The sequence below is a fragment of the Rhineura floridana genome, chromosome 11 (assembly GCF_030035675.1).
Source record: "Rhineura floridana isolate rRhiFlo1 chromosome 11, rRhiFlo1.hap2, whole genome shotgun sequence".
Lineage (NCBI taxonomy): Eukaryota > Metazoa > Chordata > Lepidosauria > Squamata > Rhineuridae > Rhineura > Rhineura floridana.
In genome coordinates this window covers 693092-1248959 of record NC_084490.1, presented here as the reverse complement: position 1 = coordinate 1248959, position 555868 = coordinate 693092, and the positions used below count along the sequence as shown (strand labels likewise).

At 51.8% G+C, this 555868-nt stretch overlaps 23 protein-coding genes and 1 long non-coding RNA gene across 53 annotated transcripts; 11 read left to right on the top strand and 13 right to left on the bottom strand.

The window, feature by feature from the left end:
* Positions 1–10970: 10970 nt before the first annotated feature.
* On the top strand, positions 10971–28283 carry AGFG2 (ArfGAP with FG repeats 2). Of its 2 annotated transcripts, none has more exons than XM_061590826.1 (12): positions 10971–11119; positions 15681–15774; positions 16077–16192; positions 16417–16537; positions 18319–18442; positions 19244–19369; positions 20557–20659; positions 21702–21766; positions 21856–21942; positions 24337–24477; positions 25623–25708; positions 25968–28283. In XM_061590826.1, exons 1-12 carry the CDS (start codon positions 11055–11057, stop codon positions 26040–26042), a joined length of 1203 nt encoding a protein of 400 aa, XP_061446810.1. In that variant the 5' UTR covers positions 10971–11054; the 3' UTR covers positions 26043–28283. The 2 variants fall into 2 exon arrangements, with proteins under 2 accessions (XP_061446810.1, XP_061446809.1); XM_061590825.1 differs by lacking the exon at positions 10971–11119 and adding an exon at positions 11132–11411.
* Positions 28284–57949: 29666 nt separating this feature from the next.
* On the top strand, positions 57950–74142 carry LOC133366230 (insulin receptor substrate 1-like). Its single transcript, XM_061589093.1, has 4 exons — positions 57950–58327; positions 59803–60952; positions 66099–67862; positions 73376–74142. Exons 2-4 carry the CDS (start codon positions 60613–60615, stop codon positions 73381–73383), a joined length of 2112 nt encoding a protein of 703 aa, XP_061445077.1. The 5' UTR covers positions 57950–58327; positions 59803–60612; the 3' UTR covers positions 73384–74142.
* A 10764-nt stretch (positions 74143–84906) lies between these two features.
* SAP25 (Sin3A associated protein 25) lies at positions 84907–93749 on the bottom strand. Of its 3 annotated transcripts, none has more exons than XM_061589442.1 (7): positions 93670–93749; positions 89269–89419; positions 88248–88357; positions 87775–87902; positions 86884–87019; positions 86279–86379; positions 84907–85942 (listed from the first exon to the last, which is right to left on the bottom strand). In XM_061589442.1, the coding sequence occupies exons 1-7, from the start codon at positions 93737–93739 to the stop codon at positions 85691–85693; spliced, it is 948 nt and encodes a 315-aa protein (XP_061445426.1). In that variant the 5' UTR covers positions 93740–93749; the 3' UTR covers positions 84907–85690. The 3 variants fall into 3 exon arrangements, with proteins under 3 accessions (XP_061445426.1, XP_061445428.1, XP_061445427.1); XM_061589444.1 differs by lacking the exon at positions 93670–93749 and adding an exon at positions 89739–89799; XM_061589443.1 differs by lacking the exon at positions 93670–93749 and adding an exon at positions 89520–89617 and having other exon boundaries at positions 84908–85942.
* A 4351-nt stretch (positions 93750–98100) lies between these two features.
* Positions 98101–153102, bottom strand: CAMTA2 (calmodulin binding transcription activator 2). 2 transcript variants are annotated; one of them, XM_061590823.1, is made up of 22 exons: positions 152847–153102; positions 151683–151795; positions 150091–150194; positions 144381–144448; positions 142022–142157; positions 140295–140366; positions 137641–137794; positions 136472–136612; positions 124874–126051; positions 124337–124463; positions 124042–124176; positions 116812–116954; positions 112541–112722; positions 109659–109737; positions 108860–109163; positions 107138–107496; positions 105393–105580; positions 105050–105290; positions 104499–104570; positions 102834–103060; positions 100748–100822; positions 98101–99348 (listed from the first exon to the last, which is right to left on the bottom strand). In XM_061590823.1, the coding sequence occupies exons 2-22, from the start codon at positions 151708–151710 to the stop codon at positions 99282–99284; spliced, it is 4080 nt and encodes a 1359-aa protein (XP_061446807.1). In that variant the 5' UTR covers positions 151711–151795; positions 152847–153102; the 3' UTR covers positions 98101–99281. The 2 variants fall into 2 exon arrangements, with proteins under 2 accessions (XP_061446807.1, XP_061446808.1); XM_061590824.1 differs by having other exon boundaries at positions 112541–112719.
* A 3525-nt stretch (positions 153103–156627) lies between these two features.
* On the bottom strand, positions 156628–190021 carry INCA1 (inhibitor of CDK, cyclin A1 interacting protein 1). Its single transcript, XM_061590255.1, has 6 exons — positions 189741–190021; positions 169927–170031; positions 169272–169314; positions 160723–160934; positions 158039–158222; positions 156628–156792 (listed from the first exon to the last, which is right to left on the bottom strand). The coding sequence occupies exons 1-6, from the start codon at positions 190019–190021 to the stop codon at positions 156628–156630; spliced, it is 990 nt and encodes a 329-aa protein (XP_061446239.1).
* On the top strand, positions 189625–233559 carry KIF1C (kinesin family member 1C). 2 transcript variants are annotated; one of them, XM_061590846.1, is made up of 22 exons: positions 189625–190058; positions 205139–205282; positions 214078–214154; positions 214461–214640; positions 215484–215549; positions 215634–215812; positions 216382–216493; positions 217642–217719; positions 217893–217958; positions 218581–218659; positions 218957–219035; positions 219914–220059; positions 220649–220821; positions 222245–222324; positions 222954–223029; positions 224904–224983; positions 225132–225226; positions 225745–225828; positions 227905–228085; positions 228493–228565; positions 228957–229589; positions 231040–233559. In XM_061590846.1, exons 2-22 carry the CDS (start codon positions 205177–205179, stop codon positions 231766–231768), a joined length of 3372 nt encoding a protein of 1123 aa, XP_061446830.1. In that variant the 5' UTR covers positions 189625–190058; positions 205139–205176; the 3' UTR covers positions 231769–233559. The 2 variants fall into 2 exon arrangements, with proteins under 2 accessions (XP_061446830.1, XP_061446831.1); XM_061590847.1 differs by lacking the exon at positions 189625–190058 and adding an exon at positions 191862–191883.
* LOC133367103 (uncharacterized) lies at positions 230827–236884 on the bottom strand. The gene is made up of 2 exons (XR_009758514.1): positions 236843–236884; positions 230827–236265 (listed from the first exon to the last, which is right to left on the bottom strand). It is a non-coding gene; the product is annotated as an uncharacterized LOC133367103 (long non-coding RNA).
* Positions 236885–237351: 467 nt separating this feature from the next.
* Positions 237352–245802, top strand: PCOLCE (procollagen C-endopeptidase enhancer). Its single transcript, XM_061589376.1, has 9 exons — positions 237352–237992; positions 238659–238767; positions 239428–239689; positions 242272–242396; positions 242633–242769; positions 244006–244307; positions 244593–244664; positions 244920–245090; positions 245409–245802. Exons 1-9 carry the CDS (start codon positions 237367–237369, stop codon positions 245564–245566), a joined length of 1962 nt encoding a protein of 653 aa, XP_061445360.1. The 5' UTR covers positions 237352–237366; the 3' UTR covers positions 245567–245802.
* Positions 245803–251242: 5440 nt separating this feature from the next.
* LOC133366774 (membrane progesterone receptor epsilon-like) lies at positions 251243–252251 on the top strand. Its single transcript, XM_061590251.1, has 2 exons — positions 251243–251582; positions 251749–252251. Exons 1-2 carry the CDS (start codon positions 251243–251245, stop codon positions 252249–252251), a joined length of 843 nt encoding a protein of 280 aa, XP_061446235.1.
* Positions 252252–257690: 5439 nt separating this feature from the next.
* On the bottom strand, positions 257691–279151 carry FBXO24 (F-box protein 24). Its single transcript, XM_061590852.1, has 11 exons — positions 278384–279151; positions 275943–276067; positions 273188–273286; positions 272882–273040; positions 272336–272574; positions 270181–270448; positions 269091–269249; positions 267794–267915; positions 259159–259290; positions 258632–258802; positions 257691–258150 (listed from the first exon to the last, which is right to left on the bottom strand). The coding sequence occupies exons 2-11, from the start codon at positions 275956–275958 to the stop codon at positions 257821–257823; spliced, it is 1695 nt and encodes a 564-aa protein (XP_061446836.1). The 5' UTR covers positions 275959–276067; positions 278384–279151; the 3' UTR covers positions 257691–257820.
* On the top strand, positions 278710–331586 carry LRCH4 (leucine rich repeats and calponin homology domain containing 4). Of its 4 annotated transcripts, none has more exons than XM_061590851.1 (19): positions 279103–279180; positions 294792–294966; positions 313565–313709; positions 313867–313993; positions 317359–317464; positions 317617–317753; positions 318256–318374; positions 318636–318732; positions 318868–318955; positions 319071–319213; positions 319643–319713; positions 324108–324239; positions 324971–325025; positions 325299–325341; positions 325694–325822; positions 326384–326490; positions 327057–327194; positions 327942–328019; positions 328302–330342. In XM_061590851.1, exons 3-19 carry the CDS (start codon positions 313615–313617, stop codon positions 328542–328544), a joined length of 1908 nt encoding a protein of 635 aa, XP_061446835.1. In that variant the 5' UTR covers positions 279103–279180; positions 294792–294966; positions 313565–313614; the 3' UTR covers positions 328545–330342. The 4 variants fall into 4 exon arrangements, with proteins under 4 accessions (XP_061446833.1, XP_061446832.1, XP_061446835.1 ...); XM_061590850.1 differs by lacking the exon at positions 279103–279180 and adding an exon at positions 290514–290645; XM_061590849.1 differs by lacking the exons at positions 294792–294966; positions 328302–330342 and adding an exon at positions 331444–331586 and having other exon boundaries at positions 278710–279180.
* Positions 331587–332201: 615 nt separating this feature from the next.
* SPAG7 (sperm associated antigen 7) lies at positions 332202–339811 on the top strand. Its single transcript, XM_061590854.1, has 7 exons — positions 332202–332376; positions 335873–335940; positions 336093–336181; positions 336312–336396; positions 336523–336612; positions 337895–338051; positions 338416–339811. The coding sequence occupies exons 1-7, from the start codon at positions 332289–332291 to the stop codon at positions 338535–338537; spliced, it is 699 nt and encodes a 232-aa protein (XP_061446838.1). The 5' UTR covers positions 332202–332288; the 3' UTR covers positions 338538–339811.
* Positions 339812–340621: 810 nt separating this feature from the next.
* On the bottom strand, positions 340622–350955 carry ENO3 (enolase 3). The gene is made up of 12 exons (XM_061590853.1): positions 350861–350955; positions 349838–349924; positions 349633–349728; positions 348942–349000; positions 347700–347769; positions 347466–347599; positions 346003–346225; positions 343695–343892; positions 343261–343462; positions 342812–342920; positions 341136–341194; positions 340622–340950 (listed from the first exon to the last, which is right to left on the bottom strand). The coding sequence occupies exons 2-12, from the start codon at positions 349920–349922 to the stop codon at positions 340881–340883; spliced, it is 1305 nt and encodes a 434-aa protein (XP_061446837.1). The 5' UTR covers positions 349923–349924; positions 350861–350955; the 3' UTR covers positions 340622–340880.
* An 18145-nt stretch (positions 350956–369100) lies between these two features.
* On the top strand, positions 369101–375286 carry PFN1 (profilin 1). Its single transcript, XM_061589623.1, has 3 exons — positions 369101–369568; positions 373819–374011; positions 374848–375286. The coding sequence occupies exons 1-3, from the start codon at positions 369437–369439 to the stop codon at positions 374943–374945; spliced, it is 423 nt and encodes a 140-aa protein (XP_061445607.1). The 5' UTR covers positions 369101–369436; the 3' UTR covers positions 374946–375286.
* A 2127-nt stretch (positions 375287–377413) lies between these two features.
* On the bottom strand, positions 377414–404974 carry RNF167 (ring finger protein 167). 5 transcript variants are annotated; one of them, XM_061588501.1, is made up of 10 exons: positions 404653–404974; positions 389935–390065; positions 388641–388721; positions 388326–388448; positions 387753–387840; positions 387514–387604; positions 386397–386502; positions 385818–385911; positions 379797–379877; positions 377414–379292 (listed from the first exon to the last, which is right to left on the bottom strand). In XM_061588501.1, exons 2-10 carry the CDS (start codon positions 390028–390030, stop codon positions 378949–378951), a joined length of 1104 nt encoding a protein of 367 aa, XP_061444485.1. In that variant the 5' UTR covers positions 390031–390065; positions 404653–404974; the 3' UTR covers positions 377414–378948. The 5 variants fall into 5 exon arrangements, with proteins under 5 accessions (XP_061444485.1, XP_061444487.1, XP_061444490.1 ...); XM_061588503.1 differs by having other exon boundaries at positions 404840–404974; XM_061588506.1 differs by lacking the exon at positions 404653–404974 and adding an exon at positions 396584–396728.
* Positions 404975–410183: 5209 nt separating this feature from the next.
* SLC25A11 (solute carrier family 25 member 11) lies at positions 410184–420409 on the top strand. The gene is made up of 8 exons (XM_061590155.1): positions 410184–410447; positions 412255–412407; positions 413117–413323; positions 415630–415720; positions 416386–416476; positions 417031–417130; positions 417437–417488; positions 420168–420409. Exons 1-8 carry the CDS (start codon positions 410335–410337, stop codon positions 420321–420323), a joined length of 963 nt encoding a protein of 320 aa, XP_061446139.1. The 5' UTR covers positions 410184–410334; the 3' UTR covers positions 420324–420409.
* On the bottom strand, positions 420168–423755 carry LOC133366773 (platelet glycoprotein Ib alpha chain-like). The gene is made up of 2 exons (XM_061590250.1): positions 423731–423755; positions 420168–422820 (listed from the first exon to the last, which is right to left on the bottom strand). Exons 1-2 carry the CDS (start codon positions 423753–423755, stop codon positions 421739–421741), a joined length of 1107 nt encoding a protein of 368 aa, XP_061446234.1. The 3' UTR covers positions 420168–421738.
* A 1237-nt stretch (positions 423756–424992) lies between these two features.
* CHRNE (cholinergic receptor nicotinic epsilon subunit) lies at positions 424993–434603 on the bottom strand. Of its 4 annotated transcripts, none has more exons than XM_061590151.1 (12): positions 434397–434600; positions 434087–434226; positions 433944–433988; positions 433322–433431; positions 433009–433164; positions 430702–430805; positions 430243–430443; positions 428772–428886; positions 428284–428455; positions 426873–427086; positions 425681–425811; positions 424993–425482 (listed from the first exon to the last, which is right to left on the bottom strand). In XM_061590151.1, the coding sequence occupies exons 1-12, from the start codon at positions 434443–434445 to the stop codon at positions 425327–425329; spliced, it is 1593 nt and encodes a 530-aa protein (XP_061446135.1). In that variant the 5' UTR covers positions 434446–434600; the 3' UTR covers positions 424993–425326. The 4 variants fall into 4 exon arrangements, with proteins under 4 accessions (XP_061446135.1, XP_061446136.1, XP_061446137.1 ...); XM_061590152.1 differs by having other exon boundaries at positions 428341–428455; positions 434397–434598; XM_061590153.1 differs by lacking the exon at positions 430243–430443 and having other exon boundaries at positions 434397–434603.
* LOC133366720 (platelet glycoprotein Ib alpha chain-like) lies at positions 434050–441983 on the top strand. 3 transcript variants are annotated; one of them, XM_061590148.1, is made up of 3 exons: positions 434050–436550; positions 437064–437130; positions 438210–441983. In XM_061590148.1, exon 3 carries the CDS (start codon positions 438227–438229, stop codon positions 440273–440275), a length of 2049 nt encoding a protein of 682 aa, XP_061446132.1. In that variant the 5' UTR covers positions 434050–436550; positions 437064–437130; positions 438210–438226; the 3' UTR covers positions 440276–441983. The 3 variants fall into 3 exon arrangements, with proteins under 3 accessions (XP_061446132.1, XP_061446134.1, XP_061446131.1); XM_061590150.1 differs by lacking the exon at positions 437064–437130 and having other exon boundaries at positions 434050–436301; XM_061590147.1 differs by lacking the exon at positions 437064–437130.
* Positions 441984–442842: 859 nt separating this feature from the next.
* MINK1 (misshapen like kinase 1) lies at positions 442843–489295 on the bottom strand. Of its 7 annotated transcripts, XM_061590886.1 has the most exons (34): positions 489040–489295; positions 471173–471238; positions 463985–464041; positions 463627–463752; positions 463278–463388; positions 462990–463080; positions 461917–462047; positions 461317–461371; positions 460770–460848; positions 459843–460018; positions 459648–459717; positions 459124–459334; positions 458843–458959; positions 458344–458430; positions 457955–458152; positions 457555–457743; positions 456695–456964; positions 455372–455475; positions 454611–454772; positions 454272–454384; positions 453511–453599; positions 452742–452765; positions 451873–452045; positions 450958–451075; positions 450022–450165; positions 449338–449449; positions 448561–448719; positions 448280–448423; positions 447779–447913; positions 446978–447078; positions 446415–446564; positions 446063–446222; positions 445080–445219; positions 442843–444391 (listed from the first exon to the last, which is right to left on the bottom strand). In XM_061590886.1, exons 1-34 carry the CDS (start codon positions 489094–489096, stop codon positions 444308–444310), a joined length of 4203 nt encoding a protein of 1400 aa, XP_061446870.1. In that variant the 5' UTR covers positions 489097–489295; the 3' UTR covers positions 442843–444307. The 7 variants fall into 7 exon arrangements, with proteins under 7 accessions (XP_061446870.1, XP_061446873.1, XP_061446872.1 ...); XM_061590889.1 differs by lacking the exon at positions 454611–454772; XM_061590888.1 differs by lacking the exon at positions 458344–458430.
* A 4218-nt stretch (positions 489296–493513) lies between these two features.
* PLD2 (phospholipase D2) lies at positions 493514–528780 on the bottom strand. 3 transcript variants are annotated; one of them, XM_061591142.1, is made up of 25 exons: positions 528271–528780; positions 525952–526154; positions 525703–525830; positions 518008–518150; positions 515124–515220; positions 514402–514467; positions 514140–514198; positions 512790–512882; positions 512549–512701; positions 510614–510763; positions 510440–510523; positions 509605–509683; positions 509343–509453; positions 505399–505578; positions 503733–503862; positions 502933–503051; positions 500546–500677; positions 499997–500101; positions 499161–499249; positions 498454–498567; positions 497878–497927; positions 497329–497463; positions 497062–497215; positions 495824–495935; positions 493514–495226 (listed from the first exon to the last, which is right to left on the bottom strand). In XM_061591142.1, the coding sequence occupies exons 2-25, from the start codon at positions 526043–526045 to the stop codon at positions 495002–495004; spliced, it is 2802 nt and encodes a 933-aa protein (XP_061447126.1). In that variant the 5' UTR covers positions 526046–526154; positions 528271–528780; the 3' UTR covers positions 493514–495001. The 3 variants fall into 3 exon arrangements, with proteins under 3 accessions (XP_061447126.1, XP_061447124.1, XP_061447127.1); XM_061591140.1 differs by having other exon boundaries at positions 525940–526154; positions 528271–528776; XM_061591143.1 differs by having other exon boundaries at positions 500561–500677; positions 525940–526154; positions 528271–528772.
* On the top strand, positions 528452–531915 carry LOC133366771 (cuticle collagen 40-like). The gene is made up of 4 exons (XM_061590249.1): positions 528452–528615; positions 529112–529463; positions 529682–529858; positions 530071–531915. The coding sequence occupies exons 1-4, from the start codon at positions 528452–528454 to the stop codon at positions 530245–530247; spliced, it is 870 nt and encodes a 289-aa protein (XP_061446233.1). The 3' UTR covers positions 530248–531915.
* Positions 531520–536475, bottom strand: PSMB6 (proteasome 20S subunit beta 6). Its single transcript, XM_061591144.1, has 6 exons — positions 536335–536475; positions 534731–534798; positions 534077–534208; positions 532442–532571; positions 531889–532033; positions 531520–531762 (listed from the first exon to the last, which is right to left on the bottom strand). Exons 1-6 carry the CDS (start codon positions 536458–536460, stop codon positions 531635–531637), a joined length of 729 nt encoding a protein of 242 aa, XP_061447128.1. The 5' UTR covers positions 536461–536475; the 3' UTR covers positions 531520–531634.
* Positions 536476–543081: 6606 nt separating this feature from the next.
* On the bottom strand, positions 543082–549677 carry GLTPD2 (glycolipid transfer protein domain containing 2). Of its 5 annotated transcripts, none has more exons than XM_061591066.1 (4): positions 549494–549677; positions 545326–545417; positions 544384–544574; positions 543082–543780 (listed from the first exon to the last, which is right to left on the bottom strand). In XM_061591066.1, the coding sequence occupies exons 1-4, from the start codon at positions 549630–549632 to the stop codon at positions 543258–543260; spliced, it is 945 nt and encodes a 314-aa protein (XP_061447050.1). In that variant the 5' UTR covers positions 549633–549677; the 3' UTR covers positions 543082–543257. The 5 variants fall into 5 exon arrangements, with proteins under 5 accessions (XP_061447050.1, XP_061447053.1, XP_061447054.1 ...); XM_061591069.1 differs by having other exon boundaries at positions 549429–549676; XM_061591070.1 differs by having other exon boundaries at positions 545326–545414; positions 549429–549676.
* Between the last annotated feature and the right edge of the window lie 6191 nt (positions 549678–555868).

Below are 555868 nucleotides of genomic sequence, written 5' to 3'. Positions count from 1 at the left end.
TCACATTTACATTGTATGGTGCTGAAGATGGCATTACTCCTTCCTTCACAAATATCAAAAGGCAGGGCAGAGAAGGCAGTGAGAAATGTGAGTGGGAGATTCCACTCAATGGGAGCTCTTGATGCTGGCACATCCCCCTCCTTGCATCAATGAAATTTCTGGGTCACATCCGCACATGCTGCTTCCCCCAGTCTCACCCCACAGCAGCTACACAGAGGCACTGCCCTCCCTCAGCTGCAGAAGGAACATGTGTGTGCACAATCAAGCCACGTGCTGCATTAATATGTCAGGAACAGTTTAGCCTTCACAAAACACACAGGGATTTCTTTTTTATTGTTTATGCCTGGCATATTTTTAAAATCCTGCCAACCTTCAGTAAATCAGCAGTGAAAAAGAATAAGGAGGGACTGACAGGGCTGGCATAAGGCACTTCATTTCCTGAGCTTGAAATGTTGTCTCTCCCCACCCATCCCTACCACACCAAAGCAAGGTTCATCTAATTTTTTTTTGTAAAAAAAAACCCTTTAGTGGGAAAGAAAATCTTTAGAGGGTGGGCTGCTCCTAGCCCCCCCTCCACCTATGGGTCTGTGGCTGGTTGGCTACACAAGCTTCCCTCTAGAAATCAGTTGCTATTTTTAGGAATCTGCTTGTATATTTGTAAAGGAAGCAAATATAACAAAGACATGCCATAAATGTCTCCAGTCAGGCCAATTTAAAAAAAACACCTGATTTCCTTGGTGCTGCTCATAGAATGTCTGGCTGCTAAGAAGATGGGGAGGTTGTAACAACAGGACCAGGGTTCAAATCCCCACTCTGCTCTGAAGCTCACTAGGCGACGTTAGGCCAGGCACTGTCTCTCAGCCTAATTTACCTCACAGGATTACTGTGATGATAAAATGGAGATGGGGAGAACCATGTATGCCACCTTGAGATCCTCAGAGGAAAGGTGGGATATAAATGCAGTAATAAATAAAATAATTGGCTCAGTTATTGTCTTTTAGGGCAACAGTTTCTTCCTCACCCCCACCTCACTACCATCTGTAAACTCAAGTTTGTCCTCCTTCTTTCCAGACATGACTTCTGCATCCAGGAGTGATTAACTGTATTGTGTTTTGCTCCCCCCAGAAGAGTTACTTTAACAAACAACATTAGTAAAATAGATAATAGACCAAAAAAAATCAATTTTAAAATTAAAACTTCACACACAAAAACAGATGATACAAACTGCTGGCAAGAAAGGCCAGCAAAACAGGGACCATATCAGTGCCCAAACGCCTGAGAGAATTAAAATGTCTTCACCCAGCACCAAAAAGATGTGACAACATTTGCCAAGTGAGCCTCCCTGGGGAGAGTTCTACGACTTGCGGGGGCATGGCGGCTACAGCAGATAAAGAGGTTTTATAGTGTGGCATTGTTGAAGTCAAATTCTCTTTAGGAAAACTGAGAAGATGGCCTTTGCTATGGCTCAGGATCTGCTTCATTAGTGTACTGTAGGGGCTGAGATACAAATTACTAAGACAAACTGGCTAGTTGGCTACAGCGTGGCTACGTGCAGTATAGAATATGTAGAGCTACATTCCCAGTCTGGCCCTAGAAGGCTCAAGATCTCTATAGGACAGAGGAAAAAGCAACAGGCCAAGGAAGCCAGCACATAGAGAGAGCCCTACAGCTGGATCAGGCCAAAGGGAGCCTACCTAGTTCAGAATCCTTTTCTCACAGTGGTCAACCAAATGCCACAAACAGAATGTGCATGCAACAGTACTCTCCCCACTTGTGATTCCCAACAACTGTCGTAAAAGACATGCTGCCTCTGACAATGGAGGTAATGCACAGCTATCATGACTACTAGCAACTGACAGCCTTATTCTCCATTAATTTGCCATATCCTCTTTTAAAGCCGTCCAAGTTGGTGCCTGTGAAGGAACCAGACTTTACTGAAATATAGTTTGTATGGAGTCAGTTTTATAAACTGTTGTGTATTATATGGGAATGCAAACATTGCTTAGAATAATGGAAAAATAGAGTTGGAAGGGGCCTATAAGGCCACTGAGTCCAACCCCTTACCTGATGTAGGAATCCAACTTAAAACATACCCAACAGGTGCCTGTCCAGCTGCCTCTTGAAGGCCTCCAGTGTCGGAGAGCCCACCACCTCCCCAAGTCATTGGTTCCATTGTCGTACTGCTCTTAGCAAGCTTTTCCTGATGTCCAGTCGAAATCTGGCTTCCTGCACCTTGAGCCCATTATTCCGTGTCCTGCACTTTGGGACGATCGAGAAGAGATCCGGGCCCTCCTCTGTGTGACAACCTTTCATGTACTTGAAGAGTGCTGTCATATCTCCCCTCAGTCTACTCTTCTCCAGGCTAAACATGCCCAGTTCTTTCAGTCTCTCCTCATAGGGCTTTGAATAAATAATAAAAAACATTAAAAAAAACTTTAAAAAAGAGTTAAAAACATTATTAAAAAACATATTAAGCAATTCTAACACAGACACAGACTGGGAAAGGTCTCAACCTAAAAGGCTTGTTGAAAGAGGAAAGTCTTCAAAAGGCGCAGAAAAGATAGCAGAGATGGCACCTGCCTAATATTCAAAGGGAGGGAATTCCACAGGGTAGGTACTGCCACACTAAAGGTCCGTTCCCTATATTTTACAGAACGAACCTCCTGATAAGATGGTATCTGCAGGAGGCCCTCACCTGCAGAGCACAGTGATTGACTGGGTACATAAGGGGTAAGACGGTCTTTCAGGTATCCTGGTACCGAGCTGTATAGGGCTTTGTACACCAAGACTAGAACCTTGAACTTGGCCCGGTAGCAAATCCTGTACACCTCTATCATGTCTCCGCTTACTTGTTGTGCCACCCAAGATGGTTGGGGTTTCTGACTACATTAAAATATATGGAATCTTTTCCACAGAAAAGAAGCTGAATTCTTCACAGAAACAAGCTGGACAAGAGAAGTTAAGGAAAGCTTCCTGAGGCCTGGACTGAAAAGCAAACAAAACCCTGCAGAAAACAGGTCTGGGGAAGCACATGATCAGCGTGTGCCAGGGTGGTGGTGTCGGGTTCTGAAGAGGCAGACAGAGTGGCAGGACCCCTCCTTTCCTCCGTGCCACTGCTGTGAATTCCCCAGGAGGTTTAGGGGCTGAAGGATTTATTAACAGCTAACTTGTGAAATGCACTAAACAGTTCCATCGTGGACCCCTACCTCCTTTTGGTTATGAAAACACTGCAAACAGCCTGGTTCTTGCCAACAGGCTGTATTTTTAATGAAGTCAGAAACAAACAAAGAGTCAATTCCAAACTCTCTCTCTCTCTCTCTCTCTCTCTCTCTCTCTCACACACACACACACACACACACACAGAGGGCTGCTAACTGTTCAAAAATCTGAAATATAACCCATTCCATACATAGTTTCCTAAATTCACAAGACTGGCTTTACATTATTACGCTATTTTTGAAGTAATAAAATCAAACTTCATAGCCCAGACCTAAGAGCTGCTCAACCAGGAAGGGTGTCGTTCTTCCGTGTAACAAACCTTGAGCATGCTTAACTCCTGCTGCATAGGGCGAGGCATTTGTTCATTATTTATTTATACTTTCTTACCTCCCCTTCACCATAAGGTTGCAGGGCGGGTTACAACCAGTTAGTGTACAGTTATACCAACAGATTAAATTATTACAATTATAAAACAAATAAAACCACTGCAAATGGAACAGAACAATATAAATTCAGAAAAAGGGGTAGGACCCACGAAACAAAATATCTTAACTATCAAAGGTCAGAGTAAAGAGCCATCTGCTGGGAGCAAATGGGAGACATGGGCATAGGAGCAGAGGAAGCTGCCTTATAGTTAGGCTGTGAGGACTCTAGCTGTCTACAGCTAAGTGTTTCCATTGGCCACACCTAGAGTGGGAACAGGCTGATCTTCCAATCAGTTGTGAAATCTTTTTGAAGCAAATTTAAAAAAAAGACATTCAAGCTGATTCCACTTGGTTTTACAGTAAAAAGGGGTGGGGTTTGACTAGCGTCATATGCCGTTTTCAGAAAAGAGAGGTGGAGGCACACTGGAACAGGCAGAACAGCCAGTGTGTACCCTCAGTCAGCCTACCAGTCCATCTAGCTCAGTATGGTCTACACTGACTGGCAGTGGTTCTCCAGGGTTTCAGGCAGGGAGTCCACCCCAGCCTTACCTAGAAATTCCATCCAGGACTGAACCTGGGAACGTCTGCATGCAAAGTTGATGTTCTGTTGCAACAGCTAAGATCTTCTTAACAGGAAAAATGGTTCTTGGAAGCTTGACTTCTTTAACTCAGATTATATTTATTAATTTACACACTTGGCTTGCAACAACACTAAACTCTGCTTCTACAAACTATGAGGAAAAGGAAGAAAGTAGTAGAGAAAAAAGTGGGAAAACTAGTTGCTTTCACTTCTCATAATATTCAATAAGGGTTACACAAAAGATACCCCCTTTAGGCCTCTCTATGTGTTACACACAAACCATTCCCCTTAAAGAGACAACAAACCGTTTCAACATGCTCTGCTACTGAGCTTCAGCCCTTCCTTTTCAGAGCTGGGCTGAGACACCAGATTTATTGGCTCCTCTTCTCCCTGAACTGTTTCCATTCAACAGGCCCTTGGGTGGGAGGCCTGTACTTGCTTACAGAATGCACCTTCCTCAACCTAAAAGACATGGTACCAGCAGCAACAGGCCATGTTAACAGAGATGAGCATGGGTGATAAATTTGATTCAGTATGCATTTCAAGTTAAATCTCTCAAATTCTCACTTTCTGAAACAATATGAGAACTGAAACACAGCCATCTTTCAAAATTTGCATTTTCCAATTTTGCAATGCAGTTCAACAACCAAATAATGTTTACAAAAATGCACGTTAGGGGAAAGCGTGCATAAAAATGAATATATGGAGAACTGAATTTAGGCTTGGAAAAATGAGAAAATGAAAGAACTGAAATTGACAGATCTTTTCATCCCTAACAGAAATACAGACACAGGGACCAATCCAGATCCCCCATCTTCCCTGGCAACACTGTTAGAGACCTAATAACGTCATCCACAATAAGAGGAGCTCATTCACCTGCTCATCCTCCAAAGTGATTTATGCCATCATCTGTCAGTGATGCTCTTCTGCTTTCTATGTAGGATAAACAGGCCAGTCTCTTCACAAAAGAATAAATAGGCACAACGCTTTGGCTATGGGGCGGTATACAAATGCAATAAATAAATAAATCTGACATCTGAAATGGCAATATCCAAAAATGGCAGGATATAAATGTAATCAATAAAACAAACAAACAAACCTTCCAGGACACTCTATAAATGACCTTAAAAGAGCCATCCTGGAGCAAAGGGACTTCAAAGGGAGAGAGATTGCATCGTGAAACTGCTGAATCTCAAGACATCAAATATTTCAGTGCTGTCACTTGTGGATTGAACTTGAGACAAAGGATTTTTGGCACATTATATGTGATAATTGGCTTACCAATGGCAGGATCAAGAACTGTTTTGTGAACTGCCATTGTTAAGTACGCAATTATCACTGTCTGTGCTTTTCTGCATTTGTTTTTCTTCTGACCTCACTTTTTACAATTTCCTCCCCCTCAAAAAAAACCCATGTGGATATATACCTGTGACTCAGGATAATACTTCATACACCTAATGAAGTAGACTGTAGTCCACAAAAACTTCTGCCATAAGTTTGCTAGCCTTTATGGTATCGTAAGGCCCACTGTTTGTTTTACTGTAAAAAACAGGTAACACAGCTGCTCCTCTAGAAATTACAAAAACTTTAGAACTTTAAGAACTGGTGTTTGAGTTTGCTTGTTTCCTCTTCCTTCCCTATCCCTTTTTCCTCTTGTGTGATGTCTTCTAGATTGAAACTGTTAGGTCCAAACCCAACATGCGAGTCGTCTCTGTCTACCCCAGCTCGCATTCACCCGGGGGTGTGTGTGTGTGTGCGGAGTTGAGTGCAAATAATAACCCACTATCAGAGATCAAGTAAGCACAACACAATTCCTTTGCAAAGGGGAACCCGATACTTACGAGCCAAAGGCAGGTCAGAATGGGAACCCTGTTTATTGATAGGTCAGAGAATATATAGCCTTTCCCCGAGGTTACAATATTGGGGAGCAGCATCATAAATTGTAAAGAAACACTTAATTGCCACTATAACCTAAAGATATGTAAAAGGAGGCAAAGGGGTATAGAGGGAGAACATAAGTAGAAACATCAGAATATCATACAGACTCTGGGTCTGCATATTTCACATGTCCTTGAGATAAGCACTCTGCAACTAGGAACAAAGAGATACACATAGGAGGGGGCCCCAGTTGCAACCGGGCGCCCCTTGAGTGGCGACAGACTTCATATTTCTAGGCTTGCATATCAAAGGCTTACAAATCAAGGTTTTTAGGGCAATGGGAAACTTTAACATTTCTATACGTTATGCTGTGCAACTATAAGCGAGGTAATAAGTTTCAATGGGATACAAGTGTCAAGGATGTGAGGGGAGGGGAGGTTTCCAGCTTAAACCGGCCTTTATTCACTGAGCCACTGGAATGCAAAAGGGTCAGGTCATCAGGAAATAAACCGACATTATTTTATATCATGATCAATTTAATTTTTTTATCCCAACAAAACCATGCAGGCAGGAACTGTTTTGTTTTTAATCTGTACAGTACTAATACATTTTAGACATTTTATAAATTGTTATCATTAACGATAATAAAAAGCAAAGATGGTTCAGGCAACAGACTCTTTAATGTTTTCTCATAAAGACAAAGTGTGTGCACTCCACCCTTTCCCGGAGTTTCTCTATCAGAGAAACATCTATTTTTCTCTCTGGAAAACAGGAAAGAGGAGACTGTCAGCAACTTTCTCATAAGTGCACTGCACTCTGCTTTGAGAGCCAGTGTGGCGTAGTGGTTAGAGTGTTGGACTATGATCTGGGAGACCAGGGTTTGAATCCCCACACAGACATGAAGCTCACTGGGTGACCTTGGGCCAGTCACTGCCTCTCAGCCTCAGAGGAAGGCAATGGTAAACCACCTCTGAATACCGCTTACCATGAAAACCCTGTTCATAGGGTCGCCATGAGTCGGAATCGACTTGAAGGCAGCCCGTTTTCCATTTTTGAAAGGAGAGAGGGGAAAGGCAGGCAGGGGAAGATGCATCCATGTATATAGCGAGAGTAATCCCTTCAGAAGTATCTGCTGTTTGCTTGAATATTGCTCAAGCGCTTGCCCTCCCCCTGAGCAGTTATGGCTGAATGGAATCAAATCCCTTACATTAAAGGGATTTGTTGTTATGTGCCTTCAAGTTGATTTCCACTTATGGTGACCCTATAAATCAGCGACCTCCAGTAGCATCTGTTATAAGCCACCCTGTTCAGATCTTGTTTTTTTTTTTCAATAATTTTTATTCAGATTTTCATAAAACATACAAGACGAAATCATAAAACATTCAAAGACAAAAAACAAAATCAAAAATAGTTAAACAAAAAGAAAAAAAGAAAAAAAAAACAAAAATAAAAAATAAAGAGTAAAATATTGACTTCCCATTTGTCAAAGATCAAATCAGTTATAAGTCTATAATATATAACAATCCTGTCTCTTAAGTCATATTATAAAATCACTTTCCTCCAGTAGTTATCTTACTTAATCATCAAATCTCATAAACATTACTTTATTCTTTCCACAAAAAGTCAAAGAGAGGTTTCAATTCTTTAAGAAATATATCTATCAATTTTTTTTTCCAGATAAGCATATCGATTAATCCATCTCATTACTAATTATGATAATCTTATTGTCATAACCATAGTCAAAATAAACATTTCAATTAATCCATCACATCAGAATCTGTTAGGTTCAGTAATTTCAGTAGCCATTGTTCTATTATCCCTATTAGTTCCATTTTCCATCTTCCATCTTCAGTAGTCTTGTTAAGTCCAGTAATTTCAGTATCCAATCTTCCATTATCAGTATTCCATAATAATCTTGCTGTCAAAGCCATAGTCATATAGTAAGAGTCTGATGGGAATTACCTCTATCCCAAATATTTTCTTGCCATCCATTCTGAATAGGTTGCTGAAATACTGCTGTAAAATCATATCTCTGTTCTTTTTTTCAAAATACACTGGGTCATCTCTTGAAAGTTTTTCCATTGTCACATGGCTGCAGTTAATTCCATAGATTTTCTCTATATTGGGCTCCATCACATCATTCCAGTCCAGAAGATTATCCATGCCATTGATAACTTTATCTCTAGAATCTTCATTAATTTCTTCAGAGATAACATTGAGTTCCAAACAATAGATTTTATTTCTAAAGTCCATAGACTCCAAATCTTGTTCCTGTTCCACGTTTGTTCCAATCTCCGGGATCTCCTCTCTCACAGGGACCCCTGTTCCAGTCTCCAGGGTCTCCTCTCTCACAGGGACCCCTGTTCCAGTCTCCAGGGTCTCCTCTCTCACAAGGACCCCTATGTCTTTAATCTCCTGTGTCTCCAAACAATAGATTTTGTTTCTAAAGTCCATAGACTCCAAATCTTTTTCCTGTTCCACGTTTGTTCCAATCTCCGGGGTCTCCTCTCTCACAGGGACCCCTTCCAGGGTCACCTCTCTCACAGGGACCCCTATATCTTTAATCTCCTGCTTCATTTTACTCAATTCAATTTTCAGCTCCTTACAACCCTGTCGCAGGTTTTGTTTCGTTATCTCAATCTCATCCATTATTTTCTGAAACATAGTTATTTCCAGATTCTCAGCCACTTTCTTAATTGCCATTTTAAAAGAAAAATATAGGAAAACCACTTCTTATTTCAGCAACAATTGGGTTAATACTCCAAACTTGGTGACATCACAGTATAAACAGAGCAGACAGCCTTATCTCTCCATGCTTAAGTAAACAAAATGCAGTTCCCAGGATCGAAACAATTAATGGCGGTCGTCAGGAAACAGATTCGTCAAAATAAAATAGACCAAAAAGAGAGTAGTCTCAGACAATATAATATTCTTCAAAATAAAAATCTGGAATAGAAATCCCTCTTCTGTGTATATCTTTAGAATGCAAATCCAGGACAGCTTTTTGCAACAAAAACAGAGATAAGCTATTAATTAGTGAGTAGCAGAGAGAAGTTATGGCTCCCCAGTGAGATGTCAAAAACCGATCAATCTGGCAAATCTCTTTTAAACAGCAACAATTTAAGTCAAGTAAAAGAAAAATATAGAAAGAAGGGTGCTTGCCTGTTAGTGCGTTCTCTCTTAGAAGATAAGATGAACGTTCGCTTTATCAGATAGAGCTTGTTGTTGAAAATCCGTCCCACCTTCGTCGGCTGGACCTCGTCCCATAAATTAATGAGATCTGGTCGTCCCAACAAAAATAGGCTTTGAGGTTAATCTCTTCGTTTCTCCCTACCCGGGAGAAGTTTAATCAGTCAAAAAAAAAAAAAAAAACTGACTGATATATCTGAATAAGCTTCTTTTGAGGCAGGAGCCCGTCTCAAAAGCAGGCACAGGCTAAGTCACCCTTCCCGGAAGTCCCTGTTCAGATCTTGTAAGTTCACGTCTGTGACTTCCTTTATGGAATCAATCCCTCTTTTGTTTGGCCTTCCTCTTTTTCTACTCCCTTCTGTTTTTCCCAGCATTATTGTCTTTTCTTCTAGTGAATCATGTCTTCTTATTATGTGTCCAAAGTATGATAACCTCAGTTTCATCATTTTAGCTTCTAGTGATACAACCTGGGAGACCAGGGTTCAAATCCCCACACAGCCATGAAGCTCCCTGGGTGACCTTGGGCCAGTCACTGCCTCTCAGCCTCAGAGGGAGGCAATGGTAAACCCCCTCTGAATTCCGCACTTTCGTAGGGTTGCCATAAGTCGGAATCGACTTGAAGGCAGCCAACAACACCACCCAATTATTTGTCTTTTTCGCAGTCCATGGTATCCGCAAAGCTCTCTTCCAACACCACATTTCAAAGGAGTTGATTTTTCTTTTATCCGCCTTTTTCACTGTCCAACTTTCACATTCATACATAGAGATCGGAAATACCATGGTCTGAATGATCCTGACTTTGATGTTTAGTGATACATCTTTGCATTTGAGGACCTTTTCTAGTTCTCTCACAGCTGCCCTCCCAAGTCCTAGCATTCTTCTGATTTCTTGACTATTGTCTCCATTTTGGTTAATGACTGTGCTGAGGTATTGATAATCCTTGACAAGTTCAATGTCCTCCTTGTCAACTGTAAAGTTACATAAATCTTCTGTTGTCATTACTTTAATCTTCTTGACATTCAGCTGTAGTCCTGCTTTTGTGCTTTCCTCTTTAACTTTCATCAGCATTCATTTCAAATCATTACTGGTTTCTGCTAGTAATATGGTATCGTCTGCATATCTTAAATTATTGATATTTCTCCCTCCAGTTTTCACACCTCCTTCATCTTGGTCCAAGTAACAAATTGGCAACCAGTACAAATCCCTGAGCAGAGCCTAGCTTACAGGGTCAGCAGTTCGGCTGCAGCATTCTGCACTATCTGCAGTTTCCAGCCACATGCTCTGCTTGCGGGCTTCCCTTTGGGGCATCTGTGGGAAACAGGACGCTGGGCTCTTCTTATGGTTTTAATTTAATGACAGGAATGGCAGGGCTGGAAACGTTTACCAGAAAACCTAAGTTATAGTAAATGAAGCGTGGTTTAAGAACGAGGCTGTAAATTCTGAGGTAAAACTGCGAAGTCGGTTGGCCTTTTCGGCAGGAAACTTCCTCACCACCCTCTCCACTCCTCACCCTCAGGAGGCACGGCCCCGCCCCGCCGAAAAGGCGGGAGGAATTCGCGCATGCGGCTTGAGAGGTAGACTGCTAATTAATAGGAAAGGACGGGGGAGCGGGCGTTTGGAGCTTGTGCGCGTGCGCACTGACAACGCCTGCTCCAAAGGTTGAAAAAACCCTCACACCAAATATACACACATCCCTTTGCAGGCCGTGCGCTGCCCGCCTAATTCGGAGCACGCGCAAATGAAGCGCCGCCGCGAGTCTCCATATGCGCGTGCGCGAAGCAGTTCACGGGCGGTGGCGAGAGGGGTCGGTGGGCCTAAGCCCAGCCAGGTCAGAACGGAGCATGCGCTGGGCACGGTGGGGCGGTTTCTGGCTCATGCGCAGTGTCGGCGGCGGCAGTGACAGCGAGTGAGGGGCCCAGGAGCACCCGGATGGCGGCGACCGGGTCGAGGAAGCCGAGCTCCCCACGGGACTCGGAGTCGGAAGTCTGGTCCCGCCGCGTGAGGGAGCTTGTCAGCTCCGAGCCCGCCAGCCGCCTCTGCTTCGAGTGCGGCCAGCGCGGTGTCACCTACGTGGACATCACCATAGGCAGCTTCGTCTGCACCGCCTGCTCGGGGGCGCTGTGAGTGGGGGGGGGGAGGAATGGGGGCGGGGCCTGGCTCACGAGGCGCGCGCGCACGCGAGAGGGCGGGGCTCCAAGTTGGTGGGAGGGACGGTTTCCATATGGAACCCCTCCCAGGGGCGGGGCTAAAGGCGGATGCAACAGCCTTCGCCAACCTGGTGCCCTCCAGGTGTTATTGTACTTCATCTGCCGTCAGCTGGTGGGAGTTGTAGTCCAGCGACATCTGGAGGAGTAGGGAGATGCTTGTCAAGTATGTGGTCACTGATACTTGGGGCACCTCAAGACTTGTCCTCCATTCTTTTCAATACCTACGCCAGCCATTGCCAACCTGGTGCCCTCCAGCTGTTTTGGATTACAGGTCCCCAGTGCTGGCTGGGGCTGATGGGAGTTGTAGTCCAAAGCAGCTGGAGAACACCTGGTTGGCAAAGTCTGATCTAAATGAAACTACTGGGTAAAGTCGCCTGTACGTTTGGGCTGTGGTGTCATCAGTATGCAAATGACACACAGTTCTGCCTCTCATTTCTGCTGCCTAACCCCAAAGAGACATTTGAACCCTGGACTGGTGCCTGCCTGGGGGCAGTATTGGAACATAAGAGCCTGCCATATACAGGGCTAAACTGTTGGCCCATCTAGCCCAGGACTGTCTACACTGACTGGCAGCTGCCCTCCAGGGTTTCAGGCGGGGTATAACCAGCCTTACCTGGAGACACCAAGGACTGGGCCTGGGGCCTTCTGCATGCAAGGCCAATGTTCCACCACAGAGCTGTGGCCCTTCCCCATTGGGATGCATGAGGGCTAACAAGCTGGAGCTTAATCTGCATAAGGCAGAAGTACTGTGGGAAGTTTGCTCATAAGAAGAGCTCTGCCACTGGATCCGGCCAGAGGGGGCCCATCCAGGCCAGCCCCCTGTCCTCACAGTGGCAACCGGATGCCCAAAGGGAAGCCCGCAAGCAGGACCTGAGCACAAGAGCAAGTCTCCCCTCCTGGGGTTGCCGGCAACTGGTTTTCAGGGGCATCCTGCCTCTGACAGTTGAGGTAGAACATAGCTGTTGTGGCTTGTAGCCATTGATAAGTTTATTCTCCATGAATTTGTCTAATCCTCTTGTAAAAGTCATCTGAATGAGCTCTGGGTGTAGCTCACAATCCCCTGGAAAGGCCAGGTACACAGTCTAGGATGGCTTGTGGCCTCAGAGTTGTCTTTGAAGCTGTTGGTGATGGCAGGAGTGCTTTCTAGCACAGTCGTTGTTGTTGTTGTTGTTATTATAAGCAACCTAAATCAATATACAGTAACAAACTTAGTTTCATTCAGTAGCTGTGGCCTTAATTTGTGTATCGTTGGTTGTTATATCCTGCTATTCCTCCTACAGGAGCCCAGGACTGCTAATAACAAGCATGAATTAAAACTATTCTAAAACAAAACAACTGAATTTGTGCTAACAATTAAAACAAGTGCAGCAAATAATAAAGCACTGATGGAAATCAGCAACAATTGGAAGAGGCTAATTTCCACTTTGGGATGCAGAAAGGCCTTTGGGGTGGTAAGGGAGGTTTGTTGCAAGACAAAATAATCCATTCCAAACCGGTCTGTGATGCTTTCCATGGTCTTTGGCCTTCAGTAGCCAGTGGAAGGCAGAGGTATCTGTTAGCTAAATAAATAAATAGAGTGTTGTAAGCTCCCTTGTGAGTTGAAAGACAGGTTCAACATCTTTTAACTAAAATAAATAAAATCTCAGTGGGTGGAAGTTGTTGCCCTTGATGGTGGGGCATATGGCTGACATGAGAGCCTGCAAAGTGACTGTGGACATAGTTGACCCCATGAGGGTCTTTGCATGACTGAAAGACTTTAGGCCAGCCTTTGCCAACCTGGTGGCCTCCAGAGGTTTTAGGTTACAGCCAGTGTGGCTGTATCCTGCTAGGGCTAATGGGAGTTGTAGTCCAAAACCTCTGGAGGGCATCTGGTCTGGGAAGGCTAGTCCTCATGGGAGAACTCTGGTTGCACATGGTACAGTTGTAATAGAGGTATACAAGATTATGCATGGTGTGGAGAAAGTGGATAGGGAGACGTTTTCTTCCTCTCCCACAATGTGAAGTCAGGAACATCCAGGGAAGATTTAGCACAGGCAAAAAAAAAACTTCTTTTCACAACTCATAGTTAAACTATGAAAGTCGTTGTCACAAAAGGCAGTGATGGCCACCACCTTGGATGGCTTTAAAGGAAGATTAGACAAATTCATGGAGGGAAAGACTAGCAGTGGCTACTAGCCACAACAGCTATGTTCTGCCTCCACTTTGGGAGGCAGTATGGCTCTGAGTGCCAGGAGGGCAGAGCGCTGCTGTTGCACTGGATCCTGCTTGCAGGCTTGTCATTGGGGCATCTGATTGGCCACTGTGAGAACAAGATGGTGAACTAGATGGGCCCACTTTGGCCTGATCCAGCCACAGGACTCTTCTTAAATCAATTGTGCCAAGAGTTAGAACTCTGACTCCTTCCTCTTCTTCCCCCTCCTCCACTCTGTAATTGTAAATGATTGCTCCCTAATTCAGCTCTCGTCCCAGAGAGAGTAATCTCTGTGTGAGGTTTGTGTTTCTTCCCTGACTGGCATTCTGAATATTTCATTTTCGTCCCTCTTAATAATTAACCCCCACAGGCAGAAAATTCTTGCATCAGCAGTTCAGAGTGGCAAGAGATGGGGAAATGACTGAGCCAGGAGGAACCTAGAGGGCAGAGTCTAGGTGCTACTTGGCTCTCTTACCGGAGGGCACAGATTCCTGGGTTCCAGAGCTCATCAGCTCAGGGCAGGGTGTGGCTGTGTTTTCCCTGGCAGCACAGATAGCTCTCATTATCACTCCTCATCAAGGTGTCTCTCTTGTTAAAGGACACTCTTCATTCACCACATGCTTTTCACAAAGTGTCTCACCAAAGATTCCTGAATGAGTTTAGCAGCCATGGAATAAGAGGAGAGATCCTTTTGCGGATCAGGAACTGACGAGGAAACAGAAAGCAGAGAGCAGGAATACAAGGACAGTTCTCCCAGTGGAGGGCTGTAGCAAATGGAGTCCCCCGAGGATCGGTATGGGGACCTCCTGTGCTTTTTAACTTGTTCATAAATGATCTAGAGTTAGGGGTGAGCAGCGAGAGGGCCAAGTTTGCTGATGATGCTAAATTGTTCAGGGTTGTTAAAACAAAAGGGGATTGTGAAGAGGTCCAAAAGGTGAATGGGCGGTAAAATGGCAAAAGCAATTCAATGTAAAGAAGTGTGAAGTTAGGCATATTGGAGCAAACAAGAATTTCACATATATGCTCACAGGGTCTAAACTGGTGGTGACTGACCAGGAACGAGACCCTGGGGTTGTAGTGGGCAGCTTGATGAAAATGTCGACCCAGTGTGCGGCAGCTGTGAAAAAGGCCAACTCCATGCTAGGTATCATTAGGAAACATATTAGAAAATAAAACTGCCTATATCATAATGTTGTTACATAAATCTATGGTGCCGCTGCATTTGGACTGTTCTGTGTATAGTTCTGGTCACCTCACCTCAAAAAGGATATTGTAGAGCTGGAAAAGGTTCATTAAAGGGCAACCAAAATGATCAAGGGATAGAGTGACTCCCCTATAAGGAAAGGTTGCAGCATTTGGGGCTTTTTAGTTTAGAGGAAAGGAGAGTAAGAGATGAGATGATGGAAGTATATAAGATTATGCATGGCACGGAGAAAGTGAGTAGAGAAAAGGTTTTCTCCCTCTCTCGTAAAACTAGAACTGGTGGACATCCAATGTAGCTGAATGTTGGAAGATTTAGGACAGACAAAAGAAATGCTTCTCACATTGCAGAAATAAACTGTGGACTTTGCTCCCACAGGAGGCAGTGATGGCCACCAACTGGGAGGGCTTAAAAAGAGGATTAGACAAATTCATGGAGGAAAAAGCCTACCAGTGGCTAGTAGCCCTGATGGCTGTGCTCTGCCTCCATAGGCGGATGCAGGATGCTTCCAATTACCAGTTGCTGGTAGCTGCAGGAAGGGAGAGTGTTCTTGTGCCCTGGTCCTGCTTGCGGGCTTCCCTTTGGGGCATCTGGTTGGCCACTGACAACAGGATGCTAGACTAGATGGGCCACTGGCCTGATCCAGCAGGCTTTGCTTATGTTGCTAAATGCAAAATGGAGCCCAGGAGTCCAGGTTTCCTCTCGCTGTCTATCCTTCCTCCTCCCTTGGTGCCCAATCAGTGGCTATAACCAGCAGGTGCTCTTCTCTTTTCTTCCCACCCGCATGCAGCCGTGGCCTGAATCCCCCTCACCGGGTCAAATCTATCTCCATGACAACCTTCACGGAGAGCGAGGTGCAGTTCCTGCAGTCCCGTGGGAATGAGGTGAGCTGGAGGCCAGCTTGGGCCTTGACTCTGGTCTGTGTCAAGGTAGCACCTGCAAGGGACCATCCTTGTTGTTTTCATCCTTCCCCACATATAAGGGGATTCATCTAAGAAAATGCCCAAAGAGCAAGAGACAAGCTTGATATTATGACTGTGGAGTCAGCGGAAGGCCCGAGGGAGGCTTCAGAGGGGGGGTCCTTTGCTTTCCTCCTGTAGCCCCTTCAAGCCCACCCGCTTCCCAAAGCACCTTGGAGTCCTGCATTGCAGCCCCCTCCTCCTCTAATTCTGCCGCCCCATCCCAGGCCTGTCGGAAGATCTGGCTGGGCACCTTTGACTCGCGGACGTCTTCGCTGCCAGATTCCCAGGACCCTCAGAAGGTGAAGGAGTTTCTGCAGGAGAAATACGAGAAGAAGCGATGGTGAGAGGGGAGGGGGTGGAGGTCAGATCCACAGCTTATTACTGTGTGTGGCAAAGGATGCAGCTGAAGTTCTGCAAAGTGGAGCAGGGTGCGTTTGTTTGCCTGTTTTTTCATGTCATAGTCCAAGGTCAAAATGTTGACGTTTGGCAAGAAATTAGGGGATGGGGTTGTTTGGGGGACTGTCCTCGCAGGTAGCTCACTTTCTTCTCTGGCTTCCCCTGCAGGTACCTCTCACCAGAGCAAGCCAAGGGGCTGCCCTCTCTGACTTCCCAGAGTTCCATGACAGAGGTCAAGACGCTGCTGGGAGACTCGGGAGCATTGCCTACGGCGGCCAAGCCTAGCCAGGTTGGAACTAACAGGCCTTCTCCTGACTTGGCTGAGTTGCCAAGAACTTCTTTCTCGTCTCTGGCCAACCCAGACTTGGCCCCATGCCTCTTTCACAAGTAGTCCTGCTCTAGTATCAGAGCCACTGCCAGCTGTTGGGGAGCCGGGGGGGGGATAGCCAAATTCCTTCAGGCTGGCCTCCCGAGCCCACTAACCCTCAAGTCCATGAGGGACTCTTCAACTGTTACAGCAGCCTTGGCGTCCCACCTCTTGGCGGTAGTATGATGATGTCATTCCACCACTTGCCACATGACCTCGCAGACTCCTGCAACAAGAGGTGTGGATGGCCTGCAATGCCACAGCCCATTTACAGCCTGGGGTTCCTTCACTGGGCTTCTAGTTGCTCCTGGTTCTTCCCAGGCCCCCTCAGTAAGGGATCCCAGAGAGTGGTTTCAAACAAACAGCCGAGCTCCTTGTTTGCGTAAATGCTGGCATGTGCAAATGCTTTGATTTGAATTCCTGCATTGCGCAGGGGGTTGGACTTGATGGCCTTATAGGCCCCTTCCAACTCTACTATTCTATGATTCTATGTTTTGTCTAAAGGATTTGTAGTGTCACAGCTCACTTGCTCCAAAGAATGAGAGCAGGAGGTGGTGAGCCGTGATGATCGTTGTTCTTCTGGCACTTCAGAACATTCACGCAAATCATCCCTGCACTACAAAAGTCACCTTGCTGTGGTCTCACTGCTCACTTGAATGCATTGCACCCTTTCTGGCTGTTTGTGCCTGTGCCCTGGGCAGGATGCCCTTTGAGTCTCAGGCTCTAAAGGAAGACAGCTTGCTTCAAAGGGCAATTGTGGTGGATGCCAGGCTCAGAGAGGAGCAGGGAGCAAGATCTCTTATAGGTTAGATTATTGCAGTGCATAATACCTGGGGCTGCCTTTGAAGATGGTTTAGAAACTGCAGCTGGTGCATAGTTCAGTGGCCAGATCGCTGACCAGGGCAAGATAGTCTGAGTGTATAAAACCACCGCATAGCTGCACTGGCTACCGGTTAGTTTCTGAGCTCTATGCAAAGTACCAGTTTTGACTTATAAAGCCTTTTGTGGCCCAGGAAGCAAATACCTCAAGAAACTTCCTAACCGTTAGAGCTATACAACAATGGAAGCAATGACCTAGGGAGGTAGTGGGCTCTCTGACACTGGAGGCCTTCAAGAGGCGGCTGGACAGCCATCTGTCGGGCATGCTTTGATTTGGATCCCTGCATTGCGCAGGGGGTTGGACTTGATGGCCTCATAAGCCCCTTCCAACTCTACTATTCTATGAAACACCTCTCCCCACAAGAACCAACCCATAATCTGAGGCCCTACTCCATGTGTCCACTCTGAGGGAGGTGTGGAGGGTGGCAATACGAGAAGTGGCCTTGTCATGACTGGCTGCCCGCTTGTGGAATGCTCTCCCAAGGGAGGCCTCCTGGTGCCATCACGGTCAACATTGAGGCACCAGGCAAAGATGTTTCTTTTGACCCTGGCTCTTGGCCCTTAGTTTAGAGCGGGTGAAGATACTCCTGCCCTCCTCCGTGCCTGCTTTTGGGGGGGGGGGGTTGCATGAGACCTTTTTCATATTGTTGTTACGTGTTTTTAGGCTCCAGTTTTGTTCTGTGTTTTTTTACATTTGGTTTTAATATTTGTATGTTGTAAGTCACTTTGAGTTACTTTTTGTTTTTAGAAAATGACTAATAAATGTCATTAATAATAATAGGGCAGGAATGTTGGCTTTCAGGTTGACCAGCTTTGTTTTCCAGACCACGGACCAAGGCCCTCAGCCAGCCAAGAAGGGCAGCACAGACCTCCTGGCTGACATTGGGGGGGACCCTTTTGCTGCTCCTCCGCCCGGAACTGCTTTTACAGCCTTCCCCGCTTTTGGGGGTGAGTAATGTCCCTTGGTTTGTGGGAGCCTCCTCATCACACCAAAGACAGGGCAGCTCAAGCAGATGTCTCTGGCTAGAGAGCGTCCAGCTGGCCCTACTTTGCGGCTTTGTGGCTGAGGAGGCTTCAGGTGGGTACCTGCTGGAGGGAGCGGGGCAGAAGAGGGAAGCCCAGGCGGTGGGTGGATTGGTGGGGCTGTCCTATGAAAGCAGGAAAGCAAAAGCATTTGTGGCTTCTTAATTTAGAAGATGGACCACTAAGGCAGCGGTAGTGGTGGGGATGACATAAAGGCTTAAGAAATTTTGATTTGGGGTGAAGGAGATGTGTAGAGGGAATGTTCTCCCTCTCTCACAGCAATTGATATTGATATTCAGGGTCACTTGATGACATTGATGGGCAGGACGTTCAGGACAAGCAAGAGAAGTCACTTCCTCACGCAAAATGGGGAGCCAGCTTTAAAAGGGCATTAGCTGATGGAGGAGACGGAGCAGTCATGTCAGTGACATGGAAACATCTCCTGCAGCAGAGGCAGCAGCGTGCCACTGAATGCCAGTTTGGGGGGGGCATGGAGAGGCACAGGCAACGGGAGGGCCGTGACCTTCATGCTGTGGTTGTGGGCTCCCCAGAGGCATCTGCCTGGCCATTTGCAGGAAGCAGGATGCTGGCTTAGGTGGACCTTTGGTCGGAACCTGCGCGACTTCCCTTGTGCCTGCGTAGAGAGCTATCTGTGCTGGTTGAAGGCGGGACAGCAGGGGAGGTGTTCTGTTGCCCCATTCTCCACCCACCCTGTCTCTCTCTCAGGCCAGATGCCAACCCACATCGCCTTCACTACTTTTGATGCCTTTGGCAGAAGTCCTGCAGGAATGGTGTTTGGGGACACGTCAGCTTCGAGCCACAGCCCTTTCCAGAGCCAGCCCATTGTAGCAGGTAACATGCCCCTCAAGGGCAGTATTTGTATTAAAAACAATAGTATTTTTTTTAAAGATGCTCACTTAATTGGGGCTACCTTTCTAGTGGACTCCTGAAACATTGCAGCCGTGCTTTAAGCAAAAACATTGTTCTCCCTATCTATGATTCAATGGTAGGCTAGGGCAGACACTGGGAACTGGATCTGGCCGGGGGATGGCGCCCAGATCATTATCTCCCCTGCCCGCCTGTCACTCACCTGATATCTCATTGACATGACACCAGGTGAGCCTTTTTGACCTGCACGGGTCTTGCGGAGGGCTGTGCCCAGGGCTTTACAGCTGGTGTCAATCAGCCGAGCCAAGTAGTTACCTGGCCCACACCTCACATTATATACCTGCCCCATGCACGCATGATGTCAGGTGTAGGGCAGTTTGGTGTGGCTTGGCATGAAGATCTCCTGCCTCTCTGTGGATCTGTAAGATCGCATAGATCTTCTGGGGGAATTCTACTTGCCGCACCGCACCCTACAGAAAGTCACAAGCTGGTGACCTGAGAACGGGCACTTTCTGCGGCTGCCCCTGAATTGTTGAGCACAGCAGCCGTCAGTGGCTTCAGGCCTCCTCAGAAGACTTCTGTCTTTCCGCCCAGGCTTCCCCAGACCCATGAAGATCGAGCCCTGTTTGCGCATTTGAATCTTCTGGATTTATTTGCTTTCTTTCATGTTTTCTTTTGCTGTTTTACCGGTTTTAGGTTGTATTTCTGTTTTAATGATATATTGTCTGGAGGTTTTTTTAGACAGTGCACCACTTAGAGATTTCTGAAATATTAAGCAATGTATAAATATCTTTAAATGAATACATGATAAATAAAATGGACAGGTGGAGGAAAAACTCCTGACTGTTAGAGCCATACGACAATGGGACCAATGACCTAGGGAGGTAGTGGGCTCTCCGACACCGGAGGCCTTCAAGAGGCAGCTGGACAGCCATCTGTCGGGAATGCTTTGATTTGGACTCCTGCATTGCGCAGGGGGTTGGAGTTGATGGCCTTATAGGTCCCTTCCAACTCTACTATTCTGTGATTCTATGGGGAGGCCTGGTGGACCTAAGTTAGGCCGAGGGGGATGGGGTGGAGGTTCTCCACCCTGGGCAAAGGCACCCCCATTGTATCCTTTTTACCGTTCTGTCTCCTCTTCTTCCTTGCAGGGAGTAGCCACATGGGCGGATTCCCTGCCTCTCCTGCCAGCCAACCAGGGGCAGGCATTCCAGACAAAGGCGGGGCCTTCAGAGTGGGAGGAGTTCCAGGCAGGTACTGTGTCCCATCCTGTTCTCTTCTGTCCCTTCCATGTGATGGGGGGTGGGGTGGGTGGGGGCTGGAGGAGGCCTTGGATGGCCATTTCCTGTCTGCTGTTATCTGCTTAGGGCAGCTATCCAGTTCTCCCTCACCTATTGCTGCAAGTAATGCAGAGGACCAATTCTAGAATCTGTTCAAAACCAACGGCAGCATGCTGTGAGATAAGGCGGGTGGGGGGATCCGGCTTCATCAAGCAATCAGCTTATTTGTATTCTGCATTGTAAGAAAAATGTGCTTAAAGGCGTTTAAAACAACCTGACAGCAACAGCAAAACTTCAGTATGTCAAGCATGTTGAATAATGATCCGTTTTATACAACAATAATTCATTCAACAAGGAGCCAGCAAGATAACAATACACAAGCAATTTAATCACATTTCAAAATTACTTAATTCATAAACCCCACACAACAATAGATCGTAAGTGAAAGACCAGAAATCATAAATAAACGTAGATACATAGCATCATTATTTTAACTGGAATAACGAATGGCTGATCGTTAGTGGGCTCCAAAACAGTTGCCAGGTCGGGACTAAGGAGGCATTTAATCCAAAATCTTGTTGGAGTCAGCGTTATGCTCTGCAAAACTCTCAGAAGGGGCATCTGACAAACACAGACAGTCTAACTTGAGCCCAACTTTGCACAGAGGGTCATGATGGGAATTGCAGCCTTAGAAATGGACAAACAGCTTGTTTGCGCTGGAATCCTGTGGGGTGTGTGTGTAGGGCTGCATGACATTTGGTGGTCAGGATGACTTCTCCTACCCCAGTTCTCTTTCCTTCAGTAGTGGCTTGGCTGGCTTATTCAAGTCACTGGGTTAGCAGGCACTTCCGTGGCCTGTGGCCTGGATTGAACTGGTGGGGCTGGTAAGTGGGTGGAGACTTCTGCCTTTGGGCCTCCACTCGTCCAGTCTGAGTGAGCACCCCGTCTGTCCGGAGCGTTCCCCCAGCAGCTGCTCTTCTTTATGCTGAACTGGTTGTTCCTTGTCTCTTTGCCAGTGTCTTTGGGACCCTCAGCCAATCGCCTGTTCTGCCCCCGCCCAGCCCAGCCGCGGCCTATGGGGGTGAGTAGCTCCCCTCCTTACCCTCAGGGTAGATTGGTCTAATGTCATTCTGATCCCACCGCTTCCCTCTCTCTTTCTCACACTTCCAGCCTGCACCAACCCCTTTGCTGCATCTGCTGTTGCTCAGCCCACACTGCCTTCCACGAACCCCTTCCAAACCAACGGTGTGGCCCCAGGTGAGCCCTTCTCTGTTTCTTACCAGGCTCCCCTGGGAGAGTGGGTTGAGGGGGAGCTGGGCAGGGGAGGAGTAGGAGCTTGTGCCGGAGCCTCCTCAAGCCCTCCCAGTGCCTTTCTCCTCCCAGCTGCCTGCGTGGCGGCCAGCCCTCCTTAAGAGAGCAGCATGAGACGCTCTTGCTCAAACAGGCCTTTAATGACTGATAAGGAGAGCCCTGCAGCAGCAGTAGCAATATTATTATTACAGTAAGGCCCCGCTTTACGGCGTTCCGCTTTAAGGCATTCCACTGATGCGGCGGCTTTCGTTTTTAATTTAAAAGCTATTTTTTCTCTTTTGCGCCGTTTTGCGCCGTTTTGCGCCGTTTTCGCGCCGTTTTCATGCGACGCGGCCCATTAAAGTCAATGGGGTTCCACTTTACAGCGGGGGTCCGGAACGGAACCCACCGTATAAGCGGGGCCATACTGTATTTTATTTTATTTTATTTATACCCTGCCTTTCAGCCAAAGGCCCTCAAGGCAGCTTACAAAGAAAAATAAACACAGGTATAAAAATACAATGAAAGCAATACAATTTACAAAAATTAAATAACAAATAACATTATCAACAATCAGTCCATCTTTGATAAGGGTTTTGCATGTTTTGGACCAGCTTTGTACAGATTAGAAATTAGGCAGCGGCAGCAGCAGGGTCAGGCCCGAGGGCCCCCCATCTAGTCCAGCACCTTGTTCTCACAGCAGCTGACCAAATGCCCCAAAGGGAAGCCCGCAAGCAGGACTTCATCCACGATTCCCAGGGACTGGTCTTTGGAGGCATCATGCCTCCGGCATTGGGAGCAGAGCAGAGGCGTCGTGGCCAGCAGCCCGTGGAGCCCAGGAAGCTGCCCTGTTCTAAGTCAGACCATTGGTCTGTCTAGCTCAGCATTGTCCACCCTGACTGGCAGCAGCTGTGCAGGGTTTCAGACAAGGGGCATTCCCAGCCCCACCTGGAGATGCTGCCAGGGACCGAACCCGGACCTTCTGCACCCAAGGCAGATGCTCTGCCCCGAGCTGCGGCCTTCCCCAAGCGGCTGCCTTGTCCTCCAGCAGTTGCCAGCTCAGCAAGTTAAGTGCTGCTGAAAGCGTTCGCATCCCTCGCTCCCCTCCTCCCATTTTCTGTCATGTCTGAGGTTTAGAAATCTCAGTTGACCAGCCGTACGTGTCTTAGTGGATTAATCAGTCAATTAAATTTCCCCAAAACCATGCCCCACGTCCACCAGGGGCCTTAAAGTGCCCTCCTGACGGTTCCTTGGCAAAGGAGCCTGCTGGGATTGGCTGCACTGTGGGGCTCTCCATAGCCCAGCTGACTCCTGCCAAAAGCAGGGCTTGCAGTCGGCACCAGTCAGCAATGGCTTCAAGCTGTGCTCGGATCTTCCTTTGCTCTGTGGCTTGAACTCAAGCTGCACGACAAAGGGGAAAGGGGCCACCTGATGTCATGGCGAGGTTGGGTGGTTGGCAAGTGAGTGGCCTCGCTCACCTCCAAAGCAGGGAAGCCAGGATCTGGCCTGCTGGCTGGAAGAGCTTCCCCAGCTCTGGTGTCAAGCAGCAAACATTCCTCCTTTGTTTGTAGAGGATGCCCACTTGTGGGGGAGGAGTTGCCATTGTTCCATCTATCTGCATGTTCTACCCTGAGGGGCAGCAATGGCTCTGCAGGCTTTCAGGCAGGGAGTCTCTCCCAGCCCTCCCTGGAGATGCCTTTGTGGATTGGACCTGGGACCCTCCACATGCAAAGCTGGTGCTCTGCCCCACTGAGCTACAGCCCTGCTCCCTAAGCTATGGTTAAACAGTAAGCTTGATTAAACATTGCAAGCCCGATAGGTGTACAGTTGAGAAATAGCGCAGCGGGATAGCCCAGGTGGCTTCACAGCAAAGCTGTGGATGTTGGGCAGCAACCACTGTGGGCAGCAGGGTCTGGGGGAGGGAGCCCCACGTCAGAGGCTGCCACGGGCTCACAGCCCCATTTATATGCCACTTTCCAGGTGGGCCTCACGGAGAGGCTTACCTAAAGACACTCAGCGATGATAACTATTACACAGTTGTTCAAAAGGAGGAAATTGGGAAAGACTGCCCTTTTCTGAGGGCATGTCTGTTTCTGCTGCTTCTCCCTCCCCTCAGGGCACGGTGGCCCTTCAGAAGCGTATTGGGGCAGTGAGTGGGGGTGGGGAGGTAGTGGGGGGGGGTCCACCTCTCCTCCCTCACACACACATACGGCAACGTAATTGAGAAGACCAACTCTGGGGTCAAATGGGAGCCAGGACTCCTGGGTTGTCTAGAAGGGAGCACAGAGAAGACTCTGGGCTCCTTCCTTCCACTGTCTCTTCTTCCTCCTCCTCCCCCTGCCCCCCGCTTTCTTCTTGCAGGCGCCTTCGTGGTAGGGTCTCCCAGCAGCTTCTCTGCCTCCCCTCGCTCCGGCATCTTTGCACCCGCACTGCAGCAGCAGCAGCAGCAGCAGCTGCCTCTTTTCCAGCCACAAGCGATGCTGGGTCAACAGCAGAATGGTGGTAAGAGGCTTTTCTGTTTGGAGGTATGGTACGCACACTCAGAGAAGCTGTGGGGCTTCACATTGGAAGCCATATCATTCCACAACCTGAATCTCCACTTTCCTTTTTCTAAAAGTAAGGCAAGTTTCTAGCCATCATGGGCTGTCAAGATCAGCTTGATAGGCTGTATATGTGGCCAACATCTCTGAGGCCAGAGGAAGGCTATTGGATTTCCCAACGTAACTCGTTGCCCCCTTTCCCCACAAGTAAGTGTGTCCACACACCATTCTGTTCTCAGTGTGAAGCAGAGCATGCTGAGAAAATAGACTTGACAATCCTGAGTTTACCTCTCCCTCCCTGTTGTTGAGTGCCACAATAGCAGAGGACTCCTCTGGAAAATCAGCATACTCTGACTCCCCAGGAGTGTGCAGAAGCCACCTGAGCTATCAGCCTACAGAATGTGGAGCACAGGGTGTGTCCCAAGGAGAGAGTAGGTCACCGGCCTGTGTGATCTGCAAATAAATTCTTTCTGGCCCTCAAAGACACAATGAATCTAAGCAAAACCTCTTTCCCACCCGTTACTCCAAGACTCATCATTTGTACATAAATGCCAGCTTCCTGGGTTGTGTTTTAGGTCATAGAATCATTGAATAGTAGAGTTGGAAGGGGCCTATAAGGCCATCAACTCCAACCCCCTGCTCAATGCAGGAATGCAAATCAAAGCATTCCCGAGAGATGGCTGTCCAGCTGCCTCTTGAAGGCCTCCAGTGTCGGAGAGCCCACTACCTCTCTCGGTGATTGGTTCCATTGTCGTCTGGCTCTAACAGTTAGGAAGTTTTTCCTGATGTCCAGTCGAAATCTGGCTTCCTGCAACTGGAGCCCATTATTCCGTGTCCTGCACTCTGGGACGATCGAGAAGAGATCCCGGCCCTACTCTATGTGACAACCTTTCAAGTATTTGAAGAGTGCTATCCTATCTCTCCTCAGTCTTCTCTTCTCCAGGCGAAACATGCCCAGTTCTTTCAGTCTCTCCTCACAGGGCTTTATGGCCAGTCCCCTGATCATCCTTGTTGCCCTCCTCTGAACCCGTTCCAGGTCTTCTAAGATTTTACCTCATTACAGTAAAGGTTGCCTCCGCTCTTCTCCCCTCTCCTTGTCTCCTCCAGGGTCCCCCTTCAGTGGATTTCCTGGCACCAAACCCGGGCCAAGGCCCCTCGGGCAGCCAGTTGGCATCTCTACCAACCCTTTTGTGGTAAGGAGGTCTCCCCTCTTCCCTCCCTTCCCCCCCACTCGTGTGATTTCCTTTGCCCACTCCTGAGTGTATGGAAAGGGGAGGGAGCATGCATGTGTGTGTGCGCGTGTGTGTTGCCTTTTGTCCAAGCCTTCAGAGCGTTTGGATATTGTCTTTCAGAGCCTGTTCGTTCAGTTGATCTGTGTGTGTGCGTGCATTGTTGGTCTTGCTCCCCCCTGCTCCACTCACCTGCTGCCTTTCTGTCTGTTGTCTCCTACAGGCCCCACAGATGGCCACAGCACCGGCTGGTCCTTTCACCCTGGCAAAACATCCCCCCACCAACCCTTTCTTATAGCGCTGGCCCTGAACAGATGCCGGAGGAGACCCCAACTTCCCTCCAAGAATGTGTGTGTGTGTGTGTGTAGGAGAGCGTTGTCTCTGCCACTCGGGCACTTTACTCTTCTAGTCCCTGGCTCCGCCTGGACAGGGACAGGCACTTAAGTGCTTTTACTATTGGCCATTATGAGGGGGCCTGGCCCCAAAGCAACGCATGATGGGACTTGTAAGGCAGCTGAGCGGGGCACTTACTGGAAATCAGGCAGTGATACACACTGGGGAGAAAAGTGGGGGGAGGGGGAAAGATAGCCCCAAGCTAGAGAGATGAGGTGGTGTCCCTCTTAGCAGTGGGACTCCATGTCTAGAAGAGATCACTCAGCAATGCATGCTGGGAAAACAGGAAGTCCTTGACACTGAGCCTTCTCTGACCAAGGGGCTTCTTTACAGCAACCCTCTGCTTGCCCCTCAGTCCCTCCAGCCTCCCAACAGCCCTTGCTGTTGGTGGATCTGGATTGTCAAGGGGGAAAGAAGGGAGTTCAGGTTTTTTTCTTTGCATGGATCCGTCTGCCTTCCCCTCCCCTCCCCCAGTGGCACTTGTGGCATTCTCCTTGGCCTTTCCTGGGCTCCCTTGCTGGCCCTTCAACCCAGTGGGCGTGGAGAGGCTTCCAGGCCTTCTTCTCTAGGGCAAAGGTGCCCCAAAGGGGGAAGTAAGAGAGGCTTCCTGCTTTGAATCCTCTTCCCACACTTGTTGTCCTCTTCCTCTCATGATTTTATTGCACTAGGTGGGGAGAGGGATGTGGAGAAGGGTTGGCTCTTGCTTCACGTACTGAGTACGAGCACTAGCCTTCACTTCCCAGTCAGCTGCTCTACACACACGCACACACGCTGCTTGTGAGCAGAGGAGGGCTGGAGCAATAATGATGCCAGGCCACACTGATGGAAGCCAAGCGCCTTGAGTGGCCAGTCCCCAGCTCAGTGTGGCTTCTGGAGCAATGGAGGTGCCAGGTTGACCCACACCACAACAGCCCTCGTCTCTTGAGAGCAAAAGCGTTTCAGAGTGTTTCCTTCTGCTGCCCTTATTCCAGGCATGGGGAGCCTTTGGCCCTCTAGATGTCCCATCAGTCCCTGCATCAGGCCTGACCAATAGCCAGGGGTGATGGGAGCTGTAGTTCAGCAACATCTGGAGAGTCAAAGGTTCCCCACACCTGCCCTACACAGAAAGCAGGAAAAGTAGAGGTTGGCAGGGGCCTTTTTGCACAGGTTTGGCCTAGGCTTCTGGTTCTGTGCTTTCATGCAAAACTCAGAAAGGTTGGGAAACTGGACTTTGCAAAGAGTTCTGCCCCTTGGCCTTGCATTGTGTGGATTCCTTTTGCCTGTCTTGTGGCCCGCTGGGCATTCCTCACAAGCTCTGTAGGGATACTGACTTCTTGAGGGAAGGCCCTTGGGAAAAACCCGGGTGAAGTCTCAGATTCATCCTGACAAGTGCAGATGGTGATCTCTCCACCCCCACCCCTGCTGAGACGGGCTCAGAGTTGTCTCTGTTTGTCTGAGCACTGACCCTCAGCAAATATGCCCCTACTCTGCCTCCCTGTGATGTCCAGATTTTCCAGTCCCACCCTAGGGAACCCCAGAAAGCCCCCTTGAGTTCTTCTACCAGCCTCATCTGGTCAGACAGTGCCTGTTGAGTCCAGCTGCTTTTTATGCTGCCCAATTTTAGAAAGCAAAAGCAAGGCTTGTTTTTCTTTTTGTGTGTGTGTGATTTCAGGAAATCTGACCAAAGCTAAGTCTCAGTAACTGTTTCTATTTGATTGAAAGCAGGAAATCAGAAGTGGGTGGAAATGTTCTTGCTGAATCTTAATGTCTGGGAGCAGAAAATTGTGGCTTTGTTAAACAAAAGGCAGTAGTCCTTATTTTGTTTGTTAATTGTGCTGTAGCTCTTACTACTTTGCACTCCCCTCTCCTCATCCTTCGTCCGAACACTTTTCACCCTATGGCTCTTTCCAAAGGTCATGAGGATCCCCTCGCGGTATTTTACCTGTCCGAGGTGCCCATGTCAGCCGGGGCTTGTTTTTGTAACCCCTAATCTCTCCCCTAAGAAAGAAGGGATTGCTCCTTAAGGAAGACTGGAGTTTATATTTTCAAGATAAATATGGACTACATTTTTAAAGATATATATATCTATATGCTCACAAAATATATAAACAACAAGACGTTGCACTCAAAATGTCTATAAATATATGAAATATCTATTTAAAAACAAGCTTGGTGGTCTTGAGTCTTCTTGGATCGTTTTTTCAAACTACCATCTGTGACTACAAAGCAGGGAAGGGTCCGGTTGCACATCTCTGGTTGCTGCCGCTGCCACAAACAGCTTCTGGATTCATAAACAACCTTGCCTTGGCACCCAAAGAAGCATCACCAGGGCTGCAACTTTATCTTTTAAGATGTCACATCTATAAAGTGAGGTTTAAATCTGGATTCTGTGCAGGGTGGGTGGGGGATGGTGGAAGATGACAGCCATCACAACTAGGAATGAGAGGGGCCAGTATCTTGCCTTTGGGGCTTCAACTTTGTGAGTAGAGTGCAGAATGAGCCGGAGCGGGAGGAGACAGAAGGCAGCCATCTTTGTCCTGATCAGTCAACTTTTTATACTGCCCAATTTTAGAAAGCAAAAGCAAGGCTTGTTTTTCTTATTTTTGTGTGTGGTTTCAGGAACCCTGACCAAATCTAAGTCTCAGTAACTCAGTTTCTATTTGACTGAAAGCAGGAAATCAGAAGTGGGTGGAACAGTGATGTACAGGGACAACAGTGGAGCCCACTCTTCTTTGAATTTCTGAATTCAGCAGTTCAGGACTGGGATCTTAAAACACTGCTGTTACTGCAGCCTTTGCCAACCTGGTGCCCCCTGGTGGTTTGGACTACAGCTCCTATCAGCTTTGCTCCCTCCAGCCACTACCTAATGCTACCCAATTTGACACCAGTTAACTTTTTAATGCTAGTTAAAATTGTTTTAAATTGTTTTTTTAAAAGATGTATTTTAAATTGTATTTGTTTTTAGTTATTGTAAACCGCCCAGAGAGCTTCGGCTATGGGACGGTATACAGGTTTAATAAATAAATAAAGAAATAGTAAGCCACCTAAAGTAATCACCAGCTCCTCTAACTATATACAAACTGCCTCATTTCTTTTTTCCTTTTCTCTGACTAGCAAGGAACCTGTTTCACTTAAGGCTGAAAACAGGTCCAGTCAGCTGCTGGGTTTTATATTTTTGGAAGGGGGTGGTGGAATCAGCCGCTGTACGTTTCTTCATCGCAGCAAACCTCGATGCAACCTGAACTCTGCCTAGCCTAGCTAGGTCTGATGTGAGCACAGCTGTGCTGACTTAGGCTGATGGGAATTGTAGTCCAAAACCTCTTGAGCAGAGGGCACCAACTTGGGGAATGCTCCCATGGCTTGTGCAAACGGTGTTAAAAGTGTCACCTGGGTCTCAGATCCTGAAGGGTTCTAGCTCCAGGCTCTCTGTGCCTAGTTTTCATTTCCCACCCCTCCCTGGTCTCCTGGCTCCCAAGCCCTGATCACACCCTTTGCAGAGAATTGGGGACTCCTCTGTCTTTTGAGTATTCTTTCCTCTTCCTAAGCTGCTCCCTGAAAACCAGAGTCCAGCCAGTCTCATACACACCCTTTTGCTCCCCTGAAATTGGCGTCACTTTCCTAACACGGGAGCCAAGAGGTCACTGTTTTATGTGCCCACCCTCCGCAGAAAAAAACTGTCCCAACATCTAGTTTGCCCCCTATGAAAAGAAGCACATGCCCTTGTTCTCATTCCTTGCCCGCGTCCTCTCGCAGGTGGGCGGCCGCACTTGTAAGAACCTCAGCTGCAGCTGGATCAGAGCAAAGGGAGCTCATCTAGTCCAGCATCTCAGTGGCCGGCCACATGCCCCAAAGGGAACCCCACAAGCAGCAGGATCTGAGGGCATCAGCAGCAGTCTTCCCCACATGTGATTCCTAACGTGATCTTTGCTCCCTCCAACAAGCAGAGGGTCCCAGGTTCAACCCATGACAGCATCTCCAGCTAAAAAGGTCTGGTGGAGGCCCTAGAGAGCTGCTGCCAGCCAGAGCAAGCAACACTGGGCTAGATAATTAAGTCTAGCCTGGTGCAAGGCAGCAGCTCAATTCCAGCATCCCACCCTCCTCCACAGATTCGTTCCTAGAGAGCCCTCAGATCCTCATTTCCAGTGCTCCCCTGCACCCACTTTCAGCAGTTCACATTGGGCAAGGTTCTGAACCTATTTTCAATGTCAGGGGAATGTTTCAATGTTAGCCCTGGAATTAAGAAAAAGGGGGGTGGGTAAAGAAGGGCTTTGAGGCTGTGCAAAGCAAACCTGAGTGATGCCTGCTCACCCTGACCTCACTTTCCTCCAAAGAGTGAGATCAGGAGCTGTTCAAATTAGACACACACCCGCATTCTGAGTCCTGGATCTCAGTCCTTCCCGCTTGCAGGCTCAGGAAAAACACCCGCTTCCTGTGCCTCTCAAGTCAGATATAAGGGACCTCAGGGCCTGATGGCCAGATGTGGCCATTCTGGCCTTTGTGGGTGCTCTCTAGGCCAGCCCTGTCCCCAGGCTCCACCCCTGCTCTGCACCCTCCTTGAGTGCCTTTGCCTGGCTGGGAGTGTCCTTGAAGCGTGATGACCAGGCCGCTTGCTGGGCGGGGTGGGGAGAGGTGTGTGGAGGAACCTCTGACTTCTGCATGGCTGAAATACAACCTACGTGTGCAAAGGTAAGAATGGCATTATTGCTGGCATGTGGCCCCCAGGAGGCTGCTCATGAGGCAATGTGGCCCTCGTGCTGAAAAAGGTTCCCCACCCCCACTGCTCTAAGTGCTACATGGCAGGGTCAGCGTTTTCTTACTTAATCCCACCACTAGATACCGCTTGCAATTCAGAACCACTTTAGGAAGGGGGTGTGCAGCTGTATTGCAGGGGGGGCAGGATGCCCTAGAAGTTCTCCCAGCGGAGGGGTCCTCCTGGATGTTTCTGCTTCTCCTTCTCTGCCAATGGTTGCATTTTCAGCCAGTGCCCAAGTGCAGGGGGGCAGCAGAAAGGACTAGCCCAGCCAGAATCCCCGAGATGTGGCCAGTGAAAGAGCTCCTGGAGGTTGGAGGGAGCGGCCCAGGGGGAGAAAGAGGCAGAAAAACAAAGGGATACATACAGTTGTTTGCAGTAGTTATGGTACTTCTAACCTCAAGTATCCTCCCATAAGCTGGCATGAACACACATGCACACACACACAGAGCTGGGCCGGCCCTGACATTAGGTCAGGTGTGGGGAACCTTTGGCCTTCCAGCTACAACCCCAATCATCCCGGTCCATTGGCCATGCTGGCTAGGGCTGATGGGAGTAGTATTACAGCAACAACTGGAGGGCCAAAGAGGCAGACAGCAGCAGCTGACTCAGGCACCTACTGCTGGGGAGAGACTGCTGCTCTCCGTGCTGTGGAGGGCGCTGTCCTGGCGCCAGGGCTGAAGTAAGATTCAGCTTCCTGTCCCATTGCCTTCTGCCGCACAGCTTGCCCTGCACCCCAGGCAGCAAACTGGCCCTCCATGTGGGCATGTGCACAGTGCCTCATGCTCTCACTCGTGTGACTAAGGATGCTTCGAGGGGACAGCTCAGCTCCCAGCACTCACTTATCCTTGCTGTTCCAGTGTAAACTGCAAGCAAGACTGCAGATAGGCATTCCACAATTTGGGGTGGGGTTGCACTTTGACCCTGCATGCATAAAACGTAAGAGGAGCCCTGCAGCTGCAGCTGGATGAGGCCAAAGGGCCCCCCCCATCTAGTCCAGCATCCTGGTCTCAGTGGCCAACCAAGTGCCCCAATGGGAAGCAGGACATGGATGCAACAGCTGTGTGCTCGCCACTTGTGATTCCCAGCAGCTGCAATTGGCTTCTGACTGGAGGCAGAGCCCAGCCATTGTGGCTAGTAGCCGTTGACAGCTTTATCCTCCATGAATTTGTCTAACCCTCTTTTTAAGCCATTCAAGTTGGTGGCCATCAGTGTCTCCTTTGGGAGCAAATTCCATAGTTTAATTGTGCGCTGCATGAATAAGTCCTTTCTTTTCTCTGTTCTGAATCATGGAATAATAGAATAGTAGAGTTGGAAGGGGCCTATAAGGCCATCAAGTCCAACCCCCTGCTCAATGCAGGAATCTTCCAACATGTAGCTTCATTAGATGTTCACAGAGTTCTAGCATTATGAATGAGGGAGAAAAACTTTTCTCTACCCACTTTCTCCATGCCATGCATAATCTTATACATTTCTGTCTTGTGCCCCTTTACTTGCTCTTTTTCCAAACCAAAAAGCCCTAAATTAAAAAAGGATTAGACAAATTATCTGGAAGATAAGGCCATAAAAGGCTACTAGCCATGATGGCTATGCTCTGCCTCCAGAATCAGAGGAGGTGGTACACTTCCGAATGCCAGTTGCTGGAAGGAGGGGAGAGCTCTGCTCATGCAATCAGGTCCTGCTCGTGGGCGTCCCATAATGCATCTGGTTGGCCCCTGTGAGAACAGGATGTGGTGAACTACAAGGGCCATTGGGAGGGCAGTGATTTCCCAGGGAAGGGAAACAGAAAAATGACGTCACCCCAGGAAAACTGGGTGGATGGGTTGGTGGAGGGCAGTGTTTAGTTAGGAGGCAAGCTCAGCTCCCATCAATGGTCTCGGTGCTGAGAGCTTGTCCTAAATATGCAATTAAACATCAGGCCACAGGGCCGCTGAGCATGTCCAGAGTGCATCACAATTCTCCCCTGATGACACTGAACATTTAATTTGGCAGAGAAGAGGGGGAGGGTCTTTTTTACCTCCCTCTTTTTGAAGGATTCCAGCCCCCCCCCATCTTTGCTTGGGCTTCTTCTCCACCCCGCCCTCTAAGTCAAGGGTTTACCTGGGATAAATGATGGCCAGGAACAGGCATTCCAGAATGCAGAGCCACCTGGTTGTTATGGCGAATCCACTGCCCATTGTTGCCACAGGAGGGGGCTCCACTTGCCTGCCCATGGCCTCCAGGGAGAAGAGGACCCCTACAGCAAGGAACATGGGGGAGGGGAGGAAGAAGAAGAAGAGGATGGAGAAGACAAAGGGGAGGGAGGAGGGGGCAAGGTTCTGGGGTGCCTGCAGTACGCAGGGGACCCCTCAATAAGTCAAAGCACTCCTTGATTCCTCTACAGTGTTAACCAGATCGTGGCACGCAAGCAGACAGACACCCCACCAGTAAATGAGGGAGCCAACACAAAAGGTAAAGGGGCAGCCCCCTCCGGCAACTCAAGCACTACTTTGGGGTCAAAGCCACGCATTGAGGAGGAGCCAGAAGGCCCTTGGGCCAAGGAAGGCTGCCTTTTCATTGCTTCCGAAGCGGGGCTGGTTGGCAGAGCTCCCCCATTCCCTGGGCAGGAAGGGCTGGCATCCAGCTGGGCAGGGGACAAGGCCCCGGGCTCCTCTTAAGGGCTCTGCTTCTGTAGAGCGCAGGTGCAGGTGGTGTGTGGGGGGCAGCGGAGTGGGTCCTGGCTTGCCAAGAAAGAGGCCCCCAGAGCTCAGGATCTCGGGGACCCCAGGGCAGGAGGAGGAGGCGGCGCACCTGAGAAGCCGACGGCACAGTGATCCCGATACCACTGCTGCCCGGTGGCTGCTGCCAGCGTGGCATTGAGGGCCAGGTGCAGGAGCCCCCCCAGCAGAGCGAGGGCCAGCAGGAGGGCCCCTGTCTTCAGGCTGCCCACCTCCCGCTCCACCCCGTGGCCCAGCCAGGCCAGCGTGGCCATGTTCATCAGCAGGTGGCAGAGGCCCAGGTGGTGGAAGGGGGCCAGGAGGAGCCGGCCCCACTGGCCCCGGTCCCACACCCACTTCACGCTCAGGCAGGCCTCTCCGGGGGAGTGGAGGGGGTGCCAGAAGAGGAGGATGTTGACAGCCCCCAGGGCCAAGGTGGCCCAGGGCACCATGGGAGGGGCAGCCTGCCCCCAGGCTTTGGGGCCAAGGGAGCAGGAGGGGGGCCTCTGTGACCTCAAGGCTGTTGCAGGCCATGACCTTTGACCCAGATCCCCCCCCAATCCTGGGCCATCTCCATACTAGACCTTTACAGCACTATGATGCCACTTAAAGCAGACCTGGTTTCCCCCAAGAGTTGTCAGGAAACCCATTCCCCTGTTGGAGGTATAATTCCCAGGGCAGTATAGCAACAGCCAGTCCCTCTCCCAAGGGATTGGAGCTCTGTGAGGGGAATGGGGGCACCCTTGCAAACTACAGTTCCCGGGGCTCTTTGACTGTTTAAGGTGGTACGATATAGCCCTCGGATGGGGGCATCCTGAGTCCTTCACCGCAAGGCTGTCTGCTGCTGGTGGTGGTGCTTTGACCCCACAGGACAAGCAGCTTTTGACCAGGGCAGGCTACGAGTGCCCCCCTTTGTCTACCCTGACTAGCAGCAGTTCTCCAGGCTGATCTCAGGCAGGGAGAGGCATCTTCCCGCTACCTGCAGTCCTTTTTCAGTTGAAGATGCTGAGGGTTGAACCCGGGGCAGGGGGGAGATAGGGCTTCTCCCTGAAAGGCAAAGCAGGGCCTTTGTCCCTGAGTTAGGGACCCTCCTTGGAAAAACCAGCCTTATATTTATTTATTATTTGGCTGCAGGCTCAGTTGCAGCTATTTCAGTTGGAGCCACCAGGTGACAGCACTGACAAGTGACAACACACTTTATTTGCATGTGCTCAATTTGTATCCCATCTTTCTGTGTGACCTGGACCACAGAGGATGGTGCTCAGTCCTTGCTCGTGCTGCCTTACTTCCCCAGTTACACCAGGCCTTTGTGCTTTTTATGCTCCCCCCCCCGACATACACACACGCACACACACACACAAACAGGATGAGGCCGAAGGTCCCTGGTCCCAGAATGTTCTCACAAGCACAGCAGGAAGGTGAGGAGAGCAGCTCACTGTTCACGGAAGCTCCAAGTAGAGTCTCCAGATTCAGAGGCAGGCAGCCTACCTACGATTATGCATGCCATGGAGAAATAAACCTTTTTCTCCTCGGTCACATCCACATTTGAAGCTCATGTCTTCCCCGAAAGAATCCTGGGAACTGTGGTTTGCTAAGGGTGCTGGGAATTGTAGCTCTGGGGGGAACTACAGTTCCCAGGATTCTTGGGGAGACTGTGCTTTAAATGTATGGTGTGGATGTGACTCTTCCTTCATAATATTAGAATCCAATGGGGGCCATCCAACGAAGATGAATTCTGGAAGCCAACAATTTGGATGGCTTTAAAAGCGGATTAGACAGATCCATGGAGGATAAGGCTATCAAAGGCTACTAGCCACAATGGCTATGCTCTGCCCTCCACCGTTGGAGGCAGTTATGCCTCTGAGTTCATTTATTTTATGTACTGCATTTATATACCACCTTTCCTCCAAGGAGCTCAAAGGGGCTCTCCCTGTCTGCATTTCATCCTGTGCTGTTACCCGCATGTCCTGCTTGCAGGCTTCTCTTTGGGGCATCAGCTCAGCCACTCTGGGAAACAGGTTGCTGGACTAGAAGGGCCTTTGAGGATGGATCCAGCAAGGTTCTTACACTTCTATGAAGCCCGTTGCAGTTTCTGGTGAAGTGGGCTCTCTTTCCTGGCGTTCACAGATCTGCCATTCTAGATGGAAGACGTGCAGATGCCAATCCACGGCATGCAGGTGGCTCTGTAACCTCCTTCCGAAGGCTAAAGCTCCATCTAGTGCCCATCCCTTCACATTGCACCTGATGAAGTGGACTCTTGCCTGCAAAGGCTTATGCCAGCCTTCCCCAAGCTGGCGCTCCCTAGATGTTTAACGCCCATCACCTCCAACCAGTACAACTGTGTTTATTTATTTATTGTTTATTTATTTATTACTGGCATTTGTTAGTCACTTTTTTTCAACAGTAGAACTCAAAGCGACTTACAATTCCATCAGCCCCAAAACTGTTTCCATCAGCCCCAAAACTGTACATAATACATTTGTTAGTCTATAAAGTTCCACCACAAGACTCTTTGTCTTAGTTTTTGCTGCAAGAAACCGACATGAGTGGTGGAACGTTTTGTCATTATTTTATTTTTAAAATGTATAGCCTGCTTTTTGAGGAACTTCCTCCACAGAGCAGCTTACAATCTCCATTTAAAAACAACACTCCATCTGATCATGAAATATAAACATACGAAAGATGTATGTATAATTAAACCAGCATAAAAAGTGAAGTATAGAAATATAATTTAATACATAATATATATAATAAAATAGTATAAAACAAAACAATAATCAAGGATATTGCATTTAGCATTTGCCTTTTTTGCAGCCACATTGCACTGTTGGCTTAAATTCAACTTGTGATTAACAACAATTTCAAGATGCATCTCGTTCAGCAATATTACATTTTAGGCTGCATTAACAGAAGTATAGTTTCCAAATCGCGTGAAGTATTAGTTCCCCTCTATTCAGCACTTGTTAGGCCTGATCTTGAGTACTGTGTTCATTTCTGGACACTGCACTTTAAGAAGGATGCAGACAAACTGGAACAGGTTCATGGGAGGGCAACAAGGATGATCAGGGGACTGGAAACCAAGCCCTATGAGGAGAGACTGAAAGAACTGGGCATGTTTAGCCTGGAGAAGAGAAGACTGAGGGGAGATAGGATAGCACTCTTCAAGCACATGAAAGGTTGTCACACACAGGAGGGCCGGGATCTCTTCTCAATCATCCCAGAGTGCAGGACATGGAAGAATGGGCTCAAGTTGCAGGAAGCCAGATTTCAACTGAACATCAGCCAAAACCTCCTAACTGTTAGAGCCATATGACAATGGAACCAATGACCTAGAGAGGTAGTGGGCTCTCCGACACTGGAGGCCTTCAAGAGGCAGCTGGACAGCCATCTGTCAGGGATGCTTTGATTTGGATTCCTGCATGGAGCACAGTCTTGGACTCAGTGGCCCTAGAGGCCCCTTCCAACTCTACTATTCCATGATTTCATGATTAAAACTGCTCTCCAGGCAGGGCAGGGAGAGACTCTTGCCTGAAAATCCTGGCGAGCTGCTGCCAGTCAGTGTAAACAACACTGAATGAGAGGGACCAACGGTCTGACTCACTACCAGGTGGTTCCTTTGTTACTTTGCTCCCAAGATAGACTAATTTGGGAAGACTGGAGAGAAAGAGTTTTCAACAAATGTCGAAAACCTTTGGGAGGAAGAGTGGGGTATAAATGTACTAAATAATTAAACACCAAGGCTGAGGCGTCCTTCCCTTCAAAGGAAAGAGGGCTCCAGAGAATTAGCGCCATGATGCAAAAAGCACATGGTCAAGACTTAGCATGCTTTACCGCAGGAGCAAATTGTCCTCCTCTGTGCAGGCTCCGAGCAATCCATGCTGGATTCAGTTCAGATCATCCATTTAATATATTGAACAGACAGTTTCATCCACACTGGCTCAAACTGAGTCGCTCAAGGGTAGGCTGAGGTGGTGATGACAGCAGTGGAGAGCATACCAAAAGTCCATGCATGTAATTAGCTGATGCATATAGTTATGCACAATTATTTTATTTTATTTCATTTTTGCATTACATGGCAGGTTAGACAATTTCACAGAGGAGATGTCTAGCGCTGCCCATTAGTCTCAGTAGCTATGCAGAATCTCCAGATTCAGAAGCAGTCTAAGCAACCTTAGAGCCTCGACTTAGTGGTCTTACAGGGTTGCCCTTCTAAACAGCCCGGAAGCGCACCATTAACATTTCCCTGCCTTCCACCCACAACCATTCCATGCTTCACAACTGCTTCTGCATTCCGGATACGTTCAAGGGGGGAAAACGTTTGTCTGTACAAAAAGAGATACTATGAGCAGATGTAGTTTCACATTTTAAGTCCACTAACATCACAGAACCACCTAGACTGCAGGAATAAAATGGGTTGTGCTCCTGTTTCCCTGATGCTCAATACATCTGCAGTGCAGTCCTAACCCAAGATCCACAGGGATGAGAGTTTGTCTGTGGCTTTTCTGGCTGAGGCAAGGCTACAATGGCACAAGCCCCTCACCGTGCCTGCACCGGAGATATGGCAGCATATGCCCCTCAGCTGATTTAAGCCGGTGTAACTTACACCAACATAAGTCCCCAAAAAGGGGGTGTGGTGGGGGCAGACACAGGAAGAAGACACTCGCACACCTCTTTTCGCTTGTGACCTGGTGAATTTAGCCAGCAAAAAGGGAAAGGGAAGTCACAGCCCTCCAAATTCCTCTTAAACAGTGTTTGGAATAGGGGTAACTTAAGCTGACTTCCTATAGTTAGGATTGCTCTGCTACTTGGGAATAAGCACCACTTTTCTGTAGAAAACGATATATATATATATATATATATATATATATTACCTATTGCTGGCAAACTCTGAACATCTTACCAGAGCCATCAGCAGGCCTCCTGTTATAGCATTTTGCCAACCTCCTAATTTGCGCAGACTGTTAGCGAGAGCTGTGCTTAAGCCACCTATCACCAATCCTGAGTCTCATCCTTGTCACTCCAAACGCTGTATCACCTGTGTGTTCCTCAGGAAGACAGCCACTTTTACAAGCACTAGGACAGGCAGGACATATTACATCAAACAGAACATCACCTGCAGCTCCTGCAATATAGTTTACATCATTGAGTGCAAAAGACCAGGATGTCATATCCAATACATAGGAAAGACCACAACTGACCTACGCACATGCTTCAGGAACCACAAGTCGGCAATCTTGACAAAAAAAGTGGAGCAACCAGTTGCAAAGCATTTTAACATTGAGGGTCACAGCCTGTTGGACTTTTCCATGACAGCGATAGAGATGCCAGCAGATCCAGCAGCATTGACCAAAAGGGAGAACTTTTGGATTTACTCTCTGGACACATTGGCACCACATGGCGTGAACCTGGAGGACAGTACCAGCACTACTTAGCTTCTGCCAATGAAGCCCCTCTGACCATTCCATCCTCAAAGCTCTATAACTGCCACCTTGGTAACAGCATTTGTATGTTGGCAGCTGGTGAAGGCGGAAGCTGAAACGTTTTGTTAATATAATAAAAACCTCTGTTTAGTTAATCACAATTACGTTTATATATATATTAACAGAATCCTTATAGGGATCCAGAGCAAGCTTGAGTGAAGTTCTGTTTGTTGCTTTCAAAACTGTCATTATATATATATATATATAAGGGAAAATAAGGAAATGAGCATCTGTAAGCAGGTATGTGCTTGATCAACCCCCCTCCCCCATTATAATGCCTTCTTTAAATAAGGAAGGCTGCTGCATAGGCCCCAGTGAGCCCCGGCGTGCCCATCCCAGTCCAGGGGCTGAGAGGACACGCATGCTGCTGCCCCCATACAGTCTGCTGCTCTGTTGCAGGGCCCTGGTCCAGCCTGAGCAGCAACAGCCTGGTGTCCCATCACTGAAGCATGGAGATCTCAGCTGAGAGAGGGCCATGCTGTGCACCTATCCTGCTTGTGCGCTTCCCTGGGAAGAGGCAAGAAGGACCACATGCCCCCCCCTTTGGACTGATGATGGTCCTGGTGCAGGGATCTTTCTACGATTCTGTGTACATCAGTCTAGTCAAGCACCCTTGCTGGGACCCGATTCCCAGCTTGCTCTGCGCACACAGGAGAATCCAAACACGCTCTCCGCACAGATATGGTTCAAACACGGCAAGTCTGCGGATCTAAAGGACTGCCCTGCAAAAAATAAATAAATAAATTTGGTTTTGCGTTCCTTTGGTTCTTTAATTGCGTTGGTTTTCTGCACCTGATGTGTCAAAAGGCAAGGACTGGCTGCTGAGGAGAGCAGATCCCAGAAGTCACACCTGCTTTAAAGCAACACCCTGGTCTGTGTGATCACAACACAGCAATGCCTGGCCGGGGCACGTGGCGGCAGCAGCAGCAGCAGAGACTGTTTGGCCACAAACGCCGGGGGTGCACAGCCAGCAACAGCCTCGGGTTTAGTAAACAGCCTAGTCATGGCACCCCAAACACCCCCCAACGGACTGGGTGGGCTGCAGTCTGCTAGCTAAGCCCACCCAGGAGGAGGCCAGGCTGTGGAGGGTGGGGTGGAGAGAGGAGCTGGGAAGAGAACTGGAAGAGTGGCGGAGGTCACTGTCTACCCGGCAGAGGAAAAAGGATCCTGTGCTTTCGGCCCCGTGGGCGTTTGGCTACAGAGGGTGCTGGCATGCGGATTTCAGTAGGAGAAGCCGATGCCTTGTTTCCTCTGGATTTGCTTTGTCTCTTTGTCTAAACTGATCAATACCCCAATAGAGCAACTTTCCCTAACCTGGTGCCCTCCATTGGCCATGCTGGGGTTGATGAGAGTTGTAGTCCAACAACATCTGGAGAGCTGGGCAGCCATCTGTCGGGAATGCTTTGATTTGGATTCATGCATTGAGCAGGGGGTTGGACTTGATGGCCTTGTAGGCCCCTTCCAACTCTACGATTCTATGATTCTATGAACATCTGGAGGGCACCAGGCTGGAGAAGCCTGCCACAGCGCTAACAGTAGCTTACCTTGCTCAGGGTTATGTGGTGAAACAAACAGGGATGTCCTGACCTAAACGCGTAAGAAGAGCCAGAATGGGTGAGACCAAAGGCCCATCTAGCCCAATGTCCTGTTTCCAACAAGAGCCAGCCAGATGCCTTTGGGAAGCCCATGAGCAGCCCTCTCCGGTTATTACTCTCCAGTGACCGGTATCCAGAGGTAGACTGCCTCGGAACAGGAAGGTTCCATTTCACTGTCATGTCCAACAGCCATTGAGAGCCACCTCTTCCTGCTCCGTCTCCATTAATTTGCCTTTTTAAAGCCATCTAAACCGGAGGCCGTCACTACCTCCTGTGGCTGTGAGTTCCTCTGCTTCATGATGTATCGTGCGGAGAACCTTGTTCTGTCCAGGATCTATTCCTCAACAGTTTTCCTGGGGTTCTAGTGTTGTGAATGTGGGAGAAAAATATCTCACCGTCCACTTTATTTATTTATTTATTATTTGATTTATATGCTGCCCTTCCTCCCAGCAGGAGCCCAGGGTGGCAAACAAAAGCACTACAAGTACTCCAAAACATCATAAAAACAAACTTTAAAATACATTAAAACAAAACATCTTTAAAAAAAATTTTTTAAAGCCTTGAAGACATCTTTTTTTAAAAAAGGTTAAAAACATATATATATATATATATATATATATATAAAGGTTTTAAAACTTATTAAAAAGCAATTCCAACACAGACGCAGACTGGGATAAGGTCTCAACTTAAAAGGCTTGTTGAAAGAGGAAGGTCTTCAATAGGCGCCAAAAATACAACAGAGATGCACCTGCCTAATATCCAAGGGGAGGGAATCCCACAGGGTAGGTCCCACCACACTAAAGGTCCATTTCCTATGTTGTGCAGAACGGACCTCCTGATAAGATGGCATCTGCAGGAGGCCCTCACCTGGAGAGCGCAGTGATCAACTGGGTATATAAGGGGTAAGACGGTCTTTCAGGTGTCCTGGTCCCAAGCTGTATAGGGCTTTGTACACCAAAACTAGAACCTTGAACTTGGCCCGGTAGCAAATGGGCAGCCAGTGCAATTCTTTCAGCAGAGGGGTGACATGTTGGCGATACCCTGCCCCAGTAAGCAATCTTGCCGCCACCTTTTGCACCAGCTGCAGCTTCTGGACCAACCTCAAGGGCAGCCCCACATAGAGCACATTACAGTAATCGAGCCTAGAGGTTACCAGTGCATGGTCAACAGTGGTGAGGCTATCCCAGTCCAGAGATGGCTGCGGCTGTCTTACCAGCCGAAGCTGGTCAAAGGCACTCCTAGCCATGGAGGTCACCTGGGCCCCTAGCGACAAAGATGGATCCAGAAGCACCCCCAGACCACGGACCTGCTCTTTCAGAGGAAGTACGACCCCATCCAAAGCAAGCAACTGACCAATTATCTGAACTCAGGAACCACCAACCCACAGCACCACCATCTTGCTAGGATTCAGACTGTTTATTGGCCCTCATCCAGCCCACCACCAAGTCCAGGCAGTGGTCCAGGGCTTGCACGGCCTCTCCCAATTCAGATGTTACAGAGAAATGGAGCTGGGTATTGTCAGTGTACTGCTGACCCCTTGCCCCACATCTGCTGATGACCACTCCCAAGGGCTTCATATAGGTGTTAAACAGCATGGGGGACAAGATGGTACCCTGTGGCACCCCACAGCACAAATGTCAGGGGGCTGAAATACAATCACCCAATGCTATTATCTGAGAATGACCCTGGAGATAGGATTGGAACCTTTGTAAAACAGTGCCTCCTGTACCCATGTTACCAAGTCGGCCCAGAATATGCAAGGAGATGGTTAATGGTATCAAAAGCTGCAGAGAGATCAAGTAAGAGTAACAGGGTCACACTCCCCCTGTCCTTCTCCTGATAAAGGTCATCCATCAGGGCGACAACAAGCATCATGTTATAATTCTCTTATGCCTCTGTTCCCCTGCAGTCATCATCTAAAGTAAAAAGCCCCAAAAGAAAGCGCTTTTCTGCAGCTGGGGCCAGACCTTAGGAGTTCTAATTTTCCAGCGTTGCTTGTTTAGCGGTTACCGCTCTCCTTTGTAGGTACTTGAATGTACCATAATGAATTTGCATAAAATGTTAATATGTGTGCTGATCTATATGTATGGATGCAAATTCAGGCTGACTTCCAGAGCAGGGAGAGAGCAATGCTGGCCTATTTGCTGCAGGGCTCCCTCTGAGCTGCCATCAGGATTTTCTGGGTATACTGTAGGTGGATCAGGTCCTTTGCCCTACCTGGAATCTGCTGGCAAAAATATGCTTCTAATTATTGATTCTGAATAATTTCTAAACTGCTTATTATTAAAATCACCTCAACAATGGGTTGAGTGGAGAACAATATACATTTTAAAAAAACAGTCAGAACGTAAGAGCCCTGCAACTGGATCAGGCCAATGGGGGCCCATCTAGTCCAGCCTATCCTGTTCTCACAGTGGCCAGCCAGATGCCCCAAGGGGAAGTCGGCAAGCGGGACTGGAGGGCAACAGCAGTGCTCTCCCCTTGCAGTATCCAGCAACTGGCATTCAGGCACATACTGTCTTAGTGGAGGCAGATCATAGCCATCAGGGTTGGTAGCCACTGGTAGCTTTTTCTTCCATGAATTTGTCTAATCTGCTTTTAAATCCATCCAGGTTGGTGGCCATCAGTGTCTCCTTTAGGAGCGAATTCCAGCTTAACTGTACTCTGCGTGAAGAAGGACTTCCTTTTATCTGTCCTGAATCTTCCAACATTCAGCTACATTGGATGTCCAGGAGTTCTCGTGTTATGAGAGAGGGAGAAAATTTGTTCTCTATCCACTTTCTCCACGCCATGCATAATTTTACGCACTTCCATCATCTCACCTCTTACTCACCGCCTTTTCTCTAAACTAAAAAGCCCCAAACACTGCAACAGTTCCTCGCAGATGAGTCACTCCATCCCCTTGATCATTTTGATTGCCCTTTAATGAACCTTTTCCAGCTCTACAATATCCTTTTTGAGGTGAGGCAACCAGAATTGAACACAGTATTCCAAGTGCAGTTGCACCACAATAAAATCATAAAAAGTCTGTAATAATACAGTAACTTTATCTATACATGCATATTAAAACTGGAACAAGCCTTGTTCCAACATCCAACATAACTTCTCTCTCACACACACACACCACATCCATCTCTGTTCTGCCACAAAGCTCATGGAGAAAGGTCACAGTCTCTTACCTCCTGGCCCACCTCACAGGGTGGTTGTGAGGCAAACACACTCAGCGGGTTTTGTGGAGGAATGGCTGAGCACAAACATAATAAAGGAATCTGAGTTTAGGAGGAAAACCAGAGGCTTTATTTTCACTTTGGAAAAAAGGTAATCTGCCAAGCTTTTCATGAGCCCAGGAGCATATGGAAGTGACCTAATGTTCTGGCTTTTGATTTTGCCTTCTCTCACCACTCCCTGCTTTGAATAACTTCTTGCTGGATGAAGAGTTCTGCTGAACTTGAAAGCTTGTCACATTTTTGTGACTTTTTGGCTGGTCCTAATAAAGGTATTATCCAACTACAAAAGTTGGAGCACAAACATGAGGGTATCTGAGCATGTTCAAAGTGTGGTTCATGTGCCTCTGAGTTATCGCAGCTTGTGAAAGACAGTCTGGGATTTATATACATTGTATTTTGATTTTTTTAATCTCAAATGTCTAAGACACCCAGCTGGGGTTCTTTTGCTTTTTTGTTTTGTATTAAAAGGATCTTATACAGGTATAAATAAAAACCTTTTAAAAAAACAGCAGACAGATATCCAGGCCTGAGAGAGGGTCTTCCATGCTCCACTTACACTCCACTTACACTTACAGCTCCGGTCCCTCCCCCGAAAGCCATTTTCATGTCCTGGCAAATCTAGCCTAAGTCTCCTCTCCTTCACTTTAGCCTGCAATTGGATTTAGCAAGTTAAATTTGTACCCTGCCTTTCCACTAAAAGGTGCTCAAGGCAGCTGACAATAATAATGGAAATGGAAATGGACTGCCTTGAAGAGTATTCCGACTTATGGCAACCCTACGAAAGTGCGGAATTCAGAGGTGGTTTGCCATTGCCTCCCTCTGAGGCTGAGAGGCAGTGACTGGCCCAAGGTCACCCAGGGAGCTTCATGGCTGGGTGGGGATTTGAACCCTGGTCTCCCAGGTTGTATCACTAGAAGCTAAAATGATGAAACTGAGGTTATCATACTTTGGACACATAATGAGAAGACATGATTCACTAGAAGAAAAGACAATAATGCTGGGAAAAACAGAAGGGAGTAGAAAAAGAGGAAGGCCAAACAAAAGAGGGATTGATTCCATAAAGGAAGTCACAGACGTGAACTTACAAGATCTGAACAGGGTGGCTTATAACAGATGCTACTGGAGGTCGCTGATTTATAGGGTCACCATAAGTGGAAATCAACTTGAAGGCACATAACAACAAATCCCTTTAATGTAAGGGATTTGATTCCATTCAGCCATAACTGCTCAGGGGGTGGGCAAGCGCTTGAGCAATATTCAAGCAAACAGCAGATACTTCTGAAGGGATTACTCTCGCTATATACATGGATGCATCTTCCCCTTCCTGCCTTTCCCCTCTCTCCTTTCAAAAATGGAAAACGGGCTGCCTTCAAGTCGATTCCGACTCATGGCGACCCTATGAACAGGGTTTTCATGGTAAGCGGTATTCAGAGGTGGTTTACCATTGCCTTCCTCTGAGGCTGAGAGGCAGTGGCTGGCCCAAGGTCACCCAGTGAGCTTCAGGACTGTGTGGGGATTCAAACCCTGGTCTCCCAGGTCGCAGTCCAACACTCTAACCACTACGCCACACTGGCTCTCAATAATGCAAATACAATACAATATATTATACAACACAATATATTAAAATACTGTAAAACAGCAAGAAAATACAATGTAAAATTATATAAAAACAAGCCAGTTTTTTTTAAAAAAACGGTCAAAACAAGAGGGTGAAACCAATCTCACTGCATCTACAATTCATCATATGGGCCAAAGGCCTGTCTGAATTAGGCTGTCTTCAACTGCTGTCAGAAGGCCATCAGAGACAGGCCAGGGGGCTGGCTGAGCCTCCTTTGGGAAGGCGTTCCAGACCTAGGAGCCACCACCAAGAAGGTCTTGCCTTCTCTCGACGTCCTGCCAAATATGCTTAGTGCAACCAGAAGAGCCTTTCTTGAGGATCTCACAAGTCAGTCAGGCCTGGATAGGAGAACTGCTCCTCTTTCAGGTAATCTGGTCCCAAGTCATGCAGAACTTTGTAGGTCATAAGCACCACTCAGAATTGTGGGTCATAAGCACTACTCAGAATTGTGCCCATAAATGGACCAGTAGCCAGAGAAGCTGTTGTAATATGGATGGGGAGTATCATCGGCTGCCTGTAACCAGGCCCAGTCAATATTCTGGCTGCAGCACTCTGAGCCAGCTGAGATTTCTCCAGGCTCTCTCCAAAGGCAGCCCCACACAGAGGGCACAGAGGCCAGATCCAGCGTTCAAAGGAACAAGCACCATTGGCACGCTAGCCTTAGTTGAGCAAAGCCACTCCTGGCCACCACCGAAACTGGCCCATCCCGATTCAGGGATGCATCCAGAGGTCCACCCAAACTGTGGGGCCTGGTTTTCAAGGAGAGCACAACCAAATCCAAGATAGGTTGAAGCCCTGTTCCCTCATCTGGCTTCCGACAGACCAGAATCACTTCTGCCCTCTCTGGACTACGATTCAATTTCTTTGCCGTCATCCAGTTCATTCATGACACTGGACACCTTGGACAGCTCCTTGAAAGTTCGGACTAAAACCCGGAGTGGATTCCACTGCCCCACTGACATGGAGCCACCTCCAGCTGCTGCTGCTCCTTGGATTTAGAGGGTGCCATCAGCATATTAGCGACACCAGGCCCCAAACTCCAGATGGCACCACTCACCCCAGCAATGTACGGCTGGGTGAACCTGGCTTCAAATTCCTACTCAGCTACAAAAGTCAGCAAATGACCGTTGGCCAGTCACTCGCTGCTTTTCAGGCTCGTCTTCCTCACAGGGCTGGTATGAAGATAAAAAGGAGGTCCGCTACAGATCAGCCTATAAATGTATCTTGATGCCTCTGATGAAAGAGACTCTCCACGAAAGCTTAACCCTTAAGGAATCTGTGAGTCTTTAAGGCGCCACTGTGTTGCCTCTTTGTTGCTTTAATATTAATTAGTTGGGAAAGGAGGGTGTCAACATTTCCATTTTCCTCCAGCTCTGCTGTGACATAAAATATCCCAAGCCCATCTCCAAAGCCACTTACACTGACTTATTAAACCCAGAAGAAGCAATGCAAAAGCTAATTAAGGCCCTAATTGTTCAGCGCTTCCTACTCCACTTCTCTCTCTCTGTGTGTGCAAGCTAAGAATAAATGTTGTTAGCTCCAGTTCCAGTAAATGAGCTCATCATGAGTCAAGCTGTGGATATGCGGTGGTGGGATGGTCGAGGCCTATGAACTGGGGGGTTGTGGGGTTCCAGCAAAGGGGAGGGGGCAGAGGCTCAGGCCATCACCGGTGCTCTTAAGGACTGGGGCCTAACCCAACCACTGGATTAGCCTGGCCCCGTTTTCTCAAATCTTTCAAGGACTTGTCCAGAGATCATTATCAGGATGCTGGTGTGGGGGTGGGTAAAAAGTAGGACTGCCCGAGAGATAACTTATCAGGGGCCAAGTGTTTGGTGTAAATAATTTTCTGCCCTTTGTCCGTCCTTCATTAATCTTAATCACCTTCACTGATGATGCCTCCCAGACAGAGCTGACTGCTGCCCCTCCTCCCCACCAAGCACATGATGAGGCTCCCCTCTCCCTCTGCCGGCAAATGTGCCAGTTTTTAGACCCTTGTGCCAGGTCTCAGTTGGCTTTTGGGGTCGGAAGGATGCTGAATCAGGTTGCAGACGGTTCTCTCCAGAGCAAAATTATCTCCCTCTGGAATTTTTCTGTCCGCACACACAACCAACCTTCAGCTCCCCCCCCCGCAAAAAAATCTCCCTCTCAGTCCCAACCATCCATTTCCCTAATTCACCGTCTCAACAGACCACATCATTTAATTTTTTTTAAATTAATTAATGGCAATTTTTAAGCACAACAAACACAACCTATGTCACAGGAGGAGTTCTGCCACTCCAGCCACCATTGTTCTGAATGGTGCTTTTGTTTTGCTTCTGGAAACAGAGAAAGCATCTCTAGATGATGCAGAGGAGAACGGCTTCCCGGTAAAGGGATTTAATGGAAAAAATGGACTGCCTTCGATCCCACTTATGGCTGCCCTACGAATAGGGTGTTCATGGTAAGTGGTATCCAGAGGGGTTTCCCATTGCCTCCTTCTGAGGCTAGTCCTCCCCAGCTGGCTAGGGCCTGCTCAGCTTGCCACAGCTGCACAAGCCAGCACCTTCCTTGTCCGCAACTGCCAGCTGGGGGGCAACTGGGCTGCTGGGGACTCTGCAGCTTGCCCACGGCTGCACAGGTGGCAGGGCACGTAATCAGGAGACACGAGCGGGGATTTGAACTCACAGACTCTGGACTCCCAGCCAGGCTCTCCTCCCCACTGTGCTATACCAGCTGTGGGGGGGGGATGTACAGTGACATAAAAACATTTAAAAGTACTACAAATGAGTCATTGAATTGACTGGCAACTCAAGAGACATTTTAAACAGCTGCAGAGGCCTTCAGCACACAAAAAAAGTCTTCCAGAGATGCCTGAAAGTGAAAAGCAACGTTGCCTGCCGAATCTCTGCTGGAAGAGAGTTGGACCAGCAACAGTAAATGCCTGACATGAGCCCAGCCGGGTCTCTGCAACGCAGGGGACAACCATCAGCACTCCTCTGGATGACCTCAGCGATAGGGTGGGATTTAACAGCCGCTCTTTCCAGGCAATCGCTACGTTCACGGCATCCGGCCCTTTGCCATGTGCTGGGCTGAGATGCTGGGATCAGCCGCTCCTTTCAATCAGTGGGTGCCCACCTACCGCCACTTTTCAGACCAGCCACGGCCAACCTGATGGGCATTGTGGCCCAAAACTCCTACAGGGCACCAGGTTGGCAAAGGCTGATTTCTGTATCTTTGGGAAGAGGTGCGGCGGCTGACACCCGCCCGGGAGGCATGCCCTGTCACCTGAAAGACTTTGCCCCAGATACGTGTCCGGACTTGCACTGGCAATTCAGTGGCAATTCCCTGGCTCCTTCTCTTTCCTGCTGCATCCGAGGCAGCCTCCAGGGCTGACATTATGCTATCCCTTGGGTGCAGGGTCTGTGCTATTGCTGCTGCTCCTGCTGCTATCGCTCCACTCCAGAGAACGCTGCCAGTGTATGGAAACAGATCAATCCAGGCAGAGGTTCAAAAGCATAAGAACATCATTCAGAAGAGCCTTGATGGATCAGAGCACCAGGCCCTCTAGTCCAGCATCCTGTTACCCACAATTCCTTCTTGGACACTGCACATGGAGGGCTTAGAGGAAATAGCCTTTCCTTTACAACTGGTATTCTGAGATACACTGCATCTGAACCTGCAGGCTCCACTCTTTGCTATCATCATCAATACCTGTTGATGGGTCAGTCCACCATGAGTGGGTCTGATCCTTTATCCAAATGGTAGCACATGGCTTCACTCTTTCTCTTGCTGTCTCTGACTCAAGAGTTGCTCTCATAACTTTGTCAGCAATCAAGCAATAACTTTATTAGGACCGAACAATCTGCACAAAAATTGTGAACAAGCATTAAAGTTCTCCAGCACTCTTCATCAGGCTGGATATCGGGCCACTCCCCTAAACTCTGCTTAAGATCCAAACCAATGAAGAATTGAAAGCTTGTTCACAATGTTTGGGCTCTTGCTTGGTCCTAATAAAGGTATTATCGGATCATGGATTTTGATTGGTTGTGTTTTTTCAATAGAACAACACAGCTTCCTTTGTGTACATGTGTCACTAATGTTGTCAGTGAGCTTTCCAAAAGTTTTAAGGCGAGATTGCCCCTCCCCTGTAGTCCTGCCTGGCCAAACAGTCCATTGAGGAGGCCTTGCTGACAGTGCCTCCCGCTTCCTTTGACACACGATGGGGCTGTTATGCAGCAGTAGCATTTGACCTTTGGAACTCTCTTCCTCCTGAAATAAAGCAGGCACTGGCAATCTTGGGTTTCCAGGGTATGCTGCAAGCCTTTATTTTGACTTGGGTCATTCCAGCTGATTTAATTTCTGTACATTCCTAGCAATGTGATCTTGTGAATTCTATTTTATACTTTTAAATAATTTTTTATAATTCTCTTTTTGTACACCTCTTTGGTACATCAATAAAAACATTTTTTTTAAAAATTAAATTGTGGTGTTTATTTCATGGAAACTGAAGCATGCAAAAACAAGGATAATGAATGTTCTGGGCATCCAGGGCAGCGTGCTTCGAAGATAAAATGCCCAGACTTCAGTGGTGGGTGGGTGTGTACAGAGGATATGGTGGTGGCTGTTGTTTGGCCAGCAAAACAAGATGTCTAGGAAGAAAAACAAAATGCAAACATTATCAGGGAACTTTAAACTCTGAACATTATACGATTTGGAGGGTGAGATGCATTGCGCTTCAAATACACAAAACATTTTGCTATCTGCCTGTGAACATAATGCTTTTTCCGGGTACAGCATTTGCAGTCAGTAGTTCCAAAGCTCTTCAGTGGAGGGTGGTCCCAGGCTCACGGGAACAGTCCTATTGGGGGGGGGGGTTACACAGATGTTAAACCCCAATGCATTCCACAGGACTTATGGGGCCGTCCTCCATGGTTCAGCTGTGGCACGGAGAGCGATCTCCTTTCCTGGATGCAGTGGCGTCACTAGGGTTGGTGTCACCCAGTGCAGTAACTCATGGTGTCACCCCCATGGACCTTCTCCCGTACCAGACCATACAGAATCCTTAGTAGTGTTTTTTGTACTAATGTTACTCGTAAATCGTAATTCCCGTATATCACTGAATGTAATGGCAATAGTAGTGACATAAACAACTCGCAAAATTAAAATCACACCTTTAAATTACAATATTATACACACAGCTCAAATTCTTGCTCTTATTACTAATGGGAGTTAATTATCTTGCATATGCCCATAGTAAATTTTCAGATACTTTCAGACCCTCAGCAATTTTCAAGTGGTCTATGTAGAAGAAAGGTTTGGGAACCCCTCGTCTAAGACACCTGCTAATGTCCCTATGCTGCTCCCACCCCTCATTTAGGTGCCTGGGATGCATGCGTGTGGACACACCTCCTTACAATTATGGAAAGTGATTCTTAATAATAAGTCTCCAGACACAACGTGACATAGGTATTTATCAGTTGTTTAGTAGAAAATTCAGAGCTGCAGGGTCCCTTCATGATAGTTACAGCCACGTACACCCTTTTTTGCTCCTGGATTAAGAATGAGATCTTTGTTAATGCATTCTCTCACAACAACAAACATCTCTAGGAGCCAATGAGCATGAAAGTGGAGAGCGTTAGCAACTGAGAAGAGTCTTCTCAGTGGCTGACTCACCTTTCACTCTGATTGGCTCCAATCAACAGAAAAGGCAAGGAAGCATATTAGAAGACTCTTCTCAGTGACTAACACACTCCCTTTTCATGCTGACTGTAGGATGCTTGGAGACATAGGGACCCTGCTCCCAAAAAAGCAGAGGGACTAAGATCCCCTGGGCGACTACCCTCCTGGTGCTTATGGACATGACCGTAATATATTTTGTGACGTGCAAGTTCGATATTATTTATTAAGTGTGTTTAGGATTACACTGATGGCATTCCCAAATATGTACTTTCACACGGACTTTGGTTTTCCATAACACAATGTTTGTCCAAGCCTCCACACTTGGGGGGGCACTACTTGCACACCCCTTCCATAAGCACATCAAAGTTGGATACACACCTGAACCAAGACCCAGACAAAAGGGCACTCAAAACAAAAAGGTAATTACGGTGGCTGAGTAGATCTTGTACAGTGGTTATACTGACTGGGCAGCCACTGTCCTTCACATTTTACAAAATACTTTTTCCTATACAATGATTAAATTTCTGTGTATGAAAAAGTAATATATGAAGTGGTCTCAATAGTGAGAAAAGTAAACAAGTGAATGGTGATCCAAATGTTTTTCATTCTCACGTTATGAAGCTAGCTGCCAGATGATGTATCACCTTCCCTACGCATGCAGCGTAGACTGAAAAAACAGCACCCAAGCCACCATTCAATACGTGCACATGTTCTTTCCAACATGAATCTACAGGTCTCAAAAAGTAATGTGTGACAAAGTCCTCAAACACCTTATAACATGCCTCAAACATGGTCTCTTGTTCTACCAGCATGCCTTCACACCATCACTTTGCCAAAACATAAGGATAGGTAAATTGCTTTTAGGGAGGTTCACAATTATAATTTCCTATTTATTTAATCTAAAAATATTTAAAATACATAAAAACAGCCAGGGGAAGATATTGGAGAAATATAAAATAAATACAAATAAAAAGGGGGGGGGGAGGTGAAGAGACCTTAAATGTGCTACTCACCATCTCTCAGCCTATCCTCCCCTCAGGATGAAAACAATGGAGAACCATGACCACCCCCAGGAAGAAGGGCACACTTAAAATGTAGAGGAAAAAATCATCTACAACCATACCGTGAAATCAAATACTTATTGGGACACAGGATGAAGAAATATTTATATAAACATGACTATCAAATATGTTTATGAATTACACAATCTGTAAATATATTTATAGTGCAATCTGATGCTTGTTTACTCAGAAGCAAGTCCCAATGTATTCAATGTATTCAATTGCAGAGAACTACAGCCTCAAGTGATAAGGAACTTGTTCTTTCAACTTGTTCTTTTAAGTTGAGACCTTATCCAAGTCTGAGTCTGTGTTGGAATTGCTTTTTAATATGTTTTTAAGACTTTTCTTTTTTTAAAAAAAAATGTTTTTTTAAAGCTTTTAAAAAATATTTTCAAAGATGTTTTAATATATTTTAAAGTCTGTTTTTATGATGTTTTAAAGTGCTTTTAGTGCTTTTGTTTGCCGCCCTGGGCTCCTACTGGGAGGAAGGACGGGATATAAATCAAATAATAAATAAATAAACTTCATTCACCCAACCCAAAATTCAGAATCATGCCTCTTTAGGCTGTTTTCCAACTGTTTATTCTTGCTTTATGGTTATTGGATTTTAAATGGCTTTATTTCTTGTTGTGAGCTGTCTTGGTTTCCAACCCTACCTCACAGGGTTGTTGGAAAGACTACACACACACACTGCAGATGTATAAATACATACAGCCCATATAATAGTTTATTGTCAAACCAGTTGGTCATTGCAGAAAAATCAGTATTAGTTTTAAAAAAATCAGTATTCGTTTCCTACAGAATAATAATAATAATAATAATAATAATATTAAATTTATTAGTCGCCCATCTGGCTGGTTGTCCAGCCACTCTGGGCGACGTACAAGATAAAAAACAATACATGAAAACGTTAAAATTTAAAACCATAACAGTAAAAACCTAACCCACCCCAAAAGCCTGCCTGAAGAGCCAGGTCTTCAAGGCCCGGCGGAAGCTCATCATAGAAGGGGCCTGGCGGAGATCATTTGGGAGAGAGTTCCACAGGGTGGGGGCCACTATTGAAAAAGCCCTCTCACTAGTCCTCACCAGTCTAGCTGTTTTAACCGGTGGGATCCAGAGAAGGTCTTCTGAGGCTGATCTTGTTGAGCTGTAATACCTAAGTAAGCCCTGCCTACTTGCTTTAGGACTGGAGGGGGGGGGGAAGGAAAGAGAACACAAACACAATTCTTTTTTACATTCACTCCAAAGTCCCATTGATTTTCAGCACATTCATAACCATGTCTACTCAAAAGTAAATCCTATTGAATTCAATGGGATTTACTCTGGGCATATGGGATTAGCAATGTTTTTACCCCCACAAAAGCAAGTATTGGGAAGGTTTTGAAAACACTGCCCAGGATCTGACTCCTACACACAAGAGGGGAAAAAACTGAAATGTATATACTTACCCAATTTATGAGATTTTCAGATAAACGGGGGGGGGGGAAACCACCATTTTCTGGCCTTGCAATGAGGTTTACTAGACACTGCCACAGGTCAAACAAACACTTCACTGATTGGCTGCAATCCTGAATGGGCGGGGTTAAAGCTACGAAGTGCTATACAGTAGTTTAAAAAAAAGATTTAACGGGGCGGCTGACGTTTTTATGTATACCTCGAGAACCGGACCACCTAGAAACTTAATTTTTTTTTATATTAAAGCTGAGAATCACCCCCCTCTGAAGGTGTCACCTGGTACAGTCTGCATCCCCTGCAACCCCCTAGTGACGCCACTGGGTGGCGGCTGACGTTTTTATGCATATCTCGAGAACCGGACCACCTAGAAACTTTTTTTTTTTAATTAAAGGTGAGAGTCACCCCCCTCTGATGGTGTCACCTGGTGCGGTCCGCACCCCCCGCACCCCCCTAGTGACGCCACTGCCTGGATGCGAGGCCAGTGGGCCCTCTGCCTTGTGCTTCGATGGTGGATTTGCTGCTCCGGGACGCCCCGCGCTCAGCTGCCACTGCTCATACACCCCTCCGCACCTTATCGCCCTTTGCCAGCCCTTGTTAAAATGTAATTCAAGGCGCAACCTGGAATTATCGGAGCATTTCTACCCCCCTAGCAAGCTCTTGTGCCCTCCATGGCGCAGAGTGGTAAGCGGCAGGGGTCGAGGTCCACTCAGCCTTCCATCCATCCGTGGTCGGTAAAATGAGTACCCAGCATATGCTGGGGAGTAAAGAAAAGCTGGGGACGGAATTGGCAATCCCACCCCATATATAGTCTGCCTAGTAAACGTCACAAGACGTCACCCTAAGAGTCGGAAACAACTTGCACTATAAGTGCGGGGGCACCTTTACTTTTACCTTTTAGCAAGCTCTTGGCGGAGGGAGGGAGGGAGGAGCACGCGGGCCGTAGCCAGCGAAAAGGTGGAGGGGCAGATTGTTTTCCTGTAATAAATTAAATTATTTGTAAAATATGTTAGCGGGCCCGGGATGTTTCAGGGGCAGCCACGGGCCTGAAGAACAGGAGTGGAGCAGCAGTGGCAGAGATAAGGTGTGGCGACGCCCAAGGCCTCATGCCAGGCACGTTGGTGGGGAAATGCATTTTGGAAATGTGTGCATTTGCAGGAATTTTTTCTTTAAAAAAAAAATCGGGATCCACTCATCATATCCAACGAATGCCTTACACGCATCTCCAACGATCCTGCCCTGCATGGATGGAGGTCATTATTACAAGGGCCAGACCGCATTTACTACATTCACACGTGTTTTGCACTCCTCGTTTAAGCAGTCCAGAAAAGGAGCTACCACAACCACCACCCCGGTTCTGTAAAAACACTGACATTAACTCCTCCCCCCCTCAGGCGCTAGAAGAGTGAGGGAAGTCCGCGGGGAGGGGCAAAGTGGTCATGAATCCGTGCTAATAAGTCTTGCGCGTGTTTGCCCCCAGGATCACTCGCTTTCCGTCTCTGCGCGTGTTCAGACGACGTGCCGCTAACACGCAGCCGGTCAGCCGAACACGCGATACAGAACCCGCCCGGGGCCAAGAGTCAGGAGGCACCCTCTGATTGGCCGCTGGGTCGCCACATTTCGCGGGGAGAGCCGGAGCCACCCGCTGATTGGCTAACGCCGGCCACGCCCGAGCCGCTGGCAGCCCCCCCGCCGCGCGCCCTGCTGACGCCTCTGGGGAGGAGCGCCGCTGCAGGGATGCGGGGGGGGCACGAGGGGGTCCCTTATCTCGCCGTCGCCGCCGCCTGCTTGGCCCACAGGAGGACTGGCGGCCTCGCAAGGGGAGCCCCGTCTCGAAATCCGGATCCGTCCATTCAGAGCCATTCCCGTCTACACGGGCCCATTGGGAGAAGTGGATTTGGCGCGCAGTTGAGGCGGCGGCGGGTCTGGCTGCGTATTCCGCAGCCGAATACGGAGAAGGAGGAAGTGAGGGAAGTTGGGAGGGAGGGGGAGCCTTTCGTGGAATCCCTTCGTGGAAGAGGCTCGTCAAGTTTTGTGGAGTCAGGATATAGGAAGCAGCTTTATTCCGAGTCCGACCGAGTTGGCCCCTCTAAATTGGCTTTGCCTACCACAGTGCCTGGAAGTGGCCCTCCGGGCTCCGGAGGCAGATAAAATTGCACCTGCAGCTGCCACAGAGAGCCTCCCGAGTCAGGGGCAGCCTACCGCCGAGTACCCCACGCGGAGGGTCAACAGTAGGAGCAGGCTGTTTCCTGCACGACCCCGCCCCAAATATATGCAATAAATACACAGAGGCAAGAATGGCAAATACAGAAAACACTTGAAGGGCAACCGGGGTAGCTCATAAACTTCCGCGGACTGCGGAGCGGCCTGGGGACCGTGAAAGCGTACGTTGCGGTCCCAAACACCTGGAGCCCCCCCCCCGCTTGGGAAGTCTCTAGGGGAGCCCTTGGGCAACTTCCGACTTCCCAGGAATTTCGGGGGGGGGGAGTACTGAAAGGCGGGAGCAGGCTAGTTTCTCACCAGCAGCGGACACGGAGGGCGCCTGCACCTTTGGTTCCTGCAAGCGGCAGGCGCTTGTGTTCTAAGCGGGCGTCTGAAATGGTGGTTCTCCCAGGAGGGGGCAACTGCCCCTCCCCACGACGTCTGTGCTTTGTACCTGATTCTGTGGCGGTGGGGGCACCTGGAAAAAGGCCTCCTGACCAGATCGGAAAATATGCAGGCAGGCTGATAACACATCCACAGCCGGATCAGGCGGGGGTGGGGGTGGCATCATGTAGTCCAGCAGGTCCTGTTCTCACGTGGCAGTGGTGTAGTCGTCCAGGGTCTCAGGGAGTCTTGTAAAAAGGTAAAGGTGTCCCCGCACTTATAGTGCGAGTCGTATCCTACTCTTAGGGTGATGACTTGCGATGTTTACTAGGCTGTCTGCCTAGTATACTACTGTCTGTATACAGTATACGGGGTGGGATCGCCAGTTCCGTCCCCGGCCTTTCTTTACCCCCCAGCATATGCCAGGTACTCATTTTACCGACCACAGATGGATGGAAGGCCGAGTGGACCTCAACCCCTTTTACCGGAGATTCGACTTCCTCCTTCCGTTGGAATCTAACTCCGGCTGTGAGCAGAGCTTCGGCTGCGTTACCTCCGCTTACCACTCTGCGCCAGAGGGTTCTAGGGAGTCTTGTACCCTTTACTTTTTTGGGAGCAGGGGCCCTGCAAGCTTCTTATGTCTCCAGCATCTTATGAGCCAACCAGCATGAAAGGGGAGTGTCTTAGCCACTGAGAAGACTCTTCTAACATGCTTCATCCTGCCCTTTGGAGCCAATCAGAGCGAAAGGCGGTGAGTCAGCCGCTGAGAGGACTCTTTTCAATAGTTAACACTCTCCTCTTTTGTGCTTATTGGCTCCCAAGGTCGTCTGTTGTTGTGGGAGAAGGTATTAACAAGGGTCTCATTCTCAACCCAAGAGCAAAAAAGGAGGGAAGGGCTGGGCTGTGACTATTGTGAGGGGCCCTGCACTTCTGAACTAGCCACTACACTACTGCACAGTGGCCAACCGAATCATGCCTCTAAGAGAAGGCCACATGCATGCCCTGGGCGCAACAGCAGCACCTTCTCCCACCCCCCAGCAATGGCTGTCCAGGAGCAGGCTGCCCCCACACTGCGGAGGGAGAGCATGTGGGGCCCAGCCGGCCTTCCTCGGGGTCTCAACCCAAGCAGCAGGCCTTCAGAATTAACGCCAGCACTTTGCTTGGCTGAGGCGCAGGCTGGAGGCGGGCCCGAGAGGTGCCCACTCTCCCCCCGTTTGAAGTGGCTGCAGATTCCTGAACAGTCTCCAAGGGCAGCCCTGTGCAGGCCACAAGTTGCAGTAATCCAAGCAGGAGGCTCCCAGGGGATGGATCCCCATCGCCAGACTTCCCCTGGTTGCCCACTGTGAGCAGCCAGATGCCAGGCTCGGGGGTTAGGGCTAGCTGGGGCCCTGCGCAGATTCCTGCGCAGAGAAAGACAGCGTTAAATGAATAAACAAACAAACAAAACAAGGAAGTTGGGGGTGCAGGGGGAGGGGAGAGAGAGGAGGGAAGGTGAGGGGGCCATGGGAAACTACAAAGAGGGCATGGTTTTAGCAGGCCCGCTCCCAAGATCCTAGTTTCAAGGGGGCTTGCGCAGGAGATCCTCCCGCTGGATCGGAGCCTGTGTGTGTGCATGCGCGCGCGCCTGCAAACACCGAATCGCGGCGACATTCCTTTGCGCGCCGCCCGCCACCTGTGAGTGGATCCTAAGCAGGTCCGAGAAGAAGGCTCGCCTGAGTCGGGCCGGGCGCTAGGACCGCGGCGGCGGCTGCAGCAGAGCCGTGCATAAATTCGGGGCTGGCGCGAGGCCGCTTGCAGTCGCACGAGGAGGGTAAACAAGGGCGGGAGGGGCGAGTGCGAGTGGGGCGAGTGCGAGTGGGGCGGCTCCTGCCCGGCGCCCTCCCTGGCCCCCCGCTGGCCAGCCCAGCCCAGCCTTGCAGAACGAGCCCCAGGCCCGGCCGCGGCGCGCAGGATCGTTGCGCCGCCGGTGCTTGCCAGTGCGCGGAGCCGCCTGGATCCCTTGCAGCCTCGGGAGAAGGCAGGGCCGCCCGCCTCGGCCGCAGGAGCAAGAGGAGAAGGCTTCGCAGGCAGGTCCAAGGAGAGCGTAAGGTGCGCGCGGCGGGGACTGCAACCCTGGCTCGGGTCTCCCCCCTTCCCCCGTTTGGCCGGAGGCGTGTCGACAGGACGGCGCCAAGTTCCGCTGCCCTCGTTTTCTCCTCCTTTGCAAGCCCTGCGCGATTTCTCTTGCATCTCCAGGGGACCATTGAGTGCCACCCCCCCCGCCTCTCTCTCTCTCCTTTTTTTTCCGTCTAGAAAACTCCCTCTTTTTTTTATTCATTTAAAAACCATTTGCTGTCTTGTCCTTTAAACGGCAGCTTTGCCCTTTTTTCTGCTCTTGCAACATTTGCAAAGGAAAAAAAAGTCTGGTGTGTGTGTGTGCGCGCATCAAACTGGCCACTTCTCCCCCCTTTCACCCAATCAGAATCGCTTTTGCACTCTTTTAAGGAATCTCTTGCTACAGATTTAAAGCAAGCTAGCCTGATTTCTCCAGTTTGCACATGAATTTTTCTTTTTTTAAAAAAAAGCACGCTTGGGTTAATCGAGAGCTATTTGCATGTAATTCCCTGGGATGCATCAATAGTGTTCCGGTTTTTCTAGGTTGGGCTCAGTGCCCCGGCTATGTGGCTGTTTTTATTCTGTGAAAGAAAAATTTAAAAACCACCAGGGGGCAGCTAAATTTTTCTCCTGGGGGGAAGAAGGGTATCCAAAAACTTGAATTCAACTCTGCAGTTTGCAATATCAAGGAGGACAGGAATCCAGATTTGCCAGAAAATGTGGTTGATATTTTGCCTTTAAAGCAGATACTCTGTGCTAAATGTTCATCTTTTATATACAATTTTGAAATGATGCAAGAGTTTCAGAAAAATCTCTGCTTGCCTTTGCTAACCTGAAGAGGTCTCCGGTGTTGGGCTGGTGCCTCCAAACGTCTCCCCCCCCCAAACCAGGTTAATGAAGAAAAAAACTTATTTGCATAATATTTCTTCTGTGGACTTAAGGAAACACCGGACCTAAACCCTCCCTTTCTGTGTCTCTGTTTCTTAATGCCATCCTTAAAAAATGATGTCTGAAAAACCTTTGCAATAAATCAGTCGGGGTTTTTTAAAGGGTGGGATCACAGCACAAACCTTTTTTTTATAGCTCTTAAGTCTACAGAGTGCACACACACACACAGGCATGGAAAAAACTGGCCTGATTTATTTTTCTCTTCCTGCTTTTTTTCTCCTTCTCTTCACATGTGACTTTTATTAAAAATAAAACTGGCAGTAGTTTTGCAAAAAGAGACTCTGTCTTGTGGCAAAGAGCTTCTATTCCAACACAAAAGGGAGGGGCAACTGAGGCTGTTGTTGCAAAGCAGTTCTTACAGTGGGGGTACCAACATGTTTTACACATTCTAGGCTCTTTAAAGAGACTCTTTCTGCATATTCCCTCACCAATTTTTTGTCTTAATTTTTCTTCTTTTGTAACTTTTTCATTTGTGTGAGTTGAAAGAGCCAGGCTGATGCGCTCATTTTTTTTTTCTCTAGAAAGAGGACCTGGCCTAAATCTCTGTCACCTGGAAGGTAGAAAGGAATCCTGTGCCAGCCTGAGAGTGAGGGCACTTGAGACCTTGCACCCCTTCTCTGGATGGCTGAGCTGCTTATCGATATGCTTGCAAGAAAATGAAGAGGATAATTAAAAGGAGTAGAAACAAAAGAGGCAGAATCTGGACAGGAAGTGTTGCTCTCTGAACCTCTCTGTCTCGATGCTTCAGAAGGGCTTTTCGGTGTTACAAAATCCAAACTGTGAGCCATCTTTTCAGGGAAACCCCCAAAGATAGTCTCTCTTGCTGGGTGCATGAGACTGGGTTGTGTGTTTCCTACACACACACACACACACACACACACACGCTCTTGAGAAGAGAACTCCTTCCTGAATCTGCAGACCATGAAGTGAATCTGTGGTGCCCCATTCGTGCCATTGGCTCCTCTGTCTCCTGGGCACCAGTGCAGAGGCCTCTCTTGCACCTGGTGTGCGTCTCTCTCTCTCTCTGCCTTTGTGCACAATATGCAGAAAAGTTTTTGGAGCAGCCTTGGGAGTGGTGCAAGTAGGTGCTAAACGAGCCAAGGTGGTACAGTTGATCACTAATGAGAAACTCCATGCTGCTTGTAAGAATACCTGTGGAGCCACTCTTGTATCCGTCGCTTTAGCAAAAGCCAGCAGTAGTTGTTCCTCCTGAGAAGCACTGTGTGGCGCGAGGGGCTGGACGTATGCACGTGGAGATCTCTGGGCAGCTGGCATGATCAGGGGTTGGGCAGAGGGCTTTGTCTCCTGGGCCGCCCCTTGACTGGCTCACGATGGAGCTCACTGCCTTCTCTGACGTCCACTTGTGCGGCTACCTGCGGAAGCAGAAGTCCCATCGCCGCCGGTACTTTGTGCTGCGCTGTGCGAGCGAGCGAGGGCCGCCTCGCCTCGAGTGCTACGAGAATGAAAAGAAGTTCCGCGCGGGGGGTCTCTGCTCACGCCCCAAAAGAATTTACCTCCTGGCCAGTGTGCTCAACATTAACAAGCGTGCGGATGCCCGCCACAGGTACCTCATTGTCCTCTATGGGCGCGATGGCACCTTTGGGGTGGCAGCGGAAGATGCTGATCAGCAGCAGATGTGGTACGCGGCAATGGTCGAGCTGCACGGCAAGGGTGAGTTGGAAGGGCTTGCAGGGGTGGTGTCCAGGTGGCACCTGGCAGGGGTGGGAGGCAGGCAGACATGATGCTGTTGGAACTGTGGGAGGTGCCTTGCCCCATGTAGCGCAGGGTTGCCTGTGTCAGCCTTGGCTAGCCTGGTGCCCTCCCGATGTTTTGGGCTGCAGCTGTAGACGGCATGGAAGGGCCATAGCTCAGTGGTAGAGGGCCTGCTTTGCATGCAAAAGATGCCAGGTTAGATCCTTGCCATCTCCAGGTAGGGCTACGAGAGAGAGACATACACACCTACCCAAAAGAAAAACCCTGGAGAGCTAGTTTTCTTGCTTTGAAAGCAGGAGCAAGTGGTTGGATGTGCCAGTGCCTGGTGAACCTCAGCAGTCCTCAGTCAACTTCCTGATCCCATTTCACAGATGGGCAAGCCTCTGCCTTCCCCCAGGCTACATAGGTGGGCCATGCAGACTTTGAATACAGATTTCCTGGGTCAAAGGGCAAGGCTGTAGCCAATGGAGCACAGAATAGGAAGTTCACAAAGTTGTTGTCCCGCCCCCACACCCTTCATGTTCCCACCTGGCCTCACAGCTGTTTCTGCAAGTGGGTTCTGCAGTTAGAAACTCCTGTCTGACCTGTCACCCAAACACCTGTTGACCAGCTCTTGATCCGTCAGCCCTCCTCCCCGTTTTCTCCCCTCCTTACCTTGCTCTGCTTCTCACAACCCACCAGCCAGGTAAGGCTGAGCTTCTTGCTTGCCCGGGGCCACCCAGTGAGCTTCATAGCTGAACCCGGGATGGGGAGGGCGACAGCACAGGGGAAGGAGGGTTGATCCCATGCCGGTCTGTGTCTGTACTGGAATTGTTTTATATGTCGTGTTGTTGCTGCCCTGGGCTCCTTTGACAGGAAGGGCAGGATAGAAATTTAATAAATAACAACATTCTTTGCTCAAAACCCTCTAATTTCCCCCCCTCCTCCCCTGAGCGTGGGGTAAGCAGCTATATAGGGTGGAGGGTTGGGAAGATGGATCTTGCATAATTATCGGCAGAGTTTGCAAACTGGCAGGCATCCGTGGCAAATTCCTGCGGTAGGATTTTGGGACCTCTTAACGTTTTGAAACTCTTCTGTCAGCATTTTAAGGCATCTGGATAATTGGTGTCTGGGATTATTTTAGCCTTGTTTTTCCTCCTCTGCTGAATACCTGAAATATGGTTAATAACTCCTGTTCTGCTTAAAATCTTCTGATGTTTTACAAATTTTTTTTGCATTGCAATCAATCAAGTGGTCAGAAGATAGGTTATCAAAAGAAAGAGGAGGTTTTTTTAGAAAATAAATGCAACTGCTTCTGTTCTTGGATCAACAATGTTGCTTAGGAACGTGGAAAGCAGCCTTACAGTGAGCCAGACCCTTCGCCCATCTAGCTCATTAGTGTCAACACTGACTGGCAGCAGCTCTCCAGGATTTCAAGCAGGGAGTCTCTCGCAGCCCTACCTAGAGATGCCATTGGGAGACTGAACCTGGGGCAAAACGGACACTCTGTTTCTGAGCTCTGCCCCTCCTTAAACATGTCAGGTATCTGAGGAAGTTGCCTTAGATATTGCTCGGGCAGGGGTTCTTCAAAGGAGAGGCTATGAAGCACATCAGGCTGGTTCCTTTCCCGGGTTTTATTTGGAGGGAGAGGCAAGATGCTAATAGCAAAGGCAACGTGGAAAGGAACGTGCAGGTGTAGTAAATGTGCATCCCTTTGGCTACGGGAACTCGGCTGCAGTGACGGCCGTGGCACCTACCTCAGTCTTTGCCCACAGAGAGGTTCCAGAGAACAGGGCTCCCTTGGAGCCTGTTGGGCTTGTGTGTCTTCCAGCGGTTGTAGTACATTTGCCAAATCCTGCTCACAGCCCTAATTCCTGCATCGTAGCTGCCTTTGATTTGTTCAGTCATTGCAGCTGCTTGTCTGGGACTCCCTCAAGCTTCCCAGGTAGTGTGGCGGAGGCCGTGGAGGCGGCCGGACCAGGGGAAGAGGCAGCGGCCACGATCTTCACTCCAGGCACCCCTGTGCATTGGCTTATGTGAGGTCTGGACCGGCTCTTTCCTTAATACTTCGCTTTTGAGCAAACGTAGCTCAAGGGCGGCTTGTAATAGCTCTTAGGAAATGCATGTCGTGGTTATAATATTTTTACAAGCAAGCCGTAAACAAGCAGGACTAAAATACATAAGAACACAAAGCTGCTGCACAAATAAAGCCGACATTTGCCTGCCTGCCCTTCCTCTCTTGCTGCAGCTGCTGCGCGCTCTAGTCTCCGTCCGTGCATGTGGCGGCCTCCTTCTGCCCAGGTGGCGGCATAGCTTTGTGGGGGAAGCTGGGGCAGAGACGGAGGGGAAGCTGGCATGTGGGGCTGGCTGAGGACAGACTGCAGTGCGGGCAGTGCAACATTTGCCCCCCTAGGCCGGCCTCCACTGGCTTCCGTGGCCGGCTTGCTGGCAGCAAGGCTCTGGGAGCATCAGGTGCAGCCAATGGCTGGTTTCCCTGAATGATTCTGCCTTGCCGTGAGCCTGCTTTCTCCAGCTTGGTGCCCACCAGCTGCTTTGGCCTACAACTTCCACCAGCCCCCCAGCCTGTTGGCCTCACCCCCTTCCCCTGGCAGGGGTGGCCTGGCTGGCGTGTCAAGGTCTCCTGATGGGAACATTCCCCTCCGTCTGCGCTCATTTGATGAACTTTCTCACCTTCTCACTGTTGCTCTCTCTGAAACGGGGCACAGTTCGTTCACTTGAAATCTGGGCCAAGGAGGCGGCTTCCTGCTAATTAGCGAGGCTCGCTGTGCCCTGCCCAGCGGCAGCTGCTGGCCAGCCAGCCAGGGTGGCTTAGACCTGGGGGGGAGGATCAGACCCTCATTAGGGCTCCCTCAGTGGAGAAGCAAGGCTGGCGACTGTCGGGAAGGTGCAGGCAGGTGCTCCGGAGAGGACCCAGGCGTCCTGGCTCTCGCAGCTTTCCCTTTTCATCACCTTCTCCCTTCCAGGCAAAATCTCAGCCCAGGGCCAGAGCCCCTGCTGCAAAATGCAGCCCCTTGGAAAGGGTCCCGGTAGCTCTGTAAGGAGACCATCTGCCCTGCATGCAGAAGGTCCCAGGTAATTCAGTCCCCAACGGCATCTCCAGGGAGGACGATCCGTGGTCTGAAACCCTGGAGAATTGCTGCCTGTCTGTGCAAACAATACTGAGCTAGATGGATCAATTGGTAGAGCAGCCTCCCCATTCTTCCTCCTCCTCCTGGGAGCCCCCACCTAGCCTAGGCGGGACTGGGGGGGGAGCAAATGTGCTGCTTGGGCTTTTGGTTTTGTGGGCCTTTGGGTCAGGGTGAGACTCTTGCACAACCAGCTGTCCCCTGGCACAGAGGTCTCTGTGTGTGCGCACACATGCGCACATGCACGGGAAGGAGTTGGTGCCGGCCTCCACGGCAAACCTTGGAACTGGATCAGAACAGCCCCAGTGCCAAGCTGCCGTCTGCTGAGTGGCGTGTGTGGCTGAACTTTGCTCCAGATGGGGCTGTGGCCACTTGATAGCAAGCCCAGCCATTCTGACACCTCGTCCCCGTGAGAGTTCCTTCGGGTCCAAACTCCTTCTTGTCTCTCTCCCCCCCAAGCTGTAATTCCCTCTGATGCCCCCCTCCCCAATTCTGTGGCTTGCGGTGTTGTGTTTTCTCGCTGTGTGTGTACACAGCTGGTATGCACTGCCTGGTACTCAATGTTCTTTCGTCTGGGGCTTATTCCCTGCTCCAGGCAGGGGGGAGAGTTGGCTCCTGCCAGGGCTAGGACTCCTGGGTTCTTCTGGCAGATGAGGAGGGGCGAGGTCTAGGTCCAGAGGCTTGAGGGAGGGGAGGGGGTGTGACACCATGGCGAAGGTGAACCCTGAAAGGGAGCCAGGAGTCCTCCCTCCCGCTTTCTCACCTGCTGTGGACACTTCTCCCACACACTCAACTGCACCCCACCACCCCCTGGCTTCTTCCTGGAACTATTTAGTTTAAACATTTGCTCTGTCTCCTGCACCCCAGAGTTCACCTCCGGGGAAATTATCCCGCTTGAGTCTCTGTGGCAACCGGCCGCATCTCTTCTCCCCCAGGTGACGTGGATAGATGCGGATGCGTTGCCAGGGTGCTGAGCTGTTTTTGGGTCTGTTTATTCTTTCCGCTTTCCACCCACCCACTTGCTTCACCTTGTTACCTCCCCTCCCACCTCCACCATTGTCCTCTCTGACTCCCCCCCAATCGGCCCACTGAATAACCAAGGCCTGTCTCATTGTTGCCTCATGCTGCATCCAGGCAAGGCTTCAATGGGATGAGGGGCTCAGAGGCGGCTGCAATGACACACAATGTAAATTGTCAAAACGCATCAAAGAATAAAATAAGAGGCAAAAATCTGGCCTTGGCGGGGTGAGGGGACCTTACCTATCTAACTGCTGGACCACTCCAGAGTCAACTGCAATTCAGCACAGGGTGAAGGTGAAGAATTACTGCTAGACTGCTGCAGCACTCTGCATGTGGGGCTGCCCTCGGTGACTGCCCAGAAGTAGAAAGTTTTAGTTAAGGCTTCTGGTGCAGGTTGGGCTGTAGTGGGGGGGGGGGCATGGATAAAACACTGCTAGTGCTGGATGTGGGTTGCCGTTGCCATAGGCACCCTGCACGTCACTCTCCCCTTTTATTTATTATTACATTTATATACCACCCCATAGCCGAAGCTCTCTGGGCGGTTTACAGCAATTAATTGGCCCCACGGGACTCTTCCCCTGCCCTGTGGGGCACTGTTGACTGATAAGGGTGCTCCTCTGCAAAGTCTCCGAGGATAACTCAGGTGCAAGGATAAGAGGAGCTCACCAGTCACCCTGTTCGCAGTGAACTCTGAGATGCAGCACTTTTGCTTACAATCTAAAATACCAGCACTGGCGACATGGCCAAGGAAGTGGTAGGCAGAGGGATCCCTTCCACTTGGTTGCAGGGCAAGGGTGACGCTGGGCACTTAGAGGTTTTCACCTTTCCTTCCTGAGCACCCTACAAGGTCCCTGGTCCTTCTGACGCCCCATCCAAGGGGGCCACCACCACATTACTAAAGTAGCCCCTGCATTGGTCTATTTCTTCTATAGCAAAGGTTCTGTCTTGTTCCCTCACAGGAAAAGTGTCCTCCGATGGCAACCGAGACACTGTGGTCCCCGGCCCAGCCTTCAAAGAGGTCTGGCAGGTCAGCCTACGCCCCCGAGGTTTGGGACACACCAAAAACCTCGCCGGCGCCTACCTCTTGTGCCTGACAGAGAAGACCATCAACTTTGTGAAGCTGAACTCCGACGTGGCCGCTGTGGTCCTTCAGCTGCTGAACGTCCGCCGCTGCGGCCACTCGGAGAACTACTTCTTCATGGAGGTCGGCCGCTCGGCGGTGACAGGCCCTGGGGAGCTGTGGATGCAAGTGGAGGATCTTGTGGTGGCGCAGAACATGCACGAAACGATCCTGGAGGCCATGAAGGCCTTGAGTGACGAGTTCCGTGTCCGCAGCAAGAGCGAGTCGCTGGCGTCCACACCCATCTCGGTGCCCCCTCGTCGACAGCACCTTAGCAATCCGCCGCCCAGCCAGGGTGCTTTCCCCTGGAGACCCCTCCCAGACGGCACGCCCTCCTTGAAGAGGAGCCCCATAGCCCTGGGGCAGAAAGGGTCGGGCCCCAGAAAGCCAGACTCCTTGAGTGATTACAGTGCCATCTCATCGGATGAAGGCGGGTCCAGCCCAGGGGAGTCGCGTCCCCCAAGCACTCCTGACCCGCTGAGTTACATGCTGGTGGGGGGTGAATTGGACTATATTAGCATGGGCAAGTTGGCGTCTTCAAATGGGCACTGCCTGGCCAAATGGGCATTGGGGGCAGGGACCAACAAGCGGGCATCTCTCCCGCCGATGGCACTGGATAAAGATACGCCCAGCTTGCCCCGGAAAACGCCAGCGCTCACGCCTGTGGCCGTCTCTGCCAGCTACCCAGAGGGGCTAAACCTTCGCAGTACGGATCCTGGCTACGTGGCCATGCTGCCAGGCGTGGCCGTGGGTACTGAGGACCGGGACTATGTCCCCATGACCCCCGGCAGTGTCTCGCCTCCCCAGGAAAGCGGGGGCTACATGCTGATGTCCCCCAGTGGGAGCTGCTCTCCAGATGTGCCCAGCCAGTGGGGGCCCAACAGTGGGGAGGGCAAATCTCTCAACAGCAGTGACTATATGAACATGTCCCCTGTCAGCCGCTCAGCGTCCAGCACCCCGCCAGAGTATAGCCCCCTGCCGGCCATCCCTGGCGGCGCCCCTTTCTACTCCCTGCCACGCTCCTACAAGCATGTCCCCAGGGTGATTCCGTGCCCCTTCAACCCAGGGCGCCTTTCTTGCTCCTCTTCCACCAGCTCAGAAAGTCTGGAGGAGTCGGCTGGCGTCCCTGGCCGCTCGCTTAGCCTGTTCTTTGGCCTGTCCAGAGGCAGGCGGGAGGTGCCCGCTGCACCCAGGAGCCCCGGGGAATACGTCAGCATCGGGTACGGCCCCCGAGCTACCGCCGACTACGTCAGTATGGACGTCCGGGCCCTGCCAGCAGAGTCCAGCAGGGGGGTGGCCATGCCCGACAGCTATGCAGAGATGGCACCAGGTGCCCGTCTGGTGCGAGCGTGCCCTCAAGGGAGGCGGCGCCACTGTTCGGAGACGTTCCCAGAAGTGGAGAGGAGCGGGGCGCTGCCATGTGAGGCGCAAACCGAACCGGGGCTGAACTACATTGACCTCGACCTGGTGAACGAGACAGCCCCTGCCCTGTGCCCCTCTGCTGCCCCCGACCAGGCAGGGCTGCTCCATAGCTATGCCAGCATCGACTTCCACCGCTCTGGGGAGCTCCGTGGATGCAGGGGGGCAGACAGCGAGGGCGCAGGTGAGTGAACGAGAGTTGGATGTGCGTGTTGTGAAGAGTGTGTTTGGATAGAGGGAATATTGGCTGCTGGCAGGCATTTGTTGAGGGTTTGGGGGCATGGAAGTGGGGTGGCCTCAGTCCCCCCCATCTGTGCCATGGGGACAGTGTTAGCCCATGGGTACCGTTCTGCAGTAACCTTACAGAATTGTTGCAAGGGTTGCAACAAGGGGCCCACCTGCACCAGACACTTAAAGCAGCATTGTACCATTTTAAACAGCCATGGCTTCCCCTCCAAGGAATCCTGGGAAATGTAGTTTGTTAAGGGTGCTGGGCATTGTTAGGGGACCTCTATTCCCCTGCCATGGTGGTTTAGCAGTCAGTCCCCCTTCCTCCAGGGAACTCTGGGAATTGTAGCTCTGAGAGGTAGCGGCAACTGGTGGATCCATGTCAGTGGGGCAGCAGAATCCACTCTGTGTTTTAACCTGAACTTTCAAAGGAGCCTTGGATGGAACCGATTCCACTGCCCCATTGACATGGCTGCCACTGCTTTGAGCAGGGAATATGGTTCTCCTAACAACTCTCAGTTAGAACAAATTAAACCAGAATTGTCACTAGAAGCTAAAATGTTGAAACTGAGGTTATCATCCTTTGGATGCATAATGAGAAGACATGATTCACTAGAAAAGACCAAAATGCTGGGAAAAACGGAAGGGAGTCGAAAAAGAGGAAGGCCAAACAAGAGATGGGTTGATTCCATAAAGGAAGCCACAGACCTGAACCTACAAGATCTGAACAGGGTGGTTCATGACAGATGCTGTTGCAGGTCGCTGATTCAGAGGGTCGCCATAAGTCGTGATCGACTCGAAGGCACATAACAACAACAACAAACAACTCTCAGCACCTTTCACAAACTACAGTTCCCAGGACTCTTCGACTATTTCCAACACTGGAAGCCTTCAAGAGGCAGCTGGACAGCCATCTGTCGGGAGTGCTTTGATTTGGATTCCTGCATTGAGCAGGGGGTGGACTTGGTGGCCTTATAGGCCCCTTCCAACTCTACTATGATTCTATTTAAAGTGGTGTGATACTGCTTTAAGCATTGGGTAAAGGTGGTCCTAAGGCAGTGCATGTGAAGAAGCACTTTGAGTGCTCTGAAGTGCCAAGTGAGCATTGGGCACAGTCAGCCTCCTTGTGTTGGGCTGCCATGCAGGCTTAATCGCACCAGTTGTGTGTTGAGCCAAGACTCTGCCGGTGGTGGGGCTGGGACTGTGCCCCAGAGAGAACTCTGCTTCCCCTCTCTGTAAATCTGGGGGGGATTCTCTTCTGTCCCCCCCCCCTCATGCCCACTCTGGGCCTTCTGCAGGGTGCTGCTCCCTCCGTTCCTTCTCTGTTTTGTGCTCACAGATGTGCAGCTGAAGAGATCCACCTTTCCCTTGCTGCTGTCCCACCGAAAAAGATACGGAAGTATTTATTAGGTGCTATTAAAAGACTCTTCCTGGCCTGACATGTTGATATATACGAGGTGTGGGAAGTAGGTCACTGCCAGGCCTGGATCTGGATACTCCTGAATCCGGGGCCCCTTTGATGTGGGGCCTGCAGGTCTCTGTATGAGTCAGGAAGCTGATGCAGGTCAAGTCATCGGCTGCTGCTGGGCCTGCATTCGGCTAGGGAAGCCACTTGGAGCAGGGGCCGTTGCACTGCACAGCATTCTCAAGTCACATAGTTACTTGCCCTGCGTCTGCAGGATACGGTGGGAAAGGACACACACACACCCTGGAGCTTTCAACAGACTATCCGTCCCTGACCTGCTGCCCTCCAGATGTTTTGAACTGCAACAGATGTGCTGGCTGGGGCTGATGGGGTTTGTAGTCCATCTAGAGGGCACCAGGTTGGGGAGGGCTTAGCTAGACCAACCATCTTTCGTCTTTTTCTCAACCTGTTTTGGAGCATGCTTAATCTCATCTGGATCTGTAATACCTTTAAGCATTATTAGCAGGCTTGCTTTGAGGGTCCCCCGAATGTAAGGTGGGTGAATCCAGGCTTCTGAGTAATGCAGATCTCTTCATCAGGAAGCTCCAGAAGGAGGCTTTTGCTTGTGGAAAACCCAGCATCTCATTCTCAGCCCAGTGGGGGTAGCCCTCTTGCTTTTGCTCTGAGTTGAGCGTAGAAAGACCCCTTCCCACATTTCCTTTAAGGCTGATGTCCCTTGGTCTTCCCTCATGTCCTGTCTGCCTCCCAAAGGCCCTGGTGAGGCTCATCTGGTTGCACTGCAGACGGAAAGCACCTCCGGTGCTGTACGCAGGTGCCTCTGTGCAGCTGAACCTCTGGCTGCTCCTCACTTTCTGCCTGGCGCGTGGGGGGTGGCGATATTCTTGGGCAAGGCTGAGTGGAGCCGGGCTGAGAGGTGGACTCAGTGGCCCTCCCAACATCCTTTTTGACTTCTGCATCTGTGTACAAAACGGCAGACTTGGAAGTGTGGGGTGTCCTGATGAATCTCAGCCCTCCTGCTCCTGTTAACCCCCCGTGTCTTCATTTCAGCTCTCTAATTTAGAGAGGCATTTTACAACTGCAAATGCCTCAGTGGCTGCCAGAAGGATTAAATTAAGGCTGTTCTTGCAGGGCCAAGATCGCTTGACACCATGAGGGTCTGCAAGATCCTTCTCTCCAGGGACAGGCAGAAGCATTTGGGGCTTGAAAAAGGGGCAAGTGTTTAAAGTGATGCACGGCACGAGAAAAATGGAGAAAGATTTGATTTCTTCCTCTGATAGTACTAGAATGTAGAGGTCATCTATCAGAACAGGCAAGAGTCCTTTGCACTGTTCATAGCTCATGGAACTCTCTGCCTCAGGATGTACGTGATGGCAGCCACTGGCTTACCTAGACAGCTTTAATGGTGAATTAGACTTTCATGGATTTGCTGGGGAAGGGTTGCAGCTCTTTTGGACTACATCTCCCATCAGCCCCCAGCCAGCACGACAGAGCTGCAATTTCCAGACTTCCCTGGGAAGAAGGATTGATTATTGTTAAACCACTCTGGAAATGGTGTCTTTGTGGCGAGGACAGAGGTCTCCTAATGGCTCTCAGCTCCCCTAACAAACTACAGTTCCCGGGATTATCAGGGGGAAGTGATGGCTTTTTTAAAGAGACGAGATACAGCTTTGAATGCATAGTGCGGCTGGGGGCTGGGTTTGGGGGAAGGAGGGAAGGGAATGGAGGAAGGGCCCCCAGCTTTCCAAATCCTCTCCTGCCCCCTGTTAAAATTCCTCTCTATATTTATCGCGTTTCTCCGACAGCTGAGGCTGCTTTGCAGTCCCTGGAGGGGCCGCCCCCCTCTCCTCTTGCATCCGGGGCATTGCTTTCGGGGGGGGGGGGCTGCCTTTTGCTTCCTCTTCTCGGCCTTCTTTCCCATGGAACATCCACCTCTCTCTCCCCCCATCAGTTCATTCTAGCTTTCCTCTTGCCATTTAAGCCATCTTCTCCCCCAGGTCTCCCCCCCGCCCCCCCTGCATCCTTAAACGTGGTTCCATTTGTGTGGATTTTGATAATGGGGTCTCTGTTTATCTCGCCCCCTTCCTCTTCGGCTGATCTGGGCCATAGGACTGGTGTTTCTTTTAATAATCCTGGGACGTTATTCCCAAACTGTAAATTCATGCCAGGGCGGGCCCTCCTAGGCGCGCGCAGCTCTGCTCCCTTACAACGTTTGGATTTTCCTTTTTATCAGTTACTCCAGAAACGTGGCTGCTTGTTGCGTTTAACTAGAGGCGCAGTTATTGAGACACATCTCTGTTTTGTGGCCTGCCTCGCCCCCTTTGCCTAAGTGGGAGAGGGGTAGAGTTGTGGGGCTGGATCTTGCCCTTGTGGCAATGGCCTTCACACTGGTGTGCCATGAGTGAGGTCTGCAGGGTTCTGCAAAAAAATTGGACAACCATTTTTAAAGTGAGGGTTGGTTGGTTGATTTTTTTGGAGTGGAGGGGCTACATTTCCTGAATGTGCCATTCTTGTGGTGGGGGGCTGGTCTGAGCTAAGAGTCTATTCCAAGAGCCCCACTCCCAATGTGAAGTAGGGATGGAGTCCCCCTGAGCATGTGCAGAGTGTTCTTTTCTCCAGCTGCCTGTGCCTTTGTCCAATTCCTACCCCATCATCAGACTTCTGCGTCCAGTGGAGGGAGCGTCTTGTGGCTGTGTGTATGTGCGCACTGTGGGGACATGTGAAGTCTCTTTCTTTGTCCTGCCTTTGCGGGGGGTGGGAAAGAGTGTCTTGTCCTTTTCCAGACAGATAACTTATAAATTGAATTCTCTCTCTCTCTCTGCCTTTTTTCCCCTGTTTAAAGCCCAGTTTCACATTCCCAGGCATCCATTAAACTCACTGGGTGACCTTGAACTAAGGGCATTGACTCTCACTCTGATCTATCTATTTATCAAACTTATGTCCTGCTGTTCCTCCCAAAGGGGCCCAGGCCGCCAAACAAATGATAAAGCACATAAAAAAATATTTTTTTAAAGCCTACCTCAAAGGGTTGTTGGGAGGCTGAGCAGGGGTGTGACTTCCTTGTTGTCCGTCTTCCAGCTCACAACTCCCCTGCCGAAGGCTTGGGTTTGGCCACAGGTTAGTCACAGGTTTGCTGGAGTCTGGTGTCTTCTTTCCTCAGAAAACACCCCTCACACCCCACCCCCAAAATAATGATTTTTCTTCTTCTGGATTTGGGGATTTTTTAAAAAATGGTGGCTTGCATATGTTTAGCATTCCAGCTGTTCTGGCTGTGTCCTGGGGTGGGGGCGGTGGGTCTCCCAGCAAGCCCTCCACTCCAATGAGTAAGGAGATTTAAGAGTGCAGCAAGAGCCCCGCAGCAGCGGCAGCTGGATTGGGCCAAAGCCCCCCCCATCGCGTCCAGCTTCCTGTTCTGACAGAGGCCAGCCAGGTGCCCCAGTGGGGGAAGCCCACATGTTGGACCTGAGTGCCCACTAGCCGAGATTCAGTGGCCTGCTAGCATAGAGCTGCCTTGGCTAGTAGCCATTGACAGCCTTATCCTCCATCATGGCTGCCAACCTTACATGGCTCTGGAAGACGAGGTTTAGAGCTGGTCCACGAGGAGAATGAAGCTCTGCACTGTCTTTAGGAGCAGAGCTAGGAAGGCTCTGCTTGTCATTTGTTGGGGAGCACCAGTGCAGGGGGGGGGAGTTCTCCTGTGTGCTCGTGCCCCTTTGGGCTTCCCATCAACGGCATCCGGTTGGGCAAGATGGGCCCCTTTGGGTTAGTCCAGCAGCCAGACTCTCCTTCTGGCATTCTATGCCAACCTGGTGCCCTGCAGCTGTTCTGGACGACTGTCCCCGTCAGCCCCAGCCAGCACACCACAGCCTGGCTACACTTGGCCCTGTTTCCTACTGGCCTCCCGTTGAGTGGGGTGGGGGCTTGCCCAGGACCTCCTGACTGAGCACAGACCTTTCTCGGCAGGGCCATCTCCAGCTACAGCTGTTGCTCAGCTGACCCTTCAGGGCCAGAACTGACCCCCCCTTTCCCCCTCTCTTTTATTTCAGATTCCTGATCCTGCCAGAAGGAACCGTCTTGCGGTCACTCAAGCTGGCCTTTGTGCTTGGTTTTGCACCGTAGCAATTTTGCATCCTGTTCTTTCTCCCCCTTGTCTGTCCTTGTGTTGCAGCCTCTTGATGCCAAGTGCCTTGTGGGGGTTTCTGCGCCCTCCCCCAAACAAGGGAAGCCTCTGGAATAGTGCCCTGCCCCACTTCCCACCAAAGATGAGTGTGTGTTTATTTGGGGGGGGGGAGCTCTCTGTGTGGGGCCACCTGCAAGCAGGCATAGCTCCTTGGATATGCAGTCGGATTTCGTTGGGGAAACGAAGAGTGTGTGAATCCCAGAAATAATTTCTTGATTTGGAAGCGCAGGGGGGGACACGAAACGGGGAGAGTGCTTTTTGATGCTTGGGGAGGAGGCGGAGCCTTTCTGCACTCATCTTGGGTTGGTGTCCTTTGTGATCAAGTCCCCATTTCATCAGTCCCATCAAATAAATACGCACACAGGCCGCCTCCCTCCCACGACTCAAGTGCCTGAGTTCACCCTCCTCAAGGCCCAACAAGCCCCCCCCCACTACAGCAGTTTGCAGAAAGAGCCCTAAGTGACTGCTCTAGGAGAAGAGTGCTGTGGGGGTATGTTTTGGGGGACAAGCACCCCTTACTCAAAACTTCTTGCCCACCCTGTAATGCCTAGCAATTCCTCTTCTCTGCTAGCTGTTGGGAACTGGCTCCATTTGCTTTTCTGATATCTGGAAATAAAGATTTTCAGTATGGAAGAGAGACGCTTTGTTATGTGATGAAAAGGGGATGGTTGTATCCTTCAAAGGCAGGCGGATGGGCGGGCGGGCGCTTCTTTCCTGAGGCGGGCATTCCTCTTCTGCCCTTCCCCACTTGAGACAGAGGCCCAGAGCCAGCCTGGATCAGGGTGTGGCCCCTGCCCCCCTCAGGCAGCCAGCAGGGGTTGCTCAAAATGGGAAGGGGCTGGTTGCCTTCATGGCAAATGGCCAGTGGTCCCCACTGCACCCTTCCTGCACCATGATGTTTCCTGAGCTGGGGGAGATCACATTTCAGCCCGAGGGCTGCATCTCTGTCCCGGCACCCTTCCAGTGGAAGGAAGGGGGGGCCTGGGGAACAGCCCCAAGGGCCAGCTGGAGAAGCCTGGACAGCCACATTGGGCTTCTTGGTTCTCCAAACCCTGGTCTAAGCCCTTTTAAAACCATCTAAGAAGAATCCCCACAGCCCTACTCACAGAGGGTCGTCTCATGGGACTTGCTTGACCCTCTTCCTGCTCGCTTTCTCCTAGGTGAGTGATGGGGCTGGCAACAGTTGTGTTTCAGAGGATGCGTTTGCAGCAGTGATTCTCTGTTTGGTTGAACTAGAGTTGGGCTTTGGATATGGAAGTACTATGTACTACAGAATAATGGGCTCAAGTTGCAGGAAGCCAGATTTTGACTGGACATCAGGAAAAACTTCCTAACTGTTAGAGCCATACGACAATGGAACCAATTACCTAGAGAGATAGTGGGCTGTCCGACACTGGAGGCATTCAAGAGGCAGCTGGACAGCCATCTGTCGGGAATGCTTTGATTTGGACTCCTGCATTGCGCAGGGGGTTGGACTTGATGGCCTTATAGGTCCCTTCCAACTCTATGATTCTATGTATGTTTATCTTTTCAGGGACTTGCCATGTTGGGGGGGTTGTTGGTGTGGTGGTTTCACACAAAGCCTCTCTGTGAGACCCCCCTCCTTTATTCATCACTGAAGCAGCTGTGTGACCCTAGAAAACAGCACAAGTGAGACAACTCTCCATGGAATCGTTGGAAGTGAGATTTTTGAGTCATACAGAATTCTATTTCGGGCAAAAACAACACATGCACCACCCAAAATGGGTATATATTTGGCTGCAAACCCAGCAGCTGTGATAAAAAGTAAATTTGCTTTGTAAAGGAGGAAAGAATAACTACATTACTGAGATAAGTTTTTTACCACTGGCTGAGTTTGTTCAGCAAACGTAAGATTTTGAACCCAGCTCCAGCTGCAATCAATTTTAAGTAGCTAGATGAAACACAAAAGTCAGAGAGATGGGCATGGGGGAATTTCAGGGTTAGGGTCAAACTCTGGATGCAGAGGGAGAAAAGCAGCTGAAGTCAGCTGGATCCCTGTGCTGATGGAAGGCCGCAGCTGTGCAGGTTACCTGATCTGTGAGGAGCAAATAAAAGGGACTGCCAGAAATTTGGGAAAGAGGAGACGGGAGCAGAGTGGCTAGTAGCCTGGGGCCTGTGGGAACCTCCCCCTTCAGCTGCCTCTGACTGACAGCTTTTTGTGGTGGGAAATGGGAGAGGGCAGGTGATGGATTGGGACACGCTAGCAGAGCAGGGGCCTTGGGGGGGAGGGGCAATAAACAGGGCGAAGGTGTGACTGGGCTGGATATTCTCAGATGAAGTCTACATCCTTCTCTAAATTGCACAGAATTCTTCAGCAAGCATGGTGATCTGTGTTTCCAGAAAGCTTGTTCCCTGAACCCTAGTCCAAGATAATGCACCTTCAGGGCACAGAGGCCAGCCTTGTGCCCCTCAGAAGTTTGCACCGACAACTCGCATCAGCACAGCCATGCTGGTTGGGAACTGTAGCCCAAAACATCTGGAGGGCATCAGGTTGGCAAAGGCTGGCCTAGGCTTTCTGTGGGCCATGCTGCAACCATGCAACCTGCAATTAAAATACATTAATTTTAAAAATCTTAATAATCTCTTGTTTGGAACACTAAGACCCTCCGTGGCGCAGAGTGGTAAGCAGCGGTAACACAGCCGAAGCGGAAGGAGGAAGTCGAATCTCCGGTAAAAGGGGTCGAGGTCCACTCAGCCTTCCATCCATCCGTGGTCGGTAAAATGAGTACCCGGTATATGCTGGGGGGTAAAGAAAGGCCGGGGACAGAACTGGCAATCCCACCCCATATACTGTATACTGTCTGCCTAGTAAACGTTGTAAGACGTAACCCTAAGAGTCGGAAACAACTCGCACAACAAGCGCGGAGACACCTTTACCTTTTTAGAACACTAGGGAGTGCCTCTGAGCAAGGGTGGAGTATCATTCTGCCCGTTAGGTAGACCAGCTCAGAGGTAGACTTTGCCCCTCACCTCCCCTGCTTAGAAACCAAGTTATTTTTGCCAGGAGGGAGACTTGCTCCTCAGAAATTGCTGTCATAAAGAGGCCCTTGGTATGTGACCACAAAGGTAGGTTTCCATCTTTACACTCTGAGGCAGCCAAGTGGGTCCTGTAACATTTCTAGAGCATTTACGTCTCTGAAATGCAAACAGCAGAGGAGGGCCTTGGGAGCAGATGGTCACGCCCAGCACCACGGAACATGTTCTCAGAGCCTGGTTGCTGTCCTCCAACAGCTACAGCAAAAGGCAGGAGCTGAGTGGCAGAAGCGTGGCAGCGCCTTTGCGGTATGATGCATGAATTCTTGTCCGGGATCCTGGCATTTGTGTGCAGGGTCTGGCATGGTGCATTTTTCCCAGTGAGATACCTCCCTTGGACACTATTAAGCCCCAAAGCCATGAGAGAGGAAAGCTAAAACATATCACAAAAATAGTAAGCTTTTGAGTTCAACAGGGCTCTTTTTCTTACACGATGTAAGCAAAACAAATAGGGCAGCCACTTCACACATCCCCCCTCAAAAAAACAGCATGCGTTTGAAATGTGCATGTACTAATTTGCATGTACAAGATGCACACTTAGAAATAATTACTATAATTGAAATAAAAATGCATCCCTTGCCACACAGGGGGGGGGGACAGTGAGCAGGTGACCTGTGTGCCTGCTCAGTCTGCGGTCCAGATGGGGCAACTTCAAGGCCCTTCTTGCTATCCCTTCTTGGGGGGGGGGTCTATCTCTGAACTGGATGCAGACCAGCAAGCCCTTCAAAGAGGGGACTGGCCTCTCTAAAGATGAGACCCCAGAACCTGCCTTCTGCCAAGTCAGACCATTAGGGTCCATCTGGCTCAGTATTGCCTGCACTGACCCCGCAGGCACTGTTGGGGATTGGACCTTGGACTGCCTGTGCGCAAAGCAGGTGCTCTGCCACTCAGCTGTGACCTTTCCCAGGGGTGTGTCTGACAATTTTTACAAACTGGGAGCTCAAAAGCGAAGCGGTGAAGATGGAATCCCAGAGGGGTTGTTAGGCAGACTTCATCAGATGAGCCCAAGGATCATATAATAGGATTGTAGAGTTGGAAGGGGTCTGTAAGGCCATTCAGTCCAACCCCCTGCTCAATGCGGGAATCCAAATCAAAGCATTCCTGACAGATGGCTGTCCAGCTGCCTCTTGAATGCCTCCAGTGTCGGAGAGCCCACTACCTCTCTAGGTCACTGGTTCCATTGTCGTATGGCTCTAACAGTTAGGAAGTTTTTCCTGATGTCTAGTCAAAATCTGGCTTCCTGCAACTTGAGCCCATTATTCCGTGTTCTACACTCTGGGATGATTGAGAAGAAATCCTGGCCCTCCTCTATGTGACAACCGTTCATGTACTTGAAGAGTGCTATCCTATCTCCCCTCAGTCTTCTCCAGGCTAAACATGCCCAGTTCTTTCAGTCTCTCCTCATAGGGCTTTCTTTCCAGTCCCCTGATCATCCTTGTTGCCCTCCTCTGAACCTGTTCCAGTTTGTCTGCATCCTTCTGAAAGGGGGGTGGGTAGGGGGAGTTGCTTTGCCTTCCAGATACTGAGACTCCTAACAGACAGGATGGCCAACGGTTGGCCAGGCATGATGAGAGCCCAGCAACATCTGGAAGGGCCCAAGTGTCCCTCCCTCCTGAGTTAGGCCTGCCAGGTGCAAAACAGCTCAGGTGGAGCAGAGGGCTGCCCAAACATGACTTTGTGTTTTCCCCTTAATTTGAAATTATCCGGGCCCACTCCAAAGTGTTGGTTAAACAGCACAGGCTGTGCGGCCATGTGCCCCATAAGAATATCACTTCTGTCTGCCCAGCAAACCATTCCTTGGAATAGCCAGTGAGAGACTTCTGGGATGCTTCGGCCCTTGTTCTCCCTCCCCCCCCCCTCCAAATTATCTTTCCAGTTTAGCCTGAGCCACAAAACTCCTCTTGAGTTCAACCACCAGTGAGATGCTGCCCTCTGGTGACTGCTGCTGCTCATGACGTTTGCAGTAGGTTCCATCCAAACCAGAGATTACTGTGAATTTCTGAGGTGAAAGGACATCTCAATCATGCCTGGCCTTGGTCCAGGGCAGCGGCGGGGAGGTCATAACCTTCACCATATGCTTTGTGTTGCCAGTTATTAGGCCAATGCTCAGCCCTGGAAGACATTACTATAGGACAGAGTAGCTCTAGTGCAGAGGTTGGCAACGTGGTGCCCCACAGATGTTGCTGGATCCCCCCAACTCCCGTCATCCTCGACCATTGGCCATGCTGGGTGCTGGGAACTGGAGTCCAGCAACCTCTAGAGGATGCCATATTAGCTACCTTTGCCCTAAGGCATGTGCAGAGTGCCTCTCAGACCTGAACTTACAAGATCTGAACAGGGTGGTTCATGACAGATGATCTTGGAGGTCGCTGATTCAGAGGGTCGCCATGAGTCGTAACTGACTTGAAGGCACATCACACCAACAAAATTGTATAGGAGCTTTCAGGACTGAATCTAATCCCCAGGGCATCTAGGCCACCACAAGTGCCTGGCCCTGTGAGAGAGGTGTGTGTGTGGGGGTCCTTTTCTTTCCCCCCTCCCCCTATTGTATGATGGCCTCCCTTATTGCCCAGCAACCAGCGGGGAGGGAGGGAGGTTCTGGAATCCAGCTCAGAACTGGTGCCTAGACGTTTTGTGTACACTTATGGGACAGATGGTTGTATGGGCCCTGGGGCTTTTGATGAACAGTAGCCTGTGGGGCGCAAGTGGGGCACAGCGGCCCCAGTGGTACCATGGGGGGCTGGACCGCCCCTATGGGATGACCTTGGCCCCCTCCCAGATGCGCCTGGGCTTCATCCACAACGCTCAGACCCTCCTGGGGTATTGCTACTGGGTCATCATCGGGACCTTGGCAGCCATGGCCATCTACACAGCCGTCTTCTTCACAAAACAAGTTCTCAGGGCACAGAAGGTAAGGGGTTTTGGGGGGGAGCAGAGGGCAGCCGCTGGCCGAGGGGAGAAAGACTCATACTGCCATGTCCATCACTTGATTCCTTGTTTGGTACCCAAAGGGGGGGGATCTTACTCTTCCTATGGTTGGGGGTGGGTGGGTATCTGATGCCACTTTAAAATGGGGAAGGGGATTGCGTACAGTGTCAGTGACCCCATCCACCCTGGAAACCTAGCGGGGGGGCATCTGAGGCAGTGTTTTAATTAACACCAAGTGCATTGCCACCATCTTTATTTATTTGACTAAATTTGGATCCTACCATTCCTCCCAAGGAAGCACAAGATGGCAAGCATCGACATGTTAAAAGTCACGCAATTTAAACATCAAGTAAAACCATACTTAAAATGATTAAAAACAAATCCACCCTATTGTGGCTTCTACAGACAAAATGGGATGGAGATCCCTTGGGGTGTCAGGAGTTAAAGTGCTGAGCTTGGACCTGGGAGACTAGGGTTCAGACTTCCACTCGCCCATAAAGCCTGTTGGGGGTGAACTTGGAACAGCTGCTGTCTTTCAGACTACCTACCTCACAGGGCTGTTGTGGAGGGGAGTAGGGTATGCCACTGTTCTCCAACCTTATGTCCCCAGATGTTGTTGGACTACACCTCCCATCAACCCCAGCCAGCTTAGCCAATGGCCAAGGACGATGGGAGTTGTAGTCCAACAACATCTGGGGATCTCAAGGCTGAAGAACAGCGATGTACAGTGAGTTTCTTGGTGGAAAGGCGGGATGTAAGTTGTGGGGCACAGAGACTTCTGCCATTTCATGGGAACTTGGAGTGAGTGGGGCTGTGGAACTCTCCATCTCATTATAGGAGGGCCAGGGTCTCACTCTCCTATTCCTTTCCCCAGAAGCAAAGTAAGACTGAACCATCCCAGCAAGGAGACCCTGAAGAGGTGGCGCTAATGGAGGCACTGCACCTGTTGGATGCCGTGATGGAGAAGACGTGGAGCCACCTGCAGCGGCTGGAGAGGAGGCGGGGAAGCCAGAGGGCAGCCAAGGCTTTCAGCTGAGAGGGATGGGAACCGGACGGGTCATGTTGGAGTAAAGCTCCCTTAGCAGCAGAATGTTCCTCTGTGGCTAGTCCAAGAATTAATTGCAAGGATGGCTTTGTTTCGTTTTGAGTTTTATACCTTTGCAGACTAGAAAGGGCCTAGAGACCACTGTGTCGCTCAAGCCTCCATTTCGCCTCACCCAGCAGCGTCTGCTGGGAAGAGGAAGCTGCCTGCTAGAGTCAGACGCTCTGCCTGAGTGCAATGTCTGCACCGACTGGCAGCAACGGCTCTCCAGGCCTTCCCAACCCTCCCTCTTTAAACCGGGCCCTTCTGCATGCAAAGTTACAGCCGCTCTCTAGGGAGCAAGTATCACATTATAGTGTGGAGAAAGTGGTTGGGGAATGCTTTTCTCCCTCCCTTGTGACGTTAGAGCTCCCCAGTCATCCAACAACCAACTTTGGGAGGCTCAGGTGAGACACAAGCAAACGCATTTGCCCACAAGGCAGAATTTCCTTTATGGAATCACGGACATAAAATGCAGCCATAGCTAGTGGCTTGTTTTGGCTTTAAAAGGGATGTAGCCAAAGACTCTCAGGGGCTCCTGAAGGGTAGGCAGGGAACCCCCATGTTCAGAGACAGTCTGTCACTGAAAACCAGTTGCTGGGGGAGACCAACAAATGGCCCAGGGTACAGAAGGCAGCTGCGGCCTTGTCTTCCCAAGACAGACACCCCTCGGCCTGGTCCAGCACGACTCTTGCTGGACCTCCCCCTATTTGCCTCTTCCTAATTCTGGTCTGGAGCTTCCAAGTGACAGGGAGTTCCACAGGCTGCCTCTTGACTGCCCTCCAAGGCAACAAAAAATGATTTGCAACTCTGCCCTGAAACTGTTAAAACTTTTGAGAGTCAAAGTTCTTTTGATTCCACCCCCCCCTCCAAGGCACCAACAGTAAAGGGTCACTTCACCCCTTCTACCACCTGCATGCACTGGCCACCCTTCTGGAGCTCAGCCCTGCCTGGGGCCTTGCTCCTCACCAGAGCAGCCCTGCTGGGTCAGGCTGAAGAGGTTCCACATGATCTGGCCTGATGGGAAGGGTTGAACCTCAGGCAGCAGAGCGTCTGCTTGGCATTCAGGTTCCATGCCCAGTGGCACTGCCAGGTAGGTTTAGGGAAGCCTTCCTGCTTCAAACTCTGCACGTATGCTGCCAGTCAGTGTTGAGAATACTGGACTACATGGAGCAAGGATCTGATTGGATGAGGCTATAGCTCAGGGGCACAGCATCTGCTTTGGACGCAGACAGTCCCAGATCCAATCCTGGCTAAGAGCATCTCCAGATAGCTGTGGAAATGTCTCCTGCCTAAAATCCTGGACAGCTGCTGCTGGCCACTGTAGAGAATAGTGAGAGGTACTTGGACCCCCATTGGCCTGAACTGATGGAAGGCAGCTTCCTGCACTGATCTGCAGATGCCCCAAAGAGAAGCCTGCAAGCAGGATCAAGCACAACAGCAGGACTCTCTCAGTTGTTGCCGCAATTCCTGGCAACTGGCGTCCAGAGGCCAACAGCCTCCAATGGTGGTGGGAGAACATAGCCGTTGTGGGCTTGTAGCCACTGAGAGCCTTTTCCTCTTGTAAAGCCCTCCAAGTTGGTGGCTGTCACTGCCTCCCGTGGGAGCGAATCCCATCATTTAACAATGCCCTGCCTGAAGAGGGACTTTCCTTTGTCTGTCCTAAATCCTCCAGCATTCAGCTTCGCTGGATGTCCACAAGTTCCAGTTATGCAAGAGCGAGAAACACTTTTCTCTGTCCGCATTCTCCATGCCGTGCATCATTTTATACACTTCTGTCATGACACCTCTTAACTCTCAGTTTCTCTCAATGAAAATACCCCACATGCGGCAGCCTTTCCTGCTGTTGCTCCATCCCCTGGGAAAATCCTGGTTGCCCTTTTCTGAACCTTTTCCAACTCTACAATAGCCTATTAAAGGGAGAGGTGACCAGAAGTGTACACAGCCATTCTAAAACACCCATTCACCCAATTTGAAGCAAATCTTTTGGAGGTCCTTGAAATCTCTTTTTGTTTTAACAACCCTGAACAATTTAGCATCATCAGCAACCTTGGCCACCTCACTGCTCACCCCTAATTCTAGATCATTCATGAACAAGTTAAAAAGCACAGGTCCCAATACCAATCCTCGGGGGACTCTACTTTCTGTTGCAGAGTAGTGAAATTAGAGCGTCTGAGTGAGCTTTGTGTATCTGAATCTTTGTTAAAGATTACAGCTCCCCTGGAATTAGTCAGAGACTTTAAGCTTTAAAATAAGAAATAACTACTTTATTCTGGAAGTACATACTTGATAGGAAAGAGTTCTACATCTAGCTAACTAGCTAAGTTGGAGATGCAAACACTGAGCCTAGTGTTTGCCCTCATGCTGGGAGGAGAGGGAGAGACAAAGGGAAGATGTCTGCTCTCCCTCTCAAGAGAAAGGAGGAGGAAGGAGATGGGAAGATGGGGTCAACATCCTCTGCATATCAGTCTAGCAGGTAGGGAGAGACAGCAGGAGATCAAAGGATAGATATTAGCCTAGCAATCAGGAGGTCTCCTCTCTAGCTACCCTTTTTAACCCGATGCAACCTCAACCCACAAGTTGGAGTTGAACCACATATCCCAACACTTTCTACAGCCCTCCACTGGGAGAACTTCCATTTATTCCTGCTCTCTGCTTCCTGCTACTTAACCAGTTCCTGATCCACAAGAGGGCCTCTCCTCTTACCCCATGACTTGTTTTTATTTATTTATTTTATTTATTTATTGAATTTGTTTACCGTCCCATAGCCAAAGCTCTCTGGGCAGTTTACAACAATTAAAAACATTAAAAACAAATACACAAATTTAAAAACACATTTTTTAAAAAGCAATTTAAAAGACAATTTATGGAGCACTGACAGCTATAAGAAGTTTTGGGGAGGGACTTTGGACAGGTCAAGCATATAAGGGTTACTGCCTCACCCCTTTACCCATACTTGTTGACACTCAAAGAACTCTACAAAAGGCGAGTTCATGTAACGCCTGTGGCAGCCAATTCTTCTTCAGCAAGACTGCTTCTATATGCTTGGTAATTTTATCTTTAATCATGCATTCAGCCACTTCTCCCTAGGAGACTACATTAAGCTAACTAGCATGAACTTTGCTCAATCCCATCTTAGAAGCTGGTGTTACATTAGCCCCTTTCCAGTCCTCAGCCAACAGAAGCCAATGTTAGGGATAAACAACATGCTTTGCTTAAAAGACCAGCAATTTCACATTTCAGTTCTTTAATTGCTCATACCAGCTGGATCTAGTGACTTGCTTATTTTTAATTATACACTGGCCTGGTTCCAACGTCACTTTAACTGCAGTTAAATTAAAACTATGGTTTAAAATGTGGACATGGTGGCAGGCTGGTGCAGGCCACTGAAATGGCTGGCAATTTGCTTCACCCCTCCTGGTCCCCCACTCCTTCCGCCGCCATTACAACAAAATCCGGCTCCGTGTCCCCCAAATAATCCATAAACCATGAGCCAAGAACAACCATAAGTTAACGCTTGGGGTTTGTTTAGACATCACACGAAGCCAGACCATGGCTATGTTCCTGGCAGCACAGCAGGACGCCAGCAGGCTGCACCACATTTAAACCATAGTTTAGCTTGAAAAACGGAAATGGCCTGCCTTCAAGTTGATCCCGACTTACGGCTACCCTCTGAATAGGGATTTCATGGTAAGTGATATTCAGAGGAGGTTTCCCATTGCCTTCCTCTGAGGCTAGTCCTCCCCAGCTGGCTAGGGCCTGCTCAGCTTGCCACAGCTGCACAAGCCAGCCCCTGCCTTGTCCACAACTGCCAGCTGGGGGGCAACTGGGCTCCTTGGGACTCTGCAGCTTGCCCATGGCTGCACAGGTGGCAGGGCACATAACCCCTGAGCCACTCCCTGTGGGATGATCTTTAGCTGGCCCTTGACATCCAGGAGACACGAGCGGGGATTTGAACTCACAGACTCTGGACTCCCAGCCAGGCTCTCCTCCCCACTGTGCTATACCAGCTGTTTAAAATGACATGCAAAGGAGGCCACCAGTATATCTGTTCCTCACAGAGAAGTTGCTCTAGCCATCTAATCATTTGGATCACCCTCTTCTGCCCTTTCTCTGTTAGATAAAAAGGGGTGGGGGAATTTGTGGGTTACCCAATGGCATGCTTCATATGCTCAGAGGCATATGCTCAGAGTTCCTTAGGAATGATCCTCCCCACCCTTGGGGCCGAGTCTATCCTTGAAAACATGTTTCATGGCTGGGAATTCAACCCTTGCCCAGCATAGGAGAATGGATTTCCACCCCGATATCTCAAGAGTTCTCCCTAGTGCTAGCAACGGAGATTAAGATACTTTTAAGCCTCAAACACTTTTAAAAAGTAAGTTTAAAAGCACAACAAACCAGTCAACTGAACTTTATTCCCCACAAGAAAGACACAATCCCAAAGTTATGGGAACAGGGGAAAAAATCACAATAAACGGAAAGAAACATGGACACAGAACAACCCTTCTCTGCTGAAATAACCTCCCACCCGCACCCCGACCAGCAAAAGACACCCCATTTCTAGCAGGGATAACTGGGGCAGTGGAGACAAGAGAACGTGCTCTCTTCTTAAACCAACAGGCCACCACTCACCAAAAAGAACAAGCACCCAGGGACCCTGTTCCCCCCCTCCCCAAAATGGACTCTCCTTGCTTTCCCTTTCGGCAGCCTCTCCCTGCCCCCCCCCAGATGTTTTGGACTACAGCTCACATCAACCCCTGCACCCTACGGCCAAGCTGGCCGGGGCTGATGGGAAGTGTCATCCCAAACATCTGGAGGGCTCCAGGTGGAGAAGGCTGGTTTCGGGGGTTACAAAAAGACATCAGCAAGTGAATTTCTCCTCCGCCTCTCCCTGCCCCTCCCGCCAACCAAGCTGGCTGGGCCATTTTGGCCTCCAGACTAGAGCGTTTCCCAGCAAGCGAGCCCTTCAGCAACCCAGGAGGACATGCAGATGCCCCAACCCACTGTCAAAACCCTCCCATTGAGAGTCAGGTCTCTGTGGCACAGACAAGGAGTCTGGCCTTCACACATGCAAGGCACTGCAGTCCTCGTCCCCTGGAGGAGGGCTCTGCCCGCAGCCTACAGACACAGTTCTGGCAGGGCATCTCTCTCTCCTCCTCCCTCCCCCTTCACTTCACAGGGCAGAGGAGGGGAGGGCTGGCATCCTCCAGGGTCGTGGCTCGTGCCATCGGGCAGCTCCAGGAGAGCACAGACCGCCTCGCACTCCAGATCTGAGAACCACTGGCTCCTGGCACATGCCTTGCGAGGGGGAGAAGCTTCACGGATGGACATGATGGGAGCCGGGGTGTCGAGGGACAAGCGGCGGAAGACCTGGGGTGGAAGGAAGCGGCAAGGCAACAGCAGAGTCACCCTCTGCAACTCTCCGCTCGCTGCAGGGAGAGGCAAATTTGCTCTGCCTTGGGTTGGAGGATGCAAACGACCCAGAGAACCACAGACTTGTGCCCCTGCGCCCCTCCTCACCCCGCACAGCCCAGCCATCAAGGCAACATGCATGTGTCAACCCACTGGAACACCCTGCCACATGAATTTTGTTCCTAAAGGCTCCCCCCACTCCTAATTTAAAACCTTTTTTATACCCACCACTCTTTTTGATCCCTCTCCCAAGTGGGGGTGGCACAGGACTGGGGTGGGTGGGAGACCACCTACTTGCTGGGAGGGGTTTGAGAGCCAGTTGTAAATCCGATGTCCTGGTGGCATCATTGGGTCGATGTAGAAGAAACTGCTCCCGTCAACAAGGGGAAGAGGCTCTTTGAAGAGAGGAGGGAGAGGAGGTTACATTTAGCTCCATAATGTTGGGGCTGATGGGAGTTGTAGTCCAAAATATCTGGAGGGCAACAGGCTGGGGAAGGCTGCTGAAAGTGAAAGAGCTAGCCCAGCAATAATAGCCTCCCCCAGTTATCAGCCATCTCAAGCCCACAACTGGCAGGGGAGGCCTCACTGGTGGTTCTGCCTGTGAAAGGGCCCTTTCAGTGGTGGCACCCTGTTTGTGGAATTCCCTCTGTGACTCCCTCATTATTGACTGGCAGGAGCAATGTTGAAACATTCCTGAAGGACACTGTTCCTTGCAGTCCTGAAATAAAAGCCTGGGATAATGTTTTTCACTGTTTTCAGAGGGGTTTTTCACATGCATGCCATCCTGGGCTCCTTCAGGAGGAAGGGCAGGATATAAATTGAATAAATAAAACAGCAGTAACCACCTCTCCAGTCCAGAGAGAGAATGACCTCCCCACATGCCTCCTTGTGCAGCTTACCTGCTTTGGGCTCAGATCCCAAGGGTGGAGCACAGCCTCCAAGCGAAGGCAGACTGGAGCGGTCGCAAGTGGAGACGGCAGAGTAAAACGACTGGAAGGAAGGATGGGAAAGGGTTCGGGAGCATCCCAAGGTAGCCTACAGGGGAAAAGGTCAAGCAGAGATGAGAGCCCCTCCCAGGAGAAAAGACCCCGGTGCTCATTGGTTAGAGCACCTGCTTTGCACATAGAAGTTCCTAGGTTCAGCTCCCAACAGCATCTCCAGTTAGGGCTGGGAGACTCCTTGCCTGAAATCATGAAGCCATTGCTGCTAGTCAGTGTCTACAATACTAAGCTAGATGGACCAACGGCTTGACTCAAGATAAGGTGGCTTACACACACACACGTTCAACTTCATGGGTTGATGGGAGGTGCCGGGTAAGGCTGATATACAAATCGCAGCTAAGAGGAACAGACGTAAACAGCAGATCTCACAGCCCTGGAGAGGAGATCACCTGTCTCTAGGCAGCAAAAGATCTCACTATCTAACATTTACAAGATTTTGATAGAAAATAGTAAATGTTCAAAGCCAAATTGGAAAAGAGAATCTAGCGATCGATCTTTCATATGAACAAGGGTGTTGTGAGCATAATCAGTTCATGAAAAAATGTATATTGGTTTCCCCCCCAAAAATAATTAAGCATGGAAATTGCAGCAGGTAACATGAGATGGGCAGATTAGCCCCAGTGCATGTCAAAGAGGGTGTTTTAGCATGTGCAGAGTACTTTTCCCCTCTTAGTGAGTTGAGTGCAGCACACCCCCAAAATCTGGGGGTGAGGGAGAAAAAAAAAACACAGAGTGCCATCCTCTCTACTAATTCTCCAGAACAGCACACCACCTCTGTCCCAAACGTACCTGCTGTGTAGGCCAGTTCCTTGTGCATATGGCTTTTATATCGTGCACCCAGCAAGAGGGGGGTTGATCCCTAGGTGGGGTCTCTCTTCCGCAAGGCCTGATGCCCGTTCCATTGCAGCTGGTGGGCCCTATAGATACAAGAAATAAAGCCACAGGCACATACAACGTTGGCGCAAGCTACAGCCAAGACGAAAGAAGCTGAAAGGCAGAGTTTGCCAGCCAGGTGCCCTCCAGATATTTTGTATCACAACTCCCATCAGCCCCAGCCAGACGTGCTGTAGTCCAAAACAACTGGAGAATGCCCAGTTGGTGACGTCTCCACCACGTCTCCTAGACCACACGCACGTGGGATTTAAGGAGTATGACCTCTAAGCCAGAAGCCATTTCTTCCAGCCAAGCTGAGCTCCAAGGACCTCTGTCTCGCAAGAAATCAGATTCCCCCCCCCGTCCCACCCATCTCCTCCTCAACCCACCTGTGGAACTTCGGTCCTGGAAGGGGTACGGGGCAAAAAGCCATCGGCGGCAGCTCTGGGATCCCAGGGAGGCCCACTGCAGTGGAAGGCAAGAAGCCGGATCCTGACCCCTGTGAAAGTTTGGGGGAGAAGATGGCACACTCTGAAGACTGGGTCCTCTTCCTTAAGGGGGGAGGGGGGAGAAGGAGGTGCCCTTGCTAGTCTTCCCAACAACCTCCCAGTCTGTAGCTTAGTGGTGGAGCATCTGCTAAAGGAGCGAGATGGTCTGACTGGGGGTATCTCCCCCCACCTGCCCCTCAGCATATTAATGAACTGATATTTTAATCAGTTTGGTTACAATTACTTTATTCTACTGTTTATTTATTAAATTTATATCCTGCCCTTCCTTCCTAAAGGAGCCCGGGATGACTAACAGCATATGATAAAACAATGCAAAGCATCTTAACAAGGATTTCAATACAGATGCAGACTGGGATAATGATTTTCAGGGTAATTCAACAGGACAGCTGTTCAAAAGAGTTGATACAGATAAAAAATAAGATTAAAAATATGTTACACATTTTTTAAAAAGTAATTTAAAAAGCCCCACTGTGAGCTTTCACAGGAAGCCACACAACATGAGGTTCCGGCCATGCATGCCACCAACCTGCAAGAAACCGGCTCCACCGTGCCCTAGCCCCTCCAGCTGCGCCCACTGAAATTGGAGAGGGTGGGCTGTGTTTGTAGCAGGGAGGTGGAGAGAAACCCCCCTTCAAGCACACAGATTTAAGATCTGTCACTTATTGTTCCATCCCATTAAACAAACCCAGGTTACACCCCTCACCTCACATCCTGAACCCAGCTACCTCCCCCTCGCTAAAGAAAACCAAACCAAACCCTACAAGAAACCCTATTGCTACGCAGCATTTATCCAATGCCTAGGATTGTGCCAGGCCCGCAACTCAGTCTCTGCCCCAGAGAGCTTACAAGCCCCAAACAAGAGGATGTCAGCCCAATTCCACAGGCCAAAACCCTCACTCACCCTGCCCCAAACCCCTGGCCTTCATCACCATCCCCACTGGACTCCTGGCTTCCATCTGAGCTGGAGTCACTCTCCTCCTCCTCTTCTTCTTCTTCCTCCGTGTCCCAGAGCTCATGCCGGGGGTCAGAGTCTTCAAACATTTTTGCAAAACCTGCAAAAAAGACACAGCAAACAGAGAGAAAGGCCTTGGGGCCCACCCCACAGCAGGGAAGACCCCGGCTCTTTCCCTGAACACCCCAAGGGGACCTTACAGTGCCTCCCTTTTTGGAGGAGTGGGGTGGGTGAGGCAGGATCCAAGCCTCACTCCCAGGCTTGCTTGATCTGCTGCTTAGGGCCTCCCAAACTGAGGAGGAGAAGAAGGGAGGGGGTGGGTGAGTAAAGAGAGCACCTTTTATAGGAGCCCCCCACCCCGTCCCGCCCCACCCCGCCCAGCTGGGCTGCAGTTCTGCCGATGGGCCATCAACACCCACTTGTAAAGGAAATCACATTAGGGCCAGCCCTGGGCCCTAATTAGGCTCTCGCTTGGCTTGCTCTGGAAGAAGCTGCTGCGGGCTCGGCTCGTTCTCCTTGGGAAGCCCTTTGCATTTCAGTCCCGCAGAGGAAGAGGGCCATTTAGCACCTAGTTGGCCGCTGAAAACAGGGCCCTGGATGAGATCACGGCCTGATCCAGCTCCTGCTGGGGTTTTCAGGTTCCATGCAAAGGTCCAGAAGGTACACCCACACCCACACCAAAAAGCAGCCTTTGGGGAAGACCATTGTAGCACTCACCTGAAGGCGCCTACAAACAGACCTTCATCTGCTGCAAATATCTTTTATTGGATATCGCATGCTGGCCTTTGCCAGCCTCCTGCCCCTGGACTACAACTCCCATCTTCCCCACCCAGCAGAGCTCTGTCCACATCAGCCCCAGGTTCACACAGCCCTTTTGGCTGAGGCTGACCGGGGGGGGGGGCGTGTGAGGTGTAGTCCAAAACCTCTGGAAGGCACCAGGTTGGCAAAGGCCCAATTGCACGCAAAACAAAGCCAGTAGGAGAGTTTGCAGGGCCAGAGAAGACATTAAAAAATAGTCAGTATTCTCCTTCCCCGCCTCCAAACTTAAATGAACATAGGAATCTGCCTTGTATTGAGCCAGACCGTTGGGGTCCATCTAGCTTAGTACTGTCTACTCTGACTGGCAGCAGCTGTCCAGGCAGGTGATGTTCCCAGCCCCATCAGGGATTTGAGACCTTGTACACGCATAGCAGGTGATTTGCCACTGAGCTACGGCCCTTGACAAATTATTTGGGTTTGTTTCGTTTTTAATTTCCAGCCGGCGAGGCTGAAGGACACCAACAGTAACAGCAACAGATTTCACACAAATTTTAATTACGGTCAGCTACATTTAAATCCTTGTTTTCTTTTCATAATTTTGCACAACTCTGAGGAATGAACTCCTTCCTTGTAGCGATGTTGCACGCGGGAGCTCCAGTTGTTCAACTGAAATACATTTTAATGTGTTCTCGTGTGCAGAAGGCGGCTTTCTTTCAGAACAGAAAAGTCGATTCAGTGATGAGGAGAAAGGGCACAGAACCCTGCAGCGTTGTGTTGAGAAGTTGTGTAATTTCTGCTTCATTCCAGGAAACAGCACCAAGATCATTGTCACAATATATATGTTTTTCCCAACTAGAAAATGACTACATTGCGCAGAGTTCCAGTGGGACATGTACCCCTCTCAAACGTATGCACGGACACATACTCTGACAGAGGTCCTTAAAACGATGCCTGCCGTGGAGGAGGAGGATAGAGAACATATCAGGGGAGTGGAGTGACTCCCCTTCGAGGAACAGATATAGCATTTGGGGCTTTTTGTTGTTATTATGTGCCTTCAAGTCGATTTCGACTTATGGTGACCCTCTGAATCAGTGACCTCCAAGAGCATCTGTCATGAACCACCCTGCTCAGATCTTGTAAGTTCAGGTCTGTGGCTTCCTTTATGGAATCAATCCATCTCTTCTTTGGCCTTCCTCTTTTTCTACTCTATTCTGTTTTCCCCAGCATTATGGTCTTTTCTAGTGAGTCAGGTCTTCTCATTAAGTGTCCAAAGTATGATAATCTCAGTTTCATCATTTTAGCTGCTAGTGACAGTTCTGGTTTAATTTGTCCTAACACCCAATTATTTGTCTTTTTCGCAGTCCATGGGGCTTTTTAGTTTAGAGAAAAGGTGGTGAGTCAGAGGTGACATGATGCAAGTGTATAAAATTATGCATGGCATGGAAAAGTGGACACAGAAAAGCTTTTTGCCCTCTCGTAATGCTAGAATTTGTGGCCATCCAGTTAAGCTGAATGTTGGAAGATTCAAGACAGACAAAAGAAAGGACTCTTTAATGCAGTGCATAGCTAAACTGTGGAATTCGCTCCCACAAGTGGCAGTGATGGCCACCAAACTGAATGGCTTTAAAAGAGGATTAGACAAATTTGTGGAGGACAAGTCCATCAGTGGCTACTAGCCATGTTAGCTGTTCTCTGCCTCCACTGTCAGAGGCAGTTTCTGGGAATGGCAGGTGGGAAGGGTGCTGCTCTTGCACTCAGGCCCTGCTTGCAGGCTTCACTTTGGGGCATCTGGTTGGCCACTGAGAGAGCCGGGTGCTGGAAATGGACCATACATGTATGTGCATGTGCGTGGTGGGGGATTCCCTGGAAATAAAATAGCTTCAGGTGCATTAATATAATATTTTGTTGGGTTTAGGGTTAGATGTGGGCAAGCAAATCAGAAGTGCGCTGCAGTCCTATACGCACCGGAGAGTTAGTCCCATTGAACTCAGTATCTTTTACTTTTGAGTAGACTCAGACAGAATTGCCCTGTTAAAGAACTTTCCCTAGAAATGCTACTGAAAATGTACTAAATACAATAGTCACGAATAAACGGCTATGAAGACACCCTTGCGAGGCTTCTTCTCCTAGTCACCTGAGCTTCTGATACTACCCCCCTCCCCATTGCTTCCTGTGCTATTTCAAAACCCTTTGTATGCAGTTATATTGGAGGGGGCTGTATGTCGAGTGGCAAGGAAGATTGCAGATGCCTTGGCTCATGGACACTTGCATTCCAAAGGGGAAGTGAAGGTGCTGTAGTGGTGCGTGTGCGTGTGTGTGTTTGTCATGGACCCGGAGCAGGGACAGGTGGGTTCAAGCTCCCTGGCTGACCTTGGGCCAACTGCTCTCCCTCAGCCTAACCTACCTCACAGGGTTGTTTTGAAGATAGAATGTTGGGGGAGGAGCTCAACATCCACCGCCTTGAGCTCCCTGGAGGAAAGTCAGGATGAGAAGGTTCAAAGGAAGGTAACGAGGATGATCAGGGGACTGGAAAGAAAGCCCTGTGAGGGAGACACTGAAAGAACTGGGCACGTTTAGCCTGGAGAAAAGAAGACTGAGGGGAGATATGAGAGCACTCTTCAAGTACTTGGAAGGTTGTCACATAGAGGAGGGCCGGGATCTCTTCTCAATAGTCCCAGAGTGCAGGACATGGAATAATGGGCTCAAGTTACAGGAAGCCAGATTTCAACTGAACATCAGAAAAAACACCCTGACTGTTAGAGTGGTACAACAGTGGAACCAATGACCTAAGGAGGTGGTGGGCTCTCCGACACTGGAAGTATTCAAGAGGCAGCTGGACAGCCCTGTCAGGGATGCTTTAAGTTGGATTCCTGGACTTGATGGCCTTATAGGCCCCTTCCAACTCTTCTATGATTCTAATACATAATGTATAAACCTTTTAAGTCGGCCTGTCTACTGGGTATGCATGTCAAAAGCATAAATCCTTTCCCATTAGAAAAAGATGGATGATGACAGGTTAGGATGAGAGGTGTGTGTATCTGTTAACCACAGCCAATATTCTAAAATGCACCACTTTCTGGGCTAATTTAGTCTTGAAAAGCTGAATCCAAGGGATCTCAAGAGGTTTTCAGTGCAGATTTGTAACCCCTTCAAAGTCTGCACGGCTTGGCTTGACCAGAGGGAGGACTAATGAAACTAACATTGGTAATTTGGGGAGGGGGTATGAAAGCACAAGGAAGATGGCTGCCTGCCTAAGGGCAACCACAGGTGCAGCTAAGTGTGGGACCTTGGAGGACTTTTTTTAAATTAAGTAATAAAAATAAATAATTGGATCACAAACATTTTAAAATTACTTTTCCCCTTTGATTAAAAATACACTTAGGTATTTATGCAACTGTTTAGTGGAACAAATATTTAAACATGCAGTAAATATTCAGAGAAACAGGCCGTTTCTACCCGGGGAGCCCTAAAAGCTGCAAAAGCAGAGAGTAAGGGGTGCACTGAGCTCCCCCCCATGCAAAGAGTCCCTGAAATAATAAATCAAGAGAAAAGGGAAAGCTGAAACCCTCCTGACAGATTTCCTTAACTCACACCAAGTCCAGGTTCTGCAGAGGAAAAAGTAGTATCTGCTCGCTCCTTCGCAGGCTGGAACCATCTTCATTAATGAGATCTCATCAGCTCATTAGGAACACAAACATCTCTTGAGGAGGTTCAGCTGGGCCCAAGGGAAATCTTCTCCCAAAACCCACCTTGGCATGCCATACACCTCCAATGGGGTTTAGAATGGACTGGCCTCAGGGGTCAGATGGGAGAAGTCCTGGGTTCTGAGGGTCTTCTATCTCTTCCCCCCCCACTCAAATTCTAAACACTAATTATTTGGCCACTTAACAATATTTGCATCTATCAGTGTCCTTTTCTAGGCTGCATTCATGGATAAGTTGTGTGTGTGCATATTCCCCAATCCCAGCAAAACCAACCATCTTTGACCTGGAGGGACCTTCCGCCCTCTGGGGCCAACAGAAGTAACCAGCATCTTTAAGGCTGCAAAGAGCCCTGTGGTGCCTCAAAGGCAACCAGCATAAGACTGCGTGGCCACTTCATCAAATGCATTTATCGCAAACAAAATGTGTCCCCCACCCACGCACCCAAATTAAAAATTCAAAAATACTTTTTACAAAAGGTCTTTCTTTTTAAATGCTAGGAAATAATTATCTGCAAAGGGCCTTGATCCTGACTATCCACAAAGTCCTATGCCAGTTTGCTGAGAGTTCTGTCCCCTTGAGTTCAAAGGAACTTACTCTGTAGTAAATAGAGATTACAGCCTCAACGGCAGCCCTTGACAGAGACGGATTATAATTGGATTGCTCACCAGGGATGCGGGGGGGGGGGGGGGGGCTAGGGAAGTCTACAATTGTCTCACTATCTTCAAAGGCTGCAATCGTAAACTCTCAAGGGACTAAATCCCACTGAACTCAGTGGGGATTATTATTTCTGAGTAAACATCCTTAGAATCACACCGTGCAAGGATTTAGATGTGACACAAACACCCCTTTTTATTTCTTGCTGAATGCAAAAGGAATAGAGGGATCTGCTTTATTCTGAGCAGGAGAAATGGCCTCTCTAGCTCACTGTGACTGGCTCCCCAGGGTTCAGCCAGGCGTCTTCCAGGCCCTACCTGGAGATGCCCTTGTGGACTGAACCCAGGGCCTTTTGCATGCAGGGAAGATGCTGTGCCAGTGAGCTACAGGCCATAGGACAGCAGCGGAGCCTCTGTTTTATGCGCACAAGGTCCCAGGTCCAATCTCTGGTGCCACCTCCAGGGAAACATTCCTGCCTGAACCTGGAGGGCTGCTGCCACTCAGTGCCAGGGAGCATGGGGACATAAGAAGAGCCCCACTGGGCCACTCCATCGGTTCCAGCATCACCTGCTCTCACAGTGGCCCACCAGATGCCCCAAAGGGAAGAGGCCTGCAAGCAGGACCTGAGTGCAAGAGCAACTCTCCCCTCCTGCAGTTGCTGCAGCTGGTATTCAGAAGCATTCTGCTTTGATCATGGAGCCAAGGCTAGTAGCTACTGATAGCCTTATCCTCCTCCGTGAATCTGTCTAATCCTCTTTTAAGGCCATCCAGGCTGGTGGCTATCACTGCCTCTTATGGGTGCAAATTCCACGTTTCACTATGCGCTGTACGAAGAAGTCCTGTCATAGAATCATAGAATAGTAGAGTTGGAAGGGGCCTACAAGGCCATCGAGTCCAACCCCCTGCTCAATGCAGGAATCCAAATCAAAGCATTCCCGGCAGATGCCCGTCCAGCTGCCTCATGGAGGCCTCCAGTGTCAGAGAGCCCACTACCTCTCTAGGTCATCTTTTGTCTTTTGTCTGTCCTGAATCTTCCAGTATTCCAAGTCATTGTACGTCCACGAGATCTACTATTATGAGCCAGGGAGAAAATCTTTCCTCATCTGCTTCCTCCGTGCCATGCATAATTTCATACAGTAGGGCCCTGCTTTTCGGCGTTCCACTAATACGGCAGCTTTCAATCAGAGTAAGGCCCCACTCATATGGCGCTTGTTCCACTTTTATGGCGTTTTTTGGGCGTTGGGTGCCATTCTAGTGAATGAGTTATGCTTTTCGGCAGGTTTCGCTTTTAGTCGGGGGCCTGGAACGTAACCCACCGTATGAGTGGGGCCCTCCTGTACACTAAACTAGAAAGGCCCAAATGCTGCAGCCGTTCTGCACAGGGGAGGCGCTCCATCCCCTTGATCATTCTGGTTGCCCTTGAATGTACCTTTGGCAGCTCTAGTTTCCTTGTTGAGGTGAGTCAGCTTTGGTCTGCCTCAGGACAAGGCTGCTTCTCCATGTCTCTGTATAATGCCTAAGCGTGTGGGTAACATTCACCGAGTCCCGAGAAGGGCTTTCTTGTTCCAGATGCTTCTGTCATCATGCTCAGGTCCATCTAAGGTCTGTGTTGCCCCTCTACCTAGCGGGATAGCAGGCTCTGCTGCTACCAAAGCACTGAGCCGCCCCACTTACCGCCACCAGACCCTCCTTCCTCAGAAGCTGATCGCTGCATTCTCAGTGCAGCACCAGCACAAGCTGCAGGGATGGGGGGCGGGGAGGAGTTGCTGTGGTCTCCAGAACTTCCATCTCTGTCACCAGGAAACCACTCTGTCTTGGAGCTGGCTTTGAGGGCCTGCACCTGGTGTCGGGTCAAGGAGACAGGAAACTAGGGTAGCTGCTGGTGTACCGTCCACCCTGCTACCTGGCAGCTTCTCTGACTGTGCTGGCTGAGGTAATCTCGGCTGTGGTGTTGGAGGAGCCCAGAACGATAGTGCTGGGTGATTTCAGTGTCCATGCTGAAGCTGCCTCTAGTGTTCCGGCTCGGGACTTCGGGGCCTCCATGACGACCATGGGGCTGTCTCAAATTGTCACTGGCCCAACGCATAGGGCAGGGCACACCCTCACCCTGGTTTTTGCTCCAGATAGAGCATTACGACAATGGAACCAATGACCTAGAGAGGTAGTGGGCTCTCCAACACTGGAGGCCTTCAAGAGGCAGCTGGACAGCCATCTGTTGGGAATGCTTTGATTTGGATTCCTGCATTGAGCAGGGGGGTGGACTCGATGGCCTTATAGGCCCCTTCCAACTCTATGATTCGAGGGCAGGAAGGGCTCACAGTGCACCAGGGTGTGTGTGTGTGCTGCAGGTGTTATAGAATCATAGAATCATAGAGTTGGAAGGGTCCTTGTAGGCCATCAAGTCCAACCCCCTGCTCACAGCAGGAAATCCACAGCTAGAGCATCTCCCGCAGATAGATGTCCAGCCTCTGCTTGAAGACATCCAGCGAAGGGGATCCCACCACCTCCCTAGGCAGTCGGTTCCATTGCCGAACCGCCCTTACTGTCAAGAAGTTCCTTCTAATGTCCAATCTGAATCTACGCTCCTGCAACTTGAAACCATTTGACCTAGTCCTACCCTCTGGGGCAGCAGAGAACAAATCTGTACCCTCCTCTATGTGACAGCCCTTCAGGTACTTAAAGAGTGTAATCATGTCGCCCCTCAGCCTTCTCTTCACCAGACTGAACATGCCAAGTTCCTTCAGCCTTTCCTCATAAGACTTGTTCTCCATACCGGCTATCATCCTCATCGCCCTCTTCTGAACCCGCTCCAACTTGTCTGTATCTTTCTTAAAATGAGGCGCCCACAACTGAACGCAGTATTCCAGATGAGGCCTGACTAATGCAGAATATAGTGGGACTATTACTTCCCTTGACTTGGAAACTATAGCTCTGTTTATGCAGCCCAAAACCACGTTTGCCTTTTTTGCCGCAGCATCACACTGCTGGGTCATGTTCAACTTGCAGTCCACTACAATTCCAAGGTCCTTCTCACACGCACTACTGCTAAGCCCGGTATTTCCTATCCTGTACCCATGCATTTTGTTTTTGTGGCCTAAATGCAGAATCTTGCATTTGTCTTTATTGACCTTTATGACCTCATTCACAGCAAACCTTCGCACACAAACCCAGGTTGAGTAATATAGCATTACTGAATGCCTGTTAAAATACTACTGCTCTGGTGTCATGGTCACCAACCAGCAACCCAGGGGCTAAATCTGTGCCCTAACCCAACTTTGTGGAGACTGGCTGGGGTTACTCAATAATGCTGAAAATCCACTCTGTATATGTTCAGAGACACTGCTTGAAGCCCTGGTGCTGAAAATATCCAGAGCAGAGCACCTGAGCCTTGCAACTCCTTGCCGGCCTCACATCTGCAAGGGCCTTGCCCTGCAACAAACTCTCTTACCCCAGACCGACCCCTCCAAAGGGCTCTCCTCTCGCTCGCTCGCGTAGCCACCATCGGCTGCCCTCCCACTTCAGGAAAGGCAGGAGTTGCTTCTCTTTCCTCCTCGTGGCTCTGCTGAGGCCAAGGTAGCGCTTCTGATTAATTACACTCGTTAATTGTTTGGACACTTGTTTTTTGCTGTTTAATGTAAATTAGTACAAACAAACAAAAACTCATGCAAAAACTGTAGAAATGACAGATGGAGCAATGAGATGGGCAGGTTTAAATACACAAGGAAGTGGGTGTGGCTCTGAAATTAAAATCCATGCATTTTCTCCCTCCCTCCCTCCCCCCCCCTGCACCCTTGTGCAAAGCAAGATGCCTTCACATTTTAAATAGATTTTGAAGTATAACTTTTTTTGTGTCTGTATGTTACAAATATGTACAGGAGGGTAGGCCAAGGGGAAAAGTGGGTTTAAGAGGGCAGCCCAGCTTGGGAGGAGGGCAGCTAGGGAGGGGACCCTCCCCCTCCCCGTGAAATCCACCAGCTCTGAGGTCCTGTGAGGAGCCCAAGAATATATATACACACTTGTGAAAAAAGGGAACTAGGGACGATCCAGGGAAGACATGGGGCTTGGCTGGATTCAAAAGTGCATTGCAGGAGAAGGAGGGGTAAGTAACTTGGGGAGGGGGGCTTCTTCAAAAAGGACCCTCTGCAAGTCTGGGGCACAGGGCCCCTTAAGAGGTGGAGCGAAGGGATCAGGGCCCTCTCTGACGAGCCTGGCGATGGATGGGGTGCGCAGCTCAGTGGCAGAGCAGGCAGGTCCCAGCTGCAATCCTTAACGGCATTTCCAGGCAGGGCTGGCAGAGGCCCCTGCTTGAAGCCCTGGAGAGCCATTGCTGCCGGCCAGCGCAGGCAATACTGAGAGGTCTGACTCAGGAGAAGGTGGCTTCCTTGGCTTAGAGGAGGCTTCAGCCACCACCACCTCCCTGCACACACCCCCAGGACCAGGCCTTCTGCCACCACACAGTTTGCTACTCTGACCCCCTGGAAAGAGCTCTGCCCCCCCCATGGCTTAGGGTGAGAGGGAGGGAGGAGGAAAGGAGGGGCAAAGACTTGGCACGGATGTAAGGCGTGGCGTGGGGGGGCAGAGAGAGGGTGGGCTGGGGAGTGGGGGAGTCCAGCACCACAGGGTGGGGGGCGTCCCTGCTGGGGCCTCAGCGCTGGCATCCGAGCAAGGGCACCCTCCACCCCTCCCCAGGGGGAGGAGAAAGGACTCTGCCCCTCCCTGGACAGTCACTATTGCACAATACTTGAAATGGGGGTGGCAGGCAGCCTGCCCCACCCCGTTCCTTCTTCAAGGGGCCTCGGCTGGGCTTAAGACTCTCCTCCGGAGGCCACTGCCGTCATCCTGGGGTTAGGGGGCCAGGCCTCGCTTCTGGGAGGGGCCCTCCAGCTCCTGCCGCTGCTTCAACTCCTTCATCCTGTGGGGGGGCAGAGGGGGGGACAGACAGACAGACAGAGAGGCCAAGCGTGAGAGGGGAGGGGCTGGAAGGGAGAGCAGCCTCCCCCCCCCACAAGCAGGATCGGCTGTGCCCCGGAGAGGATGCCTCTGGGTGGGAGGCAGCCACCACGGACACGCCCAGCGAGTCCTGAACTTGGCACTGCTTTCAACCACAGCTGGGGGGCGGGGTGGAGAGAGCGGTTCACTCTGCCTTGGGCCATATTTGCAACCATCCCAATGGCTGGACCCCCAAGGAAAAAGCGTAACATGCTGTAGACCAGGCTTCCCTGCCCTGGCGCCCTCCGGCAGACATTCTGGACTATAACTCCCACCTGCCCTGGCCAGCACGGACGTCCAAAGAACCCTGATCTGGGCAGCGGGTCAGGGGGCCTTAAGCGTTCCCTTTACACACACACACCCTGCCACCTGCCTTCCATACCCCCCTCTTCAGTGTCATTCAAATTTGCTCATGCCAAAATCCGACTCCTGTCCCAACCCTTCAGTTAGGAACCTCCACACACACCCACTCTTTAACTCCCAACATCTCATCGTTTGCCCCAATTCAGGCACTGCAAGCAGTCTACAAAGGCAGGGCAGGCTCAGCCGGAGAGGCAGGGGGAACCCCTAGCAAAGCAGGGCCGAAGCTCGGGGGGCAGGGCACCTCCTCCATGCCAGGGGTCTTCAGGTAGCGCTGCTTAAAACCCTGGAGAGCTGCTGCTGCCTGCCTGCCAGCGCAGGGCATATTGAACTAGGTGAATCCCAATGGCCTAGCTCGTTCAAAGGCACCTCCCCTTGTTCCTCGGCTGCTCCCTTCACCTGCATGTACCGGGGCTGCTGCTGGAGAACCTTTGGCCCTCCAGATGTCGCTGCACTACAACTCCCCCATCATCATGCCCGTACACTGGCTATGCTTGTTGGGGCTGATGGGAGTTGTAGTTCAGCAGCACCTGGAGGGCCACAGGGTCACTAGCCTTAGCATATGCCATACAGTAGGGCCCCGCTTTACGGCGCTTCACTAATGCAGTGGTCTCAATTAGATGCAATTAGACTAAAGCCCCACTCAATATGGTGCTTGTTCCGCTTTTAGGGTGGTTTTCGGGCACCACACACCATTCTATTCAATGAGTTCCGCTTTTCAGTGGTTTTTGCTTTTCAGAGGGGGTCCGGAACGTAACCCGCCGTATGAGTGGAGCCCTCCTGTACTCAGATAAAGAATGCAAACATGCACAGCACATGCACGCACACACAAACACACACGCCGGAACCCCCTCTCCCCTCCACCCAAGCCAGCACAGCCCAGTCTAAAGGCTGCTAAGCCAACTTACCCACCCAACCCCAGCTTCAGACTTTTGCCTTCCCTCCCTCTGTTCTTTCCATACCTGTGTCGGCAACGTCGTAGGAACCTCATGATCTTACGGGCTGCCTGATCTTGCTTTTTGGTTAGGAACGTTCCTCTGTTAGGGAAAAAGCAGAGAGAGAGAGAGAGAGAGAGAGGGTTGGTAGGGTGCTGGAGTTTATAGGAGTCTGGATGGCAGGGGGATGGGGAGAAGCAGGAGCCTCTTCCCTTCTCTGCTACAGACTCAGTGGATGCTGGCCAAGTCACTTACAGCCTTAGTTCCTCATTCTGTAAAATGGGAGCAAACGTGACTAGCCTTGGAGGGCCATTTCCCAAAGGGATCCCAGCTCCAAGGTGCCTCTGATTGCCAGCAGCAGGAGAGGGCTATTGCACTCATGTCCTGCTTGCCTCGTTTCAATGCTGCTATTTTTACTATGTGTCAAGAGTTGGGTCACTGTTGTCCGCACACTTGCTCTCGTATTTGCAAGCTGCCTTGAGCAACTCCTTTGCAGAGGGGAGAAAGGGGGGCATCCGCTTCTAAAATAAAAAATGGTGGGCTAGAGGGGGACTTTCCGGGACTGATCCAGCAGCCAGGCTCTTCTGATGCTCCAATGGACAGAACCAGCAAAGGTGAGAGTGCCCAGTCTGAATTTCATCACCCGCTGAAAACATTTCTGTGTTTGCAACAGCTTTTAGAGAATGAATTAGATTCAGCGCTGGTCATTTGTACTCCGTTTTATGATTTTCTAACTTTATAATGTTTTAAAGATTTTATTTTATACCACCACAATTATATTTTTAATGAGCTGGCAGATTAGAAATACTCTTATAAAAGTATAAAAAAATTATACCTCCCTTATCTCTAGGAAAGGACATGGCAGCATGCCCGCCTTCCACAGACGTAGGGGAGGTTGCTTTGTCCTGCCCCCCCGCCCCAAAGGGCAGGGCTCGCCAAGATTAGTCCCTAGAGAGCACTGGGAAAAAGACCGCATGGGGAATCCAGCGGGGTGGTGGTGTGGTGACATCACAGTTTCTGAAATTATTCACCCCCCACACCCCCACTCCTCCTCAGCTGGGACAGATAATATTGCACTCAGTCCTGGCAGGCAGGCAGGCAAGCTGAGAGATGGGAGCGAGCAGGTGGGTGCCACGCAGGCAAGTGCCGGAGGGGGCGATGATGGCCCCTTCCTTCCTCTGCTGCCTCCCCAGTCTGTTGCATTTCTGACTGTGAGCCCCTCAAGGGGGCAGGAGTTATTCCTCGTACTTTGTAAAGTGGGGCCCAGTTTACTTCAGGGGTCACCTTGTCCCATTCTGTCACTTCGATCTGTGGAACTTGCCCTTTCACAAGTGCCACATAACGTCTGTTCTGCATTTCTGAAGAGTCATGCCTTTAGCAGGCAGCACCTGCTCTTTGGAACTCCCTGCCTATCGATTGTCCCAGAGTGCAGGACACGGAATAATGGGCTCAAGTTGCAGGAAGCCAGATTTCGGCTGAACATCAGGAAGAACTTCCTAACTGTTAAGAGTGGTATGACAATGGAACCGATGACCTAGGGAGATGGTGGTCTCCCAACACTGGAGGCCTTCAAGAGGCAGCTGGACAGCCACCTGTCAGGTGTGCTTTAAGCTGGATTTCTGACTTGAGCAGGGGGTTGGACTTGATGGCCTTATAGGCCCCTTCCAATTCTACGGTTCTATGATTCTGTGACATTAGGCAGGCAGCCCTCGTGATATTATCTTAGACACTTGCTGAAACTCCCCTTTTCCACAGGGGGGCTTCCAACCCAGACATAAAGTTTAGTTACCTACATTACTTTTTAAAACGTTTTGGTGATTTTATCGGTTTCAACAATGATGGTTTTTAGGTATATTTGGTTTTAATGTGTTTGTACATTATTTATAAGACAGTGTATGTGACCGTGGGGTTTTTACCTACAGCTGTATGGGTACTTGCTGCTTAGAGAGCTCTTTGATTGAGCTGGTTACATACCTTCTAAAACAAACAAGTGTTTGCACATTGAGGAAACTGGAGAAGTAGCAAGACTAACTATTTTGATCACGAGTGATGAACACCAGGTGTTCTGGGTTGTCCTTCTCCCTGCCCCCCCGCTCCACTCCCCGCTGCCCACCTTTCTGGAGGTCCCAGGCGTCCTGGGACCCACTTGATCTTCTGCTGCATGGCGGCGGAGGCCCTGCGGCCTTGCTTCAGCTTCTCATACTCCTTGTAGCTGCGGTAATATTGCTGGATCAGGACCGCAGCCCTCCGGCTCTGCTGGAACTTCTTCTGCTCATAGTAGCTGCGGAACTTGCTCTGGATCAAGATGGCGGCTTGGGTCATCTTCTTATAGAGCGCATACTGCCCCGAGGGAGGGAAGGAGGAAACTGTTAGGGTCGCTGCAGAGCCCCGTCTCCCACAGACTGCTGTGCCCACAATGCCTGGAAACCACCTGTGGTAGAGTTACACCTCCACCCCTATCTCACCCAAGTAAACACCTTTTCTCCACCCCGGAGACTCTCACAGGTGTGCACTCAGAATTTATCCGACAGGGAGCAACTTTAGGATAACAGCGTGTGCATATGTGAGAGAGAAAGATGGACGTGGAGTTTCCATGAGTCCCACCCTCCCAGAAGCCAGCTTTTGCCAACCTGGTGCCCTCCTGTTGTTTTGGACTACAATTCCCATCAGCCCCAGCCAGCAGAGCTGATGGAAGCTGTAGTCCAAAATATCAGGAGGGCACCAGGCTGGCAAAGGGTGCTGTAGCCTGCAGACAGCATGACCTTTATGGTTAAAGCCATCAAGAGCTCAGTCACAGACACCCCTTGCTCAAACAGCGGGGAGAACTCCGCTTCTCCCCAGATATGGCGGCTGCAGCAAGTCCAGGAAAGGATGGCCGTGTGTTGCAGCTGATCAAATGCCTTCCCTTCCTCACGTTACGGGGAGACAACAGCTGCTCGTCACCCTGATTGCTATACCCCAACACTTCAGCTTGCAACAGTGTCTCTGCCCTCCCAGCCACCCCTCCTTGTCCCAGCTGGTGCAAGTGGAGTCAAGGCCGTGCATAACCCACCCCACCCCAAAGCAGGGCAGTCTGCCCTCTGTGACACACAGGCACACAAACAAATCGCCATCCTCCTCCTGTTTTTACCTTCAGTGCAATCCAGGTTAGCTTGCAAGACAGAGAGACAGAGATGGAAGAGCAGGTTAGGTGCCGGTGGCGGTGGGGGGCGGCTATTTGTGTGGGGAGGTCATCCCAGAGTAAGAATGGGTGGATCTGTTCCTTCAGTTCTGTTTGGTTTCTGATTTTTCCCCCCAGTCTTAAGTTCTGTTCTCCACATCAGTTTGCAGAAATGTCCTCATGAAAATCTCTCAGCAACTTAGTGCAAATTTCTCCTATTTGGGGTGCAATATTGGTGTGCAATATTGCCTAACGTGCACAATTTTGCAAAGCAGTTTTCCCCTCATGTAATGCATAATTTTCATGCCCATTTCACCCTTTCTGGACGCATTTCTTGGCTGGAAAGAGCTACACTGCAAAATGTGGAGAAGTTAAAATTTTGAAGGGCGTCTTATGTTTCGGTTCTCAGATTGTTTTGGGAAGTGAGAATTAGGGTAGGGTCACCTTTACAAGTGAACTTCTTCCCCACACCTATCCCAGGGGTACCTTGTCTGGGGCATTTTGTGGGGAGGGGAGGGGGTGACTGGGAGTGCCTGCACCGTCCAGAGAGAAAAAGCAACGCCCCCCTCGTCCTTTCTTCTGCCCCCCTCCCCCCCCGTTGTCCCAGGCTGGCCTTACCTGCTTATATTTACGGTAACATCGCTGGATGACAGCGGCTGCCATTTCCTGCTGCTCCTTCAGGCGGCGGCCCTGCAGGAAACAGGGGGGCATGGAGAGAGAGAGAGGGAGTGAGAGAACTCAGGTCAGACTCCCAACCCTTTCCCCAAAGCTCTCCAAGCACCACACAGGAAGGCAGCGGCTCCGGCAGTGGCTGGTGCCCACCAGAGGATTTGGACTCCAACTCCCATCAGCTCCCAGCCACAGCTTTACTCCCTGAGGCCTAGAAACTTTCCAGATATGAAAGCCAAGCTGAGATTTGTGGTGTCCTGCGAGAGTCACCACACACTGTCCTACAGAGGTAGAGTCCACGGCACATGGCATTAAGAACATAGTTGCAGAAGGCCATCCAACCCAGTGCTCTGTCTCCGAGAGTGGGGAGCAAGCCGATATGGAGAAGCGAGCTGGCAGCAGCCCACAGAAGGAAGCAGCTGCCCCGTTTTGCCATTTGCCAAGAACTGCAAGATGCACAATGAGGATCAAGACTGGTTTTGTTCCCGAATGAGAAATACCTTGTATTTGCGGAAGGCCGTCTGGATGATTTTGGCAGCCTCGTAGAGTTCACGCTGCTCATGGTCCGACAGCGTCAGCAAGGCAAAGTCACTCTCCATCTTCCCATTGGCAGAGGCATTGAGGAACTCCGCCCAGCTGGCTGCCGTGGGGGGCGGGGAGAGGCGGTCAAAGGACAGTTCGCCCAGTGGGGCAGGCAGGGGGCTGAGGCAGGCGTGACCCGACGGGGAGGAAGTCAAGGACCTGGGAGAAAAGACACCCAAGGGCTGAGCGACTCTTGCACTGGGGGCAGGGCTGCAAGGGGGGAAGCCCCTCCGTGGCCCCCGGCAGAAGGAGAGCCAATACCGTCGTTGGGAGAAGTTGGGCAGCTGGTCAACATTCTCCAGGTAGCTGGCCAGCCAGGACATGGTCTCGTTCAGGCCCAGGTTGCCTGGTCGCTCCCGGAGAGGTGTCTCGGAGGAGCTGAAGTCCTCCTGCTTAATGCGCTCCGGTGTCGCCTCGATGATCTGCTTGGCCAGGGTTATCACATCCACCTGCGAGAGGGAGGAGAGGGAGGAGGCTGGGCATCTGGATGCCAGTCCCGCACCTTTGGGAGACAAGGACTCCTTTATTTGGGGGGGGGGACTCCAACGGGATTGGGAAGGGAAGGTGAGCCCGGAAGGGCACTAGGAACAGAGGAAGCTGCGCAGGCCATTTGTCCGCTGCAGCTGCTCCAACTTGGTGCCCTCCAGCTGGCTTTGGACTACAACTCCCATCAGCCCCAGCCAGCCCAAGGCTGGTCTTCTCTGACTGGCAGCAGCTCTCCCCCATAATCTTGGGCCGTTAGGTGAGGGAGTCCAGGAGGCAGGGCCTTCCCCTGGTGGTGCCAGGGCCTCTGCAAAACCCTCCCCATAAAGGTCTGCCAGGCTCCCCCCTCTTCCTCCTTCTCCTTGAAAGTTTACTCCTGCCTTCAACACTCTTTTGACTTATTTTAACTGCTGCCCGTTTTGTATCTAGATTTTCAGTTGGTTCCCGGCAGCGGTCTTTTTAAAATGGGTTTGATTTTAAAAAACAATGAGTTTCAGTATTTTGAAGCTGCTCTGTGGTTAGAGGAACAGGGCAGATAGGGCTAGTGCTACTCAGAGTAGACCTCCTGATATTATTAGCCACGCCTAACTCAGGTCCATGCATTTCAACGGGTCTACTCTGAGTAGGGCTAGCCCTGGATGCAACCCATAGAATCACAGAATAGTAGAGTTGGACGGGGCCTATAAGGCCACCAAGTCCAACCCCCTGCTCAATGCAGGAATGCAAATCAAATGGAGCAAGCCATCCCCTGCTAACGCAGAGGTAAGGAACCTTTTCCAGCCCAAGGGCCAGATTCCCTCCTGGGTAACCTTCCAGGGGCCACATGCCAGAGGCAAAAGTGGGCACAGCAAGAAATGTAAATTCTTCCTTTGTGCAGCTGGCTACTCTCTAGGCCCACACCTCTCCTCCATCGAGGCCAGCAAGGGGCATTGCGGGAGCTGAAGGATGCATCCCAGCTGGCGCCCAGGGAGGGTGCAAAGTAGGGCCAGTGAGGGGAGTGGCAGAGGAGAGGCCCAAGGGTCAGACGGAGGAGGCTGGAAGAGTGCATTTCTCCCCTTCCCTCCCTCCACAGTGCTAATGGAGACACACAAAAGGAAACCTGGGGCCTTCTCCATGCCTGGCCTGTGCAGAGGTGGCCTTTGTGGAGGGGCCCTGAGTACCCCCACAGCAGGATTCCAGCGGGGTCCCAGGGACAGAGGGGATGGCGAGTGGGCGGCGCGTGCGTGCCGGCGTTCCTGTTCTGCTAGAGGAAAGCGAAGGCAAGGAGGGACCGCAGTCTTTGCAGAAAGGAGAGGAAGGGTGTGGGGGGCGTTCTGGCAACAACAGCTCCTGGGCCCCCTTGGAGGGAAACAGGGAGGTGGCTGAGAGGCAGCAATTGGGATACTGAGGTAGCAAGAACTGCCATCAGCTAGGAGCTGGGCGATGAGGAGTTTGGGGTTCTGTTTGGAGAGGTCCCGTTTCGGGAAAGTGCTTCTGCCCAACTCTGCCCCCGACCGTCTTCCTCCAGCCCTTCTGATCTGTACCTGCAGGACATCCGTAGCCGGCAAGTAGTCCTCGTTCTCGGCATTTTCCCCATAGCCCAGCAACTCTGGCTCCAGGTCTGGCTCAGGGCCTCCTGCTGCATGGCCCCCAGCCCCCACCTCATCATAGTCCATGAAGAAGGGGGCGTGGGGCAGGCCGTGGGGGCTGGGGGTCTCCCGCAGGTACCAGCCGGCAATGCTTCCAGGTGCTGGGGCGTGGCAAACGTCCATGGCGCCCTCAGCTTCTGGGCTGTACGCTGGCGACTCCCGCAGGGCCGACCCGCTGGAGTAGGCCGAGGTGATGGAGATGGAGCCCTCGGACAGCTCAGAAGGTGACGAGACTCCACTTGCGGTGCTCCGCCCTGCAAGGAGAGGAAGAGGGAACAGAGAGTGAGGAAAGGTGGAACGTAGGTCAGACTAAAGCAGCCTTTGCCAACCTGGCGCCCTTCAGATGCTTTGAACTACAACTCACCCCAGCCCCAGCCAGTGCGTCTGATGGGAGTCACAGTCTGGAGGGCACCAGGCTGGTGAAGGCTGGACTAAAGGTAGTACATTTGCACCCAACACATCATTAACCTATGGAACTCATTGCCATAGGATGCTGTGAAGCCACTAGCACAGGCAGCTCGCCCAAAATCTTCTGAGAGTAAAACCCCAGAATTCCCTGCCACTCTGCAGAGGAGGCAATGGGGGGACGGACACTGCGGTGTTTTATCTGCACCTCTGAAATTACTGTCAGCACCCCACCCTCCACCAGCAGCTGCCCTGGCGTTGCGGGCCTGAGTGGGGCATGTTCCTCAGAATCTACATGATAAAACTAGGCGCAAGCGAGAGAATTTAAGGAATTAAATTTCAGACACTCCGATTTGTGGGACAGCTTTTTGCAGCTGTTAGAGTGAGGCACTGTCCTGCTTGGGGAGGGGAGAGAAAGGGAGGCGCTCAGGGTCAGTGCCAACAGGGCGAAGCATTTGGAGTTGTGCAGAGTGAGTTTCCTGTGGGCAAGTGATGGAGCTGCCCCAAAAGAGTCCAGCGGCGGCAGCAGCTGCATCCGGCCAGAGGGGGCCCATCGAGGCCAGCCTCCTGTCCTCACAGTGGCCAGCCAGATGCCCCCAAGGGAAACCCGCAAGCAGAACCTGAGGGCAATAGTCAGCAACTCCCCTTCCTGCGATTCCCGGTAACTGGTAGAATCACAGAATAGTAGAGTTGGAAGGGGCCTATAAGGCCATCAAGTCCAACCCTCTGCTCAATGCAGGAATCCAAATCAAAGCATTCCCAACAGATGGTATTCAAAGGTGTACTGCCTGTGAGAGAGGAGGCCGAGCGTAGCCATCGTGGCAAGTAGCCACTGATAGCCTTGTCCTCCACTGCATTTGTCTGCATCCAGTTTAAAGCCATCCAAAGTTGGTGGCTATCGAAGGCCTCTGTGGGAGCGAGTCCCAGAGTTTAACTATGCGCTGCATGAAGGAGGACTTCCTTGTTTGCCTGTCCTGAATCTCCAAACATTCAGCTTAACTGGATGCCCCCCGCGGGAAGAAAAATTCTCCCTACTTTCTCCTCCCCTTCATCCCCCCCCACACACACAACTGGCCATTTTCCTCTAAATTAAAAAGGCCCAAATTTGGAACTTTTCCTCAGCACACACATAGAGGCTACTGAACGTAAAAGGTCTCTTAAAGAAATGCTGGCGCTTCCCACAGGATGCCTGCACCTGGCCACAGAGCCCACCTGTGTCTGGACTGGCTGACAGCGGAGACGGGATGCGCAGGGCTTCTGCCGGGCGCCGAGGGCCACTGCTGGCCTTGCTGGGGCTCCCTGGAATGTCCAGGACAGGCTCCGCAGCCAGAAGTTCTGCAGGCTGCTCCTCCTGCCATTGCAGCTCCTCCAAGCATGTGGCGAGCTTGACGTGGCCGCGGGAACGAGCCACAGCGAGCGGGAGACGGCCCAGGGAGTCCGGGATGGAAAGGGCGTGGCTGTTCCAACGGTAGAGAAGCTGGGCTGCTTCCAAATGGCCAAGGGCACAGGCCCACATCTAGTCAGAGAGAGGGGCAGGGATAGGAAGGGGGTCAGGATGGATGGGAGGGCAGTTGTGCTGCAAGGGACATCCAGGCTAATTTACGTGGCAGGAAGTGGGGCACAGAACAGAGGATATCCCACAAAGCAGAAACTTTCATTTGTTCTTGTTTTAAAAACAAGTTTCTCTCCCTCTTGGAGGAAAGCCTGTACACATGGGATAAACTGGGTGGTGACCCTTCAAAGAAGCAAGAGTGAGGCCTTTCAACCCCACCGTGCCTCAAAATTCTCATGGACCCAATCTCCCCCCTCCCCCTGCACTTGCCCTTCTCTTCCACAATCTCTACCCCCCACACACTAAGGACTTGAGCGATGGGGAGGAAAACTCCTAACCAAGCTTTAACAGCTAGAACAGATCATGGGGGCGCAGAGCACAATTTTCTGGGGTGTGTGGGGCTCTCCAGGTCACGTGACTTGAGCCCCTGCCCCCCCCAAGTCTCAACATGCAACTCACCAGTGGGGTGCAGGAGAAGTGGTCCACGTTCAGGGGGTCAACTTCCTGCTCCAGGTCCAGGCTCTGAGCACTGAGGTTCCTGAGAGGAGGAAGCAGACCAGCCTCAGCCTCGCCTCCGGCCCCCCTGACCTTGGGGGGGGGCAGAGTCTTGATTGCTCTTTAATGCACACTGAACTCAGGGCAGCAAATGAATTTTTACACACAAACACACACACAATGGACAACCGTGTGGCAGAGACCCTTTCATCCAGCTGGGAAAGCTCATCAACACAGTTGTTTCTGGAAAGCTCAGCTAGTGGGCACCCATTGAATCTGAACAGGGATGCTATTTCACAGAATAGGGGCAGCCGTGCTGGAGGTCCTGCTCTGCGTTGCTGATATTTGAGGGACTTCAAGGAGAAACTCTCCCGCAGAATGCAGTGAGCTGCTGGGTATATAAGGGGTGAGGCATTCTCTCCAGAAACCTGCTCCTGAACTGGATAATGGGGCACCTTAGAAATAATTCATGAGGAAGACTCTTCCAAAAGCCGGGCTGCAGCGGCACTTGCCATTGAGGCCACACTCCAGAGCTTGTGTTGTATTGCTGACGGCACTCAGTTGTGGATTGGGACCAGCTCAGTCCCCGAAATCTGCCTGGGTGCCACTGACTGCTGCCAAATATCAAAGTGATCAGAAACGAGAGCCCAGAGAATTGCCCATCGCCTCTCCCCATGGAGGAGGGGGATACTGGGAAGGTGAGTGGTTGATTCAGGTTAAGCATGAGGAAGACCATTGCGCCTCCTTCGCTGGGAGTTGAGGAGGTCACCTCTTTTACAGGGGTTTTACAGCCCCGTTTCAGGACTATGCATGGCAGAGCAGGACAGACTGTCAGGGAGGTCAGACTAGATGGCCCTGAAGTGACACTTTCAACCCTGGAACTCTAGATTATCCTTGAGGGTTCCTCAATGCTTTCATTTCTAAGATGGAAGTAGGAAGCAGACTTGTGCTAGGCCATCTGTCCACCCAGTTCAGTGATGTCTACTCCACCATTTGCTCAGAGGCATGTTACCAAATTCTTCCAAGCTACACAGCAAGTGGATTGGACTGTGAAACACCAACCCAAATTGTGTTTGCATTTTTACAAATTTGTAAGGCAGTACAATATGTCGGAGAGGAGATCAGGTCTCCTGCTCCCCTGGTGCATTCACTATAGCTGCCGAATTTCCTTGCTTTTTAAAGTTTGACAGAAATTGCTGTTGGCTATAGGTACATTCTTAAACTGCAAGGTTTTTTTTGCCAATTAGTGAAATTCTCTGCTTTTTAACCCGGGAGGTAAGAAATGGGGAAGGAGAGGGCAGGAGGGAGGGGTAGGAGAGAGGAGGAAGGGAGGGCAGGTTTGATCATTTGCATGCTTCTTGCGTTCAATGGGATTTACTTCTGTGGGGAGGAGGAAGGGGAGGGGAGGGGCGGGGAGGGGAGGGGAGGAGATTGGGTGGGTGGGCACTGGGCAGAGGAAAAGCCCCTTTCCTTTCCAAAAGGAAAACACTGTTAACAGTATCACTATTTTTCAGGGTTTCTCCCACCTTTGTATTCTACAGCAGACACCCAAATTTAAACCAAAGCTGTCCCTGGCCATATCCACGCCAGGCATTTAAACCACTGTGGCCATTGGAGCTCTGTCAGGGGGATAGGAGTCTCCCAACAACTCTCAGCACCCTTCATAAACTACACTTCCCAGGATTCTTTGGGGGAAGCCATGACTGTCTAAAGTGAAATAAAGGCCTGGCATGGGTGTGGCCCACTGATTAGCCAAGCCAAGCAGCTGTGAGCCTGGCTTTTAAAACACTGACAGTTGGTTCTTACTGCACATGCCCATGCTTATAATTGACTTCAATGTTAATTTTCTTAAATTAATTAAAAATCAGGCAAGCATTTTTTAAACTTTTAAACTATAGAAGATGATGGTCAGAGTATGGGACAAGGTAAGTAGTAGGATTACAGGTATTCTGTGAACATGGCTGATTTTTAATTAATTTCAACTGATTATGAGACCACTGGCAGAAAAAAGTCCAGCAGGGGTCTAGATTTTTTCTCTCCCTTTTTACACTTTGAACTCTCGATTCTGTCTGACCATTTATTTTGTGTATCGCCATGAGGGCTGTTAAGCAAGCGTTTCTTGAGTCCACGACTATACGTTTTGTTTTGAAATGAGCTGGTGGGAAGCAGCAGAATGGCATGGGGGGTATTTTCAATTTAACACTGCAGAATGCGAAAAATCCATGCTGGCTAGTATAATATGTAACTGTTTTGTGTTATTGTTTTGTAAATTGCTTTGGGATGCCTCATGGGAAGCGATTCATAAATCGTCATCATCATCTGATTGTCAGGGCTTGCCCAGTGTGGTGTGACCGTCACTGAGCCGCCCGCCTGCCAAACTTGGCCTATGGGGGGGGGGAGAGCAGGATCAGGCCTGCCACCAGCTGGATCCATTTCCCTGCCTGTGTCTTAGTCATAAGGGGAAGGGTTAGTTGGGGAAGGGCCCAGTAGCTCAGTGGGCAGAGTTCCCTTGCATGCAGAAGGGTCCAGCTTCAGTCCAGGCCGGCCTGGGAGAGACTCCTGCCTGAAGCCCTGGAGAGCCACTGCCAGTCAGTGTAGACAGTACTGAGCTAGATGGACCAACAGCCTGACTCTGTATAAGGAAACCTCCTCTGTTCCTAATCCAGCACTCTAACCACTGCACCACACTCCCTTTTAACTGGAGGTCCTGTCAGGGATTGAACCTGGAGCCTTCTGCCCTGAAAGCCAAGCTGTGAGCCCTCCCCAAGGGGAAAACAAGGCCAAAGCTGTGTCAAAGGGCAAGGTGCTAGGAAGCAGCACTACCCTCACGGGCCAGGGCAACTCACCGCCACTTGATGAGGGTCTCAATGAGGCGGGTGTACCCTTGCGCTGCAGCCAGGTGGAGGAGGGTCATTCCCCGGAAGCTGACGTGGTGAACGAGGGTCTCTGAGCGGAGCCAGCAGGACTGAGACATCATCTTCTCGCACAGGGCCACGATGCGGTCTTCGAATGAGTCCAAGGTGGCCTGCTTTGGGGAAGGCCAGTGGGTGGGGAGAGGGGCATAAGGAGCCAAAATGGGACAGCCCACCCCTCACACACCCCACAGCAAGCTCGACCCCAGTGTTGTGGAATGCAAGGCCCCTTCCCCAAAACTCTTTCCCCTTCCCCCCTTGCGGCCGCCTCGCCCAGCCTGGAGCCCCCCAGCTGTTTTGGGCGGCAGCTGTGCTGGTGGGGGCTGTTGTCCAAAACAGCTGGGGGGCTACATGTTGGGGAAGGCTTCAAAGGCCCCTCAACAGATGGTTTTGCCCTTGATGGAAGGTCCCCAGCGGCTCTTCAAAGGCATGTCCAGCTACAAAGGCTCTCGGGCGCAAATCCACCATGAAATGTCAGTGAGGCAGCTGGCCCAGTGTCGACCTATGCGGGCCATGTCCCCCCCCCAAAACACACACACACACACACTGCTTGTCTCTCCTGTCCCCTCACCCTGCTCCTGCTCTGCATGGCATGAAACAAACTACCAATGACCGACCCTCAGGAGTGAGGATTGCGGGGGGGGGGATGATGAAGGGCAAGAAGGACCACAAGAGTTAAAAGGGGGTGTTTGTTGGGGGGGGGAGAAGCAGGCCACTGTTCCTTGAGGTTCAGGATCAACACAGTTGAAGGAAAAGGAAAACAATAGGAGAAAAAAGGGCTGGGCTGGCCCAGGGTGCGAGAGCCCCCACATTCTCCCCTAGCAAGAGGCCTGGGTGCCAAGCCTGCTAGGGTGGGGCAACCTGAGAGGCTGGCATGCCAGCGCACTCCGGCAGCAGACACCACAGCGGCAAACCCAGGCTGAGGTCCTTGAAGAATCGCTCCGCTGCGCTCTCTCTGGGTCACGGCAACCTCGCAGGCGGATGGCCCCCAACCCCACTGGAGTCTGGCAACTTAGCCCCCCTCCCTCCAGCACCAGCACCACCAAGACACAAACGGAGGGCAAAAGCCCTTTCTGGGTCTGCCTGGGACAACATTTCAAGAGGCAGCTGGACAGCTCCCTGTTGGGGATGCTTTAATTTGGAGTCCTACATGGAGCACGGGGTTGGATTCGATGGCCTCACATGCCCCTTCCAACTCTGCTATTCTGTGATTCTGTGAACATCTGAGGCTTTTCTGCATTCAACAAGAGAGAGACATCCCACTGAGGATCTTGCAAGGCCCGCTGAACTGGGAGAAGGGGGGGGGAGCAGCCTCTTGCCCAAATTCCTGCTCTAGGCCAAGTCTCCTGGTCTGGGGCACCCGTCTCCTCCTGGAAGGCTTTAAATGTTTGCCACCTGGAGCTCTGTTTCAGAATTAACAGCTTGCAAATCTAGGAACCCAGCCTAACTTGACTGGCTTTGTCAAGAGTGCTTCCAGTTGGGGTGGAGATGAAGGTTTTTAAAGTGTCAGCAGGGGTAATTTGTGGCTGGCAACACCCACCAGGCAAAAGCAGGGCTAAGGGGGGAAACGGTGTCAGCCCTGTGCCAGTCACTGCTGGTCCAAACACCATTCAAGGGGAGGACCAGCACAAGAAGGGCAAGAAATTGTCCTTATGATGTTTTAAAGTGTTTTTAGCGCTTCTGTTTGCCGCCCTGGGCTACTGATGGGAGGAAGGGTGGGATATCAATCAATCAATCAATCAATAAGAAGGTTCACATGGGGGAAAAAATAAAGGACTTCAGGTTGTCTCCTTGAAGAAGCAGCCCACAATTTTAACTCCTCACTCATGGAGACAGAGCATGGGCAGAGTGTGCTCAAATGTCCAAAGAGGGCCTTGTTTGGTGGTGGCTCCCCTGAAGTGGGGCGTCCTCTGTAGGCACCTTCAAGTGGCACAAATGCTTTTGTAGTTTACAGTGGCAGGTAAAGACTCTTTCACTCAGCCTTCCCCAGTCTGGTGCCCTCCAGATGTTTTAGGCTACGACTCCCAGCCATGCTGGCTGGGGGCTGCTGGGAGTTGCAGTCCAAAACATCTGGAGGGCACCAGGTTGGGAACAGCTGCTTTAATTCCATCAGGCTCCTTTAGTGGATTACAAGCGCTGCTTTTTACTGCTGCTTGATATGATCTTTAGATTGATGTGGTTTCAGTTCAACATTTTGTATTTTAGTGAGTTGTGTTTGGTCTTCTGTTCCCCCTCCCCATGCCATCCATTATGCCAGTGGGTCTCAAACTTTTTTGGTTCGCGGCGCACTGTAAAAGATACAAAACATTTCTGGCGCACTTCGTGTACAAAATTAAAAATATATTAATATATTTAGGGCCTAGCCTAGCTATTAATTGATCATGGATGTAATAAATCTCTATACAAATGGGTTTCTTCTCATTTTTAAAATATACTTCCATAATATTCAAGGCACACCTAGTCACCTCTTGTGGCGCACCGTTTGAGAATAACTGCATTATACTCTGAACCTCTCAGAGCACATTTCACAGAGAAGCGGCGCAGGGGAGGCTTTAAATACATAAATCAAGGCCCATGAAGACGACTGCGTAGGAATTGCCTGCGCAAATGTCTCCCCCTCCCTCCCTCTCCTCCCACACTCCCCAATTGCACAGACTCTTGAGGGGCAGGATTGGGCGGCTGTGGGGCGGGTGGGTGGGTGAGGGGAAAGCACCCACTCACCATCAGAATCACTCTGACAAAGGAGGCCAAGTGGTCTCGAGGCAACTTACCCCACACCCACCGCCACTGCCTGGTGATCTCAATGGAAAGAATTCCCGTCTTGTTCTGGCTGGCCGGCTGGCCTCCCTAATCCCACCCCCACCCCATGTGCCGACAAACAGAGGGAGGATGCCTGCTGCCTGCCTGGGCCTTATCTCCCCCTCTGCCAGCCCCAGGCAGCCAAGAATAGCCCTGCCGGCCACACAGGTGCCAATCCCTGTGAAACCCGAGAGCTGACGCCAGAGGAAGGAGCCAAATATATACACGTTGTCCACCAAAGAGAAAGGAAGGTGAGGGCAAGAGAGGCAAAATGCCGTCTCCCAGCCCCCCCCCCTTTGCTGTGGCATACTGAGGGCCTGGCAGCACAGGAGGGCTCACGTGAGATGGAGCCACCCCAAAAACAAACCCCCCTTTTGGAAATTGTTTTTGAGTTCTGCCCAAGATTCAAAGATGGCTTAGATGTAGCTCACAGAATCATAGAGTTGGAAGGGGCCTGTGAGGCCATCGGGTCCAACCTCCTGCTCAATGGAGGAATCCAAATTAAAGCATCCCCTATACATGGCTGTCCAGCTGCCTCTTGAAGGCCTCCAGTGTCGGAGAGCCCACTACCTCTCTAGGTCATTGGTTCCATTGTCGTATGGCTCTAACAGTTAGGAAGTTTTTCCTGATGTTCAGTGGAAATCTGGCTCCCTGCAACTTGAGCCCATTATTCCGTGTCCTGCACTTTGGGATGATCGAGAAGAGATCCTGGCCTTCCTCTGGGTGGCAACCTTTCAAGCACTCTTCAAGTACATGAAAGGTTGTCACATAGAGGAGGGCCGGGATCTCTTCTCGATCGTCCCAGAGTGCAGGACACGGAATAATGGGCTCAAGGTGCAGGAAGCCAGATTTCCACTGAACATCAGGAAAAACTTCCTAACTGTTAGAGCCATACGACGGGACCAATGACCTGGAGAGGTAGTGGGCTCTCCGACACTGGAGGCCTTCAAGAGGCAGCTGGACAGCCATCTGTCGGGAATGCTTTGATTTGGATTCCTGCATTGAGCAGGGGGTTGGACTCGATGGCCTTGTAGGCCCCTTCCAACTCTACTATTCTATGATTCTATGATTCTAAGTACTTGAAGAGTACTGGCTAAACATGCCCAGAGCTCAGGGTAGCTGCACCATTGTGAACAGCAGAGACTCTGCCCCACAGACACAAAACAAGGCATGTGTGGGGTGCAGGGCAGGGGGACAATGACAGGCATGCAAGAGCACCTCCCACACAGAGGGAAAAGGGCAGTTCCTGAGAGGACCTGCTATTACGAGCACAAGTCAGGAGGCTTCCAGGAGACCTTGGCTACCAGAACAAACGGCCAGGTAGCCACCAGGCCCACCACTGCTACCCTGCCCTCACCTTCCCCCCCGATATGCCACTTAAGTCTCTCCCACCCTCCCCATCTCACCTGACTCGGAGGCCTCTCCCCTCCTCCCTGTTGGGCTTGAGCTGTTCCTGCGGTAGCAGTTGCTGCGGAGGCCGCGGTCATCTCCGCCATTCGCTTCTCCATCTGCTCCAGGCGCTCCAGGATAGACATTCTGAACTGATTATCTAGAGAGTTGTTTGGGGTTGCAAAAGAAAGGATGGTGAGACTGGTGGCCCACTTCCCTCCCCCCCAAATATCTCCAGCCCTTAACCATCAGACTCTCTTCCAAGGTGGACTCGTGATTCTGTGGATGATGGGAGGGGGGAGATCAAAGGGGAGGGGAGGTCAAAGGGGTGGGCAGCAGGGAAATATTTTAAGCTAGTCCTCACTCAAGAAGGCTGATTAGCGTCATTTCTCCAGGTTGGGAAATGGCTGCTGTAATCCTGAGGAGATGTCTGTGTGTGTGACGGGAGGTGACCCTGGGCAGCCTCAGCACAGAGCAGGCAGTACTGGGGAGCAGAATAGATAGTCTCTGTGGCTCTCTAACAGTGGAGCACTTGCAGGCTTTGCAAATCAGGATTTAGTGGAACAGACCCAAGGAGAGGACTCTGGGGTGCTGAAGATTTCCAGCCCCGTCGACTCCAAGAGGGACCCACTGTGAGGAGATGTAACAGCCCATCCCTTGCATTAAAACCCCTGTTCTAGTTGTTAGAATATGGAAACAGTCTTGGGGAGTCTTTTTCTCCTGGTCCATCACAAACCCACCAGAAGCATCGGCCAAGTGCCCTGTTGTGCCTGCAGCCCCCAGCACCAGACCGTCAAGAATTGGCTTCACTTTGTCCTCCTTTTCCCCATCCGTTCACATTTTAAAATTCATAATGCTCCACAGTTGTCCCTCCCCTGTGCCCCACCGCTGTAAATACTACGAGGAAGATTATTCCACTATCCAGGGGCAATCAAGGCAACTTGCTCATTCAGAATTCATCCTTATCTGCTTGCGCAAAACCTCTGCAGAGGTGAGGTTATATCCTGTACCTGCTCTTTCACGGAGCAGGCATTCTGATTTGTTGACAGGGAAGTTACATGACAGTGTTCATCCTCAGTTGCTTGTGGGGTGTTGACACGTCTTCCCATTCATCATTTGTTCATCCCATGCTTTTCCAATGCACTTCCCCATTGTTTCCAAAACCACAAGGAGTAGACGTGTTTGTCTGTCTGTTTTCAAGTGGATTGGTTGCACTGGGGAAACTGCCCTTCAATCTGCTTTAAATGCACCAGCCCAAAAGTTCCTGGCTTGTGCTTGACTCCCTCCTGCAAAATACTGACAGCCTGGACACATCCCAGCCCATTCATTTCTCTCTAGACACACACACACACACACACACTCAGTCAGTTCATTCACCATCCCCTTCAGAGGGGCAACTATCCAGGCAGCCACTCCAAAGAGATGGCAGCTATCGGGTGAACGAGAGGGGAAAAAGTCTCAGTCACTCCAGCAAAGGCACCAAGGCCACCAAAAGCAACAGCCACGTCTCTACCCGCCCGCCCCCCACCTCACAACTGGTAGTTTCAGTTTGAAACCAGACACCAACACTTAGGGGAGAGAAGGCACAGCACACTGGGAGGGAGGGAGGGGCTCCCCACTGCAGCACAGAGGGAGGTTCTGTCCTTCCTTCCTCCCCAAGAAGATGCTTTCTCCCAAACTGAGAGCCTATTAATCCAACAGAATCATCCCATCTGGGTTTAAACTGAGGGTCAGCCTAGATGCCCTCATGGTTTACCACATAGCATAAACATCTACAGTTCCCAACATGCACGCATTATCTTCTGCTCCATCACTCCTCCAAACATGAATCCTGCTTGCACACCAGGCACCAACCCCCATGAACCCCTCTAACCAGCCCTCCCCAAGTCCCTCTGGATGCAACGTTTCTCCCATCCAGCCCCTGCCCCATAACCACCATGCCCCCAAAGCCCAGGTACCTGCTTTGTCCATTGCCTGGGGAAAACAGGGGGGCACCCCCCTGGCCCACACACTAAGCACCCAGTGCTCTGTTCCTCGACTCCCAGCGGGAATCAAAAGCCTCTGCCAGGGACCGTGGAGAGAAATCCCAGGTTAGCACCGCCCCCCCGGCACTTGGATATTTGGAGGGGGAGAAAAGATCAGGGCACTGCAACCCTTCCTGGTATGCAATGACAGTGAGGAGTGTGGAGGGTGGGGCTGTCACACACCCCGCCCAGCTGGCAGAAGGCAGGGGTTGAGGTGGTGGGGGGTAAGCAGGCTCTTTCTCCGCCCCCCAGCCAACCTCCTTGTGACTCCCCAACTCCTACAGAGACCAAGCAGGAGCCCGGCTGACTCGGGAAAGGCAGCAGCAGCAAAGTGCGACAAGACTCCAGCTGTCCCCAAAATAGCCACAAGTGTGGGGAGGGTGCCTGGCAATCCCTTCATGAGATCTAAAGCAGTCACGATAGCTAGCGCACACTTGTGTGTGTGGGGAGGGGGCAGACCCACTTGCAAGTTAACTCTTTGTTTAAAGCCGGGGCGGGGGGAACGGATGCCCAGCGCATGGCGATTCCTAGTGCCCTGTCTCAAAGTTAAGGAAGAAAAAGTGTCCAGTCTCCCCTTCTCTTCCCCTGCCCCACATCCGTCCAAGATCATTCCCCCCCCCCCGGGAGCAGAAATCTTACATGGGGTGGTGCTCCCCTGAACTAAAATTTCTTCCTGCAATGGCTTGCTCAGATCAAAAAGCCATATTTGATCAGAAATACATTTCCCCAAGAGCAGCCTGGCAACAGGTGGCTGTGTGTGTGTGTGTGTATGAGAGGGGAGGCTGCTTTTGAACACAGGGCTGGACTGGATGTTCTTTCTGGGTCCCTTCCCAAATCTAACGGCCTTGGAACTCTGGCAACTTGCCTTGTGTTTGGCACAAGCCCTATGCTCTACTTTAACACCCGTTTTAACAATCCAGCTTGTCATGTTGGCCGGAATGAGTTATCTTAAAGTGTGGTTTGCAAAGTTTGCATTTATAAAAGATAATTATTAGTCATTGAGCATGGGGGGGGGTAGTGGAAACTGTGCAAATTCTTAACAAAGCAAACTGGGTCCTTGTTTACTCTTGTCTGAGTTCAGTACAGGACAGCTGCCTTTGGTGGAGGGGTCTAGAGTTCAGGTTGCGCCCCAGGGGTTCTGGCACAACCACCCCGGGGAACAAGAGTGCCTTTTCCTCACAGGGCTCTGCAAATTGTTATCAACCAAGTCGGAAGGTCTCTCCAGACGGGGTCTCATTGTTTGCATGAGCACTCTTCTGCAACATGTAATTGACACAATAACAGGGCATTACTTGTGGATTTATACTGGTCCATCCACACATCCTTCCGCTTTACTAGTTTATTTTATTATTTCATTTATATCCCGCCCTTCCTCCCAGCAGGAGCCCAGGGCAGCAAACAGAAACACTAAGAACCCTTTAAAACATCATAAAAATACCTTCGAATACAAAATGCTAGTTGTTCTGCAATGTCTCCCCAATGTTACCGCATTATTAACATTTTGAGGGACACTCTTGTGCAACAACAGTGAGGGGTGGGAGGAAGAGCTCAAAACATTTTGTCATATAAAAAAACTACAGGATTTCAGCAGGAAGCTGCAGCAGACACCCTGACTGGCAATCCAGCATTACGTCCACCTCGAAACTTTTGCAGGTGGAAACAGTATTGGAAGCGGGACTGCGTGTGACCACCCCAATACCACCACGAAGGAACATCTAAAAGGATGCCTGCAGGGGCCCAGACCAATCCTTTGTCTAAAACAGTATTATTTACCCCAGCCTGGCACCCCTCCAGATATTTTAGACCTCAACTTCCATCAACCCCACCTTGAATATCCACGTGGCCTGAAACATCTGGAGGGCACAAGGTTGGGGAAAGCTGACCTACCTTAGCTGGCATGCCTCCAGGTTTGTCCCAGGCAGCAAAAGGCCTTCCCATCCCCTGGAGGCGATGGGGATTGGACCTTGGGCCTTCTCCATGCAAAGCAGATGTTCCACCGCTGAACAATACCTGTCCCTCCACACACAAAGGATTTGTAAGACAAGCCTGGGCGAACCCAAGTCTGTAATCAGAGTCCAGTAGGGCCCCACTTTGCAGCATTCCGCTAACACAGCGGCTTTCAATTAGAGAGGGGCCCCACACATACGGCGCTTGTTCTGCGGTGCTTGTTCTGCTTTTACGGTGTTTTTTGGGTGTTGGGCACCATTCTATTGAATGAGCTGCTTTTCAGCGGGTTTCGCTTTTAGGTGTGGGTCTGGAACATAACCCGCCGTATGAGTGGGGCCCTACTATATGCAATCTGCAACAATAGGTAACAGAGATAAGGGCGACCATGTCAAACAGAGATTTCTACACTAGGTGAGCTTCTTCAAGGGGGCTGGTTGGGGAGCAACCAGATCCAGACATTTCCACCCCTTAGACCCACAACTCAGTGGGAGAGCATGCAGAAGACCCCAGGATCAGTTCCTGACATCTCCAGGTAGGGCTGGGAAAATGAGAGACTTCTGCTGACCTAAATAGTCCAGTGGTCTGAGATGGCATAAGGCAGCCACCTAGGGCACTCGCTGCAAATTTGCTCATTTTCAGTTCAAGACTGCGGTGGTTGAGCAACCCCTTGTTCGAGAGCACAGGGGCAAAAACACACCTCTGCCTGGGAAGATGTCCAGGCCTGAGTAACAGCACGGCCTGCACTTGTGACAATGCCCTCACTCAGCCACTACAGGCTCACCCAGGTACCTCACCAGTGCAAGCATCTATTGAGCTGGCCCCAAGGTCTGTGACAACGACGGCGTCTCTCTCGGGGTGGTGCTGGAGCCTGCGTCTTTGAGACATGCCAGGCAGCCTTGTGTTTCAGGGATGGAATTTCTTCTTGAGAGGGTAGCAGTAGCGGCAGCGGGCGCTTCTAGAGCAGCTGTTGTTCTACTCGGTCCTCAAGATCAACAGGCAAATGGTGAGCAGGGGGCTCCTCTCCGTAACAATAGAAAAAATGTCCTGCCTTCAAGTCGATTCCGACTTATGGCGACCCTCTGAATAGGGTTTTCATGAGGCTGAGAGGCAGTGACTGGCCCAAGGTCACCCAGTGCGCTTCATGGCTATGTGGGGATTCGAACCCTGGTCTCCCAGGTCAGCTGCTGTGGACCCCAAGCAGGGAGCCCTGGAAGAAGTGTGGGTGCAAGGAGATTTAAGTGGGGTGGGGTGGAGAGGGAGTGGCATGAGCACGGGCATCTGCAGGAATTTTTCTGAGGGGGTTGGAAGTGAAACAGTGAAAAAGGGGTGGGGGGAAGCAGGCTAGTTTGTCACAAAAAATTGAGAAGAATAGGCCTGTACGTTTTGCCTGGTATCTCACGTTCCACAAATGCTAAGAACAGTTGGGGTTTTTTAAAAGAGAAAGATCTGGGGATCTGGAGATTATGGCAATTGCCCCCCTAGTCCCACCCCCCACCCCATGTGGCAGGATCCATGGTCCTCGCTTTTGCAGGGAAACAGCAGGAGATAGACTGGCTTGAACCACAAGCCCACCCTTCCCCAACATGGTGACATCATGAAGTTTCGGACAGCAATTCCTATCAGCCAGCACATCCAGAAGATGCGGAGTCCAACGGGAGTTGGCAGTCGAAAACACCCAGGTCGGGAGAGGCTGCACTAAGTAACACTCCACAGCTACACGCGTCAGTTGACTTTCCCCCCCACTTTGCATTCCACCCAAAATTAATCTCCGGCTATGCTAACACAAAAGCTACCCATGGCTCTGTCTCCAACCAGATCTCTGCCTAGTCAGCATTTCACTTATGGGTCATACCACTGGGCTTTGTGTTTTCAAATTTGAAGGCCAGTTCCTGCTTCTTCTTCCCAGAATCCTACCTAGGTATAGCCCAGCCTGTGCCAGTCTGGTACCCTCCATCAGCCCTCAGCCGGCAAGCATCTGCAAGCACCGAGCAGAGACCAGCACAGTTGGCAATCCCCATCTTCAGCCAGAGCCTCAACGCAGACCTCAATGCTTCAGTGTCCAGCCTAATCTTTGTGCCCCTTCCATCTAAACTAGGGTGCTACGTGCACCATTTTGCTGGATGAAGAGTTCTGCAGGACTCAGAAGCTCATACGTTTTGCTTCGCCGCAGTAAAAGAATTGCACAACTGTGGATCTGGACCATCACACCTGCTTTTGTCGTTGTGCAGGTTGAAAAGCCACCTGCAAAGGGGAAGACGGGGCTCCTGGGCTGTCCTGGAGGGGACCAGCAGGCCCAGAGCCAAGCCTTCTCCCAGGCTGTTATTCTTGGCTTGCCTTGTCCCGTCATGGAAACTCCAGACTCTCCTCCCAGGCCATTCCATTTTCCACTGCACACAAGCCAGCGTGCCAGGAATATCCCCCCCCTCTCCGTAAGGTGACACTCTGGAACTGGCCCCAGGCATGACTTGGACAGCAAGTTTTTTTCCAACAGTAAAGCCACAAACAATCCCCCTAGTTCAGGCACTGCTCCCCCACACACACACATACTGAAGACACCATGCTGTCGAGAATGGAACTCGAGCCTTAGCTGGGCAGCTGAGCTTGGATCAGACGCAGCAGCACTTAGACAATGCAGCAGCAGTGGGGTGTGTGGGTCAAATCAAGGACCCCCTATGGATGTAGGGTCAAATGCAAAGGGCTAGGCACAGAGCAGGTGCATGGCCAACGGCCAAGGGCGCTGTAGCGACATGTGGAGGGCCAAAGGATGCCCGCCCATGCTGCAGAAGCACTGCAAGAAGCACATTGCTTCCCAGAGTTATGGGGAACCTTTGGCCCTCCAGATGCCACTGAACTACAGCTCCCAGCATCCCTGGCGGTTGGGCCATGCTTGCTAAGACTGATGGGAGTTGCAGTTCCTCAACGTCTGGAGGGCCGAAGAGGGCCCTGGGTCCCAGGACACCTGGGTTCTATCCCCAGGAGAGGGGTCAAGCATCCGATCTCCCTGGGAGGGTCTTGACTCCCCAGTCCAACCCATCGGCTACACTGTCCCTCTCTGGGAAGCTGGAGGGAAGGAACCCCAGCCCACTCACCCTGCTCCCCCCTCAGAGGGGCCGGGGATGCTCGATCCAGGCAGAACCTCCTCCACAAAGGCACCAGGGCCCGCTCCACCGGAGGAGGGCCCGCTCCACTGGAGGAGGGCCCGCCAGGCCGCTCTGAGCCCCATCGCCCACTCCATTTGGAAAAATTAAGCCCTGGGTCCCCTCCCAGCCCACTCACCATCCAGGGAGAGCCAATCCATCTGGGTGCTGGGCAATGCCATGAAGTTCCGGGCCCGGTACTCAAACAGAACCGATGTGGAGACCAAGTGTGAGTCATGGGCCACTTGCAAGGGCACCACGCCTGCCTCGTGGGCTGCCAGATGGAAGACGGAGAGCACCGTGAAGCAGAAGGCTAAAAAGGATGCCCCCCCCCCGGAAACAGCCCGGCAGCCACAGATCAGAGGCACCCTCCCCTCATGGGTCCAGGGGGGTCCCTGGACCAATCCGCCCAACCCAAGCACGAGGCCCCCTACCTGGGCAGTAGCATCGCAGCACCCCAGACTGGATGAGCAATGCAGGGACGGACATTTGATCAAAGAGGCAACTGTACGGCTTGGTCTCCTCCATCCAGGGGCCGGTGATGAGCACCTTGACCCCGCCCTGTTCCCACAGGAGGGGGGAGAGAGAGAGAGAGAGAGAGAGAGAGAGAGAGTGGAATGGGTTAATAGAAAAAGGAGACTGTCTCAGGCATCCGAACAAGATGGCCAGCAAAAAAACCCCAAACCCCAAACCCCTCCTTGTCCACTGAACTGAGCCACAAGGTCCTGGGCCCCTCCTGGCTCCTAACTGCAGCCCAGCCATCCCCAACATGGCGCCCTCTAAGTGTTTTGGACTACAGCTCCCGTCAGTCGCACACCATACGGACATGCTGGGTGATGGATCCAAAACAGCTGGAGGGTGTCATGGTGGGGGAGGTCTGCCCTACGCCTTCCCACTCCAACCCACAGCGCTTCTCTCTCCGTTCCCCCCTCCCTCGACTGCTGCCACTTCCCAACTGTCCCTGCACCCACCTCTGGGTAGGACCACTCAGGCGAGAAGTCAGTGATTGACACAAGCGGCTGGGGGGATCCCCCCGTGCCCCCTTCTGCTGCATAGCAGGGCTCCTCCTCCGGCAGAGCCTCCGGCAGAGCCTCCGGCAGGGCTGGCACGGGGCTCTCTGAGCTGGAGCTGGCATCCCCATCTGTGCTGCGTGCGCTGCCAGGCCCCCCGTCATCAGTCATGAGCTCATTAATGAGGTCTGGGAAGTGGCCGTCGAACGAGAGGCCGAAAAGACCACCCGCTGCCCCTGACGCTGCCTGGATCATGGAGTAGAGCTCTTCCTGAAGCTCTGTTGCAGCGATCTCTCCCACCCCTCCAGCTGGGGCCCCACCTTCCCTGGGTGCCCCCTCGGCCTGAGAGCTCCCTTCTCCTGCTGTCTCCATGGGGGTGACCTCTGGGCTGCTCTTGGCCTCCGTCTTTACACCGGAGCACGGCGAGGGGGGCACGGGCACCTGTCCGGCCCCATCGTCCTGGATGAAAAAGCGGTTGCTGGGCATGTACAGAGAGTAAGGCGCTGGGGGAGCGGGGGTCTCTGGGGGCTCAGGCTTGGCTTCGAGCCCTGCCCCACCTCCGTAAGTCTGGCCTTGCTTGGGGCTGTTCAGGAAACAGTCCGGGTCAAAGGTCGCCAGGGCCACTTCATTCGTCTCCATGGTGGATTCCAGGTTTTGAGACAGGACCAGGCCCAGTCCTGGCAGAAGGGCCAAGCCGAGGGGGGTGGCAGGTGCCCCACCACTGTCTCCGGACACCAGGTGCTGGCTAGGAGTCAGCGCCAGTGGCTTTTCAGCACTGCTCAGCCCCGTCATGACCAAAATTGTGCTCCTGGGAAGGCCCACGGAAAGCGTGACCCCCGGCAGCTCCTGCTTGGGGAAGCCGTTGGGCTGGGCCAGGCTGGGAGAGCACACTGTGGGGTCAGGGGAGGCATCAGGCACGCCGGGAGAGGCAGCGGTGGCAGCTTTGGCTAGCTTCTGTTCCTTGCTGTCAGATCCAGACAACTTGGCCAGTTCTGGCTCAGCTTTTGCCTCAGGACCGCCGCTGGAGATGTTCTGGACCTCCGTCAGGGCAGGATATGGGCTAGGGCGGACATCCACCTTTGGGGAGATGATGCGATGCTTCGTGGTGCTGCATTTGTGGGGGATGTGGCCGGGGCTCCCTGCAGTGGGTAGAAAAGAAGAGTGAGCAACAAAGGCGGATGGCCAGGCTGCTCCTCCACGGCCGGAGGCAGCGTGCTTGGGAATGCCCATTGCTGGAGGGCACTGCTGCTGCGCTCAGATCTCGCTTGCGGGCAGCTTCCCTCTGGGGCATCTGGCTGGCCCCTGTGAAAGGCGGATGCGGAGCTAGAGGGGCCTCCTCTGGGCCCATCCTCTTGGTTCTCATGTCCTTACAGTTTGAAGCAACCAAGGTTTGTTTTGCTGGACAGAAATTCTTTTCGGAGCCTCTCTGCACACAACCAGGAGGCGTGGGAACGAGGCGCTGACCCGCTGCCTTTAAGCATCCGAAGGTCAGGAGCTGCCTTAGGCTGAGTCAGTGAGTGGTCCCTCCAACTCAGGGTGGCCCACTCCAGCTTGGCCCAACCTGATGCCCTCCAGATGTTCTGGACTCCAAGCCTGATCGGCCTGATGGGAATGGCAACCCAAAGCATCTGTGGAGCACCAGGTCGGGGAAGACCGATCTGCAACGACTGGCAGCAACTTCCCAGGCTCTCTGCCTTGCCCGGAGAGGCCACCCGGGACTGAATTGGGGACCCTCTGCATGCAAAGACAGGCCTCTGTCCCCTAAGCTGTGGCTCCACAGGGGACACGGAGAGAGTGGGCTGTGACTCGACTGAGCTTTTAAGATTGATTTATATACGTTACTAAATAATATTCAGCACCCCTGGGGTGTCTTCCAAGGAACCCAAAAGAGCCTAGAAGTGCCCCAGAAGAGGTTAAACACGTGGAATGTCAAACCATCTAGAACTGCAAAAGGAAATTTACACCCCAAAAATGAGTAAGGGGGAGGGGGGTTAGGAGTACCTAGCATAACCTGAAACTGTAAAAAAAAAGGTAAAGGTGTCCCCGCACTTGTAGTGCGAGTCGTTTCCAACTCTTAGGGTGATGTCTTGTGATGTTTACTAGGCAGACCGTATACATGGGGTGGGATTGCCAGTTCCTTCCCCGGCCTTTCTTTACCCCCCAGCCTATGCCGGGTACTCATTTTACCGACCACAGATGGATGGAAGGCTGAGTGGACCTCGACCCCTTTTACCGGAGATTCGACTTCCTCCTTCCATTGGAATTGAACTCCGGCTGTGAGCAGAGCTTCGGCTGCGTTACCGCCGCTTACCACTCTGTGTCACTGCAATAAAATTATCATCAATACATAAATTGGTAGGACAGCCAGTTTGGCGTAGTGGTTAGAGTGCTGGACTATGACCTGGAAGACCAGGGTTCGAATCCCCACACAGCCATGAAGCTCCCTGGGTGACCTTGGGCCAGTCACTGCCTCTCAGCCTCAGAGAAAAGCAATGGGAAACCCCCTCTGAACACTGCTACCATGAACACACTATTCGTAGCGTCGCCATAAGTCAGGATCGACTTGAAGGCAATACATTTACGTAAATTGGTAGACTCCCTACGACTTGCTTTTAGCAGAACAAAAGGCCGTGTGGGAAGCAGATGTGGGTACTGCTATGGTATAGACCTAGAGAACTCTTCCAGGTTTCAGAACTGTTAGCATCAACAAAAGCTATTTTAAAAATCTGGAATAAATTATCAGTTAAGATCCCTCCAAGATTTCTCCTTATTTCTTCCATACTAACTAAAGAATTTGTGGGCATGGATTTGTACAGCACCATTAACACTGAGAATTGGGGATTAATGCTTTGGTTCGCCAATGGAAACATAATTTCTTATACGCAGTTGCTTGCTAGATTTAATCAGTTCCAAACACCCTTTCCAATTTTTCCAACTGCGGCATGTTATTGAACAAATAATGCTTAAATATGACAGCATTTGAAAATCTTCTTTACAATTCAGTAACTCAGAAGTCAGTAAACTCTACAAGATACTTTCAGAACTGGGTTCTACTGAATAGTTTCACACTTTCCATAAAAGAAACCCAATGGGACTGGCTTTTTGGAGCGGTGCCAAGACTGCTGATAACTGTAAACCAAAAAGATTTTTTTTAAAGCTGTATAACAGTGGTACCTGACACCATACAAACTGAGTGAAATATTAACATCCACAGCTCCTGTTGGAGATGCAGGAAGCCAAGAGCGGATTACCTCCACAGAAGGGATACAGTCTAATTCATAACCCTAAGATCATTCTATTGAGCATGCTAAAAGCAGAAATACAGACCACAATGGGTGATGAGCTCATTAACTGCAGCAAAAAGTTGCATCGCAAAACTATGGTGAAATAAAAATGCTCCTACCCACTCGACTGATTAAAAAAAGTCTGGGAAACTGCTGTATTAATTAAGGTACTGTATCAAAAAAGAACACTAAATCATTTATAAGCGGACAGGTTCATTGAGAGGTGGGCCCTCTTTATAAATTTCTAGAATAAGAAAATAAAAAGAGACACCTTTCCTTATAATTTGTTTACAGAAATATAATTCAATTGGTCTAACACATTTTATTTCTGCTTTACAGATTTGAATCTCCAGGATAATAGTTATGATCCAGGTTATGGCGTAGTGGTTAGAGCGTTGGACTAGGACCTGGGAGACCAGGGTTCGAATCCCCACACAGCCATGTAGCTTACTGGGTGACATTGGGCCAGTCACTGCCTCTCAGCCTCAGAGGGAGGCAATGGTAAACCCCCTCTGAACACCGCTACCATGAAAACCCTATTCGTAGGGTCGCCATAAGTCGAGATCGACTTGAAGGCAGTCCATGTTGTTAGGTTATCAAGACTTTTTTTAGTTGATCATCGGTTTGGTAATTACGTAACATACAGAACTGAGACAAGAAAGAATAACAAGGAAAAAAGGAAGCGAATAGAGAAGAGGCACAAGAGATAAGAAGGAGGAACTAGAATATATTCATTAAAAGTTACAAAGGTATTCCAATACCAAATAAGAAGGAGAAGAGGAGGAAGAAATCCTAATGCCAATAACAAAATTGGATAAGCGATGATAAAACAAAGTTATCTCTTGCTGTTTTATACAGAGAACTGAAAACTGTTTCTGAGCTTAATTTTAAATAAATAAATAAATAAATGAATGAATGTTATTACGCACCCCTGGGGTGTCTTCCAGGGAACCCAATAAGAACCTAGAAGTGCCCCAGTCTCTGCCCAGCAAGATTAACTGCCTGCAGACACAGTGTGTGTGTGTGTGAATAACAGAAGGGAGGGGGGCAAGTGGAAGGGGGGCAGGAGGGTCCCAAGAATAATCTAGTGCTGGGGACATACAGTTATCTCCCTGACCAAAATGCCCAGGGTGATCTTGAAATGGAAAATTAAATTGAGGAAGCATCTAAAAGAGAAAATGTTGTAGAAATGGGTGACCAACTACCCTAACGCAGACTGGCTACATATGTGTTCCAGTCACGACAAAGAGGTACATTTTCTAGATACCCCAAGTGGCTGTGCCCTAGACCAGTTAGTCATGGACCTGACCAGAGGGACAGTGACCCTGAACTTAATCTTAAGTGGCGCCCAGGGCATGGTGTGAGATGTAAGTGTTGTCGAACCAACTGAAAGCTGTGATCCTAGTGCTATTGTTGTTGATAATAATAATATTAAATTAAACATACATGTAACTGGCCAATTGCCAAGAAAATCCAACATGGTCACATTTGGAAACTTCCCAAAAATGAGGGGATTGGTAAAAAGGAAGTTGAAAAGCAAAGTCAAGAGGGTCAAATCATTCCCAAATGCTTGGGCTTTGTTTAAAAACACAATATTAGAACTGGTATATATACCACAGATCAGGAAAGGTACCACCAGGGCCAAGAAGATGCCAGCACGGTTAATGAGCAGAGTCAAGAAAGCTATTAAAGGCAAGAAGGCATCCTTCAAAAAATGGAAGACTTATCCAAATGAGAATAAAAAGGAACACAAACTCTGGCAAAATAAATGCAAGCAGACAATAAGGGATGCATAAAAAGCATTTGAGGAGCACATAAAGGTCAACAACAAAACATTGTTTAAATGCATTGGGTTGTATTCAACTAACTTGTACTCAGAGAAGAACCACTGAAATTAATAGATAGTCATGACCAAAGTTAGTTGAATACAACATTTAGTAACAGGAGACTGGCTAGAGAAGCTGTTAGACCTTTGGACAACAAAGGAGTCAATGGTGTGCTAAAGGAGGAAAAAGAGATTGCAAAAAGGCTGGATTAATTCTTTGCATTTGTCTTCACAGCAGAAGGTAGAGGCAAGATCCCTATGCCTGAACAGCTAACTTTCATAGGAAAGGAATCTGAGAAACTGAGGCAAACAGTCATGACAACAGCTGAAGTTCTACACATTATGGAGAAATTTAAAACTGACAAATCATCAGGTCCTTATGGCCTAAGAGTTCTTAAAGAACTAAACTTTTATGTGAAATTTCTGATCTTCTAACAAAAACATGCAGCATATTCCTAAGATTGGCCTCTGTACCAGAGGACTGGAAACTGGCCAATATAACATCCATGTTAAAAAGGGATATAAAGTGGGGATCTGGGAAATTACAGGCCAGTTAGCTTCCCATGTCTGTTCTGGGTAAATTGGTGGAAAGCATGATTAATAAAGACAGAATAAGAAAGCACACAACGGCACAAGTCTTGCTGAAGAAGAATCAGCACAGCATCTGCAAAGGTAAATCCCGTCTGATTCACCTTTTAGAGCTCTTTGAGAATGTCAGCAAGCATGTGGAGAGGGGTGTGAGACACTAGGCGTGGCATACTTGGCCTTTCAAAAAGCTTTTGAAAAGTTCCTCACCAAAGATTCCTGAGAAAGCTTCACAGTCATGGGATAAGAGGAGAAGTCCTCTTGTGGATCAGCAACTGCTTAAAGGACATGAAGGAGAGAGTAGGAATGACTGGATCTAAGAAGGGGGGTCCCCCAGTGACTGGAATGGGGACCTGCACTATTTTGCTTGTTTACAAAGGATCTGGAGTTAGCAAGCTGTGAGGTGGCCAACTTTGCCGACGACAACAAATTAGTCAAATGGTAAAAACAGAAAAAGGTCTGCTTAGAGCTAAAAAGGCATCTTTCCAAACTGCAGGCACTGATATGGCAAATGTAATTCAGTGTTAGTGTAAGTGATGCACACTGGGGCAAACCCTCCCACCTCACAAAACCTAACTTCACATACACAGTTGGCAGACAGAACTGATATGCTGGTGGAGGAGGCAGTGATTGGCCAGGAAAAGATTGTGGGTTGAGGTGGATCGCTCAATTAAACTGTTGGCCCAGGGCTTATCCACACGGGAGCATCACTTCGTGCTAAAGATGCTCTTTTTACCTCCGTTTTCTATTTGCACAGTCCACAGTAAGGGCTCAAAGCCAGCTGCAAACACGGTGTTTTCTAGTCACACTGAGGGGAAAGATCAATCACATAGTTTTGTAATGACCACACCCTCTTAATTTAACATTTCCACTCCCTCTGGTTAACTGGCAACTGAGCATGCTCTAATGGGTTTCTTTAAAAAAAACGGAAGTGCGAACATCTGTGTTTTCCTTGGTAGGACACAGGTGAAATACAAACCTTTGTTTGAGCAGTGTTACGCTGTTACGCACAAGTTAGGGGGGGAAAGAAAATAAAGGCACTGTTTGCAGCAACATAAAAATACTAGCAGAACGGGGGAAATTGGCCAGAAGTTGTCTGTCAAAATGAATGAAGAGAGGAGGAGGGAGTGGGCGTGGAGAGGGGAAAGACTGACACACCCACCTAACAGCATCAGAGCAAAGTGTCTGCAAGCACTAGAGATACGGAGTGAAGAAGTCTTTTCCTTCCCTTTTCATATTATCAGAGGATTGGGTTAGTACAGATTTACAGGGGGGAAACTGCGTGATGGTTTCTGTTTGCCAGTTAACATCATGTGAACCATGTGAATTAAAAGGACATGTGAGTCGCACCAGACACACACTAAATCACTGTGTAGATGAGCCCCCAGTGTGTAGCAGCTGTGAAAAAGGCAAGTTCCAGGAAAGGAATCATTACAAAAGGGACTGAGAATAAAACTGCCAGTAGCATAATGCCGTTATACAAATCTATGGTGCAACTGCACTTGGAATACTGTGTACAATTTTGGTCACCTCTCTTTAAAAAGGATATTGTAGACTTCGAAAAGGGTCAGAAAAGGGCAACCAGAATTATCAAGGGGATGGAGCAATTCCCGTATGAGGAAAGGCTGCAGCATTTGGGTTTTTTTTAGTTTAGAAAAAAAGGGAAATGGAGAGATTATTAATTAATTAATTAAACTTGTATCCTGCCCTTCCTTCCAGAAGGAGACCAGGGCAGTAAACAAAGGACAAAACACTAAACACATCTTAAAACATCTCAAAAAACAAAACATCTTATAAAACATTTTAAAAATAAAACATCTTTTAAAAAAAATATTTAAAAACATTTAAAAAAGCAATTTCAACACAGATGCAGACTGGGACAGTGTCTCTACTGAAAGGCTTCTTGAAAGAGGAAGGTCTTCAGTAGGGGCCGAAAAGATAACAGAGATGGCAGATATTAACAGACATTATTATTTAAGAGGAGAGAATTCCACAGGGTAGGTGCTGCCACACTAAAGGTCCGTTTCCTATGTTGTGCAGAATGGGCCTCCTGATAAGATGGTATCTGCAGGAGCCCCTCACCTGCACAGCGCAGTGATCGACTGGGTATACAAGGGATAAGACGGTCTTTCAGGTATCCTGGTCCCAAGCTGCGTAGGGCTTTGTACACCAAATCTAGAACCTTGAACTTGGCCCTGCAGCTAATGGGCAGCCAGTGCAATCCTGTCAGCAGAGGCAGGGCTGGTTCTAAAGGGTGGCCTGGTGGGGCACTGGACTGACGGCCCCTGGAACTACAGGGGGTCCCTCAGCCACCCCTCCGCTCCCCTTCCACGATCCGCGCCCCCCATGCCCCCCACCTACATATTGAAGCCCCTGCCGCCATCTTAGTTGATGGCAGAGATGCGCGCGTGTAGCACTCACGTGTGCCATCAACAAAGATGGCGGCGGAGGCGTCATCCCCTTAGCGAAACCGCGGCCGCCATCTTCGTTAAGGGCAATGGTAAAAGACAGACAGGTAGGTGGGGGGGCGTGGGAGGGCCGCGTGCGTGCGTGCGTGCGTGGCCACTCACTGTGGGAACAGACACTGAAGGGGAGAGGCCTTTGACCTGATTCAGCTACTAGGCCTCTCTGTGTTCTGAGGAACAGCCAAGGTTAGGAAAGACCGGGCAGCACTTGCCTGTTCTGGCACAGGGAATATTAATATGATGTTGGATGAACAATTTATGCATTTTATATTGTTTGCTGTTTCACATTGTTCTGGTTTTGAACGGCCTTTATTTATCTTATTAAGCCCCTCTGAGATTTTTCTCTTTAGTATGAAGCGACAAATGTAAAATGATCATAATAGGTTGGCAGACGGCAGGGAGGCTGGCATCAGAGAAGGCAGAGCCAAGGCAGCAAAAAGGGATGATTTTAAGGCTGCTACCTTGTTGGTCTTGAAATGGATTTTTAAGGATTTGCCCCCTTTTTTCATGGTAAGACATCTTGTGGGACTAGCCCAGACTGAAAATGGAAATAGACTGCCTTCAAGTCAATCCCGACTTATGGCAACCTCATAAACACCCTGTTCATGGTAAGCAGTATTCAGAGGGGGTTTCCCATTGCCTCCCTCTGAGGCTGAGAGGCAGTGACTGGCCCAAGGTCACCCAGTGAGCTTCGTGGCTGTGTGGGGATTCGAACCCTGGCCTCCCAGGGCGTAGTCCAACACCTTCCGCTACACCACACTGGCCCTCAGCCCAAACCGAAAGTGGCATAAATATTGTTATCGATGAACAAATTAAATTAAAACACAAGGAAGGAGTTCAAATAAAAAAAGAAAGCTTTGGGGGCAGCAGGGAACTCGCTACTTTGATAATAAAGTATCCGCATGCCAGGCTAAGTATTGTGCACTGAAGGTAAGCATACAAATGGTGCTTTCCCCACAGAACATATATTGCAATGCAACAGTACTTCAGCCTGTCACCACTGGAGGGCACCCCATCACTCTCACAAGAACAGAGCCCTGCAACTGGATCAGGCCAATGGGGGCCCATAGAGTCCAGCATGCCCTGTTCTCACAGGGCCAGCCAGACGCCCATTATGGGAAGCCCGCAAGCAGGACCTGAGTGCAAGAGCAGCAACTCTCCCCTCCTGGGGTTTCCAGCAACTGGTATTTGAAAGCATGCTGCCTCTGGCTATGGAAGCAAGGCATAGGCATCACGGCTAGTAGCCACTGATAGCCTTAACCTCTGTGAATTTGACTCTAACGTCATTCAAACCCAAACCAAGAAGAAATGGGTTGCAAAGGGTGCGGGCAACTGGTCACCCTCTAAGATGTTTTGGACTGCAGCTAGCCCGGTCCCAGCCAGCATGGCGCATCCTGCTGGGGCTGATGGGAGCTGTAGTCCAAAGCACTTGGTTGGGGAAGGCTGATCTCATCTAGTGGAAGGACTGCCTGTCGTGCGTGTGCGTAGCAGACCTCTCGATGCTACAAAGCACATGCAGACAAGGAGAGGGAAGCCCTCAAAGTGCCCAGCCAGCAACCAGCCGAAAATGAAAGTGGCAATTGTTTATTGCGGTTTATTGGGCTGCAATAAACAATTACCACTTTCATTTCTGGCTGGTTGCTGGCTGGGCACTTTGAGGCTTCCTTCTCTCTGTCTGCGGTGCATTTGGGGTGCCGCCCTCTTCGCTCTCCCACTACAAAGTACATGTCAGTTCTCGATTAAAGACAGAAAGTTTCCGTCACAGATGTGGGGAACCTTTGGCCCTCCAGATGTTGCTTGTCTACTGCAACTCCCATTGTCCTGGGCCATTGGCCATGCTGGCTGGGGCTGATGGGAGTTGTAGTTCAGCAACATCTGGAGGGCTAAATGTCTCCCCCACCCCTGGCCTGGTTTATCAAATCAAATAACTCCATCAATCAGCTCTGGTGTTTTTGCAGAGCTCATTTCATTTCCACAGGCTTTGCAAGAGAACTTTCTGGTGGACAGCAAGGAAAAATGAAACATCTCCTGACTGTGGAGAGCTCCTTTTCTTTTCTTTGCACATTCAACATTCAGACATAGTGAACATGAGGGCTAAAATCTTTTTCATAGACTAAAAAGGTAAATAAAACAGGCAACTGTTTTAAAAAGCAAAAATGTTAGTTGTTTGTGTGATAAGAAGTACTTATAAATCTGCAGAGGCTGGGGCACCCTCTTAAATGAGGTATCCTGCCCCTGCCTGCCTCCCTTCCTTCCCAGACAGGGCGGGGTGGGGGCAGAATGCCTCTTCTAAGGGGGCACCTGCAAGTGACATAAGCTCAGCAGATTTAAAAACAAAGGAAGCCTGCTCTGTTCTCCAAACCGTTGTTTTAATCATGCAGACTGATTTAATAAAAGGCAATCAGTTAAAACTAATTTGATTAATTGACCTAAGATTTCTTTCTTTGACAGCCCAAATGGTAAGCAGGGATGAAGGGACCCAGAATCCCCGAAATAGCTGAGATTTCATTGCCCTTTGATCTGCCAAGTTGTCTGCAGAATTCATGAAAGAGCTGGTTCTCAGTAGTAGCTACCAAGAGCTAGCCTTGATCACAGCCAGAACTGCAGATACCAGAAACCAGGAGGCTGCCAGCAAGCCCTCCACACGTGACCTGGTTAGGTAAAGCCCCTGAAACAGTCTGAATGGTCAAGCGAACAGCAGGCAGCTGATGTGTGGAGGAGGACAGGTCGGGGAGATCTGTGGACTCCCACCGTGGGAGGTTTCTTTATCTCAGATTTTACAAACTGCGCTACATTTAAAAAATACCCAAGCGGAGTACAAGAATGTATTGACGATGGGTATGATAGAAGCTCACCAGAGTGAATCTCCAGCTTATCTCACTTATTATAGAGCAGATGCCAATATCTATTGATGAGTGTCCGTGCATTTGAGAGATAGAGAGAAACCTATACAAATTGTGTGATCATTTAGCTGAACCTTCACCCAGCCAGTGCCCTGCAGAAGTTTTGAACTACAACTCCCATCAGCCTCAGCATCACACGGCCCTGCTGTCTGAGACTGATGGAATTGTACTCCAAAGTATCTGCAGGGCACCTGGCTGCGGAAGACACACACACACACAAATTGGCTATATCACAATGTCCTTTTTTATGCATATTCCTCTAGAACTGATAAGGTACACCAAATAAAGGTGTGAGATGTATTTACTTTTAAGTGACAATAAAAATAAATAAATCTCCCTTTGCTATTTTCCTCAAAATGCTGGGGAAAAGCAAAGTCACCTGAAGAGTCAAATGATCCAAGTTTTATACCAGATCTACCTGGAAGCCAGGACTCCTGGGTCCCCTAACAAGTGACCCCTGAAAGCAGAGGAGGAGCCTGGGGCAGGCGGGGACTGACCCAGGGTGCTGCTGCAGAGGCAGGCATGAGTCCGCGGAGGGGGTTTGGCCTGGTGACTCTCCAAGATCTGCTGCACCAGCTGCTCAATGGAGAACTCTGCTGTGCCGTTCCCATTGCTGCACGTCCACTTTATCCCATGAACTGCAGGAAGAGAGGAAAGGTGGCATGGAAACAAGATTCAGGCCTGTGGAACTGTTGCACCTCACCCCCCCCCAATGCACACCAAAAGGGAGCTTGGCAGCTGTCATCCCGTGAAAGGGCGGCTGTCAAGAAGACTTTCCCCTAACCTGCCACCCTCCAGATCAGCCCCAGCCAGCATAGCCCAATGGCCATGCTGGCTGAGGCTGATGGGAGTTGTAGTTCATACGTGCTGGAGGGCACAGGATGGATGGGGAGGGCTGTTCAAGCCATTCTCTACAAAATGAGAATTCCCAGGGTTCTTTGGGGAGAGGGCTTCCCCCTTAAATCAGCTTCAAAATGTTTCAAGCGCGTAGTGTAGATGTGCCCAGAAGCACAGGAGAGTGTCTTCAGGACAGGGAAATCATGCCCTCTGCTGAACGTGGCCAAGAGGGGACTTCAGAACTGCCCACAGCCAAGTCTAAACGGAATGGCCTTCCCTTTCCCTGTAGCTCGTCTCCAGAAGTTGCCCGCCAGATTCCCCTGGGAAACTCACAGGCAGGGCAAGCCAGCCATCCTGCACTGTTTGTGCCACGTTGCATCTACCTGGAAAAGGTAGGCTGCCTTTGCACATGGGAGTTTCAAGAGGCTTTCAGGGCTCCTCCCTCTGGGTAGACCTACTCTGTGTGAATTCAGTGATCCATCCATCTCATGAACTAACCTAATCTTTTTTAAAAAGCCAATTGTGATAGCAGCCCTCAAAAGGAATTTATGCTAAAAAGAAATGTGGTAGGGAGTTCCACATCTTAATTATAAGATGTTATTTTTTGCGCTATTTTTTACTGGGTTTTTTTTAAGCTGTTTATATTAAATTATTACCTTGAGACATATGTAAAAGATGATGATGATGATAATTAATAATAATAATAATAAATAGAGATGTCTGTTCCTCTGGTCCCCAGGGCACCCTGCAACAAGGCAACCACCCTACACCCCAAACCCACACAATCCCAGGACAGCCTTCACCCCACCCCACCCCACCCCTGCCTTACACATTGGCTTCAGTTGGCCAACCAGCTCTTCCTTTGACCACTTCAGCCACTCCTTGCGGTCGCTGTTGATGGAGCACAAGACAGGGCCGCAGATCTTGCCACAGTCCTCAATCGCCGGGACGTTCAGGTAATGAACCAACACAATATCTGGATTCTAGAGGGAAAGGGAGAAAGGGAAGGTCTTTGGGCTGGCAAAGTGGAATGGGGAAGGTCCCCTTGGGGGCAAAACACTGCTTCTAAGGAGAGAGAGGCACTGGGGCTGAAGCCTCCTGGCCTTGCAACCCTCCCTGTTGTGTAGGCCTGATGCTGCTTGCAGTGTTAGTGTGGGCAGTGGGAAGAGAGACTCCGTAGACACTCACTGACACTTTTAAAATTTCCTCCTCCTCCTTATGGCTCAGGGCTAAACCTTGGCATTCAAAGTGAGTGCAGGGTTAAGCCCTGGCGACTCCCAGGACCAAGAAGAGGGCCTATTGCAAGGGAGCCTGTGATTCAGGACTCCTGGGTTTCTGCGAGAAACAGGGGAGGACGGCCGATTTGGCCCAGCAAGGCTGTATCCCACCCTACGCCATTAGTGTGCACGGGGGAAACCAGATGTTTTTAAATATATGTGTGCCTCACTCAAGTCAGGAAAACCTGAGGTCCCACGTGCAGCAGGGATTTGTTTAGCTGTGTGCATGCACCTTCCCATTATTTTTTTTATTCTTGAAAGACACATTTTGTGATATACCAGATATACTTGATGGGGTTACACTCCCCTTGAAGGAACAGGTTTGTAGCTTGGGAGTTCTTTTCGATCCTTCCCTGTCTCTTGAGGCCCAGGTGGCCTCGGTGGCACGGAATGCTTTTTACCATCTTCGATTGGTAGCCCAGCTACGTCCCTATCTGGACAGTGACGACCTCGCTTCAGTTGTTCATGCTCTGGTAACTTCTAGATTGGACTACTGCAACGTGCTCTACGTGGGGCTGCCCTTGAAGACTGTTCAGAAACTACAGCTAGTCCAGAATGCAGCGGCCAGATTGTTGACGCGAACCAGAAGGTCCGCTCATATAACACCTGTTCTGGCCCGTCTGCACTGGCTTCCTATTTGTTTCCGGGCTAAATTCAAAGTGCTGGTTTTGACCTATAAAGCCCTACACGGCATGGGACCGCAATACCTGGTGGAACGCCTCTCCCAATATGAACCTACCTGTACACTACGCTCAACATCTAAGGCCCTCCTCCGAGTACCATCCCATTGAGAGGCTCGGAGGGTGATGACTAGAACCAGGGCCTTTTCAGTAGTGGCCCCCGAACTGTGGAACAGTCTCCTTGATGAGGTGCGCCTGGCGCCGACGCTACTATCTTTTCGGCGCCAGGTGAAAACCTTTTTACACTCCCAGGCATTTTAAAGTGTATTTTAAACAGCATTTCCGTATTTTGGAAGTTGTTTTGGTTCTTTTGTTGTTTGTTTGTTTTGTCTCTTGATTTATTGTATTTATATATTGTGCTTGTTTTTATCTTTTTGTACACCGCCCAGAGAGCCTCCGGGCTTAGGGTGGTATATAAATTAAATAAAATTAAATTAAATAAAATTAAATTAAATAAACAACAACAACAAAATAATATAATAATAATAAACTACAAGTATCAATAACAACACCACAAAATACCATAAAACAGGCTAAAATCTTGTTGTTTGGTTCGTTATTGTTTGTTTGTTTTTTATTATTATTTATTGTATATTGTGCTTGTTTTTATCTTTTTGTACACCGCCCAGAGAGCCTTCGGGCTTAGGGCGGTATATAAATTAAACTAAATAAAATAAATAATAATTGCACAAAAGTCAATTAAAAAAATGTGTGGGTGTCCTCCAAGCTAGGAAATCTGAGGTCCGCTGTGGGCATGCATGCAGGTATTTGTTTGCCAGTGCTGCACACCTTTTTTATAAAAAAAAATTGTTGAAATTCAAGTTTTTCCATGTACCAGATTTGCACAAAAGAGCAGGCCAGGCCAGGATGTGGAGTGACTTGCATGTGATTTTATACTGGATTTTCTTCCCTTATACGATTATCCATGGACTAGGAAAATTTGAATGTAGCAGGGTGTGTGTGAGCGCTGTCTGTCCCTTGTATGAGGGGGGTGTCATGCGGACACCACAAAAAAACTCAGAGACACAAGCAGCTTCAAATCCACATTAAACTCCAGTTTCCCAAGGAACAAAGTGACTCCATCAACACGCACGCATTTGGGTCATCCAAAGAATATGGATCATTAGTAAGTCTGAAGAGCCCAGCAGCCTGGATATGGACAAAGTCCCAATCTCACCAAGGAGGGGAAATGGGCTCCGGGGAGTGGGGGTTTCCAGGAAATGGCAGCCTTTCGTCCTGTGAAACTGCAGGGCAGTTTACAACGGTGCACCATTGCTTTAGGCTGTTGGTTTTAAATAATAACGGTAGCAGTAATACTTAGTACCAGAGGGTGGGATGTAAACGGAAGGAAGGACAGGCAGGAGATGGCCCTCTACCCCAATCTTTCTGCAGTTCTACTTTCCTCCCAGGTAACCCTGGGACAAGGCGCCTTTTTCTGCTCCCCACCCTCTGAGGAGGACAGGTGGAGAAGAGTCTCCCACAGCTTACCAAGCAGGGCCATTCTTCCCCAGCCCCATGAGACGTACCTGCAGCAGCCAATAGCAGCGCCGGTGGAATGTGGGGACGATGGACGAGTGGACATAGCAGCCATAGAGACACTGGAGGGGAGGGGCACAGAGAGAGAGAAAGACACAGGGTGGGGCTGCTGGGCAGAGCGAGACGCCCTCATGCATCCTCCCCACAGCATGCCCCTTGCCGGGCTTCTTTGAAGCCAAAGAGTTCTACCCCAGTAGTGGGCTGCTCAGTGCTTCGCGACCCCCAAGACCAGCCAGACTTTTCTCTCCCATCCCCTTTTATCAGCAACCCCTATGCCCCCCCAAATGCCCCTCAAGCAGTTGTCGTGACCTGTAGTTTAACCTCTAGGTTCTGGGGAGCCTGTAAGCTAATTAGCCTTACGGGGGGAGTGTCCCTTCCCTGGACAGCCCAACTTGTTCTTCATCACTGTCACTGCTGCCCACTCGCTCGTTCCTCCGGGCCCAATCCACACCAGTGCTCAGAGGGAGAGAGCAAGGTGGCCAAAGGCTGCTTCTCCGGGCTTGGAGTGGGGCGGCGGAGCTGGCAGGAAGGGCCAGGGGGCTCCAGATTCCCACCCTCAGGGGACACAGAGGACATCTTGGACCGGGAGCTGCCCTCACAACCAGCCTCAGACGTCTCTGTCTCCCCGGGAGTTCCAGCCCCTCCCCAGCCTGCCTTCTGCAGCCCCCCCTCAGAAGCCGCAGCTGAGCCTCAGCCTGCACAGCACGGCTGGTGCCAAAGACTCTGAACACTCACAAACGGGGGGGGAAGGGGCTAGCTGCCCTGAGGCCCAGTCTGGGCTCGTGACTTGTGAAGAGTCCCGCCCAGGCCTGCCTTGGCTCCACTTGGCGCCCTCCAGGGTGACAACTGCTTTCCTGGGTTGCCTTTTCGGGCCCTCACCTCTGCTTCGTAGGACTGACCTCCACCTCGTCCTATGGGGATAGGCCATAGCTGAGGGGGCGGAACACCTGCTTGGCGTGCAGAGGTTCCCAGGTCCAATTCCAGCATCTCCAGGTAGGGTTGGCGAAAGACTCCCCGCCTGGAGCCTTGGAGAGCAGTTGCTGCCAACCAGGGCAGACAGCACTCAGGCTGAGGAGCTGGACTGCGATAAGGCCTGCCTGGTTGGCTCATCCGGCTCTGACTTCACCTTGACTGAGGTTGCTCTGCCTGCCCTGCCTCCGCTTACAGGATCCTGAACTGGGCCTAGCAACGGGTGATCTGGAGTCCCTGGAGTCTGGATCTAGCATGTGCCCCCTCCCACACACAGACACTTAAGACTAGATCAGTGTTGCCAAACTTTTTTCTCCACAAAAAAATAAAATGTAAATGTCCTGCCTTCAAGTCGATTCTGACTTAGGGCGACCCTCTGAATAGGGTTTTCATGAGGCTGAGAGGCAGTGACTGGCCCAAGGTCACCCAGTGCGCTTCATGGCTATGTGGGGATTCGAACCCTGGTCTCCCAGGTCGTAGCCCAGCACCTTAACCACTACACCACAATATGAATATTTAATGTGGAACATGCCACAGACAAAGCTCTGAACAAAGCTCTGGTGGTCCATGGGCCACAGTTCGGGAACCCCCAGACTAGATCCTTCTCCCCTGTCTGGGAGAGAACACTCTGGGGTTTGGCACCATCCCCTGCTGGCTTATGGGCCCTGGAAGAGGCCTAGCGGTGCTGGCCCCTGCACAGCATTTCTGCCTCTTGGCGTTTCCCCTTCTGTCAGTCTGCCCCCTGTACCTCCACGCCTTTCACTTTCAGCTTCATGTGGTCCTCACGGGTGGTCTTGCCGTCCTTCCGCTTCTTCCAGCAATAGCCGTCCTTCCGGTACTTCACCTTCTTGCGGTTGTACAGAATGATGGATCCATTCTGGGGTCTGCCAGGCGCCACATGCAGGAGGGCAGGAGGAGGAAATGGGGGAGTGAGCAACAGGGCCAGAGCAGCTCTGCCCACTTTCTTCACTGCATGCATGATTTTATACCCCTCTACGCACTGGGCTCCCTCCCTTCCATGCATTTAGATGAGCACTGAAAGCTAATTTCAGTACAGGTGTGTTGGAAGTGGGGCAAGAGCAACTCCTGTTTTGTTCTTTTATCTATGTTCCAGAAGGGAGAGAGAGTTCGGGTCCTCCAGATGGATAGGCTGGATTACCTTTATCTGTGATGCTCTGACTGACTTCCTTCCGGCTACTAGAATGTTACGCCTTTAGGGAAGCTTACCTGCCCCTCCTCCTTCTGCCCTTTCCACTCCTTTGTTCTCTGGCTGTCCGGGAGAAAGGAGACATCCCTTTGTCTCTGCTGTCTCTCCTAGCCATGGGGCTGACTCCCACACCTGGGTGTTATGCCTCCAACTTAGCTAGTTAGTTAGAACTAGGTTTGCCTTTCTATCTACTATGTATTTCTATAAATAAAGTAGCTTTTCTCATTTTACTAAGTCTCAAGTCTCAGTGATGCTGATGCAGGGTAAAGGCCTGCTTTCTTAGGCAAATGCAAGCACACGCTGGCACACTCGCATTTCAACATCCGCTGTTACTCTCTGCTGCTGTTGTGCTGCTTTAAACAAATTTAGCACACAAACACACAGCAACAAGGGTTATGGGCCCAGCACGTTTATCAATCCTGCCTGCACTTGGGGGTCATTCTTGGAGACCCTGTTTGCATGCACTCCTGTGGATCAAGGAGACTGGTGCTCTCTGCGGTGATTCCACACCTGTGGAACTCTGTTCCTACTGAAGATCATCAGGTCCCTTAGCAAGCCTTGAAGGGGCCTTCCTTTAAAACTATTTTTGCAGAAATTTCCTTGTGCCACAGTTTGGTGAGATGCTGTTTTAGGTACAACCATTTGATCTGAGCTTAGTGCTGTTTCGCTATGTTGGGCTTAATGTTTTGCATGTTATTGTTAGTGCTTTTTGTTGGTATTTTGCTGGTAGTTTTTATGGTAGTTTGCATGTTGGAAGCTGTCTTGAGAGAGTTTGGCCTGCACAGGCTCTCCCTTAAAGCAGCAGTTCTCAATCTTTTTTGGTTCGCGGCGCACTGTAAGACATATAAAAAATTTCTGGTGTACTTCCAGTACAAAATTAAAAATATATTAATATATTTTAAACTATGAATAAAAATAACTTATTCATAATATACTTTCATAATATTCGCGGCACAACTAGCCACCTCTTGCGGCGCACCAGTGTGCTGCAGCGCACCGTTTGAGAACCACTGCCTTAAAGGAGCTGTTTAAGCGAGCTTGAGGAAGGGGCTGCAGCTCACAGCAGAGCACAGGCTTCGCGTGCGAAACATCCCAGGCATCACCAGGCACTGCTGGGGATCAACTTCCGCCGGAACACTTGGAGAATCCCAGCCCAGCAGAGTCAACGGCACTGAGCTGGATGGACCAATGGTCAGACTTGGTTGGTGCAAGGCAGATTCCTTGCTTCTTAAGCTGTTCCCTGAAATATTTAACCAGTTTTTGCTCTGCTACTATTGCTGCTGTATATTTGGGAAAAGGCTATATCTCAGTGGCAGAGCATCTGGTTTGCATGCAGAAAGTCTCGGGTTCAATCCCCAATGGCATCTCTAGGTAAGACTAGGAGAGACCACCGAGTCTGAAAGCCTGAAGAGCCACTGCTGCCAGTAGGCCGTACTGAGCTAGATGGACCCCAATGAGCTGACTCCGTTTAGCAGCTTCCTAAACTCCTACAGCATGCGTTTTTTGTTCTTAATATCTTAAAAGAAGAAAAATGCACAATGTAGGAACACGTACATATTTGTGTTCATTAGTAAGTTGCGCAATAGAAAAGTAGGACAAAACCGATTAAATAAAACGGAGGGAGGGACCAGAGGGCAAATTAGGAAGTTTTGAAGGGGAAAACAAAGACCAAGTACATGGCAGTTATGCCAGAGTCGCTCTGTCCTTGAGACGGAATAAAGACACGTTAATTAAGACAAAAAACAGTAACGAACCACCTTCTGGCATCGGCCCAAGATGGGAGCCCCCGCAGCAAATTATTCTCTTCCTGAAAACATTTCTGTGCCTCCGTTCCCTACCCTGTGTGACTGTCCCCAAAATGTCCCAAATCAGAGGGAGGCCACGACTCCGCCCCCTTTACCTGGTCTTGGGTGAACACGAGAGCCACTCTTCATGTTTCTCAAAGGTGATCAGATAGGAAGCGATCTCCTAAGATGGAAAAAGAGAGTAAGGGGAGGAGGGAAAGCAGCTCAATCAGAAAATTGCCTCCCCCATCACGGTTGTTATGAGACATGGCCAGGATGTGGAGGGCAGAGGGGTGCGTCTGTATATCCACGCAGGATTCCAGAGCGACAGAAACTGCGCTCGACGGGACCAAGAGGACAGCGAGTCAAACACCGACAGGCAGCTGGCCAAAAGTGAGAACCTTTCTCATCCCTCACCCTGCCAAGCCAACCTGGCTATGTCCCAGGCTATAGTCTGAAGGCACATGAGGCCAGCTCCCTGCTGAAGCTAAGCAGGGTCAGGTCTGGTCAGTGCCTGGATGGGAGACCGCCTGGGAACCATGTGTAAGCCGCCTTGGGTTTCTAGCATGAAAAGAAAGGTAAATGTAATAAATAAATAAATAAATTAAATAAACCTTCCCAAACAGATAACCCCACACATAATGCACCTTGCGGGGTACCAAAATCATGGAGCAAATGCAGCCGGGTGTTTTTTTTTTGTCTGTAACAGTGAGCCAAATCACACCTAGAAAGGAAGGAAGGACAAAGTCTTTTAAGTGGAGATATTTACCCTAGTCTGTGGCACCTGAACTGGATTTGAAACTGCTTTTACATATCCAATTGTTTTTACTGTTGATGTTTTCACTGTGAAATCTCCTTGAGATATTTAATGAGACACGGCTCGTAAATTGGACTCATATTATTCTCATCCTCAGAGTTTCTAGAAACTTATATGACCGGGGGGAGGGGGGAAGAGGGCAATTCGTGTGGGCAACACCCATTCACCAGATCTCCTCAAAGCAAAACTTATTTTGTACAGCGCCTGCCTCAGACTGTGCCAGTTGCTGATGCGTCCAAGGGCATTTTAATCAGGGGTCTCCCAGGTCATAGTCCTAGGATAGGCAAAGAATCCTGGGAAGTGTAGTTAGTGAAGGGTGCTGTTAAACCACGCTGGCCACTGGACCTCTGTCAGGGGAATAAGAGTCTCTTCTCAGCACCCTTCACAAGCTACACTTCCCAGGATTCTTTGGGGGAAGCCATGACTGTGGGTGTGGCCCCCTGATTAGGCAAGCAAAGCAGCTGTGAGTCTGGCTTTTAGAATACTGACAGTTGGTTCTTATTGAGCATGCCCAACATTATCATTGAGTTCAAGCCAAAATTTCTTAAATTAATTAAAAATCAGCCAGGCATTTTTTTTAACTTTTAAACTGCAGAAGATGAAGGTCAGAGTATGGGGCAAGGTTAGTAATAGGATTACAGGTACTCTGTGAACATGGCTGATTTTTAATTAATTTCAACAAATTATGAGCACTCTGGGGTTTTTTTCTCTCCTTTTACACTTTGAACTCTCGATTCTCTGTTTTGTGTATCGCCATGAAAATTTAGAGGGTTGTTAAGCAAGTGTTTCTGAGTTCAGGACTATAAGTTTTATAAGGCTTTGTTTTGAAATGAGCTTATGGGAAGCATGAGAATGGCATGGGGGGTATTTTCAATTTAACATTGCGGAATGCTAAAAATCCATGCTGACTATAGTATACCAGCCACTCTCATGGCTGCATAATTTTTAGGACCCACCCTATTTCGTGATTTTATGTTGTTTTTAATTCTTTTTAATGCTGTTTTTTAAAATTGTTGTAACCCACCCTTGGACCTTTGGTAATAATAATAATAATATATAATAATATATAATAATATATAATATAATAATAATTAAAAACAACAACAACAACAACAGTGATTGATCAGGTCTGTGCAAGCTTGTCAGATCAGGAACAGGGACTGAGGATTCTTAGGAGATCAGCTTTGCTCATGGGGTGCCTTTGCCCGACTATAGTTGATCAGCAGGCTTCCTCCACTTTTAAGACAGGTCATGCCTCTGCAACCTCCAGGCTTGATTACTGCAAAGCTGCTTGAGACTGCCTTTGAAGAAGGTTCAACTAGTGCAAAATGCTCCTCCAGGGATCCTGGCGTCTCTTGGGAGGCAGGTGCTCGTCAATCTGGCTGCACTGATGCTTCTGGGCCTAGTTCAAGGAGCTGGTTTTGACTTTTCATACCTTGCATGCCCTGGGACCCGCATGCCCTAAGGACCTCCTCTTCCCTATAGGACCCCAAGTAAGTCCCCCTTGCTGTCTGACCTTTCCATATAAGAGGTTTGGATGGCCATAGGTCAGGCCTTTTAACGCCATAGCCCTCACATTCTAGGTCTTGCTTCCAAAACCATTTAGGAAGGCTCCAACACTGCCTTATTCTCTTTTTCAATTTTAAAAAAATGCATAAAATATTCCTATTTTGTTTTATGAGGTTTTAAATTTCCTGATGCTGCTCTTATTTGTGCACTTGCTATGATTATTTAATTGTGTTGTTTAGCCTTGTATTTCCTTGCAGTGGAAACCACTTTGTCACATTTTTGCCCCTCCCTTCCTCCCAAAGGGAGCCCAGGGCAGCAAGCATGTAATCTGACGTAATAACAGGCTAAAACAATAAAAGCAGAGATAAAAACATCAGCCCCAATCACCCTTCCCCAAAGTTTTAGACAAACAAGTGTGTGTTTTAGTTGTCAGAGCAAAGATGCCAGTGTGGGGGGCAGACAGGGAAGGAGTCCCTTAGTTGGAGGGGCCACCACAGAGAAGGTGGTAGCCTCACCTCCCCACCAAATGAGGGGCACCCATTGGCAGGACCGTGAGCAAGTCTCACCCGCACATGCAGATATTAAAGGCCAGGCTAGCTGCTATTGGGATAGGCCCTCCTGCAAATATTTGAGGCCCAAGCCATTCACAGCTTTAAATGCTAATGTCAGCACCTTGAATTAGGAAAAAAGGTAATAAAATGTGTGACTAAATATTACTACCACTTCAAATGGTCCAGGGTTCAGCCCATCACTGGAAACAGGTCCTGGGGCTAGCCTTGCCTCTAATTTTATTTATTTATTTGAAATATTTCTATCCCGCCCTTCTACTCTATAATAGGGCCCTCAGGGCGGCTTACAAAAATAAAATCAAACATGTACATAATAAAATTGTAAACAATAAAATCACCAAAACAATAAAATAAATTAAAATGCATAAAATATAAAGTGCACCTTGTTCCCCAAGTTTCACAAATAGCTCCTCTGTCACGCAACAGTACCAGAAATGCCCCCCGTACTCCAGCGGCGTGAAAAAAATGAGCTCCCGACACCTGAGGTCAGTGGCAGCTGGTGGGGCAGGAGCCCAAAGTGTAGCAAGTGAAGCCCGAGAGCCAACGAGAGGCAGAGAAAACGGATGCTGGTCCCCCCCATCCTCCTCCCTGCGAGGTTCTTCGGGGGCAACAGAGACTGAGGAGGAAGGGGGAGGGAGAAGACAGCCCGGGCCCCCCTGGACCGGATGCAAGCAAGAAGGGAGGCAGAGGGGGGCTGGCTGAGGGCAGAGCGAGGATGGGGGGCAGTGCCCCAGACACCCTAACGGACCAGCCACCACTGCCTGAGGGGGCACAACCCTCCCCACACCTCCCCAGATGTATAGGTATTTATATGGGTATTGCAGGCTCCTACTGGGTGAAAGGGCGGGATATAAATCAAATAAATGAATAAATATTTGAATATTTTTAAGCTGCATTTCAAAAAAAATATTTTTAAGCTGTATTTCATAAAGGCAGTGTGCACCATAAAAGCATGATAACAGAACGATAAGGACTGGTCAGGTGTTTGTTTGTTTTTAAAAAGTCATGTTCCAAAGGCCTGTCTCCACAGTAGCTTTTAAAAGATGTCTAAAAGAAAGCGGGGGTTATTGGCAAGGAGTTCCACAGGGCAGGGCCTGCCACCTTGAAAACCCAACTGAACCTCGAGGGCAATGTAGGGGAAACGCCAAAAGGCCCCCAGCAGAAGATCTCGGCTATCAAAGCGCAGCGTAAGGGATCAGGCAGTCCTTAAAGTACTTTGGGCCCAAGTTGTTTTGGGCTCTGTGAACTACACAAGCACCTTGAACCTGGCCCAGTAGCAAATTGGCAACAGGGCAGCTCTCTCAGCAAAGGACTAACATGATGCCAGTAACCTGCTCCTGTGAGCAGCCTGCACTTGCAGATGCTTCTGGTCAAAATACAAGGGTAGCCACGCACAAAGCGCCTTAAAGCAATCAAGACCGATTGATCCAGGACTGCATTTGCTTTTGGAACTCCCTGCCCCAGCTATCTGCCAGGCATCCATTTGCATTGTGTTTAGGGGATAGGCGTATGCATACTTATTTTCTCTAGTTTGCAGCAGTATTTGATCCTTACTGCCAAGAGAGGCTTCTTTTTTAAGGTTTGTGATTTTCAGTACATTAAAATTGCTGCCTCAAGAGCCTTGAGCTTAGACCAGCTTTCCTCAACCTGGTGCCTTCCAGCTGTTTTGGACTCCCCGTCATCCTTGATCGCCAGCCATACAGGCTCAGGCTGACAGGGGCTGCAGCCCAAAACACCCGGAGTGGCACCAGGTTGGAAGGGCTGCCTTAGACTGAGAGGCAGGACTGATTACTTTAATTAGACGACAAAAAGAAGAAACTAATTTACATCTCTTATTGATATAGATTACATAGAGTAAGTACATGAGAATACAAATAAATAAATAAAATGTATAAATATGATCATTAAGGTAATTCAACCATTAATGATAAGTGATTATCTAAGGCTATACTTGTGGTCCAGACAAGAAAATGTAATTTTATAGATCATGTTGGGGCTTTTTGTTCTTGTTACGTGCCTCCAAGTCGACTGCGACTTATGGCGACCCTCTGAATCAGTGACCTCCGAGAGCATCTGTTATGAGCCACCCTGTTCAGATCTTGTAAGTTCAGGTCTGTGGCTTCCTTTATGGAATCAACCCATCTCTTGTTTGGTCTTCCTCTTTTTTGACTCCCTTCTGTTTTTCCCAGCATTGTTGTCTTTTCTAGTGAATCAGGTCTTCTCATGATGTTTCCAAAGTAGGATAACCTCAGTTTCATCATTTTAGCTTCTAGTGACAGTTCCGGTTTAATTTGTTCTGACACCCAATTATTTGTGTTTTTTGCAGTCAATGGTTATAGATCATAATGTTAAATAAAGGTTTACCAGATCTTTATTATGCCATTAAAAAAATAAACTCAATTTCTCAATGAAGTTACTGTCTCTTTGTCTGCCTTACCTTACCCTTATTATGCCTGTCAGCTTAACCATGTATGTCACTTCCCAAATTATAGAGGGAAGTGCACCCTCCAGGCCTCTCTATCTAGCATGCAAAACTCTCCCTAGGCCCTTGCGCGCGCCCAGAGGATTTCTGCTTGGCTGGAATATGTGTCCCTGAACTCACAAATGCCTCTTGCTTGCCTGAAAGGAGGATGGAGAAGGGTGTGTAGAAACTAGCTTATTATATAAAAGTAAAATTTGCATCCATTGCTCCACCCGCTCTTACCTCTGGCCTTGCCCACCACTAGCAGGTGGCCCTCAGAAGGCTGCCCAGAAGTGAAGGTGGCCCTTGGCCTGAGAAAGGTTCTCCCTACCCCCATTGCCTAAAGGTATCCAAGAAGCATCACAACAGGATCTCTTTAGTCTTATGGATTCAAATATTCTAATAAATAAGTAAGATGCAGGCACCCCCGTGGGACAGAGCCGCCCCTTCCCACCTTCCGCGTGGCTCACCTCATTGGTGTTCCAGCACAGGCGTTCCTTCGGCAGGGCAGGGCACTTAGGCACACAATCCACCAGCTTCTTCGGCAGGAAAACCTTCAGGTGGTGGTTATTCTCTAGAAGAGGCGAGGCAGGTGGAGAGTGAGACTCGCACTCAGGGGAAGGTAAGTGGGAAGCCAGAGTCTCAGGCTTCTCTGGGAAGGGACTTGGGTGAGAGGAGCAGGGCTGTGGAGTCGGAGTCGGAAGCAATTTTGGGTGGAGTCAGTAGAAATGTACCGACTCCGACTTCAAAATAAAATTAATATTTTAATTTTAATATTAATTTATTAATATCAATAAATTAATATACATTTGCCATTTATGAAGGAGTCAGAGTCGGACAGTAGAAAAATAGAGGCATTGGAGTCAGAGTCGGAGTCAAAGGTTTGACGTACCGACTCTACAGCCTTGGAGAGGAGGTGGAGGCAGAGGAGGAACCCAGGGAGTGAACCTTAGTGGGGTGACATCCTGGAGTTTTGGGGACGTTCATTGATCAAAATGCGCGGTGGAACGAGGTGCTAAGAGTCCCGAGGTGGCAGAATCTGTTGCGCTGCTTCTGAATGTTCCCCTCCATCCCCAAAACTCTCTGCCAAAAAGAAGCCAGTAGAAAACAAAAAGAGCTGGGCTAGGCCTTTTCTCCCTGATATGTTAAGGTCATTCTTCTGCAACCTGGTGCCCTCCAGGGCTGATGGGAGCTGTAGTCCAAAATATCTGGAGGGCACCAAGTTGCAGAAGGCTGTGTTGGAGTTCTGTTTTGTTTGCAGTGGAAGGATTGAAGAGAGATTCTCCATCCCTATGCTGCTCTCTTGCCTCCCTTCTTCAGAATCTATAGGACCAGCCAAGGTGGAGGCCTCTGGCAAGGAATGAAGATTCTTGGGTCCTCTGTTAGTTTTGCTTGCTTTTAAAACCTACAAGTATAATTCTTGACCACGATAGCACTCCAAGCAAATGCCAGTAACAAATTCAAAAGCCGCGCACACACAAAAACCAGACCCTAACCAAAACACTCAACAGCAGCAGCCCATTTAAAATCAAATAAAAAACACTTGGCTGCTCCATCGCTCTGCTGAATTGAAAACACCCTCCTCACCACAATCTAGAAGCACCTTCCTAAATAAAGAAGCCTGTGGTTGGTGACAAAATGACATCAAAGTGAGTGGCAAAGCCAATATTCCATGAGAGAATAGTCAAAAGCATGGGCGCCATCACTGAAAAGGCCCTGCCCTCTCCTCCCTTACATATTGTACTTGCATGGACAAGAGGAGAGCCTCCCCCCTCTGACAGACAGGAACAAACAGGGGCATATGAATGAAGTGCAAAGTTCAGATCTGGGGGGAGGGGGTGCTCCGTGCGCAAGACAGGAATGGACAGGAATCCAGCACTTTAAAGCACAGAGAAGCCAGTGGGGGAGGGGCAGGCAGGACTCCTGGGTCTGTTGGAATGGGAGGAAGGCATTTCCTGTCTATGATGCAGTGCCACTCCTCCCCCGCCCCATATTCTGTGCCCCCATCACAGCAAGAAGAGATAAGAAACCTGTCCGTGAAAACTCTCCCCCCACAACTCACCAGAGACCTCCGTGGCTTCCTTGTTCATCTTTAGAGCTTTGAGTGGTGGTAGCGTTAGAGTTCTCGGCCTGGGGGGCTCCGATCAGGACAGGTGAGGAGGATTGGGATCAGACCTGGAGAGGCAGCCGGCACGTGGGGGGTTTAAGAAACTGGGGGGGAGGCTGTTACCTATACTCAAACCCCTCGATACCCCATCCATTCACCCCCAAACTCCCCATGTGCCCCATGCCTGACCTATAGGCCTTCCACTCCCCTCCCCACTCCACTACCTCACCTCCATTGGCCAACAAGCCTCATATCCGGTGGGGGGTGTTAATTCTCTCTCCCTCACTCACTCATTGCTGCCCTCTCTAAAGAGACCCCCCCCTCAGGGGCCACCAAGCAGCGAGACCCCCCTTTTCTTTGCTGCCCCTCACATCTTCCAGCTCTGGTGGTCTGTGTCAACTGAAGGGGGGCTCCCTTCAACCCCTCACACATATCCCCCCCTCCAGGTGCCCTGCCTGCCCCGCACCCTACAAGAGGGGCCTGTCTCTTCTTCGGCCAGCCCTGGTCCTAGCAGCATCCCCCAGGCAGGCGGGCAGGGGGGCGCAATCATACAACCCCCCAGCCTTTGTGCCCCATCCTCCTCGGCAAAACAGGGGCCATTTCTGGCTCTGTTGCCCCCCCCCCGCAACAGAGGCATACCTACCACACGCAGGGGTCTATCATCACCCCCTATGGCCAACCTCAGCCCCTTCAACGCCCAGCATCAGCTCCTCCCAGCGTCCCAGATCGACCCCAGCCCCACACGCGGCTCACCACCCCCGCGAGTCCCTCGCTGAGCCCACAAGCACCAGATCTCATTTACCCCACACACACACCTGCCCGTTGCCGCCCCCCCTCGTCCCCATCGCCCATCCCAGCGGTCCTTCCGCCACACCTGCCGCGGCGCCCACCCACGCGCCCCATCCCCATCCCTCCCACGACCCGCAGCCTGTAGCCGCGCGCCCGGCCGCAGCCGCTGTGGCTGCCCTGCTCCCGCCAGGGCCCCCCTCACTCCGCCGGGGCCCCGGTCGCCTCCTCCCCGCCAGGCCCCGCTGCCCTCCGGCCGCCGTGCGCGAGGCTGGCCCGGAGCGCGACGCCACCAGGGCGCCCCGCGCGCTCCCCGGCGCCTCCCGGGCGCACCTGCCGGCGGGGATCCCGCTGATCCTGGTCCAGCGCCGCTGCCGCTGCCGGCCGCCATTCTCTAAGCCCCCAGCACCAGCTGCGGCTCGGCCCCTTCCCTTCCTTCCCTAGAGCTGCGCTCCGCCCCGATAGCTGACAGCTCGCCGTGGCCCGGCCCGGCAGCGTCTGAGCTCAGCGCGCAAGAGGAGGAGGAGGAGGCTGCCGCCGCAGGGACAGAGCAGGGCAGGCAGGACCGGCCGGGAGCTGGGCGCCTTGCTCGCGGCACGGGGCTCTGGAAACGGAAGTCTGGGCGGAACCTCCCCCCCCTCCAAAGGCCCGGGACTTAGCTCTTCCCATTCTTCCGAAATTGGGGCTGTTCCTTCTGTTGCGGCGCGTGGCCAGGTTGCAAAGTTCAGGGCTGGGAATCTGCCGGAGAAATTTCCCACGCACCCAGCCCCCCCCTTCTCCCTCCTCGCCGTCCTCCCCACTTTCCGTCCCTGGGTCGCTAAACAAGTATCAGCACAAGCCCCAAACTCCAGTCCAGGCGCGACCTTATTCCCTAAGCATTTTTGGACCCCGACCCAGCTAGGAGCCGGCCCCATTGATTCCACCCGCCAGAGAGGCGTCCTCCTCGCCCCCATAAGAACCAAGACAGCTGCAAACACCCCAACGCAGCTTTCCCGGAAACATTGGCGGGGCCCGGAAGAAGAGGCATAAATACATTTTTCACACCCACAATGCTGTTGTTGCAGTACTAGCTGGAAAGCTCTGCCAAAACCCCAACACACATGGCTTAGGTGCCAAGGTGAGTTAAGGCTGCAACCTGCCTGTTAAAGCATCGTCAGGCCAGGGGGACAAAAGTGATGATCTGCACATGGCTGCCAAAGCAGGCCTTCTTGGTGGCGTGGCTGGAGCTATGCCCAGTGTGCGGTTTTGTGTCTCAGCAAGAGATGAGGAGAGACAGACAGGCACTGCCAAGAGTGCTCCCCACCTCCACTCCATTCATACCAGGATCCCATCCTTGGCACAGGTTTTGGGGGTTCCCACCAATGGGACATAAAGATTCTGGGCCAGTAATAAGAGGCAGGAGCATTTGCCTACCTGCTAGCCATTTTCAGGAGTGTGTGGTGTGGAGTTCCCCACTTCTCCCTCCAGAAGTATCAAAAACACTTTAGGGAGGCGCTGGCACGAAGGGGTTCCAGGCATTGCAAAGCAGGAGGCAACCAGCCTCACAAGGTGGATTTGCAGCGCTCCACATGGCTCATGTAGGAGCCATCAGGGCTTCTCACTGGGCTCCTTTCAGCCCTTGCTGAGCTGCTCCTCAGGCACAGACCTTCCCAGTTTGATCGCTTCCCTCTGCTGCTCACATATCTCTGCCCTGCAGCAGCTGCATTAGCACCCTCTCCTCCTCCGCCTGCCCAGCTGGAAGAGCCAGCCCTTCCTAGCCCAGGTGGAATTGTTGGGAAACCTTTGACAATTGGCATACCACTTTGCACAGTGGTGGGGAAAAATGGGGGGGGGAGAGGAAACCCTTTTCTCTCCCTGTGGGCGCTTCCAGACTTGCCACTGTTTTGGGGTAGGATTCAGTCACATACTGGCAAATTCAGGTTCCACAGCTTGGGAGCTCTTGCACGAGAAACCAACTTCCTCTCAGAAGACCGGACTTTCTGTAATAAGGAAAGTGATGGGAAAACGCACAGAAGTGTGGATAAAACTTGGCTTTGATGCAACATCATCTAGCCTCCCCATGAGCAGAGTCAATGCCCATTAAATAGCTGCCGCCATCTAATTTCCCTGCAAACTGCAACATGCTCAATATACAGGCTGCGTGGAACCAAAGTCTTCATTTCTCCTCCATTATGAAGACTCACTCTTGCTGACCTGAGATTTTTCTGACTCTCTCATGACACTAGGAATTGGAGTCACCTAATTAAGTAGCATGTCCTGGCTGGGGCTGATGGGAGTTGTAGTCCAAGAGACACGTGGAGGGCACTGGGTTGACAAAGGCGTGATTAGATGGTCTGATCTAGCAGGGCTCTTCTCAAGTTCTTACCAGACAAAAGCATGCAAAAGCTTTTTGCCTGTTCTTCCAATCATAGTAAACCAATAGAGAAAAGCCGTTCACAACAAGAACAGTCTGGTCTTACAAAACATTTAATAAAAAGTTTGAACAACTGAAACTCTTAATACTTTTTCTTTCACATTAACATTACTTCAAACATTCTTACATTAATGCAACGGAAGGGATGCAACTGAATCAAGTTTTGGTCTTGTTTTTTTTAACAGCTTAGCTCTGTTTAACTACCCATGTATTCAATGTTTTCAATTAACCATTTTAAAAGTTTGGTAATCCAGACCTACTGGCTGCCATAAAATAGCAGAGGTTTGGGAGGCCGAAATTTTTTTGAGCAAGATATTGTTGCCAGGCCTGTGGATCATAGTTCCCTGGTGAGATTGTATCCTGTGAAAGTACCTGTGAATAGACTCCCACATGGAACAGTTAAAGTTTTAAACATTATATAAAGAGAGTTCCCTGCATTTCAAAAACATTCCAGCCATACATTTAAAAGGCCTTTAGAGCAATATCTTGAAAGCCCTGTGGTGACTGTTTTATAGGTTTTTTTCCCAAGTAAAAAACATTTTCAGTATATACAATTCCCTCCCAAACCACTGCAAATACAAAGTGCCCCCACACTGGGGCTTGGTGGGATAGTTAGGACTCAACATTCCCTTTTATTGTTATTGTCTGGACATGAAGCCATTTAAGTCCTTTATGATGAGCCTCTCAGAATTAATTTGCCCCTACATAGGGAATAATCTACCATCAGGCAGAACAAGTAAAAATTCAAGGAAATGTTTAGTAACTTTGCTCTGAATCATCAAAAGGGAAAACTGGGGCCTCCACTACCACCACCACCCGTTTCATCTCCAGTGAGAATTTGCAACAAAGATCTGGTTAGTCTCAGAACCATTTTATAATTCACCCGAGCAGGAAGTGGAGTGAGAGAAGAAAGGTGCCAGAGGGGCACTTTTGACATTGCCTCTGGAAGATGCAGCAAGCCACTGCTCTTATTCCCACAATTACCTCTCACAGACTGGTCTTGTTGAAGAAAATAATAACCAAGAAGCCTGGATCTTTTTTTGTCATCCATAAGAAAAGGAGAGACACATGCTAAGTTATCTTCTTTAATGGGTACCAGAGACTGGGGGCAAATGGGTTCCTGCTGAAAGGCCAAGCAAATTGAGGCCTTTTAGGGAATGATTGTGGGAAGGAAAGACCCCTCAGACCAGCCCAAGCTAGATATATGTTATTTGCCCTTAATGTGGTCCAGGGTCCCAGAATTGTAATGTATTTTATTACACAGTACACACCTACGTTATATGGGGAGGGAGGGGGGAAGATGCCAAACTAGATACAAGCAGGCCTCCTCTCCACTTCTGCTGCTGCTGCATTGCTATGGAAACACTCCCAAAGTCTCCCATGGATTTTTTTTATTTTCCTTTTTTTGCAGCCTACAGTAGAAGGTTTACCAACAGCATCAAGAGGGAGAAAGATGCTTGTGTGTATGTGTGCCAAGTAAATGAAAAGGCCACAGAATAATTGCAAAAATAAACAGCCAAAGAACAGGAGGACCAGCAATGGATAGGGCTGGTCTCTATTAGTTAATTTTTCCAATTTCTGCACTCATGGATCAACAACAGCAGCTTGCCATCTCCCCCTCACCCATGCAGACTATTAGCACTTTGAGAAAGGTTTTCCTTCACAAGAAGCTGGCTCTGGCTACGTGATACCTCATCAAGGTCATTCCTCCGACTGTAGCTTGAATCCCCAATAGTCTTCCTCAGACCGACAGCCTGCTGCCCTTTGACATCTGTCCCGTGTAGCCATCGTGTAGGAGATCATGGGGCTTTCTGAAGGGATCATCAGCTGTTCTCTCATGGTGGGGTTCCATTCTGGATAGAGGAGCTAGAATGGAAGTTAGAAGTTACCTGGGTGAATTTTCCCCCTGCCCTGCCTCATAATACTACAACTCAGGGTTGTCCAGTGAAGTGGATTGGCTTTAGGATGAGAACAGACAAAATCAAAGAATTTGTTGACACAGAATGCATAGTTGATGTACAGAATTTGAGGGCCAAAGTGCACTGATGGACAAAACCATGCAGCGTAGCAGTTTGTCACAATAGCTACATGCAAACACAAGTTGATGTGTTGAAGAGCAGGAGAGGAGCTGTGGCCTGCATGTCCCACTTGTGGACTTCTTGGGGGCATCCGCTCAGCCACTGGACTAGATGTACCTTTGGTCTGATCCAGAATACGTTATTCTAGAATGTCAGAAAGTAATTGCAAACCAACATCTTCCCCTCCACAAGAACAGCATGTATGGTTTCCACACCAGAACCCACCAGGCAGCCTCGTCTCTTGCTACTACTTTGCAGGGGAAACTCAAATAACTTGCTTTTCCCAACAAGTGTTGACTTCTTGCAGTGATGAGAATGCAGTGGAACTTGGCTGAAAGGGGGAATCAGTGAACATTGAACTCTGCAGCCATCGCTAGTTGGAAGAAGTTAAACTGACTCCCACCACCTGGCAGTGAAGAGTTGTAGGGGGAAATGGCTATCTGGATCCACCCATGGATTCTGCAGCACCTAGCCATCTCTCTCAACCACCATTTAGCTTTGGATATATTTATACTCACATGCCGTTGATGAAACATAGCACCTAAAACATGGCAGAACAAATGATGCCTTCCACTCCAGAGGAAGAAATCTTTCTCTTCTGCCATTAAAGGAAGGAGTGGAATTTCTTTGCTTTTTAACTTTCCTCTAGTATTGCTCAGGCTCTGACTCAGGGAGGGGGAACCTCAAGACCCAGGGGGTGAATGCGGCCCTCCAGGTCTCTCTGGCTGGCCCCTGGGACTTTCCCAACGCTATGCCCCTCCCTGGCCACTGGCTGTGCTCTGTGCTCTGTGCTCTGCTTGGGTGCTTTTGTCTGGCAGGATTGTGTGTCCCTGAACTGTGATAATACATTTTGCTTGTCTGGATGGAGAAATCGAGTTGATTCTGTCCTGCCACAGAGTCCCATCTCCCTCATCCTGTTCCTAATTGCAAACGGCATTGACAGGCAGGCAGCCTTCACACCATGTTGGCTGCACCACAACAGCATGTTTTTGATGGGCATCCTTGATTTTCGTTGCTACATAAATCTAGCTCACCTGTGCATTGTTGGGTTTGTTGAAGGCTGGGTGATTTTCATAGAACTGGGCAGCTGGCTTCAGCATGCTGAAAGGGCTCAGTTGGTCTTTGTGATATGTTGCCTTTGTGAGTGAATCAGCAGTGCCTTCTGCTCCTTCGTGGAGTGGCTGGGGCACACACAAGCCCCATGTAGCCTTTTTCAGCCTTTAAATGGAAAACAGGTATAGCAGTTGCAAAGAGTGGGATTCTGACATCTAAGGCTTTTTCAGAGTGTATATTTATTTTCATGTGCAATCATTCCTTGGTTATTATTATTCAGCGGTTGCATGGGATCCAGACAAGTTTCCTCAAGGGAGTGCTTCTGTTGCAAGAAAACATATTCCCAGCATTTAGAGTGAAATATTTTGTTCCTGGGAAAATGCAATTTTCGTCCCAGCTTAGCACATCCATTGCAATCAGGAATACTGTGTGTGCGCAAGTGCCGCAGGAACTTTTATTTATATAAAATATTTATATACCACACTTCAGTGGAACTTCCACAGTGGTTTACAAATGCAAGATGAAATACATTCATCAAGTATAATAAATAACTGTAGTGATACTTACTGGTCAGAGCCCAGACATAGCTAGGGACAAGCAGCACAATTCCTCTGTCTATATCCACACTGTTCTGAATATTTATGTAAAGTTCTTCGTTTTAAAACTTTAGAAGCGTAGTACTTCCTTACACAAGTGCACCTATATACAGCAGGTCCCAGGCTATGGTCTGAAGGCACATGTGGCCAGCTCCCTGCTGACGCTAAGTAGGGTCAGGTCTGGTCAGTGCCTGGATGGGAGACCGCCTGGGAACCACATGTAAGCCGCCTTGGGTTTCTAGCATGAAAAAAAGGCGGGGTATAAATGTAATATATATATATATATAATTAAACAAAAAGCTGGCAAATATCAGCAAGGCCCACCACCCCCCAGCAGCAATCCATGCAGCCGGTCTTGCATTCAGTTTCTAAGGATGTAAGGATCTCAGGCAGAAGGGCTAAGGAAGATGCTGCCTGAGATGGAGGAGAGCTGCCTGCTGCTAGTCAGAGCACGCAACAGTGGTCAAGGCAGACCAACAGCCCAAAGGTATAAAGCAGCTTCGTACGTCCATATGGCCAATGTTTAGTAAACATTGTCCTTGCTAAAATAATTTCACTTTTTGAACCCTTGTGTTCCCCCTTGCCTAGTTCTGTGATCTTAGATACAAGAATATCTGTATACAAGAGAGCTGAAGTGCTGCTTGCTGTGAGATGTTGTCTAACATCACAGGATGCAGGAATCACTCTTACAAGAGGCTGTGATGGCTACAGTGCCAACGTGGGCTTTAAAAGATTAGACAAATTCACCGTGGGCATTATCTTTGGCTACTAGCCCTGATGGCTATGCTCTGCCTCCACTGTTGGAGACAGTATGCTTCTGAATAACAGTTGCTGGAAACTGTAGGAAGGGAGAACGCTCTTGCACTCAGGTCCTCCTTGCAAGGATCCTTTGGGGCATCTGGTTGGCCGCTGTGAGAACAGGATGCTGGACTAGATGGGCCATTGGCCGGATCCAGCAGGCTCTTCTGATGTTCTTAAAAGAGCAGGAAGAGATTTGGCCTTGATAGCAGCTTCAGTTGGGAGTTCAGCCCTGGCTACCACCAAACAGGTCTTGTGATCATTGCCTAGTTCTGATGATCACTTTGTGTTTATTACGGTAAGGTATGTGTCACAAGTAGCCTACAGTGCATGCCCCAATCACTCACAGCAGACAGACATTTTGTAAGCAAAGCCCGCCATGTACTCTAAAGCAGTCTTCCCCAACCTCCATAAGCTTTGGACTACAACTCCCATCAGCCCCAGCTGTGGTCTTTGCCAAGGTTGATTGTGTGGTGGCCCCATGGGTGTGTTCTCCATTTTTCTGCAGTCCAGACGTAAAGCAAGGACACAACAGAGAAGGTGCTTCCATACTGCTGTTATTTTTGTGTAGGATCCAATCACATTCCTGGAAGTGCCTTCTCTGTTGTGTTCTTGCTTTAAGGTACTGGGCTAAGTTCAAGGTTCTGTTTTTAGGGTACAAAAAAGCCCTATATAGCTTGGAACCAGGATACCTGAGAGATCATCGCACTCTTTATATACCCAGTTGATCACCAATCTGTAGGTGAGAGCCTCCTGCAGAAGCCATCTTATCAGGAGGTCCGTGCTGCACAATATAGGAATCGGGCCTTTAGTGTTGTCGCATCTACTCCTTGGAATTCCCTCCCATTAAATATTAGGCAGGCACCACCTCTGTTGTCTTTTTGCAACCTACTGAAGACTTTCCTCTTCCAACAAGCCATTTAAGTAGAGATCTTTCCCAGACTGCATCTGCATTGGAATTGTTTTTGGATGTTCTAATTGTTCTGTTGTTCATATGTTTGCTGTCCAAGGCTCCTTTGGGAGGAAGGCAGCCTACACATTTAATAAATAAATAAATAAATAAATAGCCAATGTTGCCTAATCTCCCTACAAACAAATCAGAAAGAATGCTTAATAAACGTGTTGTCTCGAAGCGCCCTGAGACCCTAAAAGAACTATACAAATGCAAACATATTCCACTGAGTTGCTACATGATTCCCAGTCCTCCCTTACAAGTAATTGGTGGTAACCAAGTTAATTTCCCAGTAATTACAGGAGGTTTGTTTCCCTACTCATCAATGCTGCTTTGCTTTCTCCTCAGTTCCTCCAGATGATAACAAACTGACAAGCTTCTGACATTTTCAAGTCTTTTCAGCTTTCTACCCTTTTTCTTCCTCCGGCACAGCTCCTTAGGCGATGGAAGTTTCTGCACAGTTGAAACCATCTGCCAGGGGAAAGGATCTCTCTCAGCCTCAGCAGGCTGTTGTACTACGCAGCCAGATGTCTGAGGTAAAGAGGTAAAGAAAAAAAGAATTTGGCACTGATTCTTGAAGTGATACTACTTTTTGTGGTGGTGGTAGTGGAGATGATGATGAAAGTGAGAGCAGAGATAGCCAAAGCTGGATGTATGCCTTTAGTTGCTGATTAATACTTAAGAGGGGGGGAAGGATTTTTACAAAATGTTGTAGCATTTACAATTAATAATTGCTTTATCTAAAGTTGCATTGTTTAGTCAACTAGTGAAATTAATCAGTTTAAAATCATCCCCATCGGGTAAGAAGATGCCTGTAATTGTCCAACGGGTTTGTAAAAAAAAGAGTTAATTATTTTTATTGCAAGTACTTGTAAAAACTTCAGGTGGGTAGGTACACCATCTTAATAGATAAAATTATTTTCTGTGTGTGTGGTGAAGAGGCAAGGGCACTCCTAGTCAAAGAGATACCTGCTGTAAGTGACATATGGCATGAATTATCTAAAAATAAAGTTTGCTTTACTTCTGTTGGAATAAATAATTTTTCTCATATGCACATGTGTGCAATTTAAGTAATTTGATTAATGATCAGTCAACAAATACGCGGCTAATTAATCAACTAACATTTCTTTAATCAAGTGGCAGCCCAACTCTAAAGGCCTTCTACTCAAAATATATACTAAAGGACTTCTGCCAAAGGCATAGTTGAATATGTGAAACTGAGTCTCTCTCTTCATCCCCCTTGATTTCACTAATCTCACATTCATCCCATTTCTGAAGTTCTTCCTGTGCTCACAATATCTTAAAAGAGGCGTTCTCTCCTGCATCCTCCTAGAGCATATGTGATGCTTTGCCCCAGCCTCTAATTTACTTCAGCTTCCTTCACCCCTGCCCCTCATGAAAGACTCCTACTGAGTAAGCTTAGCAGTCACGGGATAAAAGCAAATCATCATAGAATAGCAGAGTTGGAAGGGGCCTATAAGGCCATCAAGTCCAACCCCCTGCTCAATGGAGGATTGTCTTATGCATCAGTAGCTGGTAAAAGAACAGAAAGCAGAAAAGTAAGAATAAATGGACAGTTATTTCAATGGAGGGATGTAAGAAGTGGGGTCCCCGAAGGACTGATATTGGGACCTGCGTTTTTAAACATCTTCATAAATGGTCCAGAGTTTGGAGTGAGCAGTGAGGTAGCCAAGTTTGTTGATGATACCAAATTGTTCAATGTGCTTAAAACAAAAGGGGACTGTGAGGAGCTCTAAATAATCCCTCCAAAGTGGGTGAATGGGCATTACAAGATAAATGGGATTAAATGTAAACAAATGTGAAGTGATGCACATTGGGCAAGCAAAATCTGAACTGGTGGTGACTGACTACAGTCTTCAGGTCATGGTGGATAGCCTGATTAAGATGCTGAGCCAGTGTGTGGCAGCTGTCAAAAGTTGTGAATTCTGTGTTAGGGATAATTAGCAAAGGAACTGAAGACTGCCAGTTATCATGCCATTATACAGTCTTTAATGTGATTGCACTTGGAATACTGTGTTCAGTAATGATAATCTCACCTAAGAAAGGATGTTGTACATATAGCTGGAAAAGGTAGCGAAAAGAGCAAATAAAATTATTAAGGGGTTGAACCAACTTCCCTAGAATGAAAGGTTACAACATTCAGGGATTTTTTAGTTTGGAAAAAGGGCAAGTAAAGAGGGAGACATGTATAAAATTATGCCTGGCATGGATAGAGTGTTTTTCTCCTTTTCTCTCACTAGAACCCCACATGGTCATCCAATGAAACTCAGTGTTGGGAGATTCAGGACAGAGGAAATGAAGGACTTATTCTTATAGCACATAGTTAAAGCTATGGAACATGCTGCCACAAGATATACTAATGGCTGTCAACTTGGACTGCTTAAGAGGGGATTACACAAATTAATGGAGCATACTCCATTAAGCAGTGATTACTAGAAGCCAACATAAATTTATCAAGAACAAATCCTGCCAGACTAATCTTATATCATTTTTTGATCGGGTGACCTCCCTTGTAGACTGTGGGAATGCTATGGACATAATATCTCGACTTCAGCAAAGCTTTTGACAAAGTGCCCCATGATATTCTGATTAGCAAGATAGCTAAATGAGGGCTAGATTGAACAACCATCAGGTGGATCCACAGGTGGCTACAGAATCATACTCAAAGAGTGCTTATCAGTGGTTCCTCCTCAAACTGGAAGGAGGGAATGAGAGGGGTACTGCAGGGCTTGGTCCTGGGTCCAGCGCTCTTCAACATTTTGAATAATGACTTGGATGAGGAGGTGCAGGGAACGTTTATCATATGTGCAGATGATACAAGATTGGGAGGGATAGCTAATATCTTGGAAGACAGAAACAAAATTAAAAGTAATATTGATAGGCTGGAGCACTGGGCTGAAAACAACAGAATGAAATTTAACAGGGATAAGTGCAAAGTTCTACATCTAGGAGAAAGAAACCAAATGCAGAATTATAAGATGGGGGATACTTGGCTCAGCAATACTACATGTGAGAAGGATCGTGGGATTGTTGTTGATCACAAGCTGAATATGAGCCAACAGTGTGATGTGGCTGCAAAAAAGGCAGATGGTATTTTAGACTGAATTAACAGAAGTATAGTTTCCAAATTGTGTGAAATGTTGGCTCCCCTCTATTTGGCACTGGTTAGGCCTCATCTTTACTGTGGCCAGTTCTGGACACTTTAAGAAGGATGCAGACAAACTTAAACGGGTTCAGAGGAGGGTAATGAGGATGTTCAGGGGACTAGGAACAAAGCCCTATGAGGAGAGACTGAAAGAACTGGGCATGTTTAGCCTGGAGAAGAGAAGACTGAGGGGAGATATGATAGCAAAGTGTGCACTTGAAAGGTACCAGAGCAGGAACAGGATCTCTTCTCGATCGTCCCAGAGTGCAGAACACACAGAATAATGGGCTCAAGTTACAGAAAGCCAGATTTCGGCTGAACATCAAGAAAAACCTCCTAACTGTTAGAGTGGTACGACAATGGACTCAATTACCTAGGGAGGTGGTGGGCTCTCCAATACTGGAGGCATTCAAGAGGCAGCTAGACAGCCACCTGTTGGATATGCTTTAATTTGGATTCCTGCATTGAGCAGGGGGTTGGACTCGATGGCCTTATAGGCCCCTTCCAACTCTACTATTCTGTGATTCTATGAATAAGACAAGCAAGACTACCAGTCATGATGGTTGTGTACTACCTCCAGCATCAGAGGAAGTATGCCTTGAAATACTAGTTGCTGGGCAACAGGAGTGGGAGAATGCCACTGCACTCTATGGGGGATTGCTGGAGTTCGCCCCCTTCTTTGCAGTTGCTTGCGTTCCACCACCACCCGCCCCCGCTGCCTCCTGTGCCTTTAAAGAGGCTTTGATCAGCCCCTCTTGATCAGCTCCTGCAGTTGTACACCAACTGGGCCTTTGGGAGACTCTTCTTTCTGGGACATCAGCAATGAACCATGCATACAGCCCAGCAACAGGAAGAGCGGGCTCTCACACACACCAGGAGGCACTGATGAGCCTTGCCAAAGGGAGGAAGGAGGAAATGAGCTTAAACAGCCCACAAGGAGAATGGGAAGGACTGCTGGATGGAGGTGAAACTGGCCTGGCAAAGCCAGTGCCCACAGAGAAACCTCCTGGTGAGGACTTTTCCTAGAGTCTCTTCCAGGAATCTGCAGGCCTCAGGCAACAGATGGGTGGCAGCATGTTGTTGTTCAGTCTTTGGGTATGCAAAGCCTGAGGCAACTCCCGCACAGTCAAACCCAGATGGGGCAACTGGAGGAAGCACCTTTGATCTCTCTGTGAGTAACCCTAGAGATCAGTGTTCCTCCACCCCTGGGAGCAGTAGCTGGACTGAGTGAAAAGGGTGTGGAGCCAACCTGAGCCCCACACGGGGGAGCCTGCTTAGCCTGCACCCCTATTTGAGATGCACTTTCCTGGACCCTGTAAGGTCATCCTAGGGTTCACTTTAACGGATAGCTTCAGGCCCTAGGACCAAAGCCGGAGGGGTGGTGTGGGAAAAGCCAACTGCATCCCCTCTAAAATTACCCATGCCCAGTGTCTGACTGACTTGGGCTTCTGCAAGCCTGCTCTTGGTCTTGACTCATTCTAGGATATTAGAGCTGGTGTGATGTAAACTGCTCCTAATAAAAAATCTATTGTAAAGAAGCTTGGTCTCCTGGTCCTCTTCCCCTTGCGTCCAGGCAAGCCATAAAGGGTGCATGGCATGGAAAAAGTGGATAGAGAAAAGTTTTTCTCCTTCTCTCATAACACTAGAACTCGAGGACATTCAATGAAGCTGAATGTCGAAAGATTCAGGACAGACAAAGGAAGTCCTTCTTCACGCAGTGAATGGTTAAGCTATGGAATTCGCTCCAACAAGAGTCAGTGATGGCTACCACCAACGTGGATGGTTTTGAAATAAGATTAGACAAATTAATGGAAGATAAGGCTACTGATGGCTACTAGCCACAATGGCTATCTTCCACCTCCACGGTCAGAGGCAGATTGCCTTGAAATACTAGCTGGTGGAAACTACAGGAGGTCAATAGTTGCTGTTGCACTCAGGTCCTGCTTGTGGGCTTCTCAGAAGAGGCATCTGGTTGGCCCCTGTGAAAACAGTATGCTAGATTAGATCATAGCATATGAACCTAAGAAGGGCTTGCTGGGTCAGGTCAATGGCCCATCTTGTCAGCATCCTGTTCTCACAGTGGCCAACCAGTTGCCCATAGGAAGCCCACAAGCAGAGTACAAAGAAAACTCTCCCCTCCTGGTGTTTCCAGCAACTAGTATTTGGAAGCAAAATGTCTCTTCCTATGGAGACAGAGCACAGCCATCATGGCTAGCAGCCGCTGATAGCCTTTTCCTCCATGATGATGATGATGGACTGCCTTCAAGTCGATCCCGACTTATGGCAACCCTACAAATAGGGTTTTCATGGTAAGCGGTATTCAGAGGGGGTTTACCATTGCCTCCCTCTGAGGCTGAGAGGCAGTGACTGGCCCAAGGTCACCCAGGGAGCTTCATGGCTAGGTGGGGATTCGAACCCTGGTCTCCCAGGTCATAGTCCAACACCTTAACCACCACACCCATGAATTTGTCTAATCTTCTTTTAAAGCCATCCAAGTTGGTGGCCATGACTGCCTCTTGAGGGAGCGAATTCCACAGTTTAACTATGTGCTGTCTGTGTGAAGAAGGACTTCCTTTTGTCTGTCCTGAATCTTCCAACATTCACCTTCATTGGATGTCCATGAGTTCTTGTGTTGTGAGAGAGGGCAATTTTCTCTATCCCTTTCCTCCATGCCATGCATAATTTTGCACACTTCTATCATGTCACCCCTTACTCGCCTTTTCTCTAAACTAAAAAGCCCCAAATGCTGCACCCTATCTTCATAGGGGAGTTGCTCCATCCCCTTGATCATCTTGGTCACCCTTTTCTGAACCCTTTCCAGCTCTACAGTATCCTTTTCTATGTGAGGCAACCAGAACCGTACACAGAACTGTTCAAGCGTGGCTGCACCAAATATTTATATAATGGCATTATGATAGTCTGCATCTGTGTTAGAATTGCTTTTAATATGTTTTCTTTAATAATATGTTTTAATCTTTTTTATATATCAAAAGATGTTTTTAAAGCTTTTTAAAAATGTTTTAATGTTATTTTGTTTTAATGTATTTTAAGGTCTTTTTATGATGTTTTAAAGTGTTTTTAGCGTTTCTGTTTGCCGCCCTGGGCTCCTGCTGGGAGGAAGGGCGGGATATATAAATCAAATAATAAATAAATAAATAAATAAAATATTTGCAGTTTTATTTTCGGTACCTTTCCTAATGATCCCCAGCATGAAATTTGCCTTTCACACAGCTGCCACACACGGGGTCGGCATCTTCATTGAGCTATCCATGAGCCCAAGATCTCGTTCCCAGTCAGTCACCACCAGTTCAGGCCCCATAAGTGTATATGGATGTTTGGTCTGCTCCAACAGAACTCTTATTATGTTCAGGGGCCTGTGCAACCAGGGTGTATATTGTGAGCACATAACACGTGTCATTTGTAGGGCACAGGTGCTGCCTGTATCTTTGTTGCCAGGGTCTTGTTCCCTGATATGAGACCCCAGTGCCCCTTGGGAGGCAAGTTTCTGGGAGATGGGGGGGGGAGAGGTTCTCCTTGCACCAACTAACCTGCCAGTCTTCGACCTAATGAGCTCAGCTTCACTTAGCCAAGAGCATCCCTAATTAGCAACTATCAGTGAGCTAAGTGTGGAGAAATGATAACACTTTAAGATACATGCCATGCATATCAGAAGATAATTAATCCAAACGGGCATAAGTGAGGAGGAAAAAAACCCAAGCTTCTACCATCTTTTCCAATCAATATATTGCAATAAGTATTTAGGTACATATGTATTTATTTTAAATGTAAGATTCACCTGCTTCTTCCCAAGAGAAAATCTATTTGGGGGGTGGGGTGGAGAGTAACAATCCAATAAACCTATTCTGTTTCAGAAGACAATTATCTTATGGTCCATGATATACTTAGCCACAGCTAGTGAAGGGCAGAAAATGAGGCGAAGGAAGCCTGGAACTGAAAATGTGCTTTGTTCTGTGGCTTTGTCCTCATAATCAGTGATGATGGCTCCCTTCCTCGGAAGGAAATTGCAGCGCAGAAGGCTGCCAGGAATGTCCCACCCATTCCCTGAGGTTTGGAGGGAAAGCAATACAAAACCTGAGCTGCCATAATTTGATTCAGAATGGCAAAGCAATCAATCTGTAAAAGAAAAAGTCTGAGAGATGGCAGTTCTGCTCTCACATACCCAAAACATGAGAAACTGCCATACATATAATTTTTTGTGATACTCTTATATCCGTGGGGGGCAGCCAGGAATGTTGTTTGTGAGATGAATATAAGAGTAAGCAGGTTTTGGAGGATTTGTGGGGATGAAGCAGCATCCTTTACCAGCCGTATTGAAACGAGCAGGTGGTAAGAAGAGAATCGGGTACCGTCTAAGGTGGGGAAAGTGGCATCGTTGTCAGAAACTGGCTTATGAGAACCCGGGCTTTTTGGGTACTGGAAGCAAGAGGTACTTGCTGCCAGTGGCTTTTGGGATGGGGAGGGCAAAGCATCTAAGGACAGAGCCATCACGTACATTTAAAGAACATCCAGCACACACTTAAGGCACCTGACATCCCCAAAAGAATTATGGGAATTGCAGTTCGTTGCTGGGAAGTTGTAGCTCTGCGAGAAGGAAACCACAGTTCCCAAAATTCTTTGGGGGAAATCATGTACTTCAAATGTGTGCTGGATGTGTTTTAAATGCATGGTGTGCCCCAAGCCTTCTTTCTAAATAAAATTATAAGGAAAAGAGATTATTAGGAAGAAATTAGAAGGAAAATAGATTATTAGGAGGAACATAGGAAAGTACCTTATACACAGTCCATCATTTTCCACTCTGATTAGCAGCATCTGTCCAGGGTCTTGGGCACAGAGTGGCCTCTCTCTCTTTTTTTTATTGGAAGAGAATGAACCTGAGACCTTCTGCATGCCAACTGTGTGCTCCACCACTGAGCTATGGCCTCCTTTCCCCTCAGTTATCACCAAATGCTTGACTGTGTAGGTCAGGAAATCTGGACAATGTCACCAGAGGTTGGTGGCCCTACAGCACCCTTGTGCATCTCTCAGTCTTGTTAATGGGGCTCGTGTAGGAGAACTTCCCTGGGGTATTGTGTGTGCCGTATATTATTAGTCCATGTGAGGAGGTTGCCCTTTGGCTTTTCCACATCAGGTACCCACCCCTGCCTTCAGCAAACCTTTAAGCAAATTAAATCTAATTAACAGATAAAAACTGATACTTAGGTTACACACCATATGGGCCTTAGGATTTGGTGGAAGGCCCACAATGCTTGGGAACATGCTTTTTTACGGTGCTCTCCAATTCTCTGTGTTCTCCCCTTCCCTCCTGGGCTGAATATGGGTATAAGATGTAGCCACTGTTCCACTGGTGTAGCAGCCATGTGTCTTCTCCCCCCACCCCACCCCACCCCCAGCATCAGACATGTATAGGATTGTTTGGACTGAAGCCTAGTGTGTCTGGAATTCTCCACATAAAATAATTACCTTCCATTTTTTCTGCAGTGCATACCCTCCCCCTAAAAAGGTTTCAGGTTCCATGGAGCAAATGAGAATTGCAAAGAAATACATACACAAACACTCACAGCTGAGATGACTAATCAGGACAAATTCTATTTGCATTTTCCTATTTTTACACAGGGCATTAGTTCCGCAGGAGAAAAGCAAATTATTTCAAAGTAAGCCTCATGTCACCCATGAATACATACCAGCAGGGATGGTGCCTCGTGATATTCTTCCATCCAGTGGGGGCTGAAAGATAAATGTGCAGCTAAATGCCATTGACTTTTACTTCAAAATGCCTTTTAGATATTAAATTCATAACTTGGAATGGGGGGTATGCATTCAGCAGTCCACGGGCAGTTAACAAGCACAGGACAGTGCTTTACTGCAGTTATTGTAAATAACTTTGGGATGCCTCATGGGAAGCAAGTCATAAATAAAATAATATTAACACTAAAACTTGAGATGCGCAAAATTCAAATTCCACTAAAGAGAAGAGGGTTTAACTAGATGGCCCTTCAAAACCCCTTCAGCTCTATGATTCTATTAAATCCTGGCTCTGGATTTTCAGCCTACTGCAGGATCAACCTTGTAGTTCAATGGCTGCCCTGACAAATTATTCAGAATTTGAAAATGTATTTCCATGACTTTCTGCATTCCTTTGCTCCTTGACAACTGAAAGTAGTCTGGATGTTTCTGGGATAGTCTAGAGGACAATGATATGCTGACATATACAACATGCTTCTTTTATAATGTGAAAAGGGGCGGCAGAAGTGGAGAGATCAGAAAAAGTTCTCCCAGAAGGACTGGATCTGTACTTTGAACTGTTGTGCACAATATGGTGTGAAACTGCAGAGTTACCTTGGTTGTTGGCTAAGCCTATCCCAAAAGTTGCTGCTGGAATAGTCAGAGCTATGAGCCTCTGATTCTGATTGTTGTTGATATCTGCTGACCATCTTGGACTGTCTTGAAAAGAAGACAAAGCAAATATATATTACATACAAGCAGGGCCCAGTACACATGCTTTAGTGATATTTCAAAGCATGCCACATTGCTCAGACTTTGACATTTTTGTTGGTGGGGGGAGTTCCTTCAATAACTGTCAAACTAATGGATCCAAACTAACCCATTAGTTGCATTCCACTGAGTCATGACTAACATGATTTCAATGAAAACTAATTCCCAGAGGTGGAGCTCTGTTAGCATCACATGTAGCCCTGACACAGACCCCTCAGAGAATGAACCAGATACCCTGCAGGTTGAGGACCATGAGAAGCAGGCAGAGTCCCCTGGAAGCAGTGCTGAGGATCCCCTTGAAGGGCACTCTGGTGGGAGACCTCATGAAGAATCTTTGGAGGTGTCAGAGGAGGAGTTGAAGCCATCCCCCCTAGTTCTTGAGAACCCCGGCACCAAAAGGTCCAGGTTTGGGCCAAACAGTGATGGCACAGAAAGATTGTAGGGACCCAGAGTAGATGCATGGCTCATGAGTAAGGGGACTCTTTGTGAGTAATCAATCCCTGAAATGCCTTCACTACCAGCAGCTGTGGTTAATGTGTGACCTAGAAGGCTGGAGTATATCAGGTCTCCCTCTTGAGCATTCCAGCTTCTTGAAACAGCGCAGATCTCTGGGTCCTTGTTCCCCAGCCTTGCCTAAACTCCCTGTGATATTGGCCTGGGACTGTTGCCTGACCTTGCCTCTGGATCTCATTTTGGAGCTAGACTGAGGGTTCTGCCCATTCCAGCGTGTCTCCACCTCCCTCTTCTGAAAACGGGACGCTAGTCAAACTCCACCCTTTTTTACTATAAAACCTGGTGGGAGCATCTTGAATGCATTTTTTAAAAATCCAGCTTCAAAAAGATTTCACAACTGATCAGCAGGTCAACCCGTTCCCCCTCCAGGTGTGGCTAATGGAAATGGTTTGATCTGGCGACTAGTGTGTTTACAGCCTAAAGCATCTGGGGGCCCCCAGACTGGTTTGGGGAAGACTGGTTTAGAAAGCAGTTATTTTATTCCAAGTGATGTCAACAAAGAGTCTGGGTGGCTGGGTGTCAAATTAATACAATATTAAGGCATGCAAGTGATATCAAGCTTCTTCACCACCCCACAGGGTCTAAATGGGAGGGCTGGTTGGCAGCTGCTGGGCTAGAGGCCTATAGACATTGGGATAGATCCAGATTAAGTTAGTCAACAGCAGCTTGCTGGATGGGGCAGAGAGCCTATTGCACTCGCTTACCGGCAAGTGGGTTTCTTACTGGAAGAAACAAAATGGCAAGGAGGTCAGCATAGTGTAAATGCACCCAGGAGTGTGGGACTGGTTCCTCTGGTGTGCTTGCACTACCACACTGACATCCCCACCACCTCAATCCTCCCCCTCCCAATAAGCAACCCACCTGCCAGGAAGCTTGCATAGCAGCTCCACCTCACCCAATAAATCAGTTCTTAAATTAGGCTGTGCACATACACTCCCATTTATTCTGCATCTAGTGCAATCCCACTGCTGGCTTGTGAAGCTGTGTGCACACAACGTTAGCCACAAATCAATCCACTTCTGTCTTGTCTTTCTGGAGTAATACTGTGTTTTGATACTTTTCCCTCACCCCCAAAACTGGCTTTGGTCTGATTTTAAAATGGAAGCCATCCAAATACATCCATGTCCCCTCTCCACCAGCTGGTGTGGACAGAAAGCGGGTGACTTGGAAACACATCCAAGTGTGCTGATGTGTAGAAGAACATGTGATTTGAAACTCAAGAGGGAAAACAAACTTGCTGCGTTTTAAGCTAGTAATGTGTACACAGCCCAGGTCACACTTTGTTCCCATTTCATCTGATAGAGTGGACTCTAGCTTATGAAAGACTATGCCTTAAAGCTTATACCACAACGTATAAGAGAAGGTGTTTAGGATTGGGCTTTACAAGGCTTGTTTTATTGTTTTATATTGTTATCTGTATTATTTTAAATTGTTTTTAGATTTTTAAGTGCCTTTTACGGTTTTAAAGTTGTGCATAGTTTAATTGTATTTTAATTGTATGTTTTTCTATGTTTTTAACTACATGTAGTTTTATTTGTAAGCCGCCCTGAGTTCCAGTTTGGAAAAAGGGCGGAGTAAAAATAAAGTTTCAATTCAATTCAATTCAATCTCTGAAGTGCAACAAGCCTCTTTGTTCTTTTTGGTGCAACAGACTAATCACACCCTGGTGGGTGCCCTCAGGGGCTAAGGTCCCAGGCTGTGAACACACTAGTCGCCAGAGCAAAGCGTTTCCATTGGCCACGCCTGGAGGGGGAACGGGTTGATCCGCCAATCAGCTGTGAAATCTCTTTGAAGCTAAATTTAAAAATCACACTCAAGTTGATCCCACCACCTCTTACAGCAAAAAGGGATGGGGTTTGACTAGTGTTGTGTGCCCCCGTTTTCAGAAGAGAGAGGTGGGGACGCACTGGAAACAGCAGGACAGTGAGTGTGTCTCAACCCTACAACTCCCATCATCCCTGACCATTGGCCATGCTGGCTGGAGCATCTGAAACATCTGGTCCGAAACATCTGGAGGGCACCACATTGGAGAAAGTGGCTCTAAACCACTGCTCACCTACAGACTAACAATTATAGCCTGGAGAGCACTATTGATTTCCAGGAGAGGAACAACTCAAAAGAACAATGAAACCAGATTGCCCTGCAACAAATCAGCTCCCTCCCTCTCTCCACCAAGATGCATACATGAGCCAATAAGGATAATAACTGGACCTTTTGGCCTGGGGAGTGCTCAGACTATCACCACAGCCAAGGGCACATAATTACTGTAAAAGGAAGGAGTGGAGAGGGGCTGTGGTGGTATCACAGTGGCCAGAAATGTGAAGGTGGCCAGGCCCTGCCTCCATTTTATTATTGTTATTAAATTTATTTATACCCCGCCTTTTGGCCAAAGGCCCTCAAGGTGTCTTACAAAGAAAAATAAACACAAGTATAAAAATACATCAATAAAAGCAATACAATTTACAAACATTAAACTAAATAACAAATAACATTATTAAGGAAAAAATGTCCTTTTTGTTCTATGCAAGCCTCACAAGGGTCTGTCCTGTCCTTTTGACCCTCCAGCAAGAGTTTGTTGCTACTTTCCAAAGTGGGTGAAGTTGACTTGGCATTTGGACTTCTTGGTCATGGAGCACATTTTGAAAAAAACATGCCAATAACATGGATAAAGGGGGATTATTGTTACTTTCTTATTGTTTAATACTAATAAGAGATAGTAACATTGTATCTTTAGTTACTTTAAAATGTCCACTTTAAAACATTCAGTCCATCTCCGCCCCCATGTTACCAAAAATGCCTCTCTTCACAAGTAGACAGGAATGTACTTTCCAGCTACAAAGTTCTTTCTGATATTTTGATAATGTCTGGATATTCTAAACATTCTGGCAAATGTTGCTTTTTCCTGCTTGATACCCACAGTGCAAAGCAATTAAAAGGGCAGTTTTATTAGCAGCTCATACGGGAGAATTCAAAGTTCATTTTGGAAAATAGATTCGCTCAGTCTTTTATGATCAGTTCACCTTTCAGGTACAACCAATGCAGGATGATAAGCAAGTATACACAGATCATAAACAATTTTTCCCAAGCATCCTTCTAGCCTTTGTGTAATTATTTTCCAAGCATCCTTGTAGCCGTGTGCAGCACTGGGTTGTTAAATGCAATAAATCTAGGAAAGGAAGTGCAAAGAATGTACCAACCAAACAGGTCCTAGAAAGATCTCCAAGGAAGACTTTGAAATATATTTATTGCTTGGAGGATGGGCAGTGTTTCAATTTCCTATTTGCTTCCAGCAATCTTTCAAGTTAACAAATTAATATTTTATTTCTGTGGTTTATATAGATGTTGCCGATTTAATTGCTACTTAATCTCCCCCTCCTTTTTTATAATACAGGATGCTGATAACGAAATAGAACATGATATTTAAACCATTTACCCACAGACACTGAAACTAATCATGATGAAACTGTTTCAGGGTCACAGAGATATGGTAGGCGTTTGGTATGGAAAAGTTCTCCTAGACAATAATTGCGACAGCAACACTCTGAAGCAGTAATACCAGTGGTAGATGGTGTCCATTGGGACTCGAAGGGCAGAAGGCAGGGAGGCCAACAGTTGAAATGACAGGCAAAGCCAGAACCAATGGCAGGCAGTGCCCACTAATTCTAATTTTGTCCCCATCTCCCTCTGCTGAGTTCTACAAGGGCAATACTAAGATTAAGGAGCAGAAGCTGATAGGCAGTGCCACCCCTTGGGTTGGTCTTAAGCTAAGATGGCGGGTGTGGGTCTTTGTGAGGGAAAATTAAGGTTGGAGGGGGCAGTGAGTGGTTCCAGCTGCTCTGAAAGAAGCAGTGATCCGACCACTCCTGAAAAAGCCCATCCTGGATCCATTGCTTTGTGACAACTACAGCCTGATTGCAAATACCCCCTTGTTAGGGAAGGTGATTGAGAGGGTTGTGGTGTAGCAGTTGCAAGTACTCTTGGATGGAACAGATTATCTTGACCCATCCCAGTCTGGGTTCAGGCCTGGTTATGGGACTGAATCGGCCTTGGTCGCCCTGATGGATGACCTTTATCGGAAGAATGACTGGGGAAGTGCAACCCTGTTATTCTTACTTGATCTCTCAGTGGCTTTTGATACCATTGACCATGGTATCCTTCTGGGCCAACTTGGTGAGATGGGTATTGGAGGCACTGTTTTAGAGTGGTTCCGATCCTATCTCCAATGTCATTTTCACATAATAGCCTTGTGTGATTGCCTTTCAGACCCCTGGCAGTTGTGCTGTCAGATGCTGCAGGGTATCATATTGTCCCCAATGCTGTTTAACATCTATAAGAAGCCCTTGGAAGCGGTCATCAGGAGATTTGGGGTGAGGTGTCAGCAGTATGCTGATTATACCCATCTCTCTTTCTTGGTAACATTTGAATTGGGAGAGTCCGTGCAAGCCCTGGACCTGTGCATGGACTTGGTGGTGGGCTGGACAAGGGCCGATAAACTGTCTGAATCCTAGCAAGATGGAGGAGCTGTGGGTAGGTGGTTCCCAGTTCAGATAATTGGTCAGTTGCCTGCTTTGGATGGGGTTGTACTCCTTCTGAAAGAGCAGGTTTGCAGCCTGGGGGTGCTCTGGATCCATCTTTGTTGCTATAGGCCCAGGTGATTTCAGTGGCTAGGATGGAGTGCCTTTTACTAGGTTTGGCTTGTGAGACAGCTGTGGCCATTTCTGGACTGGGATACCCTGACCACTGTTGTCCATGCACTGGGAACCTCCAGGCTGGATTATTGTAATGAGCTCTATGTGGGGCTGCCCTTGAGGTTGGTCCAGAAGCTGCAGCTGGTGCAAAATGCAGCAGCAAGACTGCTCACCGTGGCAGGGTATTGCCAACATGCATTCCCACTGCTGAAAGAATTGCACTGGCTGCCCATTAGCTACTGGGCCAAGTTAAAGGTTCTGGTTTTGCTATACAAAGGTCTATATGGCTTGGGACCAGGATACCTGAAAGACCGTCTTACCCCTTATATCCCCAGTTGATCACTATGCTCTACAGATGAGGGCCTCCTGCAGATACTATCTTATCATGAGATCCATTCTGCACAACATAGGAAGCGGACCTTTAGTGTAGTGGCACCTACCCTTTGGAATTCCCTCCCCTTAAATATTAAACAGGTGCCATCTCTTATCTTTTCGGTGCCCACTGAAGACCTTCCTCTTTCAACAAGCCTTTTAAGTAGAGACTTTATCCCAGTCTGTGTCTGTGTTGGAATTGCTTTTTAAGATGTTTCTAAAGCTTTTTTAAAAGATGATTTGTTTTAATATATTTTAATCTTTGTTTTTATTATGTTTTATGGTGTTTTTAGTGTTTTTGTTTGCCTCCCTGGCCTCCTACTGGGAGTTAGGGTAGGATATAAATTTAATTAATTAACTGATTAGCTACTTAATTACTTAATAAATAGCAGCAACAACAACAATAGTAATAATAAGTCCCCTCCATGAGCACTGGATCCAGGGTGGAATAGGAATGTAACAATAAGTAAAGATTCCCCTCCAAAAAAACCCTTGGTATTCTATGCCTCACTTCTTGAGTTTATTTATTTATTATTTGATTTATATCCCACCCTTCCTCCCAGCAGGAGCCCAAGGTGGCAAACAAAAGCACTACAATTTTTAAAACATCATAAAAACAGGCTCTGGTAACCTTGCATTTGGACTACTGCAACGCGCTCTACGTAGGGCTACCTTTGAAGACAATTCGGAAGCTACAGCTAGTGCAAAATGCGGCGGCCAGATTGCTAACAAGGACCAAGCGGTCCGAGCATATAACACCTGTTCTGGCTCGCCTGCACTGGCTCCCAATATGCTTCCGGGCCAGATTCAAAGTGTTGGTATTGACCTATAAAGCCTTATACGGCGCGGGACCACGATATCTGTCGGAACGCCTCTCCCAATATGAACTGGCCCGTACACTACGGTCTACTACGAAGGCCCTCCTCCGGGTTCCGTCTCATAAGGAGGCCCGGAGGGCGGTGACAAGATCTAGGGCCTTCTCAGTGGTGGCCCCCGAATTGTGGAACAGTCTCCCCGAGGAGGTGCGCTTGGCGCCGACGCTATTATCCTTTCGGCGCCAAGTTAAAACCTTCCTCTTTTCTGAGGCATTTTAATTTAAGTTAACTTAATTTTAAATGTGTTGTAATTGATTTTAGATTATGTTGTTTTTATATGCTCCATTGTATTATATTGTGTGATTTTATCGTACTCTTGTGTTCACTGCCCAGAGAGCTATTGCTAGTCGGGCGGTATAAAAGTGTAATAAATAATAATAATAATAATAATTTAAAATATATTAAAACAAAACATCTTTTTAAAAAGTGCCTCTGCTAAAATCTGTACCATTTAATTTTCTGTCCCTCTATTAGCCATTGTGAGACTTATGTCTAGCACTCCGTTCACAATACCTACATACTTCTTTCAGGATTGCTTGACTGTTCTTCTAGGCATTGTATAATGGGCCTCTCTTTTTATTTTATTTTTTTGCCAAATAGTTCTAGACTTCTGCACAGTCTGAGGGTATAGCATTACTTGTAAATCTCAAGGTTGTGCTGAATGAATGCACTGAAAAGGCTCTATAAAGAACCATCCTATCACGGATGTTTCAAGAATCTTAAAACTCAACAAAGACCTTAATACAAAATGAGAGGTTATTTCTAACCTCCAGGAAAAAAATAGGGGTTATTAAGGATTATATTGATAATATCTTCACATCTTTCCATTCAGTTCCTCTCTGCCACCTGCTGGTAACTTTTGCTTAGGGACTGTTCTCACACTTCATATTGCTGTTTTGTCACTTCCATATCCTGTCAAGTAAAGCAGCAACATCAACTATCACCTCCGGCACCAGCAATGCAGCATTTCCTAATTTTTCAGGTGGGATTCCTTAAGGATCAGGTATGATGACCTCACTGGATAAATATTAAAAAGGCAAACTTCTTCCTCTTGCAGTCTTTCCTTAATTATCTTGCTCTTGCCTTGCCCATTCATTCAACACTGAGTCAGCCCAGCTGACTACAAATATAACTGAATTTGGCTTCTTTTCATCTTTTGCCTCTTGTATTTCTTAAAAATATATTCCAATCCCAGCCTGAGCCACCACCAGGAAGAATGATGTTACTTTCAAATGTCTGAATACATGTAATCCTAGGGGGCTTTCCAGAGGACAGAAGCAAGGTTTTTTCCCCCTTAGTTCTCCCTTAACACTACAATGAAGCCAGCACCGATATAGAACCAGGAACTCTGTCTCTCCGTGCAAAGGAAGGGCAGGAGTTGCCTTGTTCTAGCAGCAGAAGAGCCGAGTCCAGATTGACGTTAGGCAGGCACCTTCACTATGCTGTTTCAGATGCCTGCTGAAAACATTTGTTTCAGTGGGCCTATCAGGACATATGATTTGGTTGCATCTGTTTTTAAATTTGTTTAATTGCATTTAATTGTTTTTAAATGTTTTAAATATGTTTCTTAGTGTAATTGTATTGTTTTACCACAGATGTGTTTGCCCTAGGCTCTTTTGGGGGGAAGGTTGGGGCATAAATTTAATAAATAATAAGGAACACATGGATGAGATGGTTCAGGTGTAATCCCAAGCTATCGTTTGCATTGATGTCTGAACCAATACCATCTGAAGATAAACCATTGTTTCTGAGCGGCTGATGATCTGGGTTCTGGGACCACAGCTTGACGCTGGTTTGGAAACTACTGTATGGGCAAACTGTGGCTTTGTCTTACACCTAAACCAACACGCCATGATTTGGGAGGTTGCTTTGCCCTTGGAGACCACGGCTGATGATAGCATCATCATCTGGGGGAGAGCAGGGGAGGTGGAAAGCTATCCAAACCAACCTCTGGTGCTGTGTATGTGGCGTTATGTGAAACTGTCACAAAGTGAAGATGAATTTGTCAAAGAGCAGAAGCACATATAACATGCCACATCATACGTTACAAAGCCAGCTCTTCTCCCTCTATTAAAAAAAATGTACAAGTTGCTGAGGCAAATGGAAGAAACTTACTTTACAAAGGGCATGAAGGAAGTACTGCTGTCTCCTTCCATAGCTTGACAGGTCTCTTTTACTGCTGACTCACAACGGCACTTTTTGTGCTCTCTCTGTTACCTGAAATGAATAACAACCAACTGAGGGTCGCACACTGAACTCATCAGAACAGGCACGTCATTCCTATATACTGCAATTCTCACCTTATATAGGACTATTTGTGGGTGTACAACATAAAGACCTAAGAAGAGCCTGGTTGCTGGATCAAGCCATAGCCCCTTGTGGTCCAGCATCCTCTCCTTACATTGGCCAACCAGATACCCCAAAGGGAAGCCCACAAGCAGGACCTGAGTGCAATAGCCCTCTTCCCATTTGTGATTTCCAACAAGTAGTATTCAGAGACGTATAGCGAATGATCCTGGAGATAGAACATAGACATCATGGCTAGTAGCCGTCCTCCTCCTCCATGAATTTGTCTAATCCTCTTTTAAAGGCATCCAAGTTGGTGGCCATGACTGCCTCTTGTGGGGGCGAATTCCATATTTAACTATGTGCTGTGGGAAGAAGTAGTGTTTTGTGTTCTTTTGTTTTTCACAATGCCACTAGCATAGCTGCCCTCTTTCAGTGGGTTTAGGATTTAAAGCACGTTAGACTGCTTTTTAAAAGTGTGTTTTAAATTTGTATATCTGTTCTTAATGTTTTTAATTGTTGTAAACCGCCCAAAGAGCTTTGGCTATGGGGCGGTATACAAATGCAACAAATAAATAAATAAAAGCTGAACTGTTAATACGAAGATGATCTGTGAGTCCCAATGCAAAATATCCCTCACTCTCTTTTAGTGATATTTTAATAAAATCCCCCATTATTGCCAATTAAATAGCAATGAATGAAGGGGTGTCTCCACAGGCACAGCACAGTGTGGTGGTGATTGGGCATTGTATGGCATCCTGCTGAACCCCACTATGTTACCCCAGGAAATACGCATCCACGATACCACCTGATGAAACAAATGTCCCTATGACATTGCCACCTTAAAAAAACACGTTTTAAACCTCTGCCCCATTTTGTTGCCTGTTACCCTTGCCTTGACAAATAACCTTTTTATAGCTCTCACCCCACCCTAACGGTGACAAAGCTTTTCTTCATGAGAACACATCTGTCCCCCATCCCCCAAAAATGTTTTATAATAGTTCCTGTGATATTTCTTTTCCTGCTAATGTCTTGGAGGATGCTGACCAGCCAGCCATTCTCCAAATAAAGCCCCTCTTGCGATTTCCCCTCCCCCCGCACACCCATTTAATATTGTTGGACAGATTTTGTGTTGAGAGTGTGGAGGATGAAGTTGTCCTTATTTCCCTCCATCCCGAGCGTGCTAAAGGCACAAAGAGTACTCCATTTTGTTTTTGCCAGATTTTCCTCACAGATATGGTAGTTTCTCCTGATCACCTCAGGCTGCACAAAAGAGTGAGGGGAGGGGGAAAGGCAGGGGAAAAATTAAGGTGCTGGATGTGGGAAAATGGGAAAGCCTGTCACAGGCTGGCTTTTATGGGGTGGGGGGGAGGCAGGAAAATAATTAGAGATGAAAGAAAAGGAAATTAAAAGGGATGGGTAGAGACAGGGATGACAGGAAAAATATTATGTTGTTCAAAGGAAAAGATGGGGCTATCTTTGAGGCTGGGTAAGTGGCTAGATCCCTTTTTGCCTCACCCAGTCAGCCCCAAATATATTCTGCATCTGTTCCCTCAGGCAGACTGAAGGAACAGATTGGGCAGGCAGGGTGTGAGTTGTGTTATAATTAAATGGGGGACATTTTGGGTTGTGGGGGTAGTGAAAGCTGAGGAGACAAGATGGAGGGGAGCTGTGAGGAGAAGATTATGAAGCTGAGGAGGAGGAAATGTTGGATGGAGAGGAAAAGTAAAACAAAGGGACAGTTGGGGGGGGGCTGAACATCATAATTCCATTTATGAGTTGCTTCTTTCATGAAAAGTGACCCAAAGTGACTTTTCACAACCCACCCCAGTTAAAGATGAAGAAAAAGAGGCCACAGATATGTCTAATACCCTCCAAATTAAGGGCCGAAAGCCTGGGTGAAAAGAAATGTTTTTGCCTGGTGTTAGGAAAAAGACTGAGGGATAAAACTGTGGTAAGGGGCTGTTAATCTTAAATATATAAATAAGAGTTAGGAATGGGCTATGAGGTGGTTGTTGGTCAAGAAGATGCATCGGAGGAAGAGATGACTCTGATGTATTGCGAGTTTCAGCCGAGGGCTGAAGTGATTTGACTTCCCCACGCAGAGAGGGAGAAGAGTCTGGTTTGGCACCTGGGCCTTAAGCACATGTACAGCCTGGGGGACCTTTGCATGTGGGGAAAGGCTAGTAGCCAGCCCCACAAGGCCATTCTCTTGCCCTCCACACTGATGAAATCCCCCTTCTCAGTTCTCCTCCTCTAAACATACATGCAAAGGGCTTCTGCTTCCCACCTGAGGATTATGACTACAAGGGGTTAAAGGCAGCTCATCTGCATTAAGCCATCTTTTAGAATGTATCCTGGAAAGGATGAGGATGGGGCACCTGTGTCCATTGCTGGACCACAGCCTGCATCAGTTCTGACCATTGGCCATGCTGGCTGCTGTTGGGGTGGATAGGAGCTGGAGTCCAACAAACCTGGAGGGCTGCACATTCCTCCATCCCTGCTGTACATGAATAATTCCCGTACTAGAAAATTCAAGAGGGAGGAAATAGTAGCAGGCCGAGAGAGAGAAAAAGGTACTTTGGGTTCTTTGCCTTGCACGCATACGCACTGTTAAGAGCAGGCTGGAAGTGGCCCTACACAGCAACCTTTGAAAACCTAGTGCACTCCAGATGTTTTGGACTACAACTCCCATCATCCCCACTGGGTCAAAAACATCTGTAGGGCAGCAGGTTCGCTCAGCCTGTCACAGAACCTGAAACCAGGGAGACAGGCCGATACCTTTTTACTTGGAGACACTTTATGCTTGAAATGAAAGGTGCAAGCTTCCATACGTATGGCAAAAGAGATGAAACAAGAGAAATTGATGGAGAGTTGTAAGTCTGTCAATGGCTGATAGTCATGATGGCTAGCAAGAGAGCCAGTTTGCTCAGTGGTTAAGGTGCTGGACTACAACCTGGGAGACCAGGGTTCGAATCCCCACACAGCCATGAAGCTCCCTGGGTGACCTTGGGCCAGTCACTGCCTCAGCCCCAGAGGAAGGCAATGGTAAACCACCTCTGAATACAGCTTACCATGAAAACACTATACATAGGGTTGCCATAAGTCGGGATCGACTTGAAGGCAGTCCATTTCCATAAGTGATCTAAATGCAGGGTAAAAGCCTGCTACTTAGGTAAGTACACATACTACGGTATATAAACTACAAACTATAAACTACATAGGAAAGGCTTTCTTATAAACTACATGAGAGCCAGTGTGGCGCAGTGGTTAAGGTGCTGGACTACAACCTGGGAGACCAGGGTTCGAATCCCCACCCAGCCAGGAAGCTCACTGCGTGGCCTTGGGCCAGTCACTGCCTCTCAGCCTCAGAGGGAGGCAATGGTGAACCCCCTCTGAACACTGCTACCATTAAAACCCTATTCACAGGGTCGCCATGAGTTGGGATTGACTTGAAGGCAGTCCAAAGCAAACACCAGATGCAGTCTACCTTTCCATATCATGAGAGGCAAGGATTCCATAGCAGAGGGGGCCTTGCTTCGGGGCTTCCCTTTGAGACATTTTCTTCGCCACTCTGGGAACAGAGTGCTGAACCAGATGGGCCTCTTCTTACGTCATTTAAAAAGTGTTAGATACCTTCATGGTGGACAAGGCCTATCAGGAGCTATTAGTTGTGATGGGACCTCTAGGTTCAGAGAAGTCTTCTCCTGAATACCAGCCACTTCAAAGTAGCAGCAAGAGTGTCAGGTGCTCCTGGAGGGCTTCTCAGAGGCATCTGATTGTTATTTGTTTTATTAATTATTATATTTTAAGCCTATCTTTTCTTCTAGGAACTCAGAGTAGCATGTGTGATATTCTCTCCCCATTTTATCTGCACAACAGTCCTGTGAGGTGGATTAAGTAGGGAGAGAATGAATGGCCCAAGGTCATCCAATATGCTTCATGGCTGGGTGGAAATTTGAACTAGGGTCTCCCTGGTCTAAGGCTTGAGAGATTAAACACTATGTCATGATGCTTCTCTGGTTGTCCATTGTAGAAAACAGGATGTTGGACAGGATCCAGGTGTTTTTTTAGTTTGCATTTGGACAAACTAAACTTTTTTTTTAGTTTGCACTTAGTTTGCATGTGGAGTTGGAAATTTTTTGGTGCAATTGGAAATCTGATAATGTATTAATGTGCAATTTGAAGAATGTGTGTGAGAGAAATTAGACATAGGCTTATCTGTTTATTAAACACTTACATCACAGGCAAAGTCAGGGCAGGGTACACACAGATTATATAAGAGTCGAATGCACCCAGTTACCACCATACTTAAAGCAAACTTCCCAAATCATATTCAAACACCTTCTTATTTTTGGCCAGAACCTCCTCTTCTTCCCTTTCATCTTCAGGCAGGTAATGCTCTGTTGCATCCTTGTAAAAACCCTTAAAATACTCCCAGTTTTGCACCTGTTAGATACTGATTTTCTGGGTCCAGGGAGGGTGTCTTCAGGAGTGGTCTCACTACTGCCTCTTTCAGGAAGCCAGGGACCACCCCCTCTTGCAGAGAGGCATTAATCACTTCCTTGGCCCAACCAGCTGTTCCATCCCTGCTAGCTTTTATTAGCCAAGAAGGGCAAGGATCCAGCACAGAAGTGGTTGCATGAACCTGTCCAAGCACCTTGTCAATGTCTTCAAGCTGTACCAGCTGAAACTCATCCAAGAAATTGGGACAAGGCTGTGCTCTGGATACCTCGCTTGATTCACTTGCTATAACACTGGAGTCTAAGTCCTGGTGGATGCTAAAGATTTTATCCTGGAAGTGCCTAGCAAATTCATTACAGCGGGCCTCAGATGGTTCTACCATGTCCTTGGGGCCAGCGTGTAATAGCCCCCGGACAATTCTGAAGAGTCCGCTGGGCGGCAGATTGATGATTTGCTAGTGGCAGCAAAATATTGTTTTTTTGCTGCCCTCACTGCCCCTAAATACAGCTTACCATAGGCACTTACCAGTGTGTAATTGCATCCACCAGGAGTTCATCTCCATCTGCACTCAAGCTGTCTCCTATATTGTTTCATCGCTCTCAGCTCTGGGGTATACCATGGAGCCGTACGAGCTCTGCACAGGAGCAATAATGTCAACCACCAGGGTCATTTCTGTATTCCACAGTTCAACCAGGGTTTCAACAGGAGCACCAGCCCTGTCAGCCGGAAAACTCCCCAAAGCCGTTTGGAAACCATCCGGATGCATTAGTCTCTGAGGGCGGACCAACTTAATAGGTCCCCCACCGTTGCAGAGGGGAAAAGCCGCTGTAAGTCTAAACTTCAGCAAGCAGTGATCTGTCCATGACAGAGGGACTGATGTAAGATCATCACCATCTCCATGTCCAGTTGCAACAAACAAGTCTAGAGTATGCCCTGCCACATGTGTTGGGCCAATGGCATCATGGGACAGTCCCATGGTTGTCATGGAGACCATGAAATCCTGAGCCACCCCGGATAAGGTGGCCTTGGCATGGATGTTTACATCCCCCAGAACCAGCAGTATCTGAGTGCAAAGCCTACACCCACGCATGAAGAATGGCATTTTCCAGCTAATACAGCGGGTGCCAACTCCTGTGTTCAGTCCATCTGTTTCCTGCTGTGGTCACCTCTGTGAGGAAACAGAGGAAGTTTCCCTGCCATACAGGCGGCCCTCCCTTCAAGGGCTGTAGGCATTACCTGTGATTTGAAATCGGCACTATTTGTGGTAAACCATTCCCCACAAGCAATAGCGGCTTTCACTCTGTGTGGGAATTGTAACCAACACGGATGATGCAGAAAGAATAAAAGGCCTTCAACAGAAGGAGAGTCCATAATTTCTGAGCTTCATACACAGAGATGAGTCATATCCAAGTGACAGAAAATAAATGTGACAGTTCTGCGCAGAACAGGTTAGGCCACAGCTGGAAGGAGCTCAGTAGTGCCAACTTCTGTGTCCTGGACTTCCTCTTTTTTTTTAATTAAAAAAAGCAAAATGGACTGAGCCAAGAAAAAGGGAGGCCATGCACAAGGGCTGAGTGACTATTTGCGCCTGGGGTCCCTTCACAAAAAGCCCTGCTGCTCCCCAGATCACTCTTCACGAAAGGGAACAATATTGGACTATCCTGGTCAGTTAGCTTGTAGACAAAGCTGCAGCACAGCATTAGTTAGCTAGGAGAGGGAGCCTGGCTCAGTGACACATCACATGCATTGCAGGCAGAAGGGTCCTGGTTCAATGCCTGTCATCTCCTGTTAGCTCAGGTAGTGCTGCTGCAGGTAATGGGAAATTCTCTTTTCTGCTGTGGGTCCTTTAGGGCCCAATCTGTACAATACTTTTAAAAGCAGTATCACTTTAAACAATCAGAGAATCCTGGGAACTGTAGTTTAAGGGAACTGAGAGTAGTTAGGAGATCCCTATTCGCCTCTCAGAGCTACAATTCTCAGAGGTCCTGGGAAGAGGGATTGCTAATTGTTAAACCACTCTCAAAATTGTAGCTCTGTGCTGGAACAGGGGTCTCCTAACAGCTCTCAGCACCCTATAGTTCTCAGGATTCTTTGGGGTGAAGCTGAGACTGTTTAAAGTGGTATGATACTACTTGAAATGTATAGTGCAGTTGGGTCCCAGACAACCGGTTTATTGCGCACTCCCTCAGAAACAAATCAGGATAAGAGATGATTATCCCACACTTGCTACTGCATTTTCCTGATTGCAAAAAAATTGATCTTTTGGGGAAGCGGATTTGTTTTGCAAGAGCTCCAAATCAGCTTTAATTGTGCAATGTGAATTTACCAGTATGAGATTGAATCCCATCTGGAAATAGCGCCCCAAACTCTAGAGAGCCACTACAAGGCAGAAAAGACAGTCCTGGGCTGCGTGGACAAATATGTGCCTTTTATCAGGTTAAACTATGTAGCTGTAGTAGTTGACTCCTCCACTGAAGTGGCCTTGAGGACAAGGAAGACACTGACTCAGGAATAGACACCTGTTCCTTTCAAAAAGAGTGGGGTGAACGCATTGAGTAGAAACCCCTTTCCCAAAGCTTAGCAGTACAAATGGATTCCAGCAGATGGAGCTCTAGACAGATTAACACCAGGAATGCAGCCCTCTCTCCCTTTGCAAGCCTCTTCCTGGATTGATTGTATTTTTCCATGTATCATAATAACGCTAGGGCAGGATCTCCCCCTCCCCTTACACCTCCGTTTTGGCAGGGCTTTTGCTGCTGCTGTCTGGAATAAAAGCTGTGAGGCAACCAAACTAGGGAAATGAACCTTTTTGTTAAAAAGCGCCCCTCGCTTTCCATATCTATCCAGTTCATGTTGCCATAAACTTTTATAATAGGCGTGGGAGGAGGTTAAAACATCATATAATAGGAAAATCAAGGCAGCTTCTCCTTATGAATGCACCATCTTTACAGGCACAGAAATGCATCATTAGCTGTATACAATTACACACACACACACACACCTTTTTTGTAGTTGTTTAGTTTATTTTTATCTTGGAAGAGGAGAATTAGAATTCTATGGATGCCGGAATTTTAAAGGACAGAAACCTATTTGTGTTTTACTTTTATATTAAAAAATCCCCTAGTATTTTAGGCAGAAAATCTGCCTTCAAAATAAGAGAAAATGAGTTAATTCCGAGAGAGAGAGAGAGAGAGATGTCAGTCTGGAAGAGCAATCTCAGGCCACACTGTATTCAGTGAGTGCTCAGCCCACTCAGGAAAGAGGGGCACAGAAGTAAAAGATACAATACATTTTGTAATAAATAATAATTTAGGTTCCTGATATATTTTCCTCCCAGTATAGAGATGCATTAGTGTTTATGTTTCTGTATGGTACTGTACCTCTTCTCAGTGGGGTTCTTTCAGTTGTTGATTCTTTATCTGAAACACAATTTAAAATATTAATAAAATCAAAAAGTAAGATACAACAACAAAAGACTAAAGGTATTTTTTTATAAGCTATGTCCAGAGGCACTCTGGCAACTCCACTACATCCCACCAATCAGGGCCTACCAGGGGGTGACAACAGCACCCATGTGACATGCGCACACACACAGAGCGGGAGCCAATGAACTCACAGTGACAGTCATGCTCCCAGCAGCAGACACTACCACAGACGGAGCGAGACCCATCCTGTTCTTTTGACTGAAAATGGTTTCATTGGTTTTAATATTGTATTTTTACATTGTTGTAACCCGCCTTGCGACCTTTATTAATTATTATTATTATTATTATTATTATTATTATTTATACCCCGCCTTTTGGCCAAAGGCCCTCAAGGCGGCTTACAAAAAACACAAATATAAAATACAATATAAAAATGCATCAATAAAACAATACAAAATATAATCTGCAAAAATTAAATAACAATACACATAACAGCTCTTAATGGTGGCTTTATCCGTGGTACAAGTAACTGCATTTTCTGTGTTAAATTCCAGTCTCCTCAAAGCCAGCTGAATTGCATTTGCAACCAGGTCTATAGTTTCATATGTTTGTTGTTGTCATCTTATAGTGAAGAGGGGGTAAGAAATCTTCTTCATCATCATCACCATCATAACAAGGCAGAAAACAATGTTGCAATGCCCCCACTCCATCAGCCCCATGGCACAGCCAGCACTGACCCTGCCACTGCTAGCACCCCCACCCTGCTGGGCATCCCTCCAGGCAGGGGTTAGGATCCCCTTATGCCCCTCAGAAGCACTGTTTTGTGAGAGCAACACACAGGGAGGCAAGGAGAAAACACTCAACAGAGCACCCACATTTCTCCCAGGGGAGAAAGCCTACAAAATCATACAGAGCCTTCCTGGGACAAGAATGCAAGCCCCCCCGGAAGGGAAAGGTGCTTTTGCCAAGGAGGACATGCAAGAAGGGTGGGCAGCAGCAACCTCCATCTGCTCACTGGTCACTGCATATGGTGGGGAGGGGGCTGGGAAGCAGATGGGAGATCAAGGCCCACCAGAGGGAATTGGAGAATGTGCCCCTGCTCATCTTCTGCATGCCTGCTTTAGAAAAAAGAAAGAAAAGGTAATGTCTGAGGCACAAGAGAGAGAGTTCCTGGGCCTTGAACCATACTGCTAGCACATCTGAAATGTTCTGCTGCGGTATCTGTCATGTGGCTCTGTATCTGGCATTCCACCAGTACAGTCAGGCTTCTGTTGACTCTTCAGCTGGCAGATCCTCAGTGTAGGATTGTGTCCTCAGTCTAATAAACAAACAAACTTGAGCCCCATCACCTCTCTTTTAAGAAACTCACCACCATCAAGACACTTATCACCTGTCTCCAAATCACAACACCCTCTGAGCTGGTAGCTTTGCCCAGGTTCAGATTGCTGCAGTCACACTGTCTATAGTTCTTACAGCAGGGCAACACCATGAATCACATTGGCACAGCAGTGGTGCAAGGACCAGTGTGCCTGACCTTACCCACTCCGTGCCTTGTGCATAGCAGCCCTGAAGATCAGGCTATTATTAGCCTCACAGAGTGTGAAATAAGTGAGGCAATCAACACCTCTTGATTTGGAGAAGCTTCATGCTTGAAATGCAGGGTGCAAGCTTTCAAGTGACACAGCACTCTTCCTCCACAGGATGTTCAAGAAAGCAACAGTGAGGGAAAAGAGATGCTTCTCTGTAGGGCAGGATAGGACTGTGGTGGCTGCTGCTCAGAAAATATTTGGTCGACTGAGCAGTCAAACTTGTACACGATTGCACTGACAAAGCAGTTCCAATCATCAAGAGGTTTGATACATACGCTGCTTACAATTTGTTATTAAGTTTTTGTTGTTTTTTAAAATGGAATGAATCACTATAAAGTTTTAACAAAGTTAAGGAACATTTCTATAAATGGGAATGATTCACTGAATGCTTTTTCTGGGTTTTACCCTGGAACACAGGGTCAGCCTCCAGCTACAAAGTTAAAATGATAACTAAGACTGAAACATTTTAAAAAGTTATTTTAAAAAGGCGGTTATTTTATTTTAAGGAGGTGGCGGGAAGAGGCAGTGTAATGTAGCAATGAGGATGTCTGACTAGGATCTGGGTTGAAATTCCTATGGTTAGCCATGAAAGCTCACTTGGTGGCCATTCTCTCAGCATAACCTACCTCACAGGGTTGTTGTGAGGATAACATGGAGAAGGATCAGGATATAAATCAATGTGGGCTATTTTTTCAAGTATATTATGATACCGAGTTCTAGTGACTGTTGGTCCCTGCTGTCTGTGTAACATGTCTTGCAATGCTTTAAGATTGTATGTATTTTTATGTTATCTCTTGTAAGGTTTTATATTTTGTTGTAGACCTTAAGAGAGAGAAGAGTCCTGCAGCAGCAGCAGCTGGATCCGGCCAAAGGGGGCCCATCTAGTCCTGCATGTCCAGTCCTCGCAGAGGCCACCCAGATGCCCCAATAGAGGACGCCGAGCGCAACAGCAGAGCGCTCTCCACACTGGCGACTCCCAGCAACTGGCACTCAGGGGCCTGCTGCCGCCGGCCGTGAAGGAAAACACAACCATCGTGGCTAGTAGCCATTGCGGGCTGGGATCGCTGGGGGAAGGGCGGCTATTACTGTTGCTGCTGCTATTAGGATTAATTTCTGACTTCGGTCGACTTTCTTTGGGATGGCTCAGCTGACCGGCGCGCCCGTCCTAATGCGCGCGGGGTCCCTGCTCCGCTCCCGCCCCTTTCTCTTCTTTCCTGTTCGGCCCCGAGAGCAGAGAGCAGAGGGCGGGGCAGCCCCTTCCCGGGCGCCGGACGAAAGCCTGCTCCCTTTGCGCGCATCTCACACCGCCTCGCCGGACCGCCCTCGCCTTGGGCGCAGCGCACGGAGCAAGGCGGCGGCGAGGCCCGAGCGTTGTTGCCCTTTTAAGAACTCCCCCCTCCTAAGGAGGGGCCAGGAAACTTTTCCCGTCTCGCGACATTCCCTAACCCGTCTCTCCCCCCCTCCTCCCCGGTCCTCTCCCGCGTGCTCCTCCCCGCTTCCCCTTTGCCCTGCCCGGCGGGCGCCGGCAACTGCTGTGGCGGCGCCGGCTGCGGCTGCTGCTGCTGCTCCACCTCGCCACCATTGCGGCCGGGGCAGGTCGCCCCCTTGAACTTCCCCACCCCCACGATTGCCCCCGTCTTTTCTTCCCGGGGACAACGATGCAGCGCCCGCCGCAGCCCTAAGAACAGGGAAAGTTCGGGGAGAAGAGAAAAGGCGAAGTTTGGCATTCCGGCGGAGCAGTTGGCCGGGGCCCCGCGCAGGAAGGTGAGCGCGTAGGGGGTGGGGAGGGGTGAGAGCGGGGGCCCCTCGCGGCGGAGAGGCAGCCGAGCGGGTGGGCAGGCAGGGAGGAGGCAGCGCCTTGTTTTGGCATGTGGGGGGAGGCCGTTCTGGAGGTCAGGGCGCTGCTGCGGACCTCTCCAAGACGCTCCTCCTGCTCGCCAACCCGGGACCGATGCGCTTCGGCGGCAGCAACAGAGGGAGTGTGTTGTGGCACCTTATAGACAAACAGATTTATTGTTCTAGGAGGCTCTCCTGGGCGAGGGTGGCGGGCTGGGCAGGGTAGATAAGGCTGCTTTCGGTGGCCCGGTGCTGTTTATCTGGAGCTGTGAGGCGCCGGATGATGGGCGATCGGGGGGGGGGAAGGGAGAAAGGGGGGGGCTAAAACTGCCCCCGATTGTTCTCCTGCCGCTTTTGCAACCCTGTGAGCAGGAAAGGAGCCCTGCGAGGCCGGAGCAACAGCTTCGGGACTGTTGAACTTTTGACACCTGTGCCGAGAGCCATACAAATTCTATCTCGCGGCTGTGGTGTGCCCCGGTGGGGTTAGGCAGGCGTCCTCCCGCCCCCATCAGCAGGCGCCAGATCCTCTCCCCAGCCCCACTTGAGATGGGAAGGCGGAGCAAGGAGGAGTGCTCCACCCAGAGTTAAGTTAAGCCCAACCTGGGTAGCATCCCAGCAGCCCTTCCTTCTTCCCTCCTGCAGCGTGGCTCAGTTGCTTAAGTCGTCTGTTAGTATACATCTGTGTTGTGTGAAAACACAAAAGGGCCTTGTGGTGCCCGAAATAACTATTGATTGTGGCAGCATACACTTTTGTGGAGTGCAGCCTGTTTTGTTAGGTGAGTGGAAAGTTACCTTCAGTAATGGAGATAGATCTTGTATGTGTGGGCTGGCCTTTTGATGGGGCAGGTAAACATTCCTGCCTTGCTTTTGGGGTGATGGGTTTGATGCCCTTTGGCCTGTGATTGCAATAAGCCATTCACTCTCCCACTGACTGATAAGCAGGCTTCATGATGTTTATAAGGGAATAGGGCCCATGCACCAGTGATTTCCAGAGCCATCTTAAAGACTGGGGTGAGGGCATCCAATCCCTGCGTGCTTTGCCTGGTTGTGTTTTTTTTAATGAGATTAAAAACATCAAGGAGCTTCATCTGAAGTAGGTTGTAGATGTTCAATGAGGTTGGGAATAGGCCTGAACAGGGTGAGAAGATTGCAGGATGTACAGGTAGGCACCTGAATTAGGGAGGAAAGCCATGTTGGCATTAGGGAGTGTTTCTGACCCCTGATCCTCCCCTCAGGCAAGGGAGGAATCTCAGGAGTGGAAAGGCCTCTAATGTTGACCCCGCCCCTTCTTAAACTCTTAAATTCACAGGGCTGTAACACTTTGGAGTCTCCTGACATTTGTTTCAGGTCATTGCTGACCAACTGAGGGAGGGGAGGTGGCACTCAGGAGCATAAAAGAGAGATCCCTTGTCAGGAGTTATTTTTAGGATGTTCTGGATACACAGAACCATTCCCGGTCTGGGGTGCATTAGGAAAGAGGGAAAATGCAATGTTGTTCTGTCTCTTGGGTGTTCAAGGGCACCCCGTTACATTCTCCTAGGAATACAAAATGAGTAAAATGATACTGCTTATTTGGGTCAACTTAGGTGGACATAGGCGTATGCAGACTGAGTCACACAGAACGCTTCTTCATTGGATGAGCAGGCAGGCAAAGTTTCCAGTGTACATGGAGCCTGTTGGGCTGCAAGCTGCTGAAACTGTTTTAAGAGGCTGATCATAGATACTTCCCAAATATTCAGCAGTTGTTAGCAAGGTAAGGGAGGCAGCGGTGCTGGGTGGGTTGTGCCTTAGTGCTGTGGACAGGGTTACGGTTTTGCACTGGATAGAAGGTGCGTGTTGTATTTGTGGTCTTGGGTGGAGGTAATGATGTTTCCTTTGTCCATGGCAAGTTCTGAAAAGCTTGGATGTTCTTCTGATATCCTCACAAAATGTCAAAACTGTTCGAAAGCTATGCCAGTTGCCATTTGGGAGAGAGGTGAAAAAAATACATGATTGCCAAATTCTATGGAAATGGACTTCATCCTAAGCGATCCTCTCCCTGTTCCCAGGAGAGGCCACTTGGAGCCATTTACTCGTCATCTGCACACGCAGCGAAAGGAAGATCTCCCTTCCGCTGCTTCATTAGCGGCATGCTGCAGTTCCGAAGGTTCCCCCTCCCCCGTGTGTCCTGAATTCTCTCCACGACCCCTTTCCATGGGACATTAAGGAGCCCTGGATCGCCACTGCCAGCCAGTGTGGGCACTGCTGAGCTAGATGGACGCTGACGATCTGACTTCGTATAAAGCAACTTCCTATTTTTTTAATGCCAGGTTGTGTGAGATGGCTCCTTCCTCAGATTTCTTTATGGATCTTTGGACCTCCCCCTACGTCATACGGCTTGGCTCACTTGTCTGAGTTGTCTTTTGCTGCTTGCTCTGTTAGCAGCTCTTGCAGAGCATCCTCTTTGGTTTATGGCACGCACTGATGTCTGGATTGTGTGGGGGTGGGGTGGAAAGGAGGGGGGCTGGGCAGCCCCCTAGGGCAGAGGAATGGACCCGATGACCTTTGGCTTGGACCCTCCACGACTCTTTCCCCGAGAGGAGTAGCAGCAGCACCCGACGGTCTTGCTCTCTTGCTGGGGCAGCTCCTTATACCTGGAGGAAGCATTCAGAGTTCAGCTTTTGGATACCTCGGAACAGTCTTCCATGGCTGTGTTGGCTGAGGCTGATGGGAGTTGTAGTCCAAAATATCTGGTGGACGTTGGGTTGGGGAAGTGTCTCAGCTCCCCTCCCAAAAAAATAATAATGATAATTTGGTTACTGAATATGGATTTTGGAATCTTTCTTCTGGGCCAGCACGGCTGCTTTTTGCGTTGCTTCTTTTTACAGGTTTCCTCATTTGCCTTGGAGAAGGGTGTTTGTGACCATCACCTTGTGTGTTTGCGTTTGTCAAGTCTTCCCATCTGCCTTGGCCTGTTTAAGCACAAGCCCTCCTGATCCCGTCTCTCATGACTGTTCTTTGAGGTCCAGGCAGCTGATCAAATATCTCCTGCTTTGCCAGAACGCCAGAGGGGTAGACCAAGCCGCTGTGATGCTCCTGCAGAAAGCTTTGCTCAAGTTGCTCAGCATGGGAACTTGCCTGCTCCCTCACGCCTCTCCTTACCTTCCTTGTGAATGCAGAAGGGAAAAAATCTCCCACCTGCTTTTTCTGTCTGTCTCTGGCTGGTTCTGCAAGTTAAGGATCTGGTTCATTAGTAGCGATTACGTCGGCTCCACAGCTCCCTGTCGTTTAGTGTTGGGCTGCTGTAGCTGAGGCAGGATGCACTTCATGGTGGCCACTGTGCTGGTTTGCTACTGGCGTGGGAGGGGGAAGGAGCAAGCCAGACGTGGCTCCCACCGGCTTACTGTGTGAAGAAGTGGTCATTGGTCTAAAGCGGACCTTTGGCTCACACCACCTCGCACGTGCAATGCTGCCCCCCCCGTCTCTTTTGGCTGTGTTGCCTTGTAGCCCCTCAGCCTCCACGGTCTCCTTCTGTTCACCTGCTCTGTTCCTGCCCACAGCATCTCCGGGCCCTATGTGAGACCCCTCCCTCCAGTCTCATCCTCCGCTTTCACTCCCTGCAGCTTCTGTCTCCGCCCACCCACCTTTCCCTCTCTGGTGGCCCAGTGGTTAGAGCATCTGCTTTGCATGCAGAAGGCCCCAGGCTCAATCCCCAGTGGCATCTCTAGGTAGGGCCTGGAAATTCCCTGGAGAGCCATTGCTGCCAGCCAGTGTAGACAATGCTGAGCTATGGTCTGACCCAGTGTAAGGCACCTTTCGACATTCCTGTGCTTAATCTGCCCCCTCTCTTATACCCGGGTGTCTTATGGCTGCCTCCGGAGTTCTCTCCCCAAGCCTCAGTTTCCCTGCATCTTTCCAAGAACGGGGCAGGTTGTGTGAATCAAATGCCCATAAAAGCAAGCCTAGAGGGAGAGTGCATAATGAGAAGACCTGATTCACTAGAAAAGACAATAATGCTGAGGAAAACAGAAGGGAGTGGAAAAAGAGGAAGGCCAAACAAGAGATGGATGGATTCCATCAAGGAAGCCACAGCCCTGAACTTACAAGATCTGAACAGGGTGGTTCACGGCAGATGCTCTTGGAGGTCGCTCATTCAGAGGGTCGCCATAAGTCATGATCGACTTGGAGGCACATAACAAGAACAAATGAGGCTTCTGCTCACAGTTCTACCAAGGACAAGACAACTTGTCTTTCTGGATGCCTTTCAAGTGCGTGGGTTCTTTGCTCTGTGTAAATACTGGGTGTGCCATTTCATGTGTGCACACTGTGAACATGACAGCAAACCCGGTGTTTTGACCAGCTCCTCTCCAACTGAGCTGTCTCCTTCCTTCCTCTCTCTCTCTCTCTCCTGCGTGTGCCACAGCCTATCAATCCTGCTCTTTGCGGTTGGTGGCACTCCACACCCTTGCACTGATTTCTCCTTTTCAGTTTGACAAAGAAGAGAATCCTGCCTCTCTCTCGCTCTTCTCCTCCCCTTTCCCTTCCTGGTCTTTTCCTTTCTCCCTTCGCTCCATCAACCCAAGGGAAAAAAATGTAGGTGTGTGCCCTCTACGTTTGTGGCTCATCATCATCAGCTGCTGGCTGTGCCTCTTTCCTTTAACTCAGATCGACGGCTAGTGAAATTTCCCAGAGGATTTGGAACCTAATGGCCCTTGCCCGTATCTTGGTAGTCCATAAAATGTTGACAGATAGTCCAAATCTACGGCAAGGTCTGTCTGTTGCCTCTCAGAAGGAAATACTTATGACAGAAGAAGCTACTTCTTCACACTGAACCTAAGAGCACAAGAAGAGGCTGCTGGATCAGGCCAAAGGGGGCCCTCCATCTACTCCAGCCTCCTTTTCTCACAGTGGCCAACCAGATGCCAATTGTGGGAAGCCCACAAGCAGGACCTGAGCGCAGGAGCACTCTCCCCTCCTGCCGTTTCCGGCAACTGGTGTTTGGAAGCATGCTGTCTCAGACCGCGGAGGCAGAGCACAGCCATCCTGGCTAGTAGCCTTTGGTACCCCTGTGCTCCATGAATTTGTCTAATCCTCTTTTAAAGCCCTTGCTGCTTCTTGTGGGAGCAAATTCCATAATTTAACTATGTGTTTTGTGAAGAAATACTTTCTTTTGTCTGTCCTGAATCTCCAGCGTTCAGCTCCATTGGACAGCTGCATCCAGTCCTAGTGTTATTATATGAGAGGGAGCAAAACCTTTCTTTGACCACTTTCTGCACGCCATGCATAGTTTTTTCAGGGCAGTTTGATGAGTTGACATTGGTGTCAGCTTGTCCCCTTGAGCTGCCCTGTGCTTTATATCTAGTTTCCTAGCATTGACCCTGCTGTATGCTGAATCATTCCTGCACATGCCCCTCCTCGCCACTCCCCCCATTACAAATCAATCCCCTCCTCGAAAAAAGCAAAACAAACCCTCCCACCATGTTGCCCAAGCCAAGTTGTGACTTGCCCTTTGAAGAACTCTTGTTTCCAGACACCTTGAGTGCAGAGAGATATAGCTGTCCCTTGCCAGGGAGCCTAATCAAAACTATGGGCCATGCTACTTGTCTGGATGCAAAGTGGGGAGTTGTTTAAAGGTGCCTAGTTTTACACAGGCCTGTAACTTCATGGTGCAAAAAGTGCCTCTATTTCAGAAATGAAGAGAGACACCCTTGGATCTGCAAGCATTTGTCCACTTCTGAGAATGCCTTATAGATGTCTGGAAGCTAACCCTGCCTCTGCGTGTGTGTGTGTGTTGTGGAGCAGGTGGAGGTTGGCTGCTACTTGGTCCTCCTGCTGCTGAATGAAATATGGATGCTTCAGTTGTGCTTTTTCATTTAGGCCTGCTTCCTACCAGCTCTGTGATTATGGTAATTAACACCACTTGATGGCCGAGAAGCTTTAATTAAAGGCTTATCGCTGCCTTCCTGCTGAGCTGCTATTTGGCTCCTTCATGCTCCGGGTGCCACAAGAGAGGCTGAATTGCCTGCCAGACTTTATAGCAATAACTGCAGCTCTTTGTGAGTGCGTGTAAGAGAGGGGGACATTGAGGCAAGGATGGGGCGGCGGCTTCCTAAGGTCGAGGGCAGAGCCAGCTGCTGTTTTTGTAGAAGCAAATGGACTTGGGCCTACTGAGAGGCATGTTGTGAAGTAAGGCCTCTGCAGGGCAGAGCTGAGTTTACCAGAATCTGCTCCTCTGCTAAAATTCACCACCACTCCAGCGGGAATGATGCCCTCTGAGCATGTTCAGTGTCCACTTCCTGGCCCACCTGCACAGCAGTGAGATTAGGGGGCGTGGCTGAGTGGTTGGAGAGTGTGGCTTCTCCAAGCCTGCTTAAGCCCCAGCGCTGCGCTGCAGGTTAGGTGGATGTCCTTGTGCTATCCCTGCCCCTGGAGTGACATCACTCCTGCCCCAAAGACAGTGGTCGAGCGAAGGAGAGGTCAGGCATTAAAAACTGAGTGGTGAGGAAAAGGGCAGGAGTTGTCTGGCAGAGAAGGAGCACCTAAAATGAGTTTGTATGGGTTCTGGAAGAGGCCTAAAGAACACAGGCAATAGTTATTCCTCTCCCCCCCCCCCCCGCTTTCCAAACACTCTTCCGTTTTGCAGAGGTGAGTGGATTTCTGCCCGTTCTTTGACCTTGATCACTCCATACTGGAGAGGCAGATGCATGAGCAGGTCCGCCCAGATCTTCCATAAGACTCTTCCGCTTGGCCATGGCAGACTTCAGAAAAGGCCATACCCAAAGCTAAGGATTGGGGCAGGAAGGTGTCTCTCCCGTCCTTGACACTAGCGGGGATGCTCTGTGTAGTTGAACTGAGGCCAAATGGCTTTTGAGTGAGAAGCCTCCCTGGTTAGCGTTGTGCAAAGTCCACTTTGCATTTAAAAGTAATGCCACCAACCCAAAGCGATTGTTGTTGCAAGACACCCCTCCCCCCCTCTTCTTTCCCAGTCAGAATAGTTCTGCAGCCAGAAGGGGCCAGGGTGGCAGCTGAGGGGAAGTGGAAGGAGACCTTGTAATGGGAGTACAGCTCAGAGAACAGAGCTGAAACAGCAAATACTTTAAACATACAAACCTAAGCTGCTGCCGCAGTGCGAATCTCTGCGCATGGAGCCAGGAGAGGGCGAGGGGAGGATGGTGGGGAGGATGGTGTCACAAAATGCAGCTTCAGAGTGCCTGAGAATATTTCAGGCTAGGAGGAGGGCTGGGTTTTTTTTTTTTTTTCCCCAGTGGGGGGTGAAGCTTCAGGCAGGTGGGTGAGGCAGTCCAAAGAGCGACTGCTGAATAACAAGGCAGGGGGCTTTGGATGCCTGCCACTAGTGACTGGAATTTGGTGGGGGCTTGGAAGGATGTGCAGGAGGGGTCCATTTAAACCTAGCCAAAAGCCACTTCTTAACTGTGCCGTCTCTTTGTTGGTTTTTTGCCAGCTGGGTCGTCTTTCTGGGAAGCAGCCTCGTATTTGAGTATCCTGCTCCATTTTACCCTGGGGGAAAGTCTTTTAAAAAGACACCTAAGTGTTTAAATATTGCTGCATTTTCAAGTTTGTTCAGAGAAATGTACAGGCCAGGCATGGGGTCCCTTTGGCCCTCCAGATGTTGATGAACTCTGCAACTCTTATTTGCCATTAGCCATGCTGACTGGAGCTGATGGGAGCTGTACCTCAGCAACATCTGGAGGGCCATAGGTCTCCCACAACTGGTTTAGATTGATGCTGGTTTGCCTTCTTGATGTGCTCATCTGGAAATCTGGGACCAGCCAAAGAGACTTTAGTTGGTGGTGTTTTTACTTGTAGTCCTGTAGCCAGTGTGGTGTAGTGGTTAAGGTGCTGGACTACGACCTGGGAGACCAGGGTTTGAATCCCCACATAGCCATGAAGCTCACTGGGTGACCTTGGGCCAGTCACTGCCTCTCAGCCTCATGAAAACCCTGTTCATAGGGTCGCCATAAGTCGGAATCGACTTGAAGGCAGTACATTTACATTTTACTCTTCTGAGTGTTTGCCACTTAAAAACTGAGGCTAGCCACACCAGCTTTTGTGTTTGGGATGTCGCACTTGACCCAATGAGTGGGACATTCCCTGCCTTCTGCACCCACATTCTGCTGCAAGCTCTCCTCTTTATATGTTTGCTGTGAACAGGGACAAACATGGATTGCTCGGTTTCTGTATGGGAAAGGGCGTCCATCCCTGTGCTCCCTGTTGCTTCTGTCCTGTGGCGAGTGTCTTGGCTGGCACCTGGAGCTGGTTTTTGTGATGTCCCATGCTTCCCCCCCCCCCACCCCTTTGTTCGAGGCCTGTTTGTGGACCCAGCTGAACTAGTTGGGCTGGGCTGGGCTTAGGCAAGTGCTGTGACTGGGAGGAACCCTCAAAACAGGAAGGATCTCTTTGTTGGGATTCCAGTACACTTATTCACTTATGTAGTTCTGACACTCGCACACACCCTTCAGGAATGCCAGCTCCTTGGCTGGCTGCCATTCTTCAGCTGAAAGGATGCAAATTGAAGATCTAGAATGAAGATTTTCATCATGGCCAAATTGATATTGTAAAAAATATAAACAGCCAGTGTCTTAGGAAGAGCCTTGTCTACAAGGGAATGCCACAGTTTGAAGCCAGTTTAGCAACTAGCACACTCTAGATTACTAAAATAAAATTGCTCAGCAGTAATTAAGCTCATGGATCACAGGCCCAAGGTGGCGCGGATTAGACAGATTCGTAGGAGGATGTGACTATCAATGGCCATTCAACCTGATGGCGATGTTCTCCCTCCACGTTGAAGGCAGTGCCCCTCTGAATGCCAGTTACTGGAACTGGGAGGGTGAGAGAGCACTGCTCTTGTGCCCAGGGTGACTTCGGGACATCTGGTTGACTGCTGTAAGAACTAGATGGACTGGATGGGGCACTGGCCTGATCTAGCTACAGGGATCTTCTTATGTCCTTATGTGTAAGTGGATGAGCTGGTTTCCCATTTATCATCTGCTGAACTGGGGATCTGACAGCACACTTGGAGTTTGGCCCACCTGATATAAAGAACAGTTTGGTGATCTGATGTTCTGAGTTGGTGTGGGTCCAAATTGAAAATAGGGCATGGTTCTGGTTCACACATAAAAGACTCCGGGGGGGGGATCCTCCTGCATTTTGTGCACCTATAAATGAGATGCTGGGACAGAAGAAACAGAAGCGCCTTCGTGTTCAGGGTGGGTGGGTGGGATGGTGCTTAGATTTTGAATGGCTTCCCCAGCCCTGCCATGGCATGTTGCCCCCTTCCTATGTAAAGTATTTGACTGCAGTTCTTCTGTGTCTCACAGCAACCCAGCTGCAGACGGATTGCTGTTCTGCCACCTCTAGACTTGTCTTCATGTCTGTAGGGCTGCCTTCCCCACAGTATGGGGCCTTCCAGATGTTTTGGTCTACAGAGTCCAGCCCTAGCCAGCATGGCCAAAGGTTACTGGAACGATGGGAGTTTTAGTCCAACACCTGGTTGAGGAAGGCTGCCTTAAGGCACTAATGTCACCTGATACCTGAACAAAATGACTGCATAGGAGTCTGCCACTTGCTGCAAACTTTGGAATAAGGTGGTACTCTGCCCCCCGTCAACCTCTGAAGTTAGGCTTGAGTAGAGAAGGTGCAGGGCCTTCTCTGTGGGGGTGCCTAAAATCTGGAGCTTCCTCCCTTCAGGAATAGAGAAAGCGCCTGGCTGTTGGTTGCAGCCAAAGGGGGCCCATTTCATCTTGTAGTAGCCAAGCAGATGTCCCAAAGGGAAGCAGGACGGAGCGCAAGACCGTCTTATTTCAGCAGGCTTTTTAGGAAGGTTGTTCCCCCGCTGCCCCCAGCGTTGTTTCGTCACGCTACTGTGCTTTAGTGGCTATTGCTTTTTGAGAATTACTTTTGTGGCTTCAGTTGTGCTTTGTTTCTCTTGTTTGTGGGCTGTTTTGGAGGACTCTCGGCTGAGAAGAAGAAGCAAAACATTAGAATAAATGAACACGCTGTGAAAGGTTTCAAAGAAAAAGTTGGATGAGTCCAGAGTACCTTATCTTGGGGCAGTGGCTAAGTCCATGTGACTCCTGGGTTCCCTTCCTCTGTTAGGGTGCCCATGTTCTCCCTCCACCGTAGGAGGCAGTATGCTGGGGATCGCGAGTGGGGAGAATGATGTTGTGCTCCTGTCCTGCAAGTGGGGTTCCTGCTGGGGCACCTGTTTTGCCATGATGAAAACAGGATGCTGGACTAGGTGGGCCCCCTTTGGCCAGAACCAGGGGCAGCGCTCTGTTCTTTATGCTCTTACAATTCTGCAGAATGGTTCTGATTAGGATAGTGCATTTAAATATATATATAAATAAGTCAATTATTGAGAGAGGATGAAATGGGCCAGCAGAAGCCTGACTCTCCCAAGGGTGCAATTGTGATACATGCCTAATTCTCAAGGTGGGCAGCGGAGGAGCGCCTGTTCTGTTGGTGAGGGGGGTGGAGAAGTTGCCTGTTTAATAGCCTCTTTGCCAGAATCTTTGTGCATAAAACACGTCTGGCCTGTTTCATCTCTCTTCTGTTCCCGCTCTTGGTTGCCATGGAACCAGCTGTCTTAGCTAAAAATAATTCCTCTTTAGCTGTCATCGGCCCTCATGTGAGCAAGTAGCTTTATTTCACTATCTCTGAGCCATCATCATTCCTTTGATGTCCTTGGGATCACATTGTGGATGGAAAAAGACACACACGTGCTGCCGTGTTTTTAAAGGAGGCTGAGTAGAGCCAGGGGGTGGGGGAGGTTGCTGCCCCCTTTTCTCACTCACAGCCCCTTTCTGTCTTTGCTCTGAAGACAACCAGGCCGGTGTTTTGAACCACAGCTCAGCCCCACATTCTACTTGCCTTGCTATAACAACATCTTCACAGGTTCATATATTCTCCTGGTTTGTGCCTTTCGCCTGGTCCTAGGCTAGCTGCTTCCTTGGGGCCAACGCAGGCAGTGACTTACGGGCAGTCACTACAGCGCCACAGATGTTAATTTGATTTTATTGCATTGTTATTCCTCACTTTCTCAAAGAATCCCAGGGCAGAGTGGGCACTTGCGTCACCGTCCCTTTTTAGAAATCCTTGCAACAACCCTGTGTGGCATTGCGCTCATGTCCTGCTTCTCATTGGGGCATCTGGTTGGCCACTGTGGCACGGGCAATGCTGCCCTAGGCAGAGGGGCCTCCTTTGGCCGGACCCAGCAAGAACCTGTGTGGGACCACAATACCTTGTGGAACGCCTCTCCCGCTATGAACCTACCCATTCACTTCGTTCAGTATCTAAGGCCCTCCTCCGGGTACCAACTCAACAGGAAGCCCGGAGGAATGTTGTTAGATCTAGGGCCTTTTCTGTGGTGGCCCCTGAACTCTGGAACAGCTTACCTGAGGAGATACGCCTGGCGCCTACGGTACTTTCTTTTAGGCGCCAGGTTAAGACCTGGCTATACTCCCAGGCATTTTAATGTTTTTACGTTTTACGTTTAATTTTTTGTTAGTTAACTTGCTGCTATGTGTTATTGATTTTATTATATTATTGTATTTTAATCCAGTTTTGTACACCGCCTAGAGAGCTACTAGCTATGGGCGGTCTAGAAATGAAACGAAATAAATAAAATAAATAAATAAACCTCTCTCAGCCTAATCCAAGACTCTGTTAGTGGCCCAGAGTTCATCCAGTGAGCTCTATGATTGTGTAGAAATATGAACCCAGGCCTTACTGGTCGTACGTCCACACTTAAACTGCCGCTGTGGCACGCTGGCACAGTCACAGTAGTTTTTGTTATTGGCTCAAGGTGGTATACATAGTCCCCCCCCCCATTTTATCCTCAGAACAACCTTGTGAAGAAGGTTAGGCTGAGAGAGAGGCCCAAGGGTCACCTGGTGAGCTTCGTGGCTGGTCTCCCCGCTCCCAACCTGACACTCTGACCACTTCACCACACTGGCTCTCATATGCCACTTGTGGTGCTCACCTCGGGTTGGGAGTGTGTTTATACCACCAGGTGCCAACACAGATTCTTAGCAATAGGGACGGTGGTGTCTTCACAGCCAAATATGTTCCCATGGCGGTGATGGTGGGGGAAGATGGTTGTGAATACCTGCCCAACTTCTAGGGGTTCCTCCAGGTCAAGGCTGCATTCTGGAACATGGGAGGTGGTGGCAGGTGCCTCTGAGCATGACATTTCCCTGCACCAAGTAGTTAGCCATTCGCATTTAGACTGAAAAGTCTCTACTCTTGTACCTCTCCGTTAGAAAATAACTGCTGCTCTGTAGAAGGGCTGTAGGTAGAAAACCCCAGGTTCATTCCCAGACAGAATCTCCACGTAGGGCTGGGAGGGACTCTCTGCCTCAAATGCAGGACAGGCGCTGCCGGTCAGTGTAGACAATACTGAGCGAGATGGACCCCAGGGGTGTGTTCATGAGGCTGTTTCCTGTGTTCCTGGCACTGTTGCCTCTGATACTGACCCCTCAAAGGCAGGCCAAGTCCACTGCTCTGACCCTTGGTGAGGATCAGTTTGGTTTTTATCCCGCTACGTGTAATCCGTGTAGAAACAGCACCATCTAGGACCTTGCCATAGTATTGGCTGCTGCCTGTTGTGCGCTTGGGACAGTCCAAAGCATTTTTCCCCTGTTTTCAGTTTCACTGTAGCTGACATGTTGGCAGTCTAGCACTGGCAGTTTCCAACCTCTGCTCCTACAACACCAAAGGACACCCTATAAATAGGTGTATGTGTGTTTGTGTTGGACGGAGGGGAGGGTGTAAAATGTACATATTTTAACTTCGGTGACTCACCAGAGCCTTGGCTGGCCATTTGAGTGTAATTAACAGGTGTTTATCTGCATCAGCCTTTGTCAGCCTGGTGTCATTCCAGCTATTTTGGACTACAACTCCCATCTGCCCCGGACAGTGGTGCTGTCTGGGGCAGATGGGAGTTGTAGTCCAAAATATCTGGAATGACACCAGGCTGGCAAAGGCCGATCTTGGATTTTGCCCAAACTTGCTGGAAAACAGAGGGTAGGAATAAATGGTGGGAAGGTAGCAAGTGCTGCCTTTGGACTCCCTGGTGTTAACTTGGGCATAGAAGATCTGGTGTCGAGGATGAGTGGGAGGTCGCCAGGACTGCATTTCGTTCAGGAAGGTGAAATCCAAAGCAGACTGTGGAACCTCCCCTTCAGAGTTTGGAGGCTTGGCAATGCAAAGCGTTGCATTTAGTGGTGGTAAAAAATAAATCCTAACTTCACACGCACACTCACGGAACAATTTTTAATTATTTGTTTTTAACTATCTTATTGATAATTTTAATGTTTTTTGTAAACCGCTTAGAGGTCCTTACATCCTAGCGTTATATCAGTTTTGTTAAATAAATAATACTAGAACTGTGAGTCACCCAATGAAAGTGATTGACAGGAGCGTTAGAGCAGAGAAAAACGGCCTTTACACACCACATAGTTGGCTTATGGAACTCACTGCCACAAGATGGGATCATGGGCACTGGCTTGGGTGCTTATTTTAAAAAAAGACAAATTAATGGAGGAGGAGGAGGAATGCAGTAGTGGGCCAAATAACTTGAATAAATAATTCTGGCCATCCTGACTAAATGGAGCTTCCATGCTGAGAGGCAGTGTACCTGTAAATACCAGGGCAAGACTGGGTGGGCATCACCTTCACACCCTGCTTGTGAGCTGCCTAGAGACATCTGGCTGGCGGCGGCTGGAAAGAGACGTCTGTGTCTAGCTGGGCTCTCCTCCTTACATCAGGCTCCTACACTTGCGAGCCCAGTTCCCTCCCTTTTGGTCCTGCATGTGCTGCCCTCTCCAGGGCCACCCTACTGCACCACTGGGCCTTTGGACGTCCTGGCATGGCATCCACTCTGGGTATTGGGCTGCATTATCTGGTTTTACTGTTGGATTTTATGTGGTTATAAACTGCTTTGGGAGGCATTTGTGGCTAAAAACTGGCCTAGAAGCCCATTAAACAAGTATACATAAACATCACCCGTGTCATGGAGATGCCAGCCCGTGACTGTGGCTGGGAGCCAAGGATGTCTGCTTTTTCTTTGTTACAGCTTCAAGGTTTCACTCATGGAGTAAAGAATCGATTCTTCCGTTCCAGGAGGTGCAGACTCTGCACCTTCAAATCCTTGTTCAAGGCGCCTGCCACTCAGTTATAACCACTCTGAGTTTTAGGCCATTAATTAAAAAGATTCTTCATGGAGAGCTGCAAGTCTTTGTGCAAGGCTGTGTATATGTCTATCTGCCTGCCTTTTTCTTCCTCAGACGGGGATGGCGTGGCAGTGAAGTGCATCCCAAGGAGCTTTATTGATGACTGAATTACGGCCACCACTTTGGACAGCTGTAAGAGGATTAGACAAATTCATAAGAACATAAAGAAGAGCCTGGCTGCTAGATCAGGCCAGACAAGGCCCACCTAGTTCAGCATCCTGTTCTCTCGGTGCCTAACCAGATTCCTCACAGGGATAAGCAGCAGGACATGAGGGCAACAGCAGTGCTCCCCCCCCCCGCCATTCAGAGGCATACTGTCTGCAACAGTGGAGGTAGATCATAGCTGTCAGGGTTAGTGGTGGAGAGGGAGGCAGCTGGTTCTGTGCTATGGAAGACTCTTTTGGTGGAGATTTGGCAGAGGCGCCCTCACTTCTGACTTTCAGGCATCTCTTGAGAAGTGTTTTTATGCTGACAAGCCTATGCAGCTGTTTAAAGTGTGTTTTGAGTCTTTTTAATGATGGCTTTGTATTGCTTTAAAATGTTTTTATATTTGCTGTACACTGCCCTGATGTTTTGCAAGGGGGCAGTATACAAATACTTTTATTAATAAATAAATGCATGCACAAGTAGAGGCTGATCATCCGTCCCTATCATTATACATTTCCCCTGTGACGCTTGGTGCAGGACAAGTCTACTCCTCTCCAGCCCACACACACTGCCTCCCCTGCTCCAAAAGTACGAAAAATGACATGCGTGTGTGTTGCTTTCTCCCTTCAGGTAATCCCGCCGTGAGCTGCAGCCAGATCTGACCCAAAATGGCTGGCGCTTCCGTCAAAGTAGCTGTCCGGGTGCGGCCATTCAACGCCCGCGAAATCAGCCGGGATGCCAAATGTGTCATTCAGATGCAGGGGAAAACCACCTGTAAGTTACCTTGCTGGGGTGTGTGTGTTTGAGTCTGTCTGTCTTTGAGTCTAACTTTAATAGTTGGGATCCCAACAAAACCGGCCAGTTTGTTGGGGTGCAGGCATTACAAAAACAATCAATTGAAAACAAAGGGATTGGGAACATAGGAAGTGGCCTTATACCGAATCAGTAGATGAAGTTTGTGTTGTTACACCAAGTCAGACCACGGGTCTGTCTACCTCAGTATTATCTACACCAGCTGCTTTGGGCTACAATTCCCATCAGTCCCCTGCTAAGGATGCGGCACCACTGAGCTATGTCCAGCCCATTTCTTTAGCTAGTTTTTTAGATTAAGCAGGGCTTTGGTGGGAGGAGGCTTTTAAAAAAACAACATCAAGGCTGTCCCCTATGACAGCACCTTCGGTTCTGTCGGTGGGCACATTCCTTCCCACTGAAAAGACCACGTGGGTTCCGGGGACCCAGCCTTTCACAAGCCATTGAAATGAAATGATGGAGGCTCAAATTACATATTAGGGTAGTGCAAGCCATCTCTTAGAATGCAGTTTATGCCAAATTCCTATAAAATGGGGTTTATTTACAATACGGAGAAGGTGAGTGGGGGATGCTGAATCCGTCCCCTACTGTCTCTGCCCAGCTGTTCCTCTCCTCATCTTGGAACCCTGAAAAAAAGGCTGGGGAGGAGCGGTGGGTTCTGTGGGGCAAGCATGATCAGGACCCCTTCTCTTTCCCTCCCCTTCTGATCTTTAGATCCACATCTCCCCTCCCTTACAGGAGTTTGGTACTACTCATATTTCAACAGGCTGCAGCGTGGAGCTTTGAGCCTCCATCCATGGAAGAACAGACTATCTGTTGCTTCACTTGCTGTTCACTTTAATTAAATATCCTCAAAATGTCACCTGTAGTTGAAGTCCTGTAATGCAGTCACATGGGTTAGCTTAATTAAATCAGTTAATCAGGGCAAAACTTTAATTGCCAGGAGCTGTAACTTTTTATTTGGTTCCTCAGCAGCTGGTGCCAAATTTCCTGAGTTTTTCTGGGACTGTTCCAGCCTCACAGGGCCCTGGAGGTTGGTTTCTCTTCTCTCCCCCCCCCCCCAACAGGCTGCCTTTTGCTGCTCTGTAAATCTACCCAAAACTGAACACAGTTTGGAAAAACTTGTAAAGGATCAGGAGAGGAAGAATAAAAAGCATGAAAGAAAAAAAAAACTCTTGAGGAGGAGTCATTTTGTAAAGAAGAAAGACTTGTGTTTGGTAAATTTCTGTGTTATTTTATTCAGAACTTATTGGAAAATTCACTCCAAAGTTTCTTTTTGATGATAAACAAATATTCTGTCTGGTGCTAGAGGAAGTTGACTTAAAAGTTGTAAGTAAAGAAATTATATGGGAGGAAGAGCGAGTGTGTGTGTATGTGTATATATTTCTGGCTGGCTGAGCAAGTGAACGAAGCTTATAAATACAGGCTGGGTAAACATCTTTTGGGGCCCATTTAAGTTGAACTAATCCTGTCTCCTGGTGGAAATGGTGTGGCGAGCAGATTTTGTGAACATCCCAGACCCTTCACATCTGAGTTGCTGTGTTCTGGTGTAAATAGCTCTCTAGAAATCTGTTCTCCTTCGAAGCCTGCAAAATGGAAGTGGCTGTTGTTTGGTTCTGTTCTTTTGAATCTCTAAAAATTCAGCCACCTTTTGGTAAGGCAGTGCAAAGATTAAATCTACCCACTGTGTGTCTCTGCCAGGTAAGAAGGCGGTATGGTTCCAAGAGGACTTCCCCAGGTTCAGGATGCAACCTCTGCCCTGACGTGATCTTTCTTGCTGGCATCTGAAGCCCTGCAAGTCAGGCCATCTCATCAGTTGTTTGACCTTTCTATATTTAGCCATGGGGCAGCTGAGAGGCTGTTGCAGGGGGCATAGTGGCGGGGGGCATGTTGCACACAGCAGTGTCTGGGTTTCCCAAAGTGAGGAAGCTGTTTCTCAGTGCTTTTTTGTCCCCCAAATGCATTGTCCCCGGCTGCATACTGCCAGCTAAAAGGGCAACTTCAAAGCTGCAGATATTTGAGTTATGCAGGGAATGTTTTTCCAAGAGTTGAGGTTGAGTAATGCCTCTGGCCTGACTTTGCAAGGAGGGCCAGGCACTGTTGATCCCTTTCAGCTTGATCCGCCTGCTTCGGAGGCTGTGGCTTTCCTAGGACGCGGGAGAGACTGTGTTGTCCTCTGACACTTTCGGCCGGTCCCGTTGTGGCTCCCCTTAGAGAGAGAGACAGAGAGGGGAGCAGCTTTTTAGAGAGGAAACGCCCTTCTCTTGTCTTGCTCCCAAATGCAAATTTTAGGCCTGAACCTGTATAGGTACAGAACGTTAATCCAGCAGTTAATGTGTGCTGAACTGCCACACCTTAAATATCAACCCTGGGATCCTTCTGGAGGAAGGGTGGGATATAAATTTAATAAATAATCCTAAACTACCAAAAGTGCAAGGAGGTGACTGAAGCACTAGTCATGGTGGCAGCTGGTGCCCTTTGGGATCAGTGGGGCGGAAACCAGGGAGCCCAACCGTAGGCAGAGCCAGAGTCAACCGCCGTCAACCAGGGTACCCCTTGGGCTGGCTGTAAGTAAGAAGGCTGATCCGTGTGGGGCCTGGCTGAGGGCAGACCCAGGTTGGTGGGACAGTGCCCATTTACCCAAATGGGTCAGCCTCCGCTGGCCTGTGGAAAGGTTCGGGCTGGGGCCTCGAGCCTCTTACGGGTTTTCAAGTCTTGAGGAACCTTTTCGTAGGAATGGAAGATGGGTCTTGCGCGATCAGACTGTGGGTCCCTACAGTGGCCAGCCTCATGCCTGCAAACAGAGCGTGGAAGGAGGGGTCCCCCTCTACTGCAGAGCCCCAGCAAGTGGGGTTCAGTGACATGCTGCATCTGAGCTTGGAGGTAGCAGAGACTGAGGCCACATTCATGTCAGACATTTTATTCCACTTCAGACAGCCGTGGCTTCCCGCAGAGTATCCTGGGAAGTGTAGTTTGTGAAGGTTGCTGAGAATTGTTAGGAAACCCTCAGCTCACCTCACAGAGGTACAATTCAGAGTTCTCTGGGAAGAGAAAATCACTGTTAAACCACTCTAGAAATTATAGCTCTGTAAGGGGGAAAGGGTGTCTCCTAACAACTCTCAGCACCCTACACAAACTACACTTCCCATGACTGACTAGCAGCCGTTCTCAGGGAGAGATCTTTCCAGCTGTCGCAGGAGATGTTGGGCACGGGTGGAACTTGGGACTGTCTGCCTGCCAAGCAGGAGCTGTGACACTGAGCTATAGACCTCTAGGGAAAATGGGGGGGGGGACACACGACTGAGAAGGCCCTGCTTCCCCTGTCACTGGCAGTTTCTCCATGGAGAGTGGGGTCCTTCCCAGAGGAGGGATCTGGACAAGCTGACGGTGACAGTTGTTAGACATTCATCTGCCCTGGTCCCCAACTGTGCAGGTGGGAAGGGCCTGAGCTCAGGGGCAGAGCACCTGCTTTGCATGTAGAAGGTCCCCGGTTCAGTCCTCAGTATCTCCAGGTAAGGCTGGGAGAGACTCCCTGCCTGAAACCCTGGAGAGCCACTGCCAGTCAATGCAGGCAGTACTGAGCTGGATGGACCCCAAAGGTCTGACTCAGTATAAGGCAGCTTCCTATGAGGGGGTTGCACTTTTTGGCTGGCCTTGCTGGCCAGGCAAAAACGTTAGTGCCAAGACGGACAGATACGCACAGCCTGTCCTCAGGAGGGAAGGGCTGGTGGGCACATGTGTGTGGCTCTGAGCGCCTTGGGTGGGCTCCGTGTGTGCCTTTAAGCAGTGGCATCTAGTACCCCTTCCCCACCCCCGGCTTTTCCTGGGGGAAGAACAGGCAGAGCGAGTGGGTGTTTGGGGGGTGCTGCTTTGCTTCAAGGTGCTCTGACACGGTAGCCAGCCAGGAGATGACTTTGGCACACACCAAGCCTCTGAGGCAAGAGCGCTGCCTGTTGTGACCCAGCAGAGATGGGAAAACGGTGGCTGTGCCTGGTTTGGTACGTAGGGGTGTAACTTTGGGCCCACTTCGCAGGGGTGGAAAGGCAGTTCCCTAAAGCCCGCCGTGTCAGTCCCCTACCTCTTTGCCTCTGGGCTTCAAGCTGCCGCCAAGGAGGAGCTGGTGTACAGCGGGTCCTTGGGTCGGCTGCCGGGGCTTTGCCGTCTGGTCCTCCCACTCTTGGCTGTGAGCCCAGCCCTCCATGAATGGGACTCGTGTGTCCTGATGAAAAGCAACCTTTCCGTGTAGGCTGTTGGAGGAAACCCACAACTTAATCTCTTGTGTGCTTTGTGGCCACAGGGAGAAGGAAGAAAGACAAGTAATTTGTTACATGATCTTTGTGTTCATATATTTCTTGCGTCATTATCCTGTCCCTTCCTCCAAGGAGCTCAGGGCAGCACACATGGTCCACCACCCCGTCTTCTACCCTTACAACATCCCTGTGAGGTAGATTGGGGTAAGATGTGACTGGCTAAACAGAGGTGACCCAATGAGCCTTTCCTCGTCAAGAGCCCGTGTGGTGTTGTGGTTAAAGTGTTGGACTAGCACTTGGGAGACCTGGGTGACCTTGGGCCAGTCCCAATCTCTCAGCCTAACATACCTCACAGGATAGTTGTGAGTATAAAATGGAGAAGGAGGAGCCATGTACACACCTTGGAGGAAAGGCAAGATAGAAATGTAGTAAATAAATTTAATTTTTGTTTTAAAAAAGGTCAGCTACTGGGTCTTCATACTTTTCTGATATGTGATGGTGTGCACTTTCAGTACTCTCTAACCCATATGCACACTATTGGGAACTTACCATGCTTAGTTCAAGGTTCTGGTTTTGATGTGCAAAGCCCTATACAGCTTGGGACCAGGATACCTGGAAGACCGTCTTATCCCTTGTATCCCCAGTCAATCACTGCGCTCTGCAGGTGAGGGCCTCCTGCAGATACCTTCTTATCAGGAGGTCCGTTCTGCATAACATAGGAAACGGACCTTTAGGGTGGCGGCACCTACCCTGTGGAATTCCCTCCCCTTAAATATTAGACAGGCGCCATCTCTGTTATCTTTTCGGCGCCTACTGAAGACCTTCCTCTTTCAACAAGCCTTTTAAGTTGAGACCTTATGCCAGTCTGTGTTGGAATTGCTTTTTAATATGTTTTTTTAATTTTTTCAAAAAGTTTGTAAAGGTGTTTTGTTTTAATATATTTTAATTTGACGATGTTTTAGAGTGCTTTTAGTGTTTTTGTTTTCTGCCCTGGGCTCCTACTGGGAGGAAGGGCGGGATATATATTTAATAAATAATAATATTAAAAAATAAAGAGACCTGGGCATTCTGTTTGACTGTGTATTGGAAATTCCTAAAGCCCACCAACTACCATAGCTTTTTATTTCTTTGGTTAAGGAACCCCCTGCTGCCTTCTGTCAGCAACACTACCAAAGAGAGACCAACCCCCTCCTCTTCCTTGGCCCATGCTGATGGCCCCTGAGTTGGTAGTGGGAGATGGGCAGCAAACCTTGCCATCTTTTCTGTTGACCTCCTCCTCCTCCTCCTCCTCCTCCTTGTGCCAGCCACAGAGTTCACAGGCTGGCTTTGACTCTGGCTAAATGTAATGAATCTGTGTTTCAAACGGGGTGGCGAGGGTGCAGGTGCCAGGCTCTTCCCAGCATGAAGCAGCAGCCAAGGGCCAGGAGTGCTTAAAACGGGAGCACCTGACTGGATGCAGGCAGGCAAAGGCAGCAGTCAAGGGGCCAAGCCCGGAAGGGCCCTGCAGTGCGTGTGGAAGGCCCCGGTCCAGTCCCCAGTGGCATCTCCAAGCAGGCATGGGAGAGAGACTCCCTGCCAGAAACTCTGGAGACCAGTTGCCAGTCAGTGCAGGCAATGCTAGATGGGACGATGGACTGACACGGTATAAGGCAGCTGTCTATATTCCCATGGGGGATGCAGAACAGGAGAGGTATTCCTGTTCTCTCTCTGTCTCTCTCTGTCTCTCTCTCTCTCTCTCTTTATTTATCTGTTTATCTATTTATCTATTTATTTATTGCATTTATATACCGCCCCATAGCCGAAGCTCTCTGGGCGGTTTACAATAACTAAAAGCATTATAAACAAATATACAAATTTAAAAACACATCTTTTAAAAACAATTTAAAACACAATTTAAAACACATGCTAAAATGCCTGGGAGGAGAGGAAAGTCTTGTTTTCTCTAGATTTTGCAGAGTTGAGATTTTAGCCTGTTTTATGGTATTTTGTGCTGTTGTTATTGATACTTGTAGTTTATTATTATTATATTATTTTGTTGTTGTTGTTTATTTAATTTAATTTTATTTAATTTAATTTTATTTAATTTATATACCACCCTAAGCCCGGAGGCTCTCTGGGCGGTGTACAAAAAGATAAAAACAAGCACAATATATAAATACAATAAATCAAGAGACAAAACAAACAAACAATAACGAACCAAACAACTTCCAAAATACAGAAATGCTGTTTAAAATACACTTTAAAATGCCTGGGAGTATAAAAAGGTTTTCACCTGGCGCCGAAAAGATAGTAGCGTCGGCGCCAGGCGCACCTCATCGGGGTGACTATTCCACAGTTCGGGGGCCACCACAGAAAAGGCCCTGGTTCTAGTCATCACCCTCCGAGCTTCTCAATGGGATGGTACTCGGAGGAGGGCCTTAGATGTTGAGCGCAGTGTACGGGTAGGTTCATATTGGGAGAGGCGCTCCACCAGGTATTGTGGTCCCATGCCGTGTAAGGCTTTATAGGTCAAAACCAGCACTTTGAATTTAGCCCGGAAACAAAAAGGAAGCCAGTGCAGACGGGCCAGAACAGGTGTTATATGAGCGGACCTTCTGGTCCGCGTCAACAATCTGGCCGCTGCATTCTGGACTAGCTGTAGTTTCCGAACAGTCTTCAAGGGCAGCCCCACGTAGAGCGCGTTGCAGTAGTCCAATCTAGAAGTTACCAGAGCATGAACAACTGAAGTGAGGTCGTCACTGTCCAGATAGGGACGTAGCTGGGCTACCAATCGAAGATGGTAAAAAGCATTCCGTGCCACCGAGGCCACCTGGGCCTCAAGAGAGAGGGAAGGATCGAAAAGAACTCCCAAGCTACGAACCTGTTCCTTCAAGGGGAGTGTAACCCCATCAAGAACAGGATGAACATCCACCATCTGAGCAGAGAAGGCATTCACCAACAGTGTCTCGGTCTTGTCTGGATTGAGCTTCAGTCTGTTAGCTCCCATCCAGTCCATTATCGTGGCCAGGCAACGGTTTAGCACGTTAACAGCCTCACCTGAAGAGGATGAAAAGGAGAAATAGAGCTGCGTGTCATCAGCGTACTGATGACAACGCACCCCAAAACTCCTGATGACCGCACCCAGCGGCTTCATGTAGATGTTAAAAAGCATGGGGGACAGTACCGATCCCTGCGGGACTCCACAATGGAGAGTCCAGGGTATCGAGCAATGTTCCCCAAGCACTACCTTCTGGTGACGACCCACCAAGTAGGAGCGGAGCCACTGCCAAGCAGTACCCCCAACTCCCAACTCCGTGAGTCTTCCCAGAAGGATACCATGGTCGATGGTATCAAAAGCAGCTGAGAGATCAAGGAGAATCAACAGGGTCACACTCCCCCTGTCCCTCTCCCGACAAAGGTCATCATACAGGGCGACCAAGGCTGTTTCGGTGCCAAAACCGGGCCTAAAACCGGATTGAAATGGATCAAGATAATCAGTGTCATCCAAGAGCCCCTGGAGCTGGCCGGCAATCACCCGTTCCAGTTGTTGTTATTATCATCATCATCATCATTATCATTATTTATACCCCGCCCTTTTTCCAAACTGGAACTCAAGGCGGCTTCCAGATAAAAATAAGTACATATCATTAAGAACCTTGATATGGAAGTCGCTTTGAGGTCACCTGGTGATGAGAAGCTGCATACAAATATTTTTTAAAAATCTCTCTGTCTCTGTCTAAAAGACACTGTCCTGTTCAGAGACTATGTGCCACTGAACGTGCCAGTTGTAGGGGAGGGCTTGTTGCCCTTGGGGGCTGCTTGTGGGTTTCCTCCATTGGCTGGCCACAGTGGCAAGCATGATGCTGGACTTAAGGAGGGGAGGGTTATGGCCTGTTGCTGCTGCTGCAGGGGGCTGCTCTCTTGTCCTCTAAGGTCAGCACTCTCCTTAAATTCTACATGGAAAACCATACCTAAGTGCAAAATATGTGCAGTGTATGTTTGAGATGTATGCTGGAAGGAAAAGTGACCCGTTCTTCTTCCTCGGAGGTGGCACAGGGAAGGGCAAGGAAGCATATAATCCCAGCCACACCTGTAAACCCTTGCAGTTTTAACTAATGATAAAAATCTAACTGGTCGCTTGATAAAAACCTTGCAGCCCCACTGACAGTGGGCCTCGTGCCAGAATGCTAAGGTTGTTGATCGTAAGACATACAGCTTAGTTTTTTGTGAACAGAAAAATTTTGCTGCCCTCTTTACCCTCACAACGGATGACGATTACTGTTTGCTTGTTACTTCCTCCTTGCTCAGAGGTCTCCAGGCAACTTACAACACATTAAGAAACATAAATACATTATTACAATAACACATTCATATAAAAATGCATGCAATTCATCAAGACATACAAAGCACCCACTCCCTGCAGCCATAACGGCTGCAGGGAGCTTTTGGCAGCCCTCTGATGGCGGTGGTGCTCCGGCATCTTCCATCTGGCTGAGCTCTTCAGTCCTTTGACACCTCCCTTCTCCTCAGGTATTGCCAGTCCCAAGCAGGCAAAAGATGCCCTCAAGAATTTCACCTTTGACTATTCCTACTGGTCTCATACCTCGGTAAGTTTCCAGGGGGAGGGGAGGGGAGGGGTCGAGAAACATGTGTGAGACCATCAGTTGTACCAGGCCCCCTGGTTGGTGAATCGGTATGGCCTTCCTCAACCTGGTGTCCTCCTCCAGACGTTTTGGACTACAGCTTCCCTTGGCCCCAGCCTCACACGGCTCTACTGGCTAGGTGCTGATGGAGTTATAGTCCTGGACTTCGGGAAGGCTGGCTTAGGAGGTTGGCAGCCCTTGGGACTGGAGCTGGGACAGCAGCGGCTGTAGCCCCTTGAACCCGGTGCAGTGATGGCTTTTGTCTTCTAGGAGGAAGACCCCAACTTCGCTTCCCAAAAGCAGGTCTACAAAGATATTGGTGAAGAGATGCTGCTTCACGCCTTTGAGGGCTACAATGTCTGCATCTTTGCCTACGGGCAGACGGGGGCGGGCAAGTCCTACACAATGATGGGCAAACAGGACAAAGGCCAGGAAGGCATCATACCACAGGTATGCCTGGTAGGGAGAAGGCTGTGGATTCAAGGGGCTGCTGGAGGGAGGGAGGCCTGTTTTCCCTAGCGCTATGTCTCTGGCTGTTGCGTACGATGGAGATGGCTCACCACAGTTTCTCGGAGCCTCAGAGGGGTTTCCTTCCTCTCCTCCCCCTCCCATGAATATGGACCTCTGGTTCTCTTTTGTGGCTATTAGCTGCCACCAGCACTCCCGTTGCCCGTGCATGGTTGGCTCTGCAGTCCGCGTTTGTTCTCCCAAGCAGCCCATCCATTCTTCACCTTCAAGAGGAAAGATGATACCCTCTTCCTCACGTTCTGAGTTGCCCTCCTCCTTCCCTGGCACTACTGAATGGGCCCCTCCAGACGTCCTTTCTGTTCTGCATTCATGATGGCATCGGGGTAGTTCTATGCAATCCCACTTTCCGTACTGTTTGTGTCTGCAAAGGTTTCAGTTCACTTCACTTCCAGTCGGTGCACTGCCCTGTAGCTTCCTGCTAAAATCCTGTAACTTTTTTTTAATGACACAAATGTCCCAGTTTGATTTTTTTTGTTCCCCTTTTAGCACGAGATGGGCCCCTACAGGCAGGAATAATTCAATAACATTGGGGGAAGTATTGCAGAATGACTAAGGAAGTGGAGTGATGTGTGGACTGTCCAGTATAAATCCACTAGTAATACACTATGATTGTGTAAGCCATGTGTTTCAGAAGAATACGCTTGCAAAAAACCCAGCCGGTCTGAAGAGGCCCTGTGTCTGGATGAATTAAAGCCGCTTCTGCCTCCACCACGACTGGGCCCCTCGGGGGCCTGATCTTCTCCCTCCCTTTTTCTTTCTCTCCAGCTCTGTGAAGATCTCTTTGCCCGAGTAGATGAGAACAATTGCCCCAACCTCTCTTACTCTGTGGAGGTAAGTCCTGCCCCCTTCCCCAGGCATCTCTGGCCTTTCGTGCCTGCCCTTCTTTTTGATAGCTTGGCCTGCCTGTCTTGCCAGGTAAGCTACATGGAAATCTATTGTGAGCGTGTGCGCGACCTCCTGAACCCCAAAAGCCGCGGGAACCTGCGTGTGCGGGAGCATCCCATCATGGGCCCCTACGTCGAAGATCTCTCCAAGCTGGCAGTCACTTCCTACGAAGACGTCGCTGACCTCATGGACTGCGGAAATAAAGCCAGGTACACCCTCTGTTGACCACAGGACCCAGGAGTCCTGATGTCTGCCAGCAAGATGTTTGGCGGGGTGGTGAAGAGGAAATGGGAAGTCAGCATTGCTGCCAGTATACCAGTGCTGTGCTGGGGGGCAGGCCCTCCTTCCTGCCCCTTTATTGCAGCCTTCCGCAGCTGGGTGCCCTCCAGATGTTTTGAACTACAACTCCCATCAGGTTGGCAAAGGCTGCCGTCTTGCAACATGTCTGTGGGATGAACTGCTTGAATGGCATCTGCCTAGGATGATGCCAGGGTGACCTGAAGGCCAGCCATGGAGAAGCAGTTCTTCAGCACTAACTGCATTGGCCACACGTGGATTGTACCAGAGGGACTTGTGGGATTTTCCTCTTAGCTCTGAGAGGAGACGGGCCTTTGAGAAGGGATCCTGGGCTGGGAGATTCCGGGGAGGTCTGACTTCTTTTGGAAGAGAAAGCGCTCCAGTGACGGGGAGGGAGAGGGTGTGAGCCTGAGTTTTTGGCCAGTCAGGAGAGGAGAAGGGAGACTTCCTCTTTCTCACACCTGAACACTCCCGTTTCCAGAACTGTTGCGGCCACCAACATGAACGAAACTAGCAGCCGCTCTCATGCAGTCTTCACTATCGTGTTCACGCAACGGCGACACGATGAACTCACAGACCTTGACACAGAGAAGGTGAGATTGCTGCAGCCGGCAGGCGGGGAGCAGGTTCTTCTGTGAAATGGGCACAGCCCAGTCTCTGTTCCTGCCACATATTGCCTGTGTGTGTTCTTGCACCCTCGACTTAGCAAGCATGAGTTGCCTGCTCTCTTGGACCCTTGGCAGCATGATGAAAACGGCTATTGGTAGGGGTTGCTGACCTCATTTCCTTCTCCTCCCTCAACTGAGATTCTGGATTTCAGAAAACAAGAAAGCTGACATTTATCGTAGGACATAAATACAGGATAGGAAAGATCCCTAGTTCTAGCTAACTAGAGTTGGAGATGCAAAGAATCCTGCTTGCTCGTTCATCTCCGTAGGAGAGAGAGAGAGACAAAGGAAAGACACGTCCTCTCCCAAGGTAGGAAAAGAGGAAGGGACGTGTCTTTCCTTTCTCTCTCTCTCTCTCTCTCTCTCTCTCTCTTTCCCCTACGGAGATGAACGAGCAAGCAGGATTCTTTGCATCTCCAACTCTAGTTAGCTAGAACTAGGGATCTTTCCTATCCTGTATTTATGTCCTACGATAAATGCCATCTTTCTTGTTTTCTGAAATCCAGAATCTCAGTCTGATTATATCCAGGGTAAAGTGTGGTCCTTCAAACCAGGATTTACATGCAGCTTGGCTACTACTGACATTTTGCTCTTCTGCTAAGAAACATAATGTGTTCTTAATGCTGCATCAGAGTCTCACTCGGGGACAACGAATGAGCAACACTGCATTGGGTGTGTTTGGAACATCTGAAATCCATAACTGAAGAAAATGTATCTGGTATCCTGCCATTTTGGCATCTTAAGTTCCAGCAACTGTTACAGAAAGTGATAAAGGGGGCCCTCACCCTAATAGGACAGTGTGGTGTAGTGGTTAAACTCCTGGACTACGACCTGGGAGAGCAGGGTTCGAATCCCCACACAGCCATGAAGCTCACTGGGTGACCTTGGGGCAGTCACTGCCTCTCAGCCTCAGAGGAAGGCAATGGGAAACCCTCTCTGAATACCTCTTGCCATGAAAACCCTATTCATAGGGTCGCCATGAGTCGGAATCGACTTGAAGGCAGCCCATTTCCATTTTCCAACCCTAATAGGAACAGGAAGATCGCCTGTTGTTCCTTCCCATCTCTTTACAGGTCAGCAAGATCAGCCTGGTCGACCTGGCTGGGAGCGAACGGGCGGATTCGTCAGGAGCCAAGGGCATGAGGTTAAAGGTGAGAGCTCACCCTGAAGCATTGAGAAGTTGCCGCATTTCCAGGAAGGGTCTAAATTAAGTCTTCCCTGCCCAGAGTGAGGGGGACAGAGAGACAGAGTGTGTGTTGGTGTGTGAGAGAAGTTAGTTCTGAGCAAGGGATACTCACCCTCTGCACACGCCCTGCCCTTCCAGGAAGGCGCCAACATCAACAAATCTCTGACGACGTTGGGCAAAGTCATCTCCGCACTGGCAGAGATGGTGAGTGCCACTCTTCCCCCCCCCCCCGGCAGAGATGGTGAGTGCCGCTCTTCCCCCCCCCGGCAGAGATGGTGAGTGCCGCTCTTCCCCCCCCCGGCAGAGATGGTGAGTGCCGCTCTTCCCCCCCCCCCTTGTTTGGGTCTGCAGGATTCTCTTGATTGCTCAGCCTTTCAGGTGCTGCAGAGGTTCAGGAGCAGCAGAGTCTGGGGTTGGGGTAATCAGGACTGCTCTCCTGCTGGCCCCCCAAAACGGCCGGTTGACAAGCTGGAGCCACATACACAGGGAAGGATCTCCCACCATCTGAGCTCCTTTCCGCTTACGAGCAGCCTCCCTCAAGGCCCTGGCGCGCTGTGCCAAGTAGCCCAGGAGAGTGTGGAAGACGGGGCTCGTGGGGAGGTGTGGGTGGCTCTTGTCCAGCTGAAGGAGTTCCGCCCTTCTGCCCTCTCTCCCGCTGGTGCAGAGCCAAAAACGGCTTGAGTTTGCCTGTTTTCAGCTGCCTGAATCTTTTCATTTATCCTGCTGTGTCTCCCCCTCCTCCTCCGTGCACCGGAGAGAAGTGCAGGCTGATGGGGAACTGTGGGGGGGGTGGAATTCTCTCCTCTCACCCTTCTTGCCTCCCCAGCAAAACCACAAGAGGAAGAAGTCTGAGTTCATCCCTTACCGTGACTCGGTGCTCACGTGGTTGCTGAAAGAGAACCTGGGTGAGTGTGTAAGAGGGGCTGGAAAAGAAGGAAGAGCCACCCTTTTGGGAGCCCCTGTGGGAAGCTGTGTGGTGGGGTGGGCTGCGTGGGGGTGGGCTGTAGGGCTGGAGATGGGAGGGCTCTGGATTCCTTGAGGCTTTTTCAGGTGATGCCTAACATTGTTGACTGTGAAGAGTTTTTGATATAGTTGGTTTTCGCCCTTTTACAAGGGAAGGCAACTAGGAAGCAGAGCTGTTTCCAGTCCACCCTCATCACCCCTGGGTTCCTCACTCCCCCCCACTCCTTTCTATTTCTCAGGGGGCAATTCTCGCACAGCCATGATTGCTGCCCTCAGCCCAGCTGACATCAACTATGAGGAGACGCTCAGCACCCTCCGGTGAGCTGAGAAGGCAGATCGGGGAGGTGGGGGTGGGCTTCTGTCTTGGCCTCTGTTAATTTTTTTCGTTAAAAAAGGAACCAGGAGTCCCATTCCTCCCCCACTCTCCTGCCGGGGTAGCCAGAGTGTCTGCCCTGCTATTGTGCTGAGTCCATCAGAGACCTAAATATCTGCTCTCCCTCTCTCCTCACACACGCAAACTCACTCACTCTCTCTCATGCATGTACGCGCACACACACACCAACTTGCCCGCTTCCATGGAGGATAAGGCTGTTGGTGGCTACTAGCCACGATGGCTATGCCCACCCTCCACTGTTGGGGGCAGGGTGCCTCTGAACGCCAGTTGCTGGAAATGGGAGGAGGGGAAAGTGCCGCTGTTGCGCTCAGGTCCTGTTTGTGGGCATCTCATAGAATCATAGAATAGTAGAGTTGGAAGGGGCCTGTAAGGCCATCCAGTCCAACCCCCTGCTCAATGCAGGGATCCAAATCAAAGCATTCCCGACAGGTGGCTGTCCAGCTGCCTCTTGGAGGCCTCCATTGTCGGAGAGCCCACCACCTCCCTAGGTCATTGGTGGGCTGCTGTGAGAACAGGACCCTGGACTAGACTGGAGGTTTGATCAGATCCAGCAGGGCTGTTCTCAGGTTCCGTATGACACCTCCTCCGTCGAAGCCAGGGCGCCTCTGTGTGCCAGTTGTTGGGCATTGCAAGCAGGAAGGGCCGTGCCCATTCACCCTTGTGAGCTGCTGGTGGGCTTCCCTTTGGGGCATCTGGTTGGCTGCTGGGGTGGGGGCTTCAGCCTGATCCCACTGCTGCAGGGCTGTTCTGGGTACTTTTTCTCAGTGCTGCTGATGTCACCTTCTGACCTCCCCCCCCCCAGTTACGCGGACCGCACCAAGCAGATCCGTTGCAATGCCATCATCAACGAGGATCCCAACGCCCGGCTCATCCGGGAGCTCAAAGAAGAAGTGGCCAGACTGCGGGACCTCCTCTCTGCCCAGGGGCTGTCGGCTGCCACCTTCGCTGGTAGGGGTGTGTGTGAGAGGATGGAAGTGCTCTGGAGGGAGGGAGCCAAGGCACTCTCTGTATGTTCCATGGCTGAGCATTAAGACAGAACAACAGAATTTAGCCCTCACAAGGATCTTGCAGGAAGCCAAAGACTTTGGGGATCTCTCCCAACAGTGCAAGACATCTAAGAGCCCAGAGGAGGAGAAGAAACCTCCCAAAATCCATTGCTGGGCAATGCCTTTATTGGGATCTACCAAATGTCACAAAAGTGTGGCAACCTCTCAAGGTCTCTAGAACTCCTTGTCTGGCAAGATGTTACACAAGGCAAGGGGTGGGGGGCGGGGAAGGAGGAAAAATAAAAATAAAAACTCCCCAAATTAGGCTGATGGTAGTAGCCATGGGGACAGGTTGCAGACTCTGTTCCCAGAGGGGCTGTTGCAGGCTGAATCAGTCCCTTCTTGGTGCGACAGATACCAGATTCTGGGATAAAGAAACAATTTCTGCTCGCCCCTGTCTGCAAAATTAAAGCCTGGCTTGTTTTCTTGGCAGATGGAGGAGGTGTGCAATGCCTGTTGCTTCACACGTACACGAGTGTGTTTCTTTTCAGGGGCCAAGCCTGACGACCCGGGCGGGGGCTTAGGCCTTCCCACCTCGCCCTTTGCCCCGAGTGCAGAATCTGCACTCCTGCTGGAGCCCCTTGCCCTCAACGGAGAGTCAGAGGAGTACCCCACCATGGAGGAGGAGATGATCTGCACGGAGGAAGCCATGGAGAGGCTACAGGTGAGAGCTCAAACAAGAAGATTCCCATCCAGGGTGGGCTCCAAAGTGGAGACCCACGAAGAGCCACAACAGCAGCGCAGCAGTGGACATGTTTACCCAGAAGTAACTCCCGGGTGAGTGTGTATCGGATGGCAGCATGAAGCCTCCAGCACAGACTCCCTATTCTAAAAAGCAAAGCCTAGATCAGAGGCGGGCAGCCTCTGGCCCTGGGAGCCAAATGTGGCGCTTGAGACGGTCCCCAGGCCAGCCCCCTCACTGGCCCTCCTTCGCACCCCAAATATTTCTGCCTGGCTGGGATGTGCCCTTCAGCTCTTGCAAGACCCCTTGCCAATGGAGCATAGGGACGGGCGGGCGAGTGTGTGTAGAAACTCGCCTCCTGCACAGAGGCTGCGTTTACATGCATTTTGCCTCTGGCCTTCTCCACCACGGTCATGTGGCCCCTGGAAGGTTGTCTAGAGGGGAATGTGGCCCTCAGGGTGGGAAATGTTCCCCCCTGCCCTAGATAAACGCAGGCATCTAAAGCAACAGTTCCTGGGCCAAGCGGTCTTCATGCTTTGAGGCATACCTGAGCGAGAGCAGGCTGCTTCAATAAACAGCTGGCTGTTCTGGAATCCCTGACAAACGCCTGCAGTCGTATGCGCTTGGAGTAGCAAATGCAACCAAGCGTCTTGTGCCACCTGAAAGGTTGGGAGAGAGGAGCATTTGTGGACCAGAGCCCTCCTTGCAAAATGTTACTTTGGCAGGCATATTCCTGCTGAAAGAGAAGGTGTAAGAGGGGAAAAAATATTTATTACATTTATATATATTATCTTAGCTCAAAGTAGCATGCCTGTTTCGCCCCTCTCCATTTTATCCTTACATCAACCCTGTGAGGTAGATTAGGCTGAGAGGCAGTGCCTGGCCCAAGGTTACCCAGTGAGCTTCATGGCTGAGTGGGGGATTCGAACCCTGGCCTCGCAGGTCCTAGTCCAGCACTCTAACCACTAAGCTGCAGGGCCAAACAGCTGTGAAAGGCAAGAAGTGGTATGTGGAAGTTCTGTTGGACTCGCAGCAAAGGAATGGCTTTAGCCTGCCTTCCAGGTGGTGTTGAGCCTTGTATGGAGGCTCTCACCTAGGGGAGCAGGGGGTCATCGTGCCCATTTCTAACCCATCAGGCTGGCACATCCACGATGGATGAGAGACGTCCGTTCATGCCCTTTGTCCTTGCATGCCCTGCTTTTTCTCCACAACAAGAGCGCCGTGGAGGTTCCGCATCCCAGCTGCAAGCTCTCTTCACGTGCCACGATGGCTCTAGGCTGATCTTTGGGCATCCCTCCTTTCCTCTAACACAGGCACTAGCTTATAACCAGCGATAGGAAGTAAGGGTAGAGCCACGTTTTTTCTTTTCTTTTCCTGCACCCTGATTGCTTTCCTGCCATTCTAGGAGACTGAGAAGATCATTGCTGAGCTCAATGAGACCTGGGAGGAAAAACTGCGGAAAACAGAGGCCATCCGGATGGAGCGGTGAGTGGAATTCACCCCTCCCCTGCATACACACCCTCCTCCCCTTCAAGACGGCTTCTTTGTATCCGAGCAGGGTGTATTATCTGTCTGCGGTGGCAAGGGAAGACCAGCTTCCCCAATCTGGTGCCCTCCAGAAGTTTCGGGCTACAACTCTCGTCCGCCCCAGACAGCACAGGTGGGAGTTGTAATTGAAAGCATCTGGAGGGCACCAGGGTGGGGAAGGCTGATGTTAGACAGATATTAGTAGGAAACAATGCTTCTCGTTCTTCATGGCTGCAAAGATCGGACCTGGAACCGTTTGAGACTTGTTGGATGAACCCTCAGAAGCCAGAAGGAGGCCAAGCCGAACTTCTGTGGCTGGCTCAAGCCAGTGCTTTTGTTGGCCACCCTGGGCTCCTGCCAGGAGGAAAGGCGGGATAGCAAGCAAGCAAGGCTTAAACGCATCCTGCATAATTCCCTTGCTCTCTGCAAAGTGGCAAGACAGGTGCTTGGTTTGCCTAACTTTCTTTGCAGTCCATCCCTTTGATTCTCACACATGCTCAGCAGCCGTGCCCTTTTGGTAAACCACTGAAATGGTTGGCATGAAGCTCCTATCTGAAGAGTCCTTTCTGTTTGTCCTTTCCCTGCAGAGAGGCGCTCCTGGCAGAGATGGGTGTGGCTCTCCGGGAGGATGGGGGCACTGTTGGGGTCTTTTCCCCCAAGAAGGTAAGCCTGTGTGTGGGCGCCCTGGCCCAGGCATGACTACTTTGGTGGAGCTGCAACTCGACATAGAACAACACAGGAAGCTCCTCAGTTTAGCCTCAGTTTAGCAGCAGCAACTCTCCAGGGTCCCAGGCAGGGAGAGTGAGTTTTCTTTCCATTGCTTGCTACCTGATCCGTTTTGAAACTGGAGATGGTGGGGTTGGAACCCAAGGCCCCTTGAGTGCAAAGCAGGTCCTCAATCACTGCCTTAAAGCAGCACAAGCTGCCCCTTGCTCCAAGATTGTACTTCAGTTGTATAAGATCTAGACAATTACCTTTTGAGGTGGGGAAAATCAATTTGTGGAGAGTTTGCTGTCTAAAGGGCAAGTCCTGTGTCACTAACCTGTTACAGTTCTTTCAGTAAGCACACTGATGGGGGTGACTTGGTTGACACAGTGTACTAGGACTTTCACAGAGTCCTGAGCAAACTTAGCAGCCATGGAATAAGAGGAGAGATCCTTTTGCGGATCAGGAACTGACGAGGAAACAGAAAGCAGAGAGCAGGAATACAAGGACAGTTCTCCCAGTGGAGGGCTGTAGCAAATGGAGTCCCCCGAGGATCGGTATGGGGACCTCCTGTGCTTTTTAACTTGTTCATAAATGATCTAGAGTTAGGGGTGAGCAGTGAGAGGGCCAAGTTTGCTGATGATGCTAAATTGTTCAGGGTTGTTAAAACAAAAGGGGATTGTGAAGAGGTCCAAAAGGTGAATGGGCGGTAAAATGGCAAAAGCAATTCAATGTAAAGAAGTGTGAAGTTAGGCATATTGGAGCAAACAAGAATTTCACATATATGCTCACAGGGTCTGAACTGGTGGTGACTGACCAGGAACGAGACCCTGGGGTTGTAGTGGGCAGCTTGATGAAAATGTCGACCCAGTGTGCGGCAGCTGTGAAAAAGGCCAACTCCATGCTAGGTATCATTAGGAAACATATTAGAAAATAAAACTGCCTATATCATAATGTTGTTACATAAATCTATGGTGCCGCTGCATTTGGACTGTTCTGTGTATAGTTCTGGTCACCTCACCTCAAAGGATATTGTAGAGCTGGAAAAGGTTCATTAAAGGGCAACCAAAATGATCAAGGGATAGAGTGACTCCCCTATAAGGAAAGGTTGCAGCATTTGGGGCTTTAAGTTTAGAGGAAAGGAGAGTAAGAGGTGAGATGATGGAAGTATATAAGATTATGCATGGCACGGAGAAAGTGAGTAGAGAAAAGGTTTTCTCCCTCTCTCGTAAAACTAGAACTGGTGGACATCCAATGTAGCTGAATGTTGGAAGATTTAGGACAGACAAAAGAAATGCTTCTCACATTGCAGAAATAAACTGTGGACTTTGCTCCCACAGGAGGCAGTGATGGCCACCAACTGGGAGGGCTTAAAAAGAGGATTAGACAAATTCATGGAGGAAAAAGCCTACCAGTGGCTAGTAGCCCTGATGGCTGTGCTCTGCCTCCATAGGCGGATGCAGGATGCTTCCAATTACCAGTTGCCAAAAACAGCAGGAGGGCAGAGCGCTTTTGCGCCCGTGTCCTGTTTGTGGGCTTCCCTTTGGGGCATCTGGTTGGCCACTGTGAGAAGAGGAGGCTGGACTAGGTGGGCCAGGGGCATGATTCTGTAGGCTCTGCTTAGGTTTTATACTAAATAAAAGACCTTTATGACAAGCTCAGAGAGACAGTGACTGAGTGAGTGTGTAGTAATGGCCACATGGTGGCGCCAGTTGCTCCCTTTGGATGCATTTGCAAGAATGGTATAGCCACAAATGCAAAAATGTGCCCCCTGATTTTATAGACAGACACACACACACGCACGCGTGCGCTAACCGCCGTGTCTTATGCAGACTCCACACTTGGTGAACTTGAACGAGGATCCGCTGATGTCCGAGTGCCTCCTCTACCACATCAAGGATGGTGTCACCCGGTGAGACCCTTTGGGCTGGGCTAAATTTGTCGGATGGGAGAAGGAAAAGGGTCCTTCTGACCTGCACCTACAACTCTCTTTTTTTCTTTCTCCCTCTCCGTTGTGCCTGCCTGCTGCCCCCTGCGGACCCTTTTCTTCTCTGCCCCAGAGTCGGCCAGCAAAATGTGGATATCAAACTGACTGGACAGTTCATTAAAGAGCAACACTGCATCTTCCGTAGTGTCACCAATGAGTCTGGAGAAGGTGAGCAGGGTGTGTGGGTGTTAAGCACACAGGCACCTTGACCCTCGACGGCCAGCTGTGCCTCTGTGGGTGAGATTCTGACTCGCTCTCTACTAATGATGCTTCCTCTCCTCTCTTCTGTGCTTGCGTGGAGCAGGGGGGCCTGGCTGTGGGGCCACATGCCGACAGGTATTGGATTGTCTGCTGTCCTTGCAGGAGAGGGAGGTGGGGATATATTAAACCACCTTGGGACTGACCTGCAGGCCCAGATTCCTGCCTCCCACCCTGCCCTTGTGTGTCATGCTTTAGGCTTTCCTGCCCTTTCTCCTCCTCACATCCAGATATGAGGTCCTTTCTGCCCCATAGCTGCCTTTCTCCCTCTTGGCCTTCCAGCAGAGCGACCCCCATGGTGTAACAGGCCTGGGCCTTTGCTGTTGTGGGGGGAGGAGAAGGAAGCGAGTTGGCAAGTGGAAGACTATGCTTCTCCCACCACCACCCCGCCCTGTTGGGTCCTGATCTGTGCCTCACTCCTCTTTCAGCGGTCGTCACTCTGGAGCCCTGTGAGGGCGCTGAGACCTATGTCAACGGGAAGCAGGTCCTGGAGCCCATGGTGCTGAGATCAGGTAGTGTTTCGAATGGTGCAAGGTGTGCAAAAAGGGGGTCAATTGCGCAATTGGGGCAAAAAAATCCTAACTTGACACATACACAGATGGAGTCTGACTGGCTGGCGGTGAGTGACCAGGAAAAAGATCTTGGGCTTGTGGTGGACGGCTGGATGAGAAGGGTGACTCACTGTGCGGCAGCTGCGGAAAAAGGCAAATTCCACGTTGGGGAAAGGGTCTGAAAATAAAACCGCAAATATCCCATTGCCATCATACAAATGTATGGCGCGGCCACACTTGGAATATCATGTACTGTACAGTTCTGGTCCCTTCCCCTCTATCAGGCAGTTATAGAACTAGAAAAGGTTCAAAAAAAGGCAACCAGAATTATTATTATTAATTAAATGTATATCCTGCCCTTCCTCCCAGTAGGAGCCCAGGGCAGTAAGTAAAAACACTAAAAACGCTCTAAAACATCACAAAACAGACTTTAAAATACATTAAAACAAAACATCTTTTTAAAAAAGCCTTAAAAACATCTTCTAAAGAAAGCTTAAAAATTTTTTAAAAACACCTGAAGAAGCAATTCCAACACAGACACAGACTGGGATAAGGTCTCTACTTAAAAGGCTTGTTGAAAGAGGAAAGTCTTCAGGAGGCACCGAAAAGATAAGAGATGGCACCTGTCTAATATTTAAGGGGAGGGAATTCCACAGGGTAGGTGCCACTGCGCTAAAGGTCCGCTTCCTATGTTGTGTGGAATGGACTTCCTGATAAGATGGTATCTGCAGGAGGCCCTCATCTGTAGAGTGCAGTGATCGATATGTTCAGGTATCCTGGTTCCAAGCTGTACAGGGCTTTGTACACCAAAACTAGAACCCTGAACTTGGCCCGGTAGCTAATGGGCAGCCAGTGCAATTCTTTCAGCAGTGGGGTGACATGTTGGCGATGTCCTGCCCCAGTGAGCAGTCTTGCTGCTGCATTTTGCACCAGCTGCAGCTTCTGGACCAACCTCAAGGGCAGCACCACATAGAGTGCATTACAGTAATCCAGCCTGGAGGTTACCAGTGCGTGGACAACAGTGGTCAGGGTATCCCAGTCCAGAGATGGCCGCAGCTCTCACCAGCTGAAGCTGGCAAAAGGCACTCCTAGCCACTGAGGTCACCTGGGCCTCTAGTGACGGACCCGTTGTTTCAGAGGGAGTACGACCCCATCCAAAGCAGGCAACTGACCAATTATCCGAACTGGGAACCACCAACCCACAGCGCCTCCATCTTGCTAGGATTCAGTTTATTGGCCCTCATCCAACTGACCACCAAATCCAGGCAGTGGTCCAGGGCTTGCACAGCCTCTCCCAATTCAGATGTTATGGAGAAATAGAGCTGCTTATCATCAACATACTGCTGACACCTCGCCCCAAATCTCCTGATGACCGCTCCCAAGGGCTTCATGTAGATGTTAAACAGCATGGGGGACAAGCATGACCAAGAGACTGGAGTGACTCCTCTGAGAAAAAGCTGCGATTTGGGGCTTCTTAGCCAAGCAAGAGGGTGGGAATCATGACAGAGGTGTAATGATGTTAGGCATGGCCATGAAACTGCAGGGGACATTCAGGACCAATAAAAACAAGGACTTCTTCACCCTGCGCACACCTAAAATGAAGGCATTTGTTCCCACAAGTGTTGTCACCCATTCAGAGTGCTGTAAAAGAGCAGTTAGGTCCATGGAGGAGGAGGGAAGGCAGAAATCCCCTGAATACCAGCGGCCGGGAACCCCAAGCAGGGAGAAGAGTCCTGCTGTTGCGTTTCTGTCCTGCTTGTGGGCATCCCAGCAGGACTGTTCCGTTGGCTGGGTGCTTTTGTCCAGTCCAGCTGTGCATCCATGTTCCTTTGTGACTTATGAGGCGTTTCGGCAGGATGAATACATGTGGGCTGTCTCATGTGAAACGATATGGAAGCAGCTGCCAGTTTCTGTGGGTGCTCCCACACCCTCCCCCTTGCATGCCCCCAAATGTGTGCCTCTTCAGAGCACCCCAGTTCCTCCCCCTGGGCTGACTTGTCTCCTTCCTCTCCCCCCCTGCTCTTTCTTCCCGCCAAGGCAACCGTATTGTGATGGGCAAGAACCACGTCTTCCGCTTCAACCACCCAGAGCAGGCGCGCCTGGAACGGGAGCGCAACACCCCCGCCGAGAGCCAGGCCGAGCCGGTCGACTGGAATTTTGCTCAGCGGGAGCTGCTGGAGAAGGAAGGCATCGACATTAAGCTGGAGATGGAGAAGAGGTGGGGGCAGAGATGTCTGGAGCACAAGACTGGCTGTAGGAGAAAGAAGGGGGGGAGGCCGGTCTGGGAATGGGCCTCGTGTGGGCTCTGGGCTTTCAGGTTAGCGCAGCTTTGGGAGGGGTTAAGTGAGCACTCCAGGAAGGCAGCTCCTTTGTCAGCCCTTCTTTGGGGATGTGCTGCTCCCTGCCTGAAGGTGCTTTTCCTCCCAAGCTTCCCACCTTTGCCATCACAGCTCTGTTCCCTTGTCATGTGGAGGGGGACCCTGTTTGGCAAGGCAGCCGTGTCAACAGCGAGGAGACTGGTCCCCCTGGAGTGAAGGTGCTCCTTCCACCTACAGGAGCCATGGACTGTGGCTGAGGGAGAGAGATATAATGTTTCTGTCTTTCTGCTCCCCCCTGACCAAAAAGACTTCAGGATCTGGAGACCCAATACCGTCGAGAGAAGGAGGAGGCTGACTTGCTTCTGGAGCAGCAAAGGCTGGTATATGTGTGTGTGTGTGTGTGTATTTGCTTGTACGCCTACCGGTATGGGGTGGGAACGGGGGGGCAAAGCAGCAGAGACGCTGCCCATTTTGTGGGCACTCTGCTGCTGGTGTTCTCCAGAGCAGTCACTGCAGGCTGCACATTGGCCCTGCTTGGGGATGTGGAGAGTTTGTAGGCAACAAGCGACAAACAAGAGGCGGGGTTGGACTTGATGGCCTTATAGGCCCCTTCCAACTCTACTATTCTGTGATTCAAGCACTTTGTTGGCCTGTCCTAGTTCTGTCTATAAATGTTACAGCAACTCTGGTTTTGGAGGCTGGGTGCAAGCGTGGCATCGCTGGAGCCCCATCCCTCAGTTCTGCCTCTCCTTCTCTGCCCTCCTCTCCCAGTACGCAGACTCTGATAGTGGCGATGACTCGGACAAGCGCTCCTGTGAGGAAAGCTGGCGGCTCATCTCATCGCTGCGTGAAAAGCTCCCGGCCACCAAAGTGCAGACCATCGTGCGCCGCTGCGGCCTGCCTAGCTCTGGCAAGAAGCGGGAGCCACTGCGCGTGTACCAGATCCCTCAGCGCCGGCGGCTGGCTAAGGATCCACGCTGGCTGACGCTGGCTGACCTCAAGATGCAAGCGGTCAAGGAGATCTGCTACGAGGTGGCCCTCAACGACTTCCGCCACTCCCGCCAGGAGATCGAAGCCATGAGCATCGTCAAGATGAAGGAGCTATGCCGCCTCTATGGCAAGTGCAACCCTAACGAGCGCGATAGCTGGCGGGCGGTGGCCCGGGATGTCTGGGACACGGTTGGTGTGGGTGAACCTGACAGCACTGCCGGCACAGGGGGAGGGACCCCAGACGGCCGCTCCGGCACCCCCGGCACTGACGTAGATGATCTCCGAGCGCACATTGACAAGCTGACCGACATCCTTCAGGAGGTGAAGATCCAGAACAACATGAAGGATGAGGAGATCAAGGCGCTGAGGGACCGTGTGGTCAAGATGGAGCGTGTGATCCCCATCTCTGCCCAGGTGAGCTGCTGCCCTCCAGTGCAGGCAGCCCAGAGTGGCAGGCTATCAACAGTTGCTTAAAATAGCCTTTCAGTAAAATGTTCTACTTATTTGCAAACATAACAAGAGTAAGAATCTGGTTGCCCTCTTCAACAAAAATCTTAACTATTCTGTAAGGACGTCAGAGAGCCCTGATGCTGGATCAGACCAAAAGGGTCTCCCACTCCTTCCCTTGGGGGCAGGCGATGCCTCCTGGCATGCTCTTGAGCAGTGAGGCAGGGACCCAATAGTCTTTCCTGCCCCCCCCCACATATGTGGGACTCAGTGACCTCAAGGCACATCGTTCTCTCTCCTCCTGCCCCCCTGGGGGTGCTTCTCCTGCATGAACATCATAGGCCCAGTGCCGCTTCCTGAGCCCCAGTGCCTGGCTTGTCCTCCCACTTTTTGCTTTTGTAAGACTGTTTAGATTATTGGGGAAAAGTCTCCTGCCTTCGTGACCGCAATATGGCCAAGCCAACACTATGCCATAAATTTCAATATACTTAGCTACCTAACAAGCAACCCTTTGAGGTAGATTAGGTCTGAAGTCAGTCTGGGAGCTTTATGTTTATTCCACACTGGCACACTCTCTGGCAGGGCGGGGGAGTGGGCGGGGGGGGGAGATCTCTTTGCTGCTGGGAGTTGCAGGCCACAAGGTTGGGGACAGCTGGCCCAGAAGTTTATGCAATGATGCACAGTGTGGGGAAGGCAGATGGAGTCAGATCTTTCCTCTTCCGCCTTTGATTAAAGGACAAGTGCCAGTTACAGAGCAGCCAACATCAGCTTGTGCCTCTGAGGAGCATCCCTCCCTTCAAAAAAAATTTAATGTCTGCAGCGTTTGCTCTTTCCCCATTTGCAGGGGGCTTGCTTTTTAATTGTGAGAGGCTTTGCTTTCTCCAAAGCGAGGAGATCTTTACAATCCCCATTTTCTAGATGGGAGCAGAAATGAGGCGTTTTAGTCCAAAACAGCTGGGGGGCACCAGGTTGGCAAAGGGTGGATTAGTCACTGGCTCTCTCAGAAGGAAGGATCCAATGCTATGCACCTCTTCTAAAGAGGAGAGACACCAGCAAGGTGAAGCTCCTCCCTGTAGCAAGGATCCCCCACCCCGACATGCACTAAGAGAAGGGGGATCCTACTGGGGGGCTGTATGCTCCTTTTGTCTTGCCCCATTTCTGTGGCTCTTATTCAGTCAAAACACATCTTTAACTTACGGCAGAGTTGGGAAATACTTTTATTGTGGTTTTTGAAAGGTCCTGCTTAAAATTGCACAGAAGCTTCTCTGATAGAGCTCAATTCCCTAGAGCTGGGGTGGCGGTGATGGTTGAAGGGTGGGGTGGGGGGACTCAGCTAGGCTTGTGGCAGAACCAGACCCTGGCAGAGAGGGATCCTGTCTGGGCCATCGTCTTATTCTCCTCCTTCTCCTCGTCTCAGGAGGATGAAGACCTAGAGAACGAGTGGGGCTCATTGCTGTTTGCCGAGGGCCTCGTGTCGGAGGGGCAGCCAAAGGCACCGACGGGCAGCCAGGACTCGCTGGATGCCAAGGAGGACGAGGGCTCTGCTGCTGCTGCCGCTGCTTCCTGCTGCGACCGGGTTTCCCACCTGATGGAGAAGGATCCAGCCTTCCGCCGGGGGCGCCTCCGCTGGCTTCGGCAGGAGCAGGCCCGCCTTCAGAACCTGCAGCAGCAGCAGCTGACCAAAGCCTTGCGCCGCAGCCAGCTGCCCCCCACCCACGGCAAATTCATCCCCCCGCAGGACTGCAAGCTGCGCTTCCCCTTCAAAAGCAACCCTCAGCACCGCTACTCCTGGGGCCCCAACTCTGCTTTCATGGTGGGGGGCGGGGAGGAGGCCATTCCCAGGGAGGAGGTTCCCCGACCCCCCAGCCCCAGCAGGCCTGCCCGGCGGAGCAGCCCAGTGCCCCAGCATAATAATAAACACCCTGGCCGCTCAGCCCGGCGTAACTCCCTGGAGGGCGGGCAGCGAGGCAGGCGCGGGCAGCAGGCGCAGGAGCACTTCCAGGCCCGCAAGCATAACTACTACCCCCGCCAGCACCAGCCGTACCCCCAGCACCGGCCCAGCAACCCCGACAACAACCCCCCGCCACGCATGCGCCGGCAGAGATCGGCACCCAACCTGCAACAGGAGCGTGAAAGTGCCGTCTGATGGCTGTGGTGGCAGAGTGAAGGCTGCTCATGCGCTCCCTGCCACCAGCACGGCCAAACAGGAGGAGAGGCGCAGCACCATCGGCCTGGAGCGCGGCCTGTTCGTGGGATTGTTGCCTGTTGGCCGTGGATGGACAGGACAGAGCCCTCGTTCTGCAACAACACTGAGCTTGCCATGGGGGGCTGTGGAACTGAACGGGGGCGATGGAGGCTTGGAACCGGCGGTTGCAGGGAGGAGTTGGTGAATAGGGGAGGTGTCAGCAAACGCCATTTGCATCAGGGGCTTTTTTTGTGGGAAATCCAAAGAAACTCTTGTAGGTTTTTAATAGGAATGAATTTGGGAGTGTGCCAGAGGGGTGGGAGGGAAGAGAGAATGTTTTTGTTATTGTCTTGAGAAGGAAAGTGGAGAAGTATGTGCTGTGAAGGGTTTGCGCAAAGCATTTGTGTGATTCATGGGAGTCAGGAGGGTTGGGTGCAAGGAAGTGTGGTGGCTTGCCAAGAGAAGCGCTTAAGGATTTGGGCCAGGGGGCAGGGAGGAGAGTCAGAACGTCTGGGCAATGGCCACTTCTGATGCTTCCCCCCCCCCCGTCCGTCTCCCAAGGACTGCAGGGTGCTTCCTCCTCTCGTAGGAGATTCCAAAGTGGGCTGGCCAACCGGCGAGGGGGGCTGGGGAGGCTGGCAGAGCGGGGGGCAGTTGCTTTGGGTGGTAGGGGGACTGGGGCATGTTGGCTGTACGTTCTGTGGGGCTGCAATCCTCCCAATAGTCTCTGCTTGTGAAATGGCAGTCTGTGGGGCAGAAGAAACCTCTGTGGGGCTGGGACAAAAGGGATCTGTGTCGGGGCAGGAGAGCGCCCACCACCCATCAGCAGCTGGAATATTTGAAAGAGGGAGAGGGACTGAAGTGGTAGTATTCTTCCCCACATACACACACAGGCACGCTCAGTTTTGAAGCAAAGGTTGGCACAGGAAACCTGGCTCAAAATCTGTGGCCCCCTTTTTGCTTTTCCTGCCCCTTTTTGGACTCTAGAGGAGGGAGCAGGAAGATCCTTTTTGGGTCCCCCTGCTGCTGACTCTTCCCATCCAGGAGCTGTCAATCTTCTATAGTTCTGGGGGAGGGGAGAGTAGCACCCCTTTCAGGAAGTGGGCCTGCTGCTATTGTGCCCCAGAGCGCTTGGCAATTCAGTAGGGCAAGGTGTCTGCATGTCTTACCGTGGGGTTTTTTTGGGGGGTGGTGAGTGGGTCAAAGAGAGGAGAGTCTCCCATCTCTGTGACTGAAGGTAGTACCCTAGATCAACACCCACTGACCCACCCTCATAAAAAAAAAAAGACCCACTAGGCTGCCTGGAGAAGCTGATGGATGGGGCTGAACTCATCCTGCCCAAAGCACCCTCGAGCTGCTCTTTACCTTCTCTTCTGCCCTACCCCATCCCACAAGTAATCCTGTGGAGCACCATTTACCCCAAGAGGGGAGTCTGCTGTAATTCCCCATGCCACGCTCTCCCCCCACCCCCACCCACCATGCCTAGAATCTCTTAGCCAGCCAGAGCCTTTGCAGGGGTAGTGGGTCTGTCCATCCCTTCCAAAACTGCTTGTTGAGCTGATCCTTGAGGGTTTTCTTGTGGCTTTCTCTCCATGGGGTGGGTGGGTTGTGGGATGTATGTGTGGGGCAGGGGCTGTTTGTGTGTGTGTTCTGGGGCTGTGCTCTGTCCTTACTGCCCCGGAATCATGGCTGAAGAATCTATACCATAATCCTGTTAAATAAAAGGTGGGAACCACCTGCCAGATCTCACAACAGGCTCTGCCCTTCCTTTCCAAAGAGTGACGCTGGGCTGGGGGGCACGGGGGGAGGGAGTGTGGGGTGCTGAGCTGGGGGGGGGTGAGTCTTGCTACTCCGGGAAGCCCCCCAATACAACCCCCCAAGCCTTGCAGTGAAGAGGCACGATGGGGTGCAGCTCGTTTGGGGCTTTGGTCAGCAAAGCAGGGCCTAGGAGCTGTTGGAGGCCAGGGACTCCTCTTGGTGCTGCAGATCGCTATTTCTCTTGGCCGTAAACCCCAAAAGGTTAAGCTGCTCTGCACTTTTCTGTTCTCTGGGCCTGGCTGCGGCTGTTGCTCCCCACCCACTGACAAGACCAAGCTGCTCAGTCAGGAAGGGCCGTGACTTGGAGGAGAGTCCTTGTTTGGATGGCTTGTTTTTATTTCAACATGATGGAAAGTTGTCCAGGCAGATGGTGTGATAACCCCCCTCCCCCAAACCTCCTGCCCTTTTAAGACATTAGGCTCCAGGCCATCCCCCAAAGCGTCCACCTTCCAAACACCGCCAGGGCAGCCAGGCTCCCTGCTACTCACAAGGGCATTCACAGCAAAGAGGTGGCTGGATGAGATTGGAGGGGGTCACCATGCTTCCTCATTCGTGGATGGTAGACTGGCATGGACCCTCGTGGCAGGGTGGGGGAGAAGAGGGGCTTGTGGACCTCCTGGACAAGCTGCCCCCTCCCCCCCAATCCTGGCCTTGATTTGTCCCTGCACGTTCAGTACACTTCAGAGAAGGGGGGCTCAGGTCCGCAGGAACGCCATTGTTAAGAGGCAATACCGAAACACAGAACGCAGTAGCTCTTCCTTAGATCCCAGGGAGGGAAGCCCCTCCCTCCCACTGCCCATCAATTGGGTCAGAGTCCTGTGCTCCAAATGAGCCTGGGGCAAGCTCCGTTAGCGTTGCTCTCAAGAAGGGCATGCTGGGAATATCCACCACAGCTCGGACCAGCAGTTGGGAATGCTCAAATTACTTCATCTCAACTTAAAAGCTGCCTGCCCCTAGAATTTGAGGTTTTGTGGTATGAGACTGAATCATCTGGCCTTCTGCATTCCACACTTGTGCTCTCACAAGCTTCTACCGCCCACCCAGGCCTCGGTTGCAGAGTTGGGAGGGCCCGATCCCAAGAGAAGCTGTTACCGAGGATGTAAGCAGCCACCAGCTTCTGGGGGAGGGTGACATGGAGGGTGCTAGCCACCGCTACGTAGAGGATGAAGATCCGTGGAGGGACTGGCTGAGCCTGGCCTGGAGGGGGAAAGAGGCAAGGCTTCCTTACGCGACCCTTCCTGGGACAAGGGGGGGACAATTCACAAATGGGCAGAAATGCACAAAGGGCGTCTCAAGTGCATTTCTCCCCAAACCAACGGGCAGGACAAATACTGCTTTTGCGGATGCAGCTTGACCTCGGGTTTGGTGCTGGCTGGAGGGATTTGCTCTGCAAGTGACGCCTGGACTCTCCCTGCCCTTCAAATGGAGGGACCTGGCATGTTCCCTGGTGGGGCAGCCGCGACAAGAGGTGTCTGGTGTGATCCACAGTCATGGGCTTCCCACTCCTCCCACTGGGCCTGCAGTACAACATTGCTGTGGTGTGGGCCTTTGAGAAATAGGCCTACCCACTCCAGGGGTCCTCTGGAAGCCGCAGGGCTACAGTTTCCACCCCTGCCCGGGGCTGATGATGGGAGTTGAAGCACAACAGCGTCTGGAGGACCACAACTTCCTCACCCTTCCTGTACACCATGCTTGAATCCTATTTCCATACATATACACATACATACATATACAGTAGGGCCCCGCTTTACGGCACTTCGCTAATGCGGTGGTCTCAATTAGATGAAATTAGACTAAAGCCCCACTCATACGGTGCTTGTTCCGCTTTTAGGGTGGTTTTTGGGTGTTGCGCACCATTCTATTCAATGAGTTCCGCTTTTCAGCAGTTTTTGCTTTTCGGCGGGGGTCTGGAACGTAACCTGCCATATGAGTGGGGCCCTCCTGTACAGGCACCCTATATTAATTTAAAACACTGCTGATGTGATATTCCTGTGATTTCCATTGCAGAGGCTGGAGGGAACGGAGGTATTGGAGTTGGCTGGAAAGAGGGTCCCACATCAAAACATTTGAGGTGTGCCACTGCCTCGTGCTGTCTACACACACCTAAGGGAAAGGGGCAGAGCCCACTGGCAGCGCAACAAACACCTTTGCAGGTTTGCAGGAGCTCCAATCTGCAGCAAGGAAACCACCCCTTGTCTGACACGCCGCAAAGCTGCTGCCGGTCAGTGTGGACCAGGGATGGGAAACCTGTGGCCATCCAGGTGTAGGACTCCCAACTCCCATCTGCCCTGACCACTGGGCCTGATGGCCAAGGCAGATCCAGCAGCACCTGGAAAGCTACAGCTTAGCCCTGCTTACAGCACCTACGTAGCCCGATGGCTCAAGGGTCCAGAATGGCCTATGACAGCTTCACATGCTATGCAGGTGGACAGTCCTGCCACAGCAAGGATTAGTCTCTTATTTCGTCTCTGCTTGCTTTCCACGCCCACCCACCTCTTTGCCCGCAGCACACTCACCTGGGGCCAGCGGGATAAGGTGTGTCCCATGCGGAATGCCTGCCCGCTGCTGCCCTCTCTGTGCCGGGCCGGGCCGGTTGCTTCCTCGGGGCAGGGTCACTGCTCTTCCCGCCGGCAAATGTTCCTGTGCAAGTAGGCAAAGGGGGTGGGGGTGGGGGAAAGAGACGGACAGAAGTGGCAGTAGTGGGGCGGGCATCAGTTCAACGGGGCTCGCCCTCCTGAGCTGGAAGCCCTCTCCCTCATGCCGCCTGTAAGACGACTAGCAGCGGAAATGAACTCTGCCTATGCACAGAGGCACTCGGCTTCAGCAGCTCCAGAGCCAGGGTGAACCGCCCTGCTGGAAAAAGCGACTTTGGCATGAGGGATTCAGAGGCAACTTGAACGCCTCACAGGGAGGAAGGGCCTTGCGCCGGGGCGGCTGCGGGCCTTATTCCCTACCGACCCCTTGTTACGCGCCCAGGCGTGCACGATCCCCTTCCCGCGTCTCCGCTCCTGCCGTTCCCTCCGCAGCCTGGCAGGCGCTTCTCCCGGGACCCCCAGGCAGCCACCTCCGCCTCGCCCCCTCTTGGCCCAGGGCTGTCTGCCCCGGGGGTCTCCAGGGCCGGCTCCGAGAGGAACTCCGCAGCTGCTCAGACTCCCCGGCGCACCGGGGGGGGGCAGGGATTTACCGAGCCCCCGCTCCCGCCCCCTTCCCCGCTCACCAGCTGCCTCCTCTCCGCTCGCACCGTGGCCCCGCCCTCTCCTCGCCCCTATTGGCCCAAGCCTCTCCTTCTCCGGCCCCCCCATGGGCGGGGCTCTCTCGCTTCTGGCTCTTCTAATGGCCAGGAGCAGCCTTGGGGGAGGGAAAAGCTCCACAAACTCCGCCCCCCCGCGAGCTGTTCCCGTCTTCATTGATCTCCGCCGCCTTCCTGTCCCCGCAACTAAACCACGCCCACCTTCCCGACCCTGATTGGTGGGAGCTCCCTGCCACGTCACACACCACGGGCAGAAGTGTCCGCCCCGCCTACCTGGAGCCCCAGCCGGGTTGGGTGGGAGGCGCGTGTGGGGCGCCCTTAATAAAGGAACAGTAAGACAAACACGTGGGGTGGGGAGGCTGGTTGGTGGTTGTTAATGAAAAACAAACTAGGAATGACTGAATGGCTGAATCCCTGAGGATGGACGAAAAGACAGAACCCCGGAGTAAGTGAGCCGGAGTTACCCCGGGGTAGGCGCCGCGCCCGCAGGGATGCTGACGGCGCTGCACGCGGGGGCTTCGCTCCCCTCCCCCTCCCGCCAGCAGCACCGGAGGGAGGACGGACGGACCGACCACGGACCCCTGCCGGCCTCCGCCGAGCTGGAGAGGGGAGGGCGTCCTGACGAACAGCGCCGTGCCTCCCTCCGGCCCTCTGCTGGGAAGGGCCCACCTCTCCTCCTACTCCTCCTCCCTCTGAGGGCCGCCGTGGCAGGAGGCCTCCCTGGCGGCTGGGAGGCAGACCCGCCCGGAGGAGGCGCTCGGGAGATAGGAGCAGTCTGCACATGCTCAACGGCGTGCCGCCGCCTGCCTGCCTTCGGGGCGCCTGGACTCGCCGTCCCTCTCTCCGCCCTCCCCTTCGGCAACTCGGCCCCTCCCGGCCCGCCCCCCGGTTGCCTTGAAGCGGGCGGGAGGTGGGAGGTGTTCCGCCAGTTCGTCCCACGCAGGCCGGCAGCTTGGCCGTCCGTCCCGTCCAGGCTCTTCCGGCTCCAGCTCCGGGAAGCGCCCAGAAGTGTGAGGATGGCCCCCGGTTGCTGCCTCCTCCCGGCTCTGCTGCTCTCCCTGCTGCAGCTGACCAGAGCCCAGAACCCCGCCGCCGCCCCCACCCACAACCAGAGCAGGTACCTCTCCGCCCCGCCCGGACTCCGCTGCTCGGCCAGCCCGGCGCCCCCGGCAGCCCCATTCCTTTCTGACCTCCTCCTGATTGCCCCCCCAAAACCGCCGCTTTCTCCCTCCTTCGGCTGCTCCCCGACATTTGCTGCCCCCCCACCAACGGCAACGGCACCAGAAAATACTCGGGGGGGGGCACAGGAGGAGCAAGGTGTATTTCTGGGGGGGAGCTCCTTGTTCGGGGGGCGCCTGCTCCCCGCCCCCCGTTGGCGCCATCCCTGCTTGTCCCAGAACGGGGGCGGTGGACCCCTTTGGCCCCCCCGCGGCGCCCTCCGCACATCTGGAATGCTTTAGGCAGAGGCGGCTGATCGCTGCCAGGAGCCCAGCTGGACCAGCCAAGCGGATTCCCAGAATTCTTCGACGGGCTGCTGGGGGGGTGGCTTTTGGTGAGGGAGGGAGGCCAGGCAGGGGGCTCATAGCCACTGGCCCCCCGCCCCCGCTGAATCTCCTGCTTGGTGTGAGGCTTAATCCTCACTTGGCTCCCCTCGCATTTGCCCACTGGGGCTCTCCTAGAGGCTTGTGCTCTCCCAGACTCCCCTCCACCCCAGGCTGTGGGGGCGGCAGCAGCCTGTCAACCTCCTCCCCCTATCTCTCAACTTCTCTCCCCCCCTTTCCAGGCCCGTCTTTCTCTGCGGAGGTGACTATACTGGAGAGACCGGCTACATTGCCAGCGAGGGCTTCCCCAGCCATTATCCTCCAAGCAAGACCTGCACCTGGAGCATCACGGTGACCATCCGGGGTGGGGGACAGCTCTGGCCCGCCCTCCTGGAGCCCTGGCCTTGCTGGGACTTGGGAGGTTGGCCGTGTGTGGCTCCCGCTTCTTCCTGGAGGGGGGGGCAAGAGGGAGGCTGGCTGTCAGGTCCCCCTGGCTGCCTGCCTAGATTCCTGGTGCACTCCTCCCTCCCCCCCTCATCCCAGATATGGGGCCCCTGCATGTGGGCAGTTCCTTATCCGCACCATCACATGCTCAAAGGGGCTGAGTGGTTATCCATGCGCATGTTAAGGCCTTACATGCTTGTCACTGAACAATTTCCAGAATTCTGCTCTAGTTTTAATTAATCCATGGAAGGGGGATAGTCATGGGAGGGTTCAGCTTGCTCACGAATGACAATAATCATCAGTTAGAACATCTGCATGTCCAAATCTGATGTTGCACATACATGAAGCTTGCATAAATGGAAAATGCATGTTTGACTTTTCTTTCTGCCTGCTGCATGCGTCGTTGTTGCTTTATTTAAGAGCGAGGTGCAGGTGAAAATTAGGGGGTGCAACACTTTCAGTGCTGTGAGGTAAGTCCCAGCCTCTCTTCTGGGCATGTGCGTTTGGTTTCTGTCCCTTCAAGACGCTGCCATCCTCCTGGCTTCTGACCACCTCTTTCTTCTCCAGGTGCCAGAAGGGCAAGTGGTGATGCTCTCCTTCAGGGTCTTTGACCTGGAACCAGACCCCATTTGCCGCTATGACTACCTGGATGTGTACAATGGGCACTCGGCGATGGAGGGGCAGCGCCTGGGGCGCTTCTGTGGCACCTTCCGCCCGGGCGCCATCCTCTCCACCAGCAACCGCATGATGCTGCAGATGGTGTCGGACGAGGGCACCGGGGGGAGAGGCTTCCTCGTGTGGTTCAATGGCGGGCTGCCCCATGTCAACGGTAAGGGGCTCCTCTTGCTGGAGGCATCCGGAGCCCCCTTTCCAGAGCAGAGGCAGCCTTTGCCAACCTGGCACCTTCCGTGTGTTTTGGACTACAGTACCCATCAGCCCCAGTCAGTCCAAACATCTGGAGGGCACCAGGTTGGCAAAAGCTGCTCCAGATTCGGTCGTTTACCCACAGTTGCTCTGGCAAATTACTCATTATCCTTCGAGGCCCTATGCCAAGAATGGAAAAACTCGTGGTTGGGATGCCAGTCCATTTTCCCTATCAAACTTAATTTGTATATTTAAGAGTTTTAATTCTGATTAGTTAGATATTTGGTAACTTTGTATTTCATGACTGCAGATGTCTTGTGAAAATTCAGGCGGTTGCAAGTAACCAATTCTGGATCCAAAAAGAATTGGATCTCAAATAACTATTCAGTTGACAAGCAATTAGTAAAAGTTTGCAAGGGGGATGTGTGTTGAAGGAGGGGAGGCTTTTCAATCTGTTCGCAAACATTGGTTAAATTTGCTCTTGGAAGGTGGGAATTTTCATGCTGGGATAGCCAAAGCGCTTGAGGAGGTCAGCTCTGCAAGCATTGTGAATCATGTCAACTATTTGACCTTCAGCCTAGTATAAAAAGAATCCATCCTGCAGGAAGCAGAGAGATTAGACTGAATCACCCGCAGGAAACAGCTGGCCACCTGGGAGGTGGGGATGCTGGAACTCTGCTCCCTGGGGTGATGCATGGAATGTGGGGGCTCATTCCTCCACTGAAGGAGCGATTCAGTGTCCCAGCATTTCTCTGTCTAGCCAGGCCAAAGCATCAATACATCCATGAGAAATGTTAACATTCTGAAGTATGCACAGATGGTGCGTTTATTGTTTTAGTCCAACTCTTTAGGGGACAGTGGAGGGCCACAGAGTGGGTGGAGGGGACCCCCGTTGGTTAACCCTCAGGTGCTGGATTTCTGCCCAGCCTGGAGCTTCAGCACAAGGGGGAGGCGGGGTGTATGTGTGCAGGTTGCACCCCCTTCTCCATCTTGCACCCAGTTGCCTTTGCCTCCCTTCCCCACACACAACCTTTTTCTAGGGTGCCCAAAGGGATGAAGGAAATGGGGTGCCAACCATGTAGACTCCTGGGGTTCTGGGGGCCGTGGGCCTACTGGGATGGCAAGTATGAGACCCTGAGGTCCCCTCCCCCATCTTCCCTAGCTGCACCCCAGAGCCTCCTGGGGGAAATCTAAAAGGCAGGCCTGAACTTGGCTCCCCTTCTTGGGAAGGGGTGGGGATGACCTTGCCTGGAGAGGGGGGGATGCTCCTGCTGCTGTTCAGTGCCAAGGGATATCAGGCTTGGGCTCCTTGCTTGAGGGGGATACACCATCCTCTGTATTCAGGAAGGGCTGCCAGTGAGGGGCAAAGCTGGGGGGGCAGGAGCTTGGCAGAGAGTTGCTCAGTACCCCACCCCCGGTGCTATTTCCATCCCTCCCCTCTTCTTCGCAAGCTCTGCCTTTCCTTGCTCCCCCCCCCATACCCGGACAACTGTGGCCTTTTCCTTCCATCTCCGTTCCCTGTTCCTCTGCAACCGTTCCCTGTTCCTCTGCAACCGGTCATTAGCAGGAGTGCTGCGGTCTCCAAAATTGCTGTTTTCCTGTATGGCTCTGCTCCCTTTGGGCGGCCTCTCTCTACCCAGCTGCTCACCCCCTGGACTGTTTGCAGAGCAAACAAGGATTCAGACCAAAAGACAGCGCCAGCCCAGCCTTGCTTTCCCCCCCTCAACCCCCCCTCCTTTTCTGCAACAACCCTCCAGTTGTCGCCTTGGGGCTTTGATCCCAGGCACTTAAAAGCCTGCACTGAACACAGGACAGGCCTGGCCTATGAATCAGGCTTAGTTAGGGAGCCACTTGGCTTAGGATCTCTTCCCAGAGAGAATGTTGGCTGGCATGCGGGTGGAAGCAAGTTGCACACTTGCAAAAGAATGGCCAGCTGGCCTAAGGGAGTGCAGAGATTTCACCAGCTTGCACGTGGGAATGTGGCACATGCGGGCTGCAGTGCCAGGAGGGTTGTCTTGGTTTGAAAGGCTGGATCTGTGTGCCTTTTGCACTTATCTGTGACGTGTCTACTTGTGGCTGTGCACATGTCATGTGACAGCAAGCATGTGACTGTGTGTGCGCTTGCAGTGGGTGAACAAGCGCCTGCCACACAGATTCTGGTGGGGGGGGGGAATATACTCTAGTGCTGGTATGAAGCCCTTGCCCACTTCTGTTGTTGTGCAACATCTTTGGTTGCTTGTGCCCAAAGAAAGGAGCTTCTCTTGCCGCAAGGGTGGCTTTTGGGCCTGGAGACGTGGCCCTAAATGCCGTTCACCCATGCGAGAGGAGATGACAGTGAGAGAAGGCTTCTGCTTGCTTTCATATGCCTTTTTTACCCTTATCGAAGCAGTGTCCTCGCCCAGGCATGCAGGTGCCCAAAGGCTGCTCTTTGCTCTATACATGACAAGCATTTGCCATTTTCTCTCTTCCTTTTGCCCGCTGGACTCCGTCTCCTCCCAGGCCTGTTGCATTTTGCTGACTCCTTTGGCTGCCCCTCTCTTTTTGCAGAGCACCAGTTCTGTGGGGGGAAACTCGAGAAACCCCAGGGCACCCTCAAAACCCCCAACTGGCCTGAAAGCGACTACCCACCTGGCGTCAGTTGCTCTTGGCACATTGTTGCCCCAAAGGACAAGGTAATATGGCTGGCAGGCGGTGGGGGTGGTGCTCGGCCTGGCCCAGCCCCTTAGGAGGTCTTCCTCATCTTGTCAGCTCCTTTGTCCCTCTGGGGCTTCTCCTCCCCTCTTTGGAATGGGGATTGCTCTAGTGGGGGCACCTAGCAGCCATCCAATCTCTCCCCCAAAGGCTCATGGGTCACACAGACACCCTAGAGCAGTGTGAGTTGACCCCCTTCCCTTCTCACCCGGGCCAGGTGATTGCGCTGACTTTTGGGAAGTTTGATGTAGAGCCTGACACTTACTGCCGCTATGACTACGTTGCGGTTTTCAATGGAGGAGACCGGGATGACTCGCGGCGCGTCGGCAAGTTCTGTGGGGATGAATCACCCAGGTAGGACTGCCTTTCAGGGCCTCACTTGCCCTTCCTCTGGAAAGTTGCAGTCGGGAAGGTTTAGTGCATCTCCCTCTCAGGCCTGTGACAGGACTTTATTTTTTATTTATTACATTTACATCCCACCTTTCTTTCCATGCTAGAAACCCAGGCCGGCTTCCATGTGGTTCCCAGGCGGTCTCCCATCCAGGCACTGACCAGGCCAGACCCTGCATTGCTTCAGCAGGTGCTGGCCTCATGTGCCTTCAGACCACAGCCTGGGACCTGAGCCACTGGGCTGGCCCAAAGCATTTCAGTTAGGCAGAGCCCTCCCCTGGTCCCCTCCCCCACCAATGTCAAGGTGCACAGTACCTGTGAACATGCAAAGGAACACAGGACTTGACTGAGTCAGGCCCTTCGGTGCTGTGTGCACCAGCCTTCTGCAACCTGGTGCCCTCCAGATGTTTTCCTGGCTGGGGCTGTTGGAGTTGTAATTCAAAACATCTGGAGGGCGCCAGGACTACCCTAACTGGCAAGAATTGCCTTTAAAGGACCATTTTATTTCAGATCAGTAAGTACAACAAACATAATCCAGCTCTTGTACTCCTGTTCCAAGAGGGCCCCTGAACCCTAAGGAACAGAGGCAGGGCCAGAGGTACATCATGCCATATATCAAATATTTATCATTTAGGCATATTTTGACACATACCCTTACTCATAAGGAATTACTTGAGGGTGATCCTCTCCATGCTGGTGGTGCTCAGGAGGAATGGCCAGGTTGGGGGCCGCAGTTGCTGTGGCTGCAGCCGGTGCCTGAGGCAATGGTATCACTTTGCTGAACGGTTCGGCAACAGGCAGCCAGGCTCAGCCAAGAACAATCAGGCTAATTTTGACCTTCCTTTCCACTCTGACTTCCACATGTGTGTTAAAGGCAAAAACATTCACTCTGTCTAGCTGTTTAGTGCAATTAACTGGTGGAAGAACTGAGGACTTGCAAGGAGCTTTGTCTTGACCAAGTAGCTCAGGTTTTGCAAAGCTTATCTCAACTGAATTCCACGCAAGCAAGACCTACTTTTCTCCCAGGGCTGTTTGGGAGGAGTCCTGATGCATTCATCCAATTTTGGCCTGTCATGTAAAGGAGCTACTGGGGACTTTGTTTCCCAGAAGTCTCCCGAGAGGGAGAACTGGTCTAGCTGTAGGTGTGTACCCGGAGCAAAAGGGAAGCAAGAGCTCTCTTTCCTCTTCTCCATCGCTTAGCCCGGTCTACTCGGATGGGAATGAACTGCTGGTCCAGTTCGTCTCGGACCTCAGTGTCACGGCCGATGGCTTCTCTGCCTCCTATGTGGTGAAGAACCCCAATTTGCTGCTGGATAAAGCCGTCTCCCAGCCTGGGGGACGTGTCTTCCCAGGCTCCAAGCCAGCACAGCCGGACAGGAAGCCTCTTCCTCCAAAGGTCAAACCTGCCAGCAATCCCGCAGCTCCTGCCAAGCCAGCTCCAGGCCCCAAGCCAAACCCCAAGCCTCGGCCCAGCGGCACAGAGCCCACAGCAACAGACCCTGGTAAGTCCCGTGGAAGGGACCCTGTGAGGGTATCTGGGTGAGGGCAGGCTTCACGGGGGCTGCCAGGCCTCTCTCCTGGAATAGGTGGAGGTAAGAGTATGCCCCTGAGCATGTGCAGAATACTCTTCCCTGTGACTGGGGGCAAAGCCATCTCCCCAACTCTTGTTAAGAAAGAAGCGGGGGGGCCCAGGTGTGTGTGTGTCTAACCATGCCTTCTCCTAGGTGGGGGGGTGACTTGATACTCCTGTCTCCCTGTCCCCCCCACTCCCCTTTTCTTTCCCTCAGATGAGGTCTCATGCCCACAGCAGTGCCGCCGGACAGGGACACTCCAAAGCAATTTCTGCAGCAGTGATTTTGGTGAGCCTTTGAGGAGCAGGTCTGGCAGGTGGACCCATTTGTACAGACTTGTGGGTGACTGTCTGTGGTGGGAGCGTGCAGCCCTGCTACTTGTCTTGCCAGGTTCTGGAAATACAACGGGGCAGCTCCTCAGCCGGGCAGGGCAACTGTAGAATCAGGAAGGACCTAAACTCTCCCTGGAGTGAAGCCCTAACCCGTCCAAAAGGCAGGCTCTGCCCCCTCCGTTCTGCTTCTCACCTAGTGTCACGTTTGCAGTGATCACGGGTACGGTGAAAACGGCCGTGCGGGGAGCTGGGAACAGAGTGACTGCCACGCTCACGCTCACCAACACGTACAAAGCTGGAGCCCTGAGCCTCCCCGCAGCCGGAAATGGAGCCACTCTTCGTCTGGAGGTGCCCTGCAGACAGTGCCCCATCCTCAAGAAAGGTGAGAGGCCCTTGTGCAGCCTTCCTTCTGCTTCCACCATCAGCCCCTTCAACTTCTTTCTGGGTGCGCTGTGCAGAACGGGGGGAGAGGGGAGTGCTTTGAGGGATTCCTGCAGCAACCTTTGCCCATCTGGCGCCCTCCAGATGTGTTGGACTACAACCCCCATCTGCCTTTGCGTCTGAGATTCCTCTGGCCTGCTGTAGGTCTGGGGCTCCAGCCCGCCCTCCTCTCTCCCCTGGTGCACTGCCCTGGCCTTTGGCTTCCTCTGCCAGTGGCGCAGGAGCCTGGGGCTCATCCTCGCTGCTTCTTCCCTTGCAGGGGCCAGCTACGTCTTCATGGGCAAGGTGGGCGCAGACGGAGCCGGGCAGCTGACCCCCAACAGTTTTGTGGTTCCTTTCCGTCAGCAGCAGCACCAGATCCTCACCAACTTCAGCAAACGCCCTTGTGCCCCGCCTGCTACCAGGAACCGGACCTGAGCCTGTCCGGGGAGGGCCCCGCCTCCCTGCTCACTTGCGGACAGAGACCTTGGCCGTGCACCCTTACCACCTCAAGGAGTGGCACTTGCCTGCCCCCATCTGCCTCCATATAACCAATAAAGGGGGAGAGGAGATGTATCCCACAGACTCCCTGCGCTTGCGTCTGTGCAGGGGTGAGTGTCAACACACGTCTGTGCATGCCCAGGCTGCAGCTCTCTTAAAAGTATTTTTACACACTTGTGCTGGCCCTTCCTTGAATGGTAACATGCTTGAGCTCTTCCCACTGAGCTCAGTGTCGAAGCAGCCCTTGCGCTTCTGTGACTCGTTGCTCACCCTCTGTCCCTCTGGCTGAGGAGACGGTTGTGCCCTGTGATCATTTGAAGGGTTCCCTGACCTTGCACAGAGCGCCTGCTTTGCCTGCAAAGGGCTCCGTTCAACCCCCAAGGGCATCGCCAGGTAGGTCCCCTGCCTGAAAAACGCTGGAGAGCTGCGGCTGCCAGTCAGTGCAGACAGTAGAGCTGGGCACACCAATGGTCTCTGCCAGCATCAATCAGCTTCGGCTGCTCCTTAGGCCTGGCACCAGATGCTGGCGCAAGGCAAGTGGGGTGGTGGTGGCACAGCACGTGTGAGCCCTCCTGCAGCGTATAACCCTCCACAGTGCTGGTGTGGCAAGGGGGCATCGTGCACTCCAGTCTCGGCTTGGGGTAAGACAACAGCACACGGAAGGGCTCTGGGGGCAGCTGCCCCATAAGCCAAGGCGGTCCTGAGGCAATGGCTCCAGGGCAAAGGTGGGCCTCCCCGGGTTCAGTCTGACAAAGCCCTGCTCTGTCCCACAAAGCATTTCGTCACTTGCAGCAACAAAAAAAGGGGGGTGATCATTGTTGCCCTTTCCTCACTCTTTTTAGCTTTGTAGCCTGCCTTGTCCCTCTGGCTAAGGGAGAATGAGAGTAGCGTCCCCCTCAAAGCAGAGTCCAGGAGAACAGGCAGGGTGCCCCCACCTGACTGGGGGGGCAACTGGCATCCTCTCTGGTGTGCTTGGATGCATCTTGGGGCTGCAGATGCGCAGAGGGTGCGGTTGGGCAGGGGTGCTTTTTTTCCTTCCAGGCACAGCGGTTGCCGTCTCACCTTAGGCTGGCTTGAATATCCCAAAGTTCTGTCCTGGGTGAAACAACAGCTTGAAAGCAGCTTGTGTGCTCCCTCTCATCCCCTGTGGTGACCTTCCTGCCTGGGGCATCACCCATGTGTCTTTGCTCTTTCCGTCAGATCCAGAGCAAGCCCAGCCAGGCACTCCCATTCCCCTATTTTGCATGGCCTGAAGCCCAAGTTCTTGGGGAAAGGGGTGGTGGTCACTGGCCTGTTTTGCACACGGGTCTTGCTCCCCCTTCCTTAGACGGCCTTGGCCGACTTGTAATCTGAAACAGCTGCAGGGCACCAGGTTGGCAAAGGCTGCTCTTGGGGTCTAGCCAGGTCTGGATAGGAGATGCGGGGTACTGTACTGGCAACCCCCCCCCAAACCAGGCTGCCCCAACAGCGGCTCCTGGAGTCTCCTGCTTTCTCGAGGAAAGCGCGGATTAAATTTCCACCCTCGCAGCGGGCCAAGGGGAAGCCACGAGGCCTGCCACATCATTCAGGCTGCGAGGCCGGCTGGCGAGGGCCAAGGTCCCCAGGGAGGGACCGCGGCTGGGCCAGGATGGAGAAGCAAGAGGGGAACGAGGGGTGCTGATTGCACCTGGGGGGCGGGGGAAAGAAATTGAGCGAGGACAGCCAAGGCTGTCTTTGGGCCTGGCCCCCGAGGCCTGGTTGCCTTGCCCCTTTGCAGCCAGCTGGTCTGTGGGGAGAGGGCCCACGTCTCCACCTGGCCCGAGAGGCCTCTTGGCCTGCTGCAACCCTTCCAAGGAAGCAGGCCGCCTGGCTCCCAAGCTGCTGCCTCTGTTGCCCCAGACTCCTGTCACGGTCTCGTCTGACGCACGCAAGCACCCCCCCTCCAAAACCCAGCTACTGGGCTGGCTGGCAACGGCGGCGGGAGATGGAGGAATTAAGGGAGCTTTACGCACGCGCCTGCCCCAAGCAAGGAGATGCCTTGGCCTCCATTTGCTCCCTGGGAAGCAAAGGCTCCTTGCTTCTACTCTCTACGCCTCACCGGTTCTAATCTGCTAGGATTCGTTCTCCTCCCCCCTAGGTGAAGAACCCAGGAGTTCTCTCCCCCCCCCGTTTAACACCATTCTCCCATTTAATCTCGGGAGTCCTTGTTCTTCCCTGCCCCCCCCATGTTTCTGCCGCTTAAAGGCGCCTCCTCCAAGATCCCCAGGGAGTCTCGGCTCCCAGCATCCCCTTTGGCCCCTAGATCGCTCTCCCCCAACCCCCAAGCAGGGGCAGCTAGGCGGTGCATCTTGAAAAGTTGGTCCTGGGCGTTGGTCCTGGGCGCCTCCTTGTGGCAGCAAGTGGGATTGCGGGGGAAGAATAATCTCGCGAAGAAGAAATTAAAGTGGGAGGGAGCGACTCATCTTTTCCCACCCCTCCCAAGAGTCCCAGCTGCTGTCCTGAGGCGACCCCAAGTGGGGCCCTGAGCCAGGCCTGGGAGGAGCAGGTGGCCCCGTCTGTCTGCAGGGTCGGATCGTCCCCTTCTTACGCTGGGCCCAACATTCTCGGTGGGGGACGCGTCTAAAAATACCCACAAGGCAGGCAGGCGGGGGGAGGAGGAGGGAAGAGTCTGGCCCCTGATCCTGAGGAATGAAGAGGCGGGGCGGGGCGGGGCGGGGCGGGAGCTTCCGCACCCATGGGGGAGGCAAGTGGGGCCAACCTCAGGAAAGCCCTGAAGCAGCTCCAGGGTGGGACTGAAGGAGCTCCCAGCTCCTGACCAGTCCAGCCTTCTCTTTCCCGCAATGGTCAGCCAGACGCCCCAAGGGGAAACCTGCAAGTAGGATCTGCGTGCAATCGGCCCTCCCCTGCAACTGATCTCCGGCGGTGAATGCCTCTCAGCCCAGAGGCTCCTCCCTTTCGCTAGCAAGGCTCGAAGCTATTGATAGGCTCTGCTCCTCCTCCTCCTCCATGGATTTGTCCAATTCCATTTTAAAGCCGTCTAAGCTTGTGCCCCTGATCACATCTCAAGGCAGCCAACCCTGGGAGCTAGTTATGCATTGTTGTGGGAACCTATTTTCTGTTGGCTGATCTGAATCTCCATCCCATCATTGGGTTTTACTACTATGAAGGGAAAAAATGTTTCTCCATCCACTCCATGCACAATCTTATATACCTTTATCATTTCCTTACTTGCCTGTTCTCTAAACTTGAAAAGCTCCAAATGTTGTATGTTCCCTCCTAGGGGAGTGATTGCAGCCCCTTGGTCGATTTGGTTGCTCTTTCCTGCACTTGAAGAACGTCTGGAGATGGCAGCTGCTGCAAACAGGGGCCAGAGTGTTGATGGGCCTTTCTGCCCGCTGCATGTTATGCCTGACCTTAACGATGCACTGGCTCCCTGTTCCTCACCGGGTCCCATTCCAGGTGTTAGTTTTGAGGCATCAAGCCCGGCATGATCCGATTCAGGGTCCAATTACCTGAAGCCATGCTGCTCCCCATATTGCCCTCTTGACTATACCATCTTTGAACAGATGTTGGCTCCCTGGCTCTGGACCACCCCCTCCCCCAGCTAAGACAACCACCCATCTCCTGCTGCAGACGCTTCTCTTCCAACAGGTGCCTCTGTCCACCTGTCCTGGGGCAGATGGGAGGCACAGCGCACTCGGCCTTTACTGCATTAATTGGATGTGAGGGTGCCAGTGTCCCATTAGGGCAGCTGGTCCGCCAAGATGGGAACAAGAGAGGGGACTAGATGGGCCCTTTTGGCCAGATCCTGCTGCTGCTGGAGGGCTGCGCTTCTGGGTTTTCCTGTTGTTACTGTACGACCTGGGAGGCCAGGGTTCGGATCCCCACACAGACATGAAGCTCACTGGGTGACCTTGGGCCAGTCTCTGCCTCTTAGCGTCAGAGGAAGGCAATGGTGAACCCCCTCTGAATATCGCTTACCAGGAAAACACCATTCATAGGGTCGCCATAAGTCGGGATCGACTTGAAGGCAGTCATTCTACTGTATCTTAAATGGTTGTTACTCACCCTGAGATCATCTATGGCACAGAGTGGGCCAGAAATAGTCACAGATTTGCAACAGAGGGGCATCAGGATGGGGGCTGGCCGATTTTCAGATGCCAGCAGTAGCAGCAGCAGCGCCAGCCCCAGGCCGAAGGCAAGGGTGCCCAAACGGCCCACTGAGGCTGCTGGGGCCTGGCACGACCCCTGAGCCTCTTTCCCGCAGGAACAAAGATGGGTGGAGATGGTACATGCCTAGAGGTGGGAGGGAGAGGGGCTGGCCGGCCAAAGGGGTCCCGGGGTCCTCCAGGGCCAGGCCCGCTGTGCCCCCCCCTCCGCAGCAGACACTGCTCAGAGTGGAAGTGGCCGTGGCGGGCTGGGCCATAACTGGGGAGGGGTCCACTTTGTGTGTGTGTGTAAGAGAGAGAGAGAGGTCACTATCCGGGCTTGGCTTGTGTTCCTGCCCTCGCATCTTCTTGCTGCTTCCTGGGGCGCCTCCTGGTGGTGGCGGCGGTGGCGACCCTGAGCTCTTTTCCTCCCTCCCCGCCCCCGCCCTCAGGAAAGGGAGGGGTCTGAGCCCAGCCGGGAGACCCACTGATCTTTTTGAAGGTGTTGCCAGCCGCCCGCGGCGGGGGGAGGCGGGGAGCGAGCGGAGGGTGCTGGACCTTGCTGCCTTGGCGTGGACTGGAGGGGCGCTGGAGGGGAGGCAGCCGCAGGGCACCCCTGCTTGGCCTGCGCCGACCCCCCGCCTAGTGGGCGTCCTTGAGCTCTCTGCACGCTCCCCCCAAACTAGTGAGGAGGGCGGGGCAGACCGGCTGTCCCGGCCGTGTTTTCCTGCAGGCTGCTCCTCCCCAGAGGGGGGCTCTCTCGACACCCCCGCCCCAAATTATAATTTCGCCGTCTTTGAAGCGAGTGCTCCATTCTGGGCGCCTAATATGTACTCCCCATTGGGGAGGGGCTTTCAAGGCCCGGTGAAGGCCACGCCAAAGAGGCGCCCTCCGGTGTCCCGGGGACAGATCCGCCGGCCGCTCAGCGGAGCATCGCCGGCAGACGCGCCGACCTCCGCCGCACCTGCTGCCTTCCCGGCCGGCTGGACGCGCCCCCCGGAGGCGGGGCTTGGACCCGGGCCGCCACCCGCAGGCAGGCAGGAGGCAGGCGGAGTCTTCCCGGGATAAAGGCAGCCTCGGCCGCGGTCAGTCCTGCGGATCCCGGGAAGGGCACCCAGCCGCTGCCGCCAGCCTCGCGCCTCTTCCTCCTCCAGCGGCGACTCTTCAGCCCGGGTGACGGTCGCGTCTGCGGCGGCAGGAGGAGGAGGAGGAGGAAGGGAGAGGCAGCGAAGGCGGCGACGGATCGCCCAGGTACCCGCCCGGCTCCATCCCCTCCTCCTGCTTGGCCTCCCCGCCGCGAGCTCTCATCCTCCGCCCCGGCCGGCTCCCAATTGCACATTTCTTCCCGTTATCGGTGTGTGTGTGTGTTGGGGGGATCTTTTAAGACGCGGCCCCACCCGCTCTCCCCTTCCCTCGCGATTGTAGGGTTGGGGGCCGCCATCTGGGATGCAGGGGCAGAGCGGAGCCCTCCCCTCTGTCACCCAGCATGACAGAAAACTTCATCTTGAGCGGGTATCGCTGCCCAGGCTACACCTTTGCTCAGTGCCTGGTCTCGGCCTTCCGGCCCACCAATGAAACTGGCAACTTCTGGACCCACTTCCTGGCCATTTTTGTCTTTGCCTTCCACTTTCTGGAGCAGTTCTGGGGGGAAGGCCAGAGAGTGCCTGGGGGGCTTCTGGATCCCTTCTACTACCCCCTCTGGAATTACTTTCTGGGGGTCTGTGGCCTGCTGGTGGCCAGCAGCATGGCCCACCTCTTCAACTCCATGTCACTGGTCATCCGGGAGATCTGCTTCTACATTGACTACGGCACCATCAGCGCCTACAGTCGGCTCCTCCTTGGCCTACTTCTACTACATCTACCCGCGAGGATCTCCACTGCTGACACCCCTGGACTCTTCGAGGGCTTGGCCCAGCGGGGAGGCCATGGGATGGCTCTCTGTGGTGGCCGGCCACGTGGGCACGTGGTTTGAGACCCTGTACGTGCCCACAGCTTGCCTGATCGCCCTATTCTGCACCCTGGCCTGCTGCAGCACCCGCCACCAATGGCCACGGTACCGCTACCTCATCCGCACCCTGGTCTTCCTGCTCCCCTTTGGGGTGGTCTCGATCCCAGTCTTCCACAAGCTGTGGCAGGCCGGGGGTGGGCAAGGAACCAGCCACTTCTTCCTGCGCCACTGCTTCTGGTTGCTGGCCTCGGGGATCTTCAACGTCGGCAAGATCCCCGAACGCTTCAGCCCGGGGAAGTTTGACATCTGGGGCCACAGTCACCAGTGGTTCCACTGCTGCACGTTAATGAGCATCTTGGATGAACTCTACATGATCCAAGGAGAAATGCAGGAGTTGGGAGCAGGGCTCCCTCTCCTGCCCAGAGCGCCCACCTTCCTCTCCACCTTCGGCGTGATGCTGCTGCTGCTGCTGGCTGGCATCGTTGGCTGGTTTGGGGTCAGAGCACATGCAAGTCACCAGCGGAGCAAGGGGACTAAAATGCACTGAGCGGCTGCAAGGCGTCTCCTGATTTGCATGGCATCTGGGTGAGGCACCCTGGGCGCAACACACCTTTGAACATCTGTGCTGTGGATTTAGGAGGGAAAGGGGGATGCCTGAAATAAAACGAGGAGGTGACTTGGACCACAGAAGTGTATCCCTTGGAAAGAGCGTGCCCCCCTCCCCACACTGAGGGGCAGGGACTGGGTGTGGTTAGAGCCTGAGAGGCGGCATCTCTGAGGCACTGAGCAAACACAGCGGAAACAGGGAGTGGATGGGGAGACAAGAGATTGTCCACAGCCGGCTTTATTTTCCCTACAGGCAAACATGTGGCCTTGATAGCGGGGAAGGCCGTAGGGGCAGTACCTTTTCACCCCTTGAGCTGCTGGCAGTGGTGTCTGGTAGCATTCAGGGAGGGGTGGCAGATGTCTTTGGGAGCCAGGAGGCCTGGGTTCTCTGGAGGGGGGAGGGGGTTAGTTGAGAGCTGGATCCCTAGGCTGGCTGGGGAAGGGGCAGCGTCCAGGCCAGGCGTGAGGGCTGGTGCCTCATGGTTCTGCTTTGGGGCCTCCTCAGCCCAGTGCCTGCTGGGAGCCAGAATCCTGAGAGCAGCCTTCCAGCTGGATCAGGCCAGTGGCCCACCTAGCTCAGCAGCCTGTCCTCGCAGTGGCCAGCCACATGCCTTCAGAGGAAGCCCACAAGTAGGATCCTAGAGCTTGCCGTACCCTTAGGCCAGCCTTTACCAACCGGTGCGCTCTGGCTGTTTTGGACTACGACTCCCATCAGGAGATCACCAGGATGGCAAAGGATGGCTTAGTAAAGCTTTTAGCAGGCTGCAAGGTGAATCTGGCTTAGCTGAGTGTTGGACTTTACTCTGCTCATCAGCTCTGCCTTTACCAGCCCTCCTGCCTTCTCTTCTGAAAGATTAACAACAGCAACAACAGAAATGTTCTGGAAGCCTCTTCTGACAAAGTACCCTCCCCCTCCCGCCCTATCTTGGCCTCTGCCTCTCTTCAGCAGGTATCTTGCCTAGAAGCCTCCTCCCTGATTCCCAGGCCCACAGGTTTAGGAAAGGGTTTAATTCGGCCTAAATATATACATGCACACATGAGGTGGTTGTGTCTAATGCACAAAAATAGTTCTTTTTGTGTGTGTGCCTGTGGGGAGGGGAACAGCCGCGGCAGCAGCAAAAATAGCTGGAGTGGAAACTTCAGCGGCTGCCTCAGAGCTTGCATGTCAAAGGGCTCTGCAGGATGGAAGGAGGCCATCTTCTGCCTCTCCCTGCACTTTAGGCCAAAAGGACACCTTCCCCCTTTCTTTTTCCACCCCGCCCCCAATAACTCCTGAGAGAAACTGAGGTCCCTGCAATGCTAGGGGACTGCAGCTGCTGCTGCTGCTGCTGGTGGTGGTGAGAAGGCAGCCAGGGCAAAAGGCATCATCATGGCCTGCTACTTCTGTGTGAAACTGGCAGTGGCAGTCTGACACCGGTTATCTAACCCACCAGCCTTTTGCCCCCTCCCACCCCTTTCTCCTGGACAGTGCAGGTTTCAGTGCCTAATTTCTAAAAGTGGGAGTGCAGGAGTCTCAGACCCTTTTCTTGCTGGGGCTTGTCTGAGCAAGGAGCAAGGTCTGTATTTGTCTGTGTGTGTCTGTGTGTGTGTGAGAGAGAGAGAGAGAGAGAGGGAGAGAGAGAGAGAGAGAGAGAGGAGGGGGGAGTCGGATGGCCAATAAAGGCCTTACACTTGATGCTTGTATCCTGACTCCTGAGCAGACCCAGGAGCATCCGCCTCTTCCCCAGGAGACATGGTTTTCTAGTAAGGGATTATTGGTGTCTCAGAGTCCAAACAGTAGCCTGTAGGGACCTCCAGCTCCTGGCAGGGCAGCAGGTCTCCCTTCTGCCCTGAACTGTGCAGCAGCCGCAGTCTCCACAGTCTCAAATCCCCCCCCCGGCTTGGCAGCAAAAACTGGTTGCCAGTGTGAGGGGGTCAGTTCTCCCGCTCACCCCTGGGAAGCAAAGGTGAAGAGGGCACCCCCACCCAACCCTGCACAGAGTCCCTTTCTGTCCCCACTATATGCCACTGAGGTGGGGGCTCTCCAACACTGGCAGCATTCAAGAGGCAGCCGGGCAGCCTCCTGTCAGGTGTGCTGAAGTTGGATCCCGACATTGAGCAGGGGGTTGGACTCCATGGCCTCAGAGGCCCCTTCCAACTCTATGATTCTATATTCCAAGATCTCCACCAAGTGTTTGCTCCTCCTTCACTCAGTGTAGGAGCAAGGGGGCCTGGAAGCCAGCCAGCCAAAGCTCCTACCTCCCAGCTGCTCTAATGGGCTGAACCACATTCCCCTCCGGGGGGGGGGCAGGGAGTCCAAGGCAGAGACAAAACATTGTGTGTCCATGTGCTGCCCAGCTGACCTTGACCTCTGGTGCTGCTGGAAGACCTGGCACATGCCACTGGCTCCTCCAGATGAGGCAAGCTGGGCAGCTGGCTGAGTCAGGGAGAAAAAGGGTTCAACTGTTGGGCATGTCTAGCTTGTGGGGAGTGGAGGAACATGACCAAGGCTGAGAAATCCAGGAGTTGGGTCTGTACTGAAATACAAGAAAAGGAAACCGAAGAGTACTCAGGCTCATCCACTGCAAGTGATAAGAGAGTAGATAAGAGATGAACAAAAGGAAGGGATATGAGGCATTGCCATCCACGGCGCTTCTAGCCGTAAGATGCTACGGTGGCCCCTGACTACTACTGTGGCTTCACACAAAAGAATTTCCTCGGCCACCCAGCTAGCAGCAGGGAACCCATCCATCCATCCAACTAGCCCCAGCCAACCTGAAGGGTAACTGCCCTGTTCAGAGGCTGCCTGCCTGCCGTTGCCAGGCATGAACAGAAGGAGGGTGCACCCACTTTGAATACAGGAGAACCTTGGTTCAGTCCCCAGTGGCATCTCTGACTAGGGCTGGGAAAGGGATCTCCCCGAGTCCTTGGAGAGCTGCTGCTGCCAGTCAGGATGGCCATTAGTGAGCTGGCCTGGAGAGGGGGCAGCTTTTTATGCTCAGAGACAGGCAGGGGTCTGTCATGGCGCCGCCTCCCCATCCCATCCCAGGCCCCTGTTGGGAGAAAGAAAAGCGGCACTGCCTGGACCTACCAGGGCCATTCCGATGCCCTCCTCCCTCACATCTGTTGGCCATCGACCTGAGCTCCAGTGTGCCTTTTCCAGATGCTGGGATGATAAGGAAGGAAGCAGCTGTGCCAGGCTTGCTGCCTGGGCTGGGAAGAGGGACAGCTGGGGGGGGGGGCTGAGCTCAGTGACATGCATGGGAAGTTGGGCCAGAACAGCTGAGGCTCCCCAAGAAGATCAGCATTCAAGACCTTTGCCAGTGGGGGGCAGAACTCCCCCCAAGCCTCTGCGGCTGAGTGGCTACCCTGAATCATGGCAGGAGGGAACTTGGCAGGCGCTCCGGGGGAGGGGGCTGCTAAATATAGAACCAAGACCTGGTGAGATGAAGGACAAAGGGAGGAAATCCCTTGCCAGGGTGCGTCATGGTGAAAGTGGCACAGAGCAGCCCTGGGCCAGAGGCTGGCGAAGGAGAGGCTCACAGTGGGGCTTCCATTGTGGGCCCTTTAGGCCTAGCAGGGCTCGCCAAAGCTGGCCTTCTACGTCAGACAGAGTGTGTAGATGTGTGCGAGCGCTCAAGCACTCTCAAACTTGCAACCCAAATCTAATTAATCCCAAATTTCTGGGGGTAGCAAAGAGGGGGAAGTGCCTGCCGCTTTTGCTGAAAGCCATTGCACAGGTGATGATGCATCCTGGGGCTGAGCTGTCAGGAACAGAGGAGGCTGCCCCATGCTGCATCAGACCATTGGTCCATCTAGCCCAGTATTGTCCACCCTGACTGGCAGCAGCCCTCCAGGGCGTCAGGCAGGGCATCTCTCCGGGGGTCTTCTGCATGCAAAGCAAATGTTGTGCCACTGAGCTGTGGCCCTCCCCCTTTTGAGCCTGAGCCCCAATGAAGCAGCCCAGCAGAGGGCAGTAGATGCAGTGAGTAACTGGGGAGGGGCTTTCATGCAGTGCCTCCCTCAGCTGTGGGAAACAAATTCCTTCTTCCCTGGGCTCTGGGTTCATGTCTTCATCCACATGCAGAACCAGAAGCGCCTTACCCTGAGTCAGGCCATTATTCTATCTAGCTGGGCTCTGTCTGCACTGACCGGCAGCAGCCCTCCAGGGATTCCAGCAGGGAACCTCTCCCAGCCCTCCCTGGGGATGCTGTCAGAGAATGATGCTGGACTTCTGCATGCAAGGCAGGTGCTCTGTCAGAGTAACGGCTCCTTCTAAAGTCAATTTAGCTGTTCTTCTGGGGGCTGAGGGTCCACTTTGGCAAGATGCCAGCTCTGCAAGAGACGTGCAAGTCCTACTCTGCACACTTTCTGACTGCCGTGGTCACAGCTGGAGGAAACTTAACCTGCGAGTCCTGCAACCTGTAAAACGTCCCGCCCAGGAGCCCATGCTCCCCTGAGCTGACTCTGTTAAGGCTCCATCCATTCACAGAAATCAAAAACATCCTGCCACGAAAGGTCTTGGGGAATATCAGACCCTGATCTAGGCCAGGAAACCCTGGAACCAGCCATGGGATTGGTTAGTGGCTTGCCTAGCCAGGCTGTGCTGCATCTCTCTCCAGAAAAGCGGCAGGCAGGGGGCAGAGGCTGCAGCTTCAGGGGGCTGCCTAGTAGGGAATGCATCCTGCAGACAGAAGCAGGTGGGAGCAGCAGGGCCTCTGGGACTCTCTCCTGGCACCTGGAATCTGTCTGCTGCTTCGTGGACCTTCCTTAGAGAGCACAGGGCCCATCGTGGCTTCTGTGGGCCTGAGGGCATCTCTGGGCCGACAGCGCCATCATTTCAGCCACCTCCTGATCGCCCTCTCTCTCCTCCCCCTCCCCCAGTGCATGCTGGGAACTTTGACCTGGAGAGGCTGGTTGCTCTCCACTGATGCCCACCTGCATCCCTGGACACTGGATTGGCAGCAGAGGGCAGTTCTTAAGGTGGGGTGTGTGGTGGGAGGCCTTTGTCCTCTGAGATGGAGACGTGGCACACCAGCCCCTTTAAGCGGAGAGAGCTCACTGGGGGAAGCCAGCCATGCTCCCAATATCTGGTGATGCCCTAAAGCCAACGCATGGCTGCTCTGCCCTCTCTACCACAGGTGGGGAAAGATTGCTCACCTATCTTTATTCTCCTGACTGAGAATAAGTAATGAATGGACCAAAGAACCAAGGCTAAAGAAGATGGGCTGGAGGGTGGGGAGGATAAGCCAGTGGGCCTGATGCCGGCTGCATGGGCACCACAGCCAGACCCAAAGTGCCCATGCCATGTTTGCCCGCCAGGTCCCTCCGATGCCCCAGGTCAGCCTGTGGTCACTTACCCCTTTGGCACGGTCCAGACGGAGGCTGCTGCATGAGGTCTGTGCTTGTGGTTTATTTACTCCCAATTGTTCAGTGTGAAGTCTTCTCTATCTGTTAATCATGATCCATGATGTGTATAAGGGTGGGGGTGGACAGGAGGAATGGGGTGAGAGGGAGCCATGATCTGCGAGCTAGCTGGAAGAAGGGGCTTCCCGGACTTCAGCCGCCCGCTGGATCATGTCCAGAGCCTCCCAAAAGAAGTCCTTCTGGAATGTCATGAGGGGCATGCTGCCAACGGCTTCCTTCATCTTGGCCATGCGCCCCTCCAGGGTCGGGCACTTGTGCAGCTGGCTCAAGTACTCCTCGCAGGCTCGGGCCGCCATGGCTTCCGTGTCGCTCGACGCCACTCCTGCCTTGCTGGCCGGCAGCTCACGGTAGGCAGGCACCTCCTCAATGTCGTGGCTGGACAGCATGTAGAGGCACTCGCGGGTGGAGCAGATACGGCGGGCGCAGGGCGGTACCTGTGGCGGGGGCAGGGGACAAGTGTCCAGGCACCACACGGGATGCTCCAAAGGATGGGATGGAGGCCCACCCCAACCCCCAAAGAGGGGCATTGAAAACTGGGAGATAAAACCACACTCAGAATTATGAAACAACTTGATGGAATAAATTTAGATCCTGCAAATAAATCAGCTTCTATCTGCTCCTCAAAACTTGGGGGTAGTTTTTCTTTCTCATTTAGTAGTGGAGTTCGAGGTTTTTTTTTTTCCAGATTGTGAAACTTCTTCTCCAGTTACTGGTTACATGGAGAAAAGATTTGGGGATAACATGGGAAGGGGACAGCAGGAGAGATGCCCATCCCTTCCCCAAGAGTGACAGACACCCTCAGGCTGCAATTCACTGCACCGTCAATGCCATCCTACCCAGCCGGCCTCCTTCCTGACTCCATATCCTCGTACTTGCAGCCTCGCCGCTCTCTTCCTGGCGCACGGCACCACTCACCTTGGTGTGCAGCCGGACGAAAGAGGCGCTGCCTTTTGGCCACCCTGGCAGACGCCCCCCAGCTCCGCAGCCGCAACCCATCAGGTCCTTGCTGAAGTCCCCACTCTGGCTCAGCACCAGTGTGTGGTTGAGGCCGCAGCAGAGGTCAATGGGGCACTTGAGGTAGTGCACCTGGGTAGAGAGGGAAGGAGGGACAGGGAGCGACATCAAAGTGTGGCTGAGGATCCTTTGCCATCTGGATTGCTTCAGGGAGGGTTCCTGTTGCTGGCAGAGGGTCAGATTAAATGATCCAAGTCTTAAAAAGTTTCAGTCATCCAGCTCTATCACAGTGTGATCCGAGACTCACAGTCTACAAAGATGTGTCTGGCCAGACCAAAAAGCAGGGTGGGCCCAAATTAATAGGGGCCGCAATGACATTGCAAGGGGTGGATGCTTATCAGAGAATGGGCAATCTGAGGTCCTCCACCCACCCTGCTTTAGAGGACCCTCTGGAAGGTGCAAAGGGCATCAGGGTGGGCTGTTCTCACCTGTGCAGGCTCCCCACGGTCTATCTTGTCCCCTGTGCCGAGCTGGCCATAGCGGTTATTTCCTTGCATGAAGATCCGCCCAAACTCATCCACTAGCCCCAAATGGTTGTAGCCAAGGGCACAGCTGAGGACCTGGCACAAATGGAGAAGGACAAAGAGGTGCAGAGAGAGAGAGAGTCTGACCCACACTTATGGACTGAATAAGGACACAAGGCTGAATCTGAGATGGGGCTCCCACATATTCAGTCTGAAGCCTGTCATCAGTGACAAGCCTGCTTCCTGGAAACACATGACACATTGCTAAATTAGTTCTTCTGAGCACAGGAAGAGTACATGTCCCTCTTCACCTGCAACCAGGAGAGGAGCTGCCTAAACTTGCCTCCAGACCCTGAATCATGCCGGCCTAGAACATTCCCTTTCAGGCCAACCTGGGAACAGTTACTTGGCTGGGTACTTGGGCACCATTTGGAAAGTGCCACTGGCAAGTCTATTAATTGGGACTGGATAGTTTGAGCATGTTATGCCTGCGCTTTCTGTCAGCTACACTGGCTCACACTCTGGTTTTGGGTCCAATTTACAGTGCTGGTTGTATTTTAAAAACGTTGGGATCAAGTTACTTGAAAGTCCTGCCTTCTCCCATAGGTATCTTCCTGAACCTTAAGGGGCCCTCCTCTGGGTGCCCTCATCATTTCATCATTTATTGGTGATCACTATTGGCCAAGTAAGAGTGTTTTCCAAGATAAGGTCTTTAACGGGGGATCTGTAAGTGACTGTGGAGGCCAATTCTGGATCCACACAGCCTCCCACAGTGAGGACATAGGTTTCCAGATGGAAGATGGTCACGATGAGGATTTGTTTGATGTGCCTTCCGCTTAGCTCACTTATCCCGTTTGCCCTGTATTCATGCTTCTTTGAAGTCCATAGCACCTTTGATAATAGCTGACCTCCATTTGGGACGTTCGTGGGCCAAGACTTCCCAGTGCTCGACTTCCGGGAAGGGTGACTTCGCTTGTGCCTGCTGTTGAGACAGGCTCCCGCCTCAAAAGAAGCTTATTCAGATATAAATCAGTCAGAACATTTTTTTTTTGACTGATGAAATTTCTCCCGGGCAGGGAGAAACGTAGAGATCAACCTCAAAAGCCTGTTTTTGTTGGGAGGACTGGATTTCATTAATTTATGAGAAAAGGTCCAGCCAGCAATGCCGGACGGACTTCCGAACAAGCTCTATCTGATTAATGCGATACGTTTATCTTTTCTTCAAAGAGAAAACGGACTAACAGGCAAGCACCCTTCTTTCTATTCTTTTTTTTACTTGGTTTAAATTGTTGCAGCAAAAAGAGATTTGTCAAATGAATCAGCTTTAAAGAACTTCTGGGTGAGCTATAACTCTTCTCTGTTATTCACGAAATTAACAGCTTATCTCTGTTTCTATTGCAAAAAGCTGTCCTGGAAGTGCATTCTAAAGATATACACAGAAGAGGGATTTCTATTCCGAGGAACATTATATTGTCTGGGACTATTATCTTTTTGGTCTATTTTATTTTGACGAATCTGCTTCTTCACGACGCCACTAACTGTTTTGATGCTGGGAACTAAATTTGTTTTGTATTCTTGAACATAGAGAGATAAGGCAGGCTGCTCTGTTTATACTGTGATGTCATCAAGCCTGGAATATTAACCCAATTGTTGCTGAAATAAGAAGTGGTTCTTCTTTATTTTTGTTTTGTTTTGTTTTCGTGGTTTTAAAAATGGCAATCAAGAAAGTGGCTGAGAATCTGGAAGTAATTATGTTTCAGAAAATAATGGATGAGATTGAGATAACGAAACAAACCCTGCGACAGGGCAGTAAGGAGCTGAAAATTGAACTGAGCAAAATGACGCAGGAGCTTAAAGAAATAGGGGATCCTGTGAGAGAGGAGAATGAGATCAGAGATGAGAAAAGAAAAAATAAAGGGAAGATACAAGCCCTGGAGATTGGAACAAATGTGGAATTGGAAAAAGATCTGGAGTTTATGGATATTAGAAATAAAATCTATTGTTTGGAATTTAACGTTATCTCTGAAGAAATTAATGAAGATATTAGAGATAAAGTTATCAATGGCTTGGATAATCTTCTGGACTGGAATGACGTGATGGAGCTTGATATAGAGAAAATATATGGAATTAACTGCAGCCATGTGACAATGGAAAAACTCTCAAGAGATGAGCCAGTGCATTTTGTAAAAAAGAAGAACAGAGATATGACTTTACAACAATATTTCAGCAACTTATTCAGAATTGATGGCAAGAAAATATTTGGGATAGAGGAAATTCCCATCAGACTCTTATTATATGACTATGGTTATGACAGCAAATTATGGAATACTGATAAAGGAAGATTGGACACTGAAATTACTGGACTTAACAGGACTATTGAAGATGGAAGATGGAATTAATATGGATAATGGAATAATGGCTATTGAAATTATTGGACCTAACAGATTTTGATGAGATGGATTAATCGATATGTTTATTTGGACTATGGTTATGACAATAAGATTATTATTATTATTAACGAGATGGATTAATCAACATGTTTATTAGGAGAAAAATTGATAGATATATTTCTTAAAGAATTGAAACCTCTCTTTGACTTTTTGTGGAAAGAATAAAGTAATGTTTATGAGATTTGACGATTAATTAAGATAACTACTGGAGGAAAGTGATTTTATAATATAATTTAAGAGACAGGATTGTTATATATTGTAGACCTATAACTGATTTGATCTGCGACAAATGGGAAGTCATCATTTAATTTTTTTGTTTAATCATTTTTGTTTTGTTTTGTTTTTTGTCTTTGAATGTTTTATGATTTTGTTTTGTATGTTTTATGAAAATCTGAATAAAAATTATTGTAAAAAAAAAAAAAAAGACTTCCCAGTTCTCGATGCTCATTTTACATTTTTTTAGTTTAGATTCGCTTTAAGAACATCTCTTTTGATGTCCACCAATATTCCGTTTTCCATCCTTAAGTTGGGAGTAAAGTAGCTGCTTTGGAAGACGGTGATCAGGCATTCGGACAACATGGTCAGTCCAGTGAAGTTGATGTTGAAGGATCATTGTTTCAACACTGGTAGTCTTTGCTTCTTCCAAAACACTAACATTAGTCCATCTGTCTTCCCAAGTTGCAGAATTTTCCGGAGGCAGTGTTGGTGGAATCTTTCAAGAAGTTGGGAGTGGCTTTTATAAATAGTCCATGTTTCACAGGCGTACAGTAAGGTTGGTAATACAATGGCTTTGTAAATAAGCATTTTGGTCTCCCTGTGAATATCCCGATCCTTGAACACTCTGCACTTCATTTGGGAGAATGCAGCAGTCGCAGCGCTCAGACGATGTTAAATTTCAGCATCAATATCAGCTTTTACAGAGAGATGGCTGCCAAGACAGGGGAAGTGATCAACGTTCTCCAGCATCGCACCATTAAGCTGGATTGATGGTGCTACAAAGGAACTAGTTTGCACCAGTTGATGAAGCACTTTGGTTTTTTAATATTAAGTGAGAGCCCAAGCTTTCCATATGCTTCTGCAAAGACATTTAGAATAATTTGAAGATCTTTCTCTGAATGTGTGGAGACCAGAGCTTGGAAAAGTAACTTTTTTGAACTACAACTCCCATCAGCCCCAGCCAGCGCCATGCTGGCTGGGGCTGATGGGAGTTGTAGTTCAAAAAAGTTACTTTTCCAAGCTCTGGTGGAGACTACATTATCATCGGCATATTGAAGTTCTACGACAGGGGTTGACATTACCTTACTTTTTGCTTTCAGCCTACTGAGATTACAAAGCTTTCCATCTGTTCGATATATGATTTCCACACTAGTAGGAAGTTTCCCCTCAATAAGGTGTAGAATCATAGCAATAAAGATAGCAAATAAGGTAGGAGCAATGACATATCCCTGTTTTATGCCTGATCCAACTCTGAATGGATTGCTCTGAAAGCCATTGTTATCCAAAATTGTTGCTGTCATGTTGTCATGAAGGAGTCACAAAATATTCACAAATTTATCAGGGCATCCAGTTTTCAGAAGGATGGTCCAGAGAGCAGTTCGATTCACAATATCAAAGGCCTTAGTCAGATCAATAAATGCCATATATAAAGGCCGATTCTGCTCCCGGCATTTTTCTTGAAGCTGTTGCGCAGTGAAGATCATGTCCACTGTTCCCCGTCCCCCCATTTTGAGATTCAGGGAGGACATCCTCTGAGATCGGTAGAAGGTGATTTGTGAGGATCCTTGCAAGGATTTTACCTGTGGTAGCAAAGAGATACCTCGATAGTTCTCACAATCTGTTCTATCACCCTTCTTAAAAAGGGTGATAATTATGGTGTCCTTAAAGTCCTCCCTCATCTACAATTTTTCGATGAGCTTATGAAGTTGTGTAAATCCAGGCCCACCTTCTTTAAAGACTTCAGCAGGAATCCCATCAGGTCCACTGAGGCTGGCTGAGGCTGATGGGAGTTGTAGTTCAAAAAAGTAACTTTTCCAAGCTCTGGATTTGTTGTTCTTCATTTGGTTGATGGCTTTACTGACTTCCTCCAAATTAGGGGATACTGCAAACTCATCTCTAGTTTGTTTGTTGTGGAATTTGCGAGAAGACCTCACCAGCCACAGCAGAGTTACGATTAAGGAGGTTGTGGTAATGCTCTTTCCAGCGCAGTGCAATAGACTCTTCATCCTTAAGAAGTTTGGTACCATCCATTGAACGTAAGGATATTATAGAGTTGGAAAAGGTTCAGAAGAGGGCAACCAGAATGATCAAGAGGATGGAGCGACTCCCTTACGAGGAAAGGTTGCAGCATTTGGGGCTTTTTCGTTTAGAGAAAAGGCGGGTCAGAGGAGACATGATAGAAGTGTATAAAATTATGCATGGCATTGAGAAAGTGGATAGAGAAAAGTTCTTCTCCCTCTCTCATAATACTAGAACTCGTGGACATTCAAAGAAGCTGAATGTTGGAAGATTCAGGACAGACAAAAGGAAGTACTTCTTTACTCAGCGCATAGTTAAACTATGGAATTTGCTCCCACAAGATGCAGTAATGGCCACCAGTTTGGATGGCTTTAAAAGAAGATTAGACAAATTCATGGAGGACAGGGCTATCAATGGCTACTAGCCATGATGGCTGTGCTCTGCCACCCTAGTCAGAGGCAGCAAGCTTCTGAAAACCAGTTGCCGGAAGTCTCAGGAGGGGAGAGTGTTCTTGCACTCGGGTCCTGCTTGTGGGCTTCCCCCAGGCACCTGGTTGGCCACTGTGAGAACAGGATGCTGGACTAGATGGGCCACTGGCCTGATCCAGCAGGCTCTTCTTATGTTCTTACCATAATTTGTTGGTCCATAGATGGCCTTTGTGGCATTAAATAGGCCCCGTGCATCATGAGCATCTGCAAAGTGCTGGATTTCTTGAGCTTTCTTTATCCACCAGGATTCTTCTTCTTTGGACCTCAGCCTCTGCACTGGCATATATATTTTTCTTAGCAGCACAGTTAATGTCTTTCTGCCATATCTGGAAGGCTTTCCTTTTCTTGTCGATGATATGTTCAATCTCACTATCATTCTCATCAAACCAATCCTGATGTTTCTTAGTTTGGTATCCAATAGTTTGTTCACATGCTGCAATAATGGATGTCTTCAGTTTAATCCAGTGTACCTAAACGTTTTCAGGGAGTTCCGTCGGTAGATGTTTCTTGAGAGTCGTTTGAAAGCAGGCTCGCTTAATAGGATCTTGAAGGGCGTGGATGTTCATTTTACGCCTTGGTTTTCTTCCTTGGAGCCTACGTTGAGGAACAATATGAATGGCCATAGTGGATCGAATTAATCACTGATCTGTCCAGCAGTCATCGGCACTCGTCATGGCCCTAGTGAGTACATCATGACGATCTCTGGCACAGACAATTACGTAATCCAGGAGATGCCAGTGTTTTGACCAAGGGTGCTTCCATGATGTTTTAAATTTATTTTTCTGATGAAAGAGTGTGTTTGTAATAATAATATTATGCTCTGCCCATTTAGTCAGAAGTAGAATGCCATTCAGGTTGCTATTGCCAATGCCTTCTTTCCCAATGGTTTCTGGCCATAAATCGAAATCACACCCAACTCTTGCATTGAAATTGCCCAAGAGGATAATGTTATCCTCCATAGGTATCTCTGATAAGATGGTGTCCAGCTGGGTATAAAAAATTCCCTTGATGTCTTCATCAGCATCTAGTGTTGGTGCATAAGCACTTAGAATAGTTGCCTGCTGGTTTCTGGCGAGTTTTAATCGGAGAGCTAGGCCTCATCTTGAATACTGCGTCCAGTTCTGGTCTCCGCACTTCAAGAAGGATGCAGACAAACTGGAACGGGTTCAGAGGAGGGCAACAAAGATGATCAGGGGACTGGAAACCAAGCCCTATGAGGAGAGACTGAAAGAACTGGGCATGTTTAGCCTGGAGAAGAGAAGACTGAGGAGAGATATGATAGCACTTTTCAAGTACATGAACGGTTGCCACACAGAGGAGAGCCGGGATCTCTTCTTGATCGTCCCAGAGTGCAGGACACGGAATAATGGGCTCAAGTTGCAGGAAACCAGATTTCAACTGGACATCAGGAAAAAACTTCCTAAATGTTAGAGCCATACAACAATGGAACCAATTACCTAGAGAAGTAGTGGGCTCTCCAACACTGGAGGCCTTCAAGAGGCAACTGGACAGCCATCTGTCGGGAATGCTTTGATTTGGATTCCTGCATTGAGCAGGGGGTTGGACTCGATGGCCTTCCAACTCTACTATTCTGTGATTCTATAATTAAAATTAAAAGATAATTTTTAATAGCAGAGCCTACTCCATGTATTTGTCATTCTTGTTCAGGCAGTCCTTTCCAGAAGAAGGTGTAACCTCCTTTTTCTTCCTTGAATTGTCCCTCTCCTGCTCTTCGAGTTTCTTGGAGTGCTGCTATGTCAATATTAAAATATCTCAACTCTCTCACGATGATGGCAGTCCTGCGTTCAGGATGTTCACTATCTGTATTGTCTAGCAATGTCTGTATATTCCATGTTCCAAAATTCAATTGTCTTTTCCAACAGCTAAGTGGTGACCTCACTGGACGCGGTATTCCAGTAAGGGAGAGAGATGAGGCAGACTATGTTTAGGGCACCTTTTCTAGCCCCCTCCCCATACGGGGTACGCAGAGTGGATCTTGAGTAGGTTGTGGATATAGCTGCTGAATTACTCAACTGCCTCAGTCCTTGAGCCAGGACAACTCAGTCTGTATCCACTGCCCATGTGCCGGTCCATGACTAGGGGCTTCCAGATTTCACAATCCTGCCCCCGTAGCCATTTGCCAATCGCCATGGGACTTTTGGTTTCAGTTGGTTTGAAGACGCCTGTGCATTAATTTTTTTTATGTGGGGAGATCAGCGCACAATGATCAACACACAATTTTGACAGAAAAAGGCTTTGATCCAATGGCATGGGTACCACAATGACTGGAAGTCTTTTATCTGCTGCAGCCTTCATCCACTTTCACAGCCGTTGTAATGTACTCGTTGTTATCCTCCACCCGTTCTGCCGTTGAGGACATTTTTGGATTGTTCTTTGTCTGGCTCCTCTCCCTTCAACCTTACCACCATGGGTGACCCTGCTGGGAGTACATGACTCCCGACGGCATCTCTCACAGGGTTCATTACAACACACAAGCCCACTCACCACTGCAAGGTGACAATCCAATGAGGGGATCCTCACCACATGAAGGATGGTAGGTAACCACTGTTAGGGAGAGGTGGCATACTGGTTATGGAACAGTCTTCCCCAAGTGCTTTGCCTGGTATCACCTTTATGGTCTTGTTTTGGTAACAGGTGAAGATTTATGCGTTTGCTTAGAACCCATGTATTCTGCTTTTCCTCCAGGAAGCTCAAAGCAGCACACAAGGGATATTCTTCTTCCTCCCCACCCCCATTTTATCCTCACTACAATCTCTGTGAGGGAGATCCATCAGAAGGTGGGGGAGATGGTGGCTCAAGGCAAGTTCCACGGCGAGACCTGAACCTGGGACTCCCCAATCCTAGCCCACCACTTCATAGCCATTCACCAGGCGGGCTCTTTCTGTTCACCGAGGCCTTTAAAACAAGTGGTCTTTCACAGTCTGGGCTTCTTAGTTTTCAGACTGGGTCTTAATTATTTTAGTTTTTAAATGACTTATACGGGATTGTAGTCAACTAACTTTTACTCAGAATAGGGCCATTGAAATTAATGCTGGCTGGGGTTGATGGGAGTTGTAGTCCAAAACATCTGGAGGTTGCCAGGGTGTTATGAGGAAACATGGCGTCTGGGAACATCAGGGGCCGCTGCAAGCATTGAGAGGCATCAGAGGAGAGCAGCAATGGCAGAATCAAGACTGAGGCTTGCTGGAGAGGCTCAGCAGGTATCTAGATGCTGACATTTGTTTCCAGCACGTGGAATTCTCCCTGAAACATCCCCCTCAGAGACACTGCAACCTTCTTGGCATTCCCCCACCGCAGTGGCCCACCTTGCTTCCCCTTCATGTGCAAGTCTCTTCCTTGCTTGATGCCAGCCCAATCCTGTGGGCAGGGGCGGGAGGGGAAGACAGAGCCCCACCTCTATGTTACCTTAGCCGGGAGGGAGAGGGCCAGGGGCATCTGCTGATCCAGCGGGTCGAACGCATGCAGGGTGCCAAAGAGGTCACGGTAAACACCAGGTGAGTGGACCTCAAAGTACACGGTGCCCTCATCTGTGGAGGGGAGACAGGATCATTGCTGATCAACTCTATCCCTGCATGGAAACAGAAGGGCTGCCCCAGAGTAGGATCCAACTATCTGAGGGGAGACGGCTGGGGCTAAGGGCTCTTCCCCACTGGAGTCTAGCAGAGATTCTGGGAATCGACTCCTCCACCCTTGCAGTGGCTCCTGGTCATATTTTGCATCAAGGCCAAGCTTCTGTTTCTTACTTTCAGAACCGTACATCCTCCCTACTCACCTCTTACACCACCCCCTGCTGTTTGCTCATGCAAACTCCGCTGTTATCATCCTTGCTCCCAGTCTCCTGCTCCCACTCTTATTTATTTTATTTAAAGACATGTGTATACCCCTATTTTGTTAAAAAACATCAAAGCAGTTTACAACACGTTACAACATATTAACAACAACAATAACCATAAAATAAACAACAATAAAAATACTGTAAACCGCCCAGAGAGCTTCGGCTATGGGGCAGTATTTAAGTACAATACATAAATAAATACATACATAAAAACAAAGGTCAACTGTTGTGGGGGAAAAGCGTGCAATCTTAATTGTCTGCATAGGCTTGGCAGAACAGAAAGGTTTTCAGCAGGCTCTTAGAAGTTAAAACAGAAGGCGCCTGCTGAATCTCTGTTGGCAGAGGACTGGGCCAATGAAACTGAAGGCTCAATTTCGTGTTGTTGCTAAATGAGCCTCGCTAACTCAGGGGACGACCAAAGCTACTCCTGCAGATTATCTCAGTGATGGAGCTGAGATGTAAGGGTTCAGGCACCTGCTAAGCTGCCTCTGAAACAACCTCGCCCTCTGTGATCATCATTGTGCCTCCCCTTCCCCTCCAGACCTACTTCTTCAGCAAATCCTCTCTCTTCAGGCTCCCTCTGCTTACAACTCCAGTCCTACCTAACCCTCCTCCTCCAAACCCCACAAGCCACTTCTCAGCCTTTGGCCTCTCTCATCTCAGTCTGAGCCTTCTGATGACACTTGCAAGCCCTGTCAGGGAGGACCATGTTGTGTGTGTTTGTGATACCTGGCACTCTGCTGATACTAGATGAATGGGAGCTAGTGATAGTGATGCAAGATTGAGGGGCCCTGGTGGTGGTGTCTGCGGAGTCCATTGTGGTGGCCTCTGGGTTGAAACTGGCCTGCCCGGCATGTTTTGAGTTACCTGTCAGGTAGACAGCACTGCTCTGGTTCGAGTGCATGTTGCGGATGGAGATGTGGGGAAGGCACTTGGAGACTTTCCGCAATGCCAGCTGGACGGTGTAGGAGCGCGGCTGGTCTAGCTGCGTCTCATTCACCACCAAACTGTAGATCTTCCCTTCCTCTGGAGAGATAAAAATCCACCCCACAGAAGGGAATGGTAGTGAAGAACGTTAGGCTGCATTTACACAGGCAAAGGCCATCGAAGTGATGGCGTGGACTACTGGGTGAGGGTGAATGGAGGAAGGCGGTAGGGTCGTGCCTCATTTCTGTATGGTTTGCACATACTCTGTGTACAAAATATGTTCTTTCTTCCCTCACAAGGAGGACTGTATTTGGCAAATTCATGTGAATGAATCTCCAGTACTGAAATACCACACTTTGCATTACATCCCGGCACTTTCGCTTTTGGCTTCTTCTAGAAGAACTTCCCTGTTAGTTTCGACTTTGAGGGGCTTGTCCATCCTGTCCCCTCTCTGTTGGAACAGCTGGACGTTAAGATCAAGAGGGGAGGCTGCCTTTGATATTGCAGACGGACTATCACCCGCACTGGTTTTTATGTGTGGGAAGACTTACTCCAGGAGCTTCCATTTGAAGATACACCTTTCGGACTATACAGGCGAGAAGCCCTATGATGGAAACGGAGTTGGCCTCTACCTACTGTTTAGTATTATTGTTTAGCCTTTTGATGTTTTACATTGTTTATATTGTTATTGTTTTTGCTTTTGCACGTCACTCAGAGTGGCTGGGTGTCCAGCCAGATGGGCGACTAATAAAATCAAATAAATAAATAAAAAATAAACTCTGTGGTAGGCAAAAGCACCCCGGGGAAAGGGGCAAAGTGCACCCCATTCTGGCAACATTCACAGGAGCAAAATTCAGGAGCAAGGATGCAAGCTCTGCCCTGAAGGGCCTCCTCTTTAGGTGCATCAGCAGTGAGCAGGGGTGCTGGTGGGTGGAGCATTCGTTGAATTGCAGCCTCTGTTGCCACATGACCCCCCCCCGCTCCCCTTTGCTGATTTGGGAGGCTGTCTCTCGGCACTGTCTCCTCTCACCTGTCAGGAGCAAGAGGGACCTCTCTGTCTCCTGTCCCACCAGCACAATCTGCTTGAACTTCATGGAGAAGTGGAAGGTCATCTTGAACACCCGCTGCCCACTGGATTGCAGATAGACCTCCACGCAGTCACAGAGGCGGCCGCTGCCAGTGGCTGTGCCAGAGCCCTCGCTGCTGCGCCCCGTGGCTGCAGTGACCGGCTGTTCACGGGTAGCCAGCACATACAGGTACTTGCGGTACCCAGTGTCACTCCGGGGGTCCGTGGCAAACTGCAGGCAGAAGAAGGGAGGAGGCACCCAGCGTCAGGCAGCCAGAGATCTTGGGATGTTGCAGGAACCAATGGGGGATCTAGAGGGGAAAGAAGTAGCTGGCACGTGTGAGTGGGAGGCCAGGCTGGGCACTCAGGGGCAACAGAGCAGAACCTTCCCTCTTGCTTGCTGAAAGGGCACCAAGGACTTGCCAACTGCTGTAGCAAAAGGAAACAAAGAATCCTGTGGGGGCACCCAGCTTCCGATTAGCTTCCGTAGGCTTAGGCAGGCTCATGGTGAAACACGTTAAACATTAAGATGCCACAGGCCTGTCTGCCTCTTTTCCCTACAGAGGCATTAAAACAACACTATGAAAAGGCAAGATATTGGCTCCCCATCCTAAGCCAGACTTCCTGAGGCCCTGGCTGGATTATCCTCCCTGATCCCCAATGTTCTCCTCACTCTTGGACAGGAGGGGTGGGGAACCTCAGGCCCGGGGGCCAAGTGCAGTCCTCCAGGCCTCTCTGGCCCTGGAAGATGTCCTTGAACTCCGAAAATGACTCTTGCGTGTCTGAATGGGGACGGAAGGGAGAGACGGGCGCAGGAGGATGGGCAGGAACTAGCCTGGAATTTACATTTGTTGCTCTGCCCACTTTTGCCTTTGGCCCCACCCACCACTCTCCTGTGGCCCTGAGGAGGTTCCCCAGAAGGAAACCTGGCCCTTGAGCTGAAAAAGGTCCACCTGCTCTGCCCTATGAGCTAGCGTGGCAGTAAAGCCAGTAAGGCTGGCTCAGCTATTAAGGGCAAGTGTAGCACAGCTGTTAAAAGCATGAGCTGTGAGCAGGAAGCCTCCAGTTCACATCTTAGCTCAGCAGTTGACTGGGTGGTTTTATGCAATGTGCCTCCATATGAGCCACTGTAAAGATTACAGAGCAGTATAAAGCCAGGAAGGAAACCTGCTACCTAAATACTAAGCAGGAGCAGCATCTCAAGGATATCTTACATCTGGTTTTAAAAAGCCAGTTGAGAAACACTAAATGTGATTTATCTACCCCTGTGTGTAAGCCTGCCACTTTAAGAAGATTTGTAGGTTGCATTCTCAATGGACTTTAAATGGGACTCTTGCCCATTTCTTAACTGGTCCCTGCTCCGCAATTAAGAGCACCTGCCTTGCGGAAACTGAGCAGATGAAAATGGGGACCAACGCTGCCTTCTTGCGTAGGGTGCAGCCCCAGGCGGCCCTGCCTGAGCCTAAATGGGGAGGTCTCTTCTGCAGCCCTCCGTGTCCAGAGTCACTCTTCTCAGATTTGTGACTCTGGATGTCTCAGAGTAGGGGGTGAGCAGAAGCAAAAGATGAATAAATGTGCTGGGAGAACAGTTTGTCTGGGATGTGCTAACAGGAAGAGCGACTCTTTCTCATGCTGGTGGTTAGAGTGCCGGACTATGACCTGGGAGGCCAGGGTTCGAATCCTCACACAGCCACGGAGCTCACTGGGTGCCTTGGGCCAGTCACTGCCTCTCAGCCTCAGAGGGAGGCGATGGTGAACCCCCTCGGAATACCACTTACCGGGAAAACCCTATTCGTAGGGTCGCCAGAAGTCGGGATTGACTTGAAGGGAGTCCATTTCCATTTTTTTTCATTGCATGAGCGAGCTAGTTTTGGAAAGGGCGTGTGTGCCCCACATGCCAGGGGAGAGGGTCCTGCTTTGTGCCGGCACACGTTCTTGCTCTCCCTCCCTCCCTCCCTCCCTCTTATCTTCTCACCCAGGAGAGCATTCTACCTACAACTGCTATGCCAAAACACAGCTCTGGAATATTCTCCCCCACTCGCTGTCCCCTCTGAGGAGGAAGGGGTGGAGGGGAGGACGCCCGCCCACAGCAGAGGGGTTTCTCCTCCTGGGCACCTACGTCCTTGGCACTGCGGCAAAGCACCATGTAGCGGCACGCACGGCGCCACTGGATGTGGCCCATGGTGGAGGAGACCAGGGCGTTCTTGAGGAAGAAGAGGGTGCCATTGTAGTCCAGGATGAAGACATGGTCCTTGGTGGGCAGGAACCTCCGGTAGCCGTGGGACAGCAGCGGGGCAACTGTCTTGCTGACAAAGTGCCGGCGGCCGCTGAACATCTGGAAGTACAAGCCCTTGGTGTCTGTGGGACAGAGAGACCCCAGGGCAGGGGAGTTGGGTCTGTCTGAAGGAGCTGGCAGAGCGACACCTTTCCCTTCCCTGGGGTGGGATGGGGACAAGGCCTGCTTTTGTCTTTGTGGAGTTCTCTTTTTCCACAAAGGGCCACCCTTCCTCTCCCTCGCCAAAGAGAGGCCATGCCTTCCCCTGGCAAAGTTAAGACTTTCCTCATGCGGAGAGTCCTGTCACGATGTGGAAACATCCCCCCTCCTTTGTCCAAGCTGCTGCCCTCCTCCCTCATGTCCTCTGCTCAGCCACTGGGGTATACTGACAGTTGAGGATGGCCGATCTCTTCCATGGCCGGCCGCCACCTGAGTTCTCATCCCGCAGCCGAGGAGAAAGACGGCGGCAAATCCTCTGCCAGACCCCCTCACTGTCACACACCTCGTAGAAGTACCGGCAGGTCTGGCCCAGAGCCACCACATCCTTCACTGGCAAAAAGGAGATGATGTAATACAGCTGGAGAGAGAGGGGGGGACTCAGTCAAGGTGGGCACAGAGAGGGTCACACGCCCCATTAATTCCCTGTGACCCCCACTCTCTTTCTCTTTCCCCCGCCCACCAGGCAGGTTCACTCACCAGTTCTGGAGGAAAGATCTGGATAGAGGTGGAATCTCCTCTGCCCTTCTTGTCTTCCGTGGCCTCCGTGGATGAGCTCCGCCGCTTCTTCTTGGGCTGCTGAGGGCAGGGAAAGAGGAGGGAGACAACAGCATGAGCAGCCAGGCACAATCTTATCCCCAGGGCTTAGTTTTAAAGAAGAAAAGTGCTGGACCTCAAGTTTGGTCACCCCTAGGAAACCTGTGTCTTTAACTGCTTCACGGATGGCAAAAATTCATTAGGTGTAGCTTCCCCCCCAGCATGAACATACAGTGGCAGAAAATGCATCCCCTGTTGAATTCCAGCACAAAACAATGATTGCCCAGGGCTTTTCAAGGGAAGCCAGGATAGAATCATAGAATCATAGAGTTGGAAGGGGCCTTGTAGGCCATCGAGTCCAACCCCCTGCTCACAGCAGGAAATCCTCAGCTAGAGCATCTCCCGCAGATAGCTGTCCAGCCTCTGCTTGAAGACATCCAGCGAAGGGGATCCCACCACCTCCCTAGGCAGTCGGTTCCATTGCCGAACTGCCCTTACTGTCAAGAAGTTCCTTCTAATGTCCAATCTGAATCTACGCTCCTGCAACTTAAAACTATTAGACCTAGTCCTACCCTCTGGGGCAGCAGAGAACAAATCTGTACCCTCCTCTATGTGACAGCCCTTCAGGTACTTAAAGAGTGTAATCATGTCGCCCCTCAGCCTTCTCTTCACCAGACTGAACATGCCAAGTTCCTTCAGCCTTTCCTCATAAGACTTGTTCTCCATACCGGCTATCATCCTCGTCGCCCTCTTCTGAACCCGCTCTAACTTGTCTATATTTTTCTTAAAATGAGGCGCCCAGAACTGAACGCAGTATTCCAGATGAGGCCTGACTAATGCAGAATATAGTGGGACTATTACTTCCCTCGACCTGGAAACTATAGCTCTGTTTATGCAGCCCAAAACCGCGTTTGCCTTTTTTGCCGCAGCATCACACTGCTGGGTCATGTTCAACTTGCGATCCACTACAATTCCAAGGTCCTTCTCACACACACTACTGCTAAGCCGGGTATTTCCCATCCTGTACCCGTGCATGTTGTTTTTGTGGCCTAAATGCAGAATCTTGCATTTGTCTTTATTGAATTTCATTTTATTAATTTCAGCCCAATTTTCTAGTCTATCCAGGTCCCTTTGGATTTTATTCCTGTCTTCCATTGTGTTAGCTATCCCTCCCAGTTTCGTATCATCCGCAAACTTCATAAGGCTTCCCTCCACCCCATCATCTAAGTCATTGATAAAAATGTTGAAGAGTATCAATGTGAAACTGGGTTCATAATAATTTAAATTTGTCATGAAAATGGAATCGGACTGCTAGGAGCAATACTTCAAGAGATAGCGGATGAAATCTGGATGCATTTCCTTGGATGAACACCAGGAGGCAACAGGACCCTTTATTAGAAATAAACATGAAGCCAGAATCTTTCTCCCTCCCTTGGAAAACATGTTTTCTTTGCTCTGTATATTTGATGCCGAGAAGTTATTCTGTCCCAGTAGACACAACTCATGTGACACTTTTTTTACATAGCAAAGATAACATGAAGTTTTACTTTTTGTGCAGTTGTTTTAGCTGCATTGAACCTGGACTTGTGAATACAGGCATCCTCAGAGCGGGCCTTGCAAAATCCTGATGTGGCCTGTAGTCCATTAAAGCTTATGCCATAATAAATGTGTTACTCTTTAAGGTGTCTCAAGTCTGTTTTGTTGTTTGCAATCCACTTTTCAAAGATTGTTCACGAAGGGGTGTGTCACAATACTGACATGTTCATAAGAAACCCTCTGAAAAAGCCTGCTCATGTGGATTTCTCCAGATTTAAAGAAAGTATTGTGTAGCTTGGCTCTCACTTTGGCTAGACAGTTTGCTTTAAACTGATTTGTGTATGTAATCAAGCAATGAGAGAAGCAGCAACCCCTAGTCAGCCAGTTTAAGGGAAAAGCTCCCCCTTGGCTGAGGTGCTTCTTCAGCCCCTGAACCAAAGTGCTTCCTCCCTCCTCTCTTGGAAACTTTACCACACAGGTCTCCTCCCTGCCCTGTGGCAAAAATATAGCATGCTCACTCCAAGCGGTTCCTCAATGCTAGAGATGTGGGAGAAGCGCTGGAGCTTTCTCCTTCTGAATTTTCGGGCGATGCGCCTGTCGCTCATGTCTGCCCGCCCAGCCATAGCCAGCGTGGTGGGTGTGAGCTCTCAGACCCACCCTTGTTGCTGGGTCCAGCATGGCCAAGGCTTACGAATGCCTCTGCCCACAAGGTCAATCACCCTGGGGGACATGGCACTATGTGATAATGGCCGTCTTGATGGCTTCACAGAGACTGGGGTTCCCCTGGTAACTGGGGCACTGTGACATCAGCACCTATCTGGGACTGTGTTTATGACCTGAGCACTAGCGACCACCTTGGTCCTGGGATCAAAGATCAGTGAAGAAGTGTGCCGCAGGGCCTGGATCAGGCTAACAACTCTGATTTGTACCAGCACTCCATGGTCTGTTCTGTTCCCCAGTACCTCACAATGTGATGCTGAGGGGCAGTGGGCTATGAGGGCTGAGGCTGTGACTTTCTCTCCTTAGAGTCATAGTGAGTTCTCTCATTAGTAATATCTGTACTGTGCGATGCTTCTGTCATACACTGAGGGTTATTCTTAAACCTGAAGGACTGAGCGGCAAACGATGGTTTTATCACTATCTGTTCTGTTGTTTCTCCTACCTTTCCTTTGCAGCATCAAGCACTGGCTGATAAGTGAGAGAGGAAGCTGGTGTAGAGGTGTCAGTGGCTTCTGAATCCATGCAGGTCAAGGGTTGGCTTTATCCCTGTAGCTACTTCTGATCCCACTTGTTTGAGAGTAGGAATAAGAAGAGGGTTAGGTGCGGATGGGCTGCTGAGGACAGCCTTCCCCAATCTGGCGCCGTCCAGGAGTTTGGGATGGCAACTCCCAGAAGCCACAGATCCATACACCCGTGCTGGCTGAGGATGATGGGAGCTGTACTCCAAAACATGGGAAGGACACACGGTTGGGAGGAAAGCTGGTGTAAGTAATGCCACATTTTTGCAACTGCCTTTATTATGAAGACACCATGGAAATTTCCTCCCTAACCAAAGAAATACAGCATACACTGCGACTCAGCTTAAAGCTTGATAATTCCAGCGGCCAGCTCCCTCAGAGTGCACCTTCATATCAAGTGCTTCTAGTCTACCCCCTCACTGAATTCCCTTTCCCTTCCAGAGAACTCAGGAATTCTAGATCTTGCCCCCTAGTTCTAACCCACAAGTCTCCACTCTCATTCCAGAGAACCCAAGTGTCCTGGCTTCAGACCCTTTTTGCTCTTGGCCCACTACGGCCTGCTCTGCTCCCCAGCTCCCCCCCCCCATGCTACTCTCATGGGCAGGTATCACTGCAGCAATCTTTGACAACCGGGTGCCCTCCAGATATTTTGGAATGAAACTCATGGAGCCCCAGCCAGCACAGTGTTGAGTTATAGTTCAAAATATCTGCAGGGAAGCAGGTGGGGGAACACTGCGCTGAAGGGTTACTCTTTTTACCTGCCAATGCTGTGCTGCAATTCAAAGAGGTCCCATGTAGGCTGAGGTTTCATGCCTTGTGTGTGTGGTGGCTAGGGTTCTATAGACAGGAAAGTCACTTTATTTTATTTATTATTGCATTTATATCCCACTTTTTCTCCAAGGAGCTCAAAGTGGCGTACTGGTTCTCCCCCTCCTAATTTAATCCCCACAAAAACCCTGTGAGGTAGGTTAGGCTAAGAGGCAGTGACTGGCCCAAGGTCACCCAGTGTGCTTCAAGCTAAATGGAGATTTGAACCCTGGTCTCCCAGGTCCTAGTCTAACACTCTAACCACTACACCACTTTTAACATGAGGAAACACCGGGGAATAGATAAACACATGGCTGATTGTTGCACATCTCAGTTTTTCAGGGTTTAAAATCAGGGACTGGAACTTCACGCTCCCTCCTCTCAGCCTCTGCCCCCTTATCTAGCTGCCTGCCTCGGTCTACTCCTACCAAACCCCATCCACCAACCTTTCACCATCTGCCGTTTTCCTTCCCTCCCTGCTCTCTTTTTACACCAGCACCATGTATCAGCAGCTCTGGCAACGACAGATAATCGTGGGCCTGGGTTGTGTGGGAGTGTGCAGCAGAAGAGGGTGCCGGCTTAGCTGGCAATGGCATCTGAAGCTGAGTAGCGCAAGAGCGGAGGCACTGTGGGTTGTGTGGATGTGGCACCCCCACAGGCCTGTGTTATTTGTCAGGCTGTCATGGTGAAGAAGGGTGTGCTAGGCAACCAGTTATTGACTAATTAACCTTAGTCCCCATGCTCAAGGCAATGGGGAGCAAAATGGCATAGAGCAGCCTTTGCCAACCTGGTGCCCTCAGCTGTTTTGGACTACAACTCCCATCAGACATGGGGGCTGATGGGAGTTGTAGTCCAAAACAGCTGAGGGCACCAGGTTGGCAAAGACTTGCATAAAACAACTGCACAACATTTTGCAAATCCCTTAGAGGTTCCATTTATAGTCAAGCGGTATATCAATTTTGTTAAATAATAAATAAAATAAATCTACACAAAATGCTAGAAATGAAACCTCCCCGCCCCCTCTGGCAAGAGGAATCCCAGCTGCATTGGGGCAACTTGAAGTTAATTAGCAATGAGGGGAAAGGCACTCTACACATGCTCAAAGAGAAGAAGCATTTTCTTCTGGGATTCAAAGAGTAGTTGACTAATAGGTGACCACCCCACACCATGGTTTGGATTTAAAGGGGAGTGGGGAAGGCACTCTGCACACGCTGAGTGAAGATGGGTGAAAGGCAGCTACGCCCGCGCCATGATGCACGGAGATGTCTGTTGCCTCCCGCCCTTTTTTCACAGCAACCTGGCATCCTATTGGCAGGATGGCCTGTCAGTCAGACACTGATTTTCCCCCTCCTTCCCTCCATTTCCTGGTATTGGTTGGCCAACCTCCTTGTAACGCCCGCCTTTCCTGAGGCGAGGCTAACGCTGATTGGCCTCCACCTCTCCCTCCCAGCGCCCACCCTCGCAGAGGGATATGCGCCTATTCATTGGCCGGCATTTATGCCACTCTTCATTCTTCCGTCGCCGATCTTTGCTTAAAGATCAGCAAAAAGTCTCTTACCTGGGGTTGGCTCGGTATTCAATTATTTCAACCGTTGCCGCCATAAATACGAAGGGGCGTCACCGTTTGCCTGATTGGTGATAAAAGCGATCAATCACTGATGAAGCAGCAGATCACGTCTCCATTCTGCATGCTGTGATTAGCTACGTTCTAGTTGTCTGGTTAATGATTGGTCAATAAGTTTCACGTATTGCCTCTTCGAATTCCATTGGCTGAGGGAGGCTCGAGGGGATGTCACAGTATGCTTAAAGACGGGGGGCCGGGCCATCAGCCTCCTTTGTAATTGATTGGTTGAAACTATAGCCAGTGCTCTTCACGGACGCCTCATTGGCTGGACACCAACTATACCCCCGGTTCTTCCTTCCGTGCATTTGATTGGAGCAGAAGGAGGAAGACCTGCCGGTCGGTTTTCACCCAATTGGTTGTGTGGTTTGGGTACGTCCCGCCTAGCGCGCTGCGATTGGTGGCGTCCTGCGTGGCCGGCTCCTGAGAGGCTGAGGCGACGACTTGAGCACCGCCCCCTTTGGCTGGGGTCTCGCAATCTCTGCCTCCGAGCTCTCATTCGGACAGCTGCTACCGCAGCGAACACAGCGGAGCCTGCGGGATGGCGTCGGGCGAGGGCGGGGCCGCGTCGCTGCCCCCGCCCTCTCCCTCCTTGCACGGTCCCCTCCCTGGCCCGGAGCGCGCCTTGGAAGAAGCGGCGGCTTCGGGCAGCCTAAGCCTGGCTGGACGGCGCCTGAGGCACTTCCCCGGAGGAGCAGCCCGGCGCTGGGACCTCAGCGATACCACGCAAGCGGGTGAGCTGCTCGGCCACGCCCCTTTCCCCTTCCGGGCCACGCGCCTTTTGCTCCGCCCCCAGTCCCGTAGCTCCTCCCCGTTGCCCGCTCCTTTGTGCTCCTCCCACCTCTAAGACCCCCTCCCCACCTTATTTTCTCATTGGCCACGCCCCCTTTATCGGCTCCACCTGTCGATGGATGTTCTTTCCTCTTTCACACCTCTTTTGTATATTTTAATACTAATCTTCCTTCTGGTCACGCCCTTTTTGGCTGTGCCCTCCCTCCAAAGCCACCCACTTTCGAAATTAGCATTTTGGTTGGTTGGGCTTACGTGTCTAATTGCTCCTGGGTTTCCCCCTTATGTGCACAGCTTCCCTGCAAGGTAGGCTAAGCTGAGACTGGGTTGTCTAAGGCAGAAATTTGAGTTTCGCTGGTCCTTGCCTGGGCTCATATGTACTTTTCTGCCCAGGGATGGGCCTCTGCCTTGTTCCTGTCACCTGATGAGGAGGGCTCCATCCTTGTTTGGTTTAGTATCTTGTCCTCAGGTTGTCTATATGCACCTCATGCATATAAAGCACATGCTTTCTTCACAAAGAATCTTGGGAAATGTAGATTAACCCTTAGAGTTACAATTCCCTGCAGCCTTAACAAACTACAGTTCCTGGGACTCTTTGTCCTTTAAATGTGTGGTGTTTATGCAGCCAAAAACTCCACTTATTTTTCTGTATCAAGGTTTCCCCAATGCACCTTTTTCTCTCTGTGGTCATCAGATTTACTCTGCGTTGTAGTCTTCAGAAGGCTTTCTCTTGACCACCAGGTGGCCAGGTACTTAAGGCTCTCCTTGTTGAAGGAAGCCCCTTTTCTCCAAAGGTAGCAGCTGCCTCTTGGAATTCTAAGTGGTGGTTTGTTGTGCTTATGTGTGTGTCTTCAGCATGACCTATCTGTGCATAGATTGATTCTGGAGCTAGATCCAGTTGGTGCACCCAAGGGTTTAAAAATAAAAAACAAAAAACTGTGTTCAGAGCAGGAGCATGTTATCACAGTAGCTTGTGAAAGGCCTACCTGAAAAAGTGGGGCTTTGGTGAGCATTTCTAGGCAATGTTTCTTAGAAGAGGGGCCACAGCAGAAGAGGACCTGTTGCATTTCACTTATTTATTTTTTTATTTTTTTATTTATTAGATTTTTATACCGCCCAACTAGCATAGCTCTCTGGGCGGTGTACAACAAAGTGCAAAAATATACAAAAATTCTATAGTAAAATACAACAACAATGTAAAAGAATAAGAAAACTAAAAGCAATTACAACACATATTAAAACTAAATTAAGTTAGATTAAAATGCCTCAGAAAAGAGGAAGGTTTTGACTTGGCGCCGGAAAGACAGTAATGTCGGCGCCAAGCACACCTCATCAGGGAGACTGTTCCAGAGTTCGGGGGCCACCACTGAGAAGGCCCTAGTTCTAGTTATCACCCTCCGAGCTTCTCTATGAGTCGGAACTCGGAGGAGGGCCTTCGATGTAGAACGTAGTGTACGGGCAGGTTCATATCGGGAGAGGCGTTCCAGCAGGTATTGTGGTCCCGCACCATATAAGGCTTTATAGGTTAAAACCAGCACCTTGAATCTGGCCCGGAAGCATATTGGAAGCCAGTGCAAGCGGGCCAGAACAGGTGTTATGTGTTCGGACCGCTTGGTCCACGTTATCAGTCTGGCTGCCGCATTTTGCACAAGCTGCAGCTTCCGGACTGTCTTCAGAGGCAGCCCTACGTAGAGCGCATTGCAGTAATCCAATCGCGAGGTTACCAGAGCATGTACCACTGATGTGAGGTCCTCCCTGCTCAGGTAGGGACGTAGTTGGGCTACCAATCGAAGTTGGTAGAACACATTCCGTGCCACCAAGGCTACCTCAAGTGACAGGGAAGGATCTAAAAAGACTCCCAGACTACGAACCCGCTCCTTTAGGCTAATGGATAGCGAGGGTGGTGAATTTGCCACTGTCCTTAAAAGTTAGTTGGGCTTGTACAGAGAACATGTGCTTTAAAGTTTAGGTATTTGTTTCTTTACTTATTAAATTTATATCCTGCCCTTCCTCCCAGCCCATTAGAAGCTTCTGTAAGTCTGTTTAGCTGAGATGAAGAATTGCAAAGGTTCCTAGAGAGGTGCAAATGTTCTCTGCTGTTGCTGAGGAAAAGATGCCTGGACCCTAGTAGCTGCAGCAGCAGGAGGATCCATGAGACCACAAGAGGGCAAGCAGTGGTCCAGCTGCGGAGCAGGTTGTTGAGGAATCTGGTGGAATCTATCCAAGAGTAATTGTAGTTCAAGGAGATGTCCAACCATACTAATTTTAGGAAGTAGCTTAGAGGCAGGAGATCCCATCCCTCTGGGGGTTGTGCGTGTGTGAGTGAGAGAGACAATGTGGCATACACAGAACGACACACAGAGAGCTGCCTTGTACTAAGACCAGGGCTGTGGAGTCGGAGTCAGAAGCAATTTTGGGTGGAGTCGGAGTTGGTAGAAATGTACCGACTCTGGCTTCAAAATAAATTTTGATTGACAAATTTTTTAAAATATAAATTCACAATGTCAAAGAAGCTTCCCATGAAGTCAGCTGTAGTTGAGCATTTCACCATAACTCAAGATGGAAAACATTTTGTGTGTCAGTGTATGACACAGGACCCAGATGAAGACAAATGCTGTGATGCCAAGATCAGCGCATATTCAGGCAGCGATAAAAATGCTCCTATGAGAGCTTCCAATTTAAAAAGACATTTACAGCCCTTTCCAGGGCTGTGGAGTTGGAAGCAATTTTGGGTGGAGTTGGAGTGGGACAGTAGAAAAATAGAGGAGTCGGAGTCAAAGGTTTGGCGTACTGACTCCACAGCCTTGACTAAGACTATTGGTTCATCCTACCTCAGTATTACCTCCACTGACTGAGAGCAGCTCTCCAAGTTTTCAGGCACGGGGTCTCTCACAGCCCTACCTGGAGATGCCAGTGGGGGTTGAACCTGGGACCTTCTGCATGCAAAGTGGCTGCTATACCTCTGAGTGGCTGCCATTCCCATGTGATACAAGGGCTGGTGGGCATGACTCTTGCTCCAGGGACTGCAAGGAGAGGGAAGGCTGTTTTGGGAGATAGTGCTCCCTCTTCCACTCCATTGTTTATTGATTTTGATTGTTGGTCAGAGGTGTGCAAAATTCCCAGAGGTCAGAACCACTCCAGCTGCAGGAATGGGGAGTTTACAGCTGGAATAACCTGGGTACCAAGGTGCCCAAAGTCAAGTGGGGAACTGGGCAACATCTGGAAATGTGATGCTACACACAGCTGCCGGGATTTGTAGTTGGGTGCTTGAGGGTTAAGCTGCCTTACCACAAGGGGGGAACCTGTGGCCTTTCAGGTGTTGGACTCCATCTCCCATCCGCCTCAGCCAACATGGCTGGCTGGCTGGCAGTGGGAGGTGAAGGTGGAAGTTGTAATCCGACAACATTTGGAGGGCCACGGGTTCCCCATCCCTGCCTTGCCAGGACCAATGGAAGTAGTAGAAAGAGTTCAGAGTGTGTGCGTGTGTGTGTGTGTGGCATATGTCTGCCAAGACAGTCTACTTCCTTCACCTTGAGGGCGAGGTTTCTGGTGAAGGAAATGGGCGTATTTGTTTGTATTTTAGGAGAATCTCTGTATCTTACAGAAGCAGAGTTCTTGTTAGGCACCTCTTTGTGAAAATTGGGGGAGGGAGAGAGAGAGAAGCTTCTGCTGACATTCATTCTCAAACGGATGGCCTTGGCTTTGCATAAGGAGAGCTTTTCAAAATCAGTTTAGACAATCTGTTGTCTTCCACGGGGGCTTCAGTTGAATCTCCTCTTTTATTAGGAGCAATCTTTTACGAGTTAATATTTTTTTCTGACACTCTGCCTAAGCTTATCAGTTGTTCTTGGACCAGGGAGCTCTGGGTGGGGCTTCTGATTGTAAGACTGACACTTGCAGCACTAACAGACTCTGAAGGGAGAGGAGCCTTCATTTGGGTGTTGCAGTCTCTCTTCCTGTGCTGCTTTGCATATGTTCCTTGCAGACTTCTGCAGTTCCGCGAATGTGTAGCTGTTGCTGCAGACAGCTGGCTTCTTTTCCCCCCTCCCCCCCAAAATGCTTCTGGCATTTGGAGTGCAGGATGCCTCCTGTGATCCAAAGGCTGGCTTGCTTGCCAAGGAAGATCCTGGCGAGTGCTGCTGGGGGGGCGGCAGATAGAGAGCAAGGGTGCTTCTTCCTTGCGAGGGGTGAGTCAGCTGAGGCTGCGCAGTGTGTTTGCTGTGGCAGTCTAAGGCTGGCTTGCCGCTGAAATGACTTCTGGGGGTTGCCCTTGGCCAGTGCTGCGTTGATATGAAGCTGACTGTTGGGTGATTTCCCTGCCCTTTCCCCCTGGGGTGCTCGTAAGGTGAAGGGTCCATCAAGGCATGCATCCTGTTTCCCACAGTGGCCAGCCAAACAGTTCTGGGAAGCCCACAAGTGAGAGGTGCAAGCGGCAGCCTCTGCACATTGTAAACGCATCCACGCACATATCTTGCAGCGTCTAGTATGTTGTCTTTGAACATGGAAGTTCTGCTTGGCCATCCTACCTAATACACGTGGACAGGCTTCTCTTTTTAGTTTGCCTAATTCTCTTTGAAATCCATCTAATCCATTGCTGCGTCTTGTGGCAGTGCATTCCAAAGGGCAATGAAGATGCCATTGTGCCAGGGACTGCTGCCTTTTTTGTTCAGCATAAGTGGCTTGAGAGCGAAAACGTCTTTCCTTGTGGTGGTCAGAAATCGCATGGTAGCATGCCCTTTTCAGAGGTCGCCTCTCCCCTCCTTTCTGATTAGATCATGTGGTTGTGGAGTGGCCACCTCTTCTCATCCAGCCACAAGCACAGAAGAACTGCAGACTTAATCCCTCCAGAAGTGGAGTGCATGACCTTTGCAGGGGTTTTTGGGGTGGGAATGCATCTATTACAGCCATTCTAATCATATTTTCATCTGAAATTTACATCGCAATCTTGCCCACATCTACCAGATGTAAGTCCCAGTGAGTTCAGTGGGGCTTATTCCCAGGTAATTGCAGTCTTCATGTCTTATTACTTGTGTTTGCTAGGAGGTGAGAGACAGGAGCTGTGAGGCATCTTCCCTGGTTTTTGGGGTACAGAGGTGAGGGCTTGCATGGAAACCTGGACTCACCGCTCTTGGTTGTGTGTGTGGGGGGCAGGAGGGAGAGGGCGGCTCCGAGAGAGATTGCTTCTACTGTGGATCATGCTGGGTCATGGCTTGGCTCTTCATGAGTAAAGGGCAACATTTTTTCCTTTAAGAGCCCAGCAAAAGATTGTGCTCTTCTTGACATACACAGGGTGAGTTCAGATATTACCCTAAACCATTGTTTGAGCTCCCAGGCGCACAAAGGCTGCCATGGACTGCTCTGATTTCCCTTTGCCTGCTCAGTCTCTGGGTATGTTGGTCTCCAAAGGAGGAGGAGCAGTGGCTGTTCACGATGGTTTGTCAGTTCATCCCAAACCACTCTTAGCACAAACATGGCGTGCAAATCCACTTCATAATTTCCAGTTCTGGGTTGCTGGCCAATTGGAAACCAAGTTTTGTCAGTACGGGTATCACATTAAGATGTAGTACAATAGCTTACTTAATCATGGTTTGGTGCAATATCTGAATTGTGACGCTGTGTGTCACAGAATGGTGTTAGTTTGTGTGTGTGTGTGTCGGGGTGTCCGTGCACACGCATGGTAGATAATGCATATGAATAATTTGAACTGGGAAAGTAACCCTTGAAAACTTTGCTTAGGGGGTGGGTGTTTTGCAGATGGATGCCGGAAGATGCTTTCGCTGGATAAACCTGCAAAGTTACTCTGGGCCTTGGCCTTGATTGCCCTATCTCCAGTTTTGCTCATGGGCCAAAAAGGTGCAGTTGTAGCCCAGCCAGAATTGCCTGTCCCATGTTAGGCTTTGAATTGATGGGATCCTTGAAGGCAGCCTTTGCCATCCTGGTGACCCCCAGAGATTTTGGACTACAATTCCCATCAGCCCTGGCCAGCACTATTGACAGAGGCTGCTTTAAGGCCAGGACCAGCTGGCTCACACAGAGAAATCATGCCGGTGGTGACTGTCTTGTGGAAAAACTGACTACAGAGAGTTCTGGACTGAGAGACCCAGCTCCTCACCCTTCTGCCATGCTGTGCCGCAGATTAACCTGCTGTGGTGCATTCCTGCTAAGGCCTACCGGCTTGCTCTGATCCCCCCAGCAAAGTGGAACATAGATAGAGCAGCAGTTTGCAGATCAGGTTTGCTGTTCTATAAAACTTGAGCCCTTTGTGCCCACATTCTGGCACGTGATGGCAGCTTTGCAAACCTGGAGCCATTTCTCTGGACCTGCTTTTGCACATGTCTGTTGTTTCATAAAAGGCCGTCTTCAGGTATGTGAATGCTGTTAGCCTTCAGTAGAATAGAAAGCAGAAGGAATCAAAACATTCAATGGATCATCTGGGTTTGCAGGCTGGTGGATGAAGACTTGGTCTCGTCATGGTCTGAGCCAGCAGCGACTCTGTTTTGTGCAGCTTCAGACTGGACACTCTTTCCAAGTCCGTAACTTCCATCTCCTTAGTACTGGAGTGAACTTTTCTTGTGTGTGGGAACAGCTCGAGAGAGAGTGGCGGGGATATGGATGGGTGGATGGCCAGCCAATTGCCCAGCTGGACCCTGGGATGCCAGTTCCCTGGAGCAAGCTTGGCATGCCCTGTGCAAAATGGAAAGAGCCTTGCATATTTTCAGCATGCTGTAAGTTGCTCCCCAGGCTGACTTTTAAAGGGAAATATTGAGCTAGCCCGTGAGGCCCAGGTGATCCCTGGAGGCTTAAGTTTCACAGCAGCCTTGGAGTTGTGCTTGTGGTCCCACCATGCCCCTCTCCTTCCCCCCCCCATACCCGCCAGCCTGTGGAAGCTGTGCTTGGTTCTGCTGTCCGGATCTTCCTGAGATTTTTTTGTGTACTTGTTCCCAGACCAGAGCAGAGAGAGGCAGGCTGGCCGCCTGTGTGCAGGGAACTGAGTTGTCTGGTGGTGGGGTGCTTGTGGTAGTAGGTAATCCTATTTTGCATCAGGGGCCTGATTTAGGTGGCCATTGGCTTCCTTTCAGCCTGGGAGTTCTGTGTCTTTTGGAAATGTTTTAAGATAGACTTGCAAATTTAGTTACCAACAGATGCTGTCATGAAAGAGAACTTTACTGGCATACTTACCAGTGTTAGTCACTGGGGGCACATCAGCAACCTATTTTGGTGTGTGGGTGTGTGTGGAGAGCGGCCACCAGCCAGCTCTAGTTTGCAAACTCTTCCCTGCCTTGATTTATTGGAGATCATTCTTACTTGCCATTGGCAAGTAACTGTTGACAAAGCCGCCTTAGAGTTCTACCTGCTGACTGAAGTCCTCAGGATAAATTAAAAATAAAAAAACCCCAAATTAACATGGTGAGGGGGTTTGAGAGTGTTGAAGAAGCTGAGAGCAATGCCGTCAGGAGTCTAGAGCAAGAGGCTAGACTCCTAGCAGGGGCACCCAAGGTGGAATGGTCAAAGCTGAGACACCAGACTAAGAGGCATCCACACTCAGAGGGAGGCAATGGTAAACCACCTCTGAATACCTCTTACCACAAAAACCCTATGAACAGAGTATCCAAAATGCAACACGAGATAGTGCTGGAGGATGAGACCCCCAGGGCAGAAGGCACTCACCAAGCTACTGGGAAGAACAAAGGGCAGATGCTCTTGGAGGTCACTGATTCATAGGGTCGCCATAAGTCATAATCGACTTGAGGGCACATAACAACAACAACAACAACAAAAGGCATGACGGACCTTGTGGACTGCTCTGATTCCATCTATATGTGGCATCTGGAGAGTTTCTGCTGTTTTCATACTTGCTGGTCTGTTGGTCACAGGTCTGTTCTTCGCTAGGGACTGGAAATACCTTTTGGTAATAGTGAGCTGATCTCTGGCTTTAATTTTTTACATAATTTTTGTTGTATATGTGTGATTGTTGTAAACTTTTTATTCTTTTTAATGAATAGTGCTATACAAATATTTTTATAAATAGATAAAATTAAAATCTCCCTTTTTTTAATTAAATATCTTTCAGTAATTTACCATTCTGTCTCCCATCATTGGAGCAGAACAGGTTGTTAACACTGGCCTAATGGGCTTCCATCACCTCTTTCTAGGCCTGCCCCCCCCCCGTTGCATGGGACTTGGCAGTGCCTCTGGCACCCTCCAGATTGCCTGCATGGCTGTGGGAGCCAGCTTGCTCCAAGAGCAGGCACTGAGTGACTGTTCCAGGAATCCATCTGCACTCCAGAGTAGCTGGCGAAGCTGCCCAAGGGTAGCTGAACAAAAATTAGAACAATTTCTGTCCCCTTCATGTTGATTCTGCCAAAACAGTGAAGCTCCTTATCTACCCAAGCCGTTTCTGGTAAGCTGCTGCCTCTAGGACAGAGGTGGCCAGCCCTTGGCGAACCCTCTGGAGGTTGCATGTCAGTGGGGTGGGTGTCCAAAAGTGGGCACAGACTCCCCTCATGCTCTCATGCTCAGCCCCCTTCCCAGCTGATTTCTGCTGATCAGCTGCAGAGAGGGATATCGCCTTCTCCCTGCTCATTGTATGATCAATGACTGGGAGGGGCCACCTTGCATCGCAATCTGTGTGTTGGACTCTCCGCCCAACCCAGTACTGTGTCTATTTTAAATCCCCCCTTTTTGCCACTGCTGCCAAAATTGAGAGGGTCTTGAGGAGCCAAAAAGTTTGGCTTGGGGTGTGTGCAGTGTTCTGTAGAGAACTTGCTCCACAGATCCACTCCTGCACCAGGCACCATCCTCTTTTAGCTCAGTGGAGGCTGCGTGTGGCGAAGACGCCTCCTTGGCTATCGCTGCTGCTGCTTTCCTGCTAGTGATTCCCGAAACAAGGGGGAGGCTTGGGCCTGAAGCTCTGAGGCTGGAAGGGAGACTGCAGAGCCTTGCCCCTCTCCTTGGCCAAAGGGGATGGCATCCACGCCTGCTGTGAGAAAGTGCTAAAGACTCGGGGCCTCTCGCAGCTGTGTCTCTCCCTGTGGGACAGCTGGAATGAGGGGCCTGGGACAACAGGGTGTGTGTTTGTGTGTGAGAATTGGAATCCCTCTTTTTGCCTGTCTTGGACCCTTGAAGCCCAAAATGCCTGTGGTTGGGAATTCTGTTGTTGGCCATGGCTCAGTCTCTCTCGTTCGGGGGTGGGGAGCGTGTGCCCCCCTGATTTTGTTGGACTCTCAGCCCCACAGCCAGCCTGGCCAGTGGTCCAACAACAGCTCCCCGGAGTGGGGGTGAAGGAACAGCCCAGCAGTGGCTCCCATTGGGGTGTTGGATTCCTGCATTGAGCAGGGGGTTGGACTTGATGGCCTTATAGGCCCCTTCCAACTCTACTATTCTATGATTCTATACCGCCTGTTCTTCGTGCCTATCTAGGAGAGTTTTTGAGTCTTCAGCTGTTCTTCCCAGATGAAATGCAGCCGCCTCTGGAGAAGTGTGGCACCCAGTGACTCCTCCATGATGCCTAGAGACCATTAGATATTATCCACAGCATGTTTTGTGTTGCCCCGAGCGCTGCTTCAGGGAGTTTGCTTCCATGGCCAGGTCTCAGAGAGGGGTTACATCGAGGTTTTGAGCCCCGTCCCCACAGAGGAATAGATCTCTTTGCACTGGATCTGCAAGGGCGGTTTCTGACTTGCCCGCGTTCAACGATAGGAGTGAGAAAATGCCTCCTCTCCCAACTATGCTGCTGAAATGAAGAAACTTTTTTGTGTGGAAGGATGGTGAGCTCCACTCAGTTCTGGTAGTAAAAAATAAATTCCTGGGCTCAGGCTTTGTTCGTGTGTGTTGTGGTGTGGCGTGGTGTGTGTGTGTGTTGTGGTGTGGATTTCAGGGTTTTTTTTGGGTGGGGGGAAGAACAAATCAGACCCCACCAGTCTGACCCCTGCTAGTCTCTATAGTCACTTGAAGCATCTCCACTGTTGGAGGCAGTGAATACTGAATACCAGTTGCTGGGAATCGTAGTTGCTGTTGCGTTCAGGTCCTGCTGCTTGTGGGATTTCCTTTGGGACATCTGGTTGGCCCCTGTGAGAACAGGATGCAGGGCTAGACTTATTTATTACATTTATATTCTCCCCTTCCTCCCAGAGGAACCCAGGGCAGCAAACAGCAAGATGCTAAAACAGTAGAGACATGTGAGGCTAGCACTCTGCTAAAGCTAAGCAGGGTCAGGTCTGGTCAGTGCCTGGATGGGAGACCACCTGGGAGCCATACGTAAGCCGCCTTGGGTTTCTATGATGAAAAGAAAGGCGGGTTATAAATGTAATAAATAATAAATAAATAAAATAAAAACATATTTAAAACATTTAAAAATATTGAGAACATCTAAAAACACTTAAAAGCAATTGCATACCTCACAGTTATTAATTTCATATTTGCCACGCCCAGTGTCTCTAATGCCTGGGTAAACAGGAATGTTTTTACATTTTTCCTGAAACTCAATGAGGGAGACAGGTGCACTTCACTAGGGAGGGCATTCCAGAAACGGGGAACCACCACCAAGAAGGCCTTGTCTCTAGGCAATGCCAACTGGGCGGCAGCCAGAGCTGCCCTCCCCCCAGGCCTGATCCAGCCGCTGCAGGGCTTGTCTTATTCTCTTAAGCTGGGGTGGAAGGGAGGTGGATTGTGGGTCCTTGCTCCTGCCACGCAGAGGTGACTCTCCTTTCGCTGGCTTCACTTTCTGAGGCTGAAGGAAGCCGGGGTGGCCAAGTTGAGACTCATCTCAGGATGACACTGGGAAACGGGTCCAGACATTGTATGTGGCAGACTTCAGACACGCGGACCCACTGGCCATACCCGATATCTCTTTCTCCCTTCCCCGCCGCTCAGCAAGCGCCCACTTAAGCTGGTCTGTTGAGGCTCGAAATGCCTCTTTGCTTCTCTGGCGAAGGAGGAGTGGTGCAGAGTGCCTCGGTGTAAATGGCTCCCTGCCTCAAGTCGCTCGTCCAGGAACCTGATCTCTATAAATGGAAGCTAACCCCCCCCCCCGTCTGTCTAGTGCCACTTGTGTCTTCTCCTTTTTTGTGTGGGCCCAGTTTGCACTTCTGTGAATGAAGCACCCTGCTGAGTTCTCTTTCTGGTCCTGGGAGTGGCTCTGCCATTTTGTGCTGGGCCCTCCCCCTCTGAGCATGTGTCCCCCACCCTCCACCCCGGCCCTCCCTCCTGTAATCAGTCCAGCTGTCAGGCAAGACAATGGCGGCAGCGAGGGGGGGCTCCCCTGCTTCTGTTGGCTGCAGAGAACAGCTGTCTCTCCTTTTCATTCCAGCAGCCGGGTGGATGATGGCACGCTCAGGAGCCCCACTTGCACTCCGGGTGGGGTGGGGACCTTGTCACGCAGAGTTGTGCTCCAACTAAAGTTGATGTGAAGGTCAGTGAGAAGACCTTGGTGGGGGGAGCTGCCCCCAGTGCGAAGGGTGACAGCAGGAGGAGGTAAAGGCATACTCTCTTCTGCCCCCCCCAGAGCTGTCTAGTTTCTCTTGACCTTGGAGTAGTTGGTCCTTGTACACTTCTGAGCCCCGCCTGGGGGGGGGGAGGAAGGAGAGAGGAAGCCTACCTCTGATGGAGCCACAGCCCCTTTCATTGAGCCGTTTTCAAAAGGGGGGTGACTCTGGGGAGGGTCGTAGCTCAGTCTCCTTGTATGCAGAAACCCCAGGTGCACTCCCCTGTGTGGGGCTGGGAATGCCCCTGCCTGGAAACCAGGAGCACCATTGGAGCCGGTCAGCGTAGATGATACTGAGCTCAACGCCCAGTCTCTAGCCTGAGAGCAGCATCAACCATTCCCCCCCCCAGTGCCTCAACCCTCATGGGGATTTCTGGGGGTGTGGAGGGGTCTGTCTCTGCTGCAGACTGACCCGGGCCAAACAACGAGCGTGAGGGTGCGATGGCGGCTGCCGCCCAAGCCTGATGCTGCCCCAGAGCTTGTTCTGGGGGTGGGGGGAGGGCTGCTGCACTGGGGCTGGGGCAGAAGGGAAGGGCTGCCCTTGAATTTCCTGGCCAAGGACGGTGGGACTCCTGTGGCTGCCAGGTAGTGGTTCAGGGGAAGGGCCTCCCTTCCTTCTGCCGGGCTCCATTTGTTTCTCTCCAGTGATCTTTATCTCTATCTTCTGTTTCAGGATAACTGCAGTTTTACATATTGTTGGCAGTACCGCAAGGGGTGTGTGGCTGGGGCCAGCACTTGGCTGCAGAACGAGTCCCTGGTGGCCCCTCCCGGCTGCAAGCCCCCTGGCATTCAGGGGTGCTCCAGTTAGGAAGCCACTTTAGACTACAGAGCCAGACCGTGCACCGATTCCTCAGCCCAGGATAGTCTGCCCCCGGGGCAGAGAAGCCTCTTTCCCACCACTTGCTGACCTTTATTTAGCCGGAGACTTCCAGGGTGGCACCTGGAACTTTCTGGAAGCAAAGTATGCTTTGTACCCCCAAACTATAGCCCCTCTTAACCAGCTGCTTGGTTTGAAACTTGCTGTTTTTCAGACTTCGTAGGTGCAGCCAAGTGTTACATCAGAGTCAGAGACATGAACGTTAGGGTGGATTTCCCAGCCGGGTAATTTATAGTTCTCTCCCTCCCCAGGCACGCTTTATTGCAGATTCTTTGCAAAGCCTTGTTGTGCTCTTAAACAGGAAGGATGGCAACTCTGTCAGGGTGGGGGAGCTGGTGATGGCGGTGCTGCTGGGCCTGTGTGAGCCAGCCATGCGTACAAAGGAGGCCTTTTCTCAGTGCTCTCGGGTGTCCTGCTGTGCGGCCAGGCTGGGCTGTAAACCCATTTTGTTGCTTCATAAAACACGCTTCCCTTGGAGAAACGGAGTGATAGGTGAGCCTTGGGCTCAGAGCAGTTGCATACCTGGGGAAGGTGGGGTGTTGTGAAAGCTGTTCCTCCTCTTTCCCCATGTGCCTCCAGCCTCCACAAAGGGTACTGCTGTGAAGCCATAGAAATGGGGTCACAGTTCATGCAGTTGGGGACCCTGTGTCTTGAGGGGGCAGTGTGAGTGTGGCTCTCCAAACAGAGAGGTGGTCTCTGAGCTGGGAGACCCATCCCGTCGTCCCACCCCCACGCCTTTCTCTCTTTAAGTACCTCGGGACAGGCCGTTGTCGCTCCCATTTTGCAGATGGAGGAACTGAGGCTGATCATCAGGGCTGAGGGGAAAAACACCGGCTGTCTACCCGGCTCCTGCAGCCTTTGTGCTGATACTCCCAAGAGTATGGGAAGCCTTTTTTCTAGCACTGAGGCAGGACTGGGGGGGGGGGCAGGCCCCCACCTGAAAATCCACTGCTGGTTCCTAAGACGGTGGATGCCAGCAGGAAGTGCTGGGTCTGGAAGAGGGTGTCACCTTTTAACACCAGGGTGCTGTTTTGATTATATTTTCATTTTAATATTTCTATCCGGCCAAAAGGCCCTGAAGGCGGCTTACAAAAGAACACCAGTACACATTACATATACACATATATCAATAAAACAACACACAATAAACACAATACAATTTGTACTGCATTCTGCCCCATCCAGGAGTCCGTTGCCCCCCTTCGTCCTGAGGCCAGCCTTGCCCTTTGGCTGCAGGAGAGGCCTGGAAGTGGCGTTAGGGAACCCTGTCTTGGCTGGGTCGGCCGGCCCGGGGGAGGGCTTGGGCCTTTGGGGGCTGTGAGGCTGCTGTTGCTTGGAGTGGGGGGAAGGACACATTTCCAGAGCAGCTGACTAAGCCCCACACTCTGAGGACAGAGGGGCCATCATGTACCCATTTGGAGAAGCCAGCACCACTTAAGCATCCAGCCTGTGCAGGGGGCGGTGGTTGGCTTCATGTTGCTAAGTACTGTTTGCTTCTTTCCAGCCCTGCCCAGCGCTCTCAGTGAAGCAGGACCCCCTCCCCTTTTTTTAAACATGAAGAATGCTGTGCTGGGAGGTCTTTGGTAGGTGCTTCTGCCTCTTGGAGGGCCTTTCCTTCTGCCTTGGCCCCGCTGGAAGCCTTTTGTGCTCCTGCGTGAGCTGCCCCAGGGAAAGTTGTTTCTCTCCGGCTCCAGCCTTTACTGCCAGCCTTTACTGCGATTCCTAACCTCCCCATGACTCTCAGTCAGTAAGATGAGAGGTGGGGAGGGGCCTTGCCAAGGACCAAGGCCAGCACTTGGAGGTGGGGGGGAGAGGAGAGGAGGAAGGAATGGGCAGGGACTGCGCAACCCGCTTCTGGCCCTAATTGGATTAACAGGCTTGAGTTTCCCTCTGTGTCAAATGCACCACCCAAACCTCTGTGTGTACATACACAAATATTCTGTGGTGTAGAGTGTCTTGGCCAGCGCTTGCTGTAATGGCGGGTGAGGAAGGGCCTCTGCTGTGCAAAGGGAAGTCGACTGACTTGCACAACAGCCCGGCTGATGGGGTGGCTGTCCGGAGGGCTGAGTGGTGCAATCTTGCACTTTCTGTGGTGGAGGAAGGCCCCGAGCTAAGGCGTGTGGCTTTATCAAGGCATATTTACATCCTGGCTTTCCTCTAAGGCCTTTGGAGGGGCGCGCACAGAGGGCTGTTCTTTCTCATCCTCACAGCAGCCGTGTGAGGGAGGCTAGTGTGCTGCCCGTGGCCACCCAGTGAGCCTCGTGGGTGCTGAGTGGCTGTAGTGCTCTAACCAGTGCCTCTCACATTTGAGGTAATGGAGGCGCAGTTAGGTCAACAGAGGTGCCCTGGACAGACCACTGTTGAGTGCCTGGGCATCTTCTCCAGAGGAAATGATGAAACATGCTCACTGTGACATGCTCCCCTCCTCCTCCTCCTCCCTCCACCACCATCACCAAGGCTTCAGAGGGATCTGAATCTTCTCTCCCCTCTTCACCTTGTGGTGTCTGTTGCACTATGTTTGCTGGCCGTGGTTGTGTGCCACCGTTTGAGAACTCTTCTCCCCTTGGAGGTTTGCCAAAGGCCAAGCACTCTTATTGGAAGCAGGAGGCCTAAAGTCAGCCTTAATAAACCAGGTGCCCTCCAGTTGGCTTGGACTACAACTCCAGTGTGGCTGTGTGATGCTGAGGCCAATGGGAGGAGTTGTTCAAACCTTAGAGGGCACCTGGGAAGATTGGCGTCTGTCATGCTTGGGGGTCATGATGATTGTGTGTGTATGCACGATTAACAAAACAGGTTTAATTTCTGTTGCAAAAAATGTTTTGGCTCCCGCCTTTGTCAGCTGCTCTGATGAAAATGAGAGGGTGCTGTTCCCAAGGTGGCAGTTTCACAGTTTAACGTCCTCTTATTTTCACCAGAGCAGCTGACAAAGGCGGAAGCCAAAACATTTTTGCAACAGAAATTAAACCTCTGTTTTGTTAAATTGCGTTATCATTTGTATTGTTTCAGTGATTACATGAATCCCAAGATATGTTTTTAATAATGTTTTAACCCTTTAAAAAGATTTTTTAAAGCTTTTAAAAAAATGTTTTTAATGTTTTGTTTTAATGTATTTTAAAATCTGTTTTTATGATGTTTTAAAGTGTTTTTAGCATCCAGAGCAAGCTTGGGTAAATGATGTTCGATGCCTTTTTTCCAAGGGATTATTGACCACTTGGACCTTTTGGGGATGAGGATTTAACCCTGAATAATGGTTCTGTACTACCCAGTGCAGACACACGTTTCTCCGTTGACCTGCCACCCTGTCTATTGGGATCAGTTGGCTGGATCACCCCCCCTTCCCAAAATGCTCTGCTCAAGGAAGTTGCATTACAGGTAACTGTGAATTAGGTGGGGGTGGGAGGTGGGGAGAGAGAGAGGGGGGGGAGAGAGGGGGGAGGGAGAGGGAGAGGGAGAGAGGGAGAGCGCCAGCTCTTCCCTGCTCACCACCTGTGGCTTCAGCTATTTCTGCTGATGCCACAGCTAAGCCCAGGCATAGTTGCCCAGGACACACATTCCAAGGCGTCTGTCTCCACAGGTTAGGGTGTGTGTGTGTGTCTGTCTCTCTCTCTCTGTCTCTCTTTCTGAGACTGAGATGCCACAACCACCCGGCAGTTTGAGTTCCTGGAAACAAACCCACAGGCTTGTAACTAAGGATGCAGCTGCCAGAGAGCTGACCTCTGCTAGCCTGCCATGCTGGAGAGTGTGTGGAAGGGGAGATGCAGCCAAGGAGGCTCTTCTCGCATACCCTCCCGCACAGGTGCTTCACTGCACATCAAGAGTTTGTGTGGTCGAATGCTGGATGGATTCATGCTGGAGTGTCTCTGCTGCCAGTCCAGGGTCTTTCAAGGACCCCAAGCCTCCTGCTACTTGCAAGGGATGAGGGGCTGCCCAGCCTTGCACGTGTGGACTGTGGACGGCAACCCCCACTGATTCTCCCCCTCTCCCTCCGCCCCAGTGCTAATAAGCTGTGTGACGTGCCTGGCCTTTCAGTCTTGGCTGCTGGGAAGACCCAATGCGGCCCCTCCCTTTGTAGGCGTGAAGCCCAGTTATCCTCCTTTTCTCTCCCTCACCGCCGGGTCTCCTTTTCTTCTCTAGCGTAAGCCTCTTTGCCTTTATTTATGCATCCCCTTCAACCCAAAAGGGGCTTCTGGCCCATGCAGGAGCCAAGCGATTGATCCGTGCAGTGCTCCTGCCAGACACCTCGGGAGTGTGTGCGTGCGTGTGGCGCAGGGAGGCTCTCTCCAGTTTTGGGTTGGTCTGTGGTTCGAATCCAGGGCACTTGAGTATGCAAAATGTCGGCTGTTCCTGTTGCGCTTGGGGCTGCCATATGGCAATGCCACGCTTCAAGCAGCCCTACAAGTCTTGCTGAGGAGAAAGGAACGTTTTACTCCCAGGGAGTTCTCCGTTATTGCCTTTATTTTGTCACCCAGAGTTCAACTACAAGAGTACGTTTTTTGATGTTTGGAAATTCAAGGATCTGGGATTCTTTACTCTTAGGGATTTATATTCTGTGGCCCAGCCAGCTACTCCCCAGAAATCTTTGTAGAAACCAACGGCGGGATGATTTAGGAGTCTCATGGCTGGCATGGCACCAGGTGGACAACTTCATCCGACTTTCACAAGTTAACAGGCTGCCAGAACTCTGACCCCTTTTGAAATATTAGTTAGGCTAACAGATGATACGGATAACAGTTTGGTATCCTCAATATATGTTTTAATTGACAAGGCTATGGGGATGCGGAGGGACGAAAGGCGGGTGTGGGAGGCTGATCTACCCGTTCAGACTGATTCCCAGGATCAAGTAGTTATGGGGAGTAAATTTCCATACAGGCTTATTTCCAGTGGGCATCTGGTTGGCTACTGTGAGAATAGGATGCTGGACTAGAAGAGCCCCCTTTGGCCGGATCCAGCAGGCTCTTCTCGTGCTCTTATTTCAACTTCAGAGAACAAGCATTAAATTGTTTTAAATTGTGTTTTAAATTGTTTTTAAAAGATGTGTTTTTAAATTTGTATATTTGTTTATAATGTTTTTAGTTATTGTAAACTGCCCAGAGAGCTTCGGCTATGGGGTGGTATATAAATGCAATAAATAAAATAAATAAATTAAAAATCATACAGAAAGGGCATCTTACACCTCTCCGTCCTTCCTACATCCAGTCTGTATTTTTGCTCCTGTGCAGGAGAGGATGTAAGGGCGGGCAGTCATTCCATCACTGGTGGGATGTGCCGTTTCTTCCATGGGCCAGCAGCCCCTGGCCAGGCACCCTCCTTCCACATCGCCTGATAGGCCAGCTCTGCCAGGCAGCATCCCAGCAAGATTTGCTCCCCATCCTTCTCCACCCCCTGGCAGCCCCCCCACTCCATCTGTGCACCCTGAGAGGCCTGCTCAGTCCAGGGAATCTCCCTGAGCAAGAGAGGAGAGGCCGCTAAGCCCATCAAGGAAGGCTCCGTAGCTCAGTGGGTAGAGCACCCTCCTTGCATGCAGAAGGTCCCGGGTTCAATCCCCAATGGCAGCATCTCCAGGTAGGACTGGTAGCGGAACCCCAGAGAGCTGCTGCCAGTCTGTGTAGATAGTACTGAGCTAGATGGACCCCAGTGGCCTGGCCTGGTATAAGGCTGCTTCCTTACGTGCTGACTTGAACCCTGTCCTACGATGTGGTGTGGTGACATGGGCTCACCCCACCGTTGGGAGTGAAGTTCCTGTGCCAGGTCAGACTGGCGGGAAGTGCTGGTTAATGGTTGCGTGGCTGTGGGTTGACGTGGGATCTGAGGACGCCGCATGGGCCCACGGCTGGCTGGTGAAGTGTTGTGCCAACATATCTGGCACGTTGCTGGTGGAGATGGCATTCTGCAGGCATAGTGGGGCTTCTGCTGAGACCTACAGCCCAAGGGTCACATTCTCCCATGGGTGGAAGGTGGGGCTGGGAGCAAAGATGGGGGAGACCCTCGCCTCTGGACAGCTCCAGGCTGTTTACTGTGTTCTAGCCCTGCAAAACACCAGAGGCCTCGTGCATGCACACCCCAGTCTCCTTCCACCTTCCCTCCCTCCCTCCCCGGCAAGCCAGAGGCGCAATGGCCATTCAGGGCTGCACTTGCGCCAAGCAGAAGCACTTTGAGGAGGGGGCAGAGGGGGGCCGTGAGGGGATGGGGCCGCATAGAGAGGCTTGGAGGGCCGCATGCAGCCCCATGAACTGGAGGCTCCCCACTCTTGCTGTAGCCCCTCAGCCGAAGGAACTTCAGTGAGGGATTGCACCCTCCAAAGGAATATAAAGCTGACATTAAAAAAAAAACAACGTATGGCACATGTATAACTTTCTGCAATAATAAGCTCAACACATGACCTGTTGAATCATATTTACAGTGCTTGATCTAAGTAGTTGTATTTCCTCCTTTATTATTTTCTTTATTTCCCCCTTCTTTTTTAAAACATTGAAAAGCTTTCACTGTGCCTGACAGATGAGGCCATGAATTTGTACTTTAAGAGGTACGTGTAGAATTGGACAGACTTGACTGACTGTGATTCAGTTTAGAAGCGGCACTTAGTTTAAACTGAATTTTTAAAAATCCAGTTTCATTTTTAGAAGTCTTTTTTTCTAAGTAAGCGTGTGAGATAAAGCTGCCCTGGATCGTTGTGGTCTCCTTGGTGCTGCAGACGGACTGTCCCACTTGAGTGCCAGCCCCTCTTCTGGCACCATTGGGAAGAAGCTGTGAGCTAATATTTGGCTTGCTGAGGGACCCTGGTATTTGCGGGGGGGGGGAGGGAGAGAGCGCAGCCACACAATGGCCACATTCTGCCTCCAGGGCCTGGGCTTCTGTGCCTGAGGTCTGGCAAGGCACCTTGGGAAGCAGCTAGAAGTTTACCCCAGGGAAGCAAGGTAGGGTGAGCATAGGGGCATGGGATGCTGTCTTACATGGAGTCAGGCCATTGGGGTCCATCTAGCTCAGTACTGTCTACACGGACTGGCAGTGGCTGCCCAGGGTGTCAGTTAGGCAGTCTCCCAGCCCTGCCTGGAGATACCGTTGGGGATTGAACCTGTGACCTTCTGCCTGCAGAGCAGACCCTCTACCCCTAAGCAACGGCCCTGCCCTCAATGCCTTTGCCAACCTGATGCCCTCCAGAAGTTCTGGGCAGTAATGCAACTTCCAGATTGGATTATTGCAATGCGCTCTACTTGGGGCTGCCCTTGAAGACGACTTGGAAACTTTGACTGGTCCAAAATGCAGCAGTCAGATTACTGGTGGGGGTTCCCTTTAGAAACCCTGTTCTAAAGCAGCTGCATCGGTTGCCAATTCGTTTCTAGACTTAATCCAAGGTGCTCATGCTAGTGTTTAAAGACTTGAGACAACGTAGGTTCCAAATATCAAAAGACCGCCTCCTTTCCTACCAGACCCTCTGAGGCATCTCGAAACCCTGGGGAGCCTTTGCTGCTAGTCAGTGTAGAGTTTTTCTGCCCTCAGAAGTTTGGGGCATTGTGGCGCAGGAGAGGGCGTTCTTGGTTGTGGCAGCCCCAAAGCTGTGGAATTCCCTCCTCACAGAGGCGTGCCTGGCACCTTCGCTAGACAGTTTTCAGTTAATGCTGAAGACGCACCTCTTCACCCCGGCCTTGGACATTTGAGAGAGAGAGAGATTGTAGGGCCCTCTCTAGTTGTGGTAGTAATTTGTTTTAAACTGTTTTTAATATTGTTGTGACCCGCCCTGGGACCTTCCGGTGAAGGGTGGGTAGCAACTCTAATAAACCAACAATAATGATGATAATAATGCTCCCATCAGCCCTAGCCAGCACGTCCGTCGGGTTCTGGGGTTGATGGCAGCAGAAAACCATAAGAAGAGCCTGCTGGATCAGGCCAGTGGCCCATCTCGTCCAGCATCCTGTTCTCATAGTGGCCAACCAGGTGCCTGGGGGAAGCCCGCAAGCAGGACCTGAGTGCAAGAACACTTTCCCCTCCTGAGGCTTCCGGCAACTGGTTTTCAGAAGCATGCTGCCTCTGACTAGGGTGGCAGAGCACAGCACTAGGGTGGCAGAGCACAGCTGTGCTGGATGGGGCCGCTGGGAGCTGTTGTCCCAAATGTCTGGAGGGTGCTGGGTTGGCAAGGGTGGCGTAAGGGAGGGGCTGTCTGCTGGAGGTTTGGGGGGGAGAGGCATGGCTGCTGTAATGCTGGTGGGGCTGCAGGTCTGATATGGGGGGCGGCAGAGTCTGGGGCTGGATGTACTTTGGACCTTGGAAGCCCCAGCTCTGAGCCCAGTGAGTTTTTGCCTGCAGGCATGACTGGATTTGATTTGGCTGGCAGGCCAGGGGTTTCAGCAGGTCTGGTGTGAGTGGAGGGGGTGCAGGAGGCCCCGTGGGGGTCGGAAGCCATGCAGGACGGGGATCCTGGGCATATGCCTCCCTCATCCCTCCCTCTCTCCAAACCCTGGGACCCCCCCCCCATTTAGTTTCTGAGCCTTCAGAAGATACTTGTCAGCAAACATTTGGGGGCTAGAAGTGTGTGCTGCAGTGGCTTAAAAAAACAAAAAGGCTGAGATTTATTCAGGAAACAGAAGTGCACTCTCCAAAATAGGCCCGGATATGGTTTCTGGGAGAGGAGAGTGTCTGTCCTTGTCCTTGTGTTTTTCCTTCTGCAGGGGAATCCAGACACCTCTGTGTGGGCAAAGGGAAGCTCTTTGCTTGTGTGTGGGGGCTCCTTCAGCCTTTGACACACCTGGAGCTGGGGGCGGGATGGGGCGCTGGGCGCATTTCCCACGGAGCACACGCTTCTTTTGTTCTTGGAGAGGCGTTTATGCATTTCAGGCTTTTAATGACTCAAAAGCCTCCTTCCTGTTGCTGGAGGGATCTTCTCTGTCCTCATGAAGGACTGGGCTCAAATTCGTGGCATTTGAAACATTTGCACTCCGGTGTTGCAGACCCCTGAGTTTTATCGCTTCAAAGCCTGGAGAGTACCAAGCCCCCTTCCCCCTCCTCACTGCTTGCATGACAGAGGAGCCCCTCTCCATCCCCTCTCCTCTTCTTGCCCCCTTCATTTCAAAGATGTCTGTCTGTGTGTCTTGCTGTTGGTTGGCAAGCCTGTGCTCTCTCTCTTTGAGATGGGGTTCTGGGGGGGCAGCTGGCTGGCCAGCAACAGCATGATTGAAAGGCTTTTTAAAAGGCATCAGCCGCTAATCCTGTAGCTAAACTATTATTAGGAGAGTAAATGGGGTCAAAAGGGGAGCCTTGGGCAGAGGGGGGGCTTTCCCCACCACCTGAAATAACCTCATCTGGGGCTGCCCCTGAGCTGGGGCTCGCACCCTGACCCAGCAGGATTCTTCCCTCCCCCCAACTCCCAGCTTGGCTTTCCTGTAATCCCCCCCTTTATCCTTCCTCTTAGAGGGTTTTGATTTCTGAAGCTTTGCCAGCAACTCTTCTGTTTCCAAGGGAAGCTGCTGAAGAATAAAACGGGGGGGGGGCGAGGCCAAGCGTACATTTGCAAGAAGAACCACCTCAGTCAAACGAACGTTGATGTACTTTGTTCATGGAAATGGCAAAACAGAATTCGTTGACTTAGTCCACAGACGGTGGTGATGTGGCCTGCTTTGCCCCATCCTTGCCCTCCCACCCGCCACCTCCCCAAGAAGAACAGTTGCTGCTGGTGGGTGGGATGGAGAAGGGCTCTCGGTGCCCCCTAGAGGGCCTTTACAGAATGCAAAACAGATGTGTCATCTTGCTGGGGGCTGGTTTTCATCCTGGCGTTCTGCATGCGGGATCTCTCTCTCTCTTACCTGCACAGGTGCTCTGATCCTCCTTGTAGGTATTTCCTGACATTTAGGAGTTGGAACATGCCAGGAAACACCTACAAAGAGGATCAGAGCACCTGTGCAGGTAAGAGAGAGAGATCCCGCATGCAGAACCCCAGGATGAAAACACAATTCCAGACTCTGCCCTTGCAACAATTGGGATATAAATGTGCTTTGTTTACAGGTGTCAACTTTCAGAATCTTGACTCTGAGTCCCAGTTTTGTGGTGGTAGCCTTGAGGAGGAGGATGGGGGTCTGAAGAAATGTAGAAGGGGGTGGAGAGGAAGGGGAGGGGGTGATGGTGAGCGAAGCAATGCTTCCCTCTGACCGCTGGAGGCCTTGCTTGAGTGGAGTCCGTAGGAAGAGACGTCCACCTCTCCTGCGTGTGCTCAGGGTCTCTGCCACTCAGAGGGTGAGAAGCTTAATCTTTATAAAATGTAGAGTCCAGAGAGTCAGGTGGCCTTGATGGGAGTAGATTTCCTTATGTGCTGCCACGTGTGCGTAGTCGGGCTTGTTAAACCCTTCTCAGTCAGTCTCTGGTGGCTGGAAGTGGAGGTGGTGGCCACCCTCAGGTGCATTTTGGCTGTTTTGGCGCCTTTGTCTGCAGAGCATCCCATGGGCCAATGCAGCTGTTCTTTTTGAGAGGAAGCCCGTGGGAGACCCAGAAAGAGTGGATGAGAAAGGGGAGGGGAGCTCTTCCCCCCCCCGTGTGTGTATTGGTAGCAGTTGGAAAGAAGATTAGGAAGTTTCCCACACTTTGAGGGGGCCTGCCGCTTATCATCTTGGACTCCTTCCGCAGAGAAGGGCTGTGAGAAAGAGAAGCAGAGGCTGATGGGGGTCCAGTGTGTCCATGCTCGTAATCACACAGGCTCTCTCTGAGATAAAGCAAAAATGCCGTTGAGAAGAGACGGCAGCCTTTGGGAGGGGAGAATCAAAAGGCAGCTGGAAGTTTGGGGGAAGGGGCTGCCCAGCAGAGGATGGACCAGTTCTCCTGTTGATTCAAGCCCATCCTCCAGCCCACTCCCACCCCACATGCAGAGGGCTCCAGGCAGGGTTGGGTGAGACTGCCAGATCAAAGTCTCCAGAGTGCGTCTGTCTGTTGTCTACTGAGGACTAGTAGTCCTGGTCTCACGGTGCATGTTGCACTTTGCCATGTCTGAATCACATTAAGAAATGTCGGTGTCTATAGAAGGATATGCTGAGATGTAGCAACCAACATTATACCCGCTGTCTGGTCTGTTGAGATACCAACATTTATTTTATAACGTATGGTTTATATTTTTCATGGTTCCCCCCCCCCCAGGCCTGCTAGCCAGCCCACAACTTTGTAAAAGGGTCTCCTGGGTGAATGGCCAGCCGGCCAGCCCCTGTTGTGTAAGGAATGTTAATGCCAATGGTTCAGAGACGCAGCTGTGAAATAGGACCCAGTTTCTTTATAGGATATGATTTCGGGGGGGGGAGGCGTCTGTCGGAAGGGGACAGGGTCTCTCCAGTCCCCAAAGACCCCGTGCCAGGCCTCTCAGCTGTTTGCTGACAAATTGCTGTAGTCAGAACAGCTTCTCCTGCAGGGGGTGGGGGTTGGGTGCCCAGAAGGGGCACCAGCAACAATGGAAGTGAGCTGCGTTGCGCCGAGTCCTCGCGGCTTTGCTTTGCAACTCCCATCAGCCCCAGCCCCAAATGGCCGCACGATGCTGGGGCTGATGGGAGTTGCCGTCCCAAAGAACTGGAGGGGCACCAGGTTGGGCAATTGAGAATGTTAACGGGCCAGTTTTCAAAGCAGCTTATGCAGTAACGTTACATTTGGGGAAGGGTCGTAGCTCAGTGGGGCAGAGCCTTGCATGCAGATGGTCCCAGGTTCAGTCCACGATGGCATCTCCAGGTAAGGCTGGGAGAGGCGTCCTGTCTGCACCGTTGTGGAGCAGCTGCTGCCAGTCAGTGCAGGGAATACTGAGCTAGATGGACCCCAAAGGTCTGACCTAGTGCAAAGGCAGCTTTCCCTGTTTGTTTATTTATTTATTAGATTTATTAGTCGCCATCTGGCTGGCTGTCCAGCCACTCTGGGCGACGTACAGAATAAGAACATACAAATACATTAAAACATTAGAAATCTCAACAATAATAACAAAACCTAGCCCACCCCAAAAGCCTGCCTGAAGAGCCAGGTCTTCAAGGCCTGGAGGAAGCTCATCATAGCGGGGGCATGGCGGAGATCGTTTGGGAGGGAGTTCCACAGGGTGGGAGCCACAATAGAAAAAGCCCTCTCCCTAGTTCTCACCAGTCTAGCTGTTTTAACTGGTGGGATAGAGAGGAGGCCTTTTGAGGCTGATCTTGTTGAGCGGCATCCCTGATGATGTTGGAGGCCCTCCTTCAGGCAGACTGGGCTGATATTTAAAATGGGTCTTTATTCAGAGCCATGAGAGCTAGAATATTTTTAAAGGACAGGCTGAGCGCCTGTTTCGCATGCAGAAGGTCCCAAGGTCAATGCCCGACAACATCTCCAGGTAGGGCTGCTGCCAGGCAGTGTTGCGCTAGGTGGGCCATGGGTGCTCCTGCCTTGGTCCCCAGGTGCCTGCCCCTGTTCTGTCTGCCCTCTTGCTTGAGTCTCGCAGATGGCGGCACAGGCCCCCTAGAGCCATCTTCCTCCTTGCCCAGCTGGCGCTGAGTGTGGATGGGCTAGGGCTGCCGCTGCCTCCTCCTCCTCCTGAGCCTGTTGCTGGGGCTGCTCCAGGGTCCTGCCACACAGAGCATGGCTAAACTCTGGAATTTGCAGTGATGGCTACCCACTTGGACTAGAGAGATTCATGCAGGATAAATGGCTACTAGCCATGACGGCTGTGTTCCCCCTGCACTGTCAGAGGCAGCTGCCCTGGAATCGCAGGTGGGAAGAGTTGCCGCTGTCGTGCTCAGGCATCTGGTTGCCCAGTGGATGAGATGGGCCTCCTTCGGCCTGATCAGGTAGCCAGGCTCTTCTGCTGCCGCTGCCTTGTGTCTCCATCCACGCTCCTTTCCTGTGCTGCTGCGGGCACCCTTGAAGGCCGCTCTGCCCTTGGGCTGGGGTGGTGCGCTTTGGCCCTTGAGGGCTGAAAGGGGCAGACGTGGCTTCTGTGTCCTCTGTGGAGCTGGCAAGGACAGAGGTTCTCCTCCCTGATCCCTAAGAGTGCCTGTAGGTGGAAGAGCGTCCCTTGACTGCTGCTCCCCTTGGAGCTGAGCCGCCTTCTGGCTCCCAGCAAACGTTGCTACCTATGTCTGCCGAGAGCAGGAATGTGCAACAGGGCAGCCACCAATTACTGCTCTAAAAAAACACACACACCCTCCTTTTATCCAAGGAAGGAAACATCTGGCAGTTTTTAAAAAAACACTTATTTTTAGCCAGGGGTCTGGAGTTTCCCCCTAATCTGCCGGTACTTTATGCTCTCCTCCCCCTGTGCTCTGGCTCCTGGGGGTGGGGGAGGGAAGGGGCAGCTGCCTCTCTTGGCTGTGTTTGGACAGGGGCCAGCTGCAGAATGCCGTGGGGGGCTGGAAAGGATCAGCTTGCAGGGCCGCCTTTCCCTCCTCAGCCTCTCTTTTTGGGAGAGGAGCTGTCTGATGCGGAGCAGATTCTCTTCACAGAATCACAGAACAGTAGAGTTGGAAGGGGCCTTTAAGGCCATCGAGTCCAACCCCCGCCTGCACCCTCAGTGCAGGAATGCAATCTAAAGCATACCCGCCTCGCTGTTCAGGATGAGTGTCTGTGGAGGGGCAGTTTCTGCACAGGATGGCAAGTCACTAGTTTAATATGTAGGCCTAATGTCAGGTGCATGTAATACGATGATGGCTGCTCTGTGTATTATATATACCTGCATTTGCACTGTCCAGTGCAGACGTTGGCCTCCTGGAGATAATCTGCCAAGTTTCTGGCCCTTATGGCTGCGAAGGAGAACTTTAATATGTGCTGGGGTTAGTGGTGGGTGACTTCTCGGGGACTGTTTGGGGGATTGAGCATTACAACTTGTGCCCTTGCTGTGACAGGAGGAAGCAGGGTACATTCTGCAGAATAAGCCAGGCCTCGAACTCCTGTAAAGCAGCCTTCGCCGACCTGGTGCCCCCCAGGTGTTTTGCACTACAGCTGCTGTCATCCCTGACTATTGGCAATGCTGGCTGGAGCCGGTGGGAGAGGCGCAGGTTGGCAAAGGCCACTCTAAAGCATCTTGGCCCTCCGATACCTCCGGTTGGCGTGAGGTCTGGCGGCTTCATGTGGTCCTTTTGGGAACCTGCCGAATCCGAGCCTGAGCCTGGCAAAGTGCTTGTCACCTGCTGCGGCCCTGATCCGGGCAGGAGGCAGCGTCCTTGGCTCAAGGAGGAGCCCTCTAAGTGCCTGTCCTGCACCGGGCCAGGCTGCAGCCAGGCAAGAGGCGGCTGAGAAGAGCGCTGGGCTTGATCAGAGATGCCCCCCATGCCTCTTACTTTGGGCTGCTGCCGGTGAAGGCGTTGTGAAGCCCCCTCTTCGCCTGCCTGCCTGCCTCTGCTGCCCAAGGCAGCCCTCCTGGAGGAGTCCCGAGTGTGGGAAAAGGCACCAAGGAGTTCAGATGGAGGGCAGGGCTCCCTCTCTCTGAATCTGAAGCAAGAGTTGGAAGGAAGGAAGAAGGAAGCTCTTGGGGAGAGGCCTGGCGGGAAGCCGGGGGGGGGGGTGGGGGGACAGGCAGACTTTCCTCCTTCCTGGCTGCTCAAGACCAAAACTTCTTCAGCTCTCCTTTGTTCTCTTTCATTGTTTAGGCCTGCCCCGGAGGGAGGGAGGGAGGCAGCAACTGTATTATTCAGAGTGGGTGGGACCCGGGAGGGAATTTTAGTTATTTATTTAGAGAATGTGTAGCTACCTAGAGAGCCAGTATGGTGTAGTGGTTAAGGTGCTGGACTACAACCTGGGAGATCAGGGTTCGAATCCCCACACAGCCATGAAGCTCACTGGGTGGCCTTGGGCCAGTCACTGCCTCTCAGCCTCAGAAGAAGGCAATGGGAAACCACCTCTGAATACCGCTTACCATAAAAACCCAATTCATAAGGTCGCCGTAAGTCAGGATCGACTTGAAGGTCGTTGTGACGCCCTTCCCTGGCTCTCCCTGTCAGGTTCCTACCTGCTCGTGGCTACTGCCTTTCACTAGGCACCACCAGGGACTCCACCAGTCCAGACTGTCCTTTTTTATGGTTTCTCTCTCCGCTCTAGCACAGATCTCAATAGATCCCCCTGCTAGGCAGCACCACCAGTCACATTCTACAACCAATGTTCCCAGAGACCTTGCCTGAGTCTCTCTATCCGGTTATATTTGTGACTGCGTGCTTATCCTGTTCCAACCCCCTTGTATCAATGCAGATAACTCATAACTCGGGGTTGCTCTGGATACTTATAATGTTATCTTCTCCTCTTCACCGCTGCCACCATTTGTTACTGTTTCCCTTCAGCCTTGGTTATTACCTTACCCTCCCTTCTGGTCTGTGAAACCCCAGCCAAGGATCAGGCCTTTGGTAAACCAAATATAGTTTTTATTAAATAACATTAATAACAAGATAACTTTGATAATGATCTACAAGCTTATGGTTTCATCTATTACTGTGATATTTGACTTATTACTAATCCGAACTCCATCTCCCTCTTTCTCCACACTCTCCTGACATACACCAACTCACACCCACCTCCAAACTCCCCCAAAACAACCCACCAACGTCCACCCAGATTCAACTGTCATCCTTCCATTTATACTCTCAGCCATCCAAACACTCAGCCAATCATCCAGCATTCTACTGCTCATTTACTCCCCCTCCTCTTTCATTCCACTTACCATGTATCTTCTATACAAACAGCACTTACCATATATACATTAATACAGGAACATCACAGTCGTCCATACTGTACTGTACCTACCTACCTTCCAAAAGGTAAGTGCGCAAATGTGGCCTGACGTCCTGGCTGCACAGTAGCACCTGCTGTTTGTCGGAATGAGCTCCTTGTCCCCCGTGGAGCCACTAGAGTTGGCAGCTGATTCTCTGTCCCTTGAAATGGGCAGAGTGGCACCTGGCCCTCTTCTTCCTCAAGGCAAACCTGCCTGGAGCAACTCTTGGCTGTGGCTTTTTAAAAAATGACCTTGAGGCGTAGGAGTGGACACAGCTAGTGCTGCAGCATTGAAGGCAAACCTTAGGAGCATAAAGGGCTTGGGTTGTATCTTTGTCATGCTGCAATTGCTTGTGTCATGTGCCCCTAACCGTTTTTGTTGGGGCTGTCTGGACACCAAGCTACTCTCCCATACTCCACCTCTTCTGTGGCTCCCGGTGGTTTTCCGTGGCCAGAGCTGGAGCTTCCGTGGCTACGGAGAGTTGCAGTCCAAAGCATCTGGAGGGTGCCGGGTTGGGGGAGGGTGGAGTAATGCTTGCGAGCGCCCTGCCAGCTGGCACGGTGCCTGGGCAAGGTGAGGCTTCAACTGTTGACCTCCAAAAGGGGACCCCCAGATTAATGGCCGCATGCCAGAGGTCCAGGGGAGTTGACGGTTTCTCTCTGGTGGCTCATCGTGCTGTGTTTGCTGTGGCATGGTGGGCAGCGCACTCAGGGCAGCTCGGTTGGCACTGCCAGTGGCTCTTGTAGTACCATGCAGGCAGATGACAAGAAGGTGACCCTTCCTCTCCAGAGGCCAAGACTGCGCCTGCCGCCTCCCCCTCCCCCCACGTTGCTTAGGCTGCGTCCTACGTGCATGTTAGCTGTTTTTGTCCTTCTGACGCAGAGATGTTTCCAGCCTGGCACCAGGGAAAGCTCATTCCCTGCAGGTGGCCAGGAGGACTCTCCATGCAGTGGGTTTGTTTCAAAAAGTTGGTTTGGCTTAGGAGGGTTCGGGTTCTGCTGCCTCTCCTTCCATCCCAGGCAGTTGGGGAGCCTGACATCTCTTCCCCCCTCCCGCAATCTGGAGCTCTTGCTTGCTTGTGGCCAGCATGGGACTATCCTTCTACACTGCATAAGAACATAAGAAGAGCCTGCTGGATCAGGCCAGTGGCCCATCTAGTCCAGCATCCTGTTCTCACAGTGGCCAACCAGGTGCCTGGGGGAAGCCCGCAAGCAGGACCCGAGTGCAAGAACACTCTCCCCTCCTGAGGCTTCCAGCAACTGGTTTTCAGAAGCATGCTGCCTCTGACTAGGGTGGCACAGCACAGCCATCATGGCTAGTAGCCATTGATAGCCCTGTCCTCCATGAATTGGTCTAACCTTCTTTTAAAGCCATCCAAGCTGGTGGCCATTACTGTGTCTTGTGGGAGCAAATTCTACTGCACTGACCCATTGCCCACCGTCATGACAAGCAGGCTGGGGGAGATTGTCCCCGTGGCTGCCTTACTCTTTCAAGGTGCTTGGAGCATCCCTGAAGTGCAGTCCAAGGGTTGGGGCAATCCCCAGCCCCTCTGGGTCGCTGTCTGCTTCTGTGGTGCGCCAAACGTCCTTGGAGCGTGGCCTCATGCTGATCTCTTCCTGAAGTCCAGTCAGGACTTGGGGAGACAAGACCCCCAGCTACGGTTGAGGGAGTGCGGGGCAGGGTCTGGGCAACCACCCATCTGTGTACCAAGGCCAGCCAGCATTTTGTGGACACCTTTCTGTGAAGGTTGGCAAGACTTCTAAACTTCATGGTGGCAGCAACAAGTCGTGGCAGTGCCCTTTCTCCTCTTGGCAGAAGCCCCCCTTGTCTCAAAGGAGCTGGTGCCTAAGCATTTTGGATGCTGCCACCTCAGAGTCTGAAATATTCTCCCCCTCCCCAGCGCAGTTTCTTTGGGATGCCGCTTGCATTCCTTGGACTAGTGGAGTTGTATCTTAATGGGGAACCAAAATGATGAGGGGTCTGGCGCTGTTCCCTATCGGAGAAGGTTACACCATTTGGGGCTTTTTGGTCTAGAAAGGGTGCGTGAGGGGGAGGGGGACATGATAGAAGTGTATAAAAGAAGTGTATCTTCTCACAGCTGATAGTCAGATTGTGGCATGCGTTCCCCAAAGGGGCCATGATGGTCACCAACTTGGTGGGCTTCAAAAGAGGGCTAGTCAGGAGGAGGAGGCCATCAGTGTCTGCTAGCCACAACGGAGGCAGGATGCTTCTGCAGGCCAGTTGCTGGAAGCCTCCGGAAGGGAGAGCAGTGCTTTTGCACTCTGACCCTGCGTGCGGGTTTCCTTTTTGGGTATCTGGTTGGCTACTGGATGCCAGACCCCTTTGGCCTGATCCAGCAGAAGGGCTCTTCTCTTTCACAATGCCAGAGTAATCATTTCGGTGGCCCTGGAGGTCAGGTTGCCTTTTGCAAATTCTGCTGCTCTACAGAGGCCCAAGCACAAGTGTGCTTTGCCAAAGTAATGCAGCCGCACAGTTTGTTTGTGGGAGTGTGATGTAAAATCCTGGGGGGTTCCCCAGCGCACTTTTCATCATGGCTGGCAGGGGGGCATTACCCAAAGGGAAGTCATCTCTCCATGATCTTCTCTTGGGTGGTGACGGCATCGTGGTGGCTCCTGTCTTGCCCCGTCACGTTGGCAAAGTCTCCCTCGGGCTCCCTTGAGAGCAAACACTCCTCCTTAGCAGCCCTTATGCCATTCTCCCTGGATCACATGGCTGGCAAGACGTTTCTCCAGCCTGGCAGGCTCAGCGCACACACAGTGGGCTTCTGTGTCTGGGACAGGTCACGTGGGCCAGCTGTTCTGTCACTATTGTTACTATGGGGGGCCAAGAAGGCTGGGGGGGCTGGCTCCGTTCCACCATCTGCCAGGCAACCTTCTCTCCCCCCCCCCAGAAAAACACTGTGTTTGGCTGCTTGCCTTGGAGATGATCTGCTCAGAATGCTGAAGGCGCCACCTCTTGCTGGGAGTGGGCTCCAGAGCTGGGCATCACCTAGGTCAGTCTGCTGCCCTCCGGATGCTTTGGGCCACAATGCCCATCAGGCCAGTGGGAGTTATGAGCATCTGGAAGGCATCAGGTTGGCAAAGGCTGGCAGGGTGATCCAGCTCCTGCCCAGGAGGCTGCTTTTCCTTCTGTGGCCAGCTTTCCAGCCTTGCAGTGCATGCCATGGCTATCAGCTTGAGGGGCTCCACCTTGCCCTCTTCCCTCTCCTGCTGGCCACCTGCCCTGGATTGCATTCCAGCATCTGAGGATCGACCTGCAGCCTCTCCTCAGGTCAAAGAGCAATAGGCTGGTGTGGCATTGTGGTGCAGGGGTGTCTGGGGAGGGGTTGCTAACATGGCAGGGGACAGTCATGTAGAGCTGACACTCTCTCCTGTTTGAATCGAAGGCAACGATCCCATTGTGCATTCCCTGGTTCCCAGTCTGTTCTTTGCCCCCAACCAGAAACATTCAGGGGAAGAGCTCCCAAGGGCTGCTTGCCTCATCCAGGCCCTTGCTGGATTCCCTTCAGGCAGTAGCACAACAGCCCTGCTTGACCTTGGCTTCCACAGAGCCATTCTGGGGGCCACTTTCTTACTGATGTTCAGCCTCTGTCTCCCAACTTCACTTTAAGTCCACGTGCGATTCCCTGGCAGCTTCTCAGGGTGTACAGTTGCCCTCTTTATTTTAAACCGGTAGTTTCTAAACGTTTTCCCCCCAAGGACCACTCAAAAATTGCTGAGGGCCTTGGCAGACCACTTTTTCTTCCTGTTGTAACAGTTGCCATGCGCTGTGCAAGATGCTGTTTGGTTTTTAATTGTATTTGAAATGCTACTTTTATTTGTTAAATGTGGTGTTTTGTTGTATTACAATTTGAATTCCATAGAATTCAACACATACTATTAAAAATCGATATGAGTGTTGAATGTGACGGATGTGCTGTGTCCTGTTTCCAACCACAGACAAGCTGCAGACCACCTGAATGAAACTCATGGGCCGCTGGTGGTCCATGGGCCACAGTTTGGGAACCCCTGTTTTAAACTGGTCAGGGTGCACTTTTCCTTCCCCCTAAATTCCTCTGGGTGACATGCACCCAGTTCCTTCAAGCGCTTCCTTCTGTTGCCTTTGTGTTTTGTGAAAGCCTCCTGATTTCAGGTGGGTCTGTCCTGAGGCCTCCCTCTCTTTAAGGGTGGCTTGCGGAAAGCCTGTTTGGAACTTGTATATTCCCCTGTTTTTTTAAAATCTAAAATGCTTCAAGGAGCAAGCCCCTGAGCCAGGGACTTCATGATGGGGGTTCTTACAGCTGCAAAGGTAACCTCTGAAAGTGCATAGCTGCACCCTCTGCTCCTCTGGGTGTGCGGAGAGCCTTGGAAATGCTGGCGCTCTCTCTGCTGCTTCTAAATTTAGCCTCCGCTCCTCCTCCCAAAACATCATCTGAGCAGACACAATTTTAAAAAGTGAGCTCTGCCTTCCTGAGCTTGTCTAGGTTTTCCACCCTCCTTGGAGATCCTGAGAGCAAGGAGGGGTTGCAAATTCACAGCCAGGCGTTGGCTGTTGCGTCTCCTGCTGGAAGGTGTGGTTGCTCACAGAGCCTCTTGCCTGGGTGTGAAAGGCCTGACCCTTGCTTATGCAGGCTTTGCCTTTAGGTCTCCTGGAAGAAGACTAGCTATCTGAACGTGGCGGCAACGCCTGCACTTTGGAACTCCCTGCCTATTGCCACCCTGGGCTCCTTTGGGAGGAAGGGCAGGATATAAGTTTAATAAAATTAAAATTAAATATTGACAGTAGGTAGGCACCTTGAAAAAAATGAAATGGCCTGCCGTCAAGTCGATCCCAACTTATGGCGACCCTACGAATAGGGTTTTCATGGTAGCGGTGTTCAGAGGGGGTTTACCATTGCCTCCCTCTGAGGCTAAGAGGCAGTGACTGGCCCAAGGCCACGCAGTGAGCTTCATGGCTGGGTGGGGATTCGAACCCTGGCCTCCCAGGTTGCAGTCCGACACCCTAACCATTACACCACACCTTAGCTGTGATCTTTTTGGTGTCCGCTTGCAACCTTTTTGTTCAGGCAAGCCTATTCAGACACACAAAAGTCAACATGTGTTTTTAATCTGTTTTTAGCTTAACTGTTGATTTTAATTATTATTTTTAATTCCTGTCTTAACTGTTTTTTATTGATAATTTTAATGTTTGTGGGGGGGGGTTGTAAGCTGCTTAGAGGTTCTATTTACAACCAAGTGGCATATACATTTTGTAAAGTTAAACAAACTTAAGGTGGGTGGGTGATTTGACCAAGACTCCTGCATGGGCAGCTGGATCTGTACCTGCGCCATGCAGGTGGCAGAGCCTCTTTGCCTAGAGAGCCTGTTTGTGTGGCTGGAGAGGAGCAGGGCTGACTCCGTGGGGGGGGGGGGCATAGTGCAGTGAGACATTCTTCTGTGCAAGAGCAGAGGCTCCCGGTCATTTTCGGTGGGGCTTACATAGGGATGTCCTGCTGGGTTGTGCCCCCCCACAAATATTAGTTAGCATGGGGGGCACCCAAAACTTCCTAAGTCAGATGTGATGAAATGAAATCCTATGAGAAATTACCATATCCTGAAACATGCTAGGAAAAAAGCATCTGTTGGGACATGGTGACTAGCAACCTTTTTTCTGTGTACGGCAGCCTTTGCCAACCTGGCGCCCTCCAGATGATGTTGGACTACAACTCCCATCAGCCCCAGCCAGCACATCGTAGGCACACCATGGAGCTGATGGGAGTTGTAGTCCAACAACGTCTGGAGGGCACCAGGTTCGCGGAGGCTGGTGCAAGGGATGCTTCTCAAGGCCCGCTCCTAGGTCTTATGACAAAGGAGACTCCAGGGGAAGGAGCTGCCAGGGGGCCCACTCCCCATCCTGCCAGCCTTCTCCCCAGCTCCTTGTGCACATCCCACCCGTTTGAGCTAACCAAAGTGCGGGTTTGGAGCATTGCAAGCCAAACCGACTGGTTTCCCCTCCGCAGTGAAGCAATGGCCAGGGATCTCCCTGCTCCCCCTCAGTGGTGGCTGTGTGAGGCAGACCTTCCTCCCAGCCCCAATGGCAGAGCAGGGATGATGCCGTGCCACTGGAGAGAGGCCCTGCGTGGCTGCCTGCATAGTCCTCCTCCTCCTCCTTGGGCCGGAGCAAAGCACAGAGCAGAGCATCACGGATTCTTCTGTAGTTGCCTGTTTCGCTTGGAAGGGACGAGGCCAGTTTGGGACTCGTGAAGGGTCTCCAGGAGTTAAATCACACAAGGTGCTCCTCTTCCTCCTCCCCTTGCAGACCTTTCCCGGAACCGTTTCACGGAGGTGCCTGAAGATGCTTGCTGCTTGATGTCCCTGGAAGGGCTGAGCTTGTACCACAACTGTTTGCGCAGCATCCCTTCAGCCATCGCCAACCTCCAAGCCCTCACCTACCTGAACGTCAGGTGACTTGCGGAAGGGATGCCAGTCTGGGAGGAACTGGACAGGGTGGGGTGGGGTGGAGGGAGCTCAGCAAGTGTCCCCCCTCCCTTTGCCTCCCGGATGCAGAGTCCTCCTCCTCCTCCACTGGCTAGCCATTTCTTTTCCTTTCTTTCCCCTCAGCCGGAACCAGCTGACTTCCCTGCCCCCATGCCTCTGCCTCCTGCCCCTCAAAGTCCTCGTTGCCAGCAATAACAAGTTGGCATCCCTGCCTGACGACATCGGCTCCCTCCGCAGCCTTCGCCAACTGGTGAGTCAGCAGTGCTGGCGGAATCCTTCAAAGGGCCGATGGAAATCGGATGTGAACTCTCCTTGTTTTACTGCTGGTTTCAGCCTGGCTGGTCCCTCCACAGTGAAGCTGGGTTGATGCCATGCGAAGATTTTGGGGTGGGGGTGGTCGGAAACCCCCAAGGCCTCCAGACACAAACTCAAAAAGCAAGAGGAGGATTCTCCCCCCCATCCATCACATGCTTCAGTCAATTAAGCAAAGCTATATGTTGCAATGACAACCCCCAAGTAGGCCCTTTCCAAATAGAAACATGGGGGGCAGGGATGGGGGGCATTTCCATTCCATCCACCCTAACATTCCAGAAAGGACAGAGGATAAGTTCGTAGGGGAGGACAGCTGCCTTCTTGCCCTGAGATGCTTGAATACCAAGAGCCAGATAATGTCCGACTCGTACTCTGGACTGGTGAAGTGAGTTTTGCTTCACCTCCAGGACATCCCAGAGTGTGTGAACCTTCCTCCCTGTCTGTCTGCATACCCTTTAACAGCACCATATGGGTTAATAAAAAATCAATACATCTAGAATGGCATAACAAGAACATAAAACAGCAAAAGCAATAAATCAATAAAACTGGTGTTAAAAAAAGTCTAGCTGAGCAACTAAATACAGGCTTAAAGACATCTAAACCCCCCCATCCCGAAAAGGCCGTCAAGGTGAACCCCCTTAGGAGGAACTGTGACGATCCCACCTTTGGCTCCACCTGTCAGGTTCCCACCTGCTTGTGGCTACCGCCTTTCACTAGGCACCACCTCAGGACACCACCAGTCAGGATTGTCGTTTTTATTTTTTCTCACTCCGTTCTAGCACAGATCTCACAAGATCCCACTGCTAGGCGGCACCACCACCAGCCACTCCCTTTAAACAATACTGCTGGAGACTTTGCCTGAGTTTCCCTATGACTTATTGTTACTTTGTGTCTGGGTGCCCTTGCTGTACACATCCCCCCTGTATCTTTGTCTATAAAGCATACAATCCTGGGTTGCTCTGGATACTTGACGATGTTACACTTTCTTCCTTCACCGCTGCCACCGTTAGAACATAAGAACATAAGAAGAGCCTGCTGGATCAGGCCAGTGGCCCATCTAGTCCAGCATCCTGTTCTCACAGTGGCCAACCAGGTGCCTGGGGGAAGCCCGCAAGCAGGACCCGAGTGCAAGAACACTCTCCCCTCCTGAGGCTTCCGGCAACTGGTTTTCAGAAGCATGCTGCCTCTGACTAGGGTGGCACAGCACAGCCATCATGGCTAGTAGCCATTGATAGCCCTGTCCTCCATGAATTGGTCTAATCTTCTTTTAAAGCCGTCCAAGCTGGTGGCCATTACTGCATCTTGTGGGAGCAAATTCCATAGTTTAACTATGCGCTGAGTAAAGAAGTCCTTCCTTTTGTCTGTCCTGAATCTTCCAACATTCAGCTTCTTTGAATGTCCACAAGTTCTAGTATTATGAGAGAGGGAGAAGAACTTTTCTCTATCCACTTTCTCAATGCCATGCATAATTTTATACACTTCTATCATGTCTCCTCTGACCCGCCTTTTCTCTAAATGAAAAAGCCCCAAATGCTGCAACCTTTCCTCGTAAGGGAGTCGCTCCATCCCCTTGATCATTCTGGTTGCCCTCTTCTGAACCTTTTCCAACTCTATAATATCCTTTTTGAGATGAGGCGACCAGAACTGTACACAGTATTCCAAATGCGGCCGCACCATAGATTTATACAACGGCATTATGATATCGGCTGTTTTATTTTCAATACCTTTCCTAATTATTGCTAGCATGGAATTTGCCTTTTTCACAGCTGCCGCACACTGGGTCGACATTTTCATCGTGCTGTCCACTACAACCCTGAGGTCTCTCTCCTGGTTGGTCACCGCCAGTTCAGACCCCATGAGCGTATATGTGAAATTAAGATTTCTTGCTCCAATATGCATAATTTTACACTTGTTTATATTGAATTGCATTTGCCATTTTTCCGCCCATTCACTCACTTTGGAGAGATCTTTTTGGAGCTCTTCGCAATCCCTTTTTGTTTTAACAACCCTGAACAATTTAGTGTCGTCAGCAAACTTGGCCACTTCACTGCTCACTCCTAATTCTAGGTCATTAATGAACAAGTTGAAAAGTACAGGTCCCAATACCGATCCTTGAGGGACTCCACTTTCTACAGCCCTCCATTGGGAGAACTGTCCGTTTATTCCTACTCTCTGCTTTCTGCTTCTTAACCAATTCCTTATCCACAAGAAGACCTCTCCTCTTATTCCATGACTGCTAAGCTTCCTCAGAAGCCTTTGGTGAGGTACCTTGTCAAACGCTTTTTGAAAGTCTAAGTACACTACGTCCACTGGATCACCTCTATCTATATGCTTGTTGACACTCTCAAAGAATTCTAATAGGTTACTGAGACAGGACTTTCCCTTGCAGAAGCCATGCTGGCTCTGCTTCAGCAAGGCTTGTTCTTCTATGTGCTTAGTTAATCTAGCTTTAATAATACTTTCTACCAGTTTTCCAGGGACAGAAGTTAAGCTAACTGGCCTGTAATTTCCCTCCAGCCTTGGTAATTACCCTGCCCTCCCTTCTGGTCTGTGAATCCCCAGCCAAGGATCAGGCTTTTGGTAAATCAATAAAAGTATTTATTTCATAACACCAGGAAATAACAAGATTACTTTAGGAATGTTTAAGAAGTGTATGGTTTCCTATAGTGTCACTCTTTATGTTTCTGGCCATATATATACTGTCTAAATATCAGCCAAATATAATCCAACCCTCCCTCAGAACTCTGCCAACCAACCCATCCAAATAACTCTCCACTAACGACTCTCCAACAACTCTCACCAACCGACCCCCTCTCAACTGTCATCCCTTAATAAACCTGCACTTACCATATTTACAGGTTTTAACATATAAGGACATCACAGGAACGTCCCATAGCGGCTCAGGCAGCAGCAATGCAGGGAAGGCCCCCACTCCAGTCAGGTGGGGAGAAAGTCTTTAATCCCTGAGCAGGGCCTAAATGCATGTAGGAGAAGGCCCTTTTGGGCCCAAACCACTTCTGGCCTCAGAGGCAGCGCTTCATAACGGCCAGTTAGCCAAAGCAGTTGTGTTCAAACTGGCAAGTGCAGTCCGTTCAGCTGGTCCCAGTTAGTCACCTGGTGGCTGGTGTGTTTGACTGTACTTTCTGAGTAGTCTTTGGAGGCCAGCCCCACACACAGTGCAGTGCAGTAGTCTAAGTAAGTGATGGTATTGCTGCCTTTTGCACTCTCTCCCTGCCTCCACTGGCATGTTGCTCAGCGTACCTATGTGACTCTTCTTTTTTTTCTTAACTCCTTTCCATCCAGGATGTCAGCAGCAATGACCTGCAGTCCCTCCCGGCAAGCATGGGTGGCCTGGAGTCTCTTCGGGACCTCAACATTCGGAGGAACCAAATTGCCATCCTGCCCGAGGGTGGGTGCCTCTGCTGACGGCCTGGCTGAAGCCTCCCCGTCGCTGCCTCCTGTGCTGCTGCTCCCTGCTGGCCCCAGGAGATCCTCTGCTCCCCCTTTCCCCCACCCCTCTTTTGCCACCTGGTTGATACCTTGTGTTTGTTGCCTTCTCAGAGCTGGCAGAGCTGCCCCTGGTGCGGCTGGACTTCTCCTGCAATCGTGTTGTCCGCATTCCCGCCTGCTACCGTCACTTGCGGCACCTGCAGTCCATCCTCCTTGAGAACAACCCCTTGCAGTTCCCTCCTGCGCAGGTAATGGGGAAGGAAAGTGGGGAGCCAAGGGCAGAGAGGAGGCAGACTTATTCCTGCCCCCAAACGCCCTCCCCCAGCACACACTCCTCGTAGCCCTCCGAGCTCCTGCTCCTTTGTCACTGACTGCTCCCACCCCAAGGTCTTTCTCTGCTCCTTCACAACCTCTGGAGGTCAAGGCCCACCTTACCTCCTTCGGGCACACATCTCGTAAACTTTGTGGGTAGTTCCGGGTCTGGACTGGGGTGACATGGACTCAAGGGGTTTCCTCTACCTCATCCTTGGGACTCCCTTCCTAATCTTGGCCTTCTAGCCAACCTGACTGCCCTTAGGATCACTGCTCAGAGGTCTTCATGGGGAGCCAGAGGGGTCCAGGCTCCCTGCACCAGATCCTCCTCCTCCCCTTCCCAAGGGGGCCTTGGAGGAGCCTTGCTGAAAGGAGGCGGTGGGCCTTTGTTTTGTGGGAGCTGCTTCCAGCCTGTGACCAGCACCCCATTTCCCGCAGATCTGCTTGAAAGGCAAAATCCACATCTTCAAATACCTCAACATTGAGGCCTGTAGCAAGGCCAGGTCGGACCTGGCAGAGTTTGCTCGAGGAATCCGCCCGGCCGGCTTTGGAACGTGGTAAGGCGCTTGGGTGACTCAGGCAGGCTGAGAAGGCGCTGCCAAGCACCTGCTGCCACCCCCTCCCTCGTAAAAGGAGCAGCCTGTCTTGCACAGAGTGCCTGGGCCACTTTTTTTTTTGCAGGGGGGGGGGAGAGACTATATCTGGGAGGAGACTTCTCTGGTGGTGCTTTGGTCACCTTAGAGGGATTGGAAGAAAACCCCAAGAGCCGCCTTTTGGCCCCCGACATGGCTGTGTTGTGTCTCTTGTTCCCTCTGCAGCCTCCCAGACGACTTCTACCCTGTGCGGCACTATGGTGGCCTCGACTCAGGCTTCAACAGCGTTGACAGCGGAAGCAAACGGTGGTCAGGGAACGAGGTTAGGAATGGCTGTGCTTTGTGCCTGGCCAGACCTTGATAGCCTTTTAGCCGGGGGTGGGGTGGGTGGTCCGGCATGTGGATTTATTGTATTCGGTCCCAGTCTTGGGCTTCTGCTTCATCTCCCTGTTCTTAGTCCACAGATGAGTTCTCGGACCTCTCCTTCCGCATTGCTGAGCTGGCCCGGGACCCCAAGCAGCTGAGGGAGAAGCGCAATGGAGCAGGTGAGGAGCCAGGCTGAGGGGCGTGTGGAGCTGGGGGGCAGCTGAGAACTGCCCAGCGGGCGGCGGTGCAGAGAAAGCCCCTGAGCCTGAACGGTTTCCTCTCTCCCTCCCACAGCTGATGCTGCTGATCTGGAACAGATCGACTATATTGACAGCAGCGTCAATGGGGAGGAAGAGGAAGAGGCGGCAGCAGCAACCCCACCAGGGGTGCCAGGGGCCAAGCCAGAGAGCAGCTCCCAGGGGACGGCATCCACTGAGGTACAAATGGGCCTTTGGGTGGTCTTTCTCCTGCTAGCCTGGGCCTCTTTTGGTCTCTCTTAGCCACTCAAAGCCGCTGAGCAACTACCAGGCAGGGTCCTCCTACGGAGAGAAAATGGCACTGGGGGGTGGGGAGAACAAGGGACTGTGGGAGTCAGGCCTGCTGCATCCTCTATGAGCCCTTTGGGATCCCAGGTGGGTGATGTGTGGTGGTGGAGCCTTAGTGGTGGGCTGAGGACGAAGGCTGATGAATCATCTTGAACAGTCTTTTCACTCCGGCAAGGGAGACAGTGGGGTTGGACTTCTGAAAGGAGGGCACCCTTGCCACCCTCTCTCGATTGTGATCCTGGTGGGAGGCAGCAGCAGTGTGCCTTTCCCAGCACATCCATTCATTCATTCTCTCTCCCACCCCCGGCTCTTCTCTTGCAGGAGTTCCAGAAGGCCAGGAAGAGCTGTTCTTTTCAAAAATCTGGTGCTGCAGAGCAAGGCCCAACTGGCAGGTGAGTAGCGCCATCTGCTGGTGTTCATAGAATCATAGAATAGTAGAGTTGGAAGGGGCCTATAAGGCCATCAAGTCCAACCCCCTGCTGAATGCAGGAATCCAAATCAAAGCATTCCCGACAGATGGCTGTCCAGCTGCCTCTTGAAGGCCTCCAGTGTCAGAGAGCCCACTACCTCTCTAGGTCATTGGTTCCATTGTCGTATGGCTCTAACAGTTAGGAAGTTTTTCCTGATGTCCTGTCAAAATCTGGCTTCCTGCAACTTGAGCCCATTATTCCGTGTCCTACACTCTGGGATGATCTAGAAGAGATCTTGGCCTTCCTCTGTGTGACAACCTTTCATGTGCTTGAAGAGTGCTATCATATCTCCCCTCAGTCTTCTCTTCTCCAGGCTAAACATGCCCAGTTCTTTCAGTCTCTCCTCATAGGGCTTTGTTTCCAGTCCCCTGATCATCCTTGTTGCCCTCCTCTGAACCTGTTCCAGTTTGTCTACATCCTTCTTGAAGTTTGTCCCATAGGGGCACGGGCTGCTTTTAAGTGAGAGCCCCCACCCATGGGATCCAGCCAGGAAGGGGCCTTGATTTGTGACCCACCCCCACTTGGCTTCCCTGCTGCCTTCTCCATTTATTTATTTAGTTGCATTTCTAAACCGCCCTATAGCTAGCAGCTCCCAGGGCGGTGTACAACATGATAAAACCACAATATTTAAAATACAGCAAGTGTGTATTGCGCAGACAATATAAACATTATATAAACAAAGTAAAAGAAAACTAAAAAAATAAGATTAAAAGCTTAAAATACTTTAAAATGCCTGGGTGAAGAGGTGGGTTTTTACCTGGCGCCGGAAAGATGACAGAGAAGGCGCCAGGCGTATCTCATCTGGGAGGGCATTCCATAATTCGGGGGCCACCACCGAAAAGGCCCTAGATCTTGTTACTGTTCTCCGGGCCTCTGTATGGGTTGGGACCCGGAGAAGGGCCTTAGACGTCGAGCGGAGTGAACGGGTAGGAACATAGTGGGAGAGGCGTTCCATCAGATATTGCGGTCCAGTGCCGTTAAGGGCTTTATAGGTAAGGACCAACACTTTGAATCTGGCCCGGAAACGTATTGGAAGCCAGTGCAGTTGGGCCAGAATAGGTGTTATGTGGTCGAATTTCTTCGTCCCAGTAAGAACTCTGGCCGCAGCATTCTGCACTAGCTGAAGTTTCCGAATCGTTTTCAAAGGTAACCCTACGTAGAGAGCATTACAGTAATCCAATCTAGAGGTTACCAGAGCGTGAATAACTGAGGCTAGGTTCTCCCTGTCCAGATAGGGTCGTAGTTGGGCTACCAGCCGAAGCTGGTAGAACGCATTTCGTGCCACCGAGGCTACCTGGGCCTCAAGTGACAGAAGCGGATCTAATAAGATCCCCAAACTACGGACCTGTTCCTTTAGGGGGAGTGTAACCCCATCTAGGGCAGGTCTGACATCAACCATCTGAGCAGAGGGCCCCCCAACTAGCAGCATCTCAGTCTTGTCAGGATTGAGTTTCAGTTTGTTTGCTCTCATCCAGTCCATTATCGCGGCCAGGCAGCAGTTCAGTACAGCAACAGCCTCACCTGAAGAAGATGAAAAGGAGAAATAGAGCTGCGTATCATCAGCATATTGCTGGAAACGCACTCCATAACTCCTGATGACCTCACCCAGCGGCTTCATATAGATATTAAAAAGCATGGGGGACAGAACTGAGCCCTGCGGGACCCCATACTGGAGCACCCAGGGACTCGAGTAGTGTTCCCCAAGCATCACCTTCTGGAGATGATTCCCAAGATAGGAGCACAGCCACCGCCAAGCAGTGCCTCCAACTCCTAAATCCGCGAGTCGCCCCAGAAGGATACCATGGTCGATGGTATCAAAAGACACCGAGAGATCAAGGAGAACCAACAGAGTTACGCTCCCTCTGTCTTTCTCCCGACAGAGGTCATCATACAGGGCGACGATGTGCCACGATGGCTGTGCTCTGCTCTGCCTCCACGGTCAAAGGCAACATGTGCCTGAATACCAGTTGCTGGACACGGCAGGAGGGAGAGCGCTGCTCTTGTGCTTAGATCCTGCTGCTTGTCAGCTCCTCATAAGAGGCACCTGAGTAGCTGCTGTGGGAACAGGATGCTGGACTAGATTTTTTGGGGGGGGGGGCTTTAGCCTGATCCAGCTTCTGTTCTTCTGCCCCTTGACCTCCCTCCCATTTCCTTTCTCTCCTTGGGCAGCGTTGCCCCATTCTGGAGTCTGTAGGTGGGTTTGGGGGGCTGTTTCTCGAATCCGTCTCCGCCACCAGGGATGGGATTCAGGATGGGGGAGGGGCTTAGTCCCATTTAGAGATGTAAAATTTCTGGAAAAAAACGGGTTTTTTGGGGGGGGGCGGGAAATGGAGATTTTCAGAAAAATTGAAAAAATGCAATATTGGCACTTTTTACAGATTGAAAGTCATTTTGTTACTTCAGGAACATAAAATGTAATTATGTACAAGTTGGTTTGGCATAAAATTATCACATTTGGTATATAAAAAGTACATTTTATTCAAACAATTATTACAAATCGAATTTACTTTTTAAAACTTTTACTTTTTCTTTTAACAAATGGAGCTACAAGCTCCTGAACTGTAAGGAACCTCTTTCGTTTTGCAAGTTTATGAGGAGCAGGCAAAAAACAATTTTAAAAAACCAGAAGGAACAATCAATAACAAAGAAAATTATTTGTCTCCGCTAGACCTCCACAGTGTTATTATTATTATTATTATTATTAATTAAATTTATATACCACCCCATAGCCGAAGCTCTCTGGGCGGTGCACAACAGACAAACAACCAATATACAATTAAAACCATATGTTAAACAACTTTAAAATAGATTCATTATAGCATAAATCGAACATAATTAAACACAGATAATAAATACTAAAATTAAATTAGTTAAAATATTAGGATGTGAAGACGTTAAGGTGTTAAAAATTACAATATTAAATATTAAAAGTATTAAAATATTGAATATCAAAATATTAAAATGCCTGGGAGAAGAGGAAGGTTTTTACTTGGCGCCGAAAAGACAATAATGTTGGCGCCAGGCGTACCTCATCAGGAAGAGTATTCCACAGTTCGGGGGCCACCACTGAGAAGGCCCTTTTTCTCGTTGTCACCTTCCGGGCTTCTCTCTGAGTAGGCACCCGGAGGAGGGCCTTTGATGTTGAGCGCAGTGTACGGGTAGGTTCGTATCGGGAGAGGCGTTCCAACAAGTATTGCGGTCCCAAGCCGTTTAGGGCTTTATAAGTTAAAACCAGCACTTTGAATCGAGCTCGGAAACATATGGGCAACCAGTGCAAGTGGGCCAGAGTCGGTGTTATATGATCGGACCGCCTAGTCCCTGTTAATAGTCTGGCCGCTGCATTTTGCACGAGCTGTAGCTTCCGAACCGTCTTCAAAGGCAGCCCCACCTAGAGTGCATTGCAGTAGTCTAGTTTAGAGGTTGCCAGTGCATGGACAACTGACGCAAGGTTGTCCCTGTCCAGATAGGGGCGTAGTTGGGCCACCAGCCGAAGGTGGTAGAAAGCACTCCATGCCACCGAGGCTACCTGTGCCTCTAGTGACAGGGATGGTTCTAAAAGAACTCCCAAACTACGGACCTGCTCCTTCAGGGGGAGTGCAACCCCATCCAGGACAGGATGAACATCCACCATCTGTTCAGGAGAACCACCTACTAACAGCATCTCAGTCTTGTCTGGATTGAGCCTCAATTTATTCGCTCTCATCCAGTCCATTACCGCAGCCAGGCATCGGTTCAGCACCTTGACAGCCTCACCTGACGAAGATGAACAGGAGAAGTAGAGCTGCGTGTCATCAGCATACTGGTGGCAACGCACTCCAAAACTCCTGATGATGGCACCCAGTGGCAGACATAAAGCACCCTTTCCCATAAAAAGAACTGAGAAAAAGGGGGGAGCAATATTCAGTTAAACACTTTATTCATCATGCTAAAATAAAACATTCCATAAACATTTTTCCAATTTTTCAGAAAAACAAACAAAAAAGGCTTCAGAAAAAAATGGGGGAAAAGGTTTTCCCTGGTTTTTCCCCTGGTTTTTTCCCCTCTCTAGTCCCATTTCAGTTGGGGAGACCTGGCAGGCAGGTTCTGTCTCCTGCTGAGGCTCTGGGCGGTTTTCCCAGGGGGGGGACAGATGGGCATGTGATGTTGCTTCCACTTCCTGCCACCCCCCCTCCCATTTGGGCTGACTTCCCTTTTGGCCTCATTGCCTGGAGCTCTTGGCCTGCCCTGCGTGGGTCGGGGGGGGGCTTTTCTGGAGGTGGCCTGTGGTTCTCCCCCCCCCAGCTCTCACTTTCCTGGCTTTTGGTCCCCACCCCCAGGGCCACCCTGCCAAGACCAGAGCCGTTTGGCGAGGAGCGCCGTCGCCCAGATCTCTTGCAGCTGTGGCAGGAGAGGGAGCGCCAGCAGCAGCAGCGGCCCCTGTGGAGCCAGGGGGCAGAGAAGCGAGAGAGGTACCCAGGCAGAGGGAGGGAGGGAGGGACGCGTAGGGGCTGCTCCTGGTGGGCCTGTTGCTTTTCCATGGGGAAGACAGGCCTCTTCCATGCAGTGCTCCAAGGGTTCCTGGAGCCGTGGCCCCCTTCCCCCAGCAAACATCCTGTAGAACTGCCTACCTGGCATGTGAGCAGCAGAAACATTTTCTACCGTGCAAGAGTCTCTCCTGATCGGGGATCAGCCAGTGCCCACAATCCGCTCCAGACCTGCCTGCAGTTGTGCTTCAAGGGATTCCTGGAGGCCATGATGGTGCCCGACAGATTAAGGCAGAAATTCTTCCAGATGCCTTTCTAGGGAGTGCACCATCTCGCCAACCCTCCGTTCATTCTCACCCATGCACAGGTGTCGTGTGAGACAGGCGGCTGTTCTTCATTTTATGGAAATATTTTTTGGGGGGGGGGTGCTGAGGAAAGGGGATTGACTAGCTGAAAGCCCCACAGTGCCTCTCAGAGGCAGGACTTGAATCCAGGTCCCCTTGGCTGCTACCACTATCACTCTCCTTTGCTACCTTTTTTTTTTAAAAGGAAGTTGGACTCCCTTTTTTAAAATCCAGAACTTGCTTGTTGGGGAAGGGGGTGTTGAGCAGACATCGGGGTGTAGTGTTGTACCCCCAAACTGTAACACCCCAGTGACACTGACTGGGCAGTTCTGGTCTGTCTTCCTGACTTGAGGCCTCTTTTCTCCTACGCAGCAGCCTGGTGGAGAGCAGCAACAGCGGCCTCTCCCAGCTGAAGTATCGGAGCCAGGTATGGCCAGATCAGAGCACGGGGAGTGTGTGGTGTGTGCGAGAGAGATATTGATAGATCGATCGTTGCATGTGACAATCTGTGTATACTTTCCATTCAGAAAATGTTTGTGCTTTCATGTGGCCCTGCAGTGATGACTGAACTGCCAGATGTGAGCACTTGCTCCGGTTGAATAACAATTCACAGAATTCAGGCGTCTTTCCTCCTCTCCCCACCTCCCACCCCCATCCCCTTTGATCACAGAGTGATGATCTCTCTCTTTTATTTATATAGGGACCTGAGCAGCTAGCTGGCTCCCCCAGGCAGCGCTCTGCAGGTAAGTACAGTGCAGGGCGTGCCTTCATTTTCAAGCGCAGTGCCTGGAGTGCAGGGTGGCGGGAGAGGGCACGTGCGATGAGCCTCTTGGCAAACAGAGGGCGAGGGGTGGCTTGGGTGTCCTCTTTTTTTGGTGCCAAAGCGGGGTGGGTGAGAGACCCGTGCATGTTGCAAAGCAGGAAGCTTGCGGGTTTTCTCTGGGAATGTACTGTCCATATGGCAGGGGGGACTAGGAGGTGCTGGGGCTCACTTTTCTGCTCCCTGACGTTTCTTGGGTGCTGTTTCTCTCTGTCCCCCAGTGTTAAGCCCTCTCTTCTTCCTCCGCCTGCCTTCCTCCCTCCTTTCCTTTGCAGATCCTGCTCACTCCCAGAATTTGACTGTTGCCCACCCTTCATCCCGTGGTGAGCCTGGCTCCGGGCAGAAACCATATAGCTTCCTTTTCCGCTCCTCATCACGAAACAGCGTCCAGCGGGGGGGCACTGGTGAGTGGCAAAGAGGGAGAAGCCTGCAGAAGAAAATGGCTTCTCTGTTGGGCAGAGTGGCGGCTGGTCCCTTGACAGTTGGTGCGAAGGCACCGTAGCCTGTGCACGCACACACTGTCCCAGGCCCCACTAGACAGTGGTAGGAATGGGCATAAACGCCTGGGACAGTCCCCAGAAGTCACCCTCATTTCACACTGTTGCGACATAGACAGACAGCAGTTGCATTGCTTGGAGCATTGGCTCAAGCAGACGAGCAGGGCTGTGACAGACTGTGTGGGATTTCCTCTTCTTTCTGGATATCGGCACCCAGAGAAACTGGTACCCTCTGAAGCCAGCTGTGGACTGAGATGTCCTGTCCACGCACTGTCCGTCAGGCTCCAAACGTATGTTCTATCTGGCAATGGCTGTCCAGAATCTTGGACCAGTGTTGTGAGGTGCACGGGATGGAATGTGGGTTCTCCTGCAGGTGCAGCTGGTGGTCTGGCCCTGGGCTTTACAGCTGTGCCTTCCCTCCCTCCTCAGCCTCTGAATGAGAAAAACTTTGAGCTTTTTCCCTCCCAGGTGCCCTCTCTCCTGATCTCTCCCCTTCCGAGCTCAACAACCACTTGAGGGCGCGCACTGGTTCGCAGGCCCTGGACGAGAGAGAGCTCACTATTCAGCTGCGTAAGGTATGGAGGAGTCAATGCTGCCGGCAGGCCCAGTTCGAAAGGCCCAGTACACATTGTTGTTTGTGCTGTAAACAAAAAGTCCTGTATCCAGTGATGGTAAACAAAGGCATCCTAAGCATGTAGGATTTGTTGCCCCGAGTATTTTGAGTAAGGACTGGGAGGCGGGGAAGAAGGAATGGGATGCCTTGAGATGAAGCAATAGCAGAACATGCTGAAAGTTGGAATTATTTTCCAATAAAAACTGGATTGTGCAACGTGCATAAATCATGCACATTTTTTCATATTTTGCTTAGCCATCCTTAATTATCCTGCCACTCTTGGTGACGGGTGAGGCCAAGAGCTATGCCCACCACCCCCTTCAGGCACTGGAAATTTAACCTGGGCTCTGTTGGAGTATTTTCACTCTTAATTTTGCTGCCATGAGGACTAGAAGCCTTTGTTTAAAAATAAAGCAGCTGCACCGGAGGATGCTGATGTTCTTTACCTAGATGCACCTAGAGAGTCCCTTCTTTGTCTTCTTTTCTGCCTCACTGATGGCTGCTTCTTTTCCCTTTCCTCTCTCTCAGGCAATTGAGTCCCAGCTGAACATCACCCTGGCCGAAGACTTGGGTGAGGCACTGGCCAACGGGGTAGTCCTGTGCCAGCTGGTGAATCACCTGCGCCCACGATCTGTGCCCTTCATCCACGTGCCCTCACCTGCTGTGGTGAGCCTTTGGGTGGGGAGAGGAGGCCGCCGTACTTCCAAGTCCACAAGGGTATTTCCGGGAGTCCTCTAGGCTGGGCTGGATCTTCATCCCCAAGTGGCAGGGGCTAGATTGGGCCATTCATTCATGCATTGGCGATCACTCGTGGCCGAGTAAGATTGTCTTCCAGGGTACGGTCTTTAACAGTGGGTCCGAAAGTGACTGTGGAGGCCGATTCTGGATCCACACGGCCTCCCACAGCGAGGATATAGGTTTCCAGATGGGAGATGGTTGCGATGAGGATTTGCTTGACGTCCCTTTCACCCTGTACTCATGCTTCTTCAAAGTCCGTAGCACCTTTGATAATGGCCGACCTCCAATTGGGACGCTCATGGGCCAAGGCTTCTCAGTTCTCGATGCTCATGTTACATTGTTTTATATTAGCTTTGAGAGCATCTTTAAACCTCTTTTGCTATCCACCGATTTTCCATTTTCCATCCTTAAGTTGGGAGTAAAGTAGGCCAGGACAGACACAGGAAGCCGCTTTTATGCAGAGCCAGATCACTGGCCAGTCTAGCTCACTATTGTCCACCCTGAGAGACATCAGTAGTTCTCCAGAGTATCAGATCAGGAGTCTCTCTCAGCTGAAACCTGGAACCTTCTGCATGCAAAGTGGGTGCTCTTCCCACCAAGCTATGGCCACTTCCCCTTAAACACCGGCTGGACTGACGTTCCCTTTTCTCCCCTTCTGGGTTCCTCTCACAACAGCCCAAGCTGAATGCTGTCAAAAGCCGGAAGAATGTGGAGAGCTTCTTGGCTGCCTGTCGCCAGTTGGGGATCTCAGAGGTGAGACTGGGCTTGCACGTGCCCGATGGTGGTGGGCTGGGAGGAAGGGCGTGGCCTGGGCAATGGAGCACCCTCCTTTCGGGAGTGACCCCAACCTCCACGCACTCTTGGTACACACACTCCTTCCATTCCCACTTTCACACAGACCCTCCACTTCTGAGTAGGGCTTGGAAACCCCCTCCCCCCAGCCATGTTTTGCTATTCCCCGTTAACATTCCTGCGTGTCTCTCTGCCTGCTTTTATTTTTTTGTCGTCCTGTGTTCCCCCCCCCTGCTGCCACAGGTCTCTCTTTGTTCCGCCTCCGAGGTCGCCCTCCTCCTGCAAGGCAGTGTCCGTGGCTTGCTCCTCCTCCTTGAGGCCCTGCTGCCGCCGTTGCTGCCGCCACCACCACAGCTCCATCCCGGGGCAGAGAGGCCTCTTGCCCCCCCCGCAGCTCTCTCTGAGCCGCTTGCTGGCTTTGGCGTCTTCTATGTCGTCGTCATGCTGCTGCTGTACTTGGCCTATCGCAACCTCTGCTGCTGTTGAGCGGGGGTGGGGAGGAGGAGAGGGGCTTCCTCAGCTGCGGCTGCCGCCTTGCGGGATCAGGTCCCTTGGGTGGGGCCTGGCCCAGTGCTGGAGATCCCCCTCCGTCCCCCCACAACCCCACATGTTGGCTTGTCCTTCCTGCCTTGACTTCCAGGTCAGGCTTTTGCACAGACTCCACCCTAAAGGGGTACAGGGTGAGGTTAGCAATGCAGTTGGGGGGGGAATCTCTTTTTCTCGTGGGGCCCATGAAGCCAGCACACTCTCATTGCCATCTCCCCACCACAGTTGCCCAAAGTGAGCCCTTCCTTCCTTCACCAGTCTGAAGGCAGCCTCCCCCCCCCCGTAGGGCAGGCACTTGTGCTGGCAGAGCCCTGACTTGGTGCCGTGCAGCTCCTGCCCACCTCGGCTTCCCCACCTCGGCTGTGCCTTGTTCCATAGCAGAGGTCTCCCCCTCTCCATTGTGCGTGCACATAAACCGCCTTGCACTAATCCACGAGTGCCTGCCATGGGTATCTGTGCACACGTGGTGGGTATGTCAAGTGGCTGTGGCGAGGGGCACCAGTATAGCCCTGCACACACCCTCCCACCTGGCAGCCTGATGAATCCCTTGCCCACTGCTTACAGCAAGAGCAGGGCCCTTCAACACTCCGGCGGCCTCACGCCTTTCGTTGCTGCTGCCACCACACACGCCTCTCCTGCGGGATTCAGAACTGCCAAATAATTTGCCTTTGCCCTTCTGGCCAAGAGTTGTTGCCCCCTCCCCTGCTTTGGGAAAATCTTCTTTGCAGACACTGCAGGCTTCTCCCAGCAACTTGAGGAACTCTGCCCCAAAGTGAGGTGCGAGGGGCTTCCCAGTTCCCTTCCACCTCCTAGAGGAGTGTCTGTTCTGGTCCTTTGGGGGGGGGGCTTCCAGGCAGGTGAATCCAAGACATTTCTAGGTTTGGGGACTAAATACTTGCAGCCTTCCCAGGGACCCTCTGGTGAGTCAGTCACACTGCACTTGTCATAATAGCCGTGTAGTTCTTGGCTACCTGGGAAACATTTTCTGAATCTTTGCAACTTTCACTACTCTGAACTCCCCCTCCCCCCTTTTGGTGCCACGGGGTGTGTGTGTGGCTGCCTGGATGCAGAGTTCCTCCCTTCATGTACATGTGCACTTTCCAGAGGTTCACTGAGACAGCTGCGGGGAGGGAGGAGGATTCTGTATGGGGAAACGACGTTACTTCCACATGAAAGAAGTATTTAGCTGTGCTTGGCTGGGAACACTGTCCCCTCCATGATACTTCTGGTATGGTAGGTTCTTGGAAGTACGCGGAGGGCCTTAAAAAGCCAGTTTTAACAGAAATGCCTTAATTCAGGGCAAAAGTGACTTTCTTCCCCATCCTGGGGGTCTTTAGTCTGGATTCTGTTCTCAAATTTTAGCCCCTTTCTAGTCTCACTCCCCATTTGCTGCCTTAAATATATTAAATTATACATATATATTTTATATGAATATATATATATATATTTGAAGAGAATTATGGAATATTGTAAAGATTTTGTCTTTCTAAGCATGTACAGAATTGTAAATATTTTGTGTTCACTATTTATCATCTTCTACCTCAGAGGGTAGAAAATTCCTTCTAAAGGGCTCCAGTGATTTCCCTCATTCTTTTTGGCTGTACATTCTCATTTTGTGTGTTTCTGCTTTTGTTGTGCTCTTCTCTCCAGAGGTGGCTCCTACGTTTGAGGTTTTTTCCTTGTTTCACTTCTGTACATTGTAAAATATCAAGAAAAAAAGATTTTTCCCCAAAAGACAGCTGCTGCCGCCGCCTTGTGACCTTTTTAATGTTCTCTTTGCTTGGCATTTTTGATTTTCCTTGTTTCTACTTCATGTCGCCATAGAGGCTGGTTGAGTTTGTTTCTGCAATTACTGCTGATGGTGGCGTCTGTCCATGTCTAGATATATGTCCTGCCAAGAGCCATGCTGCTCCCTCCCTTCTGTCCCTGCCTGACCCAGAGGGCTGTTGACCCTTAGAGTACCTGCAGGAACAGAGACAGTCGGTAGATAAGTAACCACGTTGTGTACATCCACTTTGGAAATGGCAGTTGCTATGCAATCCTCAGAGAAGTTAAGCTTGGCTGCAGCAAAGAGTAGGCAAAACTGTTCCTGCTTCAAGAGCTACATGAAATGACCCCCCTGCAAGGCAGGGCTAAGTTTCTTTCCCTGAAAGGGTTCAGTCTGAAGATGAAAAGTAAAAGGGTGAAGGTGGGGAAAAGTAACACACACACCCCTAGCTTGGCCTCAGTCATGGGATTGCCAGGGCATATATCTCAACCCTCAAGGACCAGCCGGGCCCTTCAAGCTATGTCAAGTCTGACAGTGGTGAGGGGCCAGAGTTAGGAGTTTGATTTTTGGCAGAGACGAGGGGGTGAGGTAGAGGGGAAGAGGGTTGTGGGGGGGTGGAAATGGGGGCCAGCAGAGTGTGGGGAACCTTTTTAGCTCAGGCTTGGGTGGGGCATTTGCCTTGGTGTCATAGTGACATCAGCAGCTGCTGCACTTTGAAGCCCCAATTGTCAGGACTTGGAAGAGCAGCTGGATGGTCGAAAGCCCTTTGCAAGCGGCAGCCCCGCGTTGCTCCTTAAAACTGGGGATCAAAGAGGTTTAAAGAGCAGCCCAGGGTTGTTTGCAAGGGGACCTTTTCCTGCCCCCCCCATGGGCCAAGAGTCCCTTCCCTTGTTCTACAGGACTGTCCAGGGAGGGAGGGTAGGTGGCGGGCGCGAAGGCGTGTCCACGTCCACACGCTTTCAGTCTGTCAGGGGGGGGGTGTCATCCTTCTGGCAAAGGGGCCTGGCCCAGCTGCTCCTTTCCTCGATGCGCTCAGGGAAGAGGGTGCCCTAACTTCCGTGCCCTCCCCAGGATTCCCTCTGCTCCCCCCACCACGTGCTGGAAGAGGAGGGCCTGCCCCGCGTGGCCGCCGTAGTTCAGACGCTGCTGGGAACGGGCTGCGCTTCCTCTGCTCTGGGGCCCTGGAAGACGGGGCTGGCCTAAGGCAGCCTGGCGCTCGGGCCGACAGCAAAGCGGAAACCTGCCAAGGCGACGCTGTGAACCTCTCCCGGTTGTTGCTCAGAGATCTCGGCCGGGCGGCTGCCGCAGAGGAGGGCTTGCGCTTTCCACACTACGCAGAGACAGAGGCCGCAACCTGGAGCGCTCCTTCCACGCAGGCCGGGTCGGCCGGATCTCCGCCCTCGAAGCACCCGCGAAAGGACAAGGGGCGCCTGTGCCTCTGGGCATGCTTGTCGCTTTGCGCCTCCCGCCCTCCAGCGAAGCCCCCTCCGGGCCGGGACTCCACGACGTCACCGGTGCAGAGCAGCACAGAGCCCGCGCCCCTCCCGCGCTCCACCGCTGTGTTCCCGCAGGGGCCAGCCACGTGCCCCAAAGGGGCGCGCGAGTTGGCGATCCTGCAGTTGTCACAAAGGGCGGGGGCCCGCCTCCTGCTCGAGGGGAGCCACGCCCACTGCGGAGAGGGAGGGAGAGTACCCTATTTGTTGCCGCTTCCAACTGGCAGAAGTTCGACGCGGCGCCAGGAGGGGGTGGGGTTTCCACCTCCCTCAACTCCGCCCCTTTACGGGGCCCACGTGACCCCTGCCTGCGTCGCGGCGTAACCCACAGGCCTCGCCTCGAGCGCTGACGCCTTTCCCTTGAAGGGCGGCGTCCTGGCGTCACTCGGCGTGCGAGCGGGCGGGGCTTCCGCGGCGGCGAAGATGGCGGAGTTGGACCTGCTGGGCTCGATCCTGAGCTCCATGGAGCCGCCCCCGGCGCTCGGGGACCGCGAGGCGCGCCGCGCCAAGGGTGAGAGAGAGGGAGGGGGCGCCGACACGGGGGTTGGGCGGCGGAGAGGAGCGCGGGAGGGAAGCCACGCCCCCTTTCGCCTTGTCGGGGGAGGGACTCAGGAGTCCCGGTGCGGGCACAAGGTGGGAGGGAGGAGAACCCAGGAGTCCGAGCCCCCTTCCTCCTCCTGCAGCCTCCATGACAGTCTTCTTCTCCCGCCCGTTCTGTCAGGCGACAGCAGACCCCAGACCCGCCCGCCCCCCATATATAAATAAACGAAATCTGGAGGTCTGCGAGGAGTTCTTCGCCCCCCCCCGTGAACCAAGCACCAAAACATACTAATTTAGGAAAGGGGGGCCAGGAGGTTCCCCCTCCCCATTCTGGCCTTCCAGACGAGCAGGGATCCCCGCCCCCCCGAAAGCCCGCTTCTGTGGTGTCTCCAGTGGGACTCGGAGGGAGGGAGGGAGGGTGAGGGTGGTCCCAGCTTGGTCCGGTCCCATGGCCCCTGCTTGCCCCAGGGAGGCTGCGCGACCTCCTGGGTTGGGGTGGATGAAGATGAGCAAGTTGAAACTTAGGCAAGGTGAGGGAACCGCTGGCTCTAGCCTGCATATTGGGGGGGGGGAGAGAGACCTTTTTGGTTCCATGGGCCAGATCCTCATCGAGATGATGAACAGGCAGATTGTCCCGCCCACCTGTCAAAATCCCTTGCGTGGGGCAGGCGCTTGGGCACTGTAGTGCAAGGGGTGTTGCTGGCCCTAAGCTCGGTGCTTTTGGAAGGGCCAGGCTGGCAAAGTACTTCTTTTTACTCTTCCCAGGGGAGAGATAAAGAAGCCCACACTGAACAGGTTTTTTGGGCTGGACATGCCTCTTCGGCTGGGAACAGTCTCAGGCATTCCGATGAGCAGAATTTAACCCCCACTCAGCAGCTGAGGAACACAAATTAAGCCCCTCAGCAAGTGCAGTATTGAACCCAGCTTGTCAGCTGATACCAGTGGAGGGGTACGGTTTGGGGGAAATGGCCCTGCAGGCCAAACCTCATGGGCTGGAGGTTCCCCACCTCTGTTGTAGAGGACCAGGCGTCACGATTTGAAGGACTCAGCAGTGTCAGGGAAGTAGAAGCCGTGGCCAGGAGTGTGTTTCTCCGCCCTCAGTTGCAACTCTGTTTAGAGAGACCAGATCTGACCTCAGTTGTCCACACACTGGTCACATCCAGACTGGACTACTGTCATACACTGTACATGGGGCTGCCTTTAAAGACAATTCAGGGACTTCAGATGGCACAAAACGTGGCTCCCCAACTATAGGTTAGAACCAGACACCTAGAACATATTACTCCAATACTGTACCACCAGCTGGACCGGTTGCTAGGGCATTTCCAAGCCCAATTCAAAGTACTGGTTATGACATCTGAAGTCCTGAATCATTTGGAACTGGTCTACTTAAAGGACCACTTGCACTCAGACACTTGTAACGGGGCCTTCTCAGCAGTGGCTTGCAGTTATGGCACTGTTCCCAGTGAGATCAGGCAGACCCTATTCATTGCAACCTTTAGGCGGACCTTGAAGACTCATTTTTTCTTCATGTCTTTTAATGGCTAATGTAAACTACTGTCATAAACTGGGGATATTTTAAAGATATTGTACTTTGCTCTCAGGTTTCTCAGTTGAAAAAACTGTTCTCATTTTGTTTATTAAAAGTACTTTAAAAAGTGGTTATGTTGTATGTTCCAATGGTACTTGTAAAACTTAGGAGTTTGGGATTTTGTTGCTGTTTGATTCCTGTTTGTAAATTTAAAAAGAGGGAAATAAATTGGGGATTTTATATTGGGTCTGGATGAGTTTATGTTGTTTTGCTTTCTAGATGTTAGTACTGTTATGAAGCAAGTATTTTAAATTGTTTTATACTGTATTTTGCAATTCATGTGTATTATATGCTGTAAGGCGCTTTGTTGAGAATATTCTTGAAAAGTGGATTATAAATCCATTAAACAGAAGGGAACCAGTTTACGTTGTATACCTTGTATGAAGTCTCTCATCAAAGACTCCTGAGTAAGCTTTGCAGTCATGGAACAAGAGGAGAGGTCCTCTTGCAGATCAGGAACTGGCGAGGAAACAGAAAGCAGAGAGCAGGAATAAATGGACAGTTCTCCCAATGGAGGGCTGTAGAAAGTGGAGTCCCCCAAGGATCGATATAGAGACCTGTGCTTTTTAACTTGTTCATAAATGATCTAGAGTTAGGGGTGAGCAGGTGAGTTTGCTGATGATGCTAAATTGTTCAGGGTTAGTGAAACAAAAAGGGATTATGATGAACTCCCAAAGAATCTCTCCAAATAGGGCAAATGGCAAATGCGATTAAATGTCAGCCTTTGTAAAGTGATGCACGTTAGGGGCAAAGAAAAATCCTCATTTTGCATACACCTTCATGGGGTCTGAACTGGGGGTGACTGACCAGGAATGAGACCTTGGGGCTGTAGTGGAGAGCTCGTTGAAGATGTTGACCAAGTGTGTGACAGCTGCGAAAAAGGCCAATTCCATACTAGGGATCATTAGGAAAGATATTGAAAAGAAAACTGTCGTTATATAAATCTATGGTGCATCCACAGTTGGAATACTGCATACAGTTCTGGTTGCCTCACTTCCAAAAGGGTATTGTAGAGTTGGAAAAAGATTCAGAAAAGGAACGTAAGCAGAGTCCTGTAGCTGGATCAGGCCAAAGCAGGCCCATCTAGTCCAGCATCCGGTTCTCCCAGTGGCCAGCCGGATGCCTGCGGGGAACCCAAAAGGCCAACCAAAATGAGGAAAGGTTTCATCATTGGGGGTGTTTTAGTTTAGAGCAAGGGCGAGCAAGAGATGACGTGACAGAGGTGTATAAAATTATGCACGGCATGTAAAAAGCAGATTGAGAAAAGTGTTTCTCCCTCATAACACTGGAACTCTTGGACATCCAATGAAGCTGAAATTTGGAAGATTCAGGACAGACAAAAGAAAGTCCTTCACACAGACAGCGCATAGTTAAACTATGGAACTTGCTTCCACAAGAGGCATTGATGGCCACCAACTTGGATGGCTTTAAAAGTAGATTAGAGACATGCATGGAGGATAAGGCTATGAATGGCTACTAGCCACAGTGGCTATGGTCTCCTTCTACTGTCAGAGCAGTGTGCCTGTGAATACCAGTAGCTGGAAACCGCAGGAGGGAAGAGTGTTCTGATGCTCTCAGGTCCTTTATACGGGCTTCTCATTGGGGCTTCTGGCTGGTCACGGTGAGAACATTGTGAAGGCCCCCTTGGGCTTGATCCAGGGCTGCAGCTCCCGGGCTTTTCCAATGTTCTAAAATAAAACAGCTTTTGCCTCTCAGTTTGGAACTGGCTGGACAAGCGACCCCTTTCTGCCATTTGGTGACTAGGGCTAGAATTGGGAGCAAGGGCCCCCCTGGTGGCAACTCTTCAGTGCTGTTCTTCCTAGGGTTCCCCAAGCCCCCCTCCTGACTCCCACCCATCTCTCTGTCCCCTCCACAGAGCAAACTGCTCGGCTGAAGAAGTTGCAGGAGCAAGAGAAACGCCTGAAAGTCGAGTTCAGGAAACGGGTCTGTTCTGTTCTCTCCTCTCCCCCGTCACCCCCTCCCCCCAGTCACATGCCCCCAACAAGTCCAGGTGGAGACATGGGGGTCATTCCCTTTTTGCATCTCAACTCTTACTGGTTGCAATGCCTTCTCTGTGCCCCCCCCCAATGTTTCAGATGGAGAAGGAGGTGTCTGATTTCATCCAGGACAGCAACCAAAGCAAGAAGAAGTTCCAGCCCATGAACAAGATTGAGCGCAGCATCCTGTGAGTCAAGTTTGGCAGGCAGGGAGTGAAGGAAGGGGCAGCTTCCTTCCAGCCCCAGGTGAAGCACTCCGTCTTGGCTGCCTCTTCCCAAAATCTGATAGCGGTCCTCATTTCCACCTTCCTGTTTCAGACACGATGTGGTGGAAGTGGCAGGCCTTACCTCCTTTTCCTTTGGCGATGATGAGGAATCACGATACGTCATGATTTTTAAGAAGGCAAGTGGGAGATCTGTGGCTCCTGCCATCTCTATGTCCTTGCTGGGAGTCACGTCACTCCTCTGTCCCAGCGTGGAGGGTCCAGGTTTTCTAGCCCACATTCCTATTGCATCGTCTGTCTCTCAGGAATTTGCCCCATCAGATGAAGAGCTGGAGGCCTACCGTCAGGGAGAAGAGTGGGACCCACAGCAGGCTGAGGAGAAGCGCCGGCTCAAGGTGTGTGGCTTTCCTTCACGGGGACAGGGTTGGGGTCATTGAGTGAGGTCTGTGACTGCTGCCAGGGCGCTGCTGGGAGTATCTGAAAACTGCGGAGCCAGAGAGAAACCTCCCACCACTTCCACCTATTAACCAAGAGGATGTTTGGGCACAGGTCAGAACAGGCACGGCCTCAAGGGGCATCAAGCATGTTCCATTAACCATGCAGTGCTACGAATTTGTGCTTGGAAGCCAGCATTACTCGTAGTTTGTGAGTGTAATTTGAGGGTGGCTAATCAACTGCCAGTCTCCCCTCCCCAACTCTCCTCATTTTCTACATTTATTTACAAGCTAGCAGACCTTTTGGATTCTTGGAAACTGCCCTTGAGCCTCCTCTCCAGCTTACCCCTATTACTCATTGCAAACATTTACCCCATTTGTGGAGAACAAAAGGCTGCTGCGGTGCTCAGTCATTCTCCACCTCCCTGCCATGTTCCTTCTGATCAGTCACAATTGGGGAACCTTCCTCCTGTCAAGGGCTAAAATTCCCTTGGAAGTGATCTCATAGGGGCCGCATGCAGATGGATGGGGCTGGAGCTACCCAATGCACACTCTGCGTTAAGATCCTCAATCCCACCCCACACACAGTTTCTCTTTAGAGCTGAGAGAGAGTGAGAGAGAGAAACAGTGTTAGACAGTGAGGGTCAGGAAAGAGAGAGCCGTTGTGGGAGCACGTGTGATGCATCTTACTGACTGACGTATTTCTCCTTCACTTCCTCTGCCACCTCGTTTTTGCCTCCCTCTCATCCCTTCCTTTCCTTGGGGGCCCATCCGTGGAGCAGAGGAGCTGCAGTGTCCTTGGGTTGGGCCCTGAGTGCCTCCCTATCTTTGCTCTCATTACGCTTGCGGCAGCTGGATTATTCTCTTCATGTGGTCTGCAGCAGTTTAGCTGTCCCGAGGAGGGGAACAGGCAGAGAGATTGGAACCCTCCCATGGCTAGAACGTGTATCTGAAGGACCCTCTAGCCATTCTGCTTTGTGGTTGCGCCTTACGCCTGCAGCTGTATCTCTGCTTGGTGGGCGAGGGGAACAGGAGACTCGGGCGCAACCTGTGGGGTGGCCCACTCCTGTAATAAATGGATCAGAGAAACCATAGGGCCGTTCAGCGGCCAAAATGGAGAGCTTGCTCTCCTCGAGTTCCTTCTGGGGGGGGGGGCTTGGGGTCCCTTCCCTGCTCCCTCTCCCCTGTTTTTAAATTGGTGGGCTGTCGGTAGCTTTCCTTCTTGCTCTCCAATGTCCTCCAGGAGCTGGCTCAGAAGCAGGCTGAAGAAGAGGCGCTGAAAGGTCCAACAGTGGTGAACCCCAACACAGACTTCAAAGACAAATACAGCCACCTCATTGGGAAGGTGGCCGCAAAGGACGCTGCCCACACTGTGGAGGCCAACAAGGCCTATGGCTGTGGTGAGTCAGCATTACGTGTGTACTGGTTGATGGCTGGGGGGGGGGGCTCGAAAGAGGGCCTTCTCCTGGCTAGGTTCTGATGGAGGGAGGTACCCCCTCAAGGCTCCTGTTGCGGAATTGCTCTTTAGAGCAACCTTTGCCAACTTGGTGCCCTCCAGATGTTTTAGACTACAACTGCCATCAGCATGTGCTGGCTTGGGGCTGATGGGAGTTGTAGTCCAAACCATCTGGAGGGCACCAGGTTCGTAAATGCTGCTTTAAAAGCTCCTGTGTCCTTTGGAGAGTGCCGGGTTTTGTGTGTCTGCTTGTAGCTGAGCTAACAGATTCTTGGCTGCCATCAATTCCTTTCCTTTTTACCTTGCAGTTCCCGTTGCCAACAAGAGGGACACGCGCTCCATTGAGGAGGCCATGAACGAGATCCGGGCAAAGAAACGTCTGCGCCGGAGTGAGGATGAGGGCCCCGCTCCGGCGGCCAATAGCTCGTAGAATTGTGGTTGTTGTAGTGATTGGGCTGGCACTGCCTGACGTCCCCCTCCCTGCTTGATTATTTCAGGGACTGCCTCCAGAGCTGCTATTTTGTGAAACCTGTTTGGGGTGCTTCAGAGCGGATTAGGAGGAGTGGGAGGGGACGTCACAGGGCATCCCTACCTCCCAAGATGTGCCCCCCCCTCCGTTGGCCTTCTGAGAATTTTAACAGATAATCTAGGATTGCATTTTAATACTGGCAGGCGAGGGAGAGCATTATTTTAACGTTTTACTGTCTTGGTGAGAAAGGACCAAGATGGATGGTCCACCCCAAGCTAGCAAGGTGAGATAGTCTGTGTGTGTGTGTGCGTATTTTTTGGAGAATGTATTAAGAGAAGAAATAATATATCCCCTCCCCCAAACAATTTCTTTTTTGTGCTGCTGTTCAAGTCTCCTCCTCAACTGAAGTTGCTCCTTTTAACCGATAGAGGAAGTCTTGTAGTGTGCTTTTTCTCACTAGAAAACTTGGTTGTGGTCTTGCAGCCCCACCCCCAACCTTCCCCCAACTCAAACTCCCCTCTTCCTCACCCCACCCCCAAGTTTCCTACCATGGCAGTACCACTCCTCTCCACAAGGGGGGGTTGTCCACAGAGCTGCAGTATTGTCTGTGCCCCACCAGGGGGAAGGCCACCTCTCCGTGCTTTTCTGTTGCTTCCCCTTCTCCCCACCAGAGGGAGAAATTGCTGAGAGCCCTCCTTGCAGTACTGCCTTCTTTGCAGTAGATGTCGCAGTTGCTCCTCTTCAGTTCCACTTGTTCACCTATTGCACCCCTAAATCCTGTTGGGATTGCCCAGTTGACACACTGCAAATGAGTTAAGGGAGGGTGTAGGACAAAAAGCCCTCTTTTTCCCCCTATGGGGTGTAGGTGCTGCAGTTGAGGGCAAGGGGCCTCTTGAAGGAAGAGCTGTAGGGGTCTCTGCTGCACCTGGAAGGAGGGTCCCTTTGTCTGTGGCCAGATTGGGGCTCTCTCTTTTGGGGTCTGGCAGCACAAGTGTGAAACTCCCACGTTGCTTTTCATTCCTTTGCTCTCCTCCAGCATCTTTGCTGGGTCTGGAGTTCTATTAAGTGTATAAATATAGAGTTGGATTTTCTCGCCTTGCCGTCCTGCCATTTGGGGCTCCACTCAGTCTGCCCAGGACTCCAAGGAGCCCAGCTGTAAATGCTGCAGTGGGAGGTGCAATTGCTGCTGGGGCAGAGGGGTGTCTGTATTCCATTAAAGGCTTGTTTTGAATGCTGCTGTGTCTCTGCCTCTTAATGTTTTGAGTCCCCTGTCCCAGCTCCTAAAATGTTGGGTTGGAAAGAAGATAACTTGAGCGACTACAGTAGAGGTTTATGCTACCCTGGAACTTTGGATCGCCCTTGAAATTAATAGGCCATAGATCCCAGAGCAAGCAAAAACAAGTGTTGGTTGCCTGCTGTGTCGTTCCTTGATGGGTTGTCCCGTTGGCAGGTGGGGGAGCACCTGTGGCCCTCCCGGTGGTGTTGGGCTTCTGTCCACTGCCATCAGCATGGCCTCTGGCCAGGGACGATGGGCGCTGTAGTCCAGCAACAACTGGAGGCCACCATCTTCCCTCCGCCCTGGCTCAGGTGGCCTTGGGCAGGCTTAGCCAGGTTTGCCGTAATGGATGAGCAGGCCCAGAGGCCAGCATGCTGCTGCATGCTTACGGCTGGGGGAATATACAGTGGGAGCACTGCACTCAGGCCGTTTGTGGGCACTGTGGGAAATGGGATGCTGGACTACATGCCGCCACGTCTCCCGACCCTGCTGAAAAGCGACAAGCTCTCGTACATATCATAACCCCGCAATGGAAGAGTAGCTTCACTTGTGTGCTAGTTACTGAGGCGTGGAAACATAGGGGCTCAAGCCATTGAGAGTTTCATGTCCAGCCGCCTGTAAAGCAGGCAGCAGCGGCCCAAAGGCAGAAGGGGGAAAGTGATTAGGGGGGGGGCGCCAGCAGGCCTTTTGGTGGAGGACGGTGAGAGGAGCCTTTCTTGTCACTCTGCTTCTCCCTCAGCCCCCCCCCCAAACATGAAGCACACTTGAATTGCTCTTGCACAACGGCCTTTTTATTTGGGGCCCCAGTGGGGGTGGAGAGGCTCCACAGCTGTGCTGCAGCTGGGTTCACAGAAGACCCTGAACTGGAAAGAGGATGAAATCCAGCCAGCTCTGGTGGCGGCGGCAGCTGCTGATGTTGACTGTGGCAGCCTTTTGGGTGCAAAGCAGGGCCACATTCCAGGAGGGGGGAGGGGGGACTCCCTGGAGCACTCTGCCCCCGGGGTGGGGCTGTGGGCCAGAAGCTTCTTTTACTTGGCCAGAGGGTGGCGGAATTTGCGCCCGGCGAAGTGTGCTTGGTCTCCCAGCTGTTCTTCGATCCTGCAAAAAGGAAGACGGCAGCGGTCCTAAAACAGCTGAAACTGCCGCTCAAGGTCACCCATTGCAGCGCTGGAAACTCCCTGCAAGCAAACCACCCCCATGCCCAGACCCGCCACACCCCTCCTCCCCCTCCCTGCACAGCCGCCTCAGCATTGGCTGGGGGAGAGGGAGCCTCATCTCTTCACCTCATCAGCTGGTTGTACTTGGCCAGACGCTCTGACCGGCAGGGGGCTCCAGTCTTGATCTGCAAAACAGCACAAACAATATTCAGTTCTTTATTATGCTTACACTCCACCTTTCCAATGGGTTTGTGTTGCTCAGGGTGGCTTACAATATTTAAAAGCAAAGCAATCCCATAAAATGCATAGAACAGTATAGAAACAGAAACAGGCTTAGCAGGCAAGAGCATTCTGCAATGGACATGGGAACCTCCCGACTGCTGCACCTGGCCTCCCATCACCCTTGGCTCTGCCGGGCATGGGGGCTGCCGGGAGTTGGAGTCCAACATCTGGAGGGTCACAGATGTTTCCCATCCCTGTTCTAAAACTGAAGGTTTGCCCCCTAAAAATCACCAGCCCAGCAACACAAAATGCTTCCTAGGACAGGGAAGTTTTAACAAGGTGCCTGAAAACAAGAAGGGGGGAAGCCAAATGGATCTTAATGGGGTAAGGTATTCCACAAACATTGAGATGTACCCCCTCCCCGACTAATTATGCAGATGAGACAGGGAAGGCTTAGCCAGTAGATCTCTGGGAGCGGGTAGGAGAGCACCAGAAGGGAGTGTGCCCACATTTAGGACTTTAAAGGCAATCACCCACATTTTGAACGGTGCCTGGAAACACCAGCAACCAGCACAGCTGCGGCAAAATAGCTGTAATGTGATCCGATGAGCCAGCTTGTGCTACATTCTGGACCGCCTGAAGTTTCAAAGAGTCTCCAAAAGTTGCCCCGTGGAGATCACATGGCAGCAACCAAGGCAGGATGTAGCCAAGGCATGTGTGGCTGTGGCCAGGCCTGATCTGGAGTGAGCTGAGCTTGTGCCATAGCTAAGCCACCCAAAGCCACGTTATTTGGACCATTTATATACCACTAATTTGCAATTGTCTCTAAGCAGTGCAGCTTCTGGCCACAGCTGCTACCTTGGCGTCCAAATGCAAAGCTTGGTCCAGAAGCAGCCCCCAAACTGGGGACCTGATGACACCTCAAGGGGAATGCTGCCCCTGTCAGAAACAGGCTGTCATCTATACCGGAGCCCCCTTGCCCCTCTCCTGAACAGAAGCCCCTTTATCTTCTCTGGATTAAGCTTGAGTTTATTAGAACCCTCATCCAGCTGGTGACTGCCTTCAGGCAGCAGTTCAGAGCACCAAGGGCTGCCCTGGAACCAGCTGAAAAGGAGAAGTCAAGCTGTGTCTCATCTGTGCATTAATGACAATGCACTCCAGTCCCTGGCCAGTCTCTCCCAGCAGGTGCAAGTAGTTCTTAAATAGCACTGGCTGGGGTGTGTTGGAACTGGAGCGGCACCATGCACCAGGGACCAAGTTACTGATCAGGCCTCCCTCAGCACCCTCTTGATCCCCAAAGGGGGACCGGAACCACCAAGGAACAGGAAGGGCCCGAAGCCCACAGCCAATGGTCTCCGAGGGCCACTGAGTGGTGCAGGGGGGGTGCACTCCCCCTGCCCAGTTGCAGCACAGATAGTCTGCCAAGGCAACCAGAGCTGCCTCGGTCCCACAGCCAGGCCTGGAGCAAGACTGAGATGGGAGGAGATAATCTGCTCTGCCCAAGGCACACATTTAAGATGCTAAGAGGCTCTGGAGGGCACTGGAAGGGGCTTGCCCCCAAGTGGGTGCTGGTCTCTCACCTGCCCTGTGCAGAGCCCCACAACTAGGTCAGCGATGAAGGTGTCTTCTGTCTCCCCAGAACGGTGGCTCACCATGACCCCCCAGCCATTGCTCTGGGCCAGTTTGCAGCTGAAGAGGAAGGGAAAGTGGCAAAGGTCAGGGAAACGCAAACATACAGTGTAGAAATCCTTCTCCTCACGCACCTGGGAGTTTGTGTCATCATGCATTGTTATACGTGGCTGTGCTGTTTTAGATGGGTTTATGCAAGATGTGTGATTTTGGAATGCTACTTGCTGCTGGTAATAAACTTTTTTAGAAAATCAAAGGCAGAGGAAGTGGGAGGAATCCTGGGCGACTCTCTTGCCTGAGCAACAGCTGATGCATTTGCCCACCAGAGAGCCTCTCTGGGGACCCCACCCCCCTGCCTCCAAGCACGCAAGTCTGCAGCAAATGGCCCCAGGACACTCACGCCTGGATGGACTCGGTGACGGAGCCGATCTGGTTGACCTTGAGTAGGAGACAGTTGCACGCCTTCTTCTCCACGGCCTGCTGGATGCGCTTGGGGTTGGTGACTGTCAAGTCATCTCCCACAATCTGGATCTGCACCTGGGTCAGGAACTTTGTCCAGGTCTCCCAGTCGTCCTGGTCAAAGGGGTCCTCAATGGAAACAACTGGGGTGGGCACAGGAAGGGGTGGGGTAAGAGCAATCAACCCCAAGTGATCTCCGCCCCTCCCTCCGGAAAGCGCATCACAGCCATCCTCATCTTCATCATTGCCTCCTGGATGGACAAGGCCGGGGGTCCTCCCCGGGGCCTGAGGAAGGAAAAGAGTGCCCCTGGGCATACACAGAGCACCTTTCCCTCACCACTGATGTGGGAAGGGCTTCCCTCTCCCCCCCCTCACCAGGATAGTTCTTGATGAAGCTCTGGTAAAGCTCTCCCAGTTTCTCGCCGGAGATGTAACGGTTTGGGTCATCGGGGGACTTGAAATCCAGGTCGTATTTGCCTTTGCGGAAGAATTCAGAGGCCGCCACATCCATGCCTATGACCACTTTGTCAGGGTAGCCAGCCTTCTCGATGGCACTCTTCAACAGCTCCAAGGCTGGGGAGGGAGCAGAGAGAGCGACAGTGAGAGGCTGCGGGCACAGAGGAGAGGACCTGGCGCACCAGAGGAATCAGGGGGACCTAAGAGGCGTTTTGGGAGGTGGGGGAAGTGTGCAGAAGGAGAAAATGTAAACATCCTGCCTTCAAGTTGATCCTGACTTACGGCGACCTTATGAATAGGGTTTTCATGGTAATCGGTATTCAGAGGGGGTTCACCGTTGCCTTCCTCTGAGGCTGAGAGGCAGTGACTGGCCCAAGGCCACCCAGTGAGCTTCATGGCTGCGTGGGGATTCGAACCAGGTCACAGTCCAACACCTTAACCACTATACCACACTGGCTCTCACGCAGAAGAAGCCTGTGTTTATCCTGAGGAAACTGCCTGGCAAGGCTCCTCTTTCCTATTTTGTTTCCAACAAAAACAGCCAGATTGGCGGGTACTAGAGAGAGGGCATTCTCAGTGGCGGCCCCCACTCTTTGGAACTCCCTCCCACAAGATCTCCGGCACGCCTCTTCCCTAAATGTGTTTCGGAAAGCCTTAAAGACCTGGCTCTTTCAGCAGGCCTTTGGGGTTTCTGGGGAGGGTTAATTGTTATAACTGTAATGCCTCCTGCCCTCTTTTAATACTGTTGTTGCAGATTCATTGATTTTACACTGTTTTATATTGTATCACTGTATTTTATTAATTGTATTTTAATGATTTTGTTCGTCACCTAGAGTGGCCATTGGCCAGATAAGCGACACAGAAATTAAATTTATTATTAGTAGTAGTATTATTTTAATTTCCTTGAAGGTCCAGCTTGAAGAAAAGTCCAGTGTTGCTGCATCCAGTGTTTTATTTATTTATTTATTTATTTATTATTTTATTATTTTATTATTTTATTTATTACATTTATATCCTGCCCCTCCTCCCATTAAGAGCCCAGGACGGCAAACAAAAACACTAAAAACACTCTAAAGCATCTTAAAAACAGACTTTAAAATATATTAAAACAAAACGTCTTTAAAAACCAGACGTAGACTGGGATAAGGTCCCTACTTAAAAGGCTTGTTGAAAGAGGAAGGTCTTTATTTATTTATTTACTTATTTATTTTATATCCTGCCCATCCTCCCAGTAGGAGCCCAGGGCAGCAAGGTCTTCTGTAGGCGTCAAAAAGATAGCAGAGACGGCGCCTGTCTAATGTGTAAGGGGAGGGGATTCCAAAGGCTCACTGGCCCAAACAACATGTTGTTGTTGTTGTTATGTGCCTTCAAGTCGACTACGACTTATGGTGATCCTATGAATCAGCGACCTCCAAGAGCATCTGTCATGAACCACCCTGTTCAGATCTTGTAAGTTCAGGTCTGTGGCTTCCTTCATGGAATCAATCCATCTCTTGTTTGGCCTTCCTCTTTTTCTACTCCCTTCTGTTTTTCCCAGCATTATTGTCTTTTCTAGTGAATCATGTCTTCTCATGATGTGTCCAAAGTATGATAACCTCAGTTTCATCATTTTACCTTCTAATGAAAGTTCTGGTTTAATTTGTTCTAACACCCAACTATTTGTCTTTTTCACAGTTCATGATATCTGCAAAGCTCTCCTCCAACACCACATTTCAAAGGAGTTGATTTTTCTCTTATTCGCTTTTTTCACTGTCCAACTTTCACATCCATCCCCAAACAACATACTGACTCACTTTCTCTGCGCTCCCAGCAACCCCTCCCCCCTCATGGGCCCTCACCACAACCCTGTGAGGTAGCTCACTAAGGCTGAGCGTGCCATACTGTCCTCCCACAATTCTAGGGCTGCTGCTGGAGCCAGGGGGCCACCCAAGGCCCCTCCTCCGGCCGTATGCTGCTGTCTCTGACTTCCCCTGTTCTGCAGCTCCAGGGCTTGACAGGTCCTGAGGAGGTTGATGTCCGGGGGTGAGGCCAGCCTCTCCTTTGACCTTTCCTAGGGCTCCAGTTACAGCCTCCGAGCTAATTCTGGCCCCAGCATTGAAAGGGCAAGGGGGAAGGTGGTGCGAAACACAACTCCCAGCCGGCTGCTGGCCAAACGGGTCTCTCTCTCTCTCTCTCTCTCTCTCTCTCTCTCTCGGCCTCCTGGGCTGCCCCCAGGCTAGGCACTTACCTTCATTATTCTCCAGAATGTTGGGGGCAAAGCCACCCTCATCCCCGACATTGGTCGCATCCTTGCCGTACTTGCTCTTGATGACAGCCTTCAGGTTGTGATAGACTTCGGCCCCGATCCTCATGGCCTCCTTGAAGGTGCTTGCCCCCACGGGCAGGATCATGAACTCTTGCATGGCCAGCTTGTTCCCGGCATGGGAGCCCCCATTGATCACGTTGAAGGCCTGGAAAAGGCAGAAAAAGGATCAGGACCCAGGAATCTCCCCCCTTTCTTTCTTTCTTTCTTTCTTTCTTTCTTTCTTTCTTTCTTTCTTTCTTTCTTTCTTTCTTGATTGATTGATTGATTGATTGATTGATTGATTGCACTTGTATACCGCCCCATAGCCGAAGCGCTCTGGGTGGGTTACAGTAATCAAAAACATTAAAACAAATATACAATTTAAAACATATTTTAAAAACAATTTTAAACGCAATTTAAAAAATTTAAAACAATATAAAAACAATTTCAAACACATGCTAAACTGCCTGGGAGAAGAGGAGAGTCTTGACCTGGCGCCGAAAAGATAACAGTGTTGGTGCCAGGCGCACCTCATCAGGAAGATCATTCCATAATTTGGGGCCACCACTGAGAAGGCCCTCTCCCTTGTTGCCACCCTCCGAGCTTCCCTTGGAGTAGGCACCCAGAGGAGGGCCTTTGATCTTGAACGTAGTGTACGGGTGGGTTTGTATCGGGAGAGGCATTCTATCAGGTATTGTGGTCCCAAGCCGTGTAAGGCTTTATAGGTCAAAACCAGCACCTTGAATTGAGCTCAGAAACATACAGGCAGCCAATGCAAGCGGGACAGAATCAGTTTTATATGTTCGGACTGACTGGTCCCTGTTACCAATCTGGCCGCTGCATTTTGCACAAGCTGCAGTTTCCAAACCGTCTTCAAAGGCAGCCCCACGTAGAGTACATTGCAGTAATCTAATTTGGAGGTTACCAGAGCATGGACAACTGAAGCCAGGTTATCTCTGTCCAGATAGGGACGTAGTTGGGCCACCAACCGAAGCTGGTAGAAGGCACTCCGTGCCACTGAGGCTACCTGAGCCTCAAGTGACAGAGATGGTTCTAGGAGAACCCCCAAACTACGAACCTGCTCCTTCAGGGGGAGTGCAACCCCATCCAGGACAGGTTGGACATCCACCATCTGGTCAGAAAAACCACCCACTAGCAGCATCTCAGTCTTGTCTGGATTGAGCCTCAGTTTATTAGCCCTCATCAGTCCATTGTCGTGGCCCTAACCCTAACACTTAGAGCCCAAATACCCACCGCCACACCTCCCTTCACGTGAAACGCCTCCCTGCTGGTGGGCTCCTTGTTGGGAAACAGTGGGAGACGGAATGCCTGACCGGAGACGCCTTTGCTCTGATCCCCACTCCCAAAAGCACCCCCCCCACATACACCCCCTCTTGGTCACTCACGGGCACTGGAAGGATGAGCTCCTTGTTCCCAGCCAGGTCTGCAATGTGGCGGTAGAGGGGGACCCCTTTCTCAGCCGCCCCAGCCTTGCAAACAGCAAGGGAGACCCCCAAGATGGCGTTGGCCCCGAACTTCGCTGTGAGGAGGAAAAAGAGCACAAAGTGAGGGCCAGACCTCCCCTGGTGAAGCCGGGGGGGGGGGAGGACTGCGAGGCAGAGTGCTGGGGGGGGTCTCACATTTGTTCTCTGTTCCATCCAAGTCAATCATGACCTTGTCGATTTTCTCCTGTTCAATAACACTCAGCTTCTAATGGAGGAGAGAAAAAAGCAGGCAGGGCAATCAGGTATTTTTCAGAAATTCTGGAGACATTTAAATCCCAAAGCTGAGCTTAGATTTGGCACCAAATACGAAAACATGGCTGAGTTTCAGATGTTGTTCTTGAAATTCAGTACTGCGGAAACTTGAAATAAGACTTGTTGGTAAAAAGTTATAGGTGACAAAAGTCAATTATTAACATGCCAAATTTCATATGTTGATCTCTCCCCAGCCACTAGCAGCCTGAAATACAAAAAGCAGTGATACAAGGGGCTGCTGTATTAAAGTTTTAACTTAGAGCAGGTATGGGGAACCTTTGGCCCTCTGGATGTTGCTAAACTACAACTCCCATCAGCCCCTGCAGCAAGCATGGCCAATGGCCAGGAACGATGGTGGGAGCTGTCACTCTGCAACATCTGGAGGGCCAGAGGTTCCCTACACCTGGCTTGGCTTGTATCAGTTATTCCTGCTGGCATTTTCTTCTCGGTTTGCTCTGTCCTTAACCTAACAGTCCCCTTCCCCACCCCAGCAAAACAGAAGTTTGGGCTCCCAGCATACCTTGCTCTGCACAATGTCCCCAAAGAGGAGGGGAGGGTTTCATGCCTCAGAACCCGACCTGCCTTCCACCCCTGCCTCAACTCCCAGCCCCACTTCTCTTCCCTCAGAAGAACCGGAGCTCCAGGCTCAGGCTTGAGCTGAAACCAAGGACCGAAAGGCAGGACTCTGCTTTTGAACAGGTAACAATGATGGGGCTTCTGAGTGTGCGCAGAGTTCCATTTCCCAATCATTGAGCAACCGCATGAAACCTCTGTCCAAAATGGGGTGGGGAGTGTATGGGGGTGATCCCCTTCCCAGCAGCTTGGTCACTGACTGTGGGGGACTTTTCCCTTCCCCGGCAAAGTGTGGCTTGTCTGGCTGGCGAAGGGTTGCCCTGCAGAGCACACCTCTCTGCATGCGTGTGGAGGTTACATTTTCATTCTAGGGCTCTAGGCTTTTGGGAAAGGGCTTCTGGCCAACACTGAGGCCCTGGCTTCGCTCTCTCTCCCTCCCTCCCTCCCTCCCTCTTTCAGGGAGCTCAGCTCTGTTCAGGGTGATGTACTAAAGCTGGCTCTGCCCGTGTCCCAGCCAGCCACCCCCCCGCCCCGCCCTCTTCTGCCTCTCACCTTTTCAATCAGGGCGGGGGCGATGGTCTTGTTGATGTGTTCCACAGCTTTCAACACTCCTGCACAAGAAACACAGACAGGCAAATGGGTGGATGGATGGGCAGAGACAGTCCAGCAGGAGGGGGCCCCCAGCCATCCTGTTGGGGTGCTGGGGAAGAACTGGAGGAGCGAACAGAGGAGGAGCTGGAGGCAGAAGTTGGCCTAATGGGCAGGCAGAGGGGAGGCAGCCTCAAAGGGAGAGATTTCTGCAGCTCTCTGTACCTGGAGCAGGCAGGTAGCCCTACGGGGATTCAAGGGAGGGAAGAGGTGGTGCAAAGACTGGCCTCCCGCACCTGAGCAGCCCTCCCAGCTCAGCATCCTGCCTTCCCAACAGCCAGGGGCCCCAGGGAAGCCCCCCAAGCAGGGCACAATGGGGCAGCCTGCCCCTGGCTGGTGATCCTGTCCCCGAGCAGAGAGGCTGGGCTTCTTGTGCCAGAGAGTTCCATCGCTCATTCATACATTTGAGGCACAGAAAACAACTTCCCTCCCCCTAAGGCTGGTCCATGCCAGCTGACTCCCCTCCCCTTCCAAGAAGACCCTCTCCATGGTCCCCAGAGCCACCGCCCTCTGCCTCTGCCCAGCCCTCCTCTCCTTTCGAATTGCAAGAAAACTGACCGCCCCCCCTGCCCCCCCTGCACCATTCATTCCTCACCTTTGCCCAGGTACCTGGCCTTGTCGCCATCCCGGAGCTCCAGGGCCTCGTAGATGCCGGTGGAGGCACCGCTGGGCACAGCAGCCCTGAAGCGGCCTGGAGGGGAGAGGAGAGGGTCAGCCAGGGACAGTTGCCCCCCAGCACCCAGAAACACCCCCCAGACACCCTGCCACTCCCAGGGCAACTCTTCCCCCCCGCAGCTCACCCTTGCCGGTGTGCAAATCGACCTCCACTGTTGGGTTCCCCCGAGAGTCAAGGATCTCACGGGCATGGATCTTCTGGATAGACATGGCTGTGGGGGAGAAGGGCACACATGGGGGGGTGTCAGCAGGTGGAAGTCGGCCTTCTCCGTCTCTAGCTCTCCCCTGCCAGCCTCAAGAGTCCTCCTGCCTCCCCTCCAGGCCAGCTAGCCCCTTGTCCCACCAAGGAGCCCTCTGTGTCTGGGCAGAGGTCCAGGGGCCCACTTGGCCGAGGGGGCAGGAGGGCCTGTCTGGAGCAGCAGGGCTGGCTGACCACAGCACAGTAAAGAAGCCGTACCTGTTTCCCCCATGAGCAGCCCCCCAACACAAGTGCCACCCGCCTCTGTGAGAGCCTTCGCCACCACCCCCGTCTAAAACGGCCTAGCTGCACCACTGGTGCTAGACCCTCTTCTCCCCAGCAAGCCAGCCAGGAAGGGGCCCAGACTGAAACAGATGCCAGAGTTAAAAATAGCCGGCCACCCGCTTGCACTCCTGCTTCCAAGGAAATGTCACACCACCCCTCACAGGGGCCGGGCATGCAGCTGGTGCATCCAGGGCTGGGGGGCGAAGGGGGCCCTCACTGCACCCCCAAAAGGCCCACTCCCACCCAGACATCTCCAGGGCCTAGCACACCACCCTGGCCCACCCAACCCCCAGGGCAACATTTCTGGACACTTGGAAGGTTTTAAATAGTCTATCATGCATGCCGACACATTTAGGAGCTGAACAATGGGAACAGAGAGGGAGTCAAAATAATACACTGAAAAAAAGGAATCGCAAATGAGGAAGCCGCCTGGATCCAAAAGGAATCGCTGTTTTTAGCACAGCAGCAGAGAAGCTCACAGGCTGAAAGATTTGCCTTCGCCAGGCACTTGGGAGTTGTTTGGCATCCAAAGGTGCCACAGTGCCAGGCACCAAAGGTGACAAGGGCACCCCCTAGCTTGCCCTGGGTTCCCCCCCTCCCCACCCCACCGTAGGGGGCCACTCACTTGAGCGGGGTGGCTGGCTGGCTTGGGGGTCGGTGGCTGTCGCTGGGAGCTGCTGACAGTGCCCAGGCTGGGGGCTGACCCTGAGCCTTTATACCCTGAGGGGGATCCCATAGCAGCTCCGCCTCCCTTCTGCTGAGCCAGGGACTATCAGCAAGTAGCCGGACGGATGGATGGGTGGATGGGAGGGTGGGTGCCCACCAGAGGCTTTGCCAGTCCAGTCAGCGACTCCTGGAGGAAACTGCCCCCACCTGTGGCTCCTGAACGCTGCGGCTGCTGCTCCCTCCCCCATTGCATTCATTTCCCAGCAGGCGAATGGAACTGCCCTGGGACTTGCACCCCTTCTTGGCCTATTTGGAAGGCTGCCTTGAAGCACAATGGTGGGAGCGCTACCATGGTGAGGACTAGTGAGAGGGCTTTTTCAATAGTGGCCCCCACCCTGTGGAACTCTCTCCCAAATGATCTCCGCCATGCCCCTTCTATGATGAGCTTCCGCCGGGCCTTGAAGACCTGGCTCTTCAGGCAGGCTTTTGGGGTGGGTTAGGTTTTTACTGTTATGGTTTTAAATTTTAACGTTTTAATGTATTGTTTTTTATCTTGTACGTCGCCCAGAGTGGCTGGACAACCAGCCAGATGGGCGACTAATAAATTTAATAAATAAAAAAATAAATAAATAAAAAACTGGCCCGTGGGGTATTCTACATTCTGCGTGACTGGCAGCACCTCATTCAAAGTGGACTCCCTGGTCATGTGGCATCTCAGGCAGGTGCCATGCTAGTCTGCTGCAGCAGTGCAAGCGTCATGTGCGCCAGAGGTTTGAACACAGAGCCAGGCCCGTGGAATGTGGTCACCATGCCTGCTATCCACTGAAAGAGGACTAGGGATAGTTTCAGCTTTAGGGATAGCCATCATCAGATAACACGGTCACCAGAAAAAGTAGGAGAGAAAAATGGGCTCTCTTCATCCCTGCTTGGAACACAACAATCCAACCAGTTACAAATGGCCCCGTCGTAATAAGGGCAGCGCATCTGCTCTGTATGCAGAAGGTCCCGGGTTCAGTCCCCAGTGGCATCTCCGGAGAGGGCTGGAGATATCCTGTCTGAAACCCTGGAGAGCCACTGCCGGTCAGTGTATACAGTACTGAGCTAGATGGACCACTGGCCTGGCTCACTGAAAGGCAGCTTCCTCTGTCCCAGGTCTATGACTTTTGTTCAGACATATGATGTATGGTTTACTATGTACTCTCCATGCTGGGGGGGTTTGTTCCTGTTTTTAATAGCAGTAACGATAATGCAGACGTTCAAGCTGTCCCTGAGACCCACTCGGTGGGATCACAGCAAAGGTTCCTCCGGACCAGCAGGCAGCCGGGCAGCCCCCTCTGGTCAAGTGGACCCCCAAAGAGGCGAGGAGGCCCACAGCCAGACATGATGTGGGCCTGATGGGCGCCCTCATCAGCTGGACCCAGAGGCTAAAGGAGGCCTCTGTAGTCAGAGGCAAACTCCCCTGGGCAGACTGGCCTCAAGGAATTTGGCCGCCTTTGAAAGCCCTCCAAGCTAATGGCCACCATCACATCTGCTGGCAGCAAACTAACTCTGTGGAAGTCATTGTGCACTGTGTGAAAAATGACTGTATTTTCTCCGTCCTGAACCGACTGCTAATGATGACAGATGGGCAGATAATTGAATAATGACCGACTCCCGTCAGCCATGCTGGCGGGCACCAGGTTGGCAGTAGCCCCTGCTCTGCCTGCCTGCCTTCCAGAGGGGAGACGCCTGTTCCTAGAGCTCTGTCCCCTCAACACATCTGAGGTGGTGTGGGGCACCTGTTGTCCCCTCCTGCGCCTCATTGCTTGCAGACGGTCCCTTTGCCCAAGGCCCTTCCTCTAAAGTCTTGGCCTAAATTTAGAGCCTGGTAAAGGTCAGAGGGACCATTCCAAGGAGCTGCTTAAAGGGCGAGTTTGTAACTTTAGCTGCTGCTCACCGTTCACAGGCCTGGAATGGGGGATCCCTTCTCTGGACCCAGAAGGATCAGACCCTCCAGGGCCCAGGAGCTGGGGAGTTTTGGCCCACTCTCTGTCCCAGCAGGATTTTGGCAGCTGTGAGCCAGGATCCTGAGGGGGGCCTGTTGGGACGGCATGGGTCGGGGAGATGCCAGATATGGGCAGAAGGCTTCCTGGCAGGGCTCTTGCGCTTCAGACAGACATTAAATGGGTGAAGCTTGTCCCTCGTAAGGGGGCCTGCAGTGTTTTGCTTTTCTGCCCGTCAAAGGCCCTGAAGCTCTGCCAGAAGTGAAGGGGGGTTCACAAGCAGCCAGTGATGGAAGGATGGGAAGTGAGGGCCAGGACACTGTTGTGTGAGAGTGCAATGCTGTTGTTTTGAAATCATCATCATCATCACAGCTTTTTTGTGTGATGGTACTCACCAGAGCAGAGTGCAGCCACCTCTTTTTTGCTGCCCATGGCAACCATTTTCTCCTGGCTGTGGTACCCATGGGAGTTTTATCAAGATATGCATACTGACATATCTTGTTTTTTTAGAAAAAACAAACAAATGCCCCCAAACACTAATAATAATTATAACAACTGTCCTTGTATATGCTGCCGTTTCTCTCGCAGGCACTCAGGGTCCCTGAGATCTCTGAAAGTAGGATGGGTTTTGGTGGGATACCATACAGAGGGGTGGCTGGGAACCTGAACTCCTGGGTTCCTTCCCAGCTGGTGTGTGTGGATTTATCTGACCTTGGCATAGCCGCCAAGAAGATCTGGGAAGCTACTCCAGACGAAGGTCATCAGGGTGAGGTTTCCTGACTTGTCCTCCTGCCCATGGCTGGGAGCAGGGGATTTTGTATGGGGTGAGGGTGAAAGGACGCCTGTTATGCGGGGGGGGGGATGTGGAGGCCCAGCTGTGGTGCCATCTAGTGGACCTCATTGATGCACGTTGCCCATGAAGGTGGGGGAGGGTGTGAGAGAGGAGAGAGAGAGAGAGAGGAACAAAATATATTTAATGCGATTTTATAAATTACTGCTGTTTTAATGTTGCATCTTTGTTTTAAAGGGTTTAAGTGTGCATTGCTTCCATATTACTGTTAAATCATTCGCTGTCTTTAAATATACACGGCAAGGTGGTATTTTTGTGTGTGACACACACACACATTGTGTTCAGCAGCAGGGCAGGCTGGTCAAGACAGCGACTTCAGCTGTGGAGTCCCTAGTCGCAGAATGCCCTCCCCAAGGAGGCCGGCCTGGCACCAGCGTGGTTATCCTGGGCAAAACCAAACCCATCTTTAAACACATTAACCCCAGCCTTTGAAAGAGTGTACGGTGGCTGGCATGTGTTGTTTTTGCTTTAAAAAATATTTTGTTCTTTTTAAACGTGGACACATTTTAAACTACTCACAATAATTGCAATCTGGTTTGGTGAAGGGCAGCCTATAAATGTTTTAAATAAATTAATTAATAAATATTCATTCACCTGTCCCTGACATGTTTCCTCCTTGCGTGTGTGTTTCTGTTCGTGTGTGTATCTATGCACTCCCCCCCCCACTGCTTTCTTTGGGATGGTACTGAGTGGTCCGCTTTGCTGATTTAGTGTAAAACTTCCTCCTGGGATGGGGGGGGGGGAGCAAAAGGACAATGTCCCATTCTGACTAAATGTGCCGCCACCCCATGGCATTAATTCCGATTCACACACACACCCGTCCCTTGCCCCAATGCATTACATTACCCACAATCCACCAGGGTGTAGGAAGGAACTGTTGCTCTCACCCAAGGCAGGCCCTGCCTCTGACACAAGGCCCCATTGCCATGGCAATTCCCCCTCATTCACACACACACACACACATACACATGGGGAAGCCTTTGCCACACATAATTACATCTCTGTTTCCCCACCTAGCCCTTCTTAATGCCCCTCCAAATTCATGCAGGGTAAGGCTATCAGTGGCAACTAGCTAGCCACAATGGCAATGCCCTGCCTGCACGATCAGAGGCAGAATGCAGTGTGCTCCGGTCCAGCTTGCAGGCAGGCCTCTTCCCTTTGGGGCGTCTGGTGGGCCACTGTGTGAGGAGGAGATGCTGGACTAGGTGGGCCCCCTTGGGCCTGGCCCAGAAGGCTCTACTTGTGTTCTTCTGAGTTCACTGTGATCTCAGTACCCCACGGCCATTGTGACCAGCCATCCTTCCTTCCCAGAACCAGACCCTAAAACCAGTCCTTCATAGGTATGCCAGTTTGGGGTCAGGTTGGTCCCCACAACCAGTCAAAGCAATGGGATGCAGTTGAGGTATGTGTGTGTTTTTACAGGGCAGTCTTCACATCCAGCCTTACAACCCATGCAAGCCACTTCACACACCAGATATCATCATGCTCACAAGCCTGCCTGAAAGAGGCAGCTCATCTCCAAGTGGCTTCTTTATCCTAACAACAAAGGCCAGGGCTTTTTCAGTGGCCTTTTCCTCCCTGCCCCAGTTATGGAGCATCCTTCCTGAAGAGGTGTGCCAGGTGCCTACATTACATTTTTTTTCCAGGGCCAGGTGAAGACATTAATGTTTTTCCATATAATGCCATAACCTGCTGCGTGTTTTTGGCTGATGGCTCACAGCTGGACCTTTGAGACCTGGGAGATATATATTTTAGGACCCATCCTATTCTTCTGATTGTAAGTTGTCTTAGTTTATTTCAATATTTTTATATTGTTGAAACCCACCCCAGGACCTTACCGTCAAAGGCAGGTAACAAGTTTGGTCAGGACAGACAAAAGAAAGTTTTTCCTTACACAGTGCATAGTTAACCTATGGAATTTGCTCCCACAAGAGGCAGTGACGGCCCCCAACTTGGAGGGCTTTTAAAATATTAACCCAATTTATGGAGGAAAATGCTATCAGTGGCTATTAGCCATGAGGGCTCTGCTTGGCCTCCACAGTCGGAGGCGGGATGCTTCCAAATCCCAGTTGCTGGAAAATGCAAGGGTGGCAGTGCTCTTGTGCTCAGATCCTGCTTGCGGGCTTCCCAAGGGCAAATGGTGGCCACTGAGGGTGGACTAGATGGACTTCTCTTGGCCTCATCCAGCAGCCTCTTCTTACGTTCTTATAAAACTAGCTAGTACTACTACAACTATAGCTAGAGCAGCAGTAGCAACAATAACAACAACAACAACAACAACAATAATAATAATAATAATAATGCTGTATGGATATTTTATGGTTTTTCCCCTGCCCTGGAATTAAGTTGTTGTCATGTGTCTCCAAGTCGACTGCGACTTATGGTGACCCTCTGAATCAGTGACCTCCAAGAGCATCTGTCATGAACCACCCTGTTCAGATCTTGTAAGTTCAGGTCTGTGGCTTCCTTTATGGAATCAATCCATCTCCTGTTTGGCCTTCCTCTTTTTCTACTCCCTTCTGTTTTTCCAAGCATTATTGTCTTTTCTAGTGAATCATGTCTTCTCATGATGTGCCCAAAGTATGATAACCTCAGTTTCATCATTTTAGCTTGTAGTGACAGTTCTGGTTTAATTTGTTCTAACACCCAATTATTGGTCTTTTTCGCAGTCCATGGTATGCGCAAAGCTCTCCTCCAACACCACATTTCAAATGAGTTGATTTTTCTCTTATCAGCTTTTTTCACTGTCCAACTTTCACATCCATACAAAGAGATCGGAAATACCATGGTCTGAATGATCCTGACTTTAGTGTTCAGTGATACATCTTTATATTTGAGGACCTTTTCTAGTTCTCTCACAGCTGCCCTCCCCGGTCCTCCCCAGTCATAAGAACATAAGAACATAAGAAGAGCCTGCTGGATCAGGCCAGTGGCCCATCTAGTCCAGCATCCTGTTCTCACAGTGGCCAACCAGGTGCCTGGGGGAAGCCCGCAAGCAGGACCCGAGTGCAAGAACACTCTCCCCTCCTGAGGCTTCCGGCAACTGGTTTTCAGAAGCATGCTGCCTCTGACTAGGGTGGCAGAGCACAGCCATCATGGCTAGTAGCCATTGATAGCCCTGTCCTCCATGAATTTCTCTAATCTTCTTTTAAAGCCATCCAAGCTGGTGGCCATTACTGCATCTTGTGGGAGCAAATTCCATAGTTTAACTATGCGCTGAGTAAAGAAGTACTTCCTTTTGTCTGTCCTGAATCTTCCAACATTCAGCTTCTTTGAATGTCCACGAGTTCTAGTATTATGAGAGAGGGAGAAGAACTTTTCTCTATCCACTTTCTCAATGCCATGCATAATTTTATACACTTCTATCATGTCTCCTCTGACCCACCTTTTCTCTAAACTAAAAAGCCCAAAATGCTGCAACCTTTCCTCGTAAGGGAGTCGCTCCATCCCCTTGATCATTCTGGTTGCCGTCTTCTGAACCTTTTCCAACTCTATAATATCCTTTTTGAGATGAGGCGACCAGAACTGTACACAGTATTCCAAATGCGGCCGCACCATAGATTTATACAACGGCATTATGATATCGGCTGTTTTATTTTCAATACCTTTCCTAATTATTGCTAGCATGGAATTTGCCTTTTTCACAGCTGCCGCACACTGGGTCGACATTTTCATCGTGCTGTCCACTACAACCCCGAGGTCTCTCTCCTAGTCGGTCACCGCCAGTTCAGACCCCATGAGCGTATATGTGAAATTAAGATTTCTTGCTCCAATATGCATAATTTTACACTTGTTTATATTGAATTGCATTTGCCATTTTTCCGCCCATTCACTCAGTTTGGAGAGGTCTTTTTGGAGCTCTTCGCAATCCCTTTTTGTTTTAACAACCCTGAACAATTTAGTGTCGTCAGCAAACTTGGCCACTTCACTGCTCACTCCTAATTCTAGGTCATTAATGAACAAGTTGAAAAGTACAGGTCCCAATACCGATCCTTGAGGGACTCCACTTTCTACAGCCCTCCATTGAGAGAACTGCCCGTTTATTCCTACTCTCTGCTTTCTGCTTCTTAACCAATTCCTTATCCACAAGAGGACCTCTCCTCTTATTCCATGACTGCTAAGCTTCCTCAGAAGCCTTTGGTGAGGTACCTTGTCAAACGCTTTTTGAAAGTCTAAGTACACTATGTCCACTGGATCACCTCTATCCATATGCTTGTTGACACTCTCAAAGAATTCTAATAGGTTACTGAGACAGGACTTTCCCTTGCAGAAGCCATGCTGGCTCTGCTTCAGCAAGGCTTGTTCTTCTATGTGCTTAGTTAATCTAGCTTTAATAATACTTTCTACCAGTTTTCCAGGGACAGAAGTTAAGCTAACTGGCCTGTAATTTCCGGGATCCCCTCTGGATCCCTTTTTGAAGATTGGCGTTACATTTGCCACTTTCCAGTCCTCAGGCACAGAGGAGGACCCAAGAGACAAGTTACATATTTTAGTTAGAAGATCAGCAATTTCACCTTTGAGTTCTTTGAGAACTCTCGGGTGGATGCCATCCGGGCCTGGTGATTTGTCAGTTTTTATATTGTCCATTAAGCTTAGAACTTCCTCTCTCGTTACCACTATTTGTCTGTTCCTCAGAATCCCTTCCTGCAAATGTTAGTTCAGGTTCAGGGATCTGCCCTATATCTTCCACTGTGAAGACAGATGCAAAGAATTCATTTAGCTTCTCTGCAATCTCCTTATCGTTCTTTAGTACACCTTTGACTCCCTTATCATCCAAGGGTCCAATTGTCTCCCTAGATGGTCTCCTGCTTTGAATGTATTTATAGAATTTTTTGTTGTTGGTTTTTATGTTCTTAGCAATGTGCTCCTCAAATTCTTTTTTAGCATCCCTTATTGTCTTCTTGCATTTCTTTTGCCAGAGTTTGTGTTCTTTTTTATTTTCTTCATTTGGACAAGACTTCCATTTTCTGAAGGAAAACTTTTTGCCTCTAAGAGCTTCCTTGACTTTGCTCGTTAACCATGCTGGCATCTTCTTGGCCCTGGCGGTACCTTTTCTGATCTGCGGTATGCACTCCAGTTGAGCTTCTAATATAGTGTTTTTAAACAACTTCCAAGCATTTTCGAGTGATGTGACCCTCTGGACTTTGTTTTTCAGCTTTCTTTTTACCAATCCCCTCATTTTTGTGAAGTTTCCTCTTTTGAAGTCAAATGTGACCGTGCTGGATTTTCTTGGCAATTGGCCAGTTACATGTATGTTTAATTTAATAGCACTGTGGTCACTGCTCCCAATTGGTTCAACAACACTTACATCTCGCACCAGGTCCCGGTCCCCACTGAGGATTAAGTCCAGGGTTGCCGTCCCTCTGGTCGGTTCCATGACCAACTGATCTAGGGAATAGTCATTTAGAATATCTAGAAACTTTGCTTCTTTGTCATGACTGGAACACATATGCAGCCAGTCTATGTCCGGGTAGTTGAAGTCACCCATTACTACCACCTTTCCTAGTTTGGATGCTTCCTCAATTTCATATCTCATCTCAAGGTCTCCCTGAGCATTTTGATCAGGGGGACGATAGATCGTTCCCAGTATTAAGTCCCTCCTGGGGCACGGTATCACCACCCACAACGATTCTGTGGAGGAGTCTGCCTCTTTTGGGGTTTCAAGCTTGCTGGATTCAATGCCTTCTTTCACGTATAGAGCGACTCCGCCACCAATACGTCCTTCCCTGTCCTTCCGATATAGTTTATATCCAGGGATAACCGTATCCCACTGGTTTTCTCCATTCCACCAGGTCTCCGTTATGCTCACTATATCAATAGTCGTCTTCTGATTTCTTGACTATTGTCTCCATTTTGGTTAATGACTGTGCTGAGGTATTGATAATCCTCGACAAGTTCAATGTCCTCATTGTCAACTGTAAAGTTACATAAATCTTCTGTTGTCATTACTTTAGTCTTCTTGATGTTCGGCTGTAGTCCTGCTTTTGTGCTTTCCTCTTTAACTTTCATCAGCATTCGTTTCAAATCATTACTGGTTTCTGCTAGTATGGTATCTGCATATCTTAAATTATTGATATTTCTCCCTCCAATTTTCACACCTCCTTCATCTTGGTCCAATCCCGCTTTCTGTATGATATGTTCTGCATATAGATTAAATAAATAGGGTGGTAAAATACACCCCTCTCTCACACCCTTTCCGATGGGGAACCAATCGGTTTCTCCATATTCTGTCCTTACCATAGCCTCTTGTGCAGAGTATAGGTTGCTCATCAGGACAATCAGATGCTGTGGCACCCCCATTTCTTTTAAAGCATTCCATAGTTTTTCATGATCTACACCAGCCTTTTTCAACCAGTGTGCCTCCAGATGTTGTTGGACCACAACTCCCATCAGCCTCAGCCAGCATTGCTAATGGTCAGGAAAGATGGGAGTTGTGGTCAACAACATCTGGAGGCACACTGGTTGGGACAGGCTGATCTACACAGTCAACGGCTTTGCTGTAATCTATAAAGTACAGGGTGATTTTCTTCTGAAATTCCTTGGTCCATTCCATTATCCAACGTATGTTTGCAATATGATCTCTGGTACCTGTTCCCTTTCTAAATCCAGCTTGGACGTCTGGCATTTCTCGCTCCACATAGGGTAAGAGCCTTTGTTGTAGAATCTTGAGCATTACTTTACTTGCATGGGATATTAAGGCAATAGTTCGGTAATTACTGCATTCTCTGGGATCCCCTTTCTTTGGAATTGGGATGTATATGGAACGCTTCCAGTCTGTGGGCCATTGTTTAGTTTTCCATCTTTTTTCTTGACAAAATTTTTGTCACAATGTGGACAGATTCATTCTCAGTAGCTTGTAGCAACTCTATTGGTATGCCATCTATTCCTGGTGATTTGTTTCTTCCAAGTATTTTAAGAGCAGCTTTCACCTCACATTCTAAAATTCCTGGTTCTTCATCATATGGTTCCTCTGTGAATGAATCTGTCATCCTGGCATCTCTTTTATAGAGTTCTTCAGTGTATTGCTTCAATCTTTTATTTCATCTCGGTCAGTCAGTGTGTTCCCCTGTTGATTATTCAACATCCCTACTCTTGGTTTAAATTTGCTTTTCATTTCTCTAATCTCTTGGTTTAAATTTGCTTCATGAAGGGTGGGATACAAACATTATAAAATGTGTTTTTGAACATTTGGATCACTTCACTTACATTAAATTACTGTAGCCTTTACAACAACCCTGCAAGTGTTGTCTCCATATTGCAGAGAGGGTGGGGGAGGCGGCGGCTGGGTGTGGCTTGTCACTTGTCACCTTGGGTTGCACCAAGCAACATTCAGACCAAGGACTTCCTGTTTTCTCGTTTGCAGTCCTGTACTGCTATGGACAGGTTGCAATGCGGGAACGCGCACAGGATTGTGTTGCTCACCACTGTTATCCAGCTCTCTTTGACAGAAAAGTAGCTTTGTTTAAGCAGACAAGCAAAATCATGTCGGAAGGTTTCTGTATAACGCAAAGGTTTGAACATTCCTGCAGGGACTTGCTCCAGTAAGGGATAACTTCTACCTTACTTCATCTCTCTTACTGTTTTGCATTTATGCTCCTCTTGCCACACAATGACATATTTCCTCACAATGTACATTTAATCAAGACTCGTCCCTTACACATAACTCACCTCCTGTCCTGGGACTTCTTCGGAGTTGTGTCCCTCCCCCCCTTTCAGTTCCCCCATACACCCTGAGGATCAGCTGCACCTATGACCCTGACACACAATTGTGACACAAATAATGGGGTCTTGCCCTCCCCCCAGTTGTCAGGGGAGGGCCAGGATATGGCTGCAGCCCAGGGGCAGAGCACCTGTTTTGTATGCAGGTTCAATCCCAAGCAGCATCTGCAGGTAGCACTGGGAGAAAAACCCTGCAGGGCCACTGCCAGTCAGTGTAGACAATACTAAGCTAGATGGACCAATGGCCTGACTCAATCTAAGGCAGCGTCCTTTGTTCCTATGAGTGGCTGGGACTACTCTGATTAGAGCAAGTGATCCTCTGTGCTCCTTGCAGCTGAGTATGAACCTCAACCCCTGCCCCAGAATGGGCAGGAAGGTTTCTAGCCCACCCCCATCTGTTCCGCTCCCCCACCTTTCAAGAAATCCTAGGGGTCTTGTCTCCCTGCGAGCCCCTTGCTCTCCTGAGAGAACCCGGGGGCAACAGCATCTCCCACTCCTCAAATCCACAAGACCACTCTCCTCTTCCAGTCCTGCCTGGCAGCAACACCCTACCTGCGCCCTCTCCCCCTTTCTCCTCCCCCTCACCGCTGCACCAAAATCATGAATTGGTCATTGTGAATATTTCTTATCGATTTTTCTGCAAGAAGGTTGTGGCAAAAGGGAATGTATAGAGCAGAGAGACTGCCTCACACCAGAAAGGACCAAGAGTATTGTGGTACACTAAAGATAAAGCAGTGCAAGGCATAAGCTTTCTTCCATGGATCACAGCTCACGTCACCAGATGCATGAAGTGTAATCAGACCATTTGCCCACATAGCCAGTATTGTCTGCTCTGACGGGCAGTGGCTCTCCAGGGTCTCAAGCAGGTGCTGCTACCAGATCTGGGGCCTTGTGCATGCACAGATTATCTGTCAGAATCTAAACAGACCATCTTTGCATTATGTCAGCAAATGCTATTTACTAATTTCAATATGTAAATTCTTACTGATATAATTAGCGCTGACTGAGGTTGCAGGCAAAAGGGTCCAGAGAGCCAGCCCCCTTGCCTCCACCCCACCTCACCTCCAAGATCAGGCCTCAATATACAACCATTCTGTCCCCAATAAACCACTTCTGGCTGTTCCTCCTGCACCCTGGCTGGAGCACTGTGGACACAGCTCAAAAGGAAGAGGGAAAGAGCAAGGAACTCAGCGCCTGCCATCAGTTGAAAGGTAAACAAATGTATGCTCTGCATCAGCCATCAAATCCTCATCCACAGGCTAAGGCTTAATTAGTTGGCTGAAGTATCTTGTTCACCGGTTTCAGTTGTAAGTTTCTAGGAGATTTGCTCCCTTCCATTCTGCCTGATGAAGTGTTCTGTGAAACCAGAAAGCTGGCTAAGTGGATCCAACAATAATGGGCTTTACTATTTCTCATCCCGCAAGTCAAAAAAAGCAGCCACCATCCATCCAACTCAGTAAACTCCAGTCCATTTGCAGGCTTTTTTGCATTAGGTCTATATGGGCCTTTGGTCTGACCCAGTAATGCAGTCCATGTCTGCACTTGTAGGCTTGCAGTTTTATTTCGGACCAGAGGCAGCAACCGATAAAGTGCTAAATTAAGGGTTACACATTCCCCCCTCCCAGATAGGGCTCATGTGCATGACAGAAACCCAAAGCACAAGAACCTTGCCATCAGTAAAGACTGCAGCTGATGGGAGTTACACATATGGTGTGATTGTTGGGGGTGGATAGCAGAACAGGGCTAAAAGCTTTTGGTCAAGATCTGGTCAGCTGCAGACACCAGAGCCTGGAGGATTATGGGTACTGTACAGAGACTATGTCAGGAGGGCTGCACAGAGGATTCCTGGGTAATGGAAGAACAAGACCAGTGACTATCTCAGGGTTTCAGTTGATTAGCCGGGATGGGATTTGCCTGCATCCAGGAGGTGTCACTCATCTGATCAACCATTCCTGATGAGCTAAAGGGCTCATGCTGCAGACACGGGGCTTAAGAAGCCATGCAGCCATTTTTTATTAAAAACACAAAACAAGCCATGGCCCATCACAGATGGGGACAGCTGCAGAAATGAAGACGGATTCTCTGGCCCAGGCAGTTGCACCACATCCAAAAGCTGGCAGAAGGACAGACATCAACTCCCCCCCCCGGCCCATGGAGGAAGGCAACAAACTTCTTCATGCAGGCTAGGAAGCATGGGTAGGTAGGTGGCAGGGCAGAATGGCCAAAGTGAGGCAACAGCTGCTGCTTCTGGTTGAGAAACCCATGTTGGTTTTGTGGTTCATGACACTGAGGCATGGGAGGTGCCCACACATTGTCCAGGACGGCTGTGCTTTGGCCCCACGGTCAGCGGCAGCATGCTTCTGCATACCAGCTCCTGGCAGCCTCAGGAGGGGAGAGTGCTGTTGCGCCCGGGTCCTTCAGGAAGGTACTCTCAGGCATCAAACGATCAATAAGAACAATTAAAGCAATTAAACAATATACTAAAACAACAAATTAAACACATGAAAACAGCTGTGCGGGGAAAAAAAACACTTGGTAGTACCTGGGCATACATGCTTCTCTTTAGTTCTGCAGTGTATTGCTTCCATCTTCCTTTTATTTCATCTCGGTCAGTCAGTGTGTTCCCCTGTTGATTATTCAACATCCCTACTTGTGGTTTAAATTTCCCTTTCATTTCTCTAATCTTTTGGAATAGGGCTCTTGTTCTACCCTTTTTGTTGTCCTCTTCTATTTCTATACAATAACTATTGTAATAGTTCTCTTTGTCCCTACGTAATAGTCACTATATAAAACACTTTACAACATCATAAAAACAGACTTTAAAAAACATTAGAACAAAACATCTTTAAAAACATTTTTTAAAAGCTTTCATGACATCTTTTAAAAAAAGGTTAAAAACATATTTTACTTTATTTTTTAAAAAAGGGTTAAAAACATATTAAAAAGCAATTCCAACACAGACGCAGACTGGGATAAGGTCTCAACGTAAAAGGCTTGTTGAAAGAGGAAGGTCTTCAGTGGGCACCAAAAATACAACAGAGATGGCACCTGCCTAATACCCAAGGGGAGGGAATTCCACAGGGTAGGTGCCGCCACACTAAAGGTCCATTTCCTATATCGTGCAGAACCGACCTCCTGATAAGATGGCATCTGCAGGAGGCCCTCACCTGGAGAGCGCAGTGATCAACTGGGTATATAAGGGGTAAGACGGTCTTTCAGGTATCCTGGTCCCAAGCTGTACAGGGCTTTGTACACCAAGACTAAAACTTTGAACTTGGCCCAGTAGCAAATGGGCAGCCAGTGCAATTCTTTCAGCAGTGGGGTGACATGTTGGTGATACCCTGCCCCAGTGAGCAGTCTCGCAGCCGCCTTTTGCACCAGCTGCAGCTTCCGGACCAAAAGCTGCCTTTTGTGGTGGGAGAAAATGCCTCTGGCCTGTTGTGTGTGGGGCTGCTCTCCCTCTGAAACAGCAGCAGGGCCACAGGCTGGGAGAACTCCTGGCTGACCCGGACCTGCATTTGCACGCCCAGAGTGCGGCAGTGGCCAGGCATGCTCTCTACCAGCTTTGTCCTATACATAAATCACAGTATTTTTCTGGAGAACCCAGACCTGGCCCAGCCTGAGCTTGATCCCTCTGCTCTGGATCGCTGTAACATGCTGCATGCCATTTGGGTCTGCCTGTGGATTCAGATCATGTCACACCAATCCTCAGCCTCAGGCATGTGGGACCCTGAGCCCAAGGATGGGTCTAAGCTGGCTTACCAGGACTCTTCATGTAACCCCCACCCCACATCTCCCTCTGGCAAGCTATGCCCCTCCCTGAGTTTCATCCAATGGCAACATACTGAGTTTTAACCCACCCCTTCCCACCCCCTCACCCTTCTCCACAGCTGATCAGTTCAGGAATAAGGAAGAAAACCCAGTTTTCATCCCAATCCATAGAGGGTGGGGAGGGTTAAATTGAAGAATATTACTCCCCCCAGCTGGTCTGCCCAGTTTCCTGGTTATGCATTTGCTTTGGGTGAAAACCTTTTTATACTCCCAGGCATTTTAAAGTGTATTTTAACAGTATTTCACTATTATTTTGTATTTTGGACGTTGTTTGGTTCTTTTATTGTTTGTTTGTTTTTGTTTCTTGATTTATTGTATTTATTGTATTTATACACTGTGCTTGTTTTATCTTTTGTACACCGCCCAAAGAGCCTTCAGGCTTAGGGCGGTATATAAATTAAATTAAATAAATAATAAATAAATATTAAAGCAAGGTGCTGGTTTTGACCTTTAAGACCCTAAGTGGCCTGGAGCCAGAATGTCTCAAGAATCACCCCTTGCAGTCCAGCCCCCAAACTCTGCTCCACTTTGGGGCAAAGGGTTGCTCTGCTGTCAGAGGAACAGCAGGTGACTACCCAGGGAGATGATGTTTTTCATCTGTGGTGGCTGGATTTTGAACAGCCTCTGAGAGGCTTGCCGGGCCTGCACTGCCTCCTTTTAGACAGGCAGCAAAGACAGCCTTATCTTGATGAACTTGTTCAAAATTGCATCTTAATGAGGGAAAGTGTTGCTGCTGCATTTGTTTTTTTTAAAAAAAACCTGTTGCTTTTAGTCTAACGTTTCTCTAGTTTTTCATACTGGTTTTAGTGGGGTCAGGCTTCACATTTAGTTTGTATATGTCTTTGTGCTGTTTTTAACTTCTTTGAAAACTGCCTTGAATACCTACCTCAGCAGAAAGCCAGCATACAAATAGGTAAGTAAATAATCTGCGCTCCAGTCCTCTGATGAACTAAATGGGACCTACTTATGTACAGGACTGTGTTGTGAATGTCTGGGAGATGCAACAGGCCTCCTTGCTGGAGAGAATCCACTCTGCAGGTTTCTGCATGATGGACAGAGAGACGGAGACTGAGGATGTTGCACAATGTAAGTTGCACACTTTTGCTGAAGTCTTGCGGTGTATGTTTTTATTAATGTTGTAACAAGACACGTTTTATACAACAAACCACCGTCTTTGACCAATGGAAAAAGTTGGCTCTTCCTGACTGTGGCCATGTGTGCATGTGGCTCACCACTTGCTATGGCTGGATCAGGCTAAGGCAGGCATGGGACAAGTCTTACCCCATAAGGGCCTCATCCAGGCTGTGGAGGGTTGGCCACTTTTTCATCTGGCCCACTCAGTGCTTTTTTTGGGGGGATGGGGTAAAAATGAGATGCGAGTACTCATGTCTAGATGAAAAATGCTGTGGGTGCCAGCACAAAATGGCCACCATGGGCAGCAAAACAGGGGATGCTTTTACTCCATCCCAGTGATTACAGTCGTTGGGCCCACAGGGGGGAAGGTGTTCTCCCCCGGGTTAAGTGAGGGGAGTCAGCACACACCCCGAACATCTCCCACATCACAAGATTATGCGGGGCCTTGGACTAGGGCAAACTGGGCACATCAGCAATTCCATGTAAATATATACACTGATAACCTACTCACACAAACACACAGACTCAGGCCAGCAGACGAAAGGCCTTGGGGTCTCATTAAGGTCTTCCTGTAAAACAGAGACCCATATACATTGTTGTTGTTATGTACCTTGAACTCAATTATGACTTCAAGTTGATTTCAACGTATGGTGACCCTCTGAATCAGTGACCTCCAAGAGCATCTGTCATGAACCACCCTGTTCAGATCTTGTAAGTTCAGGGCTGTGGCTTCCTTGATGGAATCAACCCAGTTAAGATAGCGAGGCTGGTGCGGACCAGAGAGCGGGCATTTTCGATTGTGGCCCCCACCCTCTGGAACTCCCTTCCTTTTGACCTCCGCCATGCCCCTTCCTTGATAGGTTTCCGCCGGGCCTTGAAGACCTGGCTGTTCAGGCAGGCCTACGGGATCTCTGGGGTAGGTTGCTTTTAATATTGGTACATTAATTACTGTTTTGGTTTTCATTGGTTTTTATTGTATTTTATTATGTAAATGTACGTCGCCTAGAGTGGCCGTTAATTCGGCCAGATAGGCGACTCATAAATAAAATTTTATTATTATTATCTCGTTTGGCCTTCCTCTTTTTCTACTCCCTTCTGTTTTTCCCAGCATGATTGTCTTTTCTAGTGAATCAGGTCTTCTCATGATGTGTCCAAAGTATGATATCCCATATATGTATATTGTCCCCAAATATTTGGAGGGCACCAGGTTGGCATTGTGGTGTAGTGGTTAGAGCGTTGGACTAGGACCTGGGAGACCAGGGTTCGAATCCCCACACGGCCATGAAGCTCCCTGGGTGACCTTGGGCCAGTCACTGCCTCTCAGCCTCAGAGGGAGGCAATGGTAAACCCCCTCTGAATTCCGCACTTTCGTAGGGTTGCCATAAGTCGGAATCGACTTGAAGGCAGTCTATTTCCATTTTCCAGGTTGGCAAAGCCTGCTTTACTGAACCAAAGGCATTTTTAAAAAGGTAAAAGGAAGAAGGAACCAGCAGCCATGGTCTTAACACCCTGGAGGGCAAGGCAAAGAGCACGTGTGAATTCCCAAAAAGATTTGTCACACGAATGGCACAGCCTCTGTCCAGGGGGGTGGTAGGGGCAGGGTGGCCCCCTCTTGGGGGGGGCTCCCCTCTGATTTCCCCTTCCGCCTTCTGCGGTTGGGGGGTGCCCTGGGAGGCAGCACTCTGGTCTCCGGGGAAGCGCCTGGGATGCCGGCACCCGGGCCCCTCTCTCCGCCCGATCCGCCCCGAGGTTTTGGGGCAACGCTCCTCTTTCCTGCTTCCAGCCGAGGCCGCTCCCTTCCCCCGGCCCAAGCGCTGCAAGAGGACGCTGGGCAGTTTGTTCCGTTTTTGCAAAAAAAGGCAGGCAGAGTCAACTTCCGCAGCCCCACCGAAAAGGCCCCTCTTTGATCTCCCCGGGGCAAGGAAGGAACGGGGAGAAGGTGGGCGCATGGGGGCGGCCGGGCCCAGGGGGGGACACTTTCACACCAAGGGGGCAAACGCGGACGGGAGGGGACCCCCGCAGGTGACCGGCGAGGCGGCCGGCTCGGAATCACGGCGCTCCCCGCCACCCACTCGAGGAGCACGTGAAGCGGGGGCTTCTGAGCATGGGCAGAGGTCCCCCTGAGCATGGCCCATCCCGTATTCCCTTTGAACGCGCCGTTCACGGCTGGGTGTGGGCAGGGGAGCGAACTCCCAGCAGTTCCCAGAGCTGAGGCGGGCTGGGTCGTGGAGGGAGCCCCAGGCACAGCCGCCTTCTCCTTCGGATGGGCGGGGGGGCGGAACGGAGGGCAGTAGGCCCAAGAGTCGTGCGGGGAGGGGGCTGCACAATGGGGCAGGAGAGGGCTTTGCGCGCCGGGGGGAAGCCAGGGCGCCCGGCTCCTCGCGTGGGGGTTAGAAAGGAGAGGGGGGCGATGTAAAGGGCGAAAGTGGGCCCTCCTGCTGCGGATGGGGGCGCTCAGAGCTTCCAGCAGCTCCGTTCTCGCCTCCCTTCGCACTGAAAAGTCCCAAACTGCAACCGGAGAAAGAGGCGACACCCCCCCCATCCGCGCGCGCGCGCCAATTCTCCCTTGGCGCGCGCGCCCCCTAGCCGGGCATGAGAAAAATGAATCGGGGAGGGGCGGGCGCGCGCGCGCGCGGCCCCTCCCCTCCAGCCCCGCCCCGCCCCGCCCCCCCGGTTCCCTTCCTCCGCGCCCGGCGCCCTCGCCGCCTTCTCCTCCTCTTGCTCCTTCGGCGCAGCCCGAGTTGCTCGCGGCGCCGCAAGCACCACGTTCAGATCCGGCTCCAGCGCTCTCCTGCCGCCGCCGCCTCTTTGGCACCCTCTTTTTCGGGGGTCCCCACGAGAAGCCGCCCCGTTCGCCCCCTCGGGTTACGCCTCTGCGCCGCTGGCGGAGCAAAGCCAGGCCAGGCCCAGGCAGGCAGCAGCGGCGTGCTTCCTCCTCCTCCCGGAGCAGACGCAGCGGCCCCGGCGGCAGTAGCGGCCTTCCTCCCTCCTCCCTTCCGGGTCCTCCTCCTCCGCGGCCATGAGCGGCTGGAACTGCTACATCGACAACCTGATGGCGGACGAGACCTGCCAGGACGCGGCCATCGTGGGCTACAAGGACGCGCCCTCCGTCTGGGCCGCCGCCCCGGGCAAGACCTTCGTCAACATCACGGTGAGCCCCGATCTTCACCCGGGCACGAGGCGGGCGCGGGCAGCTGCACCCCTCCCCCACCCCGGGGGGCTCCCTGCCAGGTTGCGGCGGGATTGCACGCGGGGGGGGGCTCGGGGAGCAAAGGCCCCCGTTGCACGGTTGGACAGGCAGGCAGGAAGGCGCGCTGCGGGTCGCCTCTTCTCCTTTTTGCGGGCCGGGCGGCGGCGGCGGCTTCCTGCCGTGCGAAGTTTGCCGAGCGCGGCGCGGCGCGGCTGCAGGAAGTGGGGGGGCAGAGAGGCTCCCGACAAAGCCGCTTCCTCCTCCTGCAACGAGGCGCTACCTGGGCGACTCCCCCGCCAGGCAGTCAGCCGCGGCCGCAAGGGAGGGGCCCCTCCCCCCGCCTTTGTGCAAAGCGGCTCCGGCACTTCCTCTTGCAACGTCGGGCCCGGGGGGAGGGGAGCTGTGCCCCCCGGACCCCCCGTCCTGCCTGGCTTTGGGGTGCGCAGAGGGCGGGCGCCTTCCCGGGCTGCGGTTGCTTTTGCCTCCCCCGCCCCACCCCCGCCAGCCAGAGGAAATGACTCAAAAGCCACTGGGAGGAGGAAGGGAGAGAGGGAGGGGGAACGGGGGGAGGGGAGCCTTTCTGGAGTCCGGACTCGGGGGCGGGAGCCCCCCCCGTCCTGGGGCGCCGGACTCCCTTCTCGTTTAGGGAGCTCGCTGATCCCCAGTTCTGTGGGCCCGCTTCGGCCTCGCTCGCCTTGGGCTGGCCAGCCAAACTCCGGCTGGGGCGTGGCCAACTCCCCCCTGACGTATCTGGCGATGAAGTTCGCCCTTAGAGGAGCCCAGCCACGCCTTAGCGCAGGGTGGGTCGGGCGCTGTGTCCCGGGTGTCGTCGGGGCTCATCCTGGTGGAGCAGCCCCCCCCCCGGCTCTTGCGGGGCAGGCTCTCCTGGCTGAGCGCAGCACCTCCTCCTTCCGGAAGGGGAAGGGTCGCCTGAAGTGCCGGCCGGGCTGCCCCCGGCGGGGACCCAGGATTGTGTAAGGGGTCCAGCCGGGGCTAACTTTTGCTGGCCTGCCCCACCCCAGAGGGGCTGGCCTACTGGCATCCATCTTTGGCACGGGAGCGCCCTGGTGAAAAGCATTCAGCGCCCCACCCCCGCCCGTTAAGATCTGTCACAAAGAGGGGCTCCCTTTCTCTTAACGGTTCTCCACTCCCCTGGGGTTTTGCATGGGGAGGGCATGTCCCCCCCCACCCGCATTTGGGGCCGGCCTTCCAGGATGTGGGCAAAAGGCACTTTTTTGCAAAACAGGATGCAGGTGGGGCTTGCCGTGCACGGGCGGCAGGTCCTCGGCCCTCCTCCTCCTCCTCGAGGAACAAGGCCCTGAGCGCTTGGCAACAGAATCAACCCTCTCCGCCCCCCCAATTCCTGCCTTGCGCAAAGCCCTTGGCGGAAAAGAAGTTGCAAAGTTCTAGAAACTTTCTGCCGCTTCCGGCGGCGGCTGTGAGAGTTGACTGAGGGGGGACGCACACGCGCTGAGCCGCCTCCCCTCCCCAGCTTTTTCCGTGGCGGCGGTGAGGCTGATCTTGTGGGTTCGGAGAAGGAGCGCTCGGCCTCACTCCCCCCCCCCCCGTGCCACGTCTCCAGACCTGGATTCCTCTGGGCTGTGGCTAATCTCTGGGCAAGGCAGCCTTTGGGCCTCCTGCGGGAATCGGGGGCAAAGCGCAGTTTGGTGTGGGTGTGTTAAAGCCCCCCTTTCTCCTTTGGAGGAGGGGAGGGAAGTGGGGAGGGGTCTTGCCCCCATTTCAGAACTTTGGGCCAATGGAAGTTGAGTTGTTTCCCGCTTCCCACCCCTGCAATTTTCAGATTGGTTCCTTGTTCAGGCTTTCCAGATCCTCGCCAAGGAATCACAAAAGGATCCTTTCCCCAAACCGAGGAGATCTTGAATGATGCCTCTTTGATCTGCTGTGCCAGATACTGTTGCCATGTGGTGGCCCCACTCCTCCCCCCCCCCCCGCTCTCCACCCACTTGAAAGGATCGAGTTTCCTTTCTCTTTTTTTTGGAGGATCAAAGGCCTTTAAAAATCCCCTTTGGGGTGGCAGATGGAGGGATCTGGGGCCTTTGGGGTGTCTGCAGTAATCCTGGAGCCCCAGAATCACTCCATGGGGGAAGGGAAGGTGGGCCCTTCCCCAAGAAGATCTGCTCATCTACCATCTAATTCCTCATCCAAGCAGAAGTGCAAAATGTGCATTTTTGGGAAGGTGAGGGAGGAACAGCTTCTCAGGTTTCTCCAAGTTATGCAACCTGCTCTCTGCTTTTTTGGGGGGAAGAGGTGAGATGGAGCTCTCTGGCGGGTTCCCCGGGGTGGTGAGGAAGCAGCACTTGCAGAGATGGCCAGGATCAGTAGCCTCACCCCAGCCCCCCAGCCAAGGGCATCCTGTCTGTGGGGCACCTCTGGGGGCAGGAGAGGAAGGACTGATCCTGTGGGGCAGGGACCTTAAGCGGAGCCCATCCCTGCCAGATCCTGGTCGGGCTGAAAGGCCCAGTGGAGCTAGCTGATGGTTGCTTCCAGAGGTCTCTGACTCTGGGTGCCAAGCTGGGAGGGGCCCCGAGTTTGCTAGGAGGTGTTGAAAGGAAGGAGGCCTTGTGCCTGGCTAGGCTGGAAGTAAAGGCTTCTCCTGCCCTTCTCTGCATCTAGAAGGGGAGTGAGGCTTAGTGGGCGGTGGCAGCAGCAGCAAAGGGAGCTGGGAAAGAAGTCTCCCGCGGGCATTTCCTTTCTCTCCTTCACTCAGAAAGTTTTGTGTCTTCAGTTAATGTGCAGCCTGGTAACGGGGGTTGGTGCCAGCCAAGCGCTTCTGGGCCGTCATCAGGAAATGCCCGCTGCCTGTGCCCAAACCAAGCTCCTCTTGGGGAATTGGAGGGTGAGGGAGGTAGGGAAGGAGTGAGGGCCTGGGGTAGATGCTGCGGAAGCTGTAGGCTTGCAAGGCACTCTGCGCAAGAGCTGTCATCAGGCTGCTCCAGAGTCCTGCTCTGTTTGAGGGCAGTTGGGGATGCTGTGGGTTGGGCAGGGCGCAGAGTCCCGTTAGGACAGCCTTCCTCAAGCTTCTGCTCTCCAGAGCTGCTATTGGTTGCTACTGGGAAGTTGAAGACTCCCCCCCCCCCGCATTGCACCTTCAGTTGCCCTCAAATAGGGGACATGGCTCTGGAGCCCCTGGCCCCCAACCAAAGTTACTTTAGGGGGAAGCTCCACTGGTGCTGGCTGAGCAGGCAATCTGGATGTCTCCCCACATCAGTGAATTTTGGGGGTGGAAGGGGGAGAAGGTAGGCGCTTTAATTTGGCAATAGAGAGCCCTACCTCTGAAATGTGGCATGCAATCACGTAATGAACTCTTCCCCAACCTGGGGCCCTCTGCAGCTGATATGGACTGTAACTCCCATCGGATGCAGCCAGCGCAGGTTGCAGGAGGTAGATGCAAGCTGGCACAGGGTGAAATAATTTTGTGTTAAAGAAGCATTCTTTTGATCAGTGTCTCCCCTTCTCAAAGTCGCAGTGGGAGTTGGGGTGTGCTGGGTGCACCGAGTGCCCTTCTCCTAGGGTGGCAAGAACCCTCCAGTGAGCTTGCAGTGTGGATTTTTGGTTTCAGTCCTACTTGGGGCATGAGCCCTACATCTCTCACAGTGGGCTCTTACAGAGTCCATAGGGTCCAGTCCCATATATGGCATGTAGGCATAGCTTTGGGGGGAGTGACTGCCCCCCACTTTCCTCCTCTGGCTTCCCAACGGGGCTTCATAGTGTGGAGCAGGCGGGAGGAAGCTGTCATCTTTCCCTTTGCTGAATGAATGGCTGGAAATAGAGGCTGGCTTGCGTGGCTGGGGGGGAGCAGGTGCTCTATTCCAGCTGCGTGGCAAAAATGGGGGGGAGTGGCTGAGTAGGGTAATACATGTATTACTCTTCTTCCCCCCCCCCCAGTGCTTGACCCTAAAGGAGTTGCCCGCTCCTGCAGGAGCATGTGAGGGTGGGGGGCATCTTTGGGTGCAAAGGCTGGGTCCCCCTCCCCCATGACTTTGCTGGCCAGCTGCTAAAGAAGTCCTGTGGCCCCTTCCCCCAGGATCTCTGGGCCCCGCCTTGGGACGGCGCTTTGAGTTTCTCCATTCTCAGGGTGAGCAGATGAGCCTAGTTGCCCTTTGGTTTTGTGGGGGAGGGGAGCCTGCCCTGGGGCTTTGAGGTGGCTTCAGGGGGCATTGATCCTCACCTGCCCCCTTCCCTCCTTGCAGCCGGCAGAGGTGAACATTCTGGTGGGGAAGGACAGGAGCAACCTGTTTGTGAACGGCCTGACGCTGGGGGGCCAGAAGTGCTCTGTCATCCGGGACAGCCTGCACACGGATGGAGAGTGCACCATGGACCTGCGGACGAAGAGCACCGGGGGGGCCCCCACCTTCAACATCACAGCTGCCATGACCAACAAGAGTGAGTTGTGGGACAGGTGGGGGGGCTGGGCAGCTCCCCTCCCCATCCAGATTCCTTGCAGCTGTCTGTCTCTCTTCCGCTGGGGGTGGGGCTGCATTCTTTCCCCCCGACAGCTGTGACCAGCCAGGAATCCTCTTGTTGGGCTCCTTGTGAAGGGGGAGGAAACAGCTGTGGCCTAATCCGGCCCCCACTTGGAAGAGAAGGCTGCCTCTGTCCTTGGGCATGTGGGAGCAGATGGAGAGGGCCATAAATCTGGCTGAATGGGAGCCAGTCCTTTGCCTGGAGGGAGTGACCAGCAGGTGGGCTTGGGGAGGGGGGCACTCAGGACAGGAGCCTTCCCCCCCACGCACCGAGTGGCCAGTGGCCCCCCTCCTGAGCCCCAAGAGGGGCCTGGAGCTGTGGGGCTTGACTGGGAGGGCTTGCTTCGACTTCCCTCCTGCCCCTGTGGGCCCGGGGCTAGGACTGGGGTGCACATCTAGCCATGGGCAGCCCCAGGGCCCCGGCACTTAGTTGCACTTGATCAGGGCAGGGCAGGGCACGTTTCCTCAGAATTTCCCTCTGCAGCGTGTTCCTTCAACAGCCCGCAGCTCTCCCCTTGCTTTGGCCTGGGGGTGGGTGGGCACTTCATCCTAAAGGTGGTTCAGGAGCGCCCTCCATGCCACCACCCGGCTGGCCACTAGTGGCTCCGGAGGACTGAGCAAAGCCGCTTTGCTGCCCAGTAAAACCTTTGACAATACCCTTGCATGGGGCATCCATAACGGGGTTGGGGGGTTGCTGCCCCCTTGCTTCTTGCGCCACTGAGCTGGCTCCATCTGCCTTTCCTTCTCCTTGTGCAGCGATAGTCCTTGTGATGGGCAAGGAAGGGGTCCACGGCGGATGCGTGAACAAGAAGTGCTACGAGATGGCCAACCACTTGCGGCGGTCGCAGTATTGATGCGCCTGCTTTGTCCCGCTGCGGTACTACTGATGGAACGGTGTAAGGATGTCCAAGTGGCTGCGACCGCCCGGGCCCCCCGGCATTGCCATCGTGGGACCAGCCCTGGCGCCGGATCGCCACAGATTCCAGCCCTCTTCCTCCCTGGTTTCTATCATTTTTTTCTAATCCCTCCCTCTACACGCCCCCTCCTCACCCACTCCATTTTCTCTTTTTGCCATTTTTTCTATCACAAATCCTTATCGCTGCCAAATTTTCTGGTTGTTACAAGGTGTAGTTTTTTTTGGTTAAGAAAACTATATTGGAACAAGAAAAAAAAATAAAAGAATTTGAATTCTGAAGCGTTTTGTCGTTGTGGGGACAGTTAAGAGTTGCTCAGGGATATTTTACCCAGGGGAGGGCACCAGAGTTCTTTCGGGTTAGTGTCCTGATAAACTAGCTAGTATAGCTGGGAGCCCACCTGCAGGGTCTGGCTTGGCCAGTGCTTCCCCCATGCCGCAGTAATTTGGCCAGCAAGCTGCCTTAAGTGAAGTCAGACCAAGGTCTCCCAGCCCCACCTGGAGATGCTGGGTGTATGTGTGGGATTGAACCTGGGGCCTTGTATGTGCATTGACTTGAGCGACAGCTCTTCCCCTTGCAGCTGACCCACTCTGTCCCCTTCCTACGTCTGAGCCCCAGTTACAGGTTCCCTACTCCAGTGGACAAGCACAAGGGGCGCGGAGGCCTGGATGTATCTACCTACATTAAGTAGGTAGGTACAACAATGTTCCTGCATGGATGCAAACTGCCCTCACCCTTTCCCCGTCTTGCATGTGGAAAACAATTGTTAAGTAAAAGGCCCAGGACAGAGGCTGGCTTGTTCCTCTGAACAATGGGTGCCTCCCAGCAGAGGGGCGATTGTCCCTTTAAGCTTTTGTGTGTGCAATAGCAGGTCAGTTTAAATGTTTCATCTCTGGGTGGTGCCAGCAAAGAGAAAAATACACACAAGATAAAGTTGCTGATCTGGTGGAGAGGAGGGCTGTCCTCAAAACGGAGTTTCTGGGCTGTTGCAGAAAAGGGTTTGGAGACAGAATGTGGTCGCAAGTCGAGCAGGCCGGGGCTGATGGGAGTTGTCCAAAATCTCTGGAGGGCACCAGTTGGTGAAGGCTGTTGTGGAGCAGCCAGCTCTGTTAGGTTCAGGTTGCTTAATGTTTGCCACAGCAAAGGTTGGGACTTTAATTCATTTTGGAGTAAAGCACCCAGGTGTTGCTGGGCTATAATTCTCATCATTCTCGGTGACCACTGGCCATGCTCCCGAGGCGGATGGGACTGGGTTAGAGCAAGACCTGGAAGGCTGCAGATTGAAGTTGGTCTGGGGGGGGGGGGCAGAGTTTGCTGCCCTGGGCTCCTGGTGGAAGGGCAGGATATAATTCAAATAATAAATAGAAGCTATGGTGTGTATTGACCCTGACCCCACAGCGGTCCTGCAGACGATACAATGCTCGCTGGCAGGGCTCCAGTTGTTTGGGAAGAGCCTTGCCTGCTTGAACCTGGGGTGCAAAGTCCAACATGACGGGGTGGGTTGGGCCTAACCGCCCTGTAAACACAAGGCTGTAACTCAGGTGGTGGTGGATTATTGAGGAGTGGTTGCCAGGCAATGCTGGCTGCAGGCCTTGAGGCCTGCTGGGCTGGTAGGGAGAGCCACTTTTAAGCCGTCCTTGGAAGCCACCTTGTAGCTGGTGAGAAGATTTTAAGGTTGTCTACTGGCTCGGGGTGAGCAGGGGGGTGCGTTTCCCCCGAGAGAGGGGCTGAGCTTGTGCTAGAGAGCAGCTCCTTCAACTGCAGCTCCCTTGGGGATGTTGGAGTAAAACTCCCTCCTTCACTGCTGCCTAAGCTGGCTGTGGCTGGTGGGAGCTGTAGTTGGTGGAAGGATGCCGCTGTATAGAGCACCGAGCCAGCATTCTTCTGGAACCCTGGAGGGGGTTTCCATACCACTCAGGAACTCCTAGGGCATTTTAGAGCAGGCCTTCCCCAACCTGCTGCCTTCCAGACACACATACAGCCTGCCTGGGGCTGATGGGAGGTGGTGAAGGCTATTTCAGAGCACCGCTGCCATCAGAGCGCGCAGCAGCAGCAACAACTGGATCAGGCCAGCATATCCTGTCCTTGCAGTGGCCAGCCGGATGCCCCAAAGGGAAACCTGCATGTGGGTCACATGAGTGCAAAGGCAGCACTCCTCTCTTGCCCAGGAACGGCAATCGGAGACATAGCGCCTTCCACAAGTGGATGCAGAACATACCCTCCACAAGCGTCCAGGGCCCACGCTCTACTGTGTGTGAACTAGTGAAGAGCTCACCCTGGCCGTCTTTGATGGGCCCTGGCTGGAAAGGGAGGGGAAGCGGCAGAGATCATTTCTCTTCCCCCTACCTATTCACAGGCAACCTCCCAATTTTTTTTTCTGGGGAGAGAAAAAAAGCATCAGCCAGTACTTTATTTTCAATCATCTCCCTTTAATTCAATGGGCTTGCCCTAAAGGGCTGCGGTGGCCCCCACTTAATCGGCTTCAGACTTCCACATTTTGATTCCCCAGGCATGTGTAAGCCCTTTGTGAGGGAGAACAGACCCCAAAGTCTCAACCCCCTTCCCGTCTAACTTTTATTCCTTTACAATAAAACTGTACAGTTAAAAATAAAAGTAATTTACAGTAAAAATTCTTCAAGGCGCTCAGTAGAAGGCTATGCAGCAGCAGCAACTCTGGCAGATGGCAGGAGGACAGCCTTGACTCCATGGGGGACTCCCACACCCAGCAGACCCCCTCTGCTCCGATGCTCCCTTCCCCCCAACCCCCACTTAAAGCAGCCTAGTGTCACCGGTTAGTTCCTAAATTTAAAAAAATGGGGTTCAAAATCCTGCCCAGCAGGGCAAGGAGTGGAGCGTTGAGAATTAGGCAGGGGGAGAGGTTAAAAGGAAGGATTCACCCCACCCCACCCACCCAGACGCTGCCCCATGTTATAGGGCAATGCAGTGTGTTGCATCTTTTCTGGAAATCAAAGTTAGTGTGAAAAACATTCCAGGAAAAAGTTCAGCGGTGACTGCTGGAATGGCAAGGAGGTAGCCACAGGTCCGGGGGGAAGGTGGAGGGGCCAAGAGAAATAAGAAGGGCCCCACCCCCTCCTTGGCACACGACTGGCAGAAAAGTGCAAAACTGCCGGGGGGGGGGGGGGGCTCTACCCTGCAATGCTTTCAACAGCTTTTAAGAGCCATGAGTTGCAATCAAATGATTCCCCCCAGGAACAGTTGGGAGGGGGGACAGATAACACAAGATTTGTCCTACTTTTGGAAACGGTCCATGCCACCCCCCTGCAACCATTTTTAAGCTTCCCCCCTCCCAAAGTATACACCCCCGCATCGCCAGGACACCCACCTTAACCTACAAGTCCCTCATGCTAGCATTTGACAAACAAACACTATTTTACCCATGTACAACTCCCCTCCCCCCAGGTGGGCTCTACTCTCTCCCTGCCCCAAGGAAGGAAGGCGCTGCTGGGGGGGGGGGAGGCAGAAAGGATGCTGGCCCCCTCCCCCAGGACTAGCAGGAGCAGCCGGGCCAGAGGAATGCAGGCAGCATGGAGACTGCTGCCCATGTGGACATCTGCCTTGCATCAAGGACGCTCCTCCTTGCAAGGGGGTGGGGTGGTGGATTCTGCAGCCTCTGCCGTCTCCCTCGCCCCACACCCCAAGGGGGCCTTGGCACCACCAGCAGGACAGAGATCCAACTGCCCTTCATCTCTTTCCCCTCCTCAACCTGTGTCCCCCCCACACCCTAAACTCTACCCCACCTCCGCTCTCTGCCCTGAATAGTTAAAAAATACAGTGGAAGCTCGAAGTGGTCAAAGCAGAGGATCCTTCCCCTCCCCTCCCCCCTTTTCGGAGGGAGGGAGGAATGCATGTGCCAGTACTGACTGCCCCCCCCCAGCCAGTGCGCAGTACATGGCGGGGGCGAGGGAGGGTGGAGAGGAGGGGGCTAGACTATCAGGGGGCTCCGTGGAAGATCTAGGCCCTGACTGCCCCCTTCCTCCAACAGGCCTGGAGGGCTGGAAGGGGGGGAGTGCGCCATGCTGCCAAAGGAGGGGGGCCCCAGTGCCACCGTGGGCGAGGACCGCAGCAAGGGGGTGCGCTCAGAGTCACTCTCCTCCTCCTGCTCCTCCCCGCCTTCCTCTTCATCCCGGGGAGGGACAGAGTGGCCAGTGGTCCCTCCCTCCCCATCAGAGTCCGAATCCTCCGGCGAGTTCAGCACGCGCTGCTTGCAGACTGGGCACGTCTTCTTCGTCTGGGTCAGCCACGGGTCCACACACTTGCAGTGGTAAGCTAAGCAGAAGGACCGTGGCCAGAGAGAGAGAGAGAGAGAGGGGCCGCTCAAGCACTGCTCTGGCTCACAAACAGGCTTGATCCTTGCTGGATTTGCCGTCACAACTCCCCTGGACAGGGAGCTTACTATCAATCCCATTTCATAGCTGGGGAGAACTGAGGCTGGGGACGCTGACCCTCAGAGCAGATAGGAGACAGCTGCCCCCACCCAATGCCTGGATCTACCCAGGTGCGCCAGGACCCATGTACACCCTCCAAAATCTCACTGCTTGCCTCCATTCTCTGCCTGCCCACAGAAGGGCAGGGGGCAACAGGACCCCTTAGCAGGGCGAGCCTCAGCAATCCTTCCCCACCCACCCCGAGTGGACTTTGCTCAGCACATAAGCCCCTTGCAATTTTGCAAAGGATGCTGGGAAGCCAAGAGCTACTGTCTAGCGCCCTGGCAAGAGAGCCTTGGGGAAGGGTCCACGTTAGGGTCCCAGTGCTTCCGGGTTGCCCCCTTACCATGAGAGCAGGGGAGGATGCGCAGCCGCTCCCCATCTTCATACTCCTCCAGGCAGATGGCGCAAACGTCATACTCATCCCCTACAGACAGAAGACAGGGAGAGGTATCAGGTCTCCCCACCCAAAAACCCCTCCTCGCCAACCACCAGCTCCCAACTCTTTAAGGGGGAGTTCACACATACATGTGTCTTGGGTGGAAACTCATACATGTGAAACTTTGCACAGAAATCCCTTTGCCCCTTGACACGTGCCACCACCACCACACAAGCTGCTTTGCCCTGCAGACCGTTTACACATTCAGCTGCCTGGCCTTTTGCACTGCAAAGGCACAGAAAGCGGGAGGCAGTGACTTTCAGGGAGAATTTCCTCCCAGCCCTGGCACCCACTTTACGAACCTGTTTGGTGTGGGTAGGAACCCCCTGTTTAGTTGTAGATGTGCAAGATGCAACCTCCCCTCTCCTTTTGCACAGCAGGAATATCACAAAGTCTCCTACCTCACAGGGTTGTTGCGAGGACTACTCTCAGTGCAAAGCAGAGTCAAGTGTTAAGTAAGGCACAAGAGTGCATGTCTGTGTCCTCCCATAACTAAGTAAAGGTCCCCTCTGCAGAACACATTGAAAGCAGTATTATCCCACTTTCAACAGTCATGGCTCCCCCCCCCCAAAAAAAAGTTTGTTAAGGGTGCTGAGAATTGTTAGGAGACACCTATTCCCTTCACAGAGCTACAATTCCCAGCATTCCCTGGGAACAGGGACTGATGATCAGGGGACTGGAAACAAAGCCCTGTGAGGAGAGACTGAAAGAACTGGGCATGTTTAGCCTGGAGAAGAGAAGACTGAGGGGAGATAGGATAGCACTCTTCAAGCACATGAAAGGTTGTCACACAGAGGAGGGCCCGGATCTCTTCTCGATCGTCCCAGAGTGCAGGACACGGAATAATGGGCTCCAGCTGCAGGAAGCCAGATTTTGACTAGACATCAGGAAAAACTTCCTAACTGTTAGAGCCATACGACAATGGAACCAATGACCTAGAGAGGTAGTGGGCTCTCCGACACAGGAGGCCTTCAAGAGGCAGCTGGACAGCCATCTGTCGGGAATGCTTTGATTTGGATTCCTGTGTTGAGCAGTGGGTTGGACTGAATGGCCTTGAAGGCCCCTTCCAACGATTCTACGACTGTTAAAACCACTCTGGGAATTGTAGCTCTGGGAGGGGGACAGGAGTCTCCTAACAGCTCTCAGTGTGCTTAAGAAACTATACTTCTGAGGATTCTTGGGGGTGGAGAGCCACGGCTTGGTATGATCTACCTTTAAATGCCTAGTGCAGATGAGGCCGAACAATAACTGTGTGTTCTCTGCCCACCTGCCACCCCAACTAGCTGCAGCAGAGGAGAAGATGACAGTCTGTTTGGGGGATCACTCCTCAGAGGCCTCTGGCTAGCTAGCTGCAGTTGGACTGGGTTGGGCACCGACTGGGGCCTGATCCAGGCAAGAGCGTCCTGAATGTGCTAGGCACTGTACAAATGCTGCCCTGGACTCCTGCTGGGAGGAAGGGCGGAATATAAACCAAATAATCAATCAATCAATCAATCCTGAAGCAACAAACACCCAGCACAGTCTACATGAGAGGGCAAATGGTGCGAATGGCCAGGTGGGGGCAGAGATGGGGGGGCCCTACTCACCTCTAAAGTGGAGGGAGGATTCTATTTCTGCCTGTGAAGCAGCCCCACACCCCCCACAGAAGCAGCTGCCTCTGGCCCATGGAGGCAGCTGCTTCCTGGGGGTGGGGGGCTCCCCACTGCCGCTGCGCCTTCAGGGACCCTGAGGTGCCTGTGCGTCTGTGTGCAGTGGGTGCTGCTGTGCTTGGCCACCTCCTGCCTAGGGGCTGTGGGCCTCTCTCTTGCTCTGTCTCTCTCAGCAGCTCCAGCAAAAACAGGAAGTCGCAAGCTGGCCTCCCCTGCAGCAGCAGCAGGGAAGGGAAGTGGTCAGAGGGGCTGCTCAGCTGAACTCTGCAAAACAGTCTCCGCCGCTGCCGGCGTCTCTGTCCGGCCTTATAAGGCAAAGGGCGGCAGCAACAGGAGCAGGAGTGCTCAGGCCGGCTGCCTTCCTTCCCTGTCTGAGTCAGCCGTGTAGCAAAAGCGAGACGGGCCCAGAAAAGGGAAAGGAAAAAAGCAGAGCCACAAAAGGCGGAGGGACACCAGTGGGACCGCCCCCTGAACACCCTGCTGCAGCACTTGGGAGGGGGGCAGGCCTCTCCCGGCCCCACACGCACCCCACCCCATCTCCCGCACTCAAATGTGAAAAGAGGCACTGCTGGGGGGGAGTGACAGAGCAGCCGCCAGGGAAGCCACACAGTGGGTGTCATAGGATCAGGCCCCTTCTGTGCAGCAGGGCAGACAGGGGGTCAGATTTGCAACTGTGCAAGCATCTAGCCCATCATGAGCACAGGAAATATAAACACTGGAAGGAAGAGAGCAAGGAAGAAGAAAAGACAAAGCCCCCAAATTCAGAAGCAAGGGGGGGCAGCCAGCGAGGCTCCAAGGCCCCTGCAGGGTCTGTTAGGGGGGCAGGGGAAGCTCCAGATGGAGCCCCCACCCTGCTGCTCTTCCTCCTCCCCCACCCCCACAACATGGCAGGTCCCCTGGAGGATTTGGGGCAATGGATGCGGGGTGGGGGTGGATGGCCAGTCAGCTCAGCCCTACAAGTTGCCTTCCGCATGTGGGGGAGGGGACTCTGGTTTAGGGGCAGAAGGGAGGGGGTGCCAATCAGGGAGACCCTCTCACTCTACACCCTTGCTCTGGTTAGAAGGATGTGGGGGGGAGGGGAAGAGACCCTGCCACAGTGCTGGAGGACAAGGAGGAGGAGATGGAGACCCGGACACCTGGGTTCCTCTCCTGACCAAGCTCCCTCTCGTGCAGCCATTTGTTTTGGGCTCTTTGCATGTGGCAGAGTCACCAGAAGCTGCTTCCCCCGCCCCCATTGTGGTGTGGGCTGAAGCAGAACACAGAGCTGGCACATCCTCACCCCCCACTCCAAAGGGGCCTCTGAGTGCGACCTCCCTGTAGGACCAGAGCCTGCGGTGGCAATGCTGCAGGTAAGGGGGCTGAGCAAAAACACCCCCCAGGGAAGACAGTAGGCAGTACCTTCTGCACAAGGACCTTCCTCCAGCCTGCAAAACTCGTAGGCCTACCTGGGCCTCTCCCCCCACCCAAGGAGGAGGCATGCCCTTCCCTCTCACAGGTCCAGCTGGCCACCCCCGCCCCTGGTGGGTTCAAGTCCCCCTAAAATCTGCTGCTTTCCTACATGTCACCCTTGGGGTGTTTTAATGCGCGAGGATCCCATATTAATCATTGTTTTATCTTCTGTTGGGAGCTACCTTGGAAAAATTGGTTGCCTGAAAGGCAAGATATTCATTACACCAACTCTCCCCCGCAAATGAGACTCTACAGGGGATCCGGAGGTGGCGGAGATGTAAACAAAGCTACTTGCAAGTAGCAGAGGTGGGGGGCACAAGGCAGAGAAGATTCCCCGTCATGAAAGAGTCCCTGAGGGCCCACCTGGCCAAGCATTCCGTGCAGGTCTCAGGGGGAAGGGATCTCTGTGGCAACATGTCCAGTGAAAAAGGGCTTCCAGGGAGCAATGAATGGGAAAGGGACCTCCCCCTCTGGTGCAGAGTTGCTGCTGTAACATCAGAGTGCCAGCCTTTGCCAACCAGGTGCCCGCCTAGCACGCTGGCTGGGGCTGGCTGGATTTGCAGTCCAAAACAGCTGGAGGGCACCAGTTGGGGAAGGCAGTCTGGAGCCACAGTCTCCCGCCCATGTACACACTGGGCAAGGAGGTGGTGACTCAGCAGAGGAGCTTTGCATGCATCGGATCCCAGGATCTACCCGCCCCACCCCAGCATTTTCCGGCTGGAGAAAGGGCCTTGGGGGGGAGCCCCTTTTTGACGACTACGAGCCCAAAGAGACTCTGGACAAGGGAGGGACTGACAATCTTGATCCACGGAGAAGGCAGTTTGGCAGGTTGCCCACATGGCAAAAGCCTCCTCCTCTCAAGTCATAAAGGGGGAGGAAAAGAAGAGTCAGCCCCCCATGCACTTCCCCCTCCCTCTCTTCCAATCCAGGAGGAATGGATGGAAAAAAACCAGGGGGGGTGCAGCGTCAAGGCAAGACCGCCTGCCCCTCCCCCTCCCTGCCTGCCCCTGAAAAGGGAAGGGAACAAATGAGGTTTGGCGGGAAGGAGAGCGGGGGGGGGGGGGGGACACACACAGAGGGTGCAAGGGTGCCCCCTGCTGGGCAAATTGGGCACTGCAGGGACTCCAAGGAGGGCCCCCTGAATCACTCACTGCTCCAGGAGACTGGATTGTCCAGAACAGCCGTGCCGTGGGATTGCTGGCCCCTCTGCCACACAGATGGGTCCCATAGAAAAAGAGGCCTTTCCAGCACTCCCCCCACACCCACAGCGCTCCTGCTTTGCTGGGCATCATCTCCTCCGTTGCCCTGCCCCCCAGCCCCTTCCTGCTCCACTTGGACTCCCCTCATCCATCAGCCTGGATCAGCTTCCTCCCCCTTCCAGGCAGCCCCTTCTCCTCCCTTAAGCCCATCCCAGAGACCCTTTTCCTTCAAGCAAATCCTGCCCCCCACCCGCAGCTTCAACCAAGCCCCCAATATCATCTCCCTTTCTTGAGCATTACAGTCTATAGAGTCCCATGCACTGACATGGAGGTTTGCACAGAACAGGTCCGAGAGGTCCCTGCCTGGGGGGGGGGGGGCTTCCAATCTAAATGAGGCACCACAGAGGAAGAGAGGTGGGAGGAAAGGGGGCAGGGATAAACAGAGGAAGGGGCACAGTAAGGTCAATGGTACAAGCTTTATCACAGCAGGGTACTGGGGTCTATGAAGGGGATGTGGACCAATTACCTAGAGAGGTAGTGGGCTCTCCGACACTGGAGGCATCCAAGAGGCAGCTGGACAGCCATCTGTTGGGAACGCTTTGATTTGGATTCCTGCATTGAGCAAGGGGTTGGACTGGATGGCCTTATAGGCCCCTTCCAACTCTACTATTCTATGATTCTATGTCCCAAAGCCTTCCTCAAAGAGATGATCCTTGAGGCCGGATTCAACAGGCGGGCAGGTCGGGGTGTAAGAGCAGAGCTATACTGGGAGGGGGGGTGAAGCCAAGGCTGCCGGGGGGGAGGCGGTGGAAGGCAAGAAGCTTGTGTGGGTTCCCTGCATGGGTTTAAGGGGAGGGGCCCCCACGCAGCCAGAGCAAGAAGAGACGGATGAGTAATTTTGGCAGCAGAACATTAGATGGCCACGAGGCAGCGAAGGGTAGGCCACAACTGAAGGAGTGGAAGAGAGGACCACAGCGTGGACAAGCAGAATGCAGAATCCCACCATGCTGGCAGGGGCGGCGGGAGTCTTGCTTTTGCATGTTAGGACCTGTACTCAAATATTTTTTCTCTTTTTCCTACACAGGGATCCTTTGCCCAAAATGGGTGGTTTGGGGGAAGAGGGGGAAGAAGATTGTTGACATCGGCCTTCCCCATGCTCTGATGCCTTCCAGATGTTTGGGATTGCAACTACCATCAGCCCGCAGCCAGCACTGCCCAGTGTGTAGTCCAAAACATCTGGAAGGCACCAGAGCATGGGAACGGCTGGTTTCTATGATGCTTCTATGACAGGGCTATCAATGGCTACTAGCCGTGATGGCTGTGCTGTGCCACCCTAGTCAGAGGCAGCATGCTTCTGAAAACCAGTTGCCGGAAGCCTCAGGAGGGGAGAGTGTTCTTGCACTCGGGTCCTGCTTGCGGGTTTCCCCCAGGCACCTGGTTGGCCACTGTGAGAACAGGATGCTGGACTAGATGGGCCACTGGCCTGATCCAGCAGGCTCTTCTGATGTTCCTTGCACAGATTCTGCAGATGGCCCGCTCCAGGAGCTGGGGCAAGAAAGAGCACAAGCCTCCCTCTAGTTCTTTGTTGTGCCTTCATGAAGTGGCCAGGGTTGCACAGGAGACCCAGTTACCTTTTTTGTACTTGTGGACAGGAATCTTCTTAAGCTGGTCCTTTGAAAGTCGATTCCTCCTCATCCTCTTCCGGTGCTGAACACACCGCACAATCTGTTTGGCACAGAAAGAGAAATAAGCTTTACCAGGCCCTTCAGGAGGGATCGTCAGACCCAGGGAATATTGCCCCTTTCCCCATCTTAGGTGTAAGTCTATTTTTTTCCCCAAACGCATGCATGTAAAAACGGGGGGGAAATTGTAACAGGGGCAAACTTGTGCTTGCAAATACATGAGAAGCACCACCCCCATTCTCATCAGGAGCTGGGATTGGGTCGGGCTCTGTGTTTGAACGCACAGCCGGTGGCAACAACATGTGTTTCTTGCTATGTATGGTGTGAAACAGGCCCCAGTACACAACTGTCCCCCAGTACGCGCCTCCCTCTCTGGATCCAGAAGGCTAGAAAATCCCAGCTTTCTTTCCTCCCACCCCCAATATTTCAAGGAGTCAAACGTGTCCCATCCAGTCACCCACCCTCCCATTCCAGCCGTGTCCTGACCAGAAAGCTGCCCTCGTTCCAACACGGGCCGGTGTCACTCACCAGAATGGTACACATCACAGCAAGAACGATGCCCACCACACCTGTGAAAGGGATGAGGTAATAGCCCAGGGGGAAGATGTACTCTGGAATCAAGATAACTTGACCCCTGAGGGAGAGGGAGAGAAGAAAAAAGGGTCAGATTCAACCAGGACATAAAAAACCAAACAAGTTCCTGCCCTTTCCTCAGGGCGTAACTCCCCGACCTTCCCTCTTGGTCTTCTAGCGTACAGCCTCCCAGTCTGGTCTCCCCCGCTTATAAGAAGGGCCAATCCCATCACACCCATTTCCCCCACTGGAAACATTTCAGTGAAAAAGCCCCCACTGAGGAAGGCACACCGGAAAGATCCACAACAGGGAGTCTGTTTCGAAAAAGGAGAGGTGCTGAGCTCACACCTGCCTAGGACTAAGCTCACCTCCCACCCCCAAGGTAGGAAACTTCCCTATCATTGCAGGGCTCAGGATGTTCAGGATCGAGGGCTCTGTCCCAAGGAGCTGGCAGGAATCTAGCACCTAATTTGTGCCTCTTACCCCAAAACCCCATGAGGGCTTTGGGACAAGCCAGCTTTAGAAAGCAGGAGTTTCCCCTTCGCAAAGGTGGCGTCAGGAGCCAATATTCAGCCAATTCTCCCATATGCATTGCCTGAACAGGATGTCAGGAAACTTTGCCCCAAACATCTTTCCTAAGGAAGGGTGTGTGTGTGAATCTCCACCCATTCTCTGAAAGCCCAGTATTGGCAGATCATATTCATTTTTTAAAACAAAAGATATAGAAGTAATTTATTCCAGTTGGCTTTTAATGCATGGCCTGCTGCTTCTAAACTTTTTAAAAAATGCCATCTGCTGGAGAGAGTATTTTTCGTTGCTATCTGTTAGTATTTTAATTCCTGCGGTTTTCTAGATCTGTTGTTTCCAACTTAGTTTCCATCCCAATGCATTTTCTTATTCTGCTACAAGCCATTTTGTTTTCATAGAAAAGTGGAACATTAAAGTATTAAATGGGTGGCGTTTGAAGAAGTCTTCGGAGCTCCATGTCTTATTCAGCACTGGAACTCTAGGGCTGAGTGTACTGACAAAACAGGTCCCCCCTTCCCCTCAGCTGCTGCACCTTGGTTCCTACCCTCTCTCGTAAGTGAAGGCGCTGCGCAGATACGTGGCGGCCGTTTCACCAATAAACACAGAAGGGATAGTGATGAGTTTGCGGCGCTCCTCTGGAAGTGGCGGTAGTGGTGGTGGCAGCAGCGGCAGAGAGAGAAAGAGGGAGGGAGGTGGTCAGCTGAGAGCAGCCAGAGGGGCACGAGGTAGAGCTGGAGAAGTGTGCTAGCTCCCCAGAGTGACCAGGACAGAACATGCACTCACCACTGTCCCAAACCATGTTGAGCAGCTTGTCTGAACCCACATTGTGCACGATGACAGCCAGGAATCCTGCCTGCTGAGCATGGTACACCTGTGGGCGAGAAAACATGGGAGAGGGGGATGAGAGGCGCCCGCCAAGCCTCCCAGACACAAAACCTTTGTGTATGCTCAGGAGTACCATTACTGAGCCAGCCCAAACGTCCTGAGGACTTGGACTACAACTCCTAGCAATGCCAGGTGCCAGGGTGGTGTGCCACAGGGTGGAAGGATCCCAGGGAGGTGGGCTGGGAAAGGAGCCTCTCCCTCTGCCCACAAGCCTGGAGAGAAGCTGCCAGTCAGAGCAGGACAACAGAGGCCAAGTGGGCAACCCTCTATCCTGATATGAAGCAGCCTCATAAGCACGAACGGGGTGAGCAGGGAAAAGGAATCCCAGCTAATGAACGAATGGGGTGTTCTGGGGCCAACGCCAAATTCCGAGTCCCAACTGGGGGTCGATGAGATTTACACTCAATACAAAAAAACTCCCTCCCCGCAATTTGTCCTTGTCGAAAGGGACTGGGCCTTGCCCCAGGTCACCTTGAGGTCAAAGCTGCAGTCGTATCTCCGGACGAGGGCGATGAAGACACTCCTGTTGGACAGCTCCGGAGGGGCCTCGATAGCCTGGCAGGCGTTTGCTGGCCTGGCTTCCACCAGAAAGCCCTGTGGGCAAAAAAGGAGGGGGCTCAGCCTGGTGCCTCCTGCCTCTCACTCAACGGACGCAAGATCTGCCCCAGAGGGTCAGGAAAGGGGCCGCCACTGCAGGCACAGGGAAGGCGGCGGAAAAGGCGCCAGGAAGGAGGGGCAGGCATGAGCACTCCCCCAAGTCTCTCTGCCCATTTTTCAGACACTCACCCCAAGTCCCTTATGTGGCAGGGGGTCCCCAAACATGGCTGGCAGGTCAGAAAACTCCATGCTGGAATTTTGGTCCGACATCTGGTGGGGGCAGGGAACAGAAAGAGAAGAACAGTTGGAACAGGATGCCTTGAGTGTGCGCTACTGGCCACTCTGAGGGTGCAGGAGCCCACAATCCTGCTCTGGCACATGTGACAAGTCAAGCCCCAGCATCCCACTCAGGGGAGATGAGCAGGGGATTGTGCCCCCACATCGCTCAGAAGCCCAGGGACAAAGGAGGGCTGGGCCCTGCAGCCAAGACCTTGTGGTGCGGCCACCAAGGCCCACCAAACTCCAGGGAGCCCTTCTGGAAGGCCAAGTGGAAGGCATGGCTTATTTGTTTAAGCCAGCTAAACTGCTCAGATAAGCTCCGGGAGCAGCAGGGACCTCTGGCGTGTGATGCATTTGGCCCTCTGCCCAACCTTTGCTTACCGCCCACCTGCAAAGGAATCCTGCCCAAAGCAGTCCAAAGAAAATGGCTGCTCAGGCGCAGCTTTTGGGAGGGAAAGGAAGTCCCACCCTGCCCTGCCTCTTTCTAGGCCTAAATCCAACCGGACAACTCTTCTGCAAGAAGAAACCAAGCCTGAAAGGGCTGTGAGTCACGGGTGGCCCCACAAAGTTTTGCACAGGGAGTTCCTTGGTCTGAGGAGCCCTTGTGTGGGGAGAGCTAGCATGGGGCGCCCCAGAGCACAGCCTGGGCTTCTGGCTCTCCACTCTGCCACAGACGGATGACATGCCCCAGAGGAGCGCACACGAGGAGCAACGGCGGAACCAGCCACAAGGCTGCCCATCTTCTGGAGGCTTTTGCCTGTGCGCTTCTCTGCGCGCAAGGGAGGAGGTTTTGGGGAAGGACCATAGAGCGGCTGCTTTGCATGCAGAAGGTCCCAGGTTCAGTCCCAAGCAGCATCTCCAGGTAGGGCTAGAAAAAACCCCACCCCCGCCTGAGAACCCGGGAGAGTCATTGCTGTCAGTCAGCTGGATGGACCCCACGGTCTGATTCGGTAAAAGGCAGTTTCGGATGGTCACCACAAAGAGATCCCCACCTGAGCAGGGATGGAGAGGGTGTCAGCTGGAAAAGGCGGCTGAGTTTTCAACAAGGAGGGCTGTGTGGGGAGCCCACCCCCACCTCCCAGGGCACCATTCACTGTCTGTCCTGACCCCGATGCCCCCATTGCGACTGCAAGTGTTCTGCTCATGACCAAGGCCTTACAGGGGTGCATGGCTGGGGCGGGGCGGTGGGAAATGCTACACTTACAGCGTGGATGTAGCCCTTTGCAGCCGGCAGTTCCAACAGCAGGCAAACTGGTAAGACAAGTGCCGCGACCGGCAGTGGGCGCTGAGGTTGCATCATGGCACGGCCGGTGGCGTCTGGCAGGCAAGCAGCAACTACGGCAAAGACACAAGAGCCCCACGGGGGAGTCACAGAGAAAATCCCCAGGACGTGGATGAGCCCCAGAGCACGCAAAGATGGCACCTGACCATGTACAGAGTGTCTCTCCACCGTCAGGCAGAGCATGTGGTTGCCTGGCTGGACTGGGCCTCAACATCAATATGTGTAGAAAGGCCCCCTCCCCTTCCCCAAGTTAAAGGGAAGACACCCACATGTGTAGACATACTGGCCAGGCCTCTTGGCCAGCCACCATCCCAGCCTTTAAGACACTGGAGGCGTCCAAGAGCTGGACCAGCCACCTGTCAGGTGTCCTGCACTGAGCAGGGGGCTGGACTTGATGGCCTTACAGGCCCCCTCCAATTCTCTGATTCTGTAATTCTAAGAACGTTACAAGAGCCCTACAGCAGCGGCTAAATCAGGCCAAAGGAGGCCCACCGAGACCAGCATATCCTGTCCTCACAGTGGCCGAGACACCCCAGAGGGAAGCCCACAAGCAGGACTGGAGCGCAAGAGCAGCGCTCTCCCCTCTAGCAGTTTCCGGCAACTGGCGTTCATGGCGTACTGCCTCTGGCAGTGGAGGTTGGCCTACTCCCCTCACCCCATTGATACCGTCACCCCCACGACAGCTGCTGCTGGAAAGGAGTCTCCCCCCAATATCAAGGAAGCTGTTTGAAACTGCTCAAGATTGCAGGCTTAATATATAAGCCAGAGCTCAGCCCCAGGATCTGTTTTCGGTGCCAGTTCTGCAATGTGTGCAGGGCTCTGACCATGTGCAGAATATTTCCCTACTCCACCCATCCCCCCACTGGGAAACTGCATTCACCCACCACAGACCTTCCCAGGCAGAGTTTGCACATTCCAAAGCAGCCAGGACCCCCAAACGTCAGGGAAGGGCCACAGATCAAGGGGTAGAACAAATCTGCAAGTAGGGCCGGGAGCATGAAACCCCAGAGAGCCGCTGCCAGTCAGTGTAGACAGTACTAAGCTACATAGACTTCCATGGTCCAGCTATGTATAAGGCAGCTTCTGGTCTGTATTTGGGTAGTAACCTGGTCACACGCACACAGAGACAACTTGCATAAAGAGCGATAAAGAAAGAAAATGGGAATGGACGGCCTTCAAGTCGATCCCGACCTATGTTGACCCTACAAATAGGGTGTTCATGGTAGTCGGTGTTCAGAGGTGGTTCACCATTGCCTCCCTCTGAGGCTGAGAGGCAGTGATGGCCCAAGGTCACCCAGGGAGCTTCATGGCTGTGTGGGGATTTGAACCCTGGGCTCCCAGGTCGTAGTCCGGCACTCTAACCACTAGGCCACACTGGCTCTCAGTAAAGAAAGAAGAGGGTTTTAAAGACAACCCTTCAATGGTCCCTCGCAGGGCAGGCTGACATGCAAGTCTGGTTTCGAGATGGCCCATTTGGAGCTTGGGGGTGGCTGGGTAGTCAGTCATGCCCTCAGATTATTTAGCACAGAGCACGAGGGTGTGAGGTGAGGGCTTGCACGGCCTCCAATTCTCTGGAACAGAGGAAGCTGCATGATCCCATGTCAGACTATCTATCCACCCAGCTCCGTAGTGTCTACTCGGACCAGTAGCAGCGCCTCTTCAATGTCTCAGGTAGGGAGAGGGAGCACGATGCCTTTCTAAACCCTATTTTTACCAGGAAGTGCCAGAACATTTGCCGGGGACAACAGCTGCTCTGAGAGTGAGCTCCCAAACATGGTCAAACAGCCTCGCTTGAGGCAGTGTGGCTGGAGCTGATGGCAGACATGGCCCTACGTGGCTGGAGGACCCCAGGTCGAGGCTAGGCTGGTACAGGCCGGGAGGCACAGGACTCAGAGCCCTCCTTCTTGGGGGCTCTGTCAGCAAGGGGTCTGAGTAAGAGGGGGTTTTCTGCCACAGCTGAATGTCAACACGGGAACACCCCCCCATGCCTCCCTCTGCACCCCGAGGCAAAACAGAGCACAAGGCAACCTTGTGGCGGCCTGGGCGGGCCAGCTCGGTGGCTGGAGCTCCTCTGCAAAGGGCTCAAATCAGCCGGGAGGAAGGCATGGGAGCTCACCCTGATGCTGGATGTTGTCCCTTTGTGGCAAGGGGAAGCATTCTGCACATGTCCAGAGGCACTATTATCACCTTACTTCACATATCACAATGATACGAGAGCTTGGCTGGGCAAGCAGGTTCCCGGGAGCTTTTAGGGGAGGGTCTGGTGGGTTACAGCAGAGGGCGGAAGGGCTGTAGCTCCGGGATGGAGCATCTGCTTTCCTCTTTGGTGCCTGCTGAAGACCTTCCCCTTTCAACAAGCCTTTTAAGGAGATGCCTGATCCCACTCTGCGTTGGTATTAGAGATGTTTTGGTTTTGTGATGTTTTTAATGCTTCACCCTCTGTTTGCTGCCCCGGGCTCCCCTTGGGGGGAAGGAAGGGCTATAAACACAATGAATATAATAAATCAATAAAAAATAAATCCTGGCATCTTCAGGTAGGGCTGGGAAACGTTCCTGTCTGAAACCCCAGAGAGCCGCTGCCAGTTAGTGATGGCAATCCTGAGCTAGATGGAGCAACAGCCTGCCTCAGTACAGAGCCTCTTCCTGCGTTGCTATGACGCCCATGGCGTTGGAGCAGACGAGGAGGCGGGTGCTGAGTCATAGAATCATAGAATAGTAGAGTTGGAAGGGGCCTATGAGGCCATCAAGTCCAACCCCCTACTCAATGCAGGAATCCAAATCAAAGCATTCCCGACAGATGGCTGTCCAGCTGCCTCTTGAATGCCTCCAGTGTCAGAGAGCCCACTACCTCTCTCGGTAATTGGTTCCATTGCTGTATGACTCTAACAGTTAAGAAGTTTTTCCTGATGTCCAGTGGAAATCTGGCTTCCTGCAACTGGAGCCCATTATTCCGTGTCCTGTACTTTGGGACGATCGAGAAGAGATCCGGGCCCTCCTCTGTGTGACAACCTTTCATGTGCTTGAAGAGTGCTATCCTATCTCCCCTCAGTCTTCTCTTCTCCAGGCTAAACATGCCCAGTTCTTTCAGTCTCTCCTCATAGGGCTTTGTTTCCAGTCCCCTGATCATCCTCGTTGCCCTCCTCCGAACCTGTTCCAGTTTGTCTGCATCCTTCTTAAAGTGCGGAGACCAGAACTGGACTCAAGATGAGGCCTAACCAGTGCTGAATAGAGGGGAACTAATACTTCACTGAGGCAGGTTCGTGTGCAGGCCCAGGACCTGGAGCACGTTGGTTCCTCAACTCCCAGCCTCAGTCCTTCCATCTGTAAAATGGGAGTGACAATGCCCCACACATTGTTGTGCTGTTGTGGCAGTGAATCACATAAAGCCCCTTGTCAATCAAGAGGCCTCCAGCCATGACAAGCAGTGGCGACGTGATCGGAGCAGGCTAAGGATCCCAGGAAGTTTGGAGTGGGAGGGAGAGAGGAGCACACTCAGGCCCGGGATGGGGTGGGGGTCTCTCATGGGGACCCTTCTGCAGCCCTGCTCATCCCACTGCAGGCATGTCCTCGGCACCTCTCATGGTACAGATACCCAGTAACTGTCTCAATCTCTGCCACCCCACAAACACACATGCAGGGTGCCGCTCTCTCCCACTCCTCTCCCAGCTTTGCAACAAGAAGAAAGAGAACTGGCAGTAAGAAGAAACTACCTGGAGCTCTTTTCTCGCCCTGAGCGCCTCCACAGCCCACGAGATGCTGGGCACAGAGGGATCATGCCAGTCCCAGCACAGCCAGCTCTGGTAGCAGTCTCCAAGAAGCCTCCGACCAGCCAGAACAACAATCCTTCCTCTTAGGAACACTCTGCAGCCTTCCTGCAGAGACCCTTTCGGGTGGGAGACAAGCACCACACAAGGCTGCTTCAAAGCCAGCCTCCAGGCAACCAGCGAAAGGTCTGCCCACTTCAGCAAGTCAACAAAAGGCAAAGGAGAGAAAAGCCTCCTTCACACCCTGCAGCTCTGCCTGCGGGAGGACGAGGTCTGCCCAGGAAGAGGTGGGCCTGGCTCACCGCAGCCAGCCAGCTCAGCTCTCCTTTCACAAAAATAATGGCCTGCCTCGCAAGGGACCAAGAGGCAGCAACACGGTGGAGGCGGGTTCAGAGCAGGAGGCGCTTAGAGGCCACACTCAAGCACTTTTCAGCTGAACTGAGGCTTTGCCACCCTGATTTCATTTTACCTGAAAAATAATCCAGGCAAGGAGGTTTGGTCCCCAGACCTTTTGGACTATTGCTCCCCATCTGCCTCAGCCAACAGTCAGGAATGATGGGAGCTGGTGCTCGACAACATCCAGAGTTTGGGGAAGGGTGCACTAGAGACCCCCCACCCCTGGCCACCCACCAATGGGCTGTGCTCAGATGTCCTGAGCCCAAATTCCCATTTAGGCTGGGTACATGGCATACAGTAGGGCCCCGCTTTCTGGCGTTCCACTTTCCGGTGTTCCGCTGATGCAGTGGCTTTTAATTAGGGGAAATTCCCCATTTTAAAGCCGATTTTGCGCTTTTGTGGCATTTTGCGGCATTTTTGCATCATTTTCGAGCGACGTGACCCATTATAGTCAATGGGTTCCGCTTTACAGCGATTTCCGCTTTACGGCGGGGGCCTGGTCCCTAACCCGCCATATAAGCGGGGCCCTACTGTACATTCAAAGCCCACTTCCCTTCAGTGTGGCGCAGTGGTTAAGGTGCTGGACTACGACCTGGGAGACCAGGGTTCGAATCCCCACGCAGCCATGAAGCTCACTGGGTGACCTTGGGCCACTCTCAGCCTCAGATGAAGGCCATGGTGAACAACCTCTGAACACCGATTACCATGAACACCCTATTCAGAGAGTCGCCATAAGTCGGGAGCGACTTGAAGGCAGTCCATCATCATCCCTCCAAAGAACCCTGGGAACCAAAGGTTTTATCAAGGGTTGCACTCGGATCCTGCTGCTTGCGGGCTTCCCTTTGGGGCCTCTGCTGGCCACTGTGAGAACAGGATAAGCTGGGCTACATGGGCCTCCTTTGGCCTGATGCAGCAACCTGTTCTTATATTCTTAGGGAGGCAGGGGATTGTAGCTCTATGAGGATCAAACAACAGTTCCCAGGATTCTGTGGGGGGAATGGGTTTTAAATGCATGGTCTTACGCAGCCTTAGTTGAAAGGGGCAGCAAGGCCCAGCCACCAAAGGGACCCCTGCGGAGAAGCCACGCCAGGCCACAACCACAGAGGTGTTGATGCGCTGCAAAAGAGGTGAGCAGATTGCTACCGGCAGCTCAAGCAAGCAAGTCAAGCCACAAACTGTAAATGCGGGCGGGGAGGAGATCAAAACCAGGGTCTCTGGCCAGTCAGCCCTTCCCAACTCCAAAACGTGGCCAGATGCACCCACCCTTTTCAAGCTCCCCACCTGCATCCTTCGGCAGTGAATTTTGGTCTTGCCCAAGGTGTCTGACCTGCCTTCTGAGCCAAGCAGGGTCCCCTCACTGGCACAGGACAGGACAGGCGGGTGGCTGCACCACCACAAGGCCCCTGACTGCCCCCCCCACTCCCACTAGATAAGGCCAGAGCAAAGTCCTTGGCAGGCTTCATTCAGGGAGGGATTTTCCTGCACTGTCTGCAGCAGATCTGTCACAGGCAAAACAGCCAGGATAAGAGAGCAGAGCGAGTCCGAGGAACGGGCCAGGCAAAGTGCTCTCCATATCACTGGAAGCAGGAAGACCCCCACACAGAGAAGGAAAACCCCTTCCTCGAGCTCTGCGTTACTGGGGGAGCCACCAACCCCACTACTCCTGGAATGTCAGCCGTGGTATTATAATAATAATAATAATAATATTTTATTTGTTGGTCGCCTCTCTGTCCAGGTTAGTGGACACTCTAGGCGACTTACAATAACAAAAAGCTATACATAATATACATATACAAAAACAACCACAGTCCTAAACAATTTAAAACCAATGTCCAATTAAAACATCATAAAAAAAAGCAGCACACACAAAAAACAAACAAACACCCAGGCCACCCCAGCCAGCCGGCTTATGTATCCCTCCAAAGAGGGACAGGGGGTAGCAATCAGTCCCAGCTGGCTGGGTACCTGGGGCCTGGTCCTGCAGGATGCAGGTCTGCCAGGCAGAAGTCCCACAGGGGAGGGTGGTGGAGGTGGTGATCCCGCAGCAGCAGCAGCAGACTCTCCTTCCCTGGGTGGCGATGTTCCCTTCCTGCAGGCCCTGGGTCTCCCAGGCCACCCCAGCCAGCCGGCTTATGTATCCCTCCAAAGAGGGACAGGGGGTAGCAATCAGTCCCAGCTGGCTGGGTACCTGGGGCCTGGTCCTGCAGGATGCAGGTCTGCCAGGCAGAAGTCCCACAGGGAAGGGTGGTGGAGGTGGTGATCCCACAGCAGCAGCAGCAGCCTCTCCTTCCCTGGGTGGCGATGTTCCCTTCCTGCAGGCCCTGGGTCTCCCAGGCCACCCCAGCCAGCCGGCTTATGTATCCCTCCAAAGAGGGACAGGTGGTAGCAATCAGTCCCAGCTGGCTGGGTACCTGGGGCCTGGTCCTACAGGATGCAGGTCTGCCAGGCAGAAGTCCCACAGGGAAGGGTGGTGGAGGTGGTGATCCCACAGCAGCAGCAGCAGACTCTCCTTCCCTGGGTGGCGATGTTCCCTTCCTGCAGGCCCTGGGTCTCCCAGGCCACCCCAGCCAGCCGGCTTATGTATCCCTCCAAAGAGGGACAGGTGGTAGCAATCAGTCCCAGCTGGCTGGGTACCTGGGGCCTGGTCCTGCAGGATGCAGGTCTGCCAGGCAGAAGTCCCACAGGGAAGGGTGGTGGAGGTGGTGATCCCACAGCAGCAGCAGCAGCAGACTCTCCTTCCCTGGGCGGCGATGTTCTCTTCCTGCAGGCCCTGGGTCTCCCAGGCCACCCCAGCCAGCCGGCTTATGTATCCCTCCAAAGAGGGACAGGTGGTAGCAATCAGTCCCAGCTGGCTGGGTACCTGGGGCCTGGTCCTGCAGGATGCAGGTCTGCCAGGCAGAAGTCCCACAGGGAAGGGTGGTGGAGGTGGTGATCCCACAGCAGCAGCAGCAGCCTCTCCTTCCCTGGGTGGCGATGTTCCCTTCCTGCAGGCCCTGGGTCTCCCAGGCCACCCCAGCCAGCCGGCTTATGTATCCCTCCAAAGAGGGACAGGGGGTAGCAATCAGTCCCAGCTGGCTGGGTACCTGGGGCCTGGTCCTGCAGGATGCAGGTCTGCCAGGCAGAAGTCCCACAGGGGAGGGTGGTGGAGGTGGTGATCCCGCAGCAGCAGCAGCAGACTCTCCTTCCCTGGGTGGCGATGTTCCCTTCCTGCAGGCCCTGGGTCTCCCAGGCCACCCCAGCCAGCCGGCTTATGTATCCCTCCAGAGAGGGACAGGTGGTAGCAATCAGTCCCAGCTGGTTGGGTACCTGGGGCCTGGTCCTGCAGGATGCAGGTCTGCCAGGCAGAAGTCCCACAGGGAAGGGTGGTGGAGGTGGTGATCCCACAGCAGCAGCAGCAGCCTCTCCTTCCCTGGGTGGCGATGTTCCCTTCCTGCAGGCCCTGGGTCTCCCAGGCCACCCCAGCCAGCCGGCTTATGTATCCCTCCAAAGAGGGACAGGTGGTAGCAATCAGTCCCAGCTGGCTGGGTACCTGGGGCCTGGTCCTGCAGGATGCAGGTCTGCCAGGCAGAAGTCCCACAGGGAAGGGTGGTGGAGGTGGTGATCCCACAGCAGCAGCAGCAGCCTCTCCTTCCCTGGGTGGCGATGTTCCCTTCCTGCAGGCCCTGGGTCTCCCAGGCCACCCCAGCCAGCCGGCTTATGTATCCCTCCAAAGAGGGACAGGTGGTAGCAATCAGTCCCAGCTGGCTGGGTACCTGGGGCCTGGTCCTGCAGGATGCAGGTCTGCCAGGCAGAAGTCCCACAGGGGAGGGTGGTGGAGGTGGTGATCCCGCAGCAGCAGCAGCAGCAGACTCTCCTTCCCTGGGCAGCAATGTTCTCTTCCTGCAGGCCCTGGGTCTCCCAGGCCACCCCAGCCAGCCAGCTTATGTATCCCTCCAAAGAGGGACAGGTGGTAGCAATCAGTCCCAGCTGGCTGGGTACCTGGGGCCTGGTCCTGCAGGATGCAGGTCTGCCAGGCAGAAGTCCCACAGGGAAGGGTGGTGGAGGTGGTGATCCCACAGCAGCAGCAGCAGCCTCTCCTTCCCTGGGTGGCGATGTTCCCTTCCTGCAGGCCCTGGGTCTCCCAGGCCACCCCAGCCAGCCGGCTTATGTATCCCTCCAAAGAGGGACAGGGGGTAGCAATCAGTCCCAGCTGGCTGGGTACCTGGGGCCTGGTCCTGCAGGATGCAGGTCTGCCAGGCAGAAGTCCCACAGGGGAGGGTGGTGGAGGTGGTGATCCCGCAGCAGCAGCAGCAGACTCTCCTTCCCTGGGTGGCGATGTTCCCTTCCTGCAGGCCCTGGGTCTCCCAGGCCACCCCAGCCAGCCGGCTTATGTATCCCTCCAGAGAGGGACAGGTGGTAGCAATCAGTCCCAGCTGGTTGGGTACCTGGGGCCTGGTCCTGCAGGATGCAGGTCTGCCAGGCAGAAGTCCCACAGGGAAGGGTGGTGGAGGTGGTGATCCCACAGCAGCAGCAGCAGCCTCTCCTTCCCTGGGTGGCGATGTTCCCTTCCTGCAGGCCCTGGGTCTCCCAGGCCACCCCAGCCAGCCGGCTTATGTATCCCTCCAAAGAGGGACAGGTGGTAGCAATCAGTCCCAGCTGGCTGGGTACCTGGGGCCTGGTCCTGCAGGATGCAGGTCTGCCAGGCAGAAGTCCCACAGGGAAGGGTGGTGGAGGTGGTGATCCCACAGCAGCAGCAGCAGCCTCTCCTTCCCTGGGTGGCGATGTTCCCTTCCTGCAGGCCCTGGGTCTCCCAGGCCACCCCAGCCAGCCGGCTTATGTATCCCTCCAAAGAGGGACAGGTGGTAGCAATCAGTCCCAGCTGGCTGGGTACCTGGGGCCTGGTCCTGCAGGATGCAGGTCTGCCAGGCAGAAGTCCCACAGGGGAGGGTGGTGGAGGTGGTGATCCCGCAGCAGCAGCAGCAGCAGACTCTCCTTCCCTGGGCAGCAATGTTCTCTTCCTGCAGGCCCTGGGTCTCCCAGGCCACCCCAGCCAGCCAGCTTATGTATCCCTCCAAAGAGGGACAGGTGGTAGCAATCAGTCCCAGCTGGTTGGGTACCTGGGGCCTGGTCCTGCAGGATGCAGGTCTGCCAGGCAGAAGTCCCACAGGGAAGGGTGGTGGAGGTGGTGATCCCACAGCAGCAGCAGCAGCAGCCTCTCCTTCCCTGGGCGACGATGTTCTCTTCCTGCAGGCCCTGGGTCTCCCAGGCCACCCCAGTCAGGTATCTGCCAGGTTTCCCCTAAGCTGGTGCCCTCTGGATGTTTGGGATTACAACTCCCATCAGCCCCACTCAGCTGCAGCCTGGTCTGGTCTACAGCTACACAAAATTTATATTCATCTATTTATGCTCACCCCAACAAATATGGACTGGAATCCCCACTTCACTTACAAGGTTGGATTTAAAGAGGTTAACTTCTGCCTACATCAAACAATCATCAACATGCTGCCTTCATTTATGTTCCGTGACAGCATGTTAACTTTTTCATTGCAGCAAAATTCTCAGTGAGTCCAACCGAGCGAGCCCACTTCCCTGCATGCAACTTCTGAAGGGTTTTGGGACATGGAAGCACTAAATATATGAAATAAGCTGTTGCTGCCTGACAGAAAACTCAGGCCACAAGAAGCCTTCCTAGAAAGCACATCTTTGTAGATCCCATAAATGTGAACATCTCAGTTCCTCAAGCAGTGCCAAACCTCAGCAACTCCTCTCCATCAGCTCCCATCTCTGTGCCTTCCCTGTAGCTTACACAGTTTACCACTTTGCATGCTGCACATAGCCGTACATGGCGCATGGAATGATAAATAAAGCGGCCAGAAGATGCACAGAACAGGTGAACGACCCCCAGGTCTCCTGCTCCCTCACACAACTCCTTTTCTTTCTTGTTGTTGTTATGTGCCTTCAAGTCAATTACGACTTATGGCGACCCTATGAATCAGTGGACAGATTCATTCACAGACGAACAGTATGATGAAGAACAAGGAATTTTAGAATGTGAGGTGAAAGCTGCTCTTAAAATACTTGGAAGAAACAAATCACCAGGAATAGATGGCATACCAATAGAGTTGCTACAAGCTACTGAGAATGAATCTGTCCACATTGTGACAAAAATTTTGTCAAGAAAAAAGATGGAAAACTAAACAATGGCCCACAGACTGGAAGCGTTCCATATACATCCCAATTCCAAAGAAAGGGGATCCCAGAGAATGCAGTAATTATCGAACTATTGCCTTAATATCCCATGCAAGTAAAGTAATGCTCAAGATTCTACAACAAAGGCTCTTACCATATATAGAGCGAGAAATGCCAGACATCCAAGCTGGATTTAGAAAGGGAAGAGGCACCAGAGATCACATCGCAAACATACGTTGGATAATGGAACGGATCAAGGAATTTCAGAAGAAAATCACCCTGTGCTTTATAGATTACAGCAAAGCCTTTGACTGTGTAGATCATGAAAAACTATGGAATGCTATAAAAGAAATGGGGGTGCCACAGCATCTGATTGTCCTGATGCGCAGCCTATACTCTGCACAAGAGGCTACTGTAAGGACAGAATATGGAGAAACCAATTGGTTCCCCATCGGAAAGGGTGTGAGGCGGGTGTATTTTATCACCCTATTTATTTAATCTGTACGCAGAACATATCATACAGAAAGCGGGATTGGACCAAGATGAAGGAAGTGTGAAAATTGGAGGGAGAAATATCAATAATTTAAGATATGCAGACGATACCATACTACTAGCAGAAACCAGTAATGATTTGAAATGAATGCTGATGAAAGTTAAAGAGGAAAGCACAAAAGCAGGACTACAGCCGAACATCAAGAAGACTAAAGTAATGACAACAGAAGATTTATGTAACTTTACAGTTGACAATGAGGACATTGAACTTGTCGAGGATTATCAATACCTCAGCACAGTCATTAACCAAAATGGAGACAATAGTCAAGAAATCAGAAGACGACTGGGGAGGACCAGGGAGGGCAGCTGTGAGAGAACTAGAAAAGGTCCTGAAATGCAAAGATGTATCATTGAACACTAAAGTCAGGATCATTCAGACCATGGTATTTCCGATCTCTATGGATGGATGTGAAAGTTGGACAGTGAAAAAAGCGGGTAAGAGAAAAATGAACTCCCTTGAAATGTGGTGCTGGAGGAGAGCTATGTGCATACCATGGACTGTGAAAAAGACCAATAATTGGGTGTCAGAACAAATTAAACCAGAACTATCACTAGACGCTGAGGTTATCATACTTTGGACACATAATGAGAAGACCTGATTCACTAGAAAAGACAATAATGCTTGGAAAAACAGAAGGGAGTAGAAAAAGAGGAAGGCCAAAGAAGAGATGGATTGATTCCATCAAGGAAGCCACAGACCTGAACATACAAGATCTGAACAGGGTGGTTCACGGCAGATGCTCTTGGAGGTCGCTGATTCACGGGGTCGCCGTAAGTCGCAGTCGACTTGGAGGCACATCACAACAACAACAACAACAATGAATCAGTGGCCGCCCTGCAGTAGCAGCTGGATCAGGCCAGAGGGGGCCCATCTAGTCCAGCAGATCCTGTTCCCACAGTCGCCAGCTGGATGCCCCGAAGGGAAAAGGCCCACAAGCAGGACCTGAGCGCAACAGCTGCAGCACCCTCTCCCACTGTGATTCCGCAAAACTGGTATTGAGAGGTATCCCATCTCTAACAATGGAGGCAGAGCACTGTCGTCGTGGCTAATAGCCACTGACAGCTTTATCCTTCATGAATATGTCTAATCCTCTTAAGTTGGTGGCCATCACTGCCTCCAGTGGGGGTTACTGCTGAGCTGTCCTCCAGAACACCTTCATGATGACAACTCTCTCCCCCCCATACCCTTCCTCAAAAGCCAGCTGTTCCAGAAGACCTTTGGCACAATCCATTCGCTCCCATGCCCCGTGACTGCAACTATGCCAGGCAGAGCAATCCAAAATACAGTAGGGCCCCACTCATACGGCAGGTTACATTCCAGGCCCACATCAAAAAGCGAAAACCACCGGAATGTGGGGCCCTACTGTATTCCAGCCACCGTGCTCCAGCTGACAGTGATCAACTGTAGCGTGCAAGCTCCCCATGCTACAGCTGATTGCCCCGCTGCCACTGCCATATTACTGGAACACCGGAAAGTGAGGCGCCGAAAAGCAGGGCCCTACTGTACAGAAATCCGCTGGATGGCATGATCGCTGGAGATCCACCATGCAAAAAACAAAAAATGCAGCATCCAAACCGTGCTGAGTAGCACTTCAGAGGGGCTGTGGCCAGGGAAAAGTTCACAAGCCCAGAGGAAGCTGTGTACTGCCTTCAAGTCAATTCCGACTTATGGCGACCCTCTGAATAGGGTTTTCATGAGGCTGAGAGGCAATGACTGGCCCAAGGTCACCCAGTGAGCTTCATGGCTATATGGGGATTTGAACCCTGGTCTCCCAGGTCATAGTCCAACACCTTAACCACTACACCACACTGGCTCTCTAGAGGAAGCTACAGAGTCATGCCCAGGGCATCCATGGAAACTCTTCTGCCACCAGCAAATCTGAACACACAATCAAACCGACACACACACACACCCATCAGAAACACACGCAACTCACACCCCTCCCTCTGTGACTCTGTAAACAAATGCACATGGCCCCAGTGGCACTCCAAATGTACGATGACTGCAGGCCCCCCACGCCCCAGACACCGAGCACACCTTTTTGGGTGGCATGAGAGGATTGTCAGTGGATGCAAACTGCACCCAACAGGCTGTCTGCGGGCAAGCAGAAAGGTTGCTGCCAGTGGGGGCCTATATGGGCTCCCCTCCACTGTGGTGATGGGGGAACGGTTCTGCCATATCCTAACCCCCCCCCTTCCTGGCAGATGTGGAGCCTGCATCATGCAGTAAGTCTGTGGGCAGAGGCACACTCACTGTTCTGCCAGTGCAGCTCTCATGTCTGAAAACAGAGGCACATGATGCTGGTCAAAGCCTGCCTCTTTTTACTGTAAAACCTGGTGGGAGCAGCTGGAGTGCATTAAAAAAAAAAAAAGCTTCAGACACATTTTTCAACTGATCAGCAGATCAACCTGCTGCCCCTCCAGGTGTAGCCAAGGGAAATGCTTTGCTGTAAGAGACTGGTGTGCTCACGGCCTTCATAACCAAAACAAATGCATATCATTTCCTTGCTTATCTGCCTCCTTCCTCCTCTTGAATTGCAGAGGTTATGCTCCTCCTTTGGAGGACCATATGCAGGCCGATGGCCGGTGAGGCCTCAGGCTTGCCCAACTCACAACACCAAGCTGAAGCAGCAGCCCACACCTTCCAAATAAAAGCGAAGACACAAAACGCCTTGGCCTGACTGAACTGTCAGAAGTTGGTGTATAAGGAAAATTGTTCAGATGTTGTTATCACAGCCAGAAAGCAGAGATAGAGGGTTTGCACTGAATGATATTAGGCTGCTGCTGGAGAGGGAACCACAGCCAAGCACAGCCAAGCACCACAGAAGGGAAGGTCAGGGACTTGTTAGGACAGCATCACTGAAAGGTGAGTCACCTGAGGGGGTGGGGGCATTTCCTGGGCTCACCTTTCAGAAGTAGTGGCAAGGAGGAAGAGAAAGAGTGTGTGCATGTGGGGGGGTGTCTGACATTTTTTATTTGCGTATTAGAGGCACCCCCTCCTGCATGTATCATCCCTGGGGTCACGGCAAGCAGCCCTTGTTGTTGTTTGTTCTCCAGAAAGGATCCCCGAAGTGGGGAAATGGCTGCTTGGCCTTTGGCTGTGACCCAACCACAGTGGGGAGATCAGCAGGCTGCAACCTCGCCCCCTCTGCCGACCCCTGACATAGTGTCCAACTGGGGGAGGAACGGACACGCCATGAAGCCCAGTTGCCCCAGGTCAGAACAAGGAGAGGGGGGAGTCAGGGCTGAGCTATATTGCCTATGCCTCCCTTCCGCCCCCAGCTCCTCCAAAGCCTGCCCACCTGAAACCAGCACTCCCCGCCCCCCGGTGATGCACAACCCACAAGCCTCCCCCCACGAGGTCAAGGTGACCCAAACCCCCCCCCAGCTTCGGTCCAAGGCCCTCCTTGGTCCTGCCCGGCGCACCCACCGGGCGGGCAACGTGGAAGCAGGGCCCCTCCCTCCCATCCCCACCCGCACCCTCTCCGGCACCCACCCCGCCCACCCGCCGGGAAAGAGCCCCAGAAGCCTGTCCCCTGAACCAAAGTAGGCCCCGCAAGGGGGGTGCCCCGCACCCTGACTGCGGGCCGGAGGCTGCAGCGAGCCCCCAGAGGCCCCTCCCGCGAAGGACCCAGGCGTCCCAGCGAGCTGCCGCCCCTTTCCCCACCCGACCTTCTCCCAGGGGACCCAGGCGTCCTGGAGAGGAGGAGGAGACGGCGGCTCCTCCATACACACTCCGCCCCCCCCCGGAATCACTTACCTTCCCAGGCGGCGGGGGGGAGGGGGCGTCTCTCCCCTCCTCTCTTCCTGGGAAAGGGGAGGCGCCGAGCGTGCCTCAAGTCTGGCTCATGGAGCGCGCGGGGGGGAGGGAGAAGGGGCCTGGGGGGCCCAAATCCTGCGGGCGTTTCTGGGGAAGGAAGGAGGGCGGCCGGGCGGGAGACACACACCTGGGGGCCTCCCCGCGGCTGCCGACTGTTTACAAGCCCCTGCGCTGCAACATGGCTGGGAGATCTCGCGAGAGGCAGGCAGGGCTCCTCCTCCCCGGACTCCTGGGTTCTCAGGGAGGGGAGCTCCCCCAGCACTCCCTTTTGCAAAACAGGAAAGGGACAGAGACCCCCCCTCAAAAGCCCTCCTCTTCTTCCAAGCAGTGAAACGATGGTGACGACGACAATGACGACGAGAAAGGAGCAATCAGGCGCTCGGCCCTACCCCGCTCCCCGCGCTTGGCTTTGCAAAACCAAAGCAGGCCCTCCCCAGGCGCAGGAGGGCTGCGCGAGGATGAGGGCTCTGTCGGCCTTTGCTTCGCCCTGCCAGAGGCCCAAGGGCCGCCGAAGGCCGGGCACAGAACGGCAAGCGACTGGGGAAAAACGTGCAAACCCCGGGGGAAGGGCCACAATTGCAGCCGAGGAGAAACGTGGCACGGAGGATTTGGAGTGGGGCCCTGAAGGCTCGGGGGAATAAGGGCAGAGCTCAGTTGGTGCCTAAAGGTGAGCTCTCACCCAGGCTGACAGCACCGGGCCGCCTGGTCCAGGAAGCCACAAACAGGAAGGCAAAAGCTCTTGCCCCCCCCGTGCCCCCTTCTCATCGGGATTCAGTGACAAAACTGCTGCTTCTAAACACTCCATGGAGCCACTGAAGTTAATAGGAGGCACTGAGAGACCCTCCCGCGCCCATGTCTACTCCTACCCGCTTTTCCCATGCTTTGCAATATTTTTGTAAACCTCCTTCATGACCCTCCTCCCTTGATCCCTTTTCAAAATCTAAACCAGCCTTTGCCAAACACACCACACAACCCTGCTGGCTGGGGCTAATGGGCGTCGTAGTCCAAAGAGTCCGGAGGGGACCAGGTTGGCTCCCCCCAACCGAGAAGATGCCCCTTGCTCATCCTTTTGGTTGCCCTTGGCTTGTGAAGAGCGCACCCTCAGAGGAGCCCCTGGCAGACAATAACAGGTCTTGCTCATGTGAACACAGCCAGAGAGACCTACCACGGACAGCAAGGAACTGCACACAGACAGCTGGAGAGGCAGGCAGGGTTGAGGCCTTCTAGACACTGGCCTCCTTGCAGGGGTGGCGCCTGGCAGACCCCTAGGGATCTGTATCATTTCTCATGTGTACCACAAAAACATTTGAAACGGGGGTTCAGGACTGCAGTGGGTTTTCTTTGGGGCTCACATGAAGCACCAGGTTTTTCCCCTTCCCAAGGCACAGAGATGGCAACCCAGAGATGTTCCCTGGATTCCACCCCCCTTCATGGCTGCATAGGCCTGCCTTTCCTCTCGGTGTTGCCGTAACCACAGGGGCAATCCCTCACCAAGGAATGCTGAGGGCAGAAGGCATCCTCTTGGGGAAACTGCTGGAAGAGCAACGCAAGAATCTGATTACACCTGGAGCAGAGAAAAACGCCCTGTCCAGACATGTTTTTACTAGGCAGAGATATATAGTGCCAAAGATTATGCTCATTAAATGTTAATGCAAAGGCCAGACAGGCTGAAAGCAGCCATCCTCAAGTGCAGCTGCCAGGGAGAGTCTGTGGCTTCTCTACCCACTTCACAGGAGACTGATGGTTTTATGCGCATTCAAACACAACAGATAACAAATCTGTTTCCTTCTTGAAGTGGCTCCTGTTCCCACAAGTTCCCTGGGTGGACAAAGCCAGATAGGAGTATGCTATGACTGATAATTTTGCAAATTGTCACTCAATTATTTTTATAAATTAACTGCAGTGTTATTTTGCTTTCTTGCACTTTTATATTATAGTGACTTGTTTGTTTCATTCAGGGCTCTTCCAGATGATCTGTTTATTCTGATTTGTTTGCACAAAATTTGTGTAGGGGCTTTACGATACTGTTTATTGAATATTCTTGTGTGTTTGTGCAGAGGTTATATGACATCACCAAGCGTTGTTGGGGACGTCTGTGGCTCAGTCGCAGGGCACTGGCCTTGCATGCAGAAAGTCTCCGATTGAATTCCTTATGGTGTCTCCAGCGAGGGCAGGGAACGTCCCCTTGCCTGAAGCCAGGCAGTGTAAGCAGTACTTAGCTAGGTGGACCGCTGGTCGGACTCAGTACATGGCAGCTTCCTACAATGAACCCTGTTCGTCCACATTTTCCAGTCCATTTTCTGGCCACCTTACCATTATATGTTTGGGGTTTTAGGGGTGGGGGAGGGTGCTTCCAGCCTTTGCTATTTTGTGGGTATAATCCATTGGTATGCTGGAAAATTTAGGTTGTGCAAATTAAACTAATTTGACTTCGTTGTACCACAAACATGTTTCTCAACAACAGCAACCCCCCCCCAAGAAAAAAAAAACTGGAAAAGTTTGTGATGTGCAAACTGAGGGGGAAATACACTGGAAGGGGGGGGGCTAACCGAGCCGAGGTCAGGTGGTGCTCTATTAACACCTGCCCCAACAGATCAGAAGGCAGGCACCATGGGGGGTGTCCCCATGAGTATTGACTACATTCACTTCCGGGAAGGGTTGCTTTGCCTGTGCTGCCTCTGAGTCTGAGCTCTCGTCTCAGAAGAAGCTTTTTCAGCTTAAAAATCAGTCACAATGCTCTTTTTGACTGGTAAAGATTTTCTCCCGGTCAGGGAGAAACGTAGAGATTAACCACAAAGCCTGTTTTTGTGGGGAGGACTGGATTTCATTTATTTCTGAGAGAAGGTTCAAACTGCAATACCGGACGGACTTTCATCAAGCTCTAGCTGATTACAGCGACACGTTTATCTTTACTTTAAAGAAAAACGGACTTCAACAGGCAGATAAGCATCCTTCTTTCTATTTTCTTTTTTCACTTGGTTTAAATTGGTGTAGCAAAAAAGAGATTTGTCAATGAATCAGCTGTGAAGAACTTCTAGGTGAGTTATGGCTTTTCTCTTTCACTAACGAAATTAAGGAGGAAAGAAATCGAAAAAGCTTATCTTTGTTTTTATCGCAAAAAGCTGTCCTGGAGGTGCATTCTAAAGATACTAACGGAAGAGGAATTTTTATTTCGAGGAGGGGAAAAAAAATTTTTTTTTTAATCTATTTCATTTTGACGAATCTGCTTGTTCACGACGCCACTAATTGTTTTGATGTTGGGAACTAAGTTTGTTTTGTATTCCTGAATACATAGAGATAAGGCAGGCTGTACTGTCTACACTGATATAAGAGCCTGGAATATTAACCCAATTGTGGCTGAAATAATTTTTGTCTTTGTGGCTTTAAGAATGACAACCAGGAAAGTGATTGAGACCATGGAAGAAATTATGTTTCAGAAAATAATGGGTGAGATTGAGATAACGAAACAAACCCTGAGACAGGGTAGACAGGAGATGAAAATTGAATTTAATAAAATGGCGCAGGAGTTTAAAGAAATAGTGGATTCTATGAGAGAGGAGTTTGATGGGATAGGGAAGCTACAAGACCTGGAGAGTGGAACAAATGTGAAATTGGAAAAAGATTTGGAGTTTATGGATGTTAGAAATAAAGTTTACTGTTTGGAATTCAACGTTGCCTCTGAAGAAATTAATGAATATTTTGGTGGTAAAGTTATCAATGTTTTGGATAATTTTCTGGATTGGAATGATGTGATGGAGTCTGACATAGAAAAAATCTATGGAGTTGGTTACAGATATGTGACAGTGGAGAAACTCTTAAGAGATGAGCCAGTGCATTTTGTAAAAAAGAACAGAGATATGACTTTGCAGCAATATTTCAGCAACATATTCAGATTTCTTGACTGGAATGATGTGATGGGGCTTGACATAGAAAAAAATTATGGAATTAACTACAAATATGTGACAGAGCAGAGATGCACCCAGAGCAGAGATGTGACTTTACAACAATATTTCAACAACATATTCAGAATTGATGGCAAGGACATATTTGTGATGGGGGAAATTCCCATCAGACTCTTGTTATATGACTATGGCTATGACAGCAAGATCATCATGGGATACTGATAATGGATGAATGGATACTGAAACCACTGGATTTAACAGGACTATTGAAGATGGAAGATGGAATTAATATTGATAATGTTAGATTATTGGACTTAACAGATTTGACGAGATGGATTAATTGATTTGTTTACTTGGACTATGGCTATGACAACAAGATTATTATGGGATACTGACAATGGAAGAATGGCTATTGAAATTACTGGACTTTACAGGATTATTGAAGATGGAAGATGGAATTAACATAGATAATGGAAGAATGGCTATTGAAATTATTGGGCCTAACAGATTTGAATCAGATGGATTAAGCGACATGTTTATTTGGAGAAAAATTGAAAGATATATCTCTCAAGGAATTGAAACCTCTCTTTGACTTTTTGTGGAAAGAACAAAATAATGTTTATGAGATTTGATGATTAATTAAGATAACTACTGGAGGAAAGTGATTTTATAATATAATTTTAGAGATAGGATTGTTATATATTGTAGACCTATAACTGATCTGCGACAAATCGGAAGTCAACATTTTATTTTATTGTTTAATTGTTTTTGTTTTGTTTTGTTTCTTGTTTTTGAAAATTTGAATAAAAATTAATGATAAAAAAAGTATTGACTACATTTGTCACCCGCCCCTCATGGCAAGGTGCCAGGGCGGGATACATCTGAAAAAGAGTATGCAATAAAACAAACTAAACAGCCCCCACGCCAAAATACCATAAAACGCAACGCAGGCTGATCAACACACCAGGTGGTCTACGGGGCGGGCGCCCTGGAAACAACAGGCCCCGCTGCCACCTCCGTGCAGGCGGAATGAATGGATGCATCGTCTTGGAGCCTCCTCGGGGCGGGGGGGGGGTTTTCCAGAGAACTCTGACGCAGCGCGTGCCCCCCTCCCCCGGCCGCCAGTTTCTCAGCCCCCCAGCAGGGCTCCCCCAGTGCCCGGTGCCGAGCTCGCCTCCGGCTTCTCACATGCCTCCCCGGCCAAGAGAGGAGGCGGCGGCGGCGACAGGGAGGGGAGAGCCCTCGGCGGGCAGATGTCCAACAGGTGAAGAGCTGAGAGGGGAAAGGGGCCTGCCCGCAATGGGGGGGTTGGCAGCCGGAAGTGGGTGGGTGCGCGCGCGCGCAACTTTTAGGCCAATTCCCATCAGGCGCGGCAGGCGGCCGGGGAGGATGATGGGACTTGGAGTCCAGCACCACCGCCGCCCCCACCTGCCACGAGGGAGGTTCTTGATTGGCCGCAGGAGTCCTGGAGCTCCGCCCTCCCGTTTCTCACTCCCCCGGACTTCATGAGGCCATTGCGCAGGCGCGACCTTCGGGCACAACCGCTTTTTTTTCTTTGCGCGCGTGCCCTTCTGTGCGCTCGCACTGCTGCCTTCCCCCTTCCCCGGCGGAAGTCCCGCCCCTGACGGCCTGCGCGCGCGGCCATTGGCTTCCCGTTCACCCTCCGTCCCGCTTCGGCCGGGCTGGAGTCACCTTGGTCCCGGGCGCGAGAGGAGCCCTCATGGCGGCGGCGGGCGCTGCTGGCGGGGCCGGGCCGGCGGGGGCAGTAGCCGCCCCCGCGAAGCCCAAGACGTCGCCCAAGTCCATCAAGTTCCTCTTTGGGGGTCTCGCCGGGTAAGAGGAGGAAGGGGGGGGCTGTCCCCCTGCTGCGCGCGCACACTCCCGCGCCGCCGCCGGAAAAACCGCGGAAAGGAACCCGCGGCGGCGCTTCTTTCTCCCCCCGTAGCTGCTGCTGCTGCAAGGGCTCATGGGTAAATGGGTTTCTCCAACCCCCGGCCCCCAGTTTCAAATGCTTATACTCTGGGGGAGGGGCTGCTTGCCCCCACCCCAAAAACAGTTCTGGAGCGTGTGTTGCTGAAGTACAGCTCCCATCAGCTTCTGCAGTAGCAGGCATGGTCAGTGGGCAGGGGTGATGGGAGTTGTAGTTCAGCAACATCTGGAGAGCCGACGGTTCCCCACACCGGCTCTAGGGCAGCCTTCCCCCAACCTGCTGCCCTCCGGACGTTTTGGACCAGATAAACTGGGCTTTGTAGGCCCTCATTGCCCACTTGGGTCAGCAGCAGCAGCTCTTCAGGGTCTCCAAACTCTGGATCCTGGGACCCCTTTTTAATTTAGAGGGCTGCCTGCATTGGAATGAACCTGCCAAATGTTTGAGAATGGCCACAGAGGCTGCCCCTCTGGTATGCCTGCCAGGAAATGGGGCTGGTGGGTGCAAGGCACTGAGGGCCTTCTCAGTGACGGCTCCACTTCTGATCACTGGTCCCTTGAGATGCATGACCAGCCCCCTCCTTGGTATTCCACTGGTGGGTTCTAAAAACCTATCTAGGATTGCATTTGATGAGGAATTTAATGGGTAGCGTCATTTTTTTTAAAAAAAGTGTTTTTGTAGAACACCGCACTGTGATGATATAGATTTATGGTACTTTTGTTTTTTCTATGATAATGCATTCTATTTTCTGTAGATTTAAATTATTTTAAATCTTGTTTGCTGCTGTGGAAATGTCTTCATGTGAATGGTGCCTAATGTGAGCCTGGGACCACCCTCTGCATGCAGAGCAGGAGGTCAGCCGGCTCCTCAGCTATGGTAATAAATTGGGGGGGCATAGTGCACTGGGTTATACTGCGAGGCAGGGGAGAGACACCCCCTCCCCAGCATCCAGAACAGAGCAATGCTCCCTGAGTTGCACTGGTGCTTATTCTGCTGGCAAAAATGTTAATCTGTTTACATCCCAAGCAGGAGATTAAAGTGGGTCAGGGGAAAGGGGTGAAGGAACGCTGACTGCTCTGACCCCCTCTAATATTCGGGCATTCCAGAAGGGAACAGCTGGGGGGAGGGAGGAAGAGAAGGAGGGCTGTGGGGGGATTCAGGAAAAGGGGTCCCTGTGAATTCTGTCCCTCCCTTTGCGTCTGTACCCTGGGATGCTTTTCCTTTCCAACCAGTGATGCTAGGACTCCTGGAGCCTCTCAGGTAGCGGGGTGGTGGTGGAGCATGCATCATGCAGCTTTGGCTGCTGGGAGAGAATCTGCCTGATATGTCGCTGAGGGATCTGGCAGTGGGGGTCGGCGGGTGGGACATCTGAAGCAGGGATTCAAATCCTGAGTGGGCAGGGGAAATATTTTCCATTCTAGTGCACCATCCGGAAAGGTATAGGAGGCAGCTTTCCTTGTGCCAGCCTGGGAGGAGAGATGGGCCGGCCTGGAAGAGAAGGTTGGGATGTCTTGCAAGTGAGCAGGGAGATGGGAGGTGCTTCTCTCCAGAGACAAAGGAAAAGTCCTTGTCGATCATCCTCAAAACTCATTGGCCCATAACCATAGGAATCAGGGTTGGTTTTATTCAGTTCTACAAAATTGTCCTGTACTTTATGATGCTCTCCTCCTGTTTTGCACCTTGCAAGTGATCTCTGCCCCTCTTTTCCTCCAGCATGGCAGCCACAGTGTTTGTACAGCCCCTGGACCTGGTCAAGAACCGGATGCAGCTGAGTGGGGAGGGTGCCAAGACAAAAGAGTACAAGACCAGCTTCCACGCTGTGGGTAGCATCCTCAAGAAGGAGGGCATCCGGGGCATCTACACCGGGTAGGTGTGCCTGAGGGGAGGGGAGGTCTCTTTGGGGGGCTGAGCAGGGAGTGGGTCTGGCGTGTGTGGAGCGAAGAGAGAGGCATTGCCTCTCACGGGCAGGAAGTCTTGAAAGCCATGGGGAGTCTATAGGTAAGGGGTTAGAAATCAATGATGGAAGAGGCTGGGGGGGCTTGTCCTCTGGGGAATGGGAGATTGCTAAGGTCAGTACAGCCCCCCCCCCCGAGCATTGTGGCTGCTTGCAGGTACAGCACCAAACTAAGGCTGCCTTGAGGGTGATTAAAGCTCAGTTAGCGTGAGAGAGTGGCAGGTGGCAGCATTCAAGCGTTGTGGAGGCACAAGTGGTGGCAGCTGGTGGGCCAAAGTGCATTGGCAGCAGCACAGCAAGTGCCCCTCCCTCCCTCCCTCCCTTCGTACGGAGGAGGCAGGACCTTGACCTGGGCACTGGCAAGACCACTCACAGTTCCATTTGGGAGCTGAGCTGTGTTTTTGATGTGTAACCTCCTTTTTTGTTAAGATCAGTCTTGGAGTGAGATGCAACATGAAATATATAGTACATAAAGTAAATAGTCTGGAATCAAGGCAGCCCAAGAATAGTTCCGTCTCGTGCCAGTGCGAGGCCTGCCTGGGCTTGGGTGGCAGGAGAGCCTCTGGGGTTGGCTGTCTGTCCTGGGCCACCTGAGACTGGCTCTCTCTTTCTCCTTGGCAGGCTGTCTGCTGGCCTCCTGCGCCAGGCCACCTACACCACCACCCGCCTGGGCATCTACACCATCCTCTTTGAGAAGCTCACCTCGTCGGATGGGACGCCCCCTAACTTCTTCATGAAAGCAGTGATTGGGATGACAGCTGGCGCCATTGGGGCCTTCGTTGGCACTCCTGCCGAGGTGGCACTCATCCGCATGACAGCTGATGGAAGGTGGGTGGTGTAGACCCTGTGGTGGCACGGAGGGAGGGGAGTGTTGCACCACAAATGGATGCCACCTCCATATTTGGAGAGATCTGGGGAAAATAGGATTCCTCCTGAGGATTCTTCCCGAGGTTTTATTCTTAGATGCCAAGTGGTGGTCCTCAATCTTAGCGAATTTATTTACTGACATCAGTCTTCCTGGTATCCTCCCTTCAGGCTGCCTGTCTAGTGTCATTTTGCCAATCTTGGTAACTATATAGACCCATCAGTATTTTAGATGTAGCCTTCAGACTTCACTTGCAATGTCTTTTGCACGAGCTGCATACTGGGATAGTGATAATTCTGTTGTCCGTAATGAACTAGCGTGTTTTTGGAAGAGCAGAAGTGCTGTTGATCAGGTTTATGTATTACCCACCTAATCTTTAAGTATAGCAAGAGCCCAAATAAGTTCATCATCATTGCCTTTATTGACTTCTCATCAGTTTTTTACCCGGTAGACGGAGACTGGTTCTGGCATAAATCAGCCATGTCAAATACTGATAAAAGACTACTCTGGTTTATTCAGATATTGCATCAAGATAACGTGATTCCGATCAAAGCTGGTTCACATGGTGCCATATCACAAGCAATCCATATTGACTGAGGAGTGAAACAAGTTTGCATTTTGGCTTCCTTCTTATTCAACTTGTACATTCATGAGCTAATTCCCAGAATGGCTTCCTCTCCTTCCCTCCCTGCTCTTCAGCTGGAAATAGCAAAATATCAATATTGTTTTACACCGTTGATTTGGCATTGATATCTTTTGAATAAAATAGGCTTTGAAAGGATGCCAGCCAAATCTGAGCAGCTTTGCAGAGAGGAACAGTTGATAGTTAACTACTCAAAATCTAAGATGATTGTATTTGGGAAGAGGGCCCCAAATTATAACTGGTCATTAGGTGGGCATACTCCAGGACAGGTACGCACTTGAAAATATCTGGGGCTCCACTTTGACGAGAAACATTTTTGGAAGCAACATCTAGTTGCTACCACGTTAATCAAGTTCCAGGTCTGTCGGGCAGCTCTTTTATCCCAGGGGGGCCAGCTGGTGAACCCTGCTCTTAAGGTCTTTAATACTAAAATTATAGCCCAGGTGTTACCCAGGGCAGAAATTTGGGGGGATGGAGTCAAGTCTGTGGTGGAGGTTCTATAAAATAAATTCATGAGGCAGACACTGGGACTGCCAGTTGCCCATCTTGAGGCTGAGTTGGGGCTCCCATCGGTTGCTGCCAGAATGGACTTATACTGTACCTCAGATACTGGCTTAGATTAAATGGATTGGAAGGCTTCTCTCTCTCTCTCTCTCTCTCTCTCTCTCTCTCTCTCTCTCTCTCTCTGTCTCTCTCTCTCTTTCTTTCTCTCTTTACTGGGTTATGTCGGCTAGAGCAATTTAGGTTTGGAGGGTGGGCACAGCAGTGCCAAGGTAAAGGCCTATAACCTTACCATGGAAAAATACCTGTGTCTTAGTCCTCATGCTCTCAGGAATTGAATCCTCAGTCATGATGTCAGCGAAGATACAGCAGTCATTGTTGGCGTGTATTTCTCTGTTTGGTACCCTCAGTTGAAGGCTAATCACTCAAGGGCACATTAACCTTGAGCCACTGACTTTCCCACAGCTTTGGAGGGATTGCACAGAACTTAGATTTCAGCAGATGCCATCTGCATATCTTGAAGAAAGATACCTTGGAATTCCAGTTACAGAACAGAAATGTATGTTTAGTTGTAATCAGACTGAAGATATAATTCATTATTTGCTGTTCTGTCCTTGTACGTGGATCCCAGAGGAAAAAAATTGTCCTTCATTCTTAAGATGTACTCAGATCAAACACCACAGGAGGTTCTGGGAGGAAGACTAGCCGGCAACCAACTATGTATGACATATATGGGAGCCCAATTTGCATTGGCAGCCAAGAAGCTGCATATTGAAAAACATAACTCTTAATCTTTATAATTCTAGGATTTGATTTTCCTAGAGGTTGGCCTAGATGGAACACCTAAAAGCTGACCTGTTGAGCTGTATATTATAATTTTATCTTTTAAATAATTTTACTGTATTGAGTTCTCCTTTAATACATTGTAATGGCCTTTGGCTACATGCAATAAAAGTTTTACGACTGCCTGCCTGTATTTAGAGTGAGAGTGGAGGGTAGGCCTGAAGCCAGGCCAGGAGTTGGCTGTGAAATGCAGACTGATTCTGAGTGGCAAAATGTGAGCCTGTTATATATTCATTCTCTCTCTCTCATTCCCACCCCCCCCCTTGGGTCTCTCTGTTCCAGGTTGCCTCCTGACCAGAGGAGAGGCTACACAAATGTCTTCAATGCGCTTCTGCGGATAACTCGCGAAGAGGGGGTGCCCACGCTCTGGAGGGTATGTCCTTTGGAGGCTGGTGGGGACTTGAAGACATGGGAGAGGCTGGGAGGAGGCCCCTTGGCGGCAGCCTTGGGAATAAGAAGGGCTTAATTCGCCAAATGGGGAGGGAAGGGCTCCCGGTCAGGGCTGAGAAAACAGCCTACTTTCTCTTGCGACCAGGATGACCTCCACCCTATAGCAGAGAGATCCTCATTTCTGCCTCTAATGGAAACTCCCTCTGTTTACAAAGAGGGGCAAGGGTGGGGGTCTTGCTGATTCCTCCCACCGGCCTCCATCTTAAAAGAGCAATTCCTGGGGGTGGTCAGAGCTCTTCTGGGCTACAGTCCACTTCATCAGCTGTTCCCATCTCTCTGGTTGGGTCTTGCCCCATCCCAGATACGTGGCTGGCAGCCTCCACCTTGCGCCACTTATGAGAGATCTCAGGGCTGCGGGTGGGGCTTCACAGGCCAGCTGATCTGTCTCTCCCCCGCCACCCCTGACCTGAGCAGCAGCTGCTGCTGCTGCTGGAGAATCTTGACATTTGTATGTCAGCTGTGAGAGGAGAGCCCTTCCCCCTCCCCCTCCTTGTGCCGTGCCAGGCTGGAGAAAGGCTGGTGGCCTTGCCCTCTGTCCCTGTGGCACCTCACTGCCGCTCTGTTCTGCCTCCCTTCCTTCCACCTTAGGGCTGTGTTCCCACCATGGCTCGAGCGGTGGTTGTCAACGCTGCCCAGTTGGCTTCTTACTCACAGTCCAAGCAGTTCCTGCTCGATTCTGGTAAGCCGTGCGCCAGGCAGGCCCTTGGCGTTGGGTGCGGAGGGGCAAGGAGTGCCTGGGGGTCCCTCTTTCGCCAGGCCATCCGGCCAGGCCCCTCAAGGCTCAGCCAGCCCTGTCCCGCCTTGTCTTGTACTCTGACGAGATGTCACTCTCGGCTCTCCTGGAAAGTGCTGCAGCTGTGCACAGGGGCGGCCATGGGCCTTGATGGGGTGGTGCAGGGTCTGGCCGGGCATTAGCTGTGCCAGGCACAAGGGCAGCAGAAGAGCCCTGCAGCAGCAGCAGCAGCAGCTGGTTCAGCCCAAAGGCCTGTTCTCACAGAGGCCCAAAGGGAAGCCCCAGCAGGACGTGGCCGCAACAGCCGCGTTCTCCCCGCTTGCGGGTGCCAGCACCACCTGCTGCCTTGAGTCCCTTCGGTGGCTTCTGAGTCTTGAGTGCGTGTGTGTTGGTTACACACAGCTTGCTAGCAGGGCTTGTGGGGGCCTCGCTGAACTCAGCCCTGGGGGGGGGTTGGGGTAGAGGCAGCAGCGGCTCACCTCCCTTTGCCCCCTCTCCAGGTTACTTCCGGGACAACATCTTGTGCCACTTCTGTGCCAGCATGATCAGCGGGTTGGTGACAACAGCGGCCTCCATGCCGGTGGACATTGCCAAGACCAGGTTAGGGTCTAGATGGGGCGGAGAGAGAGAGAAGGAAGAGCGGCCTTTTTGGAGATGTGGAGCTGGGCTTGGGGGGAGGGAGCAGCGGAGATCATGTGGGGTTAGGGACCCTATTCTGAAACGCGTTGCTTCCCCTCCCTCCTGGGAAACGGAAGCAGGGGGCAATCCCCTCCTGTGCCTCATTCACATCCACACGCAGAGAGGAGGAGGAGGAGGGCTGGTGGTGAAGGTCCTCTGAGGCTGTGCTTTGGCACCCCCTCTAACTGGGGCTGGAAGGTACACATCGCCGCTTTTGCGTTTCCCCAGGATCCAGAACATGCGGATGATTGATGGGAAGCCAGAGTACCGGAATGGGCTGGTGAGTGCAGACCAGGCGTGTTCAGCAGCTGCCGCTTGTGGGGCTGTGCCTCTGCCCCCCCCACCTCCTCTTTCTGCACCCCTCGGGCAAGAGCAGAATGCAGTGTGGCATTCTGAAAAGGTTGCAAACATCACTCTGAAAAATGTGTCAATGCTTGGCAGCCGGAGCGGAGGCAAGGAAGTCAGCTGGGCAGGACCTCATGTGACTGGGGGGCTGAGGGAGAACTGTGGTGTCCAGGGTCCCCGTTTTTGTGCCTCTCCCCACAGCTAGCCCAGGCAGAAAGAATCATGCAGCGAGGCAGATCAGGCTGCCCGCTCCTATCTCGCTCTGGGCGCCCACTGCAGCTTGCCATCGCCAGGTGCCTTCAGCCAGCGCCAGCCTGCCGTTCAGGGGGCACCTTGCGCACTGGGTGGCGGGTGGGAAGCGGCTCCCTCCTCCTGTTCTCCTGATGGAGGGGAGGGAGTCAGGGATGCTCCGTGAAGACTCTGGCCCTGGGCATCCGCTGAGTCTCCTCTCAAGGAGGACTTTGCCTTCCAGGCCGAGGTCCCTTGGCCCAGAGCAGAGTGCCAGTGTCGAGGAGCTGGGGGGGGGGGCAGCGCGGATAAAACAGAACATCTCTTGGTCCAGGACTTTGTCCCCATTGCGATTGTGTGCCTGTTGCCAGGGAGAAGAGGCTAAAGTCCAGGGAGCAGTCTGCTCTGATCCTCCTGGAGACCTGGGCTTGGGAGGGGGTTGTGGCCTGGGCCCGTGTGGCTCCTGCCCTGGCTCATCCCCTGGCCCAGGCCCACGGTCAAGTGTGTCCACAGTTCCTAGAAGAAAGACCCGTACCCCCTGCCCGCCCGCCCGCCGCCCTTGCAGCTAGGATTTGTTTCTTGTGAGTTCCTTCTCTTGCACAAATGAAGTCCTTGTATGGGGCTGGTTGATTTTTTCATACAGCTCCCTCCCTCCGTTTGGGGCCAGGCAGCTGTGGGTTTTCTCTGGATGGGGAGTTGGAGAGTGACCCTTCTGAAGACGGCACCTCTGACTTAAATGGGGCTTAGAGGCATTCGTGGAGGAGGAGGAGGCTACCAGTGAATACTGGTCACAAGGGCTCGGGGGGCATCACTAGTTTATGATTACCCACCCTTCACCCTAAGGTCCCATCCCAGGGCGAGTCACAACAGTTTAAAATACAACATTAAAAACAGTTTAAAGCAACTTATAATCACAAGGACAGGCTGTGCCCTAAAATTATTATTTATTATTATTTAAAATATTTATACCCTGCCCTTTCTCAAAAGACTCAGGGCGGCTTACAATTAAAACATAATTAGACTAAAAAACCATCAAAACAAGAATCAAAACAAGAATACAATTAAACAGTTAAAAGTACATTAAATCCTAAATAGATTAAAAAATGATAAACATTATTAATTAAAAGCCCGTCTAAACAAAACAGTCTTCAACTGGGTACGAAAAGACGATAACGAGGGAGCCGTACGAACCTCATTGGGGAGAGAGTTCCATAATCGAGGGGCAGCCACTGAGAAGGCCCTATGCTGTGTCTGCGCAAGAAAAACTTGCGAAGAAGATGGAATAGAGAGAAGAGTCTCACCAGATGATCTCAAAGGCCGAGCAGGTTCATAAGGGGAGATACAATCTAACAGATAGCCTGGACCTAAGCCGTATAGGGCTTTATAGGTCAAAACCAGCACTTTGAATTGTGCCCGGAAACAAATTGGCAGCCAGTGGAGCTGGTACAGTAGAGGGGTTGTACGTTCTCTAAGTCCAGCACCAGTTAACATTCTGGCTGCAGCTCTTTGTACCAATTTAACTTTCCGAGCAGTCTTCAAGGGCAGCCCCACGTACAGCGCGTTACAGTAGTCTAATCGGGATGTAACTAGTGCATGTGTCGCCATAGTCAAGTCTGACAAATCAAGGAACGGGCGCAGCTGGCGTATCAATCTTAATTGAGCAACAGCACTCCCTGCTACAGCCGAGGCCTGTGCCTCCAGGCTCAAAGCCGAGTCCAGGAGTACTCCCAAGCTGCGGACCTGTGATTGCAGGGGGAGTGTAACCCCGTCCAGCACAAGTTGGATCCCTGCATGTCTCAAGCGTCAAAGGACAGGGAGAAGAGGCGTGGCTTAGCTTTAGACCGAAACTGTCCAGTAAAGGCTCCAGGCCCACGCCTGCGAACGCCGCTAGTTGGGAATCCCCACAAGCTCTGGGGTTACGCTCGGGTCCTGCTTGTGGGCTTCCCGTTGGGGCATTCTTTGGCCACTGTGCAGACTGGATACTGGACTCCATGGGCCCCCTTTGGCCCCATCCAGCCGCAGCCAGGCACCTCTTCTGTTTTTAATGGGATTAGCCAAATTCATGAAGGCGAAGGCTACGCATCATGCCGCCTGCGTGCTACCTCCACTCTTCCTATGAAGAGGCAGCTGCTGGGGAGCCAGAGGGGGCCCTTGCTGTCCTGACCTGCTTGCCGGCCTCTGGGGGGCCCCTTTGTTCTGACCCAGCAGCCAGGCTCTCCTGCTGGCCTCACTTCCCACAGCCTCCCCTGAGCGCCTCATCAGCCGCTTTGCAGGAGCCCTCACTGACCCTTTGCTCTCGCCTTGCAGGACGTGCTGGTGAAAGTGATCCGCTCCTCATCAGCCGCTTTGCAGGAGCCCTCACTGACCCTTTGCTCTCGCCTTGCAGGACGTGCTGGTGAAAGTGATCCGCTACGAGGGCTTCTTCAGCCTATGGAAAGGCTTCACTCCCTACTATGCCCGCCTCGGCCCCCACACAGTCCTCACGTTCATCTTCTTGGAGCAGATGAACAAGTTCTACCAGAAGTTCTTTCTCAGTGCCTGAGGCGGCCGGGGGGGGAGAGGGGGGGGAAAGGATGGACTCTGACCCCCCACCCCACCTCCTTTCTCAAGTCCCATGAGCACATCCCCCTCCCTCATTTTTGAAGTGTGCGCATATGTCTCCGGAGGCCCCCTGCTTTCCAATCATGAGGAAGGAACTGAACCCTCCTGGTGGATTGGGGGCAGATATGGGGGGAGAAGGGGTGCAGTGCGTTGAAGTTATTTATTGCCGGGGAGCAGGGGGGGTTGTGGGCCAGAGGCCTGCCGTGGAACGTCCCCTTTTCCAAACCAAGCTGCCACCTCTGCAGCCACACTGGCCAGCCACGGAGCTCCCCACCCCTTCCTCACATTTTCTTTTCCACTGAGTAAAAACCAATCATGCTCTTAAGCTGTTTGTCTGCTGTGAGGTCCTTCTGTTGAGCAGGGCAGGGGGCCTGGAAGAGGAAGGACGGGCCCTGGAGGCTGCAGGGGTGGACTCCTGGCTCTGGGGCCCCAGAAGAGCCCCCCTCGTGGATTGCAGCAGCCATCGGCTACAGCAGCATAGTGCCCTCCATCTCTTTTGGACTGCAACGCCCATCAGTCCCAGCCAACATTGCTGTGCTGGGCATTGCAGTCCAAAATGGCTGGAGGCACCAGGCTGTACCATGTGCAATAGGGGGAGGAGGGCGGGCCTGTGTGAAATGTGGAGGGCGACTCCTTTTCTCCTCCCCCCCTTTGCAGTGTTAGTTTAATCACGGAGCCCTCCATCTACCTCTGCTTCCGCCCATGTTTGTCTTCAGCTTCCTGGGATTGGCCAACTTTTCCTGGAAGGAGGACCCCCGCCGACTGTTCTCTGACGATCCCCTTTCCAAAATAAACCTCTTGTAAGCAGAGTTGTTTTGTTAGTATTGTATATTATAAGTGCTTTGCGAATTATGCAAGGTGCCTGAAAGCAATGGTTAAATGATCAGGTTCCTGCATCGTAGCCAGGTCAGTCTAATTAAGACACAGATCAAGAGCTTGAATCTTTGCCCTCTTTGCTAAAGGAATGGACCCGAGCACACGTGATGGAGCAGTGACGTTTCAAGGCCTGTGAGATAGCAAAAATCCCCTGAAGGTCCTGGCAGAGGAGATTCTAAATGAGTGTGGCAAGAGGGGGGTGAGATAATCAGAGAAACTGGACAGTAGCGACTTTAGAAAGGTGGAGGGTCAACTTGGTGTTTGCGGAAGCAGAAGTGGACTGGGACCAGTTCAGATCAAGAGCCCAAACAAGGAAAGGACTTAATTTTATAAAAAGGGGTCTAACTGATTGTGGAAAGGTTCTCTGTGTCAGCATGCAAGGAGGTGAGATTACTTAAAGGCCAACTTACTAACTATGCCAAGCGCTTTGGCCTTGAACTGAGCACCGTGCCCTAAAAGAACAACTCCCTGCTTGTTGCGTTAGAAGCCAGAACACCAACACAAACATTTTTCCTCGCTCTTGCAATCTTCTGTTACAGTAATTGTCCAGGAGGAAGATCTTGGGGCAGAAGTGGGTGATGTGCCCGGGCTCCCTTGCCCATCTGCCTCTCCCAGTTTTCTGCAAGCTGGCTGGATATCCACAACGGGGCGTCCTTTCCTCTCAGTGGATGCCTGGGGCTCGACCGTTGTGGGAGACGTAGCTGTGCTTGCAGGGCCTGCGCCTAGCCCAGTGGTCAGAAGGTCACTGGTTGGAGTGGTGGTGGTGGCATGATATCCTGAGCTCTCCCGGGTGCCCTCCCCCTCTTCCCCCGCATCGCTGTCACCCTTGAGTTTCCTGCAGTCTGCCTGGAAGCGCATGACGGGGCGTCGTTCCTCTGCAGCCGGTGTCTGGCACGTGATGCTCTCGGGGTTGTTCTCTGTGATCTCCTTTTCCTTGCCTTTTACACGCGTGTACATGCTGATCTCGTTCTCGAGGATCCAGTCGCGCAGGTACACCAGCCCGCAGTCGCAGGCCCAGGGGTTCTCGGCCAAGTAGAGGTAGGCGAAGAGGATGTCCTCGGGGAAGAAGGCGTCTGGCACGTTCTTCAGCTGGTTCCTCTCCAACCGCAGGATCTCCAGCGCCCCCAGCCCGGCCAGCAGCTCCCGCGGCAGGGACTTGAGAAGGTTATCGGACAAGTCCAGGTCTTTCAGTCCCACCAGGCCCTCGAAGGCTCCTGGAGTCAGAGTCTGGAGCCTGTTCCCTTGGAGCTCCAGGTCCTGCAGGAGGCCCAGAGCCTGGAAGCCCGCCTCGGGCAGCGCGGCAATGGCGTTGTGCCCCAAGGCCAGGCGCCTCAGGCTAGGCAGCCCCTGTAGGGCGGGCAGACTCTTCAGGGCGTTATGGGACAGATCCAGCTGCTGAAGGGTGGGCAGGAGGGCCCCTGTCTCCAGGGCTCCCAGGCTGTTGTTCGACAGGTCCAGCTCGACCAGGCTGCTTAGGTGCTGGAAGGAAGCCATGGAGAATTTTGTGTCCCCAGTGGATTGGGGGGGGGGTTGATTAATTACAGAGGGGAGTGCTCTTTGGACTGTGATCGCTCATGCTGGCTCTGACCTGCGGTGGAAGGAGGAGATGGCACAAGGGTTCAAACCCCGTCGAGAACACACACACTGTTGCTTTCCTGCTCTGGCATAAACAGCATCCCCTTGGGAGGCAGACTGAGGCTGAAGTCCAGCTTCCACAAAGCCATCTGGAGCGTCCTTCAACAGCAGAGATCCAGGAGCTGGAGTCCAATGGGTTTGGGAATTGCGGGTTGTGGGACACGCCACAGAAGGTGAACCAAATACTTTGAACTGGAGGAGACCACACTTTTCTGTAAACAGTGCAACTAGACCCGTGTGCTATATGTGGGTCATTGTGCCACAGTGGTTGGGGAGGCTTTGCAAGGAGCTACTTCTCTCAAAAAAGGATACCATGGAGCTGGGATGACTCAGAGGGAGACATAGTAGACATCTTCAGATACATCAAGGATGGAACAAATTTGTGTTCTGCTGCTAGAGAGGATGGGACTTGAACCAAGGGTTTTGAATAATATGAAAAGGAGTTTCAACTGAACTGACAGTACAAGCCACTTGCAGTAGGACAGACATCCCTCTGAAGATGGTGGGCTGTCCTGCACTAGAGGCTGGGTGGCCACCTTGCAGGGATGTTGTAGCAATGGGTTTCCTGCATTGACCTTTCCCACAATTTCCACACAAGTATATTTATGATTTCCTTCTTTGTTATTTAACATCCTTTCTCTTCCCCACCCCAAATCCCTGCATTAAATCAGCTTTCCTCCCATAATCATCCTCTTCCCTTCATTTCATTAATGATCCTTTCATTAACTCCCCTCCCCATCCTCTTACTTTCTTTCCATCCAAAGTCAGCCCATTCCCTTCTTCCCTAAACTCATTCTATTACCATTTTCTTTTTACTGATCATTTAAACTTTTATACCTTCAAAGTTCTTCTTCCCACACATTGGTGAGCGAATAGCTGATGCTGGCTTCTGTTCACTGCTGGCTGCATTGGTTCTCCTACTTTGATGCCCTCAGCAGCACTCAGAGAATGATCATTAATCATTGGTTGCTGAAGATATCGCAGAAACAATGCAGCCAGCGGTGAATAAAAGTGAATCCAATAGGCTGCTAATTAGTAGTGCAATTAATAGTGCACCCAGAAGCAGCAACAGGCAAGAATTGGATGAGCACAGAAAATTCCCAGAGGGTCTTAGGGAAGCCCAGGAAGGTAATAAACTGCAGAAAGGGGGAGGATTTCCCTCCAAAATATAAAAAACAAAAACCCAAAAGTCTGCATAATTGCCAAGAACCATTTGGTAGGCCATAGACCTCTGGGTTAGCCCTAAGGTCATCCTTTCAAGGTCCTTGACTTTCTGTGAAAAAGAATCATACTATCATTTGTAGTGGGCGGGGCGAGAACTGTTCCACACAATGCAGGATTTCGAATTTGCTGCTGCTGGTGGCTTAGATGCCTTTTAAAAGGGGGGCAAGCAAGTCATGGGAGAGTTCAAGGACAGACCTGTCAATGGCTACAAACAATCCCCAGCAAACATGGCCAATGGCCAGGGATGATGGGAGTGGTAGTACAGCAACTTCTGGTGGGCCAAAGGTTCCTCACACCAGAACTAAACCATCCCATAACTGCAAGGATTACTGAGTGCAACTGGACTTCCTCTCCTCCCCACTCCGCCCCATCATGTGCCCTGTGTCATCCCCAAATCTGCTCCAGAGGGTTAGAGGAACTCTTGGGACAGACTGGGGGGCAGCGCGCAAAGTGAGGTGATGTGGAGAACATTCTATTGCATAAGGAGAACTTCTTGTGATGCTGACGGAACATTGGCCTTAGTGCTATCTTGAATACAATCCACTGGGACTGATCCTGCAAGATCCTCCTTATGTTAATTTTTGCTGGAGGGGGTGGAGTAAGGGAATATCCCAAAGAATAAGTGCTTCTGTTTCATGGGGGTTCCTGGAACTGGTGACGTCCATTGCATGGGACAGCAACTATCTTCCCAAACTATCCTGAGTCAGTCAGACGCTTTGCGTATCAGATATGCTTTCTCCAGCAGCTGTGACTCCCACAGGATTGTAGGCTGATCCAGATGCCCCACATGAAATGCAAGGATCACAAGACATTTGTTAGGACGACAAGAGCCAGCTTAAAATGTTTGATTCAAGGCACAGATGTCTCAAAGCATGGGCGATCATGTATCTTTTATTTGTCCATGTCTGGCTAATGCAGATGTGTGCAGACTTTGTAACTCCACAGAACTGAGGTTACCTTGCCGAGGTTGCTCATCACACATCCAGCTGGGGGGAACTTCCTTGGTTCTTAGAAGGCCAACCCATTCAGGCATGGCTGCTGTATGTGTGTGTGGGACAATACTCAAGAGATGCAGAGGGCAAAACCATCCAGTTGAGGGGGGGGTACCATGGCTGTTCCATGAGTCAAGAGAAAGAGCCCCCTGTGGGCCATCGTGAATGTTCATGTGCAGTGGGGCTGGCCAGTGAGGCAGAGAGGACGATGCCTGCCCTACAGTTCCTCCTCTCCAGGAAAGGGGTTGTCGGGCACAGCATTGAAGTACCCCATGAAGAAGATGGCAAGAGTCCCGATGGTGAAGAGCAAGATGGCGATCCAAAAGCAGAGCTTGTCTATCACCTGCCCAATCAGCACCCAGTTCTCCATCTCCTGCAGGGAGAGAGGGGCGTCAGGATGCCGGCTGTGGAAGCTGAGCAGGAACGATGTCTGAGGGCCTCCAGCCCTTTCAAGGGGCACCAAGCCACCAACTAGACTTTGCTTTCCAGATACTGTCCCAGCAACCCACCCCAGCCAGCGCTCCTGGTGGGCAGCAGGTCCGCAAGGTCTGCGCTAGGCCAACTCACTCACCGCACTGTCAGCACTATGGGTCTTGCTGCTCTCGGCAATGAAGTTGCAGGCATCCACGCACTCCTTGATCTCCGGTGCCAAGCTGGCCAGGTTCTTGTACAAGCTGCTGGTCATCCCCACATCAAGGCCATCTGGGGAAAAGAGTAGCAGGGAGATGGACAGATAAAATCTAAGAACACACAAGTCCTAACTGACCCCCTGCTTCTCCTTCCCCAGAGGGCAGCAGCTCTTGCAATGGCAACAGCCAAACCTCCCTCGCTTGGCCATTCCTTTCCTCTTGCCCTTCAAGGCTACGTGATATTTCTGCTCAAGCAAACTGACCTTTTGTTGTGCTCACCAAGCCCTGTGCTGTTTATTAGCATTCTATAGCTTGCAGGTTCCTCCCTGAGCCCTTAAGAGGTTTTGGATTACAATTCCCATCAGCTCTTCCCACACAGGTTCAGGCGGATGGAAGTTGCCGTCCAAAATATTTGTTGGAGAGCACCAGGCTGGGGAAGGCTGAGCACTTTGAAATGTGGGTCAGACTTCCTATTAAAATTGAAATCAACCAACATTTCATAGAATAGTAGAGTTGGAAGGGGCCTGTAAGTCCATCAAGTCCAACCCCCTGCTCAATGCAGGAATCCAAATCAAAGCATTCCCGACAGGTGGCTGTCCAGCTGCCTCTTGAAGGCCTCCAGGGTCGGAGAGCCCAGTACCTCTCTAGGTAATTGGTTCCATTGTCTGGGGGTCTCATAGGACCGAGGTGTGCCTGATCTCAAAGGCTTTGTGGGCTTAGGTATGTCTGTTTTCTGAAACAAGTGAAATTCAGAAACAAGGAGGCAATTTAATAATTAGTTAAATTTAAGAATAAATAAATTAATACAAGGCACCCAAAGATGACACGGTCAGTTTTCTGCTAGATCAGCCCCGGCAGCTGTTAATTTGGTTCCACTTAGGCTGGCTCGTGGCAGTACGGAAAATGAATGCGCAAAATAGAGCAGCCACGGTAAATGAAAACGGAAGATGCTCCGGCCAGTCTGTCGTTTTTGAGTGCAAGCTACTTGGATTTCTGAAAGCATGGTCGCTGCTGGCAGCCAGAAGAATGTGAAACCACATACGTGTACACGTAACCCACCCGTGCTGCCATGCCCACCCCTCTTCCCTGTCTCACCCACTAAGCCACCCCCCCAATCCCGGCAGGCATTCTCACAAGCTGCACTGTATCCTGGGACCCTCTGCAGTCCGTGCCGCAGCCCCTGGTGCTCAAAGAGGATCTCGCTCCATGGTTTCTTCAGGATGTACTCTTCTGCCTTCAGCATCACCCCAAAGGAGCTGCGTCGCCGTGGGCGTGGGGCGTCCCAGGGGTCATCGCCTGCTGGTTCTAAGCTGGAGCCCAGGTACCGTGGGAGGACCTCCAAGAATACCTGGGTGATGTGTTATATAGCATCAGAGAGGGCCGGAGTCCTCCATGGTTTAAGACGGCACCCCTTCATAGGGCCGTATCCGTTATTTCCAAACCAATCTGGCCCACCTTTCTAAAAAATATAATAATCCACAGTGGCTTACAATTAAAATCAACAAAGTGGAACAAACCACATAGTCTTATATAAGAACAATTTTCACAAAAAGGAAATTTTGCATTGCTGCCTAAGGCGCCAAGTACTGGCCTCTGGTGGGCCTCATTCCAACATGGAGTCCATCATAGCAGCCAACACCACCAAGGCCTCTCCTTGTGCCCTGCTAGACCTTACAGAAAAATAGAAAATTTTGAACGGGGCCTCTGCAGAAGATCTTCATGGATGGACAGGTCTCGTGTTGCAAGCAATGCTTAGGGTAATGCCTTTTTTTGGGGGGTGCCCCAGACACTTCAAGCAGGGGAAGAAGGAGCTGGTTAAGACTGCCCACTTGCCAACTGTGGCCCTGCAGATGTTGATGGACGCCACCTGCCCATCTTCCCTGACCACTGGCCCTGCTGGCTGCTGGAAGTGAGGGGTCCATCACCACCCAGAGGGCTACAGATGTCCTCCTCCCATGGCCAAGACAATGGAACTGGCCTGAGTCAGTACAAGGAAGCTTCCTGACTGTAACTAACGTGACTGACAAAATAACCTCCTTTTTGATTGGGGACTGAACTTTGCAGGATCTCCAGCGAAATTCTTCACATTTCAGAATGTGGAAGTAAGAGAGGACATTTAGTAGGATGGCCTCTAAAACAGGCAAGGGACCTTTTTCCAGCCGAAGAGCCACATTCACTTCTGGGCACCCTTTTGAGGGCCATATGTGGTGGCCAGGGCCAGAGGCACAAGTGGGTGGAGCAATGAATATAAACCTTACCTTTGTGCAGTTCCTATACCCACGTGCACCCACCCCTCTCCATCCTGCACCCAGGCAGGCCAGAGGCCTGATCAGAGTTGAAGCACACACGTCCAGCCAGGCACGAACATGCGAGGTAGGTTCAAAGCAAGGCCGGGAAGGGGGGCCACCTGGGGAGGGATCTGCGGGCCAGAGAGAGAGGCCTTGAGGGCCACAAGCCCAAAGTTCCCACCCGCCCCTCTACAGCAGAGGATTAAACTCTAACAAATTCCACATGCTTGAATTTTGTTTAGCTGCATTAAGCCCACCTCCTCTGCCTCCTTTAACAGGTGACAGACCCCCCCTTGCTGTGTCCCCCTCCTCACGTGCTTGAGTTGCTCTGACATGCTGTGGGTGTTGGGGCTGCGCAGAGAGACATTCAGCACGATGACGCAATTCATGACAATCAGGGTGGCCACCACCATCACAAAGAGCAGGTACCTGTCAGCGGGAAAGAGAAGGCCAGCATTGTGGGGTCTCCGAGCCATCCCCTGGCCAGAGACCTCTTGCTGCGCCCAGAGAACCCAGGGGTCCTGATTCCCCTCCCCCTCCATCTACCCCACTGGGCTCTCAGTAGCATGAACCCCCACCCCAGCGTGCTGATTCCAGAGAGTGATGCGCTCTGTGGGGGATGCTTTAAGTGGATTCCTGCACTGAGCAGGGGGTTGGACTTGATCGCCTTCTTACTCTACGATTCTATGGACCCAGGAGTCCTGGCCTTGCTCCTTCCCTCCAGCCAGGCACGGGGATGACTCACTTGCCAATGAGGGGTATGCCGAGTGAGGTCTCTGGAACCTTCTTTGCGATCAGAAAGAGGAAGACCGTCTGGGCCAGCAGCACCGAAATGCTGGCGATGCACTTTTGCCCTCCAGCTGCCGGGCAGAAAGAGGCCAGCTGAGGCCAGAGGAGCCAGGCACGGTGCACGGCCACAGAGATGCTAATGCTATCCTTTTTAGTTTAAAAATATCACTTCCCACCACAGAAGAGTGCTTATTCATGTCCCAGAAGCCACTGTATTTAGCATCAGGGCATGAGTACAAAACCTCACAGGTAACTGCGCTGCATATGGAGTCAGCCCACTGGGGTCCATCTAGCCTAGCACTGCCTGGCAGCAGTCACTCTCCAAGTCTCCAGGCAGGATCCTTTGCATGGAGTGCAGGTGCTTCTCCGAATAAGAAGTCGTTTTATTCCTGTAGTCATTATGATCATTTAAGTGAGTTTTTAAAATGCAAAACTGCACATGCTAAGAGTATTTCTTTCCTTCCTTTTATCAGGGTTGGCAAACTTTTTTGCTTTCTCACGTCAGGAATGTAGACGGTGGTGGGAAGCATGATTCTTGCAGGCAGGGCAAGACGGAGTGGGGGTGAAATGTGAACTGTTTCCTGCCTGAGGTGCCGTCTAAGGTGAGAGCAGGTATCCTTCAAATATATGTGGTGCGGATGCGAAAAGGTAGCTAAGTTTTAGGACCATTTTTTTACACAAATCTCAAATATCTCAAATATATTTGGTAAAGAAAATTTAAAAATACGAGAATTGGCATTGTTAAATTGATTTATTGGGGAAAACCAAGGTATTATATGTAAAACATTAATTGGATATTTATTGATGGCAGCCAAGGTTCTAAAAGCCAGATTTTTGAAAGATCTAAAAGAAATCACTGTAAAAAAATGATACAACCACACATGGAAAAATGGCTGTAATCTATATATAGTCCCTATGTCAAAAGTTGTACTTTACCTGACTATATTACTATTCATAAGTCATGTTATCAAGTTTATTTTCATTTATTTTTACTGTTACTTTAAATGTGATTTGTAACGTATTTTTGTAAATTTGCATTTGTAATCATTAATGAAAATGAATGAAAAAATATTTAAACATTAAAATAAGGGGGGGCTTGTAAGACCATTTCAAGGGTCTAAAACAGTTGCCTTGCCCAATGCATTCTTGTGACCCTCACTCCTTGCACTGCAACTCCACTCACATTCTGCACACTTTTGTAACAAGTCCCTCATTCCCCTTGCACATACTTGTAGAGCCAGACTTCATTAGGGGCCACCTTGGTGCATTGTGACCCTCACTCCCCAGAATATCCCTGCAGCACCTTCTCTCCCCCCCGCCTTGCGCATGCATGCTACAGACCTCCGCCTCTGCTCTTGCAACCCCACATGGAGCCTCCGTGCTCCTCTGCAGCCGTTTTTCAGGAGCAGGAAGAGGAGGGCTCTCACCTTGGGCAGGCAAGAAATAGACCAGTACCAGCAAGGAGGAAATGAGGACGCAGGGGGCAATGAGGTTGATCACGTAGAAGAGGGGCTTGCGCTGGATGATGAGGAAGAAGTGGAGCTCAGAAAAGCCGGGAGCCTCTAGCCCAGACATCGGGGCCAAGGACTGGCGGGCCGGGAGATGTTTGATGGCCCACTCGCCATTCTCTGAAGAGAAGACATAATTCAGGAGGGGGGGCAGAGGAGCTCAAAAGGAGTGTTGCCAGGATGAGCAACTGCCACTCACCACAAGATCCGCAGGCTATGCCTCACGTGTCTCTCCAGGAAGGCAAGCAGCTAGCTCCCTCTGGGCCTGACTCAGACAAGCTGCGCCTCTGGGCTTGCAAGCAGCGGGGCAAGACAGCTTGGGCCAGCAAGTGCCCTCCTGGCCTCCCTTCCTAGGCTGACGGTGCCCACCCCACTGACCTGTGAAGGCTGCCGGGTCAATCACGATCTTCTTTAGAATTTCTCCTGTAACATCGTCACGCCCATATTTAAGCTCCACTTCTTTGGCATTGTATGTTTGAGACCTGGGGAAGACCAAGGGCAGCCACTGGGGTAACACACTTGCCTTCATAGCATCTAGTTGGGGCTACTGCAATGCCCTCTGTGTGGGGCTGCCTTTGGAGACAGCCTGGAGAAATCTCAGCTGGCTCAGAGTGCTGCAGCCAGAATATAGGCATCCCATGATACTCCCCATCCATATCACAATAGCTTCTCTGGCTACTGGTCCACTAATGGGCACAATTCTGAGTGGTGCTTATGCTCATGACTTGCAACCAGATTACCTGAAAAAGGTGCAGTTCTCCTATCCGGCCTGGCTGGGTTCTAAGATCCTCAAGAGAGGCCCTTTTGGCTGCCCCACCAGCGACATCTCAAGCCCATTTGGTGGGAAGTTGAGAAAGAGCAGGGCCTTCTCAGTGGCACTCTTTGCCAAAGGAGGCCCAGTGCACCATCACTTTTCAGGGATGACCCTCCACTGGCAGGCAAAGGCAGCCTTATTTACAGAGACCTTGTAGATATGCTGAGATTGGTTTTGCCCAAATGTTTTCATTGATTTTTTTAAAATCTGCCTTGCTGTTCTAGTATCTTTTCATTGTTTTTATTGCTGTTTGACACTATTATTATTATTTAATAATAATAATAATAATAATAATTCATTTGGATTTATTACCTGCCCTTCACCATAGGTCCCAGGGTGGGTTACAACAACATGAAAGTACAACATTAAAAACAGTTTAAAAAAATCACAGCCACAAGCACAGGGTGGGTCCTAAATTATGTGTCTCTCGGGTGCCAAAGGGTTAGCATGAAGAGGTGGATCTTCAGGACATGACAGAATGTACATAATGAAGGTGGCCGGCACACCTCTTTGGGGAGGCAATCCCAGTTTAGAAGCTGCCACAGAGAACGCCCTCTTCCCGACTGCCACACACACCAATCTTCTGAGGGTGGCAAAACTCAGATCAAAAGTTCTTGAGAGGGTCCTATAGGAAAATAGGTGCTCTTTCAAATATTTGGGGCTAAGTTGTTTTAAGTCTCTAAGTGGCAGAGTGAGCGCCTTGAACTGGGCCTGGAAACAAACAGGAAACCAATGCAGCTGTTTTAAAATGGGTTGTGTGAGTTCTAAAGGGAACCCCAGACAGTAATCTGCATTTTGGACCAGCTGAAGTTTCTGAGTTGTCTTCAAGGACAGCCCCACATAGACCTCATTGCAATAATCCAATAGAAGTACTAGTTCCCCTCTATTTGGCACTGATTAGGCCTTATCTTGAGTACTGCGTCCAGTTCTGAACCCTGCACTTTAAGGATACAGACAAACTGGTTCAGAGGAGGACAACAAGGATGATCAGGGGACTGGAAACAAATGAGGAGAGATTGAAAGAACTGGGCATGTTTAGCCTTGAGAAGAGAAGACTTAGGGGAGATATGACAGCACTCTTCAAGTACTTGAAAGGTTGCCACACAGAGGAGGGCCAAGATCTCTTCTCGATCGTCCCAGAGTGCAGGACACGGAATAATGGGCTCAAGTTGCAGGAAGCCAGATTTCGACTGGACATCAGGAAGAACTTTCTGACTATTAGACAGGTGCGACAGTGGAACCAATGACCCAGGGAGGTGGTGGGCTCTCCAGCGCTGGAGGCCTTCAAGAGGCAGCTGAACAGCTACCTGTCGAATATGCTTTAAGTTGGATTCCAGCACGGAGCAGGGGATTGGACTCGATGGCCTCATAGGCCCCTACCAACTCTATCAAGATGTGATTCAATTCATAGTGCTAGTCCTTAAGGTACTAGAAGGCTCTTTGCTTTGTTTTTGCTGCAAAAGCCTAGCAAGGCTCCCTGCTGGCAAAATGGTATATACTGTATTGCATTCCTCCATTAATTGTGGTGGGGGAATCTTTTTAGTAAATCAAAACTATCTTCAAAATTCAAATGTTCCTCATCTCAAACTCATCCCACCTCAGAGAGCTCAGACGTCCAGAGACAGATCCCACCCCGCCCTGCCCTCCCGCTGCACAACAGCCACTCCAAACCAAAATAATCTTCCGGCGATACCTGTCCAGTTACATCCCTCACCACCATTCTCAGGCCCTGAGCAGCAGGGAAGCTCCCACAGCCTGCCTAGACAGCCTCACTTCTTCAGCCACAGGAGCAATTCCAGGGCCTGGATCCAAACAGCGGCCTCTACCGTCACCACCCCAAAAGCAGCCGCATGGTGGCCCTCTGCTCTCACCGGAAGACGAGTGAGCAGTTCTGCCAGTCAAAGGGGAAGAAGGTGACCTCAATGGAGCAGCTGCTGCTGAAGATGGCTGGGGGGATCCAAGCTATGACTCCCCCAGGAGAGATCAGGACGTTGGCAAAATAGGCCACCTCAAATTTCCCGTCGATGCTGTGGGAGCAAGAGAGGAGGAGGACGAGGAGGAGGTGGCAGGTGGGGATTTGGTCCCAGGGAAGGTTGACCCTCTCCTTCTGGGCACCTGAGTTTCTCTGCCCACCTGCCCACCCTCAGCCTGGAAATGCCCCCCCCCCCAGTCGTCCCAGCTCACTTGTTCTCCAAGACCACGTCTGGCAGCCACACCATGTCTGCGGAGACCCGGAACAAACTGATCCCCCCAAAGTCTTTACTGCTGTAGTTCAACCGGTAATCGAGCCATTGCTGAGAGGAGAATTGAGGGGCGCATGAAGGAGGAGGGAGGAGGAAGGCTTGATCAGGCTGGGAAGGGGAAGGAGAGCCCCCCGGCCTGATTGAGGAGAACCGGCCTTCCTGCTGGTCACCGGGGTGGAGGGCTCCGGGGCGTGGGCACAGGAGGAGCCAGCCTTGTGGCTTGCAGCAGCCCAGAAGCCAAGGCGGGGGAGTGGGGGTGTCACCTGCTCTAGGAGGAGAAGTGGGTGCCTTGTGAAGGGGGAGATCTGGAGTGGGGGAGTGGAAGTCCCTCAGGGGAAGGCTGGTGACGGGGGGGGGGCTCTTCAGCTACAGCAGCCTTCCCCAGCTGGGTGCCCTACAGATGTTTTGGACTACAACTCCCATCAGCCTGCGCTCCCCCTGCCAGCAGAGCTGTTTGATGACGCTGGAGCTGACGGGAGGTATGGTCCAAACACCTGGAGGGCGCCAGGTTGGCCGAGGGTGCTGCAGGAGGAGGAGAAGGGGGGCTGTGCGGGGAGGCTCACTTGTGTAATCCAGACGTTGGTGGTTAGGGTCTCGTCCTTCTCGTGCTGCAAAGAGAAGGGCGAGATTTCTTTCCGGCTCTAGACAGCCGCCCCCGAGAGGAGCAACTGGGGGGGACGGGGGGGACCGACCCGGCTGCCCTTACCAGGGAGATGAGGTTGGTGAGGGTCAGCTTGACCTGCACTTCCACCGCGCCCCCGCCCTCGCCCACCGGCCGCACCGTCTTGTCGTAGTCGGCGAAAAGGGCGTCGAAAAGGCGGGCCTCCTCGTTGCCCTCCAGGAGGTCTGTGGGGGGGACACCATCAGCACCCCCGCTCCGTCCCAGCACAGCAGGCACTCCCCCATGCCCCGCGTCGAATACCCAGCCCCGGCTGGCAACGAGTCCCCAAGCAGCCCCCCAAGCAAAAGGTCGGGCCCCCCGCGCACCGGACGCCCATCTCCCGGCCCTTTCTTACGGAAGATTCCCCAGCACAGAAGCGCCCCCAGCCAGAAGCTCAGCCCCATGGCGGCGCCGACCGGACTCTGCAAAGACTTTCCCTGCTGGGCCGGGCGGGCAGGAGGTTATTTTGAGGCCGCGCTCCGCTCCCCAGGAGGGGCGTCCAGCAGGCTCGGCCCCCGCACGCATGCCGGGTGTTGGCTTTCAAAGCCCCCCGCCGCCCCCGACTCGCTTCCTGCACCTGTCGAGGGCTCCTCTGGACTCCGGACAGGAAAGTCGGTCTCCTGGCCAAGGAAGGCGGGGGGAGTGAGAGGGAAGCCGGGAAGCCGAGCTCGCGGCCCCGCTGCCCCCCAACTGCCCAAGGAAGGCCGGCCATGGGGAGCTCTTTGAAAGCCCCTCTCCAGAGGCGGGTGGAGTTCAGAAGCACCCAAGACACCTTCTGCCCCGCCTCCCTCCACAGGCCCAGCGTTTTTTTTGGGGGGGGGGCTCTGTTCATCTCCTCCCGCTTATGAGTTTGCCGGATTCAGGGAGGCGACCCAAATCTTTCCCAATCCCTCCTGACCGTCCAGATCTGCCCCAGTGCGGCTGCCCCCCTGCCCAAGGACGCCCGTCCCATAACTCCGGCTTATAGCGGTGCACTCTGGGTATCCCCAGGAGCACTCTCCTCTGTTTCAAAGGCCCCGCCTACAAATCCAGCGTGCTGCCTCCCAGCCTCCCGCCCACCAGGCCAATTCCCTTCCCCAGAGGAGTCGGGAGTCCTGGCTTCTCCCCTGCCCCCTTCTCCAGCTTTAAGCCCGAGTCATGGAGTCATACTTCCGCAGAGAGCCCCCCCCCGTTTCAACCAACTAAATGCCCCTCCCCTATCAGAGGACCCAGGAGTCCGGGCTCCCTTCCTTCCAACGGAGGGGGAGGCCCTGACAGGCAGGCCCTCGTCGCCTTTCCTTCCTTCCCGGCTCTGGCCTCCTCCTTCCCACAGCTCTGTCTGGCCCTCACAGATAGCGCCCGGTGCCTCTTCCCAGCTCTAATAATAAAGCGCCCGTTTCTTCTCCCCAGGGCCCTTGGCACACGGAGGGTGCCCCACACAGGCGTGATGACGGAGGCTGTGTCTGAGTTGCAGCTGCTTCTGGGGCAGGAGGCCTGACTCCGCCCGGCCACCCTTTCAAGCCTGCCAATGGCTCCGGGCCACAATAGCTGCGTCTGCCTCCACCGCCGGAGGCAGGAAATGCCTCTGAATAACGCCTGCTGGCTGCCAGGAATCCGGTGCCAATTGGGCCATCCCTCTGTTTCGAGGTGCCAGGCGGAGCCGGTCTTAGTCACCCAGGCTTTATACATGTGCCGCTGGTGAACATGTTAGGATAGGGTTACACTCATTTTTCTGCATGTTTTCCGTGTTTTTTTGTAAGTCACTTGAGTTCACCTTTCTGAAAGAAAATAACTGCTGTGGAGCTCAGGGCTTGCTGCTCAGGGCCTCCTTCCCACATTGGGGCATCCGGCTGTGAGAGGAAGAGGGCGCCGAACTCGATGGGTCTTTCTGGGGCCTGAGCCAGCAGCCTCAGGGCTCTCCTGACATGGCTCCAGCTGAGGCAGAATCTGGGCTTCTGCAAGAGAATCACAAGCCGAGGCTACAAACCCCCAGCGGTCTCTGCCAGTTCAGCTGTTTGGGTTAGGGGTAGATCTACACACTATACATTTAAACCAGAGTGAAACCAGTTTAACTGTCACAGCTTTCCCCATTGAATCCCTGGGAGAGAGAAAAACACTATTTGGGAGGGTGCTGAACAGGGAGGGAGGGGGAGGGGTGTCCAGGAAACCACGGAGGGACCTTCCGCTGTTTGTGGGGCAGGAGATTGGGCTGTGGGTTAGATCCAAAGTGCCTGAGTGAGTTGGAAGTTGTGAGCGTTGCCAGGAGGAGCTGAGGAGGAAGGTAAGACTTGGGGTGTCTTGGAAGAGATGGGGTGCTGGTGGCAGACTACACACCCTGCAAGGTAGGCATCTGCTCTTGCCAAGCCAGCAGCCCTCAAGGCAGAAACATCGCAGGCAGCTGCAGGAGACCATTTGAGCAAAACAAAACGCAGCAACAGGCAGGCTACAAAGGCACAAAAGTAGTGAGCAGGCAGCGTCATCCGGATTGTTCATCAGCCTGCAGTGAGAGAAAACCACATTCTTGACCACGGTGAGAAAGCTTGTCATGTCCTGTACACTTTGTGAAATGGAAGAGGCTGTGTGTGGGGTATGCAGCCAGGAATTAGGTGCAAAGAAGACAGGCAGTTATACAAAAGGCCAAGTATAGAAACTCCCAAGTCTCTTGAGAGATGGAGAGTTGCAGTGAAGAGAAGCATTGTGGTCAGCAAAGGGGGATCATCGTTTTAGGTGGTGCACTCAGGGTAAAGCTGATAGAAGCCCAAGTGTATCTTTCCCTCACCCACGTTCAGGTGGTCGAACAGAACAGAGATAGCCAACATCTGTGGCTCTCCAGAGGTGGTTGAACTACAACTCCCAGCAGCAGCATGGCCAGTGATCAGGGATGATGGGTGTTGTAGTTCAGCAACATCTGGAGAGCCAGAGGTGTCTTGCCTTTCCCCCCCCCTTGTTGCTTTGCTCGACATCCAGCCAGCCTGTAGAAGAGCTCTCTGGAACTGGGAAGCTTGCTCACTAATCCTTGCGACATTTTCCCCCTTGGTCCCAGTGAAGGTATTCTCCGATTGTGGCTGTTGGATTCAAACCATTCAAGGGTTTTCCACTGGAATCAGGAGGTAAGCCCAGGACTCTGAGGGAAAGCCCACTAGGCGCTTCTGCCTCCCCCAAGAGTCACCCCAAAGCAGCTCCTTTAAGGGTTGGGCTAGAAAGGGCAAAACCCCATCAAGCCATCTCCTGGGGCGCATTTGGACATTTGTGGCTTCAGCCAGTTTGGGGCACAGCAATAGTCAAAAGGGAAGCAAAGATGGTGGAGACCAGTAAAGGGCCCCCGCAGCTCAGGGGTAGAGCATGGAGCACCTGCTTCAATCCCCAACAGCATCCCCAGGGAGGGCTGGAACAGACTCCCTGCCTGATACCCTGGGGAGCCACTGCCGGTCAGTGTAGACAATATGCAGCTAGATGGATCACTGGTCTGACTGCATAAGGTAGCTTCCTGTGTCCTTGTGATGTCCATCCACGAGCCCCTGTGAAGAAGAGGTAGAGAGTTTGGGAATGCCAATCAGCCGATCCCCTGGCCTTGTGGTGGTGTTGATAAATGCCGGGTCTGCCCAAAACAAAAATCTATAAGCCACGATTTGATTGTGGATGAAGGGGCAGACTTGGCATGTATAACTGAGACCTGGGTGGGTGAGCTCAGTGGCCCGGGGCTAACCCAGCTGTGCCTGCACGGGTACTTGGTGCAGCACCATTCCAGGTCTCGCTGTGCAACACTGAGATGCATAAAGTCATCGACGCTATTGCTCCTGAGTGCCCCTGCTGTCGCTTTGGAACATGTTGGTCACCTTGGTACTCCAGTGACCTGTGTGCGTTGAAACATGAGGGTCGGCAGCTGGAGCTCAGGTGGTGCAAATCTTAGTCCGAACCTGAACAAACGTGGGTAAGGCTGCACTGTCATGCTTACAGGGTGGCAGTGGTAGGGGTGAAGCAAGCCTACTTCTCTGCCATCATTGTGTCCTCAAGTAGCCGGCCGACAGCTTTTCTGAGTGGTGAATGGGCTCAGAGACATCCTTCTTCCTTGCTCAAATATTCCACACGTGAGGCTTTGCATTCAAAATTGTTACCCAGGCAGAGCCTCACAGTGGCCTTTGCCTGGCTTCCCAGACGTGACTGAATGTCTCTTTTCCTAACCCCACAGATACACTGCAGTGCTCCATGGACCTTCCCCATCTTGCCCTCCTGATCCTCCTTGCTGCGGCAAGAGCTGTGGATCCCCCAAAACTCTGTGACTCCGAGATGAACAAGGTCAAGGACCTGCTCCAGGTGAGCTGTGTAGACAAGGGGCTGAGCAGCGTTCCCTCCGGACTGCCCACAGACACTGGCATTTTGCTTCTGGGCTCCAATCGGCTGGCCCAGGTCTCCATGGCTTCCTTCCAGCACCTAAGCAGCCTGGTCGAGCTGGACCTGTCGAACAACAGCCTGGGAGCCCTGCAGACAGGGGCCCTCCTGCCCACCCTTCAGCAGCTGGATCTGTCCCATAACGCCCTGAAGAGTCTGCCCGCCCTACAGGGGCTGCCTAGCCTGAGGCGCCTGGCCTTGGGGCACAACGCCATTGCCGCGCTGCCCGAGGCGGGCTTCCAGGCTCTGGGCCTCCTGCAGGACCTGGAGCTCCAAGGGAACAGGCTCCAGACTCTGACTCCAGGAGCCTTCGAGGGCCTGGTGGGACTGAAAGACCTGGACTTGTCCGATAACCTTCTCAAGTCCCTGCCGCGGGAGCTGCTGGTCGGGCTGGGGGCGCTGGAGATCCTGCGGTTGGAGAGGAACCAGCTGAAGAACGTGCCAGACGCCTTCTTCCCCGAGGACATCCTCTTCGCCTACCTCTACTTGGCCGAGAACCCCTGGGCCTGCGACTGCGGGCTGGTGTACCTGCGCGACTGGATCCTCGAGAACGAGATCAGCATGTACACGCGTGTAAAAGGCAAGGAAAAGGAGATCACAGAGAACAACCCCGAGAGCATCACGTGCCAGACACCGGCTGCAGAGGAAGGACGCCCCGTCATGCACTTCCAGGCAGACTGCAGGAAACTCAAGGGTGACAGCGATGTGGGGGAGGGCACCCGGGAGGGCACCCGGGAGAGCTCAGTATACACCACCGCTACCACCACTACCGCTGCCGCCACCACCACTACTGCTGCCACCGCCGCCACCACTACCGCTGCCGCCACCACTACCGCTGCCACTGCTGACGCCGCCACTACTATCACCACTGCTGACACCACCACCATGCCAATGACTCCCACCAATGTCCTTCTGTCCACTGGCATATCCACAAGCCCTGCCATGCCCACCACATACACCCCAAGCACGCCCCTACCCGCCAGGCCCCTTTCAACAGCTGCCGCCCCCACACTTGCCCCCACCACTGTGACACCACCACCAAGTGTCCCCACTATCCCCACCTCCTCTACCCCGGCCACAACCACCCCCACCATGGCTATACCACTCACCAGTGTCCACACGCCAATCCCTACAGCCACTCAGGTCCCTGTTCTCACTTCAGCCCCCCCCTCAAGTCCCCTGGTGCCCCTGACAACTCTGCAAGCCGTACCAGCTCCAGTGATGACTGTCACCAATGCCCATCCTCCGCCAAGCACCGCAGCCCTATCAAGACCCCCGCCTGCCACAAGACCTCCCAGCACTTCAGCTCCTGCATCTGACTGCTGCCCTCCTCCTCCCACTGAGCCCACCGCCCCTTGCCTGTGCCCGGTGCTGCCAGCTAGAGCACTACAGCTCACGAGTCACCGTCGGTCTCCAGGGACTTGGGCAAGCATGCTGGCAGCTCATTGCTGCCCTGTGCGCTTGGTGCTGTACATTGCTTGCCTGGTGCTTGTGCTCCTTCCAATTCTGGCTGTGCTATGTTGGCTGGGGTGGATGTACCGCAGCTGGCACCGCCCAGCCCTGCAACGTGCTCCAGGGGCCCGGCTGGTCAGGTACCAGCAGTTGCAGAAGGCCACATCCAAAGGGTGGCAGTTCATGGGTGCTGAAATGCCGAGGCCTCTGGGTAGGCCACCAATCTACCGTGTCTGCAAGAAGTTCAAGATTGCCCCCTTCCGCCACGTCACCTGGCTACTAATCAGCTTGCCAGGGCCTGGCAAACAGTGGCCCTGGGAGCGCAGGCAGGGAAATACCTCCTCCTACAGCTTGGATCGCGGAAGGGACACCATTGGGGCCGTAAGGGTGAAATATGCTGCCTCCACCTTGTAGAGGCCCAAGGACCTGAGACCCCAAGGGTAGGGCCTCCGCTTCCTTGAGGGTGCAGGAATGAGCTCGCATCACAGGTTGGCAGGGGAACCTGGAGGGGTTGGAGCAGGCCCCAGGCCCCATCTTAGAAGGACAGCCAATTCTGAAGTAACTCAAGGGAGGGGAGAGGCTCAAGGCTTGCTGCCTATGGGAGAATTAATGGGACCCTGGCAGGGGGGGGTCTGGCCCAGTCACAAGACAGGGCCAGATGCTCAAGTGTTATGTTGGCTCTTTCCTCTGTTATGAAAGGCCTGAGGCAGAGAGTTCACCAGTTCGTACAGCATCAGGTTGCATTTATTGGCTTGCTCCCAAGGAGGCCTCAGTGGGCATTTTGAGTGCTCCCCCCCCCCCATATCTTGGTTCCAGACAGGCTCAGCTTTGTGTCAAAGGCGAAATGCCAAAGATACCTTCAGCCCACCGCCTGGGCCTCAGCACTGGACCACTCCCCAGGTCGCTCCCTCCTCTCTAGGTAGATTTAATATGCTCCTTCCAACAGCGCTGGATAGCAAAGGGGGCATTTCCTGCCCATGCGCTTCACCATGCAAGACCCTCTGGGGCTTCTGTGCTCCTTTGCCAGCTCATCCACACATCCCAAATTAGTATTTTCACCCTCAACCTCCCCACCCCTTTTGCATTAAAGTTGTCCAAATCCTTTGCCTTGCATGACCTCTGGCCACAGCTGAAGCCCAGTGGCCAATGAGGGACATCCTCACCCAAATTCATGACACAGTCAGATGGAAAGAATCCAGGGGGGCCTCTGGAGTGACAGCAGTGTGGAAACCCATGCAATGCCCCCACCTCCTTGTCAGGCCTGCCTAAGGTCAGGGTTGGGTCCATAGCTCAGCAGCAGAACAGCTGCTTGGCATGGAGGAAGTCCTGGATTCAGCTCCTGGCATCGCCAATTAAAGGCTATGGGGCAGGCAGCAGTAGACCCGAGGCAGCACCCAGCTGGTGGGCTCCAGGGTTTGCCTCAATACATTGCGTATACATACACTTGGGCTGGGAAGGGGGATGCAGCAGCTCTTGTGAGCAGCACATTTGTTTGTGAAAGTCACAACCGGGAGAGGAAGGCTACACTTCAGTCTCTTGTAACCATTTGTATTTAAGGCTTTGGCTGTGCAGAGCCCCGGCACGCGTCTGCTCAAAGGGAGAGTCCCCTTTGCCTTCCCCTTGGCCTAGGGTGGCCTTTGCCGCTCCCAACTGCCGCTGGACTCCAGCTCTCATCATCCCGGAGTCTGACTGTTGGGAACGCAGACTGAGGCTCATGGGAGTTGTAGTCCAAAACAGCTGGAGGGCACCAAGTTGGCAAAGGGTGGCCTAGAGTTGCTTACCTGGCCCTTCCTGACTCTTTGCTTAAAAGTTTGTTTTTGTCTTGGAACAAATTTAAGTTTAAAAAGGAACACAAACCCCCAACACAGCTCACACCTCTCCAGCCAGGAAAGGACAGCGGCCAAATGCTTCTTAAAATGTTTTTCTTAATGTTTTTAACCCTTTTTAAAAAGATGTTTTTAACATTTTGTCTTAATGTATTTTAAGGTCTGTTTTTAGTGCATCTGTTTGCCGCCCTGGGCTCCTGCTGGAAGGGCGGGATATAAATCAAAAATAAATAAATAAATGTGTCTTTGACATTTTCATGCCTTTGAGAGCTACTGTTGTGCATTTAACTTGTAATATCATGTAGATATCAGTTTCCTCAAATAAAGTCATTTTACTTAAAAAAAAATATACTCCTCTTCCTTGGGGGGGGGATTTATACTCAGATGACAGATTCCACAGCTTTACTTAATGTGTCACCAGATCCATTGTCAGACCTAACAGATCACGCAGAGCAGCCTTCACCAAGCTGGTGCGTTCCCGAAGTGTTGGACTACAATTCCTATGGCTTCCCGAGGGGAGTTGCACTCCAACACCTCTCAGGGCACCAGTTTGGCAAAGGCTTCCTTTTAAACAAACGCTTCTTTGGGAGTCAGGCGGGGGCTGAAAGGACCAACATTCCTGCCCTCAGTTAGCCACAGAAGCCCCACATTTCTGGACAATTGCCAACTCCTCAAATGGGAGGAAGGGGCTCTCTGCTTTCCACCACCATATTAAACATCTTGCAGGACTCTCTTCCTGATATTCAGGGGGGGCGCCTAAAAGAGTGGCACCCCCAATCCAAAGGGAGGCATTGCCAATGGCTGAGGTTTGCAGAAGTATATCTATGGGAGGCCTAAGTGAAGGAAGGAACCCCACTCCTCTCCCCCTCTCAAAAACAAAACAGGCCAGGGAGGACTGAGCATGCTCAGTGGGCAAAGGATGAAGGATGCCAGCTGATGAGGAAGGGAAAGAGAATGGCAGAGGAGGCAGGCAGGCAGGGAGGGAGACCTACTGACATAAATAAGACTAGAGGGAGCCGTCTCTTTCTCTGGCTAGGCCATTTCCAGGTTCACAGTTAGGGTTAAGGGCTAAAGTGGAGTTTCTGGTTTGATGCCAACTGTCTCTCTTGCTTTTGCAGCGCTGAGAAAACGACTACAGCCAGACACAAGGAGGAATCACAGGTTTTGGTTCTTTTATTAAACAGAGGTTGTCACCGTCCCAAGGCCACCGCTGATTTCCGGAAGGTGGGGCAGCTCCTTCCACGTGTGGGTCAGGGAGAGGGTTATATATACAAACGCAAGCAAAATACACAAGAAACCAAAGTTGCCTGGGGGGGGATGCGTATGGGTTCTGACCTTGTGGCCCCCACCTCTCCACCAGCTAGTCGTCAGTTTAAGCCCAACGTGTGCAACCCCAAACCCAGCAAGGAATCCAGAGAAAGAGAGAGACTGGGGGGCAGCAGGGCCTTAGCTGAAGGGCAAAGCCTCTGTGACAGCCAAAGCTGGTGCCAAGTAGGGGCCTTGCAGGGGTGGGGGTCACTGCTAAGCCCTCTGCTTCCTGCCCCCCCAATCCACTAACCACCCTGATTAGCTGGGCCGTTAAAGTGCTTTGTTAATTACTGAACTGCCATTACAAAAAGAATAATTGAAGCAAAATATTCACAGCTCCCCGATGGTGGGGGTGGGAGAGAGATAGATCCACATATATCCCATGACTGGTTTAGGGGGGTGCTGGGGAGAAGGCGACAGCAATATTGGTTCCCCCACCACCAGGAAAAAAAAACCCTATGGAGACCCAGGAGAGGAGGAGGAGGAGGAGGAGGGAAGGCAACCTCATTCTCAGTCATTTTAACTTCAGCACGGGTGTGAGAGAATGTGCGTGTGCGAGAGTGAGGGGCAGGGGGCGCTTCACAGAGCCAACTGTGGGGGGGCAGGTGTGTTTGGGGCTGCACCCCAGGCGAATACAGGGGGCAGATCACAGTTTGTGTATCTCGCAGGGTGTATGGGGAGAGAGAGAAGAGGGTCTGCATGGGATGTGCAAGAGCAGCGGCGGCGGAAAGCAGGTGTGTGAATTTGGGCCCACTTCCTCCTCCCCACCCCAAAGGGGCTCCCAGCGACTGCAACCCAGCCTATCCCCCCAAATGTTGCTGGGAGGGGAGTATTTCCTCCTCCTCTGATAGGAAAGTGGGGGGTGCATCCGTGCGCACGGACGGGAGTCTCAGGCGCTGTTTTTTATTTACAGGATTTGGCTTTGATCATCATATACGAGCCTCCTCTTCCTCCTCCTCTGAACACTGAAATCCCATTCTGGGGTGGTGCTGCAGCTTAACTTATGCACGCCTCTCCATGCCCCCCCCCCGAAGCACCCTGAAGTGGGACCACTAGAGATGTTTCTTCTGGGACCTGGAAGTGGCCATGGATGGCTACTCAGAGAGACCTTCCTAGGCCAGCCGGCCTCTTCCCCATCAGAGACAGAAGAGTAGACAGGGAGCAGAGGCCTTGCCTCCCCCCAAATGGCAGCAGAGGGGAGGGCGGGGCTGAGGATGAACCGCCACGGCTTCACTGGCTGGTCAGCTCCCGGACGGGGCCGTCGGGCACGCTCCCGCTGCCTCCCGCGGGGAGGGTCGGATGAGCCCCTCCCTCACCAGTTCATGATGCAGTTTCTGTTCAGCGTCATGAAGTAGACCTGGCTGCTGCCCCCTGAGCGCACGGAGGCAAAGAAGACCTGCAGGAGGAAGGGGCTGGGGTCACACACAGCAGGGGCACAAGGCTGGGGAGGGGGGCTTACACCGCCTCCAACACCCCGAAGGTCCTTGAAGCGCCTCCTCCTCCTCACTTCTCAGCCCGCCTCTCCCGTGGCCCTCGACCACTGAATCCGCACCTTCCCCTTCGCTCACAGGCCCGCTTTTTGCATCCGATGAGCTGTTGCTGGCCCCTACGGCAGAGCGGAAGGCGGCCTGGCCTGCTGCCCCGCTCTGCAAGGGGTGGTGGTGTCCTTCTGAGCCACTGCTGACTGTGGGCTTCCAGTAGATCCCAGATTCAGGACTTTGTGTGTTTTGTCACTGGGCCAACTTTGACAGGTGGGTTGCACTGCCGACCTGTCAAAATCCTGACCCAGAAGGTTGAACGGGGGCAGTGTGGGAGGTCTGGCACAGGCTGCCCTGCACTGACCCTTCCAACCTGCGACATCAGATGCTGAAAGGGCTTTGCAAGCCTCCCCCTTGTGTCAGAGGTGGAATCTGCTTCCCCCTCCTTGAGAAAGGAGCACTCCGGACACCCGTCAGCTGCCAGGCAGGTGGAAACAGACCTCGCTCCAGCCAAGGACCCGCCGACTTTTCTTACTTTTCTTCCAAGGACCGCTCAAGCAGACGGAGGCTGCGGCTCCTTTGGGGGAAACGCAACCCTTCACCCACCTTGTCATTTCGCTCACACAGGAACTTCAGGCGCTGGGCCCGCTTGTGCATGAAGACACCGTCCAGGTGCCCCGTCTCCACCGAGCGGATCTCAATGGCTTTCTCGCCCCACCCCATGATTTGATTGGAGCAAATATAAGCTGGTGGTGGAAGCAGGGCAGGGAGGAAGGAGAGAGACAGGTGAGCCGGTCTCGTTGAGCACAGGGCTCCCAGCCCAGCCCAGCCCCGTCACGGAGGCAGGAAGCTGCCTGGGACTCAGCACAAGATTAAGTCCATACAACTCAGCAGTGCCTGCGCTGACTGGCAGCAGCTCTCTAGGGATCCAGGCACGGAATGGCCCCAGCCCTGCCTGGAGATGCTGCCGTTGGGGATGGAACACCTGAGACCCCCAGCATGCAAAGCAGATGCTCCACCCACTCAGCCAGAGCAGTTTCTTTAAGGGACGGGCACAGGCCCTTGGCTCCATCTCTAGCTCTTGACCCCAGGCTGCATCCGTACAGGAACTGTTCTCAATTGTTTTTATATATACAGCCATCTGTTGGGAATGCTTTGATTTGGATCCCTGCATTGAGCAGGGGGTTGGATTTGATGGCCTTATAGGCCCCTTCCACTCTACTATTCTATGATCTATGACTGTTGTTAGATGCTTTGTTATTGCTGATATGTTTGCCGCCTCCGGCTACTTTGGGGCCAAGGGTGGGATACCAATCAATGGATCAATCAATCGACTGTGTATTCCCCACACTGGCTGGCAGCAGCGGGACTCCAGAGTCTCAGGCAGGGAGTCTCTCCCAGCCCTACCCAGAGACACTGTCAGGGAGTGAACACCTGGGACCTTTTGCACACAACGGAGAGGCTGTGCTATGGGCCCACCCCTGTGCTACGAGCCTTCCTGTTGCCTGAGAGCCTAGGCCGCCCCTCCGGTGGGCCTCTCTCAGTGCCGAGGCTCTGGTTCCTCCCAAGGGCTTCTGCGCCACGCTCACCGACAGAGGTGGGCATCTCTCCCCACTGCAGCACGACATCCTTGATGATGCGCCCATAGGTGTTGACGTAAACGCCTTCATCCTCGTAGCAAAGGAGCATCTCCATCCCTTCCGTGTTGGGCAGGAAGATGATGGCATGAGGGGTGACCTGCGACTGGATCTGTGGCAGGTGGAAAAAGGAGGAGGTTTTTTTTGCTGAAACCAGCCTTCAGGGTGCCTGAGATGTCACAACGCTCAGTGTGCCTCTCGGGGGTACTCCCCCCCCCCAGCCAAAATGAGGCTCTACCAACATTCAGCTTTTGCACACACAGCCTGCTCCTCCCTCTCTGTCTTCTGCCCCCCCCCGACTCACATGTACTGGTATATAGATGTCATAGTTGTTTCCTGAGTCCACATCGATGGCGTGGAAACCAGCACAGGACCCGTAGATCACCTTCAGTCGCTGGCCCTCCTCCACCGTTAGCTCCACCAACAGCGGCCGGTGAGGTAAGTCAGCAAAAGACTAAAAACGTCGACAAGGAGGTTATTGGAGGCAGGGAGAAAGCAAAAAGGGAGCATGTGTGAGAGTCTGTGTGACCCCTCAGGCTTCCTGGGTCCATCTGGCAGGAGGGTGCATGCTCAAGACCTCCAGCTGCCAGGCTGGGAATTTTAGAAAACCCAAGCCAGCATCCACCCACGACAGAGGAGGGCTTGTCAAGCAACAATGCTCACTCTCGTGCCACTCACTGCAACCGTTTCTCCCCTCCCTCCCTCCACCGTTATCAAAGCTCACCTCCTCCCACCCCCATCAGGGGCTCTTGTGAATGAAGGCCCGTGCCATGCCCATCTCAGAGCACCTGGCCAGTAGCGTCCAAAGGCTCCCTCCTCAGAGTCCCAGATTCCAGCCTCCCCCATTCTCCTACACCCCCCCAGTACCTTGAAGGCCATGAATTTGTGGTAGGGCTTTGGTGCCCAGGCATAAACCTCCACTGAGTTCTTGAGTGCAATGACCAGGAACTTGATCCGCTCGTACTTCACTGAGGGAGAGACGAGGAAAGAGTGAGTCAGGAGGAAAAAGTAACTATTAAGGCTGGAACAAACCCACACAGAGGCTAAAGGCTCCTCCGCTGCTCCCAGAAAGACGGGACACCTTTAGATGCTTATTTAGCGGGGCTCAAAGGGGAACACCCCTCACCGCCTTTCCCCACCCACGCAGTCAGGAAGTGGCGCAACTCTGGAGGTGCCCTGGCAGTGGTGGGTCTGCTGCACCTCATCTCAGCACTCCTGGCCAGTCCAGCTGGCCAGAGACGCTGAGCCCTTTGGATTAAGCCACATCCTGGTGCAGCTCAGCTGGCTGCTGGCACCAGGGGCTCTTTGCTCTGCAGGTGACTTTTCTGCACTGCCTTCGCTGTTGGGTTGGTGGAGGGGGGCTGGAGGGGGGCAAGCGGAGGAAGGGGAGAGGGGATTATGACATCAGCTCTCCTTTGACCCCTCAAGAGACAACCCAAGAAATGCATCTGAGCATTTGTTTTCTTTTAAATCCTTACCTAATTATGGATATTGTTGGATTTGGTCTGGGTGGGTGGGCCACAGCATGGATAAAGTGCTGGGTTCAGCTGCTACAAACATCATACTTAATGGGACATCAGATTTCCAAGTATTCCTCAAGGCAGAATTCTGTTGCCCTTTGGAGGGGCTTCTGGCCCCTGTGCACTGCCCATGGGGGGCTTCACTTACCCACACGGTAGTGAACGCAGCCTTCCATGTCCCCCACAGTGGTCCAGCCTTGCTTCTTCTCCACTTCAGGGTCGTTGTGCAAGATCTTGTTCCGCAGCCAGGAGAGGTAGTAGACACGAAGCTTATTCCTCTTCCCTGAAGATTGAGGGAGGGAGGGAGGGTGGTGGTGAGGGGCAGTGAGGAGAACCAAGGGGCCATTATTCACAGGTCAGGAGAGTGAAAGAGTGTGGAACAGGGCTTGGGAGGAAGGTACGTGTGTGCAGGAAACACCAGCGGATGACAATTTCAGACCCCTATCTTTTTTTGCGGGGGGGGGGAGACAGGACACACACATACTTCAGTGGCTTGCTGGGCCCTCTTTACGAGGGCTCCAACTTTCTCCCTCTTCCTCTCTGTGCCCTGTGCTGGAGTCGCTGTGTCCTCAGCCACCAGCTCCAGAGTCCATACCAGGAAGTGGGGGGAAGCGGGGGGGGGTGAGGCAAAACTGGTGCTGTTTCTCACCTGAGATGGTGGTCAGGAGGTTCAGCCCTTCTAAGACATCCATCTGCTGGAAGCGACGTCGGGTGATGAGGGGGTAGACCTTGCCTTGCCCGCTTCGGTCCAAGAGCATCAGTCCATTCTCAGTGCCCACCAGCAAGTTGACCCCTGTGGGCACCAAGGCAGAGGGAGTGGGTGTGTGTGAGATGGGCACCTTCTCCCCTGGAGTCCCCTCGAGGTGGGGGTGGGCGCCTCGCATCCCTGCCTTCCCCCACCCAACCTGCATCCCAGATTCCTGCTCTCACCCCAGAGGGCGGCACAGAGGATCTCCGAGTTGAAGCGCTTCTTGTACTTGCGGATCTCAGGCGTGTCGCTGTGGGGCCGCGTATTCGTGGGGTTCACATTGACCACAGAGCCTTTCCTGGCTTCTAGCTGCAGCTGCTCCAACCGCCCCGGGTCAAATGCTGCCAGGGAGAGAAATCACACAGAAATCCATCACACCTTCCTGCCTTTGGAGGGCCCCATTGTAAGCTCAGCTAGGAGTCTACACTTGTCCTTAAGGCCACATGACCTGTCTCTAGTCTTTGGGATGGGGTGGGCTCTGCGACTGGATTAAACAATTAAACAGCAGGCATGCAAATCAGGAGATCAAGATACTGAAGAACTCCCTTTCGGGAGGGAGCAGCAAAGGCCTTTGGCCACAGCAGGGAAACCAAGGTTCCAGATCTCATGACTACAGTGGGCAACTAAGCAGGACCTTATAGCGGCGCAGATCTTCACAAATCTTTGGGTGAATTCATTAGGCAAAACAAGCAAATGTGAACATTTGCATAAAATGGTAGGGACTTTTTTTTGTTTTTTTAAGTGCCAAGTCCTCCTCACATCTTTTCCTACCATGACTCTGTACCCCCCCCACCCCTCCTTCTTCCAGACCCCAAGGAGGAGCAAGGTCTCCTGCATGGCGGCAGCAACAGCTACATTAACCTGCCAAACTAGTCATGCCAAGGAACACCCCCCCACACGCAGCACAGTCTCGCACACCCCAAACCGTCCCCTGCCTCCCCCCTGCCCCAATCTCTCACCTGCTATGGGAATGATGTCTCCACCTCCAGGCGAGGTCTGGCAGATGCCCAAGTCCACAAACATGGCGAAGGAGCTTTTCCCAGGGGCCTTGACCAGCCCCCGTGACTGGTACTGCAAGGGGTCGGGGGGGGGAGAAGCAGTGGGGTGAGGGGGCACCATCCCATGCCTGAAGGCGGAGGGGGAGCTCTAGCCCCAGCCTCTGCATTGGTCTCCCCCCAATCATGCTTAAGAACTAGAACTCCCCCTCCCTCCCATCACCTTTGCCCAGGAGGGCTGGCGTCGTCGAGACACAGAGCACAGTCTGCTCCTGGGGACTGACAGCTTCTTCCTCAGGGGGCCCAAGAGCAGCTCCACTCCCCAGTCCTTCCCTCCCTAGTTCCCCTCACTTGCTCACTAAAAAGAAAAGGGTGCAAATCCACCCCCAAAGACACCGTGGCTGGGTGGGTAGGTGAAAGTGCACGAGGTTCTAAGGGGGCTGCACTGGAGCACCCAAAACGCACAACAGTCTCTACAGCACCAACCTCAGGCTGGTTGCAGCTGCTCCCCTTGCACAGTGGAGGTGATAAAGCAGAGGGGAGCAACTTGGCTGAGGCCACCCAAGGAGCTGGTGGCACAGGGAGGGACCCCAGAGCCTGGCAGCCCCCTCCCTCCCTCCACGGGGGGCCTCTCTCCTCCAGACTCACATCCGTGGCCGTGTCCTTGGCAGGCGAGGAAGAGCCATTGCTGCTCTTGGCCTCCGTGGGAGAGTGGCTGGGCTGAACCACGTCTGGCAGGTTAGTGTAGCCGTTGCTGTCGCTGTGCAGGAAGCCCCGCTCCTCCTCGGGGGTCTGGAAGAGGGAGGGAGGGGGGACGAGGGGGCACAGAGTCAGGGTAGGAAGAGCCGCTTGGAGGAATGGCGCCCTCCAGCCCCCTCGGAGCTGGTGGTGGTGGTGGGCTTGAAGCCCTCAGTCAGTTCCAACATTCCTGACCTCCCTCCCCCAAACACACACACAAGTGCACATTTTGGTTGGTATGCTGAGCCTTTGTTTCCCCTTAAAAAAATGATAATAATCCAGCAAACCTCTAACCCTCACTGTGGCCAGCTGTGAAGCTGCTAAAAGCTTTGGAAGTGGACATTCCCCAATTTTTTCTGCAATGAGCCCATTTCAGCCAGCTCAAATTAGGCTCTTGATGGAATGGGCTGAAAAATCTAAACAAAACATTCCAGTGAGTACAAAGCGAGAGGCAGAGGCACCCCCAGAACGCCTGAGCAGACAGGCCTTGCCCCGCGCCATTCCTGCAACTGCAGCACCCTCCCTGAAACTCTTGAGAGCTGCTGCCAGTCAGTGCCGACAATACTGGCACTTGCTGGACCAACGGTCTGACTCAGCACAAGGGAGGTTCTTACATTCCTACACTCCAGCAGGGATGGCTTTGAGCAGCAGAGGAAGGCTGGGCGAGGTGCCTGGGCAAGTGGCTGGAGGTTGGCATCCCTTCCCCAGCTAGGAGGACTTCAGCCCCTCAGCCAAATTTCAGCAGAGAGAGCAGCAAGCAGTTCCTGCGTCTCCCAGCCTCATGATGAAGAGACTGGGGAGCCCCCCACGTGGGTGGGAGGCCAGGGTGGGGAAAGGGAGTCTCACCCGCTGCACCAGCATGGTGCCCTCGCCGTACGAACTCTCAGAGCCGCCGCTGCCACCACCTGTCAGGTCCTCCACGTCGTGCACCACCATGGTGCTCACGGAGTCCGTGTCGCCATCCCTGCGGAAGGAGCGGGAGGTCGGAAGGCGCACAGGGCATCACAAGAGGCAGAAGCCCCCTTAACAGCCCCACAGGGCAAGGAGGTGGGGGCTCTGGCCTTTGGAGCCCAACCAGGCAAGGTTCTTCTTGATAATCAAGGAAGAGCTGATGTACGCCTTGTGGAGTGGTGAGAGCAGGAGGACACAGCTATCAATAACTATGACTGTTGGCTGGTTTTACCTCCACTGTCCTCTCTGAATATCAGTTCCTTGTTGTTATGTACCTTGAACTCAATTTCGACTTATGGTGACCCTCTGAATCAGTGACCTCCAAGAGCATCTGTCATGAACCACCCTGTTATGATCTTGTAAGTTCTGGTCTGTGGCTTCCTTTATGGAATCAATCCATCTCTTGTTTGGCCTTCCTCTTTTTCTACTCCCTGCTGTGTTTCCCAACATTATTATCTTTTCTAGGGAATCATGTCTTCTCATGATGTGTCCAAAGTATGATAACCTCAGTTTCATCATTTTAGCTTCTAACGATAGTTCTGGTTGATTTTGTTCTAACACCCAGTTATTTGTCTTTGCGCAATCCATGGTATGTGCAAAGCAGAGGGCTGCTGTTGTGCGCATGCCCTGCCTGCGGGCTTCCCTTTGGGACACTGTGAGCACAGGAGGGTGCATCGGAGGGGCCCCTTTGCTCTGACCCAGCTCTGCTGCTGCCATTGCAGGGCTCTTCTGACAGCCTCCTGCATGTAGGCACGCCCAAGGGCACTGAGCTGACTTGGGTAATGCATTTAAGGTCCCCACACCCCTCACCTGGCCCCTGGGGTGTCAGAGGCAGGCTCGGAGGGCTCTCCCTCTGCTTCTTCCTCCTCCTCCTCTTCCTCCTCACTGGAGTCCATCTCCTCACTGGAGGAGGAGTAGTCCATGGCCTTCTTGAGGGGCTTGGGGGCCGCTTCCTCTGGACGCTCCTTCAGCAGCACAAAGTTCTAAGGAGGGAGAGGAACGCCGAACGGCTGCATGTTAACACCAGGCAGGGAGAGGAAGGGCAAAGATGGCGACAAGCTGCCTGAAACACCATCAAGCAAGATGGCAGGGGCGGGGGGGAGCCCCCAGAGTCTCGAGGAGGGGTGCCAAGCGGGCACACTGGGACAGGCGTAAAGACGACTGCAGAAGCCAGCACCAGCCTGCCATCCGCCCCCCCGTCCTAGCTATCGATTCCCTAAACCCGCCTCCTGCTCAACTCACCCCAAGAAGCCCCCAGATCGCCATGCTGTTGTCACCCTCTAGGGGGGGGGCAAATTGTGTGAGTCAGGAAAAGGGGAGGTGAGACTGGGACTGCTGGGTTCTTGGGCACGTTGTATGGCGGAAGCCTAAATATGCTGCTATTCAAGGCAAATATGTTGGGTGGGCAACCCTACAGGGTGAGGTGGAGGGAGAACGATGTCCTATCAGTTGCACAGCCTGCCCCCTTGTGCCATGGCCCCACACATATCCACCCAGAAGTTGAAGCCACCCCACCACCACAAGGAGCAGCAGTGGGGACAGCAGAAAGTCAAAGGGGTGAGTGTGCGTGTGTGGAGGTACCTGGTGGACACAGAGGGACAGAGATCGGGAGGGGGGAGAACCTCATAATCTCATGGCAGCAGAGACAGACAGACATCGCCAGGGAGGGAAGCACTAACCTCGCCAATTGCCCGCTTATAGCTCTGAGCCGTGCAGAGGAAAGAGCAAGGGAGGAAAGGGACGGAAGGGAGGAAGGAAGGGAAGAAGTTAGGTCACCACCACCAGGGAAATCTGCCCCTTCCCCCATCCACCACCCCCTACAAGAGTCAGCTGCCCATCCGCTCCCTCCCCCTTTCCTTGTGGAATGGCCCAGAGTCCTGGGCTTGTAGCCTTCATGGCTACAAATTTCTAGCTGGAGGAGAGAAGAGAGGAAAGCCAGGAAGGTGGCAGTGCCCTGATGGCTGGGGTGGGTGGGGCAGGACTCAATAATCCCCAGTCACCTCCCCAGGCAAAGATTTGTCCCTTTTATTTCTGAGCCCTGGAGGGAAAACGGGAACAGATTCTATTCCAAAATCATTTCAGGTACACAAGGAAGGTCACGCGCCAAGGCCTGCCCCACAAAGAGGAGACCGAACAGATGAACGAACACACACGTGACCCCGCCCCCCAGGCCAGAGGCCAGTCCTTGCTTCCCCCCCCCGTGGCAGCCCTGCCTCCCTTCCAGGCTCACCACCCCCTGCCACTCCCCTTCCTCTTCCACAATCGCTCGACACCTTCGCCCACCCAGGGCCCTCTCAGGGGAGGCCAGCGTCTTGAGTTATTCTGCAGAGTGATAGATTGAGATGGGACATGGCAGAGGTGGCAACAGCAGCAAGACTGTTGGATCTATCCCTTATATGCATAGGGACGGGGGGGGCAGGGGCCTATCCCCCGCAGAGGAGGACTCACTGCTGGCCGGCCAGGCCGGGATCGATGGTCCTCTCCCCTTGGCTTGTCTCCTTGTGGCAGGATTGGGGAGCTGTCCAGTTTGAGGGGTGCTGCGGAAGGGACACAAGAGGCAGCGTCAGAGAGAGCCGAAGCCTCCTCCCCCCGCCCCCAGGCCACTCCTGATTCCTGAGCTAGAGCCACAGCCGTGCCGCAGACAACTGCTCTGCATGGAGGATGGTCCAGGGTTTGCTCCTGATGGCGTCTCCAGGCAGGGCTGGGACAGGGGCTGGGGAGAGCAGGAGGACTCTGGAGGGTCTCCCTCAGGACAAGGCGCCTTCTGATGCTGGAGCCTCTCTGTGCCGGCCCCTTTCCGATGACAACAGGCAGGCGAGGCCACGGTTCACCCAAAGCCTCCTGCAGGGCCGACTCCGAGGCCTGCCTACGGCGGTTTCCCGTCTCTGCCTTAGGGCCTTGTCTTCTCCCAGGCCGCCTGCTGGCTCTGGGCCCACGGGCAAGTTGGGCCCCTGCTGTGGACAGGCTCCCTGACTGCCCTCTCTGCCCCTCCAGGCCTACCCCCTTAAGAGCCGCCCTGCACCCTCCACCCGTCCCAGAGAAGCTGGCCCACAAGGCTCCAGCGAAGAGTGGGGACGGGCCCCTGGGAGAGGGCTCCTGTGGGGAAGCACACAGGCTTGGGCCAGTATGGCAGAGGAAGCCAAGTTCCCAAGCAAATGGGGCGGCACCTTCCCCCTCAGCAGCCCTGGATGACCCAGCCAGCCCCGCACCTCCTCCACGGTTACGCTCCAGAGAACCGGCCTGGGGCAGGTTGGCTCCTCCAGCTTGCAGCAAACTGTCTGCACGCTCCCAGCCCGGATCGCTCCTCCGAAGATCGGGGTTGCTGTGAGGGGAAGAGGGAAGAACACTGCTCTGAGCCCCACCCACCTGGCAAAGGCCCTCCCTGCAAAGCACACTCATTTTGCAAGCCCACGACTCCCCCCCCCCACAGCACCAGCAGCACAGTACCCATCACCGCAGAGAACCGGAGTAGACAAAGCCACCTCGCCCGCCAGCCAGCCAGCCACCACAGCCGCGCCCGAGAGACCGCCAGTGCGTTGCTCCATTACCTACTGGCGTTTGGCACAGAAGCCAGCGGGTCCCGGGATGGGGTCCGGCCTGCAGGCTGGGAGGGGGTAGGAGGAGGAGGGGCTGGCGAAGGATCCCCCCACTTGGGGCCCCTCTCCAGCCGGCTGTGCATGTGGATATGCCACGCAGACTTGCTACGGGGTCTGTGGAGGGGAGCAGAAGACGGTCAGGGGGGTTGCCATGGGGGGAAGGGAGCGGGCTGCACCACTGTCAAAAAAAGAGCTGTCCCACCCAGAGGAGGACTGATGTGGGGATGGGGGCTATGGCAGCCCTGCAGTGCTGTACATAGACACCAATGAGCAGCCGAGTTATGGCCTCGGGGCTCTCCGCGTGTCTCCTTCCGAGGGGTCCATTCGTGCTGTCGCAAGGGAGAGCCCAGCACACTCCTCCGGCTGCAGGTTCTTCCTTGGACAACGAAAGCACCTCCCACAAGCTACCCGACTCTCTGGCTTGAGAGTTAACCAGGCTGGGAACAAGCATGCACAGCTCCTCCAAGCGGACTGCAGGGTGACTGGTGGAGGGAGAAGGCTGCCTAGGCAAGCTCTGTGGTCGATCTGGCCTTGGCATGACTGCTTTTACAGCCAAACAAAGCAGGCTCCTCCCAGGCCCACAACTCCTAGAGGAAAAGCTCCCCCAGAACCTTTTGCCTGCCATCCTGACTCTTGCGGCCCTCACAGTAACACACGAGGGTCAGCAGCCAGGCCCAGTACAAGGAGCCGGGTCAGGGCTGCAGAACCGTTACCTGGCTCGGACGGCGTGAACTGGCCTGATGCCACCACCGCTGCCACCACTCACTGCCCCGCTGGTGTTGAGCGCTGTCGCTATGGAGGACGTCCGTTGAGGAACCTGGAGGTGGTAGAAGAAAAGTGTCTTTGTATGTGGGGGGGCAGCAGCACTGGGGAGCTGCCCGTCTCCTCAGTCAGGACGAGAACCTGGCAACAGACAGACAGCAGAGAATGGGGGCGTGCAGAATTCAAGTCCCATTTTTGCTGGAGGGGATACTCTGTCTTCTTCAGTTCCTTGTTTCTGCTTTTCCTGATGGGGATGTTGCAGAGACAATACAGAGCACTTTACACAGGAATGACACCTGTGAGATGCAGACGGCAGAAGGAAACAGCAGCCTCCGCAGGACGGGCCGAGCGACCAACCTGCCCAGGCCCCCCGTGATGGCAACCCCTGGCTGGCTGGGGAAGGCAGGAGGGAAGAGAGTCTGCCTCGCCCCGTTGGGCCACTCTGGGGCCACTGAAGAAAGCCCCCTAGATGAGGAAGGAGGTGCAAGCGGAGGGGGCAGGGGGGCTGAAGCGGGTGGGTGGGTGGCGATGGCTGCAGGCGGCAGAAGCCCTTCCCTTCCAAATGGTTTCAGGGGTGGGGGGTGGAGGCGGGGGGTTCCTGGTCTGCCAAGTGGGAAGGGGGACAACTCTGCTCTTGGCCTGGTCCCAGGAAAGGCTGCAGCTTACTAGACTCCACAGCAGCAACAGTCACAGAGTTCACGCTTGCTCGGCTCAGACTTCCAAGCAAAAAGATTCTCCCCCTCATGCCTGGAGCCTCTGATTAAAATGCATGGAAGAGAGCTGGGCCAGGAGGGGGAGCAGGGGTGTGCTACTCCAAGGGCACCCACCCCTGGCCACTCTTGGCGTTTCCACTGTCACTCCAGCAAAAGAGGACCACTGGCTCTTGGACGGAGTGGCCATGCAAAACCTTCCATGCATCTCTGGGGCAGCACAGACCACCCCTGCCCAACCCTCCCCCTGTGGGTCAGACTTAAGGCAGTGGATGCCAGTCGGAAGCAAGGTGTGGCATAGAACACATCAAGGATGATGTGGGGCTGGGGAATGGGAGACAGACTACCAAAGTAAGGGCCCATTGGGGGCCGCCCAGCTAAGGAAAGGGTGCAGCCCGGGTGGAAATGGGCCTCGCTTGACTCTGGCTGGCAGGGGCCATGCTGTCTTTGCTGCTGCTGCGCCTACTTCCAGAAGGCCAGGTGTCCTTGTGCCGCCCCAGAGAGCCCAGGAGCCCTAGATCTGCCATGACAACCCCTTGCCCCACAGCCCTCTGCTGCCATTACCTTCGGGGGGGCCTCTGGATCCATTCTGACCCAGGGTCCTCGCTGCTCGGTGGTGGGCCGGGACGGCTGCGGGGCGGGCCCCTCTGAGGTGGGGTCGGAGTTCTGCCGGATCATGCCCGCTCGAGGCGGGGATGGGGCAGAGGAGGAAGAGGCGGAAGAGTCATGGACGGGGAAAGCGGCCATGTTCCTGCTGGGCTGGTCCTGGAGCGACTGGGAGCGAGGGACGGGGCCAGCGTATGGTTTGAGCGGGACACGATGGGCAAGGTGGCTCTGCGGACGGAGAGGGTGGGCAGATGCTGAAAAGGGGGTCGGGGGGGAGCTGTTCCCACTGAGCCTGGCTTCTCCTACCGACAGCTGCACCCCGCCTCAAAACCCTGCCTGTCCCACATGACTCCCTGCTAGGCGCCCTCTCTCCACCACGGTCTCCCTTCTCAAGAACCCAGGAGATCTAGCACCAGCTGACAGGAGCAGGCCAGGAAGACCTTTCCCCTGTTTGCTGCTGCTGCTGCTGCACAGGGCGGCCCTCTTGAGGGTAAGTAAAGCCTCTCATGGCTTTCTGAATTCCCCGTCCTGGCTCCTCGTAGCCCCCTCTTCCCCCACCACGCCTCTTAGATGTCCCCCTGCATATACAGCCTCAGGCCGCTACTGACAGGCCAAGGGATGGGCCCAGGCCACGCCTATCCCGCCCCTCCAGGATAAAGAGATCAAAGCACAGCCGATTGGGGGGGGGGAGGAGAAGCAGTGGCGGATGGCAATGAGTAGTGGAGGGATGACTGGCTGGCTTGGGCACAAGCCCTGCGCATGGCAGGCAGGCAGGCGATGCTCCCCGAGATTTTGGGGCTGGGGAGGGGGCTGCTCACCTTGTGCTGCCCCTCCTGGGGCTCTACGGGGCGCTGCATAGGTGGGGTCTGCGAGGCGGGGGACGAGCTGAGCGCCACGGACTCGGAGCGGGACTGGGGTGCTGCTTCTGGTCCTGTGCTGCCCCCCAGCTTGGTCTTGGCCACTGGCGAGGGAGAGTTCTGCTTGTTCATGCGCGTCCGCTCTTCTACCTGCCCACGAGGAAGTCCATGGCAGAGAGCTGTGGTGCTGCGGCCGGCCTGGGCAGTGGCTGCTTCTCAAGGCCCCCCCCCCGTTTTCTCACAGGACACCGTGGACAGCCGCCCGCTCCCCCAGCCAGAATCCAGAGGAACCTTTGTGTGCCTCTGAGCGCCTTGCTAAGAGCCTGCTGGACTTTGCACACCCCACTGCAGCAGAGCATACCTCTCGTGCCCAGGTGGGCTTGTCCGCAGGGTTGGCGTTGCGGTTGTAGTGGTAGAGGGGCTTCTTCTCCTGCTGCTGCTTGTGAAGCTGCTGCTGTTGGTGCTGCTGGAGAGACTTCAGGTAGGCGTGTTCCTGCTGGAGCTGCCGTTGGAGCCGCTCAGACTGGCGCTGTTCCTCCAGCTGCTTCCGCTTGTACTCCTGGAAAAGGAGGGCCGGGGGGCGGTCTAGTGGGGCCGACAATCTCCCGCAAGCGGCATCCCCCCATGAGGCCAGCAGCTGCACCCGTCGGTGGCACCCCGTGCTCAGGGAGAGAGCAGCGCCCACCCCAGGAGATGAGGAGGATGGGGGGCCAGCAACAGGAGCAAGAGCGGCCCTCCCCCCCTCTTTACCAACAGCAGGGCTTGCTCCTGGAGGAGTTGCTGCTGCAGAATCTCCAGCTGCCTCTGCTCCTCCTCTAACTTGTGCCTGATATATTCCTGGGGGGAGAGGAGGGGGGGGAGAGGAGGGGGGGAGAGGAGGAAGCAGCAGGTGAAGAGCGGAGAGCACACCCAAGGCAGGACCGCAGCCCAAAGAGCAGAGGGGGAGGGGCTGGGGGAGGGGCTGGGGGAGGGGCCTCCCACCACCTCACCTGGGACAGCAGCACAGCCCATCCCCCCCCTTCCTGGGCAGGAGCTGGGCAATGATTCCCTCCATCACGCAGGACGCACACCTGCTCACCTTCCCCCTTGTACCAAGGAGCCCCGGGAGGCGCGAGAGGCCCTGCTCAGAGCCAGGCTCCTGGGCATCCAGGTCCCACCTGGCGATGCTGCCTTTGGGGACTGCAGCGGGCCCCTCTGCCCACACAGCAGGCACTCCCCCAGCGTGGCCGAGGACCGCAAGCATCCCCACCTGCTCTCGCTCAGCCTGCCGCCGCTCCTCCTCTCGGCGCATGACCTGCATGTCCTCGAGGCGCCTCTGCTGCTCCTTCTCCTGCCTCTTCCGCTGCTCTCGCTCTCGGCGCTGTTGCTGGGGGTGGGAGAGATGGCCGGGGCGGGGGTCACAGGAGATCTGCCTGAGCTCTGGCAGGAGAACGGCAGGCCTGGGGGACCCCACTCCCTTCCCCAAGCCCCCCCCCCCGGGACGAGGCGCTGCTGCCCTGTCCCTCCTGGCAACTGCAGAGGGCTGCTCACCTCTTCCACACGCCGCCTCTCCTCCTTCTGCTCCTCGATGCGCCGCTGGCGCTGGTGCAAGAGGTGCTTGATGTGGGCCTCCGAGTCGCGGTGCTGGGCTGCCAGGAGCTGCTGCTGCTGCTTCAGAGCCTCCGAGTTGGTCTTGTTCTCCTGCTGCAGGCGAAGGAACTCCCTCCGCAGTGTCGACTCGCCCGGGACATTCATGATGGAGCTGGAGGGAGGACAGGCTCAGAAGGGCCGGAATCCCAAACCCCACAAGGCCCAGCACCCCTTTCCCCAACACGCCTCTGGGCGGGGAGCGGTCCAGTGGAGCTCTGCCCGGAACCATTTGGCCACGCCAGAGTTCAGCCACGGAATGAGGCTTGCCCTGCCTCACGGCACCTGCTGAGCCCACCAAGGCAGGCGGCAGGAAACAGATCCTACCCCTGGGGCGGGGGGTATCTAGCCAGGAGGGCACACGGCCTTGGACTGCCAGATGCGGGGGGTGGGCCAACACCACTGTGCCCCAATCCTCCCCCAGGTACCTGGGCTCCCCTTCCTCGCCGTGCCCGTCGTCCTCTTCCTCACTGCCGCTGTATTCGTATTCCGTCTCATCTGCCAGAAGGCAACACAGGCAGCATCAGCCAAGGGCAGTACATTGGGCTCATCATGCAGGGGCCGCCCCCCTTTCCAAAGCTGGGCTGAGGTCTGCCTCCACCCTCCCCACCCGGCACACCCACCTTTCTCTCCCCTCTTCTTGCGGGTGCGGTCAATGTGGTCTTTGAGCTGGATGCGGACCTGCCGCTCCGTGGGTTGATCCCGGACAAAGGGGAACTTGAGGAGCTGCTCCGTGGGGGGGCGGCTGGTGTAGGCCTTGATGAGGCAGTTGTCTATGAAGTCAATGAACTTCTTGGACCTGGGAGGTAGGGAGGGAGAGAAAGGACGGCTCACGCGGGCCTCAGTTGGCACTCGCTCTCTCCCTACGCAGGCAGGCAGGCAGGCAGGCAGGCAGGCAGGCAGGCAGTTCTGCAGCTGCAGCTGAGCCAAGGCAGTGAGAAGCCCCACGTCTCACTGCACCCTCCGAAAGAAGAACAAACTGCCTGCAACACCCCCAGTCTGCTAGGAAAGCACAGCCAGTTCCCCTGATGCTTCTCAGGAGGGCCTGTCCCAAGCCAAGAGCTGCCCTTCACGGGCCCCACTTGAAGAGGGCGCTCAGACAAGTTCTGCTGTTGATGTGGGGGAGGGGGCAAGCACCCACGAGCAACGGCCACCAGGCCTCCAGAGCGGCTGAAGGGCAACAGCCAAGAGGCCAAGCTGTGAACCGGGCAGCAACAGCCTCCCCGCCTCCCCCACAGCCTCAGGCAAGCCCCTTCCCCTCCCCGCCTCTGACAGCCAACGACACTGAGTCCCCGCTTCAGGTGCGAGAGCTGCGGCAAGGCAGGGCTGCTGGGATCATGGCACTTGGCTGTTATGTGAGGCAGCCCAGCCAGAGCTTGGAAAAGTTACTTTTTTTGAACTACAACTCCCATCAGCCCCAGCCAGCATGGCCACTGGATTGGGCTGATGGGAGTTGTAGTTCAAAAAAGTAACTTCCCCAAGCTCTGAGTCCAGCACCCCATCCTCCCAATCAGACCCAGTCCCTCCCCCTCCCCCCGTGGCAGACGTACCATTTCTTGGATTTCAGCTTGGGCGGTGGGTTGCGAGGGATGAGGAAGAGAGCCCGCATGGGATGCATGTCACACAGGGCTGCACGGGGGGGGGGGGGACATGGAGAAAGGGAGAGAGTTTAAGAAGCAGACCCACCCCTGACCCACCATGGCTCATGCTGTGAAGGCAAGGGAAGGCCCTGCGGAAGACCCTCCTCGTCATCCAGCCTCCTTTAAGCAGAGGCCTTTAGGCCCCAGTCACCAGCATCTGCCCTGGGACTGCTTGGGGAGGAAGGGCAGGATATATGTTCATAACACATCAGTCCCCAAGCCCCAACCACACCTTGGCCTCTTCCTGGAGAAGCCCAGGGGGCTGGACTGCCAGCCCCCCATCTGTCTGTCTGTCTGCCCTAAGCACCCTCCACCTGCTATCCCCCCCCCCAAGAACCCGGGAGCACTGGGCTACAATCCGACAGGGGAGGCACAGGATACTCATTGCCCACCCCCTCCCCAGCTTTGGCACAGCCAGCCCCACCCCTCAGCCCCAAGCACGCTTCTTGCTACTCACGCGGTGCTCCCTCGGCCATCTCAATGGCAGTGATCCCCAGGGACCAGATGTCGCTCTGCGGGGAGGAAGCAGGAAAAGGTTGGCAGAAAGGCAATGTCCTGAGACGGAGCCTCTGCCCTTTCCCGCCCTTCCACTCTCTGCCCCTCTTGGGCCTCCTTCACGGTAGTTTTCATCGTGTGCTGGAAACGCACCTCTCAACCCGAACCCTTTGACACATGAGGGGTATGTTTTAGGAGCCCCCTATTTTTGTCACTGTGGTTTGCGTTTAACTGTTTCAATGACGTGTTTTAAGTTGTTGTGACATTCTGGCACTCCACTCCCTCCAGCCAGGCCTTTTCCCTGTGGCTCAACTCCTCTCACCACATCCAACCCTTCCCAGAGCCATCCCTTGAACTTCTCAAGGTTCACCCTTAAGCCTTTGGCTGCCTGGGCTCAAGTCATTACAAAGGGTGATGGAGTGCAGGGGGTTGGACTTGATGGCCTTATAGGCCCCTTCCAACTCTACTATTCTATGATTCTATGGTGGTGGCAGCGGCAGCAGCGGCAGCAGCCTCCTCCACTAGCGAGGGAGGCCTCCCAGCTTTGCCCTTTCACACCTACCCTGTAGTCATACGTGGCATCGGGGTTCTCATCACAGGCGATCACCTCCGGCGCCATCCAGTAAGGGGTGCCGATGAATGTGTTCCGGCGCCCCACCGTGCGGTCCAGCTGGGCACTGACCCCAAAATCAACTATGGAAGAGAAGAGAGCAGGCGGGTCAGCCGGCCTCAAAGCTGGTGTGGCTTCTGAGGGCATCAGTGGGCTCTGTGGCCAAGGGGCTCCACTGCAATAGGGGCGCAGAGGCAGACCAGGAGGGAGGAAGGAGAACACACGGGAGCCCCTTGCCCTGCACCTGCTACCGAGGGGCTCAGTTCAGCTGGAGCTCTCACCCAGAACCTCTCGGCTCCTTAAGGCGATGAAGTGTTTGGGGAAAGGAAGCCAGGGGCCGCAGGATGGCCGCAAGTGCAGCTTCCTTGGCCCTCATGGTTTGAAATCAGACTGCTGACGCAGAAAGCCCCGCCTTGGGCAGAGACCAGCTGCACTGCCAAGTTCTGGTCAGAAACCAAGGAAGCCGACTGTCTTCCTCCTCCTCCTCCTCAGGACAGATTATTATCCTGAGCCACATGCCATCTGTATGCGAGCACTCTCCTTCCTCGCCACGGCTAGCCCTCCAATCCTACCCACTGAGGGCCATATAAAGAGGGGTGGGAGAACGGGCAGCAATGGAAAGCTCCCTGCCTCTGTCGTTAGAACAAGGGAAGCATTAAGTAAGTTGGTCTAGCCAATGTGGGTCTGGCTAGTCTGTGCACAGTTTTGCTCTACTTTTTCCTTCTGTAAACATTGTATTTGGCAATTCAAGCCACAAAGCCATTTTACTTTCAAATTATATTCTGGCTCTGTAGAACTGTCAAACATTTGTCAATTCCCTGTGAACTTTAGATGCCCTCAGTGGTTCTTGCTAACTCCACCAAGTAAGTAAGGTAATAGAGGGGCACTGCAATCGCCCCAGCAGCACGGAATGCCTCTGGGTAAGAGATCTCGTGCCTCGGTGCTTGTCGAGGTGTGAATAGGGACACAGGCAGGCTTGGTAACACACTGACTATGGACCATGCAACGGGCCACCTTTCACATACCCAGCTTCACCTCCGCATTCTCAGTGAGGAGGACATTCTGGCCTTTGATGTCTCGGTGGATCACTTTGTGTGCATGCAGATGGGCCAGTCCCTGGTGGGAAGAGAAGCAAAGGCAGGGCAAGGAGAAGGTCATCGTCTTCTGCTGCTGCACTAGGCCTCCAACTACTCCCAGGGGCGGGTGGGAGACAGGCAGGCAGGCCGGCCTCTGGTGTGCCTGCGCCAGATCACACCTTCCGCAGCCGTCCCCACCTTTATCCGCCTCCAGCACCCTCAGCTCTGCCCACGTACCCTGAGGATCTCCCGGCAGATGTAGGCAATGCAGTCCTCCTTGAGAGCATTTCCTTTGGTGTTCTTCACCAGGTCTGTCACTGAACCTGCGCCGCAGAACTCCATCACCAGCTGGGAGAAGAGAAAGGCCCAGGTTGAAAGGGCAGAGGGGAGGAGGGGGAGGGAACACTCTGTGCCACACCCTCTCTTCCCAAAGATTTTAAAGCCTGTCTTGACCAGCCTCCCAAAGATACCTCCCTCAGGGGGCTCCTCCAGGGGCCAGCTGCAGCCCTACAAGTAGTGGGCCTGTGCCCAGGAGAGCCCCTCCCCACCCAACCCCACAACCTGAGCCTCCCGTCCTCCTCCTCACCCAGAGCTGGTCGTCGTTCCCAGGGGGGCTTTTCTTAATGAATGCCCCGTAGTAAGTGGCGATGTTGCGGTGGTGAGAGTACTTCTTCAGCATGTTGATTTCCTGCTTGATCTCTTCCTCTTCGTCCTTTTGAGGAGGGGGACACCGGGGGTCAGAGGTCACAGCAACCCACAGCCCTCATTCAGAATTGTCTCAAGAAAGGCAGCCCTTGACGGTGGCTGGCAGGGTACACGTGGTGGGCATGCCTGCCCCTCTGGCCCCATCAACACTCCTAGGCCCCAGGCCCTTCCCTTCCACACCATGGCCACCCAAGGACCACCACTCCCCCCACCCCCTTGCCCTGTGCCACGCACCCTACCTCCGTGACATCCATAACTTTGATGGCAGCCAACTGCCCCGTCTTGACATGGCGGCCCTGTGAAGGAGGAGGAGGAAAGGAGAGCAATGTCAAAATGGCCTAGGTCTTCCTGCCCCCGCTCCCCCCAACTTCCTTGGCACTCTGGGCTGACCTGCAGTTAGGACTGTGCCTGGCCTCACACATGCCCTCCCTCAGGTGGAAGCCTACATTTGGCCCCATTCCAGTTTAAGCCTTTCCTGCGCCTTCATTTAACAGGACAATCTACCAGGGGAATATCAGCCCAAACTCATCACCCTGCGGCTGTGTTAAGGCCCTCCTTCAGGAGGGATGAGATGAGATGGAGGAAATGGCCTTTCCCGTCAGAAGCCGCACTGCCCAGTCTATGGAAGTCCTTTCTTCCCTCCAGAGGCTCACCAGCCCTCGCCCACGGTGGCAACGCTGCTAGCCTGGCACCTTAATCTGGTGAACATTCCAAGAATTAAAAGCTATATCTCTTGTTCCATTGCTGTGTTTATGTTTTGGTGTAGCTGAATGTACATTGCCGGGAAGTTCTGAATCTTGGTTTTGGTGCTTGCTTCCAACACCCAGGGGCCTTGAAGAGCAGGCGGAAAAGCAAGGAGGGAGGCACCCCAAAATACCACAAAGAAAAACAAGGAGAGGGGAACCCTCAAGGTGCCTTGCCAGTGAAAAGCCCGAAGTGGAAGCAAAGGTGTTTTGGGTGGAAGGAGCCCTTTATCAAGGGCAATCTGTAAAAGCATCCTTATACACAGCATTAAAATCAATTGTCAGTCATACCATGATTAATATATTTATACATTAATCTATTAAAAATGAACAATTCCGTGCTATACTAAACACTATACTATACTAAACAGCAAAAGCTCTAAGAAATAAGGAAAACAGGGACAACTGAGATGGAACTCTTAACTTAACCTAAAAACTTAACATATGAATACATGACACCAAAATGGAAAATTCCAACTCAACTTCTCTCCCGAAAAATGAACCCGAAGCAAGCAAAAGGGACAAACAAACGCAAAGGTGAAATACCTATTGCCTTGCACACATGCGTATCAAAACAATGCCTCAGACTTAGTATGCTGAATGAGACTGGCTCTGGGGGAAGAACAACTCAAAACACTGAAAATGATGATAATTAGAATTGGCAAACAGCCAAACACCTTGCAGAGCTGTCTCTATTACAAATGCACCAAAAGCAGTAAAAGGAATCCGCCTGCATAGTGCAAATGCCACACAGCTGTCTCACTGGTGTACAGACACAAGATGTTGGGAGACAGCTGGCTCTGGGATACAGGGAGAAGGCCAAGAGCACAGGAAGTGTGCAAACTTTTCCCCTTATTTATTATGTTATGTTAATGCTTATTTATACCCCGCCTTTCGGCCAAACAGCCCTCAAGGCAGCTTACAGAAAAGTAAACAGAAATATACAAATACATCAACAAGGCAAAGAGCTTTTACAGCCAGTGTTTGGTATAGCATGGAATTGTTCATTTTTAATAGATTAACTTACAAATCACGGTACGACTGACAATTGATTTTAATGCTGTGTATATGTGGGCCAGTGTGGTGTAGTGGTTAAGGTGCTGGACTACGACCTGGGAGACCAGGGTTCGAATCCCCACACAGCCATGAAGCTCCCTGGGTGCCCTTGGGCCAGTCACTGCCTCTCAGCCTCATGAAAGCCCTCTTCATAGGGTCGCCATAAGTCGGAATCGACTTGAAGGCAGGACATTTACGTTTGTTTACGTATCCTTTTACAGACTGCCCTTGATAAATGTTTGCGGCCTTGAAGAGCAGCCCCCTCCCCTCAAGACTCACATCTGGCCCTCTGAATGAACGGCATCATCTCCCACATTGAGGTATTTTGGGGACCCGCAAGGAGGAGGCAAGCCACGCCACGGGGGGAGTGCGGTTCATGACAATGGCTGCTAATCCAAAGAGGCGGCCAGGATGATATTGGGCTGACCCCTCTGTGGATGCCTCTCAGTGGGTTTTAGATTGCAAGTGTGGGGGGGAACCCTAGAGACCTGTTTGGTTCTGGCTGGGTGACTGCTGAAGACACCGTGCACACGGATGGTGGGCACTGAACCCACCCCACTCCTCCCATGGGGGAACCTGCCTCACTTGTGCTGCAGACCCGGCAGAGGGAGCCAGAGGCGACCTCTCCAAGCAACGCCCCTCCCACATCAGTTCACCCAGAGAGAAGTGACCCACACTCTGGCCTAGAGAAATGAGCAGCTCCGGCGAGCATTTCAAGGCAGCCGTGTTGAGCCTCTTGGTCCCTCACAAGGCTCTCCTCCACCCCTCCCCACACTCCAAACGAAGCACCCAACCCCGCCCCCCCAGTCCAGCTCCCTTTCCTTCAGTTACATCAGCCAGGAGCTCATGGACTTCAGGAGGGAAGCTGGTGATCAGGAAACGAAAGCAACTCTGAACCAGGTCTGCTCTGCCTTCCAAGAGTGCACCTGGATCACAGACCCCTCCCACTCCAAAGCAGAGACGCCCACAAGGAGGAGGGCGCCGGTGGGGTCTGTGATCCATGTGCACTTTCGGAAGGCAGAGCAGACCTGGTTCAGGGTTGCTTGCCCAGAGAGCTCCAAGACTGTGAGCTCTCCCTCCCCCTCCCCCAGCTTGGCAGCTGCAGGGACGAAGCATGTGTGTGTGTGGGGGGGCAAATTGGCAGGCAGAGTGCAAGTTGTAACCAGTGGGGGGGGTGAATGGTGCAAGGTGAGCCAGAGCGGGGCAAGTGCTGGTGGGCAGAGCGTCCCGCTGGGTCTGGGGCAACCCAGCTCCAAATCCCACACCCAGCCATAAAGTTCAAGGGTAACCTCAGGAATGCTTTGATTTGGATTCCAGCACTGAGAAGCAGGTTGGACTTGATGGCCTTATAGGCCCCTTCCAACTCTTCTATGATTCTATGAACCTGGAGCCAGTTAAGGGCCTCTGTTGGCTGTTCAGAGGATGATGTGGGGGGGGGGGAGAGGAGAAAAACTTGCACGCCAGAAACAGAGGAAGCCTCCTCAGACCAGGCCAGACCACTGGGGTCCACCAAGCTCATCTTGGGGCTGTCCTGCACGCAGAGCGGGTGCCCTGCCCTGAGGGAGCAGGTAGGGCAAGACTGCAGAGAATGCACAAGGAGCACCTGGCCGGATGGCTCTCGGGGGGGGGGGGAGTCAGGGAGAAAAGGCTGCAGTCTGCCTTCCCTGTGCATGTGTGTGTGCGTATTAGGGTGCAGGGGGACTGTATTGACCCCCCCCAAGACCTCGTCCATCAGTGGGCAACTGTTGGGAGAAGTCAGAGCCATCTCACTCGCGCAGAACAGAAGAGCCCATGAAGTCAGATTCCGCTGCCCCCCCAACTGCCTGCCCCAGTCAGCCTCACGCAGAGAGGCACCAGGAGCACTCCTCTGCCGCTCCAGCAGCAGCAGAAAGGGAAGAAGGCATTTCCCCCCTCTGTTGTTCCTCTCACTGCTCTCCCAGGACCTTTCATCGCAGGGGTGTCCCCCCCTGCCCCACCAAGCCTTCCCCACTTTCTTGCCTCCTCCCAGGCCCACCCAGCCCCTCAGGCGTCTCCGCATCATCAAGTGGCTATTCTAGCACTGGCGGAGGGGGGAAGGACAGAGCGCTGTGAGGCATTTCTGCAAAGTCCCCCCCCCGTCTTGCCCTCGGCCATGTGCTGGCATTGTCTACGATGCCATACAGCCCAGCGTGGGCAGCTGTCGCCTGGCAACCACCTTCCTCTCTCTTTCAAGCGGCAGCCGCAGCCGCACTGGAAAGCAAAGCCTCGCCTCCCCCATTGCTGCACGAACAAAACGATCTGGTACACCTCGGCTCTGTGCCTCCTGGGCGGGGATGATGGCAGGGATGCGGGGAAGGGGGGGCGAGAGGGAGAGAGAGAAGAGGAGGTCATTCCACAACAGCCTCTTCTGGCCTGCTGCCCCTCCACCTGCCCCCAAAGGGCCACAGCAGCACCACAAGCAGCCAGGTCTCCTCTGCTCTGCTCTGCGAAAGGCTCTTCTTGCTTGCTGCATTTGGCCCTCCCACGTTCCAGGGCACGGAGGAAGGGGGGAATGGCGGGCGCGCCTCTCTTGCCTCACCCCACAGCCCCCACTGACGCCATGAAGGGTGCAAGCAAGGCTGCCTGGCCACCCACCTGGCCCTTTGCACCTTTGATCTGGGAGAACTGAGGTGTCGATTTAAAAGAAGCCCCAGGCAGCCCCAGTACAGTGAGGAGGAGGGCGAAGGAGCCCTTCTCCTAAATTGGCTGGGACAAGAGCGGGTCAGTGAGGAAAGCTTTAAGAAAGGGCAGAGGACACCGAAGGGGAAGGCGCCCTCCCTCCCTCTGCCTGGAGGGAGCAGACGGGGGGGGGGATCTGTGGCAGGACAGAAACAGGGAGAGGGGAAGGCAGGCCTGCCCGCTCGTTCACAGCAGGGCGTCACTGATTCTCACTGCAGGGGCTAAAGAACACCAGAAGAGCCTTGAAGCAGCGGTGGAGAGAGACCACAGCCACTGGGACCCGTGGCTCGTGGCTATTGAGAGCCGTATCCTGCAACTGCTGGGCTTTCCTGTTTCAAAGCGCTGAGGGGGGTCAGAAGGAGGGAGGAGTATAAGAGAACGTGTGTGTGTGTGTGTGTGTGTGTGTGTGTGAGTGTGAGAGAGAGAGAGAGAGAGAGAGAGAGAGAGAGAGAGAGAGCGCACACATCTTATGGCACAAAGGACAAGGGCTCTCCCAGAGGCACCCTGTGGAGATCACCACTGTGGCCGACTTCTTTGCAATGTGCCTGGAGGATGGGAAGGGAGAACATCTTCCAGCAATGCTGGGCCTGTTTGCTTCCGACAGCCTGACTGAAACCACCCCGCCCTCCAAAAAGAGGAAAAGCTGTGCCAAGACCAGCTAGGCCCACTTTCAACTGTCAGGCATGTTGCTCAAGGGGGAAGGCTCGTCAAGGTGGGAAATGAGGGGTGGGACAGGCTCCCTCCCGCCACTCACACACCTCCCTCCCGCATTATTGAGGGGAGGGGGCTGGGAGACGAGCGGCCGTTCTGCTCTACCCAGCTGGGAGGTGAGCTCATGCTATTTTTACACGGGAGACTGGGGCGTTCATATTAAAAAAATGGAACTGAATTCCAGAAATGGAGTGGGGGGTGGTTGCAGAGGAAAAAAGCCACGTCCACGCGCACACGCAGTTGGTTCCCATAGGAACACCCACAGAACTGCAGGGACAGCAAGGCTGCATGGCTCAGATGAGAAGCTCTGAAGGCGCCCCCAGCCAGCCTGGAAAACAGGCCGCTATCTTTCCCCACCAGGCCCAGCTCTTGGGGGCTGTTCAGCAGTGCAGGGAAAGCACTCTGCATGAGCTCTGAAGCACTCTCACTACTTCCTGATCTTGGGTCGCAATACAGGACTGAAGCCTGAGATCCCTTCTATGCTGCTTTGGATCTGCTCTCTAGTAAAGTCGATTGCAGAAGTATCCTGGGGGAGAGGAGGGGAGAGAAGAGTGGGTCGGGGGGGGGACCAAGAGGCCCTTTCACATCCTTTCCACTTGGGTTCTGTGAGAATTCAGTGGGCCAAGTCCTAAGCGCCATGGTGCAAAGAGGGAAGAATGTGGCCTGCCATGACTCTGCCCCTGGGGGGTCACAAGCTCTCTGCCTCTAAGGCAGCAGCACTGGGGGGAGGAAGGGCTTGGCAGGTGGGCGCAAGGGAGTCTGGGCTCGTGCCACTGTCTCTTGCAAGGGTCACTCCCCCCTTCCTCCCCCCATACTTTGAAAGAGACGCTGTAGGCCAGAGCATCCCAGACACTGGTGTGCACGCGTGTGTTACGCAGGACCTTCCAGCTACTGGCAGCGGGTGGTCCTTGAGCCCCACCTGGAGGCTGTTGCTACGGCACCAATTAAGTATGCAATATGTGCAGGCAGCCGCAAATCTTTGCTTCGTTTCCGTGATTTATGCACCAGGCCAGAGGATTTGCCTTTGGACATCAGCTGCCCAGGGGGGTCGGAGTGACGGAGGGCTTGGGTTTCCTCCACCTCCACCTCCACCTCCACCTCCACCACCACGGGCTGTGGGGCTTTCTTTTTGCTGCAGTGCTAATTCAGGACTCTGCAGAGCCTCTCACACACACTGGAGTCGCCCCTGGGCCAGGCTGCGCCGGGCTGGCAGAGCAAGAGGCAAATGAGCACGGAGGAAAGGGGGTGCAGCTGCAGCCAGGGGATGGCCACCCATCCGGGCAAACCGCCCATGGGGCTGCCGGCTCTCCAGTGCCAACGCAGCTCCTTCCCCTAGCAAACTGCAGCAGCAGAGCTGGAGAGAGAAAGGACTGGCACCGGCACCAGGGAGCCCAGGCCTCTCTGCCTGCCTGGAGGAGAGGAAGGCACGAGCTGGGGCGAGGGCCAAGCTAAGGCAGCCGCTCTGTGCCAGGACTCTTCCTGGAACACCAGCTGGTCCAAGTGGGCAACAAGAAGGGCATCCTGGGACTGTGGTGTGCACGTGCACACACGCTCTGATTTCTGGGGCATGGCTTCATCCAGGGCAGAAGGGGGAAGCAGGAGAGTGAAACCAGGAAATGGATCCCATGGGAGAGGTACACCGCTGGGCCAGTGGCCTGGCCCTCCCTCCTCCTCCTCCTCCACCGACCCTACGATCAAAAACTGCTCCACCAAGCAAAAGGGCCCTGCCCCTCCCTCCCTCCCTCCCTCCCCAACCCTGAAAGGAGAGATCGAGGGGCGGCTGCCATCCCAGTGGGGCAGACTCTCCTCCTACTCCAGCCCCTCCCGCTCCGTGAACCTGCCCAACCCCTTTTGAAGCCATCCCATCCCTGCTCTGTGGCCATCGCTACATCTTGGGGCAGCAAATGAGACAAATTCAGGAGGAGATGCAGCGCCCTCACCCTGCAGCCCAGGGAGCTTCACCTGGCCCCAGGGAAAGAGCCCTGAATCCTCCAAGTCTGCTTTTTAACCCTCTGGAGGTTGCTTTTCTACTGCTTGGTACCGACTTTCATCCTACTGACCAATATAGATATATATGGCGGTGTTTTAAGGCTGAATTTGTTTTCCTGCTTTCTGTAAGCAGTTCACAGGCAGCGTGTAAATCAAATCAGCAAAAGATCTCCAAGGTGAATGAAGCCTTGCAGTGGGTGGGCAGGGCAAATGAGTCAGCCACACACTCACCTTGTACACCTGTCCGTACGTCCCATTGCCGACCACCTCCACCAGTTCAAATATGCCAGCAGGGTCCTGCAGAGGAGAGACAAACGCATGGATTAAGATTCCTCCAGACAGCAGCAGAATCGGACCATGGCTTGGGGGTTTGCAGGCTGTGGAGGTGGGCTACGGGCCCCCCGAGGGCAAGACCACCGAGGACTACAGGCACCAGCGCTGCATTTGCTAAGGGTACCCAAACTAGACAGGGGGCCCAGAGGGGGTCCCGGCACTCACACGCTCCCTAGCTGCACACTTAGAGGGAGAAACACTCCCACCTTCTCCCCCCTTTTCAAAGTGTGTACGTTCATTGAAATTTTTCAAAAAGACCTAACGATGGATCCTGCATGACAGACACAGAAAGAGAAGAGATCTTGGGGAGGAGAACAGCAGAAGGCACACCTGTGTCGCTTATCAAACGCAACACTATCCAGCTTGCTTACATGGCGTGCCTATCCGTAACGTGGACACTTCCTTCCCAAGTGAGTTGTGTGCTAATCCTGAGAAGGGTCTCCCAGGCACCTTGGAAAGAGAAGGGAACCTGGATCCTGGTTCTCCTACGGAACCAGGAACTGTGCAAAGAAGACTTCTTCTTGCCCAAGGCTGGAACTCATGAGGAATATTTGCACACATTTAAGTTAACCTGCAGGCTGTATTAGACCTCCACCCTCTGCCCCACACACTCTCTCTCTCTGGAACAGCCTGACTGACATTATTTCAGGGTGTGTGTGTGATGCAGTGCTGATTCCAGTGGCAGGATGAGGTGCTGGGGCCCAACAAGACTCCTCCTGGATGTTACATTCTCCAGCTGGGGAACTGAGCCTCCTCAACCCAGCTCAGTGGGAAAGAGAGGGGTTTTGAGGGGAGGGGCTGGTGATGGCAAAACGAAAGCCTGCGCACGCTCACAGGCTGAGCTATGAAACCCAAAGGGCTTGGTCAAAGGGTGCGCCGTGGAAACGGAATGTCGTAAGAGGAGCCTGCTGGATCACGCCAAAGGGGCCCCATCATCGAGTCCAGCACCCTGTTCTCACAGTGACCAACCAGATGTCTCCCAAGCAAAAGGCCCCCAAGCAAGACTTGAGTGCAACAGCAATTTCCCCCTCCCGTGGTCTCCACCCACAGAAAACCTTTGCGAACATTCTCAATCAGCCTTTGCCAGCAGCTGCAGCACTGCCTGGGGCTGACGGGGGCTGCAAGTACACAATGTCTGGAGGGCACCATGTTGGTGAAGGCTGCACGCTCACAGGAACTTCAAACATCCAAGCCCCGTTTGCACACACAGAGATTCTGAATCTTCCCTGTATATAGACAAGCAGGACTTGCAGACCAGAGCTTGGGCCCCAAAGCCTGCACTGGCGGGAACCCAAGGCCCCCATCTCGCATGTTCCCTTCCATGCCTTGGGGGGAAATGCCAGGATGCCTCAGAGGCTGCAGCCAACACAAATGCACATGGGGAAACCGAGACCACTGTGGCAGGCAGGCCTCTGGCATCTGGGTCCAGGGAAACTGGCCAGTGAGGGAGGAGGCATGCCAGAGAGGGAGTCACAGCGTACACGGAAGGAGGTGGAAGGAGGCATGCGAAGGGGAGGGAGGTGGCTCTCCTTCAACAGAACAGCCTTTCCAGCTTCAGAGAGGGCAGGTGGATGTCAGGACTGCTGGGGTCTCAGGGCAAGTGGGGAGGGAGGGGAGGAACAGTGGGTCTTCCCTAGGGACCTGGAGGAGGAGGAGGAGGAGGGAAGAGGCTGGAAATGAACAGAAAGGAAAGCCCTGCTTCCCTCCATACCTCACGCACCTGTGGAACTCTCTGCCACTAGTTACAGGGAGCGTGGTCCACGGTCGTACTGGGCTTCAGAGGGCTCAGTGGAATGACAGGGGAGAGGGTTGCTTAGGGCTGGCTGTTCCTGGGGTGAACAGTCAAGGAATAGCTGCCTGCTTCCCAAAGTGCAAAGCAGAAGAGGCTATTCCTGACCTCCCATGGAGAAGAAGCACAAGGTCCGGGACTGAGGCTGCAATCCCACGCCCACAGCCCCGGGAGGCCAGGAGGGAGGCCTGCTAAACCCAACAGGGCTGGCTTCTGATCTACGCATGCACAGGATCGTGCTGGAGGGGAGAGGCAGAGTCCCAGCTCAGCTACCGAGGCCAGCCACAACCTGCAGCGCCCCCTCCCCACACATACACACTGACACGTGGAGGAGAGGAGGGGTGCTCTTCTTTCTGCCTCTCTGGTGGGCGCACCTGCCCTCATCACCGTTCTCCCCAAGGCAGCAGCACCAGAGTCCCACGCCGTTCTGCAACCCCGCCCGGCAGTGGCTGTGCACCGCCGCTTCCAATCTAGGACCATCATGTGGCAGCCACGCTCCACCAGTGGGCCACGTCCCTTGTGGCCAGTATTAATAGCTTCTCATTTGGGGGGGGGGAGGTGGTGTTTTGTAGGACACTGGGAAAGAAGAGCCGCTTCAGTCTCCGCAGCCAGATCCAGACCCAAGAATGATCATGGGCAGAGATACCCTGAGGGAGGCACCTGAAAGCGGTGACTGGTGCTGAGCTCAGGGAGACCAGCCCTCCTACTCAGCTGGAGACGGCTCCTTGCAGCCCCTTGAAGCACATGTGCCGCAGCAACGAGAGGAGGGAGGGGAAGATATGAGGAAAGGGGCTGCGGGGGGCATCAAGCCCCCACCCTGGCCAGGAGAGGCTTGGGGGAAGTACACACGCACACGTACACACAGTGGGCTTCGTCCTGAAAGAGGAGACCACAGGATGTGATTCAGCTGCCCCAAGCCAGCCTGGAGAGAGGGGCCAGAATGGGACCCAGGCCAAGCAGGCAGCCGCCGCCTTGTGCAACAGGACACCCTTGCTGCCGCCGCCGCCGCCTCCTCCTCCGGTTTCAGGAGCGCACTCCAGCACCTGTGGTGGAGCTCCAGCTCCAGCCTCTTCCTCGGGCTGCTTCCGACTCTGCAGGAGGAGAATCAGGCTGCCGGCCACACAGTCGAGGAAGGCCCGTCACTCTGTCACGGGAGGATGCTGCGTGTCAGGCGTAGCCTGGGCAGAAACTGGCCAGCTGAAGCTCTGTGTGTGAGCAAGCGCCTCAGTTCCCTCTTTGTAGAATCAGAGCAGGAGTGTCCTCCCTCACAGGCTTACTGCAAGGGTGAAGACCACAAAGCTCCTGGCCAGTCAGGCTTCACTTGGGTGGCCAACGCATGGCTCTCCAGATGTCGCGGGTCTCCCACAGGGCCCAGAAGCCGGCAGGGCAAAGGGTCAGGGGCGATGCCGGGGTTAGCCGCCCTTGCGTCTCTTCTGGGCCGGGGGGAAAAATTCTTCCATTCACATGAAAACTAGAGCTGAGATTCCCAAAATAGTAGCTACAAAACTGCACAGGTGGAGAACACAAGTGCCTGTCCCACATGCAGGAATGTGTGCATACACACTTTGAGAGTTGAGCATACTTCCTGGCACAGCTGAGATTGCTTCTCCTAACCCCTTCCTGAATAGCCCTTTGCCCGGGTCATCCACTTCCCCCCAGATCAATAACCAACAACCAAGTCATAGTATTTTTCTCTCTAGAGCCCCCCAACACACCCACACCCAGTTCAATGTACAAACATCCCCCTGCATACTGGGGTGGGGGTTGCCAAGACGAGGTGAAGGTCTCCGATGGAGGCTCCCCTGACTTTTTCCAGCTCAGAAACGCAATATGAAAGTGTCCCACTTAAAGAGAATTGGGTACATTCAGCTAAGTCCTACTCAGAGCAGACCCACTGAAACGGAAGTTAGTCATCTCTATTAACTTCAGTGCGGTTACTCTGCATAGGGGCAGCATCGACTGCTGCTCAGTGGCTCTGTTTCCCTGAATGCAAGCGCTTCTGTGGCACGAAAGCAAGACGACGGAGGTACAAATCTGCAAGTTCCCACTTGGGAGTCTCACCTCTGCCACGCAAGCCACACCAGCCCAGTAGCCCCCCGCCCCAGTTTCTGACATAGGGACAATGAAACCGGGTTGCTGGGAGGCACCAATTGTGAAGCGTTCTGAATGTAGCTCGAGTGCCTTACAAATGCTAATTTCTTTATAACACGCTTGTGCAGACAAGAGTTGGGGGACCTTTTCAGCCCAAGGGCAGTATTCCCTTCCAGGGGCCACTTGCAGTGGCAGGCAGAGAGAGCTACAAACACAACAGATGGCCCAAGAGAGCTACTCAAGGCAAGGCCCTGCTGCTGCCTGTTTGGGGGAGGGCCAGTTCTCTTTAACCACAGTGAAAAGGGCAAGGAGACCAAAGCCCACGATCCCTGCAGGGTGGGCTCCAAAAGCCCTTCCAAGGAGGAATGTGAACAACCAAGGCAGAGAAGCCTCTCCAGAGCTGGGCCTCATCCTGCAGTCACGTCCTTGTGGCCCAAGCAGAGGAGATAATCATGGCTACACCAACCACCCTGCGCCCTCTGTCCCCTCAAGCAAGAGGAACGCATTCGGCCAAACTGGCAAGCCTGGGAAAACCTAGAGCCGGGATGCCGGCGCCCGTGAATCTGAAATGCTTTTCAGACCCCAAGACTGGTGGGTGCCTGGACTCTTTCATCCCCTGCCTGCCTCTCAGGGCTTTGTATTTGTAAAGCTGCCTCCTGGAGGAACTGCCTCTTTCAGACAGATTGTGTGTGGGGGGGGGCATAGGGTCACAACGTCCCACACAGCTCCAAGACAGGAGGGGAGGAAGGGGCAGGCCTGCTCCCAGAAGGGAGGGAAGTTCCAATCTCTTTTGCCTTTTATTGAAACCATAACTGGACATAACTGATCTGCGTTTATGACCCTTGATTAACCGAGGAACTCGTATTTCTCCTCCACTGTAGCTGATGAGGGGAACGTCAGGAGAGCCTGGCTGCTGGATCAGGCCAAACGGAAGGGGGCCCACAGAGTCCAGCACCCTGTCCTCCCAGTGCTTTAGAAGGAGATCAGAGAAATCCATGGGGGCAAAGGCTCTTCTATATGCTTGGCCATGTGCTGCTGCTGGTCAGACGAGCGGCCTCTTCTGCCACTCCAAGGCAGCTCCTGGTGTCCAGGGTGGGATGTGGCCAGCAGCAAGGACAGCCTCCACCCCTGCCCAGTCTTTGGAAGAGCCTCTGGGGCACGCTGCTCTCTTCAGCTGCTCAGTTCCACATTTTCCTTGTTTTGTTTTAAAACAGACATCTAGCCACATCTCCCAAATGCTGATCCCCCGAGATGTCTAGCAAGCGGGGCCAGCATTCCTCAGAGGCCCTACAGGTCAGAGCCGTGGATGGGCACTGCTCTCAGTCCCGCCGTGGGCTGCCGGTTCCTCACCCAATTCCTCCTCCTCTTCTGACATGAGCAATGCCTTCATTCAGCTCACCTCTCACCAGAGGCCAGGGCATTTTCCAGACCCCCAGCACACCTCCCACTGGGGGGCTTCCACCTCAGTCCCTGTGATTTGGGACTTCTGTGCACTCGTCCTTTGGCAAGGTGCTTCATGGACTTCACTGCGTTCATATTTGGAGAGGCAAATCAGTCCCTGCTGCGCTGTTCTCTCGGGGATGCCAGAGGAGGCCTTGCCCCGCCAGATGCCCTCAGCTCTCTTCCACTTCATGATACCTCAGACGGTCCTGCTCCAGGGAAGCACCGCAGTCAACTGCACCCACACGGATGCTACCAATCAGAAGGAGGGAGTTGGCCTTTTGACTTGTATCCACCGAGGAACTCACCTGCCTGCTCCTTTCAAAAAGCCACTTATGTTAACTGCCATCACAACACCCTGTGGCAAGGAGTTCCACTGGTTACATGGGTATTGCATGAAAAAGACGGAAGGAGCCCTCATATCCCAACAGACCCCCTGGCAGGCAGGCACTAGTCCCATTTCTTCACAGAGGTGCTAGGAGAGCCCTGGCTTTCAGCCCACACCTTTTCCCATGAGAAGCTGCCAGCACTCCCTGCTCTGAGATGGCATATGATGCAGGAATCCTAGGTCACCTCCGCACCACAGATTTAAAGCACATGGGTTCTCCCCCACCCCCAGAAAGCATCCTGGGAACCACAGCTTACCCCCCAGACAGCTACAATTCCCAGCCTTCTTAACCTACTGTTCCCAGGATCCTTTGGGGGAAGCCATGCACTTTAAATGTATGGTGTGAAGGTGATCTTCGTCTCTGCCACCTCCCCCAGCCCTTGACAAGGGGCCAGCCAGCCCCATTCAGCTTCTCCTTGCATGTGCTGGGGGGAGCCCTGTCTCTAATCCTCTCTTCCCCAGCCTGCCAAGCCCAGTTTGTGGCAGGGACCCCTGCAGGACAAAGGCCCTTTTGTGAGTCAGCTCACAGAGCCCCCCCCCCGCACAGATTCCAGGCTTTCCAGCAAAGTCCATCACAAGGCTTGGGAAGGGAGCCTCTCCCCACCCCACGCGCAAACCTCCTAGACCGCCCCCCAGGCACCACTGCTCCAGACTACTCCGCTTCACCTTTCCCCAAAGAACTCAGGGCTCCTGGGTTTGTTACTTGCAGGTTTGGGAGGGGGGCAGAGAGAGATGCCACCCAGTAACAGAGCACAACCCAGCTGGGCAAAGGAAGCTGCAGCAAGTCCCGTCCCAGGGTGGCTTGTGCGGGGCAAGCCTGGGCCAACGGGAGGAGACGGCAGGCCCACGGCAGGGTCCCAGGCCGAGGCGCTGGCTCCCTTTGGGACAAGAGGGCCTGGGTGTGTGGGAGGAGAGGCGAGGGGGGAGGCCAACACCATGCCCCTTGGAGGGAACGTGGGGGGCGGCTGTGAGTCAGCCTGCAGAGGGAGGCAGGAAAAGAGAGAAAAGGAGGAGGGCCGTAGAGAAGCAACAGCCGCCCACTTGCACCGCTCCCCCCACAGGCCCTGCCCACGCCAGCAGGAGGGGCTGCATGCCACAGAAGCCCACCCCACCTGGAAAGCAGGGCTGAACCTGATGGCTGCCTGGGAGGAAATCAAGCAGGATCAAAGCCGCCACACCGCCACTTTATCCCAGCTGAGCACACGCAGGACAGCAGCTCCTTAGGGAAAGCAGCTCTGTGCCGCCAGCCAGCCCCAAAGAGCAGCCCACGGAAGGCAACGAGGGGACACGCAGGGGGCCAGGTGGCGACAGCCCAAGAGCAGCCTCAGCCCGGGCAGCAAGTGGCAGCTCCTGGGAAGTGGGACTATTTGCCCAGGCACAATATGTAGCTGCAGACAACCGCCGGAATGAGCGGCTCCGAATGCCAGTTGCTGGAGAGCACTGCCAGGGGGCTTCCCACTGGGGCATCGGGGGGAACAGACTCAGCCTTGGGCCAGGCAGGCCCCCTTTGACCTGATCCGGGTGCTGCCTCTGCAGGGCTCTTCCTCAGCCATCGCCCACTCCTGATCTGGCCAACACATGGACAGGAGCACATCTGGGGGGAGGGCTTCCGAAGCACCAGCATCAGACCTTCCCTTCTCCTGCCCCCCCACCCCACTGGTTTGGTATGCCCAGAGAGCTGTTAGGGCTGCGTCACTCCCCAAGGCCACTGAGAAGGCTGCCTCCTTCTCCCCACTGACGGCCTCTTTCCCCGTCTTCGTCTGTGGGAAGAGAGGGTGAGGCTGGAGCAAGAGCCTTGCCCTCGTGCTCTGCTCTGAGGCCTCCCCATCTGCCTTTTCATTGCAGGTCACCTGAAGTGGGTCACGCAAAGACCCATAAGCTGGCTTGTGGGGTCAGCGGAGGGGCAGGGCAGCTCCCCCTTCCCTCTTGCTTTTCTCTGCCGCTGGAGGAGTGGCAAAGGACACAGAGCTCCCTCCCAGATATAGCCGCCACTGGGGCACATTGACCCTGGTGGGGAGAGGCATGCCGTCACCCTCAAGGAGTGACAACCACGTGGGCTGCTGCAGCAGAGAACAAACGGATGGGGCTCCGCATGATGGACAGTGCCTGCAAAGGCGGACGGGGGGGAAGGGATTTTAGGGTCAGAATCTGGACTTTCTGACCACTGATGTAAGCGGAGTTCTTGAAGCCCCTCCCCAGCGCCTAGGCGTCCATCTTTTCCCAACTCTGACACCAGCGACCCTTCCAGACGGGGCAGGTTTCATTCTGTCGCTCCTTTTGCTCAAGAGGATCTTTCCAGAAGCACCCACTGGCACTGCCCATGCACACACCCCGTTTCTGTTTCCAGCTCAGGGAGGGCCATGGGACCTCTCTCCGCAACAGAAGAGACCCACAGCTCAGGCAGGCACCTTTGCTTAAGGCACCCTCTCCTATCCTCCAGATGGTTTTGGACTACAACTCCCATCAGCCCCAGCCAGTGCATGCAAAATGTGTGGAAGGCGCCAGGTTGGGGGAGGCTACCTGGAGAGACGCTTCCTTGCCCTCGCCCTCCTGAGTTTGTTGTTGCTGTTATGTGCCTCCAAGTCGACTACGACTTACGGCGACCCTCTGAATCAGTGACCTCCAAGAGCATCTGTCATGAACCACCGTTCAGATCTTGTAAGTTCAGGTCTGTGGCTTCCTTTATGGAATCAACCCATCTCTTGTTTGGCCTTCCTCTTTTTCTACTCCCTACGGTTTTCCCCAGCATTATTGTCTTTTCTAATGAATCATGTCTTCTCATGATGTGTTCAAAATAGGATAACCTCAGTTTCATCATTTTAGCTTCCAGTGACAGTTCTGGTTTAATTTGTTCTAACACCCAGTTATTTGTCTTTTTTGCAGACCATAGTATTTGCAAAGTTCTCCTCCAGCACCACATTTCAAATGAGCTGATTTTTCTCTTATCCGCTTTTTTCACTGTCCAACTTTTACATCCGTACATAGAGATTGGGAATACCATGGTCTGAATGATCCTGACTTTGGTGTTCAGTGATACATCTTTGCATTTGAGGACCTTTTCTAGTTCTCTCATAGCTGCCCTCCCCAGTCCTAGCCTTCTTCTGATTTCTTGACATGGCCTCACAGCCAGCCTGGATTGAACCAGTTCTAGAGCAGTATCCTCACAGAGATGGTGGTCCCCAACAACTGCATCTTGCAATGGACCCCTCCTCAGGTTCAACCACATTTGAGGGAGGCTGCACCCCAAGCAAGACGCTGCACCAGGGCAACCCCCCACTAGAGAGGAAAAGCCATCCTTTGATGCTGCTAACAGAAATCCTGCTCCGGCAGGGGTGGCAGCCATCCCCGTGTGACCCTGAGTGCCAGGCTCTCCACCCAAGAAGAGCATTTAGGATGGCAAAGAGCAGGGTGCCTGAGGACCAGATCACGGGATGTAGGGTGAGGTTCCAATTCTGGGGATCCAGGATCCCCCTCCTCAGCTACACCTCAAAACTCCTAGCTCCATCCCCGGCAGAGCCTCTATTCCACATTTTGGCTGAGCAACATGTTTCCCACAGGCTGCTCTGTTTATTTCACATGGATTGCTGTATTTTGGGTCCTCGCAGAAGTCAGCATATTTTTTGCAGAGACTAGACAAGGAGAAAAGCGGGGGTGGGGAGAAGGGGAATAAGTAACTGAGGGGAGGAGAAAGCGGTGCAAGTTGGAGAGAAATCTGAGCCGCTGGGCCTGCACGAGCACCACATAAACAGGTTTACAAGCAACGCGGCAACCCCCCCATCCCATATCCAATCTAACTCTGCAAGACGACCTTCCCCAGAACCGTTTACAACCCCCCCCACACTTGCTGAAGAGCCCCAATCCTTCACACACACACAGAGGCTCCCCTGGCACCAAACAGGGGTTTGCCACTCAAGAGTCCCAGTGGGAACTGGCAGCTATAAATCTAAGCCTGGCACCTGGGGGTTGGGGGAAGAGCGGGCATTTCCCCCTCTGGCAGTTCAGGTCGCAACCATCGCAGGCTGCAGTCCCCCCCCCCAGGCATGCAACTCTCCCCCCGCCCCCACAGATTTTGCAGCTAAACGCTCCACCAGTTTATGATGATGAATCTTGTGACAGAGGACAGTTAGAGACAATTAAGAGCACCTCCTGTCACTCCCACCATTTCTCTCTCTTTTTTTGGGGGGGGGGGGTTGTGTGCAAGACTGTGTCCCTCAAGTCACTCCCCCCACCTCCACAAGAAGGGAGCTGTGTATGGGGGGGAGTGTCCTCCTACACCTATTCCTTTCTAAAGCACAAATCCTGCGGCAGGCAAAGTGGCTGGAAGCAAGCAAAAAGCAACTCATTCCCAGCCTGGGCACCCAGATGTTGGGTGAGGCTTCCTGCAAGGTAGTTTGTTTAGCACTTGAGTCACAGTCTTTGCCCTCTTCCTGCCCCCCCCTCCGCAGGTGCTGCTATGCAGCATTTTGCCCCCTGCTTTGCACTGGCAGTAGATATTGCTTCCAGAGGAGGCCGGCCAGTCCTGCTGCAAAGGAGGCTGTTCCGAGCAGGCCCCTGCCAGTGCAGCTCCACTGCTGCTGTCTTCCACACTGCCTCCCTCCGGGGTGTGACATTTTCACAGTGGTCTCCACTGCAGGAGGTGGCCAGGCTCCCCACCCAGGCACTTGGGTCCCATATCAATTCGCCACACAGACATCCCCAGGGAACACTTGAAGGCAAACCGCCTACTGAGGAAAGGACAGACCAAGGTTTGGATTGCAGGAATATGCTTTGCTTCTATGTGGACAAAGCGCCACCCGCTGCCAGGCCACCACATGGACTGGCCTCCCTCCAGGCAGGACCCAGGCAAAAATTCCAGGACGTAAGGGGGTGGGTTGCGGAAGCCTCAGGAATGAGCTAGAAAAGCATCAGAAACAGGCTCTTCCTTGCATCTGCAAAGCATCACCGCAGAGAGCATGACAGGAGCCGCCCCCCAGGCCCATCACTGTCTTCCCACATGCACATAAAATCTCAGGTGCTGAGGCTGGGCCCAGAGCAGCCCGGTACAGAATCAGAGTCCCATCGCCAGAACAAGGCACCTTTGCATTTCTCCGTTTTCTTTTTTCAATGACTTGTTCCGCTTCTCTCAGCCCCGGGCAGCGCCTAGAGCAATGCCAAACACTGAACACTCCCTAACTCTCATGCCACCGAATCCCTTTGGCTTCTGAGGTTGTGCTAGCCGCTTGCTGACCACAAGAGCTCACAAGGAGAGTGGGGAATGGGCTGCAGGAGGGAGGGAGTGAACCCCGGCTGGGCACCTGGGCAGGCAGCAGCTGCAATCTCTCTGACTTTGGGAGGCACCTCCCACGCGACTGAGGAACAGTTGGCAAAACTCCCTCTTGCTCAAGCTCACACGCCTTCAACAGAGGAAATCCAAAGGGCCAGGAAGCAGCAGCAAGGGGAAGAAAACAGGTTCCCCTTTTCTTAGCAAAGGGGGGGGAGAACCTCAATTTGGGGGGGGGGATTAAAATGGACCTGCAATATTTTCGGGCCTAGACAGCTGGAATATCCATCCGGGACATTTAGTGCAGCAGTGTGGTGGTGGAAGAGTCAGGACCCCCCAACCTCCTTTTCTTCTCTGCTGATAAGGCTCTTTTGGGGCGGAGGGGGGACAGAACTAGTCCACTGTGTGCTTGGGCAGTTTTTTTCCTTTCTTTTCTCGTTTTTGTCTCGTCCAGGCCTTTCCTTTCCCTCAAAGGTATTAAAATGGCAAAGGAAGCCATTGGACATACTTTCTCAGCCTCTTATTTTTTGGGAGGGGGGAAGGAGAGAAAAAGAGGCAACAAGAGCCTCCATATGCAGCTTTCCTTGCCAGCAAACCATGCAGGAAAATGCTTATTCACCCAGAGCCACCAGGACGGAAAAGCAGGTTAGGGCAGGCCCGCCCTGAGCAAAGGGAGCAGCAGCCCCACCTATGGAGGAGGAGGCCGTGGTGGTGGCGGCGGCAGCAGCAGAGGACTTTCCACCCCACAGAGGCCTAGATGATGAGCCCAGGCAGCTGCTCAGCTCTCCCTACCAGTCCCACACAGCAGGGGGTCCAACCTCCCGCTGTGGGGCAGGACTCTCTGCCCCCACCTCAGGCCAGCCCCTAGGCCATCAGCACACACAGGCGGGGGGGCAGCGGCAGTGGCAAAAGTGCCGAGTGTTTGCCACTCAAAAAGCAAGTGAGGCAAGCTGCACATTACAGGCATGCTGGGGGGGGGGGAAGAGGCTGAAATTCCTTCCTGATTTCACATATGGCAGGCAGGCAACCCACGCAAGACTCGTCTGCTGACCTTTCCAGAGTTCAAGGCCGGCCCATTACAGGGGGCTTCTTGCTCTTATTTAGCAAGGGGCCCCATGTGTGGTTCAACTCCCCAGAGCCATCCTGCATCCCAAACCCACCAGAGAGGCTCCACATCACCTTGAGTGCTCGCTGTTCCTCCCTCCAGCCCCCCCCCATAGAGCTCCAACTTTGCTGGAGGAGGGGTGGTCATCCTTGTCAGCCTAATGGGGCTCTCCTGAATCCTGCTGGTCACCAGGGCAGCAAAAGGGGGTTGTCAGTCAAGGGGCCAGATGGTGAAGAGCCCCCTGCCGGGTCTGGGGGCAGGGACTTCCCTCCCTTCCCACCTTCCGTGGTTTGGCTGCCAGGCCTCTCAGCACGCAGAGCCCACCGCAGGGGTGCTGGCATGCATCAGAACCAGAAGCTGCAGACAGGTTTGCTGGAAGGAAGGAAACAGAGCTGGACTTGGAGCTCTGGCTTCCCTTCCTGTTTGTGGAGAAGATGGTGGCCTTGCAATCCAAGACTCAGCATGCAGGACCAAGAGTGGACAGCCAGGAGAACAGAACCATCATCAGCCTCCCTCCATCGCATGCTGGTTCAAGGGGAGAGGTGTGTGTGGCAAGCATGACAGGGGAACCGTAATTCAATCAAGGCCAACATGCCGCAGTCAACAAGTTCTCCCTAGCAACAAGGAAGCACGGCAGCATGAACACAGAGCCTTGCACGGAGATCCCTTTTCAAACACGGAGGCCGCACAGAGGGAAGGCACAGGCAAGCTCTGCTGCAGGCTTGTGCCTCTCGGGTACAGGGAGGAATTAGCCTAGCAGGACGAGGGGGAGGAAAAGGGGAGAGAGGCAGCAACAGCAACCGAAAACTGAAAATATCAGCTCCTCCAGACAACTCTAGAGCTGGAAGGAGGCAGTCAAACCCCCAAACACCACCTAAAGGCAGCCAAGACCCCTAACAAACCCCGAGCCATGACCAGAGAGCAGGTGCATCGCGAGGGAGGGAGGCGCACAGAGAAAGCAAGTCAAGCTATCAGTGCCAAAGGGGAGGGCACCCCCCACAAGCTTCCAAGCCACATGACCTGGGGAGGAATTCCCTTCCAGCCCAAGGGATGGCCAAAGTCAGACCGTGAATGTGGGCAAAATCCAACTGTCAAGCCTTCCCGGAGGAAAAGGAAGAGTCCATGTGCCCCACCTCCTCCCACTGGGAGATGGGGGGGGAGGAGTCCAGGCACAACACACAAAGGTGCTTCCTAAAGGGCCAGCCCTTCCTTGGCTCATCTAGCCCAGGGCAGCCCCTCTCCAAGGTCTCAGGCAGAAGGAGAGAGGCCTTCCTCAGCTGGGCTGCTGCTGCCACCACCCCAGATCCTGTTTCACAGCAGACACCACAGATTAAACCAGGGCCCTTCTGCATCCACAATGGGCACTGCCATGGAGCCATGGTCCCTGCCCCCTTGAGCCCAGCTGGGCTTCCTATGCCAGCCCCCCAGGAGCTGCTGCAGGAGCCTCCCCACTAGGGAGGAATCTAGACCCCAGTAGGCCCCTCTCTCTTCCTGCACCTGAGCAGACATAGCAGGTTCCAGGAGATGCCCTCTGCCTTGAAAGAAAAAGTCCGGCTCCAGCCCCTGATAGCGGAAGGCCAAGGTGGCCTCAGCACACATTTGGGGCTCTTCCTACCCCCTCCCCAGATGATCCACTTCAAGCACCAACTCCCGAGCAATTCCAAAACAAGTCTTGGCTGTCCTTACCAGATATAGGCCAAAGCAGAACTGTGTTTGAGGTGCCAGATTTTCACTCCCTTTGGCCAGTCTGACTACATGTTGGTTTGGGACTCATCCCCCCCCCCCAAAAAAAATTCCTGGGCTTAGGAGACAACTATTCCAGGCAGGCTGGAGCCCCAGCACCTCTCTTTTTGGGAAATGACCACTTGGAAATGTAAGGTCTGCTCCTTGTTCTTGATGTCAATGAAAAAAGAAGCTGACTTCTGCTGCAGTAGAAGGGCTCAGTGAGTGGATTTTCTGTTGATAGGCCAATTCTGCAAGGCTGGCACCCATCAGAGCTTCGTTCTGACATGTCGCCTGGTTGAAAGACACTCCTGCCTCCCTCCCCTGCAACTCATGCTCAGAGAAGGGCATCTTGGCCTCCCGCACTGAATCACCAAATCTACACCACACCAGATCCTCTAACCCAGCCGCCCCCCCCCAGTTATAACGAAAAGCACTGAGTTGTGCACCACACCCACCCACTAGCACGCAGGAAAAGCAGGTCACGGCCAGGCTGCACTCCCACTGCCCATTCCTGGCTGCCGTGCGCCTCCAAGGAGAGGCCTTCCTCTCCCTTCCTGATGAATATTCTCACTCACGTAAGCTGCAAGGGCATCTCCTCTGGGCTCCTTCCCAGCTCCTGGCCACACCCCAGGGCAGCAGCAGGTTCCATGACCCACTTTCCTTGTGGTGTGTAAAGATGCCTGCAACTGCATCTTCTAGGATGGAAATCAAAGCCAAAGAATCGGAGACTGTCTGTAGCTAGGGAAGAACCTGGGCCCTCTAGTTCTCCACCTAGAGAAGGTGAACGTCAAGAAAGCAGAGTGAGACTGCAGACCTCACAGTGGCAGAGAAGAATCCAACAGCTGGCAGGCAGCTGCTGCCCAGAGCTTCTCCCCCAGGAGCCAAAATTTTACAACTGGCAGGTGCCGTTATGCTGCTGCAGTCGGCTGAGTTTGGGAATGACCCAGAAAAGGGGCACCTGCAGGCCCCCTCCTGCTATCTATCGCAGAGTTCTTCTGAGGACCACCTCTCATCAGAACGGAAGCTCCTCCGAGAGGGAGCAACCCAACGGCCACCAAGTGCTACTAGTTGCGGGGGGAGGGAAGGGCTCCACCTGCAAAGCCCAATCCACCACACACACTTCTTCCTTCTGACAAGACAAGAGAAAGGGATTAGCTGACACAAAAGATGCCAGTAGTGGATCTACTCCTCAGTTAAGCGAGCCCTAAAATCCTATATCCCGCAGAGGAAAAGTGGGTGAAACGTTCTTCACTACTTCTTCTACAGCATGTGGAATTTTAAAACACCTGTGGGCAGATTGTCTCATGCTTCCCCAACCATATCTTCTTCTGAGACGATTATCCAGTTTCTCAACAAAGAAAACCTTCCTATTTTGCAACAAGAGTAGATTCTCACTTTGCACCTTGAAAGAGGGAGTCTGAAAAGCTGGGTGCATCTGAAGAGAAACAACTGTCTCCCATTTAAAGAACCTTAATTAGTATTTCTCACGTTTTTGTTAGCTGCCAGTTCTAGGTTGTCTATTGAGACTCTGAGGATGAGGGTTCCATGGCTGACAGCAGAACAATAGCAATTCTCAATAGCTTTACATTTTCTGTCTCTTGGTTTCCAGTTCAATAGCTGATGCTTGCCATGTTGGCTCATAATGAAGATGTCGCTGCTGGGCCAGCTTAGATTGGTGCAAGAGTGTGCAAGCTTTTGAGTTTCACAGATCTCATCACGCAGAAGACCTTCATTCTTTCCTGTTCAATGAGAACGCGTGGAACTGAGACCCTTACACATTCTGAGACGAAGGTGCTCTGATTAGTTAGTTCTCTACCTTGATTTCAAGAAAGCCTCTCTTCTCCATTCCCTTGTTCCTGGGATGGATCTTGGCCAACAGACACAAGAAGAGCATGTTTCCACATTGGGGAAAACAGAGATCAGCCAAGGGAGGGAAAGCTCCCCGTCCAAAAACCCACCCACCTATCCATCCAGCCATGGCATTGAGCAGCCTCCCTGAGGTGACTCCAGATACAGAGGCTCCCTCCCTAAATGGAAGGGAAAGGCAGACTGGATTCCAAAGAGCTCCATTGGCTACTGATACTGCTGACAATGCACAGATGAAGCAGCCCATCCTGCTAGTCCTTCCTTTTCTTACAAGAAAGAATTACACACGCAAGCCTGATGAGAAACCAACAGGTAAAACAGCACCTCGTAACCAACCCAACAGTGGAAAACTTGGCACAACAATCAAACCCCTGCACATCACCAACCAAAACTCACCAACTCCCTGGCAAGCTTTCCTTTGTATTACAAGGAAGAAGAGCCACCCCCAAAAGCCCACTGCTACCCTCATGAAGGCTTCATCAAGCAGGCCTTGGACTGGCACTCTACATAAATCCAGCTATATAACAGAAGTTAAAAGAGGAAAGCATGAGGGAAGTTATTTTGCCCAGAATTGTGTCTCCAGAGCCTTCTTGCAAGACTGAGCAAAGTCTAAACATTCCTCTGTAGGGACTCTCTTTTAAAAGGGCCATTTTGCAAAGCATTATGAGGGAAAGAGCCTGTTGATTACAGTATTATTATTTATAAATTGATACACACTATACTCAACAGAGCTTCATAAGCAGGAAAGACAGATCCCTGCACCAATGAGCGTATATTATCAACCAGTTTTAACACTATGGGAAACAACAGAGGAGGGAAAGGGAGATGCAACGGATATCCATCTCTCTCTCCCCCCCCCCATTTATGGGCAGGAACCTTGTAGAGGAAAGGGTGATGACCTTAACTGGGCTGTGGGCCCCAAAGCCTCTAGAACTCAAAAGGCACACTTCTTAAAGAGGCCCTGGAATATAACAGTACAACGACTACACAGAAGACCTCAGGACTCTCCTCCTAACAATGAGACTGAATAACCAGGGAGATGCTTTACAGAGGATTGTGGTGATGGAGCCAGGTTTGCCTTTATGCACCTGAGAGAAGATGGAAGAGAATCTCAACAAATTCAGATGATAACGTTCTGGATGACAAATATTCACACAGCAATATAAGACTACGCAGTCTAGCTGACAACCACAGAACGGATCCACCTCTGGCGGTGTCATCCTGTTGATGATAAGGAGCTGCATTCACCTTTAAGGGTTAAATATGCTTTTTTTGTAATTGGCAGAGAGAAGATTCCAAGGTGTGGATGTAAGCCTTTTTTAACATACAGAACCCATGAAAACAGAAGGGAGAAGGCGGTGAGAGAAGAAGTAGCCTCCATCCCCCTACCCACTAGTGCAATCTGCCTTTTATCAAAGCACACAGTTCCCTACCCACCCACCCCTGTGCAATGTGCCTGCGCTTGTGACAGGGAGAATCACATCCAGAGAAGGCAGGTCTGTCTCTCCCTTCCGGCTTGGCTCGCCTTACCCCACCCCATCATCTTTTTGCTGGAGAACTGGATTTCCCTGACCTCTCCCCAACTAACTAAGCTGGGGTGGGGGGCAGGGGGAAAAAGAAGGCTGCAGCTGCAGCAGTTGGGAGGGAAGAACGACCATAACAACAGGGGCAGGAGCAGCCTCGAGTGGGGACTACGCAGCCGGACTAGGGGGGAGCACAGGAGAGAGGAGGAGAGCCCCCCCCCCGCCATCGGGTGCTGCAGGTTACAAAAGAAGGAGATGACTCTGCACGCTCGCCCTGCAGCGAAGGGAAGGGGCCAAGGACCAGGGAAGCTTCCCGCCCCCGCATTCCCCATCAGCTCGCACCAGGCAGGAGATGCAGGTGCGCAGGGCGGCCCCCGAGAGATTGCTTGGTTTTACTCACACGCCCCACCGGGGACCGGGAGGGAGGCAGAAGGGGGGAGAGAAAGAGGAGAGCGAGCGAGCGGGGGAGTGACAGTCCCCTCACCACGCGCGATGCAAGGATGCGGGCGGGGCTCCGCCCCCTCCCCGTAGCTCTGGCTCCCTCCCTTGAGCCCGCCCCGACCTTTGACCCCGCTCACCCTGAGCGCGGAGAGGTCAATGTCGTCGAGGCTGCGGGCGGGGGCCGGGTCGGCCATCGCGGGGGCGGCGCGGCTGCTCCCCTCAGTGATGTGGCCCCATCCAGCTGGCGACGGCGGCTCCGCTTCGTGCCTTCCTTCCTCCCTTCGCTCGCTCTCACTGACTGACTGACAGACAGGCACCAGGGAGGAAAACACCGCCGCACTGCGCAGGCGTAGGACTCGAGTGGGCAGGGGCACTCCGCGCGCAGGCGCACTGTCCGCGGCACCTAGCGCAAGGCACTGCGCAAGCGTCGCAGCTGAAGGCAGCTTCCGCGCAAGCGCCTGCAAGCTCCACCCACAAAAAAGGCGAGGGGTGGGGGGACTGGATGAAAAGGAGCAGCGAGCGCTCTCGCAATTGGCGGCAAAGCCGGGCGCAGGCGTAGAAGCGGCGGCGAGGCGCGAAAGGATTCCTTTTTCGCTTCTCTGAGTATGCGCAGAAAGCAAAGAGAGGCGGAAATACTGTTTTGTTTAATACTGTGCACTCAGCCTTCCATCCCTCCGTGGTCGGGAAAATGAGTATCCGGCATAGGCTGGGGGGTAAAGAAAGGCCGGGGAAGGAACTGGCAATCCCACCCCATGTATACGGTCTGCCTAGTAAACATCACAAGGCGTCGCCCTAAGAGTCGGAAGTGACTGGCACTACAAGTGCGGGGACACCTTTACCTTTTACTTAAAAAAACTAGTAGGGAGAGGCCTGTTGAAGGCGTCACCTGGCAAAGTTTGTTCGACCGAGGTGTGGCGGAAGTAGGAAGGTCGACGCTGCCGGCGCGCCTGTGCTCCGAGGCGCATGCGGGGGCAGAAAGAGACGGATTTTTCCCGCTTTGTGGCGGCGGCGGCGGGGGATGGGCGGCAGTTTTTCGTGAGGTGACGACGATTGCACAGGCCGCTGCCGCCGTGGCTAGAAATACGAACATGAACCGAGGGAGAAGCCCCTGCGGTGCCAGCGCCTGGGTCTTCAACGTGCTCCACGCAACCCCCTTCACGCTGTTTATTAATGTTACATACAATTAGAAGAAAAAAGGCCGCTCTCGTCAGATTGCTTTGCGGAACCAGAAGCAACATGGCAGCAGAAAAAAGCTGAAAGAAGCCCACATTTAAGACCGGTGAAGGTGCTACCTGGCGGGGGCAGCCGCTCCAGCCTCAGGCACTTGGCCGTTCGTTGCCTGGGGGAGAGCGCCATGGCCCCCGCTAGACGAGGCCGCAACCCTCCTGAGGCGGACGGGCAAGCGGTGCTCCCTCCCCACAAGCACCTCCGTGGCAGTAACAACGCCAAAAAGAAATTCAGTACTGTTGACTGGAAATGGACTATAGTAGAAATAAACAGGGTTCCCATCTCTGGAAAGGACCTTGCTGGACGGTTTGGGACCCCTTTGCAAAGGTACTCATGTCGTGTTTTCCTGGCCTCTGGCAGTGGGGAAAAGTCACTCAACTCCGCACTCTTCCCAGGGCAAAGAAGAGGTGTGGACGGCTCGTGGTTGGGTTTGGACCTAACAGTACCTAACTCTTGCTGCCTTTCCATAACACGCAAAATCCCTCACTCAAGCTAATATTAAGGACCCTACCCCTGTGATTGAGAGCCAGTGTGGTGCAGCGGTTAGAGTGCTGGACTGCAACCTGGGAGACCAGGGTTCGAATCCCCACCCAGCCATGAAGCTCCCTGGGTGGCCTTGGGCCAGTCACTGCCTCTCAGCCTCAGAGGGAGGCGATGGTGAACCACCTCTGAACACCACTACCATGAAAACCCTATTCACGGGGTCGCCATGAGTTGGGATTGACTTGAAGGCAGGCCATTTCCATTTACCACTGTGATTAAACACTTTAAAAGGATTCGTAACTTACGTGGAGATATTCCAGCAAAACACAACCGGCAATGCAAATAGTGCAGTGCTGTCTCAGAAGAAGAGATGGGCAGCCATTCCACAGGTTAAGAGGGAATGAGATCGCAAGTGAACACGTATAGAAGTCACTTTTTTCCTTAAGAACATAAGAAGAGCCTGCTGGATCAGGCCAGTGGCCCATCTAGTCCAGCATCCTGTTCTCACAGGGGCCAACCAGGGGCCTGGGGGAAGCCCACAAGCAGGACCCGAGTGCAAGAACACTCTCCCCTCCTGAGGCTTCCGGCAACTGGTTTTCAGAAGCATGCTGCCTCTGACTAGGGTGGCACAGCACAGCCATCATGGCTAGTAGCCTGAAATCCATAAAAACACAACAGGGCTAAAACACTGGAAAAACAAAACCACCACACACTAATCTGCTGCTTCCCTCTTCACCAGCCAGATCCTGCCTGTGGTGGGCAATTCTCATGTCTGCCTCCATGTTGCTATCTCCAGGAGAGAGAGCGCAGGCCCAGCCTCAGAGCTGAGAGTCTACTGGCATCATAATTTTGTTTTTAAGAGTGGTTTAGTAATGCTTTAAAATAAACATAGCCCACAACCTTGCTTTAACTTTTTGAAATAAAAATTTTATTTTTGCATGCAACCTTTTTTGTGCCTCCCTTCGCCCTGTAAGTAGAAGTACTCACTGCACCCACCCTGCAGCCCTGTTATGCTTGGAGTGGGGTGGGGAAGTCAGGGAGCAGCCAGAAAATGAGTCATTGTCGGAGGGGGCCAAGCCAGTGAGGATGGGGTGGCCCTGACACTCCTTCGCCCTGCTTAGGCTCAGCCCACTACTGTGCTTCAGGGGTGCATCAGCAGGGGAGTCTTCTATGGAGCCTGCTTCCCAACAGGTGTTGGCCATAGAGCCAGCAGATGTCAGTGGATGCCAACTCAGGCACCCAGTGCAGATGGAACCTTGGCCCCAAAGCAAATAGGTTTTTCTCCCTCTCTCAAGAACCAGTGAAGATTCAGGTCAGGCAGGAGGAAGGCCTTCACACCACGCAAAATTAAAAACTATAGCATTTTGCTAGCACAAGATACAGTGAGCACCATCTCCTTGGATGGGTCCAAAGGGGGATTAGACAAATTCATGAAGGAGAATAAAGCTATCATAGAATCGTACAGTTGGAAGGGCCCTATAAGGCCATCAAGTTCATGAATCCAACTTGAAGCATCCCTGACGGGGCTGCCTCTTGAAGGCCTCCAGTGTCGGACAGCCCACTACCTCCCTAGGTCATCGGTTCCATTGTCGTATGGCTCTAACAGATAGGAAGTTTTTCCTGAAGTTCAGCCAAAATCTGGCTTCCTGCAACTTGAGCCCATTATTCCGTGTCCTGCGCTCTGGGACGATTGAGAAGAGTTACTGGCCTTCCAGATCAATGGCTACTAGCCACAATGGCTATGTGCTCCCTCCACGGCTGGAGGCAGGGTGCCTCTGAATGCCAGTTGCTGGGAGTGACAAGTGGGGAGAGTGTTGCTGTTGCACTCAGGTCCTGCTTGTGGGCCTCTTCCCATTGGGGCAGATGGTTGGCAACCATGAGGACACGATGCTGGATTAAACACACACCCCCCTCCGGCTTGATCAGGCTCTAGCCAGGCTCTTCTCGTGAGATCCACCCTCTTCCTCTCCCAGCCTGTCTTCATCGAACCTGTTCCTCCACTGTCACCTTGAGGTTCTCCATAGGTGCTCATTCCCACAGCGCTCCCCTTTTGGCCTACGCAGCAAACCTTCCCCTTGTACAGGGAGCGCATTGCTCTTGTGTGTTCTGCACGTCACCCCATTTGCCCTTTCACAAACACTGGCCAAGCAACGTGTAACCAGCAGAAGTGGCTCTGCCCGTCTGGCTTCGCAGCTGTGGGCACCCTCAGTAATAGCACCCCCACCCCAAACCTCCTCTTTCCCCCAAGCGCCAGGCTTGCTGTGCTATACAGTCACACAAGTCAGCTGGCCACCCTGCTTTCCCCCTAGAAGCTTCTCATCCTACCAGAGGTGGTAGCGGTGGCGGCAGCAGCAACCATTTCTTCCTTTCCTGCTGCAGCTGCCATTAAGAAAACAAACAGGGCCTTTCTGGCAGGCCTCAGCCGTTGCAGATTTATTCCATCCCTACAAACAGGAGCAGGTACCAGATGCTGCCTGTGGCTCTCTGTGGGAGGGAGGAGGCAGGCACAGCTGTTGGGAGAACTGAGGTTCCCAGTGTTCCTCCAGTCGGTCCTTCTCCCCTCTTGGACCCACAACCACCCTGAGTCTTCTCTAAAGGCCATCAGAGTGGGTCGTCCGTACTGAAGATTGGGGGGTTTCAAGCTAACCCCAAAAGAGCAGCTGCCTGACAAAGAGGCAAAATCCTATACCTCGGGGGTAAAGGGTAGGGATGGCTAATGCTCATCACTTACCTTCAACAGGTTTCTTTTAATTTTTAAAGGCAAATTTACCAATGACCACCGCAGCTTGGTCAAGGTGGGCCTGCGAAGGCCATAGGTGGAACATAGTCACATAATGCAAAAGTGGAAAATGGTGAGGATCTGGATCAGCACTGTTATACTATGGCAGGGAGGGGACACAGTAGAGTTTATATTTATTTATTTATTTAGTATTTGATTTTTATCCCGCCCTTCCTCCCAGCAGGAGCCCAGGGTGGCAAACAAAAGCACTAAAAACGCTTTAAAACATCATAAAACAGACTTTAAAATACATTATATATTAAAAACATTTTTAAAAAATGCTTTCAATACACCTTTTAAAAAAGGTTAAAAACACATTTTTTAAAAAAGGTTTAAAAAGTCTTAAAAAGCAATTCCAGACGCAGCCTGGGATAAGGTCTCAACTTGGCTTGTTGAAAGAGGAAGGTCTTCAATAGGTGCCGAAAAGATAACAGAACCTGTCTAATATTTAAGGGGAGGGAATTCCAAGGGGCAGGTGCCACCACACTAAGTTATGACCCCCTTGTTTGCATTAAGAATGCCTCGAGCCATTTGCCATCCCTTCACGGAGCAAAGGTGTACCCAACTACACTAGACATGGAACTAGGTAAGAGTTGGCATGATTTGCTCCACAGCACTCTGTGAAACAGTGTACTGAAAAAAACAACAAAGCCTTGCACCACCTTAAAATACTTCTAAGGTACCACAAAACTAGTTGTTGTTGACTTCATTTATCAGTAGTTCTTTTTCAAACAAAAACATCTCAAAGCAACTTGACAAAAAGCAACTTGTTGCTGCAATGGAATAATGTTGCCCATCATTTGTTATGTGTTGCTTATGCCGCAACAGACTAAAATTTTCCCCAATTCTTTTATTTATTTTTATTTATTATTTGATTTACATCCCACCCTTCCTCCCAGCAGGAGCCCAGGGCGGCAATTCTTTGCATGAGAGCTATAGCTGAAACAGTTTCAAACTGAATTAACCCTGTAGCGCGGATGTTCTGAAACAGGCATACCCCAAAAGAGGGACAGGGAGGTCTAAGGGGAAGCTAGGCCTATGTTATCAAGCTATGGGGTGTAAACTGTTAGGAAGAAAGGAGATGAGGAGGCCAGCTCCAGACCACAACCCCCTGGAATATTTTGAAGAGGAGAGGGGCCCATGGGTGTTTTGGCAGAGGCTGGAGCTGTTTGCCCGGAGAGTAGGGAGGGGAGGCTAGGCTGGATCATGATGGAAAAAAACTCAACCCTTTCCTCAAAGTGGGGGAGGGGGAAGCCTTTCAGGGGGTTAGACCAGTCTTGTGCTGGCTGGGGCTGATGGGAATTGTAGTGCAAAACATCTGGAGGGCACCAGGTTGGGGGAGGCTGCTTTAAAGTGATTAATGTCTCGGGGGGGGGGAGTTATCCCAGAGGCTGGGCCGTTACCCAGGACTGGCTGAAGTCAAGAGTCATTTCTTGCTAACAAATCAGACAACCCCCCAGTGGGGCATCAAAATAGAGGCACCCCACTGGTGAAATGCACCGTCGGTCTGTGGAGACAGGCCCACAGGTCACATACACAGAGCACAAGCCAGCTCGCCAGGAGTCGGTGTGCTCTGCTCCTGTTTCCTTGGGGCTCCTCCACACATTGTTTCAAGTCCACACCTCCACAGGGATCATGCCCTCCTTGCTGTTGAGGGGGGGCAGGAGGGACTCCTCAGCCAAGAACTCGAGGGGGAACTGAACCAGGTGTCCTTGCACCTTCTGCAGGTGACGGTGAGCCATGACAGGGCTGACTGAGGCCAAGTTCTCCACACTGACGTAATCCCGCAGGGCCCGGTGAGACTGCACAGCATCAGTGGGGAGGCAGCGGAAGACCTGGGGGGCAGGGCAAGAAAGAGAGGTGAAACCCACCATTAGGCTGCAGTCCTATTTGTACCTGAAGGAGAGACAAACTTCAGCTGGAGGGAGCCTGCCTCATTTAACTGCTGTTCACACACCCTTGTGGTAAAAGAAGATCCTCACAAGGAGGTTCGTGGGCCAAGGCAAGTGCAGGGCACCGTTGGCCCTCCCGCTGTTGCTGAACTACAACTCCTATCCACCCCAGCAAGCTGCCCAGTGGCCAGAGTTAATGGGAGTTGTAGTTCAGCAACTGCAGGAGGGCCAAAGGTTCCCCACACCTGGTCCAAGGAAAAGCTCTGCAGAGATGGGGAAGCTGTGGCCCTCCAGATATCGTTGGACCACAACTCCCATCATCCCTGGTCAATGGCTGTGCTGGCGTGAGTGGCACGCCACAGTCTCTGGAAGGCACAACTAGATTTGGGGTGGCTCCTCTAAGCTGTGAGCCGTTATCACATCCAACATGCTTGACCTGTGGGACACCCACCCCAACCTGCCGCAGGCGCGTCATTGGCCAGCCTCCGTCTCTCTTCCCCACCTCCCTGCCAAATCCTGCTCGCACTTGCTGCCACACACCTGGTCATAGATGCTGGCGTTGGACACAGCTCTGGCTTGCCAGACCTCATGGAAGAAGCAGTCGCTGATTGGATCTTGAATGTCAAGGTCAGAGGTCACCCCCAAAATGCACCTGCCAATTTTAGTAGAAGAAAGGGATTTTGCTTAGTTCTCCCCTTAGGAACACAGGAAGCTGCTTCGGCCCAGCTCAGACTACTTTGTCCGTCTCTCACCCAGCATTCCTGCCCACCCAGACTGACAGCAGCTCTTCAGGGTCTCAGGCCAAGAAATGCCTCCTCACTGACTGCTTCCTGGTGCTTTGAACCTGGGGCCCTTTGCACACAAAAGCATATGTCCTGCCCCTGAGCCATGGTGCCCTCCCACCTGCCTGTCAGTCAGGACGCAGCAGGGAAGCTGGGGCCCTTCAGGGCTGGCTGAATTTCAGCTCCCATGAGCCACTGCCAGGATGGCCAATGATCGGGGTGGTGGGAGCTGGAGTCCAGCAACGTCTGCCTTAAGCAATGGCAGGCAGAGAGGGCAGAAATGCTTCCCATTTCGTTCCCCAAAGTTTTAACACAGAATGTGCGCAGAGGGAGAAACAGAGCCCTTTTTGAGAAGGCAGACTGTAATTTGCACAGAAAGAAAGCTATCTTGGGGGGGGGGGAAGAGAAAGAGAGAAGCACGATCAAGGTTCAGCGTTTCACACTACAGAGAGACGAAAACTTCTCTCTCACATCCTGGGACTCAGCTCTGCCCCAAGGACACTCGCAACAGGCTCAGGATGGACAAAAAGGAAGCCCTGGCGATGCGAGCCTAACCTCTGGAGCGTCCTGCAGGATGTGCAAGAGCCTTTAAATGCATGGAGGAAAGGGAGGGAGGGTCTGCCTGTGGGCCACCCACATGCCAGCAGAACCAGCATCCCTTAAGGTTTCATGACAGCCTCAGTACAAAGAAAAGAGGTGACTGGCCTGTGTGCCTCCCTTCCAGAGCTCTCACCCTGTGATACCACATCTCTTTCTGGCCTAATGGAAATGGGGGGGGGGGAGAGGAGTGGAGGGGAAGACACTTTACTTTAAAAAAACCACAAATTCTGTAGATGAAGTGTAATAGCATGCTGCCTCCCACCTTGAACCTCTTGCCTTGGGCATAAACAAAGCTGAACGGAAGGTGATCTGTGCATGCTGCACCCCCTCCAGGCACAATGGCCCCAGCTCTGGCTCAGGGCCTTCCTTCCCCTCGGCAATCCCACTTGCACCCACCTGAAGCAGTCCAGACGCAGGCTCAGAGCAAACTTCCCTGCCTGGTATGCCTGCCCATTCATGACGGACGTCATGAGCTCCGTATCCTCCACCAGGACGGCCAGTTCACTGTCCCGCTTCCCAAGCAGGCTCCGGTCATTAATGTTGGCTGAACCTTATGACAGAAAAGCAGGAACAATTAAACTAAAGGCCACTTTTGGGAGGGGGCACCAGATTGATGCTGCTGGCGGCCCCTGATGGGCCAGGCCCGGAGGCGTTATTCCTCACCAATTATGACACGCCGGTCATCAGCAATGAGCATCTTGCTGTGGATGTAGACCAGCTCCGTAAGGAGTTTGCCATGCAGCTCCCCGTGCGTTCTCAGCCCGCAGAAAGAGATGTAGTTCTTCCAGTCCTCCCCCACTTTTTAAGGAAGGAGAGAGAGGACAGGATATGTTAACGCACGCACTCTGAGGACGACCTTTCAAATGCTAGAGATAAGCTCCAAAACTAGCAGAGCAACATGGAAAGGAGGCCTTCAGAGAAAGGTGCAGAGTGCCTTTCCCCTCAGCATTGAGATATTATCTGGAGACATGCGCACACAGTGCCTGGGCTGGCAGGAGAAGGCTCCGTTGTTAGGGGGAGCAAATTTCCCACAGCAGAGGCACCCCTGTTCCCCCCTCCCCCCTGCCCCCATCAGCCGAGGGAGCCCCACACAGATGAAGGGTCCGAAGGGCTGCCCCAGTGGGCTTGGGGGAAGGGGAGAAGATGCGCCTTCTGGATTCCGCCCCACATGAAGAAGTGAAGCACATTCTGCCCCTCTCCCTCCAGACTTACTGGATGCTTTGAGGCGACTGATGATGGACGCCTTTCCACGGCAGATTGTCCTGAGAAGGAAAAAAAGAGAGGCCGTGGGATCACTTAGCCCCCCCATCCCAATGCACCTCCCTCCCCAATATTCTGTTGCCTCCCGGCTCCAAAAATCAACCCAAAGCACCCTGTTGAGAGCAGTGCTGAGATTCCCTGGATTTTAAAAGAAGCACCAGAAGGTGAATGTGGAGAGGAGGGGATCCCAGCCAGCCATCTGCCCCCTCCACTTGTCCCCCTTGGGGGGTGCGCCAGAGCTCTCACCCTGTGATACCACATCTCTTTCTGGCCTAATGGAAATGGGGGGGGGAGAGGAGTGGAGGGGAAGATACTTTACTTTAAAAAACCACAAATTCTGTAGGTGAAGTGTAATAGCACCTCCCACCTTGAACCTCTTGCCTAGGGCAGGAACAAAGCTGAACGGAAGATGTTCTGTGTATGCGGCACCTATTATCCCAGCCCCATTTAACGCCCCCACACACACCATCCTGTGTCTTCAGCCGTCCTCCTTCCTCCCCAAACCTCCAAACTGCTTTCCCAACTCACCGGTAGGTAAAGTGCAAAATGGCTTGGATGGAGTTTCCTCCCCCTTGCGCAATGTCCCCCTCAAATCCGGGGAGCAGAGGCAGCAGGACGTACACCCTGAATGGCTTCTTCTTACTACAAAGTGGGGAAACCCACCAGTGGTTAGTGGGTGTGGCCCTGAAAAGCACTTCCATGCCTTTCAATTCCCCAAATGGCTTAGGTGGCACAGTCTGGATTGACGGGAGTGCCTCTGGTCATATGCAGAGTGCCTCTACCTTCTACACCAGGGCTTAGTGGGAACTATAGTTCAATGGGAGTCTCTCTGGAGCTCGCTAGTGCATCCTGTCACAACAAAATCCCAGGCATCTGTTCTGTGCTGCAAATGGGACCAGCCACCCATCAGCTTTGTGGTGTGACCCCGAGTTCCCTCATAACACCAGAGCAGCCTTCCCTAACCTGGTGCCCCCAGGTGTTTTGGACTACAACTCCCATCAGCCCCAGCATCATACAGCCATGCTGGCTGGGGCTGATGGGAGTTGTAGTCCAAAAACCCATGGAGGGCACCAGACTGGCAAAGGCTGCCCGAGACCCCAGAGACATGGGGTGTGTGATGCTGCTCTGAAAGATGAAGAGGTGCCCTTCTGAGCACGTGCAGAGTGGCCTTCCCCTCACTTATGAGGCTTCACAGCCAATCTGGGTTGGGGCCAAAGCAGCGACAGTGAACAGACCTGTGGGCAAGTAGCACTCGGTCAACGATGGCGTCTCCCACCGTGTTGAGCACCGAACGCCCATCTGCACAGCTGATGAAGAACTGATTCTGGGACAGGAAGAGGAGGAGGAGGAAGAGGAGGGTGCACGTGGGCCCAGGAGAGCAGAGGAAAGAGAGGGAGAGAGTCATCCATATTGCAAGAAGAATCAACAGAAACCACTCTTCCTGCCCCCCCCAAAAGCAACAGGGCTCCCCACTCTTAACTCCCAGGACCTGTTTTCAGCTCAGCCCCAGCATGTCTGCTGTATTAATAATAATTTACTGTGTTCCCCCCCTCCCCAAGTTACAGAGATCAACCAGAAGTCAGGCATCAAGTGTCGCCGGTCCCATGCTGTGGAACAATCCTACAGCAGAGATTCGGCCAGCACCCTCCTCACTTCTGATTTCGAGATGTCTCTTGAAGCCTTCTCTGTGCCACAGGCCTCTGCAGCTCTTTAAAAGTGTTCTTGAGCAGCCAGTCATTTTTATGATTGCTTTGTATTGTTTTAAAATGCTTTTATGTTACTGTGCCCTACCCTGATGTTTCCCTTGAGGGCGGTATATAAATACTTTCATTAAGAAACAAGAGCGGCACATCATACAGTGTGAACCACCCCTGTGAGAGGGAGTCTGAGGAGGTGCGGAGTGCCCTTTTTGCTTCTCCCTGGAGACATGCCCTGTCTCCCCACAGACCTTTGAGGAACAGAGGGGCAAGAGTGCCAGACAGGGATGATCCCCACCCACCTCCTGGCCTCTTTCCATCAGCACATCCCACACACATTTACGCACCCACGGTCCCTCTATGGGCTCACCTACCTCAATGTACAGGTAATGCTGACTATCCTTAATGACGCTCAGGTAGGCGTTGTAGATTGAGCACTCGTGGAGGCCGGCTGACCAACGGTCCACCGAACGCAACACCTGGGGAGAAAGGAAGCTGGGCTCACTTGCTGTATTTCGCTTTTGTTCAAAGTTTTTAAGAAGTTCCTGGGCTCCGATGGCCAGAGAGGGGAGCCTGTGAACGGGGGCTGGTGAAGCCAGAGAAGATGCAAGAGGGACTTCTGGGGGGAGGAGTGGTGTCAGGGGCGCTGGTGCCACGTAGCGGCACATCTTTTGACCCTGCCATTGGCCCCCACCATTTGTCCCCCTCCCAAACCCACAGAAGAGCTGGTACAAAACAAGCCGACAAAGTCTAAAGCGCTTTCCTCCCCCGTTGGAATCATTTCTCTCATCTTCACCCTTTAGGGCCTCCCGCACCCTTGGTTTGCTCTGTGTGTGTGTCCCCCACCCCAATTCCCTAGGACAGCCCCATGATTTTCGCCCTCCCTTTAAACCTTTCTTTCCAAATGCTAACGTGTCTCTCACCTCCCAGCCTCTCACCTGGACGTTGGTGGTCTGTGCACCAGGCACAGCAAAAGGCAGCTGCAGGGGGGTCGCTCGAGGGGACTTGGGCAGCAGGTAGGGGAAGCCAGGCCCTTTGTACTTGGGCTTCACCGTCTGCAGAAAAAGGAAGACACAGAGGAGGGGTGAGACTCCCAGAGGCGCAGCAGGGCAGGGAACACAACACAACAGAGGATTTCTGATTTATTGATTTATATCCTGGCCTTCCTCCCGGCAGGAGCCCAGGGTGGCAAACAAAAGCACTAAGAACACTTTAAAACATCATGAAAACAGACTTTAAAATACGTTAGAACAATACATCTTTTAAAACATTTTTTTTTAAGCCTTCAAGACTCTTTTTTTTAAAACATTGTTTTTTAAAAAAAAGATTTTAAAACATATTAAAAAGCAATTCCAACATAGACGCAGACTGGGATAAGGTCTCAACTTAAAAGGCTTGTTGAAAGAGGAAGGTCTTCAATAGGTGCTGAAAAGATAACAGAGATGGTGCCTGTCTAATATTTAAGGGGAGGGAATTCCACAGGGCAGGTGCTGCCACACTAAAGGTCCATTCCCTATATTTTACAGAACGAACCTCCTGATAAGATGGCATCTGCAGGAGGCCCTCACCTGCAGAGCGCAGTGATCGACTGGGTACATAAGGGGTAAGACGGTCTTTCAGGTATCCTGGTCCTGAGTTGTACAGGGCTTTGTACATGAAGACTAGAACCTTGAACTTGGCCCGGTAGCAAATGAGCAGCCAGTGCAATTCTTTCAGCAGTGGAGTGACGTGTTGGCGATACCCTGCCCCAGTGAGCAGTCTCACTGCCGCATTTTGCTCCAGCTGCAGCTTCTGGGCCAACCTCAAGGGCAGCCCCACGTAGAGCGCATTACAGTAATCCAGCCTGGAGGTTACCAGTGCGTGGACAACAGTGGTCAGGCTGTCCCGGTCCAGAAATGAACGCAGCTGTCTTACCAGTCCAAGCTGGTAGTAGTGAATCTGCTAGTACAGTACTACTAGTAGTAGAGTAGTATTACTACTCTACTAGCAGAGTAGTGAATCTGCTGTTTTAATACTGGAGTTGCCTTTACTTGCAAGTGGGCTTAATGGGGGGACAGGGGAACAAAGATGTTAGACTCTGCTAGCAGCCTCCAGGTTGGAGGGGCGGGGTCTCTAAGCCCCTTCCTTTGGAGCTTGCACCACAGCAACACACGGGCCAGCAACAGCCAAGGGCCACAGGCTGCTGTTTGTACTGAGGGTTCAGCTGCAGCCCATCGCTAGCAATTTGTGAAAGGGTGCAAGTTAGTCACCAGCTTCAAAACAAGCAGATCAGCATCATGCTCAAAGGAGCCCTGAAGACCCAACCTTTTCCCCTTACAACCCTCCTTTAACTACTGTGCCACTTAATGAAGACAGCTTATCGTCTCTGGGATCTGCTCACAGCCATCCTGTTTGTTTACTATCTACTGATCAGAGGGACCAGCAGAGATGTTTCAGGGGTGGTGCTCTTCTCCCACCCTCCTCCCAGCACCCACATCTCAGAGACAAAAATGCAACCACCAGCAATCATCCGTCTGCTGCCATTTAGTGGAACCCCAAAACCTGCCACTCTGCCCTCTCCTCCCTGTGGCAGAACTGGCTCATATTTAAATGCTTTCTCCCTTTCACAATTCACCTTCACTTTACAACAAACAGTTGATGAAGATTTAGCATTCAGCTGATACAACCCTATGACCACAAAACACAGGGAAATCCCCTGCCATGTATTTGTCACCACCTTGCTTTCCTGTAAGTACATCTAAGATGGTTAGCAATTACTTATAAATGGATGTTGTGTTGTCATGTGCCTTCAAGTCGATTACAAGTTATGGTGACCCTAAGAATCAGTGACCTCCAGTAGCATCTGTCATGAACCACCCTGTTCAGATCTTGTAAGTTCACGTCTGTGAATTATTATAAATTAATTAATTATACTTTAATGTGCTATTTTTAAAATTTATATCATGCCCTTCCTCCCAAAGGAGCCAGGAGGCAAACAAGTGATAAACAATAAAAACATATTTAACATAATTCCAATACAGATGCAGACTGGTATAGAATCATAGAACCATAGAACAGTGGAGTTGGGTCCTATAAGGCCATCAAGTCCACCCACCCCTGCTCATTGTAGGGATCCAAGTTAAAGCACACCCAACAGGTGGCTGTCTAGTTCCATAAAGGCTTGTTGAAATGCTTGTTATTAATGCAAGTTTACAGTCAAGTTATTGGTCTGACACGCAGACACTCCTGAAGGCCTGCAGCCCTTGGAGCTGTGGGGAATCAATCCACAAGTTGGCTTTGCAGCCTCTTTCACCCGCACTGCCCCACTGACCTTGGTGAAGTTCCAGCGCTGGATGAAATGCCGGGCAACATCCCGTGCAGCCATGCCATGGACAGCCACCCCCACATCCCGCCACGGCATCCGAGGGGTCTGGCACCTGTCAATGAAATCTAGCCGGCCCCAAATGGCTCAGCATCACTACCTGGCAAAGTCAGGCAAGCCTCAGGAGCCCTGAGGATGCCGGAACAACTTTTTTTTTACGTTTAAACCTTTTTAAGGGGCTAGGACTGAGTAGAGAAGCATCACTCCCTTCTCCTCCCCCCCCCCAAAGGAGGCATGAGGGGGGTGACAACATAGCAGACACAGTGCTGGGGCCCAGAAGCATTTTGGGGAAAGGAGACTGGGAGCCACCTGCATGTTTCCCACTCAGTGATAGTCCCAAACTTAAAAGAAAAGAAGGTGGGGGGCATCCGTACAGCTGCCCCCCACCTTGTAACTTTGGGGGAGTGCTCTGGGGGGAGCCCCTTGCCACCAGGCCTGCAAGCCCAGTCCCCTGCCACAATGACTCAAGACCTTCCTGTGGGGCCAACCCCCTCCTTTCCCTCCCAACCTCAAGAAGTAAAGTATTGGGGTGGAATGCAGGCGAGGGAGGAGAAAGCTCCCTTGGAGGGGGGCTCCATCCCTTCACGACCATTAGGATGGCAAGGAACAAGTCAAAGTGAGGGCAAGGTTTGGTCCCACCTTCCCAGGGCAGAGTTAAGGTGACAAGGCTGGGGCTGGAGGGGAATCTGGCCAAGAGCAGCAGAACAGCCGGCCTTTGTCCTCTTGCGCCCCCAGGCAGCCTCACTCACCTTCAAAGGGCTTGTCCAGTTGCACCCAATCTTTGGCAATGAGGTTGCTATAATCCTTGCCCAGCCAGAGGTGCTGGTTAGTGGCCAAGTCCAACCGGGCCTCGTCCCTGCCAGGTAGGGCAGCCCCGCCCTGAGAGAGAGAGAAGGTCAGCAGGAGAAGGCTACCAGCATCCCTGTAGGGCGGGGAGGGGGGTTGGAACCAGAAGAGGGAGAGAAAGGAGAAGAAGAAGAGGGACAAGTCAGAAACAGGGGAGGGGGGGGAGCAAAAAGGAGGGCGATGGAAACGGAAGGCAGAGGAAAACACCCCGGATTAGGCAACTGCTAGACGTCACCTGCCTGTCAGCTCTAAGGCTGCTTGCAAACTATTGGCTGAGCATGGCTGTGACATCATGGAACACTGACAAATCAGAACAGCTGCTGCAAAGGAAGGCAAGTGACAGGTCAGTTTGGCTGCAATAAAAAGGGAAACCACAGTCCGCAAGCCAGGACCAAAATACTGATTCTATGTGGCAAACAATGCTGAAGGTGACTGTATGCAAGGTCTGTACACCAAGAGATGCAAAATAGGCAGGAGCTAGGGGCCACAAGAAGCTTTGAGCCACCCCAGATCTGACACCACAGAGCACCCAAGGCCAGGCTGGATCAATGGCCTGCGATTGCACTAAGTGGCGTCAGCTGCAACGATGCATCTGCCTGGCAGTTCGGGTCACAGAGCAGAGATATGGAGAGGAGGCACCGTGTTAAGAAGATGGTGCAGATCTACCAGAGGAAGAGCTGGAGTGATGATTGGGGTGACAGCTTTGAGGGTGGCCAGATGTGCTCAGAATAAAGTAACTAGGTTTTAACAAGTGAAGCTTAAGAGGTGAAATTGCTTTCATGGGAAGCTTAGAACAAATATAACAGAACAAACACAGAACATTCCATTGGTGTCTTAACCTTTTGTCCTGTAGGATAAGATCTAAGAGCAATATGTTCCCACTATTTGATAATGTTGTTGCTCTTGCCCCACTTCCAACAGATAAGGTCAAGAGCAAAAGGAAATTCACTCACAGAAAGGCTAAAATATGTCTTTTACCCTTATGTTATCCAGTTCTAATTTCTTCTATTGAAGAAATTTTTCTATTTTTTTTCTATTTTCTGGTCACTTTGTGAGAAAATGCCACCGCCAAAGCCTTGTAAAATGTTTATTAACAAGCACCATTTATTGACTTTTTATTGACCTGATTGAAATTTTGTAAGTTGCACACTGCCTTGCTCTCTGTTTATGCAAGTGTGGTCTATAACTACTTAAATAAATCAACAAAACAAAAGCTATTTATATACAGAAATACTGGAGAGTAAAACGAATGGGGTGCTGGTGTTCCGGTTAAAACCGTGATTACATGCATAGCCACATGATTTCTGCAGGCTCACCACCTATTTCCCAACTCTTGGGGGTATGTAGACCTTTCCAGAGATACCATGCTCAGCATTCCCCATCACATGTGGTTAAGAATTCACCCGGGTGGGTATCTGTGGCTCGAGGGCTGCTAAGAGGGGGCAAGAGTGGAGAAGCACAAGAGAGAAAGGGGGGGGGAAGGGGCTGAGGAAGAGGATCCAATTTGCTGCCACCCAGGATAGGGAGTAGAACAGCGAGAACAGCCCCCAGCCCAGCCCAGTCTGCTACCTTGCTGCCAAGGCAGTTGTCCCCGTCCAGGTCTGCAAGGCGGTACTCGTGGGTGTCCCAGCGCCCATAGGCCAGATCCAGCCCGCCCAGGAAGGCCACGGATTGGTCCACCACCACCAGCTTCTCGTGGTGGGCCCACAATAACACGATGGAGGAGACGTGGTCAGGGTGGCGCATTACCTGCAGGCAGAGGTGCGAGAGAAACTCTATTTATTTATATACCGCCCCATAGCCGAAGCTCTCCGGGCGGTTTACAGTAACTAAAAACATTAAAAACAGATATACAAATTTAAAACACATCTTTTAAAAACAATTTAAAACACAACTGAAAAGTTTAAAACAATTTAAAAGACATGCTAAAATGCCTGGGAGAAGAGGAAAGTCTTGACCTGGCGCCAAAAGGATAACAGTTTTGGCGCCAGGCGCACCTCATCAAGAACAACATTCCATAACTCCATTTGCATTTACAGGCCAAGTGACCTAATTCACACTTTCCAAAACAATATGTGAACCCAAACAGTTGCCCTTCGAAACTTGCACTTCCCTGAATTCCGCACTGCAGTTCTCCAGGCAGCTGATGTGTACAAAAACGCAAATACTAGGGGTAAAGTGTGCATATAAATGCATACATTAGTGAAAATAACATTAAAATGCATTATATTAGGAGAAATTTGCACCAAAATGCTGAAGAATTTTCATGAGAACCTTTTTTTTAATTGCAAACTGACATGGAAATGTGGAGAACTGCAGCTGAGAGAAATTACGAAACCAGAGTTAAGAACATAAGAAGAGCCTGCTGGATCAGGCCAGTGGCCCATCTAGTCCAGCATCCTGTTCTCACAGTGGCCAACCAGGTGCCTGGGGGAAGCCCGCAAGCAGGACCCGAGTGCAAGAACACTCTCCCCTCCTGAGGCTTCCGGCAACTGGTTTTCAGAAGCATGCTGCCTCTGACTAGGGTGGCACAGCACAGCCATCACGGCTAGTAGCCATTGATAGCCCTGTCCTCCATTGTCTAATCTTCTTTTAAAGCCATCCAAGCTGGTGGCCATTACTGCATCTTGTGGGAGCAAATTCCATAGTTTGACTATGCGCTGAGTAAAGAAGTACTTCCTTGTGTCTGTCTGAATCTTCCAACATTCAGCTTCTTTGAATGTCCACGAGTTCTAGTATTATGAGGGAGAAAAACTTTTCTCTATCCACTTTCCCAATGCCATGCATAATTTTATACACTTCTATCATGTCTCCTCTGACCCACCTTTTCTCTAAACTAAAAAGCCTCAAATGCTGCAACCTTTCCTCGTAAGGGAGTCGCTCCATCCCCTTGATCATTCTGGTTGCCCTCTTCTGAACCTTTTCCAACTCTATAATATCCTTTTTGAGATGAGGTGACCAGAACTGTACACAGTATTCCAAATGCGGCCGCACCATAGATTTATACAACGGCATTATGATATCGGCTGTTTTATTTGCAATACCTTTCCTAATTATCCCTAGCATGGAATTTGCCTTTTTCACAGCTGCCGCACACCGGGTCGACGTTTTCATCGTGCTGTCCACTACAACCCCGAGGTCTCTCTCCTGGTCGGTCACCGCCAGTTCAGACCCCATGAGCGTATATGTGAAATTAAGATTTTTTGCTCCAATATGCATAATTTTACACTTGTTTATATTGAATTGCATTTGCCATTTTTCCGCCCATTCACTCAGTTTGGAGAGGTCTTTTTGGAGCTCTTCGCAATCCCTTTTTGTTTTAACAACCCTGAACAATTTAGTGTCGTCAGCAAACTTGGCCACTTCACTGCTCACTCCTAATTCTAGGTCATTAATGAACAAGTTGAAAAGTACAGGTCCCAATACCGATCCTTGAGGGACTCCACTTTCTACAGCCCTCCATTGGGAGAACTGTCTGTTTATTCCTACTCTCTGCTTTCTGTTTCTTAACCAATTCCTTATCCACAAGAGGACCTCTCCTCTTATTCCATGACTGCTAAGCTTCCTCAGAAGTCTTTGGTGAGGTACCTTGTCAAACGCTTTTTGAAAGTCTAAGTACACTATGTCCACTGGATCACCTCTATCTATATGCTTGTTGACACTCTCAAAGAATTCTAGTAGGTTACTGAGACAGGACTTTCCCTTGCAGAAGCCATGCTGGCTCTGCTTCAGCAAGGCTTGTTCTTCTATGTGCTTAGTTAATCTAGCTTTAATAATACTTTCTACCAGTTTCCCAGGGACAGAAGTTAAGCTAACTGGCTTGTAATTTCCGGGATCCCCTCTGGATCCCTTTTTGAAGATTGGCGTTACATTTGCCACTTTCCAGTCCTCAGGCACGGAGGAGAACCTGAGGGACAAGTTACATATTTTAGTTAGCAGATCAGCAATTTCACATTTGAGTTCTTTGAGAACTCTCGGGTAGATGCCATCCGGGCCTGGTGATTTGTCAGTTTTTATATTGTCCATTAAGCCTAGAACTTCCTCTCTCGTTACCACTATTTGTCTCAGTTCCTCAGAATCCCTTCCTGCAAATGTTAGTTCAGGTTCAGGGATCTGCCCTATATCTTCCACTGTGAAGACAGATGCAAACAATTCATTTAGCTTCTCTGCAATCTCCTTATCGTTCTTTAGTACACCTTTGACTCCCTTATCATCCAAGGGTCCAATTGTCTCCCTAGATGGTCTCCTGCTTTGAATGTATTTATAGAATTTTTTGTTGTTGGTTTTTATGTTCTTAGCAATGTGCTCCTCAAATTCTTTTTTAGCATCCCTTATTGTCTTCTTGCATTTCTTTTGCCAGAGTTTGTGTTCTTTTTTATTTTCTTCATTCGGACAAGACTTCCATTTTTTGAAGGAAGACTTTTTGCCTCTAAGAGCTTCCTTGACTTTGCTCATTAACCATGCTGGCATCTTCTTGGCTCTGGCGGTACCTTTTCTGATCTGCGGTATGCACTCCAGTTGAGCTTCTAATATAGTGTTTTTAAACAACTTCCAAGCATTTTCGAGTGATGTGACCCTCTGGACTTTGTTTTTCAGCTTTCTTTTTACCAATCCCCTTATTTTTGTGAAGTTTCCTCTTTTGAAGTCAAATGTGACCGTGTTGGATTTTCTTGGCAATTGGCCAGTTACGTGTATGTTTAATTTAATAGCACTATGGTCACTGCTCCCAATCGGTTCAACAACACTTACATCTCGCACCAGGTCCCGGTCCCCACTGAGGATTAATCCAGGGTTGCTGGATTCAATGCCTTCTTTCACGTATAGAGCGACTCCGCCACCAATACGTCCTTCCCTGTCCTTCCGATATAGTTTATCTCCAGGGATAACCGTATCCCACTGGTTTTCTCCATTCCACCAGGTCTCCGTTATGCTCACTATATCAATGCTCTCCTCTAAGACCAAGCACTCCAGTTCTCCCATCTTGGTTCGGAGGCTCCTAGCATTAGCATACAGGCACTTGTAAGCAGTGTCTCTCTTCAAGTGTCTTTGGCACTTGTGGTTTGGCCTGTGGTAATTTTGCTCTTCTGAATTTATATCCTGTGCCCCTGCTCTCACAATGCCTACTTCTAGGCCTACCACTTTTAAAATTTCATCATTTCTTTGGTCTTTATCCCAGGGGGGAGGTTTATTCCGAACCGGACCTTCCTCAGCTCCTGTCGGGTTTCTCCCCTCAGTCAGTTTAAAAGCTGCTCTGCCACCTTTTTAATTTTGAGGGATCCATGCATCCCTCCTTCCAGAGGAGAGAAATCTAGGAGACTGAAAGGGGCCCAGGACGCAGCTCTTGCGTGTCTGCATGCCCCCGCCCCCTTGAGGGAGTGGTTGTTCAAGGGACGGTGCCATCCCTGCCTCCCTCCCTCCCAGCAGGGCAAACACCTTCTATAAGAAGAACCTCCTGGCACCGCCCGGTCTGAGTGTGCACCAACCAGCCATGCAAGAGTGGGGGAGTGCATTACCTTGATGTTGGGGTGCAGCAGCATGAGGGCCCGCTTACTGTAGCCGCTGTTGATGCCGAGGGCCAGCTCTACCTCCTTGAAGAGCAGGACGCAGACATGCACCCCTTGCTCCTGCAAAAGGGAAGGCCAATTGGGGGGGCAGCGGGGAGACAGAGAGAGATCAGCAGCCGGGAGGGAAGGAAGCCTGGAGGGTGCCCGGCCAGGCACCTGGGGGCTGTTCGCCCCTGCCTGTTGTCCCAGCCCCAGGCAGCCACTCACTCACCGCTTTGTGTTTCAAAATGAGGTCCAGCCTCCAGGCATCGGACTGAACCGGGCGCTTCATGTAGATCTCTGGGCTGAGCCTAGGAGAGCAAAGAGAGAGACAGAGAGAGGTAGAGTGGGCTGGACATCCCCTGCTATTTCCCCCATTGGCGTTTCAGTTGGGATTGGCCCAAAAACTGCCCTCTGATTGGACACAGAAGCTTCCTGCCCAAATCAAGGAGTCTGGAGCAGGCTGGCCTTGAGGAGCGCTCAGAACATCCCTCTCTACCAGGAATGCCTGAAAAACAGAAATCCATGCAAGCCTCTTCATGTCCCTGGCACCCTGAGTCTGGGAAAGGCTTGACCTGCCTGACTTCTGCCTGCCATCCAGCGCTTAAAGACCCAGAAGCCTGCTCAGTGCCCCATACAGTTGCCCTCGGCTCCAGGACAACCATCCCTTGCAAGGATCCCTGGGGTGCCAGCAGGAGGAAGCTCTCTTAAACCACTAGCCACATTCCACCTGCTTGGGCAACCACACACAGAGACCAAAGGGCTGCTCACCAACGAACCCTTAATTCCCCCCCCCGGGCATCAGCATATGCTACCCAGCTCCAACATGGCAAGGATTTGCCAGCATTGGGAACATCACATCAGGAATATTGGGGGGAGGAGGGGAAGAAATGACTTGTGGAGTTACGGGGGCTGCCACAGAAGCTGGTGTTTGTGGGGGCTCCATGGAGCTGCCCGCCTTAGCCATCCTCCTCCACTCTCCCCGCCCCGCTTTCAAGGCAGAATAGCTTCCACCTCAGCGCTCCCCACCCCATCTCAGTGCTCCCCACCCCACCCCAGCTGCTGACCACCAGTCCGTGATGAAGATCTCTTCCTGGGCATGCATCAGCACATCAGCCACAGCGGCAAAATATCCAGCACCGTTTACAAACCTAGAATGGGGGGGGAGAGATGAGAAAGAGCTGCATGCTGGATGCGAGGACCACACATGACCTCCCCCCCCCACGGCTTGCAGCCCTCACCAGCGGGCAGGGGTCTCCTTGCGAGGAGGCACAAACCCCTCGTAGCGATGCAGCCGCAGGAAGTCTTTGCCTTTGTCCTCAACAAGTTCGGTGATCTCCTGGCACCACCAGCGTGCCTGCCGGTAGCTGCTGCACTTCAGGATGAGCGACCTGCGTTGGGGGGGCACAGATGTCCATCAGCAGCTCCCCTGCCAGAGGGGCAAGCCAAACTCCCTCCCCTCCCCACTTCTTGGCTCCCCTCTGCGGAGACAGCCGCAAGCAAAGCAAGATTTTACAGCAGCCTTCCTTCGCCATTTGGTTGCCCTCCTGATGTTTTGGACTACAACTCCGATCGGCCTCAGCCAGCACAGCTGTATGATGCTGGGGCTGATGGAAGTTGTAGTCCAAAATATCTGGAGGGCAACAGGTTGGCAAAGGCTGTTTTAAGGAGCCCCTAAAATCAAATTAAAAAAACACAGGAAAAGGATCACAACTTGATGCTGCAAAATGAGCAAGTGCCCCCTTGGATATATGGGGGGGGGGAAAGACAATTTTCACTGCACCAGCTTCTCTCCCCCAGAGCTTTCCCCAAGCCAAATATTCCTTTCCAGGGGAGCAAGTCCAAGCCCTTGTCTGGAAAATGACTCTCTTCCCCAAGAGGTGAGTAAACATCCAAACCGCAAAGATGTCTTCTTGTCTGCTCAGACTTGCCCACATGGCTCCTCGGACTTTAGAAATTGCTCCTGTCCTCTGCATCAGTGGCTCTTCGCCTCTCTGGTTAAAACTTTTTTACTAGATTTGCCCTTGCTGCTGCTTCGTCCTTTCCCATGTTATGCTTCCAAGTTCTTACAGAGCAAGAAGTAAAAGGTGTTCTCCGTGCACCTCTCCATCCTGAATCCCCAACATTTCCCTGGAATTCTCTCCCCCCGTCCTGCTCCCAGGCAGCATCTTTCATTGCATGTTCATGATGATTTGTGCTCCCGATGGCATCAGGGGACTTGTACTGGATCCTTTCAGTGCCGTTTGTGCCTGCAAAAGTCTCGTTCGGGAAGACGTGCGGCGGTACCTTCCAGCTGAAATCCTGGAACTTTTCCAACCACAAATGTCCCAGTTTATTTTTCTGTCCCACTTTTGTTGCGCTATAGGGCCAGGGTGCCCCTCCAGATCGTTGGAATATATGTGGTTCAACTGCAACTTGTGGGTTGAGGCTGCATGGGGCTAAAGGCGTAGCTAGAGAGGAGAGCTCTTGGTTGCTAGGCTACACCTGTCCTTTGATCTCCTGCTGTCTCTTCCTTCCTGCTAGACTGATATGCAAGGGATGTTGATCTCAGTTCCTTCCCCCCTTCCAGTTTTCTTCTTTCTCGAGAGGGGAGCAGACATCTTCTCTTTGTCTCTCCTCTCAACCAGGATGACGGCCAGCACTGGGACCAGTGCAGGCTGCTCCAGCATAGCCAGTTAGCTAGATACAGGACTCTTTCCTATCAAGCATGTACTTCCAGAATAAAGTAGTTATTTCTTATTTTAAAGCTTAAAGTCTCTGTCTGACTAATTTGCAGGGAAGGTAGAATCTTAGCAAAGACTCAAACACACACACATAAGCTCACTCACAACTCTCCGTTCCGCTACGCAACTCTGCAGAGTCCTATAGGTTATTGGGCCCAGCCTCCTATACAGATGGCAATAATCAGATAACATTGGGGAAGCATTGCAGGATAATGAATAAAGCAGATTGATGTGTGGATTGCCCAAGATAAATCCACCAGTAATTCACTGTTACTGCATCAATGGCACGTTGCAGAAAAACACGCCAGCAAGAAAGGAAACAAAACCAACTGCCCACCCGCTGGTCGGCTCCAGCTCTGCATGCCCAGAGATTCAGAACGTGACTTGCAGCAACACCGCCTCCGCCCCCCAGTCCCTGCAGGCCGAGAGGCCCAGGCAGGCAGGCACCCTGACCTGCACGTGTTGTCGACACGGACCCCGTACTTGGTCTCGGTGGGCTTCTTGCCCACCTGAATGTTGAAGCCGTTGTCAAAGAGCAGCACAAAAGAGATGGTGCCGGATTCTGGCTTCAGGTAGAGAAGGAAGGAGTCTTTCACCACCAGCCACCTAAAGGGGTCCAGGAGGACAGAGAGGCATAAGGGGTGGGGAGAAGCACCGCCACTCGACCCACCCCCTGGCACCCCAGGAGACTCACCTCTTTGACCAGCGATAGCAGACCTGGTGGTGCCCTGCACAGTTAAGGCCCTGGAGACGGTGGCCCCCAGACCGCTTCAGGATCATGCCCTCCCTGGAGAGAGAAAGAGAGGACATGGATAGGGTTACAACTTGGAGATCCTGGGCATCTGGGACAGGGCAACAACTCTCTTCCCCACCTGAGGAAGAGGGTGAAGATCTGTGCACATCCTGGCGTGCTGACCATGTGCTGCACCCAAACAAATTTGGTGCAGAGGACTCCGGACCTTCAGCACCAAGGCTTTTGTTTGACAGAAAAGGGGAGTGCAGCCAAGACAGTGACACCCCCCCCAACACCCTGCTGCTGCCTAGATCTTGTCGGACTCTCTCATCCTCCATCAGCCCCAGCTGGCAGTGTGGCCAGTGATCAATGAGGACGGGAGTTGGAGGGAGGGAAGGAGGGCACTATGCTGGCTACGCCTGCCTTCAGGGTTGGAGGTGGGCAGAGAAGGAAGGAGCCTTTTGCCACCAGGAATGAGCAGGGGTGATGCAACCTCAGGCCCCAGGAGGAGGAGGAGGCCGCAAGGAGATTTCAACTGCTCAGGGCCTCAGCACCATCTAGTACAAGCAGGACAATTATTTTAAAGCACATAGAATCATCCACAACCTGGGAATGGAGCAGGGGGGAGAGGGAGAGAGAGGTGTATGTGTGTCTAAAATTCCATTCCAAGGACACCAAAATGTCTGCACGTATATTGGCTCTGTGTGATCTGCTCCAAAGACCCACAGATTTAAAAAAACCTGGAACATTTTTGGAAAGAAGCAGGAGCAGTGGGGGTAACTTTATTTGGGGGGGGGCAGGAGGAGATGCATCATATAGAGAAGCACAAAAGGCTGCTGCCTCGACCTCCCCCCATCTAAGTCCAGGTTCGACTCATGAACCAGCAGCTGCAGGAACTTACCTCCATTGCCAGCAAGGGCAGACAAGCAAAATTTGAACTTCCAGATCTCATGGGTCTTTTAAACTGTTCTAATTGTTAGGCTTCACAACTGCCTTGCTCTGCTGAATCTTTTAATTATGGATGTTTTTAATGCTTTGATGGAATCGTTTTCTTGGGCATTTAATTATGTATGAATTTTATCATTGATTCTATACTTGTAAACTGCTTAGAAGCCATTTTGGCATGCAAGCGGTATACAAATAAATAAACTGATGGCTCAGCTGAATGTAAAGGGTCCTGCACTGGGCATAAAGGGACTCCACTCTGGCAACAAGCCCCTGTGGCCCCCAGCCCCGGGGTGCAGCTCCCCCATACCAACAGGGCCATGCCAAAGAATGGCCAGCAGAGGTGGGGGCCCATTTTGCACTCACACGCCCTTGGGGCCCAGATCCGGAATGAAGGAGAGCTGGCTCACGTCCAGGAACTCCGTCTGCCAGAGAGAGGGAGAGAGAGAGAAGCATGAACTAGCAGCGAGGAATCAGGGGAATCTACAGCTCAGGGACATTCAGAGGAGGACCGAGAATCTTGGGTTTCCAGCCCCACCAGCTTAAAGCCCACAGGAAGGCCCCATCCCTGCCCCCCCAAACTGGGCATTCTCTCCTCCTGGTATGGGGAGACCCAAGGGGGCATTACCATTGCGTGGTGATCCCGGTACAAGTTCATCTCCAGCAAGGTATTGAGGTACATCTCCAGGTGCTTCTGTAAGGAAGGAAGCAACCATAAGCCCTGGGCAGGGGGGCGGAGAGATTCTCCAGCCCTTTCCTCCCTTCTCCTCCCCCCACTGCACCCCACCGTTCTCAAGACGCAGAGCAGAACAGTCATTCACGGTGCTTGGCTGCCTCTCCACCACTCTGCAAAACCTGAGCAGCATCCGCTCATGTCCCAGTAACGCCCAGTGTGACAACTCCTCTCCCTCCTCTTCTGTCCCCTGTTTGCAAACTAAGGACTCCAAAGTTAACTGAAAAGTTATAAAGCACCTTGGAAGATGTTGTGCAGTTACTCCTGGAACTGTCAGCAGGGGGAGCTATTGCCTAACTTCATACTATGCAAGAGCTTTGGCTCTCCCAGCTGTTGCTGAACTACAACTCCCATCAGCCACCAGGAAGCACGGCCAACAGCCAGGGGCATAAGAACATAAGAAGAGCCTGCTGGATCAGGCCAGTGGTCCATCTAGTCCAGCATCCTGTTCTCACAGTGGCCAACCAGGTGCCTGGGGGCAATGAGACTTGTCGTCTGTGCCATCAGGAGGACCAAAGGTTTCCCACATGTGTCATGCATAATATACGCCTTGCAATTGCCCCAGCACTCCTCCCTCCATTCCCACAGACACACACAGATATACGCTGAAGTCGCACCTGTTTGCTGGATGGGCGCCGGGAAACTTCACCCCCATGGGGCAAAGATGGCAAACCCAGGATTGTTCCTTCCGACTGGGAACCTTGCAGAGCAAACCTGTGCAGGTAAAAGGGTCAGACAGAGAGAGAGACGACACAGCTCTCAGCCGCCTCCCTCACCCTGTGCATTTGAGACAGCAAGTCCAGGATGATTTGCGTTTATTAAAACGTTCAGAATACCAGGAGAACCCTTCAGCGGCTGGCTCAGGCCAAAGGGGGCCCACCTAGTCCACCACATCCTGGTCACAGAGGCCACCCAGATGCCCCAATGGGAAGAGGCCCCAAGCAGGCCCTGAGCGCAACAGCAACTCTCCCCCTCCTGCAGTTTCCAGCCGCCCTGGACTCCTGCTGGGCGGAAGGGCGGGATATAAATCAAATAATAATATTTTTAAAACGGGTTAAGAAGCACGGCCTCTGACAGTGGAGGTGGAAATATCCATCATTCATACGGATCTTTCTGTTATCAAGTCTACAAGGGAACTGATGTTGAAGTCCCCCAACACCAAAAGCCTGAGGGTCCCCAACACCCTAACCAAGACCACCTCTACCAGGTGGGTCACAATGTGCTCAGATTCAGCGGGTGAGGAAACAGAGGCAGCCTCTGTAGCGTGTAGGAGGTGGGCTTGTTCTGTCATCTTATCTGTGCTAACAGAATTTGATCAAGCAGGAATTCCTACTTCAAAGGAAGGCTAAAGGCTCTCTCCTTTCGACTGCTAGCCCTTGGCTGTCACTTGGCAGCGTGGGGGCAGGGGGAAAAACTCACTTTCAGTTCTAATGTTTCAAGCATCAGCCTCAACAGACAAGGTCTAAATATCATAAAATAAATAAAACCAAAAGAGGGAGGAAAATAATTCATCAGAGGCACAGTCTCCTCTCTCTTTCTCTCTCTCGGATGGGACTCCCAGTTCAAACTAGCAGTTAAGAACTTTGGAAATATTGTTGGCCAACCTGGTGCCCTCCAGAGGTTTTGGTTGGGGGCTGATGGGACTTGTAGTTCAAAACCTCTGGAGGGCACCAGGTTGGCCATGGCTGCATTAGAAGAAAAGAACAATTGTTTTGAAATGGCAAAATGTCACTTGTTTTTCACCAAATGTGCATTTCAGCCAGCAGAAGGAGACCAAATGCTCAACGCACTTTGCAGGTTGAGACCTTGGTTGTTTTATTCAGAAATAACTTCAATAATAATGATGAAACTGAGGTTATCATACTTTGGACACATAACGAGAAGACATGATTCACTAGAAAAGACAATAATGATGGGAAAAACAGAAGTGAGTAGAAAAAGAGGAAGGCCAAACGAGATGGATTGATTCCATAAAGGAAGCCACAGACCTGAACTTACAAGATCTGAGCAGGGTGGTTTACAACAGATGCTCTTGGAGGTCACTGATTCAGAGGGTCACCATAAGTCGTAGTCGACTTGAAGGCATATAACAACATCAACAACAACTTCAATAAAGGATTGTGGTCTTAAAAGAATATGCTGAAGAGTCAACGCTGGTGATTTGGAGTAACTGAAAGTTGGGAAGTGTCTTATAAATGGAATACTCCAGATCTCTTCCCTCCATTTTGAACACCTTTACAGGGTTTTTTCCACCCAGATAAAAACTTTTGGGACTTATGGAGGGGTTAGCAAACTCCGCTTGAAAATCAGTGTAAATTAGTTCCTCCTCTTTCCCCCAAATTATGGCTTTTCTTACTTGGCATGAAGAACAAAGTGGAATCTGCTTGCGACAGGATGATGGGAGTCATAGAAACTGCAGGAAGGAACCAATTTAGTCTTCACGGCCACCTGCGCCAAACATGGCTGAGCGCATGAGGCAGAGCAAGCAGGGCGGCCGACTCAGGCAACCGATTCTGGGTGTCGTGAAAGGGCAGCAAATTCTTCTTAAGTGTTTCAGTGTTATTTTGGTGAGGGACGGGAAAGGCGCTCATGGAATCCTCTGCCTCAGATGCTGAGTAACCTGGCTGGCTTTGGGAACTATGCAGTGGGAGGGGACCAGGTGGGGAAGGGCTGTAGCTTAGTGGGTGGAGCGCCTGCTTCGCCTGCAGAAGCTTCCAGGCTCAATCTGCAGCAGCATCTCCAGGTAGGGCTGGAGAGACTCCCTGCCTGAAACCCTGGAGAGCTGCTATCAGTCAGTGTAGACAGTATTGAGCTAGATGGACCAGTGATCTGGCTCAGGGTCAGGCAACTCCCTTTGTTCCTATGACAATGTGAACTGTAGTCCAGCACATGCAGTGGGCTCCGTCACTGCTCTAGACTACGAACATATGCCACCCTGGGCTCCTGCTGGGAGGAAGGGAGGGATATAAATCAAATAATAAACAAAAAGAGGCCAGCCAAAACGTTGCCTTTAAAAGATGCCTCTTGGAAAAACGGGTCCCCCTTCTCTTCATTGTGATAATAATACTGATAACAGCAACAGGCACCAGAACAGCCAAAATCCACACTTCCGCCACCTTTTGGGTTTGCATCAGAAAACATTAATATTGTTTTAATATTTGGGCTTATATAAAACATACACATTTATGTTGGGGGGGAAAGCAGAGTCTTAGCAAGCCAACAAATTGTGGAATGAATCACCGATTAAAATAAACCTAGATAAAGCCTGATTTTAGGTAACTTTGTCAGTTCCATCAAACTGAATATTCATTTTGATAAATACACATAATATTTTTCCACTGTCTTTTTCGGACTGGACTTCTCAACTGGCTAGCGGGAAACAACCTTTGGCTACCAAATCCAGCCACAGTTTGTGGACCCCTCTTCTGCCCACCCACAGATAGATCTCCTCTCTCCCACCCGTCCACAGCATGATTTCCTTCGCAAACTCTCGATTCTCACCGGGACAGAGGAAGGAAGCTCATGAGGATCCGGTGTCTCATCAGATCCCAATGGAGCTCCTGAAAGTGTTTGAATTTCTTCTTCACGGTCCAGGTGAATTCGCCGTGCGTCAGCCGCAAGGAGTACACTGTGTTTGGCCGCACCTGCCAAGGACAGAACTCAGCAGCTGAAATAATCACATAATGCACTTTGGTGCTGCACAATAAACTCTAGTACACTTGGGTCCCTCTTCTCCCCTTCCACTGAGAACCCAGGGAGTTTGGGTGCTGCATCTTGCTGGTGTTTTTTAAAGGCAATTATGAAAAGAAGGGCCTGAATTTGCAGGAAGGTAGATGGCAGTTAGACATGACATACATGCCCAACCAATCACTGAGTTCTGCAGTAGAGGGCACCCTGTAGATACCATCCTCAGGAGATCCATTCCATACAATGACAGAATCGGGCCTTTAGTGTGGCAGCACCTATGCATCTACCTGTGTGAGTTTCTGCAAGACCTGCTCCCTGCATTTCTGGCTGATTTCCACCTGGCCTGGAAGGGTGGGCCCCTGTCTCTCTCCAGCTGCAAAAGCAGCAACTGCTGAAGAGGCCAGAGACCATCTACCTGTGTGAGTTTCTGCAAGACCTGCTCCCTGCATTTCTGGCTGATTTCCACCTGGCCTGGAAGGGTGGGGCCCTGTCTCTCTCAAGCTGCAAAAGCAGCAACTGCTGAAGGGGCCAGAGACCATCTACCTGTGTGAGTTTCTGCAAGACCTGCTCCCTGCATTTCTGGCTGATTTCCACCTGGCCTCGAAGGGTGGGGCCCTGTCTCTCTCCAGCTGCAAAAGCATCAACTGCTGAAGGGGCCAGAGACCATCTACCTGTGTGAGTTTCTGCAAGACCTGCTCCCTGCATTTCTGGCTAATTTCCACCTGGCCTGGAGGGGTGGGGCCCTGTTCCTCTCCAGCTACAAAAGCAGCAACTGCTGAAGGGGCCAGAGACCATCTACCTGTGTGAGTTTCTGCAAGACCTGCTCCCTGCATTTCTGGCTGATTTCCACCTGGCCTGGAAGGGCGCGGCCCTGTCTCTCTCCAGCTACAAAAGCAGCAACTGCTGAAGGGGCCAGAGACCATCTACCTGTGTGAGTTTCTGCAAGACCTGCTCCCTGCATTTCTGGCTAATTTCCACCTGGCCTGGAAGGGCGCGGCCCTGTCTCTCTCCAGCTACAAAAGCAGCAACTGCTGAAGGGGCCAGAGACCATCTACCTGTGTGAGTTTCTGCAAGACCTGCTCCCTGCATTTCTGGCTGATTTCCACCTGGCCTGGAAGGGCGCGGCCCTGTCTCTCTCCAGCTACAAAAGCAGCAACTGCTGAAGGGGCCAGAGACCATCTACCTGTGTGAGTTTCTGCAAGACCTGCTCCCTGCATTTCTGGCTGATTTCCACCTGGCCTGGAAGGGCGGGGCCCTGTCTCTCTCCAGCTACAAAAGCAGCAACTGCTGAAGGGGCCAGAGATCGTGTGTGTGTGTGTGTGTATCTGTGCGTGAACCTGCTGCTCGGGATGTCTATAGACTACTGGGGTTAGTTGTTTTTTAGTTGTTTTGGGGGTCAAGATTTAATTTTGGAGATTCATTTTTGCTGTTATTTGGACTATAGCATATTTTTGTTAAACACTGTTGTGAAGTGTGTGGGGATTGTTTAATTGTATATTTATTGAGATGTTCTCATTAGTTTGTTGTTTATTATTATTGTTTGGCTACTTATATACTGTGTATATTTATATGTTAAAAATAAAAATGCTACTTATTTGCTGGGAAATTGAAGATTTTTATCTAGGCCTTTTTATAAAGTGTTTGGTTCTCTTATTGTGACACATTTAAATATTTTTTTTCTTTTAATAATGTTATTTGTTATTTAATTTTGAGAATTGCATTATTGTATTTATGCTTTATGATGTGTTACATTCGTGTTTTTGTAAGCCGCCTTGAGGGCCTTTTGGCCATAAGGCGGGATATAAATTTAATTAAAAAACAAACAAACTCCCTCCCACTGCATATCAAACAGGAACCTTTTCTATTGCCTTTTCTGCACCCGCTAAAGACATTCCTCTTTCAACAAGCCTTCTAAAATCTTTATCCCAGTTGGCATCTGCCTTGGATTTGAATTGATTTTCTGTACCTGTTGTAGTTGCTTTAAACTGTTTTTCTATTTAAAAATGTGGAGGCAGAGAAGAGGCATCAAGGCTAATAGCCACTGATCAGCTTTTTCCTCCATGAATGTGTCTAACCCTGTTTTTAAGCCACCCAAGCTGGTGGCCATCACTGCCTCCGGTGGAAGCAGATCCCATCGTTTAATTATGCAGTGCTGTGTGAAGGAGTCTGTCCTGAATCTTCCCTGAGTTCGAGTGTTAAGAGCAGGGAGACCCTCGTGTAGTCCAAACATCTGTAGCTGCCGTCCAAAGACAGCTGGAGGGCACCAGGTTGAGGGAGGCTGCCACACCCCTCTAGGCCAGTCGCTTCTACTTCCTCAGGCAAGAGCCAAATAGGGAAGAGATTTCTGTTGCCCTCCAAGCACTCTTAATGAGGAACCATGAAATGTGAGTGATGTCACTTCGGGTCAAACAGCTCTGAGGCTTTAAGAAATGCCGGGGGACTACCCAGATGCTGAGCTGCAAAACTCTACGAAAGCCACAGCAGAATGGGGGAAAAGAATTATTTAAAGAAAGCTAAAGGAGCACCAGAAAGGTTCAGTGTTCCTAAGGATGTGCACTCTTCTCCACCGCATGGTCCATTATTTAGCATGACAACTTTTCACACAGAGCATGACGCTCCGTGCGTGACTGAACAGCAATGGGTGCATTCAGCCGTGGTCAGCTTGTTGATCATAACACAAACTGCCTCTTCTCATCAACGAGGCAGAGCGCGCAAGCAAAACGCAATGGCAGAGCTGCTGCACTCGTTCAGGGTCGAGACATAGAGCGGTTGTGAGGGGCATCCAAAGGTTTCCCCACCAGCAAGGGAGAAGAACTGCTGTCAGCAGAAGCAGTGACAAAACACACAAAAAGCGAAGGCCGTGCAGAAAGTTGAGGTGCTGTTGCCAGGTCACCACCTGCGATCCTGGCAATTCCCCCCCAGAGATCGCTCAGGAGCGTAACAGAGCCGTCCGAGGCAAATTGCTTTTGCGGAGGGGATTCATTAAGAAACCTGTACAACTCTTTTGCTGAGAAACGACTTGTCCTTGAGGCCAAGGTGGTGGACCTGGAAAAGATGAGAGAGGCAGAGAGGTGTGTGGAGGAGGCCTTCAGGGACGTTATAGCTGTGTCCCACTCCAATGATGATAGCTCTCCTGCTATCATGGACAACGATGGTCTCGGGGAAGGAGAGCATCCAGCTGAGGAAGAGGGAAACGATCCCTTAGAAGGGACCCATTCCTTGGGGGATGAGCAGCTATCCTCTCGTGCCGAGGATATATCTCCAGGGGCTGGAGGGATCCTTGTAGTGGGTGATTCGATCATTAGGAACATAGACAGTGGGGTGTGTGATGGGCGTGTAGACCGCAGGTGTTTTGCCTGCCTGGTGCGAAGGTTGCGGATATCGCCTGTCGTTTAGATAGTTTGGTAGACAGTGCCGGGAAGGAGTCAGTGGTCGTGGTGCACGTTGGCACCAACGACATGGGGAAATGCAGCCGTGAGGTCCTGGAAGCAAAATTTAGGTTGCTAGGTAGGATGCTGAAAGCCAGGACCTCCAAGGTGGCTTTCTCTGAAATGCTACCGGTTCCATGCGCAGGACCAGCCAGACAGGCCCAGCTTCACAGTCTCAATGCGTGGATGAGACGATGGTGTCGGGTGGAAGGGTTTGGATTTGTTAGGCACTGGGGAACGTTTTGGGACAAGCCGGGCCTCTACAAAAGGGACAGGCTCCACTTGAACCAGAATGGAACCAGACTGCTGGCACTTAAATTTAAAAAGGTGGCAGAGCAGCTTTTAAACTGACTGAGGGGGGAAACCCGACAGGAGCTGAGAAAGGTCCGGTTCGGAATAAACCTCCCCCCTGAGATAAAAACCAAAGAAATGATGAAATTTTAAAGGGGTAGGCCTAGAAGTAGGCATTGTGAGAGCAGGGGCACAGGATATAAATTCAGAAGAGCAAAATTACCACAGGCCTAACCACAAGTGCCAAAGACACTTGAAGAGAGACACTGCTTACAAGTGCCTGTATACTAATGCTAGGAGCCTGCGAACCAAGATGGGAGAACTGGAGTGCTTGGTCTTAGAGAAGAGCATTGATATAGTGAGCATAACGGAGACCTGGTGGAATGGAGAAAACCAGTGGGATACGGTTATCCCTGGAGATAAACTATATCGGAAGGACAGGGAAGGACGTATTGGTGGCGGAGTCGCTCTATACGTGAAAGAAGGCATTGAATCCAGCAACCCTGGATTAATCCTCAGTGGGGACCGGGACCTGGTGCGAGATGTAAGTGTTGTTGAACCGATTGGGAGCAGTGACCATAGTGCTATTAAATTAAACATACATGTAACTGGCCAATTGCCAAGAAAATCCAACACGGTCACATTTGACTTCAAAAGAGGAAACTTCACAAAAATGAGGGGATTGGTAAAAAGAAAGCTGAAAAACAAAGTCCAGAGGGTCACATCACTCGAAAATGCTTGGAAGTTGTTTAAAAACACTATATTAGAAGCTCAACTGGAGTGCATACCGCAGATCAGAAAAGGTACCGCCAGAGCCAAGAAGATGCCAGCATGGTTAATGAGCAAAGTCAAGGAAGCTCTTAGAGGCAAGAAGTCTTCCTTCAAAAAATGGAAGTCTTGTCCAAATGAAGAAAATAAAAAAGAACACAAACTCTGGCAAAAGAAATGCAAGAAGACAATAAGGGATGCTAAAAAAGAATTTGAGGAGCACATTGCTAAGAACATAAAAACCAACAACAAAAAATTCTATAAATACATTCAAAGCAGGAGACCATCTAGGGAGACAATTGGACCCTTGGATGATAAGGGAGTCAAAGGTGTACTAAAGAACGATAAGGAGATTGCAGAGAAGCTAAATGAATTCTTTGCATCTGTCTTCACAGTGGAAGATATAGGGCAGATCCCTGAACCTGAACTAACATTTGCAGGAAGGGATTCTGAGGAACTGAGACAAATAGTGGTAACGAGAGAGGAAGTTCTAAGCTTAATGGACAATATAAAAACTGACAAATCACCGGGCCCGGATGGCATCCACCCGAGAGTTCTCAAAGAACTCAAAGGTGAAATTGCTGATCTGCTAACTAAAATATGTAACTTGTCCCTTGGGTCCTCCTCCGTGCCTGAGGACTGGAAAGTGGCAAATGTAACGCCAATCTTCAAAAAGGGATCCAGAGGGGATCCCGGAAATTACAGGCCAGTTAGCTTAACTTCTGTCCCTGGGAAACTGGTAGAAAGTATTATTAAAGCTAGATTAACTAAGCACATAGAAGAACAAGCCTTGCTGAAGCAGAGCCAGCATGGCTTCTGCAAGGGAAAGTCCTGTCTCAGTAACCTATTAGAATTCTTTGAGCGTGTCAACAAGCATATAGATAGAGGTGATCCAGTGGACATAGTGTACTCAGACTTTCAAAAAGCGTTTGACAAGGTACCTCACCAAAGGCTTCTGAGGAAGCTTAGCAGTCATGGAATAAGAGGAGAGGTCCTCTTGTGGATAAGAAATTGGTTGAGAAGCAGAAAGCAGAGAGTAGGAATAAACGGACAGTTCTCCCAATGGAGGGCTGTAGAAAGTGGAGTCCCTCAAGGATCGGTATTGGGACCTGTACTTTTCAACTTGTTCATTAATGACCTAGAATTAGGAGTGAGCAGTGAAGTGGCCAAGTTTGCTGACGACACTAAATTGTTCAGGGTTGTTAAAACAAAAAGGGATTGCGAAGAGCTCCAACAAGACCTCTCCAAACTGAGTGAATGGGCAGAAAAATGGCAAATGTAATTCAATATAAACAAGTGTAAAATTATGCATATTGGAGCAAAAAATCTTAATTTCACATATACGCTCATGGGGTCTGAACTGGCGGTGACCGACCAGGAGAGAGACCTCGGGGTTGTGGTGGACAGCACGATGAAAATGTCGGCCCAGTGTGCGGCAGCTGTGAAAAAGGCAAATTCCATGCTAGGGATAATTAGGAAAGGTATTGCAAATAAAACAGCCGATATCATAATGTCATTGTATAAATCTATGGTGCGGCCGCATTTGGAATACTGTGTACAGTTCTGGTCGCCTCATCTCAAAAAGGATATTATAGAGTTGGAAAAGGTTCAGAAGAGGCAACCAGAATGATCAAGGGGATGGAGCGACTCCCTTACGAGGAAAGGTTGCAGCATTTGGGGCTTTTTAGTTTAGAGAAAAGGTGGGTCAGAGGAGACATGATAGAAGTGTATAAAATTATGCATGGCATTGAGAAAGTGGATAGAGAAAAGTTCTTCTCCCTCTCTCATAATACTAGAACTCGTGGACATTCAAAGAAGCTGAATGTTGGAAAATTCAGGACAGACAAAAGGAAGTACTTCTTTACTCAGCGCATAGTTAAACTATGGAACTTGCTCCCACAAGATGCAGTAATGGCCACCAGCTTGGACGGCTTTAAAAGAAGATTAGACAAATTCATGGAGGACAGGGCTATCAATGGCTACTAGCCATGATGGCTGTGCTCTGCCACCCTAGTCAGAGGCAGCATGCTTCTGAAAACCAGTTGCCGGAAGCCTCAGGAGGGGAGAGTGTTCTTGCACTCGGGTCCTGCTTGCGGGTTTCCCCCAGGCACCTGGTTGGCCACTGTGAGAACAGGATGCTGGACCAGATGGGCCACTGGCCTGATCCAGCAGGCTCTTCTTATGTTCTTATGACACGTCTCAGGTGAGCCCCAGAGATGGGGGCGGGAGACGGGGACACCCAAGCATCTGCTCGTTTAGCCAGCCAGGAAGAGTGCCACCTACAGCCCAGCGCTCCAGCCAAAGCGAGGGGGACCCTCAAGGTGCCAAGCCCACAAACAACAGAGAGTGGAGAATGAGAAACTTCTATTGAGGCTCCAAGCTGGAGGACTTCTGGGCGCTTCCCTCCTTCATCCATCTCCAGGGAGCTTTTAAATGGTGAGGCCCTGCAGAGCTGCTGCCTGCTACTGGCTATCAAAAAGCCTAAGGCTGTCAATGGCTACTAGCTGCAATGGCTATGTGCTACCTCCACCATCAGAGGTAGTACATGTCTCTGAATACCAGTTGCTGGGAATCACACGCAGGCTGGGCACGGTTACACTCGTGTAACCCGACTGTAGCCTTCTCTTTGGTGGATCCAGTTGGCCACTGCAAGAACAGGATGCTGGACTGGATGGGGGTCCCCTTGGGCCTGATCCACCTGAAGGGCTCTTCTGGGGCTCTTCTGCCAACCAGAAGTTTTCCAAGGGCTCTCCCTCCTCGGGAGATTGTCCCATCTGCCTATAACCTGAGACCCTGACACATAGCACCCTCTCTGACTTGTTCGTTCAGGGCGGAGAAGCAGCTGCCTCCACACTGGTCTCCTCTCCTGAAAGCTGAACGCAAAGCCCTCACTCAACAATGCCCAGTCTTCAACTTTTTCAGAAAAATCAGTTCTGTGAAACTCTTGGAGGACCTCTTATTTGCAGGAGGGCTGCCAGGTCCCCCTCCGCCCCACTCTCCTGGATCCCACCCCCCGCCTCACCTTGGAGCCGCTGGCATATCTCTCGCTGCCCTCCACCCGAGCAATGACAGGCACCCCTTTGGCAAAGAGGGGGCCCTGAGAGCGGAGCGGCTTCAACTGGTAGACAGTAAGGAAGGGGCAGAGGTCGCCTGCCAGAGAGGGAGAGAGGGCAGCATTGTTATTCAGCCCAAAGGCCGCCACCCCCAGCCTGCCAGGGGTCGCCCCTCCCGCTTCCTCCCCCCCACTGCTGCCACTGACCTGGCACCTCACCGTCACAGAGGTCATCCCTCTCGCCAGGGTCCACACTAAGGTCCCAGAGGTCGAGGGTCTCCCCGCCAGGGAGCGGGCTCTCCAGGCTCAGCATATGGCTGTCCTACTTGGGGGAGCAAGAGTCCCACGCCTCATGCCACTCTGTGCCAAGCCGCAGCAGCCTCTCCCCCATCCGAGGACGCAGCAGAGTCCCGTCTCCAAGCCTTTTGACACAGAAATCACTCGCTTAGTCTTCCCAGGATGGCAGCCCGCCCGCCCTCCCTCCCTCCTCTCCGATGGGGGATTCTGCTGGAAATGTTCACCAGAGAGAGAGGCCGGCAGCTGGGCCTGCCAGCAGCAGACAGTTCCTGCTCCACCCTGCCCAGTCAGGCTCAGTCTGACTCAGCCAGGGAGAGGGGGGGCTCCTCTTCCCCCCCAGCACATTGCTGGCCCTGGAGTGGCCAGGCTTGCCTGCGCACCAGGCAGACACGTTGGGCAGGAGGGGCCGGTCAGGGCGGGGCGGATGGGCTGCAGCAGCACACTGACCACCAGCCCACTACGGCCCCAGGTGCAAGCCCTGGCAGGGTCTGGGGATCACGGGAAAGGCCCTGCAAAAGAGAGGCATCTCTGAGGTGGAAGGCACTGGCTGCCTGTAGGCCATGAGGCCCCACACAAAGAGCTGGTGCTAGTTTATAAAGCCCTACGTGCCTTGGGACCCACATACTCAAGCGTGGCCTCTCCCCCTAGTCAGCTGGCTGGGCCCGGCTGCAAGAGGCCTGCAAGGGAGGCCCACTGCACTGGTGTCTTGGCACCTTCGGGGGTGGCTCAGCCATGGAGCCCCCTCTCCTGAGAGGCGCCTTCCTAGCACTGTTGGCACCGTCTGAAGACACATCCTGCCACCCAGATCGTTGGGGAAAGTTTCCTTCCATAGTTGTATTTGTTTGTTTGGGTCTTTGGGGGGAAATTGCTGGAGAATTGGTTTTTATTCTAAAGTGCTATTTGTAAACCACCCAGGGATCCTCTTGGATGAAAGATGGATCCTACAAATATAATCAATCAATATGCATTGGAGCTGCTGGAAAATTAAGCAGGTTGGGGGGCATGGAGGGTCTCATCAGACCTGTGCTTTGCAGTGCACCAATGTGCCCTCTACACAATGTTCAAAAATAAAATAATAAGATTAAGTTGTCCAAAGCGCAAAGAAGAGGTCTTGGCCCTGCTGGGGAAGACCCCTCTCACCCCCACCCTGAAACCAGGGCTTCCTGCAGAGGTCCTAGGAAAACCAGCCCAGGGGGTTACAGGAAGGGTCTGGGGGAGGCAGGACTTGGGGGGTGTCTCCAGGAACGCCTAGGCGGGGACCACAACTTCTGGTCAACGCTACAGCACTGAGCTCATATCACTGCCCCCGCCCCCAAAAAGGGCCCAGGTAAAGCAAACTCTTTCCACCAGCAGACTAACTGGCTAGTTGTCTTCTGGGGTGGGGCATCGGAGATCCTCCCTGGGAAATGGGATCCAGAGGCAGGTGCTGGGCCCCACGCCAGCCTACCCTGGGGATCTTCATGCCCAGCCCACCCTGGGGATCTTCATGCCCAGAGGGAGCTGGCACACATCCCAGGCAGTCACCGACTGGCCAGTACCTTGGCGCAAGTCTAGGGGGGTGGGAGAGAACAGAGGGGTTCTGCTAGGCATGCCATCTGCTCTCTCGCTCCTCCCTCCCCAAATATGGAATTTGGAATTTGGGCTTCCAGGGAGGATCCGTGGCGGGTCTGCAATACCTCCGCGTGGCCGCCTTCGTCCCGCGCATTCCTTCCGAAGGCTGAACCGCGGGAGGCGGACACAGATACGCGGGGGGGGCACTGCCCCAGGATACGTCACCCCAGTGTCCCTCGGGAGGGGACCGCCTTTGCAAGGGAAAGGGAGCGGGGGTGAAAGGCTCAAGCCTCCCCAGGCAGGGCACGGGAGGGGCCTTCAGCAAGGAGGGGCCACCATCACCCGTCGCCGTCGAGGGCTCCCCACAGCCGGGCAGGCAGCGCCTGAAGCACCCAGGCGTCTTGCCCCTCCTTTAAGCGGGGGGTGGGGGTAGGGGGCCTCCACACGGCCGCGGCGTCTCTAGGAGGAGCAGCACCGACAGGCAACGTCCCTCTCTCCCCCCTGCCAGTCCCGGGTCGTGAAGATCTCCGACGACCGGAGCGTTTGACTCATGCCGGGTCCCCGGCGGTGCCGGGGGGTCTGGGGCGGGAGGAGCGGAAGTGGGGCTGAGGCTCATCCGACTATGGGGGTGCCCTTCCTTGTAATGTGCACGCGGGGGGGGGCGCAGGGGTCCCGATTCCCGAAGCTTACCTGGGGTGGAGGGGGCGAGCGTGGAGGCGGGAGCGGGGCCGCTGCCGAGAAGACGAAGAGCGCAGCCGCCCGGCAGGGCAGGGCTGGGCCGTCCCGGGGAGAGGAGGGCCTCTCTAGCGGCGGAGCGGAAGGCAGCGCCGCCCCAGTCTCGGCTGCCAGTCCAAACAAGAGAGCCCGGAGCATGTGCAGAGTGTCTCCCTGCCTTGACGGGATTGGGGGGGCGCTGAAGTCCCCCCTCCCACCCCAGGAGCGCGGAGCTGGGGCAGGATTGGACCCCGGGGAGAAAGGCGGCTCTGGCGGGGCGGGCGGGGGAGGCCGCTCGGAGGTTGCTCCGCCTGATGAACTGTGTGCCGCTCGGAAACTTGCAAGTTCCTTGCAGGAGGGTTGGAGATGGGGGAGGAGAAGCGCGACACCCCACCCTCGAATCCTGCTGCCTCGGCCGGCCTAGAGTCCCCTCCCCCGCCCTCCTCTGTTGCGGGACTCCAGGCCGGTCTTGCATTTGGAGGAGAGGCGGTGCTCGGCCTCCAAAACCACCTCTGAGCATGCACAGAATGCCCCGCTAAACACTTTTCTCTCTAGGCAAGCTTGCCCGGCTCTGCAAAGTTGACATACTTTTTAATACTTAATTTTATAATGGGTATTTTTAACTGCTGGTTTTATTTACATTTTGAATTATTTTTCTAGGCCGCATTCCTGGCTGAAGTTCCTGCAGTTACCCCATTTGGGGGGGGGGGTAATAGTTCTGCGAACTTTCTTCACAAGCAACCCCCCTCCACCTAACTTTTCCGTGGGCGGGGGGGGGGAGAAAGGGTGCTTGTCTACGTGTAGGCTGACCCAGAAGATGGCGCTCCTGCCCCCCCCGGACCCAAAGGGCTTTTCGTGGGTATTTCGGGGTGTGTGTCTCAGACCACAACTTTGACAGTGGCGTTTCCCGCATTTGGGGAAGTCGCAGGGCTGTTTCCTGCGCGGTCGCAGCCTCAGCCCCCTTCCCCTTGACTCTGGTCCGGCCCCACTTGCGCCCCTCGCGGGCTCCAGCTGGAAGGGGAGGCGGGGCCGGGCGCTGTTTGCCAAAGGAGGCGGGCGGAGAGCGCGGCCCACCCAGGGAGGCAGCGGCTCCGGGCTCCAGGCTGGGGGGCCCGCCGGGAACTCCCGAGTCCGACGCTCCAGCAGCCGAGGCGAGAGGACGCAGGCAGGTGAGGCGCGGGGCGGGACCGGCAGGGCAGGGGGAAGAGAAGCCAGACCCCCCCCGTGGAGCCCCCTCGTGAGGCTAGGAAACTTCGACATGGTGGGGGGCGCGAGGAAGAAGAGCACATCGCCTTCCAGCCTGGCTTTCTTGCGCCGCCCCAAATCCTTTAGCGCTGCGCTTACGCTCTGCGCCGCAGTGGCGTTTCGTTTGCGTTCTTTGCCTCAGTGCGCCCGGGCCGTCCGCACTCCCAGAGCCCGCTACTGCTGCTGCCGCCGCCGCCCTCGGGCAACCGCCTTCCTGCCACCGGACCCTGCAGGATGGGGGCCAAGTTCCCGAGTTGCTTCCCAAGGGGGAGACGCTGGAAACGAGAGGGCAAGACCAGGCAGAAGGAGCACCCCACCGGTAAGGAGGGAGGGCACCCCACCGCCTCTGGATCCCTGAGCTCTGCCTGCCCTATGTGGCCTCCACCCGGCAGCAGGGGCCAGGCTAGCCTTTCCCCCCACTCTGCCCTGGCACTTCCAGCGCAGGCCTCCTGCAGGTGTCCCTTGGGAAAAGTCTGGCCTGTGAGCTGGCTGAGGGCCCCCCTCCCCATCATTCTCCTCTCCTCTCCCTAGCAGCCTCCGCGGACACCCCTGAAACCACCACTCCACGGACACGCTCCACACCATCCACCAGCAGCGAGACCGACTCCCAGAGTGGACGGGCCTACTTCAGCGGCAAAGCACGCGTCTCCTTCCGTCACCAACTGGACTCCGAGAGGGATTCGACCAACTGAGCCCCCCACGGGCTGAATGCGCCACTGGCCCAGGACAGGCTGAACTTTGGCCCAATGCCCCATGGGAGACCACTGGCAATAAAGGGGGTCAGCATAGCCCCCGCCCCTCCATTGTTGACCAACAAGCAAAGCAACTCTGGCTCGTGAGTGGAGCTGCGCATTGGACGCTGTTTGGATGAGGAGAGGGTGGTTGTGCCAGTCAGCCCTTCTGGAGCACAGAATAAGCGAGGGGGCAAGAAGGGTCAGGCCCAAGTGGAGGGATGGGAAAAGCCAGATAGTTTTCGGGGGGGGGGGGAGGCAGAAAGAAGGCTGCTAAGTTGAACTTGACTAGGTGGAGTCCAGGTGGTGGCTGTCACCTGAAGCACAGCCGATGGAGCCTTAGGCCCTGATCCACAGCCCAAGCAGGTGCAGACCAATAAAAGTAGCCGCTGTTGACCCTCCTCTGGTGCAGAGCCACTTTTCTTCCACTAGACCACGAGCTGGGCTCCACCCTCCCTTCCTGCTTTTCAAACCCATCACCAGGCCAAGCTCACTGGGGTGTGTTGGGGGGTCCAAACAGCAGAGGAGAGCCCTCTTTATGCCACGCGAGTGGGTGGTGGGTGGGTGGGTGAGTGAGTGAGCGAGCAAGCACGCAAGCATTGCTGACTTTGGGAGGCGCCAGCCTGCAACGCCTCCTGAGCTGGCGCTCAGCCCAGCCACTCCAGTCCAAGCAGAAGACAGGCTGGAGCAGGCACGAGGGAGGGGCTGAGTGGAAAACAACCACTCCACCCACAAAAACAGGCAGAAAAACATTTCGCGGGGCTGGGGTTTGGGGCATCCAGAGTCCTTTTTTCTTCCATTGTGCCCCTGAACTCCCCCCTTTTGGAGACAGCAGGACAGGCTGGGTGCGGCTGTGCAGATCCTGGGCGTAACCCCCTTATCTCACCCCCACGCGCACGGTAATCACAGGCATGAAGAAACCACAAGGGAGCGGAGCCAGCCCTGCAGTGAGGCACCCTACCCGGGGAGGGAGACAGTAGCAGCCTCAAGGGGGGAAGGCAGGGGGGGGAAACACTGAAAGGTAAACATTCATGCACACACGCCCCTTCTCCCCCTCCAGAGGAGATGGGGGGGGCTTCCTCCTCCAGCGTGCTCTGCACTTTCATTGAACTGCAAGTCCCACAATGCTTGGAAAAAGGTACGGCCAAGTCCTCCCCCCCCCCCCCCCCGCTGCACTCCTCTTCTCCAACCATTGCTCCACCCAGGCTTTCCATCCCAGCCACTCGAGAGGAATGGGCAACACACTCCATTTTGTGCCCCATATTTTAATACAACATCAGACCATCTGAAAAGAGAACAAGCTACAGACTCCCTTCCCCGGCCCCTCCCACCCCACCAAAAGGCATGGGCCCCCTCCCCATTTTTCAGAGGGAGGAGAACCGGGGCAGATCGTTCCCCAGAATGACCTTGCGCTCCACCCCGTCCTTCGTGATGGCGGCCAGGCGGATCACTCCCCCGCTGGAGCCGTCGCGGTCCATGGCCAGGGAGAGGGCTGGAAGGGAAGAAAGAGGAGAGTGAGGCGGGACCCCACTCACAAAACAGGGTCCTGCTGCCCCCCTTTGTGGTGTGCAGAGGGGCCCTGTCTGCCTCTGGCAGGGGCTGCCAGAGGCCTCCTTACCGTTGGCTGTGAAGGTCAAACATTCCTCTTTGCTCATGCCCGGCTTGTAAGTGGCATCGACAAAGCCATAGATGTAGGAACTGCCGGACCCGCCGATGGAGAAGGGCTGGCGCACCATCATCCCGCCCATAGGGACCGAGTACACCTGGAAAGCAAGCCGGGGGGGTGCACAGAGTGTGAGCCAGGCTGTTCCCTGGGCACCCGTCTGGCAGAGAGCGCCCTCGCCTGGGATTCAGGTGCAGACGTGTGGGTGGCCAGCTTGCCTAGGGAGCATCCTTGACCCAGGCAGCCACAAGGATCCCAAGTCAGACCATGGGCCTACCTAGGCCAGTACTGTCTACACTGACTGGCAGTGGCTCTCCAGGGTTTCAGAGCAGGAGTCTCATCTCCAGGTAGGACTGGGAAGACTGAACTCGGGCTCTGCCACTGAGCTCTGCCCCTTCCCCAAAGGACGCCAGGTTCACAGAGCACCCTTGTGTGGGATTCAGCTGGAGCCTCCTCTGGGGTAGGAGAATATGTGTGAGTGACCAGCTTGGTTTGGGAGCAGCCTCACCTGGCCCCCTTTGCGCTTGTCCCAGCCAGCCACAAGGATCCCGGCTGTGAGATCCTCCCGGTATCGGTAGCACATCTCTTTGAAGAGGCTGGCAGCGGTGTGCACCAGAGGGCGCTCGTCCAGCTCAATGCTGCAGAGACGGGTTGCAGGGGGAAGAACCACAGAAAGGAGAACATGAGTCACACACGGAGCAAGCAAGGGGAAGACGGGGACGGATTTGGGCCCACGGGTAGTGGCACTCACACACATCCCTCGCCACCTACACGTGGATTCCTCAGAGCGCTCAAAATGCTTTTCACCTTTGGCCTCCTTGCATAAGCTGAAGTATTATGTCTAAACCACAACGAGTCAGCCTCTGGATTCTTCAGGCCTGTCCCTGTGAGCTCCTAACTTAACAGAATCTCAGGCTGTTTGTCTCAAGGACCACAAAGAGGACGTGAGGAAGGGAGTAGATCTCGGAGGAACATACCCAGGAACAGAAAGAGGATAGTCACACATGCCTCTCTGTGCGCGCACACCCATACTCACACACACACAGGCAGATGTCCCTCATTCTCACAATCAGGAGTGTTAAAGGGTCTGAAGGGCTGGGGAGGCAACACGGCTTCTACTTGTGAAAATAGAACCACTGACCAGTTATTCCACGTTAATTATACCAAATATACACAAGAGGTGAAAGTGAATGGGAATGGAGAGGCATGGCCCAGCTGGAAGATGGGATGGCGTTCCAGAAAGAAATTTCATCTTTGCTCAGCAGCATGCCTGACATTCCTAGACAACACCTGGGGACTTCTGGCAAAACAGGGCGATAACAAATAGTCCTGACAGATTAGTAAAAACAACAGGAAAGTGTTGCAAGGGTCTGGGGTTAAACTAAGGAATTTGCTCTCACAAGATGTAGTGACGACCATATGCCTGGATGACATTAAAAGGGGTTTAGACAAATTCATTGAGGATAAAGCCAGCAGCGGCTACTGGCCAAGGTGGCTGTGTGTTGCCTCCCTGGTCGGGGCAATCTGCCTCCGAATGCCAGTGGCCAGGAATCGCAAGTGGGGATTGTGGCGGCGTTGCACTGCTTGCGGCTTCCCTTTGGGGCGTCTCGTTTGCCACAGTGAGCCAAGGATATGCTGGTCGAGATGGGCCCCCTCGGGCCTGATCCAGCGGGGATGTTATGTTAGAGAACTGCAAGGGGCCGCTGGAAGGAATGGCCAGAGTGCATCATTGAAAAGGCCAGAGTGCATCATCAGACCAAAGGTCTGGGCTGATTTTGGGAGGAAGGGCAGGATATAAATTTAACAACAACAATTGTCCACTTACTCCAGCATCTAGCTTCCCACAGTGGCCAATTGGATGCCTCTGGGAGGCCCGCAAGCAGATCACATAGGCAGCACCCCCTGCCCCACATTGTATCCTCCCCCAGTAACTGGTCTTCAGAGGTAGACTACCTCCAAACACGGAGGTTCCCCCTTTGCTATCGTGGTGAATCTTAACAGCCCTCTCCTCCGGCAGCTCATGTCCATCCCTGAGTGCAGCAGGGTGTGGTTTTGCTTAGCTTGCACGGGCCTGCAGGCTTAGGGGGGCAAGACATACACCGGGTCACCACCATCTCCCCTGAGGGGCACCCATCCTCCGTACCTGTGGAAGCCCAGCTGGTATGTCACAGCATCAGCAATGGCTTGAGTGTCAGCTGCAGAACCCGACCGGCAGCAGAAAATGTGGTCGTGGATCTGCGTCAGCTTGTCCGTGACTCGGTTGGCGATGTAAGAGCTGCAAGCAACAGGGAGGCCCATCAGCGTTAGGAGTTCAATGACCACACGGGATTTGAGGAAGGCTGTGGCTGGGGGGCCCAGGTGCCCACAAACCTCCCACATCAGAAGATGAAGCCACACAAACGCCGCGGAAGCTGCCGAATACCGAGGCAGGCCTTTTGTTCATCCCACTCAGGACTGACTGGCAGCATTGGCTCTCCTGGGTCTAAGGCAAGGCGTCTTCCCCAGCCCTACCAGAGATGCCATCGGGGACTGAACCGGGACCTTCCGCATGCCAAGCAGGCGCTCTCCCACTCAGCTACGGCCCTTCACAACCTAGCACCTATCAAAAGTGCTGCTCCATACTGTTGGATTCTCCCCTGTTATTCTTGCTGGGCTGGCCGGACCCCAACGAAAGAGGCCAACGCCTCCTCAGACACAACCAGCCTCCATGCAGAACAAGATGGAGTCTGCCTTGTGGGAGGGCCCCCTTGAAAAACGCTAGGAGACTCCTTCCCACCGCCTCCCCCCCCCCACTCACCCTGTGGTGGTCCTGGAGTCGGCCCCAATCACAACCCCATCATCAAACTCCACAGCCATGATGGTTGTCTGAAGGAGGAGAGACACAGATGTTAGGAACAAGCAAGATGCCTGTGGCTAGCAGGGGAGCTTCTTCTCTTACTGCAGTCCGTGCTGGGAAAAGGTCTTCTGCTTCCTTCAAGGACTCTGCACATTCTCTCTGATCGCCCCTTAAGCAAGGAATTCACCCCATCCCCAACCAAACATGTTTGTGGCTCCCCTCTCCTCCCTCCTTTGAATCTCCCTTCGGAAAAAAACCACATTTTCCACTAATACTTTGGTTGAGCTCCCTAACCCTAACCTCAACTATAGCTGAGTTTGCCCCCATTCATCCCCCTCTCTTTTGCTGTCTACCTCAGTACCAGCACTTTGATCACTAGTTCTTTGAGGCAGACGCCTACCTTTCTATTTTGGCTGCAAGGTTTGTGATGGAGGGTTCTGTATAAACATTCACACAAGCAGTGGCGTATGAGAGTAGCCAAGCCACTCTATAAATCAGGAAGGCCCTGGGTTCAAATCTCACCTCACCCTCTGCCACAAAGTCACTACATGGTGTTAGGAACGCCACTTCCCTCCCATCCCCAATCAGCATTTGCCTCCATCAGCAAAAGGGAGACATTGCATCCCTTCATTATATTTTAATGCCACTCTTCCTCCAAGGGGCAAGGATTGCATGTGTGCCTCCTCCTCCAATTTTACCCTCACAACCACCCTGTGACCATACAGTCCTGCCTTACAGGGTTGTTACAAGTATGATAACACAGTCAAATATAGAAAACACTCTGAATGCTCAAAATCACCACACAAATGCTAAATATTATTAATACTACAACTACTCAGTCCTGCCCAGCTCTTAAAAGATATAGAGTGCAATTCTACACATGTCTATTCCAGTGGAGGCTGGTCCACTCGGGCAAGCTCGCTCTGCCCTCAGACAGCCCCCACCCGCCTGCCTCCTGCCTTACAACCCGTCCAGGGGCGGCCCCGGCTGCCAGCTTCCTCCTCCGCAGTCTCAGTGTCGCCCTTGAAGGGAGGGCTCGCAGGATGGGGACAGAACTAGAATCACTTGGTCCTTCCCAACGTTGCCTCTGGCTCTGCCTGCTGTTGGCATCTCGGCCTCCAGCCCTTCCAGTCCCAACGGGGCCCAGCCGCCCCTGGTCTGCTCACGGGAACGCGGGGAGCTGCCTTAGACCGAGTCAGACCATTCTTCCGTCTACCTCAGTACTGCCTACCCTGGCTGGCAGCACCGGCTCTCGGGCAGCGAGTGCCTCCCAGCCCCACCTGGAGATGCTCTCGGGGGTGAACCGGGCGCTCTGCCGCGGAGCCACGGCCTTTACTCGGAATCAGGCCCACGGGGTTCAGTAGGGCTAACTCCCGGCCAGCACGCTTAGGACGGCGCCCTCAGACTGGGGCCTCCTCGGGGCAGGGACCTGCCCGCCTCGCGCCGTCCCTCCGTAAAATGCCAGATCGGGGGGGGGATGCAAGAGGGCCCCCGAGCAACAAAAAGGGGCAGAGACCCGCCGCCCGGCTCGGCCCCCTTAGTGGCTGCCGCTTCCTCCTGCTCACCCCGGTGGTGACCTCCTGGTGGGTCCAGTCCGGGCAGCCCCCCGCCAGCCCCACGCTCGGCCCCAGCACCGACGTCGACGCCATCTTGAATCTGAGCAAGACACTGTCGCGAAACCGCGGAGGCATCGCGCAGGACGCTTTACGGCGCCGGGTGCTAGTAGTTCAGAGCTATGAAGATGAGGAAGGACGCCTCCCCCGCCGCCCCCGGGGTGCTTCCGAGTTCACTAGGCCCCCGGGCGAAGCGAAGGCAGATCCGTCGGTAGAGGAGAAACGCGGGATTTTAGCACGAGAGAGATGCTCGCTTCTACTGCCCCGTGAGAACCGCAGAAGGTCCTCTGCGCGTCCTGATTCGGGGGCATCCTCCTCTGCTGCAACCTGAAGGGGCGTGTTTGGGGGGTAGCCCGATTTGGGGGGGGGAAGGACCGTTGAGGCTGAGTGACAAGAGCAGCTGCCTCGCGTGCAGAAGGTCCCAGGCTGAGTCTCCCATGGGACCCCAGGGAGGGCAGGGAAATTCTGCCGGAGAGCCGTTGCTGCCAGTTTGTGCAGACTTACAGAGTTAGATGGGCTTTGGGTCGGACTCAGTGGGAGGCACTGCAGCTCCCTACGTTTGGCCGCAACTCTTCACCAGCCTCTGCTGACCTGAGGTACTGACAGTGGACTCCCCTGCAGGGTTGTTGTAAACCACGATCTCTCAGCACAGCACACCCACTTGCCACAGTGGGATTACAGCACTGCAGGGCTGTTCCTCCCCATTCTCTTGGCCTGACCTCCAGCCTGTAATGTTTTGTGTGGGCTCTGCGACAGGACTCCCTCCCAACACTCTTCGACCTGCAGTGGGGCGGGGGGGGGCTCGCAATGATAGGGCGTGGCGTTTTCTTTGGGATTTACACATGCGGTTAGTCACTGAGAAGAGTCTTCTAACATGCTTCCGTGCCCTTTCCTGTCGATTGGAGCCAGAGTGAAAGGAGGTGAGCCAGTCATTCAGAAGGCTCTTCTCAGCAGTTAACACACTCCCCTTTCATGCTGATTGGATCCTATGGATATCTGTTGTTGTGGGAGAAGGTTTAAAAAGAATCTAATTCTTAACCCATCAGTGGAGGAGGGAGAATGGCTGTGACTAACATGAAGGGACCCTACACTTTTGAATTTGCCACTACACTACTGCCTCCGAGAATTTCTATGGGCAATTCCCCCACTACCCCGACCCTGCGGGGCGGAGAGCTCAGGCAGGCTTTTGGGGTGGGCTAGATTGTATCTTCATTGTTTTTAGATTTTCAATGTCTAGGTATTATATGCCTATGTTGTACGTCGCCCAGAGTGGCTGGAGAGCCAGCCAGATGGGCGACTAATAAATTCTATAAATAAATAAATAAAATAAAAAAGGCTGCTGCAGGGGAACTAGGAAATCATGCATCCAGTTGGTGCGATGTATCACTCTTCCCTTTCTTACCTTTTTGGTTCACACCCCGCAAGTGATACCACAGGCATCATCCCCTGGCCGGTCCGCCCCCTCCCGCCCATAGACTTTTAAAATAAAATCCTGGCACTTCCTTCCTCCTTTTTGACGCCATTTCCTGTTCTGTCAGAAAAGGGCAAAACTAAGAGCCGCTCCCCATGGAGGAGAATGGAAAGAGCCGGAACTCTATTGCAGTGGGCGGTGGCATTGTCGTCATTATCGTCATCACCTCATGAAAATGGCAGCCCCTTCCTGTTGCCATGCCCACATTGGAAAGGGGAGGGGGGCTGTGGTTTGGGGACTGAGTGGGACACAACAGCCCTGCAATACAGTCCAGCATAACTGTTCTGTTCCCCTATTCTCCCCGGGCCCCTTTAGGAGGGAGGGAGGGATATAAATGTAATTGATGGTGATGCCGGCGATGAGGCTTAGGGAGTCATTTGCAACAGCCTTGCAGTGCAGCCCCAACATCATTGGGTACTTAATACCCCACAACCCATTTTGGGGTGGGGGTCAACCATGAAGCGAGAGCGCTGCTGCTGCCGCACCCACACCCGAGTCCATTTTTCGGACTTCCGTAATGGGCATCTGTCTGGCCTCTGAGAAGGGGATATGCTGGGCTCGATGGGACCCCTTTGGCGTGATCCAGCTTCAGCTGCTGCAGGCTCTTCTTGCATTCTTAGGTTTGTTTTAAAATGCAGGGGTGACATTCATACCTGTGTCCAACGTTTGTCAGTGGCTGGGTCAGGCCAAACTGGGCCCCTCTAATCCAGCATCTTTTTCTCATGGTGGCCAACCAGTTGCCCCAGTAGGAAGACCCAACCAGGACCTGAGTGCAAAGAGCACTCTCCCCGCCTGCCGGTTCCAGCAATTGCTATTTGGAAGCACGCTGCCTCCGCCTATGAAGGCAAAGCAGAGCCACCCTGGCTAGTAGCCATTGATAGCCTCCTCCTCCTCCATGAATTTGTCTAATCCTCTTTTAAAGCCATCCAAGTTGGTGGCCATCACTGCCTCTTGTGGGAGTGAGTTCCAGAGTGTGATATGTCTTAGAATCTCCAGTCCATGGTTTCCCTGTGTGCCAGTATCCAGCCCTTCTCTGTCATCCCCCAGGGAGTCTCATCTACCAGAAACCAAGAGGAAATTTCTCCAGTTCATAGGGTCCCCTTGCAATGTTGTGTTGCCATCTCCAGCTCACACCTATTCATCTGAATTGGCAGCCATCACAATATTTTGCAGTAGGTCATGCACTGGGTGAAGAAGTTACTTCCTTTTGTCCAGAATCTCCCAACATTCAGTCTCATTGGGTTCTATGATGAGGAAAACTTTTCTCTATCCACTTAACTATGCATAATAGTATACACCTCTATTGTTCAGCCCCAGGCATGCCAGGGCCCTTGGGCACCAGCCTGCCCTGGGCCCTGGCACCCTCATGCACGCACGCACCACCTACCTACCTACCAGGTGGGGGGCGGAAGGTCGGACAGGCGAGCGAACAAACGATGAGGGGGAGGGGGAGCAAGTGGGGTGGAGGGCAAGTGAGGGGAGGGCGAGCAAGTGGGCATGGGCAGGCAGACAGCTCCCTCCCGGGTGGGCAGGTCCCTCCTTGCAATCCGCAACAGGGAGCCTGCCGTGGAAGGGGAGCACTACTCCCCCACCATAACAAAAGTGAGGGAGGGAGCAGGGTGGAAACGAGTGAGCGGGTGCAGGGGGAGAGGGTGAGCGAGTGAGCAGGCAGGAGGGAGGGCCAGCGGGCGAGCGAGGGAGCCAGCGGAGGGAGCACGAGCAGTGTGGGTGCGGGCCTGCCAGCAAGTGGGTAGGCAGCTCTCTCCCTGCGATCCATGGCAGGCATCCTGCTGTGGAAGGGGAGCCCTACTCCTCCTCTGTAACGAGGGGCCCTTCAGGGGTCCCTGTGGGCCATGGAGCCCTCAACCAGGGCCCCACCTTGCTGCCCTTTGGAGCCAGCCCTGTCCATGACCTTGAAAAAAAAAGTACCTAAAAAGTCCCAAATGCTGCAACCTTTCCTCATACAGGAATCGTTCCATCCCCTTGACCATTTTGATTGCCCTTTTCTGAACCTTTTCCAGATCTACGATATCCTTTTTGAGATGAGGCAACCAGAACTGTGCACAGTATTCAAAGTGTGGTCTCACCATAGATTTCTATAATGGCATGGTGATATCGGCAGTTTTATTTTTGGTCTTTTTCCTAAGACTTCTTAGTATGGAGTTTACCCTTTTTCGCAGTTGCCGCAAACTGGACTGACATCCTCATCAAGCTACAACCCCAAAGCCTCATTCCTAGTCGTTCACCAGCTGTTCAGACCTCATGAGCTATGTGCAGTGCTATATTTATGTATTTGCTTGTTTATTAAATTTACATCCTGTTCTTCCTCCCAAAGGGAGGTGCCAGTACTCATATCTTGAAAAAAGTGCCACTGGTGCCAGCACAAAATGGCTGCCGAGGACATAAAAAAAAAGAGTGACGGTTGTCCATACCGGTGAGCACCATCACAAAAACAGCACTGGCTATGTGAAACTAGGAGGATATTTCACCCAACATTCATCACTTTACACTTGCTTACATTGAATTGCATTTGCCATTTTACCGCCCATTCGCTCAGTTTGGAGAGGTCCTTTTGGAGCTCTTCACAATCCTTTCTTGTTTCAGCAATCCTCAACAATTTAGCATCATCAGCAAACTTGGCCACCTCGCGGCTCACCCCTAACTCTAGGTCATTTATGAACAAGTTAAAAAACACAGGAGGTCCCTTCCTCTTCTCCCAGGCATTTTAGCATTTTTTAAAATTGTTTTAAATTGTGTTTTAAATTGTTTTTAAAAGATGTGTTTTTAAATTTGTATATTTGTTTTTAATGTTTTTAGTGACTGTAAACCACCCAGAGAGCTTCGGCTATGGGGCGGTATATAAATGCAATAAATAAATAAATAAATATACCAATCCTTGGGGGACTCCACTTTCTACAGCCCTCCATTGGAAGAACTGTCCCTTTATTCCTGTTGGAACTGCTGGAAACATCTATATGCCAAACAGCCCTTGCCCGCTTGGCTTTTAATAGGGGAGGGTGTGGGGATCAGAAAGTCATCTGTATGGAGTACCCATTTTTCTTCTCTAAAATGTGGCAGGGAAGTTAGGAGATGGTATGGGGCTTTGCAAATGAAGAATGCCAAACGACCAACAGAGGGAGTATTGGCACACCGGCAATGAATGAGATTGCCCAGTTCTCAAATGTATTTGACACAATATTGCGCCTGAGTTAACAGCTGCATTCAGGAACAGAGCAGCAGCTCTGTGATGTTGGCTTTTCTCAGTCACCACCACCAGCACTGCCACCCAGGTGCTGTGCCGTTTGCCCCATCAAAGAGCCTCCGTCTGGCCTGGGGCTGCCAGGATCACTCCTGGGGCTGGGAGGCCCCTCCAGAACAGCTCCAATAAGATCAGCCAAGGAGGGGGCATTCCTGCCTCCTTGGTGCCCCCTGCACTGAGACACCCCCCTCCACTGTTTCTCTTATTTATCTATTTATTATTTATTTATTAAATTTATATACCGCCCGACTAGCAATAGCTCTCTGGGCGGTGAACATAAAATAGCATAAAAATACAATGAATAACAAAATAATACTAAAATACAATCATCAATACAATAAACATTTTAAAAAGTAAATCAGTGTAACTTAAAATGCTTCAGAGAATAGGAAGGTTTTGACCTGGCGCCGGAAGGAGAGCAGAGTCGGCGCCAGGCGTACTTCCTCAGGGAGACTGTTCCATAGTTCGGGGGCCACCACTGAGAAGGCCCTAGATCTTGTCATCACCCTCCGGGCCTCCCTGTGAGTTGGAACCCGGAGGAGGGCCTTCGTAGCAGAACGTAGTGCACGGGCCGGTTCATATCGGAAGAGGCGTTCCGCAAGGTATCGTGGTCCCGCACCGTATAAGGCTTTATAGGTTAATACCAACACTTTGAATCTAGCCTGGAAACATATTGGCAACCAGTGCAAGCTGGCCAGAACAGGTGTTATATGCTCGGACCGCTTGGTCCTTGCCAGCAATCTGGCCGCCGCATTTTGCACTAGTTGTAGCTTCCGAACTGTCTTCAAAGGTAGCCCTACGTAAAGCGCATTACAGTAATCCAAACATGAGGTTACCAGAGCATGTACCACTGATGTAAGGTCCTCTTTACTCAAATAGGGACGTAGCTGGGCTACCAACCGAAGTTGGTAAAACGCATTCCTAACCACCGAGGCTACTTGAGCCTCAAGTGAGAGGGAAGAGTCTAAAAAGACTCCCAGACTACGAACCCGGTCCTTTAGGGGGAGTGTAACCCCATCCAGGTCAGGGTATATATCCACCATCCGATCAGAGAACCCGTCCACCAACAGCATCTCAGTCTTGTCTGGATTGAGCTTCAGTTTGTTAACTCTCATCCAGTCCATTGTCGCGGCCAGGCAACGGTTCAGCAAATCGACAGCCTCACCTGAAGAAGATGAAAAGGAGAAGTAGAGCTGCGTGTCATCAGCATACTGATGACAACGCACTCCAAAACTCCTGATGACCTCTCCCAACGGCTTCATGTAGATATTAAAAAGCAGGGGGGACATAACTGACCCCTGCGGGACCCCATATTGGAGAGCCCGCGGTGTCGAGCAATGTTCCCCAAGCACTACCTTCTGGAGACGACCCGCCAAGTAGGAGCGGAACCACTGCCAAGCAGTACCTCCAACTCCCAACTCCGCGAGCCTCCCCAGAAGGATACCATGGTTGATGGTATCAAAAGCCGCTGAGAGATCAAGGAGAATCAACAGAGTTACACTCCCTCTGTCTCTTTCCCGACATAGGTCATTGTACAGGGCGACCAAGGCTGTCTCAGTGCCAAAACCGGGCCTAAAACCCGATTGAAATGGATCTAGATAATCAGTTTCATCCAATAGCGCCTGGAGCTGGCCAGCAACCACCCGTTCCAAGACCTTGCCCAGGAATGCTCTCCCTGTCAGGTTCCTACCTGCACGTGGCTACTGCCTGTCACTAGGCACCACCAGGGACTCCACCAGTCCGGACCGCACTCTCTTATGGTTTCTCTCCCCGCTCTAGCACAGATCTCAACAGATCCCCCTGCTAGGCAACCACCAGTAACGTCCCAATACTAGTATTCCCAGAGACTCTGAATACTGGTATTGTTATTCTCTTCACTGCTGCCACCATTTGTTACAGTTCCCCTTCAGCCTTGGTCATTACCTTACCCTCCCTTCTGGTCTGTGAAACCCCAGCCAAGGATCAGGCCTTTGGTAAACCAAATTAAGTATTTATTAAAGATAACAAAGCTAACAAGATTAACAAGATTTCTTCTTAAGGCACATAAGCATATGGTTTTACTCAATACTAATCCGAACTCCACCTCCCTCCTTCCCTCTCTCCTGGCAAACAACTCTTCCTGCAGCCTTTGGGTACGAGGAGGCATCAGGGCAGGTCCAGCATCCCGTGGGCAGCGTACACCTCGTGTGTGATGTTGTACACCCGGGCGATGCTGTGGACGGTGGCCTGGAGGATGGTCCGAGCCTTCCGCTCTTCTTCCAGGCAGATGATGTGGTACAGGTCCTGGCGGGAGGGCAAAGCCATGAAGGCCAGAGAAGCCACCTGCCGCACCCACCAGCTGTGGTATGGGGCCAACGCCTCCCGGTAGGCGTCCGCACACATCTGGGAAGGGTCTCTGTCCTCGCTGGTCCCCAGCTTGTGCAGGAAAAGCTCCAGCCACTTCAAGGCCCGATGAAGTCGCAGCAGTGTCCGGCAGCCAGAGGGGAGGTGGCCGGCTGGGAGAGACTGGAAGCCCACCAAGCCCTTGGCCAGTTCAAAGTTCACCATGGACTGCAGGGTGTGGTAGTGAGGGCCCTGCGGCCCATTCTGGTGTTGCTGCATGATGGCGATCTTGGTCTGAGTCTCCCGTGAGATCAAACCAAAGGCAGCGCCCAGAGAATCCATAAACCTGCCAAGAACAACAGAGGTTGCCGCCTGAGTCTGGAGCCTGATGCCTGGATCAAGCCAGGGGCCTCCCTCCCTCCCTCTGTGGGCTGCTCTAATTCCCACTTGCCCAGAAACTTTGTTGCCTGCCTGTTTGAATTTAGTTTGCAAATGCAGAGACCAAAACCAGACTGGCCACCATTGTGCACTCGCCTCCTCAGCCGCCGATTGGCCATGCTGTTCAGGGTGGTGTCAGCCATAGAGTGCTCACAGGCAGCCCATCTTCTGTTAGGGAAGTGAAAGGTCACTTTGGATGGGCAAACACCTTGCAGAAGGCTTAGGGAAGGGAGTACACTAGGTGCTGTTCGAAGGAATGGGATCAGTGGGTCTGGTCACTTCAAAGGCTGCTGGCTGTCACGGTTACAGAGAGTACTTCCTCAAACTTTGCTGTTTCCTGAAGAGTCTGAAAATTTACTTGCATCCTTTCAGACAAATCCTGCTTACCCTGGATAATAAGTGACATCCAGGGGCAGAATATCTCACTTGTGACACCTGCTTGTCATTCCACAGGTGCCCCTGGGCCAGGGCTGCCACTTTAGCGTCTTTGGAGGCTATGGCCTTTACTCACTTGATAAGCTCTTTCCAGCCACTGAGGTATTCCCAGATGAGGATTTGCCCGCTGGGCATGAGGCTGGCTGTGAAAGCCCTCTGCATGTGCTTGATGTGGAACTCATTGCTCTGGTCTTGGGGGTCGGCAGGGCTCAGCGGGAGGAGGGGTGCCCCAGTGGTGTTTGTGGGGGGAGAGGCAGGAGGAGGCATCTGGGAGCAGAGCAGAAAGGAGGAGGTCACTGGTGAGGGCAGAGGATGAACTGGTGGCACTGAAGGAATTAAGAGTCCCCGCCCCTCAAAAAAAGAAGCTCTCCTGCTCCCACCCCTCCCCTCTTCATTCAGTTTTATTTAATGACAGTCCAATGTATCAAAACAGTGTTCAGTTTTTGAGGGGAAGCACAGTTGTAAAATACTAGCAATCGAACACTGAACATTTATATGCCACTTTTGAGGCTTCAAAGCACTTCACAGACATTATCACGCAGTGCTCCTTATGATAGCCCTGTAGGGTAGGCCCATGTTATGATCCCCAGAAAATGGGAGGGGTCAAACCTGAGGGGGGGCTGCCTTACCACTGTCACCTGGTGAGCTTGTGTTAGGGGTGGGGACTCCTGTCTGGTTTCTTGCTCAGTCTTCCAGCCGCTCCGTAACACCCACCCATCAGACTCAACAAGATTAAGGATCAAAGTGGATATTGTGACTTGTATACCTGGTTGTTGTTGGGTTGTGTTTTTGTAAGCAAAATATACTACTTAGCAAGGAGGATGGGGTGGGGTTTTCATCTGGACCGCCACAAGGAACAGGGAGGTTTAACTCTTCCCCCCTCAGTTGGGATCCTGATGGAAATCCAAGCATTTCAAAACTCATCATTTCAGATCTGAATATAAGATGTGAGCAGAATTCCCTTTCAGCTCTATCATGAACCCAGAAGCAGCTGAGGTAGGAGTGTTCAGCTTCTCACCTCCTTCTCTTTATCCTCTTTGTTGGAAGGTGTCTCCCCAAACCAGTGGCATGGACGGCCCCCCAAAATGCAGGCGGAGAGAGAGTGCTCTGCTGTGGCACAGAGGGAAGAATGGGGTCAGATTCACAAGGACAAGAAGGCATAGCAGAAAATTGTTACTGAAATGTATAGTCCACACTTCATTACAAACAGGGCAGTTTCTTCACAGTAATATCTGAAAACATAATGCAAACAGACCATTCCAACAGACTAAAATCCAGTACAAAACCATTACCAATAAACAGTGGCAGATCAAACAGACTGGTAATAAGACCTGAACCTTGGGGGGAGGGGGGCTTCCAAACGGGTGTTTATGGCGGGGCAGGAAGCTGCTCCTGCATGCAAGTTGTTTTTGCAGAGTCCAAACAATGTCAGCATAAAAATGCCAGCCCACCCACATACCCCATGTAATCTGGATTTACCATTTCCTAGGAAAAAAATCTGATAATTTTTTTTAAAAAAACTGTTGCCAATTATCCATTTGCAGTATGTGACAATGGCCCATTTGCAATATTGAGCCTCCATGTCTGGAAGTGCCCCAGTTAAAACAAGAGTGACTTAAATATCTCCAGAGGCCTCTAACAGGTTCCTTTGAACCAGGCAGTGGAAGCTTTGGGTCCCTCCAGACATCCTTTTCATTGCACATTCGTGATGATTTGTGCTCATGATGGTATCAAGGCAGTTAGATATGATCCCACTTTCAATACTGCAAAGGTTTCAGGCCATTTCTCCTGAAACCTTTGGCACATGTCCCATAACTTTCTGCTGAAATCATGTACGTTTCATACCACAAACGTTCTGAGGGCCGGTGGGTGGGTGTTGTCCTGCTTGGGTCGTGCTCTAGTGCAACAGCCCTCCAGGCGGCAGTAACGGGGTAACGTTGCGGAAGCATTACAGAACAATGAATAAAGCGGAATGATGCGTGGATGCTCCAATACAAACCCACCACAAGTGCACTATCATTGCGTCAGTGGCATGTTGCAAAAGAAGGCAGACACACGCAGAACCATCAGTCTGTGGAGCAATCCAACCACCCTGAAAGAGACAGTGATCTGACAGCTCCTAAAAAAGCCCACCCTTGACCCATTGGTCTGCGACAGCTACCACCCGGTAGCAAATACCCCCTTCTTAGGGAAGGTGATTGAGAGAGCAATTGCAGGTACTCTTGGATGAAACAGATTATCTTGACCCATTTCAGTCTGGGTTCAGGCCTGGTTATGGGACTGAATCGACCTCGGTCACCATGATGGATGACTTTTATCAGAAGGAGGACAGGGGGAGTGTGACCCTGTTACTCTTACCTGATCCCTCAGCGGCTTTTGATACCATTGACCATGGTATCCTTCTGGGCCGACTTGGTGAGATGGGTATTGGAGGCACTGTTTTACAGTGGTTCCGATCCTAACTCCAAGGTCATTTTCAGATAATAGCATTGGGCAATTGTATTTTGGCCCCCTGGCATTTGTGCTGTGGGGTGCCACAGGGTACCATCTTGTCCCACATGTTGTTTAATATCTGTATGAAACCCTTGGGAGCGGTCATCAGGAGATTTGGGGAGAGGTGTCAGCAATACACTGACAATACCCAGCTCTATTTCTCCGTAACATCTAAATGGAGAGACGCCATGGACCTCTGCCTGGACTCTGTGGTGGGCTAGATGAGCAAGACGGAGGCACTGTGGGTTGGTGGTTCCCGAGTTCAGATAATTGGTCAGTTGCCTGCTTTGGATGGGGTCGTACTCCCTCTGAAAGAGCAGGTCCGTAGTCTGGTGGTGCTCCTGGATCCATCTTTGTCGCTAGAGGCCCAGGTGACCTCCGTGGCTAGGAGTGCCTTTTACCAGCTTTGGCTGGTAAGACAGCTGCAGCCATTTCTGGACCGGGATAGCCTCACCACTGTTGACCATGCACTGGTAATCTCTAGGCTGGATTACTGTAATGCGTTCTATGTGGGGCTGCCCTTGAGGTTGGTCTGGAAGCTGCAGCTGGTGCAAAAGGTGGCGGCAAGACTGCTCACTGGGGCAGGTTATCGCCAACATGTCACCCCTCTGCTGAAAGAATTGCACTGGCTGCCCATTTGCTACCGGGCCAAGTTCAAGGTTCTAGTCTTGGTGTACAAACCCCTTTACAGCTTGGGACCAGGATACCTGAAACACCGTCTTACCCCTTATATACCCAGTCGATCACTGCGCTCTCCAGGTGAGGGCCTCCTGCAGATACCATCTGATCAGGAGGTTTGTTCTGCACAACAATGCAAGCAAACCTTTAGTGTGACAGCACCTACCCTGTGGAATTCCCTCCCTTTGAATATTAGGCAGGCACCATCTCTGTTATCTTTTCAGCTCCTATTGAAGACCTTCCTCTTTCAACAAGCCTTTTAAGTTGAGACCTTATCCCAGTCTGCATCTGTGCTGGAACTGCTTTTTAAGATATTTTTAAACCTTTTTTTTAAAAGATGTTTTTAAAGCTTTTTTAAAAAATGTTTTTGAAGATGTTTTGTTTTAATATGTTTTTAAGGATGTTTTTAATATATTTTAAAGTCTGTTTTTATGATGTTTTAGTTATAGTGCTTTTGTTTGCCGCCCTGGGCTCCTACTGGGAGGAAGGGCGGGATATAAATTTAATAAAATAAATAAACAAATAAACAAATCATGTTGTGCAGCCATCTGTGCTTCAGGGGAGGGGGAGTGATTTCCAAAAGCCTCCAGATCCTCCCTCCTGTGGTCTGCCCCATGGCATAAAGGGTGAGGACTTATATGTGGGCCAGGGGCCAGCCCCAGGCTCCCTCCCGTGGGTCCATTCAACCACGACCAAGGCCAAGCAAAAGTCCCACACTGCCTCTGCCTGACCCACAAGCCTACAGCCAGGACCAAGCTCAGATGGATGCCAGGCAGGCAGGCAGGCAGGTACCTCTTCTCCCCCCCTCCCCCTGCCACCCCATTTCCATGCTTTCATGCGGCTGATGCATCCACATCAGCCTGCAGGAAAGCAGGCCCTCTACCCCAAAAGACACACCTATAAACATCAGTTTGTGAATCCAGTTTTGATAAAGGATGGTGGGTATATTGTTATCATTTATTTAAAGTGATTTCATTTATGAAAATCTCTGCTTCTATCAGTGTTTTAATTGAACAAATAACTAACACGCGCATCCACACAGAAGCACCTTCAGCCATAGCCATGAAGATGCAGGTGCATTCTTGCGCAGAAAGCAGTGATGCGCCCACTGCCACAGAAAGGCAAAGGCAGAGGAAGCACAATGCAGGTGGAGATGACACAATGGAGGTGGTGGGTCTTGAGGGGGAGGGAAGGCCGCAGTCACATTCAAGGGACATGTGGGAAATGGGAAGCGCCTCCAGGCCAGGTAAACTTATGGGAGGCTGTTGCTGCTGCCGCCACTATCTAATATGTTTAGGATGGGCCAGGCTGAAAGACCCAAATAGAGAAATGCCCAGAGACCAATTCCCTCTCTCTCACACACATACACATCAGAGCAAATGCATTTTTGGGTCAGTTTTTTGCCAACCTTGGCCGGGGCTGATGGCAGCTGTAGTCCAAAACATCTGGCTGGCCAAGGGCAGGCTGATCAAGTCATTCCACTTTCCACCTGGGCCCCAGAAGGGCAGTTTCGGCAGCTCTTGATTCCAGATAATATGAAATGCAGTATCCTAGGGCCAGCAGCCCTATTTATTGCATTTACACATCACCTCTTCTCCAAACTAGAACTGAAAGCAATATGGGGGGGGGAGTTTCTCCAGGCAGTCTCCCATCCAGGCACCGACTAGAAGGAGCTCAACCCTGCAATGCCCTCACTCAGACCATGCCCAGGACCCTTCAGACAAACTGCTGCTGCGAAAGGATTGGGCAAGTTGCACAGGTCCTCCTGAAAGGTACCCTTGCCTACTGGAGCAACACGGGGGTCACAGCCCCCTCCCCTCCCTGGGTGACCCTGGTCCCTCGCCCCTTCCAAGATGGGGCTCCACCTCTGGGGGGGAGGGGGACCTTTGCAGGTTCCTTTAGGGTGCAGACTGAGTTGGGTGGCTGAGTGGAGAGGAGAAGCGGCTCTACCTTGACTTGAGGACCGGCACACGGACATGCACACGTAGACGCTCGCCCGCCGCCCCTTGACTTACGGAGGCGCAGGCTGGAGAAACAGAGGAGCAGGAGGAAGACCCCCACGGGGAGGATCAGGCGGCAGAGGCGTGGGTGCGCCCAAGCAGTGGCACCCATGCCCGGCACCTGCTGTTTCTGCCTGCCGCTAGCTAGGCCCATCCCACCCCCAGCTCCCTTTGCTCTCTGACCTGGGGAGATAAGGCCCTGCTTATCAGGCAGGGACGGAGGGAGGCAGGGAGGGTGGAGGCTGCCTTGGCGTGTAGAAAGAGTTGCGGGGGCGCTCTGCCCCAGCCCCTCTCTCTAGAGTCGGGCTCTCCTCCTGGAGCGTCCAGCATCCCTGCAACAAAGGGAGTGCCTCTGACCTCTGCAAGAACGCTTTGACTGCCACACCCTGGAGCCGAAAGGGACACTCTGGCCTTTGCAAAGCGCCTGTGCAGGCTCCTTGTGCTTCTGTGCTGGGTAATGCAACCAGCACCTCAGTTTTCAGGGTTGGAGGGAAGGGCTGCCAGTGTGACCACAAGCGACGCCAAAGCCTTGAACCCCTCACCTCCCAAACTGGCACAGCCGCCTGGGGACGAAGGGGGGACTCAAAACGAGGTGCTCTGTGGGTGGTGCTTTGAATGGCTGCATCTCTCGCCCGCCTCCCCATGGCTCATTTTGGCAGAAGTCACTTGGGTGGGATGGAAAGGTCTCAGGAGAGGCCAGCTCGCGCGTTCTCCTGAATCCCATTATTTGGTGTGCGTGCCCCCCACCCACGTGCCTGGAGAAGCAACCCCCATTCCCTTGGGGGTTATGTTGCAAACAGGAAGACTGTGGGGCAGATTAATCATTGACACCCTGGAGAGACCTTTGCCCCAGCGGAAAGCAAACAGCCCCAGCGGGGATTGAGAAGGCGGCAGGCCACAGACCAAGGTGGTGGATGGGATGGCAGAGGCATAGAATCATAGAATAGTAGAGTTGGAAGGGGCCTATAAGGCCATCAAGTCCAACCCCCTGCGCAATGCAGGAATCCAAATCAAAGCATTCCGGACAGATGGCTGTCCAGCTGCCTCTTGAAGGCCTCCAGTGTCGGAGAGCCCACTACCTCTCTAGGTCATTGGTTCCATTGTCGTATGGCTCTAACAGTTAGGAAGTTTTCCTGATATTCAGTTGAAGTCTGGTTTCCTGCAACTTGAGCACATTATTCTGTGTCCTGCACTCTGGGACAATCAAGAAGAGATCCCAGCCCTCCTCTATGTGACAACCTTTCATGTGCTTGAAGAGTGCTATCATCTCTCCCCTCAGTCTTCTCTTCTCCAGGCAAGCAGCTCAGGGCCAGTTTCCCCTGACACCTGGTGGCCAGATCCTGAGGAAATGAGACAGCTCCTTCCCTGGAGCAGCTCCTCTCGAGTAGTGTCACTTAGGGGACCCTGCCAGGGAGTCAGGTGGAGGGGATCAAAGGGGCCAGAGACCAGCCTGGGGGTTGTCCTCTGGGGTGCAGCAAGGGCTGGACCTTCAGGTAGAGGACCAGGGCCCTCAAATGACCACCCAGAGAGTGGGGACAGCAGCAAACACGCCCTGCATCAGCACTTAGGCTGGGTGGGGGGCATCCTGCCCCCCCCGCACACTCCACCACCCCAGGGCTGACAGTGGCCACCACAGCATCACCCTTTTTTTCTTCTGACTTTTCAAAAACATTGTACAGTCTGGGGGCTGGGCAGGGTGGCTGGGCCTGTACATGGTTACAGAGATGCTCGTTTTATGATTTTTACTTCGAAAACATATTCTCCTTTCCTGCAGCAGAACTGTGCCTGTTCCCAAGTCAGGGCAGGAGAAGGAAAGCCCATTTTATTCCTGCAGTCACAGAGGTGAAGCTATGATTGAAGGGAGTTTGAAGGGTAAAACTCCACCTTCCTCCCTTCCTTTTTGTTTTGTCTTTTGTTTCTTGTATCAGGAATGCAGAAGCAGTTGTTAAAGCATGGATTGGCATGATGGGGAGGGGGCAGAGGGGAAGAGGAATGTTAATTGTGGGCTTTGCAACTGAAGTAGTCTGCACAGCTGCTTAAAGGGAGGCTGTTGTGGGACCTTTTTAAGTCCAGGCATTAAGGTTACCTGCCCGCACGCACTGGATGTTGTTATTATTATTATTAATTTATTTATTAAATGTATTAGTCGCCCATCTGGCTGGTTGTCCAGCCACTCTGGGTGACGTACAAGATAAAACAATACATTAAAACGTTAAAATTTAAAACCATAACAGTAAGAAACCTAACCCACCCCAAAAGCTGTTGTTGGCATCTGTGTGGCTTACAAAGGTACAGAGTGAGAGAGAGTTTGAAGGGCTGGCGTGCAGCAAAGCAGAATCAGCACCAGGCCCAGAATCCAAGATGCGGAGAGCCAGATAACAGGAGAGGCGGTGTTAGCTGCCTGCAACATTTTTGCTTCCACAAAATTCAGGGGCCTCAACCGTTAGCAAGACTCTTCTGTAGACATGTGTTTCACATTCACATATGAATTAGGATCTTTAGACACTGGCCATAGCGCATCTTGGCAGATTTACCCAGTAGCTTACACAGGGACCTTAAACATGGGAATATTGAGCATACACACACGGAATCAACATATACACATTTAACACCTCACTGGGGGATGGCTCAGTAACAGTACATGTAAGGGAATCAGCAAAAAAAACCCTACTCCTAACAAATCTCTCTCTCACACACACACACAAAGGAGCATGCACACAAGGCATAAGTAGATGGAGGGTGGTTGAGTTCAGCACAACTGAGGAAGGTGCACTAGCCTGCTCTCTCTCTCTCTCTCTCTCTGGGCTCTCTAGTCTGGACTTTGCAGACTAGACCTTAGTCATGCTCAGCTGGGCAGGGAGGGCCAGAGATCGGCCTCTGATCTGGGCAGGCAAAGGGAGCAGATGTGGAGATGACAATTTGTAGGGAAACAACCTCCAGAAGACAGGACAGAGGGCAAGATAGATTTTTCCCAGCCCTGGTGGGCAATCTGGAAGTAGAATTGGGGCACATTGAAACTCCTGGGTCAGGCGGGGAAAGAGCAGATGCAGCAGGCAGGCCCTGAAGTGGCTTCTTGGGAGGGCCGGCACCAGAGGGTGGCCAGGTCGGGCCCTGGCCAAGGGCCTCTGAAGGGCGCCTCCTTTGGGTGGATGGGTAGCGCCTGTTCCGCGATCCGCGGCAGCGGCAGCTCCCAACCCTGCCACAGATCACAGAGAAGGAGCTCCCAGCCCCCCCCTACAACCACACAGGCCCACGATGCCTGACAGCACACCCCACCCACCTCTTCCATTGTGGTGAATGCTGGCTGTGCTGTGTGCACATGCCTGCCATCAACCAAGATGGCGGCTGATGCTTCCCTATGGGGCTGATGCCTTCACTGCCATCTTGGTTGAAGGCAAGCATGTGCACACAGCGTGGCCAGCATTTACTGCAGCGGGAGAGGTAGGTGGCAAGTGCAGGGCCCTGTCATGCCTGGCTCCGGTCCTGCTTCTTGGATCTCTGCTTTGGCTAGCAAAGGTCCAGGGGGAAGCAGTGGAGCCCTGACAAGGGCCCTTGAAGCAGCTTCAGCAAGCGGGGACCTCTGTTTCAGCAGGGAGGGGTCCAGAGAGAGGGAAGGGAAAGCAGGGGAGAGTCAGACCCTTCACTGGGGTCTGTCTGTCTGGCTAAGTGATTCAGGAGGCGATTCCAGGCCTGAGCAACCAGGACCCAGAACCCCAGGATCGAGAATGGCTCTTGGAGTCCAGTTTGTATACCTTTCTGGACAAAAGCCTTAAACAAGAATGCAGGATTGATTCGGTCATGCAGGTGTCCTTGCTTGGTCTCCATACCTTGAGTCCTATGGTCAAGGTAATGGGCTCTTCTTTTGTGAAGACGGGTGGGGGCATTCACTTATTCGCTAGCTGGATAAGATACAGATTTGAAGGATGGGCTCCTCTCCTGAGGGCCAAACTTTTACAATTGCTTTTGGGATTGCATTGATTTGATTGCCAAAAGCCATGCATGTCCTGTGCATATGACTGGCAACATCCTCTCAGCTGAGATGGCAAGCTGAACTCTTTCCTGTAGACAGACAAGAGCAGAAGGAACGGAGAGCAAGTGGGATATTAAGAATTACTGACCCATTTACAAATCATAGGCTTTAGCAGGATGAATAACTAATTCAGCAGGGGATTATGTATCCCTGTTTTTGACTTTCTACGCCTTAAAGCCAGTGTGGGAAACTGCATTGGACAGGTAGTGGTCCCACACCCCTGCCACTCCCCTGATGCCACATGATGTCAGGTGATTCAAACTTCAAAGGAGCGCCCACCTGATTCCTCCGTTTTTTCTTTGAAGCCACAGTTTTCATTTAAGCCGGTGCAGGGGCGGCACAAGGAGATTCTTGCAAAGATTCCTGCTCCGCAGCTCCCAACAAGGGAAAAATGACAAGCTCCATTCATAAAGCAATGGGAACAGGCAATTTAGCACAGGATTAAGTATGGAGAGCCAGTGTGGTGTAGTGGTTAAGGTGTTGGACTACAACCTGGGAGCCCAGGGTTCGAATCCCCACACAGCCACGAAGCTCACTGGGTGACCTCTTGGGCCACTCACTGCCTCTCAGCCTCAGAGGGAGGCAATGGTGAACCCCCTCAGAATACCGCTTACCATGAACACCCTATTCATAGGGTCGCCATAAGTCGGGAGCGACTTGAAGGCAGCCCATTTCCATTTCTTAAGTATGAGAGATCATATTCCAAAAAACCCAACAATGATCAGATGGAACTTTAGACAAACAAAACAACGTGTTAAAACCTTGGTTCAGATTTTTTCTTATTGGCTTAATAAAACAAAATATATATAAATATTGGACAAGTCATCCTTTCATAAAAGACTTGAGTTAAACTCAACACTGTAACTGTATATAAACCATATATAAATGGCACTATGGAATAACTATAATTTTTCTTGTTTTGTTCTTGATTTGTTTATTCATCTCTAAACAATTTTTCTTCTTTTCTTGTTAACATAAAAGTGATGTATGATGATGTTTGTATTTTCTTTTATGAAACTAATGTATGCTTTAAAAAAATTGTCACTGGTTTGTTGAATCTCCTCCTCGGTTTGCCCACCTCCTTGGCAGGGCTCTTAGCACAGGCCTGCAGAAAGTCCTCTCCTGGTCCAGGCTTCCCTTAACCTAGTGCCCGCCAGATGTTTTGGTCAACAGCATGGCCGTTCTGGCTGGACTGGTGGGAGATGTAGTCTGAAACATCTGGAGGCCACCCGGTGAAAGCCAGGGGAGGTGGCCTGGGCTGTGGTGCACTCCCCATGTGCACACTGACTCTGCAGGATTTGCATAAGCAGCACTTGGGAGCTTTCCCAAGGGGTTTCTGGGCGCTGCATCACCTCCCCTGGTTTAACATGGAAAAGCCCCTTCCTGACATACGGAGGAGGGCTCCCCGCTGGACTAGCATGAGAGGGAGGGAATGAAACTGAGCTACAAATGAAACCAGGCTGCTTTGGGGATTAAACATTTGATAAGGTAAAAAATGCAGGCTATTTACTCAGCGTGCAGAAGAACTGAACAAAGGTGGGGAATTTTCACCCACGCCCAGGCCAGGGATTTAAGCAGCAAAGACTGAGTCCTGCAGGAAAGGAGCAGCTTTAAAATGTGCTTGTTTTTCCCTGCTGGCCCAGTTGTGTCAAGCAGCCTGGGGGAGTGATTTGCCTCAGCTGGCCCCATGAGGGGCAAGTAGGTGGGGAATGGATATGTGGCAAGAAGATGTGTTGTGATGTTCGATATAAACAAAACCAGCTTCACTCCAACTTTAAAACTGTTTGAGGCTGTAAACACACTAGTTGCCAGAACAAAGCGTTTCCATTAGCCCCTGGAGGGGAAAAGGGTTGATCAGTTGCGAAATCTCTTCAAAGCTGATTTTTTTTTAAAAAAAAAGTGCACTCCAGCTGCTCCCACCAGGTTTTACAGTAAAAGGGGGCGGGTTTGACTAGCATTCTTGTGTGGCCCCATTTTCAGAAGAGAGAGGCGGAGACGCACTGCAACCAGCAGGACAGGGAGTGAGTTCCTACCCTGAGTGGCGACTGCCAGGTGTATACAGTAGAAATGTTTCCTAGGGCTGGTCCCACATCCCTGAAGTCAGTGGATGTGTGTGGGTGTATCACGGTGGAGCATCCCGTTTCCCTCCCTCCCACCGCCAGCCTACCACAGTCCTACCCATGTCTCCTCAGAAGTAAGCCACACTGAATTCAATGGGGTTTACTCATTTTGCAACAAGAGGCTGGTGTGTGGGGGGGAAGATGTGGGTTTGTCTCTGCCCATCAGTCTCTGTAATGGACACCGTGACATAGCGATTAGAGTGTTGGACTAGGACCTGCAAGACCAGGGTTCAAATCCTG

Coding starts and splice junctions, on each gene's coding strand:
- LRCH4 (XM_061590848.1), top strand. CDS start 278,988: ATGGCGTCGGGCGAGGGCGGGGCCGCGTCGCTGCCCCCGCCCTCTCCC. Junction 313,994..317,358: donor TCCGCAGCCTTCGCCAACTG/GTGAGTCAGCAG, acceptor CTTTCCATCCAG/GATGTCAGCAGCAATGACCT. Junction 318,733..318,867: donor AACGGTGGTCAGGGAACGAG/GTTAGGAATGGC, acceptor CCCTGTTCTTAG/TCCACAGATGAGTTCTCGGA.
- KIF1C (XM_061590846.1), top strand. CDS start 205,177: ATGGCTGGCGCTTCCGTCAAAGTAGCTGTCCGGGTGCGGCCATTCAAC. Junction 220,822..222,244: donor AAGCCATGGAGAGGCTACAG/GTGAGAGCTCAA, acceptor CTGCCATTCTAG/GAGACTGAGAAGATCATTGC. Junction 225,227..225,744: donor CACCAATGAGTCTGGAGAAG/GTGAGCAGGGTG, acceptor CTCCTCTTTCAG/CGGTCGTCACTCTGGAGCCC.
- RNF167 (XM_061588501.1), bottom strand. CDS start 390,030: ATGATGCAACCTCAGCGCCCACTGCCGGTCGCGGCACTTGTCTTACCA. Junction 388,449..388,640: donor TGCCACATAAGGGACTTGGG/GTGAGTGTCTGA, acceptor TTTTGCCCACAG/GGCTTTCTGGTGGAAGCCAG. Junction 379,293..379,796: donor CATCCTCCCCTGCTCTCATG/GTAAGGGGGCAA, acceptor CCTTCTGCTTAG/CTTACCACTGCAAGTGTGTG.
- GLTPD2 (XM_061591066.1), bottom strand. CDS start 549,632: ATGGGCCTAGCTAGCGGCAGGCAGAAACAGCAGGTGCCGGGCATGGGT. Junction 544,575..545,325: donor AAGAGGATAAAGAGAAGGAG/GTGAGAAGCTGA, acceptor CTCTGCTCCCAG/ATGCCTCCTCCTGCCTCTCC. Junction 543,781..544,383: donor GGCTGGAAAGAGCTTATCAA/GTGAGTAAAGGC, acceptor TGTTCTTGGCAG/GTTTATGGATTCTCTGGGCG.
- LOC133366774 (XM_061590251.1), top strand. CDS start 251,243: ATGACAGAAAACTTCATCTTGAGCGGGTATCGCTGCCCAGGCTACACC. Junction 251,583..251,748: donor CGGCACCATCAGCGCCTACA/GTCGGCTCCTCC, acceptor ACGTGCCCACAG/CTTGCCTGATCGCCCTATTC.
- PFN1 (XM_061589623.1), top strand. CDS start 369,437: ATGAGCGGCTGGAACTGCTACATCGACAACCTGATGGCGGACGAGACC. Junction 369,569..373,818: donor AGACCTTCGTCAACATCACG/GTGAGCCCCGAT, acceptor CCCTCCTTGCAG/CCGGCAGAGGTGAACATTCT. Junction 374,012..374,847: donor AGCTGCCATGACCAACAAGA/GTGAGTTGTGGG, acceptor CTCCTTGTGCAG/CGATAGTCCTTGTGATGGGC.
- AGFG2 (XM_061590825.1), top strand. CDS start 11,221: ATGGCGGCGACCGGGTCGAGGAAGCCGAGCTCCCCACGGGACTCGGAG. Junction 21,943..24,336: donor AACCAACGGTGTGGCCCCAG/GTGAGCCCTTCT, acceptor TTCTTCTTGCAG/GCGCCTTCGTGGTAGGGTCT. Junction 24,478..25,622: donor GGGTCAACAGCAGAATGGTG/GTAAGAGGCTTT, acceptor TGTCTCCTCCAG/GGTCCCCCTTCAGTGGATTT.
- CAMTA2 (XM_061590823.1), bottom strand. CDS start 151,710: ATGAACAAGGAAGCCACGGAGGTCTCTG. Junction 144,449..150,090: donor TGTGCTGGAACACCAATGAG/GTGAGCCACGCG, acceptor TTTCCATCTTAG/GAGATCGCTTCCTATCTGAT. Junction 107,497..108,859: donor GTCAGCCAGTCCAGACACAG/GTGGGCTCTGTG, acceptor CTCTCCTTGCAG/GGCGGAGCACCGCAAGTGGA.
- FBXO24 (XM_061590852.1), bottom strand. Junction 273,041..273,187: donor AGATCTTTCCTCCAGAACTG/GTGAGTGAACCT, acceptor CCTTTTTGCCAG/TGAAGGATGTGGTGGCTCTG. Junction 269,250..270,180: donor GTCCCTCTTGCTCCTGACAG/GTGAGAGGAGAC, acceptor TTATCTCTCCAG/AGGAAGGGAAGATCTACAGT.
- SAP25 (XM_061589442.1), bottom strand. CDS start 93,739: ATGAAGATGGTTCCAGCCTGCGAAGGAGCGAGCAGATACTACTTTTTC. Junction 89,420..93,669: donor CTGCAGAACCTGGACTTGGT/GTGAGTTAAGGA, acceptor TCTTTTTTGCAG/GTTTTGCAAAAATGTTTGAA. Junction 86,380..86,883: donor GGGATCTGAGCCCAAAGCAG/GTAAGCTGCACA, acceptor CTCTCTTCAAAG/AGCCTCTTCCCCTTGTTGAC.
- CHRNE (XM_061590151.1), bottom strand. CDS start 434,445: ATGGGGCTGAGCTTCTGGCTGGGGGCGCTTCTGTGCTGGGGAATCTTC. Junction 434,227..434,396: donor TCTGTGCTGGGGAATCTTCC/GTAAGAAAGGGC, acceptor TCCCCCCCACAG/ACCTCCTGGAGGGCAACGAG. Junction 427,087..428,283: donor TGTTAAAGGAGGCAGAGGAG/GTGGGCTTAATG, acceptor CACATCACCCAG/GTATTCTTGGAGGTCCTCCC.
- PSMB6 (XM_061591144.1), bottom strand. CDS start 536,460: ATGCCTCCGCGGTTTCGCGACAGTGTCTTGCTCAGATTCAAGATGGCG. Junction 534,799..536,334: donor ACCAGGAGGTCACCACCGGG/GTGAGCAGGAGG, acceptor CTCCTCCTTCAG/ACAACCATCATGGCTGTGGA. Junction 534,209..534,730: donor GACTCCAGGACCACCACAGG/GTGAGTGGGGGG, acceptor TGTTGCTTGCAG/CTCTTACATCGCCAACCGAG.
- LOC133366771 (XM_061590249.1), top strand. CDS start 528,452: ATGTGCAGAGTGTCTCCCTGCCTTGACGGGATTGGGGGGGCGCTGAAG. Junction 529,464..529,681: donor AGGCGAGAGGACGCAGGCAG/GTGAGGCGCGGG, acceptor TCTTTGCCTCAG/TGCGCCCGGGCCGTCCGCAC. Junction 529,859..530,070: donor GCAGAAGGAGCACCCCACCG/GTAAGGAGGGAG, acceptor TCCTCTCCCTAG/CAGCCTCCGCGGACACCCCT.
- PLD2 (XM_061591140.1), bottom strand. CDS start 526,045: ATGCTGAGCCTGGAGAGCCCGCTCCCTGGCGGGGAGACCCTCGACCTC. Junction 514,468..515,123: donor GGCGCCCATCCAGCAAACAG/GTGCGACTTCAG, acceptor CCTTCCTTACAG/AAGCACCTGGAGATGTACCT. Junction 509,454..509,604: donor TCATTTTGAAACACAAAGCG/GTGAGTGAGTGG, acceptor TCCCTTTTGCAG/GAGCAAGGGGTGCATGTCTG.
- SLC25A11 (XM_061590155.1), top strand. CDS start 410,335: ATGGCGGCGGCGGGCGCTGCTGGCGGGGCCGGGCCGGCGGGGGCAGTA. Junction 415,721..416,385: donor GGGTGCCCACGCTCTGGAGG/GTATGTCCTTTG, acceptor CTTCCACCTTAG/GGCTGTGTTCCCACCATGGC. Junction 417,131..417,436: donor GTGGACATTGCCAAGACCAG/GTTAGGGTCTAG, acceptor GCGTTTCCCCAG/GATCCAGAACATGCGGATGA.
- LOC133366720 (XM_061590150.1), top strand. CDS start 438,227: ATGGACCTTCCCCATCTTGCCCTCCTGATCCTCCTTGCTGCGGCAAGA.
- INCA1 (XM_061590255.1), bottom strand. CDS start 190,021: ATGCCAAACTTCGCCTTTTCTCTTCTCCCCGAACTTTCCCTGTTCTTA. Junction 169,315..169,926: donor AGGCTTAGCCAACAACCAAG/GTAACTCTGCAG, acceptor TTTATCTTTCAG/CCCCCACTGGATGGAAGAAT. Junction 160,935..169,271: donor ACGAGGCACCATCCCTGCTG/GTATGTATTCAT, acceptor TCTTTACCTCAG/ACATCTGGCTGCGTAGTACA.
- LOC133366230 (XM_061589093.1), top strand. CDS start 60,613: ATGGAGCTCACTGCCTTCTCTGACGTCCACTTGTGCGGCTACCTGCGG. Junction 60,953..66,098: donor GGTCGAGCTGCACGGCAAGG/GTGAGTTGGAAG, acceptor GTTCCCTCACAG/GAAAAGTGTCCTCCGATGGC.
- PCOLCE (XM_061589376.1), top strand. CDS start 237,367: ATGCTGACGGCGCTGCACGCGGGGGCTTCGCTCCCCTCCCCCTCCCGC. Junction 239,690..242,271: donor CGGGCTGCCCCATGTCAACG/GTAAGGGGCTCC, acceptor CTCTTTTTGCAG/AGCACCAGTTCTGTGGGGGG. Junction 245,091..245,408: donor GTGCCCCATCCTCAAGAAAG/GTGAGAGGCCCT, acceptor CTTCCCTTGCAG/GGGCCAGCTACGTCTTCATG.
- SPAG7 (XM_061590854.1), top strand. CDS start 332,289: ATGGCGGAGTTGGACCTGCTGGGCTCGATCCTGAGCTCCATGGAGCCG. Junction 336,182..336,311: donor AAGATTGAGCGCAGCATCCT/GTGAGTCAAGTT, acceptor TTCCTGTTTCAG/ACACGATGTGGTGGAAGTGG. Junction 336,613..337,894: donor AGGAGAAGCGCCGGCTCAAG/GTGTGTGGCTTT, acceptor AATGTCCTCCAG/GAGCTGGCTCAGAAGCAGGC.
- ENO3 (XM_061590853.1), bottom strand. CDS start 349,922: ATGTCTATCCAGAAGATCCATGCCCGTGAGATCCTTGACTCTCGGGGG. Junction 347,770..348,941: donor CCCCCGCCCTGATTGAAAAG/GTGAGAGGCAGA, acceptor CTCCTCCATTAG/AAGCTGAGTGTTATTGAACA. Junction 343,463..343,694: donor CTTCATCAAGAACTATCCTG/GTGAGGGGGGGG, acceptor TGCCCACCCCAG/TTGTTTCCATTGAGGACCCC.
- LOC133366773 (XM_061590250.1), bottom strand. CDS start 423,755: ATGTGTGGGAAGAAGAACTTTGAAG. Junction 422,821..423,730: donor TGGGAAGAAGAACTTTGAAG/GTATAAAAGTTT, acceptor GAGCGATCACAG/TCCAAAGAGCACTCCCCTCT.
- MINK1 (XM_061590886.1), bottom strand. CDS start 489,096: ATGGCCGACCCGGCCCCCGCCCGCAGCCTCGACGACATTGACCTCTCC. Junction 452,046..452,741: donor ATAAGCGGGCAATTGGCGAG/GTTAGTGCTTCC, acceptor CTCCCTCCTTAG/AACTTTGTGCTGCTGAAGGA. Junction 445,220..446,062: donor AGAGATGCCCACCTCTGTCG/GTGAGCGTGGCG, acceptor TTCCACCACCAG/CTTATATTTGCTCCAATCAA.